The sequence below is a fragment of the Cervus elaphus genome, chromosome 16 (genome assembly GCF_910594005.1).
Source record: "Cervus elaphus chromosome 16, mCerEla1.1, whole genome shotgun sequence".
NCBI classification, from domain to species: Eukaryota; Metazoa; Chordata; class Mammalia; order Artiodactyla; family Cervidae; genus Cervus; species Cervus elaphus.
This window is the reverse complement of record NC_057830.1, coordinates 10315395-10823470: the sequence shown is the minus strand read 5'-3', so window position 1 is coordinate 10823470 and position 508076 is coordinate 10315395. Positions and strand designations below refer to the sequence as shown.

The 508076-nt window shown below is 40.6% G+C and overlaps 7 protein-coding genes, 2 long non-coding RNA genes, 2 other non-coding genes and 1 pseudogene across 29 annotated transcripts; 5 read left to right on the top strand and 7 right to left on the bottom strand.

The window, feature by feature from the left end:
• Positions 1-6961: 6961 nt before the first annotated feature.
• Positions 6962-8556, bottom strand: LOC122710264. 2 transcript variants are annotated; one of them, XR_006345869.1, is made up of 2 exons: positions 7314-8556; positions 6962-7190 (listed from the first exon to the last, which is right to left on the bottom strand). It is a non-coding gene; the product is annotated as an uncharacterized LOC122710264 (long non-coding RNA). The 2 variants fall into 2 exon arrangements; XR_006345868.1 differs by having other exon boundaries at positions 7371-8556.
• A 20306-nt stretch (positions 8557-28862) lies between these two features.
• PTBP3 (polypyrimidine tract binding protein 3) lies at positions 28863-120639 on the bottom strand. 7 transcript variants are annotated; one of them, XM_043870657.1, is made up of 15 exons: positions 120509-120639; positions 117573-117606; positions 100387-100471; positions 76736-76905; positions 73943-74089; positions 65698-65862; positions 56322-56432; positions 54677-54851; positions 44245-44322; positions 41999-42144; positions 41724-41757; positions 38653-38745; positions 37702-37918; positions 34383-34460; positions 28863-34242 (listed from the first exon to the last, which is right to left on the bottom strand). In XM_043870657.1, exons 1-15 carry the CDS (start codon positions 120514-120516, stop codon positions 34110-34112), a joined length of 1674 nt encoding a protein of 557 aa, XP_043726592.1. In that variant the 5' UTR covers positions 120517-120639; the 3' UTR covers positions 28863-34109. The 7 variants fall into 7 exon arrangements, with proteins under 7 accessions (XP_043726592.1, XP_043726593.1, XP_043726595.1 ...); XM_043870658.1 differs by having other exon boundaries at positions 100396-100471; XM_043870660.1 differs by lacking the exon at positions 117573-117606 and having other exon boundaries at positions 100396-100471; positions 120509-120565.
• Positions 66219-66335, top strand: LOC122673132. The gene has a single exon (XR_006334609.1). It is a non-coding gene; the product is annotated as a U5 spliceosomal RNA (small nuclear RNA).
• Positions 82032-84847, bottom strand: LOC122673071 (annotated as a pseudogene). Its single transcript, XR_006334574.1, has one exon. The product of XR_006334574.1 is annotated as a heat shock protein HSP 90-alpha-like (transcript).
• On the bottom strand, positions 88946-120569 carry LOC122673073 (immunoglobulin-binding protein 1-like). The gene is made up of 3 exons (XM_043870664.1): positions 120509-120569; positions 100396-100471; positions 88946-90121 (listed from the first exon to the last, which is right to left on the bottom strand). Exon 3 carries the CDS (start codon positions 90119-90121, stop codon positions 89102-89104), a length of 1020 nt encoding a protein of 339 aa, XP_043726599.1. The 5' UTR covers positions 100396-100471; positions 120509-120569; the 3' UTR covers positions 88946-89101.
• A 22017-nt stretch (positions 120640-142656) lies between the features above and the next one.
• Positions 142657-205140, top strand: HSDL2 (hydroxysteroid dehydrogenase like 2). The gene is made up of 11 exons (XM_043927710.1): positions 142657-142819; positions 158069-158232; positions 159364-159462; positions 165926-166040; positions 175663-175766; positions 177191-177289; positions 185992-186186; positions 187959-188030; positions 193422-193571; positions 198443-198571; positions 204432-205140. Exons 1-11 carry the CDS (start codon positions 142803-142805, stop codon positions 204542-204544), a joined length of 1257 nt encoding a protein of 418 aa, XP_043783645.1. The 5' UTR covers positions 142657-142802; the 3' UTR covers positions 204545-205140.
• A 5776-nt stretch (positions 205141-210916) lies between these two features.
• On the top strand, positions 210917-331586 carry KIAA1958 (KIAA1958 ortholog). Of its 10 annotated transcripts, XM_043927627.1 has the most exons (5): positions 210917-211045; positions 268989-270180; positions 296959-297042; positions 315553-315725; positions 329747-331586. In XM_043927627.1, the coding sequence occupies exons 2-5, from the start codon at positions 269013-269015 to the stop codon at positions 330551-330553; spliced, it is 2232 nt and encodes a 743-aa protein (XP_043783562.1). In that variant the 5' UTR covers positions 210917-211045; positions 268989-269012; the 3' UTR covers positions 330554-331586. The 10 variants fall into 10 exon arrangements, with proteins under 10 accessions (XP_043783562.1, XP_043783559.1, XP_043783560.1 ...); XM_043927624.1 differs by lacking the exon at positions 296959-297042; XM_043927625.1 differs by lacking the exons at positions 296959-297042; positions 329747-331586 and adding an exon at positions 327479-328381.
• A 20637-nt stretch (positions 331587-352223) lies between these two features.
• Positions 352224-369898, bottom strand: LOC122710202 (INTS3 and NABP interacting protein). The gene is made up of 5 exons (XM_043927845.1): positions 369732-369898; positions 368378-368460; positions 358446-358548; positions 356282-356372; positions 352224-354954 (listed from the first exon to the last, which is right to left on the bottom strand). Exons 2-5 carry the CDS (start codon positions 368400-368402, stop codon positions 354859-354861), a joined length of 315 nt encoding a protein of 104 aa, XP_043783780.1. The 5' UTR covers positions 368403-368460; positions 369732-369898; the 3' UTR covers positions 352224-354858.
• Positions 369899-385062: 15164 nt separating this feature from the next.
• SNX30 (sorting nexin family member 30) lies at positions 385063-488698 on the top strand. Of its 2 annotated transcripts, none has more exons than XM_043870639.1 (9): positions 385063-385223; positions 430669-430860; positions 443395-443505; positions 453927-454085; positions 456901-457096; positions 458565-458764; positions 470490-470576; positions 479094-479246; positions 482551-488698. In XM_043870639.1, exons 1-9 carry the CDS (start codon positions 385068-385070, stop codon positions 482608-482610), a joined length of 1314 nt encoding a protein of 437 aa, XP_043726574.1. In that variant the 5' UTR covers positions 385063-385067; the 3' UTR covers positions 482611-488698. The 2 variants fall into 2 exon arrangements, with proteins under 2 accessions (XP_043726574.1, XP_043726575.1); XM_043870640.1 differs by lacking the exon at positions 385063-385223 and adding an exon at positions 418332-418985.
• On the bottom strand, positions 424476-424548 carry TRNAG-UCC. The gene has a single exon. It is a non-coding gene; the product is annotated as a tRNA-Gly (tRNA).
• A 4044-nt stretch (positions 488699-492742) lies between the features above and the next one.
• SLC46A2 (solute carrier family 46 member 2) lies at positions 492743-503228 on the bottom strand. The gene is made up of 4 exons (XM_043870638.1): positions 501980-503228; positions 500558-500641; positions 500015-500171; positions 492743-493592 (listed from the first exon to the last, which is right to left on the bottom strand). The coding sequence occupies exons 1-4, from the start codon at positions 503091-503093 to the stop codon at positions 493535-493537; spliced, it is 1413 nt and encodes a 470-aa protein (XP_043726573.1). The 5' UTR covers positions 503094-503228; the 3' UTR covers positions 492743-493534.
• On the top strand, positions 493545-506604 carry LOC122673059. Its single transcript, XR_006334569.1, has 3 exons — positions 493545-494364; positions 495110-495195; positions 503767-506604. It is a non-coding gene; the product is annotated as an uncharacterized LOC122673059 (long non-coding RNA).
• Positions 506605-508076: the final 1472 nt, after the last annotated feature.

Sequence of the window (508076 nt, the reverse complement as noted above, 5' to 3'; positions counted from 1 at the left end):
AAAAAAAGGAAGTAAATTCTGACACATGCTACATTGTAGATGAAACTTGAGAACATTATGCTAAGTGAAATAAACATTATGCTAAGTGAATAAATATAGTACTTATGGTAAGTATTATAAGTTTCCACTTATATAAGGTGGAAAATTCATAGAGACAGAAGTAGAAGGAGTTTGGAGAAGAGGGAAATGGGAAGTTGATGTTTAATTAGTAGAGTTTCACTTTTTCAAGATGAAAAGTTCTGTGGGTGGATGGTGGTGATGGTTGCAAACAAGATGAATGCCACTGAGCTGTACATTTAAAAATGATGAAAATGATTTTTAAAAATCAATGAGGAAAAAAATGTAGGTACCTATTTTTATTTTACCAGGCAGGCACTAACATATAGGACTCCCCACATTAACTTTGGATCTTAATAAATCAGAATGATAGGAAAGGTCTCTTGGAAAGCCCCATCCCCCAATCCCTGAGATATAGATGGATGGGATTCCTAGAGAGCCCTGAGTGGCCTGTGAGGCAGCCAGGAGTGTGGAGAGGAGAAGTCCAGCAAATAGAAAGTGGACACTGGTCCTAGGGTCTCTACATTTCCCCCCAGGCTGCTCTTCAGGGTGTCTCCTTACAATATAAAGTCTGGTGTTTGCCTGGTGGCTTCTCATCCCGACATGATACAAAGCCAGAAGGAGAAGGGAGACATGGAGGCTGGATATCAAATATCTTGGAACTTTCCTGGAAAAATCCCTTGCTTGGTCATCACACTCCTAACCAGAAATGACTTACTGCTTTCTCCAGAGGCTGGCTTGGGAATACTGGAAGGCTTGCAAATTGGAAATAAATTGCTTATCTGTGGGTGTTTCAGGAATGGTTTGAATATGTAATTGTAATGAGTTTGATAAGCTGCGTGTTGAACTTATTGCTTAAAGTTGGCATTAACTCGCAAATGATTTAAATATTTGAAGCCTCTGGATTACGCTGGTTGAAAAACTGAGTGCTTGAAATGATAAAAGTGAGCCCCCTCTGTAACACCACACTCCACGCTCACACACATTTGTCACACACATCTATCCCTAGCTGACATGACCTCTGAGAACACTGCCAGGCCACCTGTAAGAGGCCACGTTGACCCTCCGAGGATGGAGTCAACCTCTTAAGCAAATTTGTCCAGACTGATAGCAGGAACCTGTCTCTATGGAGAAAAGCCCTGCTGATGACTGTCTCTAAGTCAAGTGCAGGTAAACTTGTCATTCTTAAAGGCTCAATGACTCTCAGACACTTCACTGTGATGGGAGAAACAGCAAGTGGGATTATCCTGCCTTCCTCCACACGCCTCTCCCTCCCCCGAACACACACACAAACCAAACATCCTACCTGCAGTTAGTTTGTGGAGCTTGGGCCACAAATAGACTACTGGCTGTTACATCTGACTGTGCTAGAAGCCATCCAGACACCAGGGTTCTCAGAAATCAAAGCAGACGTGGGTGGGAAGGGGTGACTCAGCAGAACAGTGGCCCCTCCCCACTTTGCACTGGTAAGTGCACTCTGATAGAAGATTTGGAATTTTTTTTTAATGTGGACCATTTTTAAAGCTTTTATTGAGTTTGTTACAATATCGCTTCCATTTTATGTTTTGGTTTTTGGCCTTGAGGCATGTGAGATCTTGGTTCCTCAACCAGGCATCCAACCTGCACCTCCTGCATTGGAAGGCAAAGTCTTAGCCACTGGGTCACCAGGGAAGGCCCTGGAAGCTGTGGATTTGGAAGCAAACTTCAGACATTCCAGCTGAAGTTCAGAGAGCTGCTGGCACGGTATTGGCCCGTCCTTGCCCCTTCCCCCTCCCCTTGGTGGGAGGGGTAACACCAAGCAAGACTAGGGCTCTGTCACCCAATTTCTCTCTCTCTCTCTCTCCTCACACACACACAAACACAGAGTCACCTGCCTCACAAGAGGAAGCCTCAGCTGTTGGTATGTTTGTTCCACAAACCCCAAAAGGAAGCCTGCTGACAGCCCATTTCCGGACCAAGAATCAGCCAGAGGACCCTTGCAGGCACCCACAGCCCTGAGAAGTGGGGTGCATCTAACCATGACTGACACAATTGCCAAGGAAGCTCACAACAGCTCTGAAGCCTGATGGAGCTATACCTTGCTTAATAAGTACCAGCCAACAGTGAAGACCCATCACTGACCTTAGCAAATAGTACAATCTTTAAAATAGAAATAGTTTACTCAATTATTTTGCAATGGCCTTAGCCACAGGTTTGACTGATTTCTTTGTTAACTGCTGGGTTTTGTGCCCTGTGGCTTCCTATTTCACCCTCCTGCTCCTCCCCTTCCTCCTTCTTCTTCAGCTTCTAGTACATCTGTTGAGTATCTCTTTCAGAAAGTGGTTCCTGGACGGTAAACTTTCAGAATCTTTGCATATCCAAATATATCTTGATTTTTGTTTCCATCATTTACTTAAAGATTCACTGAGTTGGGAATTCTGAATTCACAATAATTAAATGATAGGGTAACAGCATCTAAGTTGGGTTCAAAATAATCTTTCCTTAGAATTTTGTCTTCTGTATTAGTGTTGCTGATGAGAACCACAGACTGATTTGATTACCGATTCCTTCCAGGTAATGTGTCTCTCGTTCTGCTCAACCCAAGCTTTGGGGATTTTCTGTCTATCCTTGGAATTCAGAAATTTCATGAGGGTGTAGTTTTTCATCATTCTTGCCCAGCACTCATTGAGCCCTTTCAATTTATAGATTTGAGCCTTTCTTCAGCAGAGACATTTTTTTCTTTTGATTCATTGACTCTTTTATTCTCTTGATTCTATTTCTCTCCTCTGGAATGTCTGGTAGGCAGCTTCTAAAAGTTTGCCTATAGCTTCCATGGCTCAGTATGTATTTTATTCTCATTATCATCTTTGCGTTTATTCACTGAATATGGAGGAAGGCTCTAACACTGTCTTCCTGTTCACAATTTGGTCTTCATTCATCCCTATTCTGCTCTTCAGTTCATCCACTGAAATATTTTTTTATTTCCGCATTGATGTTTTTCCCAAGCATGAATTTCCAAGAACTCTTTCTTTTTATAGAATGCCATTATTTCTGTAAATGGAACTTCCTGACTTCCTCAAGTATACCAACTATCGTATTTTAACTTTCTTTTTTTGGCCATGCCTTCATGACATGCAGGATCTGGGTTCCCAGACCAGGGATCAAATCTGTGCCCCCTGCAGTGAAACCTCAGAGTTTTAACCACTGGACTGCCAGGGAAGTCCCCCAACTATGGTATTTTAACTTCTTTTCTTTCTTGATTAACACTTTCATCAGCAGCTCGTTCATTTATTTGTAGCATCGGATGACACTTTTGTTGGTTTTCCTCATTTGTTTCATGCTTTTTGAATGCCCGTTAGTTTTCATATGAGATTTTCATCTGTTTAGAATAAGAAGTTCAGTTATATTTCCCAAGGCCAGGTGAGAATCCCTGCTTTCTTAGGAGTAAATAGAGATTTGGTTACAGTGGTCCTAGCTCTAATGGTTTTGAGGGTGGAAGGGAAAAAGTGTACACTGGCTACTTTCTCTGGCTCCAGTGCCTTCTCTGGGAGCCTCAAGTATCATAACTCTCACCTTATTTGGCAAACAATAAGCTTTACTTAAAATTTTTACTTGGGGGATCCACCACTTCTACGGCAGAGAATGGGTGCAGATGTTTACAGCTCATGAATTAATTACCAGCTCACCATCATATCAGTTCCTTCTCCCTGTCCCTGATATCTCTGAACTTGAGGTTATTCTGGTGTTTCAAATAGAAAGTTCACTTTTTGAATAGCCTCTCTTTCTGTTTTCGTGGGTTGTAGGTGCATTGGCTGTTTTGTGCATTTATTAATCTGATCACAATCAGCTTTATATCTTACACAAATAACCTCTATTTTGGTGCTCTGATAATACCCTGCCTGGATTTCCAGTTCCACTTTTAGGAGATTCTGTTTTGTTTTTTCCTGTCTGTTTTTTTGTTGTTGTGGTGGTTGTTGTTGTTGTTTAAACTTACATGGGATTCCCAGGTGGCGCAGTAGTAGAGAATCCATTTGCCAATGCAGGAGAGGCAGGAATCACAGGTTCGATCTTTGGGTTGGGAAGATTCCCTGGAGTAGGAAATGGCAGCCCACACTAGTATTTTTGCCTGGAAAATTCCATGGACAGAGGAGCCTGGTGAGCAACAGTCCATGGGGTTGCAAAGAGTCAGACACGACTGAGTGACTGCACACACACATAATTTACGTACAGTGAAATCCACAAATATTAAGTATACATTTCTACTTCCAAAGTTTCCCTTTAAGTGACTTTTCAGCATTTAATTGTCTGTCCTTCCCATTAGACTCAGGGCTGTGAAGGCCATATTAACCAGCTATCCTTATATCTGGAACAACTCTTGGTATCTAGCAAGTATTCTACATGTTGGAAGAAGAAAGGAAGATTGGAGTCAAGTCACTGTCTGTCCTCAGTTGCCAGTGGGTGTTAATATTCAGCTCAGCTACTCATCCTTGGAGGAAGCCAATGTAGACAATCCTCAGATGAGTCACCTCCCTACATGTCTCATTTCCTGTTCATTCAAGGGCTCCATGGCTCCTGGATGATCTATCCCCAGGGGACTGTCTCCCACAGTGACTGTCTCCTGGACTCTGATGTCACCCCACATTGTACTGACTTGCTCCCACAGTGGTTTTCAAATGGATATGAGTGAGAAACTTTGAGTCTGTGCCAAAGTGGGTAATGGAAAAGGAAGCGTTGTATTAGCCAGTTCAAAAGATTTCTTGTGCTTTGATTTTCTCTGGCAGGTTTGTGGAATAAACCCTAAGCACTCACAGGTAATTTTTTTTAATCAAATTATTCTTTGTCATCATGGCAGTTACTTCTTGTGTATATCAATAATTTGCCAATATCTCATAGTATTGGGCTGACAGGCCATAGACCTTAGACGCTCACATAAAACACAGGCTGTCAAACATCATCTAAATCAAGTCACCTGCACCTTCCCAAACAGACTAGCTCTCCATATTGCCAACTCACCAGCTGCTGTCAGAGTTCCTCTTTCCTGAATCCCTCTGCTTCACTTCCCTGCTGCATACTACTTGGGAGACTTTTCATTCACATGACTTCACATGATCCAAAATGTTGAAAGCAAAACTGGAAGTTGTTGACTCCCATAATCTGAGAGGTGCACTGACAGATCTGACTTAGGTGTGACTTGACGAAACGCAAACAGTGCCCCTGGAGTCCAGTTTCTCTCTCTTAGCTCTGCTTGCTCTGTGCTTCAGGTTTTCACTGCATTACTACGTGATAGCTGCTGCAGATCAGTTGTTACATCATCTCAGCTTCAAATCCAATGGACAGAGAAAGCTTCTCTTCCCCAGAAGTGACACAAAAGCCTTGAAACTTTTTCTCCCTTGGGACAGAGGTATCCATAGCCACACCATGGTCCTGGATAAGAGGATCAATAAATATCCTAGAGCTACTAGAGCTCAGCCTGAGTGTGGGGTCAGCCTCACCCGAACCCCAAGGACTGAGCCAGGAAGGAGGGATTCACGATACAGGGAAACACTTTTGTCAGCAGGGTAAATGGTGCCAGGCAGCAACAACAGTAGGTATGACTATAAGTTGTGAGCACAGTGGCTCTTCAGAACCCCTCCCTTCTCAACTCACCAGATCTGCCTTTTCACAAATCAAAGCTTATCTGAGCTGGACTCCCCCTCCTTATGGCATTCTAGGGTGTAGCTTTGAGTCTCACCATTCTGGGTAACTACTTAGTGTTTTATTATTGTTGTTGTTTTAAACAGTATCTACCTAAAGAGTTATTTATGCCCCAGACTGAACACAGTACTTGGGGAATAGATTGACCAGTGTAGAATCAAGTGGATCTTTTCCCACAGGGCCTAAAAATAAATCCTTGTAGTAGACTCACATTTTGTATAACTCAAGTGTACAACCTTAAATGCATACCCATTACATTGTTGGGTGCAGTTCATTACACTTACCTCTGGTCTTCTAGAACACAATGACTCCAGAATACCCTAGAAATGGCTTTCTAGAGATCAACTTTCCAACTTTTCTGGGAGTAATGAGCCTGAAGTTATCTCAGGTTAGCTCCCAGGACCTGTCTGTCTAGGGTGGCCTAAGGGGGAGGTTCCAGGCAAGAAGGCTCCATGGCTTCCTCCCGCCGCATTTGTAGTCTCTGCCAAGATGCAGGAAGGACTGTGGCTTCTAGGTCAGTCAAGTTTTTAAGAAGCATTTCTCTGCCTTAAACAAAATCCTATGGGGATGGGGGTGGGGGCTTTCATTAAGGGGCCTTTCAGCTGCCCAGAACAAGAAAGAAATCATTAAGGCGGAAGCCTTCAAACTAGACCCTAAAAGATGAGTAGATTTTCAAAAGATGAAAACAGGGACCCAAAGGAGAACATAAGACAGACAGAAAAGAGTTTTTCTCTGGAAAAAAAAAACTGCAAAGAAATTTGCTAAGGGTTGGAGACACTCGGAGAAGAAAGTCAGAAATTGAAAGGAGAGTCTTTCCTGGTGGGTCCAGTGATTGAGAATTCAGCTTCCAGTGCAGGGGATGTGAGTTCGAACCCTGGCTGAGAAACCAGGATCCCACATGCCTCAAGGCCACAAAACCAGAACATAAACAACAGAAGCAATATTGTGGGAAATTTAATAAAGACTTTGAAGGTGGTCCACATTAATAAAGAAAAAAGAAATTGAAAGGAGACTCCTGCTTATGCCCCGTGCTAAGCCTCCAGGCTCTTAAAGACTTTCCCCAGGAAGTGTCTCCAAGTCAGGGTGCTCTTTAATTATAGCAAGAAGAGCCCCCCACTCTGAGCCCCACTTTTCAGAGGGTCCTGCCAATTACAAACATTTGCTCAAAAATTAAATGTATTAATGCCCGTAATAATCCTTTCTGATTCATCATCTGATTATGAAAGTCATATGAGTGAATTAAGGAACTTTTATTTTTTAGACATTTGAGAAATAAATAGTCTTTATTAGGCTCAGATCAGGACCCTGAAAGTCTTGAGGACGTCTGCGTGTTCGTCAGTTTTCTGCTCCACGTTCTTTTCAGCCTGTTTCCGTAGCCTCGTGAGCTGTTCTTCCTTCCTGTAACCGATCTTACCCTACACTCCTTCTACTTCTCCTCCAGCGGGGCTGTCGCTGCCAACCTGTGAGCCAGAAACCCGGGGGGAAGCAAACTTTCACACAAGCTTCACACAAACGGCCTTGAGGGCAACAGGAACCACTCTTTGCTTTCCCTGGGCAGAGGGCAGCGGGGTCCCATCAAACACCTTGAGGGCTCAGGGTGTCCTGGCATCACTTGGTTTTGGGGAAGGCCTGCCACGCACCCTCCAAAAGATGCGGCTCAGAAGAGGCAGCGGTTGCGGACAGATTGGTGTTCATCCACTTGCAGAGGAAGATCTGGATTTTACCTTGATTCTGCAGAACTGCCAGAAATGTTGGTGCCCTCACAGCACACGTCCACCACCTCCCAGCCCAGCGGTACCTGCTTGATCGGGAAGGGCGTCTGGTTGCCCAGGGAGATGGACAGGGCCATCAGCCTAGGACCAACGCTCTGCCACCTTGGGCATCCGCCTGGGAAAGGTAAAACATTTTAATACAGAGAAGTTACAACGAAGAAAAGGAAAAAAGAAAAAAAAGACTTGGCAAAAACTTGAAAATTAATTTAACAAAAATCACTCAGGGACTTCCCTGGTGGCGCAGTGGATAAGAATCTGCCTGCCAATGCAGAGAACAGGGTTTGGAATCTTCCCTGGTGCTGGAAGGTTCCACATGCCCCAGAGCAGCTAAGAACCGGGGCCACCACTGCTGAGCCTGTGCTTGAACTCCACAAGAGAAACCAGCACAGTGAGAAGCCTGAGCACCCCACCAAGAGCAGCCCCTGCTCACTACGAACTAGAGAAAGGCCGAGGAAAGCAAGGAAGACCCATGTGGCCGGAAAAGAAAGTCGTTAAGTTAAAAATCGCTCAGCCTCCTTAGCAATTTGTAACTCTAAACATCCACGCCCATGATCAACCCCACCCAGACTCAGGAAATGTTTCTCCAAGTCTGTTGCCCCACATTATTGAAACACAGTGTCGCAGCTAGCTTCCAGATGCCCCAGGAGTTTCTCATTGTGTCACTGCTGACATCAGAGGTAGATGCTTCAGAGGATAGGGAGGTTTGAGAACTGAAAGAACATAAAAGAGACAGAACACAGATTAATTTATTAAATCCCTTCTCTGTGATAGTTCGGATGTAACAGATTTTTTCATGATGAAATACCATTTTCCAGCAGTGCTGAGGGTCCACTATCTGTTTTTCTTCAAGTTATAGCTAATCCATGGCTCACCAGTTTGCAGTTTTGCAACCATTGCCTCTGACCGTTGAGGAACGTTTTGCAACACTAAGAATTCATGTGACTTTTAATTTTGTAAACATATTGCTCTACATCTAATGTATAGGAAGCTGATCCCAGTTCTTTACTGTTGGCAACCGAGTATTAAAGTCTGGAACTGTGAATAGTTTTATTTTTATAGATTTATTTTTTAGATTTCATAGGCTTAATCAAATCTTTACAAAATTAAAAGTCAGAGGGAGGGGATGTTGTTCATGTTGTTGTATGGCAGAAACCAACAGAACTTGTAAAGACATTATCCTCCAATTAACAATAAAAAATTTTAAAATAAAACTACAAAGAAATGTGAGCTTTATTTAAATAATTTTTACATCAAGTGTTGATATTATCCCATCATAATTTGTGTTTTACTATTGATTTTAATGAAAGAGTTTGACTGTTTTAGAAGACAATTTCTTATTATATTAAAATAATTTAAAATTTTGATTTACTGTTTTTGATAAAATATATTCAAATTTTGTACCCTGTGAACACAGTAAAATTTTATTTTTAATGCTGCAGGATTAAATCAGACCCACCACCTGGTTTTGTTTTGTAAGTAAGGTTTTACTGGAACACAGCTAAGTCACTCAGCACCTACAAGCTGTCTATGGCTGCTTTTTTATTCTGGGCTTCCCTTGTGGCTCAGCTGGTAAAGAATCCGCCTGCAATGTGGGAGACCTGGATTCGATCCCTGGGTTGGGAAGATCCCCTGGAGAAGGGAAAGGCTACCCACTCCGGTATTCTGGCCTGGAGAATTCCATGGACGGATTAGTCCATGGGGTCACAAAGAGTCGGACCCGACATTCTAGTGACTGTGCTGTGCTTAGTCGCTCAGTCCTGTCCGACTCTTTGCGACCCCGTGGACAGTAGCTCGCCAGGCTCCTCTGTCCATGGGCCACCAGTGAAGCCCATTCTGGTGCCAGAGTTGAGTAATTTTCAAAGAAACCATACGGCCCACAAAACCTAAAATTTTTACTATGTGATCCTCCATAGAAAAAGTTTGTCAACCTCTGCGTTGGATGTTTACTGTCAAGACTGTACAAATTATGAGAAAATCTTCAGTATGTCAATATAATTTTGCTAAAATGAATAGAAAAACATGGGGGTACATATTTAAAATTGTGTATGTCTTTATTCAGTGACTCATCCAAACATCACTGGCTACTCAAGAGAACACCCAGACATGCACAGTAATAATGAAATTTCGTCATCTTAACAGTCTGCCAACTTTCAGCTGTATAAAAGTCAGAGCGTTTGAGATATTTTTCAACCTTGTAGGAAGACATATTATTCAATATGGGGCATGTTTACTCTCGCCCCAGGCTCTGCAAATGTAGGGGTTGTGGGGACTGCCAGCCTCTGCTGTGAAAGCTGCCTGTGTTCTGAGGTATGGAGGGCTGGGCCTGGATGCAGGAGCTTGGGAGATGAACCTGCTGCTTTCTTTAAAATAAATCTTTGGCAGCCCATGAGCTCTTAGTTCCCCAGCCACGGATTGAACCCACGCCCCTGCATTGGCAGGACAGAGCCTTAACCACTGGACCACTAGGGAAAGCCCTGACCCTGTGGCTTTGATGAGAGTTTGTATGGAGGGAGCAGGGTTGCACGGCTGCTAGGATGTTTGGACAGACACAGTACCTCCAGTGTCTCCTCTCCCCTTCTGCATCAGACCACGGGGGACCAGCTTTGACTCTAGAAGCCCATGTGAGCTTCCAGGCCAGGTGTGTGGGTGGCTTGGCCCCGGGAAGAACTCCTGAGGGATCGTCAGCACAGAGACAGCCCTCTCGCCCACACCAGCAGCTCTGCGCTTCCTCCAACAGCTGTGGTCTCCTAGCGTCTGTCCAGACTCCGCTCTGCCTGCCCCAGCAGAACCTCCACGCCTGCAAGAGCCGTTGGGGCCTGTGGTGACCATGCCACTCAAAATGTCAGGCTGGTGCTCAGGGCCCATCCATCCTGGGGGTGGCAACCGATCACAAAATGCTGCAAACCTTTCCTTCACTGGCAGATTTAGCAACTGAAAGTAAAGGATTGTTGTTCAGTCGCTCAGTTGTGTCCGACTCTTTGCAACCCCATGGACTGAAGCACGCCAGGCTTCCCTGTCCTTCACCATCTCCCGGAACTTGCTCAAACTCATGTCATTGAGTCTGTGATGCCATCCAACCATCTCATCCTCTGTTGTCCCCTTCTCCTCCTGCCTTCAATCTTTTCCCAGCATCAGGGTTTTTTCTAATGAGTCAGTTCTTTGCATCAGGTGGCCAAAGTATTGGAGTTTCAGCTTCAGCATCAGTCCTTCCAATGAATATTCAGGACTGATTTCCTTTAGGATGGACTGGTTGGATCTCCTTGCAGTCCAAGGGACTCTCAAGAGTCTTCTCCAATACCAGAGTTCAAAAGCATCAATTCTTCAATGCTCTGCTTTCTTTATGGTCCAACTCTCACAACCATACATGACTACTGGAAAAACCATAGCTTTGACTAGACGGACCTTTGTCAGCAAAGTAATGTCTCTGCTTTTTAAAATGTGGTTTAGGTTGGTCATAGCTTTTCTTCCAAGGAGCAAGTGTCTTTTAATTTCATGGCTGCAGTCACCATCTGCAGTGAGTTTGGAGCCCAAGAAAATAAAGTCTCTCACTGTTTCCATTGTTTCCCATCTATTTGCCATGAACTGATGGGACTGGATGCCATGATCTTAGCTTTTTGAATGTTGAATTTTGGGCCAGTTTTTTCACTCTCCTCTTTCACTTTCATCAAGAGGTTTTTTAGTTCCTCTTTGCTTTCTGCCATAAGGGTGGTGTCATCTGCATATTCGAGGTTATTGATATTTCTCCCAGCAGTCTTGATTCCAGATTATGTTTCATCCAGCCTGGCATTTTGCATGATGTACTCTACATATAAGTTAAATAAGCAGGGTGATAATATACAGCCTTGACGTACTCCTTTCCCAATTTGGAGCCAGTCCGTTGTTCCATGTTCAGTTCTAACTATTGCTTCCTGGCCTGCATACAAGTTTCTCAGGAGGCAGGTGAGGTGGTCTGGTATTCCCACCACTTCAATAATTTTCTGCAGATTTAGCAAATGAAAATATAGGATACCCAGTTAAATTTGAATTTCATATCAACAACAAATACTGTTTCAATGTAAGTATGGCCCATGCACTCGTCATGTACACTATGATATAAATATCTCATGCCATAATATTGTATAATATGATATCGTATGTCCCATGTATCACTTCTTAGACAAGCAGTGGGGTGAGTAAGAACTGTGGCCTTTGAGGATCATTGCTTTTCCTGTGCTAAGGAGACTTTGGAGGCCTTGTGTTTTAGATGGTACAGCGACCATGCCTGGTCCATAGAAATGAATTTTATTTATTGTTAGAAGCTGTGAATGTTTAGGGTTTATCTGTTATCATAGCATCACCTAGACTCTCTTGATTACTACATCATCCAAGATCCTGCCCAGACTTCACTCTGGTTCCTTCTCCTTCCATTTTGCTCCTCCAGTGTATTTCTCTCCCTCTAACCAGGGCAAGGAGGCTTGTCTTATTTGACCTTGTGACCACAGGACCTCACATAGTATTTACTCTAGTGTGTGATAAATGAATGGCTAATAATTTCCTAGGTTTGGAGCTAGGAGGTATCTTCATATGTCCCTTGGTCTCACTATGAACATCACCTCTCCAGGTTTTCTGTTATTTCTTAAAGGATCACCTCCCTTTAAAGGTCTGCAGTCTTGGGAAATTGAATTGCGTGTAGCTGTGTTATTTATACAGTGACTGGTAATCTCTTCTGAGCAAGAGATGGTGGGTGATGACATTCATTCTTAGTCACAAATTAAGAGAGAAACAAGACAATGTCATTTCCACTGCGAGAGAAAAGGTCACCTGGCATTCTGAAGCCCTAATTGCAAGGCTGCTCTTGCATTCTAATTGTCTATTCTTTCTGGAGATGCCATTGCCACTGGTGCAGAAAACTTGCATCCATAGTCTACGAAGAAGAAAGAAGGAATGATTATTTCCCTAAATGTTGACTCTCTAGATCAGTAATTCTCAACCAGAGGGGTGGAAAGGGCACATGTCAGACTCTCAGGATGGAAGAAAACATAGAAAATATTTCTATTTTATCTTTAAAAACTCACTCCCTAATACAAAACACAGAGATTTCAGGACTTCCCTGGTGGTCCAGCAGCTAAGACTCTGAGCTCCCAATGCAGAGGCCTGGGGTTTGACCCCCGGTCGTGGAACTAGATCCCACATGCTGCAACTAAGACCCCGCCCAGCCAAATAAATAAACACAAATAAATAAATACTTAAAAAATTCAGAGATTCAAGTGTGACACTCTAGGATGACAGGCACATGGAGAATATGGAACGAGAAAGCATTTAGAACAACCCATGGGACCAAGGTGGCGCTCAGCACACATTTGTAGTACATGTTTGCTACCATCCCTGCAAACACAAAGTAAGTGTTCTGTTTGAAGGGGAGCGTAGGTTTTTAATTTTCAAGCAAGTTCTGATTTTGAGTTCATCCATTGCACAAAAGAGGGGGCTCTCATGAGAGGAGGAAGTTGAAGAAGCAGAGACCATTCTATTTGGAAGTCTGACTGAGAACTGGAAGATGAGATGTAGAATGGAAGGCAAAGGTGCACTGGAGGTTTTATTTCCTTAGGTCCCAGCGCCGCCACGACTAAGCCCAAGTGCCACAGCTAAGACCTGTTGCAGCCAAAAATAAATAAATAAAAGATTGGAGAGATTTGAGCACAGCTAAAAGGCTGACAGAAAAACCCCATGAGGCAGATGAGGTGGAAGAAGCAAGAGAGATGGGCCCGATGGACATAGATAACGGATCATGGATAGAGTGAGATCTCTGGGGAGGTAGGAGGGGATGAGAACCTGGACACAGGAGGGAAAGAGGAAAAAAGGGACAAACAACAGGTGTGGCTGTAGTAAGTTGTAGAGTCTCTGGCAGGGTGCCATCAAGGCAGTTGGGGGCAGGTAGAAAACAACTAGATTATCAATCTATTTTTTGTGAACATCTGAATGACGATGTCAAATTTGTCCAAATTTCTTCAATTCCACACTGAAGTTTGTGGGTGGTCAAATAAATATTCACTTGATTTAATTTAGAAACTGTTACTGTACTCTGGGGTGAGGCTGACTTTTGCAAACTTTTCAGAACAGCCTAACTCTGCAGTGGAGCTTGTTTTGCTTGGAATATAGAATTGACGCCCTGAAAACACTGAACCTGAATAACAAAGGCTCAAATACCAACCCTGTTTGTTCTTTTAAGCATGGTAAAACAAAAATCCATTTCTAGGTTCCAGTTGACATTGAAACGTCTTTTCATTTTCTCATCTTGATGATATACTAAAGGACAAGGATTTTGAGACTGGCTTCCAAGAAAAACAAATTCCAACCCCCTCCAGTCCAGCTGCAAGATAAATTCAGGCAAACTTTTCCTTGTGTCAGGGGTTGACCCAAATTTCTTTTGGGAAACTCCTCCAGGGGAAAACTCTTCCTTCCTGATAGTCGGTCTTTGCCAGGAAAAACCTCAAGAAGGGTTGAAAGGAAGGTAAGTTTGAGTCAGTTATGTAAGGAAACATTTAGAAAAGCACATTGGAGAATTTAGGGATAAAGCGGTTCCCAGTTTATCACGGAGAAGAGAAGCAATTCATGTGCCATCATATCATTTCCATCACTGTATGTTTGCTAAGCTGATTTGTCCACACCCCTGGCTATGCAAACCAAGCAGGAGCAGACTTGACTTTGAAAAGGCTGCGTCTTCCACAGTGCATAACAGGCAAGGCTTTCATGGCAAGCTGTAATCTCAGGGCTCACATTAATAACCACGTTATTCGTGGATTTATCTCTGGGCTTTCTATTCTGTTCCATTGATCTATATTTCTGTCTTTGTGCCAGTACCATACTGTCTTGATGACTGTGGCTTTGTAGTAGAGTCTGAAGTCAGGCAGGTTGATTCCTCCCGTTCCATTCTTCTTTCTCAAGATTATTTTGGCTATTCGAGGTTTTTTGTATTTCCATACAAATTGTGAAATTCTTTGGTCTAGTTCTGTGAAAAATACCATTGGTAGCTTGATAGGGATTGCATTGAATCTATAGACTGCTTTGGGTAGAATAGCCATTTTGACAATATTGATTCTTCCAATCCAGGAACACGGTATGTTTCTCCATCTGTTTGTGTCCTCTTTGATTTCTTTCATCAGTGTTTTATAGTTTTCTATGTATAGGTCCTTTGTTTCTTTAGGTAAATATACTCCTAAGTATTTTATTCTTTTTGTTGCAATGGTGAATGGTATTGTTTCCTTAATTTCTCTTTCTGTTTTTTCATTGTTAGTATATAGGAATGCAAGGGATTTCTGTGTGTTAATTTTATATCCTGCAACTTTACTATATTCATTGATTAGCTCTAGTAATTTTCTGGTAGAGTCTTTAGGGTTTTCTATATAGAGGATCATGTCATCTGCAAACAGTGAGAGTTTTACTTCTTCTTTTCCTATCTGGATTCCTTTTACTTCTTTTTCTGCTCTGATTGCTGTGGCCAGAACTTCCAACACTATGTTGAATAGTAGTGGTGAGAGTGGGCACCCTTGTCTTGTTCCTGATTTCAGGGGAAATGCCTTCAATTTTTCACCATTGAGGGTGATGCTTGCTGTGGGTTTGTCATATATAGCTTTTATTATGTTGAGGTATGTTCCTTCTATTCCTGCTTTTTGGAGAGTTTTAATCATAAATGAGTGTTGAATTTTGTCAAAGGCTTTCTCTGCATCTATTGAGATAATCATATGGTTTTTATACAATGGAAAAAAGACAACCTCTTTAACAAGTGGTGCTGGGAAAACTGGTCAACCACTTGTAAAAGAATGAAACTAGAACACTTTCTAACACCATACACAAAAATAAACTCAAAATGCATTAAAGATCTAAATGTAAGACCAGAAACTATAAAACTCCTAGAGGAGAACATAGGCAAAACACTCTCCGACATAAATCACAGCAAGATCCTCTATGACCCACCTCCCAGAATATTGGAAATAAAAGCAAAACTAAACAAATGGGACCTAATGAAACTTAAAAGCTTTTGCACTACAAATGAAACTATAAGCAAGGTGAAAAGACAGCCCTCAGATTGGGAGAAAATAATAGCAAATGAAGAAACAGACAAAGGATTAATCTCAAAAATATACAAGCAACTCCTGCAGCTCAATTCCAGAAAAATAAATGATCCAATCAAAAAATGGGCCAAAGAACTAAACAGACATTTCTCCAAAGAAGACATACAGATGGCTAACAAACACATGAAAAGATGCTCAACATCACTCATTATTAGAGAAATGCAAATCAAAATCACAATGAGGTACCATTACATGCCAGTCAGGATGGCTGCTATCCAAAAGTCTACAAACAATAAATGCTGGAGAGGGTGTGGAGAAAAGGGAACCCTCTTACACTGTTGGTGGGAATGCAAACTAGTACAGCCGCTATGGAAAACAGTGTGGAGATGCCTTAAAAAACTGGAAATAGAACTGCCATATGACCCAGCAATACCACTTCTGGGCATACACACTGAGGAAACCAGATCTGAAAGAGACACGTGCACCCCAATGTTCATCGCAGCACTGTTTATAATAGCCAGGACATGGAAGCAACCTAGATGCCCATCAGCAGATGAATGGATAAGGAAGCTGTGGTACATATACACCATGGAATATTACTCAGCCATTAAAAAGAATTCATTTGAACCAGTCCTAATGAGATGGATGAAGCTGGAGCCCATTATACAGAGTGAAATAAGCCAGAAAGATAAAGAACATTACAGCATACTAACACATATATATGGAATTTAGAAAGGTGATAATGATAACCCTATATGCAAAACAGAAAAAGAGACACAGAAATACAGAACAGACTTTTGAACTTTGTGGGAGAATGTGAGGGTGGGATATTTCAAAAGAACAGCATGTATACTATCTATGGTGAAACAGATCACCAGCCCAGGTGGGATGCATGAGACAAGTGCTCGGGCCTGGTGCACTGGGAAGACCCAGAGGAATCGGGTGGAGAGGGAGGTGGGAGGGGGGGTCGGGATTGGGAATACATGTAAATCCATGGCTGATTCATATCAATGTATGACAAAACCCACTGGAAAAAAAATAATAATAAAAAAAATAAAAAAAAATAAAAAAAATAACCACGTTATTCACTTACTCGTTAGCTCAGTCGCTTCAGTTGTGTACAAATTTTTGAGACCCCAGGGACTGTAGCCCTCCAGGCTCCGCTGTCCATGGGACTTCCCAGGCAAGAATTCTGGGGTGGGTTTCCATTCCCTCCTGCAGGGGATCTTCCCAACCCAGGGATCGAACCTGCATTTCCTGTGACTCCTGCATGGATAGGTGGAGTCTTTACTGCTGAACCACTGGGGAAGCCCTAACCACCTTACAAAAATGTGGTTAAAAAGTATGAATTAAAAAAAAATAGCCAATATGCATTTGCTCTCAAAAATTGCTATTGTTTTTTGTTATGATGGTTATTTACATATTATACATGTTCTAACAACCCTAAAAGGGAGCACGAGATTGACATATTTATCAAAGGAGAGTAAAGAAGAGTTGAGAAAAACTGCTATAGCTGGAAAAAATAGTGCTGAAAAAAGACACTAGCAGAAGGATAAGCAATAGCTGTCTGCAGAGGCTCCACCTTGATGATAGCACTCTGTTTAATTAAATTTTCTGGCTTTGTTGGAAGGTGTGAATCATTTCCTTATGGGGAGGAGGTCCTAAAGGGAGGGGATACATGTATATGTATGGTTGAAGGCAAAAGGAGAAGAGGGCTGCAGAGGGTGAGATGGTTAGATAGCATCACCAACTCAATCGATACATGAATTTGAGCTGGGAGACACTGGAGGACAGAGGAGCCTGGGGTGCTACAGTCCATGAAGTCACAAAGAGTCAGACACCACTTAGTGACTAGACAGCAACAACAATGGCTGATTCATTTTGCTGTGCAGAGGCAATGGCACCCCACTCCAGTCCTCTCTCCTGGAAAATACCATGGACGGAGGAGCCTGGTAGGCTGCAGTCCATGGGGTCACTAAGAGTCAGACATGTCTGAGCAACTTCACTTTCACTTTCCAATTTCATGCATTGGAGAATGAAATGGCAACCCACTCCAGTGTTCTTGCTTGGAGAATCCCAGGGACGGGGGAGCCTGGTGGGCTGCCTTCTTTGGGGTCGCACAGAGTCAGACATGACTGAAGTGACTTAGCAGCAGCAGCAGCAGAAACAAACACAACATTGTAAAGCAACTATATGCCAATAAAAATTAATTAAAAAATAATAGATTTGGGGTAACATTTCATATGTGAAATCACTAAGTGCTTTATGTATAGTAACTCACTTATTTCTCATGGCAATTCTATGTGAAATGTACTCCTATCATTATTATCACCCTCATTTTACAGAGAAGCAGCCAAAGTTCTGAGAGTAATGGACTGAATAATTGTGTCCCCCCAGATTCATTAGCTGAAGCCCTAACTCCCAATGTGACTATATTTGGAGATAAGCCTTTAGGAAGTAATTAAGGTTAAAAGAGGTCAGAAGAATGGGGCCCTAATCCAACATGACTGGTGTCCTTAGAAGAGGAATAAGCAAAGAGGCACCAGAGATGTGTAAGCACAGAGCATAGGCCATGTGAAGATGCTGCAGGGAGTGGCCATCTACAAGTAAGTGGAGAGACCTCAGAAGAAACCAAATCTGCTGACAACTTGATCTTGGATCTCCATCCCTCACAACTGTAAAGAAATAATTTCTGTTATTTAAACCACCCAGTCTCATATTTTGTTATGGCAGCCTTAGCAAATTAATACACCAAGAAACTAGAAAATTTAGCTCAGGATCTTTGCACAGCTCTTTTGAACCCAGATTTCGGAAATGTCGCTCATCTGTCTTCCTCCAGTGGGTTACAGCAGCACTGTATAATAGAAATTACTATAAAAACTATAAGCCACAAATTTGAACCTCAGGTAATTTATAATATTCTAGTAGTCAAATTTTAAAAGAGAGAAAATTAATTTTAATAACATCTTTTATTTAACACAATATGCTGAAGTATTATTTTAGCATGCAATAAATACAAGGAGTTTAAAGACATTACATTCTTCTTTCTTTATCAACTCTTCAAAATCCAGGGTCTATTTTCTACTTACACCAGATCTCAGTTTGGACTAGCCACATTTCAAGTGCTCCATAAGCCACACTTGGTTAGTGGCTGCCATACTGACAATATAGGTTAAAGCACTTTCATGATAAAGTGATAAAGTCAAGACTCCTTAAATGGACATGCAAAGTTTGTCCTGATGTATCCATGTTTCCAGCTTCATACTTTACACTCCTTAATTTGGCAATACTTAAATGTTAGGCTTCTGTGCAAACTACACAGCTTTTTTATCTTGACATCTTCGCTCATACTTTTCGCATTGTTTGGATGCCCCTCTTCTCATTCATCCTCCTACCCATTCAATGATACTCAGCCCGGGTATCTTCCAGGAAGCCTTTCCGACAGCTCACACTGAGTTGAATACTTCTCCTATGTGAGCCCATAATATTTCATCCTAATCCATCCTGACATTTAGCTCTTTTTGTTACAATTATTTGTGCATGTGTTTTCCCCCCTGATTAGACCATGAGCTCAAGAGCCGAGGGTACACTTTGTCTCTGTGCCCAGCACATCGGACATGGAAACATGTGCAGAACTAAACTGCGCTTAACACATGTGCTTTGATATACAAGATTCCTCATCCTGGTAAAGGGCATTCAAAGAATCTTAGGACACAAACTATTGATGCTTCCCATTGAAAACTTCATCAGTGTTTCTGGAAGATCCTATATGAAAAATCAAACCATTTATCTACACTGGAGACTCCTGGAGGGTAGACCAAGAGTGATGGGATATGAAGGATGGGGAGAGTCTCTCTAAACTGACATGGTAGGCTTCCTGCTAAAACTGGACTCTTGAGACCGGGCCCAAGGAGGAGGCCTAGTTAAGAAAATGGCTTAGTGGAGAATGGCTCAAGTGCCATCAATAACATAGTCTTTGTTAGTAGGGAGCAGCCCAGTGTCCTTCTGGCTTGGCCTTCCCAGCTTGGAGACCCCCTTTCACAGGCCAGGGCAGAAGTGACAGGGCCCCTGTCTTTTCAACACTTTTCAACACGCTCCATCTGAGGACAACCTCCACTCCATGATTAGGGGCTGGGTGGGAGAAAGAAACCCCTACCCCTTAACCACACTCAGGTTTTAGCCTCAGCAACAGATGGCTGTGGGAAGGATGAGAAAAGCTATTGTTCTGCTGCTCTCAGTTAGAAAATACTTTGTGTGCTGGGAGATGTTCTTGACTGCAGCTGTCTGTCTGGGAGCTGGTACTGGGAAGAGAGGGAGCCATCTTGGTTTAAATACCATAGACTCTATCTTTCTTACAAGTTCTTGTTGATGTTCTTGAATACATGCTTCTCTGTGTGCTGTTTGGCTTCAAGGCCCTTTTCCAGAGCTCTTAATCTACTTTATGTTTTAATTTTCATCAATCTTTCTAGAGAGCAGGTCAGTGGAGCCCCTCCTGCTGTTATGGCAGAAGTCAATCTTTAGAACTCTTTTTCTTTAAGGTCCCTAGCTGGCAAAGTTGTTCAAGGAGACTCAGGATAAATTAAAATATGTATTAGACTTTAAGTGGTGATTTTATTCATGCAAGAGAAATAAAACTTTGAGATAATGCAGAATGATGATTAGGTAACTAACAATCCTACAAAGTTAGATGCTGACTTATAGAAAACTGTTAACAGTGCCATTTCTTTTTTAAAAAAATATCCAGGAGAGAACAGAACCTCAAATGGCTATACAGCTTAATTGTCTGCAGAAGATTAACTAGTTTTATATTTAAGTTAGAAATCTCATTTCAGAATTCCTTTGTCCACTAATTATAAGAAAACTAGCTCTTCTAATTTTTTCCTATTCAGCTCAGTCATTCTGCCAACTCCTTCATTAACGAGTTAAATAAAATTTAAACTCATGCTATCTTTGGTATGAGAATTATGTTTCTAAGAATTTTCCTTTTCAAACCACTGCAGTCTCAGTTCTCTTTTTCCTCCACAAACAGCACAGGCCCTGATCAATGAGATTAAAAAATAGATAGCTTTTCTCAGAGTCTGCTCCTAAGGTCCTGAAGATTCTAAGCAGGGTCATGAGCTTCTAAGGAAAAAATGTGTACTATGATCTGGACTATGCTTCTTCAAATTTATATATTGAAATTCTAACCCCCAGGACCTCAGAATGTAACTGTATTTGGAGATCGAGCCTGTAAAGAGGTAATGGTGGTAAAATGAGGTCAAATGTTGTTCAGTCGCTCAGTCGTGTCTGACTCTGTGACCCCATGGACTGCAGCATGCCAGGCTTCCCTGTACTTCACTATCTCCCAGTGAGGTCAGTTGGGTGGGCCCTAATCCAGTATGACTGGTGTCCTTTCAACAGATTAGGATATAACACAGAGAAGAAATCAATGTTGCCAACAACCTTGATCTCAGACATCTAACTCCCAGAACTTGGAGGAAATAAATTTCTGCTGTTTAAGTCACCCAGTTGATGGTACTTTGTTACGGCAGCTCTAGCAAACTAATACATTGTGCAAGGGAATATTTTGGCTTGCTTGGGATTGATCCTGTCTGGGAAATCTGGACTGATGCTGAAGCTCCAATACTTTGGCTACCTAATGCGAAGAGCTGGTTCATTGGAAAAGACCCTGATGCTGGGAAAGATTGAGGGCAAGAGAAGGGGGCAGCAGAGGATGAGATGGTTGGATAGCATCACTGATTCAATGGACATGAGTTTGAGCAAACTCTGGGAGATAGTGAAGGACACAGAAGCCTGGCGTGCTGCAGTTCATGGGGTCACAAAGAGTTGGGCATGACTTAGTAACTGAACAACAATGCTTTTAGGGATCATGATGGAACAAGTTATGGCCACCCCAAAAATGTGGCAACAGCTCCAGCAAGAGAAGGGATCTGTGAATACATATGCTCTGTTGGAGTTTGTCACCAAATTCCCCAAGCCCTAAAGTGGAAGTGGAAAGTAGGTGGTGGTGTAGGTTGAGCCAGGGCCCCCATTTCCTTTTATGAGTATTCACTCAGCTCCCTGTGTAGTTCAACGGAACAGCTGGTGCTTGTTTTAGACAAGATGTTGATCTATAATAAGCAATTTGCTGTCTGTAAAGTCACCTGAAGCACCAAGGTTCTATCTGTAAGGGTCTCAGTAGTTTTACTTTAGGGGTGAAGGATGGGGACTGCCAAGAGAAAAAATGGGGAGCTGCTCCCACCAGAAGCTCCTACCAGCTGTAAAGAAATGCAAATCTTTATTTATTTAGCTGATAATCTACTGTATGCTATTCTCTGCATGAATGTCTATTTAAGGAAAGAGTCTGCTTGTTTAGTGAATAGAGGTTATCATCAGAACCTTGTAATCTCTTTAACCTTTATGCCTTTATTTGTGAGAATTCAGGTTAGTCTAGAAGTGAGCCAACTTGTCTATGCCAGACACAGTAATTAATAGTTAATTCTGTGGTTCTAAGAAATGTATGTTTAAAAAAAAAAAAAATCAACCCAAACTGGAAGCATTATCTGAAAATACAGAGATTCTATGCCTGTCCTGGAAAACCTCGGGTTGAGAGTCACCATTTTTGGACCATATTAAGAGATATTTAGAAAACACTCGATGTTAGAATAACGTAAATTCTTGAGACTTGGTTTATAAGCTAGTAACATGTTGCAAGAAAGGATATACATACCAGCACTTAACCCACTTCCTTGATGGCATGGTTAGAGTAATTTACCACTTTGGACCCTCCTGCGAACATATTTGTCTATCAAATCAGCCTATACTAACGCAGTACAGTAATAAGAGGCATGGGAGTGGGAGAGTCATTGGGACAATCCTAAAAAAAATTTTTTTCCAAGTAAGTTTTTATTTCTACTTAGTTGTATTTCACTCCCAAGTCCTTTATTGTTTCTTTCATAAAAACAATAAGGGATAGATATGCAGTGGAAATCCTTAGGATAATTAAGGTGATCAAGCAGACAGTTCCTAGTTTAAAATAGATAGCCAGTGGGAAGCTGTTGTATGGGCATAGCTTATTCTGGTTTTCTGTGACAACCTAGAGAAGTGGGATGGGGTGAGCAGCTGGGGGAGGTTTAGGAGAGATGGGACACCTGTGTACTTCTGGCTAATTCATGATGTGGTATGGCAGAAGACAACACAATATTGTAAATCAATTACTCTTCAACTAAAAATAAATTTAAAAAATCAAAGAAGACAGTTATGATTAACACACCAAAAGTCTTCTGCAGAAGAACCACAATATAAATCCAAACACAGCATTTTTTTTTTAAATTAATGAACTAAAAGATAAACTTATTTGGGGGATCAAATCAGATGAAAAGCAGGTTCTTTGAAAATTCTTCTGGCAAGATGACTAAAGAAAAAGGGAGTACAGCAGAAAAAACCAGCAATTAAAAATTGCTATAGTTGCCTATTAGACAGAAATTTTTAAATACTGCATACATTTTACCAGTTTGCAAACTACTGTGTAAAATGAATTAATATTTTCCCAGGTAGAATGGGAGAATGAGTATGGTTATAGAAGATAAAATACTGAATGTGTGTGTGTGTGTACACTCAGTCATGTCCAACTCTTTGTGACACTCTTGACAGCAGTCCGCCAGGCTCCTCTGTCCATGGGATTTTTTTCAGGCGAGAATACTGGAGGGAGTTGCCATTTCCTACTCTAGGGGATCTTACTGAATCAGGGATCAAACCTGTGCCTCCTGCATTGGCAGGCAGATTCCTTACCACTGCACCACCTGGGAAGCCCCAGATACTGAATATAAAAGCATCGTTTTGGTGACAGGAATATGAGTTTCATTGTGCTAGTCTACTTTCACCAATGTTTGAAGTCTTCCATTAAAAAAACAAGTTGAAAAAAAAACCAAGGTAAATACATTTTTGGAGCATGATAGGAAACAAAATAATTATTTCAAAAACAGATGAAGCATTTATTTTGTCTTTCCGATAGAGACTGCTACTGCTGCTGCTAAGTCGCTTTAGTCGTGTCCGACTCTGTGCAACCCCACAGACGGCAGCCCACCAGGCTCCCCCGTCCCTGGGATTCTCCAGGCAAGAACACTGGAGTGGGTTGCCATTTCCTTCTCCAATGCATGAAAGTGAAAAGTGAAAGTGAAGTCGCTCAGTCGTGTCCGACTCTTCGCAACCCCACGGACTGCAGCCCACCAGGTTCTTCCATCCGTGGGATTTTCCAGGCAAGAGCACTGGAGTGGGTTGCCATTGCCTTCTCCAGAACTATAGACTATAGGAAACCAAACAGTTGATATTGGGAAGTTCTCTTATTACATAAAAGAAGTACAAATAAAACACCTGAAAGGGATTTCCCAAGTGGTCCAGTGGCAAAAAATCCACCTGCCAATGCAGGGGACATGCCACGGAGCAAGTAAGCCCGTGTACCACAACTACTGAGCCCACATGCCCAGAGTCTGCGCTCCGCACACAAGCCAAGGCGCCGCAATGAGAACACCCAAACCACAGAGGAGACCAGCCCCTGTTAGCCGCAATTAAAAGTCCATGCACAGCAACAAAAAATATTCAATTAATAAATATTAAAAAACAAAAAATACCTTTTTAAAGGCTAGAAATTTGCTGCTTTGCAATTCCTAAATATCAACTGACCTATGCAGTATCAGCAATGATGTGGTAACACGCCAAGAAAAGACACATGATAAGTGCCTGGTGCCATCTATGAAATATTCTTGCCCGCCACCACCCCCCAAAAAGGGGGAGGCAGGCAAGAGTTAAGGAAAGAAGCAACTGACAATTTACAAAAACTCTGAGGTGGGGAGACATATTAAAGAAATAATGTCATGGAGGGCATGTGAAATCTAGACTGCTAGAATTTTCACAAAACAAATAGCTCAATTTCTTCAACAAGTAAGTTACATGAAAAAAATGATGGGAAAGGAAGCTATATATTAAAAGGCTATCAATAATCGCAATGTATGGGTTAAAACTTGACATTCAAAGAACTAAGATCATGGCATCCAGTCCCATCATTTCATAGCAAACAATGGAAACAATGGAACAAATGTGAACAGTGAGACTTATTTTCTTGGGTGACTACAAAATCGCTACAGATGGTGACTGCAGTCATGAAATTAAAAGATGCTTCCTTCTTGGAAGAAAGGCTATGACAAACCTAGACAGCATATTAAAAAGCAGAGACACTACTTTGCTGACAAAGGTCCATCTAGTCAAAGCTATGGTTTTTCCAGTAGTCATGTATGGATGTGAGAGTTGGACCATAAGGAAAGTTAAGCATTGAAGAACTGATGCTTTTGAATGGTGGTGTTGGAGAAGACTCTTCAGAGTCCCTTGGACAGCAAGGAGATCCTAACAGTCCATCCTAAAGGAAATCAGTCCTGATTATTTACTGGAAGGACTGATGCTGAAGCACCAATACTTTGGCGCTTTGGTTGTGAAGAACCAACTCATTGGAAAAGACCCTGATGCTGGCAAAGATTGAAGGCGGGAGGAGGTGGAGACGACACAGATGAGATTGTTGGATGGCATCACTGACTAGATGGACATGAGTCTGAGCAAGCTCCGGGAGTTGGTGATGAACAGGGAAGCCTGGCATGCTGCAGTCCATGGGGTCGCAAAGAGTCGGACACAACTGAACTAAACTGATGGACTGATAAGTACCAAAGTATCTAGAGGTGAAATTATATGAAGACTGGGATTTGTTTTAAGATAATTCAAGGAGTGGAAGCAGTAGATGAAAAAGTTCGGCCACTAGTTGCAGTTGGGTATTGTGTACATGGGCCTCCATTGTACTAATTAGTATGTATTTAAGAATCTTAATAACAAGAAGTTCTGCCAAGCCTTTTGTATCAAGTCTCCTCTTAGGGTGCCAGGGAGCCAGGTAGGTTTTTCCGGCTTTTCTTGATGGAAGTATGTAAGGAGTTAAGATATCAAATAGACTATCAGATTTGGCTTTTATTTGCAAAAAACAAAACTAAAATGTATTAATGAAATCTTTTCAGAATCTAGTGGGGGTGTAAAACTGTTCAATAAGGTAACATTTATTTGAAAACACTGTATTTTCTGTGTTGTCAGAGAAACGTTTTTCCCATAGGTACGCCATGGTCAGAGAAATGCAATATACAGACGTGGAAGAGTGTCATGATGAGACTCAGTACATGGCATCTTGACTACTTTATAAATTGGCCCTCCTGGGTAGAACAATCAGCTGATCTAAGAAGTAAGGAAAATGGTTTACAGCTCCTTGCTCAATTATAACCATTTTTCAAAATCTTTTTCATTGACATACTACACAGATAAATGCGCAAATTTTAAGTGTATAAGCTCGATGAATTATCAGAAAGTAAGCACTCCTGGATAACTGGAACAGAATTTTAAAAATATTAACCATGCATCAGAAACCTCTCCTCATGACCTCAATTACCTGTTTCTGAACTTGATGTAAATAGAATTACACATTATATATTCATTTTTTGTATGGCTTCCTTTAACATCACATTTGTGAGATTATCTCCTGTAACTTTTATGTAGCTTTATGGTGTTCACTTGTATCAAGTATTCCACTATAAAAATATATCATTATGAAACTTCTTTATCTCTCACAGTGCCTGTTGCCCTAATGTGACTTTGTCTAACATTTATGTAACTAATACTGGCTTTCATTTGGCTAAAAACAATCTCTTAACAGGTTAGAATTTGATACTTATTCTCTGCAGGATCAAGGACTCGGGTAATTCCGTAACTTTAGGCATAGAGCAAGGATATAGGTGCTTTACCTAATCAAACCATGTGCAACTTACTCCAACAAAACCATTGAATTTTTTCCTGTTACCCTGTGTATATCCTTAGAACAAAGATAGGAATGAAAGAAAATACAATATATTCATGGAACATTAGAATCACTAATTTTTTTCTACTTTATTCTACTTTTTTATACTAGCAGAGGTAGGGATTCTATTTCAGAACCCTATGATTATGAATGTGGTAATTGTAAGAAAATGATTAGAATTTTATCAGTTCAACACAAATTAACAGAAACATATAGTGAAGAATTCCACCAAAAGTGAAAAAAATTCATTGATGTGCAACCACACAAACAGTAAACAAGGTGGGTTTAATACTTCCAACTATTCCTAACAGCATCTCAGTTTAATTATCTGCAAATATTGGGCATTAAAAGTTGGGTACAGCTTGTTTGATAGTGTTCTTTTATTTCTACAATTGTTCTTCAAGTAACGGCATATGTCTTAGAAATGATCATTGCCCTGAAATGGCTTACTTTCTAGAGATAACTATCACATGATATGTGTTCCTACATGTTCATAATTAGCTGTAGCCATATATATTCTGATTAGAATGGCCTAGAGAGAGGCCTCATGATCCATTTGGGGAGTTTCCCATTAAAGGCAAGAGTTCAAGGCTATTTGACTTAGGGATTTAGGCTGACATTTCTACTAGATTACACAGTTCTTAAAAGGTAAATCATGGTATCTCTAACTTTTCATCATCTTTCCCAGCACATGGCTTAATTCTGGTACAATCAGTACTTGCTGAGCTGAATTGTGTCCCCTCAAAATTCTCCTGTTGAAATCCTAACCCCCAGTATCTCAGAATGTAACTGTATTTGGATATAGAGCCTTGAAAGAGGTAAAACAGTAAAATGGGGTCAGATTGGTGGACCCTAACCCAATATTAACCTCTACAACTGTAAGAAAACACATTTCTGTTGGTTAAGCTGCCCAGGCTGTGGTACTTTGTTATGTCAGCCCTAACAAACTAATACATATAAGTAACTACATTTTTCAAAAGTTAGCTTTCTCAAATTTGCAACTTGAAATTACACTTTTTAAGTTTTCAGAAATAGGTAAGAACTTTTACTCTTTGGCAGAAATTAACACCCCCATCACATATGCAGTTTCTTTAAACTGGTCTTGGCAGTTCTCAGAAAAGTACATCAGCACCCCAATCCCATGTATAGACCTTTAAGACTGAACTCACACCACCTGGCAGGACAGAACTGCAATGCCAGGCTGCAACAGAGTGTGCTGGGTAATGTCAAGGAGACCTGGGTTGTAGTCCAGACTCTGCCAGGAACTGCCATGTTGCCTTGGGCAAGTTACTTCCTTGAGCCGCTCATTTTTAAAAGGTGAAAACTGAACTACGTGGGCTCTTAGATCCATTTTCTAGATTACTTAGATCCATCCAAGACTGTGTGTGACTCAACGATGGTTATAAGCCTCTGCTGTGTAAATAAGCATTTCATGGTCAAAAAAAGTTTATAGAAGTTTACAAAAACTGTTTTGGCCATAGGGTTATTTTACCTTTCCCTGATAAAAATGCCTCTAGATCTTAGAAAAAAAAATTGATCTAGTTACATTCATGGAGACAATAGATTTTCAGATGAGCAAGCAAAGATCAGTAGTAGTTACAGAGTCCTCTATGCCATTAAAAATAACCACACACACACACACAAATTCCCACTTCCAAAAGATCCTAGAATAAAAGATTAAAATAAATGACTGCTTAGACTCCCACAATCCAGTAATACTTTAAAGAACCTAAAAATAAAACATTTGTCTATGGAGAAGAAATAGATAGGCAGCTGGTAACTATGTTACCCTTTAATTGAAAAGAACACAAACTTGGTTTGAGATCACACCTCATGTCTCAAGATTTAAGTATATTTGCTCCCTAGGGAAGCCAAAAACTGGAAAAAATGTTCCAACTCTGGTTTGGCATTGTACATATATTGTCTGTGTGTGTGAAAGAGAGAAACAGAAAGGAGAGAGATATACACAAAGATAGCAAAAGACAGCACTCACGCAAATATACCAACGTTTACTTGTACAGAGGGGGCGTGCCATTGACAAAGCTGTTTGTAGGATGATTAGAAAAGCACTTTGTTTCTCAAAACGAGAACTGCTCCTGAACTAAAGGAGAGATGATCAGCAAACTTAAGGTTGTTCAGTTTTTAAAGCTGTCTGCACATATGCCTGCTATGCTGTGACTGTAACAAGTTTAGATGGATGGTTATGAGAAAGAAAAGAAAATATGACATCATTAGAATTACAGGTAAGACAAGGGGAAACCCAAAGTACAGACAAGAACACAGAAATATTTTAAGAGAGTACAGATGTCATGACATTTATTAAAAGGCATGCTACAATGCTATACTTGTTAGGAAAAGAGAGTAGAGATATCAATAGGCAGCAAATATACAAACTGAACGAAAATGGAATATACTGTAGTGTACAGAAGCTTTAATTAACCATGCACTACGCACTTAGAAAATATGTTTTTTAATATTTTATCGTCTCTTTGCATTTATAACATGATTCACTTTGACAAACACAGAATCCTTTTCTTCCAAAGCCACAAACTGTGTTACAAATGAAAGCTGGTACTGCAGCTTATCAAAATATACAAGACAATTGATGTTTTATATAAAACCACTTTATATGTCAACTTGTTCCCCAAAACCGCTTTTTCCCCCCTTTTTTGGCCTGGTTTAAAAAAATGTTGTTACAAATATTTACAGCATTTACTTCTGTTAGATGAACATTCTTATAAACTGAAAAAGGGAATTTTATGAACAGACCACATAAAGCACGAGACAATGTCAGAGGCTCCTAGCTGTGCTATTTTTTTTTTCTTAAATACAGTACTGAAAATGCCCATTGAACCCTTATCATCTAACCCATTCTGTTCACATTTAAACTCCCATTTTCTCTAAGTAGTCTATTCACCAATAGGAAATAGAAAGTAAAGGCCGCTTTGCACTGGGTCTTCTTTCAGAAAGGAGCTTGGGAAAAAATGCTTAACAGAAAGGAGTCAAAACCAGAACAGTCAGTCTTTGGTCAGAGCAATGAGGTGACGTTTTGATGCAAAACTCTGCTTGGTTAGCAATCTTTATAATTAGTACTTTTTGGATGTGGGATGAATTTTTTTTTACAGATCTGGGTATCAGTGGTAAAGGGAAAAAAGGCCAGAGTATGATTTTGTAAATGACATAAAAAATAGTTACTTAAATATTTATTATTACAACTACTACACAGGTTCAAGAACTAAAAATAACCTAAAAACAACAACAACAACAGTCTGTTTACAGTGCTGATTTAAGCTTGCCATAAGCAGCTTTCAACCATGACTATTATCACCAAGGTCACTGGGCCAGAAAAATACCCCTGTTCTCTGGAACATATGCCTCAGGTTACAGAAATGAAGATGACTACCACAAAGACTTACAGCAGCTCTGTTCTTGGACCTGCACATGCTATGAATATTACATGAGGAAGGCAAAAAGTATAACTGAGACTTCATTTTACAGTTACAACTGTTTCCTTGAAAGAATGGTCTGTGGGATAACATTCTTTTAAAATTATATAGTATGCATTTCCTGAAAACCAGAATATTGATACTACCACCTAAACCTCAAATAGGAAGAAAGACTACTGAAGAAGGCACATAAACTTTGGTCCTGTTTCTTTTGTTTTTCTCCCTCTATAAAACCCCCCAAACTGATATTTTAGTAATTTTCTATTTTTTAAATCATTCACAACTAGCTGTTAAAATTTGCTCTGAAAAAAGACTGCAAATAGTCTTCTAGATAATAACACAGCTGAATTAAGAGACAGCTGAATTACATTTTCTTTAAGGGAAAAGTTTTGTGCAATCTAAATGGTATTTCTTTCTAGCACAATAGTAGATTATTTTAAGTCTGGCAGTTTTATTCTTGTTAACAACAGATCAAGACAAAGGAAAGGTTAAGAAAAATGCTTTTACCCATAGTCATGGTGTCTTTTTGGTTTTAAAAATAGCAGTACACAGTAGTTTTTCTAAGAGAGAGCCTGACAATTTGGCAAATAAGGTTTTTAAGTGACTCACTGGGGGCAGGGGAACACATACTCTTGAGCTTGTCATCTTTCGTCCAAAAAATATTTAGTGGGAACAGAAGGGGAATTACATGATAATACAATCACTGTATAACCTGGCTGCTTAATAACATGGAAGTTTCCAAAAGTTTATATAAAACTGAACAGAGACATTCAAGAGCGTTACTTCTAATCAACTGAAGCAGAACCTATGATGATCATACTGCTACTGCTGCTGCTAAGTCACTTCAGTCGTGTCCGACTCTGTGCGACCCCATCCCTGGGATTCTCCAGGCAAGAACACTGGAGTGGGTCGCCATTTCCTTCTCCAATGCATGAAAGTGGAAAGTGAAAGTGAAGTCACTCAGTCATATCCGACTCTTCTCGACCCCATGGACTGCAGCCCACCAGGCTCCTCTGTCCATGGGATTTTCCAGACAAGAGTACTGGAGTGGGGCGCCACTGGTGGAGCCAAAGAAACACTGCTCCCATAAGGAACCAGGCAGGCAAAAACTGTGTCTCTAGAAACTATGAGATTTGCAACTTTCAACAACAAAATCAGAAACATTACTACAAGTAACTTAGCCTTAAACAAAGGCATTCTGTAGGCACTACTGGGCAATTCTGATACTCTCCAGTAAGTTATCAAATTATTAAGCTTATTTTCCTATTTGTATCTCACACAAAACACAATTTACTACTATGCAAGTTATTTACATCTCAAAAGTTTTTGGCATAAATTGCTACCATTTAATGTGTACTGCTATTTTTTTTTTCAGAGTTCCATACTATAGGTTTTTGTTGGTTATTCATTTTGTACTGCTATTTTTAAAAGTCCTAAATATATATAATTTGTGTCAAAGTCAGACACCTCCAAAAATAAGACAATTCTCCTGGAAATAAAGTAAATAAACTTTAAAATAGGATACTACCACAGCTCAACAACAACAAAACATTGCTTAGAAGATATCAACTAACTGCATGCCAAAACAAAAAATACAAAGATCTAGTTTTTTCACTGCCCTGATATTTTTTAATCTTTTTACAGAAACTATGTCAACACAAATACTGTAGACCTCTATAATTCAAAGAGCAAACAGCCCAATATGAACAACATCCATGTGCTACAGCTAATTTTAGACACAAACTGATGGTTTCGAACACAGTTTTAAATAAGAATATCTCACTTTTCCAAATCTTAATTTGATTAATGTTTTTGGTCAATAATTTAAGATGTATGTAATGTACATATGTATGTACAACATCAGAGGAGTGTATGTATGTATATACACTCATCTATACACACACACACACACACACACAAAGCCCTGAAAAGGATTCAAATGTTCTCTCTCAAATATAAAGGCCATTTCCTACTTCAAAATTACATTCAACACCATTTATGATCTCCCTTCTGCTACACTTCTGCTACACTTACACTGAATGTTACGAGAATCATGAATTCAAACTACACAGTAATTTCTAACTCAAAAAGAAAAAAACATCCAATTTAAAATATAACTGAAAATTACAATAGTGCTTGTAAAGAAGGAAAAAAATGAAGCAAACTTGGAGTGATTTCTTAAAGAAACTGGATTTTTCTCCCTTCCCTCTTACTCAGTGTTTTGGTAAAAATATATTTTATAAGTGAAAAAAAGAAGAAAAAAAAAAAAACCCTAGATATATGAGTACACCTATCAGCCAATACTAAAACTGATCCATTTCAAAGATCTCAATTTAGTGTCCTTCATATTCTTCCAACTAACTGTTGCTCAGCGTTGAGGGAATTTTGCTTTTGAACAATCCAGAATGTCTTTTGTATTCTCCAATATTTTTGCAAATTTTTTTTGTTAAAATTTTCCTGTTTAATTTAATGGTTGGAATATAATAAGAGATTGAGATATTCTTTTAAAAGGTGAGATGAGCCACTTTGAGAATCTGAGAAAAGTGAAAAAGGGGTAGACAAAAATGACCCTTTTAACAAATTCTGCTTTAAAAAACCTACTCAAGCACTGAAGGAATAAGTAATCAATGCAAAGTATCTAATTTAAAAGAAATAATTTTACATTATACAATCACTGAAACAACATTAAAACATATGCTTACATTCAACTGAAAAGAGAGAGGGACAGAGTAGAGCAAGAACCCACTCCTTCCCATACTGCATATATGTGGGCACGCACTCAGTACGGAGCTTCATTAACAAAGAAAAGCAAGTGCTCACTTGAGTATATGACAAAAACCAAGCAATCCTGAGACAAATTCTAATGGGTGATAAAGATTAGACAAGATCCAGAAACGGAGACTGCATTGTATAGCCCCAAACTGGTATGCTATAAGCGCAATGACCACTACTGGTCACAGTATGAAGAGGCCTACAGGTGTGCACTGAGTTATTCCCAAAACCATTTAACGCTTCCCCACCCCACCTCTACACCAAAGCACCAAAAATTTGAATAGCAACTATTACTTCTTGAAAATCACTTAAAATTTCAATTGAAAAAACAAAACAAAACTTTAAAAGTCTTGCCAAAACAAGGAAAGAAAAAACAAATGCTCACCAAGCCCACGATATAGCTTTTAAGATACTTGGATAAAACTCTAACCTATTATATCATAAGCACATAATAAGGCACATAATAGGAAATTAAGTAAATACACAGTAATTCTGAATAAGTATTAGAGATTATAGTGGTACAAAAAACCCTTGAGATTAATTTTTTTTCTAAAAGAAGACTTTACCAAAAATAACTTTTAAAAAATCTGTCAAACCATATGATAGACCTGAATATTTTCCTTAAGACTGTAAACTTTTTTCTGAAAACTATAAAAAAGTAGTTTATAAGTAGGATTATTTTTCTTTTTAAATTTTCCAAGATCATATTACTAGGCAACTGTCATTGTGAAATTTAAAACATGATTTTCCCGAATAAAATTAATTATTCTGACACCTTAATAGATCCTGGTTGGATTCCACATAATTTCCCTGGAGACAATTGAGACATTTCATTCTCCAAATAGTTTCAAAAAGTTAAAGATATGCAAAGGAGTGTCTTACAGTGGGAAAAAAAAAAAACTGAAAGAAAACATGCGAGTTTATCAATTTGCTTCCAATACAACCCAATTTATGTATAATAAGTATCAATATATGCCAAATAACTGTTATAACTTACAAGAGAACATAGTTTCCTACAGGACTCAAATTTCTGAATCATAAAGTTAAAAACTTGGTTGTAGGTCATTTAAATTATTTACGTCAAGTAATTTTAAAAGTCTATCTGTTTAAATTTTTCAAAGTACAAAGGAGTTTAGAAATGTTGTATAAGGCTGATCTGGACCCAAATTAAAAGAAAGTCTGTCCTCTTGAAATCCAATTTAATATAGGGAATTAAATTACTGGAAAAAAAATTTTTTCCTGAAAATTATTTTCATTTTAGAAACAATGGTACAAAGGAAAAACACGCCTCTGATGACGTACTGGCAGAGGGGAGAAGTGGGAAAAGAGAACATCCCTTGATTTTTTTAATATACTTGAACGTCAAACTCAGAAAGAGTTATTTTTGAAAAAGAGGCAGAATTGGTCTTGAGCTGCTTCAGTCTATGTCTGAAGGTTTTACTAAAATTATGGTCCAGTCTTAGGAGAAAAATTCACAGAAAAGTCAGATTGTAGATTTTGAGAAGGAAACTCTGAGGTGATGATTTTCTCCAAGGTCGTGGTTATGAAGCTCAATGAGGGCCTGGATTGCTTCTTCCACAGATCCCAACTGAATGAGTGCCATTTTGCGATCTTTCCTAAAGTGGCAGAAGAAACAGAAAAAGTACACAGAATTAATTTTGCCTACAAACCTCTTCCCCAACCCTAGAAGACTTCATTAAATTACCATAAACATTTGCAAACCATGTTAATGTATTTTTTAAAAGAATGGACTTACTGGAAGAATTTAAAAGCCTTCACTGAACATCCAGCTTCTGTGAAAAGATTCTTCAGGTCATCTACTGTAACAGAGGGGCTGTGAAAACATCATCACAGAGACAGTCAATTATCTTATCCCTAGTTTTCAAATGAAGCAAAGATTAACTCCTGACATCATCAGGTCTCTAGAATATCTCACATTACAAAGAGCATAAAGCCATGCAATGAAGACATGATTTGCAAGTGCCCTTAAAGATCTTTAAGGTTGGGTTTCTTGATGGCTTAGTGGTGAAAAATCTGCCTGCAATGCAGAAGATGCAGGAGACTTGGGTTTGATCCCTGGGTTGGAAGATCCCCTGGAGGAGGAAAGAGCAACCCACTCCAGTATTCTTGCCTGGAAAATCCAATGGATAGAGAAGCCTAGTGGGTTTTCCATAGAGTTGCAAAAGAAAGGAAAAAATGTTCAAGATTGATGCATGCATGTCTTCAGACAATGGAATTTTGTCTCAATTCTTTTGCATAAGACATGGGCAGTATCTAAAGGACAAGAAAATCTTTCTATATTTACTCTTTCAATGGGATTATTACCCATACGTCTTTAGTACCTAACTAGTACTTCCAAGCCCCTTCCCTAGCTCTGATTTGTCTTCCATAGTCCACTTCTAGTCCAGTATATGTTTAGTACTAACCCAGTACCTTTTCAATTACTTTCAGGATAATTATGAACATGTATATGTGCCAACCATGTTCTAAAAGAGCCCCCAACTACTCTTGCCTCCTAGTATTTATACCTTTTGAGTACCCCTCTCCCATACAGAATAAGGATGTCCTCTGTTAACCCTCAGGGTATTACAGAAATGACACGTGACTTCTGAGGCTGAGAGACACTGTGATTTCCACCTTGCCCTTTCTTGAATGATTAACTTTGGAAGAAACCAGCTGCCTTTTCATGAGGACAGTCAAGTAGCCCTATGGACAGGTCCTTGTGGCAAGGAACTGACTGAGCATATGAGGGAGCCACTTTGGAAGTGGACTCTAGCCCCAGTACAGCCTTCAGATGCTGCTGTTTTGTGGGAGAATTAGCCAAAACCGAAGCCACTTCTGGATTCCTGACTCACAGTAACAGTTTGAGATAAAGAACATCTACTATTGTGCTAAGCTGTTAGGTTTTGGAGTGATCTGTTACATAGCCGTGGACAACTAATACGGTGGTCTACCACATGACAGTCCATTGACTAAAAGTAGACTCCTCCTCATTTCACAACTACCAGCAAGGATGGGCTTACAGAACAACAACTGGCTCTGCTAGGACAGAGATCTGAATTCGCATCCTATTGGTCATTCACCTGGAATGTCACTCCTGAGTAAGTTACTTAATCTGAGCCTCTAACTTTCAGTGTTAAAATGAAACTAACAACCTTTACTCCAAAGGTTATTATGGATAAACTGCTACAGACAGAACACAGAATGGTGGTTACCAGAGACAGGGTGGAGAGAAACAGAGAGATATTGTCTAATGGGTACAGAGCTTCAATTTGAGATGATGACAAGGATTTCCAGATGGATACAAGTGATGGTTGCACACTACGAAAGTATATAATGTGAATGTACACTGAAACACACACTCAAAAATGGTTAAAATGGAAAAAGAAAAAAGGTTAAAATGGTTATGTATTTAACCACAATTTTAAAAAGAAGATTATTATGGAGATTAAATGAGGTAATGCATGTAAGACACCAGCACAGTGTCCAATACTTGGTAGATGGTTAAAAATATATTAACATACTTTCTCTCTCCTACCTATATGTCCAGTGTAGGCTGCAACCTGAGACCAGCTCCTGGACAAATGTCCTTAAGAGGGAGCCTGCTTTAGTCTTTAAATATGTTGCCTCTCCCCCTTATTCTGTAGTAATGAGGTGCTAAATTTCTAGATGCACATAACTGAGAATTTTTTTTTCTAAAGCTACTCCTCCTGTTGCCTGGAAGGCAGAAGGCTTGAGCCACTGACCAATTCAGATGCAAAGTTTCTCCATGTGCCCAACTGGAGACTAGTGAGGAGCCTGGGCATTCAACAGTATTTTGAATAATTATTTTGTTCCTATTCAACGGCCATTCTCATTTTCAGAAATGTCCCAGAACTGTACCCTTTTCCACTCCCTTTTAGCTTTTTCCAAAGTTAAAAGTCTTTAACTTTTCACACACATGATCGCATACAACTATACCCCCAGCTTTTACCCTTTCTTTCCAAAGCTTATCCTCCTTCATGTTATATAAAACGGTCATCTTTTTTGGTCAAGGATTTCACAAATTAAAACTGGGATTTCCAGTTTTATATTTCTTAGGCTTTGATGATCATACAGTCTCTATTCTAACAATTCAGCTTTGTCGTACTGGCTCAAAAGCAGCCATAGCTAATACATAAATCAATAAATGTGGCTGTGTTCCCTGAAACTTTTTCATGGAAGGTGAAGTTTTATGTAATTTTCTCAAATCACAAAATATTCTTCTTTTGTTTTTCCCCAACCACTGAAAATGTAAAAACTGATCTTAGCTCATGGGCCTTACAGGTGGATTTGGTCCATGGGCTGTAGTCTGTCAATCCCTAAGCTAGATGATGACTAAAGAACAAGTCTGCTACAACACTGGTTACTACAGACTGGTTATAAGAAAATAATTTCTAGCTTTTTTAGATATGTATGTGGCTTGTAGGTTAAAAAACAGAGAATTCAGTTTTACCAAATTCTTGCATGCATGCTCAGCTGCCTCTGACTCTTTGTAACCCCATGGGTTGTAACCCCAAGACCACCAGGCTTCTCTGTCCATGGCATCTTCCAGGCAAGAATACTGGAGAAGGTTGCCATTTCCTACTCCAGGGGATCTTTCCAACCCAGGGGTTGAACTTGTGTCTCCTGCGTCTCCTGCACTGGCAGGCAGATTCTTTACCACCGAGCAACCCGGGAAGCTTACCAAATTCTTAAAAACATAAATTGTTTGATTTTGCTATGCTGGTTACTGAAGGGTCTTTACTTCTACAGAAGGATGAATAAGTATGTAGCAATGGAATATCTCTGCATAAATGTAATTTTGTCCTTCCATAACTGAAAGGTAACTAGTTGCTAATTCCCTGTTTGGAAAGAAAAATTTTAAACACTGCTACCTTTACTTCTGGAGTGTAAGTTTAGATAAACTTCTTAAGAGATGATGGCAAATAAATCATCTGACAAGAAATTATTGAATCTCTACTACTATATTAACAATATTTTGTTTTTATCTCCCCAAACCATATACCCTAGGTTATTAATCACTGAAATGAATAGTAACAAATTAAGATACATACGGGATGTTGGAAAGATGCAGAGTAGCTGATGGGGGGAAAATATTCTGGAAGTTTTTAGAGCCAGGTTTTTTAAAGCGATGCAAAGGACTATTGCTAAAATCCTTAGTCAGACCTTGGTCTTCTTGTCCCTCTCGAGGAAGCTGAACTGCTTGATGCTTGGACAGTGTAGCACGAAGCACCTTCCCATAAAGTCTCTGACCGCTCAGATGGTTCATTGCTGGTGCATAAGAAGAAAATAAGGAAACTCTGGGTATTAAGGTAGAGTCTCTGTAAAACTATCATAATTCTTTTTATTTAGTCATTTAAAATTATATTGTCAGTTTGAGGGTTTAAAAAGTTTTAAATTTAAAAACTCTTACATATGAAAATATATTAAATGAGTTTGTTTTACCATAATGAAAAGCAATACAACAAAAAATACCCATTTTCCTAGCAGAGTGCTAAAATGTTTCAGAATGCCTGAAATATAACGAGCTCAGGAAATGGCTACTGAATAAATTAATCTCAAGTAAAACTTTTTAAAATAAATATCTGACTAGTAATATTTCAACAGTCACTATAAAAATGAATGGTGAGATAGCAAAATGATACTTCCTTGCACTATCATTATGAACTTTTAAGCAACAGTTCTAGAAAACTTAGAAGGAAAACAAACAAGCAAACAAATAAAATGAAAGAAAACAAGTCCTGTTTATTAGTTTAAAGCTAATGGAAAAATCTAGAGTCAAAGCTCTAAACATCAATGATAAGTTCAAACAGATAAATGAACTTCAAAGAGTCATAAACATTTTTAAATCTTAAAATGTAAGCAGATCCAAATAATAATGCAGACACTGACATAAAGAGGAACTCTTTCTACTTAAGCCGTAAGTTTACTTCACAGGAAAATTCACATACAAAAGGAGCATATAATATGCACATATAATAATGACTATTATTAATCACTAGTACCTAGTTGAGCTTGATTTGCATCTGCCATCTGAACCAATGCGTTTTCTTTCTTATTAAACATTATCTTCACTCGATGTACATCACCATATACTCCTAATTAAAAAGACAAAACAGTTTTTTAGTGTTGACTGTGTAATGTTCAATTAATTTTAACAATATATTTAAAGAAAGCTTCTTTTCTCATGCTATATGCTTTCCCTGAGCAATTTCATACATACGCTTCCAAATTTGTATCTATATTCTAGATTTATTAATCCCTTGATGTGGATGTCCCATAAATACTTCAAGTTTAACATATTCCAAACTGACTCATCTCCCCTTTTCTGTCCCCTCCTATGTTCACTAACTCTCTTGATAAACAGTATCATCATGCATGTATTTGCTCTGGTCAGACACCTGGGAGTCATCTTTTGACCTACTCCTTTCCTTAAGTTCTTATATCCTATCAACTACCAGTACTCACTGATTCTATGGCCTAAATATCTCTCACATTTGTCCACTTCTCCCCATCCTCCCTACCACTGAAGCTATTATCACTATTTCACAACTGGACAATCACAATAGCCTCCCAAATTGATCTCATTACATCCAATTTTTCTATACTAGTGTTCCCCAAAGTGGGACCCACATCCCCAAAAGCAGGCAAAATGAATTCACTGGGGTGTGGGAGGATAATGAAAGTGAAAGTGAAAGGCGCTCAGTTGTGTCCAACTCTTTGTGACCCTATGGGCCATACAGTCCATGGAATTCTCCAGGCCAGAATACTGGAGTGGGTAGCCTATCCCTTCTCCAGTGGATCTTCCCAAACCAGGAATCAAACCAGGGTCTTCTGCATTGTAGGTGGATTCTTTATCAACTGAATTATCAGGGAAGCCCGAGAGGACAATAAGCTGTTATTTATCCTGATTTGTTTATATAAACCAATATGAAAAACTACATTTTACTAATTTTCAACATATAGAAGAAATTATAGGTGGAAATTTTCTACAATGTGAAGGACATTTTCTCATTTTTTTCCATTTAGTGTGCTAAAATATATTGCAGTTCATGTGGAATAGGGTATCACCAATATCGTAAAAATAAGATCCTTAAACAGTAGCACAATTACCATACTGTGTAACAGGATGGGAGAATGACTATGACAATTCTCAGGGCACACAAAGGAGAACTGGTTATCTTATGGGCAAGCCCCTATGAGCAACTAAACTGAGAGATGAACAGTAGCTAAAAATATATATGTAAGTATCCCAAATTTGCTATCCTTTTCAGAAATGACAAGTGACTGAAATATTGCTGCTCAGTCGCTCAGTAGTGTCCAACTCTTTGCACCCCCATGGACTGTAGCACGCTAGGCTTCCCTGTCCCTCTTGGCCAAAATAAACGCCCTTTAAAAAATAATATACAATTTGTATTTCAAGCTGAGGGTGATTTTTTTTCTAAATTAGTGAGAAAAAAACTATTTTTGGAAAGAAATGTGCTCTGGTTACTAAAGAGACATATGAAAATTTAGCATGAACACAGGATTTTGTTACTGATAATCACATAAATGTGTCGTGAATTAAAACTATTATAGAAACTATTATTAAAACTATTATAGAAACACGAGTATGAAGTATCTCTGTGGGGTGACAGAGATGTTCTCAAACTGAACTCTGGTGATGGCTGCACAGCTCTGTACATTGACTAAAAATCACTGAGTTGTATACCTAAGTTAGTGAATTGTATGGCTGTAAATTACATCTGAAAGATGAAAGATGCTGTTAAAAAAAAACCTATTATCCACTCAAAAAATTTGAAACAATTTCTCATTCTATTAAAAATTTTTCCAAATGAAGATTATTAGTGAGTTTTTAGCCCCATTATTCTAATGCAATAGATTTCAAGATCAACTAATTTAACAAGAGGAAACATGGAACTTTTTCTAAGTAAAATACATCAAAATTTAGTGGATTAGACTAAAAAATTAGTATCCTAATTAGTACAGCAACAATCCAACACTTTCATTCATATCACATTTTTATATTTTTCAATTAAAAGGTTTTCTTGGCCATGCCACGTGACTTGCGGGAGCTCAGTTACCCAACCAGAGACTAGACCCAGGACCCAGCAGTGAAGCACTGAGTCCTAACCACTGGACTGCCAGGGAATCTCCTTGTGTATCCTTATGAGGTATCTTTTTCAGTTACGACTACCATCAAGTATGAAAATAAAGTGAATTTAGAATCAGATTTTGGAATGCTGATTCCAAGTGGAAAAGGTTTTTGAAAATAACAAAGCATATTAAATCTTATTTCTCACTAAATGTTAACAAGATTTTTATTTAAAAAACTTTGAAATAAAAATCTTTAAAATATTAAACATTGCTTACTTCATAGTTCTTGTATTTCTGTTTGTAATGTAACACTATACATAAAGAGTACAGTAAAAGATTGATGAAATTTATGATTAATTAATCATATATAGAGTATATGTTACATTTTTTTTTTTAACTGAGTGAGGCATAGTATTAAAAAGTCTAGGGATTATTTTAAAATCTGAATCTCATTATGGATTCCCATTGTTCTTAGGTTAAAAACCAAGCTCCTTAGTATAGTTTACAAAGCTCTTAGTGGCCTTGTCTCTATTCGTCTGTCCAGCTTCAACATGTCTCACCCTTACCCTCTCCACTAAGTTTCCTTCATTTCCAGGTTCCGAGAGCTCTGTCTCTCGCTGCTAGTATCTGTGAAAGGACATTCACCCTCCCTTTCTGCCTGGCTGACACAACACTTCCTCATTTCTCACAAGTTAGCTTAACTATCATTTCTCTGTACATCATATTTGATTCCCTCAGCAAGGTTAGGTCTTCCAGCTGTATGTTCTTATTACAATCTCTATTTCCCTTTTTATAAAACTTTGTTCTATCTATAATCACTTAACAAATCTTCCTTGTTATTCCATCCTGTGTCAAACACACTAATTGACAGACAGCAGTAGTTAAGTATTACTGAATGATGCAAGGGGCTCAATTCACATCATAGCTAATAATAATAATAATAACAAAAAAAAATAGTAAAGCAAAAGAAATTACTTACCAAATAGTATAAAAAGTCCATGTGGTGTTATTAGCTGTTTGAAAAGGAGAACACAAAATATAAGGGTCTCATTAACTAAAAATTTTTTAAAAGTTTACTTGTAAAAATGAGAGTTGACTGTGTTTCAAGCATTGCTTTTTTACATGCTTCTTATATGTACTAGTGATGAACTTTAATACAAATTCTTAAACATTTCCATTTGAATTCAACTCGAAGTCAGAAGCTACAATATTTCCTCCTGAAAGACTTTTTACATATGATACTTTCCAACTCACATCAGGATTAAGATTGGTGACAAGCAGAACAGAATTTCCTGGCATACCACCAGCCCCAGGAATGGCCATCCTTCCAGTGACAGCGGAGGAGGTGATTGCGAGGGGGCCGAGCGCTCCGGGACCTAGTCCAGCTGGGACCGACAGACCTTTACAAAACAGCAGAAGCATTTCACATTCTAGTTATCTGGAGGATTATAACACTTGATGCAACTTAAGAAAATAAATGAACGCAAAAGCAAAAATAGAGAAGAAAATGTTTCAAAGCTACCTTAAGGATAACAGAGGTCAATCCAGACTCTGGACATAGAGTTTCTCATTTGTTGACATTATCATACTTAATACTCTATTATTTATATAACACTTTGCAGACCAACCAAATTCACCAGTCTTAAAGCCATGAGGTTTTTTAAAAGGGTCTATAACTACCAGTACTCCTTCTATTTCTTGAAATAGATATATTCCAATACATTTCTCTAAAGCAGATATAATTTTCAAGTTGACTTCTACCATTATATCATATATATATGTGTGTGTGTTTACACATATATATTCTAAAAGTCCTTCAGCAGAAGTCACATATATGCAAGCTAGGTAGTAATGCATGTTCTAAAACTGGACTGTGGTAATAATGGCTGTACAACTCTGTAGATTTATTAAAAATCACTGAGTTGTATATCTAAAACAGATAAATTGTATACATATATTCTGCATGGGGGAAAAAAACACTTTGTAACCTTGTAAAACATTATTACCATCAACAACAAATTTATGGATTCAATATTATTTTGAAGCAAGAATTTTCAGAGCTCTCTATTCCCCTAGATACTGCAGAAACTACTGAAAGCCCTATAATACTGGAATATTGACACTACATACAATACCCAAAACACTACACTTCTTCACAAGGTCCAATTATTTGTATTCTCAGCTTAAAAACTGTCTAAGATAAAATTCCCAGTTAATGTAAAATGAGCCAATTCTTTAATGTATTGATTCTAAGTTCAAAATTCCTTATAATAGAATCTGGCCACTTTATCACAAATCATGTGTGTGCATATACCCCTCTATTACACCTGAAAAGCCTTATCAACTCAGGAGCCCTCTTCATGCATTTTTTTTCTCTTTCTTAACATTTACTACAGTGTTTTATAGATACAGCATGTCAAAAAAATACCCAAAATGAAGGAAACCATATATCGCCACCTCCACATGTGTAGCTCTTGGGAGCTTCAAACACATGAACACAATGTATAATGCCTTCATTTTAATGAGATAGATAAGATCACTCACTTAATTAAACATGTTAAAATGTCTTAAAACCACCAGAAACCTAAAACTTTAATAAACCTCAACCTTTCAAATCACTCTTTCTTTCTAGTTAACTTCATCCCCTCTCCTGAAGAGAAGAGTTACAATTCCCAGACTTAGAAAGGGAAAGTAGCTATGCTGCAGTTTAAAATAGTTATATTCACAGATCAGCTGGAAGCTATAAAGGTAATATGTAGACTAGACTTAACACTGCATCACTCTTCCAATCATCAACCTCAAGTGTTTTCTTTAAGCACAAAACCATAAAGTATTTTTTCTCCTTAAGTTATAATCAAATTCATTTTGCTTATTATTTGGAAGAGTCAGAGTCATTATCAAAGTATTAACTGATTGCTCTCTCTCTTATTTTCACTAGCTAAAAGAAAAAAATGTGTATATATTTTTTTTTCTGAAATAAAACAGCATGCATATCCTCTATAATAATCTTTCAAACCTACTAATTTTTTTAAAAAAGTACTTACAGATAAAATAGTAAATGTTTACTAATTCAAATGTTTGCTGTCTGCATGATAAATACTGAATGCCATTATAGGCAGTAAGGATAAGTAAGACAAGTCTATTTAACATGTAATTGAGCTGCTTATCAGCAAGCAGCTCATCTGTTTTATATAATAACCAAAGAGACAAACCTAAGGTTATTTAATATAGTCAACCTATAGTTAACTGTGCCAGTGGCAAGTACAGATGATGCAGAACAGATAACAGAACTTTAGTGCTGAGAAGGAAACTAGAATTATTCATAAACACAAGGAAGCTGTACAATCATCTACTGTCCATGAGCCACTTCCATGATTGACGTGTGTAATGCTTTTTTGGTAAATCCTTCAAACATGGTCATATCTTTCATTTTGATAATTTCCTAGAATATATAAATCATCATTAAGAAATCATTTCAACTTCAACTTTAAAACAGTCACCTGTAGCTTGAGGAAATCCAATAGCAGGGGCAAATCCAGCAGCCCCTGCATACGGCGAGGAAATGATTCCTGGTGCACCTGATGGGGAAGAGAAGCTGAAATAAATACACTACCTTCTATAAAGATGGCTATCAACACAATAAAATGGCCATATGAGGGTATATTGTTGACAAAGAGATTCTATTACGAGTGAAGATTTGTTCAATAGATGATCCTTGTTGTGTTGTAAAAGAGCCTCTGCCACTTCCAGAGGCTAATCCCTTTCAACTGGGTTCAAGGTTCAAGACTACAGCTAGAATGTTATTAATATTTCATTCTGAGTTATTAGTTTGCTACTTAGTTTTATTTGGTTTTGTTATTTAGGTTGATATTCTTGCCCTTATTTAGAGCACTGTTTCTATGTAAAAATCATCAAATATTCGCTAAACTATACTGTACCTATGGGGTACTGTGCTCACAAAAAGAAATACGAAATAAAAATCCTTGCCTTTGAGAGGCTTTACAAACTAAAATTATGAATTACAGAAGATTCACATGCTGAGGATCTAGAGGTTTAAACACAAATGTACTGCAAGTGGTCTAAGAAGAAGGGATTGCAAAGGATCTCTGGGACTGTTTGAAGGCTTCTCAGGAGGTAAAACTTGAGCTGGACATTAAGTGAAAAGCAGTGCTTAGCGTGTACCAGATGCCAAACAAAGGCTGATATTCCTTCTCCATTTAGAAGCCTGGCGACTGTGCACCATCAACAAATAGAGGAGTTAGCTCTAAATGGTGGAATCATTACTAGTAGGAAAACAGTTTGATTTAGGACAAGTTAAGGTCAAGGTGATAGTAAGACATTCAAATGGCAATGCCACAGTGGAAATGAGGGGGTAAACTCAGAATTTCTAACTACTACAAGATACAGATTTGTAAATCATCTATATAGAAATAAATGTAAAAGTCATATGAAGAAAAACTCCACTAAAAAGGGCACAAGACAAGAAATGAAGAAAGCTAAAAAGAGAACCTGGGAGTATTAGTACACTTAAGTGGAAGAGGAACATTCCAAGAAAAAGAGAGAGAGAGAGAACAGCCTCAGAAAACAACACAATGAATTATAGTCCCTCAGGATCAAGAGACGGAATTTCAGGGAGAGGGGTTCAATAAAAGTTAGGGAGAGTGAGAAACATAAATGGGAAGCAATAGTTTTAGAGCAATAGTAAGAAGCTAGAATGTAAGAGTCAAAGGCAGGCATTTGTTTTTTTTTTTAAAGTGATAGGGTGATATGCATATTTATAGGAAGTATGTAGGCTGTACTTTCCAGAGGAGTTAAAAGATCACATAAGTTTATTCTCTTCATTAAAGAGAATTATTTAACATAATTTGTTAAATATGTGCTATGATTCATTAAAATAATTCAAGAAAATATAGTCATAAAGAGACTTCAGGGACAGAGCTAGCAGAGAGAACTGACAATAAATGAAGACACAAAAATGAGAAATACAGAGTAACTGATGATATAAGAGAAATATCACTGAAAGCACACGAGGAGGCAAGCATCCCTCTGGTGCTAAGGAAGCACTGAATAACGCATCCAAGAATCTCTGCCCTTGCTAAACTTATATTCAAGTAGGCTGAAGATCATAGGTAAAGTGATTCATTTTCATAACAACTATTTTAAGGCATAGAGGAAGACTTACCCAAGACACTTCAATATGGATATGAGTTACTATGAAAATTTACACTGGGAAGATAAATGAAAGAAGAAATATGGTTGCCAAGTATTCACTTGACCCTTCCATCTAACTCTGGCTAGTTATGTGACTTGCAGTGTCTCCTGCAGAACATACATTTGTATGCAACGCCACTGCATTCAATCACATGATAGGAACACACAGACAGTCATGACACAGACTGCTATACAGAAGCCTTAGGAAGCATTATGGGTTTACACCAGCTCTCTGATTTCCTTCACCTTCTGCCACGAGAATGCCACGTCTCAAATGGAGTGACACCTTCAGCCTGGACCCTGGATCAAAAAGACATGTGAGGGAAGTTTGCAAAAATTGATTCACAGTTGTTTAGGTGTCAGTTATGTGAGAGGAATAAACGTTAATTACTATAAATCACTGAGATTTGTCAGAAAGGCAAGGGAGGTCCTTTTAAAACAAAACAACAAGTCTAATACAAGTGGTTATGGCGGGGGAGCAGTATGAGGCAGAAGATATGCAGTAGGTTTGAGAGAAATGAGGAAAATTTTTGATATTAACTCTCACTGAACATTAAATAGCAATAAATGAAAGAACTGGCAAACTGTTCCAGGGCCAAATTTTAAATAATTATTTCCAAGTACAAGAACATCTGTTAATATTTGACAAAAGAAACATTTGTAAAGTTTCCATAAATCTACATTCCTCAAGTAAGCAGGAGCAGAAATATTTTAGCAAATTAACCTGTTAGACATTGGTTTACACAAACTTTACAGGAAAAGGTTTAAGATTTGAATAGCTATATCACACATATTTTACATTTGGAAAATGTATTACCAAAAGCAATTGAGGTAATACAAATAGATAACATTTTTATCTATGAAATCAGTTTATCAGTGTTTCAGTATTTCTCAGTGCTATTGTTTGTAATAGCAAACCCTAAAGAAACAAGCTTAATGTCTAAATTGGAGAATTATTATATAAATTATGGGTCACTAGACAAAATATAGAGCCATTTGAAACATTACAAACAATATATATTATGGAAAAAAGGCACAATTATTATTTTTTTTAAATGTGGATATAGTAGCAGACTAAATAACAAAGACCAACCTTGTGGTAGATATGCCCAATGAACAGTAAAAAGATCCTTTTTAAAGAAAAAACCTAACAGCTAACAAGATGATTAACAGTAACCCGGCTAAAAACCTAACTCTATCGAACAGCTTTGGTTTCATCATCCTCACGCGTAATGGACAAGATGCAAATCCCAAGGTTAGCCCAAGAGGAAGGAAGTCAACAGGAGACCTCCATGACATTCATCCAACAGTATAAACCTAAAATAACCCGTCCCATTGCCTACTCCTCCTCCCTTCAGAAGACTACAAGGAAAGCTGACTTTGTGTCTAACAGAGAGGAGACAAAACCGTTCCTGAAAAGGTCTAACCAAAAGTAAGTTCTCATGTGAATTTGCAGCCTAAATTCACATTTCTTTGGACTTCAAGGGAAAATTAACAAAATTATGGATTTAGATTGAAATGGTCCCAGACACAGATCCTTTGATGTTGCAAACAAGTAAATTCTTTCTGGAGGAACATACCACCTTGAGGCTAAGCTTCAAAGAAGTCCCAAGTTATTTCCCAAGTAAGTGAATAACTCAAAAAGAAGAAAGCAGAAAAAGAAATGTCTAATTGCAGAAAAATAACTGCAAAGACTTCAGACATTGGAATTATCAGATGAGGATTCTAGATAGTATGTTTGGAAAAATAAAAGCTATGCTGAAAAGTATCTATAAGGCAGATGATACTTAAAAAAAGAATAAAATTTCTAGAAATAAAAAGCACAATTACTGAAATTTAAAGTTATCAGACAAGTTTAACAACAGATTACACAAAGGTGAAGAGACCATTAATAAAATGAAAGGCCCTAAGGAATTATTCAGGATGCAGCTCAGAGAGATAAAGGAAAAAACAGGACAGAAAGTTTGAGATACTCAGAACAGAGAAAGAGAATTTAACAGGTCTAGTCAAAATTCCAGAAACTAAGAAAAGAAACAGTGTGAAGATGGCATATGTGAAAAGATCATTTCTAGGACCAGTAAAAGACAACAATCCACCAAATCAAGATGCTTCTAAAGGGTATGTTATAATATAGTAATTTTAATATCCATTTTGCTGATGACTAGGGATGCTGAGCATCTTTTCATGTGCTTACTGCCACTCATATACCATCTTTTGTAAAATATATTTTCAAATCTTTTGCCCATTTTTAATGATTTGTTTTCTTATTATTGAGCTGTGAATTCCTTGTATACCTTGATATAACTAATTTGTTTTCTTCAAGTCTATAAGCTTGCCTTTTGGTTTTCTTGATGGTATCTTTCAAGCCACTGAACTTTTAAAATGTTGATGTATATACAATACATAAAATTATTTCCTTTTATGGTTTGTGCTTTTTGTGGTTTATCTAAGAAATGTTTGCATATCCCAAGGTTGCAAAGATTTTCTTCTAGTGTTTTTTAATATAAGATTTTTAAATTTATTTATTGGTTTTGTTTTGGCCATGTCACACTGCATAGCACTTGGGATTCCAATTTCCTGACCAGGGATTAAACTTGTGCCCCCTGCAGTGGAAGCACACCAGTTTTAGCTGCTAGACCGCCTGGGAAGTCCCCCTTCCTAGGTTTTTTTTTTCCTAGGTTTTATTCTAGGAGTTTTTTAGGTTTAAGTTTTACAGACAGGTCTAAGATCCATTTCAAGTCAATCTGTCAGTATGGTGTGACATACTAATCAAAATTTATTTTTTCCAATATGGATACCCACCTGTCCAAAAACTACTTGTTGGAAGATTTTCCTTTATTGAATTTTTACACTAGCAATTTTGCTAAAAATCAACTCATCCTATACATGTGGGTCAATTTTAGACTCTATATGCTTCTCTACTGGTTTATATATCTATCTTTTCAACACTGTCACAGTGGTTTGATTACTGCACTTTATGTTAAGTCTTGCATTTACTTCACTATTCTAGATTCTTTTCCATTTCTACATAAGTTTTAGAAGTTCAATGCATCTTACTAAAGTAAGAGAGAAAAATTAGAATATTTAGAGAAAGAAGAGTTAATCAAAGTTGCTGAATATGAAGTCAAGAAACAACAACACTGCATTTGTGTATTAGCAACACTTTGAAAACCTAATGATGGCTAAAATTTACATTGCATCATTCTAAGCTCTTACATACATTAGCATATATAATATTCATCACAATTCTTACCAGTTAAGTATTATTATTATGCTCATCTCACATATAAAAAGACAAAAGTACAGAGCAGTTAAGCAATTTGCCCAAAATTACACAGATCAAAAAGACTGGTTGAGAATTAGAATCTAAAAAGTACAGCTCTTAGGAATAATTCTAACAAAACATATGTAAACATACTTTTATTTGGAAAAGTCGTCAAACTTTACTCAAAGACATTAAAGAATATACAAATTTAAAAAAAAAAGAATACACAAATGGAGAGATGCACAATGTTCAAAATCTGGAAGACTCTATTGTACAGATGTCAATTGCCTTCTAAGTGATTTATAAAGTCAATATAATCTAATTAAAATCCTGACAGTGCTTCCCCCCCCGCCCCTTTGAGGACTTGAAAAGCTCATCCTAAAATTCCTAAGTGTAAATGGTCAAGAACTGCCAAGATACTCTTGAAGAATAAGAGACTTAACTCTGTCAGATACTCAGACTTGTGGTAATGACAAAAAGAATAAATAGACCATTGGAGCAATGCCCAGAAAACTACTTATGCAAATATTAACCTCTAGTTAATGGTATGTGTTAACAATTCTGAAACGTTTTGTGTATTATAGGATTGAGCAAATGGGTAAATATGTTGAGGCTAACAGAAAACTATATTTCTCATTCTTAAAGAAAAGGAATCACAATATGAAAAAAAGGGTGCTCAATTAGAAATTGGAAGTATCAGTTAAAATCTGGTTTTTTAAAAAGACACACAGAGAGAAATATATTTATGAAGTATACATACACATCCACTTAAAGTTTCTAGAAGCAATGATACCCTATTATCAATAAGCATATATAATGCCTTAATACTGATTTCCAAATACTATTTTCCACTAAAAGGAACCAGGGCTCATTGGAGAAATGGCTGACTGCAGTGCTAAGGCAGGGAAAGTAAAGAAGATTGATTTGACACATCTTCTGCCAGAAAGTAGTGAAGTGTGCATACAATGATGAGGACATGTCAAAAGGCCACAGAAACTTGTATGAAAGGGCTCCCACTGGCCAAATCTGGGACAGTTTGAATATAAAATGAAAAACAATAATGTGAAATCACTGCCCATAGAATAAGAATTTACAAGTCCATATTAATGTGAAAAAATAAATAGAATGAATAGTAATTAAGTTATACAGAGCTAATGCACAGTATAATGAATATAGACAATAATAGTAAAACTATGTAATGGGGTAAGTATCACTTATATCATGAATCATATTACACTATGTAAACATAAAGTACAACACTATAAACCTTAAACTCACATAAATGTAATAAAAATGAATGAATGAATGGAGTGGTAAAAAAAAAGTCCTTTATAATAAAATTCCAGCTACTGAATCAGGAGGAAAGTTGAAATTAGCACATCACCAACACAGCAACAACCAGCACAGTGACAGCTATTTTAGGCAGCGGATATTAAAGCTAAAGCGTGAAGGACTTCCCTGGCAGTCCACTGGTTAAGACTTCGTCTTCCAATGCAAGCGATTCAAGTTCAGGTCCTGATTGGGGAGCTAAGAACCCACATGTCTCATGTCCAAAACTCCAAAGCATAAAACAGAAGCAATATTGTAACAATCAATATGAACTTTAAAAATCGATCACATCAAATAAAAATCTTTAAAAAAAAAAACAACGAAAGGGTGAAAAGTTTTAAGAAATAGGCTGTTTATATATAGTCTCAACATATTATCCCTACAAAAATGTGTTTTTAATTACAAAGAGAAAAACAATAAGAAAACTGGAAGAAACCACCTTAAGTAATCAAAGTTAACATCACCAGGAATAGGATAAACTGGCAGCATTCATGATGTAACGAAATGAGAAAGACACAACATTATTTCAGCCAAAAACCCAGACACGCACATTGGGATACATTCTATTAAATACTCAACCCTGAACTCTTCAAAAATTTAAAGGTCATAAAAGACAAAGAATGAGGAAATGTTCCAAATTAAAGGCCTCCACGAGACATGACAAATAAATTAGCCTGATACTGGTTTGGATCCCTACTAGAAAAACATTTTCTTATAAAGAACATTATTTTTACAACTGGCAACATTTTTAAAAGGTCTATGGATTAGATAATGGTATTGTATGAACGTTAATTCTCTGATTTTGATGTTTACGTTAAGAATGTCCTTGTTCTTGGAAAATATACAATGAGTATTTAGAAGGGACATCATGCCTGCAACTTATTTTCCAATGACTCAGAGGAAGAAAAAAATACCACACACATACACACAAAGAGAGACGATAAAGTAAATGTCATGTGATGTTAATAGTCAGAGAATCTAAAGGATATAGGGGATTCTTTCAACTATTCCTGCAACTTGAAGTACTGCAATAAAAAGTTACTAAAATACTATAAACTTTAGAATATTCTAAGTGTTTATATTTATAATATCAAAGTAATAAAGGATTTTTTAAACATGGCACAAAAACACAAACATAAAGGATATGGCAAATAAATTTGGCCATATAAAAATACCATGAAGAGAATGAACTAATAAGCCAAAACTGATAGAAACTATTTGCAACATGTAAAACCAACAAAAAGACTAGTGTCTAGAATATTAAAGAATTCCTACAAATAAACAAGAAATGACAAGAAACTAAATACAAAAACAGGCAAAAGAATTAACAGAAAATTCATAAAGAATGGCCAACAAACATAAGTTCAACCTCATTGATAATTAGGAAAATTTCAAAGCAGCACTGTTCATAATAGCCTCAAACTAAAATAACCCAAATGTCTATCAATAGTAGCATAGATAAACCAACTATAATATTATTCATACAGTGGAAATCTATACACTTGACAGTGTTGAAAATGGATATGCAAGAGCCACATATGTGAACATAGATGAATCAAAAAGAAAAACAGTGTGATTCTGTTTAAATAAACTTCTAAATATAGGAGAAAAATTTTTAGCACTTAGGGCTGCATAATTAGTAAAAAACCAAGACCAAACCACAGGAGAAAAGCAAAAAAGCAAAAGCAGGACTACCATCAAAAATTTGAGACTACAGTTATATTGGAGCAGGGAGAATGGGAACACAATAAATGAGAGGGGTACAAATGGTGCTTCTGCAGTGTGTGTATACATTTTATTTCTTAATCCGGGTAGTATGGATATTTAACACTGTATTCAGGGGCTTCCTTGGTGGCTCAGTGGTAAAGAATCTGCCTGTCAATGCAGGAGGATCTTTGATATAGGAAGGTCCCACATGTCACGGAGCAACTAAGCCCATGGGACACAACTATGGAGTCTGTGCTCTGGAGCCCAAGAGTCACAACTACTGAAGCCCATACGCCCCAGAGCTCCTGCTCGGGAACAAGAGAGTAGACCCTGGCTTGCTGCAATTAGAGAAAAACCCACACAGCAGTGAAGACCCAGCATAGCCATAACTAACTAACTAAATGAAATTAGTAGAATAATGTTAAACATTACATGAAAAAATTTTAAATTATTAAAAAAAACTATATTCACATATTTTTACAAGCTTTATCTCTAAAACAGGTCAGGAAGACCCCAGAATGCTTACAACTTAGCTCTAAGAACCTGAAAGGGTAATCTTTAAAAGGAAGAACAGCTAATGAAGTAAGGAACAGAGTCCTGGAAGTGTAGCATTTTCGAAGCCAAGAGAAAAAAAAGAAGGGAATAGTGAACCATGTCAAATATTTGTGAGAGGCAGAGTAAACTTTCATACAACACCCAAAGGTATTGTTCTCTGTTTGATAAATTACTTTTCTTAGAATGTACATACTATTTGCAATGACAAAGGACTTATTAACAAAATAAGAAAGGATAGCAACATTTTGATAATTTATATTCAGAAACCAAAATTCTTAATCATATTTTTTAGATGTCCTCCTCCCACAATGCAGAACATTAATTACACCAAAACAGTATGTATTCAATTACTGGAATATGTGCAGTTCTGCACTTGATAGCCAAGCTTTGGCAAACTTGAATGACAGCCCCAGTTTCTATCACTTGTTATTAAAATGCTAATTACAAAGACCTTTGGCTCTGCCAAGTTGTATATATGAGTAGAGGCTGATAACAAATACAGCACCCTTCAGTATCTACAAGGGATTTGTTCCAGGACACTCCCAGCCCCTAATCCTGTAGATACCATCAAAATCCAAGGATGCTCAAGTCCCTTTATAAAATGGCACAGTATGTGCATATAATCTCTGCACATCCTCCTGTATATCTGAAATAATCTCTAAATTGCTTATAATACCTAATATGTTGTATATGCTATGTAAATAGTTGTAAAGACAATGTAATGCTATGTAAATAGTTGCTGGTACAAGGCAAATTCAAGTTTTGCTTTTGGGAACTTTATGAAACTTTTTTTTTTCTCCAAGTATTTTTGATCTGTGGTTAGTTGAATCCACAGATGCCAAACCTGTAGATATGGAAGGTCAAATGTATAAAACACAAAAACTTGGTCAGACTAAAACAGAAACTTTAACAATTCAGGGACATGAACTGAACAACCCACTTGACTTTGTTCAGTTATAAATAATAAAAAGCTTTTATTTTAAATTTACTGTTTTCTAGAAAATTTGGACAACTATTTGGCTAAGGATTCTTTTTTCTCACCTGTAAAATGAAGATAAACTAAATACCACTTAAAGTCTCAATTAATATTTTATGGTGTCATCTGGGAAAGAAAAATCAACCATGAAGGGTAATAAAATTTAATACCTTATCTAAATAATAAACCACATCTGAGTGCTGCAAAGCCAAAAAGTACATTAACCTAGTGATATATTCAACTAGGCTATTCACTATGTTTCCTTTTACATAAAGGTTTACTTCAAAAGTTTAGATTACTGAGACCTGATCTTAAATAAAAGAAGAAAGTTCTTCAAAGCAACACTGGCATGAGTAATGCAGAAGATTTTATTTTTACTAGTGCAAAAATGCAATTTCACACAAACTTAGGGTAATGATGAAAAGTTCTGATAAAAAAACAAAAATCCTCTTCCTTGAATAAAGAAAGAACATACTACCAATTTAGGCCCTTGTTTCAAAATATCACTACTTTAAAAAGAAGAAGTATTTCTCTCAAGAGCACTTATGTCAATATTTTGCTGGCTATAAATCAACTTGTTTAAATCAATGGTAATATATAAGACTATTAATTTCAGACAAATGGTTGTATGGTTTATAAAGAATGAGCAATATTCTTTAATTAATGTTAGAAAATAAATTCAATTTTAGGTATCCACTTGTTTTTGACAACTAATAGAATGTACTGATATTAAGATTCAGTTAATGAACACATTTTTGTTCCACAAGTCTCCCTTTTCTTTAGAAATCCTGAGAGAATCCAAGAAGAAATCAGCTGACATATATGGATTAACAAATTAAACTATTAACTTCAGAAAGCTTGTTCTATGACCCAAAACAGAACTACTCACCAAAAGCAGCAGCCATAGGGGGTTCAAGGGATGGCTGGCCATCACCAGTGGGAAGGTCTAAGCGAGTGAAGTCTCTGCTTTTGTCATTATTATATTTCACATTAAGGCTGGTGAGCTTGGAGAAGTCAATACGCAGAGTGCAGCATGCATTATAGATATTCTGGCCATCCAGAGCCTAAAGCATGTAAGAAAGGGACTGATGTTTTGCAAGACAACAATAAATCAAGTAGCCTCTACTTTTGACAAAAAGTGGCAATCAGGCATAAAGCAGAGAGAACTAAACTAAAAGCCAAAGAATTGTATTTTCTTTTACCTTTATCACTAACTATGTGAGCCTAAGAGAGAAAATGAAAACTCTATTTCTCAGGTTTTTCTTCTGTAAAGTGATAATCTCTATTTTATCTATGGTAAGATCAAATGGAAGAGGATAAATGTATAAACTTGAAAAACTATAATACATTATTGTACACTGTACTAATTATTATTATGATTGTTTTAAAATGTTTAAATGTATTTAAATTTTACATTTCATCTTAATTCATATTAGTGTAGTTTATATAGGTTAAGATGATATAGTCTTTGTAAATGGTACTTGTCAGAACCACAATATGTGAAACAGTATCAACCACTTTTTTGTTGTTGTTGTTGTAAATTTATTTCCTTTGAGTAACAAGCTTGAGGGAAGTTTTAAGTCAGAGCAGATACAAGACCAAAAATTAGCAATCTCTTCTTTCATAATGATAAAGATCTTCCAGAGGGATATTAACAGCTACTTATGACTTCCACAAACACTTGAATTTACAAAAAATAGATACCAGAAACTAAAACACAAAAAATAAAACAAAAAAACAAATATACTAAAAAATGCTTACTTATCATAATAGTTACTAATGAGTATGCCATCATAAAGGTACAGAACAATACATGCAGGTAGAGGACACAGCAAATATCAATGCTATTCCTAGTCAAGAGCTAGATACTATGTGAAACACAAAGTGCTGTCAACCTTAGTCTCTCTCTTCCGAAAAAAATTAGAAATGATTCAGATACTGATACAAGATAGAATTAGAGTTAGGGACAGATCTCAATAGGAGATGGATCAAACATAACCAAACTGAATGTGAAGTTTTATACCTTGTCAAAAGTCAAGCACTTGTGTGCTAAAAAGAAGACAATATGAATTGAAAGCAGCATATTTTCTAAGATTTAATGTCTATCAATTTGGAGCTCAATGAGATTCAACAGTGAATATGGTTGCAAAAATATAGAAATCAATCAATCTTTGGCTCGCTTAACAGAAGTAAATGAGGGCACTAGGGCAAAGATAATTCTATTCTATTAGTTAGATTATATCAGGAGTACTTTGCTCAACTCTAGACTTCAAATATGACAAACAGAAATGAGTCCCAGAAATATAAGAAATGAAAGTGATTTGAAGCCATTGCATATGAAGAGAGAAGTAGCTTTTAGACTATAAAAAGAGCATATGTAACAGTATGTTTAAAAATGGTAAATTAGTTTATTTTATTACAATTTTTAAAAAAACATAGTAAACTACAGCAAAGGAGAAGACATGATGACTTTCTTTGGTATCACTGAAGTGACTATAATAACAATTGGAAAACGAAATAAAGATCATAATTACCATTTTGGCATAATGTGCATTCAATGGGTCAGCATACTGAAGCAAGGCTTGAAACTGATTATTCTTTGTAAAGGTGATAATCTTTAAGACTGTGCCAAATTTAGAAAATATCTGGAAAAAAGTTCACATTAGGTTAAATTTAAGGGAAAAACTTAGCTAACTTATCTTTATAAATATAACTTAATTCATAAATCTCAGTTTTAAATGAAAATAATCTCCTTTATTAAAACTACTGGTACCAAAATTACTTAAATCAAGCCTAAGATGTTCATGTTCTAACACCCATACATGGCTGAAAACAGTGCCTGACATACAACAGGAGCTAAATATTTAACCTATTTTATAACTTGTCATAATTGGCACAGTACTGAAACAGAAGGTTACAACAGGAATTAATTAATGCTATGAGATAATGGTGTTGCAAAGCATATACCTGGAAATGGAAGTCACACAGATCAACTATTTCAGCCTGAGAATCAGCATCTACTTCCTGAAATTTTTATAGAAAGGAAAACTACAAAATATTCAACAAAACGTCCAATGCTCTATTAATTCATCAAATAGTCATAGACAATCATTGTAAACTCTGAAAAGTCAGGAGTGAACAAAATAGAAACAAGAATCTCAGCACTGGTTCATCAATTTTAAACAACAGTATCATACTAATGCAAGATCTTGACAATAGGGGGAACAGTATGTCTGTGGGGGTAAGGAGGTATATGTATTCTGCTCAAAGTGTTTTGTGAACTAAAAATGCTCTAAAGAATTCTAATAAGAAAACAAAATGTGAAACGGGAGAAAAACTAGAAAAGGCAGAAAGAGAATGGGGGAGGAAACCACAAACAAGCACAGTAAGTAGGAAACAGTTATCAACTTGGCAGATACATGTCCAGATATATCTTAGCAGATATATAAAAAAGTCACTTTAAACGCCAATGTTCTAAACATGCTAATTTAAAAACATAACTGTTAGAGTGGGCTTTAAGTACACACCAAGACCCAACTCTAGGTTATTCGAGAGAAATCCACTTTAAAAATAAAGACTTAAGCTAAAGAGAGAGAAAGATACACTATGCTAACACTAATTTTTAAGAAAAGCTGGCAGAGCTATATTCATTTCCTACAAAGCTGACCTCTGAAGAAAAATTATCAGGGATAAAGAGGGATGCCATATAAGATAATGGGAGTCATTTATCCAAGACTACAGAACAATCTTTAAAATATATGTGCGTAACAAAAAAGAACCAAAATACTAAAGAAAAAAAGCTGCTAGAACTACAAAAACACTATTGTTGTTGGAGACTTTAATAATATCCCTCCAATACAGACTTATGAATAATTCTGCTTAGAGACTGTGAACAAACGTATGAATACCAAAGGGGACAGGGGTTGGATCTAATTGACATTTTATAGAATAATATATCCAATAACAGCAGAATATGCATGAACACCAAGATAGACATATTCTGAGCCATAAAGCACACTTAAACAAATTTAAAGTAATAAAAATCATACAATGTATATTCTCAATTATAGATTTAAACAAGAAACCAGTAACAGGAAAAAACACCTAGAAAATCAGAAGGAAGGAAGGAAGGAAGGAAGAAGTCTCTGCTCTTGTGAGGAAAGACAAGACAATAAATAAGCAAATAAATAACAACACTTGGTCATACAAAAGTATTTTGTTTTAAAGATAAAAGGAAAAGGGATGAGCGTGATGCAAGTTGGGAAGGTGCAAGGGTACTCAAGGAAGGCCTCTCTGAAGAGCCTTTGGAGAAGAGGAATGAACAGTGAGGGGAAGGTTTCCTGACAGACCCCTGGTTATCAATGCTCTTACAACACTTGTTCTACTTCCCCAGCACAGAAGTTCATGGCCAGAAGTTCCTACAACGCATTATGCTTTCCTCTGACGTCTCATTTTACATCTGGATTTTAATAAGCCAGAAACGTGTCCTGCTTCTTAAATCTAAGTATTCCCTATGCTAGTAAGAATTTGCTGTCATTACACACTATGTATATGTTTCCTTAATAGGCAAATATCCAGCTTTTTTTATTATCAGAAAGAATGATCAAGAATAACTATCCTAGAGGATAGGCAACAAAAGAAAAAACAGAAAAATACAACTACATCAAAATTAAAACTCATGTTCACCAAAAGACTATCAACAGGATTGAAAAGGCAACCCACAAAATGAGAGGCAATATTTGCTTATCATTTATCTGATAAGAGGTAATATACAGAAACATGAAAAGAATTCCTACAAGTCAACAACAACAAAAACCCAATTTAAAAAACAGGCAAAGGATTTGAAAAGAACTTTCTTCAAAGAAAGGGCTTCCCTGATAGCTCAGTTGGTTAAGAATCCTCCTGCAACGCGGGAGACCTGGGTTCAATCCCTGGGTTGGGAAGATCCCCTGGAGAAGGAAAAGGCTACCCACTCCAGTATTCTGACCTGGAAAATTCCATGGACAGTCCATGGGGTGCAAAGAGTCAGACACAACTGAATGACTTTCACTTCATTTCTCCAAAGAAGACAATCAAATAGCAATAAGCACATGACAAGATGCTCAATGGCAACTCAAGTGTCCATCCACAGATGAGTGAATAAACAAAATGTGGTGTATACATACAATGGAATACTATTCAGCTTTAAAAAGGAAGGAAATTCTCACACATGCTACAATACTGATGAACCCTGAAGACACTGTTATGTGAAATAAGCTAATCTCAAAACAGCAAATGATGAGTGATTCCACTTTTATGAGGAAATTTGTTGTTTAGTTACTAAGTTGTGTCCAACTCTTACAACCCTATGGACTCTAGCCTGCCAGGTTCCTCTGTCCATGGGATTTCCCAGGCTAGAATCCTGGAGTGGGTTGCCATTTACTTCTCCAGGGGATCTATCTGACCCTGGGATTGAACCTGTCTTCTATATTAGAGTCAAACAATTCTAATAAGAGATCAACAAGACTCGTGAAACTAATTTGTCTTGGAAGGGATCACCAGAAAATTCCATTCTTAAAGACGTAGTCTGAAGGCTCTCTATTGAAATTTAATATGTTTTAAAAAAACATAGTTAATGTCATTATGGTCATAATTCAGGGTTCAAGATATTAAGACCTTAATCCCTCATATAACTCTATTTTGAAAAACACTAGGAAATTTTTGTTTTGCTCTTTTAATGAAAGGTTTGGTCTTATAATAAGTACTTCCTCAATACACCCTCATATCCTAGAGAATAAAGTTTATAAAATAATACCAGGGACTTCCCTGGTGGCCCAGTGTTTACCAATCTGCCCTGCAAGGTTTGATCCCTACATTCCCCTGGTCGGGAAACTAATAAGATCCCATATGCTGTGGAGCAACTAAGCCCATGTGCCTCAACTAGAGAGGCGGCATGCCGCAACTACTGGGCCCATGCCACAATGAAATATCCCACGTGCCGCAACTAAGGGCTGACACAGTCAGATAAATAAATAAATAGCTTTAAAATGTATATGTGCACACACACACACATATAAAAGGAGATATATTTAACTGCCTAACTTCCCTCCTTTATACTGCAGACACAAGTAGTGTTCTAAAGTACAAGCCAGATTACATTTTTCCCTGCTTAAAATTCCTCACCATCTCCCCATTATCCACACAGTAAAATCCAAGCTCTCTGGTATAACATACACCATCTCTCTCCCTGGTGTACCTCTCCAACCTCATTTCCTGACACTTTTTATTTTACACTACTTATTTATACTTTTTATTTTATACTATTTACATCAACAACTATAATGGTTCTCCAGATACACCAAGCGGTTTCAGAGTTCTATGCCTAAACATGTGACTTTTCCCCTGATCCTGTATCTCTTTACATAATACCTAGGAAATTTTCATTTATTCTCTTTCAAAACTCAGCTCAGGCAATAATGCCACCAGAAAATTCTTAGCCTCACCCAAACCTCAAGAGAGTTCATTTTCTTTACCAAATATTTTTATCCCCTTCCTGGCCTCATACAAATACTTGTCTTGCTATTTTCCTTATACTGTATTATACATTTGTCTATATATGTCTCCTTTAGTTAGACTGAAAGTTCCTTGAAGGTATATTGCTTGTCTTGGTCATTTCTTTAGCATTGAGTACAATTCCTGGCACGTAAGAGGCACAGTGTAAAAGTTTATTATTAACTGATAAAAAAAATTATACTCTGACCTGACTGAAGAATAATGGCAATATGCAAATTTTAAAATGATAAACATTTTTATGTAAACTATCTTGTTAAGAAGTAATAAGAACATATATTTGCTCTAAAATTTGGGATTTTTATACTGTATTATGGTATAGGACCTAGTTAATTTCCACTTAATCTTCAGATTTTGTTAATGTTTAGATCCCTTTCTCTCATTTAATTTGAACAAGAGCCTGATGTATATCCTCCCTGGCAGATGTGTTTGGCTGTATAATTTTCATATGAATGTGCTAACAGAACATAAATGTACTCATCTGGCTAACCATGCTCTCCAGAGCTCCCTGGACTGTATTTACTGAGGAGCTACAAAGATCAATCTGATATTATTAAATAAAGTAAGCAATCACCAGTATCAGGAAATTCAGCAATGCCTGAAGTGTGGTTTTTAACAACTTTTTATAATTACCAAAATACTTATTTTTAAATAGATTTGGCCTCAAAAGATCAATGTTTAAGAATGTTTAATATATATTTTTATTGATTACAAGGTCTTTGACTACTTCCCTAATATATATACTTTGCTGTCATAAATACAAACACACACATATCAACTCTTGATATGTCTTGTGCATTTTAATCTTTTCAGACTTTAAAATGGGACTAATAAAATACAAGAGATCAGATTGTTAACATTAATCTTCAGGGTGATGAAGATTAATAAAGCGTGATAAAGAGAACTTGCCAGAAACTGAAAATGTTCACTAGTAGTCACTTGAAAAAAGCATTCTTCATACTGGAAATTTCTAAAATAGCAAGCACATTGGCCACAATTTGTTTACAACAGTCTCTGTGGGCAGCAAAAAAGAAGACTGGAAAATGAGAACCTGGGGGCTTCCCCAGTGGCTCGGTGGTAAAGACTCTGCCTGCCAACGCAGGAGACGCAGGTTCCATCCCTGATCCAGGAAGACCCCACATGCTGCAGACAGCTAAGTCTGTGTGCCGCAACTATTAAAGCTGTGCCCTACAGCCTGGGAGCCACAACTACTGAGCCCAAGGGCCGCAGCTACTGAAGCCCATACGCCCCAGAGCCCGCACTCCACAAGAGAAGACATTGCAATGAAAGGCCCATGCACTGCAGTTAGACAGTAGCCCCTGCTTGCCACAACTAGAAAAAAGCGCACAGAGCAACGAAGACCCAGCAGTCAAAAAGAAATAAGTAATTTTTTTTAATTAGAATTTTATATTATTAGTGTTGATTCTTTTATTTGATATAATAATAATTGATTTTTGCAAGCTATTTATCTTTATACTTTGATTCAAAAAGGACATCTTTCATCCTGAAGAGATTCATCTACTGGACATCTGTTGGACATAACTAACACCACACATGATGGTACTTCAAAGTAATAAATTCCAAAAAAAATACTATTTTGCCTTACTCTGTTAGTGGACAAAGAAGTTTTTTAGAATGCAGGGTTGAGTTTACATAATGGATCAGTTGATGAATGCCTTCTTTACCTACAAATACTAAGTGATGCCATTCAATCCCGCGGCCTTAAGTGCCAATCATATGCAAATGATCACCAATTTTCCAGTACTGAATTCTTATGCTCAATACAGACTTATTTCCCAAATGTTTCTTCAACATCTCCCACTGGATGTTGAACAGGTATCTCCAATTTAAGTTGAAAATATACTCTTGATTCCTCCCCTACCTCCCACCCTTGCCCCATATCTTTCCCCCACTCTATCCTTACTATCTAGTATAAGATGGCTCTATTTTACCAGAAGTTCACATCCACAATCTGGAAAGCATTGATGGTTACTCTCTTTCTCTTCATAACTCACATCTACTCAACCCATCAGCACATCTCTCCAAATACATACGTAATCACCACTTCCAGTGCACACATCCCCACCTGGGTCACCACCATCTCTCACCTGGACTGTGCTAAGATCCTTCACATATGCCTATGTGTGTGTGTCAGTCACTTAGTTGTGTCTGACTCTTTGTGACTCCATGGACTGTAGCCCACCAGGCTCCTCTGTCCATGGAATTCTCCAGGCAAGAATACTGGAGTGGGCTGCAGTTTCTTTCTCCATCACTTATGCCTACAGTTCATTCTTAACATAGCAACAAGAGTGATTCTGTTAAAACACTCAGCCTGTCATCTCACTCCTCTACTCAAAATCCTCCATGGCTTCCTATTTTACTCAGTGTCAAGATTATAAAGGCTCTGCATCATCAAGTCTTAACCCCTTCTCTGAGCCTATCAGTCATAGCTTTCCTTTTTTTTTTTTTTACATCCAATGACAGTCTTTTTTTGATATCTGAATACATTAAGCACACTTTCATTTTAGGGACTCTACACTTGCTGTTCTTTCTGACTGGATCATTATTCTACCACATATACACATAATTTAACACCCTTACATTCTTCAAGCTTCTGCTCAAATGTCATCATATTGTAAATACGTCCACCATTTGAAACTTCTCTCATCTGAAATAGCACCATTCCCATCTCAGTCACTCTTAATTCCCCCACCATGAGCTAAAGGAAAAACATTAGCTTCCATAGATGTTAGAGAGCAGTTTAGCTAATGTCAACTCTTCAGCAGAAAATACGGAAAAATTTGCTAATTATAACATGTGCAACCAACTCTACTCTTCCATGTATTTCCCAATCACAATATTTATCACATTTCATGCTATAACTTACATCTTACCCAGAAGGCCACAAGAGCAAGGATCTGTTTCTCACAAAGCAAATGCTAGTTTCTTACTAGCACCTAGTAAGTACAGTGAACGTTTCTTGAGCACTTACTATGTAACAGGGCACTGCTGTAAGTGCTTCAAATGCATCAACCCACGAAATCCTCATAACAAAGGTATAAAATAGATACCATCTTCACCCCCATTATGTAAATAAGAAAAAGACATAGAAGCAGCAACTTTCTTGCCCAAGGTTATAGAGGTAGTAAGTGGTGGAGTTAGGGTTCAAACCAGCTCCAGAAACTGTATCCTTTATTATATGCTATACTATACTTAAATCAGCTAATGGAATAGAGTGCTGGGGTTAAGGGCTTAGTTAATGTAATTAGAGAAAGACACACTGAGGGGGTGAATTTGAGCTGAAAATGGAATGATGTAGATTCAGCTAAGTGACTAAGCCTAAAAAATAGAAGACAGAAATGGACTAAGACAGAAATAAGAAGGGTAACAGGAAGAGGGTCAAAGAGCCAGAAAAGCTGGGGTGCTAACTAAGCAGAACAGTCAGGAAGTGAGGTTACAGAGACAGTGAGAGGTCTGCATATTGGGGCACTAAGGGCCCTGGTAAGGAATTTTGCTTTTTCCAACAGCAGTGTGAAGTTGGGTTAAACAAGAGAGTGCTATAACTAAAGGGCTGAAGAGTCCTATTCCAATGGTTACCATTGAAGACTCAGAAATACTTCTCTTCACTTGAAGGACCCATGATCTTTAGGGAGAGAAACAAGGTTTGTTACTGGTCTCAGGGAAATGACAAATGGAATAACAAAGAAGGACCACACAACCTGGGCTAAGTTCACTGCTGACTGATGGCAATGTTGAGCCACAGGCGCAGTAACATCTTTTGTGAAGCAACAGAAGTTGTAACAGCAGCCACAGTGCTACAGGAGCAAAAGCAAACAAAAAATGCTGATGAATCACAGAGAGCTTGATGCTACTTGGTGGGATAAACAGAAGAGATGAAAATCCATCAGGACAAAGAAGCCAATCAATTAAGTAACTGCTAAACTCTTTTAGGAAACAACAGTGGCTATGAATACCACTGCTAAAGCCCTCCACAGGACATGCTTCACAAACGCACATATTTAGAAAATGGTACTCAGGAAACTATCATAGGGAATAGAGTAGGCACAATAAATGATCTATTTCGATATTTACACGCACAGCATGTGAATCATGTGCTGTGCTTAGTCGTTCGGTCGTGTCCAACTCTTTGCGACCTCATGGACTATAGACCACCAGGCTCCTCTGGCAAGGGGGATTCTCCAGGCAAGAATATTGGAGTGGGTTGCCATGTCCTCCTCCAGGGGATCTTCCCAACCCAGGAATCAAACCCAGGTCTCCTGCATTGCAGATGGATTCTTCACTGTCTGAGCCACCAGGGAAGCCCAACATGAACCATATTAGGAAATATATCTGAGCTCTTATCACCAATTGGTACAGTGACTGTGGGGAAAGTAACAGCTTCTAAGGTCCCCAGTTCCCTTATTTGTAAAATGTGAGAACAGGAGAGGATACATTTCAATTCTTAGACATAAGCGCACACATACAACCCCCTGTGACGCTTCATTCAGTAGTACAAACCCAAAGGTTTAGAAAACAGTTAAAATGATTCTAAATTGGCCTAGGGTTATGCTGTTTAATATTACATATATTGAGATATAAATACGAAAATAAGCATATGTTTCAGTGTTTTAAAATAATTTTTATATATAGATTGTCAAGTATAATGAAATGGAATACTGGAGCTGACATCAGGAGGCTTGAATTCTAACTGGTTCTTCAATTACTCCTTACAATACTCAACTCATCAATTATCGGAGGTTTAGTTTTATTCATTACAATCATGTAATAACTACGTGACAGATCTTGTAATTCTTAAATTCCATCTCTTCACAGTAGGCCATGATGTGATACACTGCCCCTTATCAAGATGGTTTAGACATAGTAATGGATAGTCTATGAAAGTTATGTTGAGAGTCAGTATTTAACTTGATACTTCCATATTACATGTGAAGTTAGTCATTATCTTCCTTTTAGAGTTTTTAAAATAAAAGTGCTCAAATATATGGAGGAGTCTATAGAAATAAATTTGCTGTTTTCTATATTGATGTTACTTTCTCAGGAATAACTAGTACCAATTTTTTTTTATAGGAGTCTATGCTTTGTTCATTTTCATGCTTAGGTATAAAAACACAGAATTCTTACATACCTTTTAAAATCAAGTATTTAGGTTAGAAAAAGGAGGCTTTCAAAAAAACCACCTCTAATTGACACTATCCTTGCATAAAACAGGATGCTGAAGACTTTTATTATTTAAGTAAATATATTAACCAGAATCAACAACCTGAAAAACTAAAGATAGGAAACATTAAAAGTTACAGAGGTCATAGTTGACTCTGCTTTCGTAAGAGTGTTCCTCCTTACCTGATGAAGAACGTCCAGGGTAACAGGATAAAAGAGGTTCTCAATGATTATTCGGAGCACAGGGCTCTGGCCCGGCAGGACTGTGCCTTCATTGGGAGGCGCTCCAGGAAGGGCCAGGCTTCCTGACTGGGCCGCACCGACCGCCTGCAGCGCAGCTTGGGCTCTCTACAGAACAATCCAAAGTGAGAACTTGCGGTTACACAGACACACTGGATAATCCTTAGTTGGTGCAGATTAATGTGAAGTACTACGGTTAAATAAAAATATACATATCTGGTAAACTTTCTCTGGGATGCATATATCCTAATATCGTAATCAGTCAAGAATCAAAAGTCTTGTTTTCTTATCACAGTGACACGATATTTAAGAAAGTTACTTAAATTTACTTGAATAAATGAAAAATATACAGCCAAAAAGGAAGAAAACTTGTATATAACTTTCATATCCTGGTTTTTTAATGACAAAAGGGAAGAAAGCAATGTGAAAGTAACATTAAAGACCACTTAAAAAAAAAATCTCTCATACTCTGGTTTCTCTTCAGATCGTATAAATCTTTCGCCTTTTACTAAAGATTTCCGTGGAGAGAAACAATCTTGAGTTGTTAAACTAATTTTTTGAGGCTTTGCTTCGGCAAGGCTGAAAAAAAAAAAAAAAAAAAGAAAAAAAAAAAATCTCTCAAATCCCTCTTGGTGGCATATGACAGGCATAAACATGGAGGAGCTGCGGTGGTTCAGAATGGGGCAGGAAGGGCATCCTGGCATGGAGCATCAGAGCCTGAGCAAAAAGAGGAATGCATCCATCTGCCTGGCAAGCGGAACCTGAGCCCAAACAAGGTAAGCAAGTCATCTGTGAGTAGATGGCTCACTGCCAGCTGTCAGAACCTGGGGAGCCTAAGAAGGGTAAGAAAGATATCCAGAGGGAGCAGTCTAGCCAGGGTTATCAGAGCCCAGGGAGAGTCAAGAAGAGGGCCACAAAGAACTGGGGGCTTCCCTGGTGGCTCAGCGATAAAGAATCCACCTGCAATGCAGGAGATGCGGGTTCGATCCCTGGGTCGGGCAGATCCTCTGGAGAAGAGAACAGCTACCCACTCCAGTATTCTTGCCTGGGAAATCCCATGGACAGAGAAGTCTGGCAGGCTATAGCCTGTGGGGTCACAAAAGAGTTGGACACAACTTAGCAACTAACAGAAGCAGCCGCAGGGAATAGGTAGCCAATGCAGTAAAGATAATTCGAGTAGCGAGGTCAGTCCATGGAGCCTGAATGGAGTAAGGAATTCAACGGAGAGGCAGCTTGGCATGAGATGTCAGAACCCAAGAAAAGGAAGGCAGAAAAGTTTCTAAATATGATGCTCTATTAAAAGGAACCGGGGTGCTCTAAAAAAAGTCTAGTTCTAAAACTGGAGCAGGAAAGCACAAGATGAGTGTACAACATTTCCAGTTTTGTGGGGTTTTCTTGTTGTTGTTTTGTACCAGAATGCAAAACAGTTTTCAAAGAACAACAGAAGCAAGCCAAAAAGACACAGAAGCTTGAAAGAGGCTCCTGCTGGCATTATTTGAGAACCAAAATAATGACTGTAACGAATAAAAACCCATCAAATAAAACAGGAAACCTGTAAGTCCGCAGGCTGATAAAAATTGACAATTGATAAGGAGCCATCTATTGACACTGCCTTAAAGTACCTCCCCTCAGATACTCTTCTTTCCCCCTTTGTAAGTTATAACTTTATAGTGGAGAAGCCAGGCAAACACCTGTCAAATCAAGTGATCAAAGAGCACACCATCAGCAATGCAGCAAATTGAAATTATGTGCCACCTGATATGATGCAATGAGAAAAAAAGAGCATTACTTCTGTGATATTCCTGTCAAAGCTGTATACACTGAATCTTATCACAAGGAAACATCACACAAACTCAAATTGAGGGACAGCCTACAAGATGAGTAGTCCATAATTTTCAAAAGTATCAAGGTTATGAAAGTAAAAAAAAAACAAAACAACAAAAATAACTTACTGTTTCAGATAAAGGGAGACTAGAAGATATGATTTCTAAATGGAACATGCGACTCTGAATAATTCTTATTCTGCTAGAACAAACATCACTAGGACAACTGGCAAAACTTGAATGGGGACTGAGGTTTGGAGGGAAGTAATAACATCAGTGTTAATTTCCTGATTTTGACCAGTGTATTCTGGTTTGTAAAAGAGTATCCTTCTTTGAAGGAAATGCACACTGAAAGTTTGGCCAATGAAGAGAGGCCAGATTAACAGTTTTTTCCCAAACACCTCAAGTAATCAGAACTTCTTTGTATTATATTTACGACTCTTTTTAAAAATTTTGTGACTGTCTCAAAATTTAAAACAATTATTTGAGTGAAAAGGGGGAACTGAAGAGAAAAAAAGTATGGTTAATAATTAGTGAAATTAAATGCAAGCTTTTAATCAATCTTTTGTTCTTATAATTTCCTAACAATAGTGATAATGAATAAAATGTTTGTGCCACAAAATGAAAAAAAATCCTGCCACTTTAATGCAGATTCTTTCATTTCTACATCTTGTATTCACTTGCAATTTTAAAGATAATAGTATTGTTTCGCAGTACTTTGTTATTTTATATTAACATTTATTTTGTTTTCATGACTTTAATTTTAGTTTACTATTTATTATACCACCTTTTGAAAGTGGGATGAGTGGCTTTTCAACATTTTGTTATGAAAAATAACATTAAAATAAATGTCTTTCTGAAAAGTGGCAGTCTTTTCTGTATGTTTAACAACTGAACAACTTCCACTTTTGTACTTATATACAACTCTTTTTTAAACCATTTAACAACATTTTTATGCCATATAAAGACTTTTATGTATCAAGTAATACTTAAACTGCCAAATGTTCAGTTTCCAAATCATCTCTGAGAATAACATATGAATTATTTGAATATTTTATATCATTAAATATATATGTGCCTGTAAAGTCAAGTGTGTGAAGTACTGAGCACCCCAATTCTGCTTCACGCATAGCAGTTTATCTATTTTATACTGGGCGCCCCAGGAAGATTTTATTTGGAAAACAGGGCTGTACTGCTTTTAAATTTGAAAACTGGCTCACAGTCCCACTTTAAGCCTTTAAATAGGCAAAGATGAGGTTCAGAGGTCATTCAAAAAAGACTCAATTAACATGGGGATTAGAATTAGCAAACAAGAACATTAAAGTAGTTATTACATCTGTATCAAGTGCTCGAGCACACACACACACACACACACACACACATACACACACACGAAAGATTAAGTAGACACATGGAAGACAAACAGTATTGTCCAACAGGATTTCCTGTGATAATGAAAATGTTCGACATCTGCAGTAGACTGGATACTAGTCACTGGTGGCTAGTGAGCACTCGAAACGTACCTAGTGCAACTGAGAAACTGAATTTTTTATTTTTAATTTATTTAAATTTATTCACATTTAGCTAGCAGCTGAGGGCTTCCCAGGTGGCTCAGTGGTAAAGAATTCACCTGCCAGTGCAGGAGATTTGGGTTCAATCCCTGGGCTGGGAAGATCCCCTGGAGGAGGGCAAGGCAACCCACTCCAGCATTCTTGCCTGGGGAATCCCATGGACAGAGGAGCCTGGCGGGCTACAGTCCACGGGGTCACAGCAGTCGGACACGACTTAGTGACTAAAGAACAACAAGCAAGCAGTTACCATATTAAACCTATGAAACAACAAGCTAGCAGTCACTCACAACTTTAGAATGTCCAGGAATAAACATCAACACAGTGAGGCTCTCAGTGGAATAATGGTTCCTTTTTCTCTCATCAGGATGATATGAGAGAAAAAGGAACCATTCTTCAAGATTTAATCATCTTATCAAAACTAAGCCTGAATAACTGAAAGTAAATTGAACTTCACTGACATTTTTTTTTGGGGGGGGGGGCCACACTGTGTGGCTTGTGGGATCTTAGTACTAAGTGTGGAGTCCTAAGCACTGAACCGCCAGGGAATTCCCAACCTCACTGACTCTACTTCCTTATCTACCAATTATTCAAGCAATTCTTTTTATTAAACAATTCTATATATATGCTTACTACTGCTATATTACAGTTATTGCTGCTATTGTTGCTATTTCTCTTCCTTCACTCCTTCCTCTTTGGCATAAAAGATGTCACACTGGAGAAATATGAGAAGATATGGTATATATTGTCTTAATCATTCTACAGTTGTCAATATACTCCGCTTTAGTACTTTACAGAGCATTGAGTACAAAAGTCTCCGCATAACAGGCATGCAAAAAAAAATTCTTCTGACAATAAGAATCTGAGAAAGATTTGTCTAATAAGTAACTCTAGTTTCAATTTTTAATTAGGCAAAAATATTTAAGGAAGAAAATGAAAAGTAGAGGGACACTCTTCACTGAGGACAAAAGAAAAGTGAGGGGGAGAAAAAAGAAATGCCTTCTTAATATGAAGAGACAGTTCAGGTACACAGAAGACATATTTTCTGTGTATCTGATGCTAAACATTATGAGGCAGCAGAATTCTTATTATGGGAGATAATTTTTCAGTGTTTCAGCCACAAACCCTCTGGAATGGTTACATTAACTAGTACTAAAGCAAAGAGCAGTATTGTGATGGAAGAACCAACAAATACTTATTGAGGTTGGGAACATATATATACTTCATGTAAAATTTAAATATGCCTAGAAAATATAAAAAAGGTATTTCTATAGTTGAGATAGAAATGAATATACAACAAAATTCACAGACCTTAAATGTTCAGTTTGATGATTTTGGGGGAAATTTTTTAGGGAAAAATTTTTTCATGGTCATCATTTTGTAAATTTATAAATTTCTACCCACAAGACCAAGAAAAACTGTCTATACAAAACTGAATGCTATTAATACAACCATTTCTCAAATGCTGCACCTCAAAATACCATCTAAAATTTTTAGCTCTAATTTTAAAGCAAGGGAGGAAAATAGTTGATATTCACCTGACCCTCTGCCAAGTATGTCCATAAGTATGTTTTGGGATATCTTGCTATTCAGAGAAGGAAAGAGAATGAAATAGTAATTGATCAACTCCCGAGGGCTGACAGGTACCTCTCATTAATACATATGTAAACAGATACCTTCAATTCTGACTTCAGCTTTTGTGTAGGACTCTGAATAAAAGAAAACCGTATTTTATCAAAAGTCCATACAAAAAAATGGACAAAAGTAACAAAATGGCAAGGGTACTGGGAAGAAATCAAGGCTATCTAAGAATAAAGTAGGTCATTTGGGCTGGCTTTGGTTGCCAAGCAACTGGGATTTCTGTTTCCTTTAGAATAATCCAGTCTTTAAGAGTTTTATTAAATTGTTTGTTTCTTCTTCAAGACTTAAACTAACATAATTAGGAATCACACTAATGACAAAACTGGATGACTTATACAAAGGAGAACTGAAAATTCTACTGAGAGATAGGAAATAAAATATAACTTCCTCCTCAAAAGGATTAGTTACCAATATAGACATGTTAATTATCTCCATATTAATCTATAAAATCAACTCAATTCCACTGTGTTTTTGGGGGGGTTAGGAGTTATAAAAATAATTCTAATATATCCTGAGAAATAAACAAAACCTATTATCCATTTAATTTTTAAAAAGAGAGGGGAAAGAATTGAGCCTTGCCCTACATTAGGTTAAGCCACAGGGACATGGAATAGGAACGGAACAGAACAGAATCCATAAGGTAATCCAGATTAGACACAGACTGCATACCACGTGAGCAGCACACACATGAGGGTAGATGGAGGTCATGCAAGCAAAATGCATGGTCATGTCTAACAAGTATGTTTATGCAAGTTCTAAGTAGGCAAAGCATGTGTATAGAAAAGTAGAAGATGACAAAGGACAAGTTTTACACGAGTGGATGATAAATGGCTTATTCAACCACAACAAAAGAGAAACTGGTCAGTGGGAGTAAGTGAAAGACCCTAGCCTCCCTTTCCACCCACAAAATAGTCTTAACAAAGATTTAAACACTAAAATAAAGACAACCAAAACATTAACGTATAAGAAAACATAGGTAGAAAAAAAAACTTTTTAATCTTGCTATACTGGGTTTTTATGAGTATGGTACCCATGTCAGAGATCATAACACAACTTAAGAGATTTGACTCTTACATAAAAATAATTTAAAAAATGAATTAGCAAACAAAATTCAGAGACAGAAAACAGAATGGCAGCTGCCAGGGTGGGGGCAGGGGGAAATGAGGAGTCAGGATTTAATGGGTACAGAGTTTCAGTCTGAGAAGAGGAAAAAGTCCTGGAGATGGATGGTGGTGATAGGTTGTGCAATGTGAGTGTATTTAATGCCACTGAAGTGTTATTCACTCGCTTAGTCATTTCTGACTCTTTGCAACCCCACAGACTGTAGCCCACCAGGCTCCTCTCTCCATGGAATTCTCCTGGCAAGATTACTGGAGTGGGTAGCCATTTGCTTCTCCAGAGTATCTTCCTGACCCAGAGAATAAACCAAGTCTCCTTAATTGCAGGCAAATTCTTTACTCTCTGAGCCACCAGGGAATGCCACTGAATCATACACTTAAAGGTGATTAAAGTGGTAAATTTCATATTATATACATATTTTATCACAATTGAAAAAATGGGGAGGAAACCTGCATTAACAGGAATCACTATAAACACTTCACAAGTTATTACATAAAAGTAAGTAAAACAATAAGATATAATTTGTTAACTATCATACTAACAAAAACGGACAGGAAAATCGCTTGCTCATATATTATCATTATATCATATATTATCAGTGGTATCCTAAATCAGCAAATAATCTTTACAGAAAGCAATATTGCAAGATATATCAAAACATAAAACATACATGGGCTAACTACCAGCAATTCTGTTGCCAGAAACATAAACTACAAGATAATGCTGCAAGTGTGCCAAGATATCTAAGAATGCTATTATAGTATTATTTGTAAAAGCATAACATTGCAAACAATCTCAATGTCTATTAACAAGAAACTGGACAAATTATGACTGCCCTTTTGAAGCAAGTATTATGCAGTCATTTAAAAATGATGAAGTAATAAAAAGTAAAATAAAAAGTATCAAGTAATTGTGTATTTCTTGTCATGAAACAACATCACTGACCTACTGTAGAGAAAAAATAATAGCTCTTAAAACATTAGGATTCCACTGGTGTAAAAATATATACATAGACCTAACCTGAACAGAGAAAGGTACACAGTAAAATGTTTGCAAAATGTTTATCAGTTATATCTAGGTAACTGGATTATCTTTTGTTTATTTTTTATTTTTCTGGATTATCTGAATGTTTCACCATGAGCATATATCCTACTTACAAGGCAATGTTTTACTTTAAAAATTTTATACATTTAAAAATATCTAACATTTCATTTACTCAAGTTTAGGTAATTTATTATATGTCATTAATACGTCTTAGAATAAGTTAAGGATTGGATGCAGGAAATGTCATTGTTTTTAAAAATGTGGAAAACTATAATTTAAATTTAGCAGCTTGCATTATAATGACTTTCAACACAGAAACAAAGAGCTGAAGGAGTTCTTTTGCCTAGAGCAAGATTATCAGGGGCAAACAATGCTCTCAACATAATATAAAACCTATTTTTTAAAATGTACTTGCTTCGTGGATAAATTTTTCCTACCCTTAAATTACTTCAAATTACTATTTTAACTACTTAAAAAATCAACCTGGAGAGACAAAGATGTTTCAGTATCAATTATATCAAAACTGGAAAATGAGGTAAGAAACGTTCATATTTTATATTCCACATTTATCTTGGAGAGTCAAAAATCATTTAATGAACATATTTATATAAATTCTTATTAACGTAACAATAGAATCACCACTCAACTTCTCAATGCCTTTGCTACATATTCTGTAAAAAGAAAAGATTGACTTCCATAGTTCCTTTAGAGCTGAGATTTTAAGAGACATTAACAATGTACTTTTCCCCCTCTTATGAAAACAGTTTCAAGAGAAAACTGATTGCCTGCCATTTCTAAGGCCATATCCTCAAACATAGTTTCAAGTGGCAGTGCTTTGTTATTGGGGTCTTTGGATAAGAATTTATATATGCAATCTTTATCAACAGAGCATCTCATGATGAAGAAAAACATGATTTTTTTTTCCACTTAAAAATAGAAAATTAGTTATCATGTATCCTTACAACTATTTTTATAAATGACATTAATACTTACAGCTTGATTAGGCAGATTGTCAGTCTTAAGTTCTCTGTGATTGGAATACTGAATAAAAACAGGCTGGCTTCGAAGGTGAGGAGTAACAGGAGTGTAATAATTCACCATAGTAACAGCAGCTTCCTCAGAAGCCATTTCTAAGAAAGCCTGCAATAAACACAAGAAAGTAAAGTGAAAGCTCTCATTTTAGACAGGCAGCTAAGAACTACTTTCTCATTCTAGCTTGCTCTAAAACTCATGCATTCTTAACAGAAGTCATATTGCCCCGAAGGGGATGAAAAGACTTTCGTTTCAAACTGTATCACTGACAGTTACTGAAAACATATTTGACAAAAGTTGGGTTCAATAAAAGATTTTGGATTGGGAAATTGACAGTTGATTAAATGACTCTGTGTTTTTTGGTCTTCTTCTTACTTCTGATTCTTCTAAAATTTAGAAACAACTAAAAAAGCAAAAATAAATGTGTGCATCACTACTATAAATAGATGCGTTCAGTTTCTTCATAAAATTTTCTCCAATGATCTGTTCTCCTTTGCCTTTTTATGAATATAATTAGAACATTCATGTGCCAAAGCTCAACTGTACAAATTAGGGAAATGGGAGAACATCCTACATTAAGTCAGTATTGACTTGATTTGGGTCATTCAAGTGACTTTTTTTGGCTACTGGTAATCACTATACCCTTGTAGCTCAGTCGGTAAAAGAATCTGCCTGCAGTGCAGGAGACCCAGGTTCGATCCCTGGGTTGGGAAAATCCCCTGGAGAAGGAAATGGCAACCTACTCCAGTATCCCCGCCTGGAAAATCTCATGGACAGAGGAGCCTGATGGGCTGCAGCCCATGGGGTCGCAAAGAGTCGGGCACGACTGAGTGACTAACAGTTACACTTATACTGATATTAGCTATTTGAAGACTAAAAAGAACTGAGATGTCAGCGCAACCAAAACTAACTAAATAAACAAAAAACTCAACTAAATAAATGTTTAGCAACAACAAAAAAAAAGAACTGAGATCGAAGAATCTCCTTAGTATTCATGTCTTATTCTGTTTATGGCTTCTCACTGTCATGACTCCCATTAACTTATATGACAGGAACAGGATACGTACAGATCTTTAAGGTGGAAGATTTTATCACCCTGTCTTAATGGTCAAGAAGACAAAACATATAACAATTCTGAGCCCTAACTACCTATAAGAACACTTCAAATTTAAAGTACAGGAAGAACTCATGATCCAAATCACTATCTACGAGGAATAAAACAGATTTTAAGTCATTCACAGTATCTAAAAGGTACAGATGTCCATGATACACTTTAAAGCTGCTATCCAACTGTATAAGAATAGTTTTTCTAGTATTTCTAAGAGAAGTAGATAAAAATGATCAAGGTAACAAAAATAGCTATGGCAGTATTTCTTAATTATTTGGTTTTTTAAAGTCATCTTTTCAACAAAGACTGTGTAAACTGTATTCCAATAACATTCACCACATGGGGAGAGTCTCTTCCTGCAAATTCCCTACTAAACGTTGAGACTCCTGCAATGTCACACAAATGAAAGGCTGGACAACGTCTTTGGATATTGTGATTCTAGTCAGGAAATCTATCCTATACGTATATACAACCTAAAAATTTATGTAAAAATAAAATTTTCCACATGGAGTCCAGTAAAAGAATTATTTATGTTTTCCCAAAGTATCCAGCCAAGGATCAACTTTCATAATGCAGGATGAAGAGAAAATCAAAAGTCACCACCCACAGAAAGGCTGGTGAAAATAACCCTTACTCCATCCTCAACACTCCACCTCCAAGAACCATGTAACGACTGTGCCTACAAGTACTACTACAGTGACTCACATCAGAATCTCCTGCTGAAGTACCTTACTAACAAGGTATTTTCTGAACAGGATTTAGGGTCAAAAGACAAGCAATTAACAGCAATAAGTTAGCACTACAGAAAAATATAAACCTAGAACCAACAGCAGAAAACAAAGGAAATTGTGACATTGCCTGCTGCCTCTCAGAGTTATTTGACAAAAAATATAGGAATATACTACACGAAACATAATGTACGTTTAACATGTGCCTGTTAGACATTAGACAGCCATTAGACATGATCATGTTGGCTCTTTTCAAACTGTGCAGACCATACTATTCTCAATAGTGGCATCTGTAAAGAAAATGAAGATCCAAGAGCCTACACTACCTCTAAAAGATATAAGAAAAATGTATAAACACAACAAGGACTGAATACTAACACATACTATTTAACTTCTCCAGTTCTTAATAACCTCAACTACCTTAAACAAGGCTGTTAATTTAAATAAACAGTTTACTAAAGATAGGGGTATGAATCAGACATCATTATCCAATCTTGGATGGCAAACAATCCAATCTCTTCTGATAATCACAGGATATTTTCATAAACCATTTTGTAATTAAGAATGTAAAATATGTTTGGTCAAGATAATAAATAAGAGAGAATCTGTTTCCTATATAATATTTTTGTTTATTGCTTCCTATCATTAAAGAAGTTCTATTTTTTAAAAGCTATGTAAATAGAATAAAATTTAGAAAAAAAGTTCAGGGAAATAAAAAGCGTTCCTTTTTTTTATTTTGCGGCACTTTGCAGGATTTTAGTTTCCCCAGCAGGGATTGAACCTGCACCCTTGGCAGTGAAAGCACAGAGTCCTAACCACTGGACTACTAGGTTATTCCCTTAAAAATAATTTTTATTTTATTTTTTCTACTAACACCCAGAGATGATAATTGTGGGTCAATCTTGAAAACTTACATACCTGGCTTTTTCCTTTCAACATCAAAAGATTAGTTACTTTGCCAAATGGTAGACCTAATGATATGACCTCTGCTTCGGTGACATCACTTGGAATTTTGCGAAGATGGAGAACACGGGAAGGCGAACAGGGAGGTCTATCTCCTTTAAATTTCTTGTTGTCATTCCCATTAGCTAAAAAATACAAGATTTGTTTTTTAATTACTGAAATTAATTTGGGTTGACATACTACATTAACCATATTATCACATTTGATCTTCCAAGAGTTTCAAGTTTTGAAATTCAGGAACTACGGGGCTGATGGGAGAAGAGTAGAAGACAGCTGAAAATAAAATCATCCACTTTTCAATGAGTGGGTTTTTAAAAAATTTTTCACTGCAGGTATATTTTTTTTTAAACTGAACTTGGATTTTTAACTTCAAGGAAAAGTGCTGGATAAATGAATTACATATGTTGAGGTACCAAAACCCTCTAAATGGTCAACTATTTGTTGTGAATAGAAAACAATACTTATATTATCTTTACTGTATCTTAAAAGATGCTTTCCTAGTTTGTCCTATTACTAATTAAACAGAATAAAAACTTTTAGGAGAGATGGTAATAAAAATTTCATGTTTATCACATCCTACAAGGATCTGGATTGGAGATGCATGTTTATGAAAATAAGTTTATTTTTCAGGCATTATACAATTTTTGCCAATTCACTTTTTAAAGTACTTTCAGAAGCTAAATTGTGATTTCCTTAGGATAATCCTATTCTTTAATGATATAACAGGCAGCTCTTAACATAAGTATCATCACCTTTTGGAAATGCAAATTTTTAGCCCCATTTCAGACCTACTGAATCAGAAACATCCCAGCAACCTGTGTTTTCACAAGCTCTCTAGATGATTCTGAAGCAACCTAAAGTCTGAGAACCACTGTTGTAATCCAGTATGCCAGTTTATAGCCAAATTTTATTTAAAGCTTAAGTTTTAACACTGACAGTAACTAGAACTGACAAGCCTGTAACAAGTAGTCAAATTTATGTACATAAGATTCAGGAAGGTATTTTTCCCCCCAGAAATAGCACCACATAAGACTGAATGCAAATTATCTAAAAGCCAAAGTTTCATTATAGTGTTGTTTTTTTAATACTAAATACCATACTTAGCACTATTAGAAGAAAAATATAATCTTTCCGAACACCTGAGATTACCATTTTTCTAAATACTAAAAAAACTTTCTAAAACACTAAAAAGACAATCATATGTCTGTGACCCTAAATAAACAAATTTCATGAGGACCACATAAAAGTCTTGGCAATATTTTGTACCCTTTCCTATGGCACAGAGCACCACTTACTTATAGGAAACTAGGTTGACTTAATACCAAAACTAGCACTTGCTCCCAAATTCTCTATGTTCATGAACACAGGCAACATCCTTCCATACTATCAATTCCAAGCGGTCCTCACAGGTCTGTGCCTGTACACAGCAAATGCCTAGGACAGTGTGTGGAAAATAATCAGCAAATACTTATTGGAAATCAAGTACTTAACTTCTGGGAGTCAAAAGGTTCCTTCTCCTTCCTCATGAATCACCACGACACGCTGATTTTCCCCTCCGAAATAACTGATTCCACTTTCATCTCGGCTCTCAGTGTCACCTCACCTATGACCTGTGACCACTTCTACTCTGCCTTCCTCTAGTGTCACTCCCTCCACTTCCACTCAGATCTAACATCTTATCATCCTAAATGTCTGTGCCATGTGTTATCCTGTTCTAAAAACCCTGACAGGCTTCCAACTACCTAAAAAGATCTTAATTTCTAGTTTTCGTGCTGTTTTCATTTACACTGCCTCACTGGAGTTGACACATAAAAATTCATTAAATTACATCTTATTAACTTTAACAGATGAAGAGATTAAGAGATTTAACAGGTCAGAGATTAAATAATTTTTGTACACAGCTAGGAAGTGCAAAGAGCATTAGTCAAACTTAAGTTTAAAGGTAATTTTTTTAATCACAAAAATCTCAAAGTGTGTTATCACTCCTAGAAAAAAAAGTAAGCAACTTGATGATGACAATAAATTGTCAGAGTATATGCAGATTTATGAGGATTATAGTGATAATACTGTGGCTAAATTAAATGCTAAATTATCACCTCCTGGATAGAAAGTCAAGCATGAAGTGCCTTTTTGCACCCCCCCTCTCTGTAAGCCTAGATGGCTAGACAATAATACCACAACCTTGTACATTCTTTTTTTTTTTTTTTTTTTATTAGTTGGAGGCTAATTACTTCACAACATTTCAGTGGGTTTTGTCATACATTGACATGAATCAGCCATGGAGTTACATGTATTCCCCATCCCCATCCCCCCTCCCACCTCCCTCTCCACCCGATTCCTCTGGGTCTTCCCAGTGCACCAGGCCCGAGCACTTGTCTCATGCATCCCACCTGGGCTGGTGATCTGTTTCACCATAGATAACATACATGCTGTTCTTTCGAAACATCCCACCCTCACCTTCTCCCACTGAGTTCAAAAGTCTGTTCTGTACTTCTGTGTCTCTTTTTCTGTTTTGCACATAGGGTTATCATTACCATCTTTCTAAATTCCATATATATGTGTTAGTATCCTGTAATGTTCTTTATCTTTCTGGCTTACTTCACTCTGTATAATGGGCTCCAGCTTCATCCATCTCATTAGGACTGGTTCAAATGAATTCTTTTTAACGGCTGAGTAATATTCCATGGTGTATATGTACCACAGCTTCCTTATCCATTCGTCTGCTGATGGGCATCTAGGTTGCTAACCTTGTACATTCTTAACCAGCATGAAGTGTTAAAAGACTACAAAACCATCCTAAGAAGCAAAGGCTTTTGGCAGTTTACCCAGAAAAATCCAAAACGAATGAACATTAAGAAGGTTATTTCTTTAACTGAGGTGTTCATAATCTCTGCAAAACCACGCGTGAAATAAAACGCATGCCTACACAAGCTGCTTGAACCTGAACTGCACTATCAAACAAAGACCAACGGTGACAAACTTTTATCAAAAAGCATGCAGATGCATAACCATTGCAGGTTCTCAGTTGTTCTGTTATGAAAGTCTCTGTGCTATGTTAAAAGCATGGGCTACAAAACCAGACATCTTGTTCTGATATAACTGAGCTTCAGATTCTTTTCCTGTAAAGTGAGTATAACAGTATATAGAAACTGTAGTAGGAGTATTTGGAAAATTAAATTACACAACATTAATATTTAAATGCTAGATGTAATGCCCATTACAAAGAGATCAACAACATATGTCTTGATTTCCTTAAGAGGGCCTATTTTACCTGGAAAGTATGTTCTTTCTACTTCTTTTGGTGTTAAAATGAAGACTGTAGACAACAGTGGCTTTTTTCTCTTGATGTCCTAACTTTGCAAAATTAAGACATTGCTCAAAATTAATTCAAAATTTTATTAGTCTATGAAATCTAAAAATCTAAAGAACTACTCATCTAGATGACCCAAAAAAGGTTAAAGACTTGATAAATATAACAATTTAAAAATAGAAAGGTATATAAGCATATATAGAATCATAATTTAATTAAAGAGGAAACAAGGAAATTCTACTGTACTGAATATGCAACTCTGACAAATTATTCTCTATACGAAAGATTAAAGACTTTCTGAAAACTGTATTATGAAAATAAGCATTCAGGGGCGGGGGAATAAAGAAAATAATAAAAAGAAATAAAAGAAATAAAAAAGAAAAAATAAATAAATAAAAAAGAAAATAAGCATTCAAAATACTTAACTTGAATAAATCTTGTACTTTTTGAAAGAAACATCCTAAATGGCTACTGAATGGCTTCCTAAAGACTAGAGATCTCTTCAAGAAAGTTAGAGATACCAAGGGAACATTTCATGCAAAGATGGACTCAATAAAGGACAGAAATGGTAGGGACCTAACAGAAGCAGAAGATATTAAGAAGAGGTGGCAAGAATACACAGACGGTGTGATCACTCACCTAGAGCCAGACATCCTGGAATGTGAAGTCAAGTGGGCCTTAGGAAGCATCACTACAAACAAAGCTAGTGGAGGTGATGGAATTCCAGTTGAACTATTTCAAATCCTGAAAGACGATGCTGTGAAAGTGCTGCACTCAATATGCCAGCAAATTTGGAAAACTCAGCAGTGGCCACAGGACTGGAAAAGGTCAGTTTTCATTTTAATCCCTAAGAAAGGCAATGCCAAAGAATGCTCAAACTACCACACAATTGCACTCATCTCACACGCTAGTAAAGTAATGCTTAAAATCCTCCAAGCCAGGCTTCAGCATTACATGAACCATGAACTTATAGATGTCAAAGCTAGTTTTAGAAAACGCAGAGGAACCAGAGATCAAACTGCCAACATCCGCTGGATCATCGAAAATGCAAGAGACTTCCAGAAAAACATCTATTTCTGTTTTATTGACCATGCCAAAGCCTTTGACTGTGTGGATCACAATAAACTGTGCAAAATTCTGAAAGAGATGGGCATACCAGACCACCTGACCTGCCCCTTGAGAAACCTGTATGCAGGTCAGGAAGCAACAGTTAGAACTGGACATGGAACAACAGACTGCTTCCAAATAGGAAAAGGAGTACGTCAAGGCTGTATATTGTCACCCTGTTTATTTAACTTCTATGCAGAGTACATCATGAGAAACGCTGGGCTGGAGGAAGCACAAGTTGGAATCAAGATTGCCGGGAGAAATATCAATAACCTCAGATATGCAGATGACACCACCCTTATGGCAGAAAGTGAAGAACTAAAGAGCCTCTTGATGAAAGTGAAAGAGGAAAGTGAAAAAGTTGGCTTAAAGCTCAACATTCAGAAAACTAACATCATGGCATCTGGTCCCATCACTTCATGACAAATAGATGGGGAAACAGTGCAAACAGTGGCTGACTTCATTTTTCTGTGCTCCAAAATCACTGCAGATGGTGACTGCAGCCATGAAATTGAAAGATGCTTACTCCTTGGAAGGAAAGTTATGACCAACCTAAATAGCAGATTAAAAAGCAGAAACATTACTTTGCCAACAAAGGTCCGGTCTAGTCAAGGCTATGGTTTTTCCTTCCAGTGGTCACATGTGGATGTGACAGTTGAACTATAAAGAAAGCTAAGTGCCGAAGAATTGAACTGCTTTTTTTTTTTTTTAATTCATCTATATTTGTTACAACTTTTTAAAGCAGAACGTGACTTGAGCACTGCATTTCCACTCACAAAACTTGCTCCAAGTTACTTTTCCAGCGGCTTTACAACATGCCTGAGCAGGCTTATAAGTTTGCTACTCTAAACAATATTTTTCTTTGGAAAACAAGCCCTATGTACGGACAGCGAATCCAATCAAGTTGGTTCAGCTTAACACACTAACTTCTAGAGGCCTGGCACATGCAGTCATAACTACAGGGGATGGAAGTTTTAAAAAGTATATCCCAGAAGATGAAAACTTGCTTTAACAAGTGTTTCTTTTAAACATCACGGTATATACTTCAGAACACTTCAGTGACAAAAAATTTTGGTCTACTAAAGAATCCGCTTGATAGCTAAACACTTCAGACCACAAAGTTAACACAGGTTACACACACACCTTACAACAAACGTAACTACTTCCATCTGTTAAAATAAGCCAACATGAAACTAGGAAAAAACTAGCTCTGCTTTAGTGCTAAAAGTATCACAGTATCACACTTAGTATAAAGAAATCTTATCCTCCCCTTATGTAGTTACCATGCCATACGATTTTTAAACGTTAACAAAAATAAAGAAATACTTGAAAACATATTAGAGGGAATGGAGACAGAGTGCTGAACACACAGCCAAGCGATCCTCAGGCAGCGCTTAGTCTACTTCTTCCATGCGGGACGTGTCGTCGTCTCCTTCCAGGGGAGGCATTTCCTCAGTGACCGCAGCACTGCTGTCGTCAGCAGTGGGGTCATCCTCATCAATACCGAGACCGAGTTTGATCATCCTGTAGATCCTGTTGGCGTGCGTCTGGGGGTCCTCCAGGCTGAACCCCGAAGACAGGAGGGCGGTTTCGTACAGCAGGATGACCAGATCCTTCACAGACTTGTCATTCTTGTCAGCCTCTGCCTTTTGCCTCAAGGTCTCGATGATGGAATGGTCAGGGTTGATCTCCAGGTGCTTCTTGGCTGCCATGTAACCCATCGTTGAGTTGTCTCTCAGGGCTTGAGCCTTCATGATCCGTTCCATGTTTGCTGTCCAGCCATATGTGCTTGTCACAATGCAGCATGGGGATGTCACCAACCGGTTAGACACAACCACCTTTTCAACTTTCTTCTCCAAAATGTCCTTCATGATTTTGCAAAGGTTTTCAAATTTTGTCTTTTTTTCTTCTTGTTTCTTTTTCTCTTCCTCATCTTCTGGAAGTTCCAGGCCCTCTTTGGTGACTGACACTAAGGTCTTCCCCTCAAACTCCTTCAGCTGCTGCACACAGTACTCATCAATAGGCTCGATCATGTAGATCACTTCCAAGCCGTGCTTCCGGAGACGCTCCACAAAGGCAGAGTTGGCTACCTGGTCCTTCGTCTCACCTGTGATGTAATAGATGTGTTTCTGGTTTTCCTTCATTCTTGTGCAATAGTCCTTGAGAGAAACCATCTCATCACCAGAAGCAGAAGTATAGTATCTCAACAGCTCTGAAAGCTTCTTCCGATTTTGAGAATCTTCATGTATTCCAAGCTTAATATTTTTAGAGAACTGCTCATAAAACTTCTTGTAGTTCTCTTTATCTTCTGCCAGTTCAGTGAAGAGTTCCAAGCACTTTTTGACCAAGTTCTTCCTGATAACTTTCAAAATTTTGCTTTGTTGCAACATCTCACGGGAAATGTTCAGAGGAAGATCCTCAGAGTCCACCACACCTCTAATGAAATTCAGGTATTCAGGGATTAGCTCCTCACAGTTATCCATGATGAAAACTCTGCGAACATACAACTTAATGTTGTTCTTCTTCTTTCTGTTTTCAAACAGATCAAAAGGAGCTCGTCTTGGGACAAAAAGAAGGGCTCTGAATTCCAACTGTCCTTCAACTGAAAAATGCTTGACCGCCAAGTGATCCTCCCAATCATTGGTCAGGCTCTTGTAGAACTCTCCGTACTCCTCGTTAGTGATGTCATCAGGGTTTCTGGTCCAGATAGGCTTTGTCTTGTTCAGCTCTTCTTGATCGATGTACTCTCCTTGATCTTCTTCTTCTTGTCCCCGTCCTTCTTCTCTTCCTCCTCCTCATCTGAGCCAACGTCTTCTATCTCAGGCTTGTCATCAGACTCCTTTTCTTCTTTCTCCTTCTCTTCCTCTTTGTCTTCCTTCTCTTCTGCCTCATCATCACTAACTTCCTTATCACGTTCCTTCTCCACAAAAAGAGTGATGGGATAGCCAATGAACTGAGAATGCTTCTTCACAATCTCCTTTATTCTCCGTTCCTCCAGGTACTCAGTCTGGTCTTCTTTCAGATGCAGAATAACCTTTGTTCCACGCCCCATAGGTTCTCCTGTATCAGTCCTCACTGTGAAGGATCCTCCTGCAGAAGACTCCCAGGCGTACTGCTCGTCATCGTTATGTTTGGTGATAACGGTCACTTTCTCAGCCACCAAATAGGCTGAATAAAACCCGACACCAAACTGGCCTATCATGGAGATATCAGCGCCAGCCTGCAAAGCCTCCATGAACGCTTTGGTCCCGGACTTGGCGATGGTACCCAGGTTATTAATCAGATCGGCCTTGGTCATCCCAATGCCGGTGTCCACGATGGTGAGGGTTCGATCTTGCTTGTTCGGTATGAGATTAATGTGCAGCTCTTTCCCAGAGTCTAACTTACTGGGATCGGTCAAACTCTCATACCTGATCTTGTCCAGAGCATCGGAGGAGTTTGAAATCAGCTCCCTCAGGAAAATCTCCTTATTCGAATAGAAAGTGTTGATGATCAGTGACATCAACTGGGCAATTTCCGCCTGGAAGGCGAACGTCTCCACTTCCTCCTCCTCCATCGGCTGATCCTGAGCCTGGGTCTCCTCGGGCATCTTGGCTGAAGGACTAGCACGGGCTCCGCAACGACGCAGCACAGGGACGCAGAGGCAACTCTGAACTGCTTTTGAACTGTGATGTTGGAGAAGACTCTTGAGAGTCCCTTGGACTGCAAGGAGATCCAACCAGTCCATTTTAAAGGAGATCAGTCCTGGGTGTTCATCGGAAGGACTGATGTTGAAGCTGAAACTCCCAATACTTTGGCCACCTGATATGAAGAGCTGACTAGCTGGAAAAAACCCTGATGCTGAGAAAGATTGAAGGCAGGAGGAGAAGGGGACGATGGAGGATGAGATGGTTGGATGGCATCACCGACTCGATGGACATGGGTCTGGGTGGATTCCGGGAATTGGTGATGGACAGGGAGGCCTGGCGTGCTGCGATTCATGGGGTCACAAAGAGAGGACACGACTGAGTGACAGAACTGAACAGAACTGAATGGCTACTATGTATTAATCATGTTCCAAAGAGAAAAGTGGAGGTGGTTTTTAAAAAATTCACATATTCCCATCTCAAAAGTGAACGGATCTACCAGAAAAACTATCCTAGAAATATGGATCTTTTTTAAAATTTAACTTTATTAGGGCAGATTTTAGATATGGTAAAACCCACCAATATTTTAAATGCAGAGTTTGACAACCTTTGACAAATGACTCATATGACCACAAAAAAGTAAACTGCACCTGAATTTTTAAATTACCAATTTGATTTTTAAAACAGACATAGGGCTATTTGTGTGTTAGTCACTAAGTTGTGTTTGACTTTTGCGACATCATGGACTGAAGCCCGCCCATTCCGTCCGTGGAATTCTCCAAGGCAAAAATATTGGAATAGGTAGCCGTTCCTTTCTCCAGGGGATCCTTCCAACCCAGGGATCAAAGCCAGGTCTCCAACAATGCTGGCAGATTCTTTACTGTCTGAGCCACCAGGGAAGCCAGTTTTCTATTTCTTTTGTACTTATGTTTTTCAAGCAATTTGTCCACTTCATCTAAATTTCCTGGCTTAAAACTGTTCATAATTTTCATCTGAGATCTATCTTAACCTGGTCAGGATACCATGACAAAATACGACAGGGTGATTTAAATAATAAAAATTTACTTTCTCACAGTTTTGGAGAATAGAAGTCCAAAATCAGCATTGTCACTTTCTAGTGAGGACTCTATTCTTGCCTTATAGACAGCCATCTTTTCACATGGTCCTCACCTGGCAGGGTGGAGGGAAAAAGCAAGCTCTCTGGTATCTCTTCTTATAAAGACACTAATCCCTTTGTGAACCCCACTCCAAAGGGCCCATCTCCAAACCCTCTGGGGAAAAGGGCTTAAACATGAATTTTAGGGGTATACAAACATTCAGCCCATCAGTTCAGTTCAGTCACTCTGTTGTGTCTAACTCTTTGTGACCTCATCGACTGCAGCACGCCAGGCTTCCCTGTCCATCACCAACTCCCGGAGCTTGCTCAAGCTCATGTCCATTGAGTTGGTGATGCCATCCAACCATCTCATCCTGTTGTCCCCTTCTCCTCCTGCCTTCAATCTTTCCCAGTATCAGGGTCTTTTCTAATGAGTCAGCTCTTCACATCAGGTGGCCAGTATTGGCGCTTCAGCTTTAGCATCAGTCCTTCCAATGAATATTCAGGACTGATTTCCTTTAGGATGGACTGCTTTGACCTCTTTGTAGTCCAAGGGACTCTCAAGAGTCTTCTCCAACACCACAGTTCAAAAGCATCAATTCTTCTCTATAGTCCAACTCTCAAATTCATACATGACCACTGGAAAAACCACAGCTTTGACTAGATGGACCTTCTGTTGGCACAGCAATGTCTCTGCTTTTTAATATGCTATCTAGGTTGGTCATTGGAGAAGGAAATGGCAAGCCACTCCAGTACTCTTGCCTGGAAAATCCCATGGACGGAGGAGCCTGGTGGGCTACACTCCATAGGGTCGCAAAGAGTCGGACACGACCGAGAGACTTTACTCACTAGGTTGGTCATAGCTTTTCTTCCAAGGAGCAAGCAGCTTTTAATTTCACGGCTGCAGTCACCATGTGCAGTGATTTTGGAGCCCAAGAAAATAAAGTCTCTCACTGTTTCCACTGTCTCCCCATCTATTTGCCATGAAGTGATGGGACCAGATGCCATGATCTTAGGTTTTTGAATGTTGAGTTTTAGGTCAGATTTTTCACTCTCCTCTTTCACTTTCATCAAGAGGTTCTTTTGTTCCTCTCTGCTTTCTGCCGTAAGGATGGCGTCATCTACATATCTGAGGTTATTGATATTTCTCCTAGCAATCTTGACTCCAGTTTGTGCTTCATCCAGCCCGGCATTTCACATGATGTACTCTGCATATAAGTTAAATAAGCAGGATGACAATATACAGCCTTGACGTACTCCTTTCCCAATTTGGAACCAGTCCATTATTTCATGTCCAGTTCTAAGTGTTGCTACTTGACCTGCATACAGATTTCTCAGGAGGCAGGTAAGGTTTTCTGGTATTCCCATTTTTTTAAGAATTTCCCATAGTTCGTTGTTATCCACACAGGTTTCCCTGGTGGCTCAGCTGGTAAAGAATCCACCTTCAATGTGGGAGACCTGGGTTCGATCTCTGGGTTGGGAAGATCCCCTGGAGAAGGGAAAGGCTACCCACTCCAGTATTTTGGCCTGGAGAATTCCATGGACTGTATAGTCATGGGGTCGCAGAGAGTCAGACACGACTGAGCAACTTTCATTTTCACTTCACTTTCCCTTTCTGTTAGAACCATTTGGTGATGAGGGTGGTTTCCGTGCCCTTCAAGAAACAGAGTGGGCCCTAACTTAGTCTCTTCCTATTAAGGGTGAAACAGGAGGGGGGGGGCAAGGCACAACTTTGGGGGCTTTCCTGGTGGCTCAGACGTTAAAGAGTCTCCCTGAAGTGCGGGAGACCCGGGTTCGATTCTTGGGTCGGGAAGATCCCTTGGAGAAGGAAATGGCAACCCACTCCAGTACTCTTCCCTGGAAAATTCCATGGATGGAGGAGCCTGGTATGCCACAGTCCATGGGATCGCAAAGAATCGGACACAACTGGGCAACTTCACTCTTGTTTTTTTGATGATCCAGCGAATGTCGGCAATTTGCTCTCTGGTTCCTCTGCCTTTTCTAAATCCAGCTTGAACATCTGGAAGTTCATGTACTGTTGAAGCCTGACTTGGAGACTTTTGAGCGTTACTTTGCCAATGCGTGAGATGAGTGCAACTGTGTGGTAGTTTGAAAATTTTCTGGCATTGCCTTTCTCTGGGATTGAAATGAAAACTGACCTTTCCCACTCCTGTGGCCACTGCCGAGTTTTCCAAATTTGCTGGCATATTGAATGCAGCGGTTTAAAAGCATTATCTTTTAGGATTTCAAATAACTTCTCCAGGTCTTCCCAGGTGGCACCAGTGGTAAAGAACCCTCCTGCCAATGCAGGAGACCGAAGAGACACAGGTTCAATCCCTGGGTCGGGAAGATCCCCTGGAGGAGGACATGGCAATCCACTCCAGTATTCAGTCCATAAAAGTACCTTTTTAATGTCTACAGGATCCTTCTTGATTCTGGTAACTTACCTTCTTTTTCTGTCTACCTAGAAGTTTATTAATTTTATTGCTCTATTAAAAAGCAGCTACTGCTTTCATTAATCCTCATTTTCTTCATCATTAACTTTTCTTTTCATATTTAATATTTTCATTCCTCTATTTACTTGGGGTTTAATTTGTCCTTCTCATGCTACACTTAGAAGCTTATTCATTTTAAACATTTTCTCCTTTTCTCATAAAACATTTAAAGATGTAAATTTTCTCTGAAGAACAGCTCTGGCTGAATCCTATAAACTTTAGTAAGCCATGTTTTCCTTTTAATTCACTTCAAAATATCTTCTAATTTCCCTGTGATTTCTTATTTGATCCATGGATTATGTGTTACTTTTAAAAAAAATTGTTTCATTTATTTATTTTCTGCACAGCCACATGTGATAGAAGGGACCTTGTTTTTTTTTAAAGATAACTCATACAACCATTGATTGATTATACAGAGCCATTTCTCAGTCCTCTTTTCTTTCCACTTAAGAAAATTAAAATATACCATGATGAGAATGATTAATGCCAAAACAAGATTTCTGGCTTATCATTTAGGGTACAAATACACACTTCATTGCTTGACATTTTATTGAACGCTAAGCAAGACTAAGCATCTCTGCCTTTGTTGTACACAGCTGGAGCAGAAGACCAGCGAGGGGGAGACAGCACTATTGTCCTTGGCAGGGAAGATGTCAGCCCCTGTTGTCCTGTCTTGTTGTGGGGAGGCTAACCCATGTTCTGCCGGTTGCCAAAGCCTCTAGGATGGGTGTCCTTCCAGTCATCCCACTCCCGAGCTCTGCGGACCGCCTGTTCATCATCCTCTTCCTCCTCATGCTCCTGATCTTCTTGCTGCTGAGCTGCTCTTTTGAACTCTGACGTTGTCTTGGCTATTTCCTGATCTGGTAAAGCTCCAAATTTCTGATGCTGTTCATACCAGTCATTCACTGTCATAGATGCCAGACTTGGATAACCAGCTCCAAATACTTTGGCTTGGGCTATGTTCTGAGTGAGAACAAACGGTTTCATTGGAGGCCTGTCCTGATGAGATGACTGAGAAGTTGATGCCTCGTTTGTGGAGTCTTTTTCTCTCAAGAGCTTTATCTCCTGGTCAATGCTCTCAATCTCTTCTAAGCTGATACCAATCCACCTTCGAAGGTGAAGGAGATAATATTCACGAACATGCTCATCATCTGCTTGACCACTTTCCACAGCAGATTTCAGTGCAGACAACCTATGCTCCACCTCCTTCTTCTGCTTGTATCTCTCTTTTTTGGCCTGTCTCTGAGATGCCATATCAACAATGCTAGGATAGGCCATGGAGGAATTAGCAGTGTTATTTTCAGCTGAGTTGGTCTTGGTTTTGGGCAGCTCAAACTTTGCCACATGATAGTACTGGCACTGAGTTAAGTAGTTTAAAAAGTGTTCTCGAGCCCACTGCAAATGATCTAGACGCTTGCTGGGACTGACTTGTTTCATGGCGAATGCTCCTTGAAATGCTGGCACCATCAGGTACTTCAGGTCGGTGGACGCGATCTCCTCCAAATCGTCATTTTGGCTGAACAAGTCGAGCTGCGACAACATTTCAGCAGCCTTCTTCAGGAGGTCCAGTCCCTTGAACACCTTATCTTGGATTATTCGGGAGCCGGTGGGTTCAGTTGCGATTTCCACTTCGTCCAAAAGCTGCTTGCTGGTTTCAAACACCTCGGGGAGCCGCAGGCGCAGTAACTCGTCTTCGGCTGCTGCCATCTTAGGGAGGGAGGAACCCCAAATTTATTTTTTAATTAAAGGATAATTGCTTTACAGAATTTTGTTGTTTTCTGTCAAACCTCAACATGAATCAGCCATAGGTAGACATATATATGTGTATACATAGATACATAAGGGAGGAGGGTGAGATGTATGGAGAGAGTAACAGGAAACTTACATTACCATATGCAAAACAGGGAGCCAATGGGAATGTGCTGTATTTCTCAGGAAACTCAAACAGGGGCTCTGTGTCAACTTGGAGGGGTGGGGTGGGGAGGGAGATGGGAGAGAGGTTCAAGAAGAAGGGGATATATGTACATGTATACCTGTATTACTTTCTTTTTCTAAGCAATTGGAGATTTCTTCTCAAATATTTGAGTATCATTTTTTAAAATTTCTAGTTCTGATACAACTCTAATACCTTAATGCACTCATGTTTAACTGAGACCTATTTAAGGACCCAGCATATAGTCTACCTTGCAGACCACTTCATGTGTACTTGAGTATGTATCCTGATGGTGCTGGAGAGACTATTCCATTATGTCAATTAGGTCAAGCTGGTTGAGAGTACTGAAAACTTCAGTGTTAGAGGACCTACAGACTTCTTTTAAAGGGTCACATAAATATTTTAGACTTTGTGGGCCATACAGGCTCTGACCCAGCTATTCATCTCTGCAGTTATAAAATGAAAGCAGCCAGAGGTAATATGTAAACAAGTGGGTATGATTGTGTTCAAATAAAACTTTATATATAGACAATGAAATTTAACTTCATGTTAAGTTTTACAATCACAACAAAATATTCTTTGTGTTTTTTACCATTTAAAGTGTAAAAATCAGGGACTTCCCTAGTGGTCCACTGGTTAAGATTCCATGCTTTCAAGGTAAGGGGCTCCAGGTCAATCCTTGGTTGAGGAACTAAGATCCCACATGCTGTGCCATAGGGTCAAAAAATAATAGTAAAAAATTTTAAACAGAATAATATGAGGTATATAGTTTATTTTTTAATGTAAAAATCAGTCTCAGTTCATGGGCAATACAAAAATGAGCAACTGGAATGGATCTGGCCAACAGGAGAATTTGCTAACTCCTGTTCTGTATCCTTACTAGTTTTTATGTACTGGGCTATCAATTACTGAGAGAGGAGTATTGAAATCTCCAGCTCTAATTGTGGACTTTTCTATTTCTTTGTTTAGTTGTTAGTATTCTTTATGTATCCTGAAGCTCTATAATTAGGTGAAATATATATATGTATCAAGAAATATAAATAAATATATGGAATACAAAGTAATAAATGATAAATAAAATGGAATATAAAAAATACTCTAAAGAAAGACAGGACACAAAGCAGAAACAGAATGAATATAAATAGAAAACAAAGAGCAAGATGACAGACTTAAACCCAACCATATCAATAACTGTATTAAGTGAAAATGGCATAAAGATTCCAATTGAAAGGCAGAAGTTACAACGGTCTAGATAAAAGCAAAATTCAATTATACGGTGTGAATAAGAAACTCATTTCAAATATAAAAATCTCAGGTTAAAGCTAAAAAGATGAGAAAAGATAAATATGTAAACACTAATCATAAGAAAGATAAAGTGGCTGTACTAACATCAAAGTAGACTTCAGGAAAAGGAATATCACTAGGGATAAAGAAAGACACTTCATAATGGTAAAGGGTTCAATTTATCAAGAAAACATAATACGTCACACATAAAACATGCACATAAATGGTAGATAACCTCTGGTTTTCAATTATAATGTTTACTTTTTTGGTTAGTTTTTTTAAGTGATTGCTCTGGAGTTTAATCAACAATAAGTTTCTTTAACTTACCCCAGTCTACCTTAAAATAATACTATAATATGTAGGTATTATGTAAGAACTTTTCAAAGTATACATCTCTTTCCCTTATCATACATATCCTTTGTATTACTGTCATATATTGTACTTTTCACATTTGCTACAACCCCCCAACTATGTTAATTTTATCTTGCTTTAAATAATCAATTACCTTTTTTCCTTTCTGCATCTTGTTTTAATCACTTGTATCTTATGGAGCTTTCCATAGAGAGCATTCTATAGTTCTTATCAAAAATTTTTTTTACTATGGTATAATACACATAAAATCACTATCTTTAAACACAGAATTTAGTGATGTTAAATACATTCATAATGTGCAACTATCACAACCATTCATTTCCATAGCACTTTTCACCTTGTGTTGATAAAACTGAAATTCTATATCCATTAAATGCAGCTCTGTAAACCCTCTTCTTCCAGTTCCTAGCAACCACCATTCTACTCTCTCTCTCTAAGATTCTGTCTACTCTAAGTATTCTTTCTCATTCCTTTTTGAGCATATTAGATAGCTATTTTCTTTATGGTTACCATGGGGATTATTTTAACATCCTAAAGTTATAACACTCTAATTTGAATTTAGTCCGGCTTAACTTCAGTAACATACAAAAACTCTGCTCCTTTGTAGATCTGTCCCCACCCCTTTCCACTATTATCACAAAAGTAGATCTTTAAATGTGTGCCCAGAAAAACAAACTAACAATTCATTTAAATGTTATCAGTCTCCTAAATTATGTAGAAAACAAAATGTGGAGCTACAAACCAGGTCACTTGAGAGCTTTTAGATTAATAATTTTTTAAAAAAGTGCATTAGGCCCTTAAATCTGCAGAGAAGAAAAAGTGGGTTACAAACCATTGTTTGAATGATATAGGCTTTTACAATGGCATTCACTGAGATCTTTATTGCCTCAAAAGGCTTTCAGCTCCTGTCTAGTGTCTTTTCATTTCACCCCAAGGGACTCCTTCGAATATTTCTTTCAGGGCAGATCTAGTTAACCAATAAACCTCTTCAGTTTTTAGTCATCTGGGAATGTCTTAATTTCTCTCTCACTTCTGAAGGACATTTACCAAACACAGGATACTTGGTTAACGCTTACATTCTTTTAGAACTTTGAATATACTGGCCCACTGACTTTTGTCCAAGTTCCTGAAGAGAAATCTGCTCATATTCTTATTAAGGATCCCTTGCATGTGATGAGTCAATTCTCCCTTAATGCTTTGCGGATTCTGTCTTTATCTCTGACGTCCAAAAATTTGGTTTCAAATGTGTCTCATTGTGGGTCTCATAGAATTCATCTTACCTGGAGTACATTAAGGTTCTCTGATGTTTATATTCATATTTTTCATCAAATTTCGTATTGTGGTAATGCTGGAAATCAGATTCTTCCCTTTTCTCAGGGTTTTCTTGTCTGTGTTATTGTTTTTCTGATTCTTTTGGACTGTCTCTATGCCAAGAATAAGCTTAAGGTGTAAATTTAAGTCCTTCTCAAGTGTCTTCTGAGCCTTTTCCTGGGCATGCACTATTACCTTCTGATTTTCTCTGTAGATGCTGTTGTTTTTTTAATGTCCTAGTCTTTAATATTTGCTTCCCAAAAGGGTGCAGGGGAAGGAAAATGAAGGAGAGGAAGGTGTGGAAAACACCAACCAAATCCTGTGAAAGTCACATACACTGGGGGTGAGGGGTGCTGACAGAAGGGGGAGGATGCAAGAACAATGGCTGCTTGCCTCTTCGCATCTATGTGATCAGAAGGAGCAACCAGAGCACAGATCCTTGAAGCTGACAGACCAGATCCTTTCTGCCCACCCTGGCTCCTATTTGTAAGCTGCTCTGGAACTCACACAGCTGCCTGCCATGTGACTGAGGGTGAGGGATGGTAGCTGCTACTGTGCTGAGAGCTAAAATTGACCATAATTAACCACAATTTACCTTCCAAGTCTTCCCCTGGAACTCACAGGCCTTCAAAAGACTCCAGAGTTCCAAATTAGTTACAGGCAGATTCTGCCAGCCCAATTGTCGCTTAGGTAGAAAGACTCCTGGTGCTTCTTACTCTACCACCTTCCCAGAACCCCTCAATTATCTTTGAACTTAACCAAAAACATGAGGAAGAAAAGTCACATATCCACATATTTACCACTTTGTGTAGACCCAAATTTCCACCTGGTATCATTTTCCTCAAGTCTGAGGAATTTCCTTTCCCGTTTCATAAAATTTAAGTCTGTTACTAACAAATGCTCTCGGCTTTTGTGTGCCTCAAAAAAGCTTTAGCTTTTATTTTTGAAAAATATTTTAACTGTACATAAAATTTCAGTTTGATTGTTATTTATCTTCAGTACTTTGAAGATGTTTCTCCACTGTCTTCTGAGTTGCACCATTTGGGGGCAATAACTCTCATTACTCTTATCTTTGTTTCTCTGAAAAATGTGACTTTTTTTCCTCTGGCTACTTTTAAGATTTGTTCTGCATTCCTGGTTTTCAGCAATTTGATTACGATGAGCCTTGGTGTGGTTTCCACTGTGTTTATCCTGCCTGTGGTTCATTGAACTTCTTGGATGTGTGGGTTTACAGTTTCCACCAAATTTGGAATATTTTCAGTCATTATTTCTTTAGACATATTTGTTTCCCAATCCCCATCTTTTTTCCTGTGACTTCAAATATACATATGTTTAGAACCACTTTACTTTGTTCTACAGGTTGATAAGGCTCTGATTTTTTTTTCAGTTTTTTTTTTTTTTTGGTCTGTGTTTAGTTTCTACTGTTGACTTTAAACTCGCTGATTATTTCTTTTACAGAAGATTAGTGCTGGTAAAGCCACGCCTGTTTCTTTTTAGATGCTACATTTTTATCTCTAGAAGTTCCATTTGATTTTTATTTTCTCCTTGTTGATATTTTCCTTTAAATCCTTTCACATACTTTAGTAACTGTTCCAAAGTCCAAATCTGCTAATTTCATCATCTGTCATTTTTTAAACCTGTTTCTGTTGACTGATTTTTCTTCTAGCTATGGGTCACAATTTTTTGGTTCATTCCATGTCTGGCAATTTTTGGTTGAATGCTCAACACTGTGAGCACTAGCATTTGTTTCATTCCTTTAAAGTGCCAGACTCCTTTCTGGAAAAAAGTTACTTTCAGATCAGGTAACTGTTTTATAGCTTGCTTAGTAAGTCTTTTTAGGGTGGGTTTAGAACAGTCTTTATGGTAGAGCTGAAATATCATCCCTACTGGTCAAGCATGTGTGGCTTAATATTCAGCAATAAACTCAAAAGCAGATTTCTGGAGCATTTTTCTCACAGATGGAAGCTAGCACTCCTACAGGCAGAAAGATAAAAAGAGGAAAACCCATGTAGAAATGTAACACTTCCACTTATATCTTGTTAGACAGCACTCAATCACATGAGCACACCTAGCTATAAGGAAGACTAGAAAAGTAGTCATTTAATCTGGGAGACAACATGCCCTGATAAATATTAGGGCTCTGTTGCTTGAGAAAATAGAAAGTATTTGGGTACACAATAAATAGTCTCTGCCATCATTCCTAAGATTACATTGAGAAGGCAAAGCATATGATTTACGTAAACAAGTGTAAAACATTTGTCTACAGAGCCAGACATCCTGGAGTGTGAAGTCAAGCGGGCCTTAGGAAGCATCACTACAAACAAAGCTAGTGGAGGTGATAGAATTCCAGTTGAGCTACTTCAAATCCTAAAAGATGCTGCTGCGAAATGCTGAACTCAATATGACCGGCAAATTTGGAAAACTCAGCAGTGACCACAGGACTGGAAAAGGTCAGTTTTCATTACAATCCCAAAGAAAGGCAATGCCAAAGAGTGCTCAAACTACTGCACAATTGCACTCATCTCACACACTAGCAAAGTAATGCTCAAAATTCTCCAAGCCAGGCTTCAAGAGTACATGAACCATGAACTTCCAGATGTTCAAGCTGGTTTTAAAAAAGGCAGAAGAACCAGAGATCAAATTGCCAACATCCGCTGGATCATCGAAAAAGCAAGAGAGTTCCAGAAAAACATATATTTCTGCTTTATTAACTATTCAAAGCTTTTCACTGTGTGGATCACAACAAACTGTGTTTCTTAAAGAGATGGGAATACCAGACCACCTGACCTGCCTCTTTAGAAATCTGTATGCAGGTCAGGAAGCAACAGTTAGAACTGGACATGGAAGAGACTGGTTCCTAATAGGAAAAGGAGTATGTTAAGGCTGTATATTGTCACCCTGCTTCTTTAACTTATATGCAGAGTACATCATGAGAAACGCTGGGCTGGAGGAAGCACAAGCTGGAATCAAGATTTCCGGGAGAAATATCAATAACCTCAGATATGCAGATGACACCACCAGAACAGAAAGCAAAGAACTAAAGAGCCTCTTGATGAAAGTGGAAGAGGAGAGTGAAAAAGTTGGTTTAAAACTCAACATTCAGAAAACTAAGATCACGGCATCTGGTTCCATCACTTCATGGCAAGTAGACAGGGAAACAGTGGAAACAATGAGACTTTATTTTCTTGGGCTCCAAAATCACTGCAGATGGTGACTGCAGCCATGAAATTAAAAGATGCTTGCTCCTTGGAAGAAAAGTTATGACCAACCTAGACAGCATATTAAAAAGCAGAGACATTACTTTGCCAACAAAAGTCCGTCTAGTCAAGGCTATGGTTTTTCCAGTGGTCATGTATGGATGTGAGAGTTGTGGACTATAAAGAAAGCTGAGTGATGAAGAATTGATGCTTTTCAACTGTGGTGTTGGAGAAGACTCTTGCGAGTCTTCTGGATGCTGAAGCTGAAACTCCCAATACTTTGGCCACTTGATGCAAAGAACTGACTCATTTGAAAAGACCTTGATGCTGGGAAAGATTGAAAAAGATTGAAGGTGGGAGGAGAAGGGGACGACAGAGGATGAGATGGCTGGATGGCATCACCGACTTGATGGACATGAGTTTGAGTATATTCTGGGAGTTGGTGATGGACAGGAAGGGCAGGTGTGCTGCAGTCCATGGGGTCACAAAGAGTTGGACATGACTGAGTGACTGAACTAAACTGAAACTACAAAAATTTTGTGATGAAGACTGTACTGAATACAAAAAGATCTTTCAACATAGTACTACACATGGCTTTCTTTTAGCAACCCATTATTAATGTGATTTTTAAAATTATTTGTGTCTTTGAAGAACTACTTAACTATTACAATGGGATTAAACTCTTTAAATGAGCCTTAGAAACTTTCCAATAACATTTATTCAAAGGAGTCAAGAACTAAGAGTAACATAATCTTTAGTTTTTGAAGTTTTGAGAATTGCAAATATTGAATCAAGTATTACAAAAGTATTTTTAATGTATAGGTGACCTAAAAAATAGAAGTAAAATTTCTAGGTACCAACAGGCCAGCCCCTTAGGAGGCCCCCTTTCAGTACAAGGCAAATTAAATTTAGAAATTTTCCATCTACCACAGGTATTGAACAAGGAAGTATATGTCTGTTCAGAGATCTGAAAGGAGAGATGTAAATATCCAGATTTTTTTTTTTAATATCCAGATTTTTATTTTCTTGTCTCTTCTGATATGAATCCCCAAAGCAATATATTAACATATACATTAGGATATGTTAGCAGAACTATACTATGCATATGCGCATGCTCAGTTATGTCTGACTCTGTACGACTCCTTGTACTATAGCCCACCAGGCTCCTTCGTCCATGGAATTTTCCAGGCAAGAATGCTGGAGTGGGTTGCCATTTCTAACCTAGCAAATCTGGCAGAGCAAACACAAAAGATTCTCACAGAAGGAAAAAAATAATTTAGTTGAAGTTTATCTCATAACCAAAAATTATGAATCAAGTAAAAATAATATAACATAAGCCAACATTAGCTGATACAAAACCCAGGAATATTAGAACCCCTAACAACTCCGTAATTGTAAAATCTGAGACTATAAAAATTGTTTTAAATAATTTAAAAATTAGAGGAAAAAACAACAGAAACCATAAGAACACAATATTAAAAAAAAAACCCAACTAGATGGTCTTTAAAAAACGAGTCAAATAGACATAGAAAAATGAAAAATATATGCCTTGAAATCAAATACTCAACAGAAGGATTAAAAAGCATATTAGACAAAGCTGAACAATGAGTGAATCAGAAAACCATTTCAAGGAAATTATCAAAAATACAGGACTTTAAGGGGAAAGTGGTGACAATGAATCTAAGAGGTCAAAACAAATGCAGGACTAAATGAGGTGGCCCAAAACATGTCTAACTGGAGTTCCAGAAGGAGGCAATTCTTTGGAAAGTTGGGGTCACTACTAAGCAGGATAAATGAAAGTAAGTCTGCAGCAATGGTCTTCAACCCTGGCTGTACCTTACATGTGTCAGCTAAGAAGCTTTAAGAACAGTACCTAGGCCTCTCCTTCCCCAACCAGCAATTTTAGAATTGGTGTGGAGTGGGTCAAGGTATCTGTATTTTCTTCAAAGCTTCCCAAGCTATTTTAGTGAACCCTCAGAGAACCAGCGATCCACACCTAGACATAGCTAGAGGCACAGAACAAAATTAAAGAGAAAAATGTTAAAACAACTACAGAGAATTAATTCTATCTACACAATAATAACGAAGGCTGACAAAGGCTTCTCAACAACAGAGGCTAAAAGAATAATAAAATAGTACCTGCAAAGTACTAAGAGAAAATAACTGTCAACCTAAAAACACTGAACCTAGAATGAAATGGGATACAAGAAGGAATTCAAAACATAAAGACAAAACACAGCGGACTATGCTGCCAGATAACTCACAGCTCATACATCTTTCTTTTCCTAAGTAATCAATCAATCAATCAATCAACATGTCAGTCTTTCTGGTCATCTGTTCCAGTAGTTTGTAAATATGACCAAACAAATTGACCTCAGTTTTAAAGTTAAAAGCAAACACATGGGCCCCACCCTAGATGTACCATAGCTCTAGGAGTAAGAGCCAAATTTTCCTTAAAAAGTCTAACAGATCAAGAGGATAATCAGATTTCAGAACTTCAAATTCTAGTTATTTCCTTCATTCAGTAATTCTCTTTAAGTATGGCTCCCCAAATGTCAGCATTATCATTCCTGGGAACTTGTGGAAATGCAAAATTACCAGGACCCATCCCAGATCTACTGGCCCAGCAATTCTGAGGATGGACTCTGCAACTGTGCTTTAACACTCAGATGATTCTGAAGGCAAGTCAGGCTTGAGAGAGCTTTTAGTCTCCTGCTCCTATTATCTACTGTCCACACTTCCACAAGAACAAACCCCCTGCTCTGCCCCACCAACACATCTTGTAGAGTAATGTTCCATGGCTGAGCAATGCTCATACACTCCTGGTCTCTTCACTGACTTTTCTTCTCATCTTTCATCTTGACTGTCACGTCTCTTACAGGGGTTCCCACGTAAAGGTTGTCCACTCTTCCAGACACCAGCATCTAGAAGGTGAAGTCCACTCATTCTCTAACTTCCTAGACCTCCAAAAACATTTGGATAAAAAAATCTCACCTTTTCTGAGACTCTCTACTCTCACGGCTTCCATGGTTAAGTGAGTATGATATTGATTTCCAAATTTCTCTTTATGATGCTGAAACCAGAAGAACCCACTACCTACCTGACACTTCCATCTGGATGTTCCCAGAGGAACTTCAAATCAATATATGAAATCTGAACATGCTATGTTGTCCAACCCTATTCTTTCTGTATTTTCTAATATAAATGAAGGCACTACAATTCAGCTACACAATTATCCAAATCTAAAATCTGAAAATCATCAATGGAATTCCTTATTCAAACATTCCACTAATCACCAATTACCGTCAGTTTCACCTGTAAGTTCTCTAATTCTCTCCATCACAACTGCTACTGCTACAGTGCAAACTTTCCTCCCTTACCAGGCTCTCCTGTGCAGCAATAGCCTCGTGACCCCCTTGCTATTTCTTCAGTACTTCACTCCTCCAATTCATTTCACAGTCCTCAAATTTCAAGAACATTTAGTTTTAAAATCATGTGAGCTTATAAATTTTTAATTTAGTTTTAATACTTCTAAAGCAATCATCATTCAATGCAAGCTTTTAAATCTACCTATTTTACTCAATAGTTCTAGATCACCAACTTACTGATAATTTATCACAATTATGTTAACAAAGAATGTCAGTCAAAAAAGGAATTATCAAATTAGATCCAAATTAATCCTTAAAATTTAAGAGTGCTGTAACTAGTAACTTCATCTCTATGAACTTCACTGCCACAAATTTTAGTTTTTGTTATAAATAGTAGCACTTGATGTTATAAGATGAGCAAAATAAGAACACTGTGGAAGAAATGTTTGAAACCCAGGGGAGAAAATTCTCAAATTTTGAAAAAAAAAAAAAAAAATGAAAACTCACCATACACACCTGCAGAAGGAGTGGAATTGTTCATGGTAAAAGGTCCGTTAATGATGCCAGAAGAAAGAAGCTCATCAGACCCCCGCTGAAAAGCAAGAGCAATATTCTGTTAATGAGTCTCTGATAATGATCCATAAATTTACTACTAAAAAATATTAAAAGCTAGTACTATTACTGAAATCTGATATCACGGCATTTAAGGAGAACACCTCAAGAACCATAACATCTAAAGGTTGGAAGAGAACAGTAAAGGAAAATTATCACACATCTACATGGTTGTTAATGATAAAAAACAGAACTGCCATCACATAATTGGGAGCATAATCCCATAACCTTTTTTGAGCAAACCCTGAGATGTTTTTTTTTTTGAAGCTTCCAGACAGTTTTATTTAAGACTTTACATATCTGAATAATCAGTTAAAAAGCAAATGTTCATTTTTAGAGTTGCACAAAAAGAAAATAATAGGGGAAGTAATGACTGGCTTATGATGTGGGGCCAATTTCCAAATCTAAGTTTTAGAACCTGGGGCTCTAAAAACAGCACTTGTAATTAATACTGCTAATTAATACTGTAATTAATACTGTTCTTCAGATTCAGAGTTTAAGGAAGTCACTACATTTTATTTCTTGACATTGTAGATTTAACAACATACTGGTAGCAACATGTAACTGCTCACATAGATTAGACATCAAGAGACCAGTTTATGTATATAAACTTAAACACTGAAAATGAATACATTCAGCTATTATGGAACTTACAACAAATACAAACTTATTAACAACTTTCCAGAAGGCACAAAAGACAGTATTAATAAAGACTGGTCTTTTGCATCATTTTCAAAAATTCTTCCTTGTTTATTTCTGCATCCCCATCATGATCAGCCTCATCAAGCATTTCCTGAAGTTCATCATCTGTTAAACTTTCCCCTCGTTCCTTAGCAACCCTCTTGATATTGTTCAGTGATATACTTCCTCTATCATCATCATCAAATAATTTTAAAGCCTTCAGTATTTCTTCTTTTTCATCCTTTTCACTCATTTTAACACTCATTATGGCAAAAAATTCTTCAAAACTAACGGTGCCAATTCCTTCTTTGTCAGTTTCAGCTATCATCTTTTAAATTTCTTCTTTCTTTGGCTCAAATCCTAAGGCCCGCATTGCAATCATGTCTCCAACCGGCGCCCCCGGCCGGGACCTCCCAGCTTTACCGGCCAGCCGAGCTGCCCGACAGTAGCTCACCACCCGTAAGCCGTTGCTAAGGCCGCTCTCGCAGATCTCTCCCCTCTGAGATGTCATATCTGAAGTACCAAAAACCACATTCAGGGGTTGTATCCTGATTATTATTTTTGCAGTATACTTTTAAGTATATTTAGTGTATTTTAAATACAATTGGTATATTAAGCATGTTAAGTTTTTGTAGTATATTTTTAAGCATTTGCATGTGAATAATTTGTGCAGCACTCCTTGACTTTTTCATACATATATATATACTTTTTCATGATATATGGTATATACATATATATGTATATTAAAAGTTGAACAAAAAGATGTAATTTATTTCTATATTGGCCAAATCCTTTAAATAAGTGACTTTTCATCCATTATTCCTTAAATGGTCTTTACTGTGTATTATTTCTTAAAGAACTACTCTTTTAAGTAATTTAGACTCTTTTTCAGGTAAGAGCTTGACCAATTTCAAAGTTGAACTATCAAAGCTAAAAGATAAGGGAGTGGGACTAGCCTTTTCATTGTCATCATGAGGTCTATTACCAAGATTAAAACATTTATATATAGGAAGGACAATAAACAACATGTATAAATTTAAAACCAACCTATTTCAAATGGTAATTTGTTCAGCTCTCGGTCAATGTTTTTGGCCACACGTCACCACTTGTGAGATCTTAGTTCTCTGACCAAAGATCAAAACCTGGCCCCCGACAGTGGAAGAGAAATTTCCTGATCCTCCCGACCCAGGAATCAAACCCATGTCTCCTGCTTGGCAGGCGGATTCTTTACCGCTGAGCCATGGGGGAGATCTAGTTATACGTACACAATGTAATTAGTATAATCTCCTAAAGGTAAAAATATTCTTTCAATAAAGGAAACTTTCTAAAGTTTTAAAAAGAAATGCAAACTTTTTGATACCAACAAAAAGTAAATTCCCTCTGTCAGATAAATTGATAAAAGACTGGATTTTGACAAAATCAAAATGGAAAGGACTACAAAAGAGATTTAATAAAGTTCCATTTATGATTAACCTTTGAGAATAAGAGGGGCTTCCCTGGTAGCTCAGTTGGTAAAGAACCTGCCTGAAGTGCAGGAGACCCGGGTTCAAACCCTGGGTCAGGAAGATCCCCTGGAAAAGGACATGGCCAATCACTCCAGTATTCTTGCCTGGAGAATCCCATGGACAGAGGAGCCTGGAGGGCTACAGTCCATGGGATGGCAAGAATAGGACATAAGAAGAATAAACAATGAGGCATTAGAACTTTCCTTCAGCACACTGATGATATCTGTTTAGAAAAAAAACAGGAGGTCAAATTTTTCACTATAACCATCTTCATTTAAACATTTTTGCATACTTATCCAATTATATCAGGAAAATATTTAGATGGTAATTAGCTAGATCATTTTCATAGTTGTGTTATCCTAATACACACTGTACAAAGTTATAATATCAATCTATGTTCCTCTGTGATCTTTTTAACTGATAAGCTTTTGTCACATTGTTAGTCTCCATTATAATTTAATGAATTCTTAAATTCTATAATTGCCTACTATTTCCCTACCACTCAATATTAGCATCATATGTAATTTATTGATCCCAAAAATTATGCTGCATTTAGAATACAGTATTTTCTGTATTTTATATTCTATCCATAGAATAAATATTCAGAAGTAAGAGACAATCTTTTCTTTTTGAATGAAGATAAAACTGTAAGAGATCTCAAACTTCTGCTTAACAATACAGAGTAACTTCAAGTTACTAGTATACTACAAGTGACTACTAAGATGCATTTGTACTTCTATAATAAAAGTCAAAGTCGCTCAGTAGTGTCCGAATCTGTACAACCCCATGGACTATACAGTCCATGGAATTCTCCAGGCCAGAATACTGGAATGGGTAGCCATTCCCTTCTCCAGAGGATCTTCCCAACCCAGGGATGGAACCCAGGTCTCCCACACTGCAGGAGGATTCTTTATCAGCTAAGCCACCAGGGAAGCCCAAGAATACTGCTGTGTGTAGCCTATCCCTTTTCCAGTGGATCTTCCCAATCCAGAAATCAAATTGGAGTCTCCTGCATTTCAGGTGGATTCTTCACCAGCTGGGCTACTTTTAAAGGGGTTTTTCAAATATTGTTGGAATTGGCACATGACCACCACAATTTTAATATTACAGTTTGGCTCACAGTCTGTGTAGTAAAGAATCTAACCTTATTCAAAGAGAGGTCTAATTTTTGCCCTCTCTTGGGAGGTAATCTCTAAACCACTGGTAAAGTTATGCCTGAGAAAGTGTCTTCTTTTTTTTTTTAAAACTTGAGGGCCTTTGAGTCACCAGACAGTGTTAGAGGCAAGGCTCAAGACACGCCTGGAGGGGTTGGAGAATGAATTTTAAGATCAGCCTCCAGAGCAATCAAGTATGCTTAACACAGAGTTGTTGTCTGTAGTTACACAGAATTGCTGTTTTGTAGTTTAGTCGCTAAATCATGTCTGGCTCTGTGACCCCGTGAACTGCAGTGCACCAGGCTCTATGTCTCTATGTCTATGTCCAGGCAAGAACACTGGAGTGGGTTGCCATTTCCTTCTCCAGGGGATCTTCCCGACCCAGGAATCGAACCTGTGTCTCCCACATTGCAGGCAGATTCTATACCATCTGAGCCACCAGGGAAGCCTATTCCTTAACTTGACTGTTGGCCTAATTCCTTTCATGAATGAATGATGAATCAGTAAAGCAAATATAATAAAACTATTCATTTAAAAGATTTCTTAAAACTTCACCTCTAAATCACCATTTAGATTTCTAACTGTAAAAGAAAATTCAGTCCAAAAACGTGATCTACTAGTCAAATATTTAAAAACAGATAAATTTATATGGCATATTAAGTAAATTAATGCAACATCTTAACTGTTATATCTCAGGATTCTACACAAAATATAAACTAAAACAAGGAAATGGTGAACATTAGTCTTCAAAATAAAAGCATTTAAGTTTGATAATTCTACTAGATCTTCCAATAGTAACAAGAATTTTAAAAAAGAGTAGCCTAAAATAATGCGTAAGTAAAGCAAACCCTATAGGATCCAGTGAAATGCTGGAATGTCTATTTTTATGTCTTATTATACAATAAGAAAAAGTATTTGATCCTAAAGTTTTATACTTGGAAATAGCAGAGATGGGGTTACCATTCATTTTACAGAATAAACAACATGCATCTCAAATAATTTTGACACTTTAAAAAACTGATAACTTTTGAGCCTAATAATTTCCAGATATGATAAAAGATAAAGATAGCAAAAAGAGCTTACATTTGAAAATGCAGTCATAAAAAAATATTGTGATTATCAAAATTTACTAGCTAAGCTTTTTTGCTCCCAAAGATTCATTTTCAAATCATAGAAAATAAAGGTTTTATATAAAGCTCAAATCCCGAGTCATATTACTTTGTAAGCTTTGTAAAAAGTGACAAAAACACAATCAGTTCACTAAACAACTATTCTTTCCTTGACATCAATTCTTTTTCCGGGGGGCGGGGGGGGGGGGGTTAATCACTGCCTGTAATTAACAGACTACTTCACAAAAACCAAGAAGTATTTCTGAAAATTATGCTTAATATTTATATCCTGAGGGTCTGAAAACTAATTTTCCATTATAGTCAAGGAAAAGCAATGCAGACCTAGGTAAAACTGAGTGTCTTGTAAGGGAGTAAATGTTTGCCTTCTTCTCTTCTAGGTTCTTTGGCTGGTCTAAAAATTAAACTGACACAAACCAGATAAACGGGAGAAAAACAAAATTTAATTTCATACGTACAGGAACTCATGAAGATATTAGACTTTAAGAAGTGACCAAAGCATGCAGTTTTTATGCCTTTTAGATAAAGAAAACTATTATTTGTGGAGATCTGACAAAACAAAGAGGCTGGGGCTTAATCAGCCTTCTCTGCCTTGAATTTCCTATCTCTGGTGATAAAGATGACTTCTACCCTCCTTGTACTACTATAAGGAGGATACTTTCACTTGGAAGATTTATTTCCTGCTTTCAGGGAGACAAAGCAGGGTCAGTGTGCTTACATCATCTGTTTCTTAAGTAACTTTAATTCAAAATAATCAACACACCAAAGTGGCCTATTTTAGGGTGGCATATTTTGCTCCACGTCACTCTCTGCTGGGGCTTTCCTGGTGGCTCAGACAGTGAAGAATCTGCCCTGCAACGCAGGAGACCTGGGTTCGATCCCTGGGTTGGGAAGTTCCTCTGGAGGAGGGCATGGCAATCTACTCCAATCTTTTTGCCTGGAGAATCCCCAGGGTCAGAGGAGCCTGGTGGGCTACAGTCTGTGTAGTCACAAAGAGTCGGACAAGACTGAGCAACTAAGCACAGCACTCTGTGCCAGCTACGTTAAGAAATTATAGTTTACGAGATGAATGAAAGAGAAGCAAAATGAAGACTCTAAATAAATGATGGAAAGCTTATTTGGATGAGTGACTGTAGAGGATCAACAGAAGAAAACTGTTAAAATAAGTTAAAAAGTGAAAGAAAAAAAGACTGTATCACAGGTAAACAAATTAACATTAAACAAAAAGGCTTTAACAAATCAAATAATGAAGACATCATGGGGTGGGGGTGGAGGAGGAACAATACTTGCTCAACGGTCTCCTTAGAAACACACAGTAAATTTACAAAAGTTCAACAGTTGTTCTGTGGACTTGTTAGCTTTCTGAGTTAGTCAACACACCAATCCGCTTCACTGCCTCAAGTACCAATTATTGAAGCTCTCTCCTGCTGAAGAATAATTAAACACACAGGGCCAACAAAGCAAAGGAATACTGCAATTAAGCACCACAAATAAAGTGTTTTATTATCAACTCGATGGAAAGTGGTTCTGTTTAGCCTTAAAGTGAGATTATTAATATGACAAAAGGCAATCCACGCAACTGCGAATCAGCCAATAAAACAACAGGTAAGGAAGATTCTGAAAATAAACAGTTAGCTCATGGTTAAATTTCTGATCATACCTAAATGCATGTGAAATTCCAGAATAAGATATTTATTTTAGTCTATCAAGGTACTATGACCATAAAAAAAGCTATCAAAAAAACTCATTACTTCCCATAATACTAGAACTATCTTTTTTTTATTAGGTATTAGGTTTGACCTAAGGTATTAGCTTATAGTTAACACCATAGGTTTTTTCTTCTGTATAATTAGGTTAAAACTACAATAGGCAAAGTTTGGAAAGAAAGAAAAATAATGAAATAAAGTCTGTCACTGTTTCCATTGTTTCCCCAGCTATTTGCCATCAAGTGATGTGACTGGATGCCATGATCTTATAGTTTTTTTTGAATGTTGAGTCTTAAGCACCTTTTTCACTCTCCTCTTTCACCTTTATCAAAAGGCTCTTCAGTTCCTCTCCACTTTCCTCTTCACTTTCTGCCATAAGGGTGGTGTCATCTGCATATCTGAGATTATTTATATTGATAATGTATTAGAAGAGGAAGAAAAAATATGGATAGTTGTCTCTGGTGCAGTGTTAGTCACTCAGACGTGTCCGCCTCTTTGCGACCCCATGGACTGTGGCCACCAGGCTCCTCTGTCCATGGAATTCTCCAGGCAAGAATACTGGAGTGGGCAGCCATTCCTTTCTCCAGGGGATCTTCCCGACCAGGGATGGAACCCAGGTCTCCTGCGTTGCAGGCAGATTCTTTACTGTCTGAGCCACCAGAGAAGCCCTATATATGCATTAGAAAGGTACCAGAAGGGTAAAGAAAAAGCTAATAAAATTGTTGTCTTTATGGAAAAGACAAGAAGAGGGACGACACTGTGAATAAGGGTCCTCCATATGTACACAGCTGAATTTGTTGAACTACTTCTGTTCTTTTATTTATGAATTTAATTTTTACTTTTATCAAATATGTGTACTAGAACAAATATTACAAAAGAGTTTATATGATAAAAGCAGATCTCGGCACCCAAACTCAGTCTTTAAACAGTTCTTACTTCAATGTGGCTGCCACCACAACACTAGACAACATGTTTATATTACTACTTACAAGTTATCAACTTGAAAAATAAACTGACTGACCTCTAATGTGAAACCTTAAGAATTTATCTCTAAAATTCCTCCCTTTTCTGTTCTCTCAATGTTTGAAATATATGCTATTAGTTTTAATTCTTGTTTAAGTATCTTTGAACTTTAAATACTAAACTTATATCTTTATTGCTTGTTTGGCAACTTGGCGCTCTCTCTTTTTGTATATATTTTGAAATGTTAGATCTTATTCTTTTATTTTTTATTATTTAAAAATATTTTAATTTTATTGGAGAATAGTTGACTTACAATGCTGTGTTAGTTTCAGGTGTACAGCTAAGTGATTCAGTTATATACACATTCACTCTTCTAATTTTTAAAAAAATTTGATTCTCCATTTTGAAAGAAAGCTTTTGGGGCTCGTAATCTGTCCCCCCCGCCTTCTCTGCCAGCTTCATTTTTACTTTTATTGGTACAGTTGTTATATTTTGCCCTCCAACAATAGCCTTCTTGGTTCTGCCCATTTCTGTCCTGTCCAAAGGGTGACTCAAAATTGAATATCAATAAACACTATTTATATTTTTATTACTATGTAAATATTGTACAAGGAAACATAATCCTGGCACAATTTGTTTTTTACTCTATGTGTCTAATGTCACAACCTTAGAACCACTTGAAAAAGACTGTTCTTAGAACCAAGATTAAACGGATTCTTTATTACACTCTATCAATTTCTTAACACCACGATATATTCTAATTTGGTTCATAGTTAGACATCTTTATTTATTCACTCATTCATTCATTTTGCTTCCCATGACATTTTAAAACTGTCTTTATATTTTTCTGACACTATTATTCTTTGTTATATCATCAAATTTTCCCCAAACTCTTCATGATACCACTTATTCTATATAGTTCTCATTTTTCTTCCTAAGATCGCCCACCTAAAACCCTCTTTTCTCTTGCTTCAATCTTGAATGACTGCTTTCTAGGACTTCTGAACAGTTATTAACTTAAGCCTTCTTTTCATTTTCATCTGGGTTGACTTAACTTTTTCCTAAACTTCTGTCTTCCGTGTCCTCAGTTCACATTACTTTGTTGCAACCTTAAATAACTACCTAAATGATGGTAAACACCAAGTTAAACTTTCTGGGTCCATGCATGTCTATAAATTCTATCCTCATAATGAATCATTTGACAGTAAAGAATTCTGGGTTAAAAATTATTTTTCTTAAGAAAATTGAAAACACAGCCCCATTTTCATCTAACATACAGTATGACTGGTAAGATGCCCGTCTGACATTCATTTCTTTAAAATTTACTTGTTTTTTTTTCCTCTCCCTGGAAGTTTTCTGAATCATCTCTTCACCGATGGAATTCTAAAATTTCACAATAACATATCTAAGTTATAATGCTTTGTACTTGCTGTACTAGGTAATAAACAGGTGGGCCTGAAGCCCGAAACTCGAATGAATTGGTCTGAAGCCTGAAACTACCACTGTCCTTTGCACTTCCCGTATTAAGTAATAAGTTAGTTGGAAGTCTGAAGCTAGCATAAACTGTTAACTCCCATCTCTAAAATCAACCATGGAGAAGCTGCAGAAGCTAAAGGGATGTGTGAATCTCTGGAACCAAACTAATGAGAGGAAAGCCTTGATGAAATATAAGGAAAAAAAGACAAATCAACAGCTGAATTGAAATTTTAATACATTTCTCTTAGCAACCAATAGACCAAACACATAAAATATGACCAGAAAAAAACAAAACAATCAATAACTTGAGCTAACAGATATACTGAATGCAGAACCAGCCAGCCAGCTAAGAATAAACCTTTACAAAAACAGACACTGTGCCAGATTGGCAAACTTCATAGGTAAAGGGCCAAACGGTGAGGTATTTTAGACTTTGTGGGCCAAATAGTCTCTGTCACAATTCACAAAAGCAATCACAGACAATTTGAAAATGAATGAGCATGGCTGTGTTTCAATGAAATTTTATTTATAGACAGAGATTTGAATCTCATCTATTTTTCACCTGTTACAAAATATTAACCATTGGATTTCTTTCAAGCACTTAGAAGTATAAAGACCATTTTAGTAAAGGATGTATAAAAACAGATGGCAGTGAGCCCTGTTTAGTCCTTAGACAATAGTTGCCAATTCCCATTTTAGTTCATAAAAGAAGTTTCAATACAATTCAAAGAAATATACTGAACATACTATGTTTTCTATAATAAAATTAGAAATGATAAAAAAAAGAATAGCTAATGTTTGACAACTAAACTTTTAAAGCTACTAAATAATCCTGGAGTTAAAATGGAAACTTTTTCAAAATGATACATGTACCGCAATGTTTCTAGCAGTACTATTTACAACAGCCAAGACGTGGGCACAATCTAAATGTCCATCAACAGATGAATGAATAAAGAAGTTGTAAGATACACACACACACACACACACACACACACACACACACGAATATTACTCAGCCATTAGAAAAAGAATGAAATAATACCATTTGCAGCAACACAGATGGATCTACAGATTACCATATTAAATGAAGAAAGTCAGAAAGAGAAACATTAAGTATCATATGATATCACTTACATGTGGAATCTCAAGTATGATATAAATGAACTTATGTACAAAACAGAAACAGATTCATAGACATAGGAAACAAACTTATGGTTATCAAAGGTAAAAGAGGGAGGAATAAGAGTTTGGAATAAGCAGATACAAATTGCTATACAGATATAAAATAGATAAACTACTGTACAGCCCAAGGAACTCTATTCAATATCTTGTAATAAACTATAATGGAAAACAATCTGAAAGAGAGGATATATGTACACATATATAAATATACATATATATGTAACTGAATCACCTTGCTGTGCATCAGAAACACAATACTGTAACTCAACTGTACTTCAAAAGTAAATAAATAAAATTTTTGAAATCATAAGGAAAATGCAAAAACATTTGGATATAATGAAAATGAAAAACACGAGTTGAAAACTTGTGGGATCCAGCTTTAGCACTTAAAGATAAATTTATAGTTGAAAATACATTTATGAGGAAATAGCAGATTTTAAAATATGTGAGTTAATTATCTGACTGAAAAAAAAAAGCAAATCCAAACCCCAAAATTAGTGTGAGAGGAATAAAGTACCTGAATTGACCATAAGGATTAAAGATAGTGAGATAATATACAAAGACATCCTTAGTCCCCACTACTGATCCAGGTCCAGATGACTTCACAGGTGAGGTCAACTAAACTATTAAGAAAAAATTTATTCCACAAAACAGCAAAAGAATGAGAGTTCCTCAGTTCATTTTAAGTAGCTAGTGAATGAAATCTTGATTCCAAAAGTAAAATTAGAAAATCACCACTTTATAACTATCATTGTAATAGCAATTTCAGGAAAGAATCATCAAAATAGATGTTAAAACTAGTATGTTAAAGTTTGAGAATTAAAATAATATTAGTGAGGCCTCAAAGTATCACTCCACAAAATATTTACTAGTTGCAAAGAGAGAAACAGTAAATTTACAGTGGAAAATCTGGCAAATATAACCTAAAGTGATCAAATTTAACACATTACAAGTAACAGGACAAATCAACATCCTTTGCCTTCTGAAAAAACACACTAAGAACAACATAGCTTCTGTGGCATTCACTTAAATCTAGTTATAAGAAACAGATAAACACAATAACATGTCTATATTCTTTCAAAATGTCAATATCATGAATCAAAAAGACTGAAGCAACACTTCAGATTAATTTCCAGATTTTGATAATTATGCTACAGTAATGTCAAATGTCTTTGTTTTTAGACAATATATTCTAAAGTATTTATGGGTTAAAGAATAAAGTAAAATAATATATCAATGAAGTTGCAAGGAATCTCCTTGACATACAATTAAGAAGGGAAAATTAATAATATAGTGGAGAGCTGGGCTGAAAATCATGCTAAGCAAATGCTGATTCAGAAGGATAAAAAAGGAAAATAGAGAGATATACATACACCTGCAGAAAGTAACATATAGATATATAAAGAGAGAGAAAAGACTATAAATGAAAAATAAAACAATGAAGCAAATGTGAACTGCCTGGTTAATGACTATATAAGTTTTTTTTTTATAGTACTCTGCAACCTTTCTGTGTTTGTGTTGAAGTTTTAAAAAATAAGATATCAATGAAATTCACCACATTAGTACAATAACAAAAAAGAAAATCTTTATAAAGTAAAAATCAAAGTACGTACAAACTACAGTAAGCTATCAGAGAGAGAATGTGGTAATACAAAAAAGTCATCTGCACAGTGATTTACAACCAAAAAGTATTTGCATTTTTTATAATCTTGCGTGCATCTTAAGTTGCTTCAGTCATGTCCAATTCTTTATGACCTATTGATTGTGGCCTGCCAGGCTCCTCCGTCCCTGGGATTCTCCAGGCGAGAATAACGAAGTGCACTGCCATGCCCTCCTCCGGGGGATCTTCCCAACCCAGGGATTGAACCTGCGTCTCCTGCACTACAGGCGGATTCTTTACCACTGAGCCACCAGGGAAACCTAAAGGAATAAGTGAAGGTATTTTATACTTCTTATTCTTAATTTATCTAAAAGAATTTATTTAAAGTAGAAACAGTAACAATATATTGGGTGATTACAGCATATAATTAAGTAAAATGAAAGATGAGGGCTGTTTTGATGGCCCAGTGGTGAAGAATCCGCTTGCCAATGCAGGAGATATGGGTTTCACCCTTGGTCTGGGAAGATCCTACATGCCATGGGACAATTAAGACCACACAACGACTGAGCCTCTGCGCTAGAGCCCGAGACACACAACTACTGAAGCTGTCCACCTGGAACCTGTGCTTTCCAACAAGAGAAGCCGCAGCAATAAGAAGTCCATGCAACACGCCTGGAGCGTAGCCGCCACTCACCACATCTACAGAAAACCCACTCACCAGTGAAGATCCAAACAAATGCTTAATTTTTTTTAGAAAAGGAAAGATAACAATGTCCCAAGGGACAGGAAGGACAAATTGGGAATGCTCTGTTTAAGCTTCCTTGGTGGCTCAGACGGTAAAGCGTCTGTCTACAATGCAGGAGACCGGGTTCAATCCCTGGGTTGGGAAGATCTCCTGGAGAAGGAAATGGCAACCCACTCCAGTACTCTTGCCTGGAGAATCCCATGGACAGAGAAGCTTGGTAGGCTACAGTCCATGGGGTCGCAAAGAGTCAGACACGACTGAGCAACTTCACCTTCACTGTTTGAGCTACCTGCACTATACATGAGGCGGTATAGTATTATTTGGAGGTGGACTTAACAAAGTTGTAAATGTAGATTGCAACCACTAAGATGTTTTTAAACTATGAGAAACTAACAGAGGAGATAAAGCAATCACATAAAATGCTCAACTAAAACCAGAGAAGGCAAAAAAAATGAGAGGGGAAAAAATAAAAACAAAGAACAAGTCAGTGAATACAGAACAGTTTATGAACAAGATACTTATTAATTCAACCCACTTAATCATCCCTTGAAGTGTGAAAGGTAATGGTCTACATATACCAATTAAAAGACACTGTTCAGAGTGGGTTAAAAAAAAAAAAAAAAGACCTAACTGTATGTGGTCTATAAGAAATCCACTTTAAAGGAACGGGCAAAAAAGTTAACACTCATAAAAGAACACTCATAAAAGAAGTGAATGGCTAACAAGCTCATGAGAGGGGACCCACTACTACCAGTCATCAGGTCAATGGAAATTAAAACTATAATAAGATACTACTAGCCATTCTAGTTATACTTACTAGCATGGCTAATAGCAAAGTGTTAGCAAGGATGTGAAGCAACCTGAACTCTTAATACAAAGCTGGTCAGAGTGTAAAGTGGTGCAACATTTTGCAAAAGAACCAAGTTAAATACACACACACCCAATTTTACTCTGAAGCATGGTGTACAATGAAACAAACATCTACACAAAGACACACACACATGTCTATAGTAGCTTTATTCATAATAGCTCCAAAATGAAAAGAATCTAAATGTCTATCAACATGAGGATGGACTTTTAAATATAGTGACATATTCACACAATGGAATACTCTCATTAAGAAAGAAGAAAAACGTACTGATACATAGAAAATAGATACCAATAAATCTAAAAACCCATTTTGCTGAATAAAAGCCAGACATCAAAGAGCTTATGCTGTACATCATTGTTTTAGCACTAAGTCATGTCCAACTGTTCTGAGACCCCTTGGACTATAGCCCTCCAGGCTCCTTTGTTGATGAGATTTTCTAGGCAAAAACACTGGACTGGGTTGCCATTTCCTTCTCCAAGGGATTTTCCCGACCCAGGGATCGAACCTGAGTCTCCTGCATTGGCTGGCGGACTGTTTACCACTGGGCCATCAGGGAAGCTCGTGCTGTATACACGCAGCATGAATATTTTATTCCATTTATATGAAGTTCAAAACATGCAAAATTAATCTGTGGTGATAGAAGTCAAGAGTTGCCTAGACTGGGTCTAGAAAAGGGCAACAGGAAACAGGGGGATAAGTTTGTCAAATTTACTGCACTGTACCCTTAAGATCCATGCATTTCACTCTATGTAAATTACAGCTCAGTTTAAAAGAAGAAAAAAAAAAAATTCCTGGCAAAGGCCTTCAGTATTTTCTGTAGTTCAAGTACAGCAAGTAGCAGATGAATTTTCTTCTGCAAAGGGTCAGAAAGTAAATCTTTTAGAATTTGCTGTCATATGGTGGCTGCTATAACCCTTCTGTCATTGTATCAAAGTATCCAGACAATATGCAAACTAAAGAGCATGGCTATGTTCCACTAAAACTATTTACAAAAACAGGTGGCAAGCTGGATTTGGTCCACAGGCTGTATGTAGTCTGCTAACTCCTGGTGGAGCAAACAGAAAATCAATCTTCAAAATTAATTTAGCTTAATTTCTAATTCAGAGTCAAATTTAAAAAAAATTAATTTAAATACGATGCATTGTTCTTTCCTATATGGTGACAGGCAATGATAATTATTAGAAGCTGACTATAATCCTTCCTAAACTTGTTTTTCTACACTCATGGAATCATTTTAAAATAGAAAGACCAACCAGAAAATCCCTAATATGGTTGATATGCAAGATCATCATTTTAGAAAATCATTTAACAGTTATAATAGTATCCTGAAAAATTATCTAGGAATGTGAGAAATATTTAAGATAAACTGGCTAGTAAATAATTAAAGTATGAACTGGAAATTTAAAATATACTTAGGTGCACACATAAAAAACTATGTTACCCACAGTGGTGATGCTTTGATTTATCTGGTATAATAAAGGTTTTGAAACACGTTCAGTATCACTCATAATCACCTGGTTTGTTCTTTATCTAAAAGAACTGAAAATTAAGAACAGCAATCCCTTCTTGATGTTTTTAAAAGCATTTCAGAATACTAAATAACGAAATATAACAAGCATTTTCTGAGAAGTACCAAAAGCTAATTTCCTTGCCTAATTTAAACAAGGCTCAAAAATTTATATCTTGCAAGAACATCCAGGGTACACAACTAGGTATAAATAAATCTCAAACATGGCACATGTAAGCTGCCTGAAAATGTTTATCCATCTTCAAGAAAATCCCAATCTAAAAAATGAACTTAATCCTCTCTCACCATGGTATATACCTATCAGAAGAAACACCAGCAAAACTAGAAGGCTTGGGTTCCAGTATAAGTTAGCCACCTAATTGGCGGTGTGAGAATCTGGCATCCACTCATTCACAAGGCATTTCTGAGAGCTTAGTATGTGCCAGACACTGGAAACACAGTAGTGAAGGAAATATCAAAAATTCCTGCCCTCATGACACACTCCAGTGAGTCACTTAATCTCTAAAAACAATTTAGTGTTCTTTCTCTAAGATAATGGATTTCATATTTAAGGGTATTTTCAAGTCCCTAAAATAAGATCCATATTACTTTCCTGCATCCAGGAAAGCAACTGATGGAGCATCACCTGAATTCCACTCTTTCACTGGCTAAAACGCTTTCCTGTGTCATCACGTTCAAAGAGAAAAAAAAAAGTAACAGACATTCTTGAAGGACTTATTTTAAATTTGCTAATTTTGTTTTATAAAATTTAGAGGAAATATGAGCCTTACTGGCCTATTACTTGGTAACTAAACTTCCTTGGATGGAATCCAAGAAAGAAGCAGAACAACCTTAGGAGAATGTTCTTCATATAATGAATAATTTTATAGACATTTCCAGTACTGCCTAGTGAATCAACTAATCAGCTCATCTTTTCTTCAGACTAGAATTTGATCTTTCTTTCCAAAGTGCTTACTGCAACACAGGTAGTTAAGAAATCCAAATTGTGTATTCAAATCTAGTCCCTTGTGCCCTACATTTAAATTTTTCTTTTATTTATCATCAAGATATATATTTTCCCCACAACAAAACAGGCATGACAGTCCTTCAAGTCTAACTCCTCAATTCCCAAGTGGTAAATTTTTAAAATGTCTCATGTATTCATTTTTCCCATACGAACTCTAGAATCACAAATTACATTTCTGGTAAGACCAAAGCAATGCTCACTTTAAATATCCCTTCCTTCATAGGCCCCTACCGAAACACCAAAAGGGATCCAATAAATAAGCCTGCAGTTTCTAATCTATGAGTATTCATTCCCAAATGAGAAACTGACCTAAGTATCTACCAAAAAAAAAAAAAAAAAAGCTATATCCCACCAAAAGCCACTTCTCCATTTATTTTCAACTCATAAAATATATTCAAAGTTTGCTAAAGCAAGCTAACACCATTCAACTTCAAAAGAAAGTATAAGCAGTAGTTCCCAAATACGCTAATCTTGAGCAACCTACCATTAATCTAAAACGCTGTTCACTATATGTATGCTTTTATCTTAAGATGGTTTAAGAATATGAGCACCACCATCAGATTTAATAAGTCCAAATGCAGAAGTATTGAAATTGTTAGCGAGAGATGATGGACAGAAAGCAGAACAGCTTTACATAAAATACATGCAATGTTCACATGAACTATTTCTATTTTTTACAGTAATCTGAACTGTAAGTGGCCTTTAGAACTAGATTTTCAATTCAGGTATATCAAATACCAAATTGCTAAAAGAAATCTTAAACTTCCATCTATATTTTAAAAGTCTCATATTAATGAACTTGATTTATATTTCGGAATCCAATAAGTGAAACGACTCTGATAAAACTGAAATGACATAACTTAGAAGAATCATTATTGTAAAAAATTAATTATCCAGCCCTCCTGCTGTTCATCTTGTAGACAGTACCCTCCTCATTACTGGCAGCGAGGTAAAAACAAAAGAAAAAAGTCTGGTTTTGGAACCACAAAGACAAGGGTTTGAATTCTGAGGCACCGTGCCTTAAACATTAACTTTCTGAACCTATTTTTTCATCTCTAAAATGGGAATACTAATACCTAATTTGAATGAATGTTTTAATGATTAGTGAGATATATGTAAAGCAGCTTGCATATAACAGGAACTGAAGAAACTTTAGCTGCTATTTTTATTTTATTACTCATAAATGTATCCAAGAGAAGATAAAACGAAGGACATGACAGGAAAATAAATTAGAGCCAAGGTCACATGTAACTGTAAAAACAAAACAAGACAAAAACAAATACACTGACAGTTCAAGTGAAACTTTTTGTTCACATTTTATAGAAACAAGATAATATTGTAACCACTCTTTATACAAACATAAAACCCAAAACTAGCTACAGGTCTACTAATGGTGGAGCTAAATAAAAACAAAATATTATTACCATACAGTAAAACAGGTAATTTCATGAACAGGTGAGGTGATTTCACCATTGGGAAAAAAAGGCTAAAACTAAGATTTTTAAATGCTTATGGAAGGATATTAAAAGATTCCTACCTTTAAACCGACTGCTATAAGATCTGTAACAACACTGTATGGAAAAAGTAAAAAGAGAAAATGGAAAACAAAGTTAGAAACAAGTTTTTAAAAGACAGAGATAATAAGATAAAGAAAAGAGAAAAAGCATTATAATAAATAATAAAAATAAGAATGCGACAAGTTGTGAAATGTTAATACAAAGAAAAGTGGATGGGACAGTCTAGCCAACAGAGTGTAAAAGCAAAGCTTTAACAGCAATGTAAGAAACAAATAATAAATCAAATTCTCTTTCAGTATTTAGAAAAATAATTGTTTCAATAAAATGAAAGTGGGTTTATCCATTTACCTCTATTTAACAAATCCAACCAAGCCCTATAATCACCAAAGTTCCTTCTTTTAAATCACTGGCATGAGTAACCATACTTAAGTTTTAAATGAAACAAAACCAGTGAGTGGATTTTATAGAAATATAAAATATCTTGAAAATTTGCATCCACCACAAAAATGGCTCAGCAAAATATAGCTAAGAAAGTCTTAGAACTAAAATAATTACAAACATCAAACTTAAGACATCAAAATTGTCAAAGATTTGCTTTTAAAAAAAGTTCTACTGCATCATATCTGTGATTAAATTACCTCAGAAAGAAATGAACATACACACACATACACACAAGGACAGTTGACAACTGAGGTGGAACTAGAAAGATATGTTGACTGGAGGTTTATTTTTTTTTTAACTATCCAAAATAATGAAAAAGGACCTTTTTTCAGGATATGGAAAAATGTAGAAATTTAATTAGCCTCCTGAAAGCATAAACTCACTGAGTTAAAAATCATATCCCTTAACATCAAGATGTAAAAAAACTCTATATAGTTCTGCCAAACAAAAATCCATCTCTTCTAACCGCAAAGAAACCATTTTCAATTAGTTTGTCTCGATATCTTCTAAAAGAAAGCTCTAATAAAATTCTATATATTGTTAATAACCTATATCATTACTTAATAGAAGTAAACAAATTTATATTTGTCTAATGACACAAATCTGTTTTAAACAATAACAATATAGACTAAAATTTTTTTCTTATATGCTTTGGAAACTCGAATTTGGTTTGGTTTAAATTTAGATGTGATATCTCTGACATCTGTGCATAAAAAATTAGATTGTGTAAGGTACACCACAGTATTGGTCCGGAGGCAAAGAGCATGCTCCTACTTGAACTCCCAAATGAACTTACCTTCCAATATTTCTTATTGCCTCATGTACTTAAACCAATAAACTCATTCTTAGCTTTCAAACCACATTTAGGGGAAAGAAAAAGTTAATTTCTTAAATACTACCCAAAAGAGTAAGTTTGCACTTCACAGCTGCCCAAGAGTTTAACAGCCAAGATGCATAATCCAAGAGTCCTCTGTATAACACTGTCAAGTTTCCAATACAAAAAGCTAGCCTCTTCCACGTCTCACGTCAAACCACTAAAGACAATTCACTACACATAATGAAATACTACTTTCACAGCCTTCCTCAACTGAAATACTGGCATACTCACACAAATAATAAAGATAGCAAAATTTTGCACCCATAGAAAGTGTAGTTGAAAAAAGGTGATGTAAAATCAGTTTTTAACAATGCTCTGAGAAGCTTCAATTAAACAATAAAAACAGCTTCAATTAAATCTTAATACTTTAGAGAACATCACAATAAGTGAAATCTAAAATTGCACTTTGTCTAACGTCTGTCATAGTGTGCAATCTGCATTCAAATATATTTATAGAATTATAAAACTAGGATAAATGAAATCTAATGAAGGCAAAAATTGTTCGAAGATCCCTTTACACAGGAAGATCTTTACACAGCATGACAACAATCAACTATATGGCAACATATATGCGATTTTACTGTACAAGGAAGTTCCATATATTCTACAACCAAGAGGTTTACAGAAATTTTGCCATCAAAATCAAGTAACAGGCCAACCAAAATCTCAAGTGCATAATGAAAATAAGTAAGTGAATCTGCAGGCTCTATGAGAGTAGATTTTTTTTTTTTTTACCTTGACGGACATATACTAGGACCTTCAACTAATTCACTAAGATCTTAATCTAGTTGTTTTCTTAATCATTCAAATATTGGTTTGGTCCCACCCCAGGACCCTGGGTCCCCAGAGAAATATTTACATCGATGACCCTAAATCTTTATTTTGGCCACAGACTTCATTCACTTTTAGAGCGTTTCAAAACGCCCCGAAAATCGCACTTTTTTTTGCATACAGAGCAGGGAATTCACGAAGTTCCTTGGGGGCGGAGGTGGGGTTGGTAAGCGGACGCATCCCCGGTCACCGAGTCCAGACGCCCGGTGTACCGTAATCCTAACAGAGCTCCCAGCACAAGCCCGGAGACCGCGTGGGGCCCCGGCTCCGGTCGCCGCCCAGACGTTTACCGGCGCGTGCCCTCGCCGTCCGCCACTCCGCGGCCACTCGTCTCCCCGCCAGGGGAAGCTCCAGCGCTCGCCCCACCTCACCGGTAAACACCAACTCCCCGAGCGGGAGGACGCCCGCCCCGAGCGCCGCCTCCGCCTCCCCCAGCGCCGCGCACCATTTTCTGAGAGGAAGTGTCGGGAGGCCGGGCCGGGCTCCACCGACTCTCGGGCGGAGGGCGGACCTCGGCACCCGGGGGCTGCACGGGGCTTTCCGCCGCTTCCCGGGGCGAGGGTGTGCAGCGGCGGCAGGACTGGGGGAGGCGCCCCGAGGGGGAAAGAGAGGCTGTGGCGGACCGCCTCTCCGCGATTCGGGGCTCCCCAAAGGAGGCGCCCGGAAGCCCCGCCGTCGGGCCCGGCCGGGGCCGCTCCTCTGGTCGCCGGCGCCGCGCCCGGCTTCCCAGCTCCGGCGCGTCCGGCCGAGAGCTGCGGGAAAGAGGACGAGCGCAGCCCGGTGACCGCCGCGCCGCCGAGCACTTACCCATCCATGGCCCAGACGGAGGCGAGCACAGTGCGGGGACTGACGGGCTCACCGCGAGCGGAGGAAGGAGGCGGCGGCAACAGGGCGGCTCCGGGAACCGGCAAGCGGCGCCTCTCCGGAGCCCCGGCCGGTCGGAGGTGGAGAGAGAGTGGGAAACAGGGGCGGAGACCAGGGACGCTCCCGCCACCGCCGCGCCCCCGCCTTCCCCACCCCCCGAGCGCGTCCCCGCCTCGCCTCACCCCGCCCCTCAGCGTCGACGCCCTCCCTGGGCCCCGCCTTCAGCCGCCCTCCGACTCGGCTCCAGGGCGCCCTCTTCCTGCCGCCGCCCTAGAGACCCCGCCTCCGGGTGCCCCGCCCCGGCGCGCGCCCCCCGCTCCCGCCTGCCTCCTGTGCTCGCGGGAGCGCGCGCCTTGTGCTTCCCGCTTCGCCGCCCCCCACCCCCGCGGGTTTTGCCCGCCTTCCGGCTCCTCCGCCCGGGGCTCCCTTGGTTGGACATCTCCCTCTACCAGTGGGAAAAACGTTGGGGACCCGATCCGGATAGTAGGTAGGAGTGTCCCGCGAGCGCCGCAGAGCTGCCGCGAAATTGCCCCGGGTGGGCGAGACTGTCGGCTCAGCCCCGAGCCCCGAGGCTAGGCGCCGGCTGTGGTCTTCCCCCGGCCTGGCAGCCCAGGGAAGCGCCGGTCGCCCGCCCGGTGACCCGCACCGGCTATGTAGGTGAGGTTGGGATGAAAATGAAAGGTGAATGAGACTACCCCGAACTTGAGAATATACAGCTTTAGTCTCTGAGTGCTTTTCCATTCAGTCTAGGATTGAATTTATAGGAAACATTCATTGCACTACATGGAATGGCCACTATATTGGTAGCATTTTATAAAAGTTTCCACATTTTCCTTATTAAAAACAACCCAGAAAACTATGAAAGAGTGCTTATTCTCGTTTTTCAGATGAAAATTTAGCCATGAGTGATTTGCCGACAGTTTGACACCCACTGAAACCCTTTCCTTTTAGTCTGAGCAAGATTATAAGCATATAAGTAGTGGCAACTCGGTTTTTCCCCCCTCATATTCTGTTTGGTTCTGAAATTGAATGATTTTTCGATTCACAGATCGCCAAGCCGTGAGCCACTGAACACTGTCCTCCACCAAATTCTTAACTTCCTGGGTAGAAAGAGGGGACAGCTCCTCAGCCTCATTCGAAAAGCCAGTAACTAGAAGCTCCGGCATCTATCCTTGCTACTATCCTGCTTTTTAAAAAGTGGGTGCTACTGAAAGGATTTAAACTGTCGATTCACCCATCATTCAGTCAGTACTTGTTTACTATTTGCCAAGTACTGCAGGGCTGACCAAAGAAAATCAGGTTCCAGTCTTGACGGTTGCATGCATTCCTCCCTTAGTTTATTATTTGTTTGTTGGCAAAACACAATTTTTGAATAGCTCAGGTATCTTATTAAGAAAGATCATTCTTAAAATACTGTATCTAACCTAAATCCCACTTTTCAAAAGGTCAGATATACTTTGTTTCTTATGTTAAATCTAAATATTAAGTTGAAGTTGTAAACATTGCCACCCTACATTGCCAGGTGGGTATTAAAAATACCAGCAAGATAAGTAGCTGATGAGGTCTTCCTGTTGTCTCAGGGGTATATTCTGTTGATAAAATTGATAAAATTGCCTCAGTTGTACAAGTAATAATATACATACATGCTCATTTTGGAAAATTCAAAACAATATTAAATATAAAAAGTTGTTGTTTTTCTTCACAAGCTACCCCCTGCCCATGATAGCCACTTAACAATTGTGCATGCATACTTCTGAGACCCTCACCATTTTTTGCTTTTTTCACTTAAAAATCCTAGAGATTTTTTTCATGTCAGTACTTTTTGTCTACTTAATTCTTTTTAATACTGCCTATTATTACATAGTTTCATGTGCCATAATTTTATTTAACCTTTTCCAAATTAGTGGAAATTTACATTGTTTCTAATTATTCAAAATAATTAACAGTACTGCAAAGAACATCATATATGTATGAGCATCTTTGCTTATATATGATTATATCAAGGAATAGATTCCTAGAAGCAGAATTGCAGGACAAAAGGCATAAGCATTCTCAGATTTCGTAAATATTGACAAAATGATTCCCAAAAGCTGAACCAATTTATACTTTTAAAAGTTGTATTTCTCTTAGCCAATGCCTTATGATAGCTAACAAATTTCAGTATTAAAAATTAAATGTGAAGTCTATTTCCCGTAGTACTAATGATAACTCTGAAAGGTCTCCAGTATAAAGTGTACCTGACTGAAATGAACAGAACTGTATGGCATTTCCTAAAACACTCATATCTAGTTTTACAACAGAAGCCTAGATAGTAAGAATACAACTCAGGACAGAACACAAGGTGAAACCCTGCCCTCTCCCCTGCCTCTTAGTCATAAGTTTAAAAGATTTTTCATGGATTGAGCGCCATATGTTTTGTGAGTTTCTCTGATTCAAAAACAATAGATAGAGTGGAATTTAGTTCTTCTATGACCACTTTTAGAATACTAGCTATTCCTATAATCCATATGGCATTAGAAAGCTGTGGCCTTCTATAATATCACCACAAGTTTCTGAGTTTCTGGAACTATCAGATAATTACTCACGTGACCTGCCTTGGCATAAAGAGCTATATGTTCTGTATACTGGCTTCCTGATGAGGAAGAGGATCTTCGTCAATTAACAGTCTTTATTTGCTACTTGCTCTATACTTTTGAAAAGTAAAGACAGTTAAAATAATTTAGTTTAAATTTTCTAACACTTTACCTTCTTTTGTTTTTATTCTAATTTTTATTGTAAGAAATTCCCCTGAAACACCTTCATCTAATGAGACACTCCCTGCTCCCTCCATTATGATGTTTGGACAAAATGTAACCTTTGAACATTTGCCTTAAAACATTGCAATATGCAGTGGTAGTTAACATTTAACCAACATTATTACCCTACTTGGCCTTCCCAGGTGGGGTTAGTGGTAAAGAAAGGGCCTCTCATTGCAGGAGACATAAATAAGAGGTGTGGATTCGATGCCTGGGTGGGGAAGATCTGGAGGAGGGCCTGGCAATCCTCTCCAGTACTCTTGCCTGAAGAATCCCATGGACAAGAGCTTAGCAGGCTATGGTCCATGGGGTCACAGAGTCTGACAGGACTGAAGCAACTTAGCACACATACACATTACCCTAATTCATGTTTATAGGTAAGATTACTGAAGATAGAAAAATAAAAAGATCCCAATATAAGTCAGAAATAAGACCAGCCATTTGATGAATCTAGGAGACATTTTAATATCATTTTATTCCCTGACAAATAGAGTAATAATTGCTAACATATATACACAAGGAAATCAGTCCTGGGTGTTCATTGAAAGGACTGATATTGAAGCTGAAACTCCAATATTTTGGCCACCTGATGCGAAGAGCTGACTCATTTGAAAAGACCCTGATGTTGGGAAAGACTGAAGGCAGGAGGAGAAGGGGATGACAGAGAATGAGATGGTTAGATGGCATCACTGACTCAATGGACATGAGTTTGGGTAAACTCCAGGAGTTGGTGATGGACGGGGAGGCCTGGTGTGCTGCGGTTCATGGGGTCACAAAGAGTCGGACATGACTGAGCAACTGAACTGAACTGATACACTAAAATACAAACACATGAAATTATACTGAGTGAAATAAAGCTAAACTTAAAAGGCTACAAACTGGATTATTCCATTTATATAACAGTCTCAAAATGACAAAATTACAGAGATAGACAACAGATTAGTGGTTGTCAGGGGTTAGGAAGGGGGAAGGCAGGGTGGTGGTGATGGAAAATACAGACAGAGAAGGAGATGGGTGTGACTCTAAGGGAGTATAGCGGGGGGATGTTTGTGGTGATGGTGCAAGTCTTGATTGTGGGGTTGACTATACAAATCTACACATGGTAAAATTGCATTGAGCTTTAGATACACACAAGTGCATGTAAAACTAGTAAAATCTGAGTGAGATCTATGGATTGTACTAATGTCAATTTCCTGATTTTGGTACAATTATTAAGATGTTACCATTAGTAGAAACTGGGTGAAGAGTTTCTGGGACCTCTTTGCACTTCTTTTAAAACTGATTGTGAATCTAAAAAAAAAAAAAAAAAAGACATTGTGAATCTATAATTATTTCAAAAAAAAATTGCAAAGTGTTCCTTTACATGTTATTTGTTCATTAGTTACGCAATAACAAATTTAAGAGGCTGAAGGAAAATGTAGAGGTGTGTAATTCATATTTTTCAGGTGCTATCAACTTGGTAGTCAGACTAGGTTATAATAGCTGACACACACTGAGTCTGACAGACTCTGCCCCATCTGTTGAATGATGAGCCTTCCTTCAGAGTCCTTCCCAACTGTTCAAGGAAGAGACTTGAAAGTGTTTCCAACATACTCACTGACCTCTCTGCTGTCGTGAGTTATGTCCATTTTCTTCAGGCTGTCCCTGGCCCTGATGTAGTCATTTCCATGTGAAGTTCCCAGTAAGACCAGTTCAGAGGACTTGAGCGTTTGCACTGAAGGTGCTGTCTTCAGTCCCTGTCCTGCAGTGACAGTTGCCAGCCCATGTCAAAGTTGCAGTGGATTTTCAAGAATAATTTTCCTCCTCATACTGTATCACCGAGGTCCCAATGTCACTCAGAATTTTTAATAAAACAGACCTTTCCATTTTTATTCTGAGAAAGTCCTTTGAGATTTAGGCATGAGTCTGAGACAAGGCCAGAGAACAATTTGAGTGATAATCACTACCCTCTTTTACGAATCATTGCCCTTAGGCACTGAACTTTTGTCCTTAAAACTGGTACAATCTACTGTCTACCCTGAGACTCTGGGTTCCCAACCAGGGGGTCTGCATTCAATCCCTGGTAAGGAAACTAGATCCTACATGAGGACAGCTAAGGCTTGGCATGCTGCAGCGAGGATGCAGCGCAGCCAAATAAATTTTTTAAAAAAATAATAATCATACTTATTTAGAAATAATTCACAGTGTTGTGTTTTTTATTCATCTTTCAGTTAGTAGAATAAATTTTCAAGATTTTTTTTTTTTAGAAGGAATCTTGGTTTCCTGAGTCTTTATATATTCTATTATCTAGGTAAAACTTCAGTAGATGAAGAACTATTGAGTCAGTCCCCAGGAGCTCTAGAACTATAGCCCTGCTTTCCTTCAGCATCATAAAACTATGATGGAAAAGACTGATCCTTGGAAGAGTTTTTCTTCATCTTTGAAATTTAGATGATTATTTAGGCTATGTCTTACTTTGAGTCTTTGATTTTCCTAGAATCAGTGTAATGGGCAGTTCTCAGACCCCATCTAAATCAAACCATCAGCAGTAGTTGACTGTTCCCTCTTCCTTGATGGGCTTCCCTACTGGCTCAGTTGGTAAAGAATCCGCCTGCAATGTGGAAAACCTGGGTTCAGTCCCTGGGTTGGGAAGATCCCCTGGAGAAGGGGATCCACTTCAGCCTGGAGAATTCCATGGACTATACCCACTGCAGCCTGGAGAATTCCATGGACTATCCAGTCCATGGGGTTGTGAAGAGGGGGACACAACTGAGTGACTTTCACTTTCACTTTCTTCCTTGATACACTTTCTTCACTTGGTTATCAGGAAACCGCATTTTTGTTATGTTTTTCCTCTCTGGTCACTCCCATCTTTCCTGGTTCTGACTTAACAGCTTTCAAATATTTCAAGATTCAGTCTTTGACCTTGTTTTCCTATACTCACTCTCTTGATACAGTCTTAGGGTTTTAAATATCATCTATAGCCTGAAGAGTACCAAATTTATTTCTGTAGCCTAGAACTCTTTCTTGAACATCAGATTGGTTGTTCCTAGTTGGGACCAGGCAGGTTCCCATCTCAGAGTCCTTTATACTTGTTGTTCCCTCTTTCTGGAATGCTCTCCCCTACATGGTTTGCTCCTTCATTTCTAGAATCCTTTATATCCTTCCTTGCATGTAATTTCCCCAGTAAGACCTTTCTTGGCCACTCTTATTTGAAACTGGATATCATGCTCACCCGTTATTTATTCTCCGCCCTGCTTTATTTTTCTCTTTATTCTAACATACGTAACTTACTCATTTTATTTATTGTTTGTCTCCCTCCACTAAAATGTAAAATCATTAAGGCCGTGATACTTGTGTTTGTCTGCTGATGTATTCTTAGCAACTGGAACAATGCCTCGCACATACTAGCCAGTGAGTATCTTATTAAATAAATACATGAAACATGTTGTACCTTGCCGAGACAATCTTTCTTTTGATTTTGAAATTTTGTATTAAATTTATGTTAAGCTTTGTCTGTTTTCTTCCTTAGCATTGCTAACTATTAATTGGATCTCTGGTCATTTCCATATTTATTAGCTGAGTTGGTAAAGAATCTGCCTGCAATGCAGGAGACCCTGGTTTGATTCTTGGGTTGGGAAGATTCACTGGAGAAGGGAAAGGCTACCCACTTCAGTATTCTGGCCTAGAGAATTCCATGGACTGTATAGTCCATGGGGTCTCAAAGAGTCAGATAGGACTGAGCAACTTTTCACTTTCACTTTGTCTATATTCTTCCTTAGCGTTGCTGACTAGTTATTTATTGAATCTCTGATCATTTCCATATTTATTCTTTAGTGTCATATGTTTTTATTTTTCCTTAACTTTCTGTACAACTTTGTGTACAACTTCTCAAGCCTATTTTCTCCAACCATAATTCAGATTTCTATACCAGTGGTTTGATTCCTTTCTATTTTTATGTTTTAAAATTATATAATTTTATTTTTCTCCTCATTCTTTTATTAACTGTCAGATTTTTTCTTTTTTTCATCTCATGGTATTATCTTACATATATGTACATACACATATATTTTATTGAAGTATAATTGATTTACACTGTATATATATATATATATATATGTAGAGAGAGAGAGAATATAGCAGAATTAGTTATAGATTGGTTGGTATGTATGGTTGCTGTATATACTTGTATTTCTAAGTTTTGTCTGCTGAGAGAGCCAATGACACCCCATTAACTTTACCCACATTTTAGTTACTAAATATCAGTTCCCCAATAAAAGGAACCAGGACTCCACAGAGAAGTCATTGATTCCAGGGCTGCAGAAATAAAAATAATACATGAGCCTAGAGCAACCTGGGTTTGAGTTGACTCATTGGAAAAGACCCTGATGCTGGGAGGGATTGGGGGCGGGAGGAGAAGGGGTACGACAGAGGATGAGATGGCTGGATGGGATCACCGACTCAATGGGCATGAGTTTGAGTAAACTCCGGGAGTTTGTGATGGACAGGGAGGCCTAGCATGATGCAATTCACGGGATCACAAAGAGTCGGACACAACTGAGAGACTGAACAGAACTGAACTGAATTGAATTGAAAATGATAGGGTCAGGGCACAGGAGTCTAGCTGAAAGATCTCCCAGGGACCAAAGGGGGAATGGTTTGAGCAACAAAATAAATAACAATAGTATTTATAGCCTTTAAAGTATAATAATGAGTCAATACTGATATGAATAAATAACTGAATAAGCAAATAAGGGGAAAAGGATAGCTCTTACAGAATTCTAATTAATAAGCATAGAAGGAATACAGGAAATAGAAAACCACTATTAGAATAATTGCTGCAGACAAGATCCACCAATTAATGCTAAAATTAGTGAGCAAACCTTAAGAAATAGGATAGTGGCATAATTTCAAAGTATCTCCCCTAAGATATTTATTAATTATGGAGAAAAATAATAACTTTACAATGAAGAAATCGAGCAGACACCATCTCAGCTAACTAGTCAAAGTTAAAATTAGCAGTAATGTGACATGTTGATGTGAACTCCTGATAAACTGATAGACTGCACTGGCAAGGTTACATTGCTGCTATCATATCCCAGCCCAAAATTCATAACTCAGTCTAACCCCAAGAAGACATCAGAGAAACTCAAAATTGCAATTAAAAAAAATTTTTTTTCTTGACGAGTTGACAGACTCTTCAAGACTGTCAACACCATGAAGGACAAGCAAAGATTGACAAAATGTTACAGATTGGGGGCAACTAATAAGACATGACAACTAAATGCAGTATGAGATTTTGCAACAGAAAAAGGACAGTAGTAGATAAACAGATACAATACAAAGGCTATTTGTTTTCTGTTGCTGTGTAACAAATTGTTGCTCAGTCTCTCAGTCCTATCTGACTCTTCCTAATCCCATGAGCTGTAGCCTGCCAGGCTCCTTTATACATGGGATTTTCCAGGCAAGAATACTGGAGTGGGTTGCCATTTCCTTCTCCACTGTAACGAATTACCATGTTCAAGTTTAGAAGCTTAAAATAATACAAATTTTTATCTGGCAGTTCTATAGGTCAGAAACCTGCATGGGCTTGACTGGGTCTCTCCTTAATCTCCCAATGCAGAAATTAAGGAGTTGTCCAGTTTAGGCTCTTATCTGGAGCATCTGGGGAGAGTCAGCTTCCAAACTCTTTCGTGTTATTGCAAGAATCCAGTGCCTCCTGACCGTAGATCCTAGATCCCTGTTTCGTTGCTGTCAGCCAGGATCACCCTCAGTTTCTTTTTAAGGAAGCAGCATTGGTGAGGCTAGTCCTTCTAATACCCTCAATCTGTAGGACTTCTTCTGCCTTCTGCCATCAGCCAGAGAAAGCTTCTGCTTTTAAGGGCCCTTATTTGAGTCCGGTAATCCCTGTTTCCTAAAGTCAGCTAGTGTGGAACTTTAATTAGACCTGAAAATCCCTTCACAGCAGTACTTACAATTAGTGTTTAAATAACCAGGGGATGGGAATATTGTTGGATGGAAAGTGGGAAAGACTGCTAGAATTCTGCCTACCCCACACCATCTGTAGTTCAGCTAATAATGTTGTATGATTATTAATTTCTTAGTTCTCATCATTGTACAGTGGTTATGCAAGAGATTAATATTAGGGGAAGCTGGACAGTGTATTCAGGAATGCTCTATAGAAATTTTAGAGTTTTTCTGAATATCTACATTTATTTCAAAATAAAAATTTAATAAACTTACATGCACTAGTTGCTCAGTCATGGCCTACTCTTTGCCATCCCATGGACTGTAGCCCACCAGACTCCTCTGTCCATGGAATTTTCCAGGCAAGAATACTGGAGTGGGTTGCCATCTCCACTTACATAAATTATTAAGCATAATCATAAAATGACCACCAAGGAGAATTTGAGAAATTGATATAAAAGGCAACATTTGAAGGTCTTTTTTTATTTTTTGGTGTTGCCACATGGCATGTGAAATCTTAGTTTCCCAATCGGAAATCCAACTTGTGACCCCTGCATTGGCAGTGTGGAGTCTTAGCCACTGAACCACCATGGAAGTCTCAAAAGATTCTTTTATATACTTTTCTAACCCCATTTCTAATCTCTCCCATCCCAGTGCAAAGAGTGGTAATCCTGAGTTTTATGATTACTCATTCTTGCTTTCTTTATAGTTTTAAAAGGTGTGCAAATTCCTAAACCATAGGAAACTTATATAAGCAGTGTAATATTTTTAATATCTTTCTGCCACTTGATTTTTTCACTTAATATTCAGATTCTGTGGTTAACTCCATGTGGTTCCTTAATTTTCAGTGATGTGCAGTATTTCTCTATGAGAATATGCTACAATGTATCCATTCTTCTCTTGATTGATATTTGAGTGCTTTCTAGTTTCTGCTTCTTGTTGTTGTGCTATTATAAATAATTTTTCTGTGAATATTCTTGTACCTGTCTCCTGAGGCGCTCAGAGATTTCTCTAGACTTGACAATCTAGGTTATACATTCAGAAGTGGAATAACAGAGTGATGAAATTTGCTAATCTTCATCTTTACTGTGTTTCCAAAGTGATTTTATCAATTTTCACTACCACCATTATCAAGTGTTTGAGAGATCCCATTGCTCATACCCTCAATTGGTATGGTAATTAATACAATTTTAAAATTTTGCCATTGAGTCTAAAAATGTCATATGTGTCCTAAATTTTCACGTTTTGATTATTAATTGAATATTATCTCATATTTTACAGGCCAGTCACGAATCTTCTTCAGTATGTCTGTTGATGTATTTTAACATTTTTTTTCTATTTGACCGTTGTTTACTTATTGGTTTTCAGGTGTCCCTGGTAATAGCCATAGTAGATACCTTCTTCCCAGAATGTGGCTTCTCTTTTCATTTTCTTTGTGTTATCGTCTGATGAACAAAAATTCTTAATTTTAATAAAGTAAAATGTATTAGTCTTCTTTTGTTTATGGTTTGGTCCTTTTGCTTAAGTTTCTGTTCAGTATTATATCATACTTCCTGTACAGTAAGACAAGAAACAGAAATGAAAGATATGAATCTTGGAAAGGAGAAAGCAAATTGCTATTATTTGCAGTTAGTAGGATTATATAGAAAAATCCAGAAGTATGTAAAAGTTATTAAAATTAATGAGTTTAGTAGGAGATCTAGGTATAATCTGAGTGCATGAAAATCAACTGCATTTTATATACCAGCAACAACAGTGAGAAATATCACTGGAAAATAGTAATACCATTGCCACAGAACTGTACACCTAAAATCTGTTAAAAGTATAAAATTTTTATTTTGTACATTTCATCACATAAACAGACACACAGAATGCCATCAAATTTTGTATGAAAGCAAAATTAAAGATACTTAGAAATACATGTAACCAAGTCTCTGTTATATCTTATGGAAAGAAACTGTATTAGAAAAGACAGCCTAAAGAGTGATACCATATATGGACTAGAAGACACTAAATTTTAAAGATGTAGTTTTTCAAAATGATTTATGGATTCAAGGCAGTCCCAAGTGATTTTCTCAGGAGTCTGATGAAGTAATTTCTGGAATAACTGAAGACAATCTTCATGAATAACATTGTAAGAGGACTTGTCTCCCCAAGTATTAAAATTTATAAAGTCAAATAATCAAGAAATATGTAGCATTGCCACAGAGATAGATAAATTATTTAATGGAACAGATCTGGATATAAATGAAAACTTGATGTAGGACACAGGAGACATTTGGATCAATTGAGGGGGAAAAGTAGAAGTTGATCTCTCAGTTCAGTTCAGTTCAGTTCAGTCGCTCAGTCGTTTCCAACTCTTTGCGACCCCATGAACCGCAGCATGCTAGGCCTCCCTGTCCATCACCAACTCCCGGAGTCCACCCATACCCATGTCCATTGTGTCGGTGATGCCATCCAACCATCTCATCCTCTGTCATCCCCTTCTCCTGCCCTCAATCTTTCCCAGCATCAGGCTCTTTTCAAATGAGTCAGCTCTTCCCATCAGGTGGCCAAAGTATTGGAGTTTCAGCTTCAACATCAGGCCCTCCAATGAACACCCAGGACTGATCTCCTTTAGAATGGACTAGTTGGATCTCCTTGCAGTCCAAGGGACTCTCAAGAGCCTTCTCCAACACCACAGTTCAAAAGCATCAATTCTTCGGCACTCAGCTTTCTTTATAGTCCAACTCTCACATCCATACGTGACCACTGGAAAAACCATAGCCTTGACTAGACGGACCTTTGTTGACAAAGTAATGTCTCTGCTTTTAATATGCTGTCTAGTTTGGTCATAACTTTCCTTCTAAGGAGCAAGTGTCTTTTAATTTCATGGCTGCAATCACCATCCACAGTGATTTTGGAGCCCAGAAAAATAAAGTCAGCCACCGTTTCCACTGTTTCCCCATCTATTTCCCATGAAGTGATGGGACCAGATGCCATGATGTTAGTTTTCTGAATGTTGAGCTTTAAACCAACTTTTTCATTCTCCTCTTTCGCTTTTATCAAGAGGCTCTTTAGTTCTTCTTCACTTTCTGCGATAAGGGTGATGTCATCTGCATATCTGAGGTTATTGATGTTTTTCTCGGCAATCTTGATTCAGCTTGTGCTTCCTCCAGCCAAGCGTTTCTCATGATGTACTCGGCATATAAGTTCAATAAGCAGATGACAACATACAGCCTTGATGTACTTCTTTTCCTACTTGGAACCAGTCTGTTGTTCCATGTCCAGTTCTAACTGTTGCTTCCTGACCTGCATACAGGTTTCTCAAGAGGCAGGTGAGGTGGTCTGGTATGCCCATCTCTTTCAGAATGTTCCACAGTTTATTGTGATCCACACAGTCAAAGGTGTTGGCATAGTCAGTAAAGCAGAAATAGATGTTTTTCTGGAACTCTCTTGCTTTTCCTATGATCCAGCGTATGTTGGCAATTTGATCTCTGGTTCCTCTGCCTTTTCTAAATCCAGCTTGTACATCTGGAAGTTCTCAGTACACATACTTTTGAAGCACTAGTCATTTCTTCAAATTTCAGATAGCGGTTGGACCTTTAGGTCTATCCCATTTATTTTTTTAAAAATGGTTCTGAGTTGTTTCTTAGAAGAAACGCTTGTTAAATCTCAGTTCCTTCCTTAATTTGGATACAAATTGGAAGGTATTCTTCATAGTTTGTGGTAGGGTTATGTCAGTTTCCTAGTTTTATTATACTTGAAATTTTCTCTGGTTCAGGTTCATTTTTTTTCATTTTCCTGGACTTAGATTTTCCCTGCAAATTATGTGATAACTAATGACTTTCATTACAATTTTCTCACTCTTTTCTGGCAGCCTTCTATACTGTCTTTCACCAGTCCTTATCATGATTCTCCCTTAACTTATCTATGCCTAACCAGTTAACTAATGTGAGATTCACCCTAGTCATTTCAAAGACAGAACGTGGAGGAATAGCTGTGAGTAGAGTAGCAGAGGGAAAGGGACAACTCCTTTTTTTCACCCGTCTTTTCCAATTAACCTGTTGCCTGTAACTCTTTCCATCTGAACTGAAGTTGGCTTACTATAATGAGTTGATTTCCCTTTACTGCCTTGGTATTCCATTTGTCTACAGATATATGAGGTCAATACTTAATATAATGCCTGTTGGACTTCCCTGGTGGTCCAGTGTTTAAGAATCCACCTTCCAATGAAGGAGGTGCAGGTTTGATCCCTTACCGGCTGATCGGGAACTAAGATCCCATATGCCACAGGGCAACTCAGCCCATGCACGGCAACTGAAGAGGCTGTGTTTTACACCAAGAAGCCCCAGCATGCTGCAACTGGAGAAAGCCCGTGAGCCTCAGTGAGTAGCCCACATGCTGCAATGAAGACCCAGCACAGTGAAAACTAAAAAAAAAAAGATGTCTATAATATTGTTAATGTTCTTAAATGAGACAAAATAGTCCCTTCTTAGCAATCTGAGACCATATCTTTAATAGGAAATACTTTTATTTTTCACTAGAATAAGCCTTCACTCTGGTCAAGTCAAACCTTTCCCTAAAATTTTTGATACAACTGTTTAACAAGGAGCCATATTTGGCTACTGATTGGTTAGAGAAGATATATATATATTTTCTTTGTCCTTATTTGCCCTTGGTTGAAATAGTCTTGTGCAAAAATTTGGTCACAGTTTACAAGGCCGGTGGAATGGTTCTTGTGATGCCAGACAACTGGTAAGAACTATTGCTGTCCCTCCCCAGTGTAGTTGTAGAAGATGTTTACTTCGTGTGATCCTGCAGGGCACCAGGCAAACATTCAGCCTTGGGCAGGCACACAAGCAAAAGGTCAGTAGCATAAAAACGAAAGAACCATCTGGAGGACTTCACTATGAGAATGTTATTTATGTAACTGGAAAAGCAAGTCTTCCCACCTCCACACCCCGCTCTTGGAGGTGGAGGATTGGTTGTATTAGAGGATAATGTCTTCACATAGCCTCTCTTCTCTTGGAGCAGTGGGAGTAGGAGAACTTAATCAAAAATTTAATTTAGTAGAGTGTAGTGGGCTGATGACACCTCTGAGAATTTAATTTGGCATAGCAGAAAGACGTGGGGGAATTCCAAAGTCTGGTCTTTGTGTAGCAAAGTAATGGCCAGTAAGAGATGGATGGCTCAATTATGGGCCTGATCCTTAAGCTAGCTTAAAATGTCCTTATTTTCCCAATGGTTGGCACAGTTTGAAAGTTAGAAGATAAATAACTGACATTGTTCATCAGTATAAAATGATAAATTGCCACCTTTATAGTGAGCAGGGTTGAAGCTATGTTGATTACAGAAGAATCAAATGTTTCTCTTTCTCAGCTTGGAAAGAGTACATGTTCTCACAGTAGACTACTGTATCTCAGAAGTAATGCCTGAGTTTGGGAGAGGTAGGTGTGTTTGACATAGTAGTCACTTACTGAATGCCAGGAAGAATTAGGTGAGACTATCTCCAAGGGAAGTGGACTTGGAATACCTACAACCATCATGGGTCTCTTGCTAAAGTCATATTCTAAATACAATGAATAGGGGAATCCCTGTGGTTCAGTGGCTAAGAGTCCACACCCCTAGTGCAGGGGACCAGGTTGGACCCCTGGTCAGGGAACTAGATCTGAATGACACAACAAAGATCAAAGATCCATAGTGCTGCAACTAAGACCCAGTGCAGCCAAATAAAGAAATAAATATTAACAAAAATAAAAATAAATAAAATGAATAATTCACTCTTGGGAAAATATTTAGCTAGGAAAGGGAGGATGGATCTTAGTAGCGTGAGACCAACTCCTGTGAACAGGGCTTGGGAGTTCCTGAAAAGTGGTTGAAGTATTAAAGACAATTTTAAAGAAGGAAATTTGAGCAAAACTAATGCTCTCAGGGAGAAATGCAGATATGAAACCAAGGAACAAAGTTAGGGATCTGGTTGGTTCCAGAGGGAACTCCCTTCAGTGGTTTATAATCTTATGATACTTTGCCTTGAGACAAAGTATTATTTAAGAGTTAGGTCCAGATACATATAACAGAAAACAAAAAATAATAGTGCCCTAGATAAAGATTTGTTTATTGTGCAAAAGAAGTAATGGCTTCAGGGCTGTAATGGCATTCCATGTTTATCAAAGATCCAGTCTCCTTTATGTTCTACTATGAGAACATACAGCTTTCATTCTTCGTATCACAAGATGTCTGGAAGCCCTTTAAAGAAGTTTTCCCAGAAGTCCTTCCCAACATCTTCCGCTTACCTCATTAGCCTTAATTTGGTCACATGGCCACCCCTAGTCAAGGGAGGCTTGAGAGATGCAATGTTTTTACTGCATACTGCCACCTCTAATAATAGAGATATACCGTTGGTAAGAAGTGAACAATGTGTAATGGGTAAGCAAATAACTCTAACACAGCAGTTGTCATATATATAGAGAGAGACAGAGAGAGAGAGAGATGGGTTTCCCTGGTGGCTCTGGTAAAGAATCTGCCTGCAACATAGGAGACCAAGGTTCAATCCCTGGGTTGGGAAAATTCCCTGGAGGAAGGAATGTCTACCCACTCCAGTATTCTTGCCTGGAGAATTCCATGGACAGAGGAGCCTGGTGGGCTACAGTCCATGGAGCTGCAAAGAGTCGGATCCAACTGAAGTGACTTAGCACACACAGCGCACAGAGAGATAGTAATTCCCTCATGTAAGCCTCAGCTCTTTGGTAAAGAGCTGTGTGGGAATTGTGTAGTAAACAAACCAACAGAGCGAAAAATGGACTATGGCCTGATCCACAAACCCATTCCACTACTTGTGCTCAGGCAAGGAAGCAGTTGTCTACTGAGGGAACCGTCTCCAAGAATTGTAAGAGCTGGCTAGCTGCAAAGTGAGGAAAACCCACACTGTGCCTTTGAGCAGGGGAGTATCAGAAAGCTAGGTGAAGACCTAGGAGGGTTCTTAGACAACTGCCCCCTAACTCCCTTTCCTGTATATTATAGGAGAAAGTTCACCTTTGAAGGAGCTATGGAAAAGGGAAGGCTAGTTCCTCTCGTGGTTGCAAGACCAACGCAGCTGTTCCAAGCATCGTGTCCAGAAATAACATTAGAAGAAGAAAGGCGATATATTCGGTGGTCTCTTAAAGTCAGAAGACCTTCTCCAGCAGGCCTCACATTTGCCAGAACTAGAAAACATATCCACTGCTAAACAAGACATTGACTAGTGAACAATGATGTACACACAATGGCTTTTATTGCAATACTGTTTATAAAAAATAAAAACAATATTGAAATACCATCACAAGTGCTAAAATTAATTTGGAGTACATTCATATAAAAGAAAACCATAAAAAAAAAAAAAAGAAAACCATGAACCTATAAGATAGTCTGGGACCTGGGATCAGGGACCCTTTACTGGAGTGCCTGCACCTGGACAAAAGGAGCTGGTGGAGCAACAGAATACAAAGAAAACTATACGGGACTCAAAACAGCTGAATGCATGGCAGTCAGGGTGATTATGAACAACGATACAAAAAGGCCACAAATCAACTGCCACTTCTGAGGTGCCTGGGGCAAAAGCAGGGTACTGAGCATGATCTCTGCACACGGCACCACCACAAGAGGAGCAGACCACCTAAGCCACCCCTTCTGCCAGACCCATGGAGCTGCCCCTAACCTCACTCCATTTAAGGAGAGCAAGCAAGGGCACCTGTAACTTGTTTGCACTCCCTAGTGCTGAAGTACAAGTCCCAATAAAGCCTTGCCTGAATTTCTCCTCCAGCCTCTTATAAATTTCTATTGATTAAAGAGTCCAAGGACCCAGGTGAATAACACATCTAATTTTTTAGATTTAAGGTGAACTTTTAGGTGTAAATTTGAAAAGATGTTTGTGATACACTAAGTAAAACAAAAACAGGTTCCAAAACAATAGAGTATATATAATCTCCCTTTTGGGCTTCCTTAGGGGCTCAGATGGTAAAGAATTCACCTGCAATGCTGGAGACTTGAGTTTGATCCCTGGGTTGGGAAAATCCCCTGGAGAAGGGAATGGCTACCCACTCTAGAATTCTTGCCTGGAGAATTCCATGGACAGAGGAGCCTGGTGGCCTACAGTCCATGGGGCTGAAAAGAGTTGGACATGACTGAGTGACTAACACTAACAATCTCCCTTTTGATTTTTATTGTTCACTCAAAGTCATGTCCAGCTCTTTGCGACCCCGTGGACTGGAGCACGCCAGGCCTCCCTGTTCATTACCAACTCCCAGAGCTTACTCACACTTCATGTCCACTGAGTTGGTGATGCCATCCAACCATCTCATCCTCTGTCACTCCCTTCTCCTCGCAGCCTCCATTTCCCAGCATCAGGGTCTTTTCCGATGAGGCAGCTCTTCCCATCAGATGGCCAAAGTACTGGAGCTTCAGCTTCAGCATCAGTCCTTCCAGTGAACATTCAGGGTTGATCTCCTTTAGGATGGACTGGTTGGATCCCCTTGCTGTCCAGGGGACTCTCAAGTGTCTTCTCAGCACCACAGTTTGAAAACATCAGTTCTTCAGTGTTCAGCCTTCTTTATGGTCCAGCTCTCACATCCGTACATGACTACTGGAAAAACCATAGCTTTGACTATATGGACCTTTGTTGGCCAAGTGATGTCTCTGCCTTTTAATATGCTGTCTAGGTTTGTCATAGCTTTCTTTTCAAAGAGCAGGCATCTTGTAATTTCACGGCTGCAGTCACCGTCTGCAGGCATCTTTTAATTTCATGGTGCAGTCACCGTCTGCAGGCATCTTGTAATTTCACGGCTGCAGTCACCGTCTGCAGTGATTTTGGAGCCCAAGAAAAAAAGTCTCTCACTGCTTTCATTGTTTCCGCATATATCTTCTATGAAGTGATGGGACCAGATGCCATGATCTTAGTTTTTTAAATGTTGACTTTTAAGCCAGTCTTTTCACTCTCCTCTTTTCACCTACACTTCAGGAGGCTCTTTAGTTCCTCTTCTCTTTCTGCCATAAGGGTGGTGTCATCTGCATATCTGAAGTTATTGATACTTCTCCCGGCAGTCTTACTTCCAGCTTGTGCTTCATTCGGCCCGCCATGTAACATGATGTCCTCTGCATATCAGTTAAATAAGCAGGGTGACAATATACAGCCTTGATGTACTCCTTTCCCAATTTTGAACCAGTCTGTTGTTCTATGTCTGATTCTAACTGTTGCTACTTGCCTTGCATACAGGTTTCTCAGGAGGCAGGAAAGGTGTTCTGGTATTGCCATCTCTTTAAGAATTTTCCACAGTTTGTTGTGATCCACCCTTTTGCTTTAAATGCAATCAAAATCTATATTAAAATTTCAAAGGGTACATGCCAAACTATTAACAATGATTATCTCTCAAGGGTGATATTACAGAGAAAGTTTCACTTTCGCTATATTGTTGGAATAATGTATTATGAGAAAAATATAGACATTATAATACAGCAAAAAGGTTAATATCCTATTGTTACTAATTAAATGAGTGGCAATAATTCATTGAGCAACAAAAGGTACAGCGAGGGGTCCTACTGGGAAGATTGGTACATTGTCAGAAACAACTGTTATATACTCAAAACCCCCAAAGATTTCTCCATTTCACCTTCTAAAGTAGGGTGTGCTATTTTGTGGGTGAAAGAAACAAAAGTTCCAAATGATCCCTGACTCTTCAAATGCCCTTGAAAGCACCTGCTCTTAGTCACATGGTATTATTGGTTTCTGATGCTGCTGCTTGCTGCTAAGTCGCTTCAGTTGTGACTCTGTACGACCCCATAGGTGGCAGCCCACCAGGCTCCCCCGTCCCTGGGATTCTCCAGGCAAGAATACTGGAGTGGTTGCCATTTCCTTCTCCAGTGCATGAAAGTGAAAAGTGAAAGTGAAGTCGCTCAGTCGTGTCCTACTCCTATCGACCCCATGGACTGCGGCCTACAAGTCTCCTCTATCCACGGGGTTTTCCAGGCAAGAGTACTGGAGTGGGTTGCCATTGCCTTCTCCATTGTTGGCTTCTAACCATCAATTAGTAATTTTACATTTGACTGAAGGAACCTAGAATATCTTAAAAGGCAAGTTGAAAAATTACAATGGCAAATTACAACACACGAAAGCAGTGTTTTCCAGATGGTAGGTTATGATCCATGAATGAGTCATTGAAATGTTGTATGTTACAATCAAATTTAAAAAAAAAAAGAGTAGTATACAATGGATTTAAATAGAATAGAAAAGTTTACTAGGTCTGGATGAAAAATTTATTTATGTGGGTTGTGGTCAACAAACTTGAGTGCATTATACACTTTAAGAAAATATATTCTTATACAAGGTCAGGGTTGGAAGAGTCCTTATTTGATAATTTAAGATTAAACTTGTTTTTAATATCGTGTGTGTGTGCTCAGTCATGTCTGATTCTTTGGGACCCAAAGGACTGTAGCCCACCAGGCTTCTCTGTCCATGGCATTTTCCAGGCAAGAATACGGGAGTGGGTTGCCATTTCCTATTCCAGGGGATCTTCCCCAACCAGGCCTGAGTCTCTTGAATCTCCTGCAGTGACAGGAGGATTGTTTATCACTGTGCCACCTGGAATGCCCCTTTTAACATCATATCCTTTGATATTTCAATTTAAGTTCATTTTCAATCTCCTGTGTATTTGAAAATCACTAACACTGAAGAATTAAACTTGATAGACTTTAGAAGTCAAACAACCGAAGACACATTGACCTATTCTGTGATAACTGAAAAAATAGTAATACAGATTAGACCATCACATCCTGTTTTACTGATACAAAGCATTATTTTAAGGAACTTAAAATTTATGCGTCCTCATATTTCCCCTTTATAACCATCCTATAAAGAAATTTATGTTATTTTTGCCTTAATCCAAATCAGATTATAACATGTATGACAAATTGTTAACACAAATTAACATTTTGCAGTATTATATAGTGGAGAATTTTAATATACCAATGCCATCTAGTGGTTATTCTCAACACGTTTCCTTTCTCTTGGGTATATACCCAAAAGTGGAATTGTTCTTCTGTATGTAGATATCCAGTAGCTGGTAATTATGTTTTAACTTTTGGAGGAACTGCAAAACTGTTTTCTAAAGAGGCTGTGCTATTTTACATTCCCACCAGCAATGTTTGAGGGTTTCAACTACTTTACATCTTGGCCAACACAGTATTTTCCATCTTTTTTTTTTTTTGGCTGTACCACGTGGCATGCAGGATCTTAGTTCCCTCACCAGGGATGGAACCCATGCCTCCTGCAGTGGAAGTGAGGAATCTTAACCACAGAACTGCCAGGAAAGTTGCTCCATCTTTTCTATTACAGATATCCTAGTAGGTGTATAGTGAAATCTCACTGTGGTTTTGATTTGTGTTTCCCTAATAACAAATGCTGTTGGGCCTCCTTTCATGGGCTTGCTGTTTGTTCACATGTTTTCTTTGGAGAAATGTCTATTGAGGTCCTTTGCTCATGTTTAAATTTGGAGGTTGCTCATCTTTTCATTGCTGGAGTAGTAAGAGCTCTTTATAGATTCTGGATACCTTATCAGATGTATGATTTGCAAATATTTTCTCTCGCCCTGTAGGTTGTCTTCACTTTCTTGAATGAATGCAGAGTATTTTTTCCACCAACAGTTTCTATCATCACTCTTTTCAGAACACCTAATATTACAACACAGGCTTCCCTGGTGGCTCAGTGTTAAAGACTCTGCCTGCCAGTGCAGGTGACAGGGGTTTGATCCCTGGGTTGGGAAGATCTCCTGGAGAAGGAAATGGCAACCCACTCCAGTATTCTCACCTGGAAAACCTATGGACAGAGGAGCCTGATGGGCTGCAGTCCACGGGGTTGCAAAGAGTTGGACAGCCTAAAGAACACATTGGTTACTCCTCATTCCTCTTACATAGGGAGAGACCTTGCCTTTTTTTGGTCCAGCTGTATCTCCATTGACCAGCACCCATAGTTGCTAATACTTCTTGAATAAGTAAATTCTCTGGAGTCTCTAAGGACCATATCATAGATGGAAAATTCAAACGCTGACACTGACAAGTGATACAAATGAGTAAACCGAGATATTTCGGCTTCTGATAAAAGGGAGAGTACATATCCTATTTCCAGGTTAGTTTCTTCAGCTAGTCCTCACATAACAACCTCATTATCCTGTTCTACCTCTTCAGCCTTGTCCTACCCTGTTCTACCCTTGGACTGAAAGGAGATCAAATCAGTCAATCCCAAAGGAAATCAGTCCTGAATGTTCACTGGAAGGACTGGTGCTGAAGCTGAAGCTCCAAGACTTTGGCCACCTGATGGGAAGAACTGACTCCTTGGAAAAGGCCCTGATGCTGGGAAAGACTGAAGGTGGGAGGAGAAGGGGACGACAAAGGATGAGATGGTTGGATGGCATCACCGACGTGATGGACATGAATTTGAGTAAGCTCCAGGAGTTGGTGATGGACAGGGAAGCCTGGAGTGCTGCAGTCCATGGGCCTGCATGGACTCTTGGTCGGACAAGAGTCGGACACGATTGAGCGAATGAACTGAACTGAACCTCTTCAAAACAGAATTTCTTCACGTCTCCCTAAAAGTATTGTGCCAGTCTCTAGTTCATTAGGCTAGCTGAGTTATGTCCAAGGTATATTACCAAAAGCAGTACTAAGTCCCAGAATTCACCTTATTCCAGCACTGAGTCTGGGTATTTCCTCGCCGAGATATTGACAAAGAGTAGAAAAATCAGAGTTAACTCTGAGTTCTTCGGCAAGAGTGACTACTGCAGAGCCCTGATTCAGAAGCTACTTCTCACCACAGGGCTGTCAAGCTGCTCTCCGGCTGGCTTTAGTCCAGATTCAGTGGGATAGTCGAAATGCGCCGCCGGCCGGCTTCTAGGAAAAGAGCGTTTATCTGCCCAGGAAAAGCGTTCCTAAGACGGGCCTCCGAGGGCGCGCGGGCAGCCAGGCAGACAGATGTCCTGGTGCCAGCGTGGACGGCGAGGGGACCAAGAGTCAAAGGCCGCTGAGAATCCGCACCTCAGCCCTCAAGGTCCCTAATGCACATCTCAAACGGCCACCCCCTGGCAAAGGGACTCTGCGTGGCGGCGGGGAAACGTCCACAGGCCGGGAAAAGACGTACTCGGCGGCTGACGCGCCCAGTCCCTCTAGACGCGCAGGCTGGAGACCAATTGTCACCGTAGAGACCCCGCAGGAGGGGCGGGGCGGAGTTGTTTCTCACAGCGCTTGCGCGTAGCGCGGGTTTCTAGAGGACAGGCTGCGGAGAGGAACCAGCGCCGCGCGCCACCGAGGCCCACTGCGTGCGCAGGCGCACTCAGCCACCTCCCGCCTCTTGGAGAGCCCAGCACCTCCCGCAGAGCTCGGGGGGCGGGACCCAGGGGCGGGGTCTGGGGCGGGGCTAAATGCTGGGGAAAAAGCAACCTTTCTGTGGTCGCTCGTCGAGTCCGTGTCGCGACTGACTTCAATCTGCGGCAGTCATGTTGCCCAACACCGGGTAAGGGTAATTTGGCGCCGTGGGGGAGGAAACCGGGCCAGGCAGAGTGGCTAACTTGGGTGGCCCTGACCCAAGTCAGGCGGTGGGAGGATAATGATACAGCTCGGAGCGATCTGGAACGCTGGTTCGCGCTGGAGGCAGTATTCCTCTAACCTGCGGTAACTTGTGAAAAGGAGCGCAGAGGTGTGTACTTCGGGGTGGCAGTCGTGTTAAAATCTCATAGATAAAGGATCCGGAGTGAGCTATCCCGCCACCTCTAGGGCGGGTTCCAACTTTGGGTTTAGAGATACAACTGCTTGTCTTGCTCGAGGCCGCGAGTTCTGGGTGAAAGGTCACCGGAACTCTTGTGCTCTTAATGTCTTAATGAGTCCCCCACTTGTTCCGATCTCAATTCTGGAAGGAGAAAATAAGGGGTGTTTAAAAGGGGATTTCAAGTTAGTAACAAACTAAGCTAAGATTTAAGGATGAGTGTCTTTTGGGGAGGCTTTTTTTTTTTACTTTGAGATGATACTGAGTTTTGCTAAAATACACGTATGGTTTGCCATCGTCACCATTTTTAAGTGTACAGTTAAATAGTGCTAAGTTTGTTTGGACTGTTGTGCAACCAGTTTCCAGAACTTTTTCGACTTGAGAAGCAAGCTCTGCACCTTCCCCCCATCCCATTCTATTTTCCGTTTATGTACTGTATGGATGTTTTGAGCTGAGTGACATGTTCGTTCTGAAGTTTGCTTGAAATATATAGGCGCATGGCCAAAAGACTTAAAAAGCTCCAAAGCTTGTTTCCTTATTCTTAACTTTCAATCCCCTACTTACTCTCTGGTGGGTTTCCAAAGATACTCTGTGTATTTATAAACATATTTGGGTACACAATCCTAAACACGTACAAACACACTCTCCACTTTACAAAATAATAGCAAAGCCCCTTTTGGGTCTTGCTATTTTTACCTGTCATTTAATATGTCTTGGGACCTATTTTCAGTACATTTAGATCTTTCTCCCTTTTAATGTTCTATGTATTTAACGTATCCCCATCACTGGATACCAGATCATTTCTAGTTTTTTATTACTCCATCTTTTCTGCCGTGATTATCCTTGTATTCACCTGTTTTGCACATATTTGAGTGTATCCACGTGATAAATTCTTGGCAATGAAGCTGCTGGAGCAGAGTGTAAGCATTTCAAGTTTGATAGCTAATACCAGAAGCCCTCCAAAGAGGTTGCACACTGAGAAGAATTAATGTGATTTCCTAACCCAACACATTGGTAAACAGCAAAATGTCTGATAGTAAAAATACTTGTTTTGATAATAAAAATCTAACTAGAGGAAAAAATGACACCTCATTATAGTTAAAATCTGCACCAAAGAGTGAGGAAGCAGATCTTTTTATATGTTTAAAGCAGCAGTTCTTGTTGAGTAATTTTGATACCCATGGGACATTAGGCAATATCTGGGAACACATTGTCACAATTGAGTGGGGTGCTACTGGCATCTAATGGGGGGTCCGGGGATGCTGGCAAACATAAGGCACAAGAGAGCCCCCTACAGTAAAGAATTGTCTTGTCCAAAATGTCTATGGTGTAGAGATTGAGAAATCCTGGTTTAAAACTATCTGTGTATCTTTTCCTTTGCCTGGCTTACAAAGTTAGGCTTTTGATTGATCTCTGAGATCTCTCTACTGAAAAGTAATTTGTTCTATATCATACATGTTAGAAACTTTTTCTCAGTGTTTTTTCATTGCATCTTGAATTTGATTATCCTGTTTGTTTATCATGCAGAACCATGTGGTTTTATTGAATCAGAGTTATCAATGATAATCAAGTTATCTTTTAAGACTTTCGTGTTTTTGTGACAAAGCTATAAAAGGCCATCTTAAACAAAGATTTTTTTTTTTAATTTGTAAGTATTCTTCTGGAATTTTTGTGGGCTTTTTCTTCCTCCCTGACTCAGATTTCAGCATAGGAAGTGAGTTAGGAAACACACTTCATTTTGGTTCAGATGGCTGGCTGTAGAGTTGTTCCAGCACCATTGACTGACTAGTTATTTTTTCTTTCTGTTAGAAATTCCACCTCTGAATTCTTGTATGTATAGAGATCTTTTTTATTTTATTACTTTGGTCTATGTGGTCATGTACCAGTGCTAAATTATGTTAATTACTCTAATTTTATGAAGTGTTTTAGTATCTTAGAAGGCTAGTTCCTGCCTCATCTAGATTTTTTTTTTCAGAATTTTCTTTGTTACTTTCAGATGTTTATTTTTCTAAATGAACTTTAACTTGTATAGTGTTTTTTTGAAGTGATTGCTTTTTTTATTTAAATAGTTAAAGATTCATCACATTTACCATGATTTTGAGGTACTAGGGAATTTTGGAAAATTGTAGTGCTAACTCTGCATTAGTAAGTTTTAGTCATCTACCAGTAGTAATGAGGAATTTGGAATCTTTTTGCTTTCTCACCTTCTACACTCTGGTTCTGATGCTTTAGAAATGGAGGTATAGACCCAGTGGTTTTCAGGTTAAGAGGGAAGTGGACTTTGCCCTTGTTTCTGCCAGTGCCTGAGACCTTGAGCGTGAAAATGCCCTTCATCCTACTGAGAATCAATCCAAGTGGACCAAAGGCAAAGGAGTAGAGCTTTTTTTCTTTTTTCTTAAATTTATTTTATTAAAGTAGAGCTAATTTACAATGTTATGTTAATTCCTGCTGTATGGCAAAGTGAGTCAATTATACATATATATGTACACACACACTAACATATATGTGTGTGTTAGTTGCTCAGTTGTATCTGGCTCTTTGCAGCCCCATGGACTGTAGCCCACCAGGCTCCTCTGTCCATGGAATTCTCCAGGTAAGAATACTGGAGTGTATTCAGTAACCATTCCCTTCTCCAGGGGATCTTCCCGACCCGGGGATCGAACCCAAGTATCTTGCATTGTAGATGATGGATTCTTTTACCGTCTGAGCCACCAGGGAAACCCGCAAACATATATATGTATATATATAAACTGATAGTTTATGGTGAATGATGTCGAATTCATGATCTCTGAAGAAGAGTTAGCTTTGGGACCAGGGACCAGGCTTCATCACTCAAGAGCTCTTGTGTAGCGGAGTTTTGTTAAAGTAAGAAAAGAGACAGAGAAAGCTTCTGACATAGACATCAGAAGGCGTTGGAGAATGCCTCCCTTTGCTAGTGTTAGCAAGGGAGTTATATACTTTTTAAATTAGTTATTACAGTAAATCAAAAGAATGTCTCAAGGTTGTAAAATTTTTACCAGACCCACTCCCACAATTTACATTTTAGGGTAATGGATTAGAATTTAACAATAGAAAGATCCTACCAGACCCACTCCCATAATATACATTCTAAAATATCAGGATTAATTAGAAGGTTTTCAGGAAGGAGAAGCTGTCCTCAAGCAGGATACGTTGTTGTTTTATAATCCCTAGTACAAAGTTGAAACTGAGTTGTTTGTTGTCTTACCAGTTCTGAGCTGAAAGGAAAAGAACCATTTTATGTGATTAAGACTAAGATACGTAGAGAAAAAAAAAGTTTGCCCTTTCCTCCTCCTCGAGAACCCCAGACCCCTCTCTCCTCAGGGACCCCCGGACTTCTTGTCAACCTGCCTAGGAATTGACTCTCTCAAAACCATAATGGAAAAGGATATGAACATTCTTTTTCATATTCTTTTCCATTATGGTTTATCACAGGATATTGAATATAATTCCCTGTGCTACACAGTAGGACTTTGTTGTTTATCCTTCCTATATGTAATAGTTTGCATCTGCTATGGATAGGGCTTTTTAAAGCAATAATTGGGACATTTTCATCTAAATACTTACATTTAAAAATTACTTTAACACTATGTATATTACCTTTTGTATAAAAAGGAAGGGAAAATTACACACACACAGGATATGTTTTATATATGTGTGTGTGTCTGCATATTTTTTAAAAAAGAAATATAATAAGGGTAAGTGGAAATTAAGGAATCTATAGGCAAAGGATTGAACTTTGTTAAATATACACATTTATAAGGTTTTGACTTTTTTATTGGCCACACTGTGCAGCTTGTGGGATCTTAGTTCCCCCGACCAGGGATTGAGCCCAGGCCCTTGGCAGTGAAAGCACAGGAGTCCTAAGCACTGGACCACCAGGGAGTTTCCAGATTTGACTTTTAAATCAAGTATAGGTTTTATAGCGTCCCTCATCAAAGATGAGGGGAAAGTGATAAACTAAAGTGGACTGCCGTCATAAACAGAGGACCTTAACTGTATGTCAAGCTTATCACATAAATATACATAGAAAAATAATTCAAATAATTTTAACATAGTAATTTGTATACCTTTAGAGACATCTGCTCTAAGGACAAGAGAGTACAAAGAAATCTTGAACTTTACTTGGTAGATTTATTATTGATAGTCATATTAGTGTAGTAATTTGAATACTGTTGTATCTTACAGTATTAATAAATATTAATAAAAATTAATAAATATTAATATACCACCTCTTGTTGGTCTGATTCTTTAGCAGAAGAACCAGTGATCCTTATCCTCCCCTCTGCCATGAGTGAGAGTGTGTTCCTGGGGTCTTTTTTCTCTTCTCTAACCTGTCTTTCCTTGATAGCTCAGTTGGTAAAGAATCCACCTATAATGCGGGAGATCCTGGTTCAATTCCTGGGTCAGGAAGATCTGCTGGAGAAAGGATAGGCTACCCACTCCAGTATTCTTGTGGCTCAGCTGGTAAAGAATCTGCCCGCAATGCGGGAGACGTGGGTTCAATCCCTGGGTTGGGAAGATCCCCTGGAGACGGGAAGGGAAAGGCTATGCACTCCAGTATTCTGGCCTGGAGAATTCCATGGACTGTATAGTTCCTGAGGTCGCAAAGAGTTGGACACGACTGAGTGACTTTCACTTTACAACCTGTCCTATGGAGTTCTTGTCCTTTTTCTGTTAGAAAGCCATGTCTTTGTTAGAATCCCATTCTTGTCACAAAAACTGTTAAGACCTGAAATTTGTATTTATCATGTTTAACATAGACAGTTTAAAGGTGTATATAACTTCAGTTCAGTTCAGTTCAGTTGCTCAGTCGTGTCTGACTCTTTGCGACCCCATGAACCACAACACGCCAGGCCTCCCTGTCCATCACCAACTCCTGGAGTCCACCCAAACCCATGTCCATTGAGTCAGTGATGCCATCCAACCATCTCATCCTCTGTCATCCCCTTCTCTGCCTGCCCTCAATCTTACCCAGCATCAGGGTCTTTTCAAATGAGTCAGCTCTTCGCATCAGGTGGCCAAAGTATTGGAGTTTCAGCTTCAGCAACAGTCCTTCCAGTGAACACCCAGGACTCATCTCCTTCAGGATGGACTGGTCAGATCTCCTTGCAGTCCAAGGGACTCTCAAGAGTCTTCTTCAACACCACAGTTCAAAAGCATCAATTCTTCGGTGCTCAGCTTTCTTTATAGTCCAACTCTCACATGCATACATGACCACTGGAAAAACCATAGCCTTGACTAGATGGACCTTTGTTGACAAAGTAATGTCTCTGCTTTTAATATGCTGTCTAGGTTGGTCATAACTTTCCTTCCAAGGAGTAAGCGTCTTTTAATTTCATGGCTGCAATCACCATCCACAGTGATTTTGGAGCCCAGAAAAATAAAGTCAGCCACTGTTTCCACTGTTTTCCCATCTATTTGCTATGAAGTGATGGGACCGAATGCCATGATCTTAGTTTTCTGAATGTTGAGCTTTAAGCCAACTTTTTCACTCTCTTCTTTCGCTTTCATCAAGAGGCTCTTAGTTCTTCTTCACTTTCTGCCATAAGGGTGGTGTCATCTGCATATCTGAGGTTATTGATATTTCTCCCAGCAATCTTGATTCCAGCTTGTGCTTCATCCAGCCCAGCGTTTCTCATGATGTACTCTGCCTATAAGTTAAATAAGCAGATGACAATATACAGCCTTGACGTACTCCTTTTCCTATTTGGAACCAGTCTGTTGTTCTGTGTCCAGTTCTAACTGTTGCTTCCTGACCTGCATACAGGTTCCTTATATAACTTACCAGTGGCTGAAGTAAATAAAATTTTATCACTCACCCAAACAATACAAGGACCTAGAAAAGTGGAACTTCAGTCATTCCATTTTTAACTTTTGTTATTGTAACAATATATTTTAATTCTGTTTTAACCTCCAAATGTTATTATTTATTATATCATTTATATTATTACTAATTAGCAGTATAAAAACTTTTTTAGGTTTCTGTACTTAATTTACTGATATCTTTGGCTTTTATTCCTTCCTGCGCCTCAGACCTTCCATCTGGAAGCATTTTTATTTCTTTCTTTAGTAAATAAGGCAGGAGAAAGAAAGAAAAAATATTTGGCTTGAAATGAAAGAAATAATGCTGTCATTATTTGCAGATGATATGATTATCTAACTGGAAAACCAAAATAATGTATAGCTAAATTACTAGATTTAATAAGAGTCTGATACATTTTCAGGATACAAAAATCATTGAGGAAAATTAGATTTCTGCACACAAGCAAAAGGGCTTCCCAGGTGGCGCTAGTGGTAAAGAACTCTTCTGCCAGTGCAGAAGTAAGAGACTCTGGTTCCATCCCTGAGTCAGGAAGATCCCCTGGAGGAGGGTAGGCAGCCCACTCCAGGTGTTCTTGCCTGGAGAATCACATGGACGGGGAGCCGGTGGGCTACAGTCCATGGGGTTGCAAAGAGTAGGACACTACTGAAGCAACTTAGCATGTACTCACTCACACACGAAAAAGCAGCAAGTACAGTACAATGGCTATAAAAATGAGAAGTTCAAAATCCAGAATATGGATTGTCCTACAGATCTGTATTCTTCAGCAAATAAACGGCATAAAGAAAATCCAAAATCTGTTATAGATTAAAAGAGACTTACAGGATGTACAGGCATACCTCATTTTATTTGTGCTGTACCTTTATTGCCCTTTGCAGATATTTTGTGTTTTACAAACTAAAAGTTTGCGGGAACCCTGCTTTGTCAGATGGTGGTTAGCATTTTTAGCAATAAATAGCTTTAAATTAAAATATGTACATTTTTTTTTAGACATAATACTATAGCATACTTAAAAGACCGCAGTGTAAACGTAATTGTTTTATATACTGGGAAACCAAGAAGTTGGTGTGACTCACTTTATTTCAATATTCACTTTATTTTGGTGGTCTGGAAATGAACCTGCAATCTCTCAAGGTGTGTCTGTAACAAATTAATGCAATGCGAAGTCCTTACAGGATCCTCATTTGATCAAACCAACTGTAAAAAGATGTTTTTGAGATAGTTGTGAAACTTTGCTTAAGGATAGGTACTAGTTGATTTTGAGGAATTACTGTTACTTTTCTTAGTTGTGGTAATGACATTGTTATATAAAAAAGTTAGAGGTGCGTACTGAAGCATTTGTAGGTGAAATTAAATGACTTCTGAGGTATGCTTTCTGGTGATTATATTCAAAATTGTGATTGTTGTTGAACTGTTAAATAAACATGGGTACTTATTACAGTAGTTTCTGCATTTCTGAAAATATTTGGAAATTCTATAATAATTAAAAAATGGTCTTTAAGTAACTTCGCAGTGATTGCAAGGGAAACTAGAGTAATTACACAATGGGAAAATCTGAAAACACCATAATTTGCTGGTCAGAATATCACCTTTGATTACAGAGGGACACCCTGTGGTTCCAGGTGTGAAATAGAGAGTAATACCGTGTTCATGGACTGGAGCACTCAACGTCTTAACGGTGGTGGTTCTTCTCCCACTGCTGTGCTGTGTGCTCAGTCGATTAGCTGTGTCTGACTATTTGCGACCCCATGGACTGTAGCCCACCAGGCTCCCCTGTCCATTGAATTCTATCAAAATCCCAACTGATTTTGCTTGTGCGATTAAATAAGCTAATTTCTAATATGTGGAAAAGCAAAGATCCAAGTATAGCCAAGAAAGCTGTTATGATTAAGACAGTGCAATCCATGTAATGAAATTAAACAAAAGAGAGAGCCTAGAAATAGATCTATGTATTTATGGAGACTCAGTCTATGACAAAGCTGGCATTCAGGATCTATGGGAAAGATGGGGTTTTCAGACTGGAACTGTTGGCTGTCCATATGGGGGAAAATGTAGTTCACTGGTCGGTATATGCCCTGGAGAAACTCTTGTACATGTGACTAGAAGAAGGGTACAAGATTCTTTTAGCACTATTGTTCATAATAAAAAAAAAAAACCTGGAAACCATTCTCAAAGTCCATAAACAGTAGAATAAATCAATACCTTATAGTATCAGTTCAGTTCAGTTCAGTCACTCAGTCATGTCCGACTCTTTGCGACTCCATGGACCTTACAGTATGCTCATATGCAAAATATTGTATATTAATTAAAGTAAGTGTAACTATTTACACAAGCGTGGATAAGTCTCCAAACTATGTTTTGAGAAAGAAGCAAACTATAGAATGACATATACTGTATGAAGGGCTTCCCTGGTAGCTCAGCTGGTAAAGAATCCACCTGCGATGCAGGAGACCCTGGTTCAGTTTCTGGGTCAGGAAGATCCCCTGGAAGATACCCAGGAGGATACCCACTCCAGTATTCTTGGGCTTTCCTGGTGGCTCCCTTGATTCCTCCCTGGTAAAGAATCCACCTGCCAATGCAGGAGATGTAGGTTCCATCCCTGGGTCAGGAAGATCCCCTGGAGTAGAAAATGGCAACCCACTCCAGTATTCTTGCCTGGAACACCCCATGGACTGAGGAGTCTGGTGCGCTACAATCTATGGGGACGCAAGAGTCAGACATGACTTAGCAACTACAACAACAAGCAGCAACAACAAGAATGAAATTCTTTTTTAGGGGAAGAAAGAATGTGTTTGTTTCCTAGGGCTGCCACCAATTGAGTGGCTTCAAGTGGAAATTTGTTTTTTTAAGTTCTGAAGACGTGAAGTCTGAAGTCCAGGTGTTAGCGGTGCCCTAGCAATGTTAGTCTTCCCTCTGAAATTGTGAGTAGAACCCTTCCTTGCCTCTCCCTAGCTTCTGGTGATCATCGGCAGTCCTTGGCGTTCTTAGCTGGTAGCTGCTTTACTCCACTTTCCACCTCTGTCATCACATGCTGTCTTCCCTATGTGTCTGTCTTTATGTAGTCTTACCTCCTCTTATAAAGGCACAGTCATACTGGATTAAGGATCTACCCTACTCCTGTATTGGAGAAGGAAATGGCAACCCACTCCAGTATTCTTGCCTAGAGAATCCTATGGGCAGAGGAGCCTGGTGGGCTGCTGTCCATGGGACCGCACAGAGTCGGACATGACTAAAGCAACTTAGCATGCATGCATGCGTTGGAGAAGGAAATGGCAACCCACTCAGTATTCTTGTCTGGAGAATTCCAGGGATGGAGGAGCCTGGTGGACTGCCGTCTATGGGGTCACACAGAGTCAGACACGACTGAAGCGACTTAGCGGCAGCGGCAGCAGCTACTCCTGTATGACCTCATTGTAACTGATTACATCTGCAGCAACCCTGTTTCCAAATAAGGTCTCATTTGGGGATCCTGGAGGTTAGGACTTCAAAATATCCTAAAACTTTGGTAGATAAAATTCAATCTATGACAGGGAGGTACAATTGCATTTTGGTGAATACAGTTCAATTTGTAATAGGGAAATAGTGTTTGCTGACTTGGGGTTCAAAATCGATCGTAATGTGTTCATACACATATGTGTTCATCTGGGAAAACTGTTCTTAGCACCCACACTGTACACAAACAGATGGAGGGTCGGATTTGGCCCCTGGCTTAGACATAGATAAGTAGGTATTAGGAATAAAAAAAAAAAGCAAGGAAATTAGTAATAATATTTAAAGTAGTTGTTACTTTGTGGGTTGGGAGGAAGAAGGATAGAGAGGAGTAGACAGGTGGCTTCTGGGGTATTGATAATATTCTATTTCTTGGTATGCATTTTATTTTGATCTTTAAGCTTTGCACATTATTTATATATTTTTTTTTTTGTATTTTGTGATTTTTTTTTTTTTTTACTAAAAACAGTAAAAAGAGCACCTCTTGCTCACTTTCCATTCCCCTTCTTTCTTATTAAACCATTTATTTCTTATTTTGAAGCCCTTCTCCCACTTTTATCTCTGAACTTGCTTCTAAGGTGTAGTCTTTCTGATCTTGGCAAAAGCCTTACATTCTTTTGTTAACAAGCCTGCTTATATGTTCCCCTTGTCTCTGGTTACTGCCCCTTTTTCTGTCATTGTCACTTTGCGACCCTCTCTTCAGCCTTCTCCTTAAACATTATATGCCTTTAGAAAGTAAACAAGAAAGTGGGTTTCCCACTCTGACTTAATACAGGTTTCCTTCTCATCTAACACCTGAGTAAGTAGAAAGTTAAAAGGTAAGGTGATTGGATATATTATTAAAAAATGAATGGGCACAGAGAATTTTCCTCACATTTGGATCAGAGAATCTTTTAAACAACACCCAGAGTTCTTTGCCAACTTTCTGTTTGTTTGTTTAGCATCATTATTGAGATGTAATTCACGCACCGTACAATTTACCCATTTAAAGTGTACAGTTAAATGGTATAGTCACAGTTGTGTACACACCACAGTCAACTTTAAAATATTTTTGTCATCCAAGAAAGAAACCCCAAATCCCTCCTTCTCCCACCCCCAGTCCTAGGCAGCCACTAGGCCTTGTGTGTCTATAGGTTTGCCTCTTCTGGACATTTCATTTAAATGGAATCGTACAGTATGAAGGCCTTTGTGACTGGCTTCTTTCACTGAGCATGTTTTCAAAGTTCATCCATGTGGCACAGATCAATACTTCATTCCCTTCTATTGCTGAATAGATCCCTTTGTATGTATTGATATATAACACACTTTCAGTTCAGTTCAGTTCAGTTGCTCAGTCATGTTCGATTCTTTGCGACCCCCATGGACTGCAGCACTCCAGGCTTCCCTGTCCATCACAAACTCACGGAGCTTGCTCAAACTCAGGTCCGTTGGGTCAGTGATGCCATCCAACCATCTCATTCTCTGTCACCCCCTTCTCCTCCTCCCTTCAATCTTTCCCAGCATCAGGGTCTTTTCCAGTGAGTCACTTCTTTGCATCAGGTAGCCAAAGTATTAGAGTTTCAGCTTCAACATCAGTCCTTCCAATGAATATTCAGGACTGATTTCCTTTAGTATTGACTGGTTTGATTTCCTTACAGTCCAGGGGATTCTCAAGAGTCTTCTCCAACACCACAGTTCAAAAGCATCAATTCTTCGGCACTCAGCTTTCTTTGTAATCCAACTCTCACATCCATACATGAGTACTGGAAAAACCATAGCTTTGACTAGACAGACCTTTGCTGGCAGAGTAATATCTCAGCTTCTTAATATGCTGTCTAAGTTGGTCATAGTTTTTCTTCCAAGGAGCAAGCATCTTTTAATTTCATGGCTGGAGTCACCACCAGTGATTTTGGAGCCCCCCCCCCAAAATGAAGTCTGTCACTGTTTCCATTGTTTCCCCATCTATCTTCCATGAAGTGATGGGACTGAAAGCTATGATCTTAGTTTTCTGAATATTGAGCTTTAAGCCAACTTTTTCACTCTCCTCTTTCTCTTTCATCAAGAGACTCTTTAGTTCTTTGCTCTCTGCCAAAAGGGGGGGGGGTGTCATCTGCATATCTGAGGTTATTGATATTTCTCCCAGCATTCTTGATTTCTAGCTTGTCCTTCATCCAGCCAGGCATTTCTCATGATGTACTCTGCATAGAAGTTAAATAAGCAGGGTGACAGTGTACAGCCTTGAGGTACTCCTTTCTCTGTTTGGAACCAGTCTGTTGTTCCATGTCCAGTTCTAACTGTTGCTTCTTGACCTGCAGACAGATTTCTCAGGAGGCAGGTAAGATGGTCTGACATCCCCATCTCTTTAAGAATTTTCCACAGTCTGTTGTGATCCACACAGACAAAGGCTTTGGTGTAGTCAATAAAGCAGAAGTAGATGTTTTTCTGGATCTCTCATGCTTTTCTGATGATCCATCGGATGTTGGCAATTTGATCTCTGGCTCCTCTGCCTTTTCTAAATCCAGGTTGAACATCTGGAATTTCATAGTTCACATACTGTTGAACCTGGCTTGGAGAATTTTGAGCATTACTTTGTTAGCATGTGAGATGAGTGCAATTGTGCTGTAGTTTGAATGTTCTTTGGCATTGCCTTTCTTTGGGATTGGATTGAAAACCGACCTTTTCCAGTTCTGTGGCCACTGCTGAGTTTTCCAAATTTGCTGGCATATTGAGTGCAGCACTTTCACAGCATCATCTTTTAGGATTTGAAATAGCTCAACTGGAATTCCATTGCCTGCACTAGCTTTGTTTGTAGTGATGTTTCCTAAGGCTCACTTGACTTCTCATTCCAGGATGTCTGGCTCTAGGTGAGTGATCACACCATTGTGATTATCTGGGTCATGAAGATCTTTTTTGTATAGTTCTTATGGGTATTCTTGCCATGTCTTCTTAATAACTTCTGCTTCTGTTAGGTCCATACCATTTCTGTCCTTTATTGTGCCCATCTTTGCATGAAATGTTCCCTTGGTATCTCTAATTTTCTTGTCTCTAGTCTTTCCCATTCTATTACTTTCCTCTATTTCTTTGCATTGATCGCTAGGGAAGGCTTTCTTAGCTCTCCTTGCTGTTCTTTGGAACTCTGCATTCAGATGGATTTATCTTTCCTTTTCTGCTTTGCCTTTAGCTTCTCTTCTTTTCTCAGCTATTTGTAAGGCCTCCTCAGACAACCATTTTGCCTTTTTGCATTTCTTTTTCTTGGGGATGGTCTTGATCACTGCCTGCTGTACAATGTCACGAACCTCCATCCATAGTTCTTCAGGTGCTCTATCTATCAGATCTAACCCCCTGAATCTATTTGTTACTTACACTGTATAATCATAAGGAATTTGATTTAGGTCATACCTGAATGGTCTAGTGGTTTTCCCTACTTTCTTCAATTTAAGTCTGAATTTGGCAATAAGGAGTTTGTGATCTGAGCCACAGTCAGGTCCTGGTCTTGTTTTTGCTGACTATGTAAGGCTTCTCCATCTTTGGCTGCAAAGAATATAATCAGTCTGATTTCGGTATTGACCATCTAGTGATGTCCACGTGTAGAGTCTTCTCTTGTGTTGTTGGAAGAGGGTGTTTCCTATGACCAATGTGTTCTCTTGGCAGAACTCTGTTAGCCTTTGCCCTGCTTCATTTTGTACTCCAAAGCCAAATTTGCTTGTTACTCCAGGTATCTCTTGGCTTCCTACTTTTGCATTCCAGTCCCCTATAATGAAAAGGACATCTCTTTTGGGTGTTAGTTCTAGAAGGTCTTGTGGGTCTTCATAGAACCAGTAAACTTCAGCTTCTTCAGCATTACTGGTAGGGGCATAGAGTTGGATTACTGTGATATTGAATGGTTTGCCTTGGAAACGGACAGATTTTGAGATTGCACCCAAGTACTGCATTTCAGACTTTTTTGTTGACTATGATGGCTACTCCATTTCTTCTAAGGGATTCTTTTTTTTTTTTTTTCATTTTTATTAGTTGGAGGCTAATTACTTTACAATATTATAGTGGTTTTTGCCATACACTGACATGAATCAGCCATGGATTTACATGTGTTCCCCATCCCAATCCCCCCTCCCACCTCCCTCCCCATCCCATCCCTCTGGGTCATCCCAGTGCACCAGCCCTGAGCACTTGTCTCATGCATCCAACCTGGACTGGCGATCTATTTCACACTTGATAATATACATGTTTCGATGCTATCCTCTCAGATCATCCCACCCTCGCCTTCTGCCATAGAGTCCAAAAGTCTGTTCTATACATCTGTGTCTCTTTTTCTGTCTCGCACATAGGGTTATCATTACCATCTTTCTAAATTCCATATATTTGCATTAGTATACTGTATTGGTGTTTATCTTTCTGGCTTACTTCACTCTGTATAATGGGCTCCAGTTTTATCCATCTCATTAGAGCTGATTCAAATGTATTCTTTTTAATGGCTGAGTAATATTCCATTGTGTGTATGTACCACAGCTTTCTTATCCATTCGTCTGCTGATGGGCATCTAGGTTTCTTCCATGTCCTGGCTATTATAAACAGTGCTGCGATGAACATTCTTGCCCACAGTAGTAGATATAATGGTCATCTAAGTTAAATTTGCCCAATCCAGTCCATTTTAGTTCACTAGTTCCTAAAATGCCCATGTTCACTCTTGCTATCCCCTGTTTGACCACTTCCAATTTACCTTGATTCATGGACCTAACATTCCAGGTTCCTATGCAATATTGCTCTTTACAGCATCGGACTTTACTTACATCACCAGTTACGTCCACAACTGGGCATCGTTTTTACTTTGGCTCCATCTCTTCATTCTCTCTGGAGTTATTTCTCTACTCTTCTCCAGTAACATATTGGGCACCTATTGACCTGGGAGTTCATCTTTCAGTGTCATATCTTTTTGCCCTTTCATACTGTTCATGGGGTTCTCAAGGCAAAAATTCTGAAGTGGTTTGCCATTCCCTTCTCCAGTGGACCACGTTTTGTCAGAACATCTTCTCCACAGTGACCCATCTGTCTTGGGTGGCCCTACATGGCATGGCTCATAGTTTTATTGAGTTAGACAAGGCTACAGTCCATGTGATCGGTTGTATGTAATACATTTTACTTTATCTGTTCATCAGTTGATGGACATTTAAGTTGTTTCCACTCTAGCTATTATAAGCAATGATGAGCATCTGTTAAATAACTATTAGCTTTTACATAATTCTTTTTAAGTGGTATGTATTCATTGCAGAAAACTGAAAAATCCTGAAGAATATAAAGACTTAATGATAAAATTTATTCATAATCCCACCATTCAAAAGTAAAGTCTTTTTACAAATTTTTCAAAAATGAACTTTAATACTTTTTCCTGTGAGGAAAAAATGTATATATGTTCATGTAGTTCATTCATTCCTCATTTCTTCTTAAGATTTACTCATTTGAGCAGATTGTGTCTGCAAAAATCATAGCAAATCTGGCCACTGCAGTTATAGTAATTTATAGATCATTATACAATGGGAGTAATCAGGTATCAGATGGGGAAGGAGGAGGGTTTAGAGAGAGTTTGATAGAAGAGGAAACACATATTTTGTGAATATGTGCATGAGTTTATGGTACTGATGTCAATAAATAAAAACTTTGAGGTTTCTAATAAGGCCACATTTGTTCTGTTGTAGGAAGTTAGCAGGATGTACTGTCTTCATCACAGGTGCAAGCCGTGGCATTGGCAAAGCGATTGCTTTGAAAGCGGCCAAGGATGGAGCAAACATAGTCATTGCTGCGAAGACCGCCCAGGCACACCCCAAACTTTCAGGCACCATCTATACTGCTGCTGAAGAAAGTATGTTTCAATAAATAAAGAGTTTGCTGGAAAGTTTAATTATATTTTTCTGAAGTCTATCCTAAAAATAATTTTATCTGGTTAAAGAAATGTTTTGTCACCTTAGAGCGGTGTTTGGGGATCATTTTTCTCCCTAGCTTTTTTAAGTAATGGGAGCGATTCCCGTTAAAAATCATATTTCATGAGACCAGTGGTTCTTGAATGGGAGCAAGGAGCAGAGGAGTGGAAGCAGAGGAAAGAACTTAAGAGGTAGATGGTGTGAACAAAAAAATGCTCCATGTTACCTGTTCTCTGCATAATTTGCAAGTCATTATTTTAATACTTTCAGGTCACAAATAGTTATTTTTTTCATTTTAGATAAGTTTATTTACTTTTAATTGAAGGATAATTGCTTTACAGTACTGTGTTGGTTTCTCCCATACATCATCATGAATCAGCCATAGATATACATATGCACTCTTCCTCTTGAGCCTTCCTTCCATGTCCCACCCCATCCTACCCCTCTAGGTTGTTACCGAGCCCAGGGAACACAAATAGTTATTGAGTGCTTATATTCAAGGCTCTGTGCTAGGAGTGAGGGCTTAAAAATTCAGCTTCAACTGATATGCTAGTTTTGTTAGTTATGTTCCTAGCACTGTGGTTATGTTAAGGGAATACATATGAAGCAACTATGAATGAAATGATGCCTGGGATTTGTTTTGAAATAGACCAGCAACAAACCAAACAGAATTGATGGTAGATAAATTTACTGCAAAACATTATCAATCATTGAAGATAGTTGATGGATTCATGATAGTTCATTATACTCTTCTTTATATTTTCGTACATTTTTAGAAATTTTCTGTAGTAAACATCTTTTAAATTACCTTCCCCCCTTATTTCTTTTTAATAGCGTTTTTAAAAACTGCCCTCTTTTTTGTTTGTTGTTTAAATAGAGTTGACCTGGCCAGTCTGCAGATGGCTATGAATTCAGTCTGTCCTACAGTAGAACAGAGTTGCTGGTAGTTGGAAGACATAGTTATTTATATTGGTTTTCTGAAAATGGGGTACTTTTTACTTTTAACTCATCTCAGAGGTTCAGTATTGATGAAAGTTCTAACATTTGAATGCATCTTTATGTATCCTTTGTAGTCAAAGCAGCTGGAGGAAAGGCCTTGCCATGTATTGTTGATGTGAGAGATGAAGAGCAAATCAGCAGTGCTGTGGAGAAGGCAGTGGAAAAATTTGGAGGTAGTGCCTTCATTCTGAGATAATTATTGAATATTGGTAAAGTATCGGTATAGCCATCATTTTAATTTTTAACTTTCTTTTGATATTTTTACTCTCTAAGTCTTCAGAGTATAGCCAGAAATAAGTATTTGTTCCTACAGAAGCACAGCTTAAAACCATCTGATGAGTAATTGAATAATTGTGAAAGATTATTTTTAATATAATCAGTCTCCCATCCAAGGTAAAGTTAAGACCTTGACCATAACATATGCACCAGGACCTACCCACTTGTCTTCATGTAACCCATTATTTGGTGACTTTTTAATATTTATTGAGTAAAGTGCAGATTACCTATTGGCTTTCAAGATATTTCTCATTCTGATGTTAACAGACTTTTTTTGGCTCCATCTTCTTTCTATATGCCTGTGTAAACTCCCTAATCCAGCCAAAAGAGTTTGCTTCCATTTCCTCACCTTAATTTTTTTTTGCCTTTTCACCTTTTCTCTTTCCTTCCTGAAGCTCCTCCAGTGCTCACGCCTCCACCTCTGACCCTTCCTGAAATGATCCCTTCTTTGTCGTTTGAAATTTTTGTGCTTAATGCTCATCTGCTTAATGAAGCCAGTTTCCCGACTATGCCAAGTAATCAGAAATGTACATTTTTTTCTTTCTCTGAATTCTTAAAACATTCCTTTGGTCCTCTTCTTGTAAAACTTCAGATCTTAGTGTTTTTTTCTTTTCCCCCAATTAATTCATAATCTCCTAGAAGGCAAGTATTGGGAGTTGAACTAAGACTTTGATGGTATTATAGCTTGGAATCTAGCTGTGTCCAAATGCTGTCCAAACCATTACCATTCTCTTCTTATAATATTCCAGAGAATATTATTATATTCTTATAATATTCTATGTATATGCAGAGGATATTGGGGAACAAGATAATGCTTTATTAGCAAGTCTCATGCTTTTAACCCCTAATGCAGAGTGCTATGTTCTTCTGGACTGGAGCACAAAGCTCTGACTCAAATGGGATCTCTTCCTTTAAATTCAAAATCTTACCCCTGGCTGGCAACTTTTCCCAAAGTAATGTGAATGCCCCTGAGAGAAGAAGAGAGAGAATGCAAAATTACTGGGTGTTTTTTTTTTTTTTCCCCTTCTTCTTCTTCTTACTGATAGAGCCCAAAATATGAAGGAAGAAGGAGAAGAAGCCACATTCAAATGCAGGACCTTTATCTAAAATGACTTCTACCTACTAGGAAAAGTGACCAATTAGTGCCAAATTAGGATTTAACCTAATTAGTTTAGCCACTCATTGTTAGGGAGGAATTAAGGGATAAGGTGGTGAGTGTAGAAGAATAGAGCTTTTTCTGTCTGTATATTCATCCAGTTTTAGTTCTTTCCATTGATCCATTGGTTCTGTCAACTGAGAGTGAGTTTATCCTTTTTGGAGACCAAGATCATCATAATTTAGGGGAGGACTGCTACCACCTTTGTCTGCGCCCTTTCTCAGTCTTAGTTTCTGTCCTCTAATTCTGTTAGAGAACATGAACAGTTCAGTTGCTGTCTGGTGTTGTCCCAAGAAATCTCTGAAATGGGTCAAGATGGACATTAATTATAGATACTGAAGGCCTGTACAGATACAGAAATCACCTCTGTTTTAACTTCCCATCTTGAATTCTAGCTGTGTTGTCTGATCTGCTTCACCAGAAGGGGTTACACATTGTGTATTAGTGACAGAATAGTCCGAAAATATGCACCTGAGTGTCAAAATGTGAAGACCTCCACTTTCCAGGTTGGGGCTCTTACAGAGTAGCTGGCATCTCACAAGTTTATTTCTTCTCCTGTTGTTGCCACAGAGAATTTAAAGAGCCAAACTGAAATCTCTTTCTTGGAAGAATCAAAGCCCAGAAATCTGTCCTCTCCAATTTCCTAACTTTGTTTTGTCCCAGCCAAGGAAGTTTCACTCAGATGCATGGGTGGTCTCGATTGGTTTAGCCACCGTGGCTTAGATTGTCTTCCATTGAACCTGGCATCATTCCTTCAGCATCTTCAGTGCAGGATTGATCCAGCTTTATCTATCAAGTGATCTACTTTCCCAGGAACAGAGAAAAATGAAATGAAAAATGAAAAAACAAGCAAATCTTGTTTTTTGTTTCTTCAGAAGCCAGTTGATCCATGTTAATTGACTTGGCATTCATGTCCTGGAACTTAGCTGAGTTGGTAGAAATCTTCAGCCAAGAAGATATGCTTTGGACTTCCCTGGCGGTCCAGTGGTGAGGAGTTTGCCTTCCAATGCAGGGAATGCAGGTTCAGTCCTTGGTCAGGGAGCTAAGGTTCCATATGCCTCGCAGCCAAAAAACCAAAACATGAATCAAGCAGTGTGGTAAGAAGTTCAGTGAAGACTGTAAAAAAAGAGAGAAGATATACTTTTCATATCTTTGGGGGAAGAAAATCTGCCAATGCATTTTGCTACTTGTTGAGATGGGCATCTGAAAGACTTATGTTTTCTTGCTAAAAGTGCAAATTGGTGGTGGAGTTACCTCTCTTTTGGAATCTTCCCTAACATTCCCTTCCCTCCTCTTTAGGATCCACATTGATGTATTTAAAATATTTTGCTTTCCATTTGCCCATGAACTTCTGCTTTTCTGGCATAAAGATGTAGAATCTTAATTCTTCGGTGAGCTCTGCTCAGCAGCTCAGCTGCTGCTACCTCCTAATAAGTTTGGATGTGACATTTATGAGATGATTCACAGCCTGCTCTTTTCTTCTCTCTGTATTTTTCCCCCTAGATCTTTCAAGCCTGTATTTTTTGTTTGTTTGGTTTCAGTTCCATACTGTGGTTGCTGCCGTTATGGTGTGGTTTGGAGTTTTGTAGGCCTTTGAAGTCTGCCTTTTAGAGAAGACTTTACCTTTCTTCTAACTTTTCTCTCTGCCAGGGAATTATCCTTAACAAAGTCCTGAGCAGTGGATGATGCTTTCAGACCTGTGCCCCTCAGGGACTTCTGCCACATAGTACTGCCTATCACCTTGCCTGCCTTCATCTTCAGTTTTTAGGTCTTGAGTAGATTATGCTATTTCATAAACCACAGATATAATCTTTCCTGCCATCTTTTTTTCTGCAGCAGGCATACATGCATGCCTTTTCTTCCATATCATTTCCCACCATTTTGCCCTGATTCATTAAAAAAAAATTTTTTTTTGGCTGCACCACGTGGCATGTGGAATCTTAGTTCCCCAACCAGGGACTGAACCTGTGCCCCTTGCATTGGAAGCCTGGAGCCTTAACCACTGGACCACCAGGGAAGTCCCATCCCTGATTTGTTAGGTTGGTGCAAAAGTAATTACGGTTTCAGACCGTGAATCCTTATTAATCAAAATAGGAACCATTACAATCAACACAATTTTGCCAACAAGAAATAAGTTTGTTTATTCCTATAGTATAGAAATCCATGCTTTGGGATTCAACAAACTCTTGGAAAGCATTTTCTTCATCCTGCTGGTTGTAGAAGCATTTCCCCAGCAAAATGTTGTTGAGATGCTTGAAGAAGTGATAGTCGGCTAGAGGACAAGTGAATATGGCAGATGAGGCAAAACCTTGTAGCCCAGTTCATTCAACTTTTCAAACGTTGGTTGTGCTATGTGCAGCCAGGTGTTGTGAAGAAGAATTGGGCCCTTTCTGTTGACCTATGCTGGCTGCAGTCGTTGCAGTTTTCTGTACATCTCATCGATTTGCTGAGCTTATTTCTCAGATGTAATGGTTTCACTGGGATTCAGAAAGCTATTGTGGACCAGGCTTGTAGCAGACCACCAAACAGTGACCATGACCCTTTTTCTGGTGCAGGTTTGGCTTTGGGAAGTGCTTTGGAGCTTCTTTCCGGTTCAGCCACTGAGCTGGTCATGGCCAGTTGTTGTATAAAATCCACTTTTTGTCATGTCACAATCTAATGGAGAAATGGTTTGTTGTTGTTGCATACAATAAGAGAAGACAGGACTTAAATGATTTTTTTGATTTGCGGTCAGCTCATGAGGCACCCATTTATCAAGCTTTTTCATTTTCACATCTCCAATTTGCTTCAACTGCCAAATGATCACAGAAATGGTCGACGTTGAGTTCTTGGGCAACTTCTCGTGTAGTTGTAAGAGGACCAGCTTCAATCATCCTCTCAATTGGTCATTGTCAACTTCTGATGGTTGGCCACTACTCTCCTCATCTTCAAGAACCACCACTGCACTGAACGTTCATTAGTAGTTCCTGGGCCAAATGCATTGTTGATGTTGTGAGTTGTCTCTGCTGGTTTATGACCCATTTTGAACTTACATAAAAAAATCTCTTGAGTCTTCCTTTTTGTCTAACATTTCCATAGTCTAAAATACATATAAAATAAACAGCAAGTAATAATTCATTAGCAAGAAATGTGCATTAAAATGATGTATAACATAACCACATTTATTTAAGAATGTATTTCAGTATCAAATGGCAAAGGTCAACAATACAAAACCTAAATTACTTTTGCACCAACCGAATGTTTTAATTTGGCTCGTCTGAGTCTAAAAATTTTGGTACCTCTTAATTGGACCCAATTTTTTTTTACTTTATCATTGGCAAGTCAGATCCAGTTTGCACAATCAGTGTAGCTTTAGTCCTCATCTACTTTCATTTGCTTTGGGGCCCACTAGAGGATTTATTTGGCAAAAACAGAACTGTATTCAGCAACATGAAACTGAACATTATTTTTCATACAAAGTTAAAAGCACATTGTATTTCCTTTCTGACCACTTGCCGAGTCCCCATCTCTTTGAGAGATAAAGCTTCATCTAAATTATTTTATCTGATTATTGATGATCATTTAAAACTTTATTGCTACTTCAGTCTCAGGTATTCCTTTGGAAAAAGTGTATGGATTCATTACATATTCTAATGTATTGTCTATGGATTATAAGATAAAGTCAAGCATGTATCTGTTAATACTTTTTAAGTTGACCTGTCTTTAAACGTAGAAATGCCTCTTAATAGTAGGCTTCCCTGGTGGCCCAGATGGTAAAGAATCTGCCTGCAATGCAGGAGACCCATGTTCTATTCCTGGGTCGGGAAGATCCCCTGGAGAAGGAGATGGCAACCCACTCCAGTGTTCTTGCCTGGAGAATTCCATGGACAGAGGAGCCTGGCGGGCTACAGTCCATGGGGTTGCAAAGAGTTGAACATGACTGAGCGACTATCCCTCACTCACTCATAACAACCTCTTTTAAACCATTATTCACACAATGTGAGAGAGGGGCAAAGCAAAGTCAAGAGAATAGTAAAAGATCTTTATGGAAACAGTCTAACCCAGCAGTAGAAATTATCATAAATCTATTTGACAGAATATTAAATGCTCTTTAAAAAGGATCATGGCAGCAACGTGGATGCAACTAGAGATTATCATACTAAATGAAGTAAGTCAGCAAGAGACATACCCTATAGTATTACGTATATGTGGGATCTAAAATATGATACAAATGAACTTATCTATGAAACAGAAACAGACTCACAGACACAGAGAAAAGACCTGTGGTTGCCAAATGGGAGAGGGGTGAGGAGGGAAGGACTGGGAGTTTGGTATTAGCAGGTACAAACCATTACATATAGAATGGATAAGCGACAAGATCCAACTGTATAGTTCAGGGAACTATATTCAATATCTTGAGATAAAGTATAATAGAAAAGAATATAAAAAAGAATATATATGTATTTACATATATATATATGTAAAACTGAGTCACTTTATCAGAAATTAACATTGCAAATCAACTGTACTTTAGTTTAAAAAAAAATTATGAAGGCCATGTAGAAGTGCAAAAATGTGTTGAAATGCTTTTGTATTTTACCATTTTCATTTAACATTATTTAAGCTTGTAGCCATAAATGTTACATATGAATAGGACTAGATAGAATATGCAGAAATAATTATGATTCTAGATTTAATTTATTTTGTGTATAAGTTTATCTACTTTGATGATTTGCCTAGAATTGAAACTCTGGGTCATTTCTATTTTCCCAGTTCCCAAGACCAGAAAGGAGCTCTTTGATTTAAGTAAGGGCCTTCGAGGGGGAAGGGAGACCTGTGTCCTTAGAAGGAAGGCAGACCTTGGAAAGATGCTGGAGAGGAGGGAAAACTTTAAGGAAGTTGACCTAAGGTTCTTGGAGACAAAGAGGAATTAAGAGACCAGGAATTAAGAGAACAGATAAGGACAGAAACTACACACTACTGAGGACTAAGCCTCCTTGTAGTTTCCTGTGGAACCCTGATGATGGGCTGTCTTCATAGTGCCAGTGAAAATCATCTGTGTACTGTTTCGACATAGCTACTGAGTCCTACGTTGGTAAATTGCTCAGTCATGTTATCTAAAAGAAGTGTTTGTGAACTCAGGATTCAACTATATAAATATTTTTTATTTCTTTCTGTTGTAAAGTCTAAATGACATTACTAAGAAGTTGATTATTTGAAAACAGGAATTGATATTTTGGTGAATAATGCCAGTGCCATTAGCTTGACCAACACATTGGAAACACCTACGAAGAAAGTGGATTTGATGATGAACGTCAACACCAGAGGCACCTATCTTACGTAAGTTGAAGAGCTGTGGGAGAGACTTTCCTGGTGGTCCAATAGCTAACATTCCTCACTCCTAATGCAGGAGGCCCAGGTTCGATCCCTGGTCAGGAACTAGATGCCATGTAATGCAGCTAATACCTTGAGCAGCCAAATAAATAAATGTTTAAAATTAAACAAAAAAATAGCTATGAAAGAGAATGTTGCAGTGCTTTGTCAGAGAACTAGTTGTGAACGTATTTTTTTTTTTTTAATTTTTTTATTAGTTGGAGGCTAATTACTTCACAACATTTCAGTGGGTTTTGTCATACATTGATATGAATCAGCCATAGATTTACACGTATTCCCCATCCCGATCCCCCCTCCCACCTCCCTCTCCACCCGATTCCTCTGGGTCTTCCCAGTGCACCAGGCCCGAGCACTTGTCTCATGCATCCCACCTGGGCTGGTGATCTGTTTCACCATAGATAGTATACATGTTGTTCTTTTGAAACATCCCACCCTCACCTTCTCCCACAGAGTTCAAAAGTCTGTTCTGTATTTCTGTGTCTCTTTTTCTGCTTTGCATATAGGGTTATCGTTACCATCTTTCTAAATTCCATATATATGCGTTAGTATGCTGTAATGTTCTTTATCTTTCTGGCTTACTTCACTCTGTATAATGGGCTCCAGTTTCATCCATCTCATTAGAACTGATTCAAATGAATTCTTTTTAACGGCTGAGTAATATTCCATGGTGTATATGTACCACAGCTTCCTTATCCATTCATCTGCTGATGGGCATCTAGGTTGCTTCCATGTCCTGGCTATTATAAACAGTGCTGCGATGAACATTGGGGTGCACGTGTCTCTTTCAGATCTGGTTTCCTCAGTGTGTATGCCCAGAAGTGGGATTGCTGGGTCATATGGCAGTTCTATTTCCAGTTTTTTAAGGCATCTCCACACTGTTTTCCATAATGGCTGTACTAGTTTGCATTCCCACCAACAGTGTAAGAAGGCTCCCTTTTCTCCACACCCTCTCCAGCATTTATTGTTTGTAGACTTTTGGATAGCAGCCATCCTGACTGGCATGTAATGGTACCTCATTGTGGTTTTGATTTGCATTTCTCTGATAATGAGTGATGTTGAGCATCTTTTCATGTGTTTGTTAGCCATCTGTATGTCTTCTTTGGAGAAATGTCTGTTTAGTTCTCTGGCCCATTTTTTGATTGGGTCATTTATTTTTCTGGAATTGAGCTGCAGGAGTTGCTTGTATATTTTTGAGATTAATCCTTTGTCTGTTTCTTCATTTGCTATTATTTTCTCCCAATCTGAAGGCTGTCTTTTCACCTTACTTATAGTTTCCTTTGTAGTGCAAAAGCTTTTAAGTTTCATTAGGTCCCATTTGTTTAGTTTTGCTTTTATTTCCAATATTCTGGGAGGTGGGTCATAGAGGATCCTGCTGTGATTTATGTCGGAGAGTGTTTTGCCTATGTTCTCCTCTAGGAGTTTTATAGTTTCTGGTCTGACATTTAGATCTTTAATCCATTTTGAGTTTATTTTTGTGTATGGTGTTAGAAAGTGTTCTAGTTTCATTCTTTTACAAGTGGTTGACCAGTTATCCCAGCACCACTTGTTAAAGAGGTTGTCTTTTTTCCATTGTATATCCTTGCCTCCTTTGTCAAAGATAAGGTGTCCAAAGAAAAAAAGGTGTCCATAGGTTCGTGGATTTATCTCTGGGCTTTCTATTCTGTTCCATTGATCTATATTTCTGTCTTTGTGCCAGTACCATACTGTCTTGATGACTGTGGCTTTGTAGTAGAGTCTGAAGTCAGGCAGGTTGATTCCTCCAGTTCCATTCTTCTTTCTCAAGATTACTTTGGCTATTCGAGGTTTTTTGTATTTCTATACAAATTGTGAAATTCTTTGGTCTAGTTCTGTGAAAAATACCATTGGTAGCTTGATAGGGATTGCATTGAATCTATAGATTGCTTTGGGTAGAATAGCCATTTTGACAATATTGATTCTTCCAATCCAGGAACACGGTATGTTTCTCCATCTGTTTGTGTCCTCTTTGATTTCTTTCATCAGTGTTTTATAGTTTTCTATGTATAGGTCTTTTGTTTCTTTAGGTAGATATACTCCTAAGTATTTTATTCTTTTTGTTGCAATGGTGAATGGTATTGTTTCCTTAATTTCTCTTTCTGTTTTTTCATTGTTAGTATATAGGAATGCAAGGGATTTCTGTGTGTTAATTTTATATCCTGCAACTTTACTATATTCATTGATTAGCTCTAGTAATTTTCTGGTAGAGTCTTTAGGGTTTTCTATGTAGAGGATCATGTCATCTGCAAACAGTGAGAGTTTCACTTCTTCTTTTCCTATCTGGATCCCTTTTACTTCTTTTTCTGCTCTGATTGCTGTGGCCAAAACTTCCAACACTATGTTGAATAGTGGTGGTGAGAGTGGGCACCCTTGTCTTGTTCCTGATTTCAGGGGAAATGCTTTCAATTTTTCACCATTGAGGGTGATGCTTGCTGTGGGTTTGTCATATATAGCTTTTATTATGTTGAGGTATGTTCCTTCTATTCCTGCTTTTTGGAGAGTTTTAATCATAAATGAGTGTAGAATTTTGTCAAAGGCTTTCTCTGCATCTATTGAGATAATCATATGGTTTTTATCTTTCAATTTGTTAATGTGGTGTATTACACTGATTGATTTGCGGATATTGAAGAATCCTTGCATTCCTGGGATAAAGCCCACTTGGTCGTGGTGTATGATTTTTTTAATATGTTGTTGGATTCTGTTTGCTAGAATTTTGTTAAGGATTTTTGCATCTATGTTCATCAGTGATATTGGCCTGTAGTTTTCTTTCTTTGTGGCATCTTTGTCTGGTTTTGGAATTAGGGTGATGGTGGCCTCATAGAATGAGTTTGGAAGTTTACCTTCTTCTGCAATTTTCTGGAAGATCTTGAGTAAGATAGGTGTTAGCTCTTCTCTAAATTTTTGGTAGAATTCAGCTGTGAAGCCATCTGGTCCTGGGCTTTTGTTTGCTGGAAGATTTTTAATTACAGTTTCGATTTCCTTGCTTGTGATGGGTCTGTTAAGATCTTCTATTTCTTCCTGGTTCAGTTTTGGAAAGTTATACTTTTCTAAGAATTTGTCCATTTCATCCAAGTTGTCCATTTTATTGGCATAGAGCTGCTGGTAGTAGTCTCTTGTGATCCTTTGTATTTCAGTGTTGTCTGTTTTGATCTCTCCATTTTCATTTCTAATTTTGTTAATTTGGTTCTTCTCTCTTTGTTTCTTAATGAGTCTTGCTAATGGTTTGTCAATTTTGTTTATTTTTTCAAAAAACCAGCTTTAAGCTTTGTTGATTTTTGCTATGGTCTCTTTAGTTTCTATTGCATTTATTTCTGCCTTAATTTTTAAGATTTCTTTCCTTCTGCTAACCCTGGGGTTCTTCATTTCTTCCTTCTCTAATTGCTTTAGGTGTAGAGTTAGGTTATTTATTTGGCTTTTTTCTTGTTTCTTGATGTAAGCCTGTAATGCTATGAACCTTCCCCTTAGCACTGCTTTTACAGTGTCCCATAGGTTTTGGGTTGTTGTGTTTTCATTTTCATTCATTTCTATACATATTTTGATTTCTTTTTTGATTTCTTCTATGATTTGTTGGTTATTCAGAAGCGTGTTATTTAGCCTCCATGTGTTTGAATTTTTAACAATTTTTTTCCTGTAATTGAGATCTAATCTTACTGCACTGTAGTCAGAAAAGATGACTGGAATGATTTCAATTTTTTTGAATTTTCCAAGAGTAGATTTATGGCCCAGGATGTGATCTATTCTGGAGAAGGTTCCGTGTGCACTTGAGAAAAAGGTGAAGTTGATTGTTTTGGGGTGAAATGTCCTATAGATATCAATTAGGTCTAGCTGGTCCATTGTGTCATTTAAGGTTTGTGTTTCCTTGTTAATTTTCTGTTTAGTTGATCTATCCATAGTTGTGAGTGGGGTATTAAAGTCTCCCACTATTATTGTGTTACTATTAATTTCCTCTTTCATACTCGTTAGTGTTTGCCGTACATATTGCGGTGCTCCTATGTTGGGTGCATATATATTTATAATTGTTATATCTTCTTCTTGGATTGATCCTTTGATCATTATGTAGTGTCCTTCTTTGTCTCTTTTCACAGCTTTTATTTGAAAGTCTATTTTATCTGATATGAGTATTGCGACTCCTGCTTTCTTTTGGTCTCCATTTGCATGAAATATTTTTTTCCAGCCCTTCACTTTTAGTCTGTATGTGTCTCTTGCTTTGAGGTGGGTCTCTTGTAGACAGCATATATAGGGGTCTTGTTTTTGTATCCATTCAGCCAATCTTTGTCTTTTGGTTGGGGCATTCAACCCATTTACATTTAAGGTAATTATTGATAGGTGTGGTCCCATTGCCATTTACTTTGTTGTTTTGGGTTCACGTTTATACAACCTTTCTGCATTTCCTGTCTAGAGAAGATCCTTAAGCATTTGTTGAAGAGCTGGTTTGGTGGTGCTGAATTCTCTCAGCTTTTGCTTGTCTGTAAAGTTTTTGAATTCTCCTTCTTATCTGAATGAGATCCTTGCTGGATACAGTAATCTAGGTTGTAGGTTATTCTCTTTCATTACTTTCAGTACGTCCTGCCATTCCCTTCTGGCCTGGAGGGTTTCTATTGATAGATCAGCTGTTATCCATATGGGAATCCCTTTGTGTGTTATTTGTTGTTTCTCCCTTGCTGCTTTTAATATTTGTTCTTTGTGTTTGATCTTTGTTAATTTGATTAATATATGTCTTGGGGTGTTTCGCCTTGGGTTTATCCTGTTTGGGACTCTCTGGGTTTCTTGGACTTGGGTGGCTATTTCCTTCCCCATTTTAGGGAAGTTTTCAGCTATTATCTCCTCGAGTATTTTCTCATGGCCTTTCTTTTTGTCTTCTTCTTCTGGGACTCCTATGATTCGAATGTTGGGGCGTTTCACATTGTCCCAGAGGTCCCTGAGGTTGTCCTCATTTCTTTTGATCCTTTTTTCTTTTTTCCTCTCTGCTTCATTTATTTCCACCATTTTATCTTCTACCTCACTTATCCTATTTTCTGCCTCTGTTATTCCACTCTTGGTTCCCTCCAAAGTGTTTTTGATCTCATTCATTGCATTGTTCATTTTTAATTGACTCTTTTTTATTTCTTCTAGGTCTTTATTAAACAGTTCTTGAATCTTTTCAATCTTTGTCTCCAGGCTATTTATCTGTAACTCCATTTTGTTTTCAAGATTTTGGATCATTTTTATTATCATTATTCTAAATTCTTTTTCAGGTAGATTCCCTATCTCCTCCTCTTTTGTTTGACTTGGTGGGCATTTTTCATGTTCCTTTACCTGTTGGGTATTTCTTTGCCTTTTCATCTTGTTTAGATTGCTGTGTCTGGAGTGGGCTTTCTGTATTCTGGAGGTCTGTGGTTCCTTTTTATTGTGGAGGATTTACCCCGTGGGTGGGGTTAGACGATTGGCTTGTCAAGGTTTCCTGGTTAGGGAAGCGTGCGTCAGTGTTCTGGTGCGTGGAACTTGATTTCTTCTCTTTGGAGAGCAATGGAGTGCCCAGTAATGAGTTTTGAGATGGGTCTATGTGTTAGGTGTGACCTTGGGCAGCCTGTATGTTGACGTTCAGGGCTATGTTCCTGCGTTGCTGGAGAATTTGCGTGGTATGTCTTGCTCTAAAACTTATTGGCTCTTGGGTGGTGGTTGGTTTCAGTGTAGGTATGGAGGCTTTTGGACGGTCACTTATTACTTAAAGTTCCATGTAGTCAGGAGTTTTCTGGTGTTCTCAGGTTTTGGGCTTAAGTTTCCTGCCTCTGGATTTCAGTTTTATTCTTCCTGTAGTCTCAGGACTTCTCCAACTATACAGCACTGATAATAAAACTTCTAGGTTAATGGCAAAAAGATTCTCCCCCGTTAGGGACAGCCAGAGAGGTTCACAGAGTTACATGAAGAGGAGAAAAGGGAGGAGGGAGATAGAGATGAGCAGGAGGAGAAAAATGGGGACTCAAGAGGAGAGAGAGAGATCTACGCAGCTGTCTGTTCCCAGAGTGTTCTCCGTATCTCAGACACCTACAAAGATTCACAGAATTGGATTGGGAAGAGAAGGGGAAAGGAGGAAATAGAGGTGTTCTGAGGTAGAAAACAGAGTCAAGATTGGGAGAGAATAATCTTCGTTTAAAAATAGGGCTTCTCTTCTTTTTTTTTTTGTAAGGTTATAGTGTATTGAAAATGAAAATTAAGGAGTAGTAGAGGAGTACTAGAGGACTTTAAAAGAAATAAGAGAAAAAGAAAAATAGAAAATAGAAGAGAAAAAGGAAAGAAAAAAAGAAGGAAAAGAAAAAGGAAAAAAAAAATTTTTTTCCCCTAATTAAAAAAATCGTAAAAATCTATGAAAATGAAAGTTAAGGTAGTAATGGGGGAGTAATAGGGAATTTTAAAGGAAAATAAAAGAGAAAAAATAAAAAAGAGAAAAAGTAAAAAAGGAAAAAAAAATTTTTTTTTTCCTTACTTAGAAAAAAAAAAAAGTAAAAATATATCTAGGAATTTCTCTGGAGCTGTTGCAGTCAGTGTGGGTTCGGCTCAGTTTCAGATAGATCCTCGTTCCAGCTTACACTTCTCGATATCTACAGGGCCCTTCCAGTGTAGTCGGTGTTTTCTACAGGGATTTTAATCTGTTGCACCAGTCCCTTCTGAAGCGGTTCCCTTTGTTTATTTGGCTTCTGTTTGCCGGTCTCTTCAGAGCCTCATTTCCGCCCTGACACCGGCGGGCGGAGGTGGACTCTTATTCAGGTAGCTAGTTCCGTCGCGCTGCCGGGAGGGGCTGGCGCTGCCGGGAGTGGCTGGCGCTATGGGGATGGGCTGGCGCTGCGGGGCGGGGCTGACGCTGCGGGGAGGGGCTGGCGCTGAGGGGAGGGGCTGGCGCTGCCGGGAGGGGCTGGCGCTGCCGGGAAGGGCTGACGCTGCTTTCTCCGTCTGCGCTGCTCAGGCTTCCGGCTGCTCTATATGGAGCGCGCCCCGCGCTGCGCGAGGCTCCAGCCCTCGGGTGTTCCACAAAAGTGCGGAACGAAAAGCTGCGCCTGCTCTCTGTGCCTTCCCCGTCAGAGCGGTCCAGGCAGCGAGGGGCTTGATGGGCGCACTATCCCCAGGTGTGGCGCGCCCCCTCCCTTCCGCGGACCCAGTCTCAGTTTCCGCTGGCGCCAGTCGGGTGCGCGCGCCTTCCGCCCTCCGCGTCCCCAGCCCCAGTCCCCGCCCGGGCCGGTCGGGTGCCTGCGCCCTGTGTCTCGCCGCGACCTTCCCCTCCCCCCTGCCTCCTGCCTCCGGCGGGGCTGGGCCGGTCCGCAGCCTGCCAGCTCTTCTCTGGACTTTCTCGGTCCCCCTGTTCTGCGAACGGCCGGCAGTGTGTTCCGGCCGGTTAATTTACTCTCTCTCTTCTGGTCTCCCACAGTTCAAGTTGGCAACTCACAGAAGCTCCCTCCGATTGTCCTCAGGGCACTCAGGCCCGGACCCTACCCCAAGCAATGCCGCCTAAGATTCCCTTCCCGGGACGGATCTCCGTCCTTAGCTCTTTTGTCTCACTTTTTATCTTTTATATTTTGTCCTACCTCCTTTCAAAGACAATGGGCTGCTTTTCTGGGCGCCTGATGACCTCAGCTAGCGATCAGAAGTTGTGAAGTTTGCTCTGCATTCAGTTATTCTTTTGATGAATTTGCAGGAGAGAAAGTGGTCTCCCCGTCCTACTCCTCCGCCATCTTGGCTCCTTCTCGTGAACGTATTTGAATAGGTTAGCAGTCAGTTTGAAATCTAGTCAATCCTTATTTGTATTTCTAAGTTTTAATTAAATAGATCATCTCCAGTAGGCTTCCCTCATGGCTCAGGTGGTGAAGAATCCACATGCAATGCTGGAGACCTGGGTTTGATCCGTAGGTTGGGAAAATCCCCTGGAGAAGGGAATGGCTACGCACCCCAGTATTCTTGCCTGGAAAATTCCGTGGACTGAGAAGCCTGGAGGGCTACAGGCATGGGTTCACAAAGAGTCAGACACGACTGAGCGACTAACTCTTAACTTACATCTCCAGTATTATATGTGTTTGTATCATGCTAAATGCATGCTTATAGAAATTCTGTAATAAGGCTCAACTGTATTTTTGAACAGTTGATCTTTCTTATACCCAGCTCACTTTATTCATTTACTCAAATGCCCTGTAGGCCTTTGAGCTTACAGCACTCACAATAACATGATTCATGTGAAAGCTAAGAAGTGCAGTGCTTAGCACACAGTGAACTTAGCTGCTTTATTAAGCTCAAGATACTAGTATCTAAGTGTGGCACTAAGAGTTTTCAATATAGTGAGTAAGATAGGGCATGTTGCCATGGAAAATGTACCTGGTTAGGGTTAGTGATGCTGAGGGTTAGGCAAGCAAAGTGCTGGTGGAAAGGTTTTGTCTAATAGATCAAAGGAGAAGTTCATGTTTATAATGTAAATGAAATGAATTCTTTCCTTTGAGTTTGAAATATGGTCTTATTGCTTGGAATAGGTTGTTTGTTTCCTGTTGATGTGTTGAGGTGCAGCTTCACTATTCTAATGACCATCAGCACTCCCATAAACATGAAGTACCTTTGGAAAGGAAAAGCAATATGTGCAAAAACCCTTTACTTGAGTGATATTAATTGTATTTGGTTTATAAACTTAAAATGACATTGCAGATGGTAACAAGAATTTTGTACATTGATAAGAAAGACACTGACTTAAGAAGAATGGACCCGTTTCAAGTCCTAGAAGTTATTGAATGTGAAATAAAACTAAACAGTATGAAGTTAGTAAGCTACAATATGTTATTAAGCTGTGTATTATAGCTGAATAGTTAAATATTTAAAAATATTGGACCTGTGTCTTTTGTAAAATACCTACTTTCTTGAATGGGATTTTTTAAAAAAACAACTAAAATTGCCCCCAAAGGAATATTGCATTGCATGTTGGCACAGATTAAGTTTGGTAATGTGTTGGGAGTTAATGCTATTAGCTTACAGTTTCTTTGTGGTGGGAATACCACACCTACTAAGACGAAAAAAATCAGAATGTGTAATACTAATAATTTCAGTTGTTTATTTCATGTTTAATATATGTACTGTTGTAAGTATCTCATATATATTGTCTCATTTTAATCCCTTGGTCAGTCCTGGATAGTAGCAAGTATTACCAGCATTTGCAAATGAGAAAACTGAGAATCAGAATACTATATATATTTGCCCCAGATCACACAATGAAGGGCAGAAGGAGACTTTGAACCCATGTCTGTCTGACTTGGAATGATGTAGTTGAGGATAATCTAAGTTGGATTTAAGGCTGATGTGCTACTTACTTGATTGTTTTCATCAGGCAGATCATATTGTCAAGCCATTATATAAAGTTTCAAAGAATGAATATTAGTTGCTTTTGCTATTTTCATTCTCGATAAATGGAAAAAACAACAACAAAAGTATCCTATAAGTTACTGAACAAGTTCAGTTGCTCTGTAGAAGTAGTTTAACATATAATTTAAAAAAGTAATGAAGCTGTTAGAAAGCTAGCAATTTGACTTGTGTTTTCTTTTGCTTTCAGATCTAAAGCATGCATTCCTTATTTGAAAAAGAGTAAAATTGCTCATATCCTCAATCTCAGCCCACCTCTGAACCTGAATCCGCTGTGGTTCAAACAGCACTGTGGTAGGTGGTAGGGTGAGGGGATGGCTTGTTTAGTCCATCTGTTTTACTTTAAATCAGTGTATCGATGATGTAATCACAGTTTGTGCATAGTGTTAACATTAAATTTTCTCTGCAGAAGTTGGTAGCACTTAGATAAGTAGATTCTTAATCTTTTATCTGTCATTTTTTAACTGGAGGTATAATTTACATTAAATAAAATGCATAGTTGTTGATGGTTCAGTCTGATGAGTTTTGACAAATAGATACACCTGAATAACCAATACTCAAATGAAGATATGGATATCCACCATCCTGGAAAGCTCCCTCAAGTACCAGTGGGTGTGTTTTACTGCATGTAACTTATTCTTCAATAAAGTTGATTAAGACTACCATGATTGACATGTATGCATTGCTATGTTTAAAATGGATAGCCAACAGCCACCTGCTGTCTGGATCAGGGAACTCTGCCCAGTATTATGTGACAGCCTAAATGGGTAAGGAATTTGAAAGGGAGTGGCTATGTGTATATGTATAACTGAGTCACTTTGCCTTACACCTAAAACTAGCACAGCATTGTTGATAAACTCTAATATAAAATAAAATGTGAAAGAAAAAAACCCAAAACTATCCATGAAATACTTTACTTTTCACACCTAACTAATGTTTTAAGATCAGTTTGCTAAATAATAGGCCTTTCCCAGTAGCTCAGTGGTGAAGAATCCACCTGGAATACAGGAGACATAGGAGACAAAGGTTCGGTCCCTGAGTCAGGAAGATCCCCTGGAGGAGGGCATGGCAACCCACTCCAGTATTCTTGCCTGGAGTATCTCGTGGACAGAGGAGCCTGGCAGGTTACAGAGCATAGGGTTGCAAAGAGTCAGACATGACTGAAGTGTGCTAAATAACAAGATTTATGTATAGGTGCCTCCTTTGAGATTATTGTATCAGATGCTTAGTCCTTATTTCAACATTATTCCATAAAATTTGGAAAGGAGGACATTAGAATAAGAACCCGTAGAACAAAACTAAAACAAAGTCTGTTTTAATTGACTCAGTTAAATGAATTTGCAACCTTTTTTTATGTTTTACTAGAAGTAGTTTTCCTTTAAATGGTCACTTTCATTGGAAAAAGAATAAAAAAAGAAACAATAATGTAATTTATCCCCATAATGTTCAGAGGAATAAAAGTTTATTACTGTCTCTTTTCTTTTAAACAATTACTAGGATGGAAATATGTAAAAGTAGTTCATCCCTGATATATATATAAAACTGCTTACATAGAAAACTGTTCTTTTAAAAATAGTACATTAAAAATTTTTGTACTAATATAAATATTAAATAATTCTGAAAAATGTATCAAGGAAAAACAGTAATAGAAGGAAATTGGTTGTTTATACTCACAGATTAATTTGTTTCTTAATTAAATTCTTGGTGGTTTCTTTCAGCTTACACTATTGCTAAATATGGTATGTCTATGTGTGTACTCGGAATGGCAGAAGAATTTAAAGGTGAAATTGCAGTCAATGCATTGTGGCCTAAAACAGGTATGAACTTATAAAAGAAATCCAGTTGTTGGATTCTCATTCATTGTCTTAGACACTCTTGGGTGGGTGGGGTGGGATGCAAATGAGTAGACCGTCAAAAGGAAACCTCATGTCTGTTTGGAAACAAGTTCAGCTTTTTGTTGTACATGAAAGACCCTGTTCAGCCATCTTCTGTGTGACTACAAGGTTGCTGTACTGGAAACACTGAATTCAGGAACACTGGAAGAGTCTCGTAAAAGCCCAATAGAAAGCCAGCCGCGCCTCCCTAACCTTTTTTCCACCCTTGTCTTTGGTACCTTAAATTCTGCAGATTCTCTTGCAGTTACTTTTATTTTCTCCTCACACATCCCAGCAAATGCCTCTTTACCTTCTTGTACTCTTACCAATTTGTCTTCTTCCTTTATGAAAAGCTGACTTTTCTGTACTTCCACACAAGTTCTGAGTTCAGAGAGTGTCCGAATCCCCTTTAGGTGACAGGCTAACCTGCCTATGGCTGGGCTTTGTATGCAGCTTTTGAGTTAAATGTACAGTGGAAGCTGATGGCTTGCAGGTTAGGGAATATGTTGTATAAACATGAGGGGAGGGAAATGACAGAAAGGGAAGGCTTGTCCTACTTATCCTCCACTTATATATCAGAACAGCTTAAAGGAGGAAAAAAAAAAAACTATTCATATTATACCTTTTTTTCATATATTTAATAGTGCCTATGAAAACCTTAACTTCTTTTATTATCTTCACTCTAAATGACAATCCTACCCCACAAAAGTATGGAAAAGAGAAAACAGTGGGAATCACTTTTTCATTTCACTTAAAAAAAAATTAACAGAACCTTTGTTGCACTAACATCAGTCCCCCAACATGTAAGTTAGTGTGACCCCTTTCCAGGGAAGCTCCTTAGGGTCAATACAGAATTTTCCTGGTTCTCCCCATTGGGTCATTTAATGTTTTCCTATATCTTCTAAGGACCTTGATATTGTTTGTTCCCATTCTTCTTCCTTCTGGCATTATTTTCTTTGTTCATTCATCACTCAACAAATACCTAGTGGACAGTTGCCATGGGGCAGACATTGTGCAGGGTTCAGAGGACACCTCTTTGGCCTTTTCACCTCGTAGATGAGTCAGTTGGTAGGGCTGTCTGCTAAAAGAACATTTAATTCAGTATTTTGGCAAATTATAATAGCTCTAGAGGTACTCTTGAATGGAACTGCCACGTATGGCAGTGTGGAATGTACCCAGAGTTGTAGCTTAGGAACAAAGGAGAGGTTTCTTTCACTTCCCATCTGCTGTGTGCTAGGTGAGGAGATGTCCTCAGCCCCAGGCAGTAGTGAGAGGCCTAGTGGTCTATGGTATTGAAACTGAGAGAACAGGGGGTTGGGGGGCAGAATTTATGGAGCCTGGGGATGTGTTGCTAATGTAACTGTTAGGTAAATTTAGCCATTGCACCCAGCTCTCTAATCACCATCTTCGTTTTTTAATAAGAACTCCAGAAATTTAAAAAAAATGTTTTTTAAGTGAAGTATAGTTGATGCAGGGCTTCCCTGGTGGTTCAGTGGTAAAGAATCCGCCTGCCAGTGCAGGAGATGCAGCTTCAATCCCTTGGCTGGGAAGATCCCCTGGAGATGGAAATCGCAACCCGCTCTAGTATTCTTGTCTGGGAAATTCCATGGATAGAGGAGCCTGGTGGGCTACAGTCCATGGGATCGCAAAGGAGTCGGACACAACCTAGTGACTAAAAAGCAGCAACATAGTTGATTTACAGTATTATGTTAGTTGCAGGTGTCCTACTGCATTGTCACTGGATACTTGCATACACAGTGAACTGATCACTATGACAAGTCTAGTAGCCATCTGTCCCCATGCAAAGTTATTACACTAACACAGACCATATTCCTTATGCTGCATATTATATTCCTAAGGTTTCTTTTATAACTGGAAGTCTGCATCTCTTAATTGCTTTCACCTGTTTTGCCCCACCCTGTACCCCACTCTTCTCTGGCAGCCACCTGCTTGTTCTATCTGTCAGTGTGTTTTCATTTTGTTTTGTTCATTTATTTTGTTTTTCAGATACCACACATTAAGTGAAACCATATGATATTTGTCTTTCTCTGTCTGATGTTTCATTTATCATAATATGCTCTAAATCCACCCATGTTGTCTAGGTAGCAAGATTTCATTTTTTTAATGGCTGAGTAATGTTCCATTGTGTGTGTATGTATTATATATCACCACATCTTATTTATCCATTGATGGCCTTTTAGGTTGCTTCCATATCTGGGTTATTGTAAGTAATGCTGCAGTGAACACTGGTATGCATATGTATTTTTGAATTAGTGTTTTTGTTTTCTTTGGGTAAATATCCAGAAGTGAAATTGCTGGATCATGTGGCAATTCTATTTTTAACTTTTTTTACGAGGAATCAGTTTTTTTAAATATTCCATCTGCAGTTTGACTGAGATTCCTTTATTTCCTGACCTACCAGGGGATCAGAACCATGATTTATTTCTTCTTCGTTTCCCTTATGGTGCTCTAGCAGACAAAATTCTTTTAAGATTTTCTGGAGAGTGGTATTTGTTGCAATGAGGCAAAAGATGAGAGTGAAAAAACTGCTTCTACGATATTTTCAAACTACATGTCAAGACTCACTGGTGAGTCATGAAATCAATTTAGTGAGGCATGAAATCAACTTAGTGGATTGTGAAATTGATTTAGTAGGTAGCAGCCAGAATTTTGTTGTTGTTTCATTTTATTTTTAATTGAATAAAATAGAGAATATTAGCAATGCACATTGTAATAGTGTTGTTTGGTAAACTTTAAAACATATGTGAATATCATATATAAATGAAATATGCATATGTTTATGAGTGTTTATGTGTGGGTTTTATGCATTTTTAGTCTTGCTCATAGGAAGTGTTACTTATTGTGAATCACAGTAAAGAAGTTTAAAACTAGGACTTTTCTGTGCCTCTTTTCTTCAGCTTGTTTTCCTTCTCTCATCCTTTCTCAAGCTCCTCCCCCTGCTGTAATCACTGCTGTTATTAAAGTTGATAGATAAAGTGAGAAAGTTAGTGTCTGTACATCTCCTTCACATCACTTACAGCATTTGAATTTAAATTACTGATAACAGTAACAGTAGTTGTTATGTCTTTCTTGCTAGAAAAGATTCTTAAAGATATAGTATCTGTTTTGTCTATTTTATTACCATCATTGCAGACATTCAGTAAGTATTAATATTTGATGAATAAATGAATGCAGTATGATTAGCTTCCATGTAGGTCCATAATAGACATTCCAAATAAAAGGTTTATATAAGAAAGGAGAAGAATATTGTATGACAGGGAATGGGAAGGACGTTATCAGGATTGGCAGGAGAAATCAGCTCACTGCCTAGATCTTTGCTTTAGTTGAGGTGTTCATTTTATTAATAAAAGATTTGTTTACTTGACATCTTGGAACCATTGGATCCATCTAGGATCCTTTGGGTCCTAGACTTGTATAACATAGTGAATTGAATTTATGGTCATGCTCCTTATGATACATGGCATGATGAATTATGTACAGGATACTTTTGAAACATAGCAAGAGGACTATGTAGCTCAGATTAAAAGTCAGAAAGGGAGGTCTTTTAATGAAACAATTGAAATGAGACTGAGGATGTTGGAATTAACAAGAAGAACTGAACAAGTCATTCTTGGCAGAGGTAACAACAGTCTGAAGTATGGGAAAATACTGGGTGTTTGGTAGAACTACAAGAAGTTGTTATGGTGTATCTATGATGGGGTGTGGACTTTTTATTTCCCGCTGAACTGGAGCAACTGAATAGTTCGGATTGACCTGAATGTTGGGTGGATGTGAGGTTGTGGGCAAGATGGACAGATTAAGTCCAAGGGTTTTGATTGCCAAGTTTAAGAGCTTGAATTTTAACCTGTATTCAGTAGAGAGTCACTTTAGGATTTTAGAGGCAGGAGAACAATAATCTGCAGAAGGCAAAGAGGAGCAGTGGTTTGTGATGAGGTAGGTTTAGGAAGTTTATTTTGGCATCTGAATAGGCTGACTTGTAAGATTGTGGAAAGAGGAGGCAGGAAATCTAGCTAGAATATTGCATTATTTATGATGGAGGCAATGAAAATGGATTTGAGAGGGTGTTCAGGCTCCTCGCTGTTTCCAAGGCCTCTATTTAAAAGACACATCTTTTCTTTCTGGACCATATAGCGTGGTTCTCTCTTTATGTTTGCTGGAAACAGCAGCAGACTCCCAACATTATTGCCCTTCCAGGAAGAGTTTCGTTGCACTTAACAAAATGAGTGCATATATTTTCTACATATCTACAGTGTGACATATATTATCACAATCAAAACTGTGTCCTGGTCCAATGTTTGTCCCCTCTGGCTTGGTTTTCCTTCCCTTCACTGGCTACATTGCCCCTTCTGGGTCTAGAACTTTCACCCCAGTGAATGCCACAAATCCAGAAAATGGACCAACAATCACGCCTTTAGTAGTTTCCCAACATGAGGACCTCAGGCCCCCCAACTCTGTTACCTTCAGAAATACAATTTTATCCCTTTACAAGACACATTTTATAGTTTCTACTGAAGTGGAGGCCGGGGAGGGGAAGAGGGATGAAAGCTGCTCTTGAAAAACGCCTGCTACCTCTTGCCTCTGGACTGATCAGAAGTGTGGTAGTAGAGGACTGTCTGTTTTTGGATAGGTTTCGAGTGAGCTGGGGTGAGGAGTCTGCAACTGGTGGCTACTTATCTTGGTAAGGGCGGTAGAGAGGGAGATAACAAGGCATCTCAGAACAGCTGCAGTTGTCTGTTACCTAGACCACATAACACATAGACGTGGAAACTCAGCTAACCAGGGAGGTCATGGTGACAATGTGGCAGCTGGCCTCTATGGTACTAGAAACCAAAACTGGTTTCCATTTTCAAGGGACCTACTTATCAACTAGGTTAAGCAGTTTGTACCATATTTCACTGATTCTGAGATGCCCATGTTTTCACGTTTATGTCTCTGATACCAGGTTGCTCTTATATAGTTGAGGTATTATAGTTTAATTGGCAGGGTTTTTTTCCTCTTGGTGGTTACACTTTATAATCAATGGTATCTTTGGTCCAGTGAACACATACAAGAATGTGTGTGTGTGTGTGTGTGTATGTGTAGATACAGAGAACAGAGTAGTGGGTATCAGAGGGGAAGGGGAGGGGGAGGGTGAAATAAGTCAAGGGGATTAACTGTATGGTAGTGGATGCAAGCTAAACTTTCGGTGACTAGCATGCTGTAGTGTATACATAAGTCAAAATATAAACACTTGAAACATCTATACTATTATAAACCAATTTACTGAGATAATTTTTTTTTAAGATATTTTGAAAAGTTCTGGGAATGGATGGCAGTAGTGGCACAACATTCTGAATGTACTTAATGCCAAAGAACTATATGCTTAAAAATGGTTAATCTGAAAGAAAACCAATAAAATGCACCTATGCCATCAAAAGGGCTTCTCCGGTGGCACTAGTGGTCCTGCCAGTGCAGGAGACATAAGAGATGTGGATTCAATCCCTGGGTCCGGAAGATCTCCTGAAGAAGGGCATGACAACCCACTCCAATATCTTGCCTGGAGAATCCCATGGACAGAGGAGCCTGGCGGGCTACAGTCCATAGGGTTGCAAAGAATCGGACACAACTGAAGCGACTTTGCATATACTCCAGCAAAAAAGTGGTTAAAATATATATACATATGATTGAAAATGCTTAAAGTATGTATTCATCTCTTCAATAAAGTATTTTTTTAGAAAAAGAAAAACTAGAATTATTTCTTGTGCTTAGAAAACGTAAATTTTTTTTTAGATACCAAGCTGTAATCAGGAGAGCCACTCAGAAGCTAGTAGATATTTTCCAGTTATTCCTTAATAAGACTTAAGTTTAAGGGTTACTTTTAGGATTCTTGTGATCCAAGGCATATCAGCTTTCTTTATAAATCTTGATTTTTTTTTTTTTTTTTTGCCAGAAATCGTCAGGGAGTTTGATTTGATTCATCCTGTTATTAATCTGTTTTTATTGTCAGTTGTATAACCTGTTGGGTTGACCTGTTGATTGCAAAACTTTTGTTGAGAGTAACTGCATCAGTCACTTCCTGATTTAGGGGGTTTATTCATGCCTTCTTTGTATCTTCCATAGAAAAGTCATTAAAGTAATGATAGGTTGTTTGGTAAAGCATTCCTTATTCTTATATTGTGTGTGTGTGTGTAGATACACACACACACGTACATGACATATATATACTTACATGACACATACTTAATAATTTTTAAGACTTTGCATACCATTTATGTAGTATACAGTGAGAGTGGAGTGTGTATGAATGTATACAGTCTCATTGTCTGCATTGAAACATTTATAGAAAAATTCTGCAGTTTATAGGAGTAAGATGATAACTGAACTCTACAACTGTTGATCAACAAAGTATGACCCATTAATCACATAGTGGCTAAGAGCCTGGCTCTGAAGTCAAGCTTCCAGCTATTTGAATCCTATAACCTTGGACGGTTACTTAACCCCTCTGTGCCTGAGTACTGTCATCTGTAAAATGAGGATAATAATGGCACATACCTTGTGGAATTCATTCAGATAATGTGTGTAAAGTATGTAGCAGTATGCCCAGCACAGGGTACACTTGATAAATGTTAGCTGCTATTTTTTATTCATAAGGTACCACTTCAAGAGTGGGGCCAGAGCTCTTGAGCTATTGGTGAAGCTAAAAAATTTATTCGTAGAAAAGGAATTTTAGTTATAATGTGAAGAAGTGTCTTCTAATTCAGTGCACTTGAGAAATTCCCCAAGTTCACGTGTATGCTTTGAAAGAGGGGAGTGTGCCAGGAGGTAATTGCCGTGAAAGTAGGGACTTTGTCTGCCTTGTCCACTCATCTGTTCCCAGTACCTCAGTAGCGCCTGACTTTTTTAATAACATTCAATAGCTGTTTGTTGAATGAGAAAGAGTCAATGGCTCTTAAAAGCTACAAACTTCATCTTGTGGACTGAATTATGTAGGTTATTTGAGTATGTAATGATTTCAAATGGTGGTTTAACAGTAGAATAGAGAAGCATTTATCTAAATTAGTAGAAACTGAAGCCTAAAATTGGAGAAGGCAATGGCACCCCACTCCAGTACTCTTGCCTGGAAAATCCCATGGACGGAGGAGCCTGGTAGGCTGCAGTCCATGGGGTCACTAAGAGTTGGGCACGACTGACCAACTTCACTTTCACTTTTCACTTTCATGCATTGAAGAAGGAAATGGCAACCCACTCCAGTGTTCTTGCCTGGAGAATCCCAGGGACAGGGGAGCCTGGTGGGCTGCCATCTATGGGGTCACACAGAGTCAGACATGACTGAAGCGACTTAGCAGCAGCAGCAGCAGAAGCCTAAAATACATTTAAACAAATTGATTTTCGTTGCTTTAAATGTAAATTGAAATAAGTTACTATTCACAACTTTGGCAATGCATAATTAATAATGTAGTATTAATGGTAAGAATTTCAGGTTACTTCACAAAGACATAATTTAAAAATTATATGTATGGGACTTCCCTGATGGCACCGTGTATAAATATCCATCTGCCAGTGCAGGAGATACGGTTTCAACCCCTGGTCCAGGAAGATCCCACATGCCTCAGAGCGACTAAGCCTGAGGGCCACAACTACTGACCCTGTGAGCCTTAGAACCTGTACTCCACAACCAGAGAGGACACCGCAGTGAGAAGCCCTTGCACCGCGAGGAAGAGTAGCCTCCACTCGCCACAACTAGAGAAAGCCCGCACAAAGCAATGAAGACTCAATGCAAGCAAAAATTAATTAATTAATTAAAAATCATATGCACCTAAAACAGTGGAAATGATATGCAAGCATTAATAATAATTTTCTCTGGGGAGAAGGATTATAGATAATTTAAAAATTCCTCCTTGGGACTTCCCTGGTGGTCCAGTGATTAAGACTCCAAGCTTCCACTGGAGGGGGCATGGATTCATCATCCCCCCATCGGGGAACTAAGACTGTGACATGCAGTCAAAAAAACACTTTTTTTTCTTTTCCCTTCTCTTTATTTTCTAGTATTTCATAAATGAAAGTAGTATCTGCATGTAAAAGGGCCCTCAAATCCAACCAGTATTTATCTGATGTTTATGGTATACTTGTCTTTGTTTTAGGCACTAGGGGTACAGTGATGAACAAAAAAGACCAAGTCTCTTGATTCTAGTAGAGGGAAAAGAGGAAATAAGCCTAGGAAAGGGACTCCAGATTTGAGAGACAGGAAACTGAAGCCAAAAGATGTTAAAGTGGCCTGCCAAAAATCTCGGCATAGTTGGCATAAAAATATCACTGACCTGATTTACAGTTCAGTGCTCTTGCTAGTATTCCTCACCGGCTTTCTGGTCTCTCAAGAATGGTATGCAAATTCTTTGAGCATTCTTAATCAGCAATCTAACTTCGCTGTGAGTTTCATGAAGGAGTCCTATATAAGACAGCGTTGTGTCGAGTACATGTGTTGTCCACCTAGTTATGTCAGTAAAACATTTGGCAAAGCCTTTAAGCTCTCTGGACTGTTTTCATCACCTGAGTTATAAAGAGAGATAAATTGTCCTGCTTGTTCCTTGCATAGTTCTGTTAACTCAGTTGAAAGTTATGTATGTGTATGTTTGTTTTCTCTATAGCAATACACACTGCTGCTATGGATATGCTGGGAGGATCCGGTATCGAAAGCCAGTGTAGAAAAGTTGATATCATTGCAGATGCTGCATATTGCATTTTCAAAAAGCCAAAAAGTTTTACGGGCAACTTTATTATCGACGAAAATATCTTAAAAGAAGAAGGAATAAAAAATTTTGATGTCTATGCCGTTATACCAGGTAATGCATTTGGTTTTAAAAAGTAGTAATGTGTTTGTCCACGTTGTCTGCAGTGGACATACATCTGTTTTGTGTACGTGTTCGTGTGATTATAACATTGATACACTCTTTTTAAAAACTGTCTTCCCAGGGAAGGGAAAGACCCAGACTAATACAACTTTCAAAAAAGAGAAAGGGAAAACAGAAGTGAGCACAAAGACTTTTTAACAGATACACAGAAAAGGTCCCATCAGCTTCTAACCTTTTCTAAATCTTGAAGCCAAAAATGAAAAATAGTTTCTGAAGTTGGTCTTAAAATAACATAGTAGAGAGTTTGTTCAAGGACATGGTACAGATGATTCAGTGATAAGTTTCTTACAAAAACTTTTTAAGATTGTGGGCTCTTTCCACATGTTATCTCTTAAGTGCAGTCTGAGTGTAGCTTCATGATGAATGGTGAAGGTGATTGAACAGGGTCTGCCTCACATACAAGGCAGGGATTTGAGAAGTTCTTAGAAGACCCCTTGTTCAAAAATAATTCTTCCTGTTGTAACTGCAGGGGATGATAGTGATGATAATGCATGTTTACTTTACATGCAAAATAAAATGTATAGTAGACAATCATAGTCCCAAATGGGAATTGTATTTGTGCAGAAGTGTATTTTAAATATTAGTAATTAAGTTGAGCTCCTTGGTGACAGAAACCACATGTTTCTATTTGTATCATCCCTGTCTCTTCAGTCTGAAACAAATTGAATGAAGTAGCTCTATATGGTTTTACAAAACATTTTTATATATAGTATCTATTTAACTTTCATAGCAGTCGTGTGAAGGAAGCAATATTGTACAGAGATTAGGAATTGTGGAGTTTGGGAGGAGACAATCCAGTTCCCACTTCTCTTTAGCTGCTCACTAGCGGGGCGGCCTTAGGCAGATCACCTGTTTCCTCTGAGCCTCACTTTCTTTATCAGTTAAATTAAGGGAAAGATAGCTTCTACACAGGATTTTTGGAAGAACTAAGTGCAAAAATGTATATCGTGCACAGTGCCTGGTTTGTGGTACAATCGGACTATTCAGTAGTTAATACTTGTAGTGGAAAGACAGATTTCAAAGGGATTACGCCTTTGCCTCAGAGCAGTCAGCTAGTAAGTGTCAGAACCTGAACCATACCCAGCTCTTCTGGATTCTGGTGTAGGGTAACTATCACTTTAGGTTTTAAAGACGCAGTGTCACTGTACACAAAATTTTAAATTCAATTTAAATTAAAAATTCTATCAAGTGTTGAAAGCAATATGATCATGTATTACAGTTAAAGTGTTAGGATATGACAAAGACTGGTGCATCCCTGCCCTCCAGTTTTTTTAATCCTCTGAGAGGGAAAGACAGACACATTGACAGATATGGAAAACAAGTTCTTCTTAATGAGGAACCCCCTTGTCTCAAGGGGGCCAGGTGAGAAATGAGCCCTGAGTGTTTTGGAGGGAGGTAGGACAGAAGGGTTGCATGGGTAGATGAGACGGTGTAGAAAGCTCTTGGGAGAGCAGTTGAGGGCTTAACAACTCTTTGGTTGGATCTTTAAGATGAAATTTTCAATAGGAGAGGAGGATAACTAGGTTACTGGAAAAGTGTTTTAGCTTAATGAAGGTCAGAGTTTGATACTTCTCCTGGGAGTCTTTTCCACAGCTCCAGAATGATCAATATAATAAAAACATATAATGTTTCTTAAACAGATGTTAAAATCTGAATGCAGAAGTTGTTCCATTAACCTGATTGTTTGGGGATCAATTTTTCAGGCCATCCTTTGTTACCAGATTTCTTCTTGGATGAACAGCCAGCTACAGTTACAAAGAAAGCAGACTCACATGGTAAGATGTAGACTGGATTTTCTGTGGGAAAATAAAGTTGCTAACTTATGTATATCTTCCAAAATGTAGAATTGGACATTTCTGCTTTTAAACTATTTTGTATTTGGCAGGGAAGTGGGGGGCAGCTCACCATGCGGCTTAAGGGATCTTAGGGCCGAGTCCTAACCACTGGACCACCAGGGAATTCCCTATTTTTGTAATTTAAACTAGACAAGTAATGTCGTAGTTAATTCTAGCAAAGGAAGTGTTTTTTTCCTTCTACTGGTAAGAAGTTTTCAGTATATTCTTTTCATTTAAGGAAAAAAGTTGTCTTTGAAATGCACCTTTTTAATGTTTTTATTTCTTTTCCTTGGCACCATTTTTAGTTGTTTTGTGTTGATATTTTATTTTGAGGAAAAATGTGACCTGTTATAGTACATCTGACACCATTCACAGAGTTTGTGCTATGAAATTAACTTCAAAGGAGGTTTGGGTTTCTTTGTTCCATTTTTGTAATTTAGAAACAACAGCTCCCTTAAATTGGTCCCGAGTTTACATTTTAATCCTTGTGTTCTGGCATTATGCCACTAACTTACTGAAAGGTGTCAGAAGAAACACTCTTCAGTGAAAACCCGTGAGAATTTCTCTCATAGTTTGTTCACAAGAATAGCAGTGCTTCCTCTGGACCCTCACCTTATTTTTATGTTATAGACTCTGTGAATCTCCTAAGTGACCATAGATATTTTAGATGGTGGTTAGAAAGTTGAAGACAACGTTTCTTCTGTACCTTTAGCAAACCTATAGAACCTTACTGCAATGCGTTTTAGTCCCAAGCCTTATTTCCAGCTCAATCTTTTTATTAAATTAGTTAATATTATTGGCTGCACTGGGTCTTCGTTGCTGCTCTTGGGTTTTCTGTAATTGCGGTGAATGGGGCTACTCTTCATTGCAGTGCATGGACTCCTCATTCCAGTGACTTCTCTTGTTGCAGTGAGTGGGCTCTAGAGAGTGGGCTTAGGAGTTGTGGCACACCGGCTTAGTTGCCCCTGGCATGTGGGATCTTCCCAGACCGGGGATCAAACCTGTGTCCCCTGAATTGGCAGCTGGACTCTCAACCACTGGACTACTAGGGAAGTCCTCTGTGACATTTCTAGGTTGTAGATTTGGGAATCAGGATGTCTCTGCTTTAGGATTCTCTGGCCAGGTGGTCCATGGCTCAGAGGCCTGTTAGCTCATCTCGTGTGTTAATGATATCTACAGCAGCATTTTTTTTTAATACATCAGTGATGTTACCAACAACAGCAATTTTAGTCGACTCCAGTTAATTGGTATTCAGTTAGCACAGAATTGGGATCAGAGGAAACAAGGAAGGGAATGAAGTTTTGGATGTAGAGGTTAATCATAAATTTACTAAACTCATTTTAGGAGAACTTGATTTCATTTCCCTCCCAAAAGTTTCCATATTTTTTGTCTGCTGACTGTCCCTTTGGAATATACTGGGTTTTTTTTGTCTCCTATAGTTTTATTCTCTTGTGCAGTCATCATGCTATGCTTAAATAGTCTAGGTGATAAATGATGCAGTTTATCCCTTGGCAAGTGTCTTTCAAGACTACACTGAAGTTTTCATTGCCATCTCCCTGGCAGCTCAGATGATACAGATGATATATCTTGATTACTCGACAAGTCACCTGAAGTAGTCACCTATTAGTAAGAGAGGTGTTCCACCAGTTATTGTATGATAAACTTAGTTCTGTCTGATGTGCCTTCTAAAACCAAACACATCCCTATCTGTTTCCTGCCTCCAGAAACATGAAGCAAGCCTATGTCTTTGCCTTCTTCAGTTTTAGCAGCCTCTGCTGGGTCCAGTTCTGCAGAGCTTATGTCTTAGTGCTATGCTCAGCGTGTATGTTGGCTGTATAAAAATTACATAGTTAGATGCAGAACGCAATGTAGGGAATATTACCCAGTCAGACTGCCTGGGTTGGAATTCCTGCTGTGTAACCTTGGGTGGGTTTTTCAGTTGCCATTTTTAGAACCTCGCTCACCCCTTTTTACTTTAATCCTGAATTGTGTTTATTTTATTAAGCATACTGAAGTGCTTTCTGAAACAAGATATGTTATAAACAATAAGGGAAAACTAACTTTTTCTATTGACTTTGTATCTGGTCACCTTCACGAGTTTTCGTTTTGTTTTGTTTTAGACTTCTAATAGTTCCTCATAGAGAGACAGTTACTGAAAGCATAGACTTTGGAGTAAGACAGATCTGGGTACAAGTCCTGTCCCTGCTGCTTCTGTCTCTGACCCTGGACAAGTCACTTCAGCTCTCTGAAACAGTTTTCTCATCTCTTACTTTCCTTATACAAGTATCATGAGGTTAGGTATGATAGAGTGTCATGTTGTGAATTTTATATAGCAAATTCTCTATACACATAAGTCGGTATAATTATCATTGAGTAATTTCTTGAATTTCCTAAGTGGTCAAACTTATTATCTGCATATAATAGTATCTTACAGGATTATTTCTGGCAGGTATCTTAATATACTGACTCGAACTTCCAGCAGCATTTGGAAATATTTATTGAAATTATTTGTTTTAGGTATTCTTCTTTTATTCTTAATTTTATTGAGAAAATCTTTAGATTTTATCCATAAGTAAGATGTTAGATGTTGGTTAAGATTTTTTATCAGGTATTTAGATTAATGTCTAAAGTTTTGTTATTGTTTCCTATATTTTATTTTTTGTTCTGTTTTGAATATGGCAATCAATTGGGTAACTTTCTTTTTCCTTTTTTTTTTTTTTTGAAGGTTTGAAATGTCTCACTAAGTCATTTGAGTCTTTTCTGAAGTTGTTTCTTTGAAAATATTTTTATTTGCTCAGTCAATTGATTTTGTTTCTAAAATAAAAAAACCCAGAACCAGCCATTTAAAGTTGTAAAATTTATTTAAGTGTTGTCATGTAGTATTCATTTATAATTTAAGTTTTTTGTGTATTTTATCCCTTTTAAAGTTTCTTTTTCTCTCCTTTTTTTGGATTAGTTTTCTAGAAAGTTTTCAATTTTAGTGTATTTTATTATTTTTTCCTCTTTAAAACCAGGTTTTAAATTATATTTCATTTTTCATACTTCTGCTTTTTTCTTTACTAATTCATTACTTCTATTACATCTTTAACATATGATCTACATATACCCCAAACTCACCATTTTAAAGTATATAGTTAAGTAATTTTTAGTATATTCACAAAATTCTGCAACCATTTGATTCATTAATTTAAAATTTTCTTGCTTTATTTCTTTCTTTTCTGTTTTCTTTTTGAGATTGCATATTTTTTGTTCTTTTCTTGCCTGCTAGGCTAATAGTTTATTTTTATTTCTTTAAAAATAATAAAATAATTTTGACTGTGCATTTACCCCCTTAATATAACTTTGTTCACATCCAATAGATTTTATAATGTACTTTAATCAATTTTGATATTGTTTTAAATTAATTTATATATAAAAAGCTTAGTGTAGAAAGAATAAAGAAAAATTTAAAAACCATATATAACCTGCCATCCAAATATAAATACTGTTTGTGTCTTGGTTTATTTCTTTCCAGTCACTTATATTTTCTGAAAATGTAACTTAAAATTCATATCCACAAATGTATATTTCACCAGATGGGATCATATTGTATTTAACTGTATTGCTTCATTTTACTTAATATTATATCCTGAATATTATCCATGTCTTCAAAAACAAATTTTTGAAATAGCAACTTAGTGTTGAGTGAATGTACTGTCATACGAATGTAATGTTTATTTTAGTGGTTCATAATTGTTTCATTGTATAAATGTTACAGGATTTTTAGTAAATCACTAAAAGTGGATGATCAGGCAATGGGAGGGTTCCTGACATATATTATCAAGTTTCCTTCCAGAATTATAAATACTGGCTGTGTATGAGTATCTCCCTCACTGCACTGTCAGCATTAAATATATATCTGAATTTTTAAATTGACTTATAAATAATAATACCATAGTCATTGGATCTTAAGTATTTCACCTTTAATATCTGCTGGACTTTAGAAAAGGAGAAGGCTTTTTTTTTAATTTGTCTGTGGAAGCATAATGGAAGGTAATTTGTATTTAACAAATTTAAGACACTTTTAATTGATTATATTGTCCCAGGTATATCTTTGTGTTGCTGATTAGATTTTATGTAATAGCCGTTGGTGAGTTATATTTGACAATATGACTGGGTATAATTTGAGTTGGGAAATAGATGGAGAACTGATCTTCAGCCTAAAGTACAGATTGTCCTTTGAGTTAAATAACAAATTACTCTCACCTGTTTCTGGGTGCAGCCAAACTGCCCACAAATGATTCCAAGAGAATAGATAAAGACAGGTTCAAATTGAGGGACGGCTTCATGCTAAGGGGTCCGAACAGTGCTGCGCACTGCACATCTTCTCCTCTGGCCCATCATATGCTGAATGGTCATGGCCAGTGGTTTAAGTGAATACAGTTTTTAAAATGTTGCAACCTGTATTCCCTTGGCCTTGGTTTCTAGGCAGTGGGGCCTTCATGAAACTAATATGTGATTTGATTTCCCTCTTCATCAAGTGGGAGGGACCAGTTTGACTGAAATTGGGAAAAGTACTGAGTTTGTGTGATTTAAGGCATTTTGAGCCTTCTTTCTGTCAGAGGAGGCTATTCTTAGTCTTCACATGATTTTTGCTTAAAGAGGCATTTCCATTCCCTGAAAGGAGGAGGCAGGTTCAATCCAGGGATGAAGTGAAAGTGAAAGTCAATCAGTCGTGTCCGACTCTTCGCTACCCCATGGACTGTACAGTCTGTGGAATTCTCCAACCCAGAGTACTGGAGTGTGTAGCCTTTCCCTTCTCCAGGGGATCTTCCCAACCCAAGGATGAAGAGACTAAGTGAATAAGTTTAATTTAGAGGTAAAATTATTGAGGAGTTCGCTTGGCTGTTGATTCAAACTGCAGTTTCCAGTTCATTTCCTCCAATTTGTATAGTGATATTCTGATCTCCATCTTTCTGACTCCATGGTGTTCTTTGCTCATTTGGTTTTAGAACTCAGAGGCGATGATAAAGGAGTGATTAATTGTTACCACTAAAACTCTAGTAGTTTGTTTAGATCTATTTACTATAAACACTGTATAGTTTGGATTTTTTTTAACCTAATCTTGAGAGCTTTTTACTTGAAGACTATACACCATTTACATTTACAGTCATAACTGATGTGTTTGGTTGTTATTCCATATGTTTGATTTGTGCTTTTAAGATGCCACTGAACATATTTAAGGTCATTTTGGTCAAATGGTAGCAAGTCTGTTCTGCTAATTAACTAATTTTGTGTGGGACCTTACATTGCCTGGGCCTTAAAGGCACTTACATCAATAACATTTTATAGGTGCTGTTCCAGAATTGAAAGAAGAGAAGACGCAGCCACCACCAAAACCACGTTCTGGAGCTGTGGAAGAAACATTCAGAATTGTTAAGGACTCACTCAATGATGACGTTGTTAAAGCCACTCAAGCCATCTATCAGTTTGAACTCTCAGGTAAGGGTTACTTCTGGTAATCTGTAGCTTTTATTGAAACAATGTAGGGTATTTTCTTCAGAAGTATATCAGCTTCCAGTAGTAATCACCTGGATAGATGGCTATATCCAGAACTTTTACCCTAGAATGTAGACATTTAAGAATAGCAGATAACTACTGGTTTGTATTTTTGTGTTTTCTTTTTGGTTTTTGTGAGTCTATCAAAGCTCAGTTGGTAAATCATCTGCCCGCAATGCAGGAGACCCAGGTTCGATTCCTGGGTCGGGAAGATCCCTGGAGAAAGAAATGGCAACCCACTCCAGTATTCTTGCCTGGAGAATCCCATGGGAAGAGGAGCCTGGTGGGCACAGTCCATGGGATCGCAAGAATCAGATATGACTTAGCGACTAAACCACCACCATCAAAGCTTTGGATTTGTGGTTACCATGGGGTTCATATGTGTCAACCTATAGTTATATCTACTTGTTTTAAACTGGTAGTTCCACATATAAGTGATACGTTTGTTTTCTACTTGGTTTTGTAGTTCTTCTGATTTGTATTTTTAAGTTAATATCAATGTATATTCAGTTCAGTTCAGTCGCTCAGTCATGTCCGACTCTTTGCAACCCCATGAACCGCAGCATGCTAGGCCTCCCTGTCCATCACCAACTCCCGGAGTCCACCCAAACCCACGTCCATTGAGTCAATAATGCCATCCAACCATCTCATCCTCTGTTTTCCCCTTCTCCTCCTGCCCTCAATCCCTCCCAGCATCAGGGTCTTTTCTAGCGAGTCAGCTCTTCACATCAGGTGGCCAAAGTATTGGAGTTTCAGCTTCAACATCAGTCCTTCCAATGAACACCCAGGACTGATCTCCTTTAGCATGGACTGGGTGGATCTCCTTGCAGTCCAAGGGACTCTCAAGAGTCTTCTCCAACACCACAGTTCAAAAGCATCAATTGTTTGGCACTCAGCTTTCTTTATAGTCCAACTCTCACATCCGTACGTGACCACTGGAAAAACCATAGCCTTGACTAGATGGACCTTTGTTGGCAAAACAATGTCTCTGCTTTTTAATATGTTGTTTAGGTTGGTCATAACTTTCCTTCCAAGGAGTAAGCGTCTTTCAATTTCATGGCTGCAGTCACCATCTGCAGTGATTTTGGAGCCCAGAAAAATAAAGTCAGCCACTGTTTCCACTGTTTCCCCATCTATTTGCCATGAAGTGATGGGACATGATGCCAGGATCTTAGTTTTCTGAATGTTGAGCTTTAAGCCAACTTTTTCACTCTCCTCTTTCACTTTCATCAAGAGGCTCTTTAGTTCTTCACTTTCTGCCATAAGGGTGGTGTCATCTGCATATCTACATATCAGTGCATATGGACATATGCAAAATAAAATTTTCTTATAGATACTTCCAGTGTTAACATCTTGGTGTATTAAATTGAGAGAAAATCCTATTTAGAAGACAGGTGGTGTAATGCAGTAATTCATTAACCATGGGCACCTTGCCTTTTTTTTTTTTTTTCCTTTTTTTTGGCTGCACCACACACAGGTTGTGGGATTTTACTTCCCTGACAAAGGACTTACCCTGAGCCCACAGCAGTGATAAGCACCGAGTCCTAACCACTGGACTGCCAGGGAACTCTCTTGCTATTTTTTAATCTTTGAGATTAATTCTGATCAGTCTGATGCAGTCAGCTTTTAAAATCTCTCAATATTTTTCTTCTCAGTACAGTTTTAATACATGTTAATGATAGTTTTAAGAATTAGCTACCACAGTTCCATTGCACACAAACTTTGACATTACCAATTCTTTTTCCTTTATCACCTCTACTTTATCTTAATCCATCTGCATCTTCTTGTTTTTACTTCCTTCCCTAGAGCCCATAGTCCATTGCTTCAATCACCGTCTTGCGGATATCCTAAACTTCCTGACCTGCTGCCTGTGTCACCAACTGTCAAAATCCTAGTCCTGGATGATCTAACTATTTGCCTGCTCCACACTTGAGTCCGGGCTGCCAAGTCTGGCTGGGAAACTGTGGGAAGGGGAGTCACACCAACCAGTGAACCTGTACCAGTAAAAATTCATCAGTGGCCCGCTCCACCTGGGGTCTAAGCAGCACATCAGAATTCATTGTTTCCGTGGTCAGCTTCTTGTCTCATTAACACAGTGACTATTTAAACCTTTCAGTGCTCCTGAAATCTCCTCTCTCTCCCTTTACCACTGTCCTGCACATTTCTGCAGATAATCCCACCTCCTCTTTTACAGAGATAAGGGAAGCCAACAGATAGGAATTTATTCCGCTTCCTGCCATCTGATACCCAGCCTCTCATCTTCCCCTCCCAGCAGGTCGAGCTCAACTCCAGATGTGTGCATCTTAAGCTTTAAGATCCATACTGATCCCCGCAGGGCATGCTAAAATGCAGAATCTGATTCAGGAGGTCTGAGGTAGGGTCTGAAGTCTGCGTTTTTGACATGATGACAGTAGTGGAGTTCAGGGATCACACTTTGAGTAGCAAAGTTCTAGATCCCATTTCCTCTGGCCTCCTCAGGGAATAGGTGCTGTATCTTCCACCTATTTGTCCCGAAGTGTCCTTCCCAGTGGCTTTTTAACATTCCCAAAGTCTTTCTTAAAAAAAAAAAAAATACAGCAGTAACAACCCTTCCAATCACACTGCCCACCCCCCATCTTTCTTCTCGCTTTCAGAGCCAAGCTTATTTTCACACACAGTTCTCTGTGCTCCGGTGTCATTTCCCTCCGGTCCGCTGGATTTGCTCTCCCCAGGGTCCTCAGTGACTTCTGTGTCACCAGTGGGCGTTTGTCTTTCTTGCCTTGTCTCCACTCTGCAACAGTGGATGCTGCTGACCATGCTTTCCTTCTGGAAATGTCCGTTTGCTTTTCCTCTCTGTCTGTAATCATGCCTTGTCAGTCTCCTGCGCTAGATGCTTCTCCATCCTTTCCTTACATGTTGATAGTCTTCAGGTCACTGTCTTGGACCTCTATTCTACAGACTTTGTCTAGGAAAACCCCAACCACTCACATGGCTTCAGTGACCATCAGAGCTGGTTCCTTACGGATCTCTCTTTGTAGCCTGGTCAGACTTCATGTGACATTTTCACCCAGCTATCACAGAGATGCCTCAATCTGAAAATGTTCATAATAATTCATCATTCCCAATACCCGGCTTTGGCACTACTTGTTAAATCCGCTCTTCTTCAATAGTCCTCTCTCAGAAAAAAAAAAAAACAACACCATTATTTATCCAGCTTCCCAAGCCAAAAACTAGCAAAGTAAATCCCTCTTCTGCACCCTCCCTACCTTTCCCTCTTCATATGCAATCAGTTACCTAATTCTGTGGTACTGCTTTGCTAAGTTCTCATTCACATATGCCAACCTGTCCCCATTTTCACTGCTGAATCCTGACCCAGGCATACATCCTCAAGCTCCTGAACAGCCCCAGTCCCTTCCTAAACTGTCCTCTGCATCCTCTATTTATTTATTTATGACTGCACTGGGTCTTCATTGTCTCACACGGCCTTTCTCCAGTTGTGCCGAGCGGGGGCTCTTCTCTAGTTATGGTGCATGGGCGTCTCACTGTGGTGGCTTCTCTGGTGGTGGAGCATGGGCTCTAGGGCAGGCAGGCTTCAGTCGTTGCAGCTCATGGGCTTATTTGCCCTGCAGCACGCGGAATCTTCCCAGACCAGGGATTGAACCTGTGTCCCTTGCATTAGCAAGCAGGTTCTTTACCACTAGACCATCAGGGAAGTCCCTCTGCATCCTCTTTGTCCCTCTCTAATGGGAAATAGATGGGGAAACAGTGGAAACAGTGTCAGACTTTATTTTTTTGGGCTCCAAAATCACTGCAGATGGTGATTGCAGCAATGAAATTAAAGACGCTTACTCCTTGGAAGGAAAGTTATGACCAACCTAGATAGCATATTAAAAAGCAGAGACATTACTTTGCCAACAAAGGTTCATCTAGTCAAGGCTATGGTTTTTCCAGTGGTCATGTATGGATGTGAGAGTTGGACTGTGAGGAAAGCTGAGCGCCGAAAAATTGATGCTTTTGAACTGTGGTGTTGGAGAAGACTCTTGAGAGTCCCTTGGACTGCAAGGAGATCCACCCAGTCCATGCTAAAGGAGATCAGTCCTGGGTGTTCATTGGAAGGACTGATGTTGAAGCTGAAACTCCAATACTTTGGCCACCTCATGCGAAGAGCTGACTCGCTGGAAAAGACCCTGATGCTGGGAGGGATTGAAGGCAGGAGGAGAAGGGGACGACAGAGGATGAGATGGTTGGATGGCATCACCGACTCGATGGACATGGGTCTGAGTAAACTCCGGGAGTTGATGATGGACAGGGAGGCCTGGTGTGCTGTGATTCATGGGGTCGCAAAGAGTCAGACACGACTGAGCGACTGAACTGAACTGAACTAAATGTTGTATTCTCTACACTGCTGTTAGGGTGATCTATTTAAAATGCAAACCTAATGCCATTCTCCTTCCATGGAATATCCTGTAGGATAAAGACAGGGACTGCCTTATGAGTTCATGTGAGGCAACCATTCACTATCTTCCTATCTTCTGTACTTTTTCAGTTCCTCTTCTAGCAAATTCTTACCTAACTTTTAAGTCTCCACTTTGGCTGGGCTTTCCTGACTCCACATTGTCCTCTATTTAGTCTTTTGTATGAACCATGTTATTGCAGAGTCTTCAGGGCCTAGCCTAGTGCCTGGCACATAATAAGTTCTTAAATATTGAATTTTATAGAGGCCTGGGAATTTCAACCTGGGTAACAGCATTATGTATGATTATTCTAACTGTACAGTTACTAAGAACAACAGAGCTTCTTTGACATTTATTTCTATATCTTTGTTTTCTGTGTAGGTGAAGATGGTGGAACATGGTTTCTTGATCTTAAAAACAAGGGTGGTAATGTTGGATATGGAGAGCCTTCTGATCAGGTAGATGTGGTAATGAGTATGTCTACTGATGACTTTGTAAAAATGTTTTCAGGTGAGTTTTTAAATTTTACTGGTTGACTGATTGCTCAAGAAAAATTTTGTTCTAACATTTTGCTTTTAGTTCAGTCACTCAGTCATGTCCAACTCTGTGACCCCATGGACTGCAGCGTGCCAAGCTTCCCTGTCCATCGCCAACTCCCTGAGCTGGCTCAAACTCATGTCCATCAAGTCGGTGATGCCATCCAACCATCTCATCCTCTGTTCTCCCCTTCTCCTCCTGCCTTCAATCCCTCCCAGCATCAGGGTCTTTTCTAATGAGTCAGTTCTTCACATCAGGTGGCCAAAGTATTGGAGTTTCAGCTTCAGCATCAGTCCTTCCAAAGAATATTCAGCACCGCTTTCCTTTACCATTGACTGGTTTGATCTCTTTGTAGTCCAAGGGACTCTCTCTTGGGAGTCTTCTCCAACACCACAGTTCAAAAGCATCTATTCTTTGGTGCTAAGCTTTCATTATAGTCCAACTCTCACATCCATACATGACTACTGCAAAGACCATAGCTTTGACTATACGGACCTTTGTCAGTAAAGTAATGTCTCTGCTTTTTAACATTCTGCTTTACATTTACATTTTTGCTTTATCCCTTTTCAAATAATCAAAACTCAAACATGTTGTAGCAGTGCAGTCTTAGTGACTATTTATGTTGATTTGAAGAGTACATAGTTTTGGAATGGTGATTCTTACTGTTACCTCTCCTGACCCTTCTACTTCATCCAACAATGGGGAGCAGATGTCAAAATACTCTTTTTGCATGACTGAAAAGCTATTAAGACAGTATTGGGAACTGAGAGATAAGTCAGAAGAACTCCTAGGTAGACTTCATTTCTGCCAATTGGACTAAGATACCATTTCCAATAACAGCTTGGAAACTGGAGGTGCTGAACTTAGCTGCAGCAGTAAGATCATGCTTCAATATTGCCAGCTACTGTAATAGGAAACTGTAGCCATCTCCCATGGCCTAGTGACCCTATTTCTGAAGAATCCATAACCAAGAGAAGCTTGTACATAATTTTCTATTCTGCCTCTGTATCTTTAATTGTACTAGAAAAATGTTGGTGTAATCTTTTCTATTTTCGACTCTGCAACACAACTCCAGATGGGTAATTAACACATATACTTATAGACTCAGTTGTGTCCTACTCTTTGCAACCTCATGGTATGTAGCCTGCCAGGCTCTTCCATCCATGGGATTTTCCAGGCAAGAATACTGGAGTGGATTGCCATTTCTCCAGGGGATCTTCCTGGGTTTGAACCCAGGAAGACCCAGGGATTGAACCCGGGTCTCCTGCATTGCAGGCAGACTCTTTACCATCTGAGCCACCAGCTCAAATACTGAAGTAGTAGCACTTTAAGCAAAAGTATTATAACATTTTAACCTCCATATTCTAAAGATTCATTTGAGTTATGAATGTTATTCTTTATTCTCTTTTAACCTTCATAAATTGAAGATCAGTCAGAATGTACTCTGTGCTGTGTTAGGTCTTGTTTTCCATTTCTAGCCCGGGATGCTCATGGCCTACATACTCTCAGAGCCAGTTTGTGTTTGATGTGTATGATGTTACTAATGATTGAGGCTTCTTCAAAATCTATCCCCCCCCCATTTTTTAAACAGTAATGCTAAATATTCGTGGTACAAAAATTAGAAAATATGCTTAGGAATAAGGAAAGTAAATAAAAATATTTTTATTGTACTACTGAAGAATGCCCATCAATTGATTTTTGGTTTAAAGTTTAAACAAAATATGTTTGGTTTAAACGCATTCTCCTTCAAGAAACCATAGCCATGTCTGTGACCTAATCTATATAGTGGATATGTTATAAAATATATATACATTTTGAATGTATATAAATATGCATGTGTGCTTATAAAAGCATGATTATAGCATTACTACTGTTTGGTAACCTTTTTCACTTATTACATTATGACATCTTTTAATGTTAATGAAGAATTATCTTTGTAATCATTTTTAATGGTTTCTTTAGTGTTTGTTTAGTATTTCAAAATCTGTTTCCCTATAGGGCTTAAACACAGTGCTTTGGATGCTCAATAAATTTTTGGAGATTTTGAACCTTATAAATATGTAATATTTTGAACTTAAACATCTTTAAAAATTAAAAAAATATTATTGTCACTTCACAAGTAGTTATAGTTCACATGTATATGATTACTGTTGAGTTAAACAATATTCCCAATAATGGCTTCAGATAAAAGATTTTCTCCATTTTATAAAAAGAAAGATTGAGGTATTGATGAATTAAATAATAAATAGAGTCACTTGGTGGGTGAATCAATGTTGGAGTTAGGGTTAGAATCCAAGCTAACTCCCAAGCTCTTGCTCTTCTAAATCATTATGCTATTTCGCCCTTTAGAGGAGAAAGAGTCCAGTGACCTCTTTAATTTACATTTTATTTATGTAGAATAAACTTGTAAGAATGAACTTTACATTTATGTCTTTCTGTGAATGTGCCCCTGGATTGACCAGGGGAGGTCAGTCAGCTAAATGAGTAATTTTTATGTATATATATATATTTTTTTTTTTTCTTATAAGATTTATAGCAGCAGTTCAGATTGGGAACAGATAAGCTTTGTTTCTCTTTCTTATCTTTTCATTCTTACTCTTTATCCCATCTACTCTCCTTTGAATTGGCGCAGTTTAGGCCTTATATCCTAATCATTCTCCTTTAAGAAACCATAGCCATGTCTGTGACCTAATCTATATAGTGGATGTGTTATTAATATCAAAAATCTCTTCTTTTGGCCAGTAGAGGCCACTGTATGGTAAAGCATTATCATAGAAAGAAAATAAATATATATAGTGGATGTGTTATTAATATTAAAAATCTCTCCTTTTGGCCAGTAGAGGCCACTGTATGGTAAAGCTTTATCATAGAAAGAAAATAAATTGTACAAGATTTACCTGATTAGTATTTTGGGAGGAGAAATACACACACAAACACACACACACATATACATATAAAATTATGCTTACCAGCAGTATTTTTCAGAACAGTTTTGTTAAAGTATAACTTACATACCATAAAAATCCACTCATTGTAAGTGTATATGACTTTTAGTAAATTTACAGGGTTGTACAACATCACTTATAATCCAGTTTGAGAACATTTCTATAACTCCCTCCAAAATCCTCAGTCTTTTTGCAGTCAATTCCTTTTTACTGCTCAGCCAGCCCACACTGACTTGCTGTTTATAGATTTGCTGTTTCTGAACATTTCATATAAATGAAATTAAACAATATATAGTCTTTCATTTTCTTTTACTTCATCCATCATTTTGTAGCATGTATCAATAGTTCAGTTCCTTTTCATTGCTGAATAATATTCCATAATATGGGTGTACCTCATACTTATCCACTCACCGGCTGGCAGGCATTTGGGTTGTTTTAAACAGCTTCCCTCATAGCTCAGTCAGTAAAGAATCCTGCCTGCAATGCAGAAGACCCCAGTTTGATTCCTGGGTCGGGAAGATCTGCTGGAGAAGGGATAGCCTACCCACTCCAGTATTCTTGGGCTTCCCTTGTGGTTCAGCTGGTAAAGAAGCCGCCTGCAATGCAGGAGACCTGGGTTCGATCCCTGGGTTGGGAAGATTCCCCTCGAGAAGGGAAAGGCTACCCACTCCAGTATTCTGTCTTGAAGAATTCCGTGGACTGTATAGTCCATGGAGTCACAAAGAGTCAGACACGACTGAGTGATTTTCACTTTCAGACAGTTTTTGGCTATTATGAATAATGCTGCTGTGAATATTTTCATACACATATTTGTATAGATAAATATTTTCATTTCTGTTGGGTTGATTCCCAAGAGTGGAATTGATTATTTTCTGGGTAGAGATTTCCTGGTTGAAATTCATTTTCCCTTAGGATTTTGAAGTCATTGCTCCATCTTCTAAGATTACCATGGAGGATTTGATATTATTCTTTATTCTTGATCTTTTGTATTGACTCCTCCTCTTTCTGAAAGTTTTGGAATCAAATGGGCTCTTTCTCCGTAGTGTTCTGAAACTTCACAATGATCCTGGGTGGTCTGGTCATTTTTCATTGATCTTCCTGGATAGTTGATGGGCTCTTTGAGAATGTATCTTATATTACTTTTTTGATAGTTCTCAATTTTCTCACTTCTCACATTCTGAAGGAAATATTAAATCTCTGATGTAAATCACCTCATATTTAGGGCCTTCTTATTCTTTCCTTTGTATTCCTTGACATATATGTATATACATATATATGTGTAGATAGCTCAGTTGGTAAAGAATCCGCCTGCAATGCAGGAGACCCCAGTTGGATTCCTGGGCTGGGAAGATCCGCTGGAGAAGGGATAGGCTACCCACTCCAGTATTCTTCAGCTTCCCTGTGGCTCAGCTGATAAGAGAATCCGCCTGCAATGCAGTCGACCTGGGTTCGATTCCTGGGTTGGGAAGATCCCCTAGAGAAGGGAAAGGCTACCCATTCCAGTATTCTGGCCTGGAGAATTCAGTGGAGTGTGTAGTCCATGGGGTTGCAAAGAGTCGGACACGACTGAGTGACTTTCACTTTACATATATAGGTATATAGTAAGGAGAGACTTCATTTGAAAAGATTATTGTGTGTATGGGGGGGACTAGTTTGTGGAGAGAGGCTTTTTTAGTAGTGGGAGGAGTATTGCAATAGAGACTGACTGCTGTGACCAGAAGATTGCAAGTGTCTCCTTTCTATTGTAGTTTAATATTGTTGATATATCAAAATCTTAATTTCCAAGAGTTCACTCACGTTTTCTGTTTCTTTCTTGTTCTTACTGCCCCTTCCGTCTTCCTCACTCTACCCCATTCTGTTCCCTTTCACCTGTTTCTCCCCCTTCCTTTCCTTCCTCTTTTCTCTCCTGCATTTCATCTTTTTCTCCCTTTGCAGGGCTTCTCCTCCTCCCCGACCCTTTCTTCCAGCATCCAGTTCTTGATACATTGTTACAGCTTCTCTTATCAATGAGGACATGAATTTTGTTTATTTACTTCTTTTCCATTTTTCCTGCACCTGCAGTCTCTGTTTCCCCCAAATTGTTTTCACCTGTTTTTGGTTTGGAGTGCTGTCTATATATATCAAAGATATTTGTCTCCATTTGCTGCCCATTCATGTTTATAGGCAAAGCTCTGTGAAGCTGATTGGACGCTGTGTGTGCGTGAGTGGGGCTGTGGACTGTGGTGGGTTTTACTATAGAGTGAGACAGCAAGGGGCAGTGTCTTAGCTGAAGCCTAACGGTGAGAAGACTGGGGAGTGAAAGCAGCAAGCAAAAGCAAAGTTCTCTCCCTCCAGGAGCTTCTATTTATTATGTTATTATTAGCAACAATTCTGTTTTAATGCTCACCATTTTACATTCTGGCATTTCTCTGGTTAAAATGCTGTTGAGACATACTTTGTATCCATACACTATACTTTTACTGTCATTTCTTAAAAATATTATACTCATTTATGCCATTTCAGTTTTTGAATCTAAATTTGAAATATTAAGAGTTTTAATGAACTGTAAAGGTTGAAAAATTAATTAAAATAAATAGTATTTGTTTATGACAACTCATTTGAAGGCCATCTATTCTTCAGTGTTGTGTAACTAACATAGAAATGTTGCATCTTCAGCTTTTTGACATCTTTTGTTGTTGTTTTTATATTATCTCTCATAAGATACTGTTAAAATCTAAATCGAGGAGTTGGGATTCCCAAGATACTGATAAAAAAATGGTATAAAAGAAATTTCTGTGCGTTAGGGGTTTATAGAACTCAGAAATGCTTTTTTATAATGCATGTTCTTGAAGTGGTATATCCCTAAGGGCATTAATGCTGCTTTTTCTGCTCTCATTTTCTCATTTTAGGGAAACTAAAACCAGCAATGGCATTCATGTCAGGAAAATTGAAGATTAAAGGAAACATGGCCCTGGCAATCAAATTGGAGAAGCTAATGAATCAGATGAACTCCAAGCTATAAAGAGAAAAGAAAATATGTTGACTGCTAAGCTCAAAAAGTAAAAGGGCTCAACAGTTAAAATTGAATGTTTCTTGTCATCCCTATTATAAGGATATTCATGTTTGTTCTGGGAAAAAAATAGAATTTCTGTATCTCTAAGACTTGAAATTGTAATTAAAACAACTGTCCAACCAAACATAAGCATCATTAAGTAGTCCTGTATCTCATATACCATCATCTTCTAGGAGAAGTATTATTAGTGATCAGTCAGGGTCAGGCAGTAACATTAACTCTTTTCAATATCTTCTTCCCATGTAAAATGAAACTAGTCTGTTTTAAAATGTTCAATTTAGGATTGTATACTAATGATATTTTAGGTTTATAAATTTGTTTTAAAGAAGATCTTTTATAGTGCATTTTCAGAGAAATCATATAATAGACTACTTAATAAATACTATTTGTGAAGATGAATTAAAAACATTTTTTTCATGTTGTTAACTACCTTTCTAAATGTAAGTTACCTGTAGGAAAATATTATTGATATAATTCAACTAATTGCAATATAGATCCTATTTTAAGTTATGTGAAGATATCCTAAAATAAAATAATTTCTTTCCTGAAGCATGCACTTGGTCGCAGTGTTTTGAAATGAGAATATTAAAATAGATGGTTATGGGCTGAATGGTATGCCCTCTTCATATACTGAAGTCCTAACCCTGAGAATCTTAGAATGTGACTGTGTTTGGAGACAGAGGCATTTAAACAAGTGATTAAGTTAAAACCAGGCTTTTAGGGTGGGTCATAATCCATTCTGACTGGTATCCTTATAAGAGGAAATTTGGCCACAACACAGAAGCCAAGGAGGCACAGAGGAATGACCATGTGGGAGGAGCAAGGTGGCAGTCATCTGCAAGCCAAGGAGGGAGGCCTAGGAGGAAACCGAACCTACTGCTGCCTTTGTCTCAGACGAGTCTCCAGAAGTGTAAGAAATTTCTGTTGCTTTAGCCACCCAGTTTGTGGCATTTTGATATTGTAGTTCTAGCAAAGTAATACAATAGTTCATTTGTATTTATGTTACAAACATAAGTTCCTGCTCCTGACACACAGTGGAGGCCAAACAAACTGAAACATTGGCGTTTGGAGAAGAGAAAGGTTTATTACAGGGCCAACCAAACAAAGAGAATGAGCTCATGCTCAGAAAACCCAAACTCCCTGATTATCTTCAGGGAGAAGTTTTTAAATGGCAAAATTTGAGGTGAGGGCTGCAGGGTGTGTGACTTTATTCTGATTAGTTGGTAGTGAGGTAACAGGGAGGTGTTTCAGGAACCTTGATCTCAGCCTGAAGTTAACCATCCTCCACCTGTTGGAGGGGGGGGAGGGGGGCTTAGTTCCTGCAGTAAAATCAAAGGTATTGTTACACATGTATCCCTTGAGGAGGAACCAGGACCCTGCCCCAAGGTTGCACTATTGCTTATTTTTTTAAGAATTTTTTTTTTTAATGTGGACCATTTTTAAAGTCTTTATTGAATTTGTTACAATATTGCTTCTGGTATATGTTTTAGTTTTTTGGCCTCCAGGGATGTGGGATCTTAGCACCCCAACCAGGGATCAAATCTGAACTCCCTGCATTGGAAGTTGAAGTCCTAACCACTGGACCACCAGGCACTATTGTTTCTTGACTACTGTGCCTCACCTCCCCTTCTCTGATTAGCAACCGTTTGACTCTGCCCTTTGTAATTCAGTAAAGGTCAAGGAGGCTGAATGAAGTCTGTAGAACACAGGAAGGTTTTGTACCTGGGACAGTCACATAAGGTCATGCTTTATTTCATTTCTTTCTTCAAAAAAGCAAAACTTATTTTTTAAATGCTCCTACTTTTTGTTGTTGTTCACTGTTCAGACTCTTAAGTCGTGACTCTTTGCGACTGTGTGCTGTGGACTGCAGCACACCAGGCCTCCCTGTCCTTCACTATCTCCCAGAGTTTGCTTAAACTCATACCCATTGAGTTAATGATGCCATCCAACATCTCATCCTCTGTTGCCCCCTTCTCTTCCTGCCCTCAGTCTTTCTCAGCATCAGGGTATTTTTCAGTGATGCTTGACGGAGGGACTGAACCCACGTCTCTTATATCTCCGGCATTGGCAGGTGGGTTTCTTTACCACTAGTGCCACCTAGGTTACAAGGGTGGGAGTCCTCATGATAAAGTTTAGTGCCCTTATAAAAGAGACCCCAGAGAGTGAGCTGATCCCTTTCACCAAGTGAGAACACAAATATTTGCATTTTCTTGAATTTTATTTTAATGGAATCACACAGTATATATTCTTTTCTGTTTGACTTCTTTCAATATGCACAATTACTTTGAGATTTATTCTTGTCATTATCTGTATCAATAGTTAATTCCTTCCTATTACTGCTAAGTAGTTTGTTATTATAGGAATATACCACAATTTGTTTATCCATTTACCTGTTGATAGACATTTGGGTAGTTTCTAGCTTTTAGCTATTAAAATTAAAGCTGATATGAATATTCATGTACCGAGTTCTTATATTCTCTTGGGTATGAAATGACTGGATCATATGGTATCTGTATATTGAACTTTCTAAGAAATTGCAGACTTTTTTCCAAATCGGTTGTACTATTTTTACATTTCAGTAATGTATAGGATTTCATTCCTCCACAGGCTCATCAACACTTGATATATTCAGTCTTTAAAATTTTAGCCATTCTAATAAGTATGTATTGGTATCTCACTGTATTTTAACTTCAAAATCTCTGCTGCAATTGAGCATCTTTACTGTGTTTAGTTGCTCTGTTGTGTTGGACTCTTTGTGACCCCATGGACTGTAGCCCACCAGGCTCCTCTGCCATGGGGATTCTCCAGGCAAGAATACTGGAGTGGGTTGCCATGCCCTCCTCCAGGGGATTTTTCCAACCCACGGATTGAACCCAGGTCTCCCGCATTGCAGAAATTCTTTACCATCTGAGCCACTTTACATGTGCTTATTTGACGTGTGTATATCTTCTTGATGAAGTGTCTGCTCAACTCTTTGCCCACATTATATTTCATTGTTTGTTTTTATTATTGAATTTTGGGAGCTCTCTATATATGTGAAGAACTGACTCATTGGAAAAGACCTTGATGCTGAGAAAGACTGAAGACGGGAGGAGAAGGGGACAACAGAGGATGAGATGGTTGGATGCCATCACCGACTCGATGGACATGAGTTTGAGTAAGCTCCGGGAGTTGGTGATGGACAGGGAGGCCTGGCGTGCTACAGTCCATGGGGTTGCAAGGAGTTGGACACGACTGAGCAACTAAACTGAACTGATATATATTCAGGATATATGTCATTTTCAGGTATTTGCAAACACTTTTGCCCTTTCAATAACTTTTTTTATTCTCTTACCAGTGATACAACAACCAGGAGATGGCCAAAGATTTCTTAGATTTTTTTTTTCTCTTAACAAACTGCTTTCTGCTTTATTTCCTAACTTCTTGACCCTTCCATGAACAGGTTCAGTTTAGTTCAGTCTCTCAGTCATGTTCGACTCTTTGTGACCCCATGAATTGCAGCACGCCAGGCCTCCCTGTCCATCACCAATTCCCAGAGCTTACTCAAACTCATGTCCATTGAGTCGGTGATGCCATCCAGCCATCTCATTCTCTGTCGTCCCCTTCTCCTCCTGCCCCCAATCCCTCCCAGCATCAGGGTCTTTTCCAATGAGTCAAAAGGAATCAGCAAATACTTTGAGGTGAAGTGGTATGTAGAATGATTGACTCCTTTTACTGTGATTGCCTTTCTTCTGGAATCTTAGCCTCTCAAGTCCAAGCTGCCCTGATAGACCTGATCTCCAAAATTTGTATCTCCAGCCCAATTAGACTGTTGAAAGCACTAGGGTGCCTCTGTGTGATTTCTATACTTCTAGACACAAATCAACAAAGCTCTGAGAAGGAAAGGTGGCTGAGGATGGAGTATTCACTTCAGTGTGTTTCCCTTCTTGCTGGGTTCTTGGGACTCTCAACCCTTGGCTGCCTGAGTGGTTGCTATATAATGGATTTATACAGCCCTTTTTTTTTTTAATGCATGTTTTATAGTTTTTTTGTGGGAGAGTTACTTGGTTCAACCAAGTACCTCATCATAGCTGGAAGCCTGCATTATTTTAACAAACTCATCAAGATGGAAATATCCTTGAAACAAGTGGGACTGCACTTAAAAAGTACATTGTGATAAAAACAAATAATATAAAATTTATTCTTTTAACCATTTTAAGCATACAGTTCAGTGGTTTAATTATATTCACACTGTTGTATAACAGATTTCTAAAACTTTTTCATCTTGAAAAACTAAAACTCTATACTCATGGGACAGTAACTTTCCATATTCCCCGCCTCGGTCTCTGGCATCCACCATAATACTCTGTTTCCATATTTTGACAACTCTAGGTACCTTACACAAATGGAATCATACAGTATTTGTCCTTTTTGTGAATGGTTTACTTCATTTGGTGTAGTGTTCTCAAGGTTCATCTATGCTGTAGCATGAGACAGGATTTCTTTTCTAAGGCTGAATAATACTCCACCGTATGTATACGCCACATTTTGTTTATCCATTCATCCATCCATGGACATTTTGGGCTGCTTCTACCTCTGGGCTGTTGTGGATAATGCTGCAGTGAACATGGGTTGCAAATACCTCTTCAAGGTCTTGCTTCAAATTCTGTTGAATATATACCCAGAAGTGGGAATGCTGGTTCACATAGTAATTCCATTCTTAGTTGTTGGTTTTTTTTTTTTTTTTTTTGGTAAGTTCCTTTTTGTGTATCTTTTATTTATTTGGCTCCGCCAGGTCTTAGTTGCGGCATGTGGAAGTCTAGCTTCCCAACCAGGGATGGAACCCAGGGCCCCTGCACTGGGGGCATGGAGTCTGATCCACTGGACCACCAGGGAAGCCCATTTTTAGTTTTTTGAGGAACTTCCCTAGTATTTGCTATTGTGGCTGCACACATTTTACTATCTACCAACAGTGCACAGGGTTTCGATTTTTCCACAGGATTATGTATTTGAAACACGTGGCAATTAATCGGGGCTTCTTTGGACACATTATCAAAAATTTTTACAGATTTTTAAATTCAGCCTTGACCAGGAGGAATGTTGACAGACAAAGATGTTACAAATCCTTTTTTCTTTGTTCGGAAGTTACTCTCTTTTTCTGCTCATTCATATTCTTTCCCCTCACCTACCTCACCGTAGGAGGGCCTGCGGCTTCCCTGTCACAGTTGGGATGAGGTCAATATACATATAGCTAACCAGATATGCTTTAAACGCTATTTATTATCATTGTTATTACTTTGGAGACAGTGCTGTAGGAAGAGAAAAGCACGGAGGCACACTACTTGGGATGAATCTGAGTTCCTCCAGCTACTCTGATCTTGGGCTGATTTCTAAGATCTCTGTGTCGCTTCTACAAAGCGGCAGTGCTAACCCCACCCACTTCGTAGCATCTTTAGGATTAAGTAAATCAGTATTCGCTAAGCACTTAGTGTGAGCCCCAAGCACATAGTACGGGCCACGCTTGCTAGATAAAATAAAGGTGGAGGGCACCTGGTCCAGCCTTACCTCCCTAGTGCCCAGGTGTCTAGGTGGTGTTATTGTATGCTTCCCCGGTTTTAGTGTGTTTTAGGTGTTATTCAGAGATCCGGCTCCCTCCACGGGATGGGTGCGTGTGGTGGTAGTTGGATTAGAAACTTCCACCGCGCAGCGTGACTGCGGGTTGCACGTCTGTCGATGGCAGGTATTCTTGCCAATGCCTGGGTGTAGGGGTGATTCCACTCAGAGCGTTAAAACAGGTGTCACACGCCTGACCAACGGAGTGTCTTGCAAGGTCTGATCCTGGCTTTTAGGGTGCAGCTGTGCAGGGCTCCGAGGGGCAGCGGAGACCGCTGGCCCGGGAATCGGGCCGGAAAGGGGTGCTGCCCACTTGAGAACGCAGTGGGGATCGTGGCTCCCACACCTGTCGGGCTGCGGAGACCGAGCTCGCGCGCGCGCGCGTGTGTGTAGCAGGAAGGTCGGTCCACACCGCCTCCGGGCAGCGACGGCCGTTCGCTCGGTGCGCGTCGTGGGAGGTGCCGTTACACACTTCCTGTGGGTCTCGCGGACCACGGCGCGTTTCCGGTGCCGGCTGGAGCCCGGGGTCCGAGCCCCCGCCCCGCGCGCCGGCCCCGCCCCGCCCGCGCCCCGCCCCCCGCCTGCCCGCCGCGCTCCGAGCCCGGCGCGCGGAGCCCGGGGCGCACGGAGCGGCGCGCGCCGGTCGGCCGAGTCCGGCTGGCGCCCCCCGCCCCCCGCCCCGCTGTCCGTGGCGAGCCGGTGGCCTTCCCCGTTCCACTTGCCTTCGCTCCCCGACCCTGCGGCCGCGCTCCCTCCGTCCCTCCCCTCCGTCCCGCCCCGTCCAGCCCGCTCTGCCCCGCTCCCGCAGGCCCCCCTCGCTGCCCGCGTTCCTATGGACAGACGCACAGACACCTGCAGGTGGGTGAGAGCCCGTGCGCGGGGCGGGGACGAGCGCGCCGACGCCGCGCCCCGGGGTTGGCAGCCCCTTTGTGTGGGGGGCGGCCGCGCTGGAGTCCGCACCGCCGCCCCCTCGGCGGCCTAGCGGTGACCCGGCTGAACCCTCCTTTTGTTCCTCTGCGGGGGTGGGGGGGGCGGGGGCGTGGAAAGGCGAGAGTCAGGGCTGAGAGCCGGCGGCCGGACGTCGCCTGCGACGGGCTGGGGGTGCGGGAAGGGACCCCCGGCGACCGGGCGAGCGGCGGCGGCGGCCGCGGCTCTGGGCTGTCGCTCCGGGGCCGGCCCGCCGCCGGCTGTCTCCTGTCGCAGCGGCCGCGGGCGCGCTGCGAGTCTGGCTCGCCCGCTCCAGCTCTAGGGTCTGTTGGAGGTGGGCAGGAGGGCGGGAAGCGGAGAGAAAAGATCTGCTCTCTTAGTTTCCAAGTCTCGAGAAGGTTACGGGAGAGAGAGGGAGAGAGGTGTTTTCGGAGCTCTGCCCGACTTGTTTCCCCCTCACGCGAGGCTCGCCGAGATGCGTTTTGGGGCGTGTGTGAAGGAACGTGCATCGCTTCGGTCCCTTATTTATTGTTTCTAACGGAGGAGGGCTTTCTCCGAAGGGCTCTTCCGCCCCCCACCCGGTCTGAGGCTGCGCACAGTGGTTTGTGTTTGTTATCAAATACATCGAGATATAGATTTCCCTCGGTAGGAGGAGGTTGGGCTGACGAAAATCAAATCAAAATCAAAGAACGTTTTGTAGTTTTCCGGTAGTTTTCCTTTTTTCTTTTTCGTTTTTTAAAGATTAAGTGGGGACTTAAAGGCAAGAAATAAAAGATGACTATGGCTGTGATTTTACATACATGTATATTTGTATATATATAACTTTAGGGGGTAAAGTTTTGTTATTTCCCAGACCCCTTAGGATTAACATGACAGAATCTTCTACCTATTAAATAGTTAACAAACAAATCAGGTAGAGACAGCTTCCCTAGTGGAGGTTAGTTAAACTGGAGTGCGATAAACAATTATCTAGCTTTCCGTTCAGGCTAAAATCTTTATTTTCGCTGATTTAAGATATGAGACCTTTCACGACATATGAGGAGAACATGAATGTTAGAAGTAATCATTTCCTCCTGTGATTGTGCTTTCCCTGTTTTATTAGCTGTATTTCTATATTCTCTGTTTATAACCTATTGGGTTGTATATGGTGGATGAAATTTTTGAAAAGTATCGTGGGTGATATTTCTGATTTATATTATTTATCTCAGTTTTTTAGGGGCGGTTGCTATGTATTTTCAGATACTCAAATAATAAAGTTGAGTGAGCGCCCAGAAAATTAATTGTTCAGATTTTTAACGCAGGTATGGATTTATATCTTTGCATTAACCTCTGTCTACCTGCTCATTTCTGGAGGGTTTTTTTTTTTTTTTTGCCTATTGTGTGAGAATCCTTATTGACAAACTTAAATCTGATGATTACCAAGGAGATTAAGGAAAAAAAGTTTTGTGGACACTAAGTTATATCTATAGCTATTTGTAGGAAATGGAATCTTTCTTAAAAAATAGAAAGTATTATCATCCAAACATGAAGGAATATTATGATGGTGGAAAAATATTTGCTATTTAAATTTTTTTAAATAAGATGTAGAAATTCGTCAGAAAACAATATACAGTAGCGTCAATTAAGCAAACTGATTTTTGTCATTATAAAGAGGAGACAGTTTAAGTATGCCTAAAATGGTGGTCTTTTTCTAGGAGAAAAAGGTATCCTAGATTCTTGTCCTAGTTTTACATTAACAGATTAATATTATTGCATGCCCAATTTTGTATATGCCTGGAGTGTACATTATTGTACTCTTAAAACTTAGAAGAGGCTACATCTAACAAAGACCATGCCAACCTCTTTGATTAGTTCCTGCTTTGACTTCTGTTCTAGATTAAAGAAATGAATTTAAACTCTGCACAGGGCTCCCTACCAGGCACTGGTAAAACCCTTGAGCAGGATGCCTCTTCCTTTTCTAATAAGGATGGCCCAAAGAGGTTAAGTATGGAAATTTGTTCAGGTTTTATCATGAATGATGGAATGGAGTTCTAAAACACTCCCACAGTTTCATCTCTCAGATACACAACTCCTCATCAGCTCTTCCCAGTATTAAGAAAGGTAAGCTAACACATTGTATTGGTTTACAGGGCTCTCAGTTGTAACGTTAAGGTTTAACAAAGAGTCACTGTGTAAACTAAACATTAAGAAAGTGTGGCCTTGCATTGACAATTGCTTGGCAGAGTTACAGCTGTGTCTTAATAGTTTTCTGGGATTGGCATGGAGTATTTATTTGGGCTGGCTAAAAGGAAACACCTAGATTTTTTGTCTGTTTTTGTTTTTTTGACTCTGATATGTAGATATTATTTCTATTAAATATTTTGCTTTTTTATAATTAACAGTACTGTTTCAGTTAATCAGAGCGTTCCAAATAATCTTTCATATTTCAACTAATTTTTCTTCTGGTATATTGGTGTTTAGGAAGATGTAAATTATTTCTCACATCTCATGGTTTAAACTTTTTCTGCTGCTTTTGATATTATGACAAATGCTACTTCCAGAAATTGTGAATTTGTGCAAATCTGGATTTTAAATGTAGCTGAGTAGTAGGATCTGGTATTTATCAGTTTTCTTTTTTTTTTTTTTAAACACTTAAGTTGTCCATGGTTAAATTTGAAAGGCTTTAAAATCCATAGGCTTTTCTAGTCTTCTCCTGTTTGTGAGTTATTAGTGTGTTGCCATTAAAGGACACTCAGAATGGCCACTTTATGTTACCTGGAACCCACAAATGACTAGTATTATCATTAGTAATCACCACGGGGAGAGCTGCAAAGTTAACAGTTACATTCTTTATATAAGTTCTGTGACTTTCAGGTTCTTTTCAGGCAGCCTTTTGTAGATTGGGGAAGCAGGCCTGACTGTCGGAGGTGTGGACAGTGACTTCTCATTCCAGCCTTTGTCACCCTGCATTGTTTAAGAGCAGTACATACCCCTGCTTCTCATGGAAAAATGCAGGATTCATACTTGGATTAATATTCTGCTACCAGATGTATGAGGCTGGCTCTACAGAAGCTTTTTCTCTTAAATACTGTCAAAAATAGAGAAGCTGAAGACTGGAGAGAAGCCATTTATTTTGAACAGTTTATTTTTTGACAGTTTGTGTTTGTAAAGAAACCTGCTCATAATATTTACTGAAGAGATCCACATAGTTGCCTGAAGAAACCCCACAGGTTTTCTTTTTTGCCTTGAAAAAAGTTTCCATAGAGCTTAACCCTTCTGTGGTGCTTCTTGACTTAGCTTCTGATTAGTTGATTTATGGACTTTATTTACCAGCATGATTGGAGAATTCTTTAACTATACTGAAATTGCACTCTGCCTGTGCGCTCTTCTGTTTCCTAGGTAACAAATGCACTGCATAGATTCCATAATGAGGACTGTGGTTGGGTAGTTACAGTGTAAATTCTGTTGTTTGGTAAGGCTTAGTCTCAAATTCAAATAAAGGTCAAGAAACTAAAAGTACTGAAAATGCAAATTTTTGCATTTTATTTTGTAGCCAGTGTCAACAAAGTTTAATACCCTTTTCTAGAGGAAGGCAATTTATGCAGCATTATTCGGGTTTGTCTTGCACAGTCTCACACTTAAACAGTTAAAGAGATTTTTGAGTATTGCATATTGGTAAAACCAGTGTCTCTAGTGACAAAGAAGATGTATTTCAGAAACACTTTATCACACTTAATATAGAAAGCAAAGGGATGTGGTCTAGGACATCAGCAATTGGTCCTTTTGTAATGAAAGAAAAGTAGCATCAAAAGATAAATTGTGCAACTTTATGTGAAAAAGAACTTTTAAAAACTTCTAAGAAGGCATTAAATCATTTAAGAAACTTTTTAAAACATTAAAAGTCTTACCATAAAATGGTGGATTTTTCTCCTAGCTTTTTCCCCCCTCTGATCTGCTTGAATGTGGACTGGCCCGGCATCAGGGAGCAGGTCTTCAGGTTGGAGAATAGCTTTCCCTTCCACCTTACTTTCCTCTTGGGCCTCTGTATGCTGGGCAAGAATTGGTGCAATTGCTAGTAATTGTTACCTGTTTGGTTTTTTTTGTTTGCTTTGCTTTGTTTTTTTAAAACCCACACAAATAGCTTCCAAAGAATTCCATAAACTGTTGTTTTTGTTCAGTGGCTAAGGCGTGTCTAACTCTTTGAGACCCCATGGACTGCATGCAGCACACCAGTCTCCCCTGTCCTTCACTGTCTCCCAGAGTTTGCTCCGATTCATGTCGATTGAGTTGGTGACGCTATATAACCATCTCATCCTCTGCTGTCCCCTTCTCCTTTTGCTGTCTATCTTTTAATACCCATTGCAAGTATCTTTTCATTTCATGCCTGAAAATTGATTTTTATTTGTTAATCATCAAGGATTCCATTAGCTGAAATTTAAAAAAACATTTCTTTTGAATTCTGGAGAATTATCCAGAGTTGCCCCCATTGGGCTTCCCTGATAGCTCAGTTGATAAAGAATCCGCCTGCAATGCGGGAGACCTGGGTTCAATCCCTAGGTTGGGAAGATCCCCTGGAGAAGGGAAAGGCTACACACTCCAGTATGGAAACCCTGAAAGACTTTCTTTTATAAATAGGGCTTCCCTCATAGCTCAGTCGGTGGTAAAGAACCTGCCTACAGTGCAGGAGACCTGGTTTCTATCCCTGGGTCAGGAAGATCCCCTGGAGAAGGAATTGACAACCCACTCCAGTATTCTTGCCTGGAAAATCCCATGGACAGAGGAGCCTGGTAGACTACAGTCCATGGGGTCGCAAAGAGTCAGGCACGACTGAGCAACTAACACTTCACTTCACTCTCCCTTGCTTGGCTGAATTGTTTTTGGATTACTTTATTTATGTTTTTACTTAATTCAGATTTCCGGAATAGGACACATCTTGGTTGGATTTGTCTGTCTCTTCTTGGTTTTTTTCAAAACTGACCCTTTAACCTTTTCTGTCCTCTTCTAATTGCCAGTGTCACATCCCTTCACTTTTCCCTTGCCAATATCTTCCCTGTTTTCCCTTGTAAATACTTGCTGGTTGAACATTTTTATTGCTGTATATAAGCCATAGTCACCACATAGAAAAAGCTCTACTTTGCTGTTTTGAGGCTTCATACTTACTGGATTATTATCAATATCTGCGAACTCTTACCCAACTAAGACACTCTTTTCTCTCTCCAGCCTGTATTCATTTGCAAGGGCTGCTGAAACAAAGTAAGACAGACTGGGTCACTTAAACAACAAAAATTTATTCATTTTTTACAGTTCTGAATGCTTTAAGTCCCAGATCAAGATGTTGGCCACGTTGGATTCTTCTAAGGCCTCTCTCTTTGGCTTGTAGATACCTGTTTTCCTAAGATATCTTCACATGGTCCTTCCTATGTGCCTCTCTGTGTCCTAATCGCCTCTCTTCTGATGAGACATCATTCTGTATCCTTAGGACTCACCTAAATGACCTCATTTTATCTTAATGCCCTCTTTAAGGCCCCATCTCCAAATATAGTCTGCTTCTGAAGTACTGGGGGTTAGGACATCAGTGTATGAAATGGGGAGAACACAGTTACAGCTCATAATAGTCTATTCTTTCACAGTTGTCTTTCATGGGTTTCCCTGGTGGCTCAGATGGTAAAGAATCTGCCTACGTTGCAAGAGACCTGGGTTTGATCCCTGGGTGGGGAAGATCCACCTGGAGGAGAAAATGGCTGCCCACTCTGAGTATTCTTGCCTGGAGAATTCCATGGACAGAGGAGCTTGGCGGGTTACAGTCCATGGAGTTACAAAGAATTGGACACAACTGAGCGACTTTCACTCATTTTGTCTTTCATAGATACATACATCACTCTGTGTGTGATTTTATAGTAGTTTTCATCTATTTAATACCTTTTTACTCAGCATTTTTTCAGTTGAGTGCAGGGCCCAATAGACAGCAACATCATCAACTTTGTATGCATTAAAAATAACCAAAATGGGTAGTTAAAGGCTTTCTTTTGTTTTTATGCACCCTTCATATTAAATGCTTTATTTTGGATAGTTTTAAGTAGAAAAGTCTTAATCATTGGTTTCGAATGCAAGAGAATCTCATGTAGCCAAATATGATGAAACTGCTGTTGCTGTTTTCTTACAAATTCTAAGAACCTGTTTCTTTTGGTGGTGTTTTTTCAGATATTGATCTTGATAACTTGCATGGTAAATTACACACCATTCTGATCACTTCACACCTTCCTTGGCTGATGACTCTTGAATCTGATAACCACTCAGGGCATCTCTGCTGAATTCCAGATGTATGTACCAACCAATTGGACACAGTCATTTGATATTCCACAAACACTTCACATTCAGCATGCCCCAAACTTGACTTACCTTTCTCTTAAAATCTGTCTTTTCTTGTATTCCCTAGCTTGTATTCCTTAGCTTTCTTTCCATTCATTTTCCCAGTCCAGAAATTGAGGCATTATCTGTGACTTCTCCCTTATTCTCAGTCCTATTTTCCATATATAATCAAGCTCCTGAATCAGTCAGTTCCTGCTCCCCAAGATTTCTCAGTTCTGCTGTTTGCCTCAGACAAATCACATACTACTCTGTCTCCTTTGCCCATCATTGGTTTAGTTCTCCAGTTGCATATATTCAGTTTATAGCATAAGTCCTTATGTTAAGCCTTCTGTAATCATTTGATAGTCTGAAACTCAATGAATCCTCATAAATAGCTCATGTGAATATTATCTCTGTCTTTCATATTTAAAACTGTTTATCTGTGGCTTTTGTACTTGAAGGTCAGTTTGTCTGAATATAATTACTTGGCCTGCATTTTCTTCCCTCAAGAATCTTAAATATGCTATTGTGTTTAGGATTTGGCAAATATTTTCTTAAAAAGACCGAATAGTAATTATTTTATACTTTGTGGGCCATAGGTCACTGTCACAAGTATTTGTGCCATATCAGTGCAAAAAAATCTGTGTGCCAAGTGCGGGAAATGCAAGAGACACGGACAGGTTCAGTCCCTGGGTCAGAAAGGTCCCCTGGGTAGGAAATGGCAGTGCATTCCAATATTCTTGCTTGGAAAATTCCATGGACAGAGGAGCCTGGGGGTCTATAGTCCATGGGCTCGCAAAGAGTCAGACACAACTCAGTGTGAACATGAGCATCCGTGCAAAACAGCCTTAGGGAATATATAAATGAACAAGGATGTCTGTGTTCCAATCAAAACTTTATTTACAGAACTGGAAAGTTGGCTGTATTTGGCCCATAAGCTGTAGTTTGCCAAGTCTTACTTTGTTGTATTCTGATAAAAAATGTTGTTGTCAGAGTCTAATACCAGTATGATTTTCTTTCTTTTTAAGTGTCTTATCTTTTCCCCTAGATGCCCAAAAGACCTTTTCCCCTCATCTTTAAAGGCAGATAATTTTACTAGAATATATCTTAAATGTTGTCTGTTCTGTTAAGTTTTCCAGATATACAGTGTGTTTTATTATGTTGGCTCAATTTTTTTTAATAAATATTTTCATCAGTTCTATATTTTAGTATTTATTCATTTTCATTCTTTTTATTTTCTTCTTTGAGGTCTTCTGTTAAATTTATGTTGGATCTTCTTTGCTTATCTTTTATGTCTCTTCCTTCAAATTCTTTTAATTTTTTATATTTGCCATATTTTTTTCTTCTTTTAATGTTTTTTACTTGGCTGTGTTGGGTCTTAGTTGTGGCACATGGAATCTTTGTTGCCTCCTGTGGGATCTTTTGGTGTGGTGCACAGACTCTCTAGTTGTAGCATGTAGGTTTAGTTGCCCCCCAGCTGGTGGGATCTTAGTGCTTGGACCATGGATGAAACCTGTGTCCCCTGCATTGGCAGGCAGATTCTTAATCACTGTGTTACCAGGGAAATCCACAGGTTTAATTTTTTAAGTAACTACCAAACTTTTCCAGAGTGACTGTACCATTTTATCTTCCCACCAGCAGTACATAAGTGATCCAGTCTCTCCCCATCAGTTAGCATTTGGTGGTGTTGCTATTTTTCATTTTAACTGTTCTGATGTGTGTTTAATAATATTGTGGTTTTAATTTGCATTTTCTTAATGGCTGATGTTATACATCTTTTCATATGCCTATTTGCCATCTGTATATCCTCTTCTGTGAAATGTCTGTTTATGTCTTTTGTCTGTTTTCTAATTGGATTTTTTTGTTTGCTTGTTTTACTCTTTTGAGAGTTCTTTATATGTTTTAGATACTAATCCTTTCTCAGAGATTTGGTTTGCAGATCCTTTCTTCTAGTCTATAGTTGTCTTTTGATCCTCTTCACATGGGCTTTCACAGAGCAAAACTTTTAGTATTACCAATTTTTCCTTTTATGGATTTTGCATTTGGTTCAAGTCTAAAAACTCTGCCTAGCCCTAAATCTCAGAGGTTTTCTCCTGTGTTGTTTTGCAGTTAAGTGTATGATCCAATTTGTGCTAATTTTTGTTTAAGGTGTGAGGTTTAGGTCGAGGTTCATTTTTGCCCGTGGATGTCCAATTACTCCTGTAGCATTTGTTGAAAAGGCTGTCCTTCCTCCGTTGAACTGCTTTTGCACCTTTGTAAAAAGTTAGTTGAGCATATGTGTGGGTCTGTATCTTGGTCTGCTCCATCTGTTTTTATGAGTAGATTTGAGGAGAGTCCAAAACTAAGCTTCTGCCACTATCCTGCTTGCTTAGAACTTCTTATTCCTTCTTTGAATGATTTTTTGTTATTAGATTGGATATTATTTTTTTTTTCCTATTGATTGAGAAGGACAGGTATCTGTGTGGGTTTAAAAAGAAGATAAGCAGTAATTTAACAACTTTTGTAGTTTGTTTTATTATATATATATATTATATATATATACACACATATATATATATAATACGCCCTTATATATTTGCTTCAGAGAGTTTCTTTTCTAACTTAGGTTGTTAACATTTTCATGACAATTATGATTCAATAATATTCTTTATGTGGCATCTTGAAAAAAAAAAAACAACAAGAAACTCTAGATTACAGCATTTCTATATGACTAAAATTTAACTCCTGGACAAAACTTAAGATTTTAATCCTTTTTAATGAAAATGGACCCAATGTGTAGTTTAAGTAAAGGTGGCATTTCAGTTGCTTTTGGAAATTTGCCAGAGGAATCATCTCCTGGCATCTGGATGAATCCAAGCAGATAGTAGAGACATTGTCAAGATTTTTTCACTGCCCCCCAAGTTCTCTTTTCTTACTGCTAATCTAAGGAAAGACTAATGCAACTCCTGGCCTAAGAGTTAAACTGATATAAGGCAGATGAATAGGAGAAAAGCATACAAATTTGGCTAGTATTTTTATGTGCACACAGGAATCTTCACAAGGAAATTGAAGACCCAGAGAAGCAGTTAGGATTGAGAGCTTTTGTGTATTTTTAACAAATGATAAATTTGTAGAGAAGACGTAAGGCAAAGGAGTTTTAGCTAGGGCCTGTAAATTGTCAGACTAGGAAGTAAATGGGGGACACTTAATTGAAGATAAGGGTTTTTTAGTAGGTTTGTTTAGATCCATTCTGGCATTGACTCCTAGTTACCAGTGATAAGATGTTCTTCTTTTCCTGTATAAAGAGGGCATCTTTCTCATGGGAAACTTTTATGACCTGCTTTTAGTTAAAAAGAAGGAGGTCAGAGAGCCTTTTGTGCATCTGATGATTCTCAAATGCCATCAGTTCAAAATAATGAGTATGCCAAAGCAGCGTGTTTTAGGGGATGGCACGTTAGGAACCCCTTTGCTGTATAATTTACATCCAAAAATGAGTGTGTTGTGTGTACCGTTGATAGATTTTTACAGATTGAACCTGTGACTAGCACTGTGATCAATAAGCAATGTTATCAGCACCCGTGCAGAACCTCTTGTATTCCTTCCAGTATTTAACACAGCCTTTCTGAAGAAAAACAGATACTCTGACTGCTGAAGAATGGGGTATATATGTTCTGCTTTGGTAAATACTGTTTGTTTTTCACAGTAGTCGTATCTGTTGACGCCACCACCAGCAGTGTGGCTTTGTTCTTGTTTCCCTTCCTCATGGTAATCATTTTGAAAAGCAGTTTGATAAAATATATCAAGACCCACAAATGTATTCATACCCATTTAGTGATTCTAGTAATTGCAAAGATAGGAAAAGATACTCCAGAAATGGATTGAGGGAAACAGAGACCAGGGACCACAGGCTAAATCTGGCCTGATGCAGCCCCAGTCCAATCACTGCCGTTCCTTGTCTATGGCTCTTTTTGTGCTGTTTTAGTGGCAAATTTAAGTTGTTACAGAAAACGTCCACAAGCTAACCCTCTCCAGAAAAGACTTGATGACCCTTGCAATAAAGCATTATATAGAATAGTGCAAGATTGGCAATAACCAATATATCCATCATAAGGGAAATTATTAGATAAATCCTGGTGTAAACATTTGACGGACTAGATAGAACATAGCCATTTAAAATGGTGATTATAGAGGTTATTCATCCAGCAAATATTTATTGGGCATTTTCTATTTTAGGCACTTTTCTAAGTGTCAGGAAATTAGTAGAAAAATTCCTTCCCTCATTGAACTTTCAGTAGAGGAGACAGAATAAACAAGATAAATATGGAAAATAATACAGAAGGGGTAAGTGCTAAGATGGAAAAAAGTAAAGTGGGGAAGGGAGATGTGAAACATTTCAGGGTGAGGGCTTGACATTTCAGTTGCTGAAGAAGACTTCACTGAGAAAATGGCTTTTGAGCAAGGACCTAAAAAAAGTGTGTGGACTTGACACTGAGGTAGATGGAGGAAGAACATCTGAGGCAGAGGAAACAGAAAGTACAAAAGGCCAGAGTTGGAAATGTGACTCTGGTGTTCTCGGAATAGCAATAAGGCAAAGGGCTGCTGTAGAGAAGAGGAGTGAAGAGTTACAAGGGATGAGCTTGGACAGGTTACTGGGGGTTTGGGTGATGACAGACCATGTAGGGCCTTGTGGTAGCATGAAAAATGCCTACTATAAGTTGTTGAGGTTAAAAAAAATCTCTCTCTCTTCTACTTTCCCTCCCTCTTTCTCTGCTTAATAATGATAGTTACATAAAGCAATGCATAAGGAAAAGATTGGAAGAAAATACCCTAAAATGCTAATGTCCTGGGTTGTGAATTATATTTTTCTTTTTGTTAAATGTTCTATAATTTGGAAGGCAGCTATGCTCACCACTATAGCACCAATGCTTATAATTTGGCTATATTTTATAGTAAACATATTTTAAAACGTAAAAGATTTTAAAGAAACTTAAAGGATATCTTTGTCTTTGAATACTTTACAAATTGAGTACTTTAGATCCTCCTGAAGTTGATTGTAATCTGCTGGTAGGCAGCAGTGTCTTGAATCATCTGAGGAGTTGCTGCATTTTGGGGTTTTTTTTTTGGCTGTTCCACCCTGGTGGCTCAGCTGGTAAAGAATCCACCTGCAATACAGGAGATCCCGGCTTGATCTCTGGGTTTGGAAGATCTGGAGAAGGGAATGGCTACCCACTGCAGTGTTCTTGTCTGGAGAATTCCATGGACAGAGGAGCCTGGCAAGTTACAGTCCATGGGTCACAAAGAGTCGAACATGATTGAGTGACTAAACCAGACAGACAGACAGACACACACACACGCACTCTCACTCACTCACTCACTCACTCACTCACCCACATACCCACACGTACACGGCTGAATCTTAGCTCCCCAACCAGGGGTTGAACCCAGGCCCTCGGCAATGAAAGCTAGGAGTTCTAATCACTGGGGCCGCAGGGAGTTCTGCATAGCTGTTTTTTTAATGATTAATTTTTCAGTGTTTGTACATTGTAGGAATGATCTGTTTTACATTTTAGCCCCTATATTTTATGGGTAAGAAAATGATCAAGAGGAGAAAAAGAACTTGGGCTTCTAGTTCTTTTTTGTAGGTGTTTGTATGCTTCAGCACCATTTTATATGAAGTTTTCTAACACTTTAGTGATTTTTATGATTAATAATTTACCTAATTTTTAAATTGAAAATCCTTGCAAATAATAATGTCTAAATCTGTTCTGTTGATACCTTCTCAGCACAGAACTGTTGTAGCAAATATGGTGATAGTAATGAATTCTTTTGACTAGCACCCTGGTTAAGAACTTGGATTTGGGACTCAGACTGCCTGGGTTTAAATTTTGTTTCTGGTCCTTATTGGTACTTAACTTCTCCGTGCTTTAGTTTCACATTTATAAAAAGGATATAATACTAAGTATTGGAGAAGGAAATGGCAACTCACTCCAGTATTCTTGTCTGGAGAAGCCCATGGACAGAGGAGCCTGGCGGGCTACAGTCCACGGGGTCACAAAGAGTTGGACACGACTGACGCACACAGTGTACTAAGTATATGCCTCCCAGGGCTGTTGTGAACATTAAATGAATTTATGTGAGCAGAATGTGAGGCACGTAGGACAGATTATTATTGAGGTCTAGGTGTCTACAAGGGAAGGCATTTAAACACTAGGTCCTAGAGAAAATCAAGTCCAACAGACACTTGTATTATTGAGCGTCTATGTGCACCTCTGTACTTGGACCTTGCAGCTGGCATATAGGAATTCATTGAGAATGTGTTGTTCAGTTGCTAAGTTGTGTTTGACTCTGTGACCCCATGGACTACATGCGGCACACTAGGCTCCTCTGTCTCACTGTCTCCCTGAGTTTGCTCAAATTCATGTCCATGAGTCGTTGATTCTGTCTAACCGTCTCTTCCTCTGTGGCCCCCTTCTCTTCCTACCCTCAATCCTTCCCAGCATCGGGGTCTTTTCCAGTGAGTCAGTTCTTTGTATCCGGTGGCCACAGTACTGGAGCTTCAGCATCAGTCCTTCCAATGAATATTCAGGGTTAATTTCAAGATTGACTGGTATAATCTCCTTGCAGCCCAAAGGACTCTCAAGAGTCTTCTCCAGCACCACAGCCTAATCATTTTAACTTGCACAGTGGCTTTAGTGTGCTGTTGTAGCACTCACACTGTGTTGTTCATCAGAAAAGACCCCGATGCTGAGAGACTGAAGGCAGGAGGAGAAGGGGATGACAGAGGACGAGCTGGTTGGATGGCATCACCGACTCAATGGACATGAGTTTGAGCAAGCTCCGGGAGATGGTGGAGGATAGGGAAGCCTGGCGTGCTGCAGTCCACGGGGTCGCAGAGAGTCAGACACGGCTGAACGACTGAACAACAACAATTGTAGCACTTACACTGTAAACCCTCAGATGGTTATCAGAGTTCATGGAAAATAATGTTTATTTTTATTTCAGTAGGAGAAACTTGTCTTAGGTCTAAGTGGGTCACGTGGTGAAACGTGGGGCAGAATGAGTGGTAAAAGGTAAAGGACAGTGTCCAGCCACCACTAGGAAAGGTTGCTTGTTTACTGGAGCGTGCGAGCACTTTGCTTTGTGAGTATGTAGGTCAGGACAGTAAAGAACTCTGTTTAAATGGACACACTAGGGCAAGGGGATCAAATAGAGAGTGATGCGTGAGGCTGTGACTCGGCCCTCTGAGGTATATAACCAGAATTCTAGTATTTGGCTGTTCCCTAAACTCAAGACAGGCTGAAGGCCATTGAGCTCACGTAATGGTTGTATTTAAGAATTAACAATTTAATTTTTTTTTCTAGAAAATGACAGTTTCCAAAATATCATATGGGAAAGCTTTTGGTAAAGTTTGAAATATGAAAAATAAAACTTACAGAGTACTGTGACATTTTATTTTTAAAAATGCAGGGAAAAAAAGTTAATTGTGTTTTTCTTTGTGTTCTTTATTTTAAAGATAGTTTTACACACACAGAATGTCCCTAATGTATTTTGTGTGTTTGCCTATTTGTGGATTGCATAAGATTCTGTTGCTTTATACTCGTTCGGAAAAAACTGAAATTTTTTTGCAATGTTGATATTGTTCAGTGCTATGTCTTCAGAAGTAGTCCTTCCTCAAGCTGCTTTTAAAAAAAAATTTTTTTTTAACATATTTGGATCAATGCAAATACAGTCAGCAGTGTTTCTGCCACACTAGCTTTATAAGAAAGTTCTGCCTTCCTTGCAAAATCATGCATTGTTACTTAGGGTTTCTGTGGGCACATTAATTTTGAATAGAGCCTGGGAATGGCGCTTATTAACTAGAAGTGTCGTGGTTTTGGTAGTGAGTTCCTAACAGGACTCGGGTACTGAAGTGCTCGGTAGTATATTGCTGTTGTAGCAGTTGTGGTATTTAATTGAACCTAAAGGTTCCTGGGAATTTTTCTAGTTCATTATATTAGAGTGATTGGAAAGACTTCTGAGTAAAATGCAGTTTAGTGTTTATGATTTAGTTAATAGTTAAGCTAAGGACTTTTAGGACCATTTAGGGGGAGGGAGAAGGAAACCTTATGTTTACAGAGACCTTCATGAAACATGAAACTGTGCCGATGAATTAGCCTCTCTTGACCAGCCTTCTGCTGGTACACCAGGCTCTTGTCCTCAGATATGACTCAGAGTCCCCCTTAACACCCTTGTCAGTTATTCTTTTCAGGGCTTCAGTTGATACTTCAAATGCATGTAATTAATCTGGAGTGCTTAGGAAGGATGTGTGGGATCTCTCTTTAGGTTTAAAGAAATGACTATGAGTATTTTAATTTGATCCCTTTGAGTAGACATCTTTGTTCTGTGTGATAAACATGTAGCATGTTAGCACCTAGGGAACTAAATTTGTATCCGTTGGACATCAGTCAAACTTTCTGTACTTGTACCATCAACTGTGACTCTGTGAGAGTGTATCTTTTAGCTTAACTTGTTAATTCTTAATCTTTTTGTCTTTTTTCACCCCTTTAGGAATCAGATTAAAAACTTTGCATTCTCAAGCAGCAAGGTCCTACTGTGTGTAGCACAGGGAACTATATTCAATACTGTGTGATAAACCATAATAGATAATTAATATGAAAAAAGAATGTGTATGTGTATACATATAAAACTGAATCACTTTGCTGCACAGCAGAAATTAACACAATGTTATAAGTCAGTAATATTTCAATAAAATATTTTTTGAAAAGAATAAAAAACTGCCTTCTCAGAAAGTGCACACTTGCACATGCAGCATCTGATTTTGTATAAATTTTAGGAAATATGTGGACCCCTGATGCATTATGCTAACAAATTCTATTTTGTGTATTTATGTTTTAGCATATGACTTTTTGTCTAAGGATAGAAACCTTAAAGATTTGAGATAAGGATTAGGAGAGTGAGCTTATGGGCATCCAGGGAAATTTTACTTTGTTGAAGGAGGAGAGGATAATATGGTTTTTTTCTTCATCAGAAATCCATTTAAACTGCTGTTTCTGATAAATGTGCTAGTAGTGTGCATCTGGATAAATCATTCTTCTGCACTATAGGTTTTGAAAAAATAGTGTCTCACTACTGGTGCACTCACAAAGGCAGTCTAGCAAGGAAAAATTAAAAAGCTTAAATTCTCATTCTCATTTCTATGGAATAAAGAGGGAGAATTCATTATGTCAAGCATTACAAATAAGCATGTATTAAAGTGGCTACATATGATGATGGCACATTGTTGGAACACCCCATGAAAGATAATTTGCATGGAAGATGATTATTCAGTAGGGCTTTAATTTACAAGAAACATTCCACCATTTAATTGAGCCCCTTTACACACACTGCTTCGCTTCAATAGATTGTGTTTGCTCCCTGCATATGTACAATGCCATAAGGATGGTTTAAAATCTGATTCAGTCTAGCTGGAAGGTGAGACAGCAGCTAAAAGTCATGTCATAAAAATATATATTATTAAACATTTGAGAATTGTTTTTTGTTTTGTTTTTAATATATTCTTACCGTTCTGCTATTGCTTTAAAAGTATGTAGTTGATGTACGATATTAGTTTCAGGTTTATTACATAGTGATGTACATTTTCATGCATTATGAAATGATCACCATAAATCTAATAATCATGTGTCCTCATACAAATTATGACAGTATTATTGACCATATTCCTTATGCTGTGTATTACATCCCTGTGGCTTACTTATTTTATTACTGGAGGTTTGTACCTTTTAATCCCCTTCACCTGTTTAACCCCCCCATCCCTAGCCCTCTCACTTCTGGCATCCACCAGTTTGTTCTCTGTATCTATGAGTCTGTTTTCATTTTGGTTTTCTGTCTTACTTTGTTTTCAAAGTTCCACATATAAGTGAAGACATGTGGTGTTTGTCTTTCTCTGACTTATTTCACAAAATTTTTTAACTTTTTATATCTTATTGGAGTATAGCTGATTAACAATTTTGCAGTAGTTTCAGGTGGATAGCAAAGGAGCTCAGTCATACATACAGGTACCCATTCTCCCCCAAACTCCCCTCCCATCCAGGCTGCCACCTAGCATTGAGCAGAGTTCCCCGTGCTGTGCAGCAGGACCTTGGTGGTTATCTGTTTTAAATATAGCAGTGTGTATGTATTGATCCCACGCTCCCTAACCCTTTACCTGTCGTTTCCCCTGCCTGGCAGCCATAAGTTCGTTATCTAAGTTTGTGAGTCTGTTTCTGTTTTGTAAATAAGTTCATGTGTATCATTTCTTTTTAGATTCCACATATAAAGGATGTCATACGATATTTCTCCTTCTCTGACTTATTTCACTCAGTATGACGGTCTCTGGGTGACATTATTTCATTCTTTTTAATGGCTTAGGTAACATTCTAGTGTGTGTGTGTGTGTGTGTGTGCGCACCAGATCTTCTTTATCCATTCATCTATGGATGGACATTTGGGTTGTTTCTGTGTCTTGGCTGTTGTAAATAGTGCTGCTGTGAACACAGGGGCGCGTGTATTTTTTTTTAATGATGGTTCTGTGTGAATTATGCCTGCGTACATGCCCAGGAATGGGATTACTGAATCATTTGGCCACTGGATTTTCAGTTTTGGGGGGAACTTGCATACTGTTTTCCATAGTGACTGCCATAATGTGAAAATTAACTCAAAATGGATCAACAACAATACGTAAGAGCTAAAACTATAAAATAAATAAGAACAAAATAATCATAGAGTTAAAATAAGTGACATTCAAAGAAAGCAGAAGAAATATCATTCCTTGCTGTTTTTAACTCGTTATTTATTTCTCTGTTGATTGCTCTATAGAACATCAGGTGGCTTTTACTAATCTATACTATTATTATACTAACATGAGATTTAACACAAATTAGATGTTACTCTATGATGTCTAAAATTATGATCATAGCATTGCAAACTGTTCAGGATCCTTTTGAAAGTATCATTTAATTTTTTTAATTGAAATGTAAGTTGATGTATAATATTATGTCAGTTGCAAGTGTACTACATACTGATCAGATATCTACCTACATTATGAAATGGTCACTCTAGTAAGTTGAATTAATCATTTGTTCCCATACAAACTTATTACAGTATTATTGACTATAGTCCTGTGCTGTATACTGTACCCTCTTTGGCTTGTTTATTTTATTACTGAAAGTTTGTACCTCTTAATTCTCTTCACCTATTTTGCCAAACCCTTCAGCCTCTTCCCCTCCCCTCTGGCAATCACCAGTTTGCTCTCTATGTATGTGAGTCTGTTTTCATTTTGCTTTGTTTATTTGTTTTGCTTTTTGGATTCCACATATAAGTGAGATGGTACAGCTATTTGTCTTTGTGTCTACATTTCACTAAGCGCAGTACCCTCTGGATCCATCCATGTTGTCACAGACTGCAAGTTATGATCTAGTTTTTACATGTTGGACACAGTGAGGCATCACATGCTCTGGTATTTGTGTTATTTGACAATAACAAAAGCCTTATCAGAGGCAAATATAGATGGCCTTTAGGAACTTGTTGCGGTTTTGAATTATCTTTGGGTCTCTTCTAAACTTTCTATAATAATTTTTGCCTTTCTTCATGCCTGGTACATAGGTGTTCAGTGCCTGCTTATTGGAAGAATAAATATTGTGTAAGAGACGCAACATAGGTGTGGTGATCATGAAAATAAATTCCAGTCGTACAGTTCTTTTAGGCATTTCCAGCAGTTAAATATTGCTGCCACAAGTACTGATGTACCTTTTAGAGCTCAAAAACATTTTTATACTAGCTTGTTTCTGATAAAACAGTAACCGCATGGGAATGATTTGCTCCCATTGGACTGTGTTCATGTAATTGTTGAATTATTAAAGCGTTTAATTAGTATTTCAGTATTTCAGTAAGTGCTGATATAAATACATCACTTTGTCTCTTGCTCCGAATTATGCAATATTGTGGGAAGTGGACCAGTCTAATAGAGGAGAGGTGTTTCAGCCCCCTCGGTAGTGTCATCTTAATTAAGATCAAAGAGTTCTTAAGTTTCATGTGTTGGGGAAAATGGCAAAGTGAAAACAGTTTTTTGCTATTTTACACTTGGCTTGATCGATTAAATTGGCTAATAGAGAGGAAGCAGATAATTCAAATTGCTTTTACATTTTAAAGACTCTTAAGATGGAAAATAGAAAAGACAGAGGTAGATAAAGTACGTGTATATCATTTACAAGGAAATTTAATTCAGCCTAGCAGTGGCTTTGAGTATAAGTACTACCCTTCAGTTGTAGATAAGATAATGCATGTAGTATAATCTCGAGTAACTAGAGACAGAATGAAATTGATATTTTGAATTAGTTGTGCATTATTTAGTATGTCTGATAAAACAACAGCATATATCTGATGCTTTTACCACCACTTACGTAACACTGTCTACTCCAGGTAAGTAGATATATTGGTTCTAGGTGAACATTTTTACAGTCAAAAATTGTGGGCATCCTTTGTAAATTAACACCCATAAGCTTAACCTACAGATAAGAGAGTGGCAGAGGAAGCGGAAGCACTGATCAGAAAGAAAATCGAAGGAACAGAGAAATAAACAAGACTTGAAACTGTGAGAAGTAACATGGATTTTTTTCACTGTAACTATTCACTATAAGTATTCTAAAAGAGGAAAAAGCCCAGATCATCAAAAGTTTGTGTTATTAAATACAAATAAATGTAAACTTTCAATTTCCAATAAGAACAAAGTCAAACTGCAAAGATTAAAAATGGAAGCTAGAAATGCTAATGTCAAGTGTTCCTTCTAGTAAACCTTTCTAGACCGTCTGTGGTTTGGACCTCGCCAGCGTATGTTTGGTCCTTTTCAATTCTGTCCCCAATTCTGGCATACAGTACCTGGTGCTAGGAGGTGCTTACTAAATGCTGTTTATATTTGATCTTTATTCTCCCTTATGATGTGACTTGCTAAGTTGCAGTCTCCTCCTTTGTTTTGTTTTCAATTCTGTTAATTTCTCCTTTACTTTATAATCTCTTTCTTCTGTTTTCTTGTATCATGTTCAAGCTTGTTAGTTTAATATTTAATTTTTAAAATTTTCAATCTTTTGAAACACTTTTTCTAATAAAAGCAGATAAGGCAGTCATCTTCCTGGGTCCATTAGTTTGCCTGTTCTCCTTGGGTTTTAATGTGTGATATTCTTAGAGTCTTGTATTTCTAAATTATACACTATTATTTAAAATAGTATTTTTAAAATGCTTATTTTGATTATTATGATACTTTTCAGTTTTGTTACATTTTGATCATAAATAGGATCTCTATGTTTTTTTTAATGTATTTTATTGTTTGGCCATGCCACATGACTTAAGGGATCTTAGTTCCCCAACCAGGGATCAAACCCAGGCCTTCAGCAATAAGAATGTGGATTGAGTCTTAACCATTGAACTGTCAGGGAATTCCCTGACCTATATATGATTTGGGGGTTTTGGAACTTTGAGAGTTCATTTTTAGCATATTGCATTATCATTTTTCAGAAAGGTATATGCACACTGAAAAAGAGTGTATTCTCTATTTGAAAAAAAATTTATATCTATTCTGGTCTAATTCTGTTTTTCTGATTTTCTCTTACCTGTTTTGAATCTTTATTCTTATTTTTTATGTTATCAGACTACAGTCTCTATTTTTGCCCCAGTAAAAGTGAATTGGGCTGATTGTTTTATACCCTTAAATGCCCTGAATGAAGTGACTTTGTTTTGGTCCATACACTTGAATGATCACTGCTGGGCATAGAATTCTGATTTTGAATAGCTTTTCCCCAAGAAACTGCAGATCCTTGTTGTCCTCTAGTATTTTATGTTGCTGGTGAGGTAGCTCACATTCCGTTTTAGTGCTTTATCCCTGATAACTGCTCCCCAGTAATAGCCACCTAAGTCTTAATACTGTCTTGGTATTTAGTATTTCTACCATCTCTAAGTAGCTCTAGGCTAGCTTGCCTTTGCCTGAACCATGTTTGATATCTGTCCTGTTGCTATGCTTCCTACACCTGTCTCAGCTCCTGGTGCCTTTGAAAGAACCATGAAAGATTCCCTCCTCCTTGGTTCCATACTGTGGCCATGATTGGCTTGAAATGTGCAGTCATTCTCATTGTTTGCTTTGACATAGACCCTTGTTGAGCCCAATTGAGATCAACTTCCTTATTTCCATCTGTCCTATCTCCTTTTCTGTGGCTTGATCCTTGGGTATAGCCATAAAGCTTATCCCCTTTACGCAGCCCTGAGTCTACATGTGGGCCAGATGAATATACTAACTCAGGAGGACTTGGCTTAGCCTCTAGTGGGTCTTTGGTATAGCTGCCCATGGCACTGGTACAGGGACTCAGTCTCATTATGTGGACCTAGTGTTCAGCATCTGTCTTTTGGTCACAATAGGTAGAATGAAAATTTGAATTAACATGGCCCAGACTTCTTTTAGAGTCAAGTAGATGATAGGAGTACTCAGGGTGACAAGTGTGGGTGACCCGAATTAGCAAGATACAGGGCTGTGTGATGACAACTGGCCGGTATCTTTCCTGCCATCATAGCCACCCATCATTACTGCCATTCGTCAGAAGCTGATTTCTTTTTGGTGCTCAAGACTCCTAATTTGAGAAGTGACGTCAGAATCAGATGCTAAGGGAAGAGGATGGTTTTGGAAAGATGGTGAGATTTTTCAGATACATGCATTATTAGATATGTTGATTTTAAAGTACAAACCATGTGGCTTTAGAAGCTTTGTCCTGGATTACATGAAATATAAGCCGTTTGTAAGTCTGGTCTCGGGCCTGGAATTTCCTTATCCTGTTTTACACTTTCGGAAGTCCTAGGGAAGGTAGTTTAGAATTTTTTAGTGGAATGTTTTTCTAAAAATGATTAACAGTGAACCTTTGTGCAAAATCATCCTGGAAGGTGTGTGTGTGAACACACGCTCTAATGTCATTTTAGTACAGGTTGTCAGTCTAGACCTCTATGAAACTGGCCCAGTATTAGCAGGCACTGCCGAGTCAGCTATTGGGGGAGGTGTCAGGGTGCTATGTGGAGAGAGGAAGGGGCTTTGGCTGGCTGAAGAGTGTGCTCTGAGGTGCCATAATTAGTGAGCAGATGGGGTCAGTGAATCTGCAAACTAGCAGAGGTGAGGTCAGGGGTTAGGGCTAGTTTGGATGAGATGTGTAGTACTGTAAAAATAATAGTGACCACTTATTGAGGATGGACTGTGTGACTTGAGTGCTGAATATATAGCAAAACTGGAGAGGTGATTGACTGGAGTGGGCAGTGGCAGTCATGCAGAGAAGTTTCTGAAAGTCTTGTTTTTTTTCTTTTTTGCTGGACATGATGTCAGTCTTTTACATGTGTTATCTTACTACAGCCATAAAACCAAGGTAACCATTACTATTATTTTCATCTTTAAAATGTGAAAATTGAGTCTCAGAGGTTAAGTGAATTGTTGAAAGTTAAACAGCTAGCAGTTGCTGGAGCCAGGATTTGAAACATACCTGTCTGATGCCAAAACTTGTGCGGTGTATTGATCCACTGTGTACAGCAGATGAGATAAGACCTATGGGGTAATGTGTATCTTAAACTCTTTTCTTGAATTCTGAAAAAAAAAAAAAAGAAGGCTTTAAGTTTGTCCTACTCTGTCTTAACAGACAGACTTCACAGGAACTTTGTCATGAGTGGAAATTTGCAAGTAGCTCTTACATTTAAGATTTGTGGTTGGCATAAGGGCTGGTAGGTTCAGTATCCATCCAACAGTCCATCTGAGTGAGTTGCTATATTGTTACAGTCAAACCCACATCACACATATGATGCCATTTCCGGAGAGTTGGCTTCTTTCAAAGGCAGGTTGTTCAGTCAGACTGGAAAGGTTTAAGTGTGGGTATTTTATCAGAACCACAGAAAATTCAGTGTATATGACCTAAGCATGGTTGATAAAGTTGTTATTAGCATTTCTTTTTTTTTTTTTTAGCATTTCTCTCTATATAAAAGAACATGCTAAATCATTAGGTCCCATTTAGCATGTTCTTTTATATAGAGAGAAATGCTAAAAAAAAAAGAAATGCTAATAACAACTTTATCAACCATGCTGGGTGGAGAGGGAGGTGGGAGGGGGGATCGGGATGGGGAATACGTGTAACTCTATGGCTGATTCATATCAATGTATGACAAAACCCACTGAAATGTTGTGAAGTAATTAGCTTCCAACTAATAAAAAAAATTAAAAAAAAAACAAAAACATGCTAAATCAAAACCCAAAATGGAAATGTGATAAAGTTGGCTCTGATTCAAATGGCTCCACTTTTATTCTTGGACCTGTGGGTGGGTAGGCATTGCTTATGTGGAGAGTTGTGTTCTTAGAAGTCACTGCATGTATCAAATGTTCCAAATGGGCAACCCCCCACCCCCAACCATAGGTTAAAGCCGGATTTTTGAGTAAGATTTCATAACTGAGGGAGCACCAAGGTTTGTAGTTGAATAATAAACACAATTGTAGATCACATTGCTGAGATTTTGAGCTATTCTTACCTTGGGGCCTTCGTCAAACCCCACCCCCCGCCCCACACACACAAGACTTTTGCTGCCCTTGTTCTGTCCAGCAAACTGATTTACCATTTCTAATTTGAACTTCTAAAGAATGGAATTTGTGGTTTTTTGGTGTTTCTCTCCACCCCATCTTATTTCTCTTATTGATTTCAGCTGTTTTTTTCCAGTATTTTTTTAATTAAAAATTTAAATTTCTTTTTAATTGGAAGATAATTGCTTTAAAAGTTGTGTTGGTTTCTGCTTTACAACATTGTGAATCAGCTATGAGTATACATGTATCACCTCCCTCTTGAGCCTCCCTCCCACCCCCCACCTTTTTTCAGTATTGATCCATCATTTCCCATCTATATTCCCATGTATGCAAAGCCAACAAGATGTAATGGTGGCACCAATGTTAGTGCCAAGGGATTAACATCTCTGAAAGGGGGAATTGTGTGTGTGTGTTGGGGCGGGTGGATTTGAGAACAATCTAATAACAATGCTGTTGAAATAGAATGTGGATGGATCCAACTAAGGATATGTGAAATCTCAAAACCAGAGCATGGGTAGTGGTCCTGCACATGGACTGCAGGCATTAGCCTTTTTTTCATATGTTTAGAACCACTTACAAATTCTTGGCTTTGGTGAGCCCCACAGTTGACGGGGATTCAGTTTAGTAACTAGCCACAATTTTGTGCCACACCTTGGAATATGAGGGGAGAATGTAACTGAGAAGTCTGCCTTTTGGGGGTGGGTAACATAAAATTTACTATCTTAACCCTTTTTAAGTGTGCAGTTCAGTGGCATGAAGTACATTCACACAGTTGTGCTATCATCACTACCATCTGTTCCCAGAGAGCTCTTTTATGGTGCTCTGAGACGCTTTCCTTCATAAAGATGTTGAGTGGTGTTGTCTAGAACTTGCTGCGATGATGGAAATGTTCTAGAAATGTTCTCTTTCTAGAGAGATATGATCGCCATTAGTCTCATGTGGCTGTTGAGCGTTTTGCATGTGGCTAGTAAGGAACCATAATTTTAGTTGTGTTTCATTAAGTTTTACTTTAAGTAGCCACTGCAGAAGAGCATTAGTACCCCAGTACCCTAAGGTGCTGCACTGACGCCTTAGGGGCCCTGCTGGATGGGGCTTCGGTGCCTCCGAAGGACTCGCTGCTTTCTCTATGGTAAATCAGGACTGCATTTTCTCGTAGAAGTAATGATAAAATTTTTAATTGGCTGTTTCAGGTAGAAGTATTAGTTGTGTATTTCTGGTCAGCGCAGGGGGCTAAATGAATTTCTTGGGGTGACCTGAGAACCTGATTATGATGGCGTTGTCTTTATGACAGACCCTTGACTGCAGCCTGTAGCAGGTGGCTCACCCGCTGTGGACTCCGTCTTCGTGAAGAGCCTCGCCGTGCGTTGGCGTTTCCCCAGGCTCCCTCCGCAGAGGGTCGCAGCACAGTGTATGTGAGGCATCTAACACATTCTGACTCTTAACTGGTGTGTCAGAGATAACTCCATCACTAAAGGTATTTGGACAGGTGTTCTGTATACTGAATAAGCAAGAGAACATTGTGCTGTGCTGGCTGTGAGTTGACTGTGACATTTCCTTTTCTCCGTTATTCTGATTTCCCATTACTCGCCCATTGCCCATCCTCTAGGACCATAAACCCTAGAAGTACATTCTCTCCTGGAATCCACAGCAGTTGACCTCTCTATAAACATACAGATCTTGAGAAAATGAGCATTTCCTGTGGTTTCCATCTATTCATAATGGTTTGTTCTCAGTAAGGTGAAGTAGGCTGATTCTGGGGACCACTGGTGGTCTGTTTGTTGCCTGAATTATTTGGCTGTTCCTAATGATGCCATTACTCCTGCTTTATCGGTCTTTATTGCTGCAGTTATTCATATATAAAAGTAATTTTGCCCAGTACTTGTTACATGAAGGGAAATTTATTATGTATCTCTCTTGTATGTAATTTTCTAGTCCTCATAGGGTCCCACAATTGTACTTCCTCTGGGTGAGAGAACCCACATTGTGCCCTTGATTATTGTTTCTGTTTTGCAGACTTATTGCTTAGTCAAAATAGGAACAAACATACCCTTAACTTACTGAATCTGAGTGAGCACAAAGAGAAGGAATAAAACAAAGGGATTCAGGCCCTATTATTAAGGGCCTTGGGAGTGGGAGAAGTTGGAAAACTCCCTTTACGTTTTTTATTTGACTTATCCCTGTGAATTAATCCCCTCAGTGTCATCCTCATCTTTGACTGTCAGGAGTCTTGAAGTCCATTTTTATTTAAGTTGTTCTTTGGAGTTCAGTGAAAGTAACTCCCTTTGTACATTTCTGGGAAGTGCTAAACTGATTGAAGTTACTGGTTCTAAGAGCTTGGGAGGTGTTTGTGATGAAGTCATTCAGGCACTGACAAGTTCATGTATCCACCTTCTCATCTCAGCTTTTAAATAGAAAGTATTTTCTGGGCATTAAGACACTTCCCTGTTTCATTTTCTTTACATTCAGTGTTCTCTTTGCCTGGAATTTTTCCCTCACTCAGCTTCACGACTTGCTCCTTCATATTTCTCAGTTCTCAGCTTGAGTCAGGTTTTCAGAATTACCTTCCCGAACCATCGTAATTAAGTCTCCTCAATAATTCTCTGTCATATAGCTGTGCTTAGTTGCTCAGTCATGTCCGACTCTTTGCAACCACATGGACTGTAGCCCGCCAGGCTCCTCTGTCCATGGGATTCTCCAGGCGAGAATGCTGGAGTGCGTTGCCATCCCCTCCTCCAGGGGGTCTTCCCAATCAGGGATTGAACCCAGGTCTCTCACCTTGCAGGCAGATTCTTTACCATCTGAGCCACCAAGGAAGACCAAGAATACTGGAGTGGGTAGCCTATCCCTTCTCCAGTGGATCTTCCCAACTCAGGAATTGTATTGGGGTCTCCTGCATTGCAGACAGATTCGTTATACCACCTGAGCTACCAGGGAAGCCCATATCATATAGCACCTTGTTTAAATTCTTTTCCAGCATTTACCACACCTGTGATTATTTCACATGCCTGTATTTTATCTTAAGCTTCTTCTCTGATTGACCTTCAGGTTTATATATCAACATACCTGTTAGACATTCATGCATTTATTTATTCTTGAATATTTATTGAATGTCTACTGAGTACCAGATGCTAAGAGGACAAACACTCCTGGCCTCTGACATAATGTGTGAAGCTAGATACTTGCTAACATTAGTTTGTAACTGAAATCAGTACTTGCTGCACTTCGGTAGTCATTCACAGACATGCACAGAGCAGCAAAAAATTAGAATGGATGCACACATTCCCAGCTGAAGCTGAACAGGGCAACGTTTGACCTTTTTATTTCAGTTATCATACTATAAACAAATCTCTTTTTTATGGTCTATTTGGTGCCATGTGCTTTTTGCATATTTGTGCTTTTGTTGGTCTCTCCACTATTTATGGCCCCAAAGCATACCAGAGTGCCATGTAGTGTTCCTACGCACAAGAAGCTGTGATGTCTCTTACAGAGAATATACTTGTTAGATAAACCTAGCCAGCATATTAAAAAGCAGAGACATCACTTTGCCGACAAAGGTCCATCTAGTCAAGGCTATGGTTTTTCCATTAGTCATGTACACATGTGAGAGTTGGACCCTAAAGAAGGCTGAGCACCGAAGAATGATGCTTTTGAACTGTGGTGTTGGAGAAGACTCTTGAGAGTCCCTTGGACTGCAAGGAGATCAAACCAGTCCATCCTAAAGGAAATCAACCCTGAATATTCATTGGAAGGACTGATGCTAAAGCTGAAACTCCAGTACTTTGGCCACCTGATGGGAAGAACTGACTCACTGGAAAAGACCCTGATGCTGGGAAAGATTGAAGGTAGGAGGAGAAGGGGACGACAGAGGATGAGATGGTTGGATGACATCACCGACTCAATGGACATGAGTTTGAAGAAACTGAGGGAGATAGAGAAGGACAGGGAAGCCTGGTGTGCTGCAGTCCATAGGGTCGCAAAGAGTTGGACATAACTTAGTGTGAACAGCAACAAAAGCTTTGTTCAGGCATGAGTTATAGCACTGTTGGCCATGAATTCAGTGTTCATGAATCAGTACTGTACGTGTATTGAATAGGTATCATTAAACAGAAACACAGATAAAACAAAATCATGTGTTGTTCAGTTGGTGAAAAGTTTTTGACGAGAGGTTCACAGGAACCTAACCCTTTATTTCCTTTGGGAGTTCAGTATTCACTAATTCAGTGCAGTGACTTTACAGAACATAACCACTGCAGATAACAAGAATCAGCTGTACTTGCAAATTATTTCAAGTGCAAAAAAGGAAACAGAATACTGTGATGGAGAGTAATTGATAAGAAAGAGACCTTCTTTTTGGTTTGTACCTTTTCAGAGGTAAAATTTAAGTGGAGATCCATGGAACAAATAGACAATATTTCAGGCAGAAGTAATGGCTCTAAAATGGAAGGAGCTTAATGTATTTAAGGATATGAGAGAAAAGCACTGTAGCTGGAGGAGGGTAGCACATGATGAAGTCAGAAAAGAAAGCAAGAATTTGATTATGTTACCTTTTGGAGACCACACTGAGAAATTTAGTTTCGGAATATCTAATGTGAAGGTATTAGCAGGTTTTAATTGCAGGGGTGAGATGATCTGCTTTATGGTTTGTTTTTTTTTTTTTAATAAAATTCACAAGATTTGCAGGTGAGGTTTTTTCCAAACATAATTTTATTTATGTATTTAGCTATTTTTGGCTGCACTGGGTCTTTGTTGCTGTGCATGGAGTTTGTCTAGTTGCGGAGAGCAGGGGCTGCTCTTCATCTCAGTGCCCAGGTTCCCATTGTGGTGGCTTCTCTTGTTGCAGAGCACAGGCTGAGGGTGCGTGGGTTCAGTAGTTGTGGCACATGGGCTTGATTGCTCCATGGCATGTAGGATCGTCCCGGGCCAGCCAGGGATGGAATCAGTGTCTGCTGCATTGCAGGGCATACTCACAACCCCTGGACCACCAGGAAAGCCCTGCTTTAAAAAGATAACTATATCTGCTCTGGGGGGAATGGATTGAAGATGGCAAGGGGTAAAATGGAGAAATAAGTTAAGAGGCATCACCATCCATATTCAATAATTGTCAAACCTGCCTATTTTACCGCCTAAATAGTTCTTAACTCTGTCCTCTCCCCTCTGTTTCAATTCACCGTCTTTGTCTGATCTGCTCCCACAACTTCACAACTGATAGCACTCTGCCTGAACCCTGTCCCACCCATCTTTCTATGCCATTATCTTCCTTAAAACCCTCTGCTGATTCCCTAGACCCCTTGACTGACTGGTCCTCTTTGCCTTTCAAGCACCAGCCATCACTATGCTTTGTACCCCATAGACAGAACTTGTTTGGACCTACTTGACTTTCTTTGTTTATGAATCCTTCTCCACCTACCATCTCATGCAGAGTTAGATGCACTTGGTATGTGCTCCCATGGTACTCAAAGCAAGACCCTGATGCTTAATCATTTTCTATCTTTGTCATCTATGAATGGCCAGGTACTTAACTTTCTTTTTCAGTATTAGACTGTGAATTTTGTATATTGTGATTTTGAATCCCCAACATCCATCACAGAGTTTAGATTATAGTAAAGATGAAATGTTTGTTGCGTGGATCTGTTAATGTTTTATAATTTCTTGGCTGGTGTTAGGTGATAGCTTATATTGTATTCTTTTTGTGGATGAAATTATAGAAATAAAACCAGTGTCACATAATGTAAATGTTCATTTATTCATTCCAAAAATGTTTATTAGAGTCTCTGGAGAACAGTGCAATATGAGTAGTAAAAAAACAAATTCCTTGCTATCTTGGAACTTAGATGTGTGTATAATCTATCTATCCCCGTATATCCATTTTGATCTCTCTGTCTCTGTCTCTCTATACACACACACACACACACACACACACACACACACACACACACACACACACACAGTTGACCCTTCTACAACACGTGTTTGAACCTCACGGGTCCACTTATACTCAGATATTTTTCAGTAGTAAACACTATACTACTACATGGCCTGCAATTGGTTGGATCTGTGGACATGGAGGAAGGACAGATACGGAGGGGACTGGCTATAAATTATATCTGGATTACCTCCCATGTTGTTCAAGTGTCATCTGTGTATTTGTGTGTGTGTGTATATGTACATGTATGTATGCACATGTATCTGTATATATACATGCCCTTTTAATTCTGAATAGTTTTTTATTCACAGAAAAGCACTGAAGATAGTACAGGGAGTTCTCACATACCCCATATCCAGTTTCCCCTATTATTAACATCATACATTAGCAGCATACGTTTGTTACAGTTAATTAACCAATACTGATACATTACCATGAACTAAAGTTCATTCTTTATTCCGAATCCTTAGTTTTTTCCTAATTTCCTTTTTCTGTCCACGATCCTATTCATGACCTCATTACATTTGGCATCATACCTGTTTTGGCTTCTCTGAGCTGTGGCAGTTTTTCAGAGTCTTTGTTTTTGATGACCTTGACAGTTTTCAGGAGTGATTGGTGCATTCTGTAGAGTTGAGAATGCCCCTCAGTTTGGGTCTGTCTGATATTTTTTTCATGATTAGATGGGAATTATGGGTTCTTGGGTGGAGAAGGCAATGGCGACCCACCCCACTACTCTTGCCTGGAGAATCCCATGGACGGAGGAGTCTGGTAGGCTGCAGTCCATGGGGTCTCAAAGAGTCAGACACGACTGAGTGATTTCACTTTCGCTTTTCACTTTGATGCGTTGGATAAGGAAATGACAACCCACTCCAGTGTTCTTGCCTGGAGAATCCCAGGGACGGGAGAGCCTGATGGGCTGCTGTCTGTGGGGTCGCACAGAGTTGGACACGACTGAAGCGACTTAGCAGCAGCAGCAGCAGCAGCATGGGTTCTTGGGGGAGAAGACTACAGTGGTAAAGTGCCATTTTCACCACATCATATTAATGGTACATGCTATCAACATGCATTATCACTGTTGAGGCCTTGACTCAGATATCACTTGGCTGAGGTAGTGTTTATCAGGTTTTTATAGACTAAAGCACTCCCCTCTTCCCTGGCCACCATTCTGTACTTTTTGGAAGGAAGTCACTATGTGGATCCCACATTTAAGGGGTGGGGAATGATGGTCCACCTTCTTGAAGAAAGCTGCATTTACATAAGTTTTTCTGAATTCTTCTATACAGTAGACTTGTCTCTACTCTCCCATTTATTGGCAATCATTTATTTATATCACTATGGACTGATGGATATCTATTTTATGACTTTGGTTTATAATCCAATTCTGCTTTATTTTATTGCTCAAATTGTTCTACTTTGGGCCATTTGGAGCTCTTTGAATTGGCTTTGTGTTCCTTTGGCATATTCCTATAGGTTTGTGCTTTGAGCATTTTCTTATTTTCTGGTAATATAAGGGTGCTTGAGTATCCTTTTTATTGAAAATTTAATTTCCCTTCAGTGATTTCATATAGAGTTTGAAAATAATTTGATGTGCTTATAGGGCTTCCCTGATGGCTCAGATAGTAAAGGATCTGCCTGCAATGCAGGAGACCCAGGTTTGATCCCTGAGTTGGAAAGATCCCCTGGAGAAGGAAATGGCAACCCACTCCAGTATTCTTGCCAAGATAATCCACAGCCAGAGGAGCCTGGTGGGCTGCAGTCCCTGGGGTTGCAAAGAGTTGGGCACTACTGAGCACCTGCTGAGTTTAAGACTGTCATTAGGGAGGTGAAACGCCTTTCAGTGTTGACTGGCTTTGTTTCTGTGGTGATTTCTGTAGCTGCTTCTCATGTGCTTAGTTGCGTCAGTCGTGTCTGATTCTTTGCGACCCCACGTACTGTAGCCCGCCAGGTTCTTCTGGCCATGAGGATTCTCCAGGCAAGAATACTGGAGTGGGTTACCATGCCCCTTCTCCAGGGGATCTTCCCAACCCAGAGACCGAACCCAGGTCTCCCTCATTGCAGGCAGATTCTTTACCACTTGAGCCACCAGGGAAGCCTAGCTACTTCTCGTAGATAAATATATATATGAATATGAGTTTTCTCAGAATATATTATGTTTGTGATCAGTTTTATACTTTGAGTTTGTTCAGATGTAATTTTTGCTTTGCAACTCATAGAATTTTTACATTTCTCTGGCCTTTAGAGAAGTTTATGGTTGCCAGTAGCTGAGCAGATATCATTATGCTGGAAGTGTTTCAGTGATTATGTATGCTGAGTGGTAAGATTGCTTAGTCTAAAAAAGGACTCCATAATATTTGGCTTTTGGTTATAATTACCAGTCGTGCTTGCCAGAAATTAAGTTTAGCTTTTAGAAGCCTGGAATTCTTCATATGTTTATCTCTAACTAAATATTTCAGAGACTGTTATGAAACTGTCAGTAATTCCATTATGTATTATATGTTCAGCTTATTCTTGAGTTACAACTGATGGAATAACGAATGACATGTGATTATACAACACCATGGGAAATGCTTAAGATAACGGCATGTAAACAGTAATATTTAGTTTGATTACAACTTTTGTTTAAAATGAAATCTGACTGACCCTAAGCACAAATAAAAGACGAGAAGGTAAAAACTGAAATTGTTAATAGTGAATGCCTATTCTGTCACTTTTTCTGTAGCATGACACAGCTTTCCTGTTATTTTCCAATTTAAAAAAAATTGGCATGTCTTGTTTAATGAGGAAATGAGGGCATTTTTTGAATTTTGGGAAAAGGATTTCTATTAGTTGAGAATTTGTTTGCTCCGTTCTGAATATTGAAAGTTAAATGGCCTTTAATAAATATTCCGTAATTTGGTTGGTTTCTCCACTAATGATCTGGTGAGCCAGTTCTTATTTTTATAATAATAATACAGTTTACAAATTTAGACTATATCCTGTTTCATTTAAAATCTTTAATAGATTTTCCTTCAATTATACACACAAATGGATCAGAGGTTAACATTTGGTGTTGATGTATTGAAACCATGACTTTGGGAATGTCATCGCTCCACTGGGGCAGCGGTGGGGACACAGGGCCCCAAAGGCCACAGAAGCCTTGGCTGCTTTGCTGCTGCTGCCACAGCTGCTAACAAGAGGGGCCACATTTTGAGGGACAGCCTTACATTCCTCTCATAGGAGACTGATGGCCTCAATAGATACCTTGGGGAGCCTCTTCTGGATTAAAAATACCGGTGCTATCTGCTTTGATATTTTTTTTTTAGCTTCTGGTGATGAAGGGGAGGTGAACTGAGCCTTGTAAGTTGCAGAGTAGCTTTTGCAGATTGATGTCTCTGGGTGTCCTCAGGATAGGTCAGGTGATTGTAGTTTACAAACATGTTCCAGCCTTCAAAAAATTTGCAAGAGTAACACAAAGTTGACTTATTTCAAATCCTGAAAGATGATGCTGTGAAAGTGCTGCACTCAATATGTCAGCAAATTTGGAAAACTCAGCAGTGGCCTCAGGACTGGAAAAGGTCAGTTTTCATTCCAGTCCCTAAGAAAGGCAGTGCCAAAGAGTGCTCAGACTACCGCACAATTGGACTCATCTCACACGCTAGTAAAGTAATGCTCAAAATTCTCTCAGCCAGGCTTCAGCAATATGTGAACCGTGAACTTCCAGATGTTCAAGCTGGTTTTAGAAAAGGCAGAGGAACCAGGGATCAAATTGCCAACATCTGCTGGATCATTGAAAAAGCAAGAGAGTTCTATAAAAACATCTACTATTGCTTTATTGACTATGCCAAAGCCTTTGACTGTGTGGATCACAATAAACTGTGGAAAATTCTGAAAGAGATGGAAATACCAGACCACCTGACCTGCCTCTTGAGAAACCTGTATGCAGGTCAGGAAGCAACAGTTAGAACTGGACATGGAACAACAGATGGATTCCAAATAGGAAAAGGAGTACGTCAAGGCTGTATATTGTCACCCTGCTTATTTAACTTATATGCAGAGAACATCATGAGAAACGCTGGGCTGGAAGAAGCACAAGCTGGCGTCAAGATTACCGGGAGAAATATCAATAACCTCAGATATGCAGATGACACCACCCTTAGAGCAGAAAGTGAAGAGCTAAAGGGCCTCTTGATGAAAGTGAAAGAGGAGAGTGAAAAAGGAAAGTGAAAGAGGAGAGTGAAAAAGTTGGCTTAAAGCTCAACATTCAGAAAACTAAGATCATGATATCCGGTCCCATCCCTTCATGGCAAATAGTTGGGGAGACAGTGGAAACAGTGGCTGACTATTTTTCTGAGCTCCAAAAATCACTGTGGATGGTGATTGCAGCCATGAAATTAAAAGACGCTTACTCCTTGGAAGTGAAGTTATGACCAACCTAGACAGCATATTAAAAAGACATCACTTTGTCAACAAAGGTCCGTCTAGTCAAGGCTATGGTTTTTCCACTGATCATGTATAGATGTGAGTGTTGGACTATAAAGAAAGCTGAGTGCCGAAGAATTGATGCTTTTGAACTGTGGTGTTGGAGAAGACTCTTGAGAGTCCCTTGGACTGCAGGGAGATCCAACCAGTCCATCCTAAAGGAGATCAGTCCTGGGTGTTCATTGGAAGGACTGATGCTGAAGCTGAAACTCCAATATTTTGGCCACCTGATGCAAAGAACTGACTCATTTGAAAAGAGCCTGATGCTGGGAAAGATTGAGGGCAGGAGGAAAAGGGGACGACAGAGGATAGATGGCTGGATGGCATCACCGACTCAATGGACATGTGTTTGGGTGGATTCTGGTAGTTGGTGATGGACAGGGAGGCCTGGCGTGCTGCGGTTCTTGGGGTCGCAAAGAGTTGGACACGATTGAGGGACTGAACTGAACTGAACACAAAGGCAGATGCATTTACAATCTTTTCTTTTTGTAAAGCCTTAAAAAAAATAGACCATACTTTTCTTTCCAACTTTATGTTTAGAGATACATTCAAAGGAACATTATTTTGGCCTTAAGCCCGAGGAAGATATCTTCTTTTCTATAAGACCCTTGTCTGCCACTAGGAAATATTTTGACATGCAAGAGAAGAAAGACTGGAGTGATTATTTTCTTGGTTGCCTCCTGGGCTGTTTTAATAGAAGATGCTGATTCATATATAAAATAGTGATGTTATTCCCACAGGTTACCATTTGATAACCTGGCACTGAAGTTAGGATTGCAACATCAAAACCGAAGTCTGCATTCTAGTAGTGCTCTGATTTCATGATGTGAGGGGCATTAGTTCCTCCCATCTGCTGGTGTCCCTGTGTGTGGTATCAGCTTGTCCTGTGTCTTGATAGGAGAATGTATCTTTTAGTAGAATGCCCATGAATTCTTCATAATGGGATTGGTCAGTACACTAAAATGAGAAAAAAACTGCAAAACTGCAGTGTTTCTTTTCTTAATAATGGCCCTTGGAGTAGCCCTTCAAAATCATTGCAGTAAAACCTAGCTAGTCCCAAAATTATTTCAAAGTTGTGAAATAACTATATATCATATAATAAAAAACTGTTGTTAACTTGTGGTCATGTTTACTTTATCCATCTTTATGTGTGTATGTATATACACATGTGTATATATGTATATGTGAAATTGTGTGCATATGCCCATGCATGCTTTCTCACTGAACCATTTGAAAGTAAGTTGCAGACATGACACATCATGGCTTTCTTTTTAAGTACAGTTTGTCTGAACAGGCCATCTGTTGCACGGCTACTACTCCCTTATCCTCCTGTCACCCTCTTCTCACATTAGAACCCCTATCTGGGTAACTCATATTGACATGCTAGCATGTAGCCTTCCATATTTATTGCATGCTCTTATAATTACACATACACATATATTCATATATGCAATTTTGCCTTGTTTTACAGAGATGAAATCATATGCACATTTTTCTGCATCTTGCTTTCCTTATATAAGCATACTTTGGGGAACACCTTTAAAGAAGTCAGTTGATACCACTGTAACTAATTTGTTTTTAATAACTTTCAGATATATTTCACATACTATGAATATGCCTGTTTAAGCTAAATTATGCAATGGTTTTTCATATATTCGTAGAATTTTGCAATCTGATCACTCTCAATCAATGAGAACATTTTTATCACCCTAAAAAGAAAGCTGGTATTAGTGTTTACTTTCAGTTTCCCCTCAAACTCACTCCAGTTTGTAAGCAAACGGTAGTCTACATTCTGTCTTTGTAGGTTTGCCTATCTACCCATTTCATGTAAATATGATGTGTATGCTTCCCTGGTGGCTCAGACGATAAAGAATCTGCCTGCATTGAGGGAGACCTGGGTTCAGTCCCTGGGTTGGGAAGATCTGGAGAAGGGACTGGCTACTCACTCCAGTGTTCTGGCCTAGAGAGTTTCGTGGTCAGAGGAACCTGGCGAGCTACAGTCCATGGGGTTGCAAGGAGTCAGACACAACTGAGTGACTAACACTTTTGCTTCACTTTTAGTCCTATAAGTGACTTATTTCACTTGAGATAATGTTTTCAAGGTCCATCCATGGACCATTAAGATAATGTGTTCAAGCTCCCAATCCTGTGGCGCTCCTGCAGTCATCCCCTGCTGGCCTTCAGAGCCAAATGCTCTGGGGGCTCCTCTTTCTGGTGCCGGATCCCACACAGTCAGGGGCCTGACTGTGGGGCTCAGAACTCTCAGTCCTGCAAGAAAACCTCTGTAATATAATTATTCTCTAGTTTCTGGGTCGCCCACCGAGGGGGTATGGGGTTTGATGATATCATGACTCCACCCCTTCTACTAGTGCTGCTGGCTTTATGTCTTTAGTTGTAGAGGATTTTTTCTGGTAGATTTCAGTCTTTTCTAATAATGATGGTTGTTCTGCAGACTGTGATTTTGGTGTTCTCATGAGAAGAGGTGAGCTTAGGATCCTTCTACTCCATCTTGGCTGCTCTCCAGAATATTTTTAATCATAAAAAGACATTAACTTTCAGGTGCTAATCCTGGAGGCTGGGAAGTCCAGAATCATGGCACCGGTTGATTCACAGTCTAATGAGATCTCTCCTCCTCATTCACAGGCATCTTCTTACTGTGTCCTTGTATTGTAGAGCTAGGCTAGCACATTTTGAGCAGTTTGAATGATAATGATGATTAGACTATTAATTTCTAATTTTTGATGGCAATCTCTTATTCTAGTTTTAAGATTTTATATTTTGGGATAAATACTATTTATTGGATTAATGAAGTTTTCTTCTAACAGTAAAATTTTTAGTTAAGTAAAATAGAATAGTCAAATCAGAGAATTAAATGGAAAAACAGCTGATGAAAAACAATTCTAAAAAGTAGAACAGAAATGACTAATGAAGGCAGAGAGTAGTAATCAGCTGATAGGATTGCTAGAAGTTCTTACATTCAGGCAAAAAAAAAAAAATACTGTTAGTCCTGAATGTATGCCAAATCAATATAGAGTATTAGAATAAAAGAAGAAAAGCAGAGCGATCTAAGAAATACTGGGATAGTACTGGTGCATGCCCAAATAGGTTTCATTGGGTAAATCCTACGGCTAATGTATGCTTGGAGATAAAAGCCCTTCTAGAGGGAAGCATGCCAATTCACCAATAAAAACATATATTCTTAGCACTGTTTAAAGGAATGTTCATTTTGTCATAGGTTAAAACATTGGCTAGGTTAGTTGTCTTGAGAAATAATACTCTTCTTGAATATATACAATGACAATGATTATAGTCTTATGAATATATTCTTAACAAATCTTTTGGTATTCATTACATTTTAAACTGAACTCAAAATTTCCCATTATGGTCAAGAGTACAGGCCATGAATATGAATATATGCTGATAAAAATACAAATATCATCTTAATGAATAGTGTTGATATTCATTAAATTTTAAACCAGGTTCAAAAATGCCCCAATATGGTCAAGAACATAGCTCATGAATATGAATATAAACTTATGAAAATGTTCATGAATATATTGGTATTCATTAATTTTTAACCTGCATTAAAACATTTTCCCAGTAGGGCAAAGAAGACTATATTTGTGAATATATTCATGAGGAGGGTATATTCATGAATATAATCTTATAAAGAATATATTCACTTTTATTGAATATATTTGTTAAGAATATATTCATAAGAAAACTAAACCACTCTATAGCTCTTGCTTTTTTTTTTTTTAATTAAATAGTTCTTAAAATGCTGCTTTGAAGCAAAGCAGCAAATACTAAATACTAAAGCAAATACTGAAATTTCACTGGAATCTTCAAAGAGTGAAAGTATAAATTTGGTACACTTAGTGAATTGATCTGTTTATGAACTGGCTCCTAGTGAATAGTTTTTTGGCAAATTAATTTAGAGCCCTCTCAGCATCAGATGTGCATGCATGCTCAGTTCACCCATGGCTGACTCTTTGCGACCCCATGGACTAGCCCTCCAGGTTCCTCTGTCCTTCACTATCTCCCTGAGTTTGCTCAAATTCATGTCCATGGAGTCGGTTATGCTATCTAGCCATCTCATCCTCTGCTGCCCCCTTCTCCTCCTGCCCTCAATCTTTCCCAGCATCAGGGTCTTTTCTAATGAGTCAGCTCTTTGTATCAGGTGGCCAAAGTATTGAAGCTTCAGCATCAGTCGTTCCAATGAATATTCAGAGTTGATTTCCTTTTGGATTGACTGGTTTGATCTTCTTGCAGTCCAGCGGACTCTCACGTGGAAGGGACTGTAGCAAATAGCATCTGTTTCAGCCCCCTGATTTCTTCTTCCCAGTAAGGTTCAGGCTGTTTAGCTTGGCCTTTGTAACTCTCCATGTTATTTCAATCTATTTTTCTTAACTCCTTCTGCTATGTTCCTTATCTGCTCCATTCTCAAGCAAATGAAAATATTTGCTCTTTTCTGTACATCTTGAACTTCCCACCTTCTTGCCTTTACTCAACTTTGTTTCCTCCCTAAAATTCTGACATTTTGCATATCCCAACCCTATCCATTTAGTTTAAGTTTTTGTTGAGGCCACATTATGTGCCTGGCACTGGGCTCAGAGCTGAGAGTGTAATGAATAAAATCGTGCTCAGAGTGGATTTGAAAAGCCACTTCTATTAACACTATAACAGAGGTGGACATTTAAGTAGGGTAACATCAAGTCACAGAGAAGCAAATGAAGTGGCACCTACAGAGCCTTGGGGCGGCGGCGGGAGGGGGATGTTGGGGGGGAGACGGGGTTGAAGAAATACCTCTAAATCATTGATTCTTATGGAATCGGGATAGAAGAAAGCATTTGACAATGTCTGGAGATATTTTTGTTTGTCGCAACATGAGTGGGAGGGAGTGTGCTACTCACTTGTAGTGGGTAGAGGCCAAGGATGCTGTACACAGATCCTGTGCACGAGGATCCCATGCACAGAACAGTCAGCACGACAAAGAATTATCCTGTCCAAGTGTCAGTAGTGCTGATGGGTGAAAAACCTTGCAGTAAATCAAGCTGCAAAGATTGAGTAGGATGATGTTTAATGAGGCCCCCACAAAAAAGAGCAGTTTTTGTAAATATCTGAAGTTAGTTAAGATACCACAGCTAGAAACAGAATGAATTAATATGGCTGGAGCTCAGCTTTTGAATGGGAATGAATTAGGTTAGAGCAGTAAGCCTCACTAGTAGGGTCCCGATCCACATGCCTCAGAAAGCCATGTTGAGAAAATTGGAATGTCTTCTCCTTGGCTTTTTGGAAACTGATGGAGAGTGATTTTACTGTAGGCAAACCCTGAAGAACACTGGGGTAAATTCACTGACAGGTAAACAGTTTATACAGCTCTGGTACTTTGTAACTAGTAACAAATCTGTTTATCAGTAGATACCATGTTAAAGCACTGTGACTGAGAACAGCCATTCTATCATATCAGAACTCCTCTTGGTTACCCATCTACTGAGGATTATTCATGAGGCTGTGGAAGGGAGGTCCTTGTCAATTGAGGATAATTGGCACTGAAAGGGCATTAATGTTCACCCGTGTAAATTAGGGACAAAAATTTTATAGTAGCTAGTGAGGGGACTTGATGGGAGCTTTGTCTTGAGTGGTCCTCAAGACCACTCCCAGGGTTGATGACTTTCTGGGAATCACAGAACTCAGAAAGCTCTTAGACTCACTGTTACCATTTACTACAGTGAGAGAATATAGATTAAAGCTAGCTAAGAGAAAAGGCAGATGGGTGAAGTCTAGGAGAAACCACGCGTAGGTCAGACTGTATATTGTGGCCCAAAGTCTCAGGCATACAAAACACTCTTTATCAGGCAGGGTATTCCAGGAATTTAGGGGTTATCTCCCAGAAGCTGGTAAAGGGTTAATTCTCCTTTCATTGAAGGTACAGGGTTTGAACAACCCTAGCCTGCTGAATTAACCTTTTACTGCATGGGCTTTTTTGTCTGTTTTCTTTAAGGTTTAAGGAAATTATGTTTTATTCCTGATTTAGTATGATTTTTTAAAAATTATGATAAAATTTACCATTTTGAGTATACAATTCAGTGGTATTGAGTATATTCATATCGGATATTGTTATGCAGTCAAATCACCACTGTTCATCTCTAGAACTTTATCTGAAATTGAAATTAAATTAAATTGAATTATATGTACCTATTAAATGGTTACTCCCCATTTGAGTCTCCCTCAGCCCCAGGTTAAAGCTATTCAACTTCCAGTCTCTTTGAATTTGATTGTTTCAGATAACTCATATAAGTGGAATTATATAGTATTGGTCCTTTTGTGACTGACTTATTTCGCTTAGCATAGTATCTTTAAGGTTCATCCATGTTGTAGCATGTATTTAGAATTTCTTTCCGTGTTTCAGCATTTAATTAGAACCTTTCCTTTTTAACATTTTTTTTCATTTTTAGTAAATCAAGAGTCATTTTTTTTTTAACATTTATTATATAAGCTTCAACTTGGGGGGAAAAACCCTAAATTAATAATAGGTTTTTTTTTTTGATCTTGTATGTAACAAAATTTATATAATTGAAGCTCTGTGCTAATCCTTAGAATGAACAAGTAGCTGGAATGATCATTTGAGGGGTATGCTTTTCTGACAAAATTATATAAGAGCATAATACAATGTGCTTCACCAGTTTCATCTCACTGAGCCAGGTCAGGAAAAAGGGATATTTTTGTAGAAATGTCCTTGGTTTCTTCAGTTTCCCTAAGGGCCTCTCTTAGTACCGGAAGATTTAATTCACTCTTTTTTTGAAATATCTACTGTATCGTCTTTGAGAATTCTCCATATTTGCTAACTGGTCTAAGTCTGCCAGACATTAATTTGTAAAAATGGTTTTGCATATGATTAAAGCAGTTCTCCAGCATTTTTCAGCAACTTGCTCAAATCATGCATTTTTGGAAAAGTTTGTAATTTCAGTTTACATTCATCCTGCTTTTATGTGGGCTTCCCTCGTGGCTCAGATAGTAAAGAATCTGCCTGCGATGTGGGAGACCTGGGTTCGATCCCTTGGTTGGGAAGATCCCCTGGAGAAGGGAGTGGCTACCCATTCCAGTATTCCTGCCTGGAGAATTCCACGGACAGAGCAGCCATGGCAGGCTACAGTCCGTGGGGCTGCCGTCCACGGCGCTGCGAAGAGTTAGACGTCACTGAGCAACTAGCACTTTCACTCTTTGGGCTCTCGTGGTCAGGTATTTGCTGTGTCCAAAAAGGAGAGAGTGACGTAAGGAGGTTCCCAGAAGTAGACTCTAGTATTTAGAGAGAGAGTGAGGACTGGTCAGCTCATGAGGAGTATTTGTGTTATGACAACTTTTGCTTCTCTTCACAGGCTCAGGATTATAGGGTCATGGTTAATGGAGCTGGATAATGAGGACTCTTGTACTTCGTGAGAATAGTGAATGAATGCTCAATAATTTGTTAGAGAATTTAGCTCATTGATTCACTCAGGGCCCAAAGTAAGTGAATGCTCCTCACAGAAATCCCACAGAATGTGTTTCTTTAAGTTGTCATACTTTAAAAAGTTTGGCAGAATGACAGAGGCTTTTGGTTTTAAGCCTTCACAAGTTTCCCAGTCTCTAATGCCTTGTCTGCTCGCACTGTGTTCAAAGTACTTGGTGTTTATAGACCTAAAGTACATGTGAGTATAGAAACAGAACCCAGCCTATGGGCACCAACTCTGTGTCAGCCAGAGTCATCACATGAAGCAGTCACTCTCAGCCTGAGAAGTCTGTAATCAGAAATCACCCCCTGCATCCTCATGAAACAGTGCTGCTTAATGTTCTCATATGTTATAATGTGGAGATGATTACCAAAACATTGTCAGCATGGGTGAGTTGGCGAGAGCTAATTTTGAAACAAGGAAAGGCTCCCTTCTCTAGCACCTGGGGGTTATGGAGAAATGGCTGCGGCTGTGAAAGTGCAGGGAGGAGCTCTCTCTTACTAAATGATGCAAGAGCTCAAGTTGGCCTCGAGCTTGAGCACCATTTGTTTGGAGCACTGCAGCACACCATCCCTTTCTGATGGGCCACGGGGTGGGGGAGCACACTGAGCCTGGTGTGGATACAGGGTCCAGGACCATCACCTGAGAGGTGGTCTAATGACAGAAATTGAGGAGTAGGGGCAGAAATGCAGGGCTGGTCAAGACAGAAATCTCTACATGTAACTTATGATGTAAAAAAGAAGAAAGATCACATGTATAGTTAAGTAAATACTTGATAAAATCCAACATCCTTTAATTAAGAAACGGAGCACACATTTTTCACATAGTTTAAAAGCTTACTAGGAACAAACATTTAACATGATAATTTGTTAACCTGGCCATAAAATTAAGAATCAGAAAATACTTTTGAAATGTAAGGGTAACAAAGAGGGATTTGTCTTCCCAAATATAAGAACATTTTCAGCTCCTGGGATTTTAAATGATTCAGTATTGTCAAACAGATACATAGATCAGTGAATCAGAATATAAACTGTAGAAATATATTTGAAAGCAAGGAAATTTTTGTGCTTTTGCAAAGGGACCATAATTCTCAACCAAAACCTTATGAATTTTTAAATTCCTTTTTATTTCTTAGGGAAATGGTCTCTTTCTCTGAGTATTTACACAGATGAAGGCTATGGTCTTAAATTGGAGGATTTAGTCCTATTACCAGTGCCTTGAAATTCAAGTCCTCTTGATACCTTTTAAACCTTTTTCAGAGTTTCTAAAATATTTAGCTTTATGAACAAAAATAGGTTACTCACATTCTCAATTCCTGTCACTTACTCACCAGCTCATCTGAAACAATTATTACCCTTTCAGTACTCACCATCTTCTTTCTTAAAAATGGGAGTCAGAGTGGAGGGACTATTAATAAGATATATATAGTAGTTTCAAAATCTCATTCCCAGGAGCAAATATTTCACAGTAATAAGAAAGACCTGTCCTGCCTTCATGAGAATCAGTTAAGATATAAGAACTAATTTATGTATTATATAGCTATATATATAGCTGTATATTATGTAATTATATCTACATTTATTAAATAACTTATTACCACATTTTAAATGTTTAAGATTTATCCACTGTGCATAAAGAAAATACATCTTTGTCTGAATGTTTCATCTTTTATTACAAGCTTTAGAAGTGTAGCAGTAATATAAACTAGAAGCTTTGTAAAATCTAGTAATTTTGGAAACAAGTGGCCAGAGGTGAGGTCTTAGAATTGAACCAGGCGTGGAGGTTCCTCTGCATAGAAATCAGTTCAGTTCAGTCGCTCAGTCGTGTCAGACTCTTTGCAGCCCCATGGACTGTACAGCACACCAGGCTTCCCTGTCCTTCACTATCTCCTGGAGCTTGCTCAAACTCATGCCCATTGAGTCGGTGATACCATCCAACCATCTCATCCTCTCTCATTCTCTTCTCCTCCTGCCCTCGATCTTTCCCAGCATCAGGGTCTTTTCCAGTGAGTCAGCTCTTTGCGACAGGTGACCAAAGTATTGGAGTTTCAGCGTCAACATCAGTCCTTCCAATGAATATTCAGGACTGATTTCCTTTAGGATGGACTGGTTTGATCTTCTTGTAGTCCCAGGGACTCTCAAGAGCCTTCTCCAACACCACAGTTCAAAAGCATTGATTATTTGGCACTTAGCCTTCTTTGTGGTCCAACTCTCATATCCCTACATGACTAATGGAAAAACTTTGATTAGACAGACCTTTGTTGGCAAAATGATATCTTTACTTTTTAATGTGCTGTCTAGGTTTGTCATCGCTTTCTTTCAGGGAGAGAGTGTCTTTTAATTTCATGACTTCAGTCATCGTCCACAGTGATTTTGGAACTCAAGAAAATAAAGTCTATCACTGTTCGCATTTTTTCCTGCATAGAGATGTGAAGAACGTATTGGAGTCAAAGGAAACTTATAGGGTTTGGACTTCATCTAGTGAGGAGATGATGATGCCATTTATCGAAGTATTAATTTGGATATTCATTGTCAGGGTATGTACCTGATAACCAGATTTATAGGGGTGGATGAGAGCATCATCTGGTAAGTGAGTAATATGAGAAGAATGCTAGAACCACTGATAAATTATAATTTTAAAAGTAAAAAAAAAAAGATGATGAATCACAGCAAAGAAAACTGAGAAAGTAACAAGGCAGTATCATGGAATCCAAGGAAAATTAAGAGTTTCTAGTAAGGCGAAGAACAGCTCTGAGAGCCACTGAGAAGCTAAATGAAGAGAACCGAGGAGTGACAGGTGAGGCTGTTGACATGAAGGTCACTGGTGACCTTGGTCAGAGCAGTTCCAGTGGACAGTAGGGTAGCATGTTCTTGCACATTGTTCTCTGAAATCTGGTATCAGCCTTGCTTTACCTCACTTACCAAGATGGGGCTGTATTTTCAGCTTCTAGGACAGATTCTTCATGATTAGACCTTCATGTCCTGGAAAATTCCATCAGGAGAATAAGGCTGTATGTATTTAAAGACAGCTTTAGAATTGTTAACATCAGTCACTTGGAGATAGAATTTCAGTTTTCTATTTACTCTGCTGCTTTGAGTGGGCTGTAAAGCCTGAATCATCTTGTCAAATCATATTCATTGATGGGAAAGCCACTTTAAAAATGTCACTGAGTAGTACTAACTAGTCAACACAGGGAACATTTTGAATGAATGGAATGCCATTGTAACTATAATTAGTTTTAATTCTTTTCTAATAGTAGTAGACACTTAGTATAAACTTCAGAAATTAAAATCATGAATAATTGAGAGTTAACAAGAACTTGGAGGTTTTTAATGGGTAAGTATTTTAGATAGATTAATATTTTTAAAGCATTTTTATATACTATCAGTACCAAATTATTGACTAAGATTAAGGTATTTGTTTTTCATAAGAGTAGACATTTTATTTAAAATTGTTTTAAAATTACTTATTTTCCTGGTAAAGGCATAACTGGATTGTATGATGTAAATGTGTATTTTAAGTTAGGACTTAAAACTAGATGAGTCAAAGAGATGGTAAACAGCATTTGTTAGGAGGAAGTAGGTGAACTATGGTGGAATGGGTTGGGTAAGAACTACTTCACATTGCTGCGTCTGTTATCCTGACCCTCTGTGGTGTGCTCGGATGTGGCGGGGTAGTTGCTAAGGCTGGTTTTATAAGGGGGCATTTCAGAACCTTTCTTAGGCCCTTTGCTTATGCTTATCCTTCTGCCTGGCAATCTCTTCTTTCCTTTTGCCCCTTCCCACCTTCGTCTATGAATTCCTACTAATCCTTCAGCTGTTAGTTTAAAACCCACTTTCTCAGGGAAGCTTTCTATGATCTCCCAGAATAGAAGAAGTTTCTCTGGTTTTATTCTTTCTTAGCACTCAATATATATGTCTTTGCAAAATTTTTATCAAAACTGCAACAAAAATATTTCATGTATTATTAGTTGTTTGTCCCCTCCCACCCTGCCACCCTGAGCTTTGTATAGTGTATGACTGTCTTGCTCACTAGTATTCCTAGTGCCTGGTGGCCTAAGGTCAATCAGTATTGGTATGTGAAGGGAAGTCCAGAAGATTGCTCTTTAGAAACCCTGGAACTGAAATTTTAAGGTAGCTGCAGAATAAGTCCTGTATCTAGTCTAAGGACCTATTTGCTTGACTCCCAGGGATGTCAGGGAAACTGAGCCTTGTTCTGTTTTGCTGCTCTGAATTTAGGAGTGAACTTTGATGTTAATCTGAGGAGTCTGAGAAAGTTAAATGAGGACTTCATTCTTGACTGAGCATACCATACCGTAGTGTTTTTTTTTTTTGGATCTCATTCTTCCGTGAGTGTATGGTGCTATATCTCATGTTCTTTGTGCAATATTCAGACCACCGAAATGGGGGGGAAAGCCCCTAATTTCAGTTAAACAGTTGTCAAGTAATTGTTCTGAGTGTTTTATAGTATGAAAAGTTTAATCCTCATAATAACAGTATGAAATTGGTGGTGTTCTTTTTTCTTTGGCCATGCTGTGAGGCATGTGGGATCTTAGTTCCCCAACTAGTGGTCAAACCCACGCCCTCTGCAGTGGAAGCACAGAGTCTTAACCACTGGACCACCAGGGAAGTCCCTGAGGTTGGTGCTATTCTTACTGTCATTTTACAGATTAGGTAACTGAGGTGCAGAGAAGTGAAGTAACTTGCCCAAGGTCAGTAGCTAGCAAGTGGTAGAGTCCATGTAAACTCAGGCATCTGGCAGTGGAGTGCCTGCTCTTAACCCCTGTGCTATCCCAGCCCACATGAGATGGCTTTCGTACACTTCCAGAATAGTCTATGTACACAACTACTTTGAGTTGGTGTTTTTTTGTTTTTTGTATGTAAGATTGGTTTTGGAGGAGGGTAGTTGAATTCTAGAAAGTTTGATGTGACCTTCACTTAACCAGACTTATCCACAACTTCTACCAGTGAGGCGCTTTTTGGGAGACTCAGAAGTCCCTTTATCTGCATCAGTCACTGGAGAATGTTGCTGATTCTTTGCTTTGCACCTGAGTGACCTCAACTTCCTTTTGTATCTGTCTTCCTATAATCCTTATTTTGATTTACTGCGTCTCATCTCTCAGGTAATCTCAACATTGACACGTGTCAGATGGTGTTTCTGCAGTCTCAGTTTAAGGTCATACATTTAATTCCCTTTCATCTTGAGTTCCTGTATAAAGAAATAGAAACAGGAGGGGGAATGTGCACTACTGAGATAAAGGAAAATTAGCCGTCAATTGCCAAGGTAACGGTTCCCCCACCTTTTCCCCCAGCACCATGATCAAATTTAAGTAAATCCCTAAATGAACTCAAAATCCTTGAGTTCAGAGTTCACCAGGCTATTGCTAATGTCATTTTGTATGTCCAGTTTTTATCCTCTGTATTATGATTGTGGAAAATGTTCATAGATACTTTGCATCATTCCTTTTATCCATCTTTTGATACTGATCTATATGTATAAAGGACAGAAATGGTATGGACCTAACAGAAGCAGAAGATATTAAGAGGAGGTGGCAAGAATATACAGAACTATACAAAAAAGATCTTCATGACCCAGATAATCACGATGGTGTGATTACTCACCTAGAGCCAGACATCCTGGAATGAGAAGTCAAATGGGCCTTGGGAAGCATCACTACAAACAAAGCTAGTGGAGGTGATGGAATTCCAGTTGAGCTATTTCAAATCCTGAAAGATGATGCTGTGAAAGTGCTGCACTCAATATGCCAGCAAATTTGGAAAACTCAGCTGTGGCCACAGGACTGGAAAAGGTCAGTTTTCATTCCAGTCCCAAAGAAAGGCAATGCCAAGGAATGCTCAAACTACTGCACAATTGCACTCATCTCACACGCTAGCAAAGTAATGCTCAAAATTCTCCAAGACAGACTTCAACAGTACGTGAACTATGAACTTCCAGATGTTCAAGCTGGTTTTAGAAAAGGCAGAGGAGCCAGAGATCAAATTGCCAACATCCATTGGATCATCAAAAAAGCAAGAGTTCCAGAAAAACATCTACTTCTGCTTTATTGACTGCCAGAGCGTTTGACTGTGTGGATCACAACAAACTGGAAAATTCTGAAAGAGATGAGAATACCAGATCACCTGACCTGCCTCTTGAGAAATCTGTGTGCAGATCAGGAAGCAACAGTTAGAACTGGACATGGAACAACAGACGGGATCCAAATAGGAAAAGGAGTATGTCAAGGCTGTATATTGTCACCCTGCTTATTTAACTTATAATGCAGAGTATATCATGAGAAACGCTGGGCTGGAGGAAGCACAAGCTGGAATCAAGATTGCCAGGAGAAATATCAATAACCTCAGATATACAGATGACACCACCCTTAATGGCAGAAAGCAGAGAACTAAAGAGCCTCTTGATGAAAGTGAAAGAGGAGAGTGAAAAAGTTGGCTTAAAGCTCAACATTCAGAAAACTAGGACCATGACATCCAATCCCATCACTTCATGGCAAATAGATGGGGAAGTGTTGACTTTTTTGGGGGGGCTCCAAAATCACTACAGATGATGACTGCAGCCATGAAATTAAAAGATGCTTGCTCCTTGGAGGAAAAGTTATGACCAACCTAGATAGCTTATTGAAAAGCAGGGACATTACTTTGTCGACAAAGGTCCGTCTAGTCAAGGCTATGGTTTTTTCAGTAGTCATGTATGGATGTGAGAGTTGGACTATAAAGAAAGCTGAGTGCAGAATTGATTCTTTTGAACTGTGGTGTTGGAGAAGACTCTTGAGAGTCCCTTGGACTGCAAGGATATCCAACCAGTCCATCCTAAAGGAAATCAGTGCTGAATAGTCATTGGAAGGACTGATGCTGAAGCTGAAACTCCAATACTTTGGCTATCTGATGTGAAGAACTGACTCATTTGAAAAGACCCTGATGCTGGGAAAGATTGAAGGCGAGAAGAGAAGGGGATGACAGGATGAGATGGTTGGATGGCATCATGGACTCAATGGACATGGGTTTGAGTAAACTCTGGGAGTTGGTGATGGACAGGGAGGCTTGGTGTGCTGCAGTCCATGGGGTTGCAAAGAGTCAGACACAACTGAGCGACTGAACTGAACTATATGTATATTCAGTTGCTTGTTTGATACCTCCCTTTGGATGTTTTAAAGGCACCTCAAAGTAACATGGCATAAACCAAACTTTTTCTCAGTGGCCAAGTCATAATCTCTAAGTTCTTCCTTCCTTCTGCCTCCCAAATCTCATCTTTCATCTTCTGCGTCTTAACTTGGTTTTCAAATCTGTCATTCTTGTAAAATCTGTCCTACCACCATCCCAGGTGGGTTACCATTATATCTTACCTGAATTATTTCATTCTCTCGCCTATCTGGATCCTTGTCTCCAACTTGGCCCACTTCCAACAATTACCAGAATGATGATTCTAAAGTCACTTTCTTTTTTATAATCATAGAATACTTTTTTTTATTATCTCTATAATAAAGCCCAAAGGATTTTTTTTTAACATAGTCTAGAAAATCTTCTTGAACTGGTCCTTATCTGCCTTTTCAGATGCATCTTACACATTCTTCACTCCTTGTGAATCCCTCCTTACATTCTTCTGTTCAGCCGTACTGAACAACTTCCATTTTTTCAAACGTTGTTCTCTATGTTTTCTGAATTTTCAAATGGGACACTTTCCCTGCCTCTCACCCCACTAACCTCTATGCATCCCTCAGTATGCAGCTTGCACATCACTAGGTAACTTTTCTTGACTCACCTTGGTCCAGATTAGACGCCCATGCTTGTGTTCCTGTGACACCACGTTTTGTCTCTTTGTAGCACTTACTACGCTTGATTGCAGTTTCTTGTTTTATCGTTTCGCTGTCCTCTGGACTAAGCTCTGTGATGATGTAAACTGTGTGTCTTTGTCACCCTTCTCTTTGCAGGAAGCAGCCAGTGCTTCACAATGCTTAATCCATATTTGTTTAAAGTATGGATGACAGGTGACATTTTTACATTTGACTCAAAGAAGTAAGTTCAGTGAACAGTGAATCTCTCTGAGGGCAGAATTTTATTCTCTCAACCCAAGAAACCTGACTAAAATGACTTTAAAAGTCAACTGAAATGGTTTTCAATTTTCAAATTACCTTAACTGGTGTTGCAAAGTCAGATAAAGCATATACTCTTCATAGAAAGGCATACTTGTCTACCTGGGAGATAAATTGGGAGATTTTTATGTGTAAGTTGCATAGATTGTTCATGTTATGCTATTAATATCAGTGATTCCTGAATCTTATTACTTTTTAAAGGAAATTGAACAAATCATCACCTCTAACCTATACATTTGCTCTTCCTCTTCTGGTATTTGTCTGGATTGAGAACAGATCTATTCTGGCTGGCTCTCAGAATAGAAACCTGGAAATTATTCTAGCCTCTTTTTTCACCCTTGTTCCTCAAAAGCAGTTCATCCCCAGTTGCTGCCTGTTATCTTCTAACAGATCTGTACTCTCTTTCTCTCTTTTTTTTTTCCATTTATTTTTATTAGTTGGAGGCTAATTACTTTACAGTATTGTAGTGGTTTTTGTCATACATTGACATGAATCAGCCATGGATTTACATGTATTCACCATCCCGATCCCCCCTCCCACCTCCCTCTCCACCCGATCCCTCTGGGTCTTCCCAGTGCCCCAGCCCTGAGCACTTGTCTCAGGCATCCACCCTGGGCTGGTGATCTGTTTCACCCTTGATAATATACATGTTTCGATGCTGTTCTCTCAAAACATCCCACCCTCGCCTTCTCCCACAGAGTCCAAAAGTCTGTTCTGTACATCTGTGTCTCTTTTTCTGTTTTGCATATAGGGTTATCGTTACCATCTTTCTAAATTCCATATATATGTGTTAGTATACTGTATTGGTCTTTATCTTTCTGGCTTACTTCACTCTGTATTTCTCTTTGTTTTTAATTCCTTAAGCCTCTGGTCTAGACTTCTAAAATAGCCTCTTTTGCCCCTTGCTACCTTTTAATCTACCTCAAAAATGATCTTTATACAAGTTTGGCCCTTGCATTTTTTTCTGGTTTAGGCCCTTCACAAGGTAAACTCTCAAGCTCTTTGATCATCATGCTTTTGCCCCTGCATTATTCTGCAGTTTAATCTTTTTCCATTGTTTCCATCTTACATGTCAGAAGCCAGTAATAACTGAATCCTTATCGCTGCCTAAAATCACCATACTGTTTCAAGTCACTGTGCCTGTGTGTAGAGTCTCTTTCAGGAAGCAGGTCCTGACTTCCTTTGCATTCCTCAGCCAAGAAGTAGAATCAATTATTATCCCCATACTTGAAACATTTACTTACATTATATCAGAGTCTATTAATTAATTGACTTACATAGTGTACTATTAAACTCTGAACTTCTAGAAGTTAGGAACACTAGTTTTGTCTACTTTTTTTTTGGAATGCTTCACACAATGTGCATTAGTTTCCTAGGGCTGCCTAGCAAAGTACCACAAACTGGGTGGCATAAAAGAAAACAGACGTTTGTTGTCCCACAGTTCTGGAGGCTAGAAGTCCCAAACTGAGATGTTGGCAGGACCACGTCCCTTTTGAAAACTGCAGGGAATCTTTCCTCTTCCAGCTTCTTTCTGGTGGTTTGCTGGCAATTTTTGGTATTCCTTGGCTTGCTGCTGCGTAACACCAGTCTCTGCCTTCATTGTCTCATGGCTTTCTCCATATGTGTCTGTCTTTCTTATAAGGACACCAGTCATGTCAGATTAGGGGACTACCCTATCTCTCTATGACCTCGTCGAAACTTAACTGTCTACATCTGCAATGACCCTGTTTCCAAGTAAGATGATTCTGAGGTAGTGAGAGTTAGGACTAAAATATATATTTGGAGGGGATACAGCTTACTCTAGTGTTTAGCTTATAATAAGTATTCAGTAGATATGTACTGAATTGAAATGTAAATGAAATATATGTTATACATTCATGGTATATAATTAAAATATTTTTAGTGTGATTTTCAAACTTACTATGTACAAAGTATCTTTTAGATTTATCTATTTCCAGAAATTACATAATAGTCACATGGTACTTGTGACATTTGAAAATTAATAAATATACTATATTAAAAGTAAAAGCAAGTATTATATTTTCTGAATTCTTTATTTTTAAGTCCACTATTAATGTCTGTACTAATTTATATAATTTACATATAAAAGTTTTTCAAACAGTAGATGTATTTTAAATTTGGGAAGCACATTGTAGGCTTCAGTAGCAATAAATACCCTGTCTATATCCTTTACTCTGTTTTTTTAAGTTGTACCTCCTTTCTGCACACTATTGTACATTAATGTTGTAGCTTTTTTCTTCAGATTTTTTTTGTAAAATCTCTGTTGTTTTAGTAGTTTTCCATATTTAACATGTATAATAAATTGTATCCTTTAATGGGAATATGGAGAAATTAAGCTTATGTGATCTACTTCTTAGGTTCTAAGAGTCCTAGTTAGTGGGCAAGTGAAATAGAAAGCTGTGTCATCCTCAGTAAGTAAGGAAACACAGACTAACCTTATTTCTGTTTTTTATTTTTAAAGAGCCAGTACTTCCCATTTTTTGTTTTATTTTCTTTTATTTCTGGGTTTTTTAATCACTGATCTGTTAGTTTAGTGAGACATCATCAGAGCTTTTTAGACCATACCCAAGTTTCCTTTGCATTGAATGTTACTCAGGGGAACTCGTGGAAGAAGTAACTGTGTTAAGTGTGTTTAAGTTTAATGGATCTCTTCTCCATCCCTGCTAAGGCCTAATAGTTACATAGTTAATAGGTTGATTTTTTTTTTTTTAATGGATATCCAATTGATCCAACACCATTTGTTGGAAAGATTTTCGTTTCCTACTGAATTATCTTTACAGTTTTTTCAAAAATCAATTGACCAAATATGTGTGGGTCTGTTTTTAGATATTTACTCTGTTCCATTGATGTATGTGTCTATTCTCTTGTCATTACCCCTATGATCTTGATTACTGAGCTGGAAATTTTAAGTGTTGAAATCAGGTAGAGTGAGTCTTCCGACTTTATTCTTATTTTAGAATTTTGCTTATTCTAAGTTATTTGTATTTCCATATAAATTTTAGAATCAACTTGTCATTTTCTACTTGAAATGTCAGGTAGAATTTTCTTTGGGATTCCACTGAATATATAGATCAGTTCAGGATTGATCTTGAATTGATCCTAGGACTTTTGAATCTCCCAACCTACAAATATGGTATATACCTCTATTTATTTAGGTCATGTTTAATTTCTCTCAGTAGTGTTTTGTCGTTTTCAGTATAGAAGCTTGGATTTATTCCTGAGTATTTAATATATTGGCTTCCCAGGTGGCTCACTGGTAAAGAATCTGCCTGCAACACAGGAGACTCGGGTTCAGTCCCTGGGTTGAGAAGATCCTCCAGAGAAGGAAATGGCGACCTACTCCAGTATTCTTGCCTGAGAAATCCCATGGATGGAGGCGCCTGGTAGACTACAGTTAATGGAGTTGCATGAGTTGGACTTACTGACTAGCGACTTAGGAACTAAACTACCACCACATTTGTTGGTATTGAAATAACAAATCCTTTGAAAGGTTCAGTACCTCATAAAGAGAAAGACTGCAACAACTGTGGGGCAATTGTTGTAACCAAAGTCAGGTGAAAGCCAACTAGATATTCACAGTATTTGACTGGTAGCCCACTTTGTCAGGCTTTGGAAAAGTGACATAATTTTTTACACCTTTTTTTCCCTTTTTGTTTGAACAATGCCTTTTTGTTTGAACAAAAAGCTTTGTCCAAACTTTTGAAAAAAATATTTTCATAAATCTTCTTTATACCTAGTGCTGGTTTATTTTTTTTATCATAATGTTACTTAAATATGTTTATACATAAAATGCATGCTTATAGTTCTGATAAAGCTATAAATCAGAAAAGACATACAAATTCAACTAAGTAAAACTATAAAACTAACATAGGCTCAAATTAACAACATTAATGTGCTAGAAGACAAGACTTGAGATAGTATTTTTCTACTATTATATTGCTGGAAGCAGTATAGTATATTAATTAAGAGCATGGGCTCTAGAGTTAAGACTGAAGTTCAAATTTTGGCTCTACCATTATTTTTCCCAAGATGATAAGTTACCTAACTCATTAGGATTTTTGATAGAATTAGAATTATTGATATGTCAAGTCCTAGAGTAGTGCCTGGCAATCAATAATTGCTCAATAAATATTAACTATAACAATAGTTTTATATTGTTGTTCTGAAACCTAATGATTAATGTTAGGTTTGATGATAGCAAGTCTGATTCTGTGTTTAATATGTTTCTGATTTTGGCTTTAACAATATGAATACTAATACATAGAATGTCTGCTTACCTAAGTTAACATACAATGTGGTGATAATAACTTTATAGCTTTGCTGATTTAGGATAATCAAATCTCTTAGACTCTGCTAGGCAGGCCTCCTTGAGGTTCAATTTTTAATGAGGTGTCCCATAATCTGTAATACTGAGTGTCTAATCCAATCATCACCCATATAAGATATGGGAAAATCTTTCCTGAAGTTATTTTGAATTCTTGAAAATACAGAAGAAGCATTATTTTTCAGCATAGAGCTTGTCATCAAACTGCTGAAGGAAATCAGTATATTCTAGAAACTATAGTTAATCCTTGAACTGCTTCTGGGTTAATCTGTATATAATTTATAGTAGGCTCTTAATATCTATGGTTCCTCAACAACCATGGATTCAATCAACCATGGACTGTGTAGTACCGTAGTGCTACTTACTATTGAAAAATATCAGTGTATAGGTACACCTGCACAGTTCAAATTCACATTGTTCAAGAGCTAGCTGTACTTATTCTCAGTAGTTTGAAAATACCTTGATTGCCTTATTATTGATTCTCTTTTGTATAAACTTAAAATATATTGTAGTATATTGATAGCTATTCCTTGTCAGCTTAGACTCAGTTCATTTAAGTACCTCAAATATTAGCTAATTATGTTCTCATAACTACCAGTTAACATTGGTTGCCTGGCTGAATTATATTAATAGTAATACTGGAAAAATATTTTCATTTTATGGTACTTAAGAAAAGTTTAAGAGCCTCTTCATGAGATTGCAAGTGAGTTTCAGAATGTAATAAAAATGACTTATTATTACTACCTGTTGTTCTTAAAGTTGATGATTATTATAGAATTAAGTGGCTAAGCTTTTAATAAAATATAAAGTTTTATCCACTTTGCCTTTTAAGTTTTTTCTGGCTGTGGGTCTTCAGCAAATGTACTATTTTACTTCTGTATAGTAACTTTTACCTGGACAGTAAGTACTTTTGACTTCCACAGGCATATGCAGTTTTGTATTTTGATTCTGCCACATTTTTACAGTTTGAACTGTTACCATTTAAATACTGTGCCGTAATGTATATGATTTTTTCCTATGAGCATATATCATTTACTTCTTTTCTCATCAGTCTGTGACATTTAAAGAGATGTATTACTTCATCATCACATATGCCATTTCAGTTCAGTTGCTCAGTCACATCCAACCCTTTGCGACCCCACGGATTGCAGCACACTAGGCATCCCTGTCCATCGCCAACTCCCGGAGCTTGCTCAGACTCACATCCATTGAGTCGATGATGCCATCCAGCCATCTTATCCTCTGTCGTCCCCTTCTCCTCCTGCCTTATCAGGGTCTTTTTCTAATGAGTCAAGTCTTTGCATCAGGTGACCAAAGTATTAGAGTTTCAGCATCAGTCCTTCCAATATGCCATTTTCCTGATGTCAAATCATAATACTTCTCATTTGGCAATTATTAATGCAGAAAAGTAGTTTTGTATTTATATCTGGTAAAAAAGAATACATCATGAACAGGTTTCCCAACAAATTGAAAGTTGACTGATGTCACTTTCAGTGATTATGGACACTAATGTGAGTGCAGATACAAAGGCAAAGCATAACTGAAATTACAAGGCAATACTGAGATATAAGATTTAGATGATTCATAATATGATAATATTAATTGTATTTTATTATGATAAAAATGAAAACGGTTAACATTATGACATAAATTACCACCCTCCCAAGGTTCATTTGTTGAATCCAGTCTGAGAAACAATTGTCCTGGAGTATAGTGCAAAGAAAATGAAGGATTCTGCTGTAAGGTTTCCAAAACCAGAGATGAATGTATTCTTTTTGGGTATTAGTAGTTGAGTTCAGCTTTGTATAAATCAAATACTCAGTGGCAGTGACTTAAGCTAGATCAGAGTTTAATCTTTCCCGTTACGTAACAAGGAATCTTAGGCAGTTCAGAGCTGGTGGAGCGGCTCCGTCATATCACCAAGCTCCTCTGGCTATTCCTTCCCATCCTTAAGTCCTTATTTCCTGCTCCTGAGATGACCTCTGGAGGCCCAGCCATCATGTCCTTGTTCCCAGCAGGAAGAAAGGAAAGGACAAAGGGAGAAAGGCAAAAACCGGACAAGTCTATATTTCTGAGGCAGAAACTCCACCCAGTGACTTCTGTTTGGATATCGTTGGCTAGAACTGTGTCATATGATATTTTCCATATCAAAGGAATCTGGGAAATATGTTTTAGGTGAGCATATTGCGGCCCCAGCAGATTGGGACTCTGTAATAAATAAGAGAGATTGGATACTGGGTAGGCAAATCGCAGTCTCTGCCACGCTAACTAAGCAGGTATGTTAAGAAAGCTCAAAAAACAAATACCAGCACTGCCTCCAGTCTTTCTCGTCTATCTGAATTTCTACTTTAAAGTTATATGAAAGGAATATAAATGAAATAGGATCCTAAATTGCTAGATCATGAAAGAAGCATAAGGATCGTAGTCCTGTCATTTTAGACTTAGAGATAATTAGTGAATTATTAGAGGCCAAAGACATGAGTTCCAGAATGAAAATTTGAAGTTCTTGACTCCTACACCAGTCCCTTTTCTTTTGATTTGTTGTGTCTGTGCACTCAAATGCTCAGTCGTGTCCAACTCTCTGTGATCCCGTGGACTGTAGCCCGCCAGGCTCCTCTGTCCAAGGGGTTCCCCCGGCAAGAACACCAGAGTGGTTGCCATTTCCTCCTCCAGGGGATCTTCCCAGTTTGTGCTGCTTCATAAAATCTGGTTGTTCATGTATTACTCTCCTGCATACACGAGGCAGCTGTGTTTCTGTTTACACCCTTGGGGAGAAAATCCTCTTATCCCTTAAATGATTACAGTAAAAGTCAGAGGAGGGAATTTCATGTTTTTTATTTGAGGGTCTTATATGTTCCTTTTGTCAGTGTGGATGGTGCTTCCAGTATTTATATATTTATTCATTCACTCTTCATTCATATATTCAGCATCTACAATAGATTATGAGATCTCCAGCACAACCATATCTTATTAGTCTCTCTATCCCTAAGTAGGTCCTCATTGATGAATGAAAAATTATGTCATAGTCCCTGTCCTCAGGTAATCCTTAGGCAAGTCTGAGAGATGGATAAGAATGTCAGTGATAGTGGTACAGTAAAGGCCAAGTTCTCTGAGATAACTGAAGTACAGGAAGAGAATCTAAAATCTCTGAGGCTCAAAGAGTATCTAAAATGACTTCAACAGAAGGTGGTCCTGAGGTCATCCCTGAAAGGGTTTTCCAGGTAAAGAAAGAGGAACACTGCATATCAAGGCAGAGAAAGTTTTTAGCGGCCCAGGGGCAGTGAGAAACTGTTTTTAGGGAGGAGGAGACCACAAGAAATGCAAGAGAAAACCATGGTAGAAAATGAGGCTCGGGAGGTCGACTGGCCGTGGCTGTGTTAGAGAGGCTGTAGCGCACATGTTATGAAACACGTTAAAGGGTTTGAATTTACCAAACTCTGCTGATGGTGTGCCATGGAGGCAGGGCAGAGAATGGAGGCTCAAATTCACCTTTCATAGGGTCACATGGCATTGCAGTTGGACCGTGGCACCGTAGTACAGAGCGCACCACCAGCGAGTGCCTCTTGTCACTCACAGCTGCCGATGACCAGGGAACACACATCAAGATCCGTGTTCCTTCTTGCTAGTTCTTCCCAGGGTCTTCCTTTTGTCAGAGCCTTATTAGACGTTTCCAGTCACACATGGATTCCGTCTGTACCTTTTTTCACTTTTTTTGCCCATTATGTTGTCCTTATTCTTACCCAGTCAAGTACCCGTAACAAGTATTCTTTTTGACCTCTGTCCAATAAAGAATGATTTATTTCTATTTTGGTAGTTGGTTATATACCAACTTGTGTGTATAGGAACCTAAGATGGTAAAATATACCGGATGAATCTTTTTACCTCTGAATTGTGAGATAAGACAGTGTTTCAGGAATTTCAGACAGCAAGAAGATGGGAAGCCTGCTCCTAAGACTTGGTTAGGGTCTGGCACCCATCCTACCCATCCTTGCTTCTGGTCTGCAGCCTGCCTGCACCCCGTCCCAGCAGGGGCCTCTAGTGGCTCTCCTTTCAGTCTGTTTTCCCTTCTCTGTTAAAAGAGTTTTCTTCCCCACATCTCAGATTTAGCCCCACATTTTCTTCATGGACTCCCAGTAATGTCATTTGTTTTCTGGTGTCTAGCAGAAAATAGTCAGACATCCCTTCTCTCCCATCCATCCTAGAATGGATCTAAGCCTAGAATGGATCTTCCTCTAGTAATGAAGTTTATGGTGGTGGAAGGTGAAATTAGAAATTCATCCTCCTGGTTAATTGAACCTATCTCTTTGTAACTTTGAAACTAAAGTGTGCTATGAAAAAGTTCACCTCTTTTTTATTGCTTGGTTTTTTTTTTCACTTTTTTTTCTTGTGTAGACATTATACTAATAACAATAAAGGAAATAACAGATAATTCTCAAATCCCACAGCCAGAAACCATAAACTGTTTTTATTTTTTCCCTACATTCTCTTCCAGTCTCTGCCCATATACATGATATTAACTATTACTTTTATTGTGTGCCAGCTAATCATAGTTCATGGAAATTGAAGTGATTGAGATCTGGGAATATATTGGGTAATAATGGCTTCTTATTTTGATTATTTCCTTTTAGGAAGGACACTGCTGATCCTGTAACATGGAGGATTGCCTTCATACCTCATCTGAGAATCTATCCAAATTGGTCAGCTGGGCCCACAGCCATGGGACCATTTGCAGCCTCATTCCAAACCTGAAACATTTACTTTCAGAAGGTTCCCATGGGAACCTGACAGCAATGTGGGGCTGTAGTGCAGGCCATGCTTATCACTGGCCACTGACAGCTACTTGCAGAGCTGGCTCCCAAGAAAGGGTCTGTTTCCAGGATAACAGAAGTTTTAACTCTGATAGTCCCAGTATAATTGGCGTGCCCTCTGAGACTCAAACTAGCCCTGTTGAAAGGTACCCTGGGAGACCAGTGAAAACAAAGCTAGACTGTAATCGGACCAGAGACTCTTGTGACTTCTCTTATTGCAGTGAACCCTCTGAACTGGATGAAGCTGTTGAAGAGTATGAAGATGAAAACACTCTGTTTGACATGGTTTGTGAGTCTTCTGTTACAGATGAAGATAGTGACTTTGAACCCCAACCGCAGAGGCCTCAAAGCATTGCACGAAAGAGGCCTGGAATAGTCCCATCTTCTCTCCATTCGAGCTCCCAGACTCAAATGATTGATGAATGCAGCAGTGATGTCATCATTAAGAAGATCAAACAAGAAATTCCCGAAGATTACTATATTGTGGCGAATGCAGAGCTGACTGGAGGTGTAGATGGACCAGCCCTGTCATTGACACAGATGGCAAAACCCAAGTCTCAGACTCATGCTGGTCCCTCCTTAGGGTCTGCTAAACTGATTTCCCACGTAACATCCGCCATCGGCACAGAGCTGGACCCACATGGTGTGTCCGCATCCCCCTCTGTGATGTCTAGACCAGTCGTCCAGAAGACCACCAGGGTATCTCTGGCGTCACCTAACAGAGGACCCCCTGGTGCCCATGGCACCAGCCCGCACGTGGCCATGCAGATGCCCGTGAGCACATCCCATCCTAACAAACAGATCAGCATCCCTCTGTCTGCCCTGCAGCTGCCGGGACAGGATGAACAAGTTGCTTCCGAAGAGTTCCTGTCCCATCTGCCCAGCCAGGTCTCCTCCTGTGAGGTGGCCCTTTCTCCCTCAGTTAACACAGAGCCGGAAGTGAGCTCCAGTCAGCAGCAGCCCACAGTCGCTCCAAGCATAACCACCGAGGCCATGGCCCAGTGCATCCCAGGTATGGCGCGGGAGGCGGCAGCCCCTCGTTCACGCACATCAGGGCATTGTGCGCCGTCAGCACGCCTACAACCGCTGGCCCGGTTCGCTAGAGTTTGGGCCTTCGTTATTCTCAGAAAGATAGAAATAACGAAATATAATGCATTCAGGTGATATAAAAAGGAAATTCATCATCCAGTCGGTGCACCTCAGGGCTGAGAGAATAGCTGTAGGCTTGTGCTGATGATATCACGTGGCTAGATTTAAGGTTTGTATCTGATCTGAAGCTGAATTTTTATATAGTAAAATGATTTTTGAAAGCTTTGCTCTACTATCAGTATCAAGGTATTTGGTTACAGTTTTGAAGCCAAAATGATGTTGGGTTAGGCATATAATGAAAATAAACCTAATATTTTTTTTCCCAATATTATTTATTGGAACCAATTTAGCCCTTTATTCATTTTAGTGGTGTGGCAATTTAAGACAGGTTTAAAAAAAAAAAAACAAATATATCTGGAAGAAGTAGTTTATCTTTTTTCTCAAAATATATAATAATCAGATAACTTGCATTTCTGAAATACATGGATCTAACTAGAATGGATTGAGAGGAGAAGAAAATAGTTATATGAGGCCCCTGTCTGTAATTCCAACATGGTAAATGTTCTGAAATTCTAGCATTCAGTATTTATTTAATCTGAGCTGTTGTTATATAGAAGGGGTTTGAGTGTCATGCTTTTGGGTTCATGATTCAAATCTGATAGGCCAGAAGCAGAAACATGGAAGGGATGAACAGACATGCAGAGTACTATGTAGAAAGCATACATTCGTGACACATTTTGGTTTCATTTTAGTTCTTCTCATAAAGTCATGTATTTTAGGAAAAGCTTCTGGAAGCCTGAGATATCTATGCTTTTGCCCTCTAACTTCCTGAAAGTTAGGAAGACATTACTTTGCAAACATATTTCCCCATTTTAGTGTTAGCTTTAAGATTCCAAAAGGAAATCTTCAATTTATGATTTCCAAATACAATCTTGGTATTAATAATAAAATATACAAGGAAAATACTCATATCTGATTCAGAATTATGGTTTTCAGTTTATTCATTTTTCTTTCTTTTTAAAAGAACAGCTTTATTGATATAAAATTCATGTACCTTAAAATAACTCTTTTAAAGTTTTACAATTTGGTGTTTTTTGGTATATTCACAGAGTTGTATAACTATCGCCACTATCTAATTTTGGAATATTTTCATCACCCCAGAAAGAAACCCAATACCCATTAGCAGTCATTTTTTCCCCTTCTCACAGCCCCTGTCAACTGCTAATCTACTTCTGTCTCTATAGATCTGCCTGTTGTGCACATTTCATATAAATGGATTCTTATTTTATGGCCTTTTGTGACAGCCTTCTTGTACTTAGCATAATTTTTTTAAGGTTAATCTATCTGGTAGTGTCTATCAGCATTATTTTCCATTTCATTATTAAATAATATTTCATTGTATGGATAGACCACATTTTGTTTTTCCTTTATCAACTGATGGACACTTAAGTTGTGTCCATTTTTTGGCTGTGGTAAATATTGCTGCTAATGTAATTTATGTACATGTTTTTATGTGAACATACATTTTCATTTCTGTTGGGCAACTGTCTAGAAGTGGAATCTCTGGGTCATATGGTAACTCTATGTTTAACTTTTTGAGGAGCTGCCAAACTGTGTTCCAAAGCATCTTCACCATTTTACAGTCTCACCAACAATTTTAAATGATTCCTGTTTCTCCATATGCTCACCAACACTTGTTTTCCATTTAAAAAAAATTATCCTGCTGGGTGTGTAAAGTGGTATCTTGTGGTTTTTATCTGTGTATCTTCTTTTGAGAAAATCCATTCAGATCCTTTGCCCATTTTCTAGTTATGTTGCCATTTTATTGGTGAGTTGTAAGGGTTCTGTGAATTCTAGCTTTAACTCTTTTATTAAATGTACATTTTGTAAATATTTTCTCCCATTCCTTGGGCTCTCTTTCTCTTGTCCTTCCTTTCTTGTTTTACTTCAATCACTTAATCACAAAATGGTCTTTGACTTAATCTTCACATCATTAGACACAACATTGTCTTTATTAGGCTGGTGAAAGTTTTTTCTAAGAAATTTGATTCTTGATATCTATAGGATATAAGTAGTACCTTTTCACTTAAATAGTTGTGATTCTGGCTTATTTATACCCCTAATTTGACAAATGACTTGAGTCAGCCAGAAACAAAAATAAACTGTCCATTTTGTTTAGTTTTACTGATACCATTTAAATTCTATTTCCTGGGAGTACCCTGGTGGTCCAGTGGTTAGGACTCAGTGCTTCCACTGCCGGTGGCCCTTGGTTCAGTCCATGGTCATGAAACTAAGATCCCATAGGCTACAGCATGCTCCCTCCCCCCAAAAAATCTGTTTCCCTATTGGAAAGCCATTCTTATTTCTATTCAGAAGTAAACTCACAAAGTTATAAAATGTTAACAAGGTGTGGATAAAATTACTAATTTTCATGTTAGCTCTATTATAAAGCTCAACTCAAATCTTAGTAGTCATGCATAAAGAGGACATCCATTGTTAGAAGAATTATTGACTATCTCCAAGTGGTTCGGATTCTATTAATTTTTGAGATTTTTATGTAAATTTGGAGCATTTGTCATAAATTTAAATTTTTATTGCATTATAAGTTGAGTTTTAAATGTGTAAATCTCTTAAATATATGTATATACACACAGCTTCCTTTATGATTTTGTGCAGGAACTCTCCCTTTTTTTATTGACATATAGTTAATTTACAGTGTTGCACCAGTCTCTGCTATACGCAGAGTGACTCAGTTATACACATACATACATTCTTTTTTTATATTCTTTTCCATCATCTTTTATCACAGGGTACTGAATATAGTTCTCTGTGCTACACGGTAGGACCTTGTTATTTATCCATTCTAAATGTAATCATTTCCTCTGTTTGTGTGCCAGGTTGCTCAGTTGAGTCTGACTCTTTGCAGCCCCATGGACTGTAGCCTCCCAGGCTCCTCTGTCCATGGAATTCTCCAGGTAGGAATACTGGAGTGGGTTGCCATGCCCTCCTCCAGGGTATCCTCCCAACCCAGGGATCGAACCCAGGTCTCCTGCATTGCAGGCTGATTCTTTACTGTCTGAGCCACCCAGTTTCCCAGTCTGTCCCTCTTCCTTGCCCCATCCCCATTGGCAGCCACGAATCTGCTCTCTGTGTCCATGAATCTGTTTCTGTTTTGTAGGTAGGTTCATTTGTGCCATATTTTAGATTCCATGTATAAGTGATATCATATGGTATGTCTTTCTCTTTCTAACTTCACTTAGTATGACAGTCGCTAGTTGCATCTATGTGTGTGTGATAGTTACTCAGTTGTGTTAATTCTTTGTGACTCTATGGACTGTAGCCTGCCAGGCTCCTCTGTCCATGGGATTTTCTAGGCCAGAGTACTGGAGTGGGTTGCCATTCCCTTCTACAGGGGATCTTCCTAACCCAGGGACTGAACCTTGGTCTCCTGCATTGCAGGCAGATTCTTTACCATCTGAGCCACCAGGCTGCAAACACCATTATCTCATTCTTTTTTATGACTGAGTAGTACAGCAAATCTGGAAAACTCAGCAGTGGCCACAGGACTGGAACACATCCATTTTTATTCCAATCCCAAAGAAAGGCAATGCCAAAGAATGTTCAAACTACCACACAATTGTACTTATCTCACATGCTAGCAAAGTAATGCTCAAAATTCTCCAAGCCAGGCTTCAATAGTATGTGAATCATGAACTTCCAGATGTTCAAGCTGGATTTAGAAAAGGCAGAGGAACCAGAGATCAAATTGCCAATATCCGTTGGATCATCGAAAAAGCAAGAGAGTTCCAGAAAAAATCTACTTTTGCTTTGTTGACTACGCAAAAGCCTTTGACTGTGTGGATCACAAAAAACTGTGGAAAATTCTTTAAGAGATGTGAATACCAGACCTCCTGACCTGCCACTTGAGAAAACTGTATGCAGGTCAGGAAGCAACAGTTAGAACTGGACATGAAACATCAGACTGGTTCCAAATGGGGAAAAGGAGTATGTCAAGGCTGTATATTGTCACCCTTCTTACTTAACTTATATGCAGAGTAGTACATCATGCAAAATGCTGAGCTGGATGAAGCACAAGCTAGAGTCAAGACTGCTGGGAGAAATATTAATAACCTCAGATACGCAGATGACACCACCCTTGTGGCAGAATGTTGAGTTTTAAGTCAGCTTTTTCACTCTCCTCTTTCACCTCATCAAGAGGCTCTTTAGTTCCTCTTGACTTTCTGCCATTAGAGTGGTATCATCTGCATATCTGAGGTTGTTGATATTTTTCCCAGCAGTCTAGATTCCAGCTCATGATTCATCCAGCCTGGCATTTCACATATTTTAAATAAGCAAGGTGATAATATACAGCTTTGATGTACTCCTTTCCCAGTTTTGAACCAGTCAATAGTTCCATGTCCCATTCTAACTCTTGCTTCTTGACCTTCTTACAGGTTTCTCAGGAGGCAGGTAAAATGGTCTGGTATTCTCATCTCTGTAAAAATTTTCCACAGTTTGTTGTAGACTTCTTAAAAGAAGGTAAGTGGAGTAGATGCTTACCTGGTTTACTCATGTACTTTTGTAATGCTCAGGGCAGCTTAATGGAGCTACCGAGCACCCTTCTCTTCAGTCCCAGTGCCTGTGCATAGTACCCAGGCAGTCACATGTTGATAGGTAGTCAGTGTTGAGAACGTTTCCAGAGGGGAGATTAAATACCTGCTCCCAGGAGTTTCCAGGACTCACTGCTTGGTATTTGCAACATCCTCTAAAAACAATGACTCTGTTCCATTCAACTCTTCACTCACCTAATTGCACAGGGAAGAAATCAGGTTCCTCTCTCCCATTATGATATGGACTGCATGTCCACAGGAAGAAACAGCAGGTCAAAACCTTGATGAAACTACGTACCCTTAAACGTGTCACTGACACTGGGAGCCCGTTGAGATAGTTCTCTCAGCGCCCCTCCCCATAGCCTCTTGGAGGCTCCTTCCGCCCCAGCCGAGTGTCACGGGCCTCAGCTGTGTCTGTCCGTGGACATCACCCCGCCTTGACCCTCCTGCCTGACTGTCACAGGCTCTCCCGTCCGCTCCCTGAGCGTCACAGATTCCCTTCTCCCCCGCTGATCGAGGGGCAGCTCTCAGAGAGGTGGTAGTGGTGGGAGTTGTCTTAGGTTTCATCATGTGTACTAGAACGCCCGTATCAGAGTGAGTTTAAGGAACTGGGGATGGTGGTCTCCAGCCTCTGGCTGAGGGGCACTTTCCTCCTTCCTTCTTTCCTTCCTTTTTTGCAGTTCTTAGAAAAGACAAAAGTTGTGATTTCAAGTTAGTTTTTAGGCTTGTTTTCTACACTTGGGGAAGGGGATGGGGAGGAGATAATGTGATTAAGTACATACACTCATTCTGTTCTAAAAAAAGAGTTGATTATATTGTCATGTCTTTTCAAAGTATTTAGGTTTTTACAAAGAAAGTTTTACAAAGACAGTAATGAAAACCCATTATACCTTATTTAATATAATTTATAACTTATGATAACTTACATTATATATAACTTATTATAAAGCTGTAATAATGTACAAGAAAGATAGACAAATAGAGCAATGGAACAGAGTTGAGAGCCCAGAAACACACCTGTCTGTGTATGGGAACTGTATGTGAAAGAGGGGTGTCATAAATCAGTGGGAGAGCATCCACCAGACAATGAATGGCATTGTACAATTGGTCTCTCATGTAGAACAAGATAAAATTAAATCCTTACCTCACATCAGGCATGAAAGTAAGTCTCATATAAAGATCTAAGTATGAAAATATAAAACTTAAAACAGCTTTAAGGAAATCTTGCTAAGTGGCCTTGGTGTTGGGAACAGTTTTTTAAATGAGACACGCCAAAAGAGCACAGACCATAAAGGAAAAGATTGAAAATGCTGACAGCTGTTAAAATCTTAGCTGGGAAAAGGGATATCATAAAGTTAAAAGACAAGAAATAACCTATGCGATGATTTTAATGCACATAACTAAGAATATTCATATACAGAATATGTGAAGAACTGCCACAGGTCAGTAGGGAAAAGGTCAAATAATCCAGTAGGGAAATGAGCAAGGGAAATGAAGAGGCGCTTCTAATAAGAGGAAACCCATATAGTTAATAAACATATGCAAAATGCTCAACCTCACTGGTAATCAAGGGAATGAAAATTAAAACAGCAATATGATACCATCAAAAAGGCAAAAATTATTAACTTTACTCCAAATGTTGCTTCAACTATGAAGAACATGCTGGTGGCAATATAAATTGGCACATCCACTTGGGAGAGCAATTTATAGTATCTTATAAAGTTAAATGTGTGCGTATCATACAACCTTGGAGTCCAGTTTCTAGGCATCTGTCCTAGAGAAACGTCCTCACGTGTAAAAGGAGAAAAGTACAGGGATGTACATTGCAACTTTGCTTTGTGATAACGAGGAAAAAAATCGGCTAACAACCTTAGTGTCCGTCAGTAGATAAATTGTGGTATATTTTTCAGTGGAATTTATACATCAGCCAGATCTGCACTAATTAGTATAGATACATCTTAAAAATGGAGTTCCAGAATAATATATAGAGTACCATACTCTAAAAAGTGAATAAACCTCACTGTGTGTTGTTGTATGTTACATTCTCACATACCACGTGTAGTTACGAAACATAGGCTCGAAGGAGACATATCACTACACGATGTTTGCCTTTGGGAGAGAGGAAGGAGGACAGTGAGTGCACGGAAACTTGATGTTTTCTTTTAAAACCATGGAACAAATATTACATTATTAACATGTATTAAATCTGGCAGAAACACGAGTTCATGTTATATACAGGTAATAGAAGCACGGTGCTTAATTATGAAAATCTGGGCACACAACTGCCTAGATTCAAGTCCCAGCTCCATTACTTATTTTCTGGGTGACTTTGGCAGGTCATTTAACTTCTCTGTCTCTTAGCTTTATCATCTGTAAAATGAAGAAAATAATGGATCTATTCTCTTGGGTTGATATAAGGGTTAAATTAATCCATATAAAGCCCTCTGTTTCATTGGGAAACATAAGTTAGTATTCTGCATACTTTTCTGTATGTTTTTAAATGTGAGTACTTTTATAATATAGCTCATGAAGCATAAATTTGATTGTGGAATATTTATGAGATAAAGGCATTGTGACATTATTGTTATTACTGAATATAGAAGGTTTTTTGGTAAGAAAGCAAACTTTACTAACATCTCCAAGTATACTTGTTTATAGACAAAGAATTAGAGAATTAGTCTCACAGATTTCACTATGGCTTTCCTCCTTATGACTATGATATGATGGGTGAGTTATTTTTTAAGTTCTTCTATTAGAATGAATAAAAACCACAAAAGCAAAAAATGTCATGTATTATCTATACATATAGTACTTTCATTTCCAGAATCACCACTACTTGAGTTCCATGAAGAAGAGATTGTTTCCTTTAGTTTACTGACTGGAAGTGAGGTACTGGATGATTTGCTTGGAGTTCCAAAAGTGTAGTCTCCTACTTTTTATCTGAGAGAGAAGGGGTTGGTACTTTGGTCCCTGGTCTCTTAGCTCTGGTTGTCTTGGTGTAGGAATAGCCTACACCAAATTGTTTCTCCTCCCCTTTCTTTCATTTTTCAGGTCATGCCTATCACTTTTCCAAAGTTTGGGCTGCTAGAGTATATCATAAAGCGATTATTTTTTCTGAGAATCATTTTTAGGAAAACCTAGGGTTTAATAGAAGGATTCACTTAATCAGAAGCAGGAAACATTTATCATAGTCTCTTTTTCTACTCAGCCTCTGGACAAGTCACTTGCATTTCAGTTTATTAAACATTTATTGCAAAATCTGCTCTATGACAGGACTAGTGAAAATACAAAGATGAATGGCAGATTCCCTGACCCCAGGATATTGTTGTATAGAGAAGGAGGCAGACAGACCAACGAGATCATATCTAAGAGGTATATAAATTGCTGTGGAACACATGAAAAGCAGTTGTGTCAGCCTTTTGGGACACAAGGAAGGGTATTTCAGGGTGATGGAACAACATAAGCAAAGACATAGAGCGTGAGCACATGCAGGAGGCAAAGGTCTGAGTGTGGTGTGAGAGTAAATTTCAGAGAGGTCAGGAGAGCTGCTGCTGGAAAGACGGACTGGAGCCACCTGTGGAAGACTTTGCACATGAAGTCACAACCTTACAGGGAGAGCAGAGGAACGCAGTTCCTCCGTGTGATCTTAGAAGGTCACACTGATAGCAATGGGGAAGTAGGGACTGGGACTGAGGACTGTTTTACAGGGTGAAAGTTGCAATAATTCAGATGGAAGATGGCAATAAATGCTCAAATGAGGCAACAGTAAAGGCATTGGAGAGGAGGAGACAGGTAGATGATTTGGAAATTAGACTTGATGACTTCTGAGTGTTTGGCGTCTTGTAATCTCTGTTGCCACCCTTGTATTCTCTGTCCAAGGCGCAACACTGTTTAACACTGAAAGATCTTCAGGACCCAAAATATTTATAATATATTCAAAGTCCTCTGTATATAGGATGAAACAGCCATTAAGAATTCTGAAACATGCCATGACCATTTATTCAACAAGGATCTATTGGAAGCCTACCAAGTGCCGAGTCCAGTTTGGGTGCTGCATTTACTCAAAGAACAAGTAATGAACACAACAAAAACGTGGTTCTTGCTCTGCCTGCCCTCTAAATGGGAGACAGACATTTTAACTCTGCCTCTCTCAGAACATTCCTACTTTTAAAAAAACAAAACCAAAAACTTGTCTTGTACTTCCTGAACTAAGATGCTGTTATCAGTGACTTTATAAGACTTAATTGTTTGCCTTTAGATAGCATATTTATGAAGACGAGGGTGATATATGGCTAAAAGTGGTTAAGTGAACAATTAAATTAGGCCACTATGATAAATGAAAGGAAGGTCTTTCTTAGCTGGGAATTAAAAGTACAGTGGCTACAGGCAACCTGTTTCAAATCATAATTTATTCGAGACACTTTCTACATACCTAAAAATAACATGAACTTAGTTAAACTTGTAATATTGCTTATTTTTACAGACAACTAATGATCTATCTTTAAGAATTACAAATATAATTGTTTACTAGTTTTCTGAAAGGCAGAAGTAGAAAATCAAGTTAATTGCTCTCAGTTGTACAAATGCATAATTTTCTGAGAAGTTAATCAGTTTTATCAGCTTTTTTCCCAATGCTTCACTTCCTTTTTAAGTATCATTTGTCTTAATATTTTACAGGAAAATCTTCCCAGTTGACTTTTTATTTCTTTAAAATAGAGGCATTTTTCTATTTTACCAGTGAAGGTAGCAAAAACTGTTGTTTTTATATATTTAAAGCTCATCAGCATATGATTGAGACCTCCCAGATACGCAAAATGCATCCAAATATAGCAGCCTAGCAAATTGCTGTAAACCTGAGGATCTGATTCTCTTCAGTGAATTTGGACTTGGGTAAGACTGCGAGGAAACCAGGCGCCAGTTCAGAATTGAGGAGGCCTGACCTTGATTTTCTAGCCGTGGTATTCATTCCTTGTGGTCTGGAGAGATGAAATAATGAACCCCTGGGCAGACGAGTCAGTGTCAGAGTACTGCAGTCTTAGCTAGCTTCAGACGTCATCCCTGTTTCTGTTTTCCTGCGAGAAGCAGCGGACTCCTCCCGCTCCTCCCAGGTTGAGCTGCCTGACCATCTTGGGTCTCAGCAGGGGTGGGCAGAGGGCAGGTGACCCACTGTAGCTTAGGCCCAGCAATAACTTCTCTTTCATTATATAACTAATGGCTTGTGTTCCCGAGGGTGTATTAGACCCAGAAAAAGTATTTATATAACATGGCAAAAATGATGAGTTGTGCTTCTGTGACTGCAGGGTAATTTTAAGCTTTATTTTAGGTGAGAACAGTGATGAGTACAGTGATCAGAGAACCATAAATCTGACTTAATGATTGATGCATCCTAGGTACTTTATTGACTTCAGTTATGATACACATAGCAGCCTGGTTCTTCAGTACTGCCTTAAAACTTTGATTGCTTTCTTAGACAAAAACAGTAATTTTATTGCCTTTTTCAGTGTTCTTCATTTTTGTCAAAGTTATTAATGTACTTGGCAGTCCATAAATGCTGAACAATAACAGTCTCACCTCAACTTTCATCACCTCATAATTCCACTCTTCAAAGGAAACTTCTTTTGAGTCTTTCTATTTTCAGTTCTTCCAAAATTTGAAATAAACTGTTTATGCATCTGTTTCTTGATTTTTTTTTCTTGGTTTATCAACTTCAGAAAATACCTTCAGATTCCTTGTTATCAATGATGAGGATTTAACTCCGTTTGTATTACCGTCCCATTATTTGATTGTAACGTCATTAAAACACATGTTACCAACAGAAAACTAAAGATAATAAAAGAAGAAATAAATATGCTTTCTCAACCCAAGGGTGAAGGTTAGTGTTCATATGCTGCCTTCTACTATTCTCCCCCGCTTCCTGTCATCTTCTTAACTTCACAGGATTGTCAGTATTTTCATTTTCTTCAGTGGCCATAACTAGTCTTTTCTTCTTTATCCTTAGGTTGACTGTAAACATCCAAAACCATTTTATATTGTTTTGACAGTGTAAATATTGTGCATAACTATTAAGTGTTCTAAGGTTGAATTACTTTTCATCTTGCTGAATTTCACACCCTTTGGGACACTGAAAGGAGAGTGTTCCTAAGGGCTGTTATGCGGGTTAATGACTTAATCCATGTAGAGGGTTTAAAACAATACCTGGTACAGAGAGTAAGTTCTTACTAAGTACGTCCCAGCATATTTCAGAGATGTTAAAATGTGAAGAAGTGCATCTTAAAATCAGTGAAATACGATATTAGTTTGGGGGTTTTGTGTGTATGTGTGTGTGTTTTCCTAACATTTTGGTAGCATATTTTGACGAAAGAACAATGGGCTCTTATGTATCTTTGTGGCCCCTCCAACATTCCCACGTTGGGCCTTCAGCCTTGCCACTGCAGTTTGGACAAGTTGATTTAATGTAAGCCTGAGGTAACCCTCCCACCTATCCTGAGTTTTCCTCTGGGTTGTAACCACTGTTCTCTAGATTTCATGTTTCCCTCTACTTTCTCCTTTTTTTGGATGAGTTCATCAAATAATTTCCCAAGAATGGGTAAGTGGGAAGTAAACTTTGAGTCTTTAAATTGCTGAAAATTCCTTTCTGAAATAATTTTTGAAAGTTTTCCATTAGTACTTGTTTCTTTTATGAAGATTATAGTTATAATAATTTATCAAATCTTCTTTGAGAATTTAAATTCTATTTAAAAAATTATTTTGTGTCTTTGGATTTTTTCCTTTATTTTCTATGTTCTTTTTTCTTTTTCCTTCTCTTCAGTGCAGCCACTTTTCTTCTGATGCCTCATCTAATTGTTTGTTCACATTTAAGAACACAGGACAGGAATCTGGTGTTGGTTTCTTCTTTAGTTGTATAAACAGGTTTGCTTCCCCTCGGCCCTTTCCTGAGTGAAATGTAGGTATTGCCAGGCAGGGCTCTTTGTAGAGAGAGGAGTTGGAAAATTGGTGACTGGTCAGCAGGCCTTCAAAGACAGGTCTCAGACCCCAGCGCCCACGTTGGAGGCCTCAGCTCTCCCACCATGATGTGTTTGTTGTTTTCTTAGCAAAGTTTTGTCTGGCCCTTTTAGCATCTGCAGTTGTGTGAACAGGAGCATCTCCCTCCGTGTCTTTGGACATGCAGGCCTATTCCTGTGATGGGGCTGGAGCCAAGTTCAGGGCCCCTTCAGATTTTCCAGGGGCACGGATGGGAGTATCTCCTGCCAGGTCCCTGTGTCAACCTGACTGTTGGTGACTGCCTGGGATGGGCCAGGGCCCTGTTGCAGGCGCTTTCAGAATCTCCGGACTGAGTTGTGTGGGCTTCCCCCTGGGGTTCCACACTGCAGCCAGGAGAAGCTGGAGGCACTTAGGGTCCACAGCCAGAACCATTCTCTGTACGCTATTACCCAACCTATGAGTGGGCGTGACTCCTCCTGCGTCTCTTGGCATATAGTGCTGGTGACAGGATCAAAGCCGGATGGGGGCGTAGCTGAGTCCGACACGGGTACGGAACTGTTCCTGTCTCTGTAACCAGGACCATAGTCGGCGAGTCAGCCGCCTGGACACAAGCTTGCCTTCTCAAAACAGCCGTCCTTCGTCTTGGACTGTACCAGGGCTTCACAATCTCTGACCCAGCCCCAAAGCTCCCACAAAGGCACTTTTGTACATGGATAGATGCCAAATTGTTGTTGGGAGACAGGGTGGGGGTGTCGTACTTGGCCACCTTGCTGATGTCACGCCCTGAGAAATTTAAAAATTAGATAATTTAAGTATTACTTAATTTTTTACCTAACTTCATTCAGCAAGAAAAATAAAGGATCTTTATGATCCTAAAATGTGCTATGCCTGTAAATTTGACTTTAGGGTTTGGTTCAGTGAATAATAAATACATATTTCTTAATACCTGAAATGATATTTTATATAATATTTTTAGTCTCTGGAGTATATTCAGATTTATGTTACAAGTCACTAGCTTTTCAACACCTTCATACTGTTGTAATTACTGCTGCTAAGTTATTATTTTATATAATGGAAAACAGCCATCTCATTGTTAAGAAAAGGGCTTTATTTTCCTGTTTTGCCTGTGCTTGTAAATGTGCAGTAGAAAGCCAACCCATATAGATAAATATTTAAATTTTTATTTTATAATGAACTTTTCAAAAATATGTTTTGATATTATCCATTGACTCAATTAAGAGGAATTGGCATCCTCCTATCCAATGGGTTATTACCTCTTGGATGGAATCTAATGAATATTAATAGCATCACTCAGAAAAGGAGGAGGTAATTTATTAGAGTTTTGTGCGTTTTCATTTTTACATGTTATCTGTTTTCTTTTACTTTATGTACCATACATCCTTTGTTTCCGAGTTGATGAATAATTCCTTTGTGGTTTTTACTGTATTATGCATTTTCAGTAAAAGATACTGTCACAGTTTGACCCTTATTAATTAAGATATGCAGTCCTGTAAATTGCATGGAAATTTAAAGGAAGAAATGGTTTCTAATATAAAGAAGTTTTCTGTAAGCATTTCCACTGTGAACCATTTCATCTCCTAAATTCATCAGATGTTGCCTCATGTATTGTGCTTGAGTTTGTTCTCACTCACTGAAGCCATAGAATTTTAGCAAACTCATGAATAGTCACTTTTCAAATACTCAGTACTGACATACTGATGAACTGTTAACAAATGGTGATGCTTGTTTTACTTTCAAAATCCTCTTCAGTAGGCAGGGTCATATACGGTTAGCTCTCTGATTACTGCATGCAGAATAGCAGTTATAATAGCTAATACTTACAGACTGCTTATTATCTCACTAATTACTTCGGGTAACTCAGTTCCCACAACTCTGTGAAGTTAGGACTATAATTAACTCCATTTCGCAGATGAGTAAACAAAGGCAAAGAAAGGTTGAACTTGCCCAAGGTCATACAATAAGAGGATGGGAGAGCTGGGTTTCTTACCTAGGCAGTCTAGTTTCCAAGTTTCATGCTCTTCTCCACTAGGCTTACTGACCGTGGTGATTCTTCTCTTACACATTTCAGTGTTCATCATTTTAGCGCTTAACAGGCCTCTTAGGACGTGGACCAGTTTCCCCTTAGTTCTTTTCATTTCTCCGAAACTTTGCCAAAACATTTACTCCTCTTTTTCAGTCCCAGTTTCCATCTGCTTTTATTGTCTAATTGTCTCCACCACAAGGGGATGAAAATTAAAGTGCTTTGACAGTTGAGGAGACGTGTACAGATGTGTCTAAAACAATGCCTATCGTGTTGAAGCTCCAAATATATTTTTATTAAGTGGTGAACCAAATATGCAAATACTGAAATTTCCAGAAAGAAAATAAGAGATAATGTTCATTTCCTGTTTCTTTTAGGAAAATTCATTTGGGCTGCTGTGTGGAAAACAGTTTGAAAGGGGACAAGAGTGGACATAGGGAATTCTCAATAGCTAAGAAAGGAATTTCTGTGAAATCAGTGGATAATAAATCCAGTGCAAAACTCTTATTCAAGTCTTAAAATGTATCATTTCAGGTGATCAAAAGGAATATGTCAGAAATAGTAACTTATCCAGGAATTACCGTGTTAAAGTTTTCCTCTTAAATGTGAGACAGAGCAATATTTTCAGAAAAAAAAATTTGCAAAAAAAATGTATAGTTAATACAGAATGGACTAGACTCGTGGTGATTAAAGAATACTACTTTGAATTAAAATTTTAAATTGAAGAGATATATACCAAAATGTATTCAGTGGCTGTCTTTGAAGGATGGATTTATGGGCAGTTTTTCTTTTTTAACCTTTATTTTCTTGGGAAATTTTTTATATTAAGTGTGTTACTTTTATTATTAAATGAATAAAATTATTTTTATTATTAAATGTGTTACTTTCATGATTAATGAATAAAATTATTATTATTAGGGGAAATATACTTAATCTTTTCCTCAGGTGAATAGGTACCCATGTGAATAAAGGGCCATTAAGCCATATGTTTTTAGTGTGGGTTTAAAAATTTTTTTTTAAATTGGAGGATAATTGTTTTACAGTGTTGTGTAAAGCAGTTATCCTCCAATTAAAAATAAAAAAATTTTTAAAGCATATTTTAAAAAATATTTCAGTATATCTAAATTAGAAAATGCTTGTATATGCAAAGCATATTTAAGAGTATGTAAACCCACTGAGGTAAAATGCACTCATGGGTGAATTCCTGAACTGCACAAGGACTAAGTTTTACTTTTGAAAAGGGGTTAACATTCAAGAATATTTTACTTAGGAGTCAGATTTTGAAAGACAGGGAAAGGACACATGCTGCTGCTTCGTGTCCGACTCTGCGACCCCATAGACAGCAGCCTACCAGGCTCCGCCGTCCCTGGGATTCTCCAAGCAAGAACACTGGAGCGGGTTGCCATTTCCTTCTCCAATGAAAGGACACATAGAGGTTGATAAAATAATGCCTGTTTGACAGTATTCTGCACTATAAACTAATGGAGTCATCATGAAATAAACTTAATAGAAGAGTCATGCTTTGAAGCTGTGACTTCATGACTGAAACCATGGAAAATGTGAATGTCACATCTCTAATGAATCCATGTATCTTCTACAACTGACCGAAGTCAAGAAAAGTAAAAATTAAAAAACAAATTCTTTTTGGAAATTGAGTGTTATGTGTTGTATATCCAAGTCTGATAGCAGCTCACTGTATATTTTATGTATCACATGGCAGCATATACTTCAGACACATCAGAAGGTATTGTTGATTCAGTGTCTCTGGCAGTATAATAAAAAAAAAAGTGCAGGAGAAATCGCTAGTCTCTAATAAGCAGTATATCAATGAGCGCTGTCAGATTCTGTAGAAAATTCCACAACATGATTTATTACATTAATTACAGTCATGTGGGTTTCATGCTGCTAAGCTTGAAAATGCAGACATATTCGAAGGTTGATTTAAGAATATATTTTGGCCCAGATGAAAGTGCTCCTTATTGTGATTGATAAAGTATAGTATTTATTCTCTTGTTCTACTCTTTCGTCTTTGGAATGCTAAATTTCTTTTCTGTGACTTGAAATTAAGTTTGAGATTTGAGAAGCTTCATCTAGTTTTTATTCACGCCTGTCATCTGGTCTCCCTTTTGCCTTTTGTGTCTCCTTAGTTTGTCACGGAATGTTGAATCTCCTCTTTGTGAAGCCTGTTTGAATTTACTCCCTTGTAAGCAAGCATGGCTGGCCTCGAGCTTCTCTAGCTAACGGGGCTGCCCTCAAGACTTACCGCGTCACAGTTGGGCTGCTGCATCTCTTCGAGTAGGAGGAGCAGTTGAGGAGAAACTTTCATTTTCTTCACTTAATTCAAACTAGCATTCTTAGAAGAGAGAATTCCATGCTTGTACCTGTGTTTAGTACCTCACTGGATTCATGCAGTCCGTGTCTCTCCTTACAGCGACACACTGCTTGTCAAATCACAGGATTCTGGGTCACGCAGGATGAAAGGTCTCCTGAGAGCCGTGTTAGGGATGGATGTTACCTCCAGGTGTTTCCATGTGCCCATGGTGGGGTGTGTTCACTTATGCCCAACGTTGGTGGCCTTTATAAGTCTGTCTTGGAAGAATCAGTAAATGTTTGCTACAAATTAAAGCATCAGTGGAGAAGGACTCGAGTGAAGTAGGAAGACGTTGATTTAGTGAGTTGGAAGACATTTCTCAGCAGTGATATGTATAAAGAGTTGAATTAGATTATTTATGTGTCCAACACTGAGCTAAGTGGTTTGCTTTCCATCCTTAATTCTCATACGACTCTAAAGACATAGGAACAATTATTATATCCATTTAACAGTGGAAAAAACCGAGGCTTAAGTTTAAAAGCGTATGCAGATTCACATAACTGGTTAAGCAGCAGAGCTGGGATTTCAACATAGGTGTTCTTATCAGCAGAAGCCATTAACCATTCACTGCACTGCCTATATCAACTGCCCTGAAGGATGGAGCAGGAGAGGTTATATTTTTAAAATGATGTTTGGCAATTAGGGAAACAGTGTTGAACTTAATAAATTTGGAGGTATTATGAAAAAAAAAAAATCTGAATCCACTGGATTTCAGAGGGAAACAATTCTTTGACTCATCCATTATTTTATTGAATGACAATATTAATCTGGTATGATTTTTTATAGTATATTTCACTGAATAGAAGTCACTTAAACATTTATGAAGCACCTCTTCTGTCTGGGACATAAAAACGTTCAGATTGGAAAATCTGGCCATCCCAGCAGTGTGGCAGCTGCTGTAACTGAGACTTGGGCTGGGGCTTATTTGAAAGAAGAGTCATTTTCTAGGCCTTGTAGGGGGAAGTAGAGATGAAGCTCTGTTTTTCAAAGCATGGCCTATTTACCCACAGCTCTACTAGAACCACCTGAGAACTCGTTAAAAATGGAGACTCTGCACCCTGTTGGCCATAAATTAATCCTTGTTGCAAGGATCTGCAAGTCAGTGCCTAGTCTTTACACACGTGGTGTCTTACCTTACTTTCCAACAAACACAGCTCCTTGGTTTGATTTAATTCATATATGCAGACATCAATGAATATGGGTGAGGGAGAGGCTTCAGTTTCTTCGGCCTGCACTTTGTTTATTTAATAAATTCTGGTGTTTTTTGTGCTCTATTTTATTTCTGAATTTTTATTAAAGGAGAGAATTGTCCAGAGATTTTAGAGTCACATGCTGTACAACCAGGAGAAATGAGCAGGTGACTCATGTTTATTTAAGTGATTTCTGCTTCAGTGAAAAATACTATCAAAAATCATACCAGACTGACTGGTACTGTTGTGCTAAATTTTCATGCTTCTGAGTGTATATGTAAGAAATGTATTTTACTTCCATTATTGGAAATGATTAACTGAGCATAAAAACAATTTGCTGGTCAGATAGCTATAAAAGCATATAAGTCTGGCTTCAATTAGTGATGTTAACAATCCTAGAAAATAGCCTGAGTTTTAAGGTTTTAGGGAAAAAGCATTGAAATGTGCAGTGAGTTGAGTGTTTAGAGGAGAAAGAAGACATTGACTTTTTAATACATTTTATGGTAGTTATAAGGTTATCTCACTTTGTTTTCTACCTGTAAAGTAAATATACCTGTTTTTTTTTTTTTAATACATTTACAGGGGTTAGAAGCTATTTCTGTGTTTTAAAAATGAAACATGAATGTTGACAAATATGACTTTGGATCCCCTGACAAAATTAAAGTAGGATCATAAGATTACCAACCAGGGCATATTTTTTTAAAATACCAAGATCGTTTTCCTTGAACATAGAAAGAGTCATAAGAAAATTTATATCAAATGAACATATGTATAGAAGAAGTAAGAACCTAGTAGATGGATGACACCAAAATGCCAGTATAATCTCTTTCTAAAGTGGAGGTCAGGATTGGGGGGATATATTGATTTTGTGGATATATTAATTCTGGTATGGTTAAAGAATTAACTACTTGTTTTTTCCTTATCCCAATAGTAAGATAAAGATACTGTCTTGTAGCAATTTGTGTGAGAGCTGATAGATCCTTATTTCTTAAGGAAATAGCCCTAGGAAAAGCTTTCAGTGGGCTTATAAGTCATTTCATTATTACAGACATCCAGATCACCGTTCCTGACCACAGCTGACTCTGAAGAGCCTTAATAAAGGATAAAGTGACTTTGAGACTCTGTGAGTCCCCAAATTGAATTTTATGTCACCTATTTTAATTTTTAGTTCTTTCGAAATGCAGTTCGTACAGTTGGTCTAAAGTAGATTGTATAATTATGCACACAGAGTTATCTCAGTAACTGTCCTTTCAGCTTTGATGTTACTTCAGTCAACAAAATATGAATGGTTATTGAATGCTCCTACTTCTCAAGAGCTTTTTCAGACCCTGGGAATAAAGTAGCAAAGTCCTGTCTCTTACAGAGCTCACAGCTCACCTGGGCAGAGATAAATGCTAAACAGGTTGTTGAGTAAATATATATTATGTCAGATGGTAGTAGGTATATGGAATGAAATAACAGCGTAAGAGGAGTAGAGAATGTCAGAGGTGAAGAAATGTTGGGTTGATTTTTTTTTTAAGTTGCTTCTTCAAATGTTTAGCATGTGGAGGATCTTTGTACTTAGTATATTCAGTCTCCTTTCCTTAATGTATATCTTTATAATTACTGTATAAGACTCTCTAAGTGTCCATCCCACTGGCCTGGCTTTATTCCCCACTCCAGCCCTCCTCCCACCCGCGAGCCAGGATCAGTGTCTCACACTCCTCATGAGCACAAGCCTTCCCGTCCCTTGCCCTTTGCTCACGCAGTTTCTTCCTGGAATGCCCTACCCTCCCGTTCTGCTTAACTAAGTGATACCCACCCTTTAATACCTAACCCAAATCTCTGTTCCCCCGTGGTATAGAGCTCCAAACCATCTCAAACTCATTTTGACTTCTCTCTCTTTTCTTTCTGAATTCCTATAGGATCTACAACCTATGCCACAGACTCAGTGCCTAATTACACAACCATGCATGGTCTTTTTAATTAGTTTTATGTGTGTTTCTTATCTCTTCTAATGATGATGCCGTCTGTGTAAGCATCAGAGATTTGTCTTTGACTACACCCCACAAGTCTTCTTAAACTGCTAGGTGGGGCACAGTGTACTCAAACGGGTGGACTAAATGTTCATTCCACTGCAGCCTCATAAATATAAATCTACTCATCAGATTTCTTTTACTTTCTTCTTTACTTTACAAATTTAAAATATACTTTTATTTAATAAGCTTATGGGCTTATCTTTCACTGGCTTATAAAGAGAATTTGAACATCACTTCTCTATCAAGTAAAAAGACAAAGTAGTCTTCTTGAATGAGTTAAAAAGAAGTTAAACATCAGGAAATGTTTAAATATTTCTTATTGCTTCAGATAAATGGCTTTAATAAAATCACAAAAGGGATGAGATAGGTAAGTTTATTTTTTGTTAAATTGAGTGCCACAGCAGTAGAAGTAAGAGGCTCTGAATTTAAATCTAACATGAATCTCCTCGGATTAAATGAGAACACAAGATACTGAACTAATTATGTGTTTTTTCCTGTCATCTCCTAATAAGGGAGGGAGTAATTGGATTAATGGGGCATGGAGACTATGTAAATAAGTACAGAAAAGCTCTCTGCATAAAAACTTTTGCAGGCTTTCCATAGAGTCCCTGGGCCAGTGTTAAGGCTCTTTCCCGGGGCCCTTCTCCAAATCATAGATCCCTTGAAAGTCAGTAATCTAAAACCTTTCAGTCTGTTGGCTACATTTGTCAAAGGCCCATTTCACTACACTAGTTTTATGGAATGGCTTCTCCTTTTGAGAAACTTTGAGTAAGTTTTAGTAATAAATATTATGGATGGTACAGGCAAGAAATAAGTAACCATTGATCTGAAGAACCAAGGTCACTCACATCTTCTGTGTCCAAAGTTTATCCACTCAGCCTACTTGTAACCAAAACCATACTAGTGGTAGTGATAGCAAGCACCCTAAACTAGTAGCCCAGCAGGCTTATGGTGTGGTGACAAGGGAGGTATTCTAAACTGAAGGTCTGGGGGAGAGGCAGACCTTTTTAAAATCCATTTTTGCAAGCCATGAATGTCCAGAAGTTCTCCCTTTTTATATCAGACTTAGAGAAAAATTCAAGATGTTGAGTCATTTAAAACATATGTGCAGGATCTGTGGATTTAGAACTATTTTCATAGTACATATTCAGGCAGTCTTCAAACCCAGTCATCATTTGGTAGCTCTGGTGTGCTGGAACACATGCTGGCTACTCAGAATTCAAGGATGGTAAATACATGAAAAACAATGTAATTAATGGGGCATAGAGACTATAAATAAGTATAGAAAAGCTATCTGCTTTAAAACTTCATACCTTTTCTAATACCCTTTCTTTTTTCTTTTTTTTTTTTTCATTTATTTTTATTAGTTGGAGGCTAATTACTTTACAGCATTGTAGTGGTTTTTGCCATACAGTGACATGAATCAGCCATGGATTTACATGTGTTCCCCATCCTGAACCCCCTCCCACCTCCCTCCCCATCCCCTCTGGGTCATCCCAGTGCACCAGCCCTCAGCACTTGTCTCATGCATCCAACCTGGACTGGCAATCTGTTTCACAGTTGATAATCTAATACCCTTTCTTAGAGGGAGGGGAGGTGTGGGGGTTGACTTGGATGTTCTCTTGTTCCCTCCGGCTCTGACCTTCTGCTTCCATTGAAGAAGTTCAGATTATGGATCATTTCATTGCCTGGGAATGTTTTCTACCAGATCATCCAGATGTGAACTCACCCCTACTTTAATATAAAGCAGAGTTTGTTGAAGATTTTCTTAGTATGGGAGGAGATAGGTTTATATCATAATCAGTTCAGTCGCTCAGTCGTGTCCAACTCTTTGCAACCCCATGAATCGCAGCACGCCAGGCCTCCCTGTCCATCACCAACTCCCGGAGTTTACTCAGACCCATGTCCATCAAGTCGGTGATGCCATCCAGCCATCTCATCCTCTGTCGTCCCCTTCTCCTCCTGCCCCCAATCCCTCCCAGCAGCAGGGTCTTTTCCAATGAGTCAACTCTTCACATGAGGTGGCCAAAGTACTGGAGTTTCAGCTTCAGCATCAGTCCTTCCAATGAACACCCAGGACTGATCTCCTTTAGGATGGACTGGGTGGATCTCCTTGCAGTCCAAGGGACTCTCAAGAGTCTTCTCCAACACCACAGTTCAAAAGCATCAATTCTTCTGTGCTCAGCTTTCTTCACAGTCCAACTCTTATATCCATACATGACCACTGGAAAAACCATAGCCTTGACTAGACAGACCTTTGTTGGCAAAGTAATGTCTCTGCTTTTTAATATGCTATCTAGGTTGGTCATAACTTTCCTTCCAAGGAGTAAGCGTCTTTTAATTTCATGGCTGCAGTCACCATTTGCAGTGATTTTGGAGCCCAGAAAAATAAAGTCAGCCACTGTTTCCACTGTCTCCCCATCTATTTGCCATGAAGTGATGGGGCCAGATGCCATGATCTTAGTTTTCTGAATGTTGAGCTTTAAGCCAACTTTTTCACTCTCCTCTTTCACTTTCATCAAGAGGCTTTTTAGTTCCTCTTCACTTTCTGCCATAAGGGTGGTGTCATCTGCATATCTGAGGTTATTGATATTTCTGCCGGCAATCTTGATTCCAGCTTGTGCTTCTTCCAGCCCAGGGTTTCTCATGATGTACTCTGCATATAAGTTAAATAAGCAGGGTGACAATATACAGCCTTGACGTACTCCTTTTCCTATTTGGAACCAGTCTATTGTTCCATGTCCAGTTCTAACTGTTGCTTCCTGACCTGCATATAGGTTTCTCATATAGAGTAGTACAAATCTGACCATGTAGTTTTCTGAGCAACTAGTTTTGTTAGGGTAAAATACAGTGTCATTAGTAATGACTTACAGACATGACCCGGCAACACCTGGCCTGTGGGTTTTTAGACCTTTCCTTGTACCACTCCCCTTTTGATCAGTTTTCTCTGGGCACACTGACATTCTTTCAGGCCTTCGAACTCAGTTTCCATTGTAGGAGCTTCTCATGTGCTGTTCCCTCTACTCTTCCTCCTATACTTTGTATGATCGGCTGCTCATTTCCAGGTCTCACCTGAAAGGTCTTCTTAGAGTCCTTCCTGGAACATCCATCCTTAAGCAGGTCACTTAGTTCTTTTTCAGAGTACTCAGTTGTTTTTCTTCATAGCACTTGTCAATTTGTCTAAAATTTATTTATTTGTGTTATTGTCTGTTTCCCTCGGTCTGTGATACATTCCACAAAAGCACTCATCCATTCAGACTCAGTTTACTTAATTCCTGACATGTTTTAGTTACTTATTAAGGGTGCTTGAAATGCGGCGGGCCCAGCAGGACTTGATGGATTAGCTGTAGCAGGGAGGGAAAATAGGAGTCAAGGATGGTACTCAGGTTTCAGGCTAGGGAACATAGGCTGGTGGTGGAGGCACTGACTGGGTGAAAGAGCAGATTTGTGGAGACAGGGCTAAGCTACGTTTTAGGTAGCTTAATTTATTTAGGTAGCTTAATCAATTTAGGGTACTTAAATTGATTAGGCTGTTTGGTATGCTTACTCATTCATCGTTTGTAAAACTTCGTTTCTAATTGTTAAATGCCTGATCTGTTTAGAAAAATAAAATTTGTACTTGCATATTTTAGACTACCACCTTGTCTTCTTCATCCAGTTTTCAAGACCTTTGGGATTTTACCCACATTCAGTTTAAAAAAATTGTTATTAATCACAACTTCCTTGATACAATAAAAGCATTTTGCTCATCTCCGTGCATTTTTTTTTCATTAATGACAATGGCTCATTTAGTTTGCCTACTAAATCATATACATACTTCTTTTAAGAAAATAGAAAGTGATCTTTATCTTTGTGTTGAAAACAATTTTTGTTGCCATTTAGAATCCAAATTCTATTTCTTACCACATACATTCAAGCAAAATTTAATGAAGTTTGACTGCTGAGTTTTTGATGAATGCCAGAATCTTTCAGGAATGTAACACTACTTCATAGAGTAGATTTCATGGATCAGAAAGCATTCAGTGAACATTTATGGGATCCCTGTTAAGTGCAAGTCACCAAGTCAGGGACTAGAAGTTGCAGCAGTTGAAAATTCCCTGGCAATCCAGTGGTTGAGACTCTGCACTTGCAATGCAGGAGACCCAGTTTGACCCTGATGAGGGAACTAAGGCCCCACATGCTGTGTGGTGTGGGCCAAAAATAAAATTAAAAAATTAATTGAAGTTGCAGCAGTCTCATTCAGACACAAAGAGCTGGATCAGAATTCTGACTTCTCTTTGAAAGCTCTTCAAGACAAAAAGAAGCAGAAACAAACATTTTCTCAAATAAAACTAGAAAGCTTCGGCTGGAACCACAGTATGTAAAGAAAGGCTGCCAGACTCAGTGATGAAACAGGGATTTGGATATGCTGCTAGGAGAAGTATGACTGTAACTATCAAATGGAGGTGTGAGACCTCAGTTTTCTTCTGCTTAGTGGCAGAATTAACAGTCTCTGTTGGACTTCCTTGTGGTAGCGCTTCCATAGCAGGGGCCATGGGTTTGCTCCCTGGACAGGGAAGTTCCGCATGCAGTGGGCTATGGCCAAAAAACAAAAAAATTAATAATCACTTTTGAAGAACTGGAATAGGGAACTTGGGTTGATGATCAGAGCTTCCCTGGACCCTGTTTGACACCACAGAGTAGCAGAGGAAGCAGGACTGAATAGAGAACCACATACACACTTGCCATCTTCGCAAGAAGGCACCTGCCATGGTGATAAGACAGTAGAGAAATGCTTGAATTTATGGCTTGGAAGGGCACACGGTGTAGCAGAAAAAAAAAATTGGGTGCACAGTAAACTTATAGCCATTCATAGATAAAGAAATAATCATTTAGCTACACAGCTCCCACTCCTATAATGCAATCAAGAGATCCCTAAGGGAGAAAGATTATGCCGACCGTTGGCTTCTCTACAACCTTGATCACCTCTGTTAATTAACAGCTACATGGCTGTCTAGGGAAAAATATGTTAGTACCTGCCTTAAACCAAAGTTAAATTTTATATGGCTTCTCAAAGCCTTTGATATCCCCAGAGTACATAACACAATAGGTTTGCGATGGAAAACTCGATATTCATCTGAGAAAAATAAGTTTGAGAGAAGATTCCATGTGAAAGTTGAAGAACTGGAAATGTTTTCCCTAAAGTTGTCTATGAATGTTTCTTTCTTTCTTTCTTTTTTTTTTTTTTTGAATGTTTATTTCTTAAAAAGTCATCTTTTAAAGTTTGAAAACTCTTGTGATAAATGTTTGAGCAAGTAGCCACAGTAAACAGATGTGCTGACTGCTTTGGCTTTGCTTGTAAACAGGCAAGTCGGCATGGTAAAATGTTAAGGTGGCTTCAGCTTTCTAATGGAAAGATACACATCTTTATTGTTGATCCATAAACAGTTTCAACTGGAAGACGATAGCACAGCCAAAAGTTAAGTCTAATGAAACATAAAATACACTGTTGTGTATTGGAATTTTGGAAATATTTCAAAAATATGCCTATAAAAATATCTAATTAGCTAGCTAGCTTATTGATTTTTTTAGTTCGTAGGGTCACACAGAGTCGGACACAACTGAGCAACTGAACTGAACTTAGTTCATTTTATAAAGTTATGAGGGCATTAGCAGTTATACCTTACAACTGTCATTTTAAAATAATATGGACATTCATAAATGTGTATAATACAAAAATAGTGTGCTTTATGAATAAAATTCAACTTATTAGAAATTTTATTTTTCTTATTGTTTGTGTTTATTTCAAAGACTTCCCACCAAACAGCCTTACAAATTAAAGTTTTCCTAAATAAGATAATTGGAATAAACAAAATAATTTTATATTATACTTTATAGAGTCAGAAATTATATTTTTATGTTGTTTTAAATTAACCTTAGTGTTTGCCTCTCATCACTAGAAAAACCTGGTTTTTCTGTTGTGTGATTTCATTTTTAGAATTTCTCTTGAGTTTCACCCAGACCATGTCTGACATAATTGTGGTAATTTTGACAAATGTTTTCATTGTTAATGTTAACATCCCAATTTTAAATTACATGTTACTGAGAGGAAATTATTTAAATGATACCATTGAATTTAATCATTGTTTAAAAAAATCTAGTAAAACAGAGTAGGGCTTCCTTCATAAGCCATAAACACTGGAACTTTTTTCTCAAAGTGTGTTCTCTTGAACGTTACCCTGAGCATAGAGGTGTTAGTTTAAATGCAGATTCCTGGGCCTGTACCTAGGAATCTGATTTTGATTGAGCATCAGAAGTGATTCTGAAACTTACTGAAGTGCTAGAACTGCTATTCCAGAGCAACATTACTTAATCATGAGTGATTCATAATGGAAAGAGGTACCTCCAGTCTTTGGTAGCAGAATATAAATAATAAATTAATAAAGGAAAACTATCCAGGAAACATACCACCTTCCTTACATCTTGTTTATAATAGCCTTACTCAGATTTCATTGTCCTGTCTTTTTAGCTATGAAGTTTTATCCTCAATACTTTCCCAAAACACTAAATTTTTTGTGTGTTGAAATATAGTTGATGAACAGTATTATATTAGTCTCAGGTACATTACATAATTATTTGACATTTGAATACATTATGAAATGATCACCACAATAAAATCTAGTAACCATCTGTCCCTATACAAACTTATTACAGTATTCATGGCCATATTCCTCATGCCGTGTATTTCATCCTTGTGAATTATTTATTATATATACCTCTTACTCCCCTTCACCTATTTTGCCCTACCCTCCCACCCCTTTACCATCTGACAACCACTCGTTTGTTCTCTGTATCTGTGAGTCTGTTTTCATTTTGCAAAACTTAGAATATTTTTTATCACTTTTTATAATCTGCCCTGTAATTACATACAGAATATTTATAAACTTTGTTTACCTGAATTGCTGTAGAATGTCACATTAAGTGCTATAAACAATCTATTTAGTAATTTTTAAATATAGATCTCTATAGAGATAATGCTGAATAACAGATTTGAATATTTTTGTTTTAATTCAGTAAAATGGAACCAGTACAACCTCTGGTTTCACAAATGAAGTGGTTCAAAATGAGCATGTCGCTCTAATGGGGCCCTTGCACACTGCATTAGGATAAATAGCACATTTCTATTATTTTCTTTTTTTTTCCCCCTAAAACAAAGGCTACCTCTAATTTCACTCTTTCCACAAATCTTCGTGCACTAAACTGTGTGCCAGTGACATGAGAAGCTCGTTTTGATGATACTGGGTCATCTCATGTCTAGTACATCATTTGTGAAACTGAAGTTGGCTATTATAGTGCAACAGGTATGTAAATAACATTTATCAGTGATCTCTGTAAAATTGTTTCCTTCTTCCCCTTTTCATTATGAAAGGAAACTTTATTTCAGAGTAGAAAGTGCATTGTCTGAACTCATGAACACCCTCTTTATCCCTCCCCTCCCCAATTTGTTGCAGACCAGGATGAAAGAGCAGCTGAGCTCAGCAGGGAGCAGAACGAGAAAACCATCCGGAGCACGCAGACTGCGCTCCGCAATTTCCGGGAGTTCCTCATCTCCAAGTATCCTTCTGAAACAAGAGAGATTTATGTCATCCCTTGCAAGGAGTTGGATGCCTACCTGGCCTCTTTCTTTGTGGATGCCAGGCAGAAGGATGGATCCGAGTATGAACCCAACAGCTTGGCCAATTACCAGTGTGGACTTGAACGGTACCTAAAAGAACACAGGTATGGCTACAGTATCACCAGGGATAAGGAATTCAAGCGCTCCCAAGAGGCACTCAAACAGAAGCAGATTGAACTCCGCTGCAAAGGAAAAGGAAATAAGCCACACAAGTCCATGAAGCTGACCTTTGCTGATGAGCTCATTCTGCGAAAGAGGGGGCTGCTAAGCCGCTATAACCCTGAGGGTCTGCTCAACCTCGTCTGGCTCAACAACACAAAAGCGTTCGGGCACTGCACAGGCTTCCACGGGTCTACCTTGAAGTGGGGTGACATTCGGCTCCGGGTAACAGAAACGGGACTGGAGTACTTGGAGTGGATGGGTCAAGACACTGGTGACCTAAATGCTAAAACCAAGAGAGGGGGCACAGACTCCCGTGTGTATGCCACCCAGCACGCGCCGCAGACCTGCCCCGTACAGGACTATAAGGAGTATGCCCAGCGGCGGCCTCCTGCCATGCGCTATGAGGATGCCCCTTTCTACTTGTCCATCAAGCCGGTCGTGAACCTGGCGGCTCTGCATTGGTACAACTGCCAGGCCCTCGGCAAGAACAAGCTGGCCAAGATGGTGAAGACCATGTGTGAGAAGGGGAACATCCCGGGCAGGAAGACCAACTTCAGCGTGTATCAGAGCTGCAGCACCTTGTCCGAGGCCCAGAGCAACCAGCTGGTGCTCATCTGTAACAGTCTGAGCCAGCAGGCCGCCCAGTCGGTGGCTGGGCACTCCAGCAGTGGCAATTTCATCGTCTCTGCCTCCTATGACTCGTCCTCAGACACGGCTTGACCAGGTGGCTTGAGCCAGATCCCAGTCTGGTTACTGTGTCCAGAGAAACTGTGATTAAGCACTGGTTCTTGCTCCCTTTCCTCTGCCCGCAGTATTAACTTTATACAAATATAAATATATAATATATTTTTCTTTTTACAAATAAGTCAATGGAGATAGTTTAGTATTACTGACATAGTATTTATAGGCTTAAAGCAGATGTACTTGTGATGATGAAATGTAATTACTGTTACAGACTTTACAAAACCATATTCTCAGGCAACACAAACTAGAGAAGGAATTTCGTTTTTTGGGTTTTTTTAAACTGTCAAAAAGGAAACTGAGAGTCAGCCTAGATACTTGTGTCCTCAACTCTTGCTTTTCCTTCCCACCCCCACCTCTCATTTTTAGTCTATTTAATAAATGACAGTATCTTTTTAATTTTTAAAATTCTCTGTTAATCAGGAGGAGACAACACTAACTTTCCTGCTTACACAAAACTGTCAGAACCAGAATATGAAAATGTTGATATAAACTGGACAGATTTTTATATACTTTTTTTTAAGAATAATTAGATTTTAACATCTCTGCCTCATTTTTTGCAATTTATGAAAATCTAGATGTTTAGCTAACTTGTGGGGGCAAAGAGGGTTAGAAGGTGGAAATAAAGGTGCCATTCTTTTTAGAAGCTATATAATTTTTAAATAATATGCAAAGTCCAATATTATGGCAAGAAAGACTGTTACTAGCTCATTTTTATTGTTCTTGAACCTGGGTAGAATTTTTTAGTTGTTTTCTAAGAAATCAGTGTAAATGAATTTTTATTATCAGATTTACAGGAAATTTAAAACTACCAAAGCTTTGAAATGTTCCCAAGCATTAGATTGTGTATCAAACATGAAGAGAGAGTAGAGAATGGAAAAATCTTACTGAAAATCAAGAAACACTAGTCAAGACCACAAAAAACTTACACTCTTTGAAGCCCAAATCCCCTGACTTATTTATTTATTAGTACTGAATTTCAGTCTGTTTTCCCAAGGGGATTGCTTGACTCTGTAGTTGAGATCAAAGGAATATTGACACTTACTTTAAGTAACAACATTTTGTTATCAAATTTAGTTGAATTCAAAGCACTCTTGAAAATGTGCTGTTTCTGCTTCAGTAAATGCATTTATATGTGATAATCCTGCAATCATAATAATTATAATTTTGATTAAGCAACTCTTCGTGGTGGTTTTTCCAAGGTCTTTATTTTTAAGCCTGTGGTGAATTATTACTTGAGATACTTTAATAATAGAGTTTAGATGAGCAAGATTCCTATCCTGTATAATCATTAACACATTTTAAAAAGTCCCAATCTTAATTGCTTTGTTGGATCTGGGCTTCCTATTGGCAAGTATTTGTTCTTCAAAGCATCCTCATAATTCACATTAGCTAGGAAGGTAGGTGGCATTTTATGTTTTAATTATACGACCAGGACAGATTTTGTTTTGATTTGCTTTGCTGAGTCATCCTGTTAGCTGAGCTTTCCCATGACCAGGCAGCTCTTCCCAACACTTAAGTTCTAAACACATAAACCCATTTCTCTAAATTGTGACCTTTCCTTTGGCTTAGGAGTGGGAAGTCTGCCATGGCCTTTGTGTTAAGCAATCAATTTCATTTCATGACTTCTCTGTCATAGAGAAGCAGCCAAAAACAAGACCAGAAGATACCTTTCTTTAATTTTTTGTATTAGTAATGATGATCGCCACTAGTTTTGAGCCAATGTATGTGCTAAGTGATTTACATGCTCTCCTTATATAAGTAGTACTAATTTATGAAAATTAGAAAATCCAGATAAGCATAAAGAAAACAAAATATATACTCATAAACCTCCTAGCCAAAAATAACTTAATATTGTGTTGGCCAGAAAGTTCATTCGAGTTTTCCCGTAACATCATATAGAAAACCCAAACGAACTTTTTGGCCAACCCAATATTTTGGTAACTGTTTATTCAGATTTCAGTACATACATATTTATTTCTCTATACGTAATCTTTAATCCTTTCAACAACTTTGAAAAGAAGGTTAATTATCTCCATTTTACGTTGAGATCAATCCATAACAGGTTATGTGCTAAGGAGATGGTACTGTCATCTGACTCCAGAGTTTTTTCTGTTTACCTTTCTGAGTTCCAACCTGTAATTAGTTTCCAGTGATTTGAGCCAGAGATGGGGACACGGTGTCTTCGCATCTCTCAAGTCTGTCTGATTAAAAGGAAGACTGATCTTTCATGATGGCACAGTGTCCCCTAGTCCCCCCTCTTCTGCTTATTTTTAACCACAGAGCCTCATTCTCCCAGTTCTCTTTACAAAACATTCCTCTTCTTATTCTGTAGTGGGCTCAGAAGTGCACATGACAGCCTACTGTGAAAGAACTCTTTTAAAAAAAATTTTTTTTTTTACCATAGGTTATCTTTCATAAGAAAAGATTTAAATTGTGCATTTTGTTTTTGCATTGACATACTTTTAAAAATTCTTAATTTGTTGTTTGACAGCAAAGTATGTTTGTCATGGGGAAGGTTAGTCAGTATGCTCTTAGAAAGCAGAACTAGGATATTGAGGTACAAAAGTGAAAATCTCCTGTTTAATTCTCTGACATTTTCATTTGGGAGAATGCAGATTGTGGATTATTTTTTACTTATTTATATTTTACTTTGGTAACTTAAACCAAATAGGAATGTTGTGACATTTAGATTTAAAAAACTGTCTTCCAAAGAGTGACTTGGTAGAATTTTTGCTGTATTGTATTATCTCTTGGGGATAATTAAATTATGAAAAATTATTGGCAGCTACCTCTAAATTTTGTGTTTTTGTGTAAATGATACTGAGGATATACTACTGCCAGATGCCATATTTATTATTTGTTATTTTAACTTTAAAAAACTTACATCCATACTGTGGCAGTGGTAGATGCCAAAATTGTGTTTGTGCTTTAGCAAAAATTCAACAGTCCAGCAGTCTTCACTATAACTGACTGTATTGCCTTTCCAGGCAATCCCATGGTTCACACAAAAACAATAAGACCGTATTTGCAAAGTTTACACTTTAAGGTCAGTGTAATGTCATGTAAGAAATTCTGTAGTGCCCCTCCTATGACTGGAACTTTTACCCTGTCTACCACAAAAATGCCAAACCCATTTGTCAGCATTTGGATGGCATAGCTGCATAATTTAGTTTTTCTTCTATATTCATGTGAGTGACTGGCTATTGAACATCATGGATGGTAGCAGTTTTGTTTTTTTTTTTTTAATCAAACATTGTGCTTGAAAAGGTTAGAGATATTCAGGATGTTTATCCAACAGAGCTTATTCTTAAGAGTCCATCTGTTTCCATGGTTAGGGCTGGTCTGAATATGATTTATAATACATCAGCTACTTGAAGTATTTTTATTGTAGTTATTTTTCCCTATGTTAAATTACTTCTGATCTACAGAAGAATGGTCGAAGTGAAGATCGGGTCTCCTTGGTTAGCCAATACTTTCATTAAATTAACTTGCCTAAGTCACATGGCTTAGGTTCTAGATGCCGTGAAATGAGACGACTTTACTGAGATGAAAATTTACAGTCATGTCATCAAATACTTGAAAACCTAGTGTCTAGAGACTAAGAGGGGTACAGAGATGTATAAAATAGTTCCTGCCTTCAAAAGGTTTATAAAAGATACCGTGATAAAAGTTCGATTTCATTTTTGAGAGCCCAGCAAAATACTCTATGCCAGGACTGTTTTGCATAGTTTCTCGAACTTTGTTCTCATACAGTCTGACCATTATTTAGCCATTTAATGTGTTAATTTGTTGTAGAATATGTAATACTGGTAGTGGATCTTCCTTAGAGCCTGTTTTAAAGTCAGTAATAAGACAAAGCCGTTTCTACACCATCCATTGTGTTTACATAGAGGCACACATGCATGGAATGTGCAGGTGACCCTCTGTGGGTGCCAGTTACCCCAGTTACGAAGTTCTTACAGTGTCCCACGGTACTGAGTGCTTCTCGATTGTTTCACTTAATTCTTACAATTGTCCTGTGAGATGAGGAAATCCAGAGAAGTCAAATAGGTTGCCCACATCACTTAATACATAAAGGCATCAGGAGCTGAAACTAGATCCAGATACCATTAAGCACTGGCCTTTTCTGCTGTAACTGCCTGTTCACCAGATGATTTACTGTGCTTCTGTGGACTCTCTGAAGTGATAAATTATAAATGGAATTCCTGGTGTAATAAAATCATCCATATTCTTTCAACTTGAGCGGAATTGAGAGCAGTGCCATCACCTGGCCGTTTGTTGGCATGAAATTGTGTAAGGCCCCCTGACTGGGGTTCTTTTGAGATGAAACATTCAGCAGTTTTTCCTTTTTTTTTTTTGGCTTACCTGTGAATAGAGAGCAAAAGTTTGTATCATTCTTTAAAGAACTCTTAGTTTTGTCATGTAGGTGAATGTGAATATGCACAAAGAATTACATTTTTTAACAAATGGTTGTCCTTTGTTTTTACCCCATGTGAACCAAAAATCCTATTTCAAAAGAGTTTCTTCTAATTTAGACAGGATAGGGGGAAGTTCTAGGCAGAGGGAATATCTCTCTTAAGCCCAGGAGCTGATGTTGTCATCCGCCAGATACTGAATTTTGATGGCCAGTCTGCCAGAAAGTTTAGTCTTCTCTGCAAATCGGTGCTAGCAAATTAGCTATGTAATAGAGGATTTTGTTATTATTTTGTTTTCGTTTTTTACTCAGGATTGTTTTTAACAAAAAGCCTGGTGGCTCAGATGGTAAAGAATCTACCTGCAATACAGGAGACCCAGGTTCAGTCCCTAGGTTGGGAAGATCCCCTGGAGAAGGGAATGGCTACCCACTCCAGTACTCTTGCCTGAAGAATTCCGTGGACACGAGAGCCTGGCGAGTACAGTCCGTGTGGTCACAAAGAGTTGGATACGACTGAGCGACTAACACATTGCAGGAAAATGCTATCCTGTGATTCTCAGTATTGGAGATCAACTAGAACCACTCAAATTTTTTCTACTTCGTCTCCACAGTTTTAGATATTAGAGACAAACACTTCTGATTTTAATCCACTTTCTTCTGATTAGTTTTCTTTATCTACAGGAAAGGAATGTTTTATCAATCAGTGTGAAAGATCTCTCTCAAATAGAACTCCTTTATACAAGGTATTATATATCTCTACATATCTACCATATGATATGACATAGTTAGTTACTAAGAAACACATCATTGACAAGGGCATCCTCGATTATTTTTTGTTTCATTTTCCCCTTAATGCATAGTATTCAAATAATTCCTTCTTCTCCTCATTGAATTTGGCTATATGATGAATGCATAGTGTCTCATAAGGCAAAGTGATGAAAATATGATTTTAAAAGATCTTTTCATGGAACATACTGGGATAAAGAAATGTACTACGTGATCATCCTTTGGTGGTAGGTGTAATTTTTAAAATATATCTATTTATTTGGTTGCCCTGGGTCTTAGTTTGGCATGAGGTATATAGTTCCCTGACCATGGATCAAACCCAGATCCCCTGCATTGGGAGCACAGAGTCCTAATCACTGGACCACTGGAGAAGTCCCATGGTGATTGATATATTTCTAATGATATAAAAACAGAAAAGAGGGGATGATTTTGCTAAACTGCCAACAATTCCGATTTCACTTTCTAGACAGAAAAGAAAGATAATCAAAATCTCTCCTATACCATCCAATTTGTGAATTGACTGATTGGGCCTGCCAAGGCTGAAGGGAAACACATAATTTGGTACTGAAGATTGTGTTAGTTTTTGAAAGAAAGCATTGTAATACATTTAAATTGTGTTTTTATGTAAACCATGACTTTATTGAATTAGACTCTTTAATTAGGTCATAGTACTAATTTGATCAGAATATTAATTAGGTCAGAGTATTAAAATAACCATCATCTTTATTGAGTGAATTATAATCATAGAGGCTAGACCTAGAAACGGAGAAGGCAGTGGCACCCACTCCAGTGCTCCTGCCTGGAAAATCCCCTGGACGGAGGAGCCTGGGGGGCTGCAGTCCACGGGGTGGCTAGGAGTCGGACACGACTGAGCGACCTCACTTTCACTTTTCACTTTCGTGCATTGGAGAAGGAAATGGCAACCCACTCCAGTGCTCCTGCCTGGAAAATCCCCTGGACGGAGGAGCCTGGGGGGCTGCAGTCCACGGGGTGGCTAGGAGTCGGACACGACTGAGCAACCTCACTTTCACTTTTCACTTTCGTGCATTGGAGAAGGAAATGGCAACCCACTCCAGTGTTCTTGCCTGGAGAATCCCAGGGACGGGGGAGCCTGGTGGGCTGCCGTCTGTGGGGTCGCACACAACAGAAACAACTTAGCAGCAGCGGCAGCAGACCTGGAAAGGACCTAAGATCATCTGGCCTGGTGATTTTCAGTGCTGTGAAAAGTCACCATGTCTCCTTAGGAGGGGGCAGGGAGGGCAAACTAATGGATGGAGATTGCATAGGGAGCACTTTCTTAAACAGATCCCCCAGGACTTCTCATGTTCCCTGTGCTCCTAACTTCTTACTTGGAGACTCGCTAGACTGAATGAGCTACCTCTATTACATATCCTTCTTGTGTGCCAGGCTGGAAAATAAGATTGGAAACATCTCACCTAATCCATCCCTCTTGTTTCATAGAAAAGAGAAACAGCTCTAGAGAGATGAGATGAATACCCAGGTGTACACACTTTGTTAGAGCCGACAGGTAATCCAGGCCCCCTGACTTCAGTCCGTAGATAGGATTCAGGGAGGAAGAACAACCCTACATTCCCACTGAGTAAGAAGGGGCATCCTTTTCTTGTTGTAAAAATTTTAATAGTTTTTTAAGCTCTCAAGTTTCTATTAAGAAATAGATTCAAACTGCCAGTTTCCCAAATAGGCTGTTTTGCTTGTGAACTTTTACATTTCATCGTGTAATGTTACACCTTGATTATAGCAACTTCTTTTGAGATTTGATGGGATAATCCTTAAATACAATCAATCATCTTTTATTTTTAACATCTTTCAGCCTACCCCATTTATATTTAGTTTTCATTTCTAGAGGAGAAACAAACTACAGTTTTGAAATATGTGAATTCCAGTCGTAGATTATGAACTTAAAAAAGTAACTTTTTATTTAAAGTGGTATTCTTTTGAATCTCCAGCTACATAGCATCTGTATTATTGGTTCTGAATGTACTCTGCCCTTTTTTAGTCTTTGTAAAGTTTTTAGTTTGTGGGTAAAATCATCTTAAGAGGTTTGGGACATATTCAATCAAAACAATTAAATTTCTGTCAACATAATTAGGATGTTTGTGAAGTGTATTTAGAGATAGAAAGGGGAAAGAAAATGGGAACTAATCAAAGAAGCCTACAGCAGGAAGATAGACACATATAAACTATTTGTAAATTCCTATATTACCCAGATTACTCTTCTAAACAGGAATTCAAACAAGTATACTTTAAATCTCACAAATTTTTATTTTGTTAGTTATATTTACCAGATCATAGTTGATGATAAAAGATGAAATTCTAAGATGTTAAAAGGTACAGTGGAATTATTTGTCTTTTGAATGCAGAGTTGGATTTTTCTAGGCTTCTAATGTTCTTTGTATTACACTGGAATTAGACATTTTTCCATCATACACTCATTTTAAGGAGCTTTGAAAATGCTTTGGGATAGTTTATTTATTTGTTGTAAGTAGAATTAGGAAGAATCAGCAATTTAGAATCCTAACAGTATTTGTGCATCCTGTATTTAAGTGATTCTTATGCCTGTTTACTTTCTGTGATTCTTAAATTTTATAAATCAAATCACCTTAGCATACTTCCACTAGAAATTAATTTATAATTGATTATTTATGCTGGATGAAGTAGCAGTTTCATTTTAGTATTAATTCACTCAGATTAACTGAAGTTTTATATCTACAATTCATTATATTACAACTTTTTAGATAGCATTTATAACAAAAGAATTTTTGTTTTAAAGTATTTGTTACAAAAAAAAAACACCATCTTGCCAAAAACCGTTACAGTCTCTGTGCATTGTGTATATTCAGTGATGTCGTTGTTGAGATTTTGCATGTTGTTGTAGGTGCTCTTTCCTGTGTGTGTTTGTGGTATTTATGTGGAACTGTTAACCATTGCTGCTATCACTTACTGTAGTTAAACTGAAAACCTGTGCGAAGAGGCTGTGCCGGTCAACATTTGTATGTGTGACTTGTGAAAACATGTACTTAGCTGTTTAATATTTTGAGCCAGCACTTAGTGGCCTCTACAGAAGGAAATGTTGTAGTTGTCAGGTGAAGCCAACTTCAAAATTTTGCTGCATATTTATAATTCAAGGTCAGCTTTCCTTCTGCACTTCCCCCAACTCTTTGAAAGGGAAACATTTGTAAAAAGAGAAAGCAAAAATTCTGAACTTTCCTAGTACCCCCCCCCACCTTAAATCTTTTTTCCCCCTGATACTTGAGAAATTCCATAGAATGACAATGTAGCAGCATAATTTCCCTTGATCTAGGTATTTCAGGTTGAAGAAATATAATAATAGAAAACTGTGGTGGCACATACATTATCTTTGTTGGTTATCATGCCATATTGTTTGAATTTAATCAGAGTATTTAGTATTTTCATTTTGTTTATAAGGGACCATGAAAAGCCTGGCTTCTCAGGTGGCTAGGTGGTAAAGAATCCACTTTCACATGCAGAAGACACAGGTTTCATCCCTGGGGTGGGAAGATCTGGAGAAGGAAATGGCAACCCACTCCAGGAGGCTTGCCTGGGAAATCCCATGGACAGAGGAGCCTGGCAGACTACAGTCCGAGGGGTCACAAGTCAGACATGACTTAGCAACTAAACAACAATGTGAAGACCCCAGAGTTCCCAAGTATTATGTTTTATATTCAGCATCTGCATAGACTTAACATACCTTGGCTGCCTTATGACTGTCAGAATTCTTTCATGCCCACCTGTCTTTAGTTTGCTTCCTGATATTTGTGACTTGCCTCAGCAATTCCCAACTCACTGTGACATTAGAACATTATTTCAGTGGGTTAATTCTACTTTATTAAAATTTAATGGGGATCAATTGCATACTTACTTAATACATTATTGGGCTTCCCTTGTGGCTCAGCTGGTAAAGAATCCGCCTGCAATGCAGGAGACCTGGGTTCAGTCCCTGGGTTGGGAAGATCGCCTGCAGAAGGGAAAGGCTACCCACTCCAGTATCCTGGCCTGGAGGATTCCATGGACTGTATAGTCCATGGGGTTGCAGAGAGTCGGACACGAGCCAGTGACTTTCACTTAAAATGGAAGGGAAATAGCATAAAATGTTAAGAAAAAAGGCTCTTCTTAAAGAACCTTTTCACACCAACTTTCCAAAACTCCCTCTTCAAGTGCAGGATTTCCTTCTGTCTGTTCAGTGGGTTTGTAATTATAATGTTCTTATAATAAAGAGACAGTCTTCTGAGTTACATTGAGGCTTTCTGTGTGACTGCCAGATACATGGTGACAGGCAATGCTGTGTTTGGAAACATTGCTTCTGAAATTGCTGATTTAATTCTAAGAATATTAAAATGAATTCATCAAGGCCCCTGCCACTTCTTTGCCTATAGGGAAAGAAGGGTGTATTTTATGTTGAGCCTTTTCTCCAGAATATGCTTTAAACATTTGTCACTCAATGGAGGTGACAAAGAAATAAAGGAAATTCAATTATGTATGTTCCAAAGAAATTATTGCTCTTGTCCAATGGCCTCTGGAGTGACACAAAAATATTTCTTGTTTACTGCATCTGGAGTTTTCAGGCGAGATCTTTGTACGTAGAATTCTGTTTATATGAACACCAAAGATTCTGGCGTGATATGTCCTGAAACAATGATTAATAGTTTCTTTTAGGTAGCTATGGATACATTTATTGAATCCTGCTCTTGGGTTTATTTGCCCTCTTTGGGTCTTTTGTACATTTTGTATGTCTGTCCTGAGGCCTTTATGCCTGGGGCAAATTTTTAATCAAATAATACATATATGTTTATTAGGTTCCTAATTTATAGAATTTGTTCTCACCATGACTTTAAACTTTATTTCATTGCTAAAGTTAGACATAGATTTGCCAGATTAGCCACATAGTTTGGACATTTTTTGTTGTAACCTGAAAATGTAGCTTATAACCCCATAGACCAGGTAGATAATGACTAGAAACATTTTGGATTCAGTAGAATCTCATATAGAAACTCATTTATCTGTTAATGTAAAGAACTTGGTGACTTCATAAAGTGAATGTTATATACAGGTTAAGTTCTTCCATCTTTCTTATAAGAATGACTTTAAGATTCCTTTTATTCTACCACTTATAAGTTAATTGGGAATGAAAAGGTAGATTTACCAATTTAGTATAATTTAACACTAAGCATCTGTTTAGAAATGTAATCACCACAGGTAATACTTGGGAAAGGCATATAAAAAAATACAGTACTGTTCTTTGAAGATGGATTTATTTCCCCCCTTTTGATGGATTGTCAATTTGAATATACATTTTCTGGCCACTTAGCTTTTAATTGATTTACATGAAAAAAGCATATGTGCGCCTGTTCACTCAAACCATATTTAAAATTCTCTTTTTAAGCTGCTACAATTATAATGTATGAAAGAAGGAAGAGAAAGGTGAATAGAGAAAGAGGGAAATTTCTGTTAATAGTTAAAATGTGCAACTGTGATACCCTTGATTAATTAATCCCCTGCCTTTTGATATTTGTAATAATACAGGAGAATTTTTTTGTTATTAAGAGTATACTATTGATTTCATTTTTATTTTGCTGCTCACTGATCTTTAACACCAAGATGTTTTCATCTTTACCAGTTCAGTTTTTGCTTCATATTTGTCTGTGTACCTGTGCTCTAAATAAAATTATAGTTTTATGTCCCAGTGACTTATTCTGTTATGTGATAATGGTTATCTCTAATGTAGTGTGACTTTCTATTGTTTTCAGTATTTGTTGGTACAGCCTAAAACTTATAGAAATAAAAAAAAAATCCAATAAAATCAGTTAATGAACGTCAGTGATGTCTCTATAATGAGAGCGTGCTTTAATTAGTGTTTTATCTGTGTTTGGGTATGACTAGTCTTCATTCATTTAATCAATGGTTTTTTGCAAAGCTGGCTAATTTTTGTAGCTACAACAAACAGTTTAAAAGACAAGTTAAACCACATTTTAAAAAAACTGTCCTGGTCACCATGCATTAGCCCCGGGTTATAGTCAGTGCATACTGAGCAAAGCTTTCCTGGTCAGTTGTTTTCTAAGCACTGAGGAGGAGCGTTTCTACCTGTGAGTGCTCAGACTAAGCTCCTAGGTAGGGAAGACACTTTGGGAAGGCATTTAGAGCTAATTAATCATATGCTTCCTGGAGCCCCAGGCCTAAAAGTCCTGTTTGTGGAACAAAAGTCTCCACAGCAAACTCTGTCTTTCTGTCCACCTGTGGAGCTGTGTCAGCCAGTTGTGGGAAGTCATGCCAAGCTAAGTAGATGTCAGATTCTAGACTTCCTCATTTTTAGGAAAATTTTTCTGTTCAGATACAATTCTCCATGTACAGTTTGTTGCATTTAGCACGTTTGACGATGTTCTTTGAATGGAATCGGAATGGTTGTTCAAAACGATTATAAGTTTCAGACATCCTTATTGTGTCACTAAAATTATTTAATAAAGAAAATAGTAAACCCCCAGAAACATGTAAATCCATGGCTGATTCATGTCAGTGTATGGCAAAAACCACTACAATATTGTAAAGTAATTAGCCTCCAACTAATAAAAATAAATGGAAAAAAGAACCCAAAAACCCCAGAAAATACAGTGTTCTCTCTCACAGTTCATTATTTTGCAAAGTGCAAATAAATTTCCTCCATATCTGTGGATAGTCTCCCAAAGTACTTACTCACAGAAAGCTGAGTATTCCAAATAGAAATAATTACTGTGTTTTTGTATTATAATACTGTAAATTGTATTGCAAACTACTTTATAAATGGTTATAACTAAGTTTGTGTTTTTAGAACTCTAGACACAAGGGATTCATCTTTAAATGTGTTTACAAATTAAACATTTAAAATGTAACAAATTTTATTTTCCCAATAGGGGGAGAATATTAGAATTTAAGTTGAGGAATATTTACCCTACAAGTCAGAAAATGTTTTCTTTTTAAAAGTTTTATCCATCTATTTTTAATTTATTAATGATAATCTTTTCTAAGGTTTTAAATTACTAAAAATAACTAATATGTATAAAATATTTAATGTTGGTACTATATCTAAAAGATAATGTTTTTAAAAAAACATTGAACTTGGTGGCAAATATTTCCAGACTGAGTATTTTTTACTTTATTGAAATTTATAATGATCTAAAAATGTGAAAGCAATAATTGCCTTCCTTTTTTAAGCATTATTTACTCTCCTGGATAAATTTTAGAGTTTTGGTTTCCCAGTGCATTTAGTTATGTTTATACTATACTGTAGCCTATTAAGTGTGCAATAAGTATTATGTCTAAAAGAACAAGTGTGCTTTTCCATAGTGGTTGCACCAATTTTCATTCCCACCACCAAGGCACAATTGTTCCTATTTCTCCACATCCTCACCGACACTTATTGTTTCCTGTCTTTTTGACAGATATGAGGTGATATCTCATTGTGGTTTTGATTTGCGTTTCCCTAGTGATAAGTGATATTGAGCATCTTTACATGTGCCTGTTGGCCATCTGTATGTCTTTTTTACATCATGTTTGCTTTCTTGGTTCCTTATTTTGTTTGTTAACTTGTCCCAAGTTTTGCAGATGTTAAACTTTTGTTTTTGCTTAACTTTTTCTGGCTAATACCCTTTTATTTACTCTCTTATTTGAAAATACATTCTAATAGTTATTTCTTTCATGTTTTTTGTTTTTAACAGATTTAAATATATTTTTAATATGAAAAATTAATTCACATTGGTCATCTGTCCCTTTTTTTCTTCTTTGTTCCTTATCCTTCCCAAAGAGGATGAGATCCTAATCATGTTTTTTAATATCTTTCCTCTTTTTCCCTTATTATTGAAATTATGGGGAATTTTAGTTCAAGATTTTGTTCCATCACACCCCGTCTCTTTTCACAGTCTTAACAATTGTGTTGAGCTCAATTGTCACATTACCTAGTGTTAGGAGTAAATTATTTGCTTTTTACTTACTATACCTTGTACCTAATATCTTTCCCTGTCTTTGATTCAGTTTCTCAAACTGAAGCTTTGATTCAGTTTCTCTTTTTTTGATTTGAAAATACCTTTCTTTTTCCTCAAGTGATACTTTAGTTAGGTAATAGAATTCTTAATTTTGGTTGTTTTCCCTCACAACTCTGAGTAGACTTGAGTCAGTGTATTTTATTATTTGGTATCACAGCTGAAAAATCTAATTCTTGTTACTATCGTGATGGCTCTCCCCACCGCCCCCCCACACACACCAGAAAGATTACAGAATTTTCTTTTTGTTCTCACGCTTTGGGAATTTCACCAAGATTTGTTTACGTGTGTGTCTTTTCAGTGTGTGTGTTTGACAGATCATGAACCTTAACACTCTAAGGATTAAAATCTTTCTTTGATCAATGGGATTTTCATATGTCTTTTATCCTATTCTCTCACTTTTTCTTTTAAATTCTTATAAGATGGATTTTCAGTTTTATTAGCCTGTCTTGTATGCCTCTTAACTTCACTCTCATCAGTTTTTTATTACTTTGCCTGCCCTTCAGGGAAAATTCCTTCCTAGTAACTGATTTGTCCTTTAGCCATGTTCATTCTAATACTTGGCTCTTCGGAGAATTTTTAAAATGTGTTTTTCCATCATTTAAACTTTCCAGGATCTTTCTTGTTCTCTTTTCCTTTTTTTTTTTTAAATGAATTTTTATTAGAGTACAGTTACCTTCCAGTGTTGTATTCGTCTCTGGTGTACAGGCGACGTGAATCAGCTACACATATCCATGTATCCCCTCCTTTCTGGACTTCCTTCCCCTTTAGGTCACCAGCTTTCAGTAGAGTTCCCTGTGTTAAACAGTATGTTCTCATTGGTTACTTTGTACTAGTATCAATAATGTATATATGTCAATCCCAGTCTCCCAGTTCTTCCCACCTCCCTGTCCCCCTTGGTTCTCTTTTCCTTTTACAGTAAAAGCTGTTCTTGTTTTAAGTATGCATTATCCTCTCAAACCTATGTATCGATCTTTAAATTTTTTTTTTTCTGGTTTTCTGAATTGTCTGTTTTCAGGCAGAGGAGAGGGAACATGAAATTAGTTGCTCTGCTTGTATAACTTGGTAACTTCCATGCTTTTAAGTTTTACCCAGTTGCCAGGTGATGCTTGTTTGTAGGCCCACATTTTAAAATGAAAGTCTGGATTTCACATTATTGATAGCTTATAGGGATTTCCTTAGACCATGTTCAAGGGTCCTGTTTGAACCTGGGCAGAGCTCACGTTTGTGGGTAATAGTTGAGCACAGGGTTCTGTGGGTGGACTTCACCCAGCTGTGATGCTGGACAGAGACATGTCCGTGAAGAAGCTTCCCTGCACAGTATAAAGTAGAAGGTAGGCTGGGACGCCAGGAACCCTCTCCAGTGTAGACACAGCAGAGGTGCTGCCTGAGAGATGGAGTACATTTGGGGGTTTCTTACCTTTTTATAGCTGCTTTCCTGTTTTCCCCTCTCTATCCAATGGGGCTGCCTGGAGTTACCTTAGGCAGTGCCCCCTTTTCTCTCTGACCTTGGTGGTAGTCGCCTTCCACTGCAGATCCACTCACTTTACACACTGTGCCATAAATGATGTCAGTGGAAGCTGTGTGTAGAAAGTAGGATAATCATTCGGATCTGGCCATCCTGAGGCTCTACTCCCACGGACCCTCCTAACTCTGAGCTCAGCGTTTGCCTGTTCTCTAGGGGGGAATCACTCAAAACCTTCTTTACTAGTCCCTTCTTTTCCCTGTATTCAGCTGTAATTCTTTCGTTTGTTTCTCCATGAGGATGCTCTCCTAAAAATGTCCTCAGCACCATAACACTACAATTTCTACTCAGAATTTTTAAAAAGCAGTTAAAGAGACATAATTTAATCCTTAAATACAGTCATGAAGGAACCGTGTATGTCGTTTCATTTTCACAAGTTTCTTTTCCCATTATGTAAGTATACAAGCCTTCTTTTCCTGTTTCTTTAAATACTAGGACTTGGTTTCCATTTTCAGTGTACAGTCTCTGTTTGTGTGATAGAAAATTAAATTATTTAAGCCCTTAGAATTGTTTAATGTAATAATTAAACTTAGGCATCCTGTCTTGCAACGTGACTCTTTTCTACTCCTAAGCATCTTAAAGTTATGGGGACTAGGCTGTGTTGCAAATAAGTCATTTTTTTACTGTTGTTCAGAAAAGCTATAGTGACTATAGTGGTTATTTAAATCAGACTTATGAAGGTTAACCTGAGTAAATTTGGGAGGCAAGGATGTTTTTCAGAAGCACAGGTAGCTAGTACCTAAATTGTGTTCCTTACTAAGCGCTGTATCCCTGTAGCACCCGGTTCCTTTGCTGTAGTGACCAGAGTGGACTCAGCAGGACCCAGGAGCAAACCAGGCGTTGGCTCTAATATTGTCCCAACTCCACGACTTGGGACAGCACAGTGCCTGGTACAGAGAGAGTACCTCAGCAGATATTGGATGAATGATGTTTGAAGTGTATGAGGTTCAGATTCCTTACCTGTAAAATGGGTACAACAGTAGGATTGCTTAGAGACGCAGATAATTTATATGACCCTTAGCATATAGTGAACATTTAATTAGTGCTGGACATAATAATAAATTTTATACTAGAATCCTTTCATTATCAAGCAAGTCCCAGAAATAATACTAGCTATATGTCTGTTTAGGAAGGTGGTGAGAGGAATATGCCTACATGTCTCAGTTGCTTTGGAAAGCATTTCTAGCGTTGTTTCTGTCTTACTTTAAGCATTTATTAAAGCAGATTGTGTGTTCAGCAATTCAAAGCCAACTTAAAGGATGAAGACACAGTCTTAAGGATCATATAAACCAACTGAAGAGATCTTCAGGGCACAATTATATTATTAGTTCTAAGGAATAAGAAAGCAAATGTGGGGAGAAGGAAATGGCAACCCACTCCAGTATTCTTGCCTGAAAAATCCCATGGACAGAGGAGCCTGATGGGCTATAATCCATGGGGCTGCAAAAGAGTCAGACAACTTAGCAACTCAACAATAACAATAAATTCAAGTGTAACTTAAAGTGAAGTCCACAGAAAAAAAAAAAAAAAAGAAAGCAAATGTGGGGCTCATACTGAAAGTGAGAATGAGGGAGTTGGGTTGTATGGGGAAAGAGTTTGCAATTGGAATTGAAAAAACACGCTATTTGATTGGCACAAAGACCTGAGGGAGATTTCTCGGGGTGTGAGGGGAGGGTGTGATGTGGTGTCCTGGGCACAGGAGGATGCTGGAAAACACAGGAGGCTGGTGGTTTGGGTTCCTTACTGGGAGCAGAGACAGGTGAGGTGAGTCAGATACAAGCACTTTGCAGATCACCTTGGTAATGTGTTAGCTTTTGGTTTTGCTATTTCTTAGCCTTTTGAGTCCGGTTTGAATTCAGAAACATTCCAAAGTGGGTCAAAATCACTGGTTAGAGTACAAGTTGGCATTCTTTTTACTTTGCAGTGGTTTTTACCTTAACTTTTATTTCTTTCAAAAGACAATAATTTGAACAGTTTAAGCCCAGCTTTAGTAGATCACAGAGTATGAAGAAAGGCCAGCTAATGGTTATAAATTTAGGTATTTCTTTGGCAACCAGTGGACCCATTGAAAAAGAGAAGTCTTCATCTAAAATCATTTAGCAGTTATAAATTACAATCTGTTCATTCTCAGATGTGAGCCTCTCTGGTGTACCCCTTCTCTTTCCCTAATATTCTATTTGACCTTCCATTCAGATTCTAAGCTAGCAGCCGGGTTGTGGAGTCAGGGTTGAAATCTCTCTCTTTATCAGTTTGTGAAAAGAAATAAAGAAATATTCTAATACCATTTAATTTGAAGCTGCCCAGAATGACACATAACACTTTTGAGGCTATTTATTACAGAAAAAGAGTTCTTCATGTGCTTAAGGTAAAGAGAAAGAATGTATAGCTTGTTTTTCCTTTTCTTCCCCTTCTTTCTTGTTGAAATGCTATTTTTTTCAGTGAAAATTTTTGAATCATTCTTTGTTTCTCCTCATTCATTTTTCCACAGCTGTTACTGAAATGCCTGCATTAGTGCATCAGTTAGTATATATGGCAAAATTTGGGGGATTAAATCCTAGGATACTGCATGATTTAAAGCTGGAAATATTGTTCCATACTATATTCTAATATAGATATACTTGATAGAAATTTTCTTTTCTTAAAGGGTTGTCTCTTAGAAGTTTTCTGTTATTTAACATGATCCAAAGATGTAATTCTCCAAAGATGGGAATGGCAAATTATTTTAATGCCTTTTATTGTTTTTCTTTCTAGCCTATTCTACTAAGCTCAACAAATTTCCTGTATTTAATATTAATGATGACTTGAATGATCTATGTACCAGTGCAGTAAGCCCAAATACGACCAAAGCCACACGGTATGCCCTGAATGTGTGGCGATATTGGTGCATGACCAATGGGCTCAAAGATCACACAGACATCACCAAGGTAAGAAACTCTTGACTTTACTTCTTACAGCCAGCTTTACTGAGCCTGCCTGTGTCAGGCAGGGTGCTAAGCATTGTGGGGAACATGGAACAGGTGCTTTCTGTCTGGGGAAACTTTGAAAAGACCCTAAAATAGAAAAATATCCACAGTACAAAGCAGAATTTAAATGCCAAAAAATCCAGATGGGTAAATTAATTTCACTTTGTTGAGACTGACAAAGGAATTTATACTTAAACTTAATTTTGTATTTGAGAGAGAGGTAGAGTTTCAAGAGAATTGGATAAAGACATGAGTCTTCTAGCTGAATCATGTAAGAAGAGTAAAATTCAGAGGGACATATTCACCTGCCTGCAGCGGAGGCTTCGCGTATGGGAACAATGAACTATAAAGCTAGATTCTGATAACCCTTAAATGCCAAGCCAAAATCTTGTGAATATTGGCCACTGAAGTTTTTTTTCTGTGTTTCTTTATAAGGAGAGAGTTTATTTGAAAGATGATTGCAGGAGCAGCAGGGAAGGGACTGTCATCATAGGGAGAACACTGACCGTAGGATCTGCAAATTTAGGGGTAGGTGAAGGGGAAACACTGAATTTCTTTTGAACAGGAAGGAATGTAAGAAATGTAACATTTTAGAGCAATTAATTGGAAGTGATGAGCAAAAAATGTATTTGATAGATTGTTAATTTTCCCAGTTGTAAAACAAGCTCTTAAAATCTCTTCTAATTTGAAATGTTTGACATTTGTTAACAGAAGGAAAAATTGTAGGACGTGTAGAGACAGAAGTCAGAAAGAAAAATACCAGTACAGTATATTAATGCATATATATGGAATTTAGAAAGATGCTAATGATGACCCTATACGTGAGACAGCAAAAGAGACACAGGTATAAAGATCAGACTTTCGGACTCTGTGGGAAAAGGTAAGGGTGGGATAATTTGAGAGAATAGCATTGAAACATGTATATTACCATATGTGAAATAGATGACCAGTCCAAGTTTGATGCATGAAACAGGGCATTCAAAGCTGGTGCCCTGGGACAACTCAGAGGGAGGGGATGGGGAGGGGGGGTGGGAGGGGGGTTTGGTATGGGGGACATGTTCACCTGTGGCTGATTCATGTCAATGTATGGCAAAAACCACCACAATATTGTAAAGTAATTAGCCTCCAATTAAAATTAATTAATTAATTGTTTTAAAATGTAGAACAAGAGAGGTATATAATCACCATAGAACACCACAATGATAATTGCTACAGGCAAGACTCCACTGTTAATGGCAAAATTAGTGGTGAAAGTTTAAGGATAAACAGGATTTTTGTGTTGCATCAACGTAAGACCCTCTTAAATATGGCTAGAGAGAAATAGTAACTATTCAGAGGAGAACCCTGGCAGATGCCACTTTAATAGTGATCAAGATTAATATTTCCCATGTGCTTAGGGACAACACATTGCATGTATGGGATTTTTTTCTTAAAAATTCATGACCTCAGTGTACTCATGATAAAAGAGCAGACAAATCCAAATTGAGGAAAATTCTACAAAATGCTTAACTGGTACTCTCCAAATGTATCATGGAATGCATCAAGGTCACAGAAGATACTAAGATAGAGAAATGGTCACAGTTTGGGGAAACTAAGGCTTGCTGCAGTCCATGCAGTCGCAGAGAGTCGGACATGACTGAGTGACTGAACTGAACTGAACTAAAGGAGAGATGACAGCTAGATGAAATGTGGGATTCTATTGGTGCAGGAAGGAAATTTTACTGGAGAAAAAGGGGAAATGTGATTTTAAGTCTGAAGTTTAGCTAATAGCATTGCAACAATGTTAATTTCCTGGTTTCAATAACTGTTCTGTAAGATAGTAACATTAGGAGAAGCTCAATGAAGACTAGTTGGGGATTCTCTTTACTATTCTTGTAAGTCTAAAATTACATCAAATTAACATTTTTTAAGACAAAAAAAAGAAGAGAAATATGTACTTTGATTTGGATATGTTGAAAGTAAATAAATAATAGATACATCTACCAGATGGATATGTCAAATTTGGGAACATGAAATTTAAAACATGGGGGAAATATTAAAGCTGGAAGTCTGAATTCAGAGGTGTTGCAAATAGAAGTCAAAGTTGAAGCCCAAAGGCAAGTGATACCTCTAGGTTTGGGTGATGTGTTTAGGGTACCAACAAGAGATGAAATAGGAAACCCAAGTTTCTACATCTGGAAGCATGGTACCCTAGATACTGTGAGGTACCTTGGCAAAAAGAAGCAGAGTCTTCTAAGGGCTGAAACTGAAGCGGTGTGAGCAGTAAGCACCTATGAAAATCAGGCTGTCCCCTCAGGGCTTATGTTAATAGCATCCACTGAGGAAGGGAGGTGACAAGGAGCGAAACTGAAGAACCATTTACTGAGAAGACCCTGAAAGTTCCAAGTCAATAGCATACCCTGGCTCCTTGCAGAGTCATATGCTAATAATCTTTGAAGGGAAACATCCAACATATAGGTACAAATTTTTCACAGGTTAATAAAGATCAACTAAATATGTGCTCATAAAAAAAAAAAAATCACAAGCCACTTAAGGAAATAAACCACCATGAATGAGAATGATTAGAAACAGAAAAGAACAGGTTTAGACAGCAGGAACTTCAGATAGTAGGTTATAGGCTAAGTGTGTATGTACTGTTTGTCAGAGGAATGAAAAGAATTATAAAAATGAACAAGCAACACCACACTAACCAAAACAATCTGGCAGATCGTTTCCACTTGTGATCATAAGGGAATAGAAGGGTCCAGAATCACCCTCCTGTAGCAACCGGAAAACTGAGCAAAATGTCTGAAGGAAGTCTTCCGACAGAACAGACAACGCAGACTTGATCCCTGGGATGAGTGCCACCACCTCCCAGGCTTTCTGCCTGGAGACAGTCTCTAAACTGCAGGGAAGAGTGGAGAGCCCAGACTGAGCCTGGCAATCTCGCTGCGTTGAGGGGAGACAGAAATCAGAACTCGGGGAGGATGGGGACGTGAGAACAACTAGAAAGAAACTACGACATTTATCGAAAAGATGGGACAAATCCAGAATGTAATAATGTAAAATCCATGGTTTCTAGCGTCCGATCAGAAGTTGCTATTCATAGGAAGAAGTGGGAACATGTAACCCATACCCAGGAGAAAAGTGAGTTAAATCTTTCACTTCCAACCAATTTGGAGGAGATTTGCATTCCCCTGCCAAAAACAACCAAAAAACAGACAAATGATACAAGTGATATGCAAGTGACTATATAACACACATAGGGCAGTGATCTCTGAGAGATGGGAAACAAGGTGACCCTTGGGTGTGCCCCAGCTTGCTGCCTTGAGAGAGTCTGCAGGGCTGTGGTGCGGGGAGAGGCACGCAGGCAGAGCCCAGCAGACTTCAGAGTCCAGAGAGACCCAGTGACTAGAATTGTCATTAACAGAATATTTGAAAGTAGAGAGTTACCCAGAAAGAGAACCTGAGACAACGGAACATATTCCATCTCAAATATTCAGCTGAATACTGATCAACATCTACATGTGAGGAAACTACGTGAGGGGGGCAAAACAAAACACCTGGAAGAATGAAAGGTATTAGTACCTGGAGCTAGCAGCGAACTGGAAATAGGGCCTCTCCCCGCCAGTCAGACTGGAAAAACCTCAGGATTCATGGGGTAGAATATTCAGAAAGGTCTTGCATCACATGTGGAGAATAATTAGCCATGGATTGAGCTTTGCTCTGATCCCACCCAGCAAATCTTAAAAGCAAGACCCAGCTACATGAGAAGGTAGGATATCACTAATCATCATCAGGGAAATGCAACTCAAAACCACAATGAGCTATCACCTCACATCTGTTATGATGGCTATTATCAAAACATGAACTACCATACAATCCTTTATCTAAAGGAAGTGAAAACATTAACTCGAAAGGATATATACACCTCTCTGTTCATTGCAGCATTGTTTACAATAGCCAAGACATGGAATCAGCCTAAGTGTCCATAGATGGATGAAGAATATATGGTGTATATACCCAGTGGAATATTACTCAGCCATAAAAGCGAAGAAAATCTTGCCATTTGCAACAACATGTTTGAACCTCGAGGGCATTATATACTAAGTGAAGTAACTCAGATAGAGAAAGACAAATACCATATGATCTCACTTTTATGTGGAATCTAAAAGCAAAAACCTCAGAGCACAAAGAACAGATTGTTGGTTGCTAGACATTGGGAATGAGGGGTGTTGAAATGGGTGAAGGTGGTCAAAATGCCTGGGGATGTAATGTTATAGCTTGTTGACTGTAGTGAATAATACTGTATTGTGTATTTGAAAATTGCTAAGAGAGTAAATCTTAAAAGTTCTCATTACAAGGAAAAAAATTAAACTATATGTGGTGATGGCTGTTGACTAGATTTATTGTGGTGATCATTTTGCAATATATATAAATTTCAAAACATTATGTTATATACCTAAAACTGATAGTGTTATATGGAAATTACATCTTAATTTTTTAATGAAGAAAAAGCAAGACCCAAAAGGATCCAACAGTTTCTAAGTAATTTAACTATGTCCTAGAGCAGACCTTAATGACATTTATAGGATTATAAGAATATCCAGACCCCAAGAAAGAAAATTTAGAATGTCTGGCAAGTAAGCAAAAATTTGCAGACATGCCAAGAAGCAAGAAAATATATCACTTAAAGAATGAATCAATCAAAACCAACCCAGAACTGATACAGATTTTAGAATTAGCAGATAAGGACATTAAGCAGTTATTATGATGAAGATAAGCACATGAAAAGATGCTCAACTTCATTAGACCTCAGGGAAATGCAAGTCTAAACCACATGAGATTCTACTTCACATTCAGTAGGAAGACTAGAATAAAAAAGAGAAAGATAACAAGTGTTGAAATTGGAACCTTCATACGCTCTTACACAGTCCTGGTGGGAATGTGAAATGATGCAGCTGCTTTGGAAAGTCTGGCAGTTCACTAAGAGTTAAACTTAAGAGTTACTGTATCACACAGAAATTCCATTCATGGGCATAAACTCAAGAAAATTTAAAACATACATCTATGCAAAAACCTGTACACAAGTGTTTGTTGTAGCATTATTCACAATAGCCAAAATATAATCCAGACATCCAAATGTCCATCAGCAGATAAATGGATAAACAAAATGTGGCCTATCTATACAATGGAATATTATCTGTCAACAAAAAGAAATGAAGTACTGATACATGCTTACAGCATGGCTGAACCTTTAACATGTTATACTATGTGAAATGTCAGACACAAAAGAACAAATATGTCTTGTTCCATTTGTGCAAGGTAGGTAGAACAGTCAAGTTTATAGAGACAAAAAGTATAATAGAGATTAGTAGAGGCTGGTGGGAGGAGGAAATGTGGAGTTACTGTTTAATGAATACAGTTTCTTTTTAAAAAAATTCTGGAAATAAGTAGTGATGATGGTTGCACCACATTGCGAATGTACTTTTAATGCCAGTGGATGGTACACTTGTAAATTATTAAGATGGGAAATTGTATGTGTATCTTACTGTAATAACCTAGCAAATAAATCAATTTAAATGTAACAATTCACCTTCATTCATAAAAATTTAAAAACTCATCTATTCTCGTAGGCCTTCATCACCATTTCTTCAGCCCTTAACCTTAACCTTTTCTAGGCCAGAGGATCTTGTCTTCCAGACTTTGTGAAGTCACTATGAAGACAGTTATCTGTTACTGGGAAACTTTACACTTCCTTGCAGGAATCCATGGAAAGAGCCTCATTTCCCCACAACCTCCACAGCTTAGGTAACATATACATCCCCGGTGGTGAAAATGTCTCACCTGTCCAGTTGGATGTGCTTTATCATCACTTCTAGGTAGTTTCTCCTGTGTTGTCTAGAGGAATGTAGATGAAGAAGAAAATATATTTCAATCCTCTGTCTCACATGGGCCACTTAAATATTTTTAATGAGAAATTCTTAAGAAAGACCAGTCTCTTAGAGAATTAGCAGTATTTAGTTAAAAGGAATTGTGGCATCAAGGTCTACAGTCTTTAATCTCACTTTTTTGGTCCCAGTGCAAGGTATTTTTAGTCTAGTTGTGTCTCTCAAGATAGATATAGCTAGCAGCAGACAAGATAGTTACAGCTGTTGATCATGGTATGGCAGCTGGCTTCCCTGGTGGCACAGACGGTATAGAATCCACCTGCAAGGCGGGAGGCCTGGCTTTGATCCATGGTTCAGGAAGATCCCCTGGAGAAGGAAATTTCTACCCATTCCAGTATTCTTGCCTGGGAAATCCCATGGACAGAGGAGCCTGGCGGGCTTACAGTCCATAAGGTCACAAAGAGTCAGACATGACTGAGCAGCTAACACTTCACTTCAGACTTCAAATTTAGTTTCTTTTTTTTTTAAGGAGGAAGGCAAGAAATCAGATCAGACTTCAAAATGTCATCTCAATAAGCAGAATGTACCCTGCCAGTCTCACTCTTTCATTACTCTGTGGTCTATTACATGTGTTCGACATAGTGTTTTTTCTTCATAAATGTAATCTAATCCTCACTAGTACGTCTTTCTCAAAGTTGCTGTCTCATTGATTTATATATTCCTTAGGCTTACTGAGAAAATAGAGCCTCTTGAAGTTTGTATCTGTCTTTCTCAATAAATGGAAATTTGGTAACTACAAAAGTGAAATCATTTCTGTTGTCAGCAATGGTTACTTGAAGATTTGTTTTGTTTTCCTATTAGAGTATGTATAGTTCACGAGCATTTTCTCCACTTTCTTCATCCCCTGGTCAAGATTATCACAAAAGGAAGTTTGAGGCATTCCCCAAAAGTCACTCTTGGTTTTGCATGTCTTATCATTCTTTCAGTTGCCAAGGATTACTGCATAGTTCCAAAACTTTGGGGTTTATCTGCAGGTCAGTCTTCTTATACTGTTCTTTCCTATCTGGAGTCGTCTGCCCCATGACCAAGCTCTTACTTCTCTTTGGTCATTTTCACATCAGGGAAGCCAGGTTTGCAATTCATAGTGAATTGAATGTAGTATATCTGTTCAGAGTGGCTTATGGAGGGAAATAGTTTTTGGCAGTGTCTTCATAACAAATTAAAGACCTGGAGGAATGGCCATCAACCAAAACTTAATCTGAGAAAACTAAGGAGGCAGCCAGAATGGGCCAGAATGAACAGTTGCTTGTGTGCAGAGAATATAAATTTTGTGACTTGACATTTCTCCAGGAATTGCTTTTGCTGTAATTTTTCTTTGAAACTTGTGGTATAAATCAAGAGAAATGATCTGCACCCTAAGTCAGCTTGGTTCTCCTGACTCTGCTTTAACCCATGTTTGTCAGTTCATGGGGTATCAATGATACATTTCAGACCTGCTAGTAGGGATCTTCAACATAAAGAACCAGTCGTGTGTGAGATGTCATTCTTGCCTTCAGGAAGCTTTCAGTCCACTTTGAGAGACAGACCTATAAATAGATAAAAGCCTGTGCAATGTGGAGAGGGCTGTAATAAAATTTAAATTTAAGAGTTGTGGGGGGGCTTCCCTCATGGCTCAGGGGTAAAGAATCTGCCTGCCAATGCAGGAGACACGGGTTGAATCCCTGATCCTGGAAGATCCCACCTGCTGCAGAGCAACTAAGCCCTTGTGCCACAACTCCTGAGAGTGTGCTCTGGAGCCTGGGAACCACGACGAATGAGCCGCCGTGTCTGCAGTCACCAAAGCCAGCACAGCCCAGAGCCAGCACTCCGTGACAAGAGACGCCACTGCAATGAGAAGCCCACCCCGGCAGCTAGAGAGTAGCCCCGCTTTCTCTTAACTAGAGAAAAGCCAGAGCAGGAGGGAAGCCCCTGCACAACCAAGAATAAATAAATAAATACAGTTACTTTTTCTAAGAAGATTTGTGGGATCCCAGTTGAGAGAGTAACTTGCTTAGGGAAGCTGGAGTAGTCTTCTATATAAAGAGCGGAATTTGAGCTCGATCTGAAATAAGGAATAGAGGTTTTCCAGATAGAGAAGATTGGGGGCAGGGGGAGCTTTCTAGGTAGAGGAAGTAGCATATGCAGACTTGGAAGCATGAAAGAGCCTTGTGGTTTATAGGACTGGCACAGAGTTCAGTGAAGCTGGAAAGCAGAGTATAAAGAAAACTGTCACGCAAAAAATAGCTGTCCTTTTCATCATATGGGGACTGCAGTGCAAAAGTAGGAAGTCAGAGATACCTGGAGTAACAGGCAAGTTTAGCCTTGGAGTACAAAATGAAGTAGGGCAAAGGCTAACAGAATTTGGCCAAGAGAACCCACTGGTCATAGCAAACACCCTTTTCCAACAACACAAGAGATGACTCTACACATGGACATCACCAGATGGTCATTACCAAAGTCAGATTGATTATATTCTTTGCAGCTGAAGATGGAGATGCTCTATAGCAAAACAAGCTCTACAGAAAAAAACAAGACCAGGGGCTGACTGGATGAGATGAAGAATTCCTTATTGCAAAGGTCAGACTTAAATTGAAGAAAGTTGGGAAAACCACTAGACCATTCAGGTATGACCTAAATCAAATCCCTTAGGCTTATACAATGGAAATGACAAATAGATTCAAGGGATTAGATCTGATAGACAGAGTCCCAGAAGAACTGTGGACAGAGGTTTGTAACACTGTACGGGAGGTGGTTATCACAACCATCCCCATGCAAAGGAAATGCAAAATGGTAAAATGGTTGTCTGAGAAGACCTTACAAATAGCTGAGAAGAGAAGCAAAAGGCAAAGAAGAAAAGGAAAAATATATCCATCTGAATGCATAGTTCCAAAAAATAGCAAGGAGAGAAAAGAGCAAGAATAGCAAGGAGATCCTCAGTTATCAGTGCAAGGAAATAGAGGAAAATAATAGAATGGGAAAGACAAGAAATCTCTTCAAGAAAATTAGAGATACCAAGGGAACATTTCATGCAAAGATGGGCACAATAAGGGACAGAAACTGTATAGACCTAACAGAAACAGAAGATATGGCAAGAATACAGAGTCAGTTGGCACAAATACAGAGTCAGTTCGTTCAGTTGCTCAGTTGTGTCTGACTCTTTGTGACCTCATCAGGAGAACTGTACAAAAAAGATCTTAATGACTCAGATAACCATGATGGTGTGATCACTCACCTAGAGCCAGACATCCTAGAGTGTGAAGTGAAGTGGGCCTTAGGAAGCATCACTATAAACAAAGCTAGTGGAGGTGATGGAATTTCAGCTGAGTTATTTCAAATCCTAAAAGATGATGCTATGAAAGTGCTGCACTCAATATGCCAGCAAATTTGGAAAACTCAGCAGTGGCCACAGGACTGGAAAAGGTCTGTTTTCATTCCAATCCCAAAGGCAATGCCAAAAAATAGTAGCACTCATCTCACATGCTAGCAAAGTAGTGCTCAAAATTCTCCAAGCTGGGCTTCAGTGGTATGTGAACCAAGAACTTCCAGATGTTCAAGCTGAATTTAGACAAGGCAGAGATCAAATTGACAACATCTGTTGGATCACTGAGAAAGCGAGAGAGTTCCAGAAAAAATCTACTTGTGTTTTATTGACTATGCCAAAGCCTTTGAGTGTGTGTATCACAGCAAACTGTGGAAAATTCTTAAAGAGATGGGAATACCAGACCACCTGACCTGCCTCCTGAGAAAACTGTATGCAGGTCAAGAAGCAACAGTTAGAACCAGACATGGAACAATGGACTGGTTCAGAATTGGGAAAGGAGTACGTCAAGGCTGTATATTGTCACTCTGCTTATTTAACTGATATGCAGAGTACATCATGAGAAATGCCGGGCTGGATGAAGGACAAGCTGGAATCAAGATTGCCAGGAGAAATATCAATGACCTCAGATATGCAGATGACACCACCCTTATGGCAAAAAGCGAAGAAGAACTAAAGAGCGTCTTGATGAAAGTGAAAGAGGAGAGTGAAGAAGCTGGCTTAAAAACCAACATTCAGAAAACTTAAGATCATGGCATCCAGTCCCGTCACTTCATGGCAAATAGATGGGGAAGCAGTGACAGACTTTATTTTTTGGGCTCCAAAATCACTGCAGATGGTGACTGCAGCCATGAAATTAAAAGATGCTTGCTCCTTGGAAGAAAAGTTAATGACCAACCTAGACAGCATATTAAAAAGCAGAGACATACCTTGCTGACAAAGACCCATCTAGTCAAAGCTATTTTTTTTCCAGTAGTCATGTATGGATGTAGAGTTGGGCTATAAAGAAAACTGAGCACAGAAGAATTGATGCTTTTGAGCTGTGGTGTTGGAGAAGACTCTCGAGAGTCTCTTGGACTGCAAGGAAATCAAACGGGTCAATCTTAAAGGAAATCAACCCTGAATATTCATTGCAAGAATTGATGCTAAAGCTGAAGCTCTGCTACTTTGGCCACCTGATGCTAAGAGCTGATTCATGGGAAAAGACCCTGATGCTGGGAAAGATTGAAGGCAGGAGGAGAAGGGGACAACAGAGGATGAGATGGTTGGATGGCATCACTGACTCAATGGACAAGAGTTTGAGCAAGCTCCAGGAATTGGTGATGGACAGGGAAGCCTGGCGTGCTGCAGTCCCTGGGGTCGCAAAGAGTCAGACACAACTGATCAACTGATCTAACTGAACTGATAGGAACCGGATGGAGAGAGGTTGTGGTGTCCGTCTTTGCAAGCAGTCTACTATTGTATGGAAGCAGATTGTGAAGACTTGCATATAAGGGAAAGATTTGGAATTTATCCTAAGGGCAACAGGAAACTGTCAGAAGTTACTTGTTTTATTTTTAGACACTAAGGTAATATGATTTTCTGCCCAAAACCTCTTCTTTAAGAAACCTTTGCTCTCCTACAATCCCCACAGAAGCCATTATGTTAGTACAGTGGACCACCTTTTCGTCAGTTGTTTGGATTAAGAGTGAGCCAATCAAAATCCCCCCTTCGTTTTTTTTGTTCTACTGAAAATAAGAGTTGGCCTTTTGCCAGTATTTGAAGCTGTAAGATGTAAACCTTGTGGAGTGCTAGGTGGCTACATAAAGAAAGCTGCTTTGTACAGAGATGCAGAAACTTAAGAGATGGAATCCTGAGAGCCTTGAAATCCACCAATTCTGATAGCCCTCTTGGCCTAGGCTTGTTCAGATCTGGTTTCTCTCTCTTGTAACCACATGAATCCCAGCTAATACAAAGAGAGGTTAACACCTGCAAGTAGGAAGTTTCAAATGACGACATAAAAATCTGAAACCAGCTGAGTTTGGGTGTCATGGTAATTGGGAAGTTATGTTAACTGTTACTGGGACGTAAGAAAGCTACTGCTTTTTATATTTTATGTGCAGCTACTCTCTTCTTTCTGATGGCTTTTTGACTGAATCTCTTGGAGTTTCCTAGACCAACATTTAGATGATCAGAAAACAGTTATATTTTTTATTTTTCCTTTCCTGTATGCATATATACATGTGTGTGTGTGTGTAATTTCTTTTTTGTCTCTTACTTGGTCAGAATCTTTAGAGCATGTTATGTAATAACAGTGATATTCATCATTCTCATCCTGTTCCTGACTTCATAAAAAAAGATTTTAATGTTTTCATCTTGGGTATAGTTTTTATAGTTCATGTCTGTAAAATAGTCTTCATCATACTAAGAGGATATTTTTTCTTCCAATCTGAGTTTAGTTTGAATTTTTTTCCTTTTAATTTAATTTATCTTTCTGGTTGCACTAGGTCTTCGTTGCTGCGCACAGACTTTCTCTAGTTGCGGTGAGCAGGGGCTGCTCTTCGTCGTGGTGCCCAGGCTTCTCATTGCGGTGGCTTCTCTTGCTACGGAGCGCAGGCTCTAGGTGTGCGGGCCCCCGCAGTTGTGACTCTCGGATTCGGTAGTTAGGGCTCGGCTCTAGAGCACTGGATCAGTAGTTGTGGCATACCAGCTTAGTTGCTCCCAGACATGTGGAATCTTCCTGAACCAGGGGTTGAACCCAGGTCCCCGGCATTGGCAGGCGGATTCTTTTATATACTGTGTCACCAAGGAAGTTCCTAGTTTGAATTTTTAAAAATTTGAAATGGGATAGCACATTCTTTCAAATAATTTTTCAGTAATTATCAAGTTCCTATTACTTTTCCTTGATACATGGAATGAGTTAGTTACATTCTTTATTACGTTTGAATCATCCTTACACTCTGCCGTAATCCCTGCTGGTCTCCATGTCCCTTGCTTTCCTGCAGTCCTGAATTTGATGTGGTAACAGAAGCAGCCCTTATTTTGTTGGTACCATATTGACTGCTACTTGTGCATTTCAGAACCGTATCCTTGTTTGCGTGCTTCTAACATGTATGCCTTTTGTTTAACATTTGTGCCATGCAAAACGGAAATCACCAGTATTTTACTTAGTACATTTATACTCATATACTTTGTTTTTTGGTATAATATCTGTCAGAGTTGGATTAGGGAAAAAAAATGAAGAACGCTTCTTTTTTTCTGTGCTCCAAAATTGTTTAAATACAAAAGAAAAGCTGAATTGACTCCATAATGCCATCTCTTTATGAGTGACATACATCTTTGGCAATCATTTCACTCAGATCTTTTACCTCTTATTGAACTAACTTTGGTAACTTATATTTTGCTAGGGAATTGTTCAGGTTATTTATATTTTCAAATTAATATGAATAAAGTTTATAATATTCTTTGTTTTTGATAGTTATAGTCTTTCTCATTCCTGAAATTATCTATATGTATATTTCCTTTTCTCTTCTTTCTCTTTCTTTCTGTCATATTTGCTAGGAGTTTGTAATAGTTTCATTTTTTATCTATCCCAATTTATATCTTTTCCAGTTCATTAATTTGTTTTATTTTTATTGATTTACTCTACTATTTTTGAATTTGATCTACTTTTTCTAGCCTTTTGTGTTGAATAATGTTTGCTTATTTTCAATAAAGTTTCTAACAAAGTCATTTAAGGCTGTGATGTTTTTGGAATGTATTTGGTGACATCTCATACATTTTGATATCTAACGTTTTCAGTTTGGTTCATTTTTAATGCATAATTCTGTTTTTATTTTCTCTTTGACGCAAGGGCTCTTAGAAGAATGAAAGTTACCTGTATAGTTTCTACTTTTAAAACATTTTGTATTGAGACTATCTTTTGCCCTAGAATGTATATTCAACCTAAATTGGCAATGAGCAAGGTCTGGTTTTATCTTTATGACTCCCTCTTGAAAGTAAAGCTTTCTTTGCAGCCAACCTTCCAGCTCCTCCTACCATACCTAAGGAGCACTCTTTAATTGTCAGTATAATCATTAAGTTTTTCATATCTTTTGAGCAAATATTGATATTGAAACTCCATGGAACATTAAGTCACAGATATTTCCAAACTTATTCAGATAAATTCAGGTAAAAGATCAAGGCAAAATCTTGCTGTACAAATTGGACATGTCAGTCGTCTTTCTGTGTAGAATGTTTCATACCAGCTGTGCCAAACTGCAGAGATCAAGGAAATTAATGTTGGAATGATTCAGAGTTTGATCAGTTTAATTCAGGCATGCTTCGGAGAGGATGGTTGAGTTTTATTGAAGGGGCGGGAAGGAAATGATTTGCTAGAACAGAAGAAAGGGCTTTCTAGAGACAAAGAGTCAGTACAAAGGCCAGTAATAAAATGTATGTGTATATATATTTATGTTGTATATATATGTGTTCATTACTGCTTACAAACCCTTTCATGTCCACTACTTTATTTAAGCATTACAATAATGCTTTGAGAAGGTATGTTATCATCTCCTGTCTTGTTGCTTGAAACACTGATGTCTAAAGAGCCTAGTGTGGAACCTAGATCTCCCAGCGTGAGGCTCACTGTTTTTTCCATTATTTCATGCTAAGAAGGCAGCCCTCTAGAGGGCTGTCCCCAGCACAGCCCCCAGTGAGGATCAGGAGAAGGAAGGAGGGGTCTGGCTACCTGGGTGTCCGCAAAACGTGTAACCTCAGTGTTTGTCTCATTTGAGATCCCTGCAGTGAAGTTGAACGAGTTGCTCGAGAACTTTTACGTCACCGTAAAGAAGAGTGACGGCTCAGACTTCCTGGCCACGTCGCTCCACGCCATCCGCCGAGGCCTGGATCGCATCCTGAAGAATGCAGGGGTGGGCTTCTCCATCACCAGCAGCACCTTCAGCTCGTCCACCAAGAAACTCAAGGAGAAGCTGTGGGTGCTGAGCAAGGCAGGGATGTCAGGGGCTCGTTCTCGCAATATTGTCTACTTCTCCCTCTCGGACGAGGAGGAGATGTGGCAGGCGGGGTGTCTGGGGGATGACAGCCCTATCACGCTCCTGTCCACCGTGGTCAAGTACAACAGCCAGTACCTGAACATGAGGACGCTCCAGGAGCATGCTGATCTGATGTACGGCGACATCGAGCTGCTCAAAGACCCGCAGAACCAGTCCTACTTCGCCCGGACAGACAGCGTCAAGCGGGAGAGCCGGAGTGCTTCCGCCCGAGTGTGCCACGGCAAGATCTACCACGAGCATTCCAGGGGACACAAGCAGTGTCCTTACTGCCTCCTCTACAAGTACATGTACGTGCACCGGCCGCCCAGCCAGATGGAGGCCAAGTCCCCTTTCTACCTCACAGCCAGGAAGGAGGGGGCAGACATGGGCAGGGTGTGGTACGAGGAGCAGAGGATGGGCCTGCGGTCTCTGCGGGGAGTTGTCCCGAACTTAGCCAAGAAGGTCAAGCTGGAAAACTGTGAGAACTTCACCTTCGTCTCATTCACTCAGGTGTCCAGGAGGCTCAGCTCCCACGGCTGCTGCCAGTGAGCGTCCCCTGCGGCCCGGCCACCACCCCGCTCATCCTGGTCGGGGCGCTCCCCCTGCAGCCAAGGCCAGAGCTCCGAGGAGGCCGGGATGACCATGACTTCGTGGTCAGGGTGTGGGACTTCCTGTTTCTTTTGACTTCGGATTTTTTTTTTTAACTGAAAGTAGACAAGTGAAGATTTAGAATGTTTTATCCAGATGTGTGTCACCTCTGTTAAATTATAGAATCTAATACAATGTATAAATGACTACATACACAAGAGCGAGGAAGTTCATTTTATCTAGTGCCTTTTTAGCACAGATTTTCTCAAAAAAAGAAAAAAAAAAAACTGTTTCAGTAGTCATTAAAAAAAAAAAATCCCAGTAGCCTAGTAGCTTTAGAATGTTTTGAAGACTCTAAACACTTTAATGAATTACAGTGAGGATCTAGGAAGAGAGAGGCAAACAGGTTAACTACTTCCAGGAGAAAACTTGTGCTTGGCACTCCTGTTTATGTTTTGTTGGTGGATAACGTGATCCCGCAGAGCGTGCAGCCTTGCTTGGTGGAAGGTCATGGAGCTCCACTCAGTCATGCTGATGGGAACGCAGGACTGCTCTTAGCCCTGGGAGGAACTTGCTCTCTGCATCAATGGAGACAGTTTTATGAAAAAAGATTAATACACCAAACAGTGCTTGGGAGAACAAGATTTCCAGTGAACTAGGTGGTTCGAGGGAACTTCCTGCAGTGAGAGAAAGTATCTTGGAGAAGCAATCTGTGATCAAAACGTGAAAAACCTCCTGAAGCAGAAGTGCCTACATTTTCTTTCTCAGCGTGCTGTGAAACCTCTTTTCGTTTGAACACTGTTTAGAGGTTTTTTTGTTTTGTTTTTTTTTTAATCTGTTCTTTGTGTTGTGCAGTTCTGTCAGCATATAGCACTGGATCTGTAAAACAACTGAAAGTAATTTTCAGGCTTAACCGGGAAAAAAAGTCCAACAAAATAAGCTGCAAAGAAAACAAATCCCCAAATGTGTTTATATTAAAGAGTTTTGAAATATATTTGTCAAAGTACGACTCTTTCAGCCACAAGAGATGTCATCATTTGAGGTTGGCAGCAATGCTTGGGACACGGTGATGGGTCAGCCTACCAGGTAAGCAAACCCAGCATCAAGGATATAGTGGTAAAAATCAGACCATGGTGATGGGATATGAACACAGTGTGATCACGTTTCACTCAGGTGAGATTTAATCTGACCGTGTGTTATTCACACATTAACAGAAAGTTATAATAACTGCTCTCAATTATAAGTGAAAAAGGAACCCAAAGAGTACTAATTAATAAAAATAACTTCTAGGGAATCTTTATTTTGTATCTGAGGAAAGACTGCCACAACCTTACACCATTCTGTTCCTGTGTGTGCTAGAAACCCACAATTAAAATTCCAGTATACATTCATTTTGCAGGAGTCCTAAAATTAGTCATGTGTCTTTTTCAAAATTTTGTTTTAGTATTTAATTAATTGTTTTTAAAAAATCATTCACTGGCCCTTGAAATATGTAATACTTCCTTTACTGGAGAAGACTCCACCAATGCTGCCTTAAGGATTCATGTTATTCCCTTTTTAGTTCCTGCAACACTTATTTTATTAGTTGATCTTTCCAGAATATAGATTAACTTTGGTATGTCTCCATCTGTATGTAAATAACAGGTAATATTTAATAAGCAGTATTATAAGCTCTTGACTACTGTTCTGTTGTGGTTTCCTATAGGGATTTTAGGGTTTTGATTAGAAAGAGACAGAACCTGAGGTAGTTTCCTTCACTTGCTAAACACCCAAAGGAATTTCACTTGAAGAAAGCAAATGGTCATTGTTCTTGTCAGTACTGCTCTTAAACAGAAACACAACCTATGTGAAACTGTTGGGCAGAGTGTGCAGCCTAATTAAGACTTCCATTTTTATTTTGAATAGATTCAAGAAAAAATAGCCATTAGGTGTCGCTGGGATCTTTTCAGATTTTAATGTTTCCAAAAGTAGTAATAACTGACCCAGAGGCTATAATCTTTCTGTCGATAGTGGCTTTTCATCAGCTGAATAACAATCTCTGCCTCAACTTTGTTGTTCATCACCCATGTGATGAGCTTTCAACCCTCAGAGTTCTGAAGGGGATGATTGTAATTAGTCGGGAGGTCGAATCTCCAGTGATAGCTGATGGAAGGAAAGAATCATCATCTCAGCGTCCTCACTGCCCTTCATCACACGCCTCCTGGGGGAGTTAGTGAGACAGCACATTTATCAGGTGCTGCTCTGCGCCATGCACTGTGTATTTGTGTGTAGAGGTGTACGTGTGTGTGCATACACACACTTTAAGTTTATATGTAGGAACACCCGGCAAACACCTGACCTGCTACATGGCTGCGTCCATGGTCCGACGATCTAAGGGGGCTGCATAGCTAGCTCGCTAGCCTTTGAAGTTCAGGCCGTGTTCTATCTTTTCAGCCAGCTCTAAACCATACCCACTGGGTTCTCGGGGATTTTCTCCTCTTGGCCTAATAAGCCAGCAGAAGGGAGAATCCCAGGAGAAGAAAGGGGGAGGTTAGGAGTACTTTCTCCACTTACCTGTAGTTTGTTTTGTTTTGTTTTTTATTCATAAGTGGAATTGAATAGGGGGAATTCACATGTTCACAGAGGCAGAAGTTGCCATGGCTCCTGTCAGGAATGGTGGGGCTGAAGGTACTACGGGAGGACCCAGTGAGTCCTGTGGGCGAGCTCTTGCCTGCAGTACTTTCTGCATCTGCTTGCTTGATACCTCCTCCCCAGAATCTCCCTGGTCTCCCCTGGGAAGTTTATCCTGCCAGAGACACTTGGGGCACCAGCTTGAAGGGTGTGATTCATTGAAATGTAAAGGCTTTAGCACAGCACTGGACACACTGTAATTATGCAACAAGTCTTCCCTGTTTTAGTTACAGTCTTTGGTAAAAGCAATAATGATATTCAGCTAATCTGCTTTATACCGTTTATTCCTTCCATGACGGAAAGTCTCCTTTAAACTGTTAAACTTGAAGAGGAAACCAAACCTTATAATCTGGTCACATTTATACCCAACACATCAAATTCTACCTCCTACACCTCGATGCCCGGATACCTCAGATACAAGCAAAAACGATTAAAGAATTTCAGAGAAGCCCTGAGAGGCTTTATGAGAAAGGTTTCCATTGTTTACTGTGTTTGCAAAGAGGAGTGTTATGGGAAAACCTAACCAAAGTTGTGAAAGGATTGGTCTCAGCGATGTGGCATTTCCCAGCTTTCCTTGGCTTATGTGCTGTATTAACTTGCCCTGACTGATACATGGTATTTGTAGAAATGTGAAACTCTTGTTACTTTGATTTTTATCTCAATCTCAATCTCAGTTCAGCCTTATTAAAACATCAAGCACTATGCCTACTTCTATCAGCATGTTCATAGACAGCCGCAGAGAAAATCTAGACAAAATAGCCCTCCCATAGAAGCAGAAGCCTCTGGCTGTAGAGGAAAGATGGCCAGGCTGGCAGCACCTTCTCTCCTCGGGTGGTCAGGGCTGGTCTCTGTTCCTCAGCTGTGCAGGGAGATGATTGGAATTGATCATCTCCAGAGTGATCAGTGTTAACATCTCTACAGTTCCTTAAGGCCATCTAGTCAGGAAGTGGCAAAACCAGGAGGCAGAATGCCTAATTCCTCAAGATCATACACTGAATCTCCTCAATGAGTGCTTCTCAGTATATTGGAATGCTTTCTTTAGGAATAGTAATTTCCTTCAAGTTTCACAACTCCTTAAAATTAATATTTTAATTAAAATATTAGGCAGCAGAATGTTGATTATTTTTCTTAGATTAGGCTAACACCTAATTACCATTGGTAATTAACACACATTGTTACCACTTAAACAAAATGTTTAAATATTACGCTTATCAGATAATACATCCCTTTGTTGCCTTTATTGAAATCTGGCTGCTCACCATTTTTGAGCTAGTAACCGGTTACCTTTAGCCATCCAGGAATACAAACAATGAAGACCTCAAAGAAGAGTTACCTCATTTTCTCTAAGGAGCTCCAATTTAGTCTTAAGTTAAGGCCCATACATACTGAGTAACTGTTAACCAACAGCCCTGAGCTGAAGAATACATTCAGTTCAGTTCAGTTCAGTCTCGTCTGACTCTTCGCGACCCCATGAACCACAGCATGCCAGGCCTCCCTGTCCATCACCGACTCCTGGAGTCCACCCAAACCCATGTCCATCGAGTTGATGATGCCATCCAACCATCTCATCCTCTGTCATCCCCTTCTCCTCATGCCCTCAATCTTTCCCAGCATCAGGGTCTTTTCCAATGAGTCAGCTCTTCACATCAGGTGACCAAAGTATTAGAGTTTCAGCTTCAGCATCAGTCCTTCCAATGAATATTCAGGATTGATCTCCTTTAGGATGGACTGGTTGGATATCCTTGCAGTCCAAGGGACTCTCAAGAGTCTTCTCCAACACCACAGTTCAAAAGCATCAATTCTTCAGTGCTCAGCTTTCTTTATAGTCCAACTTTCACATCCATACACGACCACTGGAGAAACCATAGCCTTGACTAGATGGACCTTTGTTGGCAAAGTAATATCTCTGCTTTTTAATATGCTGTCTAGGTTGGTCATAACATTAAAAGTTTCAAATTCATTTACATCTTTAAATGCTTTTACTTTGGGGGTTATCTTTCAATGCTCTATTTTAAGAGAAATCAGACTTGTTTAGGCAGAGTTCTTAGGTAAGAATCTTTGTTGTATTTTCCCATATAAATTATTATCTGAGCAAAAACATGAGGGGGAGACTGGTGATGACCTAAAGCCTAACTCCCTTTCTAAGAGAAGAGGAGGCTTTGGGGAGATGAAGAACTAGGTTATCTGGAAATTCCTCTGTTCTGTACCCATGTATCCCAACATCAGGTTTCCTAAAACTCGTCTGGGGGAGGTCTCCTGTCCTGGCCAAGTTCATCAATTATGATGATGATGGTTTTGAGCACTTCTAGTTCTTCACAGCCCAAGAAATCCAGAGAAGTTCCTTATGTTTTAATTGTTGATCAGAATCAGATTTTTATGCTCAATTAAAATACTTTATTATTTATCTAATGTGGCTCACTTGGAAGTTAATCATTTCAGGAAATAGTTATTAAGACCCAGAAAAAGATCACTGGATTATATGTAGATGCATATTGCTTCCATTCATATTAAAAGCAATTAGGTAGATCCCTCCCTGACATTGAGATGAGAATGGGCTCCTAAACACTTTATGGTCAGTATAACAGATTTGATTAATTTACATTTAGCCATAGTTATTGTTACTGATTTACTCCAATAAGTTTCTGAAAGATTCAGATTTGACTATGTTAAGTGCTTCTTGCGGTTGCCTTGTATTCTCATTTAATTCTCACAACAGCCCTGCAAGCTAGGTCTAATTATTCTCATTAACTGAGAAACCAAGGCTCAGAGAAGTTAAGTAAATCTCCCTAAGTCTCACAGAGCTAATAAATTGGAGAACTTAAGTTTGAGCCCAAGTCTTCTCACTCCAGATGTGGTGTTCAAGGCATTGATGGTCCAGTGGTTAAGACTCCATGCTCCCAGGGCAGGAGACATGGACTCCGACCCCGATCCCTGGCCAAGAACTAAGATCTCACATGGGTAGCCAAAAAAACAAACACACACACACAAATTCCAAACCTAAACTACCTTCTTCAGCCCAAAGAGGTCAATTTATCACAGAGCTTTTTTTTTTTTTTAAATACATGTTTATTTTTTGGCCACACTGTCCAGTATGTGGGATATTAGTTTCCCAACCAGGGATCAACCTATGCACCCTGGAATGGAAGCCCAAGTCTTAACCACTGGACCACCAGTGAACTCCCTATCACAGAGCTTTTGAAAAATTAAACAGTTTCTGCTTGTTTGGGGAATATTTTCTTTCTCAAACCATATTGTGTCATACCTTGTATGTGCTTACTTACTAATTTAATATTTTTATATAAGTCAATAATTCCTGGAAAGCCTGATTGTTTTCTATGAATGAGTATGACATTTTCTGCCTACTGAGAACCTTCTGTGTTTATCCAATAAATTACTTGTGTTATCTGTTGTCCACCTTAAAGGGAGATGATCATGCCAGTTTAGTCTAATAAAAGTCAAGTCGTTTACAAACTGTACCTGTTTTGACATGGGTATTACTGCTAAAATGTAAAGGACCTCCTAACCTATGTCACAATTATATGCTCAGGGTTTTAACTTTTGCTTTTTAATTTTGACATCAGAGAATTTTTATAATCTTTAGGCTAAAGCATGCTCATAACAAAATATACTTATTTAGTCATTTGTTTTCTGTTCTTTCCTTTATGAGTACATGTTTTTCTGTTTTGAGACTTAAAAAAACAAAAGACTCTGGTTGTTTTGGTTGTTAACTCTGAGATAGCCTAGTCAAATTCCCCTATTTTAGCACTAAGAAGTGGAAACCCAGAGATACTAAAGAGCCCATCCAGGGTCAGCATGACAATAAGTAGTGGAGTGAAGACTCGAAAGCTAATCCAGAATCTTCCCTCTATACCATAGCTGGGAAGATTTGGATTTTTAAAAATTCATTAATGGGACTGTGTCTGGCAGAACATCTGGCTAGCAGAAGCCTCTGGTGAGTTCCAGCCTTCCCAGAAAAACACTCATAAAGACCCAGAAGAAGGCTGCCTCTCAATTCTAGAATCTAGGAGAAATCTTACAATTTACAAGGCATTTGCAGGCAGACTGAGAAAAAAACGTTTCAGGTTGTAGCTCACTGCTTTCTTTTGTTTTGACTCATGAAACAGAGGTTCTGTGAAATAGAAAATCGGAAAGGTATTTAATACTTGTTCTCATTAACCATGTCTGTCTCCTTACTCAAAGCCCTGGCGCCAGAGAAGTAACTGGCTTATCCTTTCTCTTAACCAGATGCCACACTTAAAGTGGAAATGTTCTCTTCCCCACCCTCTCTTCCATCTCCCCACCCACCTCCTCTTCATTCAGTCCAACTCCAAGTCCTAGGGCTAACACGTGAGCAGAAAGCAGAGAGGGTCTATTAGTGGCATCATGCATTTTGAGAAAAACACAAAAACAGTAGATAAGCAAGTAGCAGAATATGCAAATATTGTGATTTTTCACTTACAGTGTAGGATCAGAGATCCAGAAAACCAAGCAATAAAAAGGAAGAGGATGCCATTTCAATAGAAAAGTGTGAAAGTAGAAACTGGGCTTGGAAATATGCACATCTGTTTATCCTCAACCTGTACGTCCAAAAGAAGGGATTTGACAAACTCTTAAGTGGACAGATAGCATAACCAAAGGCAAATACGGAGTTTGAGGGATGAGGACAGCATTTAAGGATGAATATAGAGAAAAAAATGGGGCATTAAAAAAAATGTGACTGAATCAAGCAAAATGAATAGCTTCCAGAACACTTGAAAGGGATCTACTTCAGGGAACAAAATTTTAGAATTCTCTGTCATATTTGAAGGAACCAAAGAATTGCTTCTGTGTGGCAGTAATATGTTACCTTAAGATAGGGATGGATTAAGCGAAAAAGACAGTGGAATAAAATGAAAAAGACAAGAAAGAAGGATTTCAAGGAAGCTAAAAACACAGTAACAGATTAAAATCCACATTGAAAATAGAAGACAATACAGATGCTTTGAAAAAAAAAAAACGTGAAGGACAAACGATATTTTCTTCCTAATGTCCTTTCAAAAGAAACAGGAGATGAAAATATGGGAAAGATAATGGATTTGAAAGACAGAACATTAGCTAATATTACTGACATTTGCTTTCCTAATGGAAAGACCAGATTGACAAAAATATCATTAGACTATAAAAATGAAATCTTCCCTGAACAAAAAGAAAATCTGTATGTTTAGATTGAAAGGTCTCACTGCATCCCAGGCCAAAAGTGAAAGAAACTTGCTCCTAATCACCTCCTGGCAAATTTTAAACTACCAAGGAGAGAGAATGAAAAATCCTTCAGACTTTCATTCAGTCAGACAGTAATAAGTTACCTATCAGAAAACAAAACAACATTCTGACTCCAGACTTCTCTGTTGCACCAAGTGCCAGGAAACAATAGGGAATTCCGAGGGGAAAAGTTGTGACTTTGGTACATGATAACATTTTATGTGTTGCACACATTTTATGTGTAAAGATATGGGACATATTCTTAGTTATGACATTCAAGAAATAAACCATCTATGTACTATTCTTATAAAGATATACTGGAACTTACAAAGCTTGGTTAAAAAATTTATTTTTACTTAATATAATTTCAGGGGACTCTGGAGTATCAGATCATTATTACACACTAGAAGAAAAATACGTATGCTTTTAAATAGATAATATGGCCAGAAGCCACATATCCCAAAATGCCCAAAGTCTTCACTTACTAAATGGACTGAACTAATACAGAAAATGAAAAACAGTTGCCACCTTACAGCATCATGTTTCTTCATTTTTTAATTACTGAAGTAATACTTGATCCCAAATAGTTCAGCTGGTTAAGAATCTGCCTGCAACACAGCAGACCCTGGTTCAATTCCTGGGTCAGGAAGATCCTCTGGTGAAAGGGATAGGCTACCCGTTCCAGTATTCTTGGGCTTCCCTTGTGCTCAGCTGGTACAGAATCTGCCTGCAATGCAGAAGACATGAATTCAATCCTTGGGTTGGGAAGATCCCCTGGAGAAGGGAAAGGCTACCCACTCCAGTATTCTGGCCTGGAGAATTCGGTCGCAGAGTTGGACATGACTGAGCGACTTTCATTTTCACTTTTTCACTTTCATAGTGTAAATAGAAAATTTAGATATCTTTTTACAAGTGTAATTGCTCTGTTTTCCTCACTAGTGTTTAAAACACTATCTTGATAGTCCCTTGCTTCCATGTGAGAACAGGGAGGGGGTCCCCCGTTTGTCTTGGGGTCTGAGAGCTTGTGGAGGCTGGCTTGTGTGCTTCTCCACTATTCCCAAACTCTAACAACAGGTGCAAAAGTAGAAAATTACAGAAGATAAATGTGTGTTGTAACAAGAGACCAGGAGAAATAAAACTTGTTTAGAGTACAAATGCCAGGAAAACATGATACATGCTAGTATCATGTTTCAGTTTCAACAACAGGAAACTGGCTAGAGGCAGGTGAGGGGCTTTCCTCAGCTGTACTTGAGGTTTTACAGAATTGTGTTTAAATTCAGATAGTAAGAGAATAAAAGCAGTAAAAACAAAGACAAAAAAGCTCACTAAGTTACTTCCAGGGTCTACAGTGTCAGTGTTAGAACTTAAACCTGCGTTGCTTCGTTTTGGTTTTCATTTGGTTGCACTGGACAGACTTGAAAACACATAGTAATACTGAGCATCGTTGACCTTGCTCAGGTCCTTCCTGGTGGTATGAAGGTTTTGTCTGTGCCCCCAAGTGGTCATGACAATTGACAATGGAATTTACATTTTCAACAACCTTAGCACGTTTGCTTTAAATTTAGTGATAGAAAAGTGAGTGGGTTGCTTTGCATTTGTTTAGTTTTTCTTCTGAAGCACAGCAAAACCTCTTCCAGATGGAAGGAGTCTCTTATGGATAAATTCCAAGTGTAACCTTTCCCAGGGTCTCCTCTTGCTTGGCTGTAACTGACAAAAGTCTGTTCACTTTAACTACTTGGACAAGAAACAAGATGCTTTTGTTTAAACTTTTAATGCTTTCTCTGTAGTTGTATGTTCCAAAAGATGGCAACAGAACTGGGTCCTGAGGTTTTTGTTGTCCTGGATCTTTTTTTTAATGCAGAGAGGCTGTCCATAATTTCTTAACACTGGGAACATCTTCTGAATGACAGAGAAATGGTCAGTAACTTGAATTATTTCATTGTACCATTTTCAACTTTTTCTTTCTTCCTCCAGTGTGGCCTGCACACATAGTCCTATTTTTGTGCACATGCGACCTCCTGAGTGGGAAAGCGTGCATAACCTTGAGTTTCTATCATAGAGTGTCAGGGTTTCTTGTTCATTTAGCCCAGCTCTCTGATTGATAGTCTGGTGGAGTCGTAACAATTTGCAAGGTTCTGGGTTTTTTTTTAAGCTGTTGGTGTATTGTTTGGTTTGGTTTATGTACATGCAGCTTGACTGTTTAACCAGATTTTTGAAAATAAAATGTTAATGTATATTTTATGTCTGTTTTATTAAAATAACTGAGTCATTTTAACTTAATCAGCAGTATGTATGGTTTCTGGATTTTTTTATTTTAGTATCATGTTTCTGGAAATATGTTTTCCTTTGTATTTTGCAAAATGTTAGGATATTTTGAGCAGCCTTGTACCTGTATTCTGTGTTTCCTGGCTACTGCTCTGGGTGAAATAGTCCTGGCTGACTCTCCCTCTGGTTCTCTGACTTGGGTTTCTTCACTAGGCAGGCTGAGAGCCCATTTGGGAAACTCTCAAATCTTTAAGTATTTTTCAGGAACTTGTTTCTTAGGAATGATCTTAACTGTTGTATATAGAGAGAGCAGCAAATTTCAGTGACTGTATGTTGACCATTGTATATATGTCTCTAATGTTTTCCTGCTCTTTAAATTAGTATTTATGACTTCACTAAGTCGTGTCCGACTCTGCGACCCCATGGACTGCAGCATGCCCAGGCTTCCCTGTCCTTCACTACCTCCCTGAGTTTGCTCAGACTCGTGTCCATCGAGTCGGTGATGCATCCAGCCATCTCATCCTCTCTTGCCCCGTTCTCCTGCCCTCAGTCTTTCCCAGCATCAGGGTCTTTTCCAGTGAGTCGGCTCTTTGCATCAGGTGGCATTTATGATTTTAAGGGAGTGCATTTAATCCTAAAGCCTTTTAAAGTCAAAATTTACTGCTCTCTATATATACAAGAGTTAAAATCATTCCTAAGAAACAAGTTTCTGAAAAATACTTAAGTATAATGTGGTAAAAGTGAAAAGATGAGAAGTTTCCTTCACAGTTATTGACCCTAAGGCAAATTTCATCTCTGCTCATTGTTTTGCTTATAATTTTTAAAAAGACTCCTGAACCAGTTAAAAAATTTGATGAATGCTATAGTTCATCTTACCAAGAAGATCCATATTTGCATGCAACATTACACATATAAACCCACATTTAAAAACTCCTGCGCTAGATTTTTAAAAGTTATCTTTTTTGAGATTTATGCTAAAATATTTAAGAATCTTCTTCAAAATAATCCAGAGGGGTAGAGAAGGTGGAGGTGTAGATAGTACATAAACTGGCCTCAGAGTAGATCATTATGAAAGCAGATCATTGGGTACAGAAGAATTCATTATACTCTTCTGTTTTTTTGTAGATATTTGAAATTTTCTCTAAGGCAGAGTTTAAAACAAACACACAAAAAATTCTTTTAATAGAGATTCCCCAACCCTCCTCACCCATTGTAGAGAATCACAGAATTTTCAAGCTGAAAGGAAGGACCTGAGGAAAGTCGAGAGTAATGATACTGATAAGGAAGATCACCTGAGGGAAATTTTCAGGCAAGAATGCGGAGTTGCAGCAGTAAGGGCAAAAACATGTGAAATTTCTACCAGATGGGAACACATTTTTGTCTCTCCGTTTAATGGAGAAAGAAGATCTGGGGAACTCATGATTCCCCTAGTCTTAGGTATGACGTGGAGATAGGTACAGAATGTCTCTAAGGATGGAGATGTGATCCACCACACTGAAAGTACTGGGAAGATGGCCACCCTGAGCTGGGGCCCCAAGGGCCTGGGATAGCACGTGGCTTTCTAGGCCTTGAGGACAAATACTCCTCATGGTGTTGCTCTGGAAACTACATGCTGCCAAAATCTTGAAAGAAGAGAGAACCTGCAGACAAGGGCCAGCAAGGACGCAAGTGTAGGGTAGACAGATGTAGAGATGGCCATGGCCTGGTGCTGCCCACTCTCCCCCGGGTGTCAGGACATCTCTCAGTGCCTGCGGGCATCTCTCAGGACCGTACCTTTTGGCTTCTTTCAGTCCGTGCCGTCTCCTTTTTCTCACTCTCTCCCAGATCAGAACCTGGAGCCCCAGCTGGTGTGCAGCCTGTGTGCCTTCCCCACGACACTTCCTTTTCTGTTTCTTCTCGGTTTCCATTTTATTTCCTGCTCTGCTTAGGACCATTCTCACTACCATTTTTGCTGGGAACACACCAGGGACAGACACGAAAGACATTAAACAAGATCTATTTCAGCAATAAACAAGCTTCTTGTATTTCTCATGGGATGCCAAAGAAATAAGGATGAGAAATAAAAATTCCTGCCGGAGTATTTACAGTGTACTCAGCTGTTGAAATGTTCCAAATGCAATCAAAGAAGTAATTTAGCACATTTCTAATACACTTAAGTATGGTAATAATGTGTAAGAGTTTGGTCACATTTAAAGAACCCCGTGAATCTTTCAGGACATTATTAAAGAATCTAACGCCCACCAATAGCAAATAACATTTTTGACAGTTAATAGTTAATACTGTATTTGTGGTTTGCTGTTGTGGGTCCCTAGGATAATGGCCCAGAATTGAAAGGATACAATTGAGTCTCCCCCTAGGCAGGGGACAGCATGATCTGGATGGCTCCTTTTGTCCTGTAGTCTCAGGATGTGTGCAGACAACGTACAGTCCACTCTCATGATTTCTCCCTTGGTATAACAGCCCAGACAGGGCACTGTTGCCCAAGTGTCAGCCGTTCATGTCCCTCCTCCACAATTTTGTGATAGCTGAGTGCACTTGTTCTGTTATTTACTATCTTTTTTAAAAAAATGATCCATTTTTTTTAACTTGAATTTATTTTAAAGCTAGAAATAAATACGTCTTTAAAAATCAGAGTTCCTGGAGTCAAACCTCTCAGGTTCAGATTCCAACTCTGCCTCTTACTAGTTCTGTGATCATGGGCAAGATATTTGACCTCTCTTTGCCTCAATTTCTTCATCTGTAAAATGGATATAATAATAATATCTACCTTGTAGGGTTGTGGTGAGGATTAAGTAAGGATTTTAACATATGTAAAGCACTTAGTACAACGGCTAGTACCTAGTAACTGTCAAAAAATAACCATTAGCTGTGGTTGTTTATGGGCTTCCCAGATGGCACTAGTGATAGAACCTGCCTGCCAATGCAGGAGATGTAAGAGACGTGGGTTCGATCCCTGGGTTGGGAAGATCCCCTGGAGGAGGGCTTGGCAGTCCACTCTGGTATTCTTGCCTGGAGAATCCCATGGACAGAGGAGCCTGGCGGGCTGCAGTCCATGGGATCGTAAAGAGTTGGACACGACTGAAGCGACTTGGTGTGCACCCATGCCTATTTATTTATATTGCTACATAAATGCTGTATTACTTGTAGTACATTGAGATAAAAATACATAAGTACTAAAATTAAAAAAATTTTTTTTAAATACATAAGTACTGAAGTTAAAAATGTTCACCCATATACACCCCAAGAATCCTCTCTAGCATAACACAATAGCCACCCTGTGGGAAGCATCTTGGCCAGCCTCTCCTTTCTCAAGTGCTATTCTCCTTGGCTTCCACGATTTAAGGCCTCACTGCCTCCCAATTTTTTTGCTGCGTCTCTAGATTCTTTTTCAGGCACGTCATCCATTGACTGTCATTCATACTGACTCAGTTTTATACACTTGGTCAGGCTGATTTCATCCACTCCCATGGCCCGAGCATTAGCAGATCCGTGTTATCGAAACCTTTCTCAACTGGGGCTCTTCATCCGAACCGCAGAATGCAGAACTTGACTCAACTGCCTGTTTGCTCAGTTCTCCCGAGGAGAGCTAGCGTCTTTCTAGGTCAGGGGAGAGATGTTCGTTCCTTCCAGATGGTGGAGGCCTTAGCACTTACTGCTCTAGTGGAAGCCCAGCTGAGAAAGGCTCCTCAACCCCCTGGCCCACCAGCACTTCTTCCTAGGGAAATGGCACCTGTGTCCACTGTGTTGCCCAAGACAGAAACCTAACAATTACTCTATGACCTCCATCTTCCCTCTTCCCCTATTCCCCTCCCATCCTCCATTGTGTTTCCGTCTCTGGATAATTCCACCCACCTTAGTGTTAGTAGCGTTAGTTGCTCAGTCATGTCCAACTCTTTGTGACCCCAAGGACTGTAGCCCGTCAGGCTCCTCTGCCCATGGAATTATCCTGGCAAGAATACTGGATTGGATTGCCAATTTCTTCTCCAGAGGATTTTCCCAACCTGGGCCTCAAACCCGGGTCTCCTGCATTGCAGGCAGATTCTTTCCCATCTGGGCTACAGGGAATAATCCTTGAATTTCTTCCCTTCCCATTCTCCTTTCTGCCACCAGCTTGGTCAGCCCATACCATTTGCCCCAGGATGACATATGTCAACCTGAGTGGTGGTCTTGCCTCTACTATTCTATCCTCCACTGCTTCCTTGGAAAATCTCAGTAAATGCACATCTTATTATGTCATTTTCCCACCCATGGCTCTCCAAAGCCCTTCTGATAAAGCTCCATATCCTCCATGTGGATGCTGGCTCGTGCCGTCACCCTGTTCCCTGCTCTCTGCATTGGGCCAGCGCTTCCTTCACCTCTGCCTGGGATACCCTTTCCTTCTACCCACTCCTCTACCGTCACCCCTTTCTTTTGTGAAAGTCTTGATCTTCAGTTCTTGTCCAGCATGCTGGATGTGTGAACTCCTCCTCTAAGGAGCAGCCAATCCTCTTGGATCTGCAGCCTCAGGAGTTAGCAACATTGAACTGGACCTACTAGCTGGTCACTGTCACCCAGCGGGGCCCCTCCCATCCCCAAAGAGCCAGGTGTGTTCAAAGGGAGCAGCTCAGCCTTTGCCCCACGAATTGGCTAACCTGGGAGACCAGGCAAGTGGCTGTGCTTCAGCTTGTGGCTGCTCAGAGCCTGTCTTTTCACTGTTGGATGTTTTTCTAAGAGAACTTGAATTAATAGCTCAGTAATGAATAATGAGGCGCTGGCACACACTCCTGTTTTCTTAACAGAATTATGGCTGCCAGCTTCACTGTGTTTGCTACAATATTGCAAGGCTCTGGAATCTCCTGGGAGACTCCCAGTAGTTATAACATCTGTGGCATGGAGCTGGTTTCCAAAAGATTGCACTGAAGAATCATCCAAAGAGGTACAGCTATGTTCCTTTTGACCAATGGGTTTCAACCAGCACCCATGGCTGGGTTTCAAGGAGTCTAGGAACCCGCTAAGATTATAGGTGTAGTTTGTATGTCTGTGTGTACATTTGCTTGGGGGGAGGGTCCATGCTGAGGACCAAGATGTCAGTTTTCCCTTTGAATGATTAGACATTTCATTTATTCATTAAAATGTTTGAACACTTGTTATAATTTGCCAGGCACTATCCTAAGCACAGCTTCCCCGATGGCTCAGCAGTAGAGTCTGCCTGCAATGCAGGAGGCCTGGGTTGGATCCCTGGATCGGGACAATCCCTTAGGAGGGCACAGCAACCCGCTCCAGTATTCTTGCCTGAAGAATCCCATGGACAGAGGAGCCTGGCGGGCTACAGTCCATAGGGTTACAAAGAGGAGGACACAACTGAGGCAACTGAGCAAGCAGGCATCCTAAGCACTGGGGGCATACATCAGTAAAACACACACACACACACGAAATTGTCTGCACTTACAGCCCTTATATTCTAGTGGGAGAAGGCAGATAATTAAAAAGTTAATTACATTCTATGTTAGAGGGTGCCAAGTACCACAGAGAAAAAGTAAGCAAGGCTGTTTTGAGATGGATGAAGTTTGGAATACAGTGGTCCAAGAAGGCATTATTGAAAGGCTAACATTCAGTAAAGACTTGAGACCATTGAGAGCAAGCTACATGGTTAAAGGCAGGGAAAGGGAAGAAGACCGCGCCAAGCAGAGGGATCAGCGAAGAGCGGGGGACACCCCAATCTCTTCGGTTACTTTTGCTTGACATTAAGGCAGACAGCAGGCTCTGAGAAAACATTACCACCTTCCAGCAGAGTGGAACCGCTGAGCATCTCAGGTCAAACCATTTTCTGTTGCATGGACCGTGCTAGTTTGTCTAACGAAAGCGGCAAAGAATATCACTCTGGACCAGGGACCAACATTCATTATCAATCAAACCTGTTAGTTCTAGCACGAGGTGAAAGCACATATACTTTTGGCTAAAATTTCCAATCATCATTTTGGTCACTGGCCATTTTCAGGAGATCAACAGCCTCTCTGTAGAAAAGCTTACTAACTGTAAGGGGGACAGAGAGTATATTAAGATTCAAGGGGGAGAAAATTTTAACTTTGATTGCCTGTCTTCAGCTAAATTCTCTTTGTTCCAACAAATAGACTCATTTGACAATATTTTGTAGATTTGTAATCCATTATAAAGATTTTGGCTTTACTCTTAGTGAGATGGAAACTTATTAAAAGACATGATTTTACGTTAAAATTATGGTAAAATATACATAAAATTTACCATCTTAACCATTTTTAAATGTTACAATTTAGTGGCATTATGTACATTCACATTATTATGTAACCATCACAACTATCCATTTCCAAAATTTTTTCACCACCCAAGAGTCTAACTCAGTACCCATTAAACAATAACTCATTTCCCCCTTCTCCCAGCCCCTGGGTAACCACTGTTCTACTTCCTGTTCCTGGTGAATTTGACTGTTGTAGGCACCTCATATAAGTGGACTCATATAATATTTGTCCTTCTGCATCTGGCTTATTTCAGTTAGCATATGGCTTCAGGGTTCATCTATGTTGTAGTATGTATCAGAATTTCATTCCTTTTTAAGGCTGAATATCCTGTTGTGTATATATACTATACGATGTTCCTTCATCCGATGATGGTCATTTGGGTTATTTCCACCTTTTGGCTCTTGTGAATAATGCTTCTATGAACATGGGTGCACACATATCTGTTTGAGTCCCTGCTTTCAGATCTTCTGAAGTGGAATCACTGGATCAAATGATAACTCTGTTTAATTTTTTGAGGAACCATCCTACTGTTTTCCACAACAGTTGCACCGTTTTACATTCCCACCAACCTTGCATCAGGGGTCCAGTGTCTCCACATTCTCACCAACAATTTGTTTTCTGTTTTTTTTGACAATAGCCATCCAGGGTGTGAAGTGGTCTCGTTGTGGTTTTTTATTTGCATTTCCTTAATGATTAGAGATGCTGGTAATCTTTTCAGAGGCCTTACTTACATTTTTAAAGTATCAAGTTAGCCAAAAAGTTCAAAGGAACTCTTTGGCCAGCCGAATATCAGTCTGGCTGCTGTGTTGAAATTCTCAACCGTGAGGTGAGATGAAGGCCAGTTAGAGGGGCTTCCCAGGTGATGCTAGGTAAAGAACCCGCCTGCCAGTGCAGGAGACGTAAAATACTGGTTCAATCCCTGGTTCGGGAAGACCCCCTGGAGAAGGGAATGGCAATCCACTCCAATATTCTTGCCTGGAGAATCCCATGGACAGAGGAGCCTGGCGGGCTACAGTCTATAGGGTCAGAGTCAGACACAACCGAAGCGACTTAGCACACATACACACAGTAGTCTCCGTATATGGGTTGGTGGCTTGGATCAAGAAGATAGCAGTGGAACTTGGAGAGGAAGAGGGATATCTGTCTCCAGGTAAGGAGGATGGCCCAAGTGGTGACTAGAAGAGGGGGAGGGCAGTCTCTGGAACCCAAGATGTCCTCTGGAACCCTGGGAGACTAGGATATTAGTTCACACACAAGTGTTTGCCTATATCCCCAGGACAGTAGCAGGGATAACGCAGGGGAGAAGACAGCTCTGGGGTGGGACATGAGACCTTATGGACGGTAAGGGAGCACCCAGGCAGAATACTTGGCGATGGCGATGTTGGAGTCTTTAAGGGGAAGAGGGGGCATGCATTTTTAAGAAGTGAATTTTGAAAGAAAATAAAGTCGCAGTGGTCAGGGAGCCAGACACTAGGTGAACCTGCAGCCAGGATGCGAACCCCTGATCTGCCCCACTGAGAGACACCAGAGACCTGTAGACCTTGAGAGGAAGGCAGGAACTAGGAAGAGCTCCCACATATTAGATGTATTTTGGTGACTGAACCCAAGGGATTCCAGAGATCACAGCAGGGTATCAACAGGAAAGGACACATCATTGTGGGAGGCTTGGGGGCCACAGGTGCATGGCCGGAGGCTGAACTGCAAGGAAGGGAAGCCCTGGTAGCTCACTCTGGTGTTGACTGAGAGCAGAAGGCTGGGAGTGGAGGCAGCACCCAAGGTGAGGTGGGAGGAGTTCTGCTCTCTCACCCCCTAACTGTGTGCCTAAGATATCACTTAGCAAGTTCATACATCTTGTGTTTCAGTTCAGTTCAGTCGCTCAGTCATGTCTGACTCTTTGCGACCCCATGGACTGCAGCATGTCAGGCCTCCCTGTTCATCACCAACTCCTGGAGTTTACTCAAACTCATGTCCATTGAGTCGGTGATGCCATCCAACCATCTCATTCTCTGTCGTCCCCTTCTCCTCCTTCTCCTCCTGCCTTCAATCATTCCCAGCGTCAGGCTCTTTTCAGATGAGTCAGCTCTTCACATCAGGTGGCCAAAGTATTGGAGTTTCAGCTTCAGCATCAGTCCTTCCAATGAATATTCAGGACTGATTTCCTTTAGGATGGACTGGTTGGATCTCCTTGCAGTCCAAAGGACTCTCAAGAGTCTTCTCCAACACCACAGTTCAAAAGCATCAGTTCTTCAGTGCTTGGCTTTCTTATGGTCCAACTCTCACATCCATACATGACTACTGGAAAAACCATAGCTTTGACTAGACTAGACCTTTGTTAGCAAAGTAATGTCTCTGCTTTTTAATATGCTGTCTAGGTTGGTCATAACTTTTCTTCCAAGGAGCAAGAATCTTTTAATTTCATGGCTGCAGTCACCATCTGCAATGATTTTGGAGCCCCCCCAAAATAAAGTCAGCCACTGTTTCCACTGTTTCCCCATCTATTTGCCATGAAGTGATGGGACTGGATGCCATGATCTTAGTTTTCTGAATGTTGAGCTTTAAGCCAACTTTTTCACTCTCCTCTTTCACTTTCATCGAGGCTCTTTAGTTCTTCTTCACTTTCTGCCATAAGGGTGGTGTGATCTGCACATCTGAGGTTATTGATATTTCTCCTGGCAATCTTGATTTCAGCTTGTGCTTCCTCCAGCCCAGGGTTTCTCATGGTGTACTCTGCATATAAGTTAAATAAGCAGGGTGACAATATACAGACGGACTCCTTTTCCTGTTTGGAACCAGTCTGTTGTTCCGTGTCCAGTTCTAACTGTTGCTTCTTGACCTGCATATAGGTTTCTCAAGAGGCAGATCAGGTGGTCTGGTATTCCCATCTCGAAGAATTCTCCACATCTTGTGTTTAGATAGCTACTTTAATCTAGCTTAACCAATAATGAGAGCTTATTACCCCCATACCTGCCCTTCCAAAGAGGAAGGGCAGCACTTTAGGAACTGACTCAGCTGTGCGGTTATGTCCTCAAGGACCCAGTTTCTTTATATTTCTCTGTTGCACCTTTTATGGTGGTGGCTTCATTCTAAGACTGGCTCCACCTCATGGTCACATGATGGCTGCCAAGAATACTCAGGAAAAAAATACATAATTTCCTTTTACACATCTAGAATGACTCTCTTTTAGTAGCAATCTCAGAAAAATGTATTTACACACACACACAAAAATGTGTTTACATCTCCATATACCCAGCAAACCTCTCCAGCAGTCTCACTGGGGTTGAATTTAGGTAACATGTCCACTCTTGAACCAGTTCTCATGGTCTGTGAAATGCCATGTGTCAGCTGGCTATGGCAAAAGGGAGTTGTCCTGATCAGTTTGGAGCATGTAAGGCCTACCTGTTGCTGAGACAGTCAGCATATTGGCTGTAATGGGGAAGGGTCATGCTGAATAAAATCTGAGTATTGTTGGGAAGATGGGATTTCCAGGTGACTTGGTGGTAAAGAATCCGCCTGCCAATGTAGGAGACACAGGGGACACAGGTTCAATTCCTGGGTTAGAAAGATACCCTGAGGTAGGAAATGGCAACCCACTCCAGTATTCTTGCTTGGAGAATCCCACGGACAGAGGAGCCTGGCAGGCTACGGTCCATAGGGTAGCAGAGTTGGACACAACTGAGCGACTGAGCATGCACACACTATTAGGAAGGGGGAACGAGCTGATTACTAAGAGTGTCTACTCATGCACGGAGCCGTCATGCAGACTGAATGAATACTGTGCGAGGATGCCTTGCTTTTTCTTCCTTAAAAGGTTCTTGGAGGTAGAGCTCTAGAAGAGCTGTGGGAGAGAAGAAAGGCAGATGGGGGTGGAGGGAGGTGAGGAAACAAAAAATTTGGGTTAAGGATCCAAGAACTATAGGAGGAGAGAAGAGCTAGATGGGACTAGAGCTGAGGCATGGATGTAACGAGCACGCCTGTCCGAATTCTCAATAGAAATTGAGAGTAAATATTCCTCTGGTGCCTTCCAAGTTCCCCTTTCCCCAGAGCTGATTAGGGCCTAATTGGTTCATCTCTGTACCTGTCTGTGTTCAAAAATGTTCAGTTGCTCCCAGCTGTTATGTCAGGCTAGAGACATTTGCCTCACCCTGGAATTTCACTCTGAGTACAGCCTCTGTTTGGCCTCATTTCTAATTATTGCCGTATTCCAATTTATCCAAATCTGTCCATACAAATCCAACCAAACTGGACTTTAGGTTGCTTCACAATGCCCCCTACACCAGCTCTCCTGCCTTTGTGCTGGTTTTTCCTATGCTGTGAATGTTGGTCTACCACCATTCCTGGCTGAATCTCTCATCTTGAAAGCCAAATTCAAACGATTGTTCTCTGAAGGAACCTTCACTAGTCCTTCACGCTTATGTACTCATTCCTTCCTCACTACTGGTGTGCTATTAGCCTTTGCTACTAGTGTCGCCTGCTCTAAACTGTCAGATTCTTGAGGACAGCGAAGCTCTCCTCCTCCATCCATGTTCATTCTTTTGTTGTTGTTCAGTTCCTAAGTCATATCTGACTCTCTGCAACCCCATGGACTGCACCACGCCAGGCTTCCCTGTCCTTCCCTCTCTCTTGAGTTTGCTCAAACTCATGTCCATTGAGTCGGTAATGCCATCCAACCATCTCATCCTCTGATGCCCTCTTCTTCTCCTGCCCTCAGTTTTTCCCAGCATCAGGGTCTTTTCTAGTGAGTCAGTTCTTCACATCAGGTGGCCAAAGTATTGGAGTTTCAGCTTCAGCATCAGTCCTTACAGTGAATATTCAGGGTGGATTTCCTTTAGGATGGACTGGTTTGATCTCCTTGCTGTCCAAGGGACTCTCAAGTCTTCTCCAGCACCACAGTTCATTCTTTATTTGCTCACTTAAGAAGATGTGGGTGTCTATTGCACACTAGCCGCTGTGCACTCAGAGGTGAGGGAGTCCTGAGTAAACACTGGTTGGGCTTAATGCTACTGGAGAGCTGATGGGATTCCAACTGGGGGACCAACTGCACTAATGAACTGATGTCCTCGCTGTTGATATGCCAAAACCTTTGCCTCAACAGGCCTTAAATGCATAGTAAGTTTGAGTTTTTATTGCCAAAGTAAAGCAAAGAACTGAGACAACTTAATGAGACAAGCTTATAAATTGTTCAGGAAAAAAATCAGCCTTTGAAATTATTGAGTCATTTCAGTTTTTATTCCAGAGTCATACAAAGCACTATCATCTGTATTATTTAAGAAGTGGCTTTCAAAACATTTTTGCCATGACTCATAGTATAAAAAAAAAAATACCTTTTACATCACAATCCAGGTCATATTCATTCATTCCTTCAGTAAGTACTGACCACCTACTATATGCCAAATACTATTCTCAGCAGACTACAGTAGTAAACAGGCAGGAAGTAAGAACAAAAGCCCTTGCTCTCAAAGACCTTACATGCAGGTGGAGCATATGATAAACAAAGTAAGTAAACTCACAAATGCACAGAAAATGAAATTCATGAACCAAAACCTCCTATGTACATGCCATATACTCTGATGTTTTCTATTAAAAAAAAAAAAAGCGGGTCACACCCCATTCAGCCATTTAGTTGGCCTCTCAATTCGGTAACCTATTGAGACCTGCACTCTGAAAAATCCTGGTCTAGGTAATTTATGAATTAGGCAGTGTGTTTATTCTTCCCCTTTTACAGAGGAGACAGCGTGACAGTCTTAAGGTTAAGTTGGTCAGCCACACTCACCTGCAAGCCGAGGAAGCACCACGGGAGCCCACTACCGCCCTCCCCATTATCCGCTGCGGTCCTCACAGCTGTTGCAGTCCCTACTTTGATGATGAAATCCTGAGCTCTGCCTGGAGCTGACCTTCTCGCCCTGCCAGGGCAGATCGCATTAGTCACCTCTAGGCCTGACTAGACTGCGCATGCTCAGGTTTGCTGCTCCCGGGCCACGCGCTGGACGCTGCTTCCTCGCTGCTGTACCAGAGTGGGCTCCGCCGCACTGCGGCTTCTTTAAGAGCAGGTCTCAACTCACCCCTTCCCCTTAAAGCATGGTGCTTTACGAGCAGGCATTAGTGAATACACACGGAACTGAACTGAGGTTGTAAGGAAGGGGGAGGAGGAAGTGCTTACTAGTCAGGACTGCAAGAGTCAGATGTTTAAAAAGGCAGTATCTATTTAAAGGGCTGAGACCAGAAAAGATACCACTGGGGAAAAGATCTTTTCACCCAGGTTATAAAAGTTACATGTTTGGTAGAAGCATCAATAGTATAAAAACTATTCAATCCAGAAATGTTATCTCCCCAGCATCAGTAGCTTTAGAATGACGCCAGTGGCTCAGGGCCTGCACAGAAGAGTAACTTACATCAACTCAAGAAAACGGGGACAAGGAGGGCCGGGCCGGCTGCGTGAGCCGGAGACGGGCGGAGGCAGAGGCCGGGCGCTCGCCAGCGGCGGGAGAAAGGGCGCCTCTGCCGCAACGGGGACCATTACAGTGCGGACAGCTGCCAGCTCACCCGGATGAGGCAACCAGCCCCCGTTCTCCACAGAGAGAATCTAAATGGCACAGCCGTATCTACAGCTGTCCACTCCTGCTTCGTACAGTTTAGGTGAGATGGGGCTGAGTGCATGGAACAAATGCCTAAGGGAAGGAAGGAGAATCTGTTCGAAAAGGGACATGAACTTTTTCTAATTCTTGACTCAAAATGTAACTTTCAGCTTAAAATCTCATCCTACCACCACAAGGCCAAAGATGAGGTCAGTTATAAAAAATACTATATCTGTGATACAGTATAAAACAATTTCAATCCTATTAAAAGTAAAAAAAAAAAAAAAATACCATTAGCTAAATGACCTCTCAGGTTCAGGGACCTACATATGTATGGATTTTTAGATATCAAGAACACTTAATTCTCTAGCCCATGATTTTCAGACTTTATTTTGAATTACAGAGACACTAATTCCGTAGGACTAAGGTCAGTTGTGGGGACTGCATATTTAAGTAAGCATCCTGGGTTCTGTTTAAAGATGCATCATGTTGAGAAACTTGCTTGACCTAATTCTTTCCTCTTGAAGGAAAAAGGGTCTCAACTTTGTTTCCAGTTAGAGCAAAAATGGGCAATAAAACTGTTCAGACGCACCATTTATGTAGGAACACTAAATAAGAGCATGTACAAAATTTACAACTGTACTTATTGTTTTTAATAGCATTTAGTCACATAATTTACAGCGGCATAGATTTATAAAAGGTATTTACGACTGGCAGGTAATTTACTCGCATCTTGGGTTTTCTTTTAAAATTGAGAATAGGCAAACTAGTTACCAGTTAAAGGATATTTTAGGATATGATGACTATAAACACAAAAGGTACACTGATATCAATTCTATAAACAGCAAATGTGAATGTAACTTAAGCCTACTGGTTCACATTTTTTAAAAGCACCCTCATTTGTTCATAAAGTACTTTAAATGGTTCTTGAAAGTCTACTGTAGACATGATATATTCAGTCCAACTAGTTTGGGAGGTGGGTTGTGTGACCACATCCACTTTGGGCTCTGATTCAGAATTAAAAATCAAACTGCCTTACACACAGATCATAGTCCTGAGCAGCAGCATCAGTTCCCAGATAATACAGCTTCCAGAGCTTTCATCATCCTGGTCACTCTCCTTTTTTTGATTTCACTTATCTTTCTTTTAAAGAAACAAAATATATAAAAAAGTCCACCAAACTTCTGAAAGTCACGGTTTGTACAGCACTGAAGGTTAGTAGAAGGCATCTGATGTTACCAAGTCACTTCCGTTACAAATATTTTCTTCATTCTGGGTCAAGGCGAGGTAAAACAGGAAGAATGAGATTCCCAAATGCAGAATCTTGAGTTATGAAGTATCCTGATGAATGTGCATGTGCATGCTAAGAAAGTTTAAAAAAAAAAGAAAAAAAGGCAATTTAGTTATTAAGAGTCACAGTTCTTCAACCAAGGCATTAAAATTACTTACCCTTTCTGAGTGCTTAAGACCAAATTTGTTTTAAAAGCCAGTTCTGCTGCTGCTAATTTTGTTTAAATACACAGAGGATCTACAATAATAAAGAATTCACATTAACAAGTTGCACCAGGTACTAATTTATCCTCCCTACTCTCTTCCTTGTGGTTCTCATTAGTCAATAATTGAGTCAAAGACGTGAATTACTTTGTTCCTGGAAGTGGGGAGGAAAACTAGCATCAAGGTCCCAGAGTGCTCTGCTCTTGGTCAATAAAGCAGGAGAGTGAGAAAGGGCAGAAGTTGGAAGGTGAAGGGGGAAGGCAGCTGATTACTGGTGATTAAGATGCCAATGTTTTGTAGAGAATGCTGGAATATAAACAACAAAACCACCAGTGATGTCCTTTGTCACTAAACAAAGGACTGTTTATAGGTGGTCTAAAGGGAGATGATCTTTAATGTAATGTCCCTTGCAATTCTGAGATTCTAAGGCTTGAAAGCATCAGTAACGATGTCTTGTCCAAGATCTCTGAGAATCTTAAATTATCCAAGATCAACAAAATACTAAAACTGTTCATCACAGTCAATTTTTTTAAGATGATGGGTTGTCAGATTTCCATATTAAGAGTTAAGTCTTAATCAGTCATGTCCAACTCTTTGCAACCCTACAGACTACAGCCTACCAGGCTCCTCTGTCTATGGGATTCTCCAGGCAAGAATGCTGGAATGGGTTGCCATGCCCTCCTCCAGAGGATCTTCCCAACTCAGGGATCGAACCTTTGTCTCTTATGTCTCCTGCATTGGCAGGTGGGTTCTTGACCACTAGCACCACCCAAAACAGATATGCTGACCATTAAAAAAAGAATCCAAGCAACAATAAATCAGTAAGACTATCAAAGGACGCAGCAGCATGACCAATTTGAAAAATATATATGTACTATTAAACTAGCCAGCCAATTCAGCTTCTTGAGCTCATTCAGGCCATCCAAATATCCTTTTGTGCACAAGCAAGCAGTCTCTTGCCAGGTGCAGCAAAGAATCAATCATGACCACGTCAATACCATAAAAGATACTTCATTACTCCTGTAACACTTTCATTGGTCCTTCTGGGCATGATCTAATGTCAGCAAACCACTGCAATTATGTATGGACCATTTTTATTGATATTGCTCCACTGAAATACAAAATAAGAACTGTGCTGGTTTCCAAGCCCCGGGAAATCTCCGGTGAGACGAGAATGTCAGTCACACTTTTCTCACCTGCAAAGCTGCCTTCTGCTGGGCTGCAATATGCTGCTGCTCAGCGTGGTCCCGGAAGTCCTTGTTGAGAGCGGGTCTCGAGAGCGCAATGCTAAAATGGGAATCTTAGTTACTTGACTATTTAGAGACTCCTTTACTTCTGAATCACATTTTTCATTAGATATTCTATATAGGAATTATTTACAAAAAAAAACCCCACAAACTTCCTGAATAAGTCTTTTTTCCTTCTTCCACTGTTTACATTAATTTATATGGAAAAGCCCGTATTATTTACTAGAGCTTCAGATTATCTCCTTTTTATCAATGATTTTTGGTCTTCTGCTTTCAAACTGATTTGAGGTACTCTGGTCTATCATAAAGTTACATTTATGATGAAAACTAAACAGCTGACTATTTCAAGCAGATGGTAGGGCATATGAAGGCAGGGTTCAAACCTGACACATTTGAAGAAATTTATGGTTCAGCAGGACTGGAGGTCCGGGCTGGAGAGGGGAGAAGTGGGTTGTCAAAAAATGAGTCTAGGAAGGAAGGTAGGTACCAGGACATGTAAGCCTTGTGAAAGAAATCAAGAAATCCAATTCCTAGGCCAGGAAATTAAACATGAGAGAATGATGAATGCTTGGAGACCGAAGTGAGAGGGAATAATAAAGTTCACATTTCTGACTGATTACTAGTAGATCTGTACCACTCATGGTAACAAGTAAGCCGAGAATACGGTCAGTGTGGAACACCCCAAGTGTGAAATGCCTGTAGGACATCAAAGTGCAGATGTCCAGGAGGCAGTCTGGTACTTGAGAGAGGAATGGGCTAGAGATGTGAGTGTGTCAAAGTTATCGGCACATAAAGAACAGGCTGTGAAAGTGGATGCAACTGTCCAGTGAAAAGACGCACACTGGGCAACTGGGTCTAGAACAGAACTCGGAGGAATGCCAACATTCAGGAGACAGGCAGTGGAGAAATGTCTAAAACAGACACCAAGACGGTATAACAGTGAATGAATGGAAGCCAAGAAGAGTATTTTAAGGAGGGAGGGAGCTGTATACAATGGAATAAAAAAAATAAAAAGCTTGTCATTTGTGATGGCAAATACCATATGAGCTCACTTATAATGTGGAATCTAAAAAACAAAATGAAAACAGACTTCTGTATACCTGAATCTAACACAATATTGTGTATCAAGTATACACCAATAAAAATTAAAACAAAAAATTAACCAATAATAATAAAAAAATAAAACAGACTCACAGATAAACAGGTGGTTAACAGAGGGGAGGGGTGTGAGGTGGGATAAACAAGTAAAGGGGATTAAGAGGCACGAACCTGTTAGAAAACAAAGAGGTCACAGGAATGTAATGTGCAGCATAAGAAATATGATCAACAATATTGTAATAACTTTGTGTAGTGACAGATGGTTACTTATTGTAGTGATCAGACCACAATGCATGCAGATGTCAAATCATTATGCAGTAAACCTGAAGCTAACATAATATTGTACAGTAACTACATTTAAATTTTTTAAAAAGGAAGAAATCAGTGGTTTCAAATAATGCTAAGCAGTCTAACAAGAAAAGGGCTTTGGTTCACCAGATTTAGCTACAAGGAAGTTGCAAGTGACCTAGGCTCCAATCTGTTCTTTGGGGCTAGGGTGGGGAGGCCTGGAAGTCAGACTGTAGTGGGCTAAGGAGTCAATAAGTGAGAGAGCAAAGATGAGTAGGTACAGACAACTCCTTTCAGAGATCTGCCTGAAAGAGAGAAGGGGAAGTTAAGGTGGTGGCTGAATGGAATAATGGGTATCAGGGAAGAGATTTAAGATGGCAGAAATGAAATAAAGATCATTAAGCTACCTCCATTTTACCTACTTGGCATAATGCTTAAAAAGTGGGACATTAACAATAATTTCATGAATAACAACAACCAAAAAACACAAAATTCTTTTCTTTTTTTGAAAGTAGGCTGTAAAGAAAATTAAATATTCTGATTAGAATTAAAATATTTAAAACCTAATCAATTTTTAAAAATCTAATTTTTTCAAATCCAACTAGGAAATAAAACTTCACATGTTAAATTCCAATGTTAAAGAAACAAATCACTGCCAACCAATTTTAGTTCTGTCCAAGACAGTTTTTATATCACTAAATATAAAAACCAGATTATTCTTCTATACCTAGCTCCAGGATGATTTGTTGAAGATTGGTTCTGCATTAGTAACTTTCTTTTTTCTTTGTCCAGTTCTGCCAAGATTGCAACTCTATTTTTGTTTTGAAAACCTAAGAGAGGGGGTGGGGAATGAGAAAGAAAGAAAACAGATTAGAGCTATTTTATAAGCCTAGGCTACCTAGAAATCCAGAAAGCAAAATTTTATTCTCTAACATGATAATGAACTACTAGTAAGCAGTTTTCCCTGTCTCTCTATTGCCTATTTTCAACCAACTGTAACAACATTATATGCAGATAAAAGCAAAGTATAACACTGACTGAGGACTTTTAAGACTTAATTCTACAGAATTTTAATCCCCAAAGGTGGGTAACAGCATCTGTTTCTTAAATCTCTGTGGCCCCAGATCCTGCAGGGATCAGTCTCTATCTTGCTCAGTCAATCTCTGAAGTGGAGATTTTCTTAGTTCTCAGTTTTAGGAGTCTTTATGAATGCCTCTTTCATGGAAGTGGAAAGCATGAAAAGTACTAGATATACTCAGGTCAAAACAGTATTTCTTTTTTTCAACTGCTTTCATTCAGAAATGACACACAGTCTTTCAAGGAACAAGTCAAAGAATTGCAACTGACTAGCAAACAGTTCTGAGAGAGAAATAGAACATAACTGAAAGGGAAAGGCTATGGTCAGGTCTTTTAGGCTCTTATTTTCTGATCTTGTCTGATGTCCCAAAATTGTACTTCCTTCTTGAGTTTTCAAAAATAATTTATATGTCAGTTTTTGCACAAAACATTTACTATATTATAGACATATATAGTCAACAGAACTTAAGTAACAATAATAGCTTATTTCAAATTTGAAACTTAAGGCAAAAAACTAGGTAGTCTATTTGTTACGTGAAGTCTGTTATGCTTAGTCGCTCAGTTATGTCTGGCTCTTTGCAACCATATGAACTATAGCCCTCCAGGCTCTTCTGTCCGTGGGATTCTTCAGGCAGGATTACTGGAGCAGGTTGCCATTTCCTCCTCCAGGGGATCTTCCCAATCCAGGGATTGAACCTGAGTCTCCTACATTGGCAGGCAGATTCTTTACCACTGAGCCACCAGGGAAGGTGTGTTATGTGAAGTAGTTAAGTATAACTTTCTAAAGCAAGATTCTCCCATTGTCAAGGTTTGCACAAACTTAACTCAAAGGCATAGATATATAAAAGTTAACTTCTATTACAATCACCACATGAACTGTTTTTTAACACAAAATATCTCTTGCCATAATTCAGCATTTTACTTTTATGTTATTTTATATGTATCTTAAAGTTAAAGGTAACTTTTACATTCTTAGAAGCATGAGGGTAATAAAACATATTATCTCATGTACAGTAGGAAGTACTATTTCTTTATAACTAAACTTTTTCCTAGTAAAATTATTTTATAATAATGCAGCACACTCTAAAAGTTCTACTTTTAGAACTATAACTCTGTCTCCATTCACAATCATATGTACTTTCATTTCCACATTCATTTATAGAAACATTTTAATACCACACATTTCTGTGTCACTAAAAATATTCTGGAGTAACTAGCATTACATCAAATTGCACTTAAACCCTAACAGCTAATAATTCACTTTGTGTGAATAGTTCTATGACACTTAAACAAAGACTAATAGGAAATCTTTTTATTGAAAAAAATCTAAAACTAAAGAATGAAAATTACTGTTTGATAAGTGGGGTTATGGATAATCTACTTTCCAATTATACTGCTTTCATAACAATGATTATTTTTAAGGATATTTAAAAAATTCAAATCCTTTCAAGTAGTTATCTTACAAGCTATATACTCTTCACAACTCTACAGTAAATCAGACTCCATCATCCTGAGAGAGCTGTCCAGGGGAGGTCCCCTGGTGGCCCACTGTCAGCACTGCGTGCTCTGGCCGCCCTGGCCGAGGCCCGACCCCTGATCGGGTAACTGGGACCCTGCAAGCTGCTCAGTGTCCCGGCCTCAAAAACCAACGAGCTGTTTAGTCCTGGAGGAGTCCATTCCTCCACTTAGTTTATTGGTTTACTAATAAACCATTAGTTTAACATGTGTATAAATGACATACAGACAGGCACTAAGGCAGATGCTAAGAATGTAATGATGTGTCACAACTTGACTTCATTCTAGCTCTCATGGTTCTTAAAACATTCCAGTGAAGATAGAGATTATCAAATAACGACACAGATGAGTGTATGATTGGAGTCTCAGATGAGCAGTCTGAAATAAAGAAATAAAGTTCTACCAGCATGTACAACAATCACTGTAGGACTCAACGTTGAGTCAGCCTGACTGAGACTGGGAGGGGGGCAGTGTCACAGCAGTCTCCCCAGAAGGAACGCTGGAGCTGAAATGTGAGATTAATTCATTTACTTAGGGGTGGAGGGACAAAATAACCCCGCCCCTGGTAGAAAGATCACGGAAGGTACAAGGTTGAGAACAGACTAGATAAGAGGAAAAGAGCCAGTAGAACAAGCTAGAGATGAGAGGTTGTTTATGACCAGAGAAGTGAACAGACATGACAAACCCAAGAGCTTTTTAGGCGGTTAAATCCACGGGACAATGAGAGAATCAATATGAGGAATAAGGAATAAGGTGTCATGGATAATTCTGAGGTTTCTGGCTCATGTAGTTAAATGGTACATTATTGCTGCTGTTAAAAAAAAAAAATGACCACAAACTCAATAGCTTAAAACAACAAGAATCTATTATCTTTCAGTTCTACAGGTCAGTAATCTCACTGGGCTAAAATCAAGAGCTGCAATTCCTTTCTGGAGGCTCTAAGAGAGAATCGGTTTCCCTGCCTTTTTCCATCAGACATGATGAGTTCCATCAGAACTCAGACCTGCCTGAGTTCCCTGGCTTGTGGTCCCCTTTCTCCTGCTGCGAAGTCAACATTGTTGCACCCGCTAACCCGACTTCTGTGGTCATTTCTCTCTGACATAGCCAGGGAAAAGCTCCCTGCTTTTAAAGACTCAAGTGACTAAAATAGACCCACCTGGATAATCTAGGATAACCTTCCCATCTCAAGGCCCTTAACCTTAATTAACCACGTGTGCAAAATTCCGTCTGCCATGTAAGGTAACAATAGTCACAGGTCCCGGGGATTATGATGTGGGTGTTTTCTGGTGTATGTGTGTGTGTGTGGGGGGGTGGGTGTGATGTGGGTGTTTTTTGGTGTGTGGGTGGGTGGGTGTGGGTGTGATGTGGGTGTTTTCTGGTGTGTGTGGGGGGGGGGGGTGTGTGATGTGGGTGTTTTCTGGTGTGTGTGGGTGTGGGTGTGGGTGTGATGTGGGTGTTTTTTGGTGTGTGTGTGTGTGTGTGTGTGTGTGTGTGTGTGTGTGTGTTCAGTCATGTCCAACTCTTTGCGACCCCATGGACTGTAGCCCGCCAGGCTCCTCTGTCCATGGAATTTTCCAGGCAAGAATATTGGAGCAGGTTGCCAATTTTTTGGAGGGTAGGCAGGCAGAATATTATTCTGCCTCCTTAATGATTCATAAAATGTATCCAGTGGTTCAAGCTTATATTAATTCAGGAGAGATTGCCTGAGTCTAGGTCTTGGCAGAATAAAAAATATAACATTATTAACATGAATTAGTTAATAGCAGTATCTGGTCTTCTAGATAGCTAGTTAATGGCAAACACTTCCTATAACTTGCAAGATTAAAAAATTATTCAACACTTTAAAAAAAATTATTCAACTTTTAGCCACCTTTTAGAATTTACTGAAAACAGAGATCAAGGAAAAGAATAAGCCCTGATGTCTGCTCAGGTGATCTCCCTGTGTTCAAGTTCTTTCTCTCTTAGACCCCAAGGACTTACCCCTTTAAGCTACTGCCTCTTCTTCTATCCATTGAGGTTCCTTGTCTTCATCAGTGGCTAAATAAGATGATGAAATCTCTTCTGCTTGAATCACCCTTTCCTCCTCATTCATTTTCCTTTTCCTCTTACAGATAAACTCATTTCCCTGAGCTTATTTATAGTAAATAGTTTTAGTATTTTTACATTTTATATTTTATTTTAGAGTTCATAGTAAGGATTTTCTGCTTAATGACAGATGCATAAGAGACACAAAAATAAAAATGAGATCTTTTGCCCCTAGTCTAGAGCTCCCAATTTTTCTTGGATGCTATAATTAGAATGTTCTAACCCACAGCAAAAGTGCAGTTTGGGAAACAATCAACAGGGAACTTGGGCACAGATTCAATTTGGGTTCTCATCTCAGTACTACCAGTTACTATTTAATATTGGGAAAATTACCTCACTATGCAGGACCGATGGGCATAACAATGACAACTTTGAAGGATGGTTATAGGAAATATAGTAAATATAAATAAAATACCTAGCATACTGCCTGCCACGTGGTTCAGTTCAGTTCACTCAGTCATGTCCGACTCTTTGCGACCCCATGAACCGCAGCACGCCAGGCCTCCCTGTCCATCACCAACTCCTGGAGTCCACCCAAACCCATGTCCATTGAGTCGGTGATGCCATCCAACCATCTCATCCTCTGTTGTCCCCTTCTCCTCCTGTCCTCAATCTTTCCCAGCATCAGGGTCTTTTCAAATGAGTCAGCTCTTCACATCAGGTGGCCAACGTATTGGAGTTTCAGCTTCAACATCAGTCCTTCCAATGCTTACTAGATACTAGCTATTACTTTTATTATCACTTAGTGTTCTCTATCATTTAGATTGTTAACCTCACTAGATTCTTTAAAAAAAAAAAAAAGTATTTATTTATTTGGTTGTGCTAAGTCTTAGTTGAGGTATGTGGGATCTAGTTCCCTGACCAGGGGTCGAACCTGGGCCCACTGCATTGGGAGCCCAGAGTTTTAGCCACTGGACTACCAGGAAAGTCTCCTCACTAGATTCTTGTCAGCCCCATTCTGACAATTCTCTTTCAGTAAACAGGTTTCTATTACAAAGGGTACAACTGATTAGCATAACTTTCTAGGTTACACTCACATGACTGGCCTCCCAGGTCAGTCTGAATGGACCTGGGGATCATAAGCTCTCTTTTACTATACAAACAATCTCATTCTAGTTTACATAACACTCTGTCTCAATTCAGTTTCATTCCTATTTGAACCTGGGCCTATAGATCAATTCCAGCATCAGAAAACTACTGTAGTGCCTGTGCCTTGGCAGTAAAAAATGAGACAGAAAGAAATCTAGCTTTATTTACTTCGAAATCTAGCTTTAAAAAACCAACTCCAAATTGTGTCTTTGCAGACATGTAATAATAAACATATCTGTTATTAAAAAAAAAATTGTGTCTTTGCATCCCCACACTCATCTTTAAGAAAGGTATAAATACAAGAATTTTAAGGTGATTTTTATGCATCACTAGGAAAAATTCTTAATTGAGAGGTAGCATACCTTACTACAAGCCTGAAGGGTAAATTTGCTTTCCTTCTGGACCATAGATGGTTTAGGTACATGGGTCTGAGGTCACCAAGACACCTCCCAGGAGCTATGCTACTCCAATCCCACATAGCATCCTGAAATCACAGCTAAGAACATCCAAAGAGGCCCCAAATCAATAGTTCCCATCACTGGATTGCAGCAATTACAGTTATTACTCAAAGAATTATGAGATAACTATAAAAGAATTAAAAGAATTAGGATGTTACTTAGTTTTTCACCAGGTTTCTCTATGTAGCTGAAATCAGGTTAGACCAATCTCCCAACTGCCAACACATGATCACAGGACTCTGATATTTACCAGTCATCAGAGCCTCTTTCCATAGGAATGGTACCTTGGCCAAATTCCAGTTTGACAATCTGCCTCTACATATTAAATTCTCAAAATGTTACTTATCAATCAAATAATTATTATGAACCCATGAAATGTTTCACACTATGATGAATGCTAAGGAGAAATGAGAGAGAGACTTCAGTAACTGTCTGCCAAGAGCTTGTGAAATTTAGTTCAGATTGCTACTCTAGTATGATAGACTGCTAGATCTAAAAGATCGCCTGTCCCCTACAGTAGAGACATTAATCCATTACACCACACAGAGGAAGATTTTTGTAAAAGTCATTGTTCTTTTGGTTATTATTGTAAGATAATTATGGAACTTTGTCTTCAATCTTTATAATAAGTAGTTCCAATACACATAAACAGTACAGAAGTAATTTAACATAGAGAGTAAAATGCAGTAGCTCCAAATAAATAGTTTATTTTCCCTGAGAGTCTCAGAGTCTACAGAATATGAAATGGACTCCCTCTGCTGGTGTCTAATAGCAACAGCTCATGACACCAAAAAATCACTGACAAAAGAGCAACAAAGTCAAAGGACTAATCTAAATTTGCTTCTGTTTAGGGGATGTTTCATAGTGGATTTGACTACGGATCAATCAAAGGCAACAGTAAAAATGATTGTGCTTTATTCCAACTGCTTAAAAAAATTATAAATCTTGAATATCTGTGCTATTACAACAGAAGGATAAAAATATTTATTTTGTTTTCATTTGGACTTCATGGTGTGACTCTGAGAAGCATATTTTCTCTCCAAAATGGATTTCTCTTAGTTTCATTTTGGTTCAAATTTTAATCTGAATCCCTATAACCTGTTGAAAAGAAGAGGTCAGAGACCACAGGGGAATGCTGACCTGTAATTAGTCCACAGAACACACAAGTCACTCTTAGACATTTGAGAGAACAGAACTGTATTAGCTGGTTACACCCAGTAAAGCTGTCACCACAGCTAGTTTTTTACAATACCACACTTCTGTAAAGGGCTTCCCAGGTGGCTTGGTGGTAAAGAACCTGCCTGCCAAGGCAGAAGACTCAGATTCAATCCTGGGAAGCATTCCCTGGAGAAGGAAATGGGAACTCACTCCAGTATTCTTGCCTAGAAAACCCCATGAACAGAGGAGCCTGGCAGGCTGCAGTCCATGGGGTCACAAAGTGTTGGACGCAACTTAGCAACTAAAACTTTCACACCCAGGATGTATTTTCTAATTCCAAGTACCCTTTGAGGAACTGCACCATTTTACTGCCTTGTGTAAAAATAAAGACTATTGTTTAAGATTAAAAAAAAAAGTGAGCAAGATTTCAGCTGCTCTAGCCCAACATAAAGGAGACAAGAGTTTGTTTGGAGTATGAGTTGAGCCAAGCCATCTGCTAGAACAAAAATCACATTTCAGAGGAATATAACAGAATCCAGGAACTCTATAGTGTATTAGTTGCAGAACCCAGGATTTCATAACAAATCACTTAGTAAGAAACTTGGGCTTCCCTTGTGGCTCAGCTGGTGAAGTATCCACCTGCAATGTGGGAGACCTGGGTTCGATCCCTGGGTTGGGAAAGTCCCCTGGAAATGGGAAAAGCTACCCATTCCAGTATTCTGGCCTAGAGAATTCCATGGACTATACAGTCTATGGGGTCACAAAAAGTCAGACATGACTGAGTGACTTGGACTTACAGTAAGAAAAAGAAAAATGTGACCCATACTCAAAAAAAAAAAAAAAAAATGCAGTGAACAGAAACCAACTCCAAAATGATTGATTTAGGTGATGTAATTAGCAGTGACACAGAACCTGTATCTCGACTCTTAAAAAAAAAAACTGATAATAAAAATAACCCAATTTTTAAAAAAATGAGCAAAAGGAAGTCTGACCAAACACTTAACAAAGATTTGCAATGGCCAATAAGCACATTATAAAGTGCCCAACATTTGTCATCAGGGAAATGAAAGTTAATACCACAATGAGATGTCACTTTACACCCTCTAAAATGGCTAAAATTGAAAAGACCAACAGTGCTCTATATGGAGCAACCAGAATTATCACACTTTAGTAGAGGGAATGTAAAGTACACTCCACTGCTCCACTCGTAGCTATTTATCCAAATATCTGCAAAAAGACTGACAAATATTCAAAGCAGCTTTATTCACAATGACCCAAACTGATAGAACCCCAAAGTCTCCAAAAAGGAAAATGAATAAGGAAACTGTGGTAAATTCATGCAATGGAATACTAGTCTGCAATAAAAAAGAATGAACAATTGATACATGCCACAACATGGATGATTCTCACAGACAGCATAGTGAGTGTGAGCTGGACACAAACATGTTTATGTGACGTTTAAAATGAAACATGACGAAGATTAATTTAAAAATAAGATCTGTCAAATGGATGCTTAATTTTGATATGGAGAGGAAAACAGAAGTTTGTTTCAAAAGTAGGTCTGTAAGTCTGTAATTTTCACTTACAAGGTGGAACTGAATACTTTCTGGAGATTAAACTTTGCTTTTGAAAACTTACTTTTAAACTAAACAAAAACTCCTTCCTTGGGATATATCTAACTTGATTTGCTTTAAGGAGCTCTTAATACAGATGAAATGTGTATGGAAAGTTTTTCAAGCAAATGAAAATAAAGGCATGGATATGGCCCAATGACAATATTAACTTCTTCAAAAGTGGTGCTGATCTCAAGTAAGAAAGTAAGAGAACAAATGTCAGAGGAGGACCTGAAGTTTACAATGTGAGCAATATTAACACAGATTAAATTATAGGATTTAGATGTTCCAGATGTTCAACCTGGATTTAGGAAAGACAGAGAAACCAGAGATCAAATTGCCAACATCTGCTGGATCATTTAAAAAGCAAGAGAGTTCCATAAAAACATCTACTTCTGCTTCATTGACTATGCCAAAGCCTTTGACTGTGTGGACCACATCAAACTCTGGAAAATTCTTACAGAGATGGGAATACCAGACCACCTAACTGGAGAAATCGATACGCAGGTCAAAAAGCCAACAGTTAGAATTGGACTTGGAACAACAGGCTGGTTCCAAACTGGGAAAGGAGTATGTTCAAGGCTTTATATTGTCACTCTGTTTATTTAACTTATATGCAGAGTACAGCATGAGAAATGCTGGACTGGATGAAGCACAAGCTGGAATCAAGATTGCTGGGAGAAATATCAATAACCTCAGATATGCAGATGACACCACCCTTATGGCAGAAAGTGAAGAAATAAAGAGCCTCTTGATGAAAGTGAAACAGGAGAGTGAAAATTTGGTTTAAAACTCAACATTCAGAAAACTAAGATCATGGCATCTGGTCCCATCACTTCATGGCAAATAGATGGGGAAACAGTGGAAACTGTGATAGACTTCATTTTTGGGGGCCCCAAAATCACTACAGATGGTGACTGCAGCCATGAACTGAAAAGACGTTTGTTTGTTCCTTGGAAGAAAAGTTATGACCAACCTAGACAGCATATTAAAAAGTAGAGACATTACTTTGCCAATAAAGGTCCATCTAGTCAAAGCTATGGTTTTTCCAGTAGTCATGTACAGATGTGAGAATTGGACTATAAAGAAAGCTGGAAAAAAAAAAAGAAAGCTGAGCGCCAAAGAATTGATGCTTTTAAACTGTGGTGTTGGAGAAGACTCTTGAGAGTCCCTTGGACAGCAAGGAGATCCAACCAGTCCATCCTAAAGGAGATCAGTCCTGAATAGTCATTGGAAGGACTGATGCTGAAGCTCCAATACTTTGGCCACCTAATGTGAAGAACTGACTCATTTGAAAAGACCCTGATGCTGGCAAAGAGTGAAGGCGGGAGGAGAAGGGGACAGAGGATGAGATGGTTGGATGGCATCACCGACTCGATGGACATGAGTTTGAGTAAACTCTGGGAGTTGGTGATGGACAGGGAGGCCTGGCGTGTTGTGGTTCATGGGGTCGCAGAGTCGGACACGACTGAGCGACTGAACTGACTGACATATAGACAAAATGCTGGAATTGCTTCAAATATGAGATTTTACTTTGCTAGTCTTTTCTTTTTGCTATTCATTTTTAATTCTGGCTACAGTAACTGCCCTATGCTAAATTTTCTATCAAAATACTTTGAGGGGAAAAGTTCCTAGTAATAAAAGAAATCCCAGGATGCACTTACCTTGTCCTGAAGGGTTTGCTGCCATCTTCCTATTTTCTGTTTCAACTATGTTCAGGGGTAACTGGGCAGCACCTTACAAACACCTGTAAAAAATAATGTGTACACACTTATCTTCATCTCTTCAGAAATATATGTCTGAAAGGCACACAACTTAAAGCAAACACCTCAAGTTATTTAGAGGGCTCAGTTGCTTCAGTCATGTTTGACTCTGTGACCTTAAAGCCTGCCAGGCTCCTGTGTCCATGGGATTTTCCAGACAAGAATACTGGAGTGGGTTGCCATTTCCTACTCCAGGAGATCTTCCTGACCCAGGGATGGAACCATCGTCTTTTATGTCTCCGTCATTGTCAGATGGGTTCTTTACCTCTAGCACCACCTGGGAAGCCCACTTAATTAGAGAGTGAAAGTCAAATGTTTATTCTTGCAGATGTTGATACCAACAGTTAGCATTACTGTCTTTAATTACATCATTAGGTTATGTTTACCAAATACTACCAAATGTATCAACTAATTGATGCTATCAATGCGATTACAGGGCTAGGAAGCAAAAATCACTCAACTATAGTGCCTTTGGATTCATTTAAGATACCTACCTAACAACTACTGTGTATACTGCTCAAGGCTAAAAAGGGAAACAAGCCGAATATTTAGCCAGTATATACTCTGTACTCTACACTATGTAAGATGACTGAAATTAGTTATTTTATTTATCACCACTTTATAAATGGGGAGATTGTGCCCACGGTGATGAAGCTAGTGCGAATAAGATTAGTTTTAAACTTCGTGCTTTTGAACTAGGCCTTGGGTAGATCCCAAATGAGCAAGATACTACTCTTGCTCTCATGAAATGTACAATCCAGTGGGAAAACACAGTCTCATTCAAGCAACCATACTAAAAAAAGTTTAATACGCGCTTTTTACAAGGCGTAAACAACGCTTTGTGAGCCGAGACGAACTGATTCTCCTGGCGTGACGAGGTATGCCTTCTAATATCCGCACGAAAGGGAAAGAGCTAGTAAACAAATGTCAGCTTTGAACAAAATAATGTTAGGTGTCTCCTGCGGCTTAAGTACAGAGCAGGCGAAACTGGGTTAGGAAGGGAGGAACAAGAGGGCCATCTTGTGTGGGGACGCCAAGCAGGGACGGGACAAGGTTGGACCAGCGTCTCAGAAGGGTGCTGGAGCGTGCGTGGAGGGCTGGCGCAGCGGCTGCGGCTGCGACCCAGGACAACACGGGGAGTGAATGCGGGAGGCAAAGCTGACGGGGAAGCCACTGTCCTACGGCAAGGGGTGGCGGCAGGTCAGCACCGGGGCCACACACCTCCATAACCGGTGCCGCAGGTGATCCTACTTACCGCGAGGCGGAAGAGCCCAGGGCCGCCTAGCCGTCGGGTCGCGTTCTCCAAAGGGGGCGCGACCACTTAAACACCCGCAACTCGAGCTCAACATGCAACTCCACAACCTTCCAGCCCCCGCTGCTCTTCCGCCTCCCAGGGACCTACCCACGATGGGGCGGAAGTCCCGCCTCCCGCCTGGACCCAACGGCCGCTCCTCACGGTGATTCGTACTTTAACTGCCAACCTCATGATACGCCACTTCCTTTCCAAAGAGTGGCAGCCAGAGAGGCTCATGGAACTTGCAGGCCGGGGGCAGGGCCAGAAAGGGGCGGGGCGCGCAGGGACGTAGGGGCGGGGCAGAGACAGAATGGGTCCCTAGCACCGCAAGTAACTATTCCGTCCAGACCGCTGGGGGGAGAAAAGCCACCATCACAGCAAGTGTGAGTCCACTTAGGTTGGGACTGAGGCAGAGCTGCGGTTGGCACTCGGAGAGCGAGCTTTAACAACCCTCTTGGGGTTGCGCATCTTAATGTACACAAATCCCGGGGATACTTTTCTACTTTAATTAAACATAAGATAAGCACTAAACTTGTAGATTCTCCAAGCCAGGCTTCAGCAATACGTGAACCGTGAACTTCCAGATGTTCAATCTGGTTTTAGAAAAGGCAGAGGAACCAGAGATCAAATTGCCAACATCCGTTGGGTCATTGAGAAAGCAAGAGAGTTCCAGAAAAACATCTACTTCTGCTTTATTGACTCTGCCAAAGCATTTGACAGTGTGGACCACATCAAGCTCTGGAAAATTCTTACAGAGATGGGAATACCAGATCACCTGACCTGCCTGTTGAGAAACCTGTATGCAGGTCAGGAAGCAACAGTTAGAACTGGACATGGAACAACAGACTGGTTCCAAATAGGAAAAGGAGTCCGTCTGTATATTGTCACCCTGCTTATTTAACTTATATGCAGAGTACATCATGAGAAACCCTGGGCTGGAGGAAGCACAAGCTGGAATCAAGATTGCTGGGAGAAATAACAATAACCTCGGATATGCAGATGACACCACCCTTACGGCAGAAAGTGAAGAAGAAATAAAGAGCCTCTTGATGAAAGTGAAAGAGGAGAGTGAAATAGTTGGCTTAAGGCTCAACATTCAGAAAACTAAGATCATGGCATCTGGTCCCATCACTTCATGGCAAATAAATGGGGAAACAGTGGAAACAGTGGCTGACTTTATTTTTAGGGGCTTCAAAATCACTGCAGATGGTGATTACAGCCATGAAATTAAAAGACGCTTACTCCTTGGAAGGAAAGCTATGACCAACCTAGACAGCATATTAAAAAGCAGAGACATTACTTTGTCAACAAAGGTCGGTCTAGTCAAGGCTGTGGTTTTTCCAGTGGTCATGTGTGGATGTGAGAGTTGGACTATAAAGAAAGCTGAGTGCCAAACAACTGATGCTTTTGAACTGTGGTGTTGGAGAAGACTCTTGAGAGTCCCTTGGACTGCAAGGAGATCCAACCAGTCCATCCTAAAGGAAATCAGTCCTGGGTGTTCATTGGTAGGACTGATGTTAAAGCTGAAACTCCAATACTTTGGCCACCTGATGCAAAGAGCTGACTCATCTGAAAAGACCCTGATGCTGGGAGGGATTTGGGGCAGGAGGAGAAGGGGACGACAGAGGATGAGATGGTTGGATGGCATCACTGACTCAATGGACAGGGGTTTTGGTGGACTCTGGGCGTTGGTGATGGGCAGGGAGGCCTGGTGTGCTGCGGTTTATTGGGTCGCAGAGTCCGACACGACTGAGCGACTGAACTGAAACTTGTAGAAATTTTTTACTGCTGTGCAATTGCAATAGTGTGTATTTAAGAAGTGGATGTACCACATCTCAGATCAAGAAGTCACTCCTTGTGGGATTGCCTAATGCCAGCACAGTAGAGCTACATGTCTATCAACACGTTGGATAGTCAGATCTGAAACCACAGTTTGAAAAAGGAAAATGTTGAATAAAGTTTGCAAAATGTAAACTCTTAAAAAAGAAAAGAAAAAAAGATCTGTGTTTCACTGGATATCTTGGTCAATGTGCCTGCTCAGTCATGTCCGACTCTTTGCGACCCCATGGACTACATATGGCCCACCAGGCTCCTCTATCCATGGAATTTTCCAAGCAAGAATACTGGAGTGGGTTGCCATTTCCTCCTCCAGGTGATCTTCTCAACCCAGTGATCGAATCTGCATCTCCTGAATCTCCTGCGTTGGCAAGCAGATTCTTTACCACTGTGTCACCCATCTATCTAGTCAATAGTTCAGGTAAGTATATTGTTGTTGTAGTCTCACAGTTGTGTCCAATTCTTTGCAACCTCATGGACCGCAGCATGCCAGGCTTCCCTGTCCTTCACTATATCCTGGAGATTGCTCATACTCATGTCCATTGAATTGATGATGCCATCCAACCATCTTGTCCTCTGTCACCCCCTTCTGCTCCTCCCCTCAATCGTTCCCAGCATCAAGTTCTTTCAATGAATTGGCTCTTTGCATCAGGTGGCCAAAGTATTAGAGCTTCAGTTTCAGCATCAGTCCTTCCAATGAGTATTCAGGGTTAGTTTCCTTTAGGATTGACTGGTTTGATAAATATGTAAATCCTACATATCTACTAGTGGAAAGTCCAAGACAAAAGGAATGCGTGTGGTAGACCTGGGGCTCTGTTAACTGATAAGGAAATTCCAGGTAACAGTCTGTGAGGTGCTTCCTCCTGAAGCCAGTATGATAACTTGTTGTTTAGTCACTAAGTTGTGTCCAACTCTTTTGTGACCTCACGGACTATAGCCCACCATTCTCCTCTGTCCATGGAATTTCCCAGGCAAGAATATTGGGGTGGGTTGCCATTTCCTTCTCCATCTTCCTGACTCAGGGATCAAACCCGCGTCTCCTGCATTGGCAGAATTCTTAAGAGCTGGACCACCAGGGAAGTCCAGATTGACTGACTTTAAATAGAAACTTTTCTTTTGCCACTGTTCTGTCCCTTTAATTAAATAGATTGAACCCTACTGTTTTCAGTGGGCTCCGTAGAGGATTCACGACACTTCATTAAGCCCCTCTTGGGCCTGGCAGCTTGAGTGCAATGTAGTGCTCTCATCTCCTCTAACGTGGTCACCTCTAAGGGACCAGGTTTCCAGTACATGCCAGTGTCCTCAAAATCCCCAGAAGAGTGCTAAGCAGGTACACCCGCTGATGGATCTTTAAACATAATGAAGCGGAAATGTGCCCTTCCATTTCATTTATTCAATAGAAGTTTAATAAAAATACAGGCTGAATGATGTGTCCTTTTCTATAGGATGCTCTCAAGTGTGTAGGCCAGAATCTCACTTTTGCTTGAAAAGCTGATCTAATCCTTTCGTCAAATAATGCTTCATGGACTCTGACTGTGTGTTGCTAGTATGCTTTTCAGCAGTATGGTTCTGTCAAAATTCAAGGCCTTTATTCTTCTTAAACTATTGAACTAGCACTATTAATTACTCCCCAAATTTGGTTCCATCTATAAATTTAACAAATTTTGCTGAAAGACTCATTTTAGATTGTTAATGATAAAATGCCAGCCCTATGCTGAGGGATTGGGGGCAGGAGGAGAAGGGGACGACAGAGGATGAGATGGCTGGATGGCATCACTGACTCGATGGACATGAGTTTGAGTAAACTCCGGGAGTTGGTGATGGACAGGGAGGCTTGGCGTGCTGCGGTTCATGGGGTCGCGAAGAGTCGGACACGACTGAGTGACTGAACTGAACTGGTGCTTCTCCAAATTCCCTAGCTGCTGCTGCTGCTTTTTTTTTTTTTAATCTTTTGGCCATGTCACGTGGGATCTCAGTTCCCTGACCAGGGTTCAAACCTGTGCCCCATGCATTGGCAGTGCAGAGTCTTAACCACTGGATCACCAGGGAAGTCCAAAATCCTCTAGTATTCTTGAATTTTCTTCTTAATTTTACTTTTTACTTACAACCCTTGGCCAGTTTTATTCTTTAGGAAAGGATGACTTTAGGAAAGGATTGCATTTCTATTGAGACAGAGGCATTTGTGTGTGTGTGTGAGAGAGAGAAGGCAATGGCACCCCACTCCAGTACTCTTGCCTGGAAAATTCCATGGACGGAGGAGCCTGGTAGGCAGCAGTCCATGGGGTCGCTAAGAGTTGGACACGACTGAGCGACTTCACTTTCACTTTTCACTTTCATGCATTGAACAAAGAAATGGCAACCCACTCCAGCGTTCTTGTCTGGAGAATCCCAGGGACGGGGGAGCCTGGTGGGCTGCTGTCTATGGGGTCGCACAGAGTCGGACACGGCTGATGAGACTTAGCAGCAGCAGCAGCAGCAGCAGCGTGTGTGTGTGTGTGTGTGTGTGCACGCGCGCGCATACGCTCTCAGTCTTTCAGGCCCCATGGACTGTAGCCCTCCAGGCAAGAATACTGGAGTGGGTTACCATTTCCTCTTCCAGAGGATGTTCCTGACCTAAGGATAGGACCCACGTCTCTTGTGTCTCCTGCATTAGCAGGCAGATTCTTTACCCCTGGCACCACCTGGGAAGCCCCCCAAGGTCTTGTGGTCAGCATGTAATCCTGAATTCTGGAACCTATGAATTAAATGTTGCCACATGGGAAAAGGGTCTCTGCAGATGTGATTGATTAAGGGTACTGAGGTGGGGAGAGTATCCTGGATTACCCAGGTGAGCCCTGAACACAATCACAAATGTCCTTATAAGAGAGAGAGGGAGGGAGAGTTGACACAGAAGAGAAGATGTGTGATCATGGAGGCAGAGACTGTGGTGATGAAGCCACAAACCAGCTAATTCCTGACAGTTCCCAGGAACCAGAAGAAGCAAGAACATTCTCCCCTCCCTTAGCTTCTGCACGAACTGATTTTGGCCTTCTCATCTCCAACACCGGGAGAGGATAAATTTCTCTTGTTTACAGGCCCCGAGTCTGTGGTCATCTTTTATAGCTTCAACAGGAAAGTGATACATTGCTTTTCGCTCAGAGCATGTGTGAGAGTACCTGAGAAACAAATGCTGGAAAGACTTTTTTGTCTGGGTTCCATTTTCATGAAATGCTCAGACTTACAAAAATATATAATAAGGTAATAGACACTGTGGAATTTACTTTACTGGCCTAAAAACAAAACATTTCAAATACATTTGAATTCTTCCAGACACCCTTCCTCTACTATGTTCCTCTCGATCCATCTCTGAGGTAAGTCAGTCTCCCGAATTTGGTTGTCATTGCTCCAATACATATCTTTAAATTTTTGCTACATTATATTTCTAAAATATATTCAACTGTTTAAAACTTTATAAAAATGTGAACATTCTATCTTGCTATCTATATGATATACATATATATATATGTATATATATTGTTTTGCAATTTACTTTTTTTGGTAATTATCTGAACTATTTCCTTGAATACTTTCTACATGCAAAGTAGCATATTGGGCAATGTGGATGATACTAGACAAATCAGACAGGAAATTTTTGCACCAACATTATCCTGTAAAAGAGCTATCACAGTATTTCCCCATGGTTTTAAAGCAAGGCTCCTACTCAGTAAGGTCAATCCAAAAAAATGCAGAAAGCTTCAAATAAGAGTTTATTGGGGCGTTTAAGAATTGCAATTCTGGAGACAGACTTGGGTAAAACCAGAAGAATGTTCTGGGGAAGAGAAAGTGTCAGGGGCTTTGAAGACAGAAGCCATGGCAGAAGAATACAAAGTACAGAGCCATGTGCTCTGACAGAAGAAAGGAGATAATATTTATCCTGAAGGGGTGGCTGTCACAAGTTGCTTTAAGGTGAGGGTCCATTAAATATCTTGAATTTCTGGAACTTTGGGCAGATGCTCTGGATGCCTGTGTTAAGACAGTAAGTGGTCAAAGGTCAGATTTCCATCTGGGCTGAGATGTGCATAAGGCATACTTCCTCAGTGGCCTCCCAGCGGTGTTTTATTTAAAGAAAACTTTTTTAGATCCCACCACACAGCTGAAAGGATCTTAGTCCCCTCACAAGGGATCAAACCCAACCCCCCAGTAGTAAAAGCGCAGAGTCTTAACCACTTGGCTGCCAGGGAATTACCCTGCCTACACCTAAAGAGGTCTCTTAGCAATACTGACTCCATTTTCATTTTTCTTGCACAGTATCTACCATCTAAAATCTAAATATGTGACTATAACTTTGAGTTAATAATATGCCTATCTCTCTTGTTACACCGATGCAGTTTAAAGCATGTGATTCTCCCAGAGCAAACATCATTTTATCATTTTGAGGAATCTTTTCATTGGCAACACCAGGTATGATCATTTTCTATACTTTACTCCTAACACCTGTAAGGCAATAGAACTCCCACTTATATTTACAAGATTTTCAAGGTAAATATGACGATACTTCTCAAAATTAAGAATTGTTTACAACTTAATCACAGAAAAAAACCTCACAAAATTGATACATTCAGATCAATACATTAAATTTATGTGACACTGATGTTTTGGCAAACTTGGTCACTATTCACAGTGGGAAGAGGATGCCTTTAGCAGTTGCATGCATCTTTAGGTTTGCTTGCCTCTTCCACCAGTTTCTCTATTCAAGATTGTAAACTTTCATCTGCATGGCACAATGTGAAGTCATTTGGCTTTCATTTGGCCCAGTACTACCAATAGGCCCAAGCAAAAGAGGCTCCTGCCTCCATGTTTTAGATGGTCTTGCATAATATACACGTGTACACATACACATTTGTTTTTTTTTTAATTGGGGGCTAATTACTTTACAATATTGTGGTGGTTTTTGCCATACCTCGACATGAATCAGCCATGGGTGTACATGTGTCCCCCATCCTGAGCCCCCCTCTCACCTCCCCCCCACCCCATCCCTCAGGGCTGTCCCAGTGCACCAGCTTTGAGTGCCCTGTTTCATGCATCAAACTTGGACTGGTGATCTATTTCACATATGGCAATATACATGTTTCAGTGCTGTTCTCTCCAATCATCCCACCCTCACCTTCTCCCACAGAGTCCAAAAGTCTGTTCTTTATATTTGCATCTCTTTTGCTGTCTCACATATAGGGTCATCATTACCATCTTTCTAAATTCCATATATATGCGTTAATATACTGTATTGGTGTTTTTCTTTCTGACTTACTTCACTCTGTGTAATAGGCTCCAGTTTCATCCACCTCATTAGAACCGATTCAAATGCATACTTTTTAATAACTGAGTGATATTCCATTCACACGCACGTTCTTTAAGGAACAGATGAGAATCTCTGGCACTTGGCACTGGCCCAACACAACCTAGAGCCTAGAAGCCCTAGTTATTGCTTTAAGAGATGGTAAAAGTTGCAATATAAGTGATAATTTATGATAAAATAAAATATATTTTAATATACTATGATAATCATTTACCATATGTATCCCCATTTCAGTGTTTTAATATGATAGGTAAAATTTGATTCATTTTCGAATCTAAATATTAAGAATTTAATCAGCAATTTCAGTTGTTTACTTACCAGAGAACATGTTTTCTTCAAATTGAAATTAATTTTTAAAGCTCTCTTGAGAAGTACAATCACTTAAGAGACTTTGTCCAGCTTGACATGACTTTCATTAAATTAAACAAGGAGGCCATTAGGCTGAGGCGGCTCTAAAGCTGTGGCAAACCCAAATGTAAGCCTGTAAACGACTCAAGGTTATGAAATTGAACAACCAATCACTAACAGCCAAGTAGTCTTTAAGTTATAGACAATCCATCATTTCTTTATTTCTGCCCTTTCTCTATAAAAGTCTCTCCCCAGCCTCTATCCATGGAGCACTCCTAACCACTTCTGGTTTGGCGCTGCCTGATTCAAATTGATTTTTGCCTGAATAAACTCTTACAATTTTAATAAAATACTCTTAGAACTTTTAATATACCTCAGTTTATCTTTTTTTTAAATTGGAGCATAGTTCTTTTCAATGTTGTGTTAGTTCCTGCTGAGCAGCGAAGTGAATCAGCTGTATGTACACACATATCCCCTCCTCTTTGCATTTCCTTACCATTCAGGTCACCAGAGTAATGAGTAGAGTTCCCTGTGTTATCCAGTTATTCTCTGTAGTCATCCATCTTATACATTGTAGTTTTATGTGCCAATCCCAATCTCCCAGTCACCTCGGTTTATTTTTGAACACACCATTTATGTGAAAAATCTTATCATCTTATAATGTAAATATTTTGCTGCTCTAAAGGCAAGAGAAATTAATTTTATAAAATGCTTATATATTTATTTTGCTACTCATATTAAATATCAACAGACCCCCAGACATGAAAAATAAAGTTTGTTGTCCTTGATATTTAGCCAGCTTTCGGTCATCTGGGGGCTTACCAGGTGGCACTGTGGTAAAGAATCTGCCTGCCAATGCAGAGACACAGGTTCTATCCCTGGGTCAGAAAGATCCCCTGGAGAAGGAAATGGCAACCTACTGCAGTATTCTTGCCTGGAAAATTTCCATGGACAGAGGAGCGAGTTACAGTCCATGGGGTTGCAAAGGGTTGCAAAGTTGTGTTCACAACTGAGCACACACGCACACAGTCATCTGGATCTATAATCTGGCTGTGTGTATGTGTTAGTCACTCAGTCATGTTGTATTCTTTGCAATCCCGTGGACTGTAGCCTGCCAGGCTCCTCTGTGCATGGAATTCTCCAGGCAAGAATACTGGAGTGGGTTGCCATTCCCTTCTCCAGAGGATCTTCCCAACCCAGGGATTGGACCCAGGTCTCCTGTATCCCAGGCGGACTTGTTACCATCTAAGCCACCAGGGAAGCCCATAAATCTGGGTCCTGAGTGTAACCGACAAGGCCTCATGCCTGCAGTTTCACTACCTCTGTATGATGAAGATGAGTCTGTGGGCCTGCATGATCGCTTATCACCCTGTGTATAAAGCACAGAAGGGGCTGGGCAGAGCAGGCCTGCCCTGAGCCACCAGGGTGGCAAGGATCCGGGAAGAGCTGGTGGCGTTCAACAGCTTTGGGAGGGCGCGGGACCTCTGCGTTAGGGAAGCAGGAACTCTGCTCCTCTTCTATTTTAGAGCTTTTCCTGCATCTTTAGAGAGTAGTGTTTTTTTCCTTTCCTCCTTTTTTCTTTTTCATTGTCATTACCTCTAGAGGAGAACGGTTAATGAGGTTTCAGATTTCCCAAGCAAAAATAACTAACTAAATACTAAAGAATCAGATTTTGTTGGGTGGGGCTGAGCTTTGCCAGGCCACAGCCATTGTAATGTCTAAGTTTATTTGCTCCCCTCACCGCCACCCAAGAACTGGTTTTCACCTAGTCTCTTTGGGAATGCACATTATTGAAGGATGCTGCTGCTGCTGCTGCTGGGAACGTTGCTTGTCACCAAGGGATGCTCTCTTCTTAGACTTTCCCCTGCCTGCTTGTATTCCTCATCTTCTGAATCCCTAAGGATGAGTTCAGCTGCACGTTACGGGGATCCCCATTAAACTGCCTGAGACTTTAGGGATGTGTGTGTGTGTTTAAAAATATTTATTTTTTTGGCTGTGCTGGGTCTTAACTTGTTTGCTGCTCACAAGGATCTTTGGTCTTTTGACAAGGCATGCAGAATCTTTAGTTGCAGCATTCAAACTTAGTTGTAGCATGTAGGATCTAGTTCCCTGACCCGAGATTGAAGGCGGTCCCCCTGCATTGGGAGTGCAGAGTCTTAGCCACTGGACCACCAGGGAAGTCCTGGGATGTGCATTTTCCATTTAAGAGGTCCAGAGTTAAGTGTAGTGGCTCAGTGATACCATCAAAGACACACTGCATTTATGTGCTCAGTGATCCTCGGGGTGTTGGGAACATTTCGCTAGTGGCCACAAGATGGCGGTAGCAGCTCCAGACATCAGGGCCTCACAAGGCTGCATTTGAAGGGAGAGGCAGATAGACAGGACCACAAGCAGTCATGAGGGGCAAAGGAGGGGCAGGCAACTCACAGCTGCTCACAGTTCTTTCTCTCCTTCTTGCTTACTTCCTCCCTCCTTTGCCTTTTGGCTTTACCTGAAGTAGCATTCTGCCAACCCACAACACATCGGGATGCATCTAGGTAGGAGGGGCATGAGCAGTAGAACTAACTGGTCAACCTCGGGCAGGTTATTTACCACCGAACCTCATCTTCCACACTTACGAAGTGAGGGTCATAGACTAGATGCCTTATGTAGGTAAGCTTTTTACTGAAGTATCACATAAATGCTCACCTATCACAAAGGTACTGCTTGATGAATTTTTACAAAGGACTAGCCCCCAATATCATTACCCCAGAAATCCCCACAAAGGTAACATTATTCCACTTTTACCTCAGTATATCAGTTTTGTCTGTCTTTGAACTTTATACAAATAGAATCAGCTGGAGACATTCTTTCATATCTGGCTTTTTTCACTCAACACTATGTTTGTGAAATTCATTCACCATGTTGCATCTTTTTTTTTTTTTGGGGGGGGGGGCCATGCTGTGTAGCTTGCAGGATCTCAGTTTCCCATACCAGTGACTGAAGTCAGACCATCGCACACAGCGAAAGCCTAGAATCCTAACCACTGGACCGCCAGGGATCTCCCCACCACTTTGTTTCTTCATTCTTCTTGCGGTGTAACATTATATTTGTGTCACTATGCTGTTGACAGTCATGTGGGTTTTTTCTAGTTTTGGTTACTATAAATATCTGCTTCTATGGAGATTTTTGAATCATCTTCTCTTTTTTGGGGGAGGGGGGCCATGCTGTGCAGCTTGTGGGATCGATCTAGCTCCTTGACCAGGGATGGAATCCATGCCCCCTGCAGTGGGAGCAAGGAGTCTTAATCACTGGACTATAGGGAAGTCCCTCTTGAATCCATCTTTTGATGAATATACATATGCATTATTTGTATGTTTTAGGAGTAGAACTGTTGGGTCATATGATGTCTGAGTGTTCATTTTCTAGATGCTTTTTAAAGATCATTCCTCGTGATGGAACCAAACACTATCACGGGTCACACAGCTAATAAACAGGCTTTTCATTCTGTCCAAAGATTCACTAATAAGACTCAATACTAAGGCTTCCAGTACTCGTCAGCTTAAAACCCTTCTCCAGCCCAACCTCAAATGGGTAGACACTACAAAGAAGTATATGTACACCTACGCACTCCAGAGCCATCTTGTAAAGACAGTCAGGTAACAGGCAGCCCTCTGTACTGGCAATGAATCACATTTCCGTGGCCAGGTGAAGCTCCCGGAAGCTTGCAGGGTTAGCTAGAGAAGTCTGGGCATGGGGGGGTGGCGCTCTGGAAAACATCTACTTCATTGTGAGGGTCTTTACAGCCAGAGCTATGATATGAATCTGTCAGCAGATAGTTTAGTTCATCTAGGCTTTTCGCCCATATTTTAAGCACCTGGTAAATGGTCAATAAAAATCGTAAAATTTAGGGCAAAAGGACCAAATAATTAGAATTTTATAAGAGAAAATTGCCTTTCTAAGCAACTTTTCTTCAAACAGGAAAATTTTCCAAAGTAACAAGTTTAAAAGTGCTATTGACAAAAAGAGGCACATCAATATTTGATTTAGAGAAATGGGTGGAGCTATGAGAAACAGTATTTCTTAAAGTATAGTCTGTATAGACCAGAATCAGCATCAGCATCTGCTAGGATGTTGTCTTAAGACCCCAGATTCCAGACCCCATCATTCCTAAATCAGACTCTCTTAGGTGGGTCTAGAAAGTTGCATCTTAACAAACTCACTGGTTGTTCTTAGGCACCAACTCCACCATCTGTATTACATTCCCTGCTGCAGAGGGTCTCCAGGCTTTCAAGCTAGGAGCTTCTACATGGAAAGATGAAACGATCCTATCACTTACCCACAAGCCTCTCTGCTATTTCTGGGGTAAATTCTAATTTCTTATTTACAAAAGGCCTCCAGTTGGACCTTCTGGCTTTTGCTTTTTCCTGGGACATCACTGGCTGAATTCAACTGTGCACACAATTTTGCCTCTGTTGGTGATAGTGCCTTCTCAGTTGCCCCTCTTGTTGGAGGCGGCCCACTGTGGCTTTCTACATGTCACTTTGAATGCCGTCTGAAAACCTCCTTTGTCCTCATCAGCCGTCCACTTCAGAAGTGGTGGTGTTATTTTGAGGCAGGGTTTGGGATGTCATATAAAATAAAGCCATGATTGTATGAAAAACCAGAAGAGGATAAGCAGCTAACACAAACATGAATAAGGCCTAAGCGCATGCCGTACCAGGGGAGGGAGAGAGAGAATGCTTCGCTGTGACTCTGCTTTGTCTCTGAGGTCTGGGTGCTCATGGAAAGCCCTGATAGACTTGCTATGAGGTTTCAGGATTCAGGCGCACTTACCGAATTCTGGGGCCCAAGGCCCTGTCTTCTGAAAGGTTTCAGTCTAAGTGCCCAAGATTCCTTATGGACAGGGATGAGGGGACAGGGAGGGGGAGGTGGGGGAAGGCCCCATGCTGTGTTCTTGGGTTCTGCTGGCACCTCCCCCATGCACACACATCCAGTGCATTTTCCTCAGAGCTGAGCCCTAGAAACCCAAGCTTCCCTCCATAAATTCCAGTCAACAGTACAACCTTTTGCTCCGATACAGACACTTCCCATTTCCTCCTTGCCACCATGTTGCTTTGAAAAACTTTTAGTAGAAGCAGAGGCACATAGTCCAGGACACTTGCTCTATTTCAGTGACAGTTTTCCACCACAAAGAACCCTGAAATACAACAGGAAATGGTGAATATGAATAGGCAGTCCTAGGCTAAATTTGAATGGTGGAAACTGTATTCCAAAATGTTTTCCATAGAAGTTCACTTTCTTTAGTTTTGATGACTACCCACTGGATCATTGTGGCCACAAGCCATTGACCAGCCAGGAAACTGGAAAATAAACTGTTTCATATGGGCTTTCAGAGACTCTGTTTTGTTTTTGGTTTTTTAAAATGGTAGGAGCATAGAAAAATGATACACTGACCCCAAATGAGCAAATAGAGGAGTTTGGAAAGTAGCATGTTTATGAAAGCTTTATGATTATCATTTCAGAAGAACAGCAGAGAAGGCACAGAGGAAAAGAAAGGGGATTAAAATTTAGGGAACATCTATCCATGCCAGCATTTTGCTGGGAATGTTACATAGCAAATGCTATTTTGTTCTCACAACCACCAAGTAAAGTAAGTTTTACTACCTGCTCCCTGTCCTTTTTGGTTTAGGAAGTGGGTTCATTTAGGTTAGGTAACTTGCTCATGGTCACCCACTTAAGAGTTTGCAATCAGGAATTCAAATATTGGTCCCTTTTCACTGTTACCTGGCATTCTGAAGAGAAAGCTGTGTGGAGTCTGAATAAAATAAGATCTTGATTATGGGAAGGTGGCCTGGGTGTTAAAAAAAAACAAAACAAACCATTCAATAAAAAAATCTGTTGTACATCTATAGATCTCTCATGTCTAGTTATATTCATACTATTGGCTTTAATTGAACGAACAGACAACAGGGTCTGTCATAGTTGTTAGCATCCCTTGAATATAGAAGTATTAATTTTATTCAACTCCAAGAGAACTGGACATTGGCATTCCTGTGAGGTAGATTTAGTATTTAAAATTGTTCTCAGTATCCTCTGAGTCCTATTCTCCTCCACCAAGGTAGACCCACATTGGGGGTGGGGGGAAGGGAATAGATGGTAACTTGAGGACTAAGGTGGGATGATTTAGACCAGGGGAAATAAGGGAAGGTCTCAATGAATCCCTGGGAGATGTTTTGGGTCAGCTTTAGCTCTTGGCATTCTCCTCCTGCTAAAGTATCATTTGTTTCTTTGGAAAAAATCCTGTGATGGAGACCACAGTGAATCCCAGCTTCAAGATTAATCAGGTGATGGAACTTCCCTGGTGGTCCAGTGGCTAAGACTGTGCTCCTAACGCAGGGGACTGGGTTTAATTCCCAGTCCCCTGCTCAGGGAACTGGATTCCATAGGGGGCAACTTAAGATCCCACCCGTTGCAACTAAGACCCAGGGGAGCCAAAAAAAAAAAAAAAAAGATTAGTCAGGTGAAACTGGATAGACCTAAAGAGTTTGGGAAATGGATCAGGAAATGTGGTCCCTTACAAGGGCACCCCTCCCTGTTACTGTAGTATCAATCTCTTCTAAGATGGGCTTGATGACCTCTACTGACTAGGCCCTGGACACAGAAGCGGTGAAGCCAGGTAAAGTGGAGAAAGGTGGTGAACTTCCATCCTCAAACAGCCAAGTAACGCCTTGACTATCTTCATCCTGCTAACAAAGGTCAGAGTCCAGCCCAGCCAAAAGCCTGGAAAGGAAGCACAGAAGCATGAAAAACAACGTCAGGGAACCTCACGATGCTTTCAAACGGCAGTTCGGTCAGGGTGTGCGTTTAAAGTGTACCACTCGCTTTTTATTTACTGATGCTCTCTCTTCTGAGGTTCTACGTTACATAAACCCGGTGAACTGCAAAAGCAACAAGGCATGGGGATCTCAGCGTGCATCTGATGAAATCCACAATGCCTCCTCGAATTCCCTTGTAGGTTTCCCCGCCCGATGTTCTGTGCCCAGGGAGCCTCATAACCTTTTATGCCATTCTTATAAAATGCTTCGTAGTTCCTTCTATCTTGGGTTTGAGAGGCCAGAAAATCCCAACTCACGTGCGTGTCCCTAAAGCCCCCGCCCAAGCCCCAAGCGTGGCTGCCCCTAGGCGCCGCAGTAAACGCGGCTGGAATGGAACAGGGTCCTCCAACGTCCGTTTCCACCTCTGATTTCCGTTAAACATTAGCTCCAGGATCTGCGCGCAGACCCCAAGGGGCCGGCCTCCGGGAGACGAGCTTGGACACTCGCCCGACCTCCGCAGAGGGCAGGGGGCGCACTTCCTGCGGGACGGCGGGCGGGGACGGAGCTGACCGCCTCCCCTTCCCCGCCCCTCCCGCGCTCTCCCCGCCCCCTCCCCCTCCCCCTCGCGGGACCGCCGGGCGCCGCGGGGGCGGGGCCGCGAGCTGGCTGGGCGGCGTGGCGGTGCGGGCCGGGCGCCCGGGCTGAGGTGCGAGCGGGCCCGCCGCAGGCTCGGGTGCCGAGCGGGGGCGCGCGGCGCGTCTCGGAGCGGAGCAGCCCGGCCCAGCCCAGCGCGGCGCGGGCAGACGCAGCCGGCGGGTGGCGGTGGCGGTGGCGGCGGTGGCGGCGGCGGCGGCGGCGGTTCCCGACCCCGCTGGTGCTGGGCCTTCGATCGAGCGCGGCCTCGGTCGGGGCGCTGGGGGATCCCGCGGCGGCGGGCTGTAGGAGGAAGCGGCGGCTGCGGGCGCGTCCCGAGCCGAGCGCGCCATGTCTGGCGGGCCCCCCAAGGCCCTGCCGTCCACGGGGCCCCAGTCTCTGCGCGACATGCCGCACCCGCTGGCCGGCTCCAGCAGCGAGGAGGCCGTGGGCGGCGATAGCACGCCCAGCCCGGACCTGCTGACTGCCCGCAGCTTCGGCGACAAGGTGGGACGCGCGGGGCTGCGGATTGGGAGACTGGTTGGGCTCCCGAGGGGGATGAAGGATCTAGAGCCCCGCTGGGCACCGGGCCGCGCCCACCCTGGCGCCCGTTTCCCGGGGGCCGGCGTGCCCTCGCCCCGGAGCCTTGGGAAGAAGCGTCTCCTCTCTCCCGCCCCCGTGGGGTCGCAGCCGCGCAGGGGGAGCGGCCAGAGCCGAGGGGCTGGCCCGGCTTGGCTGGTCTCGAGCGCCAATGACAGCTGGTGGGGAGGGGTCCCGCCTGCTCGTTGAGGCTGGAGGCGTGGGTGCAGTGCTCGGCGCGGGTGTCCGGGGATGGGGTTCCGGTTCCTCCAGATGCAGTCACTTGTAGCTCCGCCAGTTTGCTGGGACTGCAAGGAAAAAAGAGTTAATGGTTTTCCGTGGTCTTAACTGCCAGAGGCTTCTTAACCCTCGTCTGTCACGTGGGGAGTGATCTTTGTTTAGGTTTGCTGAGTGCCGGCGAGAGTCACCTGACCCAGATCCCCGCCGGCTGCGGGAGGAGAGTGAGTGCCCCTGTGGTTTTCTGTCTGGGGCTCCATTTACCTCTGACGATCTCCCACGCTGTTTAGGCTCGACAGAGGCTGGTTTTGTGGCTGATGGGAAGAAAGGTCGCCCTTTGACCTCCTTTGTGTAGAGGGAGGTTCCTGATTCTCTTAGAGCAGCATGACCCTCCTGCTGCTTTGAGGGACCGGAGAGTCCAGTGAGGGGTTAGGAACGGCGTCTCCCTTCCCCCCACAGGCATTTCAGCTGTGATCAGGACTCAGCAGTGATTGTATCAGCTGCTGTTGTGACTTAGTCACTAATTGCAGAAATTAGAGTTGTTCTCAACACCTGTGATCAGGATGTTCTCTCCTATTAAAATGCTATGTGAATGCCTCTTTGTCCCAGTATTAAATGAAATCAGAAGACCCAACTTTCTTTCCCCCTTAGATGGGAGGACGTGTGGTGGTGAGTAAAATGAGTGTGAGAGCACTGAGCCGTCAGAATAGCCAGGGAGTGGGACTTGATGAACCTTCCCAAGAGCTTTGTGAAAGCAAAGAGTAGAGTCCGGGGAGCAGGGGGAGAGACAGCATTAGGAGCAAGGAAACTTACAAAGCTAATGAAACCAATGGGTTGAGCAACTGGAGGTATGTGTGTGTCTCTTTGTAAATATTTCTCTTTATTTTATAGAACATTATAAACTATATGAAGGCTTCAGTCGCTCGGAAATACCTTGCCTATATTTGCTATTTAATAAGTAATTGTTGAATGATGATAATTTGTTGCTTTCTTATGGACAGAGAACTTGGTCCTGTGTGTGCATGTAGGATAGGAATTGAGGTTAAGCTTCTGATTTCTTTTTCAGGTCTATATAGGATAGTGAATTAATTATCTATGGCTGTGTAACCAATTACTCCAACGTTTAGCGTCTGAAAATAGTGTCTGGGTCAGAAATCTGGGAGCAACTTAAATCTCAGTGGTTCTGACTCAGGTCTTTCATGAGCTTCCCTTCAAGCTTTGACAAGGGCTGCAGTCACTGAAGACTGGATCAGGGGTTGGATTCCAGCTTCCAAGCTCACTCACTTGGCTGTTGTCAGGCCTTAGTTCCTTTCCATAAGGCTGCTTGAGGTGACAACTGGTTTCCTCCAGAGCAAGGAGTCCAAGAGATGGAGAGATCCCAAGATGCATAATCTCAGAAGTGACATAGCTGAACCATATTCCGTTGGTCACACTGGTCATCACTGGTACAGTCTGGGACGAAGGTATGAATCCCAGGAAATGAGAATTGTTGGGGCCATCTTGGAAGCTGATTGCTTAATGAGCCACTGTTGGACTCAGAAGTGTGGGCATTTTTGCTAAGTACTGGAAGGACAGATGCCCTGTACCCCCAGGATCTAGTTGGTGGCCCCGAAGTCAAGCTTAAGTCTAATTACCCCTGGCTTCCTTTACAGGGACAGTTCCCTCAGAAAGACAATGTTGAAGGCATTATTTATTATTAATTATTGAAATATTTAATAAGTCTCATTAGAGCTATGTGGAGCATTAAAATGACCTCACTCCCAAGGGCCGGATTTATAGTGAGCCACTTTTCCTTAGAGGCTTATAGAGCAATAGAATTTCTTTCTCTGACTGGGAGGAACATTTTCCTTGAGTCTTGGCATACACATATGTTCTCGTAGCTCTGGAGAAATTTCTGCAGAGAGAAGCTTATCAAGCAACAGAGGTAAATTAGGACCCGTGGAAGGAAGCCTTCCCTTCGCCCCGGTTTCTCTTGCCCAGGAAATATTGGGGTCATTGGAGGGCAGGTAGGAGCATTGAGTGCTATGGTCTGTCTTTGAAAAGAAGCCTATGTCTTCTTGCCTTTTGGGGCCTTGGGGTTGTGACCCTGGATGCCTGACTCATAGTCAGTTCTGGACCTGGAGAATGAGTGTTTGACAGGCTGCTCATAGTGGAGGGTTATTATATTATGCAGAGGGGAATTGCTTTCTGTAGTGCTATGAACAGGAAAGCCTTGCGTCTCAGTCCAGCAGACAATCCTCAGTAGCCTCTGGAGTTTTGGGAAGGAAGGAAACACCAAATGTGATGGCCTTTTCACCCACAAAGTCTAAAATCATTCAAACCTTGGTGTGAAGGGCAGAATCCATTCTATCGACCAAGGGTTGCTAGGAATTCTTTTGATGCTAGCTAAACTCACCAGGTCTTCTAGCACTGTATCTTTTATCGCCTCCTGAAATATAAATAAACCACTCAGCCCATTTCTCTTTTTTACTTTCACCTGCAAACCACTGTGGGCTTGCTTCTCCCTTAACTCAGCCTCCAGCGCTTGTGTTCCTCCCAAAATGTAACACCAAGTCCTCTCAAGCCCCACCTGTGGTTAACACCTCTACCCACATCCTCAGCCTCTTCACTGAACTCTTCCACCTACTTCCTTCCCCCTTAGGTCACTGCTTCTCCTGAAGTCTCCAACACGGAGGTATCTTTTCCTCCTCCACTCCACTTATTTCAAGTTCAGGCGATGAGGGTCAGGGTCCTTCCTTTTCCACTCTACTTATTTCAAGTTCAGGAGATGGTGGTCGGTGTCCTTTCTCTCCACTGCCTTTTAAAGACCAAGTGCTGCTCCTTTGAGGCTCATGTCGTATTTGCTCACTCAGGACATGTTTGAGGGCCTCCTACAAGCCAGGCACTGTTCTAGGAACTCAAGTCAACCAGCTGAAAACCCCTGTCCTGGTTGGGTATATTTTTAGTGATTTTATGTAATGCTGTGAAAGGAAGTCAAACTGGAGGGGCGGGGGGAGTGTTCAGGATCACTGGCTGTACAGAGGTAGGTTTGGGTAGACCTTATTGAGAACCTGAGATTTGAGCAGAGAATTTGAAGGAGGTGAGGGAGTTAGCGAGTGGATGTCTGGAGGAGTGTCCAGGTGGAAGAAACAGCCAGAGCAAAGTCCTGACGGCACCTGCTCAGCATGTCAGGGGCTACCCTAGAAGCCTGTGTGGTTGGGGCGGAGGGCTAGTGGGGAGGCCTTGACCATGGATCGAAGGGGAAGGGGGCCAGATGATCTAGGCTGGTATGCCAGTCTCAACTTTTGCCTTGACTTTGAGTACCTTTACAGGGACTTGAACAGAAGGAGGGCAAGAATACTTGAATTAAGTATTGAAGGATCACACAGGCTGTTGAATTGAGAATCCTTTATTTGACTGCTCCACTGAATTTAGTTTCCTTTTAGTCAAAAGGACGTAAACTGAGTGCAAACTGGCTGAAGCAAAGAAAAGAAAAAAATATCTCTTGGCTCCTGTTGAAAAGCCCCAGGTATTTTGGTTTCCGGAATGGCTGGAACAAGGTATTCAAACGATGCTGGGAGTCTGTCACTTCCTGACTCTTGGCTCTGCTTCCTTCTCTCTGTGTTAACTAGTGATGTTCTCAAGCCGGTGAAGGGATACAGTCTACAGACAAGGTTTGCAACTCCAGCTGAAAGAGAGCACCTCTTTCCTGATATTAATAATTCCAGCCAAAGCTCTGGGCTTGAGTCTTCTGGGCCTGAATTGGGTCAGGTGTTGACTCTTTGATTGCCCAAGGGCTGGGCCAGGTCCTTATCTTTGGAGGGTGGAGAAGGGAGGTTTTTGTGTGTATGTTTTAACTGTGAGTATAAATATAGATGAAGTATATAAATGTTATCTGTATTAATAAAATGTACCTATACAGTTTAAAGAATAATAAAATGAGTACTTATGTTCCTACCCCCACCCCCCGGACATAGAGTTAAGGCATAGACTTACTCGTATTTTGGAAGCCCTCTTTGTGCCTGGGAAGAAGAGGGTGGTTTCCGAAGCAGGGTCAGGATGCTACTAGGAGGAGGAGGAATGAATGAATGTTGAACAAGCATCTGTTGTTTCACAAATGTCCATTACAGACCTTCCACTGCTGCCTTCTTCCCTGCTTCTTCATAACTTCCCTGTTTCTCTTATTCGTTAAAATCTTTACACCCCCAGCTATCTTCAGTTATATCTTCACTGCAAGAACTCTGTCCAAATCTCTAAAACTGTCAGTTGCTTGACCTCGTATCTTTCACCTTCATCCTTTTTCCCAGTTCACTTGTCCTCCCTTGTGGCCACCCCCTCGCCCTGTAACACCTGCAGCGGTGCCCGCTCTGAAAGAGTGCCATCAGAGAGCTCTTATCTCGCCTGTCCTCCTGCCAGTCAGTGGGAGCCGCCTGCACCTGTTCCTGGAAGCCCTCTGCTCACCGGTCTCCTTTAGATTCCACGGCTCAGCTTGTCAGTTTCTTCTGCCGCTGTCCTTGACGCAGTCCCCTCACCCTCCTCCTCCTCCATCCAGTCTGGGTCCTTCCATTTGTTCCTGCCTTTTGCCCGAGCATTGGGCATGGAGGTACCTTGAGAGCTGCCGCCAGCGCAGCCTCACAGCTTCCAAGCACAGTCGGGGCCTTGGTGATGTTGGGCTTGTTGTTGTGTAGTTGCTCAGTCATGTCTGACTCTTCGCGACCCCATGGACTGTAAGGACCCCACCAGGCTCCTCTGCCCTTGGGATTTTCCAGGCAAGAATACTGGAGTGGGTTGCCATTTCCTTCCCTAGGAGATGTTGGGCTGGGCCCCCCTTTCTTTCCTTCCATTCTGCACCGTGGCTGACGGAAGCTTTGCTCCTCACACCTTGCACCCCGCCTTCACTCCACCTGCTCATTCTGTTGGCCTCACTTTCTGCCTTAGAGAAGTTAGAAGCTGCTGTCAAAGAACTTCCTTTCACCAAACGCAGGATGATCAGAATCCGTGGCTGCTCCTTCTGTACCCCCGACCCGGGTTGCAGCAGAAGAGATTCTGAGGCCTACCCTGGACTATAGGTACGGCCTGCCGCTCTGGTCTCTCCGAGACCCTGCTTTTTGTTGGCCTGCCCTCACTCCTGTGTCTTCACACTCCCTGTCAACAGGCTCATTCTCATCGATCTTTTAAAAATTTAAAGAAAAAAAATTTTTTAATTAAAATTATTTTTTAAATTGAAGTATGTTTGATTAGCAGTGTGTTAATTTCAGGCATACAAGCACAGTGATTCAGTTTCTGTACCTATATCCATACGTATCTTTCAGATTCTCTTCCCATATAGGTTATTAAAAAATATTGAATGTAGTTCCCTGTGCTATACTGCAGGTCCTTGTTGGTTTTCTGTTTTAAATATACTAGTGTGTACGTTGATCCCAAGCTCTGAATTTATCCCTCCCCCACCCTTTTCCCCTTTGGTAACCATAATGTTGTTTTCCATGTCTGCGGGTCTGTGTCTGCATTCCCATCAGTGTTTAAACGTCCTCAAGTTGTTCTCGCTTCTAAAACAAAGAGCAAAGGGAACTCTTATGATGCTTCCTTCATCCATCTCATGCCCTATTTTGTGACTCCTCTTGAGAGCCAAACCTTTTGAAAGAAAGGTTTGCCCCTTTTGTCTCTAGTTCCTAACCGCTGGCTTACTCAGCCTACTGCTGTCTGGCTTCTGGCTTTACCACAGGTCCCTTGTGACTTCCTTATTGCCAAATTCAGTAGGCACTTCATATCTTTGTCTTCCCTCATCTCTTGATAGGTTGAACAGCACTTGATCCTGCTGAGTAACCCCCTGCTTGAAACTCTCTCCTCGCTGGGATTTGTGTTTTAGAGTGTACGCTCTGCAGCCAGGCTGTCTGGGTTTGAATCCCAGCTCCACCATGTGTAGTCTTTGTGACAGTAAGTTATCTTACCTCTCTGAGCCTCAGTTTCCTCCTCTGAAAAGGGGGTAACAGAACTGAGTACCTCCATCACAGGGTTGATACGAAGATGCAGTGAGTTCATACTCAGAGTGGCGCCTGATGCATAGTGAGCCTTGAATAGCTGTGAGGTGGTGGAGTGGTATTTGTTATTCCCTGTTACTGACCTCTTCACGTTTTCTTGGTACATTTCTGTCTGTTCTTTGTCAGCTGGAGTATTGGTTGTGGTCTGGTCAGGGAGTTAAAAACTACAGCAGGTTTTTTCAAACTGAGAGACTATAATGCAGGGAGTTAATTACATTGGTGCTGGGAAGACGTGCTGAAGTCACGCCGAGGACAAGGAGGTAACCCAGAGCCTAGGAATAGCAGGAAGCTGCAGTCACCCAAGGGGCGGGGGTGGGGGGGCGGGAGGCGGTGAGGTCAGCAGAATCCAGGAGCTTCTGCGGGGAACTAGACCATGGCTGGACAGCTGAGCCAGTGCAGAGACCACAGGAGGGAGGGAGCTCTGAGAGGAAGCAGCTGCGGCCAGGGATGCTCTGTGAACCAGAGAGGAGGGGTTAGGGTCGGGGAGAAACACATTCTGGCTTGTCTCCTCCTCCTGCTTAAGGTCTTTCATCTGTAGCATCCATTGGCCCCAGTAGCATCTTTGGGGGACACGTGATCCTAGCAGAACCAAGTAACCAAACAGAGATTTGCTCAGATGGCTGCTGGGGGGAAAGAATCTCTCTTTTTGTTAGATCGTGAGCCATTGTTCCCTGTGATGTGGAGAGTGGAGCCAGAGAGGAATGTCGAGTTGGAGAGGAAGAGGGGGACGATCCCTGAAGATCACTTGAAGCCTGGATCCTCCTGTGCCGGCTATGACTGAAGCCAGCACATCTGCCCAGGCATCCTGGTTACAGGAGGCCGTGATGCGCTTTTAAAAAGTTAGTTTTTATTTTTGGTTGTGCTCTGTCGTCGTTGCTGCATGCGGGCTTTCTCTAGTTGTGGGGAGTGAGGGCCGCTCTCTAGTTGTGAGTGAGGGCTGCTCTCTAGTTGTGAGTGAGGGCTGCTCTCTAGTTGTGCGTGAGGGCTGCTCTCTAGTTGTGCGTGAGGGCTGCTCTCTAGTTGTGAGTGAGGGCTGCTCTCTAGTTGTGCGTGAGGGCTGCTCTCTAGTTGTGCGTGAGGGCTGCTTTCTAGTTGCGGTGCGTGAGGGCTGCTCTCTAGGTGCGGTGCGTGAGGGCTGCTCTCTAGGTGCGGTGCGTGGGCTTCTCATGGTGGTGACCTCTCTTGCCATGGCTCATCGGCTCTAGAACGCAGGCTCAGTAGTTGGGTGCAGAGGCTTAGTTTCCGCATCATGTGGGATCTTCCAGGACCGGGGACAGAACCCGTGTCTCCTCCACTGGCAGGCAGATTCTTAACCACCGGACTACCAGGGAAGTCCCATGATTGCCTTTTTGTTTATACTGTTTTCAATTTGATTTGTTCCTTGAAACTTTAAAAAAAAATGACCAATACAGCTACTTTAAAACATGAAGTGAAAATTAAATTTTACTTTGGGGACATGGAGTGGAGGATGCTTAGTTCCTCTTGGTCAGCCGCACTGCTGGATATATTATAAGTACAGAGTGTGTTATCAGCAGATCAGCTTTGGTGGCAGAGGTGTGTTTTTACCAGGTCCTTGAAGTTTGAGGAGGCTTTCAGGTGCGGGGTGGGGAAGGCATCATGGGCCCAGGGAGCAGCTTGAGCAAAGCTCCTGAGATGGAAGAGACTTGCCTTGGGTCAGGTCATGTGTTGGGAGTGGGTTTGGAGAGTCAGGATGGGGATCAGGGAGAGAGGAGGTTGGAAGACAGAGCAGGAGGAGGCTGAGACTGCTTTGGATGCTCTGATGTGGAAGTTGTATTTCTTAGGCAGTAGCCAGCCTGTGAGAATGTTTGAGCAGGGGAGTGTGTGATCAGTGCTTGGGGTGGGGAGAGCCTGGCATGAGAGAGCTAAGTTGGGACGGTGTAAGTTTGGTTTAGGTTGCCGTTGTGGCCTGAGAGAAGAAAGACGAGAAAATGAAAAGATGACTAGTTTTGGTGCAGTGGGGATGGCTGGTTTTCTAGTCTAAGAGAGACTGGCGCCCTCACTGAGGGAGAACACAGCTGGGGAAGCATATGTGAGCAGGTGTAAAGATGGAGGGAATGCAGCAGGAAGTCAAGTTGGGACAGTTTGTCTGAACCCTGCTGCTGAAAGCCCACTCAGACTTCAAGGTTTAGCACACGTGCTGCCTGCGGGTAGCTCTTCTTTATTATACAAATGTGTAGCCCCAAGAGATCCAAAGCGAGATGAGGGTGGTTGAGGTCAGAATTTAAACATAGTGGATATTAGCAATCCCAATGGAAGGCAGGAGGTCCTAGCAGTTTGTAGGAAGAAAGGGGGTAGCTTGAGGGCAAAACAGGGTTGAGGGAAGGTCTTCAGGATGGGGGATCAGGGATTAATAGAGGTTACAGGGAGGAAGGCAGATGTTCCTTGGTAAATGAGTCTCTCAGAATAAGTACATAAGTAACAGCTTGGCGAAGGTGCAGTAACTCATATGTGAACAATTGGGTTTGTTTACTAGATCCTGGGGCTGGGGAGTCATAGGCTATCTCACTTTTGCCTTGCCCACAGAATTACTCATTTTGGCTGCCACAGAGCAGAGATCAAGAATGTGTGTGTGTGTGTGTGTGTGTGTTGGGGCAGGAGGGGACAAGGGCACGAGTGACATGCAGAAAAGGTGTTTGAGGACTCTCATTTGAGACAAGGCACAGAGGCAGGAAAAGCGTATGGCATCTTTGAGTGTCAAAGTTCGGGCACTTCTCAAAACCTGAACCTCTTCAGTGTCTGTTACATGCCTGGCTCTGTGCTGGATGCTGGGGACATTGAGAAAGATTAAAAAAAAAAAAAAAAGATCTCTGGGGACTTCCTTGGGGGTCCAGTTGTTAGGACTCTGCCCTTTCACTGCAGGGGGCAACGGGTTCAATCTCTGGGTGGGGAACTAAGATTCTACATGCTGCATGGTTCAACCAAAAAAAAAAAAAAAGGTCTGTCTCTGAGAGAGCCCTGGTCCAGTGCCGAGGAGAGGAGACATATACCCAGATGGTTTGCAATGGAATGTGAAAACCCTAGAGTCACTGGCGCTGTGGCCTTGGGCAAGCTCCTTAACCTTCCTAGTTAAGGAACTAGGAAGTTCCTTAGTGTCTCCCTAGTTAAATTTTGGATTATTTCAAAGTAGTGTTCTGAAGTTTAGAATAGTTTCTGGCACATAGTGAGTACTATGAAAATGCTAGGTGTTGTTACTGCCTTAGAAGCAATAACTGGGGGTCCAGGGAGCCTGTATAGAACATGCAACTCCGTTATCTCCACCCTGGGAAGGAGCTGTGTTTTCAGACAGCAGCCCTCGTCAGTTACTGGTTGACCACTGCATGGATGTGGTACTGGAGCGTCAGTCTCTGAGCACTTTTCCAGCCTGCCCCGTGGATGGGCGAAGCAGGTTCAGCAACGGGGGAAGCAGTGTGGGCCAAGAAGTGTGGGTGCTAGTGGTTGGACGCCAGGCCAGTGGGCACTGAACTGGCAAGCGAGAGGAGACAGCTGGGCACCCACGGCATCGACGCGGTCACTGTGGAAATAACATGTAGGGGGCGGGGTAAGGAGTGACCGTGCTCAGGAGCGTGGTGACTTTTCCAAAGGAGATGCTGTTTAAGCTGGAGAGTGAAGTAGATGTTTCCCAAATGGACAGAAAGGAGGGCTAACTGGAGCAGAAGAACCGGTCTGTGTCGAACCTTGGCAGTGTCTTTTTGCAGGAGTGGTGGGTGGAGGGGAGGCAGTTTCAGGAGGGCATTGACTCACTGGATTCAGGGGGTGTACTGGTCAGGAGTTTCGGTTGCAAACAATAGAAACCCAACTCACTACTTAAAGCAATACCATCTGCACAGACCATTAAAGCCGCCTTTTAGAGACAAACAGTGTGGTGAGTTTTAGTATATTCACAAGGTTCTACAGCTGACACCATTATCTAATTCCAGAGGGTTTTTGTGACTCTCTGGACCCCAGAAAACTCTTCATTCTCATTAGTAGATGCTCCATTTCCCCCACTCCCAACCCCCGGCAATCACTAATCTGCTTTTGTTCTCTATGAACTTTTTTATTCTGGCTATTTCATAAAAATGGAATTATAGAACATGTGGCCTTCAGTCTAATGTTCTTAAGGTTTATCCATGTTGTGTGTATCAGTACTGATTCCTTTTTATGGGTGAATAATATTCCATTGTGTGGATAGACTACTTTCTGTTTATCCATTCAGCAGTTAATGAGCATTTGGGTTGTTTCTTAGATACATGTATATATGGTTGACCCTTAAACACTTTGGAGATTAGGGTGCTGACTCCAACACAGTTGAAAATCCATATTTTAACTTTATAATCAGCACAGTTCTACATCCACAGTTTCAATCAACCTTGGATTTTGTAGTGAGAAAAATCCAATAATAGGAGGACCCACATGTTGTTCAAGGGTTCACTGTATACTTAAAAAAAAAAAAGACACTAGACTTCCTGGTGGTCCAGTGATTAAGACTCCATGCTTCCAATGCAGGAGACTTGGGTTTGATTCCTGTTTGGGAAACTCGGATTCCAGCTGCCCTGCAGTGAGGCCAAAAAAAAAAAAAAAGATAGGAAATACAATTTATTTAATTTTCAACAATAATTTTGACATTTGAAGTTAGTAGTAGTTTTAGACATGAATGTACAATTAGATGGTAGTAAATACCTTGATTTTTTTTTTTAATCATCTCAGCCATTTTTAGGTATTTAGTTCAGTCATGCCTGACTCTTCGCGACCCATGGACTGTAGCATGCCAGGCTTCCTTGTCTTTCACTGTCTCCCAGAGTTTTGCTCAAACTCATGTCCATTGAGTTGGTGATGCCATCCAACCATCTTATCCTCTGTCGTTCCCTTCTGCCTTCAGTCTTTCCCAGCATCAGGGTCTGTTGCAGTGAATCGGCTCTTTACATCAGGTGGCCAAAGTATTGGATATAGTTTGGTAGTGTTAAGTATATTCATATTGTCGTGAAACTGATCTCCAAAGTTCTTCATCTTGCAAAACTGAAGCACTGTACTCATTAAATATAACAGCTCCCATTATCTCCCTCCCCCCAGGCCCTGGTAATCACCATTCCACTGTCTTTATGAATTTGAAGCCTCTACTTTAGATTCTTCATATAAATAGAACCATACAGTATTTGTGGTTTTTGTGACTGGCTTAGAATAATGTTTTCAAGGTTCATCCATGTTGTAGCATGTAACAGGATTTTTTTTTTTAAGACTGAAAAATATTCCATTGTATGTATATACTACATTAAAAAAAATCGGTTATCCATTGATGGGCATTTAGGTTACTTCTGCCTCTTGCCAGTGCTGCAGTGGATATGCAGCTCTCTCTCCAAGATCCTGTCTTCATTTTTTTTTTTTTTTGGATGTATAAACCCAAAAGTTGATATATAAAAACTGGATCATATGCTGATTCTATTTTTAAAGTTTTGAGAAGCTTCTGTACTGTTTTCTATAGTGTTTGCACCATTTTACAGTCACACCAACTGTGCTAAAGGATTCCAATTCCCTTGCATCCTCACCAGCACTTATTTTTTTCTATTTTTTTGGTAGTGGCCATCCTAATGACTATGAGGTTGTATCTTGTGGTTTTGATTTGCACTTCTCTGACTGAGGATGCTGGGCATCTTTTCATATTCTTGTTGGCTGTTTGTATTATCATCTTTGGAGAAATGTCTATTCAAAATCAGATTATTTGATTTTTTTATTGTTGAGTTGTAGGAGTTCTTTTTATATCCTGGATATTAACCCCTTATCAGATACATGATATACAGATGTTTTGTCCCATTCCATAGTTTGTCTGTTAACTCTTTTGATTTCATGCTTTGCACAAATTTTTTTTAAGTTTGACGTAGTCTCATTTGTCTATTTTTGCTTTTGTTCTGCGTTTTTAGTGTCATAGCCAAGAAATCACTGCCAATTTCAGTGGCACGAAGCTTCCCCCCACTATGTTTTCTTGTAGCAGTTTTGTAGTTTTGGGTCTTAGGTTTAGGCCTTTAATCCATTTTGAGTTAATTTTTGTATATGGTGTTAAGAAGAGGGTCCAATTTCATTTTTTGCATGTGAATATCCAGTTTCTCAGTATCACTTGCTGAAAAAATTATTCTTTCCCCTTTGAGGGTGTGTATACTTTTAAATATAATTTCTTACTAGAATCAATAGACCATTTTAATACTTGAAGTGCTAACGTGAATTTTTGTACATGTGTTTGAATGGCTCCTCTGTATTATGTGCTGTGGGAGGCATTATGTTCCTTGGGAGTTAAGATACCTACATTTTGGAAATAACAATTACTTGGGACAGGTCAGGGCTCAGACATTCCAGGTGAAAATGTCTTACTGGATATATAGAATAAAAATGGTTGTAGAATAATTGTTTTATTGTGAAAATGGAAACCTAGACCTTCTTTTCAGGCTAATTAGGCAAGAGGTATGTTCTCAGGAGGGCTTCCTTGGTGGTCAGTGGTAAAGAATCCACATACCAATGCAGGAAGATCCCCTGGAGAAGGAAAAATGGCAGCCCTCTCCGGTACTCTTGCCTGGAAAATCCCATGGACACAGGAACCCAGCAGGCTATAGTCCATGGTGTCACAAGAGTTGAATACGACCAGCGACTAAACAACGACGTTCTAAGGAATTAGGCTTATCATCTTGCTGTGTCAGCATCTTTGCTGCAGAAATGCAGTATAGCAGCCTTTTCTCTGCGCTGTCCGGTCCGGTAAATCTTGTTTATTTCATGACTTGCGTCAGGACTAGTGAAGGACGCTTGGACTTTTTGTTCATTCCTCAGAGATTTCCACGGGCCTCTCGTGTGCCACGCTTGGGGAATGCAAAGATGAACAGATGACCTTACCTTCTAGCCACTCAAGGTCCAGGAAGGGAGATAGGGAAGTACAAGTGAGTCATCGCTGTTTAACATGATGACAGGGGTACGTGCTGAATGCCAGGGGGTAGTCAGAGTAATTTATTAAAGAAATTTTTGAGTGAAGCACGTTGGAAGAAAGTCTTGGGTTAGCTATTAAAGATAACAACTGCATTTTGCGTTCTGAATTAGTCAGTGTTGGGATTTCAATGATCTGAATAATTGTTTTTTGGCCTGAGTTAATAGTAAGATTTTTGTCCTTTAGCTTTTATTATATGCATGTTAATGCAGTGACTGTTCTTTACCAGTGTATGTATATCCAAGATTGGCCATATAATTTGTGGGGCCCAGTGCAAAATGAAAATTCTTACCCCCGTGTTAAAAAAATTATTAAGAATTTCAAGAGAGTAATAGCAGAGCATTAAACCTAGTGTGAAATCCTTCGGAGTGTGGGGTCCCTGTGAAGCTGGCCCTGAATGTATCCTTTGGACGTCCTGGTTTCCAGGTCCTGTTAAAATCACCTCTTGCCCATCTCAGTCTTCTGGGTCAGGACTGTTGCCATTCTGGGGGTATGCTTGCAGTGAGTTGGGGTTCCCCAGGCTGGCTTCTCCATTCTGGGTTGACTGTAGGGCTTGCCCGGAACACTCCACCCCCCAGTCAACATCTAGACTAACTTAACATGGTCTCCTGTATGCCCAGACTGTCATGTTTAACGTCTGCTTGGGACTGTTGTCATGTCCCTGACTGTTGCTTCTCTTCTCTTTTCCTTTTGTTCTGATGTCTTCCCCATCGAGGGTGTCCCCTCAGTTATCACCTTTACCCAGAGATGATAGTAACGTGTGTCTGTGATCATTCCAAACCTTTAGGGAGCACTTCTTTTGGTTGGGAGCCATACTGCATCCTCCCGGAGCACTCCCCTAGCATGCATTTACTGTCTCCTTTTTCCTTGACAGCTGGGGAAACACAGGCTTTGAAAGGTGAAGTTGTATTTACATATTCAAGGTCACAGAGCTAGAAGAGAGTGGGGCTGGGATTTGAACTTGGGTCTGTCCAGCCTTAGAGCCCACTCTCTTCACCACCACAACTGCTGCAAACTGGCATCATTTTCCAAACCCGCTCCCCACTGTTTTGAGCATTTATTTGCATTAGGCACTGTGTTTCTTACACAAAACACAGTTTCAGGCCAAGGGAAATGAAACCAGCCCCTGTGTGTCTTACTCTTGTCTCTTCCCTCATCTCAGTTTCTGTTTTTTCCAGCCTCTTCCTCATCCCCTAGCAGCCTCCCTTGTTAGAGAAGTCTCCCAAGGCTTGCTGCCTCCTGCCCGCTCGCTCTCCCGTCACCGGCAGGCTCCTTGGATGAGCAGTCTCTGCCCTGCTTCCATCTGCCTCGCCATCTGCCGCCTCTTGCCTCAGCATCCAGCCCCACGGGCCAGGTCCTGCCTCGACCACTCACAGCCCAGGGAGAACCGCGGTGGCTGTTTCTGTGCCACTAACAACCCAGGCCTTTAGAGCCGCAGAGGACTCCGTGGTCTCTCCCTCCAAGACCATCTCTTTTCAGGGGGGGAAACTGTAACTCGGAGAGAGGAGTGGTTTATCAGATAGGGTCCCCCAGCTGGTTTGTGGCAGAGTTGAGGTTAGGACCCAGGTTTCTAGACCCTTGGTTCAGGGCTCATTTTCCTTGAGTGATATCATTAACTAGCTTCCCCTCAATGCTTTTTTTCTCTGCCTTTTTTTTCTCAGTGTCTTAAACTCTGTTCACGGCCCAGTGCCTGGCACATAGTGGATGCTTCATTCACTGGGTGAATTAATTCTCTCCTCTCTCGGCCTTCCTTCCCCTGCTCTGCCCCTGCTTCTCTGGGCCCTCCTCTCTTTCCTTCTAAGCTCCAGCGGTGAGCCCTCCAGCCGTGCTTCCTGCCCTCTGCTGGTTCCTCAGGTTCATCTCTGGATGGACTTCACTACTGCAGCCGAGCATAGGACTCCCACAGCTTCATTTCTAGCTTTAAACACATCTTTCCAGGTATTTTTGTGATTCAAGGTGATCCAGGTGTTTTTAGCACGTTATAATCTCCCTATGGTGAAAGGATTTGAAACCACATCTTTCTTTGCCTCTTTTTTTAAACAACCTGTTTTTGTATATAACATCTTTTTTTTTTTTTTAAAGGTTCAGGGCCCAAGTATTAGCAAGAGCAGATTTTCCCTAAAAATGCAGGCACCTAGGTCTTTTGCTGTAGGCAGCTGTGTGCCCTGATGCGGACGCTCACTACTGTGGCCTGCATATCCCTGGCCTCACTTTTGCTCCGTTTTCAGAAGAGAAGCTTCAGGTCAGAGAGAAGTTCGTGCGAGCAGTCAAGGAGGTCTGTTGCCCAGGTTGTCTCTCCAGGTCTTCTTTACTCCAGCCTGATGCAACCGAGGTGTGATCCCCTCTAACTGGTCTCAGGACTCAGTGAAGCTCAGGCTTTCGATGTCTCATTGCAGAAAGAATTCAGTAAGAGACAAAGTGATAGGTAAGAAGTGGATTTATTTAGAAAGAAACACACTCCACAGACAGTGTGTAGGCCATCTCAGAAGGCGAGAACAGCTGACATCACTATTCTTTAAATGTCCTTCTTCATTTCCATTGTTATTGTGAATATCCTCATTGGGATGTATGTAGCTAAACACTCATCATCCAAGGACTTTTTAGACAATGCTGTTGCCTGGGCCCTATCTCAAGAAATTTGGATCCAATGAATCTAGGATGGTCCAGAGACCAGTATTTCTTAAAAAGGGTTTTCTAGAGAATTATAACATGTAACTAAGGTTGAGATCAGTTGCTTTAAAAGGATCCTCTGAGTCGGTTGGAGGGAATGCACCCTCAGACATGTGTATCTCCTAGACTGTACTGTAAACTCCGTGAGGGCAGCGGCTCTGATTGCTTGATGTCGTAATGGCAGTGCGTGAACAAAGCCTCGGATGGGGTGAGTACCCAAGTACGTGCTGACTCAATAAATAGACACATGCGCAAATGTATTTATTGCAATATTATTTTTAATGGCAAAAGATGAGGAGCCTAAATATCCACCAGTAGGAAGTTAGTTGTGTAAACCATGATAATCTTTAAAATGTATTAAAAAGAGTATACACACACACACTCATATGCCGTAATGGCAAGATACATTAAGTGAAAAAAGAAACGTTACAAACCACAAGAGGCCTGCCGTCGCCTGTGTGCGTGTGTAAGAGTCGTGCAGGTGTGAATGTGTACACTCGCCTCGGAAGGGTGCGCTGATGCTCTTCAGAAGGTCATTCTCTGACCCTTTGAGACTGTAGTCTTCCTTCCTTGGAGGCTCTCTGACCAAATCAGAGAGAAAGAGCCCTCCTTCTCTCTTCCTAATTTGGTTAGTAATAGTTGGTTTTGATGGAAAAGGGAAAACTTGACTAACCCTTGTGTAACTGTGTTTCAAATAGACAATGTATACACCACTGATGCTGTGTATAAGGAGGAGAACTAGTGAGAACCTACGTATAGCACAGGGAACTCTGGTGCTCTCTGGTGACCTAGATGGGAAGGAAATCAAAAAAGAGGGCGTATACGGATATATGTGGCTGATTCACTTTGCTGTACAGTGGAAACACCATATTGTAAAGCAACTAGACTCCAATAAAAACTATTAAAAAAAGAGACATGGGGCTTTTTACTCGCAGTCATGTGGGGTGGGACGTGTGCGTTGTTCCTGCCTGAAAACAATTAAAACAGCGTGGACCTAAAGAGGACACAGCTCAGCTGTGAACTGAGGGGAGAGAAGAGACAATGCTTTTCTGTGGTTTCTTGGTAATATTTATCTGTTTTTGGCTTGGCTGGGTCTTCCTTGCCGTGCGGGCTCTGCCTTTGTTGTGGAGAGTGGAGGCTCCTCTCTGGTTTTGGCGCACAGACTTCTCATTGCGGTGGCTTCTCTTGTCGTGGAGCACAGGTTCTAGGGCACGCGGGCTTCGGTAGTTACGACCGACAGGCTTAGCTGCTCTGAGGCATGTGGAATCTTCCCGGACCAGGAATCGAACCAGTGCCCCTTGCATCACAAGGTGGATTCTTAACCACTGGACCACCAGGGAAGCCCTTTCCTGTAGACTTTAATCTGCTCGCATCAAATACGGGTGAATACTGGCTCAGAGTGAGCTTTTACCCTTTTCTCCCAATGATCATTCAGTTTTCTGAACTATCTTTTTTTTTCCCCCCACGGTTAAGACATTTTTTCGTTCCTGCTTCAAGTCACCGAGGAGGAGCAGGACCTTGTCTTGTTTCACCAGCTGTCCGCACCTTGTCAGACCCTTGTTTCTTGCCTTGCCTCCACCCTCCCTGACCACAGGGCTGCCGTGGACCTTACCTGTCTCCGTGAAAGAGGAGTGTTTTCGGCCAGTGATGTCAACTCTTCTCCCTCCCAGTTTTCCTCATAGCAGTCCTTATCCTGCTGAGGGGTTCTGGGCTTCATTGCAGCTTCTTAGAGAGAGGGGTGATCAACTTACAAACAAGTGTAGATGGAAGACATGGTACAGGGGGTGGTTATGTTAGTGATGGAGGAGGAAACGGCAACCCACTCCAGTCTTCCTGCCTGGAGAATCCCATGGACACGGGAGCCTGGTGGGCTGCTGTCCGTGGGGTCACAGAGTCGGACACAACTGAGGTGACTTAGCGTGCATGCATGCATATGTTAGGGATAGGCCGACATCTGTCTGAAACAGTGCAGTGGCCTTGACTTTTTCAGTGTAACCAAATTCTCCTTCCCAGGTCTTCTGGGAGGCTTGGCACATTATTGTAGGTATCTATGGAGCTTTTTGAGTAACCTAGGTAGTATTTTATATAGTATTTTAGACTGGACTGTTTAGATTTTTAGACTGAGATCCAAATTTGGGGCTAACGTGCATCTACAGATTTCTTTTTTTCTTTAATCTTTATTTTTATTTATTTATTTGGCTCGGTCTTAGTCCCGGCATATGAGATCCTTTTAGCTGTGGTATGTGGGATCTAGTTTTGTGACCAGGGGTCAAATCTGGGCACCCTGCATTGGGAGTGTGGAGTCTTAGCCACTGAACCACCAGGAAAGTCCCCACAGATTACTAAGCATGTCTCAAGTGCTGTGGTTTGAGCAAAATGGTCACATCTTCACTTTCAACCTGACTCTGAAGAAGGTAGCCACTGTTTTTTGTTTCTCTCAAATCATTCTTCTCTTGGACATGTGAGTGGAAGAGGATAGCATTCATTAAAGACACACCACAGTGTCCCAAGATTATAAGTTGTAGAAGCAGTGTTTGCATTTTATATAAACCAGTTCTGGCATCACATAGCTGAATATGTTTTCAGGTGTTGACCTTGACAGGTTGGCTGCTTATTTAAAACAAAATCACAAGACTGTCCATTTTAAACTCTCTTGGAGGTTAAAGTGTGGTGAAACTGACAGAAGAGTCTTGCTGTTGACTTATTCATGAATCAGGGAAACTTCATTTCTCTGTAGGTCTATGATGTTGCAGGAAATGGATAGAGAGAATCTGTCCATCATGAGAAACAATGTTGCCAACAGCAGGAGGAATAAAGTTTTTTTTTTGCTTCTCTGGTTCCAAATCAAAGTAATTTTGAACTGTTACATTAGAGAAATTAGAGTAATATAGGTTTGAAGCAGGTGTAGCTGAGTAGGAAAAAAAAAAAATGGAACCTTGAGAGTTAGCCAAGGGAGTCCTAATACAATCACTTACTGGCTGGGAAGTCACTTAACTGCCTGAGGCTCTGTTATCCTGTCAATAAAATGGGAATTATAGTGCGTGCATACCTGCTTAGTTGCACAGTTATGTCCGACTCTTTGGGATCCATGGACTGTAACCCGCCACGCTCCTCTGTCCGTGGGATTCTCCAGGCAAGAAGAATACTGGAGTGAGTTGCCATTTCCTCAGCCAGGAGATCGTCCCAACCCAGGGATTGAACCTGGGTCGCCTGCATTACAGGCAGATTCTCTACCGTCTGAGCTACCAGGGAAGCCTAGCGAGGTGGTTCTGATAGTTAATGACATGCATAGCAGGCCCCAGAAGCTGTTCTCATAACTTTATTTACTTAGTTGTTATTTTTGGCTGTGCTGGGTCCTCGTTGCTCGGTGGGCTTTTCTCTAGCTGCAGAGAGCGAGGGCTACTTCCTCGTCGAGGCGTGCAGGCTTCTCCTTGTGGTGGCTTCTCTTGTGAAGCGTGAGCTCTAGGGCGTGCGGGCTTCAGTAGTGTGGTGTATGGGCTTAGTTGCTTTGTGGCATGTGGGATCTCCTGGATCAGGGATCGAACCCATGTCCCTGGCATTGGCAGATGGACTCTTCACCACTGAGTCACCAGGAAAGCCCCGTAACTGATCCTTGTAATTGATACGAGCAACAAGTTTTAGATGACTGCAAAGATACCTTGCTTGTTTTGATAGGTACCAGTGGTAGGCGTACGTGCATCATGTGGTATGCTAACATCCAGAACATAACAACATAGGTGAAAGAAAAGAAAAATGCTTCCTAGACTATAGCAAGGTTGTATAGTTAAGAATTTTTATAAGACTTCACAGAAGGAAGAGGAAACAGACCCAGTTCTACAGAAAGAATGCATAAATTGTGGGAAAGAAAACCTTGAGTCAGCTGTAGACTTTATTTTCTGCACTTCAAGGCCAGATTATAGATAGCTTTAACCAATAAACAGCTCACAATAAACATTCACAATCATGTCATATTTACATTACCCATGATCTGAGTATTGCCATGACTTGATTACGGCAGATATTTTCACTTCCTCTCCTTTATTTGATTTTCATTTTGTTTGAATGAGAGTAAATTACTCTTGGCTCATTCAATATGATTCTAAAAAGGAAAAGAGAAATCTTTCTGATATGTGAGCTGTATACCTTGAGAAGAAAGGTCTGTTTCAACTGGCAAGAAAACAGAACTCCCTCCTAGAGGAAATAGATGAGAGGAAACAGACCTAATCAGGAAGCTCATATTCCATTCATTTATTCATAAAATATTTATCCAGTGCCCGGCACTGTTCTAGGTACTTCTAGCCAAATCCCCTTTGGTCAGACCTTTGCATTTCTGGGCTTTTCAGGTTCCAGTTTATCTTCCTCTGCCCCAAGATCAAAAGATAAAGTTCTAAAATAAAAATTAATGTTAATTGCAGTTTCTTATTGCCTGTATATAGAGAAGCTATTTGTTTTTGAAATTTTATCATGCACTTAGCCACCTTATTGAATTCCTAACATGTTTTGAATCATTTTTCATTTATTTTCTACTTGGAAATCCAAGAGAATCATATACATTGCAACTGAATGTTTCTTTCCTAAAATATATATTTTTCATTTTATTGCACTGACCAAGACCTATGGAAATTCTTAAAATAGTGAGGGCATTTTTATCTTGTTTCTTGTTGAAGGGGATGGGTAGAGTATTTTCTCATTAGATATGTTTGCTATTGTTTTCTTATCAAGTTAAAGTGTTTTTGTGTGTTCATTGCTTACCAACTTAAAAAAATTAGGAATGGAATTGGGTTTAATAAAATGCCTCATTAGCATCTATGAAAATTATTTTTTCTGCATCAATATTTTAATGTAATTAGTTTCCTAATACTTATTTATACTTAGGATGAGTCCTACTTAGTCTTGGATTCAGTTTGCTAACATTTTATGTAGAATTTTACTTTTATTCTTTATTTTCTATTTATTATGCTATCTTTTTGTTTTCTTTCTCCTTTTACTAACTCTGGATACATTGATCAAGTGTGCTTTTGTTCAATTTTCTTTTTTTCCAAGTTCTGTTTCCTGTTTCTATTTGACTAATGTCTATAATTATATTCTTCTATCATAATCAAGGTTTAATTAGTATCTGTAACTTTCTCCAGAACAAGGAGAGACCTTGGGTTAGTTTTTACTTCCTCTTTTAGGTTTTAGTGAAATTACTGAGTTCCTAATTGTGATCAATTTTTTTTTAAAGATTAATGCCTCTTCTATTTTATGAATCCTTTTTAACAGTTGAGTCAAATTTCACAGTAGCATCAGCTCTCCCTTAAACGAATGTTTTCTTTTTCAAACAAATCTTTATCTGATTTATTTTTCAGTATACTATATTTTATGTCTGAGAGTAACTTACCGAAAAAAACACAACCATCCTGGATGGTATATATTATATAACAACAGCTGAGTGGTATATATTATTCTTTTCTTGTCTGAAAGGTAATTTGGCTGAGTATTTCCTCTTGAGACATATACAGAGATTGCCCCCACTGCCTTCTTTTCCACTTTAAAAACATAAATTTAAAGCATTGTTGAGAAATAACTTCTTGGGGTGTAATTTATATAAAATAACTGTGTCATTTAAGTGTGTGATTCAATTAATTTTGACTCTTGCATATATACTTGTGGAGCTACTATCACAATCCAGATACAGAGCATCACCTACAAAGGTTTTCATGCCCTTTTGCATTCATATTTTCCCTCGCCTGGTTAACCAGTGATCTGCTTTCTGTCACTATGTTAGTTTGTACTTTCTAGAATTTTGTGTAATTGAAATCATAAGATATATACTCTTTTTGTCTAGTTTCTTTCAACATGATGACTTTATATTGTTGCTCTATCTATAGTTCTTTTTTAAAGAAATTATTGACTGCATTCATTCATTGAATGAATAATCGCTATCTGTTTGTCCGTTCACTCATTAATGAATATGTAGGTTGTTTTGAGCTTTGGGCTGTTACAGATTAAGCTACTACACTGAAGAAAGGAGAGCAAACTAACCTTCAAAGCAAACAGAAGGAAGGAAATAAAGATTAGAGTGGGAATTAATGGAATAGAGGATAGGGAAGCAATAGAGAAAATTAATAGGACCAAAATTTCATTCTTTGAAAACAATCAACAGAATTGGCAGCGTTTAGCTGGAATTGACCAAGAAAAAGAGACGCTTCAAAGTACTAAAATCATAAATGAAAGAGTAGACATTCCTGACCTTACAGAAATAATAAAGGATTATAGAGTAATGGTGTGAACAGTTCTGTGTCAGTGAATTGTATGAATTAGATGGAATGGACGCGTTCTCAGACACAAATACAGCTGCTGCGAACATTCACGTTCCTGTCTTCAGTTGGCAGGTTTTCATTTCTCCTGGGCACGCACCTCAGAGTGGAGTCCCGGCAGCTGCATGTCTCTGCGGAGACTCGGTGTTGTTTGATCAAGGCTCGTGGATGCATACTAGTGCCTCATTGCCCCTTTAGTTTTTTCTCTGTGGTTACTAATGGTGTTAGACCTATTTGCACGTGCTAATTGGTCATTTGTATATGTTTTGTGAAGTATCTTCAAGTCTTTTGCCTATATTTGTTGGGCTGTTTTTCTTATTGAGATATGTACATGTCTGTCTATATACTGAATGTAATATATATACTGTATCTATATATTGAATATAATATATATACTGAACTAGTTACATATTCTTCTTTTAAAAATCACTTTATTGAGATTGATTGACATACAGAAAGCTGTATATGTTTAATGTATATAATTTGAGTTTGGAGATAAGTATGTGTCTGCTGAATTTGTCACCACAGTCTATGCCATAAACATGTCCATCATATCCAAAAGTATCCTCCTACCCTCTTTATATTGCTATTACTAATATTGTTATTTGTAATAAGATCTACCTTCTTAGCAAATTTTAAAGTGTACAATACAGTATTGTTTTTTTTCTTTTTAATTTTTTTCTTTGACCACACCTCACTGCATGCAGAATTTCCCTGACCAAGGATCGACCCCACACCGCCTGTAATGGAAGCGCAGAGTGTTAACCAGGGAAGACTCACTTCTGTTAACTGTGGATGCCTTGCTGTACGTTAGATCTCCAGTACTTTCTGTCTTGCATAATGGAAACTTTGTACCCTTGGACTAATCCGCCCCGTCTTCCCCTTCCCCAGCTCCTGGTAGTCACCATTCTACTCTTTGCATCTATGAAATGGACTATTTTAGATTCCTCAGATCAGTGGGATCACGCAGAGTTTGTCCTTGTGTGACCCACTTATTTCACTGTGCATAATAATAATAATATTCTCCATGTTCATTAATGTCATTGCAAATGGCAGAATATTCTATTTTAAGGCTGAAAAACATTTCATTGTGTGTGTGTATATATATATATCTCACATATATTCTTTTTAAGAGTTTTTGATATATTCTCGATACAAGTGCTCATCAGATATGTGTATTGTATTCTCTCCCATTCTATAGCTTGCCTTTTTTACTTCAAATTTGAGTGTGTGTGTGAGAAGGGGAGGAAGGAGGGAGGGAGTGCGATTGAAAATTTTTGGTGTGTGGTATAGCCAGTGCACTGCCGTGGCACAAAATTCAGAAGATGCAAGATTTTATCCAATGAAAAGTCTCCCCTTTGCCCAGGCCCCATCATTTCCCTTCCTCTGGCAGCAGGTTTCCCTCCCCAGAAGCAACCAGTTTTACCAGTTTCTGGGGAAACTCTCTAGAGGTAGATGTTATGCACGAATATGAAAGTACACGCATGTAATCCTTTTGAAAGTCAAATGGCAGCATCTTGTACACAGAGTCTTGTGCCTTTCTGTACACCAGTTACAGACCTTAGAGACCATTCCATATGGTACAGAAGTCTGTTCCTCCCTCCCCTCCACTCCCTTCCTTTTTTGTTAATGACTATAGTATTCCTTGGTCTCAGTTCAGAACTTACAGTCCCAGACGAGAACTCTGTGCCAGTGATTCTTTTTCTTCTTTGCCTGATCTTCCACATATACCTGGGATTTTCTTCTTAAATTAAGAAGTGTAGCAGCCTGCTTGTATTTAGGTGTATATTTTTCTTAGAGATTTCTACTGTAAAACCTTTCCATTTTACTGCTTTGTATGCATCCTTTTTATTCTTCATTCTCTTTTCTAGGAGAAAGGACTTGTGGCTGTTTGGATTTTAGTCTGTCCTTTTCAAGGCTCCACTTTTTCTGGGCTGATTTTATCAGGTTATATTTTCATTCTTTATGTTGGGAGGATTCATTGATTTGATCTTCTGAATGATGGATTTATTTTTAATTTAATTCTACGCCACTGTTTCTGCTTTTCTGTTTAAATTGAATCTAACTTGTGTTTGTTTCAGCAATTATGTTTCTGGACGTACTCTCACAACGTGATGTCCCCGATGATGATCCTGGTGTCGGGCAAGAGCTGACCACCTTTAGACAGAGATGCATGGACCTCTGGTCTGCACATCGGGTTTGGCTGCTTCTGCCTTCTTGGAGAGGCACATGCTGTTGTCCCAAATAATGAGATTTGCTCTTGGGCCTCCTCTAGGGCGTGCATTTGTTTGGCCATGTTATACCTATGTTTGCATACAAACGTGCATATGTGGCCATAAGCTGGAGAAGGAAATGGCAACCCACTCCATTATTCTTGCCTGGAGAAACCTATGGACAGAGGAGCCTGGTGGGCTGCCGTCTATGGGGTCGCATAGAGTCGGACACGACTGAAGCGACTTAGCAGCAGCAGCAGCCATCCCCTGACTGCAGTGGTTAGGCTGGGCTGGGATGCCACGCGGTAAGAAGAGGATGGAGAAGAGATCTGTGGCATTGCTCTTGGGCAGGCTTCCTGTCGGGGTGGGTGGCAGATAACAGGACAATAGTCTGGGTGGACCCTTCTTAATTGAGGAAGTGGGGAGAGAGTTGCCCTGCAGATGGAGAACTTCACAGTTGATCCAAAAATACCCTTCCTCTTTTCTTTCTTTTGTTTTTTTCTTTTTTTGACTTTGCTGGGTCTTCAGCGCTGTGCAGACTTTTCTCTCGTTGCAGCAGTCAGGGACTACTCTCTCGCTGAGGTGCACTGGCTTCTCATTGTGGTGGCTTCCCTTGTTGGGGAGCCTGGGCGCTGGGGCGAGAGGTCTTCGGTAGCTGTGGTTCCCAGGCTCTAGAGCACAGGCTTACAGTTGTGGTACATGGGCTTAGTTGCTCTGCGGCATAAGGGATTTTCCCAGACCAGGGATCAAACCCCTGTCTCCTGCATCGGCAGGCAGACTCTTTACGGCTGAGCCGCCAGGGACGTCCCCGTTCCTCTTCTCTTTCTTCAAGTTGCATTAGAAACTCAGCACCTCACTGCCCTTCCCTTACCCCACCTGCCAATTCTGTGCCTGCTTCTGTTCTTAGTAACTCACTTCTGAATTTGGGGTTTTCTCAGACCCTTCCCATATCCAGCATTTCCCACCGTGGTCCGGTTAGGTTTTGGTCTCTCAACTCTGGCTAAATTTGATTTCTATGTAAATTTGATCCTGTCTTATCACATCTTTTCCAGAAATACTGCAAAACAAAAATTTTTTTTTGAATGATGGCATCCATCTCCACTTTCCAGATTTTGAAAACAGATTTATTCTTAATTTTATATTTCATTTGTCATTTCTGTGGAATTTGATGGAATGCAAGAGTCAAGCCCAGGGCTCAGCGCATACCCACTGTGGACGTAGTGGATTTCGTTATTTTTCACTGGCAGGAGTGTACCTGCCTCTTTCACCAGTTTCTCTTTGTTTGTTCCCCTTCCACATAATTTGAGTAGCAGCAGCAGCAGCAGCTGTTAAATTGAGGGCTGTGGGCTGCATGTTATGTCAGAGCTGATTTAATTGTTCTTTCACTTTGTGCCTGCTGTGTACCAGGTGGATGGTGTTTTGGTTATGCACTGCGCTTAGCAGACTGCCCCAAAATGAGGTAGGTTAAAACACACATTACAAAAAATTATGTATTTATTTGGCTGCACCGGGTCCTCGTTGTAGCATGTGGGATCTTCGCTTTTCACTGCAACATGCAAGATCTTTGTTGAAGCATGCGGGATCTACGTCTCTGACCAGGGGTCGAACCCGGCCCTCCTGCATTGGAGACGAGGAGAATCTTAGCCACTGGACCACCAGGGAAGTCCCAAGACATGTTTATTCTTATGCCTTGTGGCTCTGTGGGTTCCCTGGACTCAGCTACGTGGTTCTTGGTTGGTGTCTGTCGTGTGGTCATCTGAAGGCTCACTTGAGCTGGCTGCCTAAGTTGGCTTGTGGCTGGCAGTTAACTCAAGTGACATTTTCATGTGGCTTGGGCTGCTCAAGGCAGGCTAGCTGGGTTCCTGGAGGACATGTCCCCAAAACGAGCATCCCCAGAGATCGGAAATGGAAGCTCCTGGGCCATGTGAGGGCTGTGCCTAGAATTGGCACAGCATCACTTCCACCATATTCTTTTGTTCAAAGCATACAAAGGGCCTATGCGGATTCAGTAGGGTGGGTTGATAGCCTCCATCTCTTGATGGGGAAGTGGCAAGGGCACATTGCAGATAAACATGTGGGATGAGAGATACCATTATGTCTGCCCTTTAAAATACATGAACTTGACCCAGACACAAAGATAACTGATCCTCAGACCTTCTGGGACAGAGGCAGGTGGATAGACAGACAGTCACAGCACAGGTGATAACGTGTTTTGAGAAGGGTAGGCACAGGCATGATGAGAGTAGTGTAGGGAATATCTGACCCAAACTGGGCAAGTGCTGGTGTGGATGGGGAGATCTGTTAAGAAAGGAGGCATCTTAGCAGGAATATCTCTGGAGCTGAGTCTTAAAGCACACGGGGACACACATTAGGTAGGTAAAGGTTCTGAAGAGTTCTAGAGATTGATTGCACAACAGTGTGAATGTATTTAACACTGTTGAACTGTACCCTTAAAGATGACTAAGATGGTTAGGTTTCATGTTTTATGTATTTTGCCACAGTTAAAAAAGAAAGCAAACATGGGACCTGTTTGGCACAGCCTCAGGAAAAGGAAATCACTCTAGAGTCCTGAACACTTGATGTGTGGATTTGCTGAAAGCAGCTGGAAGGAGGTCTCTGGGCCTTTTACTTGCACTTTTGGAAGCTGTTATCTTTACACCAAAAGAATGGATTTCCTGCCTGCTTTACAGAGACTCCTCCCTTGGTGTAGTGACACCACAGTGCGTAGACACTTGCTCCTTACTCTGAGTTTTGGTGCACCGTTTGGCTGACTGGCGTTTGTGTCCTTTGCTTCCTTGGGTGATTTTGAGGACTGTCTGCTTTCCTGGGCTTGAATCTCATAGGAAGATGAAACCCACTGGGTATAAATATTACCATCTGCTGTTAGTCTCAGCTGACAGAGGAAAAGCACATGGGTCATTGAAGACAAATACATGTGGGCCATGTCTCCTGCATCTTTGTTCCTGATAGAAGTATTGATGACACCTCGGCATGGCTGAAGATTGAAGCGGGACACTAGTTCTTATCACAGGCATTTTCTCATGGCTGATGAAGGTAGTTCCGCCCGTCACAGACTCCCTGCATTCTGTGTTGTCACCCGGCCCCCAGTCTCTCTTCTTACTTACAGGGTCCTTCCTTGCTCTTCCCTGGAAGCTCTTGGGCTTTCCTGGTGGCTCAGATGGTAAAGAGTCTGCCCACAATGCAAGAGACCTGGGTTCGCTCCCTGGGTCAGGAAGATCTCCTGGAGAAGAAAATGGCAACCCACCCCAGTATTCTTGCCTGGAAAATTCCATGGGCAGAGGACCCTGGCAGGCTACAGTCCACGGGGTCGCGAAGAGTTGGACACGACTGAGCGACTTCACTTTCTTTTCTTTCCTTGCTCTTTCTGGCTCTGAACAGAGCTTTGAAAGCCATTTTATTTTGTTGTTGTCCTGGATATTTTTTTAGTGTTGTTGTTCAGTCGCTAAGCTGTGTCTGACTCTGTGATCCCATGGACTGCAGCATGCTAGGCATCCCTGTCCTTCACTATCTACCTGAGTTTGCTCAAACTTGTGTTCATTGAGTCGGTGATGCCATCCAGCCATCTCATCCTCTGTCTTCCCCTTCTCCTCCTGCCCTCAGTTTTCCTCAGCATCAAGGTCTTTTCCAAGGAGTCAGCTCTTTGCATCAGGTGGCCTAAGTATTGGAGCTTCAGCTTCAGCATCAGTCCCTCCAATGAACATTCAGGGTTGATTTCCTTTAGGATTGACTGGTTTGATCTCCTTGCTGTCCAAAGGACTCTCAAGAGTCTTCTATTTTAGTATGGTATAGTAGAAACAGCATGACTTTAGAACCAGAAGTAATCTTTTTAACCTGTACTAATTTGACAAGAGAAATTATATCTTGTTTTAATTTTCATTTTGTTGTTTACTGTTGAAGTTGAATAATTATTATTTTTTCTTTGAAATATAGTTGATTTACAATGTTGTGTTAGCTTCACGTGTACAACAGAGTGATTCAGTAGGTCTTTTTGGTTATCTGTCTTATCCATAGTAATGTGTATGTGTTAATCCCAAACTCCTAATTTATCCCTCCCTGCCACCTTTTCCCTTTGGTAACCATAAGTTGGCTTTCTATGTCTGTCAGTATATTTCTGTTTGGTATAGAAGTTCATTTGTATAATTTTTTAAGATTCCACATATGTGCATATGTGTTAGTTGCTCAGTCATGTCCAGCTCTTTGCAACCCCATGGACTGTAGCCCATGAGCCTCCTTTGTCCTTGGGATTTCTAGTGATACCATATGATATTTGTCTTTTTCTGTCTGACTTACTTCACTTAATATGATAATCTCTAGGTCCATCCATGTTGCTGCAAATGGCATTATTTCATTCTTTTTTATGGCTGCATAATATCCCAGAACAATCATTATTTATTGGCCATATTTACTGTATTGTCCATTTTTATATCAGGCTCTGTCTGTAATATTGATTTTCAGAACCCTTAATATGTTAAACAATCTGTGGTCATACATGTTCAAATCCTTTTCCCAGTTTGCTGTTTATACTTTTACTTTCATTGTTTTGTTGACATGGAGGAAAAATTGTTAAATCTGTTGCTCTTCCTTTATGGATTCTACTTTTGGTTTTGGGAAAACTCTGGAAAGTTTTTCCCAAGCAGAGGATTTTATATACTGTTCCTCTAAATTAGGAACCAGCAAATGAAGTCCAAGAGGCTAACTTTGGCCAGCTACCTTGTTTTGTTTTAAATATATATAACTCATGAGTAAAGAATTGTTGTTAACTTTCTATTTTGAAATAATTATAATTCACAGTCAATTATAGATTCACCAAAAGTGTGTGTAAGAAGATTCCAGGTGCTCTTTATCCAGTTTCCTCCAAAGCGAACATCTTGCTTAACAATACCAGCAAATTGATGTTGGTACGATCCAAAGAGTGCATCCAGATTTCACCCGTTTCACAAACGCTCCTTTGTGTGTACACACAGAACTCGTCCAGATTTCACCTGTTTCACAAGCGCTCATTTGTGTGTACACGCATGCCCGTTGCCTGCTCTGTGCAGTTCTGTCACGTGCGTAGACTTCTGTAACCAGGACCACCACAGTCAACAGGCCGGCTCTCCCCCCACGGCAGGGCGCCCTGCTGCCCCTTAATAACCGCGCCCACCCCGTCCTCCATGACACCTTCAGTCCCAGGAGATTTTTAATGGCATTTTTAAATGACTGGAAACAATTTATATTTCATAACATAAGAAAATTAGTGAAATTCAGACTTCTGTGTCTGTAACTGAAGTTTTAGTGGAATGTAGCCACACCTATTTGTCCACCTACTGTGTAAGACTACCTCTGTACCACAACAGAGACTCGGCTTGGTGCACTGGAGACTCTGTGACCCAAAAAGCTGGAAATATTTACTGTCTGGTCCTTTACCAGAAAAGCTTGCCAGCCTCTGATATAAAACGTCATCTGGTTATTTTTTTAATCTTGCATTTCGTTCTTTTTTAAACAATTTAAGGTATAGTCAATGTATTGCATTTAATTTGGTATATGACATGATATTTATTTTTGTACTTGTTGTAAGGATATGATTTAATTGTTTCCCAGTTGGTTAACCAAGTTCTTCATCAGCATTTATTGACTAATCGGTTCTCTCCTCACTATTTGAAATTCCGTAGTTATCATATACTAAAAATTCAGATCTGTTCCATCAATTTAGATATTGACAGGATTAATCATTAGGCTATTTGGGCAGAATATATACTACCCAGGATTTCTCTGGGGATGAGAAGCCCTCGCCCCCTGCATTAACACTAAGTGTTCAAGCCAGATGTACCCGTGCACAGTGGTGACTGACCTCGGGTTTATTTCTGTGTGCAGACCCTGTGATGGCTCTGGCTTGATTTTTCTGGAGCCCGTGGGGGATTGCGGATGGCCACATGGAGCTGTTGGTTAATGGTTTCTGGTCCTTTATGTTGAATCTTCTCTGGAGCTGGCTGGCTCTTAAAAAATCCTTTGAGAGGCAAAGTCTCTGGCACTGGTGGATTGGGAATTTACTGATTTGAAGGAACACATGTGAAGGATTGCTCATGACCAGGCTGTGCTGCAGGTTCTGAGGTGAGCGCGGTGGTGGTGGGTCTCTTCTTGGGTAGGTCCTTGTTCCGAGAGATCTCCCGTGACCAGGAGCTGGTGCCTCTGCTCTGGACTCTCAGGGCTGGGCTCCAATTGTGCATTCTGCTTTGTACTGGCAGAGTGACCTTAGGCCCATCCTTTAACCCCCCCAGACCTGTTCTCTTAGTAGGAACATGTATAATCAAGCTCACCCCCCATCCCACCCCTGTATCATTTTGAGGGTTGAGACCTACCACGTCAAGCTTGCACAGTGCTCAGCAGAGAGTATGAGCTTAAAATATTTGATTTCTTTGTTTTTCCTTGACTTAGAGGTGTGTGTGTGTGTATGGGTTTTTGTCTCCAAGTCCTGTGATCTTTCTCAGTCCCAAGAGTTTGCTTTCGGTTTTGGCATTTTGTTTTGTTTTGAGTCACTTCATAGCCCAGGCTCCCAGGGCGCTCAGCTGGCTCCCTGCCGTAGGTGGGTTCAGGTGACAGTCAGACCCTTCGGCCAGGTGCTGGAGCCAGGCGGTGCTGACGGTCTGCGGGCTGTTTGCTCTTGTGGCCTTAAGTGGACGCTGCTGTGAGACTCCCCCCGTGAGTTCCTGAGTGAGCGTGCTGGCTGTGACAGGAGAAAAATGGCCTGAGACAGGTATCCATCCCGGACGCACGTGATGGAAGGTGAGTGGGTGGAGTCTGCTTGATGGAGGCCGCTCCCCCCAAGTAAGAGTGGCAAGTCCCCGGCCACCTTGGGGTAAGCTTTCCTGAGCACAGTCGTTTTGGCAGGACTTGCCCTCTCGTCCCAGGGATGGGCTTCGTGGATTTAAGCACAGCACACAGGGCTGTTGACCTACCGTTTACTCAGTTCTGCTGGAACTTCAGGAATTTCCAATCCTCTGTAATTTACCTGTTTGAAACATGATCCCTCTGGTGTGGCCAGACTCTGTTTTTGTTGGTTTTTTTTTTCCTGCCGAGGAGACAATCATCAGCGTCTCCCAGGCCACCCGACCTTCTCACCTGTCCTTTTCTGTGGCATCTCCCACCTGGCTCAGGTACCACTGGGGGCAGGGCAGGGGAGGTGTGCCTGGACAATTACAAGGGCTCCCTAAATGATCCCTCTCTCGTCTCCTATTTCTTCCCCTCTCTGTTTGATCTGTGTTTGTTTCTTTTTTTTCCTTTCTGAAGTCTTTTTGGAAACCTTACATATGATTGCCACTTTCTTGCCTGAAAGCTTAGCCACTGCCTGTAGGGTGCACCGCAGATTCTTAAGCCTGGTATTTGAGATCCTGCAGAGTTTGGAGCTCATCGGCCTCCCAGCCACTGCCCCTGGTTCAGCCCACAAGGCCAGTCCCCAGCTGTGTCCTTTGCCTCTTTCCCTGTGTCTGTCCTGCTGAGGCCGCGCTCCACGCTGGGGATGCCTTGGCCCCACCTTGCGTGGCTCTTCACTGTGTACACGGGCTTTCACAGACTTCTCTGTACCCTCCATGCTGCCTGGCCATCTGGATGGGTTGGCCTTGCCATTTTCCAGTGAGCGTTGGTGAATTCAAGTGGTTTTCTTGCTGCCGCAGAGCTGGTAGGAGGGCTGGGAGGGCAGGGTGCCTCTCTGGAGCCGGCCTTGAAGTGCAGTTACTCTCGCTTTCTCCGGACCCCAGCACAGCGGTGTCCCCTTATCCGTGTATTTGTCTCACTATATCATGTTGCTGTTTGTCCTGGGTCCATGCCACACCCGCACTCCACCCCAAAACTTGATTCCTCAAATTCCCCTGCTTCTAGAATAGTACCTGGCACTCAGTGGGAACTCGATAAATGTTTGTTTGGATGGAGACATGAATGAGTAGATTTTTTTCTTTCCATATCCTGTAATTTGTGGTTTGAGGGAAGATGGTACCCTGGTAATTAGGCTACTTAAAACGCCTGCGTGTAGGAAAACATCTCTTTTGGCCTACAGAAGAAATAGAAAGTGGTCATTATTTTGTCCCACTCCCTCTGCCGTCTCACAGAGATTCCTTGAAGTTAGATGCTGAAAACGTATTTAATTACATATATTGTAAGAAGGTAGTCTTTCAGCTAAATTTTGTCAAACAACAGCTATACCTAAAAGTGGCTTTGAAGAAAGTTAACTCTCCCTTGATCTATCAGTCCCCGCCTCCCCACAACAACCACCTTAACTGAAGAGTAATAATAAGCATCTTCACTGTGGACAGGTGACATCTTTCTCTGTTGTGTGTGAAGTGTAAATGAAAGCATCTTGAGAAATCCTTGTGTCTGTTGCTCCCTTGTATACTGGCTTCAAGACAGACCTCCACACCTCCCCGCGGGGATGCATACCCTCCAGCCTCTGCTACACCACCACATGGAAGCTGCCCCCTTGCTGACTTTGTTTTGATTTATGTATTATTTAATTTATTTATTTTTGGCTGTGCTGAGTCTTGGTTGCTGTGCAGGCCTCTCTAGTTGCGATGAGCGGGGGCTACTCTTTTAGTTGCCAAGCTCAGGCTTCTTGTTGCAGTGGCTTCTCTTATTTTTTGAGTGTGGGCTTTAGGCACACGGGCTTCAGGAGTTACAATGCAGAGTCTTAGATGCTCCTCCGCATGTGGGATCTTCCTGGATCAGGGATCGAACCTGTGTCCCCTGCATTGGCATGTGGATTCGTAACCCCTGGACCACCAGGGAAGTCCCTGACTTTGTTTTATTATCCTCATAGTTCATAGGCAGATAAGGTCGCAGTATTTTTTTTTTTCCTGTCATTCATTCCTTGACTTCTTTTATCTGTTTCTGCCCTTTACATTTGTACCCGGTCTGAAATACTTCCACTCATCCTTATATTAATATTTACAGGGCTCATTTCTGCCTCTGAGCTCAGAACACCCACATAAGAGGGCCAGACCAACCAGCATGAAGCACGGGGCCCTTTTCTGGCACGTCCTTCGTTCCTGCCTTTCCCCCACTTTCCTTGTCTGGTTACTTAGTTGTGAAACTCTCTGGAGCTGTTTTGGTGTAGAATGTCCTATTCTTGCTTTTTCTTTCTCTCCTGGTTGTTTAGACTGTGATCAGCTGGATGTTGAGTGCCTTCTTATTTTGCAGTAAATCCATTCACCATGGAAATAAAGAGAGATCCCCCACGTCCCGGTCCAGTCCGAGTCTTGTCAGTAGGAGTGTGGGGATTAGATCTGGAGCAGCCAGGTAGCCAGGTAGGTCTCAAGCCTGGAAATGCATTTGTCCTCTTGGGTGGGAGGTGGGCATGCTTCAGGTTTCTAGAAAGGATGCCGTGGGGGTTCCGTATCTCAGGCTTTGAAGAATTTCTCAGAAAAGCATCTCTCTTAGCTCCTCTGTGGTTAGATGCAGATTCCTGAATCAACATCACAGTGTTTTAATGCCACAAGACTAATATTGAGAGAATCCTATTAGGGAAAGAATCCTAATAGATCAAGCAACTGTGACCTATTTGAGTACAATCACATATTTCCTTCTAATTTGACAAATGCTCACCTCAGGTTAGTTTTAGGCTTGGATGGAAGTTCAAGGGCATCCCTACCCCTAAAGGCAGGGTCTGTGTGTCACAGATCGTGGAGTGTGACAGTACTCAACTAAGAAGCGATTTGAATTTGGGGAGCTCATGTAAGTTCAGATATACCTCTGCTTCCTTTTTTAATTGAGAGAGACAGCTTAGAAGCAGTGGGGCTTAACTTCGTCCCCCATGGATACTTTTGGGACTCTAAAAAATGCTAGGTTCTCTCCAAAGGAAGATTCAGGTTTACAAGGGCATGTGCAAAATCTTGCACATTATTTTTGGCATGGAGTGTCTTTGGATTCCAGAGAAAGAGTCCCGATTATGGAGGAATGGTGAGCCTCAGGTCATTTTTGAGGACGAGACACTTTTAGTGTTGCCCAGTGCACCAGGCTATTTTAAGCACAGCTGAGTGGTGTAAGCGTGGCTTTAAGAGTAGCCACTTCAGCTGAATTGGTGGTGGAGTCTTGCCCTGGTCTGTTCCTCACTTGAATGGTTTTTGTCCTTGAAAAGGAGTTTGGTCTGAGGTGATGATTAATCAACAAGTGTTTAATCACCTAGTAGATATTCAGCCATGTAAGTATATTGTTTTGTCTTAGTCCTTGTTCTGAAAACCAAGATGCTTCCCTTATCTCTCCGTAGGCATCTGACTCGTTACCTCAGACACTTGAGTGCATTCCATGTGTGCGGTGCCGTGTCAGATGATAGCAAAAACACGTCAGTTAGGACCAGTTTGTGAGGTGAACAAACGGCACAGTAAGGAGTGTTGTGTGAAGGGTGGGGAAGAACTAACACATTGAAGGGATTGTGGTAGCACATTACTTGCGTGTTTTCTTGAATCCTTACTTCCTCTGTGTCGTAGATGGCGAAACTGGGACTCAGAGAGATTGAGCACCTTACTCCAGGCCTGGTGAGGAGCAAAGCCAGAATTCAGGCCCAGTCATTTGGACTCTAAGCCCAGGTCTTCCTTCCTGCCTAGCCTCTTCTGTTAAAAGACCAGAGGTAGATGGGATGCTTTAGGGTTGGGAGAGTGTAGAAATGAGACCCTTAGACTGAATATCCCCAGTGGGTCCTTTTTTATTTTAAAATTTTATTTGGCCGCACTGGGTCTTAGTTGCAGCTTGCGGGATCCAGTTCTCCTGACCAGGGGGCGATCCCAGGCCCAAGCTTGGAGTCTTAGCCTCTGGACCACCAGGGAAGTACCCCCGGTAGGTCTTTATGAAACGCTGTTTCTCCTCCTCTGTTGATTCCCGCCCATCATGAAGTTTTTCTCAGTTGGTCTTCTGGAGCTCTTCATGTGCCGTGTGCATCACTGTCCTTCTATGGAGTGTCTGGGTTATGTGGCGTACCACAGAGCCAGGTGAGAGAGCAGAGACCTGACGTCCTCACATGACCGCCTGCATGACCTCTTACATACAGCTTCTGAGTCTTTTCTTGTAAGTGACACAAACAACTTGGATGATCTGAGGGGTTCTCTGCCCCAGACCCCTGCACGATTTTGATGTAGAAATGTCAGGGAGAGAACGCCTTTGCTGCTGAGCTTTCAGTTGGCAGAATGCATCAAGGTGGGAAGGAAGGAGGTTTTCAGAGAGATTTTGAGAGTCATGTTCTTTTCGTTGGATACTTTGGCTGAGGTTTAATTCTTGTGTTCAGAAATGGCTTGGTGTTTTCATTCCTCCACATCACACACGTGCTTGACCAGCAACAGCGTTAGAACCTTTGTCATGTGGGTCCTAGGAATCAATCAGTTAGGGACAAGCTTGGAGAAGGAAATGGCAACCCACTCCAGTATTCTGGCCTGGAAAACCCCATGGATGGAGGAACCTGGTAGGCTATAGTCCATGGGATCGCAAGAGTCAGACACGACTTAGCGACTTCACTTTTCAGAAATACCTCTCCTCCTTCAGAGGTAGCGATTTCTTAGCCTGGAGTGTCCAGACTAAGCTCTCCCACTATCTTGTTTTTCTGTTCAGCAAATTTTCTTGTTCCTCCCGAGTTGCTGCAGCAGCCTTTGCGAGCCTCCTTCATTTTGCATGGACCTCGATAGTATCCCATATTGTTTTGCATCACAGGTAGAGGTTTTTGTGGCCACTTGCCCAGCCAGATTGAGTCATCTAAACACAGGTGTCGCATCCTCGTGGCTCTGTGTCAGCACTTTGACTAATGTGTGTTAGACGTTTCACTATGTGGTTGATGGTTCACTATACATCTTTAGAAGGATGGAAAGAGATCATGTTTAAATTCATCTGAGGGTAGGAGATAAACCTTTCCTCCCCAAAATCGCAGGAATGTCTGGAGAGTCTTAGAAAAAGCTGGTAGTAAACACTGGAAGCTGAGCTGGAGAATGTGGATGTGGGCTCTTGCTCTTCATTTGTAATCTTGTCGGAGGTCATCTTTTGGGTCAGGCCAGTAGAGGAGTTTACTTGAAGGGAATTTTTCTAACAGAAAAGTTGGGGAAACCATTTCATTTGAAATGACTTTATTAACCTACAAATAATTAAAAGTGATCTCTTAACCCATGTCTAAAGAAGAGTCTTTCCCTTATAAGTAATGCTCCAGAATCCTAAGTGGGAAAATGTAAGTCTGTTCAGGGAAGATGCTAACCTAGACATCACAGACTGCTGGGCTGTGGGAAGTTGGGGACGCTTGTGCAAGCAACCTTGGAGGTTTTGGAGAATATTGGAGATGCGGTTCTAGGGCAGGGGTGGAAAGGAAGGAAGACTGAACTGCTGAGGAGCAAGTAAGAGTCCTAGGACTTAGGTCACATGGTTAAGATGAATTTTATGTAACTCTGCAGAAAAAAAAAAAACTGTGCCTCTTAAAATTCCATGTTCTTTATACACTATTTCCTACCCAGATTTAAAAAAAAATTACACAGACATTTTTGGGACTTCCATGGTGGTCCCGTGATTAAGATTCTGAACTCCCAATGCAGGGGGGTTTGATCCCTGGTTGGGTAACTAAGGTCCTTCGTGTTGCACAGCTCAGCCACAGAATAGATTGCATAGACATTTTTATAATTATATGTATTAGCCTTGCTGTGGTAGTGAACAGCTCCCAAAATACAGAGGTTTGCAGCAAGCATTCATTTCTAGGTCAAGTTTTGTGTTGGTGGCTATGAGTCCGTTGCTATGGCTCTTTTCCACAAGTCTCCGTTCTGAAAGCTCAGCCTGTTTGGCACATGCTAGTTTCAGAGCAGAGGAGGGAAGAGACCATGAGAGCTGATGGAAACATGCGGGGCTGTTAACGTGTCTGCTCCCATATGGCGTAGGTCACATTTGCTCACGCGCCATTGGCCGATGCAGGTTACTTAGGAAGTGGGGATGAGCCTTCCTGGCGGCAGTCACTTGGCCATAGTGAGGGTATATAATCCTCTTAAAGGTACGGAGTGAACAGTTGCAAACGATAATAGTCTACCATACGGTTTGGTTTCTGTCCTCTCCTTTTGTCGGTGAACCACGTAGTAAATGCCTTATCTCGGTTTAGACTTACCATTTTAAAATGCTTTACATGCATTTTCTCCCTGTTATGGGTATCGCAGTTTTAGATTAATTTTTGAAGAAACCAACCTTTTGCCAGAAAGTGATGTGGTAGATCACTGCATGTTTGGCTTGAATGATTGCAGTGCGTGGAGCCCTGTCGTACATTGTTGCTTTAGCTCAAGTCTCCGGAGCAATATGAATAAAGGGGTGATATTAGGTATCAGAGTCTTGTTTCTGAATTTAATAGACATGCCTTCAGGGTTTCATATTACTTCCTTCTTTAAAACTATATTACTGAGATCTAATTCACATACTATAAAATTCATCATTTCAAACTATACAACTGAGTGGTTTTTAGTGTACACAGAGCGCTGTGCAACCATCATTAATGTTGAATTCCAGATTATTTTGTCACCGGGAAAAGAAACCTCATATTTATTGTGTTCACTCCCATTTCCTCTTGCCTCCAGCCCCTGGCAACCAAAAGTCTGCTTTCTGTCTCTCATTTGCCTGTCTGGCTTCTTCAGATAAATGGAATTATACATGTGGGCTTTCATGTCTGGCTTCTTTCACTTAGAGCAGTGTTTTCAAGGTTCATAGCTGATGTTTTCTGATATATACTCTTTAACATATTTAGGGACCTTTTTTTTTCTTAATAGAGATTTTAATGGAATGAGTGATATTTACCAGTGAATGATGCCAGCAAACATTTTGGCAGATGTGGGCATGATTATATTTGACAATGATCAGTTAATATAATATATAGCATTATAACTTTTTTAATGTTAAATAATCTTTTATTTCCTAGAGAATGTTTGAATCAACCCTGATATATTATTTTTCTTTCTTTCTTTTAAAAAACAACTGTTTTACTGTACCATTTGCTATAATTTTATTGACAAAGTTTACACTTAATCTAATAAATCCTTTTTTTGTCCTACTTTTTTTTTTTTTCGGTCCTACTATTTTGATATCAGATATTCCCTGATGGCTCAGACAGTAAAGAATGTGTCTGCAATGCAGGAGATCCTGTTTGATCCCTGGGTTGGGAAGATCCCCTGCAGAAAGGAATGGCTACCCACTCCAGTGTTCTTGCCTGGAGAATTCCATGGATAGAAGAGCCTGGCAGGCTACTGTCCATGGTGTTGCAGAATTGGCCTCGACTAAGTGACTAACGCTTTCAATTTTTCATAGGTGACTCCTATAATAAACTGATTTGAAACCATCTTCATTTTTTGAAGTGTTTTGGAGCATTTGAACAAAACAGAGCTTTTTTCCTTGAGTCTCATTAGAGCTCAGCTATAAAGCCATTGGGCCTTAGCTCACCTTTCAGTAAAGGTTCTCTGACCACAGTTCTGAGGTTATTTATTTGTTTAGATTTTCTACCTCAATTTAATTTGTCCTTGGCCATACATTTTCCTGCAAAGTCATGAAATTCATAGAGACTTACAGGTGTATTAACATAGCTATTCATGGCACATCCTTGTAGTTTATAATCATACATAGAAGTAAGATCTAAACCGTTGTTGCCTGCTCATTTTCCCCCTTACTCTTTCTATATTGATCGGGCTTCCTAAGTTTTAGCTTATGTAATTAATCTTTTAGAAGAATTAAATTTTTGTTTCATTTATAACTTTGAAACTTAAAAAAAAGCAAAACATTTTTTGACCAAGCAGCATGTAGGACCTTAGTTCCCTGACCAGGGATTGAACCTGTGCCCTCTGCCTTGGAAGCGCAGAGTCCTAACCACTGGACTGCCAGGGAAGTCCCCTGTTTATTTTCAATTTATGCTTTAATTTTTTTTATTCCCTCTTCTACTTTCTGTTGACTTTTCTTTTTAAATGAGAGTACAGAGTAAATGTGGACTAAAGTGTACTGTTTCATGGGATAAATCTTTTTCAAATGTGTACATTTTTCTGCTCTTAAGGACTGTTGCTTTCCTCATGTTTCAGCTTTCTTGGGTCTGAATGATGAGTTAGTATAGGCTGGATAGATTTTTCGTTTTTTTTTTTTGGTCTAGTGAGGTAAAACAGTCCTGCTAGTTGCCTCTAACCAGAACAAGTGAGTAACTGGATACCCAGTTTGCACTTGATGTTACATTTGTCTTCTTGAACTGTAGGTTGAGTTGAGTGACCAGTTGACAGGTCAGTTGAATGGTCTCGCTGGGGGAAAAAGCCCTAGAAGAAAGCAAGCCAGGGTCAGGGACAGTCGGTGAGGAAGACTTGGCTTGGTTCCTCTTGTTGTTTGGGTCCAGTGTAGCCTGGCCTCCTCCTCGTTTTAGGTGGTCCCCTCATCTCTTAGAGTCCAGCCTTTTCAGAATCTGCGATCTTGCCTCCTCTGTGCTTGGTGGACCCACCCAGGGCAGCTGACTTCATGAAAGTGCAAGCAGGCACCTTCTTGTTGCTCTGACCTTTCTCTTGTTCAGGATGCCTTGAGAGGCTTTGGCAGGCTCTTCCTGGTGGCTCAGAGGTTAAAGCGTCTGCCTGCAATGCGGGAGACCTGGGTTTGATCCCTGGGTCGAGAAGATCCCCTGGAGAAGGAAACGGCAACCCACTCCACTATTCTTGCCTGGAGAATCCCATGGACAGAGGAGCCTGGTGGGCTACAGTCCACAGGGTCTCAAAGAGTCGGACACAACTGAGCTACTTAACTTTCTGAAACGAGATCATCATGGTGACCACATTTCTCTAACAGTATCAAAAAGAGAAATTGCAGTATTTTAGCATGACTTGTTTTCATTATGTCCATGTTGGCTCCTAATGCATACCACTTTCTTTTCCTAAACCCTGTGTTTAATATAGCAATAGAATTTTACTGGTGACTTCTGTTAGTTTAATAACCTGTCTTGCGGTTGGCTGACCATGATGTTGGATCTTTTAACTGAAATTCTTTGGATAAGGGTAGTTTCCAGAGTGGCCTAGTTATGTATTTCTCTTCCTAAGTAAAAAGGGGAAGCTGGGAGAAGAAATTCTTTTATAACTGAAATTGCATAGTAAGAATTGATCGTTTGGAGCAATGAGACGTTTTCATTTATTTGTCACCTCTGTAGCTGTAACTCTCACAAGGGCTGCTGTAGATAGACTTATTGTTACAGTGAAATACTGACAAAGATATGGTTAGGGCAGGGCCTGTGACTCTAGGTGTAATTTTAATTTTCAGCAGCATCTATTGTCTACTGTGAACCCAGCCCCATAGTCTATAAAGGTATGCATGAATATGTGCAGACAAGTTGACTTCTGTGTGTGTGTGTAAGTAGTATTTTAATAGTGATGTAGAGCCTGCCATGTTCCAGGTACTGTTCTAATTGCTCCATGTGTTAACTCAATCTCATTATGACCATTTTATAAGTGAGGAAATTGGGGCATAGAGAGATTAGGAGTTTGCTGAAGTCATGCTGCTTGTAAATGGTGGAACCGGGGTTCAAAACTAGGCAGTCTGGCAAGGTTGGCCTGTTTCATTCTCCTTCAACTGGCATTTATTGAGGACGTTATATTGACAAGAGATTGAGTTGGATCACTTCCGAAACTGATTCATTCAGCAAATTCTTACTGAGTACCTACTATGTGTCAAAGAACTGAGGGGTGGACAAGACAACGTCTCTGCTTCTGTGGAACTTATGGACTGGTGGAGAGTCAGACATAATTAATTAATATGCAATGCATTTTCAGAGAGAGGTGAGTCCTGCGATGAAAATAAAGCCAGGGAAGGGACTGGAAGATGCTGGAGGGGTGCAGGGCTATTTTTAGATTTTTGTGGGCTGAGAATGCCCTCCGAGTGGGTGTCATTTGAGCAAAAACCAGTTCGAGGAGAAAAGCCAGCCCAGTGGCGATCAGAGTGGGGAGAGCTGTGTCTAGGCAGAATGAGCCGCAAGGATGAAGGCCCCGAGGTCAGGATAAGCCAAGGCCAGAGTATGTAGAGCAGGATGAGCTGGGCGGAAGGGGAGGATGTCTGGGAGGAGGTCAGAGACAGTGACAAGATCATGCTGGCCCTGGTGGGTTATGGGAGGGAATCTGGATTTTATTCTGAACGTAAGTGGATGGAAGTCTTGGAGAGTTTTGAGCCAGTGTGTGTATGTGTGTGTGTGATGTGTTTTGATTGACATTTTTCAGAGCACATTCTGGCTGCAGTAAGGAGGACTGACCATAAGGTAGCAGCAAGGAGACAGGAGGCTTTTGCGTTGAGCCGAGCGGCTGTCTCCCTTCTCCCGTCCTGTAATTCACATTAGTTGCGAAGGCACGGCTCTCCCACAGCACTCGCTCAGGTCTCGGTGAAACAGACACGCTGCCAGAGGACTCCAGGGGCAGAGGAGTCAGGTCACTGCGTCCACCTGACCCCCTGCCCTTCCTCCGAAGATTTTCATATATTCTGTTTACCTTTGTTCCTCATGGGGACAGTATCTTGAGAGGGGTTATCTGGGGAATAACGTGTATTCAGACCCTCAGGGAAAATGTTTGCGTTCCTGGACTTGCTTTAAAAACAGACACTTTGTGTTTACCCAAAAGGATTTATGCCCTGAGAATGGAGACAGAGGACAGTGTTGGGTTGGGAGATGCTGCACAAAGGGGATTCAGCTTGATCACACCCTTGACCCCAGAAGCCTGGGCTCAACTCAGCAGAGTGATGACTGGCTTCCATACGTTTGAACACAGTCCTCAACTTTTTCGAGTCTGCTTCCTCCTTGGTAGAGTGTTTGGCTGCTAACCTCACAAGGCTGACGCAGGGGCCAGTGAAATAGGAATGTGGAGGCCCTGTGCATAGATGTGCCGTGGAACTCGAAGACGGTAGCTTCCGTTTTTAGGAGATTCCAGGCATATCGCTCATTGACTGTGCATATATGCTCAAATAACACCCCAGGGAACACCTCGTAGGATAGGTACGGGTGTTTTTCCTGGTCGTGTAGTCTAAAGGAAAGAATCTGCTATGTGACAAGGTCTGGTTGACGTGCTCTTGTCCTCCCCAAGCCCCACTAACTGGCTTGAGAACTGAAGTTCCCACTCTCCGGCCAAGACTTTTCAGACCTTCTTGTGGGCTGTTCCCGGAGGGTTACTGACTGAGGTCCCCAGAGCAAAGGTTAGGGGAGGTGGCTGGAGTCATGGGGGGTACCTGCAAACAAGCAGATAATCACACACACACAAACAAGGCACAGTTACAGTTGTTGGGGATGCACAGTGCTTGTGGGTAAGCTGTATATGTAAATAAATGATTAAAACTATGAAAATTGCTTCCATGGAGGTATCTTTAAGGTATCGAGAAGGAAGTGGCTGTTCTGCCTAGGCGTGGATCCAGGAAGGATTCCAAGAGGGGGTCATTTGGGCAGATTCCTGTGAGATCCTTGGAGCCCCCTGCATAGAAAGAGGGGTGTGAATATGCTGTGCAAGCCATGATGAGGAATATGAAACAGCATAGTGAGTTCCAGTATCAATTCAGGCCAGACTGTGGAAAACTGCTGTCTGAGCTGATGTTGGCTTATCTGACTAAAGGTTTTGAATTCTTTAATTCTTTTGTGCAATGTTTAGCCATAGGTGATGAGGCTTTTCTGAGGCCCAGTGAGCTAGAGTTGATTAAAAAAAAAAAAATCAGAGGGGGCCCCTCAATGCCTGGTTGAGTGTCTTGCCTGAGGTCAGCGTTTAAATATTTACTGAGGAGATGAAGATGTGATAGTTGTCTCAGAGCTCCAGAGATGTCCTCTCATGGGTCCCTAGACCCTGGGGTAGGGACATTGCATGCCCCTTGGCATCAGTGTGCTGAGGAAGCAGTTTGCAGGATCTGCTGTATCAAGGTTCTGTGGTCCACACTAGAGCAGCTGCCGAGGGGCCTGCCTTCCCAGCTAACAAGCCGCTCGGCTGAGAAGTGGAGGAGTGGGTCCATTCCCATTGAGTACCTTCTGTGAAATGGTACCCTTTCGGTAATTACAAAACTATTTTTGATGGCGTATGTTAAGAATGTGATTACATTATCTGTGGTCAGGGAGACAAAGGACGGTCCTTTTTTTGTTTACTTTCCGTCACCCATTTAGTTGGGTGACATTGCCCTTGACCCCAGACTGTGCTTCTCTCTGCCTTGTCCCAGACCCTGTTCCCAGATGAGCCATGTTCAGCTGAAGCACGTGGATATGATGGCTTGGTTGACTTTTCATTTCCTATATGTTCTGTTCTCTGGGGGCGAAGTCATATCCAGCCTGCACACAAGAAGACATCATTCAGGGGAAAGCACCTCTCCACCCGCAGCCTGTGATCTGACTGCCCCACAGCCTGTGATCTGTTTTCTGCATTCCTGACCAAGGCCCTTTGCTTAGTATCATGTCATTTTCTTGCCATATTCCTTAGTCTTTGCCTTCTAATTATTCCAAAGTGACATTCAGAGGCTTTCACATCTGCTAGGACAGGGTTTTGTTCTCTTGTCAAATCTTAAAACCAGAAAAGCAGCAGCAGCATAAGGCAACTGGAAGAAAAGCAGAAAAGGTAACTGGAAGACTGCATATTTTTTGATATTAAAGGGACATAATTGATTCAAGTGGCTTCCTGCTGAGACCTAAGAAGAAAGAAGTCCCTAGGTTTTTAACCTTTCCTTCCCTTTCTTTTCTGGTACTTGCTCTCCCCACCTCCTTTAAGCTTTTCTATTGTGGAAAATTTTAAACAAATATGGAAGAGGAGAGAATTTATAATGAATCTGCAAGTACCAGCTTCAATAATGATCAACTTTGGTGCATCTTGACTCTTTGTAAGTGACCCCATGGACTGTAGCCCACAGACTCCTCTGACTGTGGAATTCTCCAGGCAAGAAAGAATACTGGAGTGGGTGGCTAGTCCCTTCTCCAGGGGATCTTCCTGACCCAGGGATTGAACCCGGGTCTCCTGCTTTGCAGGCAGTTTGTTTACTGTCTGAGCCCCCAGGGAAGCCCATTACCCAACTATCTGTCCTTAATTATTTTAAAACAAATGTTAACACCACACATTCTATCATTTAATCTATGAATACCATAGTTACATGTTACTAAAAGATGAAGACTTTGTAAAATCCTCATACTTTCATTACCACACCTAATAATTCCTTCATGTCATCAAATAATTATTTGATATTAAAATTTTCCTGAATATCCAAAAATATTTTAACCCTGTGTTTTAATCAGGACCCATTGCAATTGTTGATAGAGCTCTTACATTTCTTTACATCTATGGGTGTTCTTTCTATCTCTTCCTCTTTTTTTTCCTTGCAGTTTATTTATGGAAGAAACTGGATCTTTAGGTCTCTTTAGTTTCACATAGTGTAGATTCTGCTTATCACATCCTTAGAGATTGTTTTAGCATGTTCCTCACTCCTCTGTTTCCTGTAAATTGGTGCTGAATCTAGAGCTTTGTTCAGGATATAGATTGAGTTTTCTGGGAAGCATGCTTAATAGGTAGTGGTGTGAACTTATTCCAGGTATATAATGTTTAATTATCTCTTCATGATGGTTGGTTGAGTTTTCAAATGTGTTAGGTATTTAAGAGGGTTCTGGCCCTTTAATGTTCACCTGGGCCCAAGTGAAGGTCTTGAGAAAGTGGGGAAATGAAAGAATGTGGTGTGTTCAGGAGTTCCTTCTCTGTCCAAGTCTGACGATGCAGGTGGCTCTTAAAGGTTCTCCGTCCCCGAACCATTGGTTCCTGCAGCGCTGGGAGATGAGGCAACAGGATTTGGTGGAGAGCACTGCCTGTCGTGTGTTTCCTGTGGTCATAAAAGACTCTGTTCACTTAAGAAATGTTAAGAAAGGAGAGGATCAGATTCTTTGGAAGTTATTTTTGTGTTTGGAGGTGTTTCTTGGTTTGGCTGCACCAGCCACCTGTGCTGCTGTTCTCTAGGAGAGCGTTTCAGCTCATGTGTAAGGGGATCCTTCTCTTCCCCCAGGATCTCATCTTGCCCAACGGCGGGACTCCAGCAGGCACTGCGAGCCCAGCTTCTTCGTCGTCCCTGCTCAACAGACTGCAGCTTGATGATGACATGGATGGTGAGACCAGAGACCTCTTTGTCACGGTTGATGATCCTAAGAAGCACGTCTGTACGATGGAGACCTACATCACGTACAGGATCACCACCAAAGTAGGTCCCTTTGTTCTCTCCCATCTGGGGTGCTCTGTCTTGGAGACGTGGTCCTCCCGCCGTGATTCCTGCCTTCTCCTTTTCCCTCCCTCTGCACAACTCTGTTCACCTTTATCACAGTTGTGGGTATAGCTCTTTCGGAGAGTGGGTATATTCAGATTTAAAAGGGTTATATGTGAGTTTTTTCTTTTATCTTAAAATGCACGAGAAACTGTGACTCCCGTCTTTCAAATTTAGTCATAGAAAGTAAGACACTTACTTTCTATGGTGATAGTGTTTAACATGTTGATATCTCATTACTTTCTCTCTCTCTCTCTCTCTTTTTTTTTTTGGCTGCACTGTGTAACATGTAGGATCTTAGTTCCCCAAACAGGGATTGAACCTGAGCCCCCTGGGCTGCCAGGGAAGTCCCATAATCTCCTTAAATCTATGAGTCATTGTATCAACCTGAAGCTCTGTGATGAGACCATGATTTCAATCTGGTGTCATTAGACTTGATGTCAAAAAAGGATGGGAACTAATATTTACTGACTTTCTGCCATGTGCCACTGTGTTACATGTGCCTGGGCTTTTCTGCACTGGTTGACATCTGAAAATTTGTGTGTGTGTACATGCACGTGTGCTAACACAGTTTTCCCCCATCTCTTCTGCCACTAGGTAATATTCCTCAGCGTCGCTAGGTGCTTCGATGTGTATTATGTCCTTGGAGGTCCTAGGTTGATACGTGTATTCCCTGAATCATTTCTAGTTACTTATTTTTTTCCCCTTGTTGTTGTTCAATCGCCAAGTCATGTCTGACTCTTCGAGACCCCATGATCTGTAGCCAGCCAGGCTCCTCTGTCCATGGGATTTCCCAGGCAAGAATACTGGAGTGGGTTGCCATTTCCTTCTCCAGGGGATCTTCCCCACCCAGGGATCGAACCTGCGTCTCCTACATTGCAGGTGGGTTCTTTACCACTGAGCCACCAGGGAAGCCCTGGAAAAACCAGAACTTTGACTATATGTACCTCTGTCGGCATTTTTCACCCTGGGGTCAACTTATTTTTTAGCCTGTAGTCAGTGAAATGCAAAACCTGGTTTTCTTGAATTTGTGCTCTAAACGGCTGAATGACAAGGGGCCCACCTTGCTGGCACAGCAGTGCTCGCCTGTCCCGACGCTTCCCCGCCCCCCTGTCTCCCGCCTGCCGTGTGCCTCCCCGTCGTCGGTTCTCGGGCTGACGCGGTCCTGCAGCTCACCACGCTCTCCTCTGCCTCCTCTCTGCCCTCCCGTGGCCCCTTTCTCTGTTGTTCTCTTACTTCTGTTTTCCTGGGGTTATTTTATTTTCTCTTAAGTCAAGATTATCTCAGGATAATCTCTTCCAAGTTCCAGTCCCACGTTTTCCCTGGGCTTCAAGGACAACACCTCAAGGCTGAGCTTGTTGTGAGGATCAGTTCTTGCTTCTTACTATGAATTCCACTTCTGACCTCAAACCAGAGTCCTGTTCTTCTCCTGTTTCAAATAGTGACACCAGGTTTAATATCTTGGTGATTTATCTGGAGCCTTCTTTCTGAGTGTTGTATAGAAAGGATGCTTGAAGTAAGTGAAGTGAAGTCGCTCAGTCATGTCCGACTCTTTGCAACCCCATGGACTGCAGCCCACCAGGCTCCTCCGTCCGTGAGATTTTCCAGGCAAGAGTACTGGAGTGGGGATGCTTAGGGATATGTGAAAAGGAGAAAAGGAAGGCTATATCCATCTGAATGCAGAGTTGCAAAGAATAGCAAGGAGAGATAAGATAGCCTTCCTCAGTGATCAATGCAAAGAAATAGAGGAAAACAATAGAATGAGAAAGACTAGAGGTCTCTTCAAGAAAATTAGAGATACCAAGGGAACATTTCATGCAAGGGAAGATGGGCACAATAAAGGACAGGAACGGTATGGTCCCAACAGCAGAAGATATTAAGAAGAGGTGCAAGAATACACAGAAGAACTATATAAAAAAGATATTTATAACTCAGAAAATCACGATGGTGTGATCACTCACCCAGAGCCAGATATTCTGGAGTATGAAGTCAAGTGGGCCTTAGGAAGCATCACTGCAAACAAAGCTAGTGGAGGTGATGGAATTCCAGCTGAGCTATTTCAAATCCTAAAAGATGATGCTGTGAAAGTGCTGCACTCAATATGTCAGCAAATTTGGAAAACTCAGCAGTGGCCACAGGACTGGAAAATTCCAGTTTTCATTCCAATCCCAAAGAAAGGCAATGCCAAAGAATGCCCAAACTACTGCACAATTGCACTCATCTCACATGCTGGCAAGAAAGAAAGAAAGAGGGAAGGGAAGGAAGGGAAGGAAGGAAAGAAAGAAAAAAAAAGAAAGTGAAGTCGCTCAGTTGTGTCCAATGCTTTGCAACCCCATGGACTGTAGCCTACCAGGTGCCTCTGTCCATGAGATTCTCCAGGCAAGAGTACTGGAGTGGGTTGCCATTTCCTTCTCCAGGGGATCTTCTCAACCCAGGGATTGAACCCGGGTCTCCCGCATTGTAGACAGACGCTTTACCGTCTGAATCACCAGGGGAGCCCACATGCTGGCAAAGTGATGCTCAAAATCCTCCAAACCAGGCTTCAGCAGTCCGTGAACTGATAACTTCCAGTTGTTCAAGCTGGATTTAGAAAAGGCAGAGGAACCAGAGATCAAATTGCCAACATCCATTGAATCATAGGAAAAGCAGGAGAATTCCAAAAAAAAAAACATCTACTTCTGCTTTGTTGACTATGCTAAAGCCTTTAACTGTGTGGATTACAACAATCTGTGGAAAATTCTTAGAGATGGAAAACCAGACCACCATACCTGCCTCCTGAGAAACCTGTATGCAGGTCAAGTAGCAACAGATAGAACTGGACATGAAACAACCGACTGGTTCCAAATTGGGAAGGGAGTACATCAAGGCTGTATATTGTCACCCGGCTTATTTAGGCAGAGTACATCATGCAAAATGCTGGGCTGGATGCAGTACAAGCTGGATTCAAAATTGCTGGGAGAAATACCAATAACCTCAGATATGCAAATGACACCACCCATATGGCAGAAAGTGAAGAGGAACTAAAGAGCCTCTTGATGAAAGTGAAAGAGGAGGGTGAAAAAACTGGCTTAAAACTCCATGTTTAAAAAGATCATGCTCAGATCATGGCATCTGGTCCCATCACTTTATGGCAAATAGATGGGGAAACAATGCCAGTGACAGATTTTATTTTCTTGGGCTTCAAAATCACTGCAGTTGGTGACTGCAGCCATGAAATTCAAAGACGCTTGCTCCTTGGAAGAAAAGCTTTGACTAACCTAGACAGCATTTCAAAAAGCAGAGACATTACTTTGTCGACAAAGGTCCATCTAGTCAAAGCTATGGTTTTTCCAGTAGTCATGTGTGGATGTGAGAGTTGGCCCATAAAGAAGGCTGAGCGCTGAAGAATTGATGCTTTTGAACCGTAGTGTTGGAGAAGACTTGAGAGTCCCTTAGACTGCAAAGAGATCATCAAATCAGTCAATCCTTAAGGAAATCAGTCCTGAATATTCGTTGGAAGGACTGATGCTAAAGCTGAAACTCCAGTACTTTGGCTACCTGATGTGAAGAACTAACTTATTGGAAAAGACTGATGCTGGGAAAGATTGAAGGCAGGAGGAGAAGGGGACAACAGAGGATGAGATGGTTGGATGGCATCACCGACTCGATGGACATGAGTTTGGGCAAGCTCCCAGTGTTGGTGATGGACAGGGAGGCCTGGCATGCTGCGATTCATGGGGTTGCAAAGAGTCGGACACGACTGAGTGACTGAACTGCATGAATTGAGGGATGTTTGGGGCTGAGAGAGGGGACAGATGTCAACACAGGTTCCCAAACACCTGCTCTTGTCCGGGACCCCCATTCCTGCTGAGATTATCAAGCAGAGTTAATGGTCCGAGGATGAGGTTGTAGAAATACTTTATTGCTTTGACTCCCAGGCCTAGTTCAGATTTCTGATGACAAAAACTGGCCAAAGTACAGAGTTGCTTTTCCTGAGCTCAGATGAACCTAGGGCTGGGAGCCAAAGCAGGCAAAGTGTTCCCCACCCAGGTTTAAGTCATGGGTATCTTATCTCTCCATTTGTGGAGAGTAGCCTTCTCAGGGCCGGCAGATCCTAGCAGTTTTCTCTGCAGTCTCTAGAAGATAACATCATCATGATAGAGAATTACTGAGCATTTCCCACATGCTGTACTTTTTTTTTTTCAGTTGGAACCCTTCAAATTTTATATAACTAATATGTGCTCATTACAGAGAAATTAAAAAACTCAAGTAAGTTAAAACAATAAAATAAAAAAGCAGAAGCTTAGCAGCCAGAAATAATAATTTGGAATTTCCGAACTATTTGTCTCTATCCATTCACAAAAATGAGTATTTTTCAAGTGGCCAATTCACTTAATATGTTGCAAATGTCTTTCTCTGCTAGTAAATGCCAGTGAGCACACTTTTATGCTGTCATTTCTAAGAGTGCAGCAGTATTCCATTCTGTGGATGAGCTGTCATTTATTTTGCGCTAAGTGCCTTAAATATATCATCAGTTAATCCTCAAGGAAGTAGGTACTGATAGTATTCTTACTTCTGCAAATGAGGAACCTAAGACACAGTGATATTGAGAAAATTGCTCAAAGACGTGCAACTAACATGTGTTAAAACTTAAACCCAGATCTGTCTTGTGCTGTGCTTTCAAAAGTGAAGTCGCTCAGTCGTGTCCGACTCTTTGTGGCCCTATGGACCGTGGCCTACCAGACTCCTCCGTCCATGGGATTTTCCAGGCAAGAATACTGGAGTGGGTTGCCATTTCCTTCTCCAGGAGATCTTCCAAAGCCAGGGATTGAACCTGGGTCTCCCGAATTGTAGGCAGACGCTTTACCGTCTGAGCCACCAGGGAAGTCCGTGCTTTCAAAAAGACATGCTTTTCCAGAAAGTTCCACCCCCACCCCGCCAGCACTGTGGTGTCTGCTACCATGGCCTGACTGTTTGAAATTGATGATGAAGTGCAGGTACATTGGGTGTTAGAAATAGAGAGGTGCCTGCTGCTCCCTTTAGAAGCCATCCTCTTCTTGACTGTTATCCCATCACCAGATAGTCATCACTAAACTTTTTTGTTGTTCAGTTGCTAAGTCGTGGCCTACTCTTTGCGACTCCATGGACTGCCAGCAGGCCAGTCTCCTTGTCCTTCACTGTCTCCCAGAGTTTGCTCAAATTCATGTCCGTTGAGTCGGTGATGCTCTCCAACCTTTCATCCTCTCTCACCCGCTTTTCCTTTTGCCTTCAGTCTTTCCCAGCATCAGGGTCTTTTCTGATGAATTGGCTCTTCCCATCAGGTGGGCCAAAGTATTGGAGCTTCAGCATCATCAGTCCTTTCAATGAATATTCAGGACTGATCTCCTTTAGGATGGACTGGTTTGATCTCTTTGCAGTCCAGGGGACTCTCAAGAGTCTTCTCCAGCACCACAGTTCAAAAGCTTCAGTTCTTTGGCACTCAACCTTCTTTATGGTCCAACTCTCACATCCGTACATGACTACTGGAAAAGCCATAACTTTGATTATACGGACCTTTGTCAGTGAAGTGTTGTCTCTGCTTTTTAATATGCTGTCTAGGTTTGTTATAACTTTCCTTTCAAGCATCTTTTAATTTCATGGCTATAGTCACAGTCTGCAGTGATTTTGGAGCCCAAGGCTTATGCCCCAATTAATTCCTATCTTCAAATGCCTCAGTGGTCAACAGAGGCTAAATGCTGCCGAGGTCAAGTTATATATAAGGATTACAAAGTGAGTGTTAGATTTGATGATGAGAAGGCTGTAGATGACTAGGGTGAGAGCAGTCTCGCTGCGGTGGTACAGCACCCCGTTTGCGATGAAAGTCAACGAGAGAAAGACCGGTGGCTGCAGTGGGCTTGTGGCTTTGAGGGGAGAGGCATTCTGTTAGGATGGAAGAGACTTGTACAAGTGCCGCGTGGCCAGTGTTGGTAGAGAAGAACTGGGTCAGAGGTTGGAGGTAAGGATGGAAGCCACTGAGGAGGAGGGAGGAAAGAGTCCTGAGCAGAATTGGGGGAGGGAACAGCCTCCGATGAGGGAGGCCTACTTTTCCCATTGTTTCTGGAGGAAAAACTGAAGTAGGAGTTTTTTGTGGCAGGAAGTTGAGGGATGCTTTGCTTATATCTGCAGTTTTCCCATGAAGAGATGACCAAGTCTTTACAAAGAATGAAGGGGGAGGTTTTGAAGTGGGACTTAGAAGCTTTCAAAACTTTGCATTCACTCATGAGAAATGGGGAAGAGAATTGACTAAGCAAGTATCCAGAGATTGCTTGGCAGTGTTGCGGGTCCAATTGTAGAATTTATGGTTTCAGTGTGTTTCCCTGGTTTTGTTTTTCCTCCAGACAGTGGCTAAGTCTGGAAAAGCAGGCAGTAGGTGGTTGCATTTTTGCCAGAGCTGTATGAATGATGGGCTTCCCAGATGGCGCTAGTGGTAAAGAACCTGCTTGCCAGTGCAGGAGACATAAGAGACACATGTTCAATCCCTGGGTTGGGAAGATCCCCTGGAGGAGGGCATGGCAACCCACTCCAGTATTCTTGCTGGAGAATCCCGTGAATAGAGGACCCTGGAGGGCCACAGTCCATAGGGTCGCAAAGAGTCAGACAGGACTGAAGCGACTTGGCATGCACACATGAATGGCAGCTTAGAAGGGGCATTCAGGCTATTGGCAGGTGAGAGGTTGAAGTGATTCATCGTGGAACTGACGGCTGAATGAGGAAGAAAGTCAAGACAGGAGTGGATGGATTGTCAGGAACTGCAGATCCCGAGGCTGAGTAAGCAGGGGTACTGGCAAATGGAAGAGTCTGGAGGTGCCAGTTAGCAAGGGAGATGTCTGAACTTCAGCGTGACGGCAACATCTGTGGAGAGGCCGTGGGCACGGGGTGAGGTGCTGTTGGCTTAGAGGTGAGTGTTGTGTGTGGCTGCAGCTGGGTCTTGAGGGCAGCCCAGTTGTGAAGCCCGAGAAGCTGTACCGTCAGGGAGTCAGGAGAAGGGCCGGAGTGTCCGCGGGTGACAGCGTGAGGAGAGGCAGAGAGGGCTGTGTCCTGACGGCGTGAGCCTCTCAAGGACTTCCGGCGGCCGTGGAGGACTGTGGGAGGCGTGAGCCGCCTGTCACCAGCGGCTCTCGGTCTTTGCTCTCAGAGGCCTGTGAGATGTGAGGACGCCTGCAGCCTTCCACCCGATGGCACAGCAAGGTGGAGGGTGGGGTGTGTTCTCGGGGGAGAGCCGGCTCAGGATCTGAGCAGGTCAGGGAACTGCAGAACGTTATGACTTACGGAACAGGAGTCCCAGGGAACTAGGTGGGAAGGTCTGAGGAGGAGGTAAATGGAAGCTCAGGTCAGAGGGAGGCGGCCAGAAGCCTCTTCAGGTGTTTCAGGTGTGCTGAGCGCCGCGGGGCTTTGAAGCAGAATGAGATGCTGCTGCTGCTGCTGCTAAGTCGCTTCAATCATGTCCGACTCTGTGCGACCCCATAGACGGCAGCCCACCAGGCTCCCCCGTCCCTGGGATTCTCCAGGCAAGAACACCGGAGTGGGTTTCCATTTCCTTCTCCAATGCATGAAAGTGAAGTTGCTCAGTCATGTCCGACTCCCAGCGACCCCATGGACTGCAGCCCACCAGGCTCCTCCGTCCGTGGGCTTTTCCAGGCAAGAGGACTGGAGTGGGTTGCCATTGTCTTCTCCGAGAATGAGATGAGCTGGCTACCATTTGATAAGGGAAGAGGTCCTTTCTACCGGGAGGGAGTCGCTCAGGCTTCTTAGGATCCAGCTGTGGCCTAGATGGATGGCATTTATTACAAAAGACTGCATCTCTCTAGAGTGAAAGGACTGTAAATTTTGAATTTAATGAAAATTCTTGGGAGAGGCTTCAGTCCACAGTCATTGGGCCCATCAGCCCCTAGGGAATAAAGAGGCATTCTTTAGTGGGAAGGTGAGGCCCAGGGACTGGGTGAGCTCCCGGGTGATGATTTTACTGTGGCTCTGTGCTTGGTCTTCCAGAGTTAACAAAATGGGGTGGAGATGCTTAAGAATGACCAAGGAGATATTCGTAGGGTGCAATGGTGAAACTGGATATTCTTCATTGCCATGTTTGTGCTCGGTTGCCTGTTTGTAGATCTGACTTTAGGTGTGTACACATGATCTTGTGATCTTTGTGGAACATTCTAGACTGTGGAACACAGTAAGGTATGAAGTGGTCGCCTCTCATGGAATTGTGGGTGTACACTTCCTTTTTCATTGTTTTGTTGACTACAGATACTAGAAAATAGAGATAAACATTTATTAGTACTTTATCCTTCTTTCTAAGTTAGACCCTGAATTTCACAGAGGAAAATTTTACTACAGACTCAGAGTTGGGGTTTTATTGACCTGCACATTTTACGAGCACTGAGTGTCTTATAACAGACTAGATTTCCCTCCAGAAATTCACAGTGATGTCTGTGGCCCAGTTTTAACAAGCATGCAGAATTCCAAGGTGAGGGCGTGTTGCTAGCCTCGTTCTCAGCTCTACTTTTTCTTTCTGTCCTTATTTTTCCTTTATCTTGCTCACCTACTTCTAATTTATGTCACTTGATCATATTCCAAGTATCACTATATCTTTTCTAGAACAAGAAGTGGTAAAGATAAGTAAAATAAATATTGGGTCAGCAAGTGTGAGCATCCTTTCTGTTTTATGATTATTATTATTTTTTTTTTTGTGTTACTGCTTTCCAAAGCATCGAACAAGTTTTACTGATTTCTTAAGTCCTCTGTTCTTAAGTGAGTTATTATTTAAAATGAGCAGGTTTGTTTGTGACTATTAAAGTATTATACAAGAATATTAGAAAATTTGGAAATAAAGTTGAATGTAAAATAGATAATTGTCATTATCAGTTCTAGATTTGTCTTCTAACTTTTTATGTCCAAAATTTTAATACCAAAGAAATCATATACAATTTCGTATCTTGCTTTTTTCTTAAAACTATATTGAAACTATATTTTTGTTGTTAAAAATGTCTTGTAGGCATGATTACTGATAACTGTAGAATAATTATACCATAATTTCCTTGACCATTTTTTTTAATTGTTGGATATTTAGGTTCTTTGAGTTTATTTTAAATAATATTGCAGTGAACATCATTATACAAATATCTTTCCCACAATTTTAAAAAGTATTTTCTAATGATAGAGTCCTAGACATAGAATAGTAGCAATTAAAGACAAATATATAAAGGAGCTTCCCAGGTGGCACAGTGGTAAAGAATTTGCCTGCCAATACGGGAGACGCAGGAGATGTGAGTTCAGTTCCTGGGTGAGGAAGATCGCCTGGAGTAGGAAATGGCAACCTGCTCCAGTATTCTTGCCTGGAAAATTCCATGGACAGAGGAGCCTGGTGGGTTATACAGTCCATGGGTTTGCAAAGGCTCGGACATGACTGACTGACTGAACACAAACACACACACAAGCCACAAATAAAGGAGATAATTCAGGCAGATATTTTTTAAAGCTTATAATGAGGATAGCCTTCTTACCAGTGACACTAAAAGTAGCAACCCTAAAGGGGAAAAAATGGATAAATTTGACTATTTAACAATTTAAAAAATTCTGTGTAGTAAAAGCCATTTGGCAATTATGATAGGTTAAGTGGCTCTAAAGCATTTTCACAAATGGAAAAGACTAGACTCACAAATTAAAAATAAACTTTTCTAGGAAAAGAAGAAAAATGTACAGCCAACAAGTATTCTAAAGGATATTCAATTGAAACAGTCATTAAATAAACAAAACAGATATACTATTTTCAGTTATAATTCCATCAAAGATAACCACTATTGAGAATATATGGTTAGAAAATAAATTGGTCTATATCTGGAAATAGTTTGTTGATTAAAAATTAGTATGCTCTTTCATATTTACTGTTTCATAATTTCAAGAGAATTATCAAACAGTTGCTCAGTGATATTTACTGTAATGATCTATTGATTGAAAAATTGGAAATAACCGAAATGGTTATTTGGTTTAATTATGATATATCCATGTGGATTAAAGATGATTATGTAGATCTGAACTTATTGGTATAGAAAGATATCCATGATGTATTAAAGAGATAGAGAAAATATAAGTGACTATGCATAGAAAAAAACATGGAAACCATAATATAATTGCATTTTTCTCTGTTTAGAGGGGTTATGGTTTTTATTTTATTCTTTAATTTAATTTAATTTATTTTTATTTTATTCTTTAATTTTCCTGAAGTTTTAAAATAAATGTGTCTAGTCTAAATAAGAAGGAAAAACAAACAAACAAAAAAAAAACCCAAAAGCAATTGCCTGAAAGTAAAATTGGTTACAGCAGAAATAAAACTTGTATTTCATCATACATACTGCTTTTTGCGGTTATCAAAGATTGATTTCAAAGTTAGAGTAGAAATGTTACATAGACTGTAATTCAGTGAAATGGTTTTGCAAACTATAATAAAGAGGAGCAACCAGTTGATACCATGTACCACTTAGGAGGGCAGAAAGCAGAGCCCTCTTACCAGTTCTGTTTACAATGAAAATGAGTTGCATTAATTTGTCATCTTTCAAAAGCTACTTCTCATGAGCCCATAATCATTGGCAAGTCCCCAGACAGAGGCTGTTGGGGGTGCTCTGCAGGGTCTTGAAGAACTTCCATTCCAACTGCTTCCCTCCCGTTGAGGGAGCCGAAGCTCTGGGAGCCTTGGTGCTGTCCCAGAGCCGCCGGGACTGCTCCTGCCCCGGGCCTTGTTGCCATTCTTCTTGTTGTTGTTCAGTCGTGTCCAGCTCCTTGTGACCCCTGGACTGAAGCACACCAGGCTCCTCTATCCTCCACTATCTCTCCGAGTTTGTTCAAACTCATGTCCTTTGAGTCAGTGATGCCATCCAACCATCTTGATCTCTGCCGCCCCCTTCTCCTTTTGCCTTCAATCTTTCCCAGCATCAGGGTCTTTTCCAATGAGTTGGCTCTTCACATCAAAGTGCCAGGCTACTGGCCATGTTTCTGTCACCCTTGTGCCTAAAGATTCATAAATAGTGATTTAGATTTAAGTTTTTTCTTTCTCCTCTCTCTCTCTCTAGTTCTACAACACTAATTCCTTCCGGGAATCTTCTGATAAACCATAAATGCCTAAGTTAAACAAATGTGCCCATGTTTGCCGCCCTTACCTCTGCTTCACAGGGGAAGGTTGTGTTTCATGGGCATCGCTGGTGTGCAGAACTTTGAAAAGGGGAAAAGAGGCAGAAAGAGTAGGTTGGGGTTTAATCCAAAATCGAGTCCTTTGGCTTCACAGTTTTGCTCAGTCTGTGAGCCTGGCTTCTGGGGAGGATGAAATCATAATTTTTGATGCCAGAACTGTTCACTGGCTGCTTCTGTGATGGATGACTCTTGTTTATTTGTTTTGGAGATTTTTTGGTGCCATGGATTAAAACAGACTTTTGATGTGAAAGATTTCAATAAATTTGAAAAAGATAGCTCGAGCCATTTTTATTTTGTGCTTTAAATTCTGAGAACTATGACTGTCATATAGTCGGTACCCTCATAGGGAAAAGTGATGTATCTGAGACATAATTTTGGTTTGGACTAATTAATGTATAACAATCTTGCTTTGATATAAATTCATTTTATTTAGTATTGGTTTTTGTTGTTAAGTGTTGGAATCACATTTCAGAAACCTTAAGTTCAGGGAAGGGGATGTGATTAATATTTTTTCTGCCATACAATGATATTTTAGTATTGTTTCCTTCTAGATTAAAAAAAATCATCTAAAATGCAGTATAGTTTCAGGCTTATGGTCCTGGTAGGATATGGCAGAGTAGGCGAAACCTTTTCTGTTTTCATCTAATCTGGTTCCTAAATGAGCAGGTGATCTGTTATCTCTACTTTTTGTTTTTCCTCTGCCTTTGGCAAAACTTGTCAGCATATTTAGCAGAAGGTGGAAACATATATATTTTTTTAACAGAGTCACAGATTTGGATTCAGTAAGCAAGATTCTAAGTGGAATTACGCTGTGTGTGTGTGTGTGAGTCACTCAGTCGTGTCCGACTCCTTTTGACCCCATGGACTGTAGCCCGCCAGGCTCCTCTGTCCATGGAATTCTCCAGGCAAGAATACTGGAGTGGGTTGCCATTTTCTTCTCCAGGGATCTACTAAAAGAAATTTTCAAAGTTAAGCTTGGAGAAGATGAATCAAATGTTTTCTAAACACAATTCTGGGGGATAGTTCCATTTCCTGAGGGAGGGGAATGAAACCTCGACGTTTTCCGTATAGATCCCTGAAATGTTTAACTGGACCCCACGCCTAGACTCGTCATTCCATCCTGGTAAGCCCTGCCGTGTGGCTAGCGTGTTAGGTGGAAGAAAGTGTGTTCTAACAGCCCAGTTAGGTTATCCAGAAAGAGCTTTTTTCCTTCCCTTCTGCCAAGACAGCTGCTTTTTCCTTACCCTGATTGTCTTCTGCTCTTCTCATCTGCAGAGTACTCGGGTGGAGTTTGACCTGCCAGAATATTCTGTCCGTCGAAGATACCAGGATTTTGACTGGTTGAGGAACAAACTGGAAGAATCCCAGCCCACTCATCTCATTCCCGTAGGTACTAAGTCAGTACAGCTTGTTACTCACTTTTCCTTCTTTCTCTTTCCTGTCCACTCAACTCTCACCCCTCAAATTATGGGCCAACACTGCCTTACATTTTATACCAAATCCACTCATCAACTGTTCATTTTGTGGATGCTGTATAATTAGTTCACATTTTGGGTTTTGACTTCCGATCTGCTATGCAGTATGCTGGTTTCTTGGGTGGAGTGGGGTAGATTTTCGTATTCCATGTGACAAGGAGATTTTTTTTTTAGGTATGGAGAGTCCTAGTTCTCATTTGCTGCCGCCTCAAAGGCTGGCTGTTTCACCCTTCCTAGATACAGTTCTGAGGTTTGGAGAGCTGCCACCAGGTGGAGAAAGATGCCTCAGATTACAGCTGGCCGGGCTTTCTTTAGACGTGGGTAGTTCAGGGAGCAGGAATCTAGCACAGAATCCATCAACCATAGCTTTTCCTTTAAAACAACAAACCCAAAGCCATCTAACTCTATTTATTGAAGAAGCACACTACTCATCCGTTACTTTCAGTTCAGTTCAATTGCACATTAAAAAAAAAAAACTAGAGCAAATAAAATTTAAAAGACTACTTAAAATCAGCATACATGTGGAGTACTTCTCTGACTACTTTCTTTTTGAAGTATAAATAACTATTTAGATCCTAGATGTTTCTTGAGCTTTGGGGCTTTAGGGAAATTTGGGTCATGAAACACTTCAGCAGGGCTTTATCTTTCAGTAAAAACCTTGGCTGGGTGACTTCTCAGCACTGCCTACTGCATCTTCCAGTCATCCCCTCATGGTTGGAAGAGGCTGATTATGCTGTGAACACTGGCAGTTTTCTTAATTTTCAAGCAGAAGTGGCCATGTTGCTAGTGCTGTGATGAGAAGAAACCCCACCCCTCATTCCCCACTCCCATTCCCTCTGCTCTTGAAGTCTAAAGTTTTCCTTAACTTCTTCTGATCACTTAAAGACATGCCAAAAGAAAAAAAAAAAAGCCTATAGTTTGTAAGCAGTTGGAACTATTCCTTAAAAATATTAATTTGGCAAAATTGGCAGCTAGTGAATTTTTTTAAATAGACTTTTAGAAAAGTTTCAGATTTACAGAATTATTGAGAAGACAGTACAGTGAGCTCTCATAGGCTTCACAGCCAGTTTTGCTCATTATTAACATTTCCTGTTAGCATGGCACATTGGTCACAAATAACGAACCAGTACCACGTTACATTTAGTTATCGTGTTTCCTTAGTCCCAGGCCATTCTTGGTTGTGACGGTTTCTCAGGCTTTCCTGGTTTGGGATGACCTGGATAGCTTCGAGGAGTACTGGTCAGGCATTTTGTGGAATGTCCCTCAGTTGAGATTTGTCTGGTGTTTTCCTCGCAGTTAGCCAGGCGTGAAGTGTCTTGTGGAGGAAAAGCACAGAGGTTAAGTACAATCCTCATTACATCATGTCAAGGGTACATGAGTATCATTAACGGTATTTATCACTGTTGATGTTAATCTTGTTCACATCATTGGAGGTAATCTTGTCAGGTTTTCCGCTGTGCAGTTACTCTTTTTTTCTCTCCTCTGGACTGTATTGGAACAAAGTTGCTCTTTATGTGTAGTTCATACTATGCATAAGGGGAGTTAATGCGCCACCTCCTGGCAACTAGGTGAATTTGAAGTTCCGCACTTAAAGATCAAAAGTTAGACAGCGACACCTGCTGGCAAAACATAGTCGCCTCATGTATAGACACTGAAGCCAGAATGCCCAAGGTGAATTTTTAAGTCTGTATCTTTAACCAGTATCTTTAAGTCTGGTTTCCTTTGGTCTGGGTAGAAGCATTGAGTAGAAGGTACTTTTGAAGCATGTTAAAATATAAATTTCTTCATAAATTCTTAGAGCATATCTGGGGAGGAGATAGATTCAGTGTAGGAGAGCATCTCTGACTTAAACATGAAAGTCAGACTGGAAACAAACTATTTTTTTTCCCCCCAGAAGTTCATTTTACAGCAGCTTTACTAGGAGGTGATTGTCTGTTATTAATAATCTACTTTGTGTTGGTCCTTTTACCACCCTTGGGAAGGTGAGGGGGTTATAAGATGGACAAAGACTCCTATCCAGGAGAGTTTATTATCAGAGGGAGACCCAGTAAACATATAACATAATTATTGTTTAAATTTTCATTTCTGGTTTTTTTTTTTTGGAAAAGCTTTATTGAGATCTGATTCATATACCATACAATTCACCCATTTGAAAATACAAGTCAAGAGCTTTTAGTGTATTCATAGAGCCATCAGCAGATCAGTTTTAGAACCTTTTCATCACCCCTAAAAGAAACCTCTTACTCCTTGCCTGTTAATTCCAAACCCTGTCTTCCCCAGCGCCTGGCGACCACTACTTTACATGCTGTCTCTATAGTTGTGCCTATTTCTGGACATTTCATATAAGGAGAATCATACACAGTGGTCTTTTGTGACAGTTTTTTTTTCATAGCATAGTGTTTTCAGGGTTCATTTATGTTCTAGCACGTGTCAGTCAGTACTTTGTTTTTATCGTCAGATGAGCGTCCCTTCTATGGATTTATCACATTTTCTCTGTTCGCTCCCTTTGATGGACAGTTGGGTTGTTTTCACTTTTTGGCTGCTGTGAGTAATGCTGCAATGAACGTCCATGTGTGAGTTATTGTGTGGACACATGTTTTCATTTTTCTCGGGTGTATACCTAAGACTGTAATTGCTGAATCATGTTTAACTGTGTATTTAACCTTTTGAGGAACTGCCAGACTGTTTTCCAAAGTGGCTGCATCATTTTACGTTCATGCCAGCCGTGTGTGAGGGTTCTGTTTCCTCCACATCTGCATCAACCCTGGTTATAACCTTTCTTTTTGATAACAGCCACCCTAGTGGGGATGGATTGGTATCTCTCTCTGGTTTTGATTTGCATTTCCCTGACAGCTAACATCCAACCGTCTCATCCTCGTTCGCTCCCTTCTTCTTCTACTTCAGTCTTTCCCAGCATTTCCCAGTTTCCAACATTCCCCAGTCTTCTCCCAGCGAGTTGTCTCTTTGCATCAGGAGGCCATAGTTTTGGAGCTTCAGCATGAGTGCTCCCAGTGAATATTCAGGGTTGATTTCCTTCAGGATTGACTGGTTTGCTCCTTGCAGTCCAAGTGACTCTCAAGAGTCCTCTCTAGCATCAAGTTGTCTTTTTATTATTGCATTAAAATGGTTCTTTATATAATCAGGATACTAGTCCCTTCTCAGATATATGATTTGCAAAAGTTTTCTCCCATTTAATGACTTGTCTCTTTATTTTCTTGATGGTATCCTGTGAAGTACAACGTTTTAAATTTTTTAATGAAGTCCGGTTTACCTATTTTACTTTGTGTGTGCTTTTGGTGTTTTAGCTAAGAAACCATTGCCTTATCCCAGGTCATAGAGATTTACATCTATGTTGCTCTCTAAAATTTTTATAATTTGAGTTTGTTTTTGTACAGTTAGTTTTCATTATCCAGTGAGTGAAGCTGGATATCTTCCTGTGACTTTACTGGAGGCTGGCATTTCTTTTACGAATTGCCTCTTCATTTTTAAATGTTTTTCCTCATTGTTTTGTGAATACTCTGTATATCTGCAAAGAACATTAACCCAGTTGAGAATGTCTGTTTTTTCTTAGTTACCTTTTGTCTTCAACTTGACTCTGTAATAGATAATATCCCTTCCCTCCCAGCCAAGGTAATTTTTCCCATACAGTTTCTGGCTTTGAAGCTTGTTTCTAACCTAGGATGTTTAAAAAAAAAAAGGTTATATATTTTCTTCTGTTACTTTTATGTCCTCATGTTTAGTGCTTAAAGCTCGAGTGTATTTTGATGGGAGATGGGAAGATCTTATTTTTTTCGGATGGTGAGTTGTCCCACAACCACTTAGGAGTAGCCAGTCACCTATATCATAGCTCATGTATTAGACTCTGTCATGCATTAGATTTGTATAGTCTTGGGCTGTTTCTGAACCTTCTGGTTCATCGAGCTCTTCAGTGTGGTATCCCTGCTACACTATTGAATTATTATAAGTTTACAGAATGTATCAGCATCTGGTGGGATAGGTCCTTACCTCTCCTCACAGTATTCTTTGTTTTCTGAGTTTTTCTGGCTATTTGCACATGCTTTATTTTTCAAGTGAATTTTAGACCTTTAGTGAATCAGCTGGAAAATTGGGAATGATGGTGGAGAAATGAATTTTTTGATGTGGTGTTTTTTTTTTTTTTTTTTTTTTTGCCAATTTAGTCAGCTGTGGTTAAAATTTTGTGAGAGTTCCTGAGCTTTCAGAGCCGGCTGCTTACGTTAGGAGCACGGAGATAAAGTCCCCACTCTTTGGAGGGCTTCCCTGGAGCCACGTGAAATGGTAGATACACAGCCAGCCAGACTGTGATTCTGGGGAGGCCCCCAACTTCTTTCATTCGCTTCTTCCCATTGGCTGCCCTGACGCTTGCCCTATTTTCAGCCCCGGTGGCTCTGAACTTGGTAGCTTCTGGGTCTCTACCAGGGAAACTCAATCCCTTACTTCCTAAGTCAACTGTTGCTTTCCCTGAATAGTATCACAAGATGGTTAATAGTGATGGGTTTTTCTCTCAACCCGCTCTCTTCTGCTTTGTGTCTTTAAAAAATTCTGTCCTATCAACAGTATCATTATATTCTCTGGTGCTGCAAAAAAAAAAATTTCTCTTTTTATATTGCTTTGCTTGTCTGGAATTTGAAAAGCAGAAAGAATCAGATGGTTTTCAAGTGGCATCCCAAAGCTAGAGGTGTGCTGGATGTGTATGTTTGTCGTCGCGTAGTGGCAGTTCACTTTGTTTTTCTTTGTAATCTGACAGTGGGAGCCGCCAGAGTCTTCACTGTGATGTGGTTTTTGCTTTTTAATTTACATTTTGTCTTAGAAGTTGGCTTTAACACTGCTTCATTAACTAGGGCACAACTCATTACACAGCAGAGAGATTTCATAACTTGATGGACACAGATTTTGGAAATGAAGCAAATACATTTATTAAAATCTTTAGTTTTTAATTTCACTTGGAAATTTAATGCTTGCTTCAATTTTTATGATGGGAGCTTTTCTAGAAGGCTGCATTTATGTGTATTATGGACCCATTTATGTTTTGGGTGGCGGTAAACTCATAGGAATTAATAAGGAGAAATTTGTAATGCAGTGTTTGTTTTTCTTAATATGAAATAATCAGTAAAATGTCTAACTTCACTCTCTAGTTGGTTCCTCTTTTTGTACTGTTCAATATATGTGCTTTTAGCTTATCAGGCACGTAAGTTAATAAGCAGTGAATTCACTGGTTGGACCTTGAATTAAATCAATGACTGTTCTTTATAGGAAGAAATTTTTTTTTAATTTTATTGAAGTATAGTTGAGGTACAATATTATATAAATGACAGGTGTACAGTGTAGTGATTCACAGTTTTTAAAGGTTATGCTCCACTTATAGTTACCATGGAATATTGGCTATATTTCCACTGTTGTACAGTATATTCTTGTAGCTTATTTTACACCTAATAGTTTGTACCTCTTATTCTCCTACTTCTGTAATTGCCTCTCCCCTCTCCCCACTGGTAACTGCTAGCTTGCTTTCTGTATCTGTGAGTCTGTTTCTGTTTTGGTTACAGTCACTAGTTTGTTGTATCTTTTAGATTCCGCGTGTAGGTGGTGATGATGTTCAGTCGCCCAGTCTTGACTCTTTATGACCCCAGGGACTGCAGCATGCCAGGCCTCTCTCTCCCTTACTGTCTCTCTCTCTCTCTTTTTTTTTCCCCCCTCACTGTCTCTTGAAGTTTGCCCAAGTTCATGTCCATTGCATCAGTGATCCAGCCATCTCGTCCTCTGATGCCGTCTTCTCCTTCTGCCCTCAGTCGTTCCCAGCATCAGGGACTTTTCTGGTGAGTCAGCTGTTCGCATCAGATGACCGAAACACTAGAGTTTCAGCTTCAGCATCAGTCCTTCCAACGAGTATTCAGGGTTGATTTCCCTTAAGATTGACTGGTTTGATCTCTTTGCTGTGCAGGGGAGTCTCAGGAGTCTTTTCCAGCGCCACAGTTCGAAGGCATCAGTTCTTCAGCACTCAGCCTTCTTTACGGTCCAGCTCTCACACCCGTATGTGACCACGGGGTTATAAGTGACATCATACAGTGTTTGTCTTTCTCTGTATGACTTACTTCACTCAGTATAATACCCTCCAAGTCCATCTATGTTGTTTCAGATAGTTAAGATTTCCTTTTAATCTTGATGCTCTTTTATTTGTTCATTACTTATTTTAGGTTAGGAGCAATATTTTCTGTTAGTTTGATATGAATAGGAAAAATAGTTTTCTGTCACGTAGCGGCTATGCAGTAAATATTTGTCAAAGTGCATAGAAGAAGCAATTTAAAAAATGACAAGAGGACTTTGGACACATAAAGACTGAGCAGTTGAAATCTTCGTCCAGATTTCCTACCCAGAAACAGTAGCTTTTCTGCAACAATCTACCATACTTTTGTTTCATAGATTATAAAATGCTTTCTTATAAACTAACATGAAGTATGGTATATATGAAAGTGCTTTACCAGAGTCTTCAGTGCTCTAAAATGTAAATGTTTTAAGATTAAGCCTTGGTATATTTAATAGATTATTGTAGCATTTTGCAAATAGGATTTTTGAAAGCTCCAACATATATATGCATATACAGTTTTTAAAAAACTTCACTATGGAAAATGTCAAAGTCTGTTCAGTGCAGTGACCCCTCATGTACTCATCACCTAGTTTTAGCACGTATCAACTCATGACCAGTCTTGTTTCATCTCTGTCCCTACCCACGCCCTCATCCCCACACGAGGTGATTTTTTTTTTCCCCAAAAACGTGACTTAAACAACATTTTTTTAATCTAATAGTTCTGGAAGTCAAGAGTGCAAAATCAGTCTCCATGGACTAATATCAAGAATACTGGAGTGTGTAGCCTATTCCTTCTCCAGCGGATCTTCTGGACCCAGGAAGTGAATCCTGGTCTCCTGCACTGCAGGCGGCTTAGCGGAATAGTTGGTATATTAATATATATGGGGCTGGTATCTCTTCTGAAGTTTCTAGGGGGGAGTTTGTTCTTCCCCTTTCCATCTTCTGGAGGCTGCCTGCATTGCTTGACTCAGGCCCATTCCTCCATCTTCAGAGCCAGTGGCATTACATCTCCTCTCCTCTCTGACATCTGGTTCCATCCTTCAATTTTTTTTTTTTAATTAAGATAAAACTCACATAACATAAAATTCACCAAAGTGTATATAATTCAGTGGCTTTTATTATATTCACAGTGTTTTGCAATCACCATCACTATCTAATTTCAAAATATTTTCATCACCCCAGAAAGAAGTCCCATACCCATTAAGTGATCACTTCCAATCCCTTCTTTTTCCCCAACCCAAATATTATGAATAACGCTGCTTGAACATTTGCTATACAAGTTTTTGTGTGAAAACTTGCTTTTGGTGATTTTGGCTATATACCACGGAATAGAATTGCTCGATCATATGGTAATTCTAAGTTTAAGTTTCTGAGAAACCGCTGAGCTGTCGCGCCAGTGGCTGTACCGTTTTACGTTCCTGCCAGCAATGTGTGAGAATTTCCATTTCTCTGTGTATGTGCCAACACTCGTGATTTTCCTTTCTTTCCCGCCTTTTATGGCAGTCCTAGTGGATTTGAAATGTTATCCCAGGTGATATTAAAAAAAAAAAAACTTTGGCTTAAAACATATATGGAAGTTCTGCTGTTTAGTCCACTTCCTTTTTTGCTTTCCGTCCTCAGAATTTACAAGTTAATACAGATAGGTGGCATTCATTTGACATCCACCATGTGCTGGGAGCAGTGTTGAGCTCTTCACTTGTATTATTTCATTTACGGGGTATAGTCGCCCTCGACTTGACCCCCAATCCAGATTCATATGTGGGCTTCCCTGATAGCTCAGTTGGTAAAGAATCCACCTGCAATGCAGGAGACCTGGATTCAATTCCTGGGTCCAGAAGATCCGCTGGAGAAGGGATAGGCTACCCACTCCAGTATTCAGGCCTAGAGAATTCCATGGCCTATATAGTTCATGGGGTCACAAAGAGTAGGACACAACTGAGTGACTTTCACTTCAGATTCCTACGCATAAACAACCCAGTAGGTAATTATAAGGGTGAGGAAGAGAGTAGGTGTATTCTTTTAAGGAAGCTTGAAATGGGAAGAAACGTGTTTATGAAGCCACAGACATTTGACGATAAGATTGCTTATTACAGAGGGAAATTCTGTCTGCAGAAGCATTCACTCCCAGGTTCCTTTAACTAGCAAGCTTCTTTGGTTCATTAAACCATGTTCAAGGTACTAAATCTGAAGAATGGAGAACTATTTTCAGAAAGTTGTCTGTTATGTGAAATGAGGCACACCTGACTACTTATTTGCTCGTTAGACCTTTTCCCTAATTATTCTTCAGCATAAGCAGATGGGAGTATGCTCAGCAGGACTCATGAGATAGAAATATCACTGGATTTGGTGATTAGAAAGTTTTGATAATCTTGAGAAGAGTGGTTTCTGCATTAGGCAGGGATGGGGCAGAGAAATGCAGCCTTGAAGGCAGTATCACAGATGGCTTCATTTTGGGGTAAAGAAAGGTTCGGTTCAGTTCAGTTCAGTCGCTCAGTCGTGTCCGGCTCTTTGTGACCCCATGAGTCGCAGCACGCCAGGCCTCCCTGTCCATCACCAACTCTTTAGGGGTGGAGAAATCAAGGGGAAAGAGTGAAAGTAAAGGTAAATGATTCTTTTCAAAAACGTTGAATGAGACAGGAAGGAGAGTGGAGAAGATATAAGGTTAAGAGATAGATTTTTTTTTTTTTCATGGTCAGTAGCAAGAGAACCAACCATGTTTTTGTAGACTCGGAATAGAGCTAGATGGGATGTTGAAGACGAACAGCAGAGGAGGAGTAACTAACTGCTGACGACAGGTGCAAGGCAGTGAACTGATGGGCGCAGATGAAACAGTTAGCTCTGGGCATGGGGATGTTCTCTGTAGCAAGCTGAGGCACAGAGGCAAAGCTGGTACCCAGTAGAGTCTTGACTCCTGAGATCAAAAACAAATGGTCTTTCCAAAGCTCTTCAGGTTGAGGCTGTTGAATTCTCTCATACCCAAGTGCTGCTTTCCCAGGAGTGCTGGGATTGCCATTTCCTAGACATTTCAGACGTCCTGTGTTATAAAATCTGGGTCGCCTCCTGGCTTTCCCCACTCTTAAGTGCTTAGGGTTCTACTTTGGGGGCTAAGTTCTTGGTCATGTATCTTATTTCAACATTTGTGTATGCTTGTGCACGCACTCATGCCCTTAAGGGTTTATAACTTAAAAAAAAAAAAATCTTTATAGACATATTACAGAATTTAAGGAGGTTGCAGACTTAAATGCTTGTTCCAGTTTTTTGGTCTCCTCATCAACACTTGTTTCTTCTCCTTTCCTGTCTTTCTCCGTCTCTATTATGGTCATCCTAATGGGTGTGAAATGTGATCTCACTGTGACTTTGGTTTGTATTTCCCTAATGACTAATAATGTCGAGCATGTTTTCATGTGCATTTTGGCTATTTGCATGTTTTCTTTGGACGGATGTCTACTGGGTCACTTAACCTTTTTAAAATGTAAATGTTCTTTTAATATTTCATGATCAAAACACTTGCAAATTGTGCATTAGTGGATACTCTCTTTCCCTGTGGTGGCAGTGATGAGGAAGACCTTTTAATGAAGCTGCTACGGAAATAGGTTAAAGCTCAAAGATCCCTTGGCGGTCAGGTAGTATTAAATTGCCCACAATATTGGCTCGAAGTAAAGACAATGAAGAAATTAGAGTAAGGAGTAAAGTAAGTTATATTATTAAGAACTTTTAAACATAAACCTGAATAGAAAAAAAAAGGCTTTGGAAAAGAGGGTATTTTATAGACACAGGGGTTTCCCTAATATGCTTATTTTTTCATTTACCAAATTCTTTTATTCCTTTAACTAGAAGTAGAATCTTAAGATGTTTAAATAATATGGCTTGTGTCTGGCTCCTTTCCTGTCTTTCTTATTTTGCCCTAACTTCCCACTTTGTCACCTGTGCATCAAGCGACATAAAGATAACAACTGGATTTGCTGATAGATGTTACCTGACTAATTTTGGTATTCCAGAGACCATGCTCTACAGTTTCATTTTTTATTATTGTTATGAAATGGACAGTGTAGTTGTAATTTTACCCTATTGGCATTTTTTCAGTCTTGTTTATACTGATGACTACATAAAGATCTAACTGATTTAAGAAAGACTATTCTTGACAGATGGGTCCCAGGACTTATTTGTTAGCCTAGTGTTTCTTTGCACCTTCCTATCAATTACTCTGAATATTTTTCTTCATGTCATTGTAGCCACTTCCTGAGAAGTTTGTGGTGAAAGGTGTCGTGGATCGATTTTCAGAAGAGTTTGTGGAGACCAGAAGAAAAGCTTTGGATAAATTCCTGAAAAGAATTACAGATCACCCTGTACTCTCCTTCAATGAACACTTTAATGTTTTCCTTACTGCCAAGGTAAGGCAGACTCTTTCATAGTCCTCCCCCAAATTAGCATTCTTTCTACTCTCCCTTAAAAGCTGTGCTGATCTATCCAAGGCACACCTGTAGTAAGTGGATGACAGAATTGCTCTGGGTTTGTGTCTTTCGTGTTTTTTCTTGGTGCTCATCTGCCTGGCATGGTTTCCGTGTTAGAATTCAGGAGAACTCTCCCCCTGCAGCAGCTGAGGAAGTTAGACTATTTTCACTTGCCAAAAGCAGAGATGTTTTCCTGAACACTTACCAGCAATATTACTGGGCAAGGCCATTCTGATCAACAATGGGCATGAAAGGGCAAGAATGTTCATTGAGTGTTTGGTAAGGACGTTTTTCACAGGAACATCATGAGGGTTGGCTCAGAGTCTCATTTCACGGGTGAGGAGGCTGAAGTCAGGGTGTGCATATGAGTTCAGCTGGCATCACTGGGATGTAAACTGGGTCTTTGTGGCTCTTGAGGCCACAGTTTTCCTGGGTATCGGACCACCTGACCAAGAGGAGTTTAGCATTACTTCAGTTCAGTCGCTCAGTCGTGTCCGACCTTTTGCGACCCCATGAACCGCAGCATGCCAGGCCTCCCTGTCCATCACCAATTCCCGGAGTCCACCCAAACCCATGTCCATCGAGTCGGTGATGCCATCCAACCATCTCATCCTCTGTGGTCCCCTTCTCCTCGTGCCCTCAATCTTTCCCAGCATCAGGGTCTTTTCAAATGAGTCAGCTCTTCGCATCAGGTGGCCAAAGTATTGGAGTTTCAGCTTCAGCATCAGTCCTTCCAATGAATATAGCATTACTTACCTGCAGCCAAGTTCCTAGTAGGTGGTCATTTTCCAGGCACTTGCCAGGGAAACAGTTAGGATGAACACAGGTGCTGGATTCTACATAGTCAGGCTCAAGTTGACCATCCCCCCCCTCAGTAAATTTAAGAAAATTGAAATCATTATCAGGCATCATTGAAATCCTATCAGGCATCTTTTCTGGCCACAATACTATGAGACTAGATATCAATTACAGGGACAAAAAGCTGTAAAAAACACAAACACATGGAGATTAAACAATACATTTTTAAATAACGAAAAGGTTACTAAAGAAATAAAAAGGGAAATAAAAAAAATTCCTAGAAACAAATGACAACAAAAATATGACAGCCCAAAACCTACGGGATGCAGCAGACTCAAGGTGGCCATCCCCTGACTGTTCTCTGGACTTCCCTCTTGGCAGAACTGGTCCAGAACCTGAGGTGCTCAGCTCTCTGTCTGCAGAAGGGAGAGCCGTGTTCAGGCTCTCGGGCCCGCGCTCTTCCGCCCGCCATCCGCTTATTCTCATGCCTCCTAGTCTCATGTTCAGGCCGTAGTAATTCATCCCACATTGGCAAGGATATTGAGGTCCAGGTACTTTCCAGTTTTCTTTTTCAAAATCCCAAATTGAGAAATATTTACAAACAGCATCACCTGACATAAAGACCTTAGAGGGAATGCCATTCTCCAGACAGCGAGGACCACATGCCAAAGTCCGCCAGTGTCATGGTTGGTTGGTTGGTTGGTTTGTTTTCCCAAACCTCAGTTGGCACTCAGCCTCCTGGATGACATTCTTATTCATCTCCTCTTTTCCCTGGAAGCCCTCCCTCCACAGTTCAAACTTGTGTTCTTTTTAAAAAATAAATATTTCCTGGTGAACTGCTCCTCCGGCACAGTTCTTCCAGAGTGAACCCAAAGTAAAGTCTCCCCTGTTCTCCAGAAGTACAACACACCGTTTCAACCAGATTACAGGTTCTTCACCAGGCAAGCCCTCAAGTTTCATCATTTTTATTGAATAAAAGGACAAAGCAGGAGAAAGCTTGGTCACTAGGAATTTGTGTGAAAAATAAATAGGAAGGGTTTTTTTTTTTTTGGTATGCGTGTTTTTTATTTGTGGGCCAAGCAAGATGAACTGATGTTTTAAATGTCTTCAGCTTTGTTATTGAAGGAGAACTCACGTACAGAAAAGTATGCCAATCATAGCTCAATAAATGATCAGAAAATGAACATACCTTTGTGATCGCTACCTGTATCAAGATAGAAAATCTCCAGCGCCCTGGAAGCCCCTGCTCCCAGTCACTCCCCCCCCCCCCCCTCCCTAGAATAGACACTGCCCTGATTTCTGACGTCAGGGAGCGCTCACTGGGTTTTGTCGCACGGCCTTTCCTGTCACCGCGTCCTGCCTGCCACCCTCCACTTCCCTTACGTGGCTTTGGTTGGATATAAATGAATGAATCTCAGCTCTTGAATTTTGCTCCTAAAGACAGTTTAGGATATTTTGTACAGGAGAAAGGGACTCTCTAAAAAGTTGTATTTAAACAGTTGTGATTAAAGGGAAGTGTGCGGGGTCAGTGTTCCTTATTGGAAAGGTGGGAGTCCAGCTCTGGAGAAGGAGACCTGGCGTACAGGTGCAGGGGTGTGAGCGTGGTGGCCACAGTGACAAAGGCGAGGAGACGCGTGTGTGTCTGTGTGTGTGTGGTTAGTCCCTTACCTAACTCAGCTACTTTTCTTTTTCTTTTTTAATAATTAAAATATTTCTTTATTTGGCTGTGTCGCATCTTCGTTGTACCGCAACATTCAGGAGCTTAGTTCCCCAACGGGACTGAAGCCCCCCACCTCTCCTGCATCACCAGGTGGATTTTTAACCACGGGTCCACCAGGGAGTCCCCAGTCCCTTATTTCCTGAGTCCTCCATTTCCTAAAGGAATGGGTTTACTGAATCCTGGCCGTGTGAGCGGGTGAGCCCTTTGAGTTCTGTCTTGTCCGTGTGTTATCCTTAGGACCTGAACGCCCACAAGAAGCAAGGGATGGCATTGCTGACTCGGGTGGGCGAGTCGGTCAAGCATGTCGCTGGCGGCTACAAGCTGAGAAGTCGGCCTCTTGAATTCGCAGCCATCGGCGAGTACTTAGACACGTTTGCGCTCAAGCTGGGAACCATCGATCGAATAGCCCAGCGGATCATCAAGGAAGAAATAGGTGAGCTCTCTGTCAAGGTCTGGGTCAGGCCCATGGACCACGTTTGCAAAAATGGCACTCATGTGTGCCAGGCAGAATCAAACTGCTGAAATGCTGGAGTGGCAGAACCAGGCCACACTATGCTCATAAAACCAACACACACACGTATATACAAGGAGCAGGGGAGGTAGTTAAAACCAGAGGGTAATTTTGTACTCCATCCCTGGCCCTGCATTTCATCCTGTTTGATTTCACCACAGCAAAAAGCCACTCTTGAGCCGCTAGGCTTTCCTAATTTTATCTCTCTCTCAACTTTCCTTCTTCCATTGCCAGAGGATAAGATGGTTGGATGCCATCCTCTCTCTCATCCATAGGGACCGATCATTTAAAAATTAAACTTAAGTATCTTTTCTGGCAGAAAGGCGGTTCAAAAGGACAGCCTGTGTTTGCCAAAGTTCTGATTCTAAGGAGGTTTCAGACTTGAAATTGACTCACCTGCCACGCCTTGGCTTCATTTCAAGCCCACTCTTCCTGACCGGAGGAGTTACGAGGCCTTTCTTTAACCTTCCTGGTTGCTGCCACTGCTTCATCCCCACCCCTCTCTTGGCCACTTGCTTTTCTGTTTCCCAGAATGTGGGGGCCTTTTGTCTTACACACGTGTAGGCCAAACACACCTGAACAGTATTAGTGATCATGCTGGCATGTGACGTGAAACGTAGGAAAGGATTTCCTGGTAGCTGCAGTACATTGGTTACTAAAAAACGGCAGCAGTTTTTTATTGTAATGGCAAGAATCCTGGTGACAATTGATGGCCAGATTTTCTTTGTGAAGAGAAATAAAACAACATATTGCCCTGTTCTTTGTGTTTTAATTCTCCGGTACCTGCTGCTGGTCTCATGTAGGCCTGCAGGTTTTAGAGATGGCTTTAGGTACCACCCACACCTAAAGATCATATGGGGTAAATTCTGATGGGCCCAAGGTGTTGGGGTGACCCCTGAGTGAGAAAGCGAGTCTGCCTACGTAAGACCACATTTTCTTATATCAAGTATTTCCTAAAATTCCATTGTTTTTCCACCATGACTGATTTTCTTTTTTTTTTTCCTTTTGAAAACATCCCCCTAAACCTATATGAAACTCAGCTTCCATGGCCTGTCAAATATTGCTTCACTGTAGGGGTAGGTGAGTAGGTTTTTGGGAAGATATTTAGTGGATGTCGCTCCCAGCACTTTCCCCCCCGAAGGCATGGGCTCCCATTATCCAGAGGCATGACATTCCCATTGACATTCCCATTATGGAGTGGAGTTGATTGATGTTATGATGTTAGCTGTAACATCAGCTTACAGAGATTGTAAAAAATATTCTGTTGCAATCAGTGCTGTGTTTAAAGGCAAGCATGCTCAGAGAGCTCTTTGCTGCAGTAGTTATTGAGTCAGGAGTACCGGTGATTGCTGCCCAGCCAGACCTCAGCTGGTTTCCCTGCCCCCCTTAGAGTACCTTGTGGAGCTGCGGGAATACGGGCCCGTGTACTCCACGTGGAGCGCGCTAGAGGGGGAGCTAGCGGAGCCCCTGGAGGGTGTGTCTGCCTGCATCGGCAACTGCTCTACGGCCTTGGAGGAGCTGACCGACGACATGACAGAAGACTTTCTACCCGTGCTCAGGGAATACATTTTATACTCTGACTCCATGAAGGTAAGCTGGCTCCCTGCTTGTGCACCTAGGTACTTTCTTTATTGTCAGTAGCCAAAAACGGATTGGTTATTGCCTATTTGCATGTGGTATCGGGATTCCCTGGTGGCTCAGCTGGTAAAGAATCTGCCTGAAATGTGATAGACCTGGGTTCGATCCCTGGGTTGGAAAGATCCCCCGGAGAAGGGAACAGCTACCCACTCCAATATTCTGGCCTGGAGAATTCCATGGACTGTATAGTCCACAGAGTCGCAAAGAGTTGGACACGACTGAGTGACCTTCACTTCACTTCACTTAGGTTTCCTTCTTTCTAGATGGGCAGGATCAGACATGTGGACTGACTTCTTTCTTGAACATGTAAAAAGAATACATGGTGAATACAAGTATGTGAATTAAATGAAAAAAAAAGAAGAAAGTTTGGAAGAGATTCTTACTAGAATTTTAGAGGGGGAGCTAGCTAGAGTTCTCTGAGAGTTTGAGATATAGCATTTGATTAAGAACAGTATGTTGTGGGAAAAGAACAATTGAATAATAATTAGAGCTCTTTGAAGTTAAAGTGTGATTGCTAAAATAAAATTGAAGAGCACAGTTGGAAAACGAGGCTGAGGAAATCTTGGAAAGTATTGTAAAACAAATTAAAAATGTAGTTGGAAAGTAGAACAAATATGCAAAAATACTGAAAATGTGAAAGAATGATAAAAGATGTAGAGGATTAATCTCAAAGGTTCAAGCATCTGATTGATAAGAGTTCTTGATTGAAAGAACAGAGAAACTGAGAAAAGGAAATTATGAAAGAAGCAATACAAGAAAGTTTCCCTAAACCAAAGGGCATAAGTCTTTAGATTAAAAGGACAGGTTGATTACCCAGCAAAAGGACTGGACCAAAAACCAACCCAAAGCATATCACTGTAAAATTTTAGGACAGGAGTGATAAGATTCAGGCACAGGATCAAATGCTTTAATGTCCGCATTAGAAACTTCCCCAGCCTGCACTTAGATGGGTTGGAGAGTGTAGCTGTGGGGGACGCCTATGATGGTGGGCAAGGTTCATCTTGGCTAACTTGCTCATTTTTATAGATGAAGAAGCAGAGGCTCATGGGTAGATCTTTTCTCTGTTCCAGGTCTAATGAGCAGCCACCTTATATTTGTGTCTTTACTGTTGGCGAGAGAAACTGGATCAGTTCCTGCTTTTCAAGGCTGAGGCTCACGTTGTCTTTAAGTGTAGTTGTGGCACGGTGCATTCTGTTCCCTTCAGAGGCAGGGAAAAAGCACAGAAAAAAGGCACCGTGAGGCCATGTGGAACTGATGAATAATGTTCAGTGGACAATGAAGACAGCTTGTGCTGGATTGGTGGTTGAAGATGTGTGTTTCCAAGAATATTGTGGAGTGAGCAGTGCTTAAGAGAGAAGGGTACCAAAGTTACCCTCAGGCTCGGGACTCAAACACGCTATAGACATCTGCAGATGAGTCCTTATATGGGCTCACATTCTATACACAGCGTGTATATAAAATATGATTATGATAGTGATGGGCTGGGAGAGAGAACACGTTAGAGTCCATAGCAAAGTTCTAGCAGTGTTTTTTGAGCACTGATGTCATGACCAGGCCAGGAGTTGGAGAAGCTTTATTTAATAGTTAGGGAAGGGCCCTATACTTCATATCTCACACTGCCTTATTCATGGAAGGTAGTCAGCGAATATTTAATTGAAGCTGACAGTGTGGTGCGTTTAGAATGTTTACAGATATATAACTATTGTATGACATGTATCTTGTTATTTCTAATAACTTGTAGTAGGTTTATCTACAAGTCAAAGAGCATGCCTATCTCAGAGGTGCTGGTGATGACTAGTGAGATGAGAGTCAGAGGAGAGAGTGATAAGGTAAAGGCCAATGCAAGTGCAGCCAGTTGAGCAAGGGAGTGGGTGGGAGGTGGGGAGGTCAAATAAGTAAAGGATGAGATATGACGAGATATACGGTAGCATCTTAAAGGTCACAGCTGGTAAGCCTGGATTTTGTTCTTAGGGATAAAAGAGAAGCCATTTGGTTTCATGCAGGGAAATGACAGGATAGGGTTTGTACTTTAAGAAGACAGCTAGTGCTATGATAATGAAGAATGGATTGTGGAGAGAAAGGGTCAGGGAGAGGGAGAGATAGAGATAAAGGTCCGGAGACCATTAGGAAACTGTTGCAGGGAGCCTAGTAGCAGATAATTAAGTGGTAGAGCTTGGAGAAATGAGCAAACTTGGGGTATATTTTGTGTGAAGGACCAATTAGACTTGCTGCTATGTTAATGGAAAGTGAGAAATGAGGGAATTGAGGATGACTCCTAGGTTTTGGGCTTCAGCAACTGTGTTGATAGTGGTCCTATTTAGTGAGGTGGGGAAGTTTGGAGGAGAACAGTTGGGAATCAAGTTGTTTTGGCCATACTAAGTTTTAAAAAAAGTGCCTATTAGACATTAAAGTAGAGCTGTCATGGCAGCTGCTTATGAGTTCAGAAGGAGTAGAAATTTGGGAGTCATTTGTTTATAGATGGCATTTAAATCTATGAGAGTTGGGGCAATCATCTGGGGAGATGAGACTGAGGCAAACAGTCCAGGACTCTTCCTGTATCTTCCAGTATTTAGCGGTCTAGCACCTAATTAGGGGGATGGACAAGTAGGAGAAAGGAGCCTGAGAAGGAATGGTCAGTGTAGTAGGAGGAGGAGTAGAGGAGGACCTTAGTGAAGTCGAGAGAAACAACTGTTAGAAAGAGCATGATAAGCAGTGACCATCAGACTTAATAATGTGGAAGTCACTGCTGGTCGTGATTCGAGGTGTTAAGATGTAGCTACGAAGTTTGGGTTAGAAGACAGCTTGTTTTAAAAATTCTGACTATTTCATTGCCATATGATTTCTTGACTTCATTTTTAATTTTTCTTAAAAAAATTTTTTTTGGCGTATAGTTGATTTTACAATGCTGTGTTTGTTTCAGGTGTACAACAGAGTGATTCGGTTATACATATGTTCATCCTGTTTCAGACCTTTCCCCATATAAGTTATTACAGAATACTGAGTAGATTCCCTGTGCTATACAGTAGGTCCTTCTTGGTCATCTATTTTATATATGGCAGTGTATGCATGTTAATCCCGAGCTCCTGATCTATCCCTCCCCCAACACATTTCCCTTTTGTTAACCATGTTTGTTTTTTGATATATATGCCTAGTTCTGTCTTGTAAGTTCATGTGTATCATCTTTTAAAAATTGGATTCTACATGTGAGTGGTATCATATGATATTTATCTTTCTCTGTCTGACTTAAACTTCACACACTATGATGACGTCCAGGTCCTGTCTAATGATTTCTTTGGCCTACGCGCCTTCTCCCCCCAGAGACCACAAGGTGGAGCTAATGAGTCAAGTGACTAGTCTATGCTTTTAGGTTGCCCACTTAGGCTGCCTTTGAAAACTTAAGATTTTCTAGAATGCTGATTTGAGGGGAAAAAAGTCCTCCTTCCTAAACAAAAGTGACTATAGACTGAGGGCCTGATTTCTTGAAAATGTGAAGAATTAGGGATGTAGCAATGTACATAATGATCTCAAATATTTTTAAAATTAGAAAATATAAAAATCAAAACTCTGAGATTCCCAGTTAGGGCTGAATTGGATACATATTGAAACTTCCTCTTTTCATAAAATCAGAATGACTCCAGAATGATTTTTTTTTTTTTTTTAAGGCTTAAGTCCAGGTTGGGGGGGGGCGGTGTCGGGGGAGGGGGTGGAAAGAGCAGCAGGAAGGGAAACAACAGCAGTACAATTAGGAACCAGAAGCGAATTGAGAGGTGATAGAGACTCAGGTGACTCAAAGCTGCTTAAGCTGGCTGTGGGGAAAACTGAGAAGCCGCCTAGCTTGCACTGCGGACTCCTTCAGAAAGGTTAAGAATTGACAGCACTGGGTACCTGGGACGGAGGGAAAGATGGAGCTGAGGAGAGGGGTTGATCAGGAGTCTGTTTAAGAAGCAGCTGGAGCTTCTGATTCTGTCCTCCTTCCAGGCACCGGGGCCGCTGTCCCTTCCTCACTCGGGCAGAACTGGAGATGTATTCTCTGCTGCTGCACCTGCTCGGCCGCTCAGTCGTGTCCGACTCTTTGCGACCCCACGGACTGTAGCCCACCAGGCTCCTCTGTCCATGGGATTCTCCAGGCAAGAGTACTGGAGTGTGTAGCCATTTTCCTCCTCCAGGGGATCTTCCCAACCCAGGGATCGAACCCACGTCTCCTGTATCCTCTGCACTGTAGGTGGATTTTTTACCCATTGACCGTTGGGGAAGTCCCCATAGAGGGTCTCTGCTCCAAGAGACAGCAGGCTCAGTGGAGGGTGTGGCCTGAAATCCTAAAATCAAGAGCAAAGGGTTACTAAATGTTGAAACTCTTGTCTTCCTCTGCTTGGTTCTCAGTGTAAAACCTTTTCCTGAAAGAGTTTGAGGGCCTTTTAGAAAAAATCTAAACAGGCTGGGAGAAGAGACTAGAATATACTGATATTTAGTGGGAGGGGGGAGTCCTCAATGAAAGGACCCATCAGAGTCCCTGTAGAGAACTGTCAGGAAGCCCTCAACATCAGGGAACTTTCAATCAGTTTTTAGTGTTTCCCTCTTGGGCAAGTGTGCAGAAAAGGCTCACCAAATATTTAAGGGAAGGTTCTAATGTGAATACAAGTAAATACAAAGAAGGAAAAATAAACCATCACTGAGGGAGAAGAACTTTTCCAGGAAAAAAAATTCATTAATATCTTCAGAAAGAGGAGAAGTCACAAGCATTTTTAAAATTCCAGAGAATAAGCGAAGAGCTCATGGAATGACGATCAAGATGGAAATGAAAAGAAAAAAAAAACCACACAAACAGGAGAGTTAGAAGAACAGGTTAAGGAAATGACTATAAAATGAAACAGAAAGACAGATGGAGGATTGGAGAGAAAAAATATATAAAAATGAGAGGACCAGGCCAGACCAGATATCTAATATTTCAGAAATCCAATATCTGAAAAACAGGAAGAGAAAACAGAGAAATGGGGAAGCATCAGAGTTGTTCAAGAGAAAAGCCTGGAAGTGAAGACAAAACATGTTCCAGGCCATGCCTGAAAGATGAGACGGTTGATGCTTTCCCCATTCCTCTGCATTTTTCTTTATTTTTCAAATTTCTTGTAACAGATGTTGTTTAAAATGAAGGCACAGTGTGTGGTTCTCGTATTAGCAACATTGTCCTGGAAAATTTAGCTCACAGGTTGTCTGTCATCAAAGAACGAATGTGTAAAAAAGAGATGTTGGAAAGGAAGACCTAAGTTTGGTCATTTAATCACACATTGTGTCACCAGGATCAAGCTCAGACTAATTTTCTTGCCTCCAGGGAAATGCTGTCACAGAGGGGCACCCAGAGACAGGCCACAGGGCTATGTTGGGTGTCAGATGTTTTTTAATTATTATAAATGTTCAAAATTGAAGTGTATTTGACATATTAGATTCATGTGTGCACCCTAATGATTCCACATTTGCATACATTGTAAAATGATCACCAAAATAAGTTTAGTTACCTTCTGTCACCTAACAAAGTTAGTGCAGTGTTACTAACCGTGTTCTCCATGCCACACAGGACACCCTCATGACTTATTTATTTTATGCCTGGAATTTTGTACCTCTGGATCCCCTTTAGCCATTTCGTAACCCTCCTAATAACCCTTCTTCCCTCTGACAACCAGTGACCTGTTCTTTGTGAGTCTGGACTTGGTTTGGTTTTGTGTGTTTGAGTTTTACTCTCATTTGAGCTTCTTTGTTACAGAACACTCAGCATTATACACAAATCCCCCCTGGGTCTTTTGGGCTGTCAGCCCTCGGCATACCAGACCATAGGCCACTCTGTTCTGTAATTCTCTCCCTGTGGCTGAGCTGTTCCTCCTGCTCCCATTCACTCTGTCAATCCCATTTCACCTCCTACAAAGGGATTTGACGCTTACAAACCTTCCGGACCCCAGGAGCCTTTGAGATAGCTGCTGACCATTTGCACTGGGGCTGTCTTTGGACTGCATTTTCCTCCGCCCCCACGTCTGTGAACCCACAGCCTCCTTAAGGGGAGGCGTTCCTGTTTCCTGGGTGTCGGGCTTTTCAGTTGATCCTGACCACCGTGGCACTTTGGAAAAAATTCAGTGCAGATTTCAAGAGCCAAACCACAGAATGTACTGGGTCAGCCAAAGAAGTTCATTCGGGTTTTCCGTAAATTTGGGTTTTCTGTAATATGGTGTGGAAAAACCTGAACAAACTTGTTGGCCTACCTAGTATCTGTGATCTAATTTCCAGATGCTTTTGTTTAATGGCTGTTACTAGTTTGCTCTGTAAACATTTTGGATGACAGGTATTATGTTTCCATTGCTTAATTTTTTTTATTATAAAAAAGTTCAAACATATCTAAAAGTTAAGTGGAGGTGTACTTCCATGTACCCATTAGTCTGCTCCAACACTCGCCCACTCACGTTCCATCTTATTCTAGCTCTCCTCCCACCTGCTCCCAGCCCCCACCCCCTGGCTTATTTTAAAGCAAATCCCAGGCATTACATCATTTCATACAAAAATACATATCTCTAAAATACAGACATTCTTTAAAAAAAATTTTTTAATGTGGATCATTTTTAAAAGTCTTTATTGAATTTGTTACAATATCACTTCTGTTTTATGTTTTGGGGTTTTTTGACCATGTAGCATGTGGGGTCTCAGCTCCCCAACCAGGGATGGAAACCATACATCCTGCTTTGGAAGGTGAAGTCTTAACCACTGGACCACCAGGGAAGTCCCCAAACATTCTTTTAAGGAAGAAAAAGGACCACATTATTCAGTTTAGTCGTGTCCAACTCTTTGCGACCCCATGAACCACAGCACGCTAGGCCTCCCTATCCATCACCAGTTCCCGGAGTCTACCCAAACTCATGTCTATTGAGTTGGTGATGCCATCCAACCATCCCATCCTCTGTCATCCCCTTCTCCTCCTACCCTCAATCTTTCCCAGCATCCGGGTCTTTTCAAATGAGTCAGCTCTTTGCATCAGGTGGCCAAAGTATTGGAGTTTCAGCTTCAGCATCAGTCCTTCCAATGAACACCCAGGACGGATCTCCTTTAGGATAGACTGGTTGGATCTCCTTGCAGTCCAAGGGACTCTGAACAGTCTTCTCCAACACCACAGTTCAAAAGCATCAATTCTTCAGCGCTCAGCTTTCATTATAGTCCAACTCTCACATCCATACATGACTACTGGAAAAACCATAACCTTGACTAGATGGACCTTTGTGGACAAAGTAATGTCTCTGCTTTTTAATATGCTGTCTAGGTTGGTCATAACTTTCCTTCCAAGTAGTAAAGCGTCTTTTAATTTCATGGCTGCAATCACCATCTGCAGTGATTTTGGAGCCCCCCAAAATAAAGTCAGTCACTGTTTGCACTGTTTCCCCATCTATTTGCCATGAAGTGATGGGACCGGATGCCATGATCTTAGTTTTCTGAATGTTGAGCTTTAAGCCAACTTTTTCACTCTCCTCTTTGACTTTCATCAAGAGGCTCTTTAGTTCTTCTTCACTTTCTGCCATAAGGGTGGTGTCATCTGCATATCTGAGGTTATTGATATTTCTCCCAGCAATCTTGATTCCAGCTTGTGCTTCTTCCAGCCCAGCATTTCTCATGATTTACTCTGCATTTAAGTTAAATAAGCAGGGTGATAATATGCAGCCTTGACATACTCCTTTCCCTATTTGGAACCAGTCTATTGTTCCATGTCCAGTTCTAACTGTTGCTTCCTGACCTGTATACAGGTTTCTCAAGAGGCAGGTCAGGTGGTCTGGTATGCCCATCTCTTTCAGAATTTTTCACAGTTTATTGTGATCCACACAGTCAAAGGCTTTGGCATAGTCAATAAAGCTGAAGTAGATGTTTTTCTGGAACTCTCTTGCTTTTTCTATGATCCAGCAGATGTTGGCAATTTGATCTCTGGTTCCTCTGCCTTTTCTAAAACCAGCTTGAACATCTGGAAGTTCACGGTTCATGTATTGCTGAAGCCTGGCTTGGAGAATTTTAAGCATTACTTTACTAGCGTGTGAGATGAGTGCAATTGTGTGGTAGTTTGAGCATTCTTTAGCATTGCCTTTCTTTGGGATTGGAATGAAAACTGACCTTTTCCAGTCCTGTGGCCACTGCTGAGTTTTCCAAATTTGCTGGCATATTGAGTGCAGCACTTTCACAGCATCATCTTTCAGGATTTGAAATAGCTCAACTGGAATTCCATCACTTCCACTAGCTTTGTTCGTAGTGTCACACCTAAATAGATTTTTTTTTTCCTTAATATTTCCTCAAATATCCAGTTAGTGTTCAGTTTCCCCAGTCGTCTCAGACACTGTTTTTAGGCTTTTTCCAAAGTGGGATATAAATAAAATTCATACTTGCTTGATATAGTTCTTAAGTATTTTAAGAATCCCTCCCCCTCTATTTATTTTTCTTTGCAATTTATTTATTAAAGAAAGGAGTTATTTTTTCCTCCTCTGCGTTTGAAAAGAGAAGTAGTGAAGTTCCAGGCTACTGGGACCATTTTGAAATCATGATGAAATGCTCAACATTAAAAATATGTATAGCATTGAGAGAACTTTACTCAATGTCTCTAATTAAAAGTCTCCTTTCACTGAGGTCCTCCCTGGCCACCCAGTGCGCAATTTGCCATCTTCCAAACCCTCAGTGCTCCACATCTTTCTTTCTTGTTTTCGTTTTTCCTCCTGAACACCTAGCATTACCTTCCAGGGTCTTATGTTGATTATATTTGATCTGTGTATTATCTGCCTCCTCCCTGGAATGTCAGCTCCACGAAGGCAAGGGTTCTGTGTGTTTTGCTCTCTGCTGTATCTCCAGCACTTGGGTAAATGAAGAAATGTTAAGGCAAGAGAGAAATGGGGTGGGAATGGCCGTGCAGACCAGGGGCGGAAGGCCACAGGGTGGGACGCATGTATCCCCGTATCCACTAGCATCAGAGAGCTCTGTCAATCTCTGTGAGAAGCTCAGAGGGTAAAGGTCTTCTGCCCATCACTCGGTGCTGGAGGAACTTCTCTGCAGATGCCGACCCAGCACCTCGAAGGCCCTTTCACTCCACTGAAGGCTGAGGCCCCGTCAACCAGAGGCCAGTGTGGCCAGGTCCATCGGCAGATCCTGTGCTGTTTCGGGAGGGAGGCCAGTCCCTTCAGACCACTGCCCGTGGTGTGCGAAGGTGCTCCCAGCAAGGACGGTAGTCTTCAGCAGTTTATCTTATTTCGGACAGGTTGCCCTGGCTGGCTGGCAGCCAGGCTGGGGAACCACGCGCTCTGGAATTCAGCTGCGAAGCCCGAGTGAGTCACCTCTGTGCTCTTAGCCAGTGGTGTGACCTCAGCCAGGTCGCTTCCTGGTGCCTCAGTGTTCTTGCCTATAGAGCAGGGATAGCACCCTTTCACTTCCGCAGGGCTGTGGTGAGCTTTTGTGGTTGTCGTGAGTTTTTTCTGCAGTCCAGTGAGGTAGGGGTGCTCGCCCAGATCCCCTCTTCAGGCTTCAGGAGAAGGCCGTGTTCTGGTTGCTCCGGGCTTGCAGAGCCTGAGGAGACAGAGCCCTTACCTCTCCTGGCCCAGGCAGGCCTGAGGAAGGGAGGGAGTGTGGCTGAGTCTTAGGCCCCCTCGTCTGCCTTGAGGGGAGGGAGAGGCTACGCGCTGAGCTGAGTGGAGCTGACAGGACTCCTCTCACCATCCCTCCCTGCCTGAGGGCCTGGGCAACCTCATCAGAGAGACTTGAGACGCTCTCAGCAGAACTGAGGAGAGGAAGCGTCCCACACTGTGCTTACTGTGTTTTGAAGGCATTTTAAGAGCATTTCTAGCTTTGGCTGGGAGTATCTTGCCACACTGACAGGGGTGTGTCATTGGGACAACTCATTGTGGAGTCCTGTTCCTAGCCTGGATACACGTGCTTTCCCCCAAACCACGTGAGGCGTCCTGTGAAGGGCGTACGAGACAGAACCAGATTCCTCAACAACACCCCCCCATCCCTGTCCTCCCGGCGCCCCAGGGAACCACGTTTGTGTCCCCACGGAGAGCAGCTACTCCTAATACCAGACCAGTAGATTTTGAATGCTTTCGGCTCTGTGAAATCTAGAAAGGAGCCCTGGCTTTTTTGTTCTTTTGTGTTTACTTTATAGATTTGTTCCGTCCAGTAGGACAGCCGCTTGCCATCGGTGGCTATTTCAGTTTAAACTCAAATTAGGGAAAATTAAATAAAGATTTAAATCCAGTTCCTCAGCCACACCAGCCACATTTCAAGAGCTCAGTCGGCATGTGGGCCTAGCGGCCGCTGTGCTGATCCATGCAGGTCGTGGAACCTCTCCATCACAGCAGAAGGTTCTAGGCCCAGAGGCTGATGACTGTGGGGAAGAGACCTCAGAGCACCTACGAGAAAGCTGAGAGGAAAACAATGAAAAGCGAAGCTGTTTCAGGTTTCATCGCATGTTCTTCTTGTGGTGAAACACTTTTCCAAGTAAATACTTAAGGGAGAGTTGAGGTTCCCCATGTTGACGCCTTCCATGAGAAGGTTGTCTCCAGAGCGTTGTCAATGACTCAGTCACTCATCACATTTCAGCACGTTGTACGGACTGAAGGTGTCCACTGCGGTGGCTGAGGAATGGCCCCCTGCCACCGGACTCTGTGCTCTGCTGGAGAACGTGAGATTAGAAATTCTGAGCACTTTGCGTCTTCTGAGTCAGTAGCAAAGAAAATTCTTATTACTCTTGGTTTGCCACTTGTGGTTCTACTAAAAGAAGAAAAAGAAACCCTTGGAGGAAACGTGCTTTTCTAGAAGGTTGACCGTAAGCTTTTCTGTTCTACCTGCTGGGGTCTGAGCAGCAGAGACAGAGGGAGGCACCCAGGGCATAAGTTTAGGGACTCACACTCAGGTGCCAGCCTTGCACGGACCAGGACTGAGTGTCTCCTTACAGCTTGCATCCTGGGCACCTGGCTTGCCTCCCCCAATCCTGCCCCAGCTGGCCCCTGCGGCCGTGCAACGCTGGGTCTGGCGGTCTCCCTATGTGGTCACAGGGCTTCTGGGCTCGTCCGTGGCTCTTTGAGCACTGGCAGCCTCATGCTGTGTCCACACGTCTCCCGTGGCCGGAACCCTCAGGTCCGAGCTGTGAATCTTTGCTCTTCAAGTACCCGGCCCAGAGTGGAGGACAGATACTTGGCTAATAGTGGACCAATGAGCAGCTCAGTCCATCAGGGGTCAACTTGATGAATTAAAGAGACAAGAACTCTCATGACTTAGACTTTTCCAGTAACAGTTCAGACAATGTCCCACCTTGGCACCTGCCAGGCTCCTTGTCCCAGCACAGCTGAGGTCTCTATGCACCGGGGCACTGAGGGTCCCCTCATCTGCATACCTGTGGAGTGGGCACCGCTCCCCCCACCCATCCTTCCCTGGGATTCTCTGACTTTGAGCATCAGGCTGAGTTACTGCGCTGGAAAGCTCCACCTCTGAGCACGGTTCTCCTCTCCCTCCCCCCCCCCGGCTCTCTCCGGAGCCGATGTCAGCCACGACCAGGCTGTCCTAGGAACACAGAGCCTGTGTCAGCCGTGGCCAGACTGTCCTAGGAGCATGTGGCAGAGGCTTGGGCAGGTACGGGGCGCAGAAGCAATGGCTGTGCTCACGCTTCCATTTCTCCCGCCCGCAGAGCGTGCTGAAGAAGAGGGACCACGTACAAGCCGAGTACGAAGCCAAACTGGAAGCTGTGGCTCTGCGGAAGGAGGAGCGGCCCAAGGTCAGGGGACCCCCCGGGGGCGGGCGGGCTGTGACGCCCCACGGGTGTGCCGGGTGGATTCATGTCCCCTGATCGGTATGACCAAAGCGCCCAGTGCCGGCTGGGGGGGTTGATGCTGTTCTTTTCCTCTCTTTGCTCCCTTTTATGTCCGATGTACACTGGGGGTTGAGCTTTTTATTACTGTTTCCTGGGATTTTGTTTTTTCTTTTTTTTGAGGTTTCCAGCTCTGCAATTCAGAGGCAGTTCCTGTCTATGAAATGGGACTGAGGAGAAAGGAGAACAGTCTAGATCAGTGTTCTCAGAAGTGTAGTTTGTGGAATGGTCCACAAACTGTAGCCCAGCCAAAGGCAGAGAAGCCGAGAGGTCCACTGTTAAGTGCTGTGTGCCCAGCCGCCCTCTGCCTGCAGCTGCCCGTCCCGCTGACTGGCTCCAAGCCGCTCCTCTGATTTTCTGAAACACGGTGCAGCCTGCTGAGCCCACAGCAACGTCTCATTTAAAAGAATGACAGGGGACACTGTATTTAAAAATCTCACTGTTAACAATTTTGGCTTCTAAATATAAGCACAGAAGTCCCTTTTCCTGGCGAGGGATGGAAGGAGAGACAACAAGTTCTGCCACTAGCCCAGCTTGGAAGCTGAAAATCCTGTGTTTCAAAGATGTCACTTAAATAGCTCTATCAGCCGTCCTCCCTACTCAGCACCCACTGTAAGCTCTTTCCCAGAGGCCAGTTTTGTCTTTTGGTAGATGTTCAGCCCAGTTTGGGACGGCGCCTTACCAGAGACAGGAACTGAAGGGTATGAGTAATAGGCCGAATTAAATGCTGACTGGGCCCTGGACTGCTGGCTGCCTGCGGGCCACACCCACCCGGGAGCAGAGGAAGCTGCTGTTTCTGGCTCCCGAGTTCCACCCAGCCAAGCTGCGGGGCTCGGGCCTCGCGCTGTTCCCTTTGTGCCGGCCTGGGTGACTTCTCCTCTCCTCCCAATGGGTGTTGCAACCTTCCTGCTGCCGTTGCTCTCACCTCCCTGGAGCATCAACTCGCTCACACATCCGACTCATTCTCTCCGCCAGCAGAGTTCTCCCAAGAGGGGGAAGGGTTTCTTTCCAATCTGGAAGTTCCAAAGATTCCTGCACCCTTAGCACAGCGTGGGGGTGGGGGCACAGTGTCTGTCTTCCCTCTCTCTCATGGGATTCTGAATCACTCCAAAGTGACCTTGCTGCTCAGGTAGCCATGGTGATACCTAACAAAGCAGGGGCCACCACCATGATTCAGCACTAAGTGTCATCAACAGTGGGGGCAGCTGAAATTGTGTCTCCAGTCTGGGGTCTGGGGCAGCCGCTGCTTTGCTGGACCGTGGAGGGCTTGGTTGGCGGCCTGTCCAATCCACCACCATTTGGTAGATGGAGCACAGGATTGAAATCAGATGGCCCTGGGTTTGAATCCCCACTCTGTCCCCCAGCTCAGAGTTTTGCTGGTTTTGCTCACCGGCCTCTGTGGGTTTCATCCATGTGATTGCCGTGAAGATGGGAGAATCAGTCAAGTACCTGATGCAATAACAGATGCTCTGCTGGTGGGTCCTCTGTTGTCCAGACTGGCTCCCATTGCCTCTAGTAGGAATGCTGAATGAGAGTTTCGTTTTCTAGGTTTGGTGCCACCTTTTTTTTTTTTTAATTAAAAATTTTCTTTCTGAGTGTACTGGTGGGGGCATTGTTTGCTTGTGTCCCAAAGTGTCCCTTGCGTCCCCAGGCCTCCCAGACGTCTGTGGCAGCAGAGAGACAGCTGCTGTGGGAAGTGAGCAGCTTAAGGGTTGGCTGTGTTGTGTTTAATGTCTTATGTTTGAGCTTCAGTGTCCAGAGCTGCTGGTGGTGAGAAGAGAGCCAGGCTTTCAGGACACGGGTCAGGGCTGATGCTTCCCCAGGACTCAACAGCTTCTACTGTTGGTAACTGTCGTGGGAGCAAGACTGCTCACAGGTCCATCCCAGGGCTGCAGACAAGGAAAGGACTCCCACCCGAGGATGGGGAGTCCTCATGGGGAGGCTGGGGTCTGGGCTGGAAAAGAGAAGATCTGAGGGAGTCTGGGGGCTGACTTCCTTTTGAGGTGAAGTCTTGAAAGGTTGCTCTGAAGAGTGAGGCAGAGTTGATTTTATGTGAAGCCATGGAGAGGTACTGAAAACTGACCACTTCTCAGTAACCCAGGAGAAAGAGTTGGCCTCTTGGGTCTCAGTGTCCCTCCCTGGGATTTCACAGGGGAGTGGATGTCTTTGGACAGAGGACTGAGCCCTGTGACTCCGGCTGTTGGCTGGGTGGATAGGGAGCCCAGTGGCTGCGGCTTCTTGGCGTGTGCCGTGCTGGGGGCAGGCAGTGATGAGGCCTCTGGAACAGAGGGAAAATGTTTGTATCGTAGAATTTAAAGATTGCTCTGGTTTTAGGTGGAGGAAGGTCCGCAGATCCTGAGGTGGTTTATTCTCAGGCAAGTGGAGCTTTGATTGTGCAGAATCGGCTTCCTTATTTTAATTCTGATTTTAATTTGGAGAAATGAAATGCACTGAGCAGGGAGGGAGCTGGCTGCTTTTTGCTGCCTCTGTCGGGACCACGGACTTCGGGAAATCTGAGAATTTGCCCTTCCTTAGAAGCTATCAAAGCTATTAGTGGAAACAGAGGGGGCCCAAGGAATTGCATTTAAACTGGACGGGAAGCATGCATACTCTAATCTGGACTCCTGTGAGGGTAAACCACGGGGGACCAGGCACATTGTATTCTGCGTTTGACTCTTTTCAAATGCTTATATAGTCACATTTTTTTTTTTTGAGAAACTTTGAATAATAAATTTTTATTGTGATAAAAATCCCATAACATAAATTTACCACTTTAACCATTTCTTCATGTACAGTTTAATATTAAGGGTATTTGTAGTTGTGCAGCCAGTTGCCAGAACTTTTTCATCTTGGGACACTGAAAGTCTGTCCTATGAAACAAGTACCCATTTTCTCTTTCCTACAGCCCCTGGCAACCACCCTCCCATTTTCTATTTTGATGAATTTGACTACTCCAGATAACTCGTGTTAATGAAATAATTCAGTATTTGTCTTTTTGTGACTGGTTTATTTTACTTAGCATAATGTCCTCGAGGTTCATCTACTTTGTAGCGTGTATCAGAATTTCTTTCCTTCTTAAGGCTGAATAATGTTCTATTATATGTATATACCGTGTTTTGTTTATTGGTTCATCCGTTGATGGACATTTGAGTTGCTAACTCCTCTTGGCTTTGTCAATAATGCTATGAAGATGAATGTATCAATATCTTTTCAAGACCCTGCTTTCAATTCTTTAGATATATATCCAGAAAACATGCTATAGAAAACAGCATGGCAGTGTCTCAAAAGATTAAAAATAGAATGACTATATGATCTGGCAATTTTGATTCTGGATATATATAGTCACATGTTGATTCAAAAAAATAAAAAAGAGATGCCAAGAGAGAATGTTTTATGAAAAGTTAGAAGAGAGAGGGGCTGTTTCAGACCCCGACCCACTGAAGCCTGGTACCAGATCCGGTGCCTGGTACTGGATCCTCCCAGAGGCTGTTGGAAGTGGGCAGCATCATCGCGGGCGGAGGCGCGTGGTGTGGGTGTGGATGGAACAGAAGACGAGATGTACCGCTTCTCAGGGTGAGCGCGGGTGAGGAGGGGAAGGAGCGCTGGAGGTCACTTGGACGAGCCTCTCAAAGGTGGTGGGCCTTTACAAATTCTTAGAACCACCAGAATGGTGAACATTCTGGAATGAGGGGGATGTGGCAGTGGGTAGCAAGAACTCCGGTTCTGAAATAGCAGATAGAAACAGGGGGACTTCTGAATATGGAGCTTCCACAGGCCTGAGAGTTCTGCAGGAGTGTCTGTGGTTTCCAGATACCTCTGCTGAGTGAGGAGAGTTCTCCCAGTTCTCTCCGCAGGAGCCTTGACCTCAGCCTGGTGTAGGAAGCCAGAGTAATCCGCCACAGCAGGGCAGGGCTCTGTCGCCTCCATCGTTTAATTCCTACAACAGCCTCTTCAATGCGGTTCCCACCTTACAGATGAGCAGCCAGGGCTCAGGGGACTTGTGTGACCCACCCACAGAAGCTCACACATGGTGGGGCTGGAATTGGACCCCCGATTTGTCTGGTTTCCAAGCTGGAGCCCTTTAACCCCACTGCGAGGGCTCCCAGCAACCTTTGCTTCATTGAGGGGGGCGCTTCCTGCTTTTGGAAGACGTGTGGCTGATGGCGGAGGGACTGGGGGGAGAACCTGGGCCTGCCTGGGCTCTTAGTCTGTGTCTGCCCGTCCATTCAGCCATCGTGCGTGTGAGCTCAGGGCTTCTCTCTCCTCAGCGTGTCTGCTCTCCACAGGTCTCGGGCGCTCACTTTTCCCTCCTCACCAGCCATTCTCTGAAGTTTGCTTCTTTTTATCTATTTTTTTTAAAACATTCTTACTGAATATTTGCCAAATTCAGTAGCCTCTTCTCAAACTTTACCCTGCCTCAATGTTTTCTCAACTTCTCTTCCATCTCACAGGTCACATAGAAAATGAAAATATTTGTATGGAACATTGGGTTTGAAGACCAGATTGCTTGAAACTGGAGGTGGCCAGCTCTGACTTCCTAGGGGGCTGGGGCGGGGGGGTGGGGAAACCAGTATTGCTGTTGTTGACACGGCACCAGTTAGGTAGCTCTGCCTGTTTTTCAGTTAGCAGCATGTGACTGATAAGACGACTGTCTTGAATTGACTCTGTCCTTGGTCCCAGTCCCTGTCCCCCAGCAGCCATGAGTCCCCTCTTTCCCCTGGTACTGGGGTCATGTCTGCCTTATGTAATCTTTGCAGACTTTATTAACCTACTGTCATCATGGGAACAGATAATATGACGTCTCCAGCCTACCTCCAAGAAGGAAACTTAGAGATTTATATGTAGGGCCGAGCAATACCGGTTTCATGGAAAGAGCTCAGTGATACATTTCTCAGTGAATGCTGAGTGAATTCACATTCCCGCCCTGCTCTCTAACGCAGATATATGTTTTATCTCCTCCCGTGTTACCCTTCTCCATTCACTCCATAACTCATATCCTGTAATGGAACTTCTCGTGAGAGATAGGGGAACCAATATGAAGAATGCAGCCTTGTCCTCTCTTCAGAAATTCTGGTCTCATGAGGTCTTCTCTGGGGCTTCCCAGGTGGCTCCGTGATGATGAGCTCCTGCCAATGCAGGAGCCATGAGAGATGCAGGTTTGATCCCTGGGTTGGGACGATTCCCCTAGAGAAGGAAATGGCAACCCACTCCAGTATTCTTGCCAGGATAATCCCATGAAGAGAGGAACCTGGAGGAATACAATCCACGGGGTCATAAAAGAGTTGTACATGACTTAGCGACTAAATAACAGCGAAGTCTTATCTGGAGACTTTTTTGTCCTTCTTGGTGTGTGGGGAGCAGCATCACCAGCCATTAACATTGGATATTTCCATCTCTAACCCCTCCAGACAATACCTCTAAGAGTATCTCAGTCAAAAAATCGAAACACTGAGATAGGAATGCTGGTGGTTGCTCGTGGGTAGATTGAGACACCATCCAGAAAGAAACAAAAACGAGAGGAACGCAAGCCCCAGTGGCCCTTCTCTCCATAAAGTTGGGCAGTTCAGTAGCTGGTTACTTCAGAGTACAGCTCACCTCTTAACACGGGATTCCTGTTATTCTCTTCTTTTTAACTCCCATTCCCCCCACCTCCTCCATCCTTGTGCTTCTGTGGCTCTGCTCGCTCTGACTTATTTCCTGCTTCTGTGTCCAGGTTTCTTAATAACTTGCTGACTCCTTTAGTAACCCTGTACGTGTAGGCCCTTCCATGGGTTCTACTCTTTGTTCTCTGCCTGCTGGGGTTCCCTCTCTCTCTGTCTGTCTTTGGGGGTCTGTGGCCTGTGAGCTGTTCCTGAGGTGGGTCCAGGGTTGTCTCACCTCTTGTCACTTGTCTGTCCCTCTGGAGCCACAGGTCCCCACTTCCACCATCTTTTTCTTTTTTTTTTTTTTTAATATTTGTTTGTTTGACTGGGTCTTAGTTGTAGCACGTGGGATCTCTGCCGGGTCATGTGGGATGTTTTGTCGCAGTACATGGGCTCTCTAGCTGTGGGGTGCAGGCTCAGTGCCTCCTCGGCATGTAGGGTCTTAGTTCCTGGACCAGGGGTTGAACCCACGTCCTGCATAGCAAGGTGCATTCTTAACCACTGTAACACTGGGGGAGTGCCTCCGTCATCTGTTAAGTGTCGCCTACGTGGTATTCCTCCCATCTCCCCCGTCCACGTTGTCCTCACTCTCCAGCGCCTCCTCACAGTGTGCGTGTCACAGGCTCCAAGTGAAGTGAAAGCCCTTGAACCATCTCGCCTCCGTGTCCAGCCATGTTTGTTTTCTTCCCACCTAGACTCTGGGTGACTTGAGACAAGATCTGCCTGCTGAGACCTCAGCACTTTCATGTCCCCCTGGTGCCCCATGTGGAATATGTTGGGAAAATGATAAGCTAAAAGCATTTCCCACATTGAGGCTCAGGCAACCATACAATCCATAGTTTCCATCCCCAGACCAGACCCAGGCATCTTTCCTAGGCGAGCACTCCCTGGAATCAGAGAGCCTACCCGCCTCTTCTCACCTGTCCAGGAAGTCTTCCTTTCAGAGCCTGGCTTTCCTCTTTGCCGCAGCAGTTTTGTTAAGCATACAGGATGTTGTTTCTGGACACTTTTCCCCAGATGCTAAAATTAGCATTGGTTGCAAGAGGAATAAGGGAAGTGGACTGTGCCTGCTGGGAGGGTGGGGAGGCGTCTGGAGCCTGGTTCCCTGGGTGCCTGCTGAGGCTGGTTCCCAGGATGTTTGCCAGGGATGCCCTGCAGACTTTGCAGATGCACAGTCAAGGCAGTGTTGTTTTTACTTCAGTTTCCCCCAAGGTGGCCAAGAGTAACAGGTGAATCAGCAGGGAAAGGCAAAAGTGACTTCGGTTCTGGCATCAGAAGATAAAAATTGAGTCCTTTTTAAAATTTCCTTCAGGAATTTAAGTGCTTTAGAGGACACTTACCCCAGCCCTTAAAAGTTCTTGCTTGTGTTGTTTTGCAAGTAACTTGCAGGATGTTAGTTCCCCAATCAGGAATTGAATCTGAGTCCACAGTAGCGAAAGCACTTACCATCAATGTCCTAGTCACTGGGCCATCAGGGAGTTCCCCAAATCTCTTTTCTTTTCAGTTGCCCAGGATATCTGACTATATCTCCTTCTCTCACTCATCCTCGTCTCTCCCAGGATAGTCTCTACGCCAGGCAACACTTGAATTCCTTCGCCTGGGCGGCTCCCCTTCCCCTGCTCTTGCGTACGCAGCCATGGCCCAGCGGTCTGGCTGGCAGACGGCCAAGTGCCCTCAGCACTTTGGAAACCCTGAAAGAGTCAACTCCCCCAGGCTTGGCCTTGTGTCTGGGCTCCTTGCCCATAATGTCTGGGTATAAAACTTCCCTGGTTGGTAGAGATTGACCTTGATGGTTTACATTCGGGATCAGAGGCCCCAGCACACAAAATGTACAAGGCCTCACTTGTTTTGGGAAAGCATTTGGTAGGTGACTGTGTGACCCAGCTTTGGGCAGGTTGACTCCCTGCCCCCAAACCCCCGGCCACCATCAAAGTCCAGTGGAGCCTCTTGAGTTAGGAGAGAAGCCAGCTTTGTGTTTGGGGTACCAGGGTTACCATTTCCCATTACCTTCTTTTAAGATTGGGTGTTTGAGTGGATGAAACTCACCAAAGCAAAGTGAAAGTTGTGAAATTCAGGCAACCTAGTTCTATTTTGAGAAAGTCTTCTAAACTTCCTTAAGAAAAACTAGAACTAGCCTGCTGTATATTCCTTCTTTGAATTTCATGGTTTATGGCATGCATGAACAACTTGCCTTCCATTTCCCCAGAAGTACCCAGTTTTAACTCTCTATTTTTGATTATCTGCTATCTGAGAGTGCGTGGATAAGTCTCCAGCTGATTTGTAAAGTGGGTCAATTGTCTTCTTATTGCAGTGAATTCTCTGGTTAATGAAAAACGTCATGGGTAATGGGACAGCTCATGTGATGTGAAAACACTGATCTTCTGCTTTCAGTATGGGGCATCGGAGCATAGCAGGGCAGTACCAAGCACTGCTGTACGCTTACGAAACCTACATACACTTTCACTTACAGATGGGTAACTCCTAAAAGGAACCAAAGACCGATGACTCTGAATCACAGTGTTTCTTCTTCCTGTTTGTAAACAGACAGGTGTTTCCCCCATGAGTCACCGTTTAGCTTGGATGGGTTTGAAAATTTGGGTCAGGGATGGCACCTTTCAAAATTCCTTCCTTCACTTGGAAACGCAAGGCTATGCCTGCACCTCCAGAGGAGGGAATGTTCGTGGCGTTTTAAGGCAGTATTCTGGCCTCTCACAAACATGCGAGCCCAGCGGCATGAGGTCCTTGTACATACAGAGCTCTCGTGTACGCATTCCCCTCCCAGGTCCCAGCAGATGTGGAGAAATGTCAGGATCGGATGGAGTGTTTCAATGCTGATCTGAAAGCCGACATGGAGAGGTGGCAGAACAACAAGAGGCAGGACTTCCGGCAGCTGCTCATGGGGATGGCCAACAAGAACATCCAGTATTACGAGAAGGTAAAAGCCGGTGAGGGGACGACAGTCCTCCCCGGAGAGCCAGAGCCTCTGGCCAGGCCTGCCAGAAGGGTGCTGCCAGGCCCACCTCCTTCCCTTAATTTACGGGTGTAGCCTTAGTGAGCCCCGTGTGTCCTCGCCCCGCTCTGCTAGATGCTGGTTTGGAACTGGGGGCCCCCCTCACGTGCCCACAGGGGTTTCACCCTGCTGATGAAACTGGTTTTACCCTCCAAGTCCTCTAGTTCTTCTAGCAGCTGCTTCCCCAGTCAGGCCTGTAGCGCATGGATGTCCCCAGTTGGTGGAGGCTTTGGGGCCCTTCAGGCTGTTCTGTGGTTCTGCACCCAAGGGTTCTTTGCATTTATTCTGCTATGGATCCCTTTGGTCATCTGGTGAAGCCTTGAGCCTCCTTGCTAGAATACTGTTTGTTTTTTAAAATAGACTTTAAAATACTGTTTTTAAATACCTAATACAAAAGGATATAGGATTACAAAGGAAAACTATTAACACTAAAAAACAGGTTTTTTTAATGAATCCCTTGACCTGTGGACTTCAAATTAAGCACCCCCAACACACACACACACACACACGCACACACGCACACACACTCGACTGTCATCAAGCTGCAGCCGAATATCCTCAAAGTTTGCCCCTAGCACATCCAATTCTAGAGCGTGGTTGCTAATGAATCCTAGTATTTCTTAAAAGCTTAATGAAGATGAAGAATGGCCCAGTCATAATTCAACAAGTAACCTGTAGACTTGGAAATCAAGTTGGATAAGCATTAACTCAGCTACTCCCACCACAATTCTAGAAATATGTCCTCCGCCCAAACTGGAGGAATCCATCTCCTTCAAAAACACTGATGCTCTGGCCTGCTCAGAGGTAGTGTGTCTGTGTCTTAATTTGGAGGAGGGTTAAGGGGAAGAGTCATGGAATGGCCCTTGCCTGCCAAGTCAGGATGGGCTGTTTCAGGGGAAAGGGGAGGGGCCACTCTCCTTTTCTCGGTACCTCTCTCCCGGGCACTTGCTGTGTGTCTGAGTTACACTGGGCTGGATGCTTTGCGTATGTCAGCTTGTTAAATTTAAACTTAACCTTCACCATAACACTGTGAAGTGGGCTTTAGAGGCTCTCAATTTAAAGCTGAAGACATGGAAGCTCAGCCAGGTTTTAAAACTCTGCCCAAGGGCACAGAGCTTGTGAATGACTGAACTAGGGTCAGACTTGGCTCCACTGGGTCCACATGTCTGAGGATTCCCACACACTGTCAGTGAGGGAGACAGTCCTGCCTGCCTACAGGTGGAAAGATCATTCCAGGTGCAGCCAAGGCTTCATTCCTCTGCTGACTGGGCTGTTAGGCAGGGTGCCTGTCTCTGCCTTTGTTTCTTCATCTGAATGATGGTGAAGAAACAATGAAATGATGCCTGAGCACCTGGAATATGCCTGGCATGTGGTTGATATGCAGTGAATGGGGCTTCCATCCCTCCCTCCCGCCATCACTGTCCCCCACCTTCCCACTGCACCAGGGCCGACTCAGCTAATGTCCCCTCCTCTTCTTGGTGATTAATTCCAGTGTTCCCAGCGCCCAGATCTCAAACCCAGGACCTTCATCTGTGTCCTCCCACTATACCACAAACAGGGCCCCTGTCCTGGGGCCTCGTCTTGGCAGATGCTTTTTGTGTACTATCTGTGTACCTTGTACACATCGATAGAGCAGCAGGGCTCCTGCCATTAAGGGCCCCTTTGTCCAGTGGAAAGTGAAGGTGAAAGTCACTCAGTCGTGTCCTATTCTTTTCGACCCCATGGACCATACAGTCCATGGAATTCTCTAGGCAAGAATACTGGAGTGGGTAGCCTTTCCCTTCTCCAGGGGACCGTCCCAACCCAGGAATCAAACCCAGGTCTCCTGCATTGCAGCCAGATTCTCACACCATTCTCAGCTCACCAGCTGAGCCACAAGGGAAGCCCAAGAATACTCGAGTGGGTAGTCTATCCCTTCTCCAGCGGATCTTCCTGACCCAAGAATTGAACCAGGGTCTCCTGCATTGCAGGAGATTCTTTACCAATTGAGCTACCAGGGAAGCCCCTGTCTAGTGGAGGAGACACGTTAAGCCAAGAATCCCACCTCTTCAGAGAGAGGCAGGCCCTCCAGGAAAAGAACAGGAAGCTGGGAGGAAAGTCGAGGGAGGCATCATTCAGATCGGGATGGAAGAGGCAAGCAGACTGGGCAGGAAAGTCTGAGGACATAACTTTTAACCTGAGTTGCAGAGACAAGGAACAAATATTCCAGGCAAAGGGGACAACATATGTAAGGGTCCTGGGGTGGGAAAAAGCTTGAGCATTTGGCCAGTAGGTCACTTGGTAAAGAAAGCTGGTATTTAGTTGGTTCATTTGTATTGTTTGAATTTTTTTTTACAGTGAAAATGTTTCCATGTAATAGTTGTATAATAAAATATGTCTTTAAAATGATAAAAAAGGAAGCTAGCAAGCAGGCAAGCTGGTATGGCCTTGGTCCCCATCACCGACATAGAACCTTCCAGATGAGAGATGATGGCAGAGGTAGAGAGCGGGACCCAGGATGTCACCAACCCCACACTGGGTCTCTCTCTGACAGCAAGTTCCTCAAGGCTCCCCAGGCTTCCTTCTGTAGGGCAGGGTCTGAGTCCAGCTTCTTCTCCAACTTCGGAGTCACCAAGGAAGGAAGCGGTGAGCCGTTCACCACCCCCTTCCCCCAGCTTGACTTGGGGATGTGTGTCTCCTCCCCTCTGCTCGTGTCTCCTCCTCCACAATGACTCAGCACAGAGTCCTGCTTCACCCTGGTGCGGCCTCTCAGGAAGGCCTCGTGTAGTTCCCCACCTTAAACCGAGGTGGCTGAACGAGAGCGCCCTGAGTCACACGTCTGGCCCGTTCCAAGATGGTTTCTATCCTGCCACCCACACGTGGAGCCGTGTCTCCACCCCAGATGGGAACCTGGGGCCTCACCAAGAGTTTGCAGCCTGCCTCTCTCTTCTGCTTTTGGAACGAAGGGGATTTCTTTCAGTGAACACCTTTCCACTCACTGGGATGAGCTTTACAGATAGTTCATTTAGGCTTCATAGAGACATTGCTGCCTTTCATAGAGATGGGGGAGGGGGATGTAGGCAAAACAAACATCTGTTGCCTCCCTTCTTTCTACTAGCTCTGAATAACCCGTGTAGGGCGTCATTAGACAAAGGTGACCCAGCAGGATTGACTGTGGGAGGGTAGCTCAAAGCTGACCCTGAAATCTGCACCTCCACGCTGATGCGCAGTGTGTGTGTTGTCATTCCAGTGCCTCATGGCGTGGGAGTCGATCATCCCGCTACTGCAGGAGAAGCAAGAGGCCAAGTAAGCCCCTTCTCGGGACCGAGACTCTCCTACCTACGCAGGGCCTGGCACCCACCCCGGAATGTCCCTGCAGTGCCGGACACGCAGCACCGAGACGACAACCACAGCAGCATCTCCCCTCGGTGTATTCCTCCCCCCACCCCTTTGTCCGACAGTTGTTTCCCATGAGTATTTATTCCTTGGTGGAGTCCATAAAGGGCTGTCGTCATCTCTCGGCGGAAGAAGCGCGCCTCCGTGTTATGTAGGAACCTGCTCGGCGGGACACTCCGAAGATTTGAAACTGAGGCACACGTCAGCCCTCAGCTGACATTCTGACGTCTCATTACAGTCCCCTCTGTGGGGCCAGCAGAGTTGCCTGCCGAGGAAGACAGCCGGGTCCTGCTTCGCCAGGCCATGAGGAAGGCATGAACAGGAGGCAGCTCTTGCTTTCTGTGGAAGCCCGGCCGCTCTGACATTGGCCTCCGTGGGCCTTGACTCGTCTCGGCCTGGAAGGTGGTGTTGGCGCCTCCAGGAGAAGTCCCTAATGTACATACAGTGGCCTGTGTGGCTCTGAGTGTGGCCAGCTGCCTGCCCGTCATGAGTGACACCTATGTTACGGTTTCTGGTTCATGTAGGACCGTTTAAATCGGTGGCTTGGTGCATCCACGCTCGAGCCAGCCAGCCAGTGTCCTTGTCCTCATGCCAATGCCTTGGGGAGTGGAGGGAGCAGTGTTCCCCAGACTCGTTTTCTGACACTAAAATGTAGTAGATTGGGAGCTATTTTGTGTAAAATGAAAAAAAAGGGTGCATTTTTCTCTGTGATGTTCTTCACCGTTCTTTTGCTTGTTAAATGTCATCAGGGTAGAGAGACAGGCCTGATAGGGGTCATCTGTTGTCTTGAAGTTAGAATAACTGAGTTGTTGAGAGTTGCTGAGGTCAGCGGGCGTATACCAAGCCCCACCTCCCATGTCCGCTTTGTGCAATTTGCCTTTACCTCACCAAAAATTGCTAGTTTTAATGTTTCCTCCTGTGTCCACTGAACGTTTGGGCAACCTGTGGGGGAGAGGCTGGCGTGTTCTTAGGATATAGTCAAGGTTTGTAAACTCTAGTGTGAATGAATGCTCTACATGAAGTGCTTTAACTTTACTGTTTCCTAGTCAGAAGAGCCTGCATCCAGATGGGCCTCGAAGATGACGTGTGTGACAGCAAATCCTTTGCTTCTAGTTAAGCTCACATCTCCTCCTGGCTCCATTTGAAGCCTTCATTTCAGATTCATAGCAGGTTTCCTTTACAAATGTGTCAACACAAAATAGACAAAAAGGATCTCTTCCTCCAGCTTATTATCTTTCCCCTCTTGAAGTGAAACTACCTATGTCATGTTTGTGTTCTTTTGTCTGTGGCTCATCTCTATAAAATTACAAATCTGAGCCTCAAATAAGTGGTAGTATTATTTTTGTTTGTTTGGTTGTTTTTAATGAAATAGCTGTGCTGAGACACTGCTGTGTTTTCAAGTGAACCTGCAAATGCTGGTCAGCATGCAACCTCCTGAGGTCACTGCATCCTGCTTCCAGCTGCAGAGTTGATCTTGGGGCAGCCGTTGGACAGCCCAGAAGAGCTTGGTTCTGTGTTCATCATGTCTGAAAAAGTCATGGTTGAAGTGATAATGTGTGTGTCAGTTGGTACTTTCTTGCGCTGTTAGACCCCGTTCGTGCCATTCTAAAATCCTCTGATATGAATCTTCCTTTTGGTACAATTAGAGATGATTCAGTGGAGAAAAAGGGTAAGAACAGTTCATTGACCCCGAGGGGTGATTCAGTGTTTCATTCTACCTCTAAACCATCCAATTGGTGTGGCTGTAGTTGAGTGGGTCCAGCCTGACAGCTTGCTGGTAGAGTCAGGGTGTGTATCTGATCGTGGGTTGTTGATGGCCTTCTATGGATATTTGGCAGAAGACACTAGACTGTCCCAGAGGTGAACACTCATCTTGGCAAACATGCGAAGTCTTGCCTGGTGGAATGTATGCTTTAAAAATGCCCAGCATGATGAATGCTTGGGAAGAACCGTGGAAGGAATTACAGGAAGACTAGACTCTAGTCTGCTGCTACTGGCCAGAGCCCACGGACGTTCCTGTGGGAGGTCAGTTGGGCAAGAAGGCAGCCCTTCAGAAGAAACCCATCAGGCTGCTTGCTGGGACGTATGGAGATGGGTGGGGTGCACAGGCATCCTCTTTCATGATTGGAGGCAGAAGACGGGTTCTGAAGCATTCTAGGCGCCTTGGGCTTTTGTCTTTCTCTGTTTGGTCCCTCAGTGAAGTGCCTGTGCTTTAAGCCTCCAGGGAGAGCTGGAATGAGGCAAACCAACCTCCAGCGTGCCGCTGTTAGCAGAGCTTGGAGGACCAGGGCACCTTGCAGCCTTCCTTGGAGGAGTGGTCATTCCAGAAAATGAACCTTTGTCCCTTACTTCTGGCTGGCATCTGATGAGGTGAGGAGGCTGGCCCAGAAGGCAAGGGACAGTAGGCAGTGGTGGAGGCTCTCCAGCCCTTCGCATCCCCATGGGTCCCACCACTGAAGGTCCGCAGCCCCAAGCATTCACCTCTTTATCTCCATCATCACAAAGGTGATTCCCCATGAGAAGCATAACCCAGAGACCTCTGTGCCAAAGACTGCCTCCTAGAGGGTTCGTCACCCTATCCTTCATGGCTCCACAAAGTCGTGAATCACCAACTCCTGTCTTGTGTTTATTTTCCAGGAGATGTTTGCTTGAGGATGTGTCTTAACCTTAGACACATGTGGACAGGTTGAAACTTGAGTACATAGCAGTGGAGTGGAAAGTCATCCCTGTTGACTGTCCCTGGGCTGGGGAAGTGGAAGTTTCCATTCACCTGCGTTAGAAGTCCAGGCTAGGGCAGAAGAGAGGACTCGTAGAAACTGAGCAATCTTAGAGATGCAGGTGAGGCTGAATAGAGCAGTGGTGATTTATAGCATTTTCAGGACACTGCTCTTCCTTAGCCCGTGCTGGATTGCCAAGAAGGCTGTCAGCTACTGTGCTTAAAGCAAGGAACCTCTGCTCCTGCTCAGGCCAGGTTCGGGGTTGGGTTTTATCCTTTATTAAGACTTAACGATGATTCCTCAGATGAGTGCGATTATGGACGTGACTGGCTCGTATTTCTCTGTGCTGCTCATTGAACCCGCCACACACCTTTCTTGAGCTGAAATAACAAAAACCAGCACACCTCTGGGGATGGTGGTGAATGTAACCTAAGTGTGTCTTCATGCCAAATTTCAGCCACACCCAGAGGGTATCTTACGTGTTGTTGAGTTGAATGTGTTTTCTCAGTCGCCATCCACAAGGGGCAGAATAAAAGGCACACGGGGCCCTCATTGCTTGCGAGGCTGCCGTTTGTGTTGGAACACCGGGCAGTTCAGTCCAGAGAAAGGCACCCGCCATGTGGCTGTCTGCATGTGGACTTGCTCTTGGGACGGTATCAGCCCAAGAGGCACTCGGAGTTTGTATGACTTGGCCCTGCCGTTGACAGCATTGAAGTCGCGGGCACTTGATTCTGTTTTGACGCCATTCACTGAGTCTCATGAGACTCCTTCTTTGCTCTGTGTCCTGAGCTGGCGAGAGTGAAGGGAGAGCAAAGTCCAGACTAGCCTGTCTTCTGAGCCGAAACAGCCCTTTAGAGCAGCCAGGGTGAAGCCCAGTTTCAACCCATCCCGAGACCCAAACAGATGAGGCCAGTGTAGGTCTGTGTGTGGTCAGGGTAGGGCACACCGGTCCTGGTCCCCGCCTTCTCACTCATGGGCTACTTTCAAGGTCTGTGGAAACAAGGTGATCTCATCATCAGGCTGGGGTAACACAAAATTATGTTGGGGATTTGGGTCTACCTTCTCCCTTTCCAGATCCTAAAGGGGCCACCAGGTGGAACATACCCGCTTACCCGCTCACTGACTCTGGTCTCTTCCGACGGCATTTTCTCTCAAATTTGCCTGCCACCCTCTGGGCCAGACCTACAGATGGAGCTGGGTGTGTTGGAGCTATTCACCTCCTTACGGTTTTGAATTCAGTGAATTTAAGGAACCTGATTTTTCATCAGCCCACCCAGTAGGTAGCCAGCTTTTTAGGTTGAGGGTACTTGGTCTCCCCACGTTGCACAGATCGGCGCAGGGTTGTCTACGTTAGAAAAGCTTTGGGGGAGGGGTGTTACGGGGGTGTGACTGTTCTCTCAATCATACATGTTTGAAATGTTCTCTGGGTATGACTGTCTAACCCTTTCTGTGTGGCAAAAAAAAAAAAAAAAATGTTATCCAGGTAGTTTTTACTACCATAGATAGCCTGTAAATAAGTGCTTAGAAAAAATAACTCTAACAAACCAGTAAGATATTTGTCTCATTCATAAACATTGTGTATTTAGCACTTGAAAATCAACAAATCCAGACTTTTGGACATGCCACAGACTGTTAAAAGCCTAACTGTACTTTTTGAGAATTTGTCAACACCTACTAATATGCCTTATTCTTCAACTACTGTTTTTTAGATTCTGGATAGAAAAGAGTTTTTAGAGATGTAATCAGTTGTTCAGTTTAAACACTTGAGGCCTAACCTAGCCAGTCTTCATTCCTCTTAAAGAAACAAGCCAGAAAGTGAGGTTCATAATTAGGGCTGCCTTTTGGGAAGAGAAAACTAAGTATTGCTATTGCCAAATGATATTTTATTATAATGTCAGGAAATACAGGGACCACAAAACCTTTTTTGTTGTTGTTGTTTTCAAGTGTGAAAGATGCATTTAGTGCCTTTTGGCACATTTTTTATTGTAGAGGATATTATGGTATCAGCATCGACAAATCACAGATACAAAGAACTCTATAGATGATGACAATATTAAAGGTTTACCCCGATTCTGTAGAACAGCTATTTTAAAAGATACCGTGGGGGCCTCCGAGTAGCGTATTTTACATAGAAATTCTCCACAGGTTGAAATGCCAAAAAAACAACGAACACATGGTGTTGACTCACATAATTTAGTCCTTTGTCGTAGAGCTTTTACTATTAATAAAAGCCAGCGATTGGGTGTCACACAATGCACCTCTCCAGGCAGTGTGGCCCTCTCACCGGGTGATTCTGGGCCCCCTGTAGGCCGGGTGTGAGCAGGTAACCCCCGCCAACACCGCTGTGTGACAGGCTGGCTCACAGTCTCAGACCATCCCTCCAGTCACAGATGATGCTGGAAGGAGGGAAGGGGGATCACTTTTTCCCCAGTGGGGAAGTGAGGAGGAGATAGTACACTGCAAACAAAAAATGTGACCCAGTGGGACGAAGGGAGGCCTGTGTCAAGTGACAAACCAGCATCTTGGAACAGTCAGCGCCATGCCCTGGGCACCCCGGGGATTCGGTCCTGCCTTGTACCGCCCCGTCCTCTGTCCCCGTGTGCCTGTCCCCTGGATGTCTGTGTGTCGGGGATGTGTTCAGACATAGGGTACATCTGATATATTCCCATGAAATAAACTGCCAGCAAACTTTCTAACTTTTAGCTGTTGGGGGGCGGGGGAGGAAAAAAACCAAACCTTTTTGCTTAGGTCATGTCCAAATTATCGACTGTTTATTATTTGAGAAATCATTCTTTACACTTAAAATTTTAAAAGAAAATCCTTGAGGTATTGATGAAGTCCTCCGTGTAAATGTGTTGTTCTCTTCTATCCATGCTGCCATTAAGCCAAATCAAAAGCTGTGAAGAAAAAAAATGTGCTTGAGAATGTGTGTTGTAGATGAGAAAGTGATTTACAGATCAAAGTCTTTGTTTCATGAAACTACCAAACTTTAAAAAGAATGTCACCTTTTTTTGTTTGTTTATTACGGAACCCAGAGATTATAAAAAGAAAAAAAATTCTTGTTGCATTTTTGATGCTGGCATGAGGTTTTTGTCCACTTTTTTTCATATCTGTGTAAAAAAAAATTCTGTCCATTGTTTATTATGGGATTAGTATTACATTTCAAGGTAAAACGAATTTGTATTGCTTGATAAAAACTATTAGCTTGTAAATTTTAAAAAGGTTTCTTTACCTCAATTAACTTAAAGTAATGGACCAATAAACCTATAAAAGATGCTTTCTTTACCTTGAGTCATGTTCCATTTGTACGGCTTTATAGTACAGAACATGCATGACTCTTAATCCTATTTTCTTATTTTCTCTAAGGAGGTATCCATTTATAGGCACGAATCAGGATATGCAAAGCAACAGGAAAAAATACCTTTGAACTGTTTTATTCTTCATTTCTATCCTCAATTTACCCTCTCCTACATCTTACAAGATGGCATTGATCTGAGAAGATGAAGAAACCACCTACTGTCCATCTGTAACTGTGATTGGCAGGAAGGCTGGCAGCTGGCCTAGGTAACTACATGAAGGATTTCTTCCCACTTAATCTCATAGCAAAGCACAGTGTCATATTCTGAGTCAGAGCCAGTCATTGCCTATTTTTTTTTTTTTTTGATTGCTATTTTTAAAAAATCTGTAAAGAAAGAGGAAATATCTGTGGTTCTCTAGCGCATCTGAGTGTGTTGTAAATCAGAGACCACAACGCTCAGTTAAGCTTACCTAATGATGGCCATGCACTGGAAATAGACTTCTACTGGTGCTAACCTTGGCGTTTTGATAGTAGACATCATTAATATAAGACTTCAGTCACACAAAGTGAGGCAGTGAGGTGTGGGGCGAAAGATTTCAGATCAAGTCTTAGCTTCTCCACTTACTAGCTGTGTAGTTTTGGGCAAGTGCCATCTCTCTGAAATTCAGCGTTATTATCTTTGAAATGAAGAAATGCCTTTCCTGAAGGGTGGCTGATAGGACTAGCAATAATGTCTACAAAGCACCTAAGTGTGCTGGGCCCTCATGTCATAACCCTTATGGGAAGACTTATCCTATTACTTGTTCAAATACAGCCAATTTAAATATCAGAGATGTTCCTGTAAGAATCTTTCCTGTGTGCTTTACTGAAAATTTATTTGTTGCCAATTGAAAATTTTAAAGGGGGGTATATAGTTTTTTAAAACTGTTTTCCTTTTAAGAAGATTATGAAAAAAAATAGTGTGCTGGAGGACTGTAGTCAGGCTAAAGGTCTGGGGAAATAGAAGGGAGTGGATGATCAACTAGAAGTGATAGAAAAGGAGATGGATTTCAGTGGTGAGGCAAAGAGGTCAGAGATGACTTGGTGATTTCCAGCCTGGGAGCTGGGAGGTGATGCCGTTTACGGAAATATGAAATCAATCATCAGAAAAACATAAAAGATGGAGGCTTAGATGGTGGGGTAGGAGAAGAATTTGGTTTGGACTTACTTTTGAGGAGACCCAGCGGGAGGTGCTGACTAGATTGTTGGAGAGAGAGTTCTGGTAGACTAGATTACCTGGGAGGAGAACCGAGGGCAGGAATTAGGGATCCTGGGAGAGGTGGAGGGGGGCTCAGGGAAAGTTCGAAAGAGAAAAAGATCTCCGTAGATTAGAATAGTGGTTCCTAAGCTTGAGAACTTGTGAAAACACCAGTTTGGAGGCCCCACCCCTAGAGTCTGATGGTATTTGTCTTTCTGATTGACTTTGCTTAGTATGGTAAGCTCTAGGTCTCAGATCAAATTAGAGAATTTGCTTTTCAAACAGGTTCCCATTGGATGTTGATAAAGCTGATCCAAGAACCACACTCTGAGAACTAATGGTTTAGAACATCTGCTGGAAGACCTGGAGAAAGCTGAAAAGGTTTGAAACTACTACCCTGGTGACAGGTGGGGTTGAAAAAGAGTCAATACTATGGTGGTGTGAGCCCAGCTTAGGTGAACACCCACAAGTTTATGGCAGGGTCAGTATGGACAAGTAAGGAAATTTTTCTAGATGTTGAGAGCAAGCTTGAATGGAGAAGCTAGTGATTAGATTCATTTAGGTGGGGGTACTGGTCAGGGGCTGGGGTGGAAGGCAAGGAGTCAAGAGGAATGACCAAATTGATGAGAGTTTGCCTAGAGCATGGCCTTGAACTCATCTTCCCCATCCCATGTTCTGTGCTCCTGTTGCCTGTCTCGGCAAGGACCTCTGCCTCCTTTCTAGTTGCCTGAATCCTAAATCTGAATCATTCTTGCCTCCATCTGCCTCACTTTCTGCAATTCATCCACTACCCACTCCTGCTGACCTCTAGCTTCCAAATATTCCCCCAAGTCTGCCTAACCTTTCTCCATCCTCATAGCCTCTTACCTAGTGTCAGTCCACCATCACCTTCACCTGGATTCCTCAACAGCCTCTCCGCTTGTCGCTTTTCTGCAAGTCTTGCTCACCCCTTCCAAAGCCAGTTCCTTCTCAGTGCTGCCAAAGTCCTCTTTCTAATGTACAGATGTAAGCATTTGACATTCTTGCCTAAAACCATTCAACAGCTATCCTATTACTCTAAAGAAAAACTGATTTTTCCTTTTTAAAAAAATTTTTATTGAAGTATAGTTGATTTACAATGTTAATTTCTTCTGTACAGCAAAGTGACTCAATTATACACACATACACACACATATATATTTTTTCATATCCTTTTCCATTATGATTTGTCACAGGATATTGAATATAGTTCCTTGTGTTATACAGTAGGACCTTGTTTATCCATCCTATATATAATAGTTTGCTAAACCCAAACTCCCATTCCTTCCCTCTTTTACACCACCCCTCAGCCCTGCCTTGGCAGCCTCCAGTCTGTTCTATGTATCTATGGGTCTGTTTTTGTTTCATAGATATGTTGATTTGTATTGTATTTTAGATTCCACTTTATAAGTGATATCATATTTGTCTTTCTCTTTCTGATTGACTTTGCTTAGAATGATAATCTCTGGGTCTATCCATGTTGCTGCAAATGGCATTATTTCATGCTTTTTTATGGCTGATGAGCATCCCACTGTATATATGTACCACATCTTCTTCATCCATTCATCTGTCAATGGACATTTTAGGCTTTTCCTTGTCTTGGCTACTGTAAATAGTGCTATGAACATAGGGGTGCATGAATCTTTTTGAGTTATAGTTTTGTCTGGGTATATGCCCAGGAGTGGGATTACAGGATCATATGGCAAGTCTAGTTTTTGAGGAATCTCCATACTGTTCTCTGTAGTGGCTGTACCGATGTACATTCCCAGAAACAGTGTAAGAGGGTTTCCATATCCTCTCCAGCATATGTTATTTGTAGACTTTTTAATGGCGGTCATTCTGACTGGTGTGAGGTGGTAGGTACCTCATTGTAGTTTTGATTTGCATTTCTAAAGAGAAACTTTTTAAAAAAAACTCATGTATTCACTTTGGGTTGCGCTGTGTCTTTGTTGCTGCGTGAGGGCTTCTCATTGTGGCTGTTCCTCTTATTTTGAAGCACAGGCTCTAGGCATATGGGCTTCAGTAGTTGCAATGTTTGGGCTGTAAGGCACAGCCTCAGAAGTTGTGGCACATGGGCCTAGTTGCCCCATGACATGTGAAATCTTCCCGGACCAGGGCTCGAACCTGTGTCCCCTACATTGGCAGGCAGATGCTTATCCACTGTACCACCAGGGAAGTCCCTAAAGAGAAACTTTTTAGAGGCTCTGTTTTTGATGTTCCTCCTCACTGTCCCAGCTCACCTCTTGATTCCAGCCCCCTGGATACCTCTCCCTCCATCCCTTTTTTCTCCCTTCACATTGATTTTCTGTATTTGGGGATATTTTCACCTTCACGTCTTCCAGCATGTTCCTTCTGCCTGGAATCTCACTCAACATCCAGCCTTGGTAACTCATCTTTCCAGTTTTATGCCACTTCTCCTGAGAAGTTTTCTCTGCACTCTTGGATTTGGGTTATATGAGCCCTTATGTTAGTGTTCATTATAGGATACACGACTACCTGTTGTTCTGTCTGCTCCACCCACTAAGTCAGACACTGGTGGGGTAGGAGCCGTCACAGGTTTGCTCTACCTCAGCACCTAGCATGGTGCTAGGATCCAAGCAGATGTGCCTTGAAGTTTTGGACCAGTCTGTGCAGGGCATCAGTGATGATAACAGACTCTGAGCCCAAATGCTCTGAGATTTAAGTGCATTCTCTAGCTTTAAGTTTTACCCCAGTCTGAGAATGCCATGTCTGAGTTCTAGAGGGAAGCTGACCAAAGAGACAGTGAGTCACATACTCATGCTATGAATGTTGATTTATTAGGAGGTGAGTCTTTTATTCACATAATTAAAAAAATAAGTACCTCAAAATAATGTTTTGAGATATGTTAGCATATCTCCCCTCTCCTTTCACACCTCTCACTTTGGGAAGTACTGTTGACGGAAAGTATTCCTTTGACGAAAGCCTTTTTGATAATTGCCTGCTTAAAAACAACAGTACCAACAAAACTATGCTGACTTCAAATGCCTGAGTCCTAGATCACTCCCAAGTTATTCATGGCTAACAAGGCCTGAGGGAAGAAAGCTAAACTTTGTTTTCAAGGTTCTGTTTTAATTTTTAAAATACTGAATGATGTTCACTGTTGGCAGTTCTTTTGAAAATTCCCTTCCTCACCCCCCTCAGGTGGATGACTGCCTTTGCGTTCTCACACAGGACTCCTGGGTGACTAGTTACCGTGGTTGGAGCCCCCAGAACATTTCTGGAAAAAAACTGGCTTCCATGTTGGGTAAGGCTGTGCCTGTGGCCTGTGTATCTCCCTTGAAAGTTCTCACTCTACTGTCTGCAGAACCCACCTCTGCTTAATAGCAACGTCTGAAAGCTGAGAAAGTATCTCCATCACCAGTTACGTGCTTTCCCCCACCCACCCAGGACCCCTGAGCCCCAGCAAGTCATTCTGAGGCCGACTCTGGCTGGAACTTGGGTTCCTTGAGCAATGGATTGCTGTGAACACCAGTTCCTGGTCCTGTCCTTGGTCTTCAGAGGGAGTCTGGCTGTTGCTGGTGTTTCTGGCTCCCGCAGATCAGCACCTTCATTTCTCTGTGATGTCTCCAGGCTGCAACCACGAGGCTTGCTTATAGGCCACGATGCTGTAAGAATTTATAACAGAGAATTACAGGAGAACAGCTGGAATGGGGAGGGAGGGTCTCTAGCCATCTCTCAGAGACTCTGTCCATAATACGGAGGGCCCTTTGCATCTACATTTTCCCTTTCTCGGAGCCTCTTCCCATCTCACTTCCGTCTGATGATACACTCCCATGTGGACCCGAAGCTCAGGCTTCACTCATCCCAAGCAGAATTAATTGCATCCTCTTCTGCCTTTCCATTGCCCTTTTCTCTCTTCCATAAATCATTAGGTTGTTTAAAAATATTGGGAGATAAAATGGAGGCCTAGGACTGAAGAGCTGAAGTTGAAGTCTTGAATCTGTGTGACCTTTGGCGTGTCCTTCAGCCTCTGGTGTTCTCCTTTTCCCAACTGTTTGAGCTCTAGGAACCCCAGGTTCTAAGCTGGAACACAGTTCTTCCTAATGGATGGACCACATCTGGAGCTACTGGGTGGGGGGTGGGCAGAAATCCAAATCCTTCTAAGGAAAAGCTTTGTAGAAACTTCCAAACACAGATTCCCCACCTTCTGTGACCCCAGGGCTCTCCAGGGAGGAGCACTCACTATTCTTAAAGCTCACTATATGACAGAGCTGGCAAGAGGCAAGTAGAGGCAGGCAGCCCAGGACCCCATGAACTGTTCCAGGCCGACTCCACAGCTCACCCTAGCTGTGGGACCATGACAGCACAGCCACGTGGTTGGTGAATTATTTTAAGGCAGGACAAGAAGGCTTTTCAACATGAAGATTCTCTGCCCATGTGAGTAACTATCTCCTCCGCTTTAGTGTGTATTGCGTGCCTATATTGTGTTAACTTGATCCCCTTAGAAGATGCAGGAATTCCTACTCGCTGGGAAAAAAAAAGAAAGAATTTCTTCCTGGTGCCAGTAAGATAACTTCCCGGGACATAACATTCCTTTCTCAACCTTGTAATAGGTCACAACCCACTGCTCACCTTGTTGGACTACATAAACTGTCAATATGTTACTTTGGTTTGTCCCCCACCCTGGTCCATATTGGGAAATGTTTAAAAATTGAAGTATGTTAATTTATAATGTGTTTTTTCAAGTGAAAAGCAAAGTGATTGGATTCTCTTCCATTATAGGTTAATAGATATTGAGTTCCCTGTGCTATACAGTAGGTCCTTGTTTACCTATTTTATATATAGTAGTGTGTATATAGGAGAAGGAGATGGCAACCCACTCCAGTATTCTTGCCTGGAGAATCCTGTGGACAGAGGAGCCTGGTGGGCTGCTGTCCATAGGGTCACACAGTCGGGCATGACTGAAGCGACTTAGCAGTAGCAGCAGCAGTGTGTATATGTTAATCCCAAACTCTTAATTTATCCCCCACCCTGTCCACACTACGTTGTCTCACAAACATATAACTCTGACTGCGCCTTGGCATCTTATAGGTAGAACACTCCTCGGAGTTTCCTGAAATTGTCTCCCTCTGGGTTATAATCCTTGGATTAGCAGGACTAAAATTTTCTATTTCTTCCTTAGGTTGACTGTTGATCAACTTTTGTTGATTATGGTGGTGGCCAACCCCTGACATCCTTCCAGCTCAACAAGCAGCTCCTGGGCGGTCAGTAAGTGCTGGCGTCACACCCCCTGACAGATTGTTCATTCATGAAAGACTCTGAGTAATTCTTATGCACTAAGCCTCTCTGCTGGACACAGGGTACAAGGTCACTCAGACAGGCGTGGTCCCTGCCCTCAGGGAGCCCATGGTCTAGTGATCAAGCGTGTAAAACAGATCATCACTAAGTAATCATCAACTCTCAGGCTCTGAAGGAAAAGTATAGGAAGCTTGGGGAGCATATCATAGAAGGATCTAACTTAGATTGGGAAGGGAATTTTCTCAAATCCTCTTTGAGAAAATGGTGTTCAAGTTAAGATCACATCTAGTGATATTAAGAAAGAGGTGTAGGGTGTCAGGCTTGTCAGTGGTAAAGAATCCGCCTGCCAGTGCAGGAGACACAGGTTTGATCCCTGGTCCCGGGAAGATCCCACATGCCACGGAGCAACTAAGCCCATGAGCCACAACTACTGAGCCCATATGCCACAACTACTGAGGCCCGCATGACCTAGAACCTGTACCCTGTGACGAGAGAAGCCACCACAGTGAGAAGCCCCTGTAGGAATGAAGATCCAGCCCAGCCAAAAAAAAAAAACAGACATGTTGTCTTTTGAGGGGGAGGCTCCTGGGGCTGAAGCATAGAGCAGGGAGGGTGGTGAATGGGAGGAATAGGAGGCTGGAGAAGACAGTGAGGCTGGATTATGCAGGACCTGTGGTCCACCATATGTGGTCCACCATATGCAGGACCTGTGGGGCCGCCACAGTGGCTCTCAGCCTAAGAACTGTGAAACCAAGTACAGAGCTTTGAGTAGGAGATGATGTGAACTGAGGTCCACTCTAAAGAAATTTCTCTGGCCACCTGGTAAAAGGAGGGTGGATGGATGTGGGGAGACTGGCTCAGGGGTGAAGTTGATCCCCCAAGTGCTTTGGACTAGGGGGTAGCAGCAGTGGGGGTAAAAAATAATCAGTTTGAGGCATATATTGGAGGTAGAATCAATGAGGCTTGATGGATGGGAGGTACGGGAAGGTGAAGAAGCAGGAGGACTTTGGTGACTCTCAGATTTCTTCCCTGGCTGAGTGTGATGCCATTTAATGGGATGGGCAAGACTGGAGGGGAGCAGATGTTAGGAGGGCGTCAAGGATGCAATTTTGGAAACTGAGATGGTAATTTGAAATTTTGAAAATAATTTAGATTGCTTTGAGATTATGAAGTGAGAAGACAACCCAGATCTGAGCCCCAAAGAATTCTTCCATGTAGAGATTTGTAGAGAAGTCAGAGAGGTAGGAGAAGGAGGTAGAGGTAGGGAGAGGAGGTGTTAAGAAAGCCAAGTGACAAATGCCTTCCAAGGAAGGAGTGACCCACAGTGTTGGGGGCCAGTGAGAACCGATGGGGAGAGGATGGCAGGGAGTCCAGTGTACTCAGCTGTGAGGAAGTCAGATCTCAGCGCAGCCCTGGAGGCATTGAACAGGAAGTCAGTCTGGAGTGGGTCGAAAGTGAACGGGAAGTAAGCAAGTGCAGACCTACGCGGGAGAACATGGCTGGGGGGAGGAGGAGGCGAGAGGGTGGCAGACCACGTGTCAGTTCTGATAGGAAGAACTCAGGAGACGGAGTTGCTAAGTAGTACAAGTAAACTCAAGTAGCTTCCCTTGTAGCTCAGTCAGAAAAGAATCTGCCTGCAATGCAGGAGACCCAGGTTCAATTCCTGGGTTGGGAAGATCCCGTGGAGAAGGAAATGGCAACCCACTCCAGTATTCTCGCCTGGAGAATCCTATGGACAGAGAAGCCTGGCAGGCTACAGTCCATGGGGTCGCAAGAGTCAGACATGACTTAGCCACTAAAACACACAAGTAAACTCTAAGGGGAGAGAGGGGTCCCAGATACCCAGGGGCTTTTCTGAGACACAACGTCAAATAGTGTCTCAAAGACACTATAGTAATGTCAAAAAGAACCAACTGCCTGGGTTCACATCCTGTCACTGCCCCTTATTAACTCTGTAACCTTTGGCAAGTTACATAACACCTTAGATTTTGTTTCTTCATCTACAAAATGGGGATAAAATAGTAATTGCTTCAGAGGGTTGTTTGAGAAGGTTAAAACATATGAAACATTCAAAGTAGTGCCTGGCACATGATCAAGGCTGTTTACATGTTTGCTATTATTATCTTTGAGAGATTGAGGGAGAGGAACAGGATGGGTGCGAAAGAACACAGGCTTAGAGGTCTGCTTTGAAGAAGATGAGCCTATTCACTTCTGATGGCCTCCATGAACCACAACGCAGCAGCTGAGTGCCTGTGTGATGAGGGGTTGGGGGCTTGCGGATGGGCAGAACCAGACAGACATTCCCTCAGCATCTCCCTGCTGCACATAAAGAAGAGTGAGGAGGAGAGGGCAGGTTCTCACAGTGCCATGGAGTTGGCTCACTTCGGTACTAGGACGGGCTGGGGCCACAGTCACTTACTGCAAATGAGCTGTTGGCAGCTGGGCCCAGGAACCTCTCCTCTCCACCTTCTGCCCTCCACAGCTATCTCCACTCCCTGCTGTGACATGTCTTCCTGGGCTTTTCTGTCATTGGAATGTAGCTCTTCTTTCTGCAGTTCAAGAGTTCTACTGGTCTTTCCTGTTGATCGTGCTTAATGATTGGTGGTGCAGCCTCGGCCGCTTGAAAGAATTTTTCAGGATTTTGTTCATTTAGTGACTTTGCAGAGGGAAAAGTACTAGAAACACTCCCTTTCTACCACAGGTTCTCAGCCTTGGTTATACATCCGAATAAACTGGAGAGCTTTAAAAAATTCCTATGCCCAGGCTGTATCCCAGATCAACTGAGTTAGAATCTCCATGGGTAGGATCCATACGATAGTAGTTTTTTAAATCTCTCCAAGTGATTCCAATGTACAGCAGGCAAAGGAGGCTTTGTTAGCACATGAGTCCCTCTACTGCTAAATGTCTCCAACAGAGGCATCTACCTGAGTGCCTCAGTTCACGTAAGCATTACTACTTACGATTGGTTCAAGATACTGACCCGACTTCCTTGGTATAAGATGATGAAAATCCTGTATATCTTAAAATTCCATGCACACAATGTAGGACTGGGCCCAAGTCCATTGGGGTGAGGTGTCCCCACCTGCTTCACATACCCCAAAGTCTCTTTAAAAAGGGAAAGCAATGAAACTGTAGAAAGGGACCATTTATTGCATATTCTCATTGCTTTTGTTTGTCTGTTTATATCTCTAGCTATGAGATATTAACTAGTCTAGTCAGTCTTGTTTTCTTTTGTTGTTTTTTGTTGATCTGTTTAGGTCAGAGAGACTATTTCAAACAACTGCCAATCAAATAGGACTGGATAACTTCCAAGTGGCACAGTTATTAATCCATTACTCACTTGGACAAACAGCTGGCACTCCAGAGAATTGTGGGTCAGATCTAGCTAAGTCCAACCCATTCAGCCAAGACACTCATGAAAACAGGGAAACATGAAAAGGCCTAAGGGCTGGGCAGTTTGAAAATGAAAACTGGCCAGAGACAGCACTGGTAATCAAGTCTGCTGTTTTGCACAAATTCTCTCAGCTGTTTGATCTTATTTTCTCAACTATGAAATCAAAGAACCCTCATGATTGATGGCTTCTGTCTTAGGAGGCTCAACTTTCTATGCAAGCACATCAACCTATACAATGTGATGTGAAAATTCAAAAGCGGCCCTTTTCACCATCTACTTCCCACTTTTTCCAACCTCCCTTCAGCTTTTTCCAACCTGCCTTCAACTCTTCTACTCTGCAGCCTGTAACACCACCATTAATGATATGGAGGGCTCCAGTGTGCTACTAAGCAGGTCCCTTTAAACGCAAATCTATATCATGTCCCTTGTATCTTACTGCGAATATCTTTATTGCGTTCCTTTCTCCTCTAGTGGGATTGATACAAGCGTGAGAAAAGGGCCTAAACAGACCAAAGCTCAGCTGTCTAATATGTAGCCACTAGTTACATTGGTTTCTGAACTCTTGCATTCAAATGGAGTCCAAGTTGAGATGTGCTGTCAGTATAAAACACATACCAGATTTCAGAGACTTATTTCAAAAGAACTCATTGATTTTGTAGGTTGATTACAAAGATATTTTGGAGCTGTTGGGCCAAATCAAATATATTATTAAAATTATTTCACCTGTTACTCATGTTGTTTTTAAATGTGGCTACTAGAAAATTTAAAATCATATAATATGGCTTGTGCTTGTGTTTTTGCATTTCTTTTGAATGGGGCTGGTTGAAGACCAGTCTATTTCATGTGGTCCATATTGATGATAACCTCAGCTGGCAACTTTCCCCATGGGCCTTTGTATCTCCAACCTTCCTCCTGCCTGTTATCTCCCAGAACCTAAGCACTCTTGTTTTACAAATGAGATAATTTCCCCAGAGAGGTCAGAGGCGTTACCCTTGTCCTGCAGAGGTGCTCAAAGCCTTCCCAAGATAAAGAGACAAAGAATACTTGAAAGTGAGGCTGGATGACTGTCACCTAAAGGAGACTCAACGAGGTCTGAGTGATTCAAGAGGGCTTCTTATCCCAGCCTCTGATTACAAGAACGTATATGAGGCTCCTATTACAAAACTGCCAGGAAGTGAGCCAGCGCGTTGAGGCCCTCTGTTTATGACTTAAGGGAATTCCCAAATGACCAGATTACTAGTTTGGGAGAACAGAAGTTTTTCTTAGTGGGAGAGGCTACTCAGAACCCGTTGTGTAAATGTGAAAAGTAAATACTTTACGATAATAGGCTGGAAATGCTCCAACAGTCCTTGACCTCAGCCCCAGCCCAGAGAGCAGGAACTGCTCCTGTCTTACCCAATCGGGAGGATGGCCAGGAAGGAGAGAAAAGAGGAGAGTGCAAAGCAGGTGCCGATGAACTTCTCCATGGTGAGCTGATAGATCTTGTTGTACAGGGTGGATGTCACCACCCCAGTCAGCGTCAGGGACAGCTGCAGGATGACGAACACCTTTCCTGTGGAAGGGACTGAGGTTACCAAGGTTACTGTGCTGTCCCTCCGTGTTCCCTGATAGCTGAGTCTCTGGGAGGCTCTCCGCAGCCCCCTCCCCTTCCCTGACTCCCTCTGTGTTCACAGCTCGTGTTACCAGGATTCTGGCCTCCATCCATTTGGCTCTTCCCATAGCCCGGGGGTAGCAGTATTTTCCTTTGACTGGCTTTTCCGTGGCAGACCCTCCCGGTCTCTCCCCTGCTCCTGCTCTCACTCCTTCCGCCCTGGATGGACACTAGTGTGTGCCGTGTCTGCAAGGAGCTGCTGGAGCTCTCTCCTGTGCCTTCTGCCAGTCCAAACCCTGTGCCTCAAACCAAGTGGCTCTGAAACCTCTCAGATTCCTTTCACTCACCGTAAGAGGAACCCTTGATGAGTTTGGACATTGCTGATCGGATGGTTGTGATGGGGATGAGAGCGAAGAGCATGATGGCCCGAGCTGGAAAAGAAGCACATGAGAAGACTCCTCACTGGAGCCCAGCCCTGGCCAAAGAGTAAATCAGAATAACAGAAAAACCTCCCTTAGAAGCCCCCTCCCACAGTCCTTTCCCAGGGCAGACTGACTCCCTGAGCTCTCGGATGGAGCTGTAGATGCTGCAGACCCATCTTGAAGGTGGCAAGGCACCGGGGACATGGTGACAGGAGGTGAAGGGCGTCTTTGTTGGCAGAGTTAAGTGGTTTCTAGGGAAATGGAGCTGATGTCACTCAAGTGACTTACAGCTCCTTGCCTCCCAGGAGAGAGGTGTCTGCCCTCACCCTTCATCATCATCTCTGGGACATAGTCCCAGTACCTTTGGCAAACTGCATCCAGAAACATGAGTCCCTAACACAGCTGCCTCACCGCCTCTTTCCCTCTACCCCTGCTCACCATCCTGATGTGGGGTGTGTGTGTGTGTGTGTGTGTGGCAGGGGTGCGGGGGTGGGGTGGGGTGGGAGAGGCTAGAAGTGGTGCAGAGGGAGAAGTTACTCAAGCCCTTGCACCTGGCCTGTTTAACTGGGAGCTGGCTAAAAGTAATCTAACCATTTTCTGAGATGTTTTTCTGAGCCGTGTGACCTCAGTCAAAGGAACAGTCTAGAGTTGTTCCATTAGCCACTAGCCAGTCACATGACTACTTAAACGAAATAAAATAAAAATTTCTGTTTTAGGTGCACTAGCCACATTTCAAGGGCTTGATAGCCACACATGGCTAATGGCTGATTGTATTAGGTGGAAACATTACAGAACATTGCTATCAGTCTAGAAAGTTCTATTGGAGCACTGGTCCAGAGTGCTCTGCTTGCGGTTGTCTGTGTCCTCAGACAACTTCATTCTGCTTCCTTGAGGGAATGTATATTGGTTGTGGAAGGCATTTATGGAGAATTTTTCTCTCTCTTTGAAAAGCCAGTGCTTGACCTGAAATGATTTTAATTAAAGGACCTTTTCAGCTGGATTACTTGAAAATGTTTTATCCCTTTAAAATCGTGGAGAAGAAACTCAACCCCATCTCTTCCACTCAGGGCCATCCTGAAGCCTCTCCTGACTCCCGGCACCACTGACCATCCCTCCCTTGACTTCCTAGAGCTACGGCCCCCACTCTGATTACACCTCAATGGGCAACACAGATAACACAATATAGACAGACTCCAGTGCACACAATCCTCTGTCCCCTGTGCCTCCTAGGTAGCAGACATAATCTCTGGTGCTGAGCTGACAGACCACAGCACCTCGGGTGTATGTCCCATTACTTGGCGGATCAGCAGTGTCCTCGTCCTGCCTCCCCAAGAGTGCCAGACTCACCAATGTAGAACATGTATGTCTCTTTCACAAAAGCCAAGAGGAGCGCTCCTGACGCAAAGGAGACCATTCCGATCATGATCATGGTGGTGTCCTGGAAGCAGCGGGAGAAGACCAGCACGCCCAGGAAGCTGGTGATGAAGATGGTGTAGCCGGAAGCCATACCATAGCCCACCTGCACTTGGTTCCAACTCAGAGGCTCCCTCAGCACAAAAAGCGGCATCACGTCCACTGTGCCCACCACGGCCAGGTCATAGATGATGGCGCCCACAAAGAGCAGGGCAAGGATGATCTGTCTGGGCTTAGCCATTGCAGGAGGTGAAGGGGGCCCCACCACACTCTGCTTGTCTGTCTGATCAGGGTCCAGGGTGTTATACCGGCCGACGGTGCCGGGCACTATATCCACGGCCTTGCGGGGCTCGGACTCGGGGACCTTCAGCACGAACAGGCTGTACAGAAGGGCGCAGGTGGCACAGCCTACACTGCAGGCGGTCAGCACCAGGCCCTGCTTGGAGTGCCCCACCATCTGCTTGAAGAGATGTCCCGAAACCATGCTCCCGCAGAACCCCGCCAAGCCCAGGATCAGGTCGATCACAATGAGGCGCAGGGAGCGGCGGCCCTCAGAGGAGCCGAGGGATCCCAGGGCCATGACCCCCGACCAGAAGGCGGAGAAGCCGCCGCACAGCCCCTTCAGCGCGGCCGCTGCGTACAGCATCTCCACGGGCCAGTCCAGCAGCACTTTGAGCAGCAGCGCGAGGCGGGAGAGCAGGAAGCCCAGCAGGGGCACGCAGATGGAGACCTTGCGGTGGTAGCGGTCGCTGAGCCAGCCCAGCCCGTAGGCCGACAGCAGGGGCGTCAGGCCCATCACCAGGTTGTAGATGATGTAGAAATTGGAGATGGCCCTCTGCTGTTGGTCCTCGAGAGCCCCCCGGGGCGACGGGCTGGAGCTGTGATTGGAGAAGGTCCCGACTCCGAAGGACGCTTTCACCACGAGGAGCAGCCCCGCGTCGTAGAGGGAGGCGGCCACCTGCGTGGAGGCCACCACGGGCTCGATCCAGGTCCACACCTGGAGGCGAGGCAGGGGGCCGCTCCACGGGCAGATGCACCCCTGGCCCATGATAGGGTCTCTGATAGCGGGATGGAGGGGCTGGTCGGCTGGCGCTGCGGCTGCTATTCCCGAGGGCTGGGGCTCCGGGTACGCGCGGGAAACGGGGTGAGCTGAGCTGAACCGAGCACAGGGCAGAAGTGACAGCAGCCAGCCCTGCGGTCCAGTGACCTCCCGGACCGCGGCCACACCTCCCCGGACCAAAAAAGGCCACGCTCCGCCCCCGCGGGGGCAGCGGGCCTGGCAGCCGCCCAGGGAAGCCACGCGTCCGGGGAGCGCACAGCGAGTCCCGGCCGCGTCACGCTGCTCCGATCCGCGCGCAGGTCGCTGGGCGCTCGCTCCCCTGGGACTTGCCCAGACCTGGCTTGAGTCCCCCGGGCAGGAAGCAAAATTCTGGAAGGCAGTTTGGAGTAAGCAGTGGGGTGCCTAGGAATCCGCCTGGCATCAGTGGAGGGGGAGGGCAGTGAGGTTTTATTTAAGGGGTTTAAAAGTAACGGGGACCTACATGCGTAGCGCCAGACTTCGAGAGAAACAAACAAACCCTCAGGAGCGCTAATCTCTCTTTGATTTCAATCTTGTAGATAAATACCTAGCCGCGGGATTGCTGGGTCATAGGGTAGTTCTGCTTTCATTTTTTTGAGGAAACTTCGTTTTCCGTTGAACCTGCCCCACTTTCCTTTCACAGCAACAATGCGCAAGGGCTCCAGGGTCTCCCGGCCTCACCAGCACCCCTATATCTATTCTGGTAGAGCCATCCGGAGAGGAATCAGGTGATACCTCATTGTGGTTTTGATTTGCATTGCCCCGACTATTAGCGTGTCTTTTCACATGCATGTTGGCCGTTTGTATCTCTTCTTTGGAGAAATCTCTGTCCAAAGACTTTTTTTTTTTTGGTCTAAGTCATTAGCACACTTTTGTTTTACGACTGAATTGTAGGAATTCTTACACATTTTGGAGATTGTCTTCCTTTCAGATATGTGGTGTGCACTATTTTTCTCCCACTCTGTAGATTGCCTTTTGACTCTGTTGATTTTTTCTTTTGCTGTGCAGAAGCTTTTTCGCTTGATGTCGTCCCACTTGTTTATTTTTAGGTTCTTGAAGAGAGATTAGCACTCCTGTAGCACTATTCACAATAGCTAAGATATAGAAGTGACCTAAATGTGTATTAATGGATGAGTGGGAAAAGAACATGTGGTATATAAATATAGCTGAATGTTTTTTGGCCTTTAAGAAGAAGGTGGTCCAGTGGTTAAGAATCTGCTTTGCAATGCAGGGGACGAAGGTTCAATCCCTGGTCAGAGAACCAAGATCCCACCTACTGAGGAGCAACTGAGCCTGTGTGTGCGGCAAAAAGAGAGTCTGGGCGCCGCAACAAAGATCCTGCATGACCCAGTGAAGAACCTGCATGCCGCAACTAAAATCCAATGCAGCCAATAAATATTTTTTTAAAAAGAAAGAAATCCTGAGATTTGTGGATTCAACATGGATCAAACCTGAAGACATTATGCTAAGTGAAATAAGCCAGTTGTAGGAAGACAAATACTGCATGATTTCCCATATGAGGTACCTAAAATCGTCAGAGTGGAATGGTGGTTGCCAGGGATGGGGGTGGAGGGAAGAAGAAATGGGGAATTACTAATCAACAAGCATAAAGTTTCAGTTAAGCTAAATACAGAAGCTCCAGAGATCTGCTGAACAATGTTGTATTTATAGTCAGTAACATTACACACGTAAAGGTTTGTTAAGAGAGGAGCGCTCATGTTAAGTATTCTTACCATAATTAAAAAAAAAAAACAAAACACCTCGGGAGAAGCTATGCTTAGCCCTTCCTTCATACCAAAGACCTCTCAGAGAAGAGTCCTGCTTTGAGCACCTGAATTAATGGGCCCAGAGCCAGGACAGGACCCAGGCCAGCATAGATCCCAGCCTGGAGGCTTTGGCCTCAAATCACAGGACTGACAGAGGGGGAGGTCCTGTCAGCCCGGCATGTCCCTACAAATGCTAAAACTGGACTCTGGCAGGGGCAGATTCCACAAAAACAGAGTCACCAGGATTATTTGCTTCTGAGTAAAGTCCCCGGGACCCTTTCTCTTTTCTTTGCAGTTCTTCCATTTCATGGGCTCACTGCCTTGGACTAAGTGGAGATGGGTCTCCCTGTCCGCCTTGCTGCCTGTACCACTCCTGCAAAGTGGACCAGGGTGGTGGGTGGTGCAGGGGCCAAGGTGCCCCACAGACAGCAACGCTTCTTCTTCGGGATCATCCCCAGGGGTAGAAAGTCAAAACACTCCAGCTTTCTCCCTGTCTGCTTAACCCTGACCCAGCACGGGCAAGCAGGAACCTGAAGTCATACAAGGGACAATCAGATCTGCACGGAGAGTTTATAAAGTCAAAAGGATAGCGTGCCTGTGGGAGTAGGGACTAAACTCTAAATGATCTCATGTAGATGTGCACCCTTCAGACAGTTTTTAGATGAGCTATAATCTTCTCTACCCCTCCCTGTGCTCAGGGCCCTGTGTGCAGGTCTAGTCAGCTCTGCCTTCTACAAAGAGAACGTCCCGCCTCATCTCCCTAACAAGCCGGGCAGTCCCTCAAAACGCCCACACTGTCCTCTTGCACTCCATCACGGAGGCCCACCTTGGGAGGTGCTGGTTTCACCCAACCCATGCCTGGCTTTCCCACTCCATTCTTAACCCTGTTCTTCCAGAGGCCACAACAAACAAAGCAGTCCGAGCAGCCTATACCTGTAATGGGCAGAGGCTCCAGGGGATGGATAGCTTGTGGAGGAAGATGGTATTCACCCATCAGATATGGCCGCCAGAACAACAGCTTGGACCAGATGGATCACTTTAGCGATTTAATCAAGAGGTCTGTCTTTTCTTGGGGCCACAGTGCCTAGAAGACAGCCCTAGAGGTCTGGGAGGGTCCATAGGGTCTCACTTTTTCCCATACTTTGTGAAACCAGGGAAATTTGAGGGGCCTCTGAGAGATTCATGCCCAGTCCAGGACACATTTAGTGGTAGCTGTGTCATCATGGTGCTAGCCAGACCTGGGACCTGAATTCTCTGGCCCAGAAATGAACTATTATCAGGGCAATTGGCACCTCTCCCAGTTTAGGCTACTGAGGTTTGCATTGTATTTTTCATGATATCCCACTCCTCTCTCCATCTCTGAAGCAGGCTCTAGCTAAGTGAATGCCTGGCTGTCCTGTGTAGTCTAGGCTACCAGCAAGTATAGCCCTTAAGCCAAGTTGAGGCCTGACCCTGCCACTTTAGTCTCTAGCACAAGTCTGGCTTTATTCAACTGCAAAGGTTAAATTCTCACTTTTTTGCATTGATAAAGTCACACTGTTTGAGGAGAAAGGGACATGTAAAAAGGAGCAGCAACATTTACTGAGCCTGTATTATGTACTAAGCAATTTACAGGGGCTTCCCCAGTGGCTCAGCAGCAAAGAATCCATCTGCCAATGCAAGAGACAAAAGAGATGTGAGTTCGATCCCTGGGTTGGGAAGATCGCCTGGAGTAGGAAATAGCAACCCACTCCAGTATACTTGCCTGGGAAATCCCATGGACAGAGGAGCCTGGCGGGCTACAGTCCATGGGGTCGCAGAGTCAGACTAAAGTGACTGAGCACATCCAAAGCAATCTACACGAATAAATTTCATCCCCCACCCCCCACCAAATGTCTATAAACTAGTTTATCACCTCATCTTATTGGTGGAGAAACTGAAGCCAGAGAGGTGAAGTTATTCACACAAGATCACACAGCTAGGAAGTTGGGGAGCCAGCATTTAGCACTTGTCTTTGAAAGCCTGTAGCTATGGGGAAAATATGGTGACAGGGAATGTTATTTGAGGCATCCTCCCAACCAGCGCAGGAATGTGGAGAGGAGCAGGAACACTTAAGTCATGAGGAAACCTTTCTTGATCAACAGTATATTGCACAAATGGAGAGGACTCAGAGGAGTGGATGAAATGTATTGATTGAATGTGTATCCCAGGCACTTCTCAACCAAACAGGACATCTGTTTTCTCAACAGACGGCCCCCAAAGAAAGGAACAGTCAGTCTTTGTTTGGAAAATGCCTTGGGTTGTTTAGAAGGTGAAATCCCCAGGCCTGGGTTTCAGCTGTGGAGGAGGCATCAGAGAAGGGGTGGAGCCTCTGTGCCTGAGTCAGGAGAGCAAGGGGCTGCTCCAGAGGGAGGGAGGGGGTGGGGGGAGTGGGGAGGGGGCGTGGTGGGGGGGGTAGTGGGGAGGGGGGTGGTGGGGAGGGGGCGTGGTGGGCAGGGGGTGTGGTGGGGAGGGGGTGGGGAGCGGAGGTCGGGAGGTAGACAGGAGGTGTGGGGAAGTGAGAGTCCTGTCTGTTGAGATCAGGAACTCCCCTGTCCGGGCGGTCAGAGGAACTTGAAAAGAATAGGAAGATCTAACAGGGGTTTAAAGAGCTTACAGTCTCTCCTGTGTGTGTGTGAATGCTTCCTGAGACCTCACCCGCGCCCCCTTGGTTCTACAGAAAAGTCTACTCGTGAATGTATTGTCTGAGTAGGATTTTTTACTTTGGTGGAAACTGGTTAAGGAGCTGTGATTCAAGTCTGGATTAACGTAACTCTGGGCAGAAATCACAGGAGCAGAAAGAGACCATAGGAACAGCAGTCTCCCAAGGACTGGCTGTAATCTGGGATGGGCTTGTCACAGGCTGTGGACTGCGGGAGCTAAGCTGTCTGACCTTGATGGCCAAGGAGACCCTGGCGGCTGATGCAGCCTGCATTGATGGGAAAGGTGTTCTTTATTGCTGATGTTTTAGGGGCTGAGATGAGCCTTTTCCCAAGACACTGCAAGTGAAATAAAGAAGGTGCCCTTCAAGACTTAACTATATAATGAACAAAGATGCACAAACTCATCCTAAGATACAGAGGTAAATCTTATCAACTGACCATCCAAGAACTTTCTTTCTAGGGTTTCCCAATGGCTGGGCTATCTCTGCATGCAGGAGGCAGCCCAA

Coding starts and splice junctions, on each gene's coding strand:
- LOC122673073 (XM_043870664.1), bottom strand. CDS start 90,121: ATGGCAGCAGCCGAAGACGAGTTACTGCGCCTGCGGCTCCCCGAGGTG.
- PTBP3 (XM_043870657.1), bottom strand. Junction 76,906..100,386: donor TCCTTCTGCAGGTGTGTATG/GTGAGTTTTCAT, acceptor TGTATTTTTTAG/CTAATGGGAATGACAACAAG. Junction 65,863..73,942: donor ACAATCTGCCTAATCAAGCT/GTAAGTATTAAT, acceptor ATTGTTCTGTAG/AGAGCCCAAGCTGCGCTGCA.
- HSDL2 (XM_043927710.1), top strand. Junction 177,290..185,991: donor TGCATTGTGGCCTAAAACAG/GTATGAACTTAT, acceptor TTTTCTCTATAG/CAATACACACTGCTGCTATG. Junction 186,187..187,958: donor TGTCTATGCCGTTATACCAG/GTAATGCATTTG, acceptor TCAATTTTTCAG/GCCATCCTTTGTTACCAGAT.
- KIAA1958 (XM_043927627.1), top strand. CDS start 269,013: ATGGAGGATTGCCTTCATACCTCATCTGAGAATCTATCCAAATTGGTC. Junction 297,043..315,552: donor GACTGCGCTCCGCAATTTCC/GGGAGTTCCTCA, acceptor TTTTCTTTCTAG/CCTATTCTACTAAGCTCAAC. Junction 315,726..329,746: donor ATCACACAGACATCACCAAG/GTAAGAAACTCT, acceptor GTCTCATTTGAG/ATCCCTGCAGTGAAGTTGAA.
- LOC122710202 (XM_043927845.1), bottom strand. CDS start 368,402: ATGGCAGCAAACCCTTCAGGACAAG. Junction 358,549..368,377: donor AGCAAACCCTTCAGGACAAG/GTAAGTGCATCC, acceptor CCCCTCTCTTAG/GTTTTCAAAACAAAAATAGA. Junction 354,955..356,281: donor AGCAGAAGGCAGCTTTGCAG/GTGAGAAAAGTG, acceptor AAACTTTCTTAG/CATGCACATGCACATTCATC.
- SNX30 (XM_043870639.1), top strand. CDS start 385,068: ATGTCTGGCGGGCCCCCCAAGGCCCTGCCGTCCACGGGGCCCCAGTCT. Junction 457,097..458,564: donor GATCATCAAGGAAGAAATAG/GTGAGCTCTCTG, acceptor TGCCCCCCTTAG/AGTACCTTGTGGAGCTGCGG. Junction 479,247..482,550: donor ACATCCAGTATTACGAGAAG/GTAAAAGCCGGT, acceptor TTGTCATTCCAG/TGCCTCATGGCGTGGGAGTC.
- SLC46A2 (XM_043870638.1), bottom strand. CDS start 503,093: ATGGGCCAGGGGTGCATCTGCCCGTGGAGCGGCCCCCTGCCTCGCCTC. Junction 500,172..500,557: donor CATCAAGGGTTCCTCTTACG/GTGAGTGAAAGG, acceptor TCCCTTCCACAG/GAAAGGTGTTCGTCATCCTG. Junction 493,593..500,014: donor CTGGCCATCCTCCCGATTGG/GTAAGACAGGAG, acceptor AAATTCTTACAG/CATCGTGGCCTATAAGCAAG.